The 576716-nt window shown below is 46.5% G+C and overlaps 3 protein-coding genes and 2 pseudogenes across 3 annotated transcripts; 4 read left to right on the top strand and 1 right to left on the bottom strand.

The window, feature by feature from the left end:
* Window positions 1-148954: 148954 nt before the first annotated feature.
* On the top strand, window positions 148955-158919 carry LOC142567703 (uncharacterized). Its single transcript, XM_075677872.1, has 5 exons — window positions 148955-149294; window positions 149556-149757; window positions 150835-150968; window positions 152575-152639; window positions 156620-158919. Exons 1-3 carry the CDS (start codon window positions 149082-149084, stop codon window positions 150855-150857), a joined length of 438 nt encoding a protein of 145 aa, XP_075533987.1. The 5' UTR covers window positions 148955-149081; the 3' UTR covers window positions 150858-150968; window positions 152575-152639; window positions 156620-158919.
* Window positions 158906-162469, bottom strand: LOC142567765 (uncharacterized). Its single transcript, XM_075677932.1, has 2 exons — window positions 162436-162469; window positions 158906-159950 (listed from the first exon to the last, which is right to left on the bottom strand). Exons 1-2 carry the CDS (start codon window positions 162467-162469, stop codon window positions 158911-158913), a joined length of 1074 nt encoding a protein of 357 aa, XP_075534047.1. The 3' UTR covers window positions 158906-158910.
* A 72149-nt stretch (window positions 162470-234618) lies between these two features.
* On the top strand, window positions 234619-502221 carry LOC142567763 (arylsulfatase B-like). Its single transcript, XM_075677931.1, has 9 exons — window positions 234619-234634; window positions 235099-235211; window positions 235304-235414; window positions 283998-284147; window positions 317952-318078; window positions 396055-396339; window positions 428589-428775; window positions 481214-481484; window positions 501950-502221. The coding sequence occupies exons 1-9, from the start codon at window positions 234619-234621 to the stop codon at window positions 502136-502138; spliced, it is 1449 nt and encodes a 482-aa protein (XP_075534046.1). The 3' UTR covers window positions 502139-502221.
* On the top strand, window positions 346982-350537 carry LOC142567747 (uncharacterized; annotated as a pseudogene).
* A 31119-nt stretch (window positions 502222-533340) lies between the features above and the next one.
* LOC142567762 (uncharacterized) lies at window positions 533341-534076 on the top strand (annotated as a pseudogene).
* Window positions 534077-576716: the final 42640 nt, after the last annotated feature.

Genomic DNA, 576716 nt, shown 5'->3' with positions numbered 1-576716 from the left:
CAAGCCACAGGAGGACAACTGCTTACCAGCCGCAGATGGTTGGCATTATGGACCGGCTGAAGAAGACCCTCGCTGGCGTGCTTGCAATGTACGTCGACGTCGAGTATAAGACATGGGACGGCGTCCTACCGTACTTAACGTTTGCTTATAACATGGCAGTTGATGCAAGTTCAAGCTGTTTTGCGGTAGGAACCCAATGACGATCCGCGACGCCTAGCAGCCACACGTCACCAACGAAGAGAATCATGACGTCGCCGCCTATCCGCAGAGCACCGATGAAGCCTGACAGCTCGCCCGCCTGCGGATCAAGAACCAGCAGAGGACCGACAGCCGACGCAATAATCTTCGATGAGGCAACGTCGAGTAGCAGTCTGGCGAGCATGTTTGGATTTGGACCCCAGTAAACCGACGGAGGCTTAGCGAGAAATTTCGCAACGCTATTTCGGAACCTACAAGATAATCCGACGTATTGGTGCACTGGACTGCGAGGTCTTTACAGACGGCATTTGGCAATAACAGCGGGCCGCCCAGGGCCTGAAATTGTCCATGTTGTGCCCGTTAAGAGGAAGCTCTAGCTCGGGTGCCTCTATCTAAATACATCTAAAAATAGATTTCGTTTTTCTCAGCAACCACAGCACGAAATTTAATTAGGTTTGTTGCATTTAAAAGGAAAACTTAAAATCTAGTGACTGTTGGTTTCGAATTTTCGATTTACGTCGTCAATAGTTTATTAAAAATTGGCATAGTTAATTGTTATAGTTTATTAAAATCGACAATTTTCAAGAAACAAAACTATGATGTTTACAACTTTGTAACTCAACAACGAAAAACGATAATACAATGCTGCGAATTGCATCTATTAGCACATCTAAGGCGGACGAAATTGATATGTCACACATGAATCTAAAAAAATTTAGCAATATGGAAATACAGATTTTGCAGAACCCTTGTGAACAACGTAACAAATTCACGTAAAATATAATATGACGTATCGTATTTGTCCGCTTTTAACGATATAATGGATGCCGTTTATAGAACCGCGATATCTGTTCTTGATGCGGAGATATGAATTTGCTAACTTCGTGCTTCTATTTCTTACAAACTTTGAAATTTTTGAAAATTCTTTAACGGAATTCAGGACCTAAATCGAAATTCCGCTTCCAACAGTCACTAGAATTTAACTTTCTCTCTCAAATGCAACAAATTTCATGAAAAGCGTCCCAGGGGGTATCTCAGAAAAACGTTTTTGCGTTTTACATGTATTTGAATAGGCCGCGTCAGAGTTGGGCCCGAGCTAAAGCTTCCTCTTAAGCCCTTCTACCAACTCTATGTCTGGGGCTTTATTTCTTTGTTATTTCTATTCCCTGCATGTGCTTCAGTTCCTTGCCCTCGTGCTTGGAACATCGAGACGATGCTCTTTAAGAGGGGGAATCGACACGTGTACTCATTTATCCTTTTCTCGGGGATTGCATTTCACCCAGTAACATAAAGTTGCAGCTCAGCGAAAGACGTGCCTGCATGTTTGGAACTTGGCGGAGTGTTATCGATTGTTCTATCCGTTGTCAGTTCTCACCGAAGCTTCTGTAGTCTCATTGTATGTGCGACTTTAATTGTGTAGCACTTTCTCGAGGACACGCAGGCACAAGCGATTCCTCTGGAAACTTTCATTGCCCCACTATAGAAGCCGACGCGCTTTAACGGTAGTTCAAAAGGCCCAGCGCGACTGGCACGGAGACAAAGAAACACAAACCACAGTCTCCGTCGCAGTCGCGCTGCACCTTCTGAATAGCCATGAACCAACACGCCCAAATCAAAGTTTTACTTGACTGACAGACCAGATTTTTTATGATCTCGTGCTGTGTTCGCCACTATCGTTGTGTTTTGAGTGTAGCCTGCTTTTCTGGGCACATATCCGCCCAATGAAGAGTTTCACCATTCACAGTTTTGCCACTGTGTTCTTGGCCGTCACTAAGACGTGACAGTATCGTAGCAGTGCGTGCTGCCCGAGCCAGCAAGCAGCCTGCGCTGCCAACGCATCATGCCACCGACCTCCTACGCGACGAGACACCGAGGAGGCAGCAGTGACCACCGAGGCGAGCAGGCGCTCGCGGCAGCCAAGCCTAGCGGCAGCGAGACAGCCAGGTACAAACCGTGCGCCGGCTTCGAAGACCGAGACGGCGTCACGCGACTTGCCTCGCCGACAACACGTCTCGCCTCGCGGCTTCGTATCTGCTCCATCGAGGCGTGCTCGTGAAGTCGCATTCCGGCGATGCTCCCTTCCACGCGTCACCTGGCAGGCTACTGCGGAAGCAGGTGTGGCCGTTCGCCCGCCCCATTTCGTCGAGGCGCGCTCGTGGCGTGGCGTCGCAGCCAACGGAAATTGAGGCATCGTTTCGCAGCTACGGACGCCGGCTTTCTCGCTCATTGGGTCATTCGATGCCTTCACATCTATATCAATAATATACGCTTTAAAAATTAATGGTCCTAGTATACTCCATACTTGAAGCCAAAAATAAAACGCGGCGAGTGTGAAAAGGAACGCCAGACAGAACGATGATGCAATCTCACAACTTCACCCTAATGTCAGCTCTTATAGGCCAGTATGCTGCCCTGAAGCACGCCTGCTTGGATGGGTCTGACATTCGATACAACGCCGTTTGCATTTCATGGCGATACTCTTTCATGACGGCACTTAAATGAAGATAAAAATGTTACTTCTAAACCGTACTGTTACTCTTTTTCTATACTAAACTGAGTCGTCGGGTTTCGCTGCCAAATTTTAACAACTTTTCCTGTTTTTTCTTCTGTCGTTTTCTTGTCTCACGAAGCTGCTGGTCGCGTGATTTTGCCCGCTTTTTTGTGTTACCCTAAAATAAACATGCCCATTGATGAACCATCCCAATCTGAATCTTTTGCCGCTGTTTGTGCAGACAGGCGGAGAACCATGGTTTCATCTGTGAAGAGCATCGCACTCCTGCTGTTCTCAGTGCTCATACTTCTGGCGAGCCTGTGCTGCCAGGTGGAATGTCAGATGCTCGCGCCTGGCATGGGGATGTTGCCTGGCATGGGCATGATGCCTGGAATGGCAGGTATGATGCATCCCATGATGGGAGGCCCAATGGCAAGGATGCAGATGATGAGGCTGATGGGTTGAAACTCTTCTGCTACGGCATGATCCTTCCTGGAAAAATTTTTCTACGCCTTGCAAATGGTGGCGGCGACTGAACGAATAAAAGAACGAAATGTTTATCCTTTCTTCATGCTCTTGATCTTTCTTCATTTATTCATTCTTATACATAGAAATATTATATGTAATGCACAAATAGATGTTCAATGCACACATGGCTATCTTGGGTGGGCGACCGATGGTGTTTATTTATACTCGACTTAAGTGTCATTACTTAAGTGTCATTTCGGCCTACATAACATTTTTGCGTCTACAACTTGCTCGCTTCTTCCAGAGGCAATGAGAAATATGCCTCTGTAGCGATGCCATGGAAGAAAAATGTACAGTTTCCCCAAAGAAAATCTTGATCGTTCATAGCAGCGACACCATGCACCTTGCGCGCACTTTGTTCCTCAATTCCCTTCGGATTTCACTGCATGGCGTGCTTTTACTGCCTGCCACTGCGAAAGAGTCACTGCGCCCGCTTGTTGTTTCGGCGGTGTGAGGAGTTATTCCGAAATTATCGTCTAGCGAAATGGTTACGACATTGCTAAGGTGCAAACAGGTTGTCCGGGGTAGTACGCGTGTCACAAAATCTTAGAGGCTTACGAATGGGCATCGAGTAGCGGTTCAGCGGCACGCTCACCCGTGTTGCTTTGGCTGTGTGTAGCGCGGCGAAGCACGGAGCCATCCACGTATTTCATTTATATTCGTAGTTCTAAATATCTTAGCGAACGAAAGCAAGAAATAACTCGTAGTATTCTGATAGTGAACCAATCCTCACCTACTGCACTTAGAGCGCTTGCTCCAGTTTCGTTGCGCGAAGCACGTGCTCAGCATACGTGAACCGCTAACAGTATGCATGGATTGTTGCACGCTCTTGAAATGGCGGAAAAGAAATGCGTGATATCTCTAGCTCTGGTGATGGTATAAATTGAAAGGTTTTACGTGCCGAAACCCAGATATTATTATGAGGCACGACTCCGGAAATTTGAACCACCTGAAATTCTTTAACGTGCACCTAACTCTAAGTACAAGGGTGTTTCCGCATATCGTTCCCATCTAAATGCGGTCACTTTGGCCGGGATTCACTCCCGCGACCCCGTGCGAAGCAGCCCAGGACTATAGCGCCTAAGCAACCACGGCGGGTTTTGGTGATGTTTCCCAATAGTGTTTTAGAATTTGATGTGGGGGAACTCATTAATGTGGCCTTTGTTGCTGCTTAGGGTGGCTCTAGAGCAAGGAATACACCAAACCCATCCACGAGTACGTCCAGTAGTAGGAACGAAAGGAAAATGGTTTAGTTACACGGCTCCAGTTGCGGTAGCCCACTCCATGCAGGCGCAAGTAAAACGTCCGAGTTCACATCAGGACCCTGCGTCCCACTGTACGAAAAGTCCCCGCTTTTAATACCGTCGTCTTCCCTAGTCGAGTCGACTATGGAATCTGAAGACTGGACAGCAGCAAATCACAATCGTCGAATCCATTGAATCCGTTGCGATACCACGTCTACGAAGCCCGCTGGTATGGAATATGCGCCAGGATAGCAACCTCCGAATCCAATTTCGCCGTCGTTGTTCTGTAGCATTTGATGTTAACCCCCTCCTCATCATTTGTTCAAGCGGTCAGGTAGTCGGGGAACGGGGACGGTAGTGGCCTTTTGCGGACCCGTCTACAGTCGGTGTCCACGCTGCATTGACGTCTGGATAGGCGCTGAGGGATGGGTGGGTGTTTGTCTCGTGGCAAACATATAATTAACAGTTTTGTGGTGTAGACACACAACAAACACCTCAGCCGCCAAGAGATTTGACCTCAGGGTGACCAGATGTCAGGTTGCCTGAAGCGTCGACGTTCAGTCGCGCCCTCAGGGATCGTTCTAGGAGTGACGAATGATGTCCCACGGCGACTCGAAGACGCAGCCCTCGCTTCTTCCTGTCTACCTCCCTGGGAATACACAGGCACACACACGCGCGCACACACACACACACACACAAACACACACACACACACACACACACACACACACACACACACACACACACACACACACACACACACACACACACACACACACACACACACACACACACACACTCGTCGGCGTTCCCGAGCGGCACGGCTACCGGACGCTATGATCCCCGTATGGCTTTACAGTGTTCTACCCCTTCTTTCTTTCTCTCTACTTTCTACTCGTGAAGCGCTGTCGACAATACAGAAATAGATTGCATAACTCAATAACATCGCTCAATCGATACGTACAAAACACATTTCTAAAAAATTTATTCTGAGTTCGTTGCTTAAAATCCCCGGCTCAGACCGTCTGCATTCTTATTCTGGCTCCCGTTCTTACACTGCACCTCGAAGTTGTACTCCTGCAAGTTTAGACTCCAACTCAGCAGTCTCCCGTTTTTTCCTGATATTTGTTTCACTCATGCGAGAAGTCAATGGTCGCTGTAGACCGTGAATTTAGTGCCTTGAATATAGCATCATAGCTAATGAATGGCCAAAACTATACACAGGCACTCTTTATCCGAGGTGCTAAACGATTTTTCTCGCGGTGCCAGTTTTTTACTGAAACATAGCACAGTATGCTTTTCTATGCGTTCATTAAGCTGGGCAAGGACGACACCTGGACCACGGTTTTTGGCGCCACACCAGAGAATGCATTCTCTGCAGAAGTCTGGCAAGACTGAGAGGCCCGGAAGACAAAGCCTTCCCTCAAAACAACTACATTTCCGAACAAGCTCCGTAATTCTTCCACTTTCCTGCGATTTATGCAATAACATTTTCTTTTTCTTGTCCTAAAGGACACGAGCTAATGAATAAACAAAACAATTCATGCTTAAATGAAGCGTTTGAAATTGCACAAAGATTCGAGCTCATTTCTAAAGACTTTCACGCACGCTCTAGGCGATATTAAAACGCTGCCGCCTGATGAATACACTTGCGAGACACGCACCAACGCGTTGCTTCTCTGTGTTCGAGCGAGACACACCTTCAAGGAATCGTACAAACACTTTCTAAATTGTGAGGTTAACAAAGGCTCTGCAAATTATGCGTCTTTCCTAAAAAAAATCTCGCGACCACTTTTGAAAATTGAACTGGCACTTAAGCACAACTACACGTTTCGAACAAATAACCTAGACTTGGCGGTGCAAGTGTATCTCACCAAAAAAAATTAAACCGATCTGCTCGAAACAAAGAGCTCCATATCAAGAAACAAAGTTTCAAAGATTTATGATTGCGCTAAACCATCTCCTTAAGCAGTACTCGAGGCGGCTGCTGTCTGACAGCTCTTCTCAAACTTGTCAAGTAGAGAATACATGGGGCACTACATCCATTTCTCTAGCTGCAGAGCCCTGATACTGTCCGCCTGTCCACCTGCCTTTTACTTTCCGCCTGCCGTTTTCGCATTGCGCAACTAATGCACTTGTCCTTGGGTACTCTGCGCGAACACACACAGTACAAAAAAGGAGACGGGACAGAGCGCATCCCGTCTCCTTTCTTGTTTCTGTGTGTTCGCGCCTGGTACCCAAGATGAATGATGACCAACTCGCCCAACAAGACGTCCTTTTAATACTAATACACCGCCTGGTATGACAATTTCGCGTCGCTGACCACCGCGCTCTCCCGTGTCATACAGGCTGCACCTCGAAAAGAACTAAACGAGGGGGAACATAATTGCCCCCTGGCTTTTGTACTCCTCCGCGCCGAACGTCGCTTTCTTTTCAAGTTCGTCTAACGACTCGGACGCGATCTAATTGAAGGACAACGAGCATTTCTAAATCTTTCATTGCGCTCCCCACCGGCATTAGTGGCTTTAAATTTACTGAATTGAATTGAATGTGTGGTGTTTATTGGCGCAAGGGCCAGGTATGGCGAAAGAACGCCAAGCCAGTGTTGATGAGTTTGCAGTGAAGGTATGGCTTGTATGTAGTTGGTGTGACCTGGCTGTAAAGTGGCCTTAAAATATCATCGCTCTAATGTTCATAAAGTTTATGTGTATTAAGATTATGTAAATGACAAAAGGCGTGTACTATGAGCATTAAGGTGCATTGTGAAATAATGATACCATATAAAAAATGTCATCATCATCATCGGCCTGGTTACGCCTACTGCAGGGCAAAGGCATCTCCCATACTCCTCCAACTGCCCCGGTCATGTACTAATTGTGGCCATGTTGTCCCTGCAAACTTCTTAATCTCATCCGCCCACCTAACTTTCTGCCGCCCCCTGCTACGCTTCCCTTCCCTTGGAATCCAGTCCGTAACCCTTAATGACCATCGGTTATATTCCCTCCTTATTACATGTCCTGCCCATGCCCATATCTTTTCCTTGATTTCAACTAAGATATCATTAACGCACGTTTAGTCCCTCACCCAATCTGCTCTTTTCTTATCCCTTAACTTACACCTATCATTCTTCTTTCCATAGCTCGTTGCTATCTATAAAGTATAAGCATAATAATGTATAAGTATAAAAAATGTATAAGATTCTAGAATTCACTAAAGCACCAAGGCCTAGTTAGAGCCCTTGAGACACAAGGGCATGTGCCATAAAAAACAACAGTCACAGCGGCATCCTCTGGAAAGAGGATCCGCTACAAACATAAGTGGTTTATAACATGTAGTACCCCATCATTTAAGAAATTGAGGACTGCTTTGGTGTTAAAAAACGGCTCTTTACCTAGAAACATAGCCGGGTAAACAGGGACGCAACAATGATACACAAGGGAAAAATGCTTCTTTCTCTCAGATTCGGCTTTCTGACACTCCAAGAGGACGTGGAGGACGGTCAGCCTCTCACCACATCGACCACAGGTTGGAGGTTGATTTCCAGTAAGCAGAAATATGTGGGTACCAAATGTGTGCCCTATTCTGAGACGGCAGAATAGAACATCTGTTCGTCGTGATTTTGTTGGGGAGGGCCAAAAACCTAACTGTGGCTTTATAACGTGCAGTTTATTATTTGTTTCTGCGTTCTACATGCGTTGCCAGTGTTGTCGCAGTTTCTTTCTTAAGAAAGGCTTTAGATCTGGGACAGGGACAGCAGCCGTAGGAAATGTGGTTACTGATGTGAGTGATGTGGCCATTTTATCAGCCAGTACATTCCCTCGATATCTCTATGACCAGGTACCCAGCATATAACTACGTGTCTATGTGATAAATAGATAAATATGGCATAAGAGTGAGTAAAGTGCAATGAAAACAGTATTTTTATGCTTTTGTAAAGTGTTTAGGGCTTTTACAAGACTTAGCGAGTCTGTGAATACAATTGCTCTGTCGAGTTTTAATTTCTTTATATCTTTTACTGCAGACAGTACTGCATAGGCTTCTGCAGTGAAGATACTTGTTTGCGGGTTCGATACATCACATTTAGAAAAAGATGGACCAGCAGCAGCATAAGATACACCAGCATGTCATTTTGACGCATCTGTGTAGAATTCTGAGCAGGAGTACTTCGATTGAAGTTCACGGAAATGCATAGCGATTTCGAGCTCAGGTGCGTGTTTTGTGACCTCTACAAAGGATGCGTCATAGTCTATCACCTGCCACTCCCAGGGCGGTAATAGCTTAGCTGGAGGCATTAGGCGATGTTCGAGAATTGGGACATCCATTTCCGTGCTAAGTTCTCTGGCACGCAGGGCAGACAGGAAGTCTCATAGAGGGTCTGTTAAAAAAAGTGTTTCACACGTCAGGTCGTTAACAGTTGCGAAACACGGATGTTCCTTATTAGAGCGAATTTTGGGAAAATACGTGAAGCTGATGTATGTTCTCTGAAAATGGAGTGACCACTCATCTGACTCGACGTATAGACTCGACGTATAGGCTTGTTCTAAATGCACCAGTGGCCAGGCGGATACCGAAATGGTGATCTGTGTCTAACATCTTAAGCGCGCTCGGGGTGGCAGAGTGATATACTACGGCACCATAATCTAATCTTGATTGAACTAGGCTCCTGTAAACATTCAGTAAGCACTTCCTGTCGCTACCCCATGTTGTGTGGGACAGGATTTTAAGTAAATTCATTGTTCTTAGACATTTTGCTTTCAGACGTTTTATATGTGAGATGAAAGTAAGCCTCGAGTCAAGTATTAAACCTAGGAATTTGTGTTCATTGCTCACAGGTATTTGTTGTCCGCCCAGTTCTACGCGAGGATCTGGGACTAGACCTCTCTTTCTTGTGAAGAGAACACAAGAACTTTTATGGGGGTTGATTTTAAATCCATTTTGGTCTGCCCACTTGGACACCTTGTCTAAGCCCTGCTTTACGTGTCTTTGACACACTGTAAGGTTGCAGGATTTGAAACCTATCTGTATATCGTCTACGCACACGGAATAAAAAATGGCTGGTAGCAGTGAAAAACGAAGCGTGTTCATCTTAACGATAAAGAGAGTGTAACTGAGTACTCCTCCCTGGGGTACACCTGTTTCTTTTATAAAAGGTCGGGATAATACGTTGCCGATTTTCACGCGGAAGAAACAATTTGACAAATAGCTTTCAATTATGTTCAGCATATTTCCACGGATGCCCATTTCCGACAGGTCTCGCAAAATCCCGTTAAGCCATGCCGTGTCATACGCTTTCTCCATGTCGAGGAATATCGATAGGAAAAACTTTTTATGTATAAATGCATCGCGAATATTTCTTTCAATGCGCACAAGATGATCGATTGTCGACCGCCCTTCTCTGAAGCCACACTGATAAGGATCGAACATATTGTTGAGCTCAAGGAAATATAGAAGTCTGCGATTTATTATTTTTTCGAAAAACTTACACAGACAATTTGTAAGAGCCATCGGACGGCAACATGCCGCCAAGGAAGAGCCTTTTCCCAGCTTCAGAACAGGAACTACGATCGCTTCCTTCCATGTGGATGGGAGGTATCCCGCAGCCCAAATTGTGTTTAAAAGTGCGAGTAGTGCGACTTGTGTGTCAGTATGTAAGTTTCTGATCATGTCATACATGACCCTCTCAGGTCCGGGTGCAGAGCTTTTGCATGTGTTCAAGGCAGCTCTCAACTAGGCAATACTAAAAGGTCGGCTATATGGTTCATTCTGTCTGCATTTTCTTATGAATGGCTTACGTTCCTCTATTTCTCTATGTTTAAGGAAAGATTGAAAATAATGGATTGAGCTCGACACACGCTCAAAGTGCTCCCCTAGGGTGTCTGCCTGCTCTTCTAAGGTATTTACTTGATCGTTCACCAAGGACAACGGATTTATTTGCTGCCCTTTTAGCTTCCTTATGTCATTCCAAACTTTCGCCTCCTGTGTGTAAGAGCTGATACCTGAGAGGAACCTCACCCAGCTTTCTCTCTTCGCCTGACGCCGTATGCGCCATCCCTGTGACTCTATGTTTTTATATTCAATAAGATTTTCTGCATTCGGCGACCTACGGGAATTTCCCCATGCCTTATTCTGCCTCTTTCGGGCATTTCTACAGTCATCATTCCACCAGGGAACACGTCTTTTAGGTGAACCACCATTTGTTTGCGGGATAAACTTTTCAGCAGCATCAATAATAAAAGCGGTAAAATATGCGAGAGCTTCATCTATACTAAAATTCTTTATAAAATCGAGTGCTAAATGAGTAGATTCTTTGAAATGCTCCTAGTCAGCCGATGCTGATTTCCAAATTGGAAACCGGGAAGGGTTGTCATGCTGCGCTATTGATTTAAAGTTATAGGGAAGTAGTCACTTCCAAAAGGATTCTTGATCACAATCCATTCAAGATGAGGCAGAAGGGAAGCAGAGCCTATTGCTAGGTCTATGGATGAATATGAATTGTGTCGAAGGTTGTAATGTGTTGGTTCCTTCTTATTAAATAGGAAGGAAGTAGAGGTCAGAATAAAATTTTCAATAAATCTGCCTGTTGCGTCGCAACGCGTGTCTCCCCACAACGAGTTGTGGGCGGTAAATCACCCACAAGTATGTAAGGTTCAGGCAGCTGATTTATCAGGTTATAGAAATCGGTTTTTTGGAGGTGATAGCTTGGAGGTATATAAATGGAACAGACGGTCACCAACTTATTGAATATAATCCTTCTAATTGACACTGCCTCGAGGGGCGTCTGTAAGGCTACCTGGCGACAAGCTATGGACTTGTCTGCAAGTATTGCTACACCGCCGGACGAGGTGTTAGCCACATCACTGTCCTTGCGGGAGACGGTGTATTGGCGAGGAATGTTTGTTTGTGTGTGTTTTAGATGTGTCTCTTGAACACACAGCAACTTGGGATTGTGTTTGTGTAGTAGTTCTCTAATGTCATTGAAGTTATGGGGAAGTCCTCTAACATTCCACTGTAGTATTTGTGTATCCATTACGCTATATGTGTTGGGTGCTGTGAGTTGAAGAGACGAGGATTAGCTCACGGGCTTTTTTCAGGCGCCGTGACGGGAGTTTTGTCTCTTTTGGAGCGATCGAGAGTGCCTCACCGCTCCTTAGACGCTGGTGGCGCCGTCCTGCTGGTGGTTGTGTCCATCGCCTCTCGCGAGGCGCTGGACACGCGCTCTTCCGAGCGCTTTGTTTGGCGTGAAGGCCTCGGCGCGTTGGACGAGGCCTTTGAGGTCACCTGCCCGGAGGTAGATGACCCCTTCTGCTGGGTTGGCGTAGCAGCGCTAGCTGCAAGCGCCGCGGGGCCAGATGGCGTCACGGCTGCCTCACTAGATGTGAGTCCGACAGCCGCCGCAGACCGTTGTGGCGCTGCCCTCTGACACGCCACATCGGCAAAGGTGTTCTTTGGCAGGAAGGATACCCACCTGCGTGCCTCTTTGAAACTTATGCTTTCTTTTACTTTAATTGTAACTATTTCCTTTTCTTTCTTCCAAGAAGGGCACGACCGCGAGTATGCAGCATGCTCGCCATCACAGTTTACACAATGGAGAGAGTTTTCGCAAGATTCAGAGGTGTGCTTATGAGCCCTGCATTTCACGCAGGTTTGGCGGCCTCGGCAGCTCTGTGAACTGTGATCGAAACGCTGGTATTTGAAACAACGCAGGGGATTATGAACATATGGACGAATACGGAGCTTGATATACCCGGCCTCGAAGGACTCGGGCAGAACACTTGTGCCAAAAGTATCAGGTGTTTGGTCTCTATTTCCTTGTTATCACGCCTCATCTTAATTCGCTTAACGTTGATGACGTTCTGTTCACTGAAGCCCTCCAAGAGCTCAGCCCCAGTCAGCTCCAAGAGATCATCATCGGAAACTACGCCACGGGTGGTATTCATGGTACGATGCGGAGCTACTGTTACTTTGGCGTCACCAAATGAAACTAGATTGGGTAGCTTTTCATATTGTTTCTGGTTGCGGACCTCCAACAGGAGATCACCGCTTGTCATCCTGGATGCTTTATAACCTGTACCAAGAACTTGGGTAAGAGACTTAGACACGAGGATTGGTGAGATTGTTCGAACGGGTTTATCTGGTGTTTCTGAGTGAAATACAGGGAAGCGAGGGAAAGTTTCTTTTTGACGGGCAAAAAACTCGAAGACATCATCGGTGCGCCCCCTCTTGAGGGAGCGACCAGGTAATGGGGGGAAGGAAAAAGCCATGAGAGATTGTAATTTCAGCAGTAATGCCACCCACCCACCGTGGAGTCCTACAAGGGGACGCTGCCGGACCTGTGAAACACGCCCTGCAAACGCCAGCTGTACATTACCACTATAAGCAAATATGAAATAACCTAGGTTGGCTACTCACACAAGGTTAACCCTTGCTGCCTAGAAAAACTGGAAGTAAAGGGAAGACAGGAAACATGGAAAGTGAGAGAAAGACAAAGGCTGATGTGAGAGAGAGAGAGAGAGACAGGAAAAGGCAACTACCGATTGCCCCCGGGTGGGTCAGTCCGGGGGTACAGTCCACGTGAAGCCGAGGCCAAAGAGGTGTGTTGCCTCCGCCGAGGGGCCGTAAAGGTCCAAACACCCGGCATCGGCTAAACCCCCAGGATCCCCTTTTCTCCGGACACGGCTAAGCCACGCACGTTTAAACGCGGGAGGGTCCAACCCTCTTGTGCTCGGGTACGTGGTGTCGCAACCCACCAAACGCCTGCTGACGCAGACGCCCCTGCGTGGGTAAATTTACTCGGCCGCGTTGTCTTCTCCGCTGGAATTATTAATTTGTGACTCCTCTTGGTAATATTTCTGGCGCTCAGTTCCGAGTGCTTTTCTTGTCTTTCCGTTGGCAGCTCCTCAGCCTGACCAAATTCTTGAATTTATTTCGGGCAAATAGGCAAGCTTTCTTCCTCCGACTTGACTGCGTAGCGTAGCTCCACCAATTGTAAAGAGGGTTTATTCGCGTCGTACAGCAGCAGCAACAAATGCAGCAACAGCACGAAGGACGCAGCCAGAGAACGAACTGGGGCCAGCCACCCAATGGCAATGGGGCTTTTCAGCATGCCGATCTTTTTCGCCACAACTGTAATAGCCTTGCTTTTAGAGAGCTGATTACAACTTGCTCTGTATTGAACGCCCACCCGGTGGCGATCAATGCGAGTTAATTGCCCGATAGGACCCTGTCACATGATGATATCCTTAAAACGAAAACAAGGCAGCATGCTCAAGTGTAACCGCGGTGCTCTGGTTCCACCAAACCAATCTTGCACATTATTAAATAACACATTTTCTTCATGTTTCTCAACAACTACAGCGGTTACCCTTCCCAAATTACCTTCCCTTGAATTCCCATTGATGGATGATATCAGCATTGACTGGGAAAGAATTGCCAAACAAATCGATAGCTCTAACATTTCATCCTCTGCTGGTGTTGACGATATTGCCAAGTTGTTTCAAAGCACCAATACTTACTCTTCTTTTATGCTGTCAGAGATCTTTACCCAATCTCTGCAGACTGGCACGCTGCCCGATGACTGGAAGGTGGGCAAGGTGGTTCCAGTGCACAAGTCTAGTGATGTTCACTGTCTTTTAGATTACAGACTGATATCATGAAAATAAGTTCCATTCAAATTACTGGAACGTATTACCTATTGGTGCCCTCGTCAGTCACGTTGAATCCAATTCCTTTGTAACAGATAATTAGCGTGGTTTTTGAAGAAATAATTCTTGTAAAATACAGTTATTCGCTTTAACTAATGACCTTTTTGCAGATTTGGATCGTTCCTCCGTCGTTCGTTGCATATTCATTGATTTCGCTAAAGCATTTCATACCATCTCTGATGGTGGTATTCTTGATTTCTTACAGAAGCCACGAATTGATAGACGCATTAGTGGTCTGGAGAACAGCCAGGCTGGTGTGCTTCAAACTTTAGCTGGACCAACACTTGTAGGAATTAATTGTTCGTAACGAGCAATCGCTTGAGAAAAACGCAGTCTGCGTGCGTGCCACGGATCGTCACCAGAGTGGTCTTCATGAAAGCTGACCAATCGCAGGTATACATGGATAAGTTCACAAGAGCGGTATACCTCAACAGGATAGACGTCTGCTTCCACAATTGTGCCTTTAGTTAACGTGCAGAGTAATACACCTACGCACAGACGTAACTATTGGGCTTGTAGACCTTCTAGGGTTCGTAGGCGCCAAGGTCACATGTCTGTAATAACTGGCGATCTACACTCTTTAAAAAAAGGTAGTTTCAATTGACTCTCTTCGGGGTGTATCTGCTCGTCGCACATATGGTTACCTTTTGGGTGGTAATTCACTTACTCTCTCGGAAATACAGTACCGGCGACTCCCTCAGAGTACCACTGACTCTCTCCCACAAGACCTACTGAGGTGTATGTATTACTCCCAAAGAAGGAGTTGATGCGACTACCTCAGTGGTCCATGCAAGTACCCCTTGGTAGTCAGAGGAACCCCTTCGGAATGGCAACAATGACCCTTCCTAGGGTAGCCATCTGAAGACTGACAATGGTGGCGTACATGACTACCATCGCAAGAGTTGGTGTAACTACTTCCTGGTACTTAACCAGACCCTTTGCAGCAACTGCTGTGACCTCCGCCTCACTATCTCTACGCTAAGATGGAGGCTTACAACACAATAAATTTTAGTTTGCATGTGCAACAAATGCCTAGTTATTCAGCTACCATTATATGTTATGATAAACTTCAAGACTATAAACAACTAAAAATAAACACTGAGCACATATCACTACTGTGAGTGAAACACCAAGAGCAAATATTTCACTACTATCACTCTATTAACTTCAAATGCATCAATGCACTATACCTGGCAAAAACAGAGGACAGCAGTCTGATTTGCTAAATTGGAATCAATGGCCAACCTTGAGAAACGCTATGCTTCAGTTTACAAGGCATACTAAACAGCTGCAATATGTCCAAGCTTATGAGGTAATGTAGCATTTCTGGCATTGAACAAGGATTTAATCCTTTGCCATGTCAAAGGGCTCATTTCTTTCAATATGCCATGGAGGCATAAGTGGACAGATGAATTAAATTTCAATATTGATATTGAACGACAAATTCACATTCTCACCAAATCAAAGCATTCGTACAGCATCGATGCTAATGGAAGAAAAGAAATACGCCTAAAGACCAGATAAATGCAACACCGGACATGATAAATAGCACCAGTTCAATATCGCCATGGTGCCTGCATAGTAAGTACATTCCATAATGTTTCAAAAGTGCAACTTCTTGGCCATCATTTCATCCAATTTGTCAAAAAAGACTGTTGTCTCACCTTCTAAATGTTTCCGTTAGCACTGCCTCCATGTTTGCGTCAAATGCTGCCTGCTCCGGTTAAGATCCGAAAGAACAGCACAACTGTTAAAACTTTGTAAACATTTTATTCAATAAGAATATGCACACATCGCAGTAACCTTTAGCAAGAGCACATATAGTGACCACAAGGAACACTTATTTCTTATAAGCAGAGAATCCAGATTACAGCAGGAAGAGAAGAGCCTGAGAATAGCTATAATGCATCCGTTGATCTTCTCTTTGAACGAACCATATATCATAGGCCCACACATGTGGATACACAGTAGGCAGAACATATTTAAATAAGTATAAGGATATAAGTCGAAGTTTATTTTCCAGATTCAACTGGAGCGTAGGTATTTGGCAAAAAGCTGCCTGCACAGCTTGACTGTCTCCAGAAAACCCCTACAAGCAGTAGCACACGAGTGGCACAGGAAATCTTCAACGGACACACATAGAATAGTCACATTCAATAAAGAGAAACATTCACTATTTATGCATACAGTCTAAGAATCCTAGCACGAAATTTGAACAATAAAATTGAAAATCAGAACGCTGAAATGGTCATACATATGTTCAGAAATAATAAAAGTAATAAGCAAGCAAACATGCGGCATCTACTAGCAAAGACATAATATCACATTTCAACAAAATATTTCCGCAGCTCAGCTTTGGTATATCCTTTTGCACGTTTATACGTGTTTAGAACATGGGGCAGGTTATAAGACATTTGTAATTTATAATTAGCGCGAAAACATAGTATATTTCATGTATTAATAGGTCTTGTGTGTATGTTAGCACGACGCATGTCCAAAGATGCCTGAGTAGAATACAAATCGGCAGTGGATGCCGTTGAAAAATAAATTTTTTGTACAAACTTAAAGTTATACAAATGATTGACGCTGACAGTGTTATGTCTTTCAAAAGCATACTTTGAGGTAGTTGTATTATCAACATTAGCGATTATTCGAACAATTTTCTTTTGCAATACGAGAACCTTACTTATGTTCGTTTTGGTCATTGTGGCCCATACTAAACTGCAGTAGTTAAGGTGAGAATGTACATGGCTTCACTTTGCTGTAAGTAATTTGATACAACAGCTGTCTTCCAATAATGGGGCTCACTGCTGTGAACTTATAGCATAATGCCCTCCAATGTCACATTTTCACATGAAATCTACAGAATGTTTCTATTATACTTGAATGAAATGCAAGCTGTGGTTCTATGGGGGAATGGCACTGAGCTAATGCTTACTAAACAGTCTGCGTAAGCGTGAATGACGGCATCATTAACAGCACTACCCTGCTGCTTTGCAAGGAGTCACTCCATCTCAGTAACATCAAAAGCGGGTTGCACGCATCACAGAGATGAGACAAAGTTCCAAATAAGGGCCAGAATTATGTAGTATTGTTTATTAATCAAATTATGCTCACTATGTTCTGTCAAGTTAACAATTCCAAACAAGACAGCTAATTATAATGGCCACCGGCCACTCAGTGCTGTAACATACCACGTCTAGCGGCTGCCTCATAACACATGATCCTTATGTAATAGTCTACTGGCACTTTCCTTTTGCAGCAAGCAGTTAAAGTAGTAAAGTACTGCAATGCAATTGCAAAGCAGTTATTTGCCCGTAGTGGTATCAAGACCACATAATAAAAAGGACACCACAGGTACAGCATAGATGAAGTGTATTCTGCAGTACTGTATAAGTGCTGAAGCTTCCTTCTTGGTACTGCTGAGTGATTTTCATGCTGCCTAGTTCCTGTTTCGTGGTCTCACAAAGATTGTGGAATGATCAACACATTGCGACTAGAGTCGCTAAAGTTATACATTCACATTCATTGGAACCACTTTATTTGTTTAACCCTTCAATGCCCGCGCATATATATACAAAACAAATTATTTTATACCTAAATGTGCAAGACATCGAGAATAAGCATAATTAGCGAAAAGAAAGGATATATTGTAGAAACTCCTTTAGTAATATAGGGGAAGAAGTGGGCTTCTCCCCAAGCGACATATGGCTGCGTTTGGAATTTGTACAGAGAGCTCTTTGCATATGTGTGCTACAGGTGTACATTTCTTCGCATTGCGTGTCTGAGGTCACTACAGCAGGAGATCTTTCACCGGTCTGTCTGCTCTGACAGTGATTTCCAAAGAAAACGAGCCCATATCTTTCTTTCCCATCCTGCGTTCCTGCTCCAAATCGACAAATCGCACTTGCTGGCAGTCATTCAGTGTTGGGTCAATACATTTAACAAGAAACTTCTTATTCAATGCCAAAAATCAGCACAAAAATTAATATTTTTTGGTATGCTGTATGCAGAACTCATCAACGAAGGGTCAAAACAACTCAAGTGTCAGAGTAGCATAGCCATACACCTTTCACTACATCTTAGCATGTATATCAATATACGTTACAGTACGAATGCTGAATTACTAGTCTATAAATGCATCTACCACTGCATCTTGAACTAATGTTTCACTCTAAGTTCAAGGTGGCAATCCTATATGACATTTTGCTTCTTTGATCACCTACAAAATCTCTGATGACAGCATTGCGGATATAGTTGCTATAGCCGGATTGCATATTTTCATTTGTTAAAGAATAAATGTAAATGAAACGAAGAAGTACATCATGAGAAGCAACTAAATGTTTCAACTAAGCCACATAACAAAGGAAGGAGAGTCAGTTATCTAATGAAATATGCATACAAACTTGCAGCTGATCACCTGTCTTCGAAATCCAGATTGTGAGCATGTGTCAACTTTCGCTTGCCTTTCTTGCTTTCACTTCTGCATCGACTTCAGGGCATCCTGGTGGCATTCCCTTTCGCATGTTTTTGTACTTGTTTCTCAGGCACATATACCATGAGAACTGGAATGAAATGAAAGCAACTGACTTTACATGCCTAAGCAACAGTTCAATGACTTCCAGTTTTCAGGTTTTGAAAGAAACTGCAAACACAGTACATAGTTAAGCATGGAGTTGCCCTAACGTTAGCTTGCTTTTTGCACTCTTTCCTTCATTTCCAAAACGTACCAAGTGAGCTATTTTAGCACACCTTTCAACACAATCTCTGAGAATTACTTTCAGTATTGGTGTGGGTCAAAACATTAATGCATGAAAACAGCTACAGGTACAAAAATATATTATTTAACCAAATATATATTTAGCTGAGCATGCAATTAATTTTACAGGAGGTGGCCATATGCATGCCAGATGCAGAAGTGCGGTTGATATCTTCATATTTAGTTAAGCTGCCAAGCTTTCAAACCACATCTCTACTCAATCACACGCTCACAGACCTGAACAGCTGCAAGCAAGGATGGTCATAAACTTTACAAAGTACTAAGAAAGGCTTTGGCAGTATCTTTAATGTAAAAAAAATATGGGGTTTTATGCGCCAAAACCACAATCTCATTAAGAGGCATGACGTAGTGGGGCACTCCGGAAATTTGGATCACCTGGCATTCTTTAACGTACACCTAAATCTAAGTACACGGGTGTTTTTGCATTATGCCCCCACCGAAATGCGGCTGCCTTGGCCAGGATATGCTTAACATTTAAAGTGCAAAAGAAATCACAATAAAAGAAAGTTATGAGAAAATGCTCTTACATGGCCAAGGTTCAATGTATCCCTGAGTGCTGGGTACTGGTTCACAAGGCTCCTTGCAGCAACATTTCACAATTTATTTGGGTATCTGATGTTTAGAAAAGCATGAATCAACCTTCCACATAAAACAATATGTGCAACCATTTCGATGAAATAATATCAAACTGTTAAACTGTGATTCATCAGATGGGAGAACTTAAGTAAACTGCACCATGAAAGCATTAGGTGCGTGACGAGACCGAGGTTACAGAATTGATCAGACGAATGTGACACAGGACAGGGGTAACATTTAATCGTTTTGTCCTGCAATAGCCGTGATAAACTGATAATCATGACCAGAGTTCACAAACTCTTAAAATACTTTCCCCAAACAAGATGTTATAAAAAGTTTTAATAATTATTTCGGATTAGCTCATTACTAAAACATGCACACATGGGAAAATTAGCCATGAATACAAACTTGAAGGAGCATCTCCTATAAGAATTTAGCAGGGCAGCTTATTAAGCTAGTTTTTTATCCATTATCGTGAGTGTACAGCGCAAAGGTTAAACGAGGTCGTAGACAAAAGCGCTGACTACCAATGGAGGTTTTATTGCCGAATTCACACAATAGTGATATAGCTAACTGAAAAATAACTGCTAAAAGGAGAACAAAGCAGACAATCAAGAGGCACACGAAGGAATGCAGAGTTGCGTAAAAAATGCTGGCCGTAGGTTTGACTTCCCAGAAACTTGAGCTCTTTCTGATAAGGGAATGGATGGCTTACTGATGCATGCACTCTGTTCCTATGCCAATTGTGCTACTTCAAGTATGATATGGGTATGACCATCCCTGTGCTTGTGAATAACTGACATTCTTTAAAACCAAGGAGTGCAGGCACGCATGCTAGTACGATTTGCCAAAAAGCTTTCTCTGTCATTGCGCACATTATATGCATGTTCACCCAACCTCTCATGAAGGCATCTGGCAGTCTGCCCCATATGACAAGCGCCGCATGAAATGAAACTTCGTACACAACCTTTTATGTGGAGTCAACATGCCAAATCTTGCGCTTGACCTTGCCTTTCTGACTGCCCGATCAGAATAAGAGCTAAAGTTTTTCTGGAAGTCACGTGAACGGCCTGTATTTGTGATGTAAGCTTACATTTTTTTTGTATCTCGATTTCCAGCGTACTTCATTTTTCGCCCACTCGTGTGCCTTTCTTGTTTCTATCTTCAGAAGTTAATGTTTTCAGATAGCTCTTTCACTTGCTTGTGTAAATTCGGCACATTGAATAATATCTCAGTTGACAGTCGGCACTTCTGTCTATGTACTCGTTTACCTTTGTGGTGTACGCTACCTATAAGGGCTGTAACCAGCAGCTAAAGAAGCTTTATTCAACGTGTATTTCTAGCGTCCTCGCCTACTCATTAACCCAAGACTCATGGCAAGGAAACCACGGAGGATATTGCTCCATTGACACATGACATAAATTATGATTGAGTGTTAACCTTTCTGTAGCTTTCATGACTTTTTTGTGAAGAAAGACGAATGGAAGTAGAAGAAATGCTGCTGGTGGTAACCGCACCCACAAATTTGACATGACGCATGCAGCGCTGCACCAATTCCTCTAGCCATGACTGTCTTTCCCTCCTGGTAGCCAGACCCCTATATTTCACATGAAACATGCAGCACTGTACGAATTCCTCTAGCCACAACTGTCTTTCCATCCAATTCACTTGGTATTTGTATACCCGCATAAAATGTAGCGTTGGGAGTGTTAGGGTTCGTGTTGTTAGCCAGAATAAAGAAAATGGGCTCAGGGCTGCAATGTCGACATTGCCATTGAATATTTAAATTTCGAGGTCATGAGTGAACTGTAATTCAGAGCTAGTCAATGATGTATCAGTGATAAAAACATTTCGAACCAACAATGCCATATACACTGCTAAACACTTAAATGGCACTAGACAATTTGGACATTGTTCACTGCCCCAATGCAAAGCTTTAGGAAAACAATTTTCTTCCCCTCAGTTATCAAGGGGAACTACGCAGCAACTAAGTTATGATCATGAATTAGACAACAAAAACTTCTTTTGATTATAGACACCTCCCACTTGCCTTAGTGACATAACCTCATGAGAATGGGGGGCAATAGCCTTTCTAATTAACATTGTGCTTACCATTCATATTACAATACAAGATTGGGAAGAATGCGTGACCGAACATAATTGAGACGTTTACTGTGGCATGGATTTTCATTAAGTACATTCTATCCCAACTTTATTTACATCTGGCATATGTCGGCAAACTGATGCATGAGTCAACTCACTCAGACTGATCTCGAAAGTAAGTCTCAATGAGTCCAACTAAGTCGAATTTCTGTAGGTCTTAGCCCGAATGAACCCGGCTGAATAGAATTTTGGTGAGTGTGAGTGAGTTCTCATTATTTTGCTGACCTATGCATCCAAGCAATTGTTGTGACTTACATTGTCTGAGATGACGAATTGCAGGCAATCCACTCAATTTTCTTTTGAAGATTGTCAGGCACGACTCCTGCTGTGATATTTCATGATATTTCAGAGGTGTGCAGCAATGTCAATGAGCATCGGAGGCAGTGTGTATGTTAACAATTCCTTGTACTGTCCTTTGACGGCATTCTCCACACGTCCAACTGCACTACCAGACAGCCTTAAAAAGAGAAGTATTCATTGAAATCAGAACAAAATCCAGTTGTAGAAAAACGAAAGATATGGTATCAAATACTATCACTCCACATCCTAAAATTTACCTACTATAGTTAGTAACGAGCTAAGAATACAGGAAGGGCTCTTGATAAATATGGGCACATTTGCCATGGCAAATGGAGCCGATTGATGTTCAAGGATAATGATGTACGAACAGCAAAAATCACTGACTGAGACAACCGACTCGTTACAGCATGAATGGGCTGTTAAAACCAAATTTAAAGAGGAATTTTACCACCCCCTATACAGATACCTCCTTACCAACACACCATGACCCCTCTCCCCCTTTTCGCATTGGTACCATGCACAAGGAAGGCGCATTACTGGTCCCTTCACAGACATTGGTACCATGAGCAAAAAGCTCCCCCACTAAGGTGAAAAAAGCAACCATATTGACGCACCTGCAAACATTCCTTCTGAGGAAAACTTGTTGCTAGCAACATCGTCTACAGAGGTATTGCTTTGTGAAGGACAAATACTGGGCCATAAAGTGCCAAGTCCAGACTAACATTCTCTTGGGACCAGAAAAAGAGAACAAAAGCAGGTCCGATAAAGGCCAAGGATGATTTGATAGAACAAAACTGTACTAGAACATTCTGGCTCTCAAATAGACAAACTAGACTGCTTGTGTTTATATAAACATTACTAACTCCCTATCACATTTCTGGTGGCTAACGAATGAATATTTCAATGAATGTATTTTTTCTGATAACTTCTTGGTGCCTTTTCTTATGAGCTTTTTTTGTGAAACATGGCCATTATTTCAAACAGGAAGTCAACTTTTCCCTGAGCATTACATAAATCTGAGCTACTGAGATAGATACAAATTTCAAGGTCGGATAAGACATTGAAAGGTGATATCGAAGGATTGAGGAGTCACGCTCTTCATATATCATCAGCTATATTTGGGCTGTCTAGGCTGCACAAAATTTTAAAAAAATGTACTGCAGCTTTTTGTTTTTATGTTTTCCTCAATACACCTCATTTGTCATATCTATTAGTAGCAGAGCATTCCAATATTTAACAAGGACAGTGGTATGCTATAAAAGTGGAACGAGGACTATAGATACATAAAAATATTAGGGGGAAAAACATTTTATTTTTACATAGTGGAATTTCCCCTATGGCATGCATTTATTTGTTTACTAAATTCACATGAGCTCATTCCCCAAAGCTAAGATACAACCAAGGGCAGAAAAAAGCTTTAGGACCGGAATGAGTGTCGCTTGCTACTACTTTATTGAAAGCAATCGGGATCATATTTATAGGTGAAGGTGGCCATGTGCGCACATAAGTTTGCACGCAATACTCAAACAAGTTTGCATTATTATTCAGTCATACAGTGCAGAAACTGTCGTTCAGTTCAGTTGAAGCCACAGATGTATCACTGACATAGACGTCACATTTCGTGTTGATGAAACAGGCCTCCATTAATTCCCCCCCCCCCCCATGCCAGAGAATCTTTGCTTTTACCAAGAATGCGGATATGGAAAAGATATGGCTCACACGTGCAGGAATAGCAGTGCATACACAAATGTGCATTAATCTTATTCCTGACAGACAGCTCATGTTCCCTTGCCAAATCGTTGATGCAACAGCCTGTCTGGCTGATATGCACTCTGCCGCAATTAAGTGGAATTTCGTACACCATACCGACCGCGCAAGTCACATATGGCCTTGTATGATTCTTACCACAAAGGGTCAGCTTCTGTGGGTCCGAGATGCGTGGGGACAGGCCAGTAAGCTTCCGTGGAGCCAAGAAAATAATAGGTACTTTGCAACTGCTGGCCACTTTCTTTAAATCGTGGGCCACTTCATGCTTGTATGGAACAACATGCAGCCTTTTCTCTATTAGTGGCTTGGCAAGGGACATCCAAGCATTCTTTTTGGCGGTGACACTCGCCTGCTAAAATCATGGGTTTGTCTTGCGGCACTGCAATATTTCTATCTAAGGTATTAATGAGCCAATTTGAAAATTTTTGCAATAGAATGCTCCCAAGAGGGCACCTAACAACTTCCAGCGTATAATTAAGTTAGCTATGTGGCCTGGGGAGGGGCTCTTTAAAGTAATGCTCATATACAGGTATTATAGCTTTCCAGCATACGACAGGTTTTAATGTTATAGAGTTAATGCATGAGTACAGATTGAATAAGATCAGGTGCATACGGCTTTTTTGGTGCCTCTGATGCTGCGGAGTGGCTTGGGGAGACCACCAAGTTAATCAATGCTCCATCACACACTGTCGTGCTTTCACCCATGTCGACGTAGCACTGGAACCGGTCATAGGAAGATCTGAAAGCACACCGAGATGGTTTATCAATAGTTTTGCACAATTGAAGTGAAGCATTGGACACTGAGCAGGCATTGATTAATTAAAGAGCCTTTTTTACGGTTGTTGTACTGTGCCAAATAGGTTTGTTATTTAGAGCCATCACAGCACAGCACAGCACTAATCCTGCTACCCATATGTGAGCTAAGTACAGGACGCACTAAGCTAACAAGGCTAGGCTTACTTATGCATGTCAGCAACGATCAGTGTATAAGAACAGATGGTTCCACAAAGATAGAACCATGTTGCTGATTGCACAAGGTTTTCATAGTCTTATTGCTGAAAATGCCAGCAGTTTTTTTTTTCTTGCTCAGTTGGTTCAATTTGACTTCATTGCTGCGTGATTGTTGCAGCGCACAAATGACGACAAAGATTGAACTGGCAAACAACAAGTCCGTTTTCCTCGTCTTGCCTGTTTTATTAGTTAAACGCTGCAGAAATTAGCAGAATATGGCATACTGCGACCAGTTATGCTAACTAAAGCACCATTACATCGACTGAAGCAGTTACTACTCCTTCTCCTACCAGATAAAGTAGCGATTGCACACCTGACCTCCATATCAGTAGTAAACCAACTGCAGAAGTTTTCAGAAGATGCAAATCCTGAAAAGGCTAGTTTCATCGCGGCTTCTCGACCCGGCAATAATTATAGTTGAGCAACGTTGTGTTCGTACGGGCAAGTATGCGCTACACTTTTCAATTTAAGGTCAAGTGCATTGGCTGCGACGAAACAAAAATATTAGTAGTTGGCAGCACAGGGAAGTGACACAGGACAATTTCGTACCACTCGATCTGTCAGTTCAATGCGCGGCAACCGAACAGTTATTAATCGTGCTCGACATTTCCGCTACGCATATTGTTGCTACTTTGCCCATATGAATCAAAGAGTGACCAAATCCTCTTTGCGCTCCATAACGCGCAGTGCATTTACGCTCACCTGTATTAGAAGATCGTTGCCTGTCATCAGGTACGCGAACCTTCCCGTCCGCAGGCTTTCGTGGAGGTCGGCAAGTTTCCGGGCGCCTGCGAGCTTCACGATTTTCTTTGATAGCCCCTGCGAAACGAGGCAAACCGCTCCTTCCGCATCAGTCGGCGAGCGTTCAGTTGAAGGCGGATCGGACTACATGCTGCCACCGCTGTCAGGTTTCACAGGCGTAACGCAAGCAAGAGAATAATGCCACTCGCGTTTAGATACTCGTTTACAGCCGTAGATAGCATGGTGCCGTTATAGCCAGTGCCACGCTTCTCGGCTTCTCATAGTTGCGAATCCAAAGTCGAAGTAAATACGAAAGCCATAAGTCATGTGCTGGGTCCTGAATATTTCGCTGCGCGCGTTCGTAAAAGATTTTTCGCTCACCTCAGCACTATCCTTGCTCAAATTTGGCAGAACGACTACATTTTGGCGTCTGCTTCGTTTAGTATAACACTTAGCACAGTTAATTGCCTGATTTTTTTTAAATGCGAACTTACTGGCTGTTATAAGAATGCGAGCTGCTGCCGCGAAAGTGCAAGCATAAACTTGTATCGCCGCCTGCCGTCAGCTGCAGAAAGCAGTATTTCTGGGAGCGCTGTCGCGTGTTGCCTGCTCTTGGAACAGGCGGCTGTCCTCCGTAAGACGCTGCTTTTTAAAGCTGACGGCAGGCGGCGACACAAGTTTATGCTTGCGCCGTCGCGGCAGCTGTTTGCATCCTCATGGGCGCAGGCAAATTTGCGTGTTTTTTCTTACAAACAAGGCACTTAACTGTGCGAAGTGTAAAGTCGACGCCAAAATGCGATCGTTCTACAAAATTTGAGCAAGAACAGAGCAGCGGTTTGCACGTTTTTTTTTATTTTTTGCACAGGGGATTGCAGAACAGTGCACGAAGTTTGCACATTCCACTGTGGCCACAATGATTGTACAGACCACAACGTTTTTAGATTCTATATCTAAAACGTTGACAGACCACCACAACCCACAGAAGCCTTCGTACGAGGCAATACCCCTCTATAGGGCACTGCTTCACAGAAGTGGTTCCTTTTCGGACTTTTGCCTCAAATTTTCGCTTCGAGAATTCTAGAGGGAAACGAAGGCTGGGAGGTTTACCTCCTATTCAGAGAAGTTGTAGGCATGCTTTTCTCTGATGAGCTTTCCTCAGAGTCTCTTGTTTATATGTGTTTATATGGGGGTGAAAATTCAACAATTTCTTCGTTCATTCGTTACCCGCTACCCAAAAGCCCGCACAATCGCTAAATTACATTACCTTGTGCACTACCCACGCATGATCTCTCTTTTCGGACCACTCAAACAAATCTGGCGTATGAGGTTCGAGGCTAATCACCAGTACTTTAAGAATGCGGCATCAAAGATGAAAAACTTCAAAAACACTTGCAGAGCTTCACCAACATTCGCAAAGCTATGAATTCTGTGAGATTGTCTTCAACCAACGCCACACCATGTCAGGCCTGAAACCTGTGCGAAGATCTGTTTTACATACGTGCACTGAGGAGCCTCTGCCTGCAGGTAACGTATAGCAAGCAAAGTCAGTCGCTATGCCGCAAATGGCATACCATGTGGGAGATGTGCTTTTAATGACCAAGGCAGGCGAAATTTACTTATGGTGTTTTACGTGCCAAAACCACTTTCCGATTATGAAGCACGCTGTAGTGGAGGACTCCAGCAATTTCGACCACCTGGGGTTCTTTATTGTGCACCTAAATCTAAGTACACGGGTGTTTTCGCATTTCGCCGCCATCAAAATGCGGCCGCCCTGGCCGGGTTTCGATCCCGCGACCTCGTGCTCAGCAGCCCAACACCATAGCCACTGAGCAACCACTGCGGGTAAGGGAGACGACCCACAATTTGCACAGATTACAGATATTTTTGCGGCTCAGGATGAGGTTCTGTTTTTGTTAGACTAGATGGGACTTGTTGAATTCAGGAGACATCGATAAGCATTTAAGGTATCTAAACGCAATGTAGTCTGTGCGGCGCAGCCAGGAGATGAGGTATTACCAGAGTTCCTCGATCTTTATCTGGCAGGGAAGTGGTACCCAGATGTGAATTAGGGTCGTTTCATTAAAAATAGTAATATTTGCTTAGCTTTATGCCATGAAATCTACGTGGTGTACTTTACAGTTTGTGTTATGTTGACATTGTGTGTATATTCGTGTTATATTTTTATTCTTGTTTAAGTGCCTACTTTCAACAAGCTTTATTTCAATGAAACACGGCTTCTTATAAGTTTACCCACACGTGTCACAGGCACGTCATTGCACATCATGTGAAGCACACACTTTTTCGCACTCCAGATAATGATCGTACGTGCAAAAGTCAGCGCTTGTGGTGTCTTCTCGTCTCGTGTCCTGTCTACGTTTTGCACTGTTAGCACCAGAATGCAAAACCAACAAGCCCAAGCTGCTATTCTAGCGAAGTTAACCCTGAATTTATCAAGAAAGCCCATCGACATGGTAAATTTCGAGAAGGGAAAACGCGACCCTTGATCACAAGGTTTCGGTCTCTAGAAGAAAAAACACTGGATTTTAGGAAAAGCCAAGAATTTGAAAGATGCAGGTATCAGTATGTTGGAAGACTTTTTTGAGCCAATGCGCAAGAGAAGGCGAAATCTGTGGCGGTTTGCTCAGGAACATAAAAGCAAGGACGTGCGCGTGCAATTAAAACATGACCTCCATTACATAGACGGCATGAAGTACAACTGTGATGATTTTTCAAACAACGTTGTGCCGTACAAATTACCCAATAAATCCTTACCGACTTCCCTTTCTTTTTTGACAGTGAACTGTAGGAGCATTGAAAACAAAGTTGATGTTTTCAATAAGTCTGTGCGCATTGTCAAAGCAAGTGCAGTTATCTGTACCGAATCATGGCCTCATGAAGACACAGCGAGCTGTGAAGCATTTCCTGATAACTTTACATGTTATAGAAAGGATAGGAATTATCACGAAGGTGGTGTATTTATCTTGGTAAACCAGCGCTTTCCTTCTACACGCGTAACTATTATAGTGGATAGCAGTGAAGCTGTTTGGTGTCACCTGAAACTCTCTGACCGCAAATAACTATGCAGTCTGCTCCTTTTACCGGCCACCCCATTGGCTTAGCTAGAGAATTGTATCATTTCACTGCTCCAGCTACAAAAATCACATGTAATTACGTCATTATGGGTGGGGATTTTAATATACCTGATCTCAACTGGAATGAACAGCCGATAGCCCCTAGATGCTCCCCTAGTTTAAAATCTTAGATTGCCGACTTTATCAACCCCGTTCCGAGAGAGTCCTGCCTCGGAAGGCAAGACCCCTGCGCCCACCAGCCCGAAGGTCGATGGGGCTCCCTGAAGGAATTGGCTGCACCGGCTGTTGCCAGCGCTGGAAGGAGCGCGGGAGGTTGGGGCAGCCTCGGCTGGACCCACCTTCGGGGTCGATGGCCCCGTCCGCTGGGTTGGCGTAGCAGCACCAGCTGCAGCTGTCGGGGGGTGGGAGGGGGAGGGTTGGCGTCACTGCCACCTCACTGGGTGTGGGTCGGACAGCCGCCGGAGACCGTCTGGTTCGGCGTTCGGCCGCTGTAAATTACGCAGTGGCAGGCTTTCTGCGCGATATAGCAAGATCGTTGCTCCTTAGAAAAACCGTTACAGCCAACACCTCAATGTGTGTGTTCTCTTTCCTTCTGCAACATTGAGTGAGGAGCCACGCCTGCTGATGAAGTGATATTTTACTGCTTGCATCTGGGATTGAGCTCTAAAAGCAGGAACGCTCTACAAACATTTTTATTGCCTGATATTTCTAATGCGATGCTTGCACGTTATATAGGAAGTCATATCCTAGACCTTATTTTTTCACAAATATGCCAGAAGTTGTCCAGAACAGTGAAGTATTACCAGGGATAAGGGATCATGACGTCGTTGTTTGCGAAATAAATATGAAACTTGTAAGCGTTTAAAATGAGAAGAGTCGGTGCATGTACAATTACTGCCAATGCTGATATCCAAGCAATTACTACGTTACTGGAAGCGTATTTCGTTCTGTTCTAAACCCTTGCGAATGAGTATTCTGCGGAAAATCTATGGGTTCTATTTAAAGGCAAAATTTTTAGACTGCGCAACAATTTGTTTCGTCATGGGTATTGACTAGAAGGCGTATTAGAAGTAAGACTTGGTACACTAAATAAATGGATGTTTTGGCGAAGCGTAGGCAAAGAATTTGCCGTGCATTCAAAGGGAAGGCTGCGAAAGAGAACTTATGTATACTGAACATAGCAACGCGTGAAGTGAACAATGCTACATTTCAAATAAAATAAATAAATAAATAAATAAATAAATAAATAAATAAATAAATAAATAATCAGCGTATTCAGGGACTCTGGGCCAAACGTGTACAATGTCAAGACAGATTCACCTTAAAACCTTCCCTTTATGCGTATCCTGCCGGCACCAGAACAATAAGTGTCCAGACAATTGAACAGAAGTCAAGTTGGGCTCACACAACATCAAAACCGGAAACCGGTCCTTGAACGCGCTTATTTGCCAGAAGTACGGCAGGCGACATCGCAGACCACAAGTGTTCCAGTGCATTATAATCAAAAGGCGCACACGTTGTTCAACTGACCAAGGACCTGTTAACGCTGCCATACTGAACTACTGGGGAAGAGCCATTAGAAGCATGCTCCAATGCCTTCAGGATTCTCTAGAGCGCGCTCTAAGTAAACTTAATGGCCTGGGAGGTGGTGCGCCAGAGCTCGAGCCTGCTATGGTTTCCGACAAGGTGACGTGCTTCCCCCTACTTGTACGTTCACCCTTCCAAGGCGCAGTTAGTGCGTTGAACGCGCTATTTAGTTTCGCATTCGCGCTGGTGGTTTGAGCGAAACAGGGAAATGACCACACAATTTCTGCTTGTCAGAAACACTGGTACGAATTCAATAGTCGTTCTTTGCTTCACCACGCAATTCGTTGGTCACGTGCATTTGAATCCCTCGACTCATAAGGATATCTGTCCTCCTGTGATCTACAATGAATCACTTCATCGGTATACCGCAGAGCAGAAACAATTTGTTCGGTGCTTTATCTCTGATAGCAGTGCGAACAAGTTGCATCACTAACGTATAACCGTCGTCGCTGTCTCTTGCACCAGCGCCGGCCGTGTGCCTCGAGCTCTTCATCGCCGCTCAAGTACTGCAGCAGCTTGTCATCGGCGCCATGTTCACGAGACACACACACACACACACACACACACACACACACACACACACACACATATATATATATATATATATATATATATATATATATATATATATATATTGTGACGTAGATTGGAGAGGGTGTGTTACAAATTAGACGTTTCTCCTTAATGGCGAGCCAGAAGAAGAGCGTGCAGCTTACGCACTTCATCGCCTTTGCACCCGCCGTTCTGCGGTGCGGGAGCCCCACAACTTTGTGTTAATTGCCCCCATGCGAAAAGCGACCGTCTCGGTCGCGTCACACAGTTCTTTCAGCGACATAAGAAATGGAGCTTCTCAGGTGCATTTTAGCGTTCACGTACGCGCATAGTATGGTTTCATGCGCACTACATGAACAACTTCAGCGCGAGGACGACGACGGAGCGAACCGGGGTGAGAACTGCAGGGGTCGACTTCGTAGGTCACGTCACTGAGGCGGCGTGTAACCTTGTAGGCACAAAAATACCGGCGGATCGGCCTGAGAGTCCACGGCGACGGACGGGCGTCCAGACCCACACACAGGCGCCGGTATTGTAATGGACGTCGCGTCGACCCTGGTTGCATCGAAGGGTGTCGGTATGTTGTGGCTCCGGATACGATGCCGAGCAAGCTGGCGTGCCTCTTCCGCTCTTTGTACAAACTCTTCCGCGTGTTCGCTGTTCGGGCTATTATCAGCCATAGGTAGCGTGGCGTCAAGTGTTGACGTGACGTCGCTCTCGTATCCAAGTTCGAACGGCGTAACCTGCATAGTGTCCTGTACAGCAGTGTTATACGCGAAAGTCACATAGGGTAAAATCTCGTCCCACGTCTTGTGCTCTACGTCGACATACATGGAGAGCGTATCAGCCAGCCTTCTGTTCAGATGTTCTGTTAATCCATTGGTTTGAGGGTGATACGCTGTGCTCTTACGGTGAGAGCTATGTGTCAGCAGGAGAACGCCCTGCATAAGTTCCACTGTAAATGCTGTACCGCTGCCGGTGATGACAACAGACAGTGCACTATGTCGTAGGACAATGTGGCGTACAAAGAACTTGGCCACTTCATAGGAGTTTGCTTGAGGGATAGCTACCGTTTCGGCGTACCGGGTTAAGTAGTCGGTAGCGACGACTATCCATTTGTTGCGCGAAGAGGTCAGTGGGAATTGCCCAAGTAGATTCATTCCTATTTGTTGGAACGGTGCTTTAGGAGGGTCTACAGGATGGAGATAGCCGGCCGGTTTTAGTGGTGGTTTCTTGCGGCGCTGACAATCGCGGCAGGTCTTCACGTACCATTGTACAGAAAAATAAAGCTGGGGCCAGCAATACTTCTGTCGTATCCTTGCTAATGTCTTAGCGAATCCCAGGTGTCCCACGCGTGGCTCAACATGACAGGCTTCCAAATGTCTTGGTGCAGCGCCGACGGCACAACAAGAAGGTACGTATTGAGACCGCTTCCACAGTTTTTCCTGTAAAGGACGCTGTTGTGCAAGTAGTATGATGATAAGCCGCGCGCGAGCGAGCGGGGTGAAACACCTTCAACTCCTTGAAAGTGCTCGAACAGCGGCAGCAACTCAGGGTCAGCGCACTGGTGCTCAGCCATCTTTATGGCATCGATAACACCAACAAATGGCAAGTCATGGTCAGGGTCCGATGACGTCGTAGGGAGTGGTGGGCGTGACAAACAGTCAGCGTCACTGTGCTTCTTTCCAGATCGGCAGACAACTGTGATGTCGCACTCTTGTAGGCGCAGGTTCCAACGTGCTAGGCTGCCTGAAGGATCCTTGAGGTTGGCAAGCCAGCACAGCGCGTGGTGGTCACTGACTGCCTTAAAGGGTCTACCATACAAGTAAGGTCAGAATTTACTAATTGCCCACACAACCGCTAAGCGTTCTTTTTCAGTGGTCGAGTAGTTTTTCTCAGCTTTGGTGAGACTGCGGCTTGCATAAGCAATAGTGCGTTCCGCACCAGCTTGCCACTGCACAAGAGCTGCGCAGAGACCAGAATTGCTGGCGTCAGTATGAATTTCAGTGTCAGCGTCTTCGTCGAAATAAGCAAGCATTGGGGCCTCTTGCAAATGCTTGCAGAATTCATTGAACGACTGCTGCTGCTCATCCGCCCAAATGAAAGGCACATCGTCACGTGTAAGCCGTGTCAGAGGCTCAGCAACTCTCGAGAATTCCTCGACGAAGCGCCTATAATATCGCACAAACCAAGGAAGCGTTGGAGAGCCTTCTTGCCTGTGGGTGGTGAAAACTCGGCGACGGCAGCTAACTTGTCGGGGTCTGGTCGGACGCCTTGAGGACCAACTACATGGCCAAGAAATTTGAGCTCTCGGAACCCGAAGAAGCATTCTTCAGGCTTGATGGTGAGGCCGGCAGTACGAATCGCAGCGAGGACACTCTCGAGTCGTGCGAGATGTTCGTCAAACGTGCTCGAGAACACGACGACGTCGTCCAAGTATACGAGGCAGGTTTTCCATTTGAGTTCAGCAAGCATGGTATCCATCATCCGCTGAAAGGTGGCAGGTGCGGAACAGAGACCGAAGCGGAGAACTTTGAGCTCATAAAGCCCGTCAGGTGTCACCAACGCTGTTTTTTTCACGATCCTGTTCATCAACTTCAATTTGCCAATACCCTTATTTCAAATCCAACGAAAAAAAAAACTTGGCATGTTGTAGACGATCCAGTGCGTCGTCGATGCGTTTCGATGGATAAACATCGCGCTTGGTGACACGGTTCAACTTTCTGTAATTTACACAGAAGCGTAATGTGTTGTCTTTCTTTCTGACTAACACTACAGGAGGCCCACGGGCTCTTGGACGGCTGCATTACGTCGTCTTGGAGCATCTCTTTCACCTGATGCTTGATCGCTTCCCTTTCCACTGGAGACACTCTGTAGGGGTGCTGACGAAGAGGACGTGCGGACTCGTCCGTAATGATGCGGTGCTTTGTGATGGACGCGCGCCGCACTTTATATGACGTTGAAAAACAGTCCGCAAATTTATTCACGAGACTCAGTAGACGATCTCTCTGGTGGTCTGGCAGAGCGCCGTTAACGTGAATCCGTTCTTTTAGGCTGGGTAACCCAGATTGCTGAGACGATGCGGTTTCCAATGTGGTAATGTCAGTAACATCAGTGATATCGCGAAGGAATGCGACTGTCGTTCCTCGCGGTAATGGTGATATTCGTTGCTAAACTTTGTTAGCAAAATGACTGAACATTTGTTTCGCACCTGAAGAAGCCCTCTGGCTACACAAATGTGGCGCTCAAAAAGCAGGGACATGTTCGCCTGAGCAATTCCTTTGGCGTCGTCCTCCATGTCGCATCGGACAAGGGTAAGCACGCTGCTCTTGGGTGGCAATCTCACGTGATCGTTAGCTACGCGAAGCGCAATGTCATTGTCGTTGTCATTACTGTTCGCTGTGGCTTGCGTAGTAGCGAAGCTTACTCTTGACTCTTGCAGGTCAATGATGGCACCATTCGCCTGAAGGAAATCCATGTCGAATATAAGGTCCTTTGAACATTCAGCAAGAACGACGAAGTCGCCTATGTACGTGAAGCCCCAAATGTTGACTCGCGCCTCGCACAGGCCCATTGGAGTTATGAGATGCCCTCCTGCCGTACGAATCTGAGTTCATTCGCCTTCTGGACTACTACAACGCCTCAGGGGGGGGGGGGGAGAATAACTGGAGAGGTTCCTACGGAATGGAAGCTTGCGAAAGTTATTCCTACATTGAAGCCAGGAAAGCAGCCAACAAATTACGCCTCTTTCAGACCCATATCTCTGCTTAGCTGCGTAGGGAAGCTATTCGAAAAAATGATCTACACTCGACTAAATTGGTTCTTGGAAACTACAAAAGTTTACCCGGAGAAAATGAATGGCTTCCGGTAAAATAGGCCCGCAATTGCTAATATCATTGCCTTGGTCTCATCAATTGAAGAGGAATTGGTCTCTGGCGACATACCTACTGCATTATTTTGGGACATTAAGGCAGCACATGATTCGGTCTATCAAAAAGCAATACTTGACGCCTTGGGAACCCTTGGTCTTGGAGGACGGCTTTACGCATGGATTGAAGACTATCTTCAAGGATGCCAACTTTTCATATGTACCCCGGATGGCCCCACGGCGCTTTATTCCGTCGAGAAGGGAGTGCCACAAGGAGCTGTCTTAAGCCCGGTATTATTTAATTTAGTCCTCATCCATCTGAGAAGAAATCTGCCCCGCGGCGTCAAAGTCACACTGTATGCGGACGACATCTGCATTTGGAGTGCGGCGTGTTCCTGCAGTACCACCCAACAACGTCTCCAGAGAGCGCTAGCAAATATATCGGCCTACCTAAATCCAAGGCGTCTGAAATTGGCCCCCGACAAAAGCGTTGTCGTGGCTTTCACGCGGAGGTATATGGAGAAATACCCATTAGTGTTGGGTGGTCGTGCCCTTCCATACGTCAAGACGCAAAAGTTTCTTGACGATGTTGACGAGAGTCTTGACGCAAAAGTGACGATCGATGGGAACCTCACATGGTCGCCCGAAGTAACATAAAACTGAGTGAGATTTCCTCGGCGTCGCACGTATTCCGATTTTTAGCCGGATCGCAGTGGGGCAGCAACTGTCAATCAATGGTGCTCCTCCATAAGGCCTACGTCGACGGAACACTGGGATATTACCTCCCGATCCTGCACAATATGTCTCCCACAAGCAAGAGAAAACTTGAGGCAGCACGAAACAACTGCCTTCGCGTATGTCTTGGCCTTCCGAAGGGGTCGTCCCGCTGAGGAACTGTAGCAGAAGCTGGATGCCTGCCTCTCGAAGTGCTATCTTCGAAGGAGACACTTCGGATTCACCTCCGCCACGTCATTCATACGAAGATTCACTTTTTAACGCGATAGCGTTAAGGAGCTCGTGTCGCAGAAAAGCCGGTGTCGTCGGCGTCGGTGTCGGCATCCGCGGCGTTGGCCGTGAGCGATAAATCACGGCAGGCACTTCATAAATAAAAAGCTACTTCCAAGATGGGCTGGGTGGGAATCGAACCAGTGTCTCCGGAGTGTGCGGCGGAGACGCTACCACTCAGCCACGAGTTCGATGCTTCCAAGCGGTACAAACGCGCCTCTAGTGAATGCGGTGTTGCCTTCGAAACGAGCCGTGGAAAGTTATACTGCGGTGTATATCGGTAATTATGAACATGTAACTTACAGAAGTCGCAATTACACGAGTAGCGAAGTGCGTTTCCGCTGCATTTCTTCTGGGCTTTCCGCACACGCAGAGCCATCTTGCGGCAAACATAGAAGACCCCCTCCTCTCCATGTACGGCGCTGCCCGACAGATGGCGCGCCACGCGCGCATTGGAGCTGTACGAGGACCGGTGCGAGGCGGGTCGCGACATGGACTCTCTCTCCCCTGACAACGCTTCGCCTTGCTCCCTCTGCATAATCATGCGGCCTTCCTTTCTTTAGATCACTATCTGCCTATCTTTCGGCCCGTGCCGATCACGACGTTTGGCTGGCGTGCATCATTTCCCCCTCCGAGATACCGAGTTCTTTGGTTCGTTCCGCTTGCTCAGGCGCACGTTTCGTTGCTGCGCCGAACGCTGCGTTGCTCGACCATATGGCTCGACGCTCACCGCGTCCGATGCGGGGCGCCTCGTAAGTGATGGCTGCCCTGTAGCCCATTGTCTTACACCCCTTGGCGGGTCGACAGGAACGCTGTCGCGTTCCACTCTTGAAGGCGAAGCTTAAGCGTCCTCCAATTTTTAAAGGATATTTCTAGAACCCGTGCTACATCTAGCTTTGGGCAGGCCGTCGGAAGCATATCTATTTCGATTCCTGCTCAGGCGTCACAAATTATGCCACGAAACATTTCACCATGGACACTGTCCCCATTGGAAATTGTGCCATATATACCTGGAAGCAGTGCGAAAAAGAAATTTCCTCAAGCAGCGACTTATCAGATAGCTTTGGAATATATGCACAAGGAATAGGCAGCCGCCACGCACATTTTCACAGATGGCTCTACAACTCCACATCGTTCATCACGCGGACTTTTGTTCCCTCCACAGGGCAACGATTCTCGTTTCGTCTTGAGCGAGCGACATCATCTACTTCAGTGGAGCTATATGGCATTAGGGAGGCCCTTGTGTATGTACTTCGATAGCAGCCGCCATAGACATGGGTGATTTTCACAGAATTAAAAGCAGCCTTAGAAAGTATGTGGAACAGGCACAAGCGTTGCAATAATCAACCTGCAGCATTTGACATTGCTTATCTTCACCACAGGGCTAAGATTGCTGTGCACTGCATAAAGTTCCAGTGGATACCTGGTCATTCCGGCATTTCGGGAAATGAAAGGGCCGATGAAGGCTGCCAGAAATGAAGTCCAATACCGCAAGTTCAAAAGATTTTTTTACAAAAGCCGACGCTTCAAACATGGCAAAAGAATACGCCTATCAAGAAGAATACAGCATCTGCAATCTGCCGCTTCACCAAGATAATTTCCTGCGTTATATTGTCCCAGAAATGAGACCGAAAATTCCACAACCACTTCCTCGACACTTTGAGAAATTGTACCATCATCTTCGACTGAAAGTGGCATACACGAACAATTATCTGTAGCGCATAGGGCTTACCACTAACCCATACTGTGATAACTGTCGCAACTTAGAGACAATTGAGCACATATTACTAGAATGCCCCGCATTCTTCGAACAATTTTAGAGCGCAGCTCTTTGGCGTCCGTTCCTGGGTTTCGCGTCGTCGTCGGCGTCGGCCTCGTAACCAGCTCCGCCCCCCTTTCATCCCCCCAGCGCTAGCAGCGACCGACTGATACCGCTGGATGCCGCTGACGCCGCTAGAGAGTCAAGATAACGTGACTGCATAGAACACCGTCGCCGCCATGCAGAAAGAGGAGGAAAGGGTCCCCCCCCCTGTTCTTGTGTGGCGGATAGGGTGCTCTTCAGTTGCCGACGCGCCGGTTATTCGTTGTCCCTGAAACCAACTCCGCAGCTGGGGTTGACTCACTATCGGCGTCAGCGGCATCAGTCAGTCGCTGCTATCTCTTCCCTCCTCCCTTTATCGTGTTGTCCGCTTGCTGCGCGCGCTTCTGCCCCCATCGTTTGCCGCTGGGTGTACACGCCGCCCCCCTCCCCCCTCTTCCTGCGAGTCTCCGGTTGTCAAAGCGCCGGCTCGAACTTAATTCCTTTCTTCGCTCCTCCTCCAATGCAACCCCTGTGCGGTGGCAATCAGAGAGCCAGATCGGTGGCGGCGGATCTGTATATGTGCACCGCCCGAGCCGAAATTGCCGCTGCCGTTCGCCCTGTGCGGTGGCAATCAGACAGCCAGATCGGTGGCGGCTTGACATAAAGACAAACAGCAATTTCCTAACACTTATGCGGGAGAACATCCCGTTCCTCTCGCTCGTAACGCGTCCCACGGCTGTGACAACCTCGCGAGGCACTTGAATACATCTCGTCTTTGAGAATCAAGCATTGGTGTACCAAGTCGAACATATATCAGTCTATTTCTCCGACCACAAAGCTTCCTTCATGACTGTCAAGAACTGTTAGTGGAGTCTTTGTTAAAGGAATACGTGTGAAAAATAAAAAAAAAATTCTGTGATAGCGCATACATGTGTTGCTCGATTTCTTTGCCTCAATCTATCGAAAAGGTGAAACAGCTTATTTGCTGCGCTCAAATTTCGCACTAGGAAGTAACGTAATCATCGGTAATTTTTTTTTGAACAACAAATGGACATGATTTGCCACGAACCGTTAACGTTACCGAGCATCTTAGGTCCAATGTCCGGTCCTTCAATACAGCGACGGGTTTTGGATTTATTATTCAAATACCTGTCAGAAATTGGTCTAATAGGAAAGATTTAAAAATTGGACACTTCATATACAAAAGCCTATATAAACCCGCCATGTCACCTGTTAATATTAGTATCAGGTCCACTCGGACATTTCATATTTATTTGTAACCTCTTTTTCTCCCACTCTCTTCTGGAATCTTTTAATCCCATTCCCCATCCCTATACAGAGTAGCATGCAAGCGGTTATATACGCACCGGCAAAATTCTCTGTTTTTCTAATAAAGAGTCCTCTCTCTCTCTCCCTCTCTGAGTTCCGGTCCATTGCGTCGAAAGTTTGTTCAGTAGACGCGCGAGATTCTGGCTCATAACAGACGTATCCGCACCCGTGTCGATTAATGCCGTGACTTCGTGATCATCTATGGTAACTGGTACGTTGCAGGCAGTGGCGTAGCCAGAAATTTCGTTCGGGGAGGGGGGGCTTACGTTGAAGCTCGGCATCCTCCTTAAGAGGAAGCTTTAGCTCGGTTGCTCCTATTTAAATAAATGTAGAAGGGGAATTCGTTTTTCTCCGCAACCACTGCACCAAATTTGACGAAGTTTGTTGCATTTAAAAGAAAAACTTGAGGGGGAGGGGGGGTTCTAGTGACGGCTGGTTTCAAATTTTTCATTTAGGTGGTCAATTTTTTATTAAAAATTGGCCAAAATCACAACTTTTCAGAAAACGAAACTGTCAAGTTTAAAACTGTACCTCAACAATGAAAAATGATGTCACAATTCTGTGAATTTCATCTAATAGCACATCTACAGCGGACAAAATTGATATGTTATACATCAATCTAAAAAAATTTAGTATTATGGAAACACGCCTTTTGCAGAACCCTTGTACACAACGTAACCAATTCACGTAAGATACAAATTGACATACCAAATTTGTCCGCTTTGACTGTTATAATAGCTGCTGTTGACAGAACCGCAATATCTGTTCTTGATGCAGATCTGTTAGTTTGTAAACGTCGTGTTCCTTTTTTTTTCGAACTTTCAAATTTTTCGATATATTTTAAACAAAATTCAGGCCCAAAATCGAAATTCCGCTTCCAACAGACACTACAATTTAGCTTTTTCTCTCAAATGCAACAAATTTCATTAAAAGCGATCCAGAGGTTATCTCAGAAAAGCGTATTTCTGCGTTTTACATCCATTTGAATAGGCCGCGTCGGAGTGGGGCCCGAGCTAAAGATTCCTCTTTATGCCAAAATGTGCCAAAGATTGTGTCCAAAATAACTGATATCAATGCTTCCATGTTTTTTGTCTATTTAATAAGTAAAGAAAATATCACACGAACTTCAGAACTATATGAGTTCGAAACCAGCAAAGCAGTGCATGCCGCTGATATGAAAAATGTAAAGGCCATGAAATTAACAAGTTGAGGACAAATATGTTCATGAAACTTTGTCATTTAAGAACCATGTTTACATTCATGCACGTATGCAACGGCCAGTGAAAAATATGAATGACGCTGGCATTTGTTACAATGCATTACACATGAGAAGCTGTCACCGGTCGTGTATTGTGAGTAATTGCACCGAAGTTATAGTCACAACAGAGAGCCCATATAGAAAGCAGCAGTTCTGCAAAATATACGAGGGCGAGTCCAATGAAAGTGAGCCAATGCGAATATATGACAAATGGGGTACTTTATTTGAAAGTAGTCTCCATGAGCATTTAGACATTTGTCCCACTGACAAAGGATTCGCGTGATTCCGGTCTCGTAAAATTCCATGGGTTGCTGCTTCAAAAAGTCTGCAACTGACTATTTCACGTCATCGTCCGACATGAATGTGGCTCCCTTGAGCTGTTTTCTTTTTTTCGGTTGCCCCAAAATGTAGATGTCGCAAGGCGACACGTCTGGGCTGTGTGGCGGGTGTTGCAGCGTTTCCCACTTTAACGTTGCCAGTTTTGTATTAACTACATCATCGATGTGGGGACGGGCATTGTTGTGGAACAAGATGGCCCCATTCGTCAATTTTCCACATCGCTCCTTCCTAATTGCAACACGCAGCCATTCCGACGTTTCACAGTATCGGAAACCATTGATAGTGTCTCAAGACTTAGCAAATTCTATCCGTAATGGTCCCTGATGATCAAAAAAAGAAGCCAACAACACCTTTCCGCCGTAAATGATGCCCTTTGCTTTCTTTGGGCGAGGTGAATCCGAATGTTTCCGCTGTAAGCTTTGCCATCGTGTTTCTGGCTCGTAGTAGTGGCACCATTGTTCGTCCCCGATCACAATTGCAGACAAGAAGTTGTCACCCTCATTGTGACACCGGATCAGATCAGTCAAGGCAGCACCGAACTTCTCCGCCTTCTGGCGGTGGTTCAAAATCTTGGGCATTCATTGCGCACACAAAAGCCGATGACAGAGATGTTCATGAATTATGGCGTGAACCGAATCATGACTGTTGTTCAGACGCTCTGCCAGTTCATCGATGCTTATCCTCCGTTCTTGTCTCATCACTTCATCAACTTTCGCAATTTTATTAAGAGTGATTTCACGATGGCTTTAGTCCCGTCTTGGATCGTCTTTGGAACTTTCGCGTCCTCCTTTGAACCGTTTGCTCTAACGCTTCATAGTGGCCAATGAAATGCGATGTTCAACGTACGCGGCAGCCATACGGCGACTAATTTCTTTTTACAAAATACCTTTAGCAGTCAAAAACTTCACGGCACCACGTTGTTCAACTTTCGGAGTTTCCAGTATGTCACGCAACCATGTTCAACCGAATGTATGAGAGCATTACAGAACTTTTATCCTCACACCTGCGTGTCACTTTTGTAAATGAGACATCCCTCTCTTCTATGCACATGCCTCGCAGATAATGAACCGAACCATTATTGTGCGGGGTCGGTAGGCTCACTTTCATTTGAGTCGCCTCGTACATTAGAAATGCGAAGATACAATGGGATATACAAATGCGAAGATAGAGCTTGATAAAGGGCAAAAAAGTGTCACTGGAGAGAAAGTTCACTGCACGTATACACAAAATCTCCCCACAAGACGTTTACGTATAAGTTTCCAATAAATGTACGTATCTCAGAAAAAGACACAGTGTATAACGCATCAAACGAAGCAAATAAACATGTTGCGCAATCACAGATTCACAGAATCCTACATACCGCCCCCATTCCGTCCACTCGGCCCGATGTATCACGCGCGACGGAAAGTGACTAGCTTGCTCTCCGCTTTCCTCCTTTGCGCACACAAGACTGAGTCACCATCTTCGGCTCACCCATTACAGCCCCTCCCCCTTCCCGTATGCTTCCACTCGCACATACAGCATGCGGCGCTCGGTAACGATGTTATCACTCTTGGACTTTATGCGAAACATGAGGGCGACGGTGGCGACAGGAATGCGCTTGGAGTGTACTTATAATTGCTATCCCAATAATATAATAAGAATATCCGGCAACTGGAGCGTCCCGTGGCCCATTACTTTCCGCAAAGGAAGAAGTAACAAAATCGAACTTTCACCATGCAACAATTTGCTACACCGCAACAATGTATTTTTTTCGTTTTGTGAAGCAGGGGTACCGAAATTAAGAAAGCTTAAGGAAAATATGTAGGCCACAATTGAATGCCTACTTTGCGCACCTAATGTGGCTACCAAAGGAATATTGAAAAAAAATGGGAGACGCTTGGTCCACAGAGAACCATACGCATACTGCTCGGTATCCTGCACCGGTGTGCCAAGACTTTCCGGAGAGGTTACGCCGGAGAGGCCCTCAAGCGAACGCAGTGTAATCTGTCGAGTCCCCACAGTAATGGCGGCCAGCGACCATTGTTTCTTTTTCTCGTCTGCTAGCCAGAAAAAGTCTAAAACTCTGCCAGGCGAAAATCCACTCGGCCAGAGCCAAATGAACACGCACAGAAGTGCGCCATGCGGTGGTCAGGGCAACACGAGAAAAACGTATACGCTCTGGCTGGCTCTGGCAGCCTGCGGGTAGGGTAGCAAGACCAAAAAAATTGAAGGCACTCAATGTGCACTCTCCAATAAATGTCAAAGTAGGAAAAACAAATAAGAACGTAGTTACCTTGGCTGGCTTTAGTGTCTTAACATGGATGCTTTGGCGTAGGTGAAAAAAAAATTGATATTTTTTTATGTGACATGACGGTACAAATTAACCACCACAACGCTTCATCTCATCAGTCCTCGCTGCGTGCTTTGTCAACTTGTCCAATAGTGTGTTGATTTGGCTTGCCCTGTTCTATGTTCCAATGCAAGACTTTAGAAAGGTCAATGCACCTTTGGCCTCGAATGTTTAAAACAGAATTATACCCACAAAGTTCCGCAATAGAAAATCTAAGGCACTATTTTGGAAATTTTAATGCACCTATCACTTGAAAAGTTTGAGATTTATACCCATAAAGTTTCGGAATTGATATCCATGCACTCCGTAGATTCCGCGGCCTTCGCGAGATGCCGCGGTGAGCCCGTTTGTCATCAAAATGCCATTGAAACTTTGTGCTCGGATGGGGCAGCTAACATTATATGACTCCCGGTGCATGGGCGTTGCCACGAAATCCAGCCCGAGTTTGCAATTTTCGCGGTGAAATGACTCCAGCACGAAAAAATTTCAGGGGGGGGGGGGCTGAAGCCGCATAACCCCCCCCCCCCCGTGGCTACGCCCCTGGTTGCAGGATACTGACACAGAACTACACTGCTTTCTCTGCGTCTCAATTACGTCATATCGCGGTCGTCGTAGTGGACGATCTTCAGCGTTCACAACGTCAGCGATCTCACCTCCGCACGTCGCTAGACTTAATTTTCCCGGGAGGCAGGGCTGGGTGAGCGACGCCTCGTTGCTCTCGGCATGAAGAGGGGGCTGGAAGACCTGCTTCGGGCGGGTGATGGTGACCGGGGTTCACGGAATCGTAGGGAAAACGAGGTCCTGGCGCCTGTCAGGTATGCTTCAATCTCCAGGGGGCGTTCACCATTGCGCGGGCACGGCGCATTCAGTGAAAATCCACGGAGCCCAGCTCGGCGGTAAGGACACGCCCTGTAGAGGTGATCGGCTTCACCGCAATGAAAACACAAGGGCCTCCGGTCTGCGGTGCGCCATACGTCGCTCTTGCGGGGTGGTCGCGTTTCAGCCATGAATGGCGTGCGGCGAGGCCTGAAGTCGCCAGTTGCTTGTTCAACGGCGCGCACACCGTGAAAGTCCGGGACGTTGCTCACATCGCGGAAAATCGCGGACAACGAACTTCGCGCTGCTTCCGCATACGACATGCGAGGTTGTGGCTGCCGTACCTCGTGCTGGGGTGTCTCGCTTCGCACTGGGACTTGGACTGCCTGCCTGATTTCCTCCCGGACGACCTCAGCCAGAGCGAGTCATTGTACCAATGCTGGAGCCACCTGAAGCTTTTGGAGTTCTCGTACTACAAGCTTAATGAGCTCCCGCAAGGCGTCGGTATTGTCCAAGGGCATAGTGAGAGGGTCACGCGATAGGGTCGACACGTCGCAGTTGTACTGCCGTGTTCGCTGCTGCAGTGCCTTTTCCATTGATATGGCTTCTGCGAGAAACTCTGCAACGGTCTTTGGTGGGTTGCGTATTAGGCCACCGAATAACTCTTGCTTGACACCGCGCATCAAGTTCTTGAGCTTCTTTTCTTCCGGCATGGACAGATCCGCGCGTCGGAAAAGTCGGCACATATCTTCGACAAACATTGCGACGCTTTCATTCGGCCTTTGTACTCTCGCCTTAATTGCAGATTCAGCTCGCTCCTTGCGACCGAGGCTGGCGTATGGGCCGATTAGCTGCCGGCGGAATTCTTCCCATGTCTTCCCAGGCCGCTGCTATATGTATATATATATATATATATATATATATATATATATATATATATATATATATATATATATATATATATATATATATATATATATATATATATATATATATATACCAGACACAGGAAAAGCAGAAAAGTCAATCAGACGAGCGTCCGGTTTGCTTCCCTACACTGGCAGTAACGCAAAGGGCGAACAGAAAGAGGAAAAGTGGAAGGAAAAGACACTGTGTGTGCAGCGAAATGCCGTGGAACCAAAGTCACCTAGCTCGTAATGTTCGTTGAAGACATCTGGGATGAGCGAGGCGCCAGTGGTTGTTGCCCGAATGGAAGGCCTGCAGGTGAGCCCGAGGACTTACCTGAGACTTGCAAGCACTGAACTAAGAGTATCCAGCACTTGCATTGCGCTTTGCGCTGACAGATTATCCCATTTATTTAAGGGTATACGGCGGGTATTTATGGGGCACTGAAGCACCACAGCCACTCGCGAGTTTTCGAGAAAGTTATAGGGAGTCGGAGGTGTAGACTCTACCACAGTGGGCTATATCTTTTGATGTGACTGTGGCTCCGGTTGTGCCTCCGGCTTTAACTGTGGCTTTAGCTGCGGCATCGGCTGTGGCTCCAGCTGTGGCGTCAACTGTACCTTTCTTAGCACGGGCTAAGTTTCACTACTAATGTTCTCCGGCACGACCTTGTTGTCAGAGGTAGGCTCGACTCCGCCAAGGATAGCGGGAAGAGGAGTTGTATGTGGCAAGCTCTTCAGAGAGGCATCTGCGTTGTATGAAGACTGGCCACGTTGGGAGCGTTGCTTTCTAATAGCCGCCACAGCTTTCCGAAGAGATGAACGGTCTCTCACCACCGTTGAACAGTCATTTGAGGTAGAATTATGGGACCCACTGTAATTAGGGCATTTGCGAACTGTGGCTACACAGAAGGCTGCAGCGTTGGGCTCAGCGCAGCGCGAGCGCACTCTCGCATTCTCTCCCACAGCGCTCACCTGTACCAGCCTCATGCAATTGCGACATTGGAGTGGCTTTTGGGTAACTGGTCAAACAGGGTGTCTAAAGTGGCCGACCTTGACGTGTGAGGGAAGAAATTCGCCCTTAAAAATTACCTTCACACAGCGGGATGTGCCGAGTCGAGACGCATGAGTTACGGTGAAGCCATCAGCGGCTGGCTTCACTAGAATTGGCAAGTAAGCCCTGGAGATAGTGACTCCATGTCATAGATGACTCCAGTATTTGTGTCACTGTACAGAAGAGAATGCAAGCTGACCTTCATGCCGCCAAGTTTCGTAAGTTTGCTCAAAATGCTCAGTGCAGTCTCATGCACAATGTCAATAGCCAACTCATTTTTAGTGCGTTGACTCTGATGTCCGTGACTTGATTTGGCGTCACCATTTCAAGGAGAACCGAGATAGACTTTGTTGAGTTGCGTCAGGTTGTCGGTGGCGAATTCTGGTACAATTGGAATCGTACTTTCTGCAGTGTGAGGACGGGACAACGAGGACACAGCGCTTAGGAGATTAAATGTGCTTTTATGGGCAATGGAACACGGCAAAACTACAGTGACGATGCACGCGCACAGAATGCGGCTACAAAACTGAACTCACACTCGCGAAACATGCGACACAATGTTGCCAGAATACGTGAAGGCTCACATCCCACCCCTCTTTGTTAAAGTCTGTGATGGGCTTTCACTCTCACACCCCATCTCTCTTCCTAAAAGTCATAATCTTACAGCCACTGAGGTTTCCGAACGAGACTCCGAGGCCAGTCACGACGGTGTTGTGCAACGTAGTCGTTGTCACTTGAAATAGGGTTTGACGGTTCAATTGCGGGTTCTTTGTCGTTCTCGCTTGCCGAAGAATCATCACTGGCTGTCTCAGCTTAGATTTCTTCACAAATGGCAGCGGTTGGTTGTCTATCTGAAGTGCTAGGCCTGACTTGGAAAAGTGCGGAGTCAACATATGAACGATGAAATGGCTTTAGTTGGCTGACATGGGCAACCTTCTCGTCAGCTGTCGAAGGACTTTCTACATCAGCATTGACATGACGGATGACAAAAATGATAGAAGTTTTCTGTTCTGTGACCTTATATGGGCCTTCAAATGTTGGAGTTAGCTTTGTTGTACCATCAGTAATAGGCTCTTGGCGTTGGAGCGACACATACTGACCGACACGAAAGGTTACGTCACGATGGGTTTAATCATATCAATGTTTCCAACTATGCTGTGTCTGCGCTGTTTTCTTGTGCTTCAGCACCAGTCCTGGCGACGTCTAGAAGTCTTGTTTCGAGTCTTATCTCTTTAATGGCGGAACCTTTTTGTTGGTAGCTTTGTAATATACACGTGGAGTAGTTCAATTGGTGAGAATTGTGAGCTTGTCTTTAGCCTTGTGTTCACGGTGAGGGCACCAGGACAGCTTCTTTTCCCAAAGAGATGGATCGGGGCTGCACATCTTCCTAAGTACTGAGAGGAGTGTAGCATTGCCTCTGCCTACCAGCCCATTACTTGCTGCACAATAGGTGATTGAAAAGTTCTGCTGAATGCCATGAACTGCGAGTAAACGCTTAAACTCGATCAACTCAAAAGCACGACCGTCGTCTGACAGGGAGTGGTCTGGAACTCCATAGCGATAACACACAGAGTATAAATGCTGAATTCCCTTGCAGAAGTTGAGAAGACTGCAAATAGAACTATAAAGCAAGTGGCAAAGTCTATAACATTAAGTATATACCTGCTGCTGTCGGTACAGGGCACTGTCACATGGTCCAGAGCAATGGAGAATGGAACCTCCAATGACGGCATGAATCCCATTTTACCGAAATTCTCGCTCACTAGTCGATTGTTGGTTTGACAAGTCTGACATACACGAACATACTGTATTATCCTAGAGCTCATTTTCCGCCACCAGTAGCGTTCTTGTAACTTCTTCAGTGTGGCCCATGTCTTTGCCCATGTGGCCACCATTATCATGTGCCAGTTCAAGTATAGGTTGCCCTAGTTTATTTGGGACAACCATGGTGTTCAGGCTGGGAGGTGTACGAGTACGATGGTATAGTATGTTCTCTATGACAATAAAATATCCACGTGCATCAATTACGTCTAGTACGCGTTGGCGTATAGCAGATCACTCCTCATCTTGCTCTTGAAGTTGGCAAAGTGTCGTCATGGGCTCCAAGGCACTGCAAGTAAGACGTGACAACATATCGGTAATTATGTTCTGCTTGTCAGGGCTTGTGCTGCACAGTGAAATCAAAGTGAACCAGTTCCATTAGCATACTAGTAAAGCGCCGCGTTGGTTTCCTATTTGGGGTGAGACATACTACAGTCCAATTATCTGAGAGCAGGCAAAATTTCTTGTTCTAAGATAGCTGTGGAATTTATTGCAGAAGGCCCAATGTACGACAGGCACTCCAACACATTGCTGTGCAACTTCTTTTCAGCAGGGATTAATACTCTGCTGGCAAGCTCAAGAACCACATCCCTACCATCTTGACCCTGTGACAGTGTCGCTCCAGGGTCTGAGGCAGGAGCATCCGTGGCTACTGTAGATTGGGCGGACGGTTGAAAATGACGAAGAATAGGTGCTGGTGTGAGAACTTCACCGATAGCATGGAAGATTGACTGGCAGTCGGGTGACCAGTGAAAAACTTACAATGTATTGAAGAGGATACACAACCTTGGCAAAATTTGGGATGAATCATCGGTAAAAAGTCACAGTTATAATCCACGAAAGCACTGCCTTGTCAGTTCTCGGCACAGGCATCTTCAAAGTGGCTTCTACCTTTGCTGGGTTTGAACGTTTCGCAGCTTTTGAGATGACAAAACCAAGAAATATCGAGGATGTGACAGCAAATCGACACTTAGAAAGTGAGACTTTCAAACCAGTGTTCTGCAAGAGTCCGAGCACTTAATGTAACATGTCCATCAATTCCAAATGGTTCTGGCGAAAAGGATGATGTCGTCTTCGTGACCTCTAACTTCGTATTTCAGGTGACGAGGCTGTGAGCTCTCAGAGTGTGCATGGCCTTTTGAAATGTAGCACGGACATTCTTCTGTCCAAATTGCACACGCGTCCATTGAAATGTACCACGATGTGTGATGAATGATATTTCGGGTCCGTCTCGTCGACGCGCTCTGATTTGTCAATAAGCAAACTACAAATCGAGACATGCGAGCAGTGAGCAACCGGCAATATCGTCCATGATATAATCAACATGCAAACCATCAGCGTCACACAGTCCCTTCCGCGTGCTAAGTGGTATATAGTGAATACAAAATCGCTTCTTTGTAGGCTGAGAAAAGACAACGACTGGAAAAGCTCAAGGGCTCGAGGATGGCACAAAGATAAGTTTCGCATGAAGTTTTTGACACTGGCGTTCAATGAAGTCATGGTCCTCTTTGCTGTATCTGTAAGGTTGACTTGAATGAATGAATGTTTGATGTTTAATGGCGCAAGGGCAAAGTATGGCGAAAGAGCGCCATGTCCGTGGTAATGAGTTCACAGTGTAATTATGAGTTCTTTGAAATTGGTATAACGTGGCTGTAAAGGGGCCTTAAAAATAGTCGCTCTAAAGTGCGTAAAATCTGTATAATAAGGTCATGGCGATTACGTATGACGTGTACTATGAACATTAAGATGCATTTAAAAAGAATGATGCGATGTGTAAAAATGTCAGGTTACAAGATAAGCTCGAGCACCACTGCCTCATTAGAGCCCTTGAAACACAAGAGCCTGGAGGCATGTGCTCTGCAAAACAATTATCGTAGCAGCATCGTCTGGAGCGAGGATGCTCTACGAATTTAATGGGCTTATAACATGTAGAATGACATCATTTAAGACTTTGAGGACTGCCTTGGTGATCAAAAGCGGTTCCTTACCAAGAAACATAGCCGGGTGTAGAGGGATGTAATAACGGTATGCGAACTCAAAACGTTTCTTTCTTTCAGACTTGGCTTCCCGACACCCCAGGAGGACGACGAGGACGGTCAGCTTCTCCCCGCATCTACCACAGTTTGGAGGATCATTCCCAGTGTGTAAAAAGTTATGCATGCCAAATGTGTGTCCTATTCTGAGATGACAGAGTAGGACATCTGTACGCCTTGATTTTGTTGCGGAGGGCCAAGAACCTAACTGTGGCTTTATAACATGCAGTTTGTTACTCATCCCTGCTTCCCACATGCGCTGCCAGTGGTTTTGTCGTTTCCTTCGTAAGAAGGGCTTCAGGTCTTTGACAAGGACCGAAGCAGTAGGATTAGCTGCATGCAATGAAATTGATGTGGCAATCTGGTCCGCTAGAACGTTACACTCGATGCCCCTATGGCCAGGCACCAAGCATATGATCACATGTTGGTTAGATATATATCCTTTACACAGGACGGAATAGAGTTCATTAATTACTGAATTTTTATGTTTGGAGAGTGACAGCAAAGCCTTCACCACACTTAGGGAGTTTGTATATGTAACGGCTTTTTGGAGTTTTGATTTCTTTATATGTTTTACAGCCGATAATATAGCGTAGACGTCTGTCGTAAATGTACTTGTCTGTGGATGTAATAGATCGGATTCCGAGAATCATGGACCGACGGCTGCATAGGACACTCCGGTATGTGACTTGGGAGTGTCTGTGTAGAACTCTAGGCACGAGTGCTTGTACAGAAGTTCTAGGAAATGCATTCGGATTTCGACCTCTGGAGCGCGCCTTGAAACTTTCATAAAGGATACGTCACATTCTATCACCTGCCAGTCCTAAGGAGGTAATAGCTTGGTTAGGCGTATTAAGCGATGCTCGAGGAGTGGAACATGCATTTCATCGCTAAGCTCCTTCACACGCAGCGAGAAAGGTTCTTATAGAGGGACGATTGGGGAAAAGTGTAACACACGTCATATCGGTAATGATATTAAGACATGGATGTTCAAGATTAGACTGCGCTTTAAGGAAATATGTAAAGCTGATGTATTGTCCCGTGGTGGTGACGTTGAAGAACACAGAAGAAATGCTGTGAAAGACAAAACTAAGTTTTATTGGGCGAACCTGTGCCCACAAAGACAGGCTACACTTATAGCACAACGATAGCGGCCAACATGATCGGCGATCGTCGAAAATCTGATCAGCGGGTCGAGCGCGTAGGCTTTTATACAGCAGTCGTCGAATGTTCCAGACTAATCGCTTGGACCCGCGTGTCTTCCACAAAGTTCTACACCATTCGCGTCCCGCGATGAAATCAGATAAAATAATGTTCGGCGACAACAGAAAGTGGGTAGAAGCATCGATACCGTTCCAGAAACTTCGGATACATGCAGGCGCGTCCCGCGCTGTGCGATAACAATTGTTAGGCGGCGAAACGTGTCCCCCGATCAAGACAAGTAGACGTGTCAATAACCCCCCCGCTCTTAAAAAGCATCGACGCGATTCTGCAAACAAACGAAAGTAATAAAGAAGCACTCGTAGCAAAGAAAACAACATAAACCCTTTTTCGGACGCTAACGAACTTTACTTAAGACGCACCACGTGGACCACTTCAGATCGTGCGCGGCGCTGCTGTGAACGCGAAATGCCGTCTGGCACGGTCTCAGTCCTGTGCGCCAATACGCCGAATGACCTTGAAGGGCCCGAAGTAGCGTCGAAGTAGTTTCTCATTGAGTCCTTGTCGGCGTATCGGGGTCCAAACCCAAACACGGTCGCCGGGCTGTTACTCGAAGAAGCGTCTTCGGAGGTTGTAGTGTCGGCTCTCGGTCCTCTTCTGGTTCTTGATCCGCAGGCGGGCGAGCTGTCGGGCTTCTTCGGCGCGCTGGACATAGGTAGCGACGTCAAGATTCTCCTCGTCAGTGACGTGCGGCAGCACGGCGACGACCGTTGTCGTCGGGTTCCTGCCGTAGACCAGCTTGAACGGCGTGATCTGTGTTGTTTCATGGACGCCGTGTTATAAGCGAATGTTGCGTACGGCAGGACGGCATCCAAGGTCTTGTGTTCGACGTCGACGTACATCGCTAGCATGTCGGCGAGTGTCTTATTCTGCCGCTCCGTAAGACCATTCGTGTGTGGGTGGTAGGCCGTTGTCCTCCTGTGCCTTGTCTGACTGTATTGCAGAATGGCTTGGGTGAGCCCCGCTGTAAAGGCCGTTCCTCTGTTGGTGATGAGGACTTCTGGTGCGCCATGTCGCAGCAGGATGTTTCCGACAAAGAATTTCGCCACTTCGGCTGCGCTACCTTTCGGCAGTGCTTTAGTTTCAGCGAAGCGGGTGAGGTAGTCCGTCGCCACGATGATCCACTTATTTCCGGTTGTTGATCTCGGAAAGGGTCCAGCAAGTCCATCCCGATCTGCTGGAATGGACAGCAAGCAGGCTCTATTGGCTGTAGTAATCCGGCTGGCCTCATCGGCGGTGTCTTGCGTCGCTGACAGTCTCGGCATGTTCTGACATGTCGGGCGACGTCGGTGGTCAGGTGGGGCTAAGAATACTTTTGTTGTATCCTCGATAGTGTCCGGGAAAATCCGAGGTGTCCAGAGGTCGGATCGTCATGTAGGGCGTGCAATACTTCTGGACGATGTCCTGACGGGACAACAAGAAAGTAGTCGGCGCGCAGTGGTGAGAATTTCTTCTTCACGAGTAGGTTGTTTTGAAGCGAGAACAAAGGCAACCCTCGTTAAATACCCTGGGGACAACGTCGGTGTGCCCTTCCAAATATTCGGCGAGGCCTTTTAGCTCCGGGTCCGCTCGCTGCTGTTCAGCGAAGTCTTCCGCGCTTATTATTCCAAGGAAGGCTTTGTCATCCTCGTCATCTTGCAGTGGCGAGCCAATGGGGGCGCGTAAGGGGCAATCGGCATCTGTGTGTTTTCGTACGGACTTGTAGGCTACAGTGATGTCGTATTCTTGTAGTCTGAGGCTCTATCGCGCCAGCCATCCTGAAGGATCCTTTAAATTCGCTAGCCAACACAAGGCGTGAAGGTCGCTGATGACTTTGAATGGCCTGTCATATAGGTAAGGGTGAAATTTCGCTGCAGCCCAAACGATGGCGAGGCATTCCTTTTCCGTTGTAGAATAATTGCCTTCCGCTTTTGACAACGACCGGCTAGCGTAAGCTAGCACCTGTTCGACTCCGTTTCTCTTTTGGACTGGAACGGCACCGAGGCCTGGGCTACTGGCGTGAGTATGGATTTCTGCATCGGCGTACTCGTCGAAGCGCTCAAGTACCGGCGGCAACTGCATGCGTCGTTTGAGTTCTTGAAATCTGTCGGCCGGCGGCGTTTCCCATTTGAACTCGACGTCACATTTAGTTAGCTTTGTTAGCGGCTCAGCGATGCGTGAAAAGTCCTTGACAAATCGCCTGTAGTAGGTACACATGCCAAGAAATCTACGCACTGCCTCCTTGTCGATGGGTTGCAGGAACTGTACGATGGCAGCTGTCTTTTGCGGGTCTGGACCGACACCAGATTTGCTGAATACGTGGCTTAGGAACAGAAGCTTATCATAAGCGAAGCGACATTTTTCCGGCTTCAGAGTAAGCCCTGATGACTTGATGGCCACTAGTACTGCCGCAAACCGCCTGAGGTGATCGTCGAAATTTCTGGCGAAGACGACGACGTCATCCAAGTAAACTAAACAGGTCAGATACTTCAATCCTGCAAAACCGTGTCCATCACGCGCCGGAACGTTGCAGGCGGCGAGCACATTCCGAATGGCATAACCTTGAACTCGTAGCGGCCGTCTGGGGTGATGAAGGCCGTCTTTTCGCGATCTCTTTCGTCGACTTCTATTTGCCAATAGCCAGACTTGAGGTCCATTGACGAGAAGTATTTAGCGTTACAGAGCCGATCCAACGCGTCGTCTATTCGTGGGAGGAGGTATACGTCCTTCTGCGTGATCTTGTTCAGACGACGATAATCGACGCAGAAACGTAGGATTCCGCCCTTTTTCTTCACCAAGACTACAGGAGTTGCCCATGGCCTTTTGGACGGCTGGATGACGTCGTCGCGAAGCATTTCGTCGACTTGGTGCCTTATAGCCTCATGTTCTCGCGTAGAAACTCAATAAAGGCTCTGGCGGAGTGGTCGAGCACACTCTTCGGTTATTATGCGATGCTTTGCGACTGGCGTTTGTCGAATCCTTGATGACGTCGAAAAGCACTCTTTGTATCGTCGAAGTAAGCTTCTCAGCTGTTGTTGCTTAATCATGGGGAGGCTTCGATTTATGTCAAGTCTGGTTCGGGAACTACGGTCGTCGGGGTACATGCGGCAGTATCCGAGACGACAAACGCATTGCTGGTTTCAAGAATTTCCTCGATGTATGCGATCGTGGCGCCCTTGGTGATGTGCTTGCACCCCTCGCTTAAGTTTGTCAGCAAAACTTTCGTGTTTCCTCCGTGCAGTCGAGCGATTTCTCTAGCGACGCAAATTTCGAGTGGCGGCGAGGTAGTCGGCAATATCGCGAGGTCGTTCGCCAATCTGAGGCCGCGGCGCGTTAACGGCGAACCCTCGGAGTCCCATCTCCCGGTATGGGCATCGGCGGTAGTTGTGCCCGGCTTCTGCGCAGTGATAGCAAAGCGGACGGTGGTCGGGGGCGCGCCAAACGTCAGTCTTCCTTGGAATGCCGCTTGGGGTGACGGGTTGGCGTGCTGGCGGCGGGCGTGGTGGTGGACGACAGACGTGTGTCGTCACAGGGCCCTGCCGTGGGCGCGGAGGGGGAACGTGACGGCGGGCTACAGCGGCGTATGTCATCGCTTGCGGCTGAGGCTGCGGCGATTCAGGGGCTACTCCTAGTTGTTGGTAGAGCTCCTCACGTACGACGTCGGCAATCGAAGCCACTTGAGGCTGTGATGACGGGAACAGCTTCTGCACCTCCTCCCGCACGGCCGCTCGGATAGTCTCGCGCAGGTCGTCGGTGGCCAATGAATGAAGTTCGGCGTAGCTTGTCGAATTCATGCGGCGGTTGAATTGCCGGTTTCGCATTTCCAGTGTCTTCTCGATGCTAGTGGCCTCGCGAAGAAACTCGTCGACAGTCTTCGGTGGGCTTCGTACCATACCGGCGAAAAGTTCCTCCTTTGCACCACGCATCAGTAGCCGGAGTTTCTTTTCCTCGGACATTTCCTGGTCGACGTGGCGGAATACGCTGCTCATTTCTTCTGTAAAAATCGCGGTGGTCTCATTGGGCAGCTGCACTCGGGTTTCTAGTAGTGCTTGGGCTCGTTCTCGGCGTACGACGCTTGTGAATGTCTGCAGAAAACCGTTTGGGAAAAGGTCCCAGGTCGTTAAGGTGGCTTCTCTGTTCTCGAACCACCTCCTGGCAGCGTCTTCCAATGCGAAGAAGACATGTCGCAGTTTGTCGTCGCTGTTCCAGTTGTTAAAAGCAGCGACTCTCTCATACGTCTCGAACCAGGTTTCCGGGTCCTCGAATGTTGAACCGCGGAACGTTGGATGCTCCCTGGGCTGCTGCAGCTCGATGGAGGACGCTGAGGCTGCCATTGGGGTGGACTTGGTGGCAATCTTCCTGCTCGTCTCAGGTAGAAGTCCGTGCTCTGGGGGCAGTCCTTGCAGTCGGCGGCTAGCACGCTGGTCTTGGGCGATGTTGGTTTTGTCTTCGGGCTTCGGGCTTGGATCGCGGCTTTGTGGGGGCGTTTGGTACGTGAACGCACAAGCACCTCCGCCAGATGTCACGCGGTGGTGACGCTGAAGAACACAGTAGCAATACGGTGAAAGACAAAGCGAAGTTTTATTGGGCGAACCTGTGCCCACAAAAACCGGCTACACTTATAGCACAACGACAGCGGCGACCACGGTCGGCGATCGTCGAAAATCTGATCAGCGGGTCGAGCGCGTCAGCTTTTATACAGCAGTCGTCGAACGTTCCAGACTAATCGCTTGGACCCGCGTGTCTTCCACTAAGTTCTACACCACTCGTGTCACGCGATGAAATCCGATAACAAGGTTCGGCGACAACAGACAGCGGGTAGAAGCATCGATAACTTTCCAGAAACTTCGGATACATGCAGGCGCGTCCGGCGATGTGCGATAACATTTGTTAGGCGGCGAAACGTGTCCCCCGATAAAGACAAGTACACGTGTCAGCATGATCTCTGTAGTTGGAGCGACCACTCATTCGATTCGGCATATAAGCTTTCGATCGGGCTTGTTCTGAAAGCGCCAGTGGCTAAGCGGATACCTAGATGATGGACAGGATCCAGGATCCTTAGCGCGCTCGGGGCGGCAGGGTTATACGCTACGCCACCATAATCCAATCGTGACCGAATTAGGCTCTTGTATAGATCCGTTAGACACTTGCTGTCACTACCCCATTTAGTATGGGATAGAAGTTTTATTAGGTTCATTATTTTTACACATTTTCCTTTAAGATATTTAATGTGTTGAATGAAAGTGAGCCTACAGTCAAGTATAATACCTAGAAATTTGAGCTCTTTGCTGAGAGGTATCCGTTGTCCACACAGTTCTAAGCAAGGATACGGGTGTGATACAAGGTTCGTGTACTCAAAGCTTTTAACGGTTCTCTTAGGCGGAGCCTCCGAGAGCCCAATTGAGGATAAAGCCGTTGGTTTGAAAAAGACACACGCACAATGACTTTTAATGAAACTAGAAGCGTAAAATAAATGTTAGAAAGAAATAGAACGAATAAAATAAACACTCAAATAGACATCACGGCAGTAAGACACGCATTTGGGGCTAGTATGAAGCTAACTAGTGCGCGAGTCCGGGCTTGCCACGACGGCAGGGACACATAACAGTCTCGACGCGGTTACGCGGCGACAAGCTGACGAAAGGAGTTGCGCCGGTGTCACCAAAGGTCGTGGTGTAAGTTGGTTGACCGAGCGACCGGAGCGCGCCAGCTCTGGCTTGGAGAGGTAAAGCAGGCGGCTTGGTGGCACGAGCAGACGGCGGCGGCGTTCTGGCCGGGCAGCTGGGTGTAGAGCTCGGGCCGTTAGCCCGACTGCTCGCGTCCTGCCCACGGGCACAGAAGCTGAAACGCCGGCCTCGGGCAGCAGGCGGCATGACAGACGGGGCGACGTTCTGGCCGGGCAGCTGGGCGTAGAACTCGGGCCCGTAGCCCGACTGCTCTCGCCCTGCCCACGGGCACAGAAGCTCGCCGGCCTTGAGCAGCTGGCGGAACGCTCGGGTAGACTGGCGACACGCAGGAACGGGTTGGCAAGAGGTCCCGGTCGGGTGTAGTCCTGGTGGTTAGGGTCCGGAACCCGACGGCCCGTCTGCAACTCCCGGTCTGGTGACCGACCTTCTCCTGGCGTCGCTTCCTGGAACTCTCCCGGCGTCTCTCCTGCGTCTCCCCCTTCTGCCAGCGCACCACGCTTTTTCTTCTCTCTGGCCGATTAGGCATTGTCCGATTGGCTGCCTGACGCCCCGTGGTCTTTCCTAATTGGCTGGCATTTCTTCCTTTTGTTCCTTTTCTAGCGCCGCGCGTTCACGTGCCGGACGCTCTTCGGCGGCGTCGTTTTCTTCTTCATGTGCGGGATTCGCCTCGGCGCGCGCACTCCTTGTCGTCTGCTCCTGTCCGTCCCGATCACCGCACCATGTCGCGCACCACACATCACACCGGGACGAGGCCTCTCTTTCATGTAAAAAGAACACAAGAGCTTTTGTGAGGATGGATTTTGAATCCATTTTTCTCTGCCCATTTTGACACTTTGTTCAGGCCATGCTGTACCTGTCTCTCGCACACTGCGAGGTTACATGATTTGATAGCTATTTGAATGTCGTCCACGTAGACAGAATAAAAGATGGCCGCTGGTAATGAAGCACGAAGCGTGTTCATCTTCACGATAAAGAGCGTGCAGCTGAGCACGCCTCCCTGGGGTACACCCGTTTCTTGCGTAATAGACGTGACAGTACATTGCCGACTTTTACCCGGAAGGTACGATTGGACAGGTAGCTTTCTGTTAGGTTTAGCATATTACCATGGATGCCCATTTCTGACAAGTGTCTTAAGATTCCGTAACGCCACGTTGGTTCATCGGCCTTCTCCAAATCGAGGAATATGGACAAGAAAAACTGTTTGTGTACAAATACGTCCCGGATATTTCCTTCAATACGTACGAGATGATCAGTTGTGGAGCGCCCTTCTCTGAAGCCACACTGATAGGGATCAAGCATTTTGCTCTATTCAAGGCAATAAATGAGTCACCGATTAATCTTCTTTTTTTTCAAATACCTTACAAAGGCAACTTGTTAGGTCTATCGGGCGGTAATTTGCCGCTGAGGAAGGATGTTTGCCTTGTTTCAAAACAGGGACCACAGTGATTTTTTTCCCTGCGGTTGGAAGGTACCCTGCATCCCTGATAGTCTTTAAAAGTGTAAGTAGTGTAACTTGCGTATCATTGTGTAGGTTTCTGAGCATTTCATACATGATTCTATCAGATCCCGGTGCAGAGCTCTTGCATGCGCTCAAGGCAGCTCTGAACTCGGCAATACTAAAAGGACAGTTGTACGGTTCATTCTGTCGACATTTTCTTATGGGTGGCTTACATTCTTCAATTTGTTTATATTTCAGAAAGGTTTGCGAATAATGATTTGAACTTGACACGCTCTCACCCCAAGTGAGTCTGCCTGATCTTGCAGTGTATCGCCCAGTGTATTTACCGAAGGGAGTGAATATGTTTGCCGCCCTCTAATCCCATTAACCCTGTTCCAGGCTTTGGCCTCATCTATAAACGAGTTAATACTCAATAAAAACGTCTGCCAACTTTCTCTTCTGGCCTGTCGGCGGGTTCTCCTGACTTGGGACTTTACTTTCTGAAAGTTGATAAGATTCTCTGCAGTGGGGGAAGCGCGTAGCAGCCCCCACACTTTGTTCTGTTTCTTACGAGCGATCCTACATTCGTCGTTCTACCACAGGACACGCCATCTGCATGCCAAGCCACTTACCTCAGATATGCATTTAGAAGCAGCATCTATAACGAAGGCTGTAAAATACCGCACAGCAGCATCAATTCCTAAAGAAGACATGTCATTCCATAGGATACTAGTGAAAGTTCAGAATTTCTCCCAGTCGGCTGTATCAATCTTCCACTTAGAAGCCTGAGGTCGGCATTCGTTTTCTTTAAATGTGTTTAGCAGCATGGGGAAGTGATCGCTCCCGTAAGGATTGTTCATAACTGCTCAATCGAGTTCAGGCAGTATAGACGGGGAGACTGTGCTGATATCAATTGAGGAAAAGGTTCTATTTGCAAGACAGTAATATGTGGGTCCCTTCTTATTCAGAAGGCACGCAGCAGAAGAAAAGAGGAAGTGTTCAAGAAGGGGACCTCGCGCATCTATACGAGAGTCGCCCCACAGGCAGCTGTGCGCATTGAAATCACCGAGAACAACATAAGGTTCTGGAAATTCCTCTATAAAGAACTGAAATACATGTTTGTTTAATTTGTAATGCGCGGGTATGTAAAAAGAGCTAATGGTGATGAGTTTGTTTAGGAGAACAGCTCGAACCGCCACTGCTTCAAGAGGCGTTTGTAGCTGTAAAAGTTGACACGCAATGCTTTCATGGATAACAATGGCGACACCCCCCGATGATGCGACAGGATCATAGCGATCTTTGCGAAAAGTTAGATACTCTCGGATAAAGTTTCTGTGCGTTGATTTTAGGTGTGTTTCCTGTAAATACAGCACTTTTGGATTGTGTTTGTGGATGAGTTCTTGCACATCATCTAGGTTTCTAAGGAGACCTCTGACGTTCCATCGAATTATCTGTGTGTCCATATTGGAAGTAAATAGGTGCTGTGTCTACAGAAACAGAAGTATTAAGTATAGAGATTTCAGAGACTAAATTACAGAGCTCTTTCGAGGCCCTATAACCGGGTTCTCCCTCCCACGCTCCTTTCTGGAGCGTTCGAGGGAGCCTTGCCGCTCTTTAGGCGCTTGGCGCGCCGTTAGGACAGGTGTAGTATGCATTGCCTCTTGTGAGGCGCCGGACACATGCTCTTGCGGGCGAGAAGTTTTCCGAGAGAGTCCTGCCTCGGAAGGCAAGACCCCTGCGCCCACCAGCCCGAAGGTCGATGGGGCTCCCTGAAGGAATTGGCTGCACCGGCTGTTGCCAGCGCTGGAAGGAGCGCGGGAGGTTGGGGCAGCCTCGGCTGGACCCACCTTCGGGGTCGATGGCCCCGTCCGCTGGGTTGGTGTAGCAGCACTAGCTGCAGCCGTCGGGGAGTGGGAGGGGGAGAGTTGGCGTCACTGCCACCTCACTGGGTGTGGGTCGGACAGCCGCCGGAGACCGTTGTGGCGCTGCCCCCTGACGCGCCACATCGGCAAAGGCGTTCTTTGGCAGGAAGGATACTCACCTGCGTGCCTCTATGGAACTTATATTTTCTTTTACTTTAATTGAAATGGGAAAAGGTTTATTGGCGGCTCCTAATGCAAAGGCACAGCAACCGGGAACTGCGAGGCAGCCCGAAGCACTGTCCAAACGGACGCCAGCAATCAACAGCGCGAGCCGAGACGAGCCGCGCGTTGGCGATGCGGCTGTGCCGCGGTGCGCGTCCTCTTCTTCACAAGCTCCCCCCAGACAAAAAGAGCCATCCTGGCGCCTTAAGAATCGGGAGCCAGAGTGTCGTGGTAGGGCTTGAGACGCGAGACGTGGACAATGTCACGTCCACGCCAGCGCAAGTCTTCAGGTGGTGACAGGGGTTCAATGAGAAAATTCACCGTGCATGTTTGCTCGAAGACTCCGTAAGGCCCTTCAAATTTCGGGACGAGTTTCGAGGAAAGCCCCGACGTTTGGAAAGGGACCGACAACCACACAAGAACGCCTGGAGCGTAGGTGGTGTTTGGAAGCGTGTCGATGCGGTTTTCTTTCTGGGGCTGCTGTTGCTCTGCCGTAAAGGAGCGTGTTAGCTGGCGGCATTCTGCTGCTTGTCGGGCGACGTCGGACACAGGTAGACACTCGGAGGCGTCAGGACGGTGTGGAAGGAGCGTGTCGATGGTATGTGTAGGCTCGTGGCCATACAGGAGGAAGAAAGGTGAAAATACCGTAGTGGCCTGGATCGCGAACGTGATGAACAGAAGGATGCGGTTCCAGTTACCATGATCAGATGCCACGTACTTAAAGAGCATATCACCAAGTGTGCGGTTAAATCGCTCTGTGAGCCCGTTAGTCTGTGGATGGTATGCCGTGCTTGTCCGATGAATAATATGGCATTCCGAAAGCAAACTTTCGAAGACTTCGGAGAGGAAGGCGCGACCTCGATCACTGAGGAGTTCTCGAGGTGCGCCGTGTCGAAGCGCGAAGCGATGTAGAACGAAAGAGGCTACATCCCGCGCTGTAGCACTTGGTAAAGCAGCAGTTTCGGTGTAGCGTGTCAAATGGTCAACAGCAACTACGATCCACCAATTGCCGTCTGGCGTCATAGGAAGCGGGCCGTATAGGTCGATGCCGACGCGATCGAAGGGTGTGGCAGGGCACGGGAGCGACTGCAAGGCACCAGACGGGCGCAAAGCGGCGATTTGAGGCGTTGAGTCGAGACAGCACCGAACAAATTTGTGTACAAAACTGTACATGCCGCGCCAGTAGTAGCGGTGGCGAATTCGTTCGTACGTCTTGAAGACTCCGGCGTGGCCACACTGCGGATCGTTGTGGAAAGCAGCACATATTTGAGACGTTAAGCTGCGGGGAACCACAAGAAGCCACCGACGACCTTCAGGAGTGTAATTGCGTCGGTGCAGCAGCTGGTCACGAATGGCAAAATGAACTGCTTGGCGTCGGAGGGTTCGGGATACAGGGATGGTCGATGATCCAGAAAGATAGTCGAAAAGAGAAGCGATCCACGGGTCACTACGCTGTGCGGTGGCAAAGGAGTCCATGTCGAGAGATGACGTGGAATGTGCAGAAGTTGTTCCGCGGGCCGAGTCTGGAGGTAAAGGTGAACGAGACAAGGCGTCTGCGTCGGAGTGTGTGCGTGCGCTGCGGTATACGACGCGAATATCGTACTCCTGGATGCGTTGTGCCCAACGGGCTAGGCGGCCAGTGGGATCTTTCAAGTTGGCGAGCCAACAAAGCGCATGGTGATCTGTGACCAAGTCGAATGGGCGCCCGAACAGATATGTTCGAAACTTGCCAAGTGCCCATACTAAAGCCAAGCACTCTTTTTCGGTCACGCTGTAATTGGCCTCAGGCTACGTCAGCGTGCGACTCGCATAGGTGACAGCGTATTCGGGGTAGCCTGGCTTTCGTTGGGTGAGGACGGCGCCGAGACCGACCCCGCTGGCATCTGTATGTACTTCAGTTGCAGCTCGATGATCGATGCGAAATTTCGAACAACAATTTCGAAATATGAGCATAGGCCCACGAAGCTTCGAAGTTCTTTGATGATCTGAGGCTTCCGAAACTCAGCGACTGCTCGAATTTTTGCAGGATCGGGTAGAATGTCATGCTTGGACACAACGTGGCCTAACATGGTAAGCTCTCGCGCGGCGAAGCGGCACTTCTTGAGGTTGAGTTGAAGGCCAGCGTTTGTTAGACAGGTCTAAACTTGTCTGAGGCGGAGCAGGTGAGTAGAAAAATCAGGTGAGAAAACTACGACATCGTCGAGGTAACACAGACATATAGACCACTTGAGGCCACGCAGCGTATTGTCCATGAGTCCTTCAAAGGTGGCAGGGGCATTACAAAGCCCGAAAGGCATCACCTTAAATTCGTATGAGCCGTCAGGCGTAATGAATGCGGTTTTCTGGCGATCGGCCGCAGCCATCGGGACCTGCTAGTACCCTCTACGCAAGTCAAAGGACGAGAAGAATTCCGCTCCCTGAAGACTGTCGAGGGCGTCGTCGATGCGCGGCAAAGGATAGACGTCTTTGCGCATTACCTTATTTAACCAACGGTAGTCGACGCAAAAGCGAATAGACCCGTCCTTCTTGCGAACGAGAACGGCAGGAGATGCCCAGGGACTGCGCGAAGGTTGAATAACATCACGGCGCAGCATATCTTCGACTTGGGTGGTAATGACACGACGCTCTTCGGCAGAGACGCGGTACGGTCGCTGACGTAACGGCTGATGTGAACCGGTGTCAATGTAGTGCTGCACTTCCGACGTGCGGCCCAGGTGAGGTTGTGAAACGTCTAATGAACTTCTAAATTTGTACAGGACATCAAGAAGGTCGGCGCGTTCGGCAGGTGTGAGGGTATCGGCGATGGCATTCGAGAACGCATCCCTGGAAGTTTCCTCAGGTGCGCACATCGAAGACGGTTGGCCGGAGTCGACATCAAAAGAGTCTCAGGAGACGTCAACCAAAGACGAAGGGTCGAGGAGTTCCACGAAGCCAAGGCATTCACCAACGAGCAACGTAACAGGCGCACAGAGGGGATTGTAAATGTATATATTGCTGCAGCCGCCAGCAATGTCAAGCGTTGCGAAGGGTAGTGCGAGAGATTTACGGCTCGTGAAGACGTCGGACGGTGTGAAGAGGACCGTTGCATCAGGGATGGCATCGCAAGAGACGGGTACGAGGGCGAAGGAGCCAGGTGGAGTATGTGTGTCCTCGCGCACGGTAAGTTTAGAAGAGCGGTCGCAATCTTCGTCCAAGGGTGCGTCACAAGGGGACAATTCAACTTCGGCGCATGCGCAGTCGATGACGGCTTTATGACTGGATAAGAAGTCCCATCCGAGGATGACGTCATGCGAGCAGGTGGGAAGAACAATACACTCCACGATGTAAACAACGCCGTGAATAAGCACACATACAGTACAGGCTGCGTGCGGAGTGACGTGCTGCGCTCTTGCCCTACGAAACGACAGTCCAGAAAGCGGCGTGGTCACCTTGCGCAGCGAACGGCACAGTTTGGCTGCTATCACAGAAACGGCTGCGCCGGTATCCACAAGAGCGAATGGAGGAACACCTTCTACACAAATTTCGACCACGTTAGCAGTAGAGGTGCGAGGACTTAGACAGTTCGAATGGGGCGCAGTTCTTGCCTCTTGAACTGCGACGTTCAGTTTTCCTGGTCAGGTGGTGCGGGTCGCCGACGCATTGGGGAGAGCGAGCGTCGGCGAGGGGATGGCGAGCGACGCGAAGGAAATTCTGTGATGTCAGCACGAGCGTACGGTTGGGGGCAAGGAGCGGCGTATTGGTGAAATGGCTGGCGGCCGTACTGGAAGGGCCGCGAGGCGTCGCCGAACGCTTGAGGGCGACGGCGGCAATATCGGGCGACGTGTCCAGGAGTGCAGCAAGAATAACAGATGGGACGATTGTCAGGTGTTCTCCAAGGATTAGCTCGCGGTGCGGTCCAAGATGCAGCATGGGCTTCCGGTGGCACCGGTTGGGACTGGGTCGCGAAAGACGCCTGTGGAGGCCTGCGTACTGCCTGCGCGTACGTAAGAGGCGCGGCCACAGGCAGGACTGGCTGCGCATAGGTGAGAGGCGTGGCGACAGGCTGAACTGCCAGCGCAGAGTTGAGATTCGCGGCTGTAGGCGGCTGATGGTGTGCGGAAGGGACAACTTGGGCGACCTCTTTGGAAATGAGGGTGCGGTGCGTGTTTGGAAGACGGGAGGTGGGCTCCTGAGTGAAGGGGACTAAAGAAAGTTGGCGGGCAACTACCTCACGCACGAGGTCCTTGACCCGCTGAAAGAATGAGTATGGGTCGTACATGTTGTCAAGGCTCGCCAACAAGTCGTCGCTTCCCAGACGACGCCGAGTCGAAGCGCGTTGCTTCCTTAACTCATCGTAACTTTGGCATAGGCTAACAGCTTCAGACACAGTGCGCGGATTCCTGGCTAGGAGCATCTGGAATGCGCCGTCATCGATACCTTTCAGTATATGGCGAATGCGCTCAGCTTCGGGCATTGCGGCGTTGACTCGTTTACAAAGGTCCACGGCGTCTTCTATGTAGCTTGTGAAAGTTTCTGCCGTCTGCTGTGCTCGGGCGCGCAAGCGTTGTTCGGCACGCAGCTTGCGAACATCGGGTTGGCTGAACACTTCCGTAAAGGTTGTCTTGAAGACTGACCATGTGGGTACACCAGCCAGATAAAAGATGACGTGGGTTAACTTGGCTGAATCATCCCACTTGTTGTGTGCGCTCACCCGTTCATATGACACAAACCAGTCTTCTACGTCTTCATCGTCTGCACCGCTGAAGATCTTGGGGTCCCGTTGTCGTGGAACGCCGGTGCAGGTGACGGACTGTGGCGTCGGTGCCGTTTGGGATGAGCTGTCGGTCATGACAGGCGGTAGCGTTCTTGGTCTCAGCTCCAGGGTTTCAAGCGACGAGGTTTCAGTCACAGCACCTCCACTAATTGAGAAAAGGTTTATTGGCGGCTCCTAATGCAAAGGCACAGCAACCGCGAACGGCGAGGCAGCCCGAAGCACTGTCCAAACGGACGCCAGCAATCAACAGCGCGAGCTTAGACGAGCCGCGCGTTAGCGATGCGGTTGTGCCGCGAGGCGCAGCCGCATCGCCAACTTCACGAAACGAAATACTTACACGAAACGAAATAGTTACTTCACAGTAACTATTTCCTTTTCTTTCTTCCAAGAAGGGCACGACCGCGAGTATGCAGCATGCTCTCCATCACAGTTTACACAGTGGAGAGAGTTTCCACAAGATTCAGAGGTGTCATTTTCCAGTTTCCACAAGATTCAGAGGATTCATTTCGCGCAGGTTTGGCGGCATCGGCCGCTCTGTGAACTGTGACCGATACGCTGGCATTTTCAGCATCGCAGGGGATTAGGGATGTATGGCCGAACACGAAACTTGATATACCCGGCCTCGATGGACTCGGGCAGAACACTTGTGCCAAAAGTAAGTATCAGGTGTTTGGTCTGTATTTCCTTATTGTCACGCCTCATCGTATTTCTTTTAACGTTGATGACGTTTCACTGAAGCCCTCCAGGAGTTCTGCTTCAGTCAGCTCCAAGAGAGCATCATCGGAGACTACGCCACGGGTGGTATTCATAGTACGATGCGGAGTTACTGTTACTTTGGCGTCGCCAAATGATACAAGATTGAGCTTCTCATATTGCTTCTGGTTTCGGAGATCCAAGAGGAGATCACCGCTTGCCATTCTGGATGCTTTGTAACCTTTACCAAAAACATGGGTGAGAGACTTGGACGCGAGGAATGGTGAGATTGTTCGCACGGGTTTGTCTGTTCGGAGTGGACTACAGGAAGCGAGGGAAAGTTTCTTTTTGACGGGCAAAAAACTAAGACATCATCGGTGCGCTCCCTTTTCAGGGAGCGATCAGGTAGTGGGGGGAAGGAAGCAGCTATAGGATAAGACAGGAAAGTTGGAAAGTGAGAGAAAGACGAAGGTTGGAGGGAGAGCGAAAGACAGGAAACGGCAACTACCGATCACCCCCGGGTGGGTCAGTCCGGGGGTGCCGTTTACGTGAAGCCGAGGCCAAAAGGGTGTGTTGCCGCCGCCGAGGGGCCGTAAAGGTCCAAACACCCGGCATTGGCCCAACCCCCAGGATCCCCTTTTTCTCCGGACACGGCTAAGCCGCGCACGCTTAGACGCGGGAGGGTCCAACCCTCGGGTGCTCGGGTACGTGGTGTCGCAACACACCAAACGCCTGCTGACGCAGTACGCCCCTGCGGGGATAAGGTTGACTTGCATATATGGTAATGCGTCAGGCACAAGGTCAATAAAGTGTTCGATTCCTTCGTAAAAGCCCAGCTGACTCTCATCAGAGGAAGAGGTCGACATGGTGGCGCAAGATGTCTTGAACTGCGGTGACTTCTTGCTGTAGCTGTGCGCCTGTGTGAGCATCGCGCAGCTGTGGGCATTGATGTTCAAAGTTGTCATCATTTCTGAAAAGTGGTATCTACGGTTCACATGGTACTATTTCAGGTGGATTGCAAAGAAACCACCAGAGCCGTTCATAATCGCCATACACTGTCGCGATGATGGATGCAAACCTCTTCAGTATCAATGCACGATTGTTTCCCGTGGCAGCATGCAGCTCATCCGTGAAATATCTGAAGCGCCGATGATCGCGAAATTGGGTGATACGTGTGTTAGCTTCCCGTCTTCGGCTCTCACAGAAGTAAAACTAAGTTTCTTGGAGGCGGCATCACATTACTCGTAACTATGTTATATGAATTCGCATTTCATTTTCTTGTAAGCGCATGCGCGGTCTATACACTGCTTCCCATGTATAAAATCGACGCAATAGCACAATAAACTTAGTTGAAAGTTTGCGCTTGGTGTGTCGTCTTCTCTCACGTCCGTGTCGTTTTTTTTGACACGCAATATCATTTAAGCAACTATTAGCAATTCTCGCCTCGAACTACACATGCTCTAAAACACATTTCCAAAAGAAACACAATATCTAAGATGCCCTCGGTAAAGAAGCACTTCCTTGGTATCATTCTGATAAGACACAGCGTGATTTATACCCTTTACATACGAGGCAGTGTGAAACCCTCGCAGCTCAAAAAAATCAACAAATTATGCTTTGAGCAACTAGCAACAGTTATACATGTGCGAAGCCACGCGTAAAATAGATGGAAAAAAATGAAGCGCGCGACAGCAGGCGCGAGGATTTACAGGGCCACATAAAACCAACAATTTCATTTCTTGCAAACTTCAGTAGCTGTAACATACAACACAATGCGCTCGTGCAGTCGTGCTCCCTGGCGTGGTAAAGAAGCGGAAAACAATATAAGCGGCAAACGGTATTCCGAATTTTAGCGAAATGCCTTTAAACAGCATGCTGCACTGCGGACGAACTTCGTCTCTTACGCGTCTAACTATGATCGAGTGGAAAAAAGCACCGACGAAACAAAGGAAAGGATGAAAACAACAAATTTCCCGCCGAAGCGACGATCCCTTTTTGCTTCCTGGTGTTAACAGCATGAAACCTAGACGAGACGAGAAGACGACACCACAACAGCAGCGCTTGTGGTGTCGTCTTCTCATCTCGTGTCTCGTCTGCGTTTTGCGCTGTTAATACCAGGATGGAAAACCAACAAGCCCAAGCTGCCATTCCATTTTTGCTACCATTGCTGCTGCTTATGAGGCTTGTTGATGAATAATTAGAACCGTATCGTCGGCAGGTTTTCGCTGGTATTTGCACCCCCCACCCAGCAAAGATTCTTCTTCGACATTCCTTGAAGGTTTGGCCACCACACACATGCAAAGGGTCTTGCCTATTTTGCTCTGAAAACGTGAATAAGACAGAAGCACTATCAAGGACACAACAAACTGGCTGCTCTCCCGTGTGTTCTGCGCAAGGTCGCCACCAGTGGTGCGACCATCGGCGCGCACTATGCGTATAACCTGCAGTGGGACAGTGCAACGAAAACCTCTCTGCCTTTGTTCTGTTGCTCGAAATGGTGATAGCGCGCTCGAGCAGTAGCTGGGCCGATGTTTGTGTGTCGAAGCCCTGACGAGAAAGCGGCGGCATCCTAAAAGTTGAAAGAACATGTTTTGACCGTTTGGACCTTGGTTTTAACAAACCAAGGTCCAAACGGTCAAAACATGTTCTTTCAACTTTTAGGATGCCGCCGCTTTCATCCGGCGGATGCCGCCGGATGCTGCCAGGTTGGCGCTGTAACGTTACGTGCTTTGTGAAAGTTCAGGATAGGAAAAAGAAGACACTACTGATACAAGACAGCTGCATTTCTAGTGGCTTTACAAGCGAATTTTATTGAGCGCTTCATTATGCATTGCTCGTTTATGTGCTCATTGAAATGCGTGTTTTAAGACTATGAGAATACAAACTTACTTGTTGTAGGAAAGGTTGCTGCTTCGTGGCTGTAGTCTAATGTCGCAAAATGGGTAATTGCAAAGCCACTCCGTAACGCTTCGGAAGCGGTACGTCAACATAAGATAAAATGAAGCGTATTCGTAGGAGGCCTCGAGCATCCCTGCTAGCAGAGCAGCAGATATACTTAAAAGTACATAAAGACGTTCAGCAATCGTGACAGCCGACGCTGCCTTTCGAAAGAGCGAAAGAGTTCGCAAGTGCCTGTCGTCTGCGAGAAAAGTCTCGAGTTCGCAGCGAGCAGGTTTCGTAGCAGACGACAGTTGTAGCATTCCTCTCAAGGGCGCAACACTTTCTGACAATCCAAAATGTTTATTTTCATAAATACTTGATGAGTATTTTTATATGAATACATGCACGGTTGTTATTGCTGTTGTATAATTAAATTAACAGTTATTCTCTGGCGCTAAAGCGGGAGCAGAATAGCACAAGAATTCATACCCTGCTGTGTCCTGGTGCAAACAATAGTGAACCGTGCTTCAATCTCGAAGCCATACAAACTTTATGTAACGCGTTCCGCATTAAATAAGACACTGCAGAAAAAAAATTTAATTCTTAAACCAGTTTCGCCTTTTTCCATACGTTGGTCGCTTCCCGGTCTGTTTATTTCGCTTTTATTTTTTGACACGACGCTGTCCTTGCAGCACGTATACACTTTCACGAAAAATAAAACGGTCACCAAAGCAAGTTTCTGGTGCAAAATCTAGCTTCGCGCGCGCTCTTTCGATGCTGCGTGAGCAAAGCCGGGATTTTGAAACATTCTCTGCCCATTGTCACCTAGTAGTGACGGTAAAGAAGGCAGCAAAACTGTGTATAATGCAACTAGCGTTTCATTGGGCTAACTTGGGCCCTCAAAAGCAGGCTCCACTCAAAGAACCACGAGAGCGGGGAACACACTCGGCGATCGTCGAAAGCCTGGTCAGCGGGACAAGCGCGTAGGCTTTTATACATCAGTCGTCGAACGTTCCAGAGTAATCGCTGGGACCCGCGTGCCTTCCACAAAGTTCTAAACCATTCGCGTCACGCATATATGCAATCAGATTACACAAGGTTCGGCGACAACAGACAGCGGATAGAATCATCGATAACATTCCAGAAACTTCGGATACACGTAGGCGCGTCCTGAGCTGAGCGATAACATTTCTTAGACGGTAAGAGCGCTCACCAGTAAAAAATAAACGAGTTCACGCGGCAATTCCCCCCTTGCAAAAGGCATCGTCCCGATGCTACAAACATAACAAGGGAGGGAAACACAAAAGGGCACTTACTAAACAAAGTAACGAAAGAAAGAAGCGAATTACAAGGTGACAGAGTCCAAAAAAAGTCCTAAGTTCAGCTATGCGTAGTCTCCAAAGTTCATTAGCGTTGGTGGAACGGCTTAAGTCGCACAACATGAACTACTTCAGGTAGTGAGTGGCGCCGCTGTGATAGCGAAATGCCGTCTGGCACGACCTCATAGTCGAGTGCACCAATACGTCCAATGAACTTGTATGGACTCAAATAGCGTCGCAATAGTTTCTCACTGAGTCCTCGTCGGCGTATCGGGGTCTAAACCCAAACACGGTCACCGGGCTGGTACTCGACGTAGCGTCGTCGGAGGTTGTAGTGTCGGCTGTCGCTACGCTGCTGGTTCTTGATCAGTAGGCGGGCGAGCTGTCGGACTTCTTGGGCGCGCTGGAGATAGCTAGCGACGTCAAGATTCTCTTCGTCGGTGAGGTGCGGCAGCATGGCGTCGAGAGTCGTCGTCGGGTTCCTGCCGTAAACCAGCTTGAACGGGGGGATGTGTGTTGTTTGTTGCACCACCGTGTTGTAAGCGAAGGTTACGTACGGCAGGACGGCATCCCAGGTCTTGTGTTCGACGTCGACGTACATTGCTAGCATGTCGGCGAGGATCTTATTCAGGCGCTCCGTAAGAGCATTCGTCAGTGGGTGGTAGGCAGTTGTCCTCCTGTGCCTTGTCTGACTGCATTGCAGAAGGGCTTGCGCGAGCTCCCAGGTAAAGGTTGTTTCTCTGTCGGTGATGAGGACTTGTCGGGCACCATGTCGCAGCAGGATGTTCTCCACGAAGAATTTCGGCACTACGGCTGCGCTAGCTTTCGGCAGAGCTTTAGTTCCTGCGAAGCGGTCAGATAGTCCGTCGCCGCGACGATCCATTTGCCTCCGGATGTTGACGTCGGAAACGATCTCATGAAATCCATCCCGATCTGCTGAAATGGTGGGCAAGGTGGTACGATTGGCTGTAGTAGTCCTGCTGACCTTGTTGGTGGTGTCTTGTGTCGCTGACAGTCTCGGCAGGTCTTGACGTAACGGGCGACGCCGGCGGTCAGACGCGGCCAGTAATACGTGTTCTGTATCCTCGACAGCGTCCGGGAGAAACCGAGGTGCCCAACGGTCGCATCGTCATGTAGGGTGCGCAGTATTTCCAGACGCAGCGTGAACGGAACAACAAGCAGGTAGTTGGTGCGGACTGGTGAGAAGTTTTTTGTCGCGAGCAGGTTGTTTTGTAGCGTGAACGAAGACAATCCGCGCTTAAATGCCCTAGGGACAACGCCGGTGTTCCGTTCCAAATACTCGACGAGGCCTTTTAGCTCAGGGTCTGCTCGTTGCTGTTTAGTGAAGTCTTCCGCGCTTATTATTCCGAGGAAGGCGTCGTCGTCCACGTTGTCTTGCGGCGGGGGATCGATGAGGGCGCGTGATAGGCAATCGGGGTCAGAGTGTTTTCGTCCGGACTTGTAGATTACCATGACGTCATATTCTTGCAGTCTGAGGCTCTACCGTGCCAGCCATCCTGGCGGGTCCTTTGAATTAGCTAGCCAACACAACATGTGATGGTCGCTGAGGACTTTGACCGGCCTGCCATATAGGTAAGGGCCTAGGCTACTGGCGTCAGTGTGGATTTCCGTATCGGCGTCCTCGTCGAAGTGCGCAAGTACCGACGCAAAAAAAAGAGAAATTGTGCGCAATTAGTACGTCGCTGAAAACACCGTTCTTAGATGTCATTTCGGGTCCTTACAAATGCCTGATTGACACTATGAAAATTAGGACAGTACTTCTCGAGTTAGATAATGAATTGCAATTACGGAATTGAATCTCAGTACCGAAAGAATTACTGGCGGCTACTTTACTGGAAACAAAATGCACTAGGTTTCCTTCGAGTAACGCAACTGCTCTTTCTTTAATTCTTGGTGTATCATAGTTGGGGAACACTGTATAAATCACTCTGTAACCGAAATGTGGCCAAGATGGAGTCACTTAAAATCAGAATGATTAGCAGTCATGCGCAGCAGCGTTTATACTCGGACTCACAGAAAAAGGGGAAAAAATGAGACTGCAGTTTCACCGGAAAGGGGAAGCAGTATCAGTGATAGCAGAGTCCTTCGATGCTTTTCCGGTCACGAAAGTTTGCCCGCAGTTTTATACAGGGACAGATGCTGGCACTAGGCCAGAAGCTGCCACTCCCCCTCCCCCCCCCCCGCTGCTGCTAGCGGGGGAGGAGGGGGAGAGGGCATTATGTGTCCGCGCGCGCCGCACTAGGCTGTAACTCCTGTACCGGTTCGAACCAATTGTTTATCTTTCATCAAACAGCTAACATTCTACTATCACTCATATTTCGCCTTACGTACAATACGGTTATCGCATCGTGCGCGGGAAAATTACTTTCACTAACCTTTGCGAGATAGCAAGGCTGCGATGGAGGCAGTCATGGCGAGCAGCAGTATGTGTCGTGGTTGCAGCGCAGTTCCTTATCTCAGGCAGGGGAGCATGATATGTATTTAAGAATAGGTCGTTTGTTTGGAAATGGGACACAGGTGCAAGCCTAGGAATCTCGCCAGCTCAGAAATGTAAGCCTCGCAGCGAGACTTGAAGCAGCGCCGATCGGGCTAGCTGTTCGCAGAGACCGTCTACGCCGCGCGAGTTTGCCGCCGCTGCATTGCGAAACAGAAGAGCTACTTGATTTGCCATGTTTATAGTTTGCAAAAGCTAAGTTCACTCTGCTGCAGCCTATCACAGAGAGTGTAGGCAACATTTTAAAGCGGGAACGACGAAGCTTTTGCAAGGCAATGTCCGTGTGTCGCGTGAATACGCACCGATATCTAACCTAGCCGAGTTTACAACCACCGTCTGTTCATTTCCAACGTGTAACCCTGGCAAATTCATGTTATGTAGGCATTTCACGAGCGAAAGTGTGTCTCACTTTACGTTGCGCTGCACGGGTGGCGTCGCGTAGTTACGCGACGCCACCCGGGCAGCTTTAATTCTCGCGTTGGTTGAGCTTTCACAAATGTCTCGCCTTCTGGGACGAGTTCCGCTATCACCTCCACTCCAATTTGGCATGCTTCATAATGACAGCGTGTGTTCCTTGCACCGACTACGTTTGCATGGCGTGAGATTGCGTAATGATGAATGCACTGGGGAGACTTGATTAAGTGAAACGAAGCCGTGTTTCATGTCACTAATCGAAACAAAAATAAGGGCACGTTTTCACGAGCATGACGCTGCTGCACTGCCGATTTATTCAGAATGTGAACCATATAACATGGGGCAAGATACCCCAAAACATGTCACAAGATACCCCAAAACATGTCACGCTGAGGAGACACTAATGCCCATTGCGTCACAAGCTTCAATATAATTGCACATTTCATTACATAGGTTCGTGAACATGACACTGTTGCGCAACAAAATTCACATTAAACAATACAAAATGCATAATATGATGAAAAGCACCTGAAAAAACAGCAAGCTACGAAGTAGTTCTAATGAAGTAGTTTAAAAATAGAAAAATGAACGTGGTTGATATATTAGTGAATGAAAAGATGAAGATGCATGTTTTTTTTACTATTACCTATCGCATTGAGAAAAAGCAGTGAAATAAAACTGCTGCTTTTTTGCACGCCTGAAGCAGTTAAGTAAGACATTCAGCACATCACTTCCTTGCCCCCACCGGCTGGGCATGTTGGGTGCTTATTTGCCCGTGCAAGTTTGTTCTTCTCCTTTGTAAAGAAGTGTAGACGGCATCTGAGAAAAAAATTCACAATTTCTGCCACGATGCCTAGTGCACCGGCAGATCATCGAAGAGCCAAGGAACGGCGCCGGGCAAGGACACCGCGTCTCCTTTCACAATGAACTTATCGCTTCGAACAACGACCGCGGTGTCACAATCTTTTTCGCGCACTCTGATGTGTTAAGAGTCTAAGGTAAAGCCACCAGCTTCCTGTCGCGGTGCTACACGTTTCCACTTCTCCCGCTCATCGGCGTCACTAGGCAAACAAAACAACGATACCTTTTCGCTCGTACCTCCGTAGCCATAGCTACAACGCGGTGCAGATCAACAAATTATCTCTTGAAATGAGGAAAACCGACTGCCGATGCCGTCGAACAACATGCCCGCCCAGCCATAGAATAAAGAACCAACTGACGCAGCGCGCAGCTTTCGTCTAGCCCCCACCGTGCTCCCAGCACCGCCGCGTTGTAGCTGCGGCAACGTAGCAAGATCTCCCATAGCGTGACGGCGTAGTTTCGTGACCAGCAAAGCATTGAAGGACTCTGGCGATAGCTAAGTACGCGGCAATTACACGAAGGAAGGTTACACCACCGAGAGGGCTCAGGCTGTGAAATTGAACTGCCTCCTACTATGAGGTCTTGCACGTACTCATATAACGCCGTCACCTGAGCGCTCAATTCTTCGAGGTCACGCGACATCTGGGTTCCGGTGCCGACATGAGGACCACGCACTTAAGGCTTCTGTTTCTGTAGCTCTTTCAGGCACTTGGAGTGGTCCGCGGCGCCGGCTTTTAGTCATGGAAATTCGAGGGAGACAGCAATGACAATGAAATGCACATCGCTTGGAAATACACAGGGGCAACATCAGATGCATCGGCTGATCTGCAACCATTACGAGAAGACGAGGCGATGGCGTGCGCAGCTTACCTGGCATCGTTGCTTTGGAAGGGAAACGGCGATGACAGCACGTGCCCAGCAGTAGCGAGTGATGTGGCTGCATGGCCATATCTCGACATGACCACTTCGCATTAGATTCAGAGTGACTTCGCCGCCGCATATCGGCAAGGCCCGTCACGTGATGCCAGGCTATTTAAACAGCTACCACGCTCTGCTGAACTGGGTTCCTGTGCCGACATGAGGACCACGCACTTAAGGCTCGTGTTTCTGCAGCTCTTTCAGCACTTGGAGTGGTCCGCGGCGCCGGCTTTTCGTCATGGAAATTCGAGGGAGACAGCAATGACAATGAAATGCACATCGCTTGGAAATACACAGGGGCAACATCAGATGCATCGGCTCATCTGCAACCATTACGAGAAGACGAGGCGATGACGTGCGCAGCTTACCTGGCATCGTTGCTTTGGAAGGGAAACGGCGATGACAGCACGTGCCCAGCAGTAGCGAGTGATGTGGCTGCATGGCCATATCTCGACATGACCACTTCGCATTGGATTCAGAGTGGCTTCGCGGCCGCATATCGGCAAGGCCCGTCACGTGATGCCAGGCTATTTAAACAGCTACCACGCTCTGCTGAACTGGGTTCCGGTGTCGACATGAGGACCACGCACCTAAGGCTCCTGTTTCTGCAGGTTGGTGAATTTTACCATTATAGATCAGTTTGCGGAATGTCAGTGTCGGTACCGGAACCCTACACGTCACCTGGGGGACTTGTTGGGCTCGTGACTGATGTGTGGTGTGCTATGTGTTCAGCATTTTCTTTGATGAAAGCGCTTTTACTCATGGCCGGAGATGAGGAAAATCCCGGCCCTTTTTCGGAAAACGCGCAACATCAACTATTAAAGGCAATACAATGCCTACCAAAACTACTAGAGGGCCAAGAGAAGATACTCGCGTAGCTTGAAGTCTTGAGGTCGCAGCAGAAAACACTGCATGAGCAAATTGAGCAGATGACAAAAAAGGTTGAACCTCTGACCGAAGGCAACGGAAGGGAAGGTTTGCGGGCACACAACACTAATCTCGCTGATACCGTGCGCAATGTATTGGCAAGACAAGACTATATTGAAAACGGGTCGAGTAGAAATAATTTACTTCTCTTTGGTTTGGGTGACACCGAAAAAGAAACATGGAACGAGTTCGAGTCCAAGGTGATTTCGCTTTGTGCAGACAATCTCGTATTAGAAATTAACCCCTCTGCTATAGAGAGGTCACACAGAATTGACAGGCACGCAGTTAACCAAACATGGCCTGTAATTGTGAAGTTCACTGCTTTCAAAGATAAGCAAAGGGTCTTGACTGCTGCCTCTAATCTTAAGGGAACTAACTTTTCAATAAGCGAAGATTATTCTAAAGATGTTCGTCAGGCAAGAAATTCTCTGCTCGCATATGCACGGGAACGGAAAACGAAGTACACGCTTAGGTATAACAAGCTGGTGATGGGTGGGAAAACATACATTTTTGATGGCTTTAGTGATTCTGTTCGAGAATGTACGCAATAGCAAACAACACAGCCTTCTTCCCGATTTACTAGAAATAGACCCGAACAACTTCCTTTTATTGTCGTAAACTGTCGAAGCCTGCAGCATAAAACTAATGATTTTGGAGGCCTTCTATCGATGTCAAAGCCTGACACTGTTATCGCCATCGAATCCTGGCTAGACCCTGACATTGCGGATTCTGAGGTGTTTCCATCAGACTATGCTGCATACAGAAAGGACCGAAATGCGCGGGGAGGTGGGGGGGCGTTTGTTCTAGATTGGGACACAAATGAAAGTGCACCATTTCTTCCAGCTAACGATACCTCGGTCTGTATGGTGCAGACTATGCTTTTCAGATGGAAACGCCCTTATTGTCGGTTCTTTCTACAGACCCCCAAATTTTAACACTGTTAAACGATTTATAAGCCTTTCAAGGTCACTCTCAGTTCTGTCATCGGAAACGATATTTCTTGGTGGTGATTTTAACATGCCAGATGTTGCATGGCGTGACGTATGTCCTGTACAGAATAATAGGTCATTGGTTCAGTCCGCCTTTTGCGAGCTAATAATGACCTATGGGCTCTTTCAGTTTGTTGATTTTTCGTACTCGTTTTGGATGTACAGACGGAAATGTGTTAGACATGGCATTTAGTAACTAGAAATATCATAGACTTCATTGCACCAGTACCAGGGATTAGTGATCATGGAGTAGTTGCAGGTACTATTCGTTGCAGAAAAATAGAATTTACCAAAACGCGGCCGAGAAAGGTATTCTTTTATGAAAGGGGTAATTATGAGGCTATTTCTAAGGAGGTAAAGGATTTCCTGCCTATATTTGCGCATTAAAGTTCATTTAGTAGCATCGACAGTCTGTGGGTCATATTCAAGGATAAACTGTTTTCATTGGCCTCAGATTTTGTTCCGTCTAACGCGGTTTCGACTAAGCGCCGCAAGGATAATCCCTGGAATAATGATTTACGTTCATCGATTCAGAAAAAAATCCCGAACTTACAAAACATATTGCAAAACGAAAAACCCAAGCATGTACCTAAAGCTAAGGGATATCAGCACAAAACTTAAAAGCGAATTGACGGTTGCGAAGGATGCATATCTACAAGCCTTAGCAGATAAGCTAAAAACGAATCCCAGAGAGGTCTGGCGGTATATCAAGAGCAACAAAAAGGATGACACTGGCATCCCGGCCATTACAAATGATGGTAACCTAATTAAAGAAGACAAGAAAAGCAGAAGTATTTAACAAGTATTTTCATTCAGTTTTTACAAAGCCATGTAGCATTGCTATTTCTTACACACCGACACCACTACCGGAAATGGAAAACATTGCCGTGAGCAAGGAAGGAGTGGAGGCTCTGTTGTTTAACCTAAACCTGCATGCAGCTCATGAACCCGATGGAATTTCTAATCATATTCTGAAACAATTTTCGCGACAGATAGCGCCTTTCTTAGTAATATTATCCAACAAGTCAGAAGATAATCAAAAACTGCCCGAAGATTGGAAGACAGCCAACGTGACTCCGATATTTAAAGAGGGTGATCGTACACACGTAGGCAATCACAGGCCGATATCCATAACTTCCGTTTGCTGTAAGACTTTCGACCATGTCCTGTACTCTAATCTGATGAAACATTTTCAAACAAATAACTTTTTCACTTCGGCTCAGCATGGGTTCCGCTCTGGTGTTTTCGTGCGTAACACAACTAGCCGAATTCACTCGCGACATTGCACTCGGCCTGGACCATGGTGAACAGATAAATGCACTCTTTCTTGATCTGCGGAAAGCATTTGATGTCGTCCCGCACAATCTACCTTGCTTAAAATTATCATTCCTAGGCATTCCTGAACATTTTTGGCTGGATAAAGGATTATTTACACCTGCGCAAACAGAAAGTTGTTCTTAATGGGGGAAACTCGGCTCCAATGCACGTGTTATCGGGAGTGCCTCAAGGCTCTGTGCTTGGGCCTCTTTTGTTCCTTGTTTATATTAATGATTTAGTAGTAGGCCTTAAATCAACAGTTCGACCGTATGCCGACGACTGCGTCATGTATCGTACAGTGAAATGTTATGCCGATATGTCTGTCTTACAGGACGACCTTGAAAGAGCATCTATCTGGTGCAAGCGGTGGCAGATGACTGAATACTGGTAAATGCTACCATGTGCAGTTTACAAAGAAAAAGAAAAAATTCCCCAGTTCCTATTGCGCAAATAATATCGCACTCAGTATCGCTCAGGATGTTAAGTACCTCGGAGTTGCGTTTTCTGAAAAGCTTGACTGGACTAATCATGCTAACTCAATTAGCGCGAAAGCTTACCGTCTTCGTCACTTTTTGCGACGAAATTTTAAGCATTCTCCTTCATCACTGAAGGCAACCTTGTATTTAACAAACGTCAGGCCTATTCTAGAATATGCATGCGTTATCTGGGATCCATACACAAAAAACCTCAAAGAAAAAATAGAACGCGTCCAGAAGCAAGCCGCACGCTTCGTAACAGGAAATTATAATTTTACTATCAGAGGATCCAGAATACGGGAAGGGTTGGGTCGCAAAACTCTTTCTTCACGCAGGAAAATTCTAAGATTGAAATTGCTTTATAACATATGTAAAAGTAACACTGATATCGACGAAACACTGTTCATCGAGGAGCCGTATTACCTTTACCACGCTAACAAAATTAGATCTTATGAGTGCCGTACTAATGTGTTTAACTATTCATTTTTCCTAACACGATTAACGATTGGAATGAGCTCCCTAATGAAGTGATGGCAGCTTCTAGTTTTGAAAATGCTATTGATAGCCATATTCTTTGATTGTTCTGTTATTCATCTCTGCACATAGGCTACTTCTTTATTTTGTTAGTTACTTTGTTACTCACTTTGTCTTGTACTTTGTTAGTTTGTATTCCGCTTTTGCGAATTTCAGTGCTTAAACTATGTTGTATTTACTGATGTATTCTTTTGATGTTGCTGAATATGTTTCCATTGTGACCACCTGTATTTTAACCCTCCTACGATAATGCCGTGCAGGCGATGTAGGTATACCAAATAAATAAGTTTCTTCAAGTGCAATAAACATATGTGTATGTATGTATGTGTATGTATGTATGTATGTATATATGTATATATTTATGTGTGTGTGTATGCGGTTCCATAAGCAGGTCGCCCCGGTCCCCGGAATAAATGACACCTCTGCGCCTATGTACACGGGCAGCTCATTGTCAGTTGCGTGTTCACTGGCTTCCTGCGCACGAGGGAATTCAGCAAAACGAGAACGCTCACGAGCGCTCCTCTTAGTTTCGTTAATTTTTTTTCCCGCGCACATGCTCTGTCGCTGATCCCTCATGGTGGTTATTGAGTCAACCAAACCGCCTCTGGACATTGGGGAGGTGCGACCGCCGCTTGTTCCCTTGACGAACCTAGCAGGTACAGGAGCTCCCACACGTAGCTACCAAAGTACGACGCTGCGCTTCCTTGCAGGGCACAGACTGACACCCTGCTCTCGCCTGCTAAAGCTGTGCTCAAATTTGACGCGGTGAAGTTTTTTCGGTAGGCGGGCGCTACATTTAATTGTCGTTGCCATTTTTCTCTAGCAAGGCTCGCGGCAGCAGTTCGTGGTAGAGCTGTCAAACTACTGCTGTGGAGCTCCCCTTCCAGGTAACGACCCGGCTCTTCATGTCAGACCTGTCACCGGTGTGCATCCGTGCTGGAGACTGCACACCACTTGCCATGGAGCTACACCTCCTTTACCGATTTCTGGAGGAGAAAGCCACGTTTTATTTATTTAGTTATTTATTTATTCAGAACGCTCCTAAAGGTCTTCACGCAGGAGGGTATTACGTAGGGGGAGGGTGGCAGTAACGCATGCAGATGTAACGAATGGTTATTAAGTCAAAACGAAGGCGGAAACTGATAAACTACAATAACAAAATATAAATGATAATACAAGGCGAATAAGATTGCCGTAGTGTTAATAAAAATCAGAAGTGTACAAAAAGAGATTCCGAATCACAATCACACAAAAATGGAGCGTAATCGGGTTTATAAAAAGCACGTGCGCCACTAATGTATAACCAATCGGAAAACAACACATGTGAGCTTAAAAGGAAAAGGCATATCTCCGCAATAAAAATAGGAACAATAACCATAAAAGTATGTATGTTACACAGAAGACAAGGTCATATTTTATCATCGTTTGCAGATTACAAAGAAAGGGGGGGGCATGAAACATGAAAGGCGTACGCACTTTCATTCATGATTAGAAGTTTGTGAAATTCATTTATGTCGGTGACGGTTGCGATGTGTTATGGCAAGTTATTGCACTCGGTCATTGTGCGGGGTATGAACGAGCTAGCATAATTTACTGTGCGACACGTGAAGCGTTCGATTTTAAAAGGATGATCACGTAGGGGAAGATGACAGGGGGTGGCCTAAAGAAGTCCTCGCGCAGTGCATGGTACATGATGGTAGAGCTTATGGAGAAGTGATAAGCGAGCGATTTTACGGCGACATGATAGCACTTGCAGTTCAGCGCGATTCTTCAATGGAGTGACGCTGGTGTGACGTTAGTAATCCGAAAAAATAAAACGCACAGCACCGTTCTCCAGTGCTTCGATGTTCTTAATGTAGTCTTGATCGGGATCCGAAATGGCTGAGTCATATTCTATTTTAGGGTGGATTAAAGTGATATAAGCCAGTTTACGTAAGTGCGATGGGGTGTGTTTAGAGTTACGTTTAAGAAACGCAAGTGAGCCGTTTGCTGAAGCAAGGGTGACGTTAGAATGATAATGCCAGGACAGGTCAAGCTGAAAGTTAACTCAAAGATATTTGTACGTGGAGATATTTGTACGTGGAGATATTTGTACGTTAGAGAATTACGGAGTCCGTGTGACGCGTGAACTCATGTTGCACTTTAGCAACGTTACTGGACAAGGAATGCATTTTTCTCTAAATGGTTGAACTTCTCGGCACAAAGAAAAGAAGTGCGGTATGTTACGCTCCTGTAACACATGAAGGCGTAAGGCTGCTGCACACTTGGTAATGGGCCGTCTCGCATTGTCGCGTTGCTGTTTTCCCAGTTCGGCTTCTTCGGCTCGTTTTCAGCGGTTAGCTGCGGCTTCTCACGCTCGTACGTAGCGGGGTGATACTCGCGCCAACTACGTTTCTCTTCGCCTTCACGACGCATCCTCTCAGCACGGGATTGGAACGTGTGCTGTTCGGTGTGTCGTATGGGTGACTGCAATGAATGTATGCACTGCACGGTTCACCCTGCTAAGTGCTTGTAGCCTCTTCATTACGATAGGCATGAGAAAAAAAAGAACTTTATTGATCAGTTACTCGGAGTTATTGCAGGTCTGGGTGGGGCCCTCAGTCCAGGGCTCCACCGGCTCTTGCGGCTCGCTGAACTTGGTCCAGGGGCGCCAATTGGCGGCCCCCATCCTCGCTTGCAAGCATTGCCTCCCACTGCCGTACGACGTCCGTGAACCTTAGAAAAGATCAATTGTCGTTGCTTGCCAAAGCCGTACATCCCCACGTTATGTGGGCCAGCGTGGGTTTTGCGCCGCACCACAGGCAGGTGTCCGTGTAATATGTCGGGTGCTTCTGGGGTAAGATGTTTAGGTGTGGGTATGAATTGGTTTGTATGCGATGGAAGTCTTGGGCTAGTCTTCTATTTAGTTTTGAGTGCGGAGGGCCGTAGGTCGTCTCTCCTTCCTCTGGTTCTCTTATATGTTGTGCAGTGCTGTCGGAGGTTCCTCTAGCGTTTCGGCCGCTGCTCGGTCGCTGCTTCCTCGAGCTATGAGCCATTGTATTTCTTGCTTGCTTAGGAGGATATGAGCCCTTGCTGATGATGATAGGTTTTGTAGCATTGTACCGGATGACGCGCTTTGTTCAAGGCCATCGAAGGTATGAGCCACTTAAGGCTTTTGGCTTAATAAGTGGAAGTTTATTTCGGAAAGACTAGGACAAACGGATGGACAACACGAAATGCATTGTTGAATTGGCTGTACGTCGCTGTCGCCAGAGGTATGTAAAACTAATAAAGGAATGTTTTCGAACATATCCAGCAACGGCGGTGTGAATGTGGGGTGCATATGTGGTAAGAGAGAGAGATTTTTTGGACTGTAAAACTTTATTTGTCCAACAGATGTGGAAGGCTTTAAGCCTTCCCACCTAGACGACGGCCAGGAGTCCTTGGACCCTAGCGGCGGTATCGGCTAGTCTGACGGTCTTCAGTTGAATCTCCGGATCAGAGCTGAGTAATAAGGTCTCCCATTGTTTTAAAGAATTCATTCTTCCCTCAGAGGGAGCCTGTGGGCATTCCTACAGAATGTGATTAAGATTAGCCCTGGCTTTACACAGCTTACACTGGCTGGAGTACTTACCCGGGTAGTAGAGGCTGCACGACACCGGGCTTGGAAACGAGTTGGTTTGCAGGTGACGCCAAGTGGAGGCCTGGCTCTTGTTAAAGGATATATCAGCCGAAGGATATTTAACCCGCCCAAGTCTGTAGTGTTGTGTATCTCTCTGTAACACACTAAGCGGTCCCGCCCCGGGGAGCCTTCGGCGAGCCCACCAGCTCGGAATGTAAGTCCTCGAGCTAAGTCGTGGGCCGCCTCGTTCCCAGCGAGGGAGGCGTGCGCAGGTGCCCAGATTATTTCAATCTTCCTGCTATCTCTGCAGGTCTGCAGGATTCTGTTCGCCTCGGGAGAAATTCTGCCTTTGGCAAAGTTCATCACCGCAACCCTAGAGTCGCTGACTATAATTTTGGCTAAAGTACTTGCAATCGCAAGTGCTATGGCAGATCCTTCTCCAATCTGAGAGCAATCCGTTGGAACTGTGCCACTGGCTATCAATCTAGTTTAAGCGCTCGCTACAGCTATAGGCCATGCGGCCGTTGCCATAGTCAGCAGCATCAACGTAGAGTACGTCCTTCGAGTTTTTGAAACGCTTCTCAAGAGCCTCGGCCCGTTTCTCTCTGCGTTCCTTGTGATTGATTGGGTGCATGTTTTGAGGTAGTGGTGGGATTATAAGTCGGTTCCGCACGCTTCGCGGCAGGTCGACTTTGATGCCTTCCTGCCCCTCATAGTTTATGCCTAGCCTAGCTAGGATTTTCCTGTCCGTAGGGCTTCCCGCAAGTCTCTCATACTGCGAGATCCTCACTGCTTCAATAATCTCCTCAAGAGTGTTGTGGAGCCCTAGATCTAAAAGCTTTTCATTTGCAGTGCGGATGGGAAGCCCCAGCGCCTGAAGAATCTTCATTAATGAATGGTCCGGCAGATTCGTTGCGGTGGCCTCAGGTGGCGGCTCGAAGTCCTTGGACTCGGGCGGCATCTACGGCTTGCCGGACGGCCCAGAGCTGGTCTACCAACTCTGAACTTTTGAGAGCCGCCTCCTAGCGGGGCGACGCCGATGGAGGAGGTCCTCGGCGGCCCCCGCAGCCGGGGCAATGCCGGGACAAAGCGAGCTTGAGGCTTCCCGTACAACGGCCGCGACTACGGACGCGTCGCGAGCGGAGGTGGTCTCATTACCGTGGTTGCCGGCACATTCCCAGAGCATATGTCGCAGCGCTGCTCTCTGTTCGCAAGCTTTACAGGCATCTGTTGTATATAAACCCGGGTAGCAATGATGTAGGACCGCGGCGCTAGGGTAGGTGTGTGTCTGGAGCAAGCGTAAAATTACGGCCTCATTCCTGTTTAACTTATCTTGTGGTGGCGGGAATGTGCGTCTTTGGAGTCTGTAGTGTTGGGTAAGGTCTCTGAACGTGATCAGGCAATTGCCCCACACCCATTGTGATTCTTGTTGCCGCATTTCTGTTGTAGTGTCCCGATCCGGCAAATCCGATGCCCCACTTTCGGGGGCGGTGGCGGCGGCCACATAATCTGCGGCGGCTCGGCGTGTAAGACCTCGAGCCGTGGCGCGGGCCGCCTCGTTGCCTGAGAGCGGGACATCGGTGTGTGCCGGGGTCCAGAGGAGGAAGACTAGAATTTTGAGGTTGCGAGGGCGATGACGAGTCGCCGTCGTCACAAATTTGGAGTATGTTGACCGCTTCCCGCGAGACGCGGCCGCGCGCGATGCCGCGGACGGCCGTCGGCGAGTCGCTGATCACGATCGCAGCACTCGGGACCGTGGCCAGTGCTAAGGCTACCTTAGAACGACAGCAAGCTGAGCTCGTTAGTAAGGATTCTTAATGCAAAAAAAAAGAAGTGAGGCGTGCAGACAAGACACAAGAGCACAGAAGTGGACAACACGTGTTGTCCACTTCGCTACTCTTGTGTGCTGTCTGCACACCTCACCTCTTTTTTTTTGCACTAGGGCTATTGTGGCTTCTTCTGCCGCCTCCGTGTGTCCCGTGGTCACCGCGGCGCTCGCGAGGCACTTACCCGTGCGGTCTACAACCGCGATCGCGTGTGCGCTTCTCTCTCCTCCATATCGCGCAGCGTCTACGTACACCGCCTCGCTGCTGTTGTCAAACTTCTGAAGGTCTCTTGCTCGTTTGTTGCGACTCGCGGCGTGGTGCGTCGGGTGCACGTGTTTGGGAAGCGGCGGGATGATCAGGCGGTCGCGGACCGAGGCCAGAACCGCCATGTTTTCTCCATGCTGAGTGTGGTACGCGATGGCGAGTGACTCGAGGATGCATCGACCTGCCTTTGACCTGGATAACCGTTCGTATTGCGCAATGTCGTGCGCCTCGATTAACTCGTCGAGTGAGCTGTGAAGCCCGAGCTATAGAAACTTGTCGGTGCTCGCGTTGAGTGGAACGCCGACCGCCCTCTTGAAAGCCTTTCGTATCATGCATTCGACCTTGTTTTTTTTTTCGCACGCTATCCACTTAAGGTAGGGGGCAACATACGTTATGCGGCTTATCGCGTACGCCTGCACGAGACGGATCGCGCAGTCTTGACGCATACCATTGCGTCTATTCATGATATGACCCAAGAGTCGGATTGGTATCATCTACCGAACGACGAAGTCTTCGCACCGTCTCTCCATTATGGCCATTTGCCTGCAGGTGTAACCCCAGCATTCTGATATTGTCTACGTGCGACACGGGAGTGCCATCTGCCAATATAATACGTCTGTTGGAGTATTCCCGTTCATCGTCGCGCAGGGTTGTACGACCTCTCCTTGTGGGTTTGTAGATTAACAGTTCGGACTTGGTAGCCGAGCACTCGAGGCCCGTTCCACGCGAGTAATTCTGGACCTCATCTACTCCTGCATGTAGTGTTCGCTCGACGTGACCGTCACATCCTCCCCTGGGAACCCAGAGGGCGATGTCATCCGCGTATAGGCTGTGGTGCAATCCTTCTACTTTTGTTAATTTTTCGGGTAGACCAAGTAGAACTAAATTAAAGAGTAATGGTGATATGACGGATCCTTGCGGCGTGCCGGACGGATCGTCTCAAATTCCGGCGATTCCTCGCCGCCAACGACGATGCATGCACGCCTGCACGCGAGGAAATCTCTAACATAATGATACGTTCTATTGACTAGTCCTAATGTTCTAATTGTTTTTAAGATCGCTTCGTGTTTAACGTTGTCAAAGGCCTATTTAATATCTAGGCCGAGGATTGCCTTAGTGGAGCTGGTAGTGTCGTCTACGATCTGGTGTTTAAACTGAAGCAATACGTCCTGTGAGGAGAGGTTGCGGCGGAATCCTAGCATGGTGTGCGGGAACGCGTCACGGTCTTCGAGAAAGTCTGTCACGTGGTTCAGAACTTTGTGTTCCATGACTTTGCCGACGCAAGACGCAAGCGAAATCGGTCTTACCCCCGTATTCTTGAACGCGCCTTCACTTGGCGCTTCACCTTGACTTCGCCAAGTCAAGGTGACGCGCCTTCATTCACTAAAGGCGCCGCTGCGTTTCGTGAACACTACTTGAGGACTACTCCGTCAAAGGACTGCTTGAGAAACTGGCCTTCACTTCAACGGTGAGCGACTTCCGGAAAGCGCTCCTGATAACCAGAGTATATGGCCAAATATTGCAATAATCAGAGCGAAAAACACTTTAAAGGTTTGCGATATGTTTTTTTTTGTAATTGATAAAGTTTTCTTCAATGTATCTCTGAATTTACGACACTTGCAACATAATTTTTGGTCACTGAAACGCTGATGTAGCCAAAACTGGCTAGTAGCCAAGCTTGGCCAAGTCGTGCCAGAGCACAATCCGTAAACATCGGAAGGTTCGCTTGCGCATGCTTCTGTTGCCGGCTGCTGCTCCTGCTGTCAGCTTTGTTTTTCTGTTGTGTTCTGTGCGCCTTTTTATGTTCAAAATGAGCATCAATAGCGACGACTGCGTTAATCGTCGTGGCAATAAAACTGGGGTGTCGAGGTTCGTCTACACGCATGAACGGGAACTGCTCCGTAACCTGGTTGGTAGGCACAGAGCGATTATAGAAAACCTCCAAACTGATAATACATCGAAGCGCGTCAAGGACAGTGCCTGGGAGAAGCTGGCCGAAGAATACAACAGCCAACCAGGCATTCGTCGCGTCACAGTGATGCAGCTACGGATGCTGTGGGACAATGAAAAATCGAAATGGAAGAAGAAAGATTCCGAACAAAAGCGGGATTTGTACGCAACAGGTGAGAACTTCACCTTACGTTTGCTTGGCAAAATTAAGCAGCGCAGAGGTATGAAGACTACGGTGCATAAATGTGTAAAACAATTGTTTGCAGCCTCAGCACCATTGAGCCACTCAACTCCTCGCCCGCCCCCCTTTTAGTATACGCTGCGTATCCCCAAGCTACTGCACAATTTTATTAATAATGGTAATGCAAAGTGCAAAAAAAAATCATTTTGCTGGTGTCAGGTTAACGACAAATATTCTGCCCACGTTATGCGCACGCGAATAATTATCGGCATAATCAGAAAGCGTAGCTAGTATCTGTATGTATTATCGAATATGTTGACGTTGCAGTTCGATAAGCTCCTCGTCGCGTTTATGCGTGCGCGTTGTTTTGTAACCTGTAATTTTGAATGTGCACGTGCATTTACACTTTTTTTACGTCAGGGGGTGGACCACCTACCTGCCGGCCAATGAGCACATCATTGGCGTTTGTCGGGGCGGCTGCCTCGCACATTGGAACATGGCTCCCAAACCCATATGACAGCGATGGAGCCCATATCAACCAGCCAGTGCTGTCTCTACCACCTGCGCGCATCTTTGAGGCTATGGTATCTGGAAATCAAGACAACATGGACGAGTGGCTTGGTGAAGCCAGATTTGGCAAAAACTGTTAATTGGCATGTTGCTGCTGTTGTGTTGTGATATGGCTGCATGCATGTATACTGTTTGTGAGATGTTCTATTTCTTTGTCGCTTATTTTTGTGAGTAACTCAGCTGGCGAAGGTGTTCACATGGCTTGTGCGCCTGTTTCACTAAAATTTACGTGTCTGTCATTACTATCTATCAGCAATACGCCATGTTGTACCAGCATCTTGCTGTTACCTCACCAAATTATTGTCATGGGCTAGCATTTTTATTAAGCTTAAGGTGGTCTTTGTGTGTCATAAATAAATACGAAGATCAAGGCTGGTTTGAAAGGCTTGCACCCCTTTAGAGCTGTAATTGAACCTGGTTGTTTTCTATGTGCAGATCCTCTCTTCCATAGCACTACTTCCAGTGCAGGAAATAGCTGGCCTGTCAATAAACCGGTAACTTTCACGTGCCATGGCTGAAATTCTTCACTCTGCCAGTCAACTCAACATTTGGCTGCTGTTGAAGCACCTGTTCGTGAACGACCGCCTCTTTTTTTAATTCGTTTGTGTCTTTCAAAATTAGCATGCAGTTGAACGAGCTGTCTCCATCTCTTTCTTTTCGAAGTGCCTCTGTGTTTGCATAGGGCCAGCAATGTGCCCCCTACAACCTGTTATCCAATTTTAATGCTGATAACATGACATTTATTGTGGTTCCTGTGTGTACATGTGCAAAAATAAGTGTGGAAGCAGGCAAACAAAAGTGCCTCTACAGTAAAGTTGCAATGTATGGATGCTCTTTTGATTGCACCACCTGCCTGTGGGGCACTAGTTCTGCTTCCTTTGTATTTTCAGGCACTAACCCTGTGATACCACAGCCCGCTTCGGAAGTCTGCGCTCTATCAGAAGCAACGGGCGTGTCGCCTTCTACAGCTCGGGCGCCTACGGTTGTAACGCTCATGCGCATGCTCCTCCAGCAGCACCGCCTCCTGGCGACATGTCTTCTTTGCAACTGATTTCTGTGACTAACATGTAGCAGGCATCATCAGATAAGTCGTTTCTCCTGTTATTTGAAATTTCATGCTACAGTTGAGACGCATCCAGCCAGCAGTAAAACTAAATAACTTGCTTATCCAGCAGCACTGGAATCTGTGTGGAATTGAGCCTCCTTTGACAGCATATTTGTGTAACTAACATCTGTCAGAAACATCAGAGAGCGAAGTTGTATCTATTGCTATATCAAATTACATGCTACTCAGGTGCCACTATTTAGTAGTGAAACTTTAGTCTGTTGTTACGGCAGCACTGAGTCTAGACTGGAACACACTTTTCCTATTTATTTCTGCGACTTACACACTTGGAGGGCATCATATGGATAAGCTGCTTACTTTTTGTTTTCGCTTGCTGGCCTGGGTTACAGTTTAGAGCCACTAGCGCTTTCTATTTCCGTGTGTGACTGATCACTTGTGGCTGTCTGAATAGTGTGTCTGCATGTATGTGTATTTGCATTCATAAGATGTTCAAACTGTTAATTGACACTGCTTACAAATATGAGTTTTCAACTGTAGTGCCTCCTAGGCTCTAAGGTAATGTTTGTTTTATGTGTGCAGATAATCCAATTCAGGCACTACTGCCGGCTCAGGAAAGTGCTGTCTTGGCAGGTCCCAGTACCATGCCGCTATCAACAACTGAGACCACGCCACATGCAGTGCCAACACCTGCTCGATTGGAAGCTTCAGACGCTGCAGCTCTCATTGACACACCTCAGCAACTGAGACAAGCACGAGGCCGCACAGCTGCGATAGAGTGGGTGCGCGCACCTGAAGGAGCTGCCCGACTGAAGGCACTTCAGAAAAATGAGGAGCGCAAAGCAGAACTGCACTCTGTAGAGATGCGCTTGCGTCGGCAGCAGCTCCTCGAGCAACGAGAACGTCAGAGCATGGACGAGCAACGGAGGCAGGAACTGCACCAAATCGCAGTGCAATTGCAACAGCAGCTGGAGCAGCAAAAGTGGCGCGATGATGTGGAGCGCCAGATGCTGTTTCTTGAATTAGAGGCCAAGAAGCAGCAACTTGCATAAAGCCAACAGGCATAAAACTAAATGTTTCATTGTATTTTCACACACTTCTATGCTTTAATGTGTAAGAAGTATGATACAGCTGCAGCTGCGGTTAATTATTCAAACTACTGGTGCGAATAAGCAATAATATACACAAAACACGAAAGAAGCATCAAAATATACATATTGTCGCAGCCTAGTAGAAGACGGGAAAGCCGGCGTAGAGGACGTATGGAAGCACTTTAGCAGAGCAGTCAACGCGACGTCGTTGTCGTCTCTATTTTTCCACTCGCGCGCTACTTCAGCGTCGTTCTCATCGCCTGGCACATACCCGCAGTGACCATATACGATGTGGCATTTGCCCCCCCTTTGAAAAAAAAGGGCATCGTCCCGATGCACCAACGTCCGAAGGCTGTGCACAGACGGTGCAAAGTTGACGTCATGAGGAAATGTATGGCTTCATACGAAGCACATGCACAACCTCGGGCAGATGCCGCCGGCGTTTGGAGCAGTTATGGCTGTCGGGGACAACTTCATAATTAACATCGCTGATGCGGCGCAGAACTGTGTACGGGCCGAAGTATCTTCGCAGGAGCTTTTCAGACAGCCCCCGCCGACGAATCGGAGTCCAGACCCACACCTGGTCACCGACGTTGTACGTGACGGGTCTGTGTCGAAGATTGTAGTGTCGGGCATCGTATTCCTGTTGTGCTTTGATTCGCAAACGCGCAAGCTGCCTGGCTTCCTCTGCGCGTTGCGTAAACTCCTCGGCACCTGTCTCGTCGTCACCGCACTCGTGCGGCAGCATTGCGTCCAACATGGTTGTCACTTCGCGTCCATAAACAAGGCTGAAAGGCGTCACCCGTGTTGTCTCTTGGCGAGCCGTGTTATATGCAAATGTAACATATGGTAAAATCTCGTCCCAGTTCTCGTGGTCGACGTCGATGTACATACTCATCATGTCTGCCAGAGTCTTATTCAGACGTTCTGTCAGCCCATTGGTTTGGGGATGGTAAGCCGTGGTCTTGCGGTGAGTGGTACCACTTAGTCGCAACACGGTATCCAGAAGCGCAGCCGTGAACGCAGATCCTCTGTCTGTTATGACCACTGCGGGAGCGCCATGCCTTAGGACGACGGCTTCGACAAAAAATCGCGCTGCTTCGGCTGCTGTTCCACGTTGGATAGCACCTGTTTCGGCGTATCGCGTAAGATAATCCGTGACGACGATTATCCATCTATTTCCGGCAATAGACAGTGGAAACGGACCTAAAAGGTCCATGCCAATTTGTTCGAACGGCGCTTGCGGTATCTGAACAGGATGCAGCAGTCCAGCTGGCTTGCCGGGTAGGGCTTTGCGGCGCTGGCAATCCAGGCATGTCTGTGTGTAACGTTTCACGATCGACGCAAGCCTCGGCCAATAGTACTTGAGCCTAATTCTTGCTAATGTCCGAGTGTAGCCCAAGTGACCAGCGGTCGGCTCGTTGTGACAGGCGTGTAGGACTTCGTCGCGAAGAGATGCGGGAATGACGAGTAGGTAGCTGCTGCCACTAGGTGAAAAGTTCTTTTTATACAGAACGTCGTGGCGCAAGCAGAATGAAGGCAGCCCTCTAGCGAATAACCTCGGCACACTGCCTGTTCTTCCCTCTAAGTAATCAAAAAGAGGAACCAGTTCTGCGTCCTCGCGTTGGTGGCGTGAAACGGCGACAGTATCTAGCACGCCTAGAAAAGCCGTGTCATCATCGTCGTGCACTGCAGTCTGAACAGGAGACCGAGAAAGGCAGTCGGCATCGGTGTGTCGTTTCCCTGATTTGTAGACAACCGTGAAGTCGAACTCTTGGAGACGAAGACTCCAGCGCGCTAGCCGACCAGCTGGATCTTTTAAATTAGTCAGCCAGCAAAGTGCATGATGATCACTGACAACGGTGAAACACCGACCATACAAATATGGCCGAAATTTCAGGACGGCCCACACCAGTGCGAGACATTCTTTTTCTGTCGTGGAGTAGTTTGCCTCCGTTCTTGAGAGCGTCCTGCTGGCGTAAGCAAGCACTCTTTCGGCGCCGTCCTGCCGCTGTACAAGCACTGCGCCGAGGCCGACATTACTAGCGTCGGTATGAAGAATCGTAGGAGCGTCGTCATCAAAGTGTGCGAGCACGGGAGGCGTCTGCAGGCGTTGCCGTAGGTCGTGAAATGCCCGTTGCTGGTCTTCACCCCAGACGAAGGGGACATCTTCTCTGGTTAGATGCGTTAATGGCCATGCGATGCGCGAAAAGTCCGCAATAAAGCGTCGGTAGTAGGCGCAAAGGCCCAGAAAACGTCGCACGGCCTTTTTATCTGATGGCGTTGGGAAATTAGCAACGGCAGAGGTTTTATCAGGGTCAGGTCGGACACCTTCACGACTGACAACGTGACCGAGAAATTGAAGTTCTTCAAAGCCAAAATGGCACTTTTCAGGTTTCAAAGTTAGACCAGCTGAGCGTATGGCTTCAAAGACCGTCTTTAGTCTCCGTAAGTGTTCCTCGAACGTGGCGGAGAAAACAATCACGTCGTCGAGGTACACCAAACAGGTTTGCCATTTGAGGCCTGAGAGTACCGTGTCCATTAGTCGCTGAAACGTTGCTGGCGCAGAACACAAACCGAAGGGGAGCACCTGAAATTCATAAAGTCCGTCGGGCGTCACAAATGCGGTCTTCTCACGGTCTCGCTCATCAACTTCTATTTGCCAGTAGCCGCTTTTCAAGTCCATCGACGAAAAGTAACGTGCGTTTCGTAGCCTGTCCAGTGAATCGTCGATACGCGGCAGCGGATAAACGTCTTTCTTTGTGATCTGGTTGAGTTTTCGGTAGTCGACGCAGAAGCGCAGGCTACCGTCCTTCTTTTTCACCAACACGACAGGCGATGCCCAAGGACTCTTAGATGGCCGAATAACCCCGTCCTCAAGCATCGTCTTCACTTGCGTTTGTATCGCCTCGCGCTCTTTCGGTGCCACACGATAAGGATGCTGCCGAATTGGTCTGGCGTCGGCTTCGGTGACAATACGGTGCTTAGTGAGCGGCGTCTGGCTGACTCGTGACGTAGATGAAAAGCATTTCTTAAACTCATCGATGAGCTCAAGAAGGCTGTTACGTTCGACGGATGACAAGGTGGGACTGATATCAACCACAGGGGCAGGCATGGCCACGGTGGCCGTCACGTGCTCCACTGAGAGGCAGTCTCGTATTGAGGTAAATTCGTCGAAGTACGCAACAGCCGTGCCTCTAACAATGTGTCGACGTTCCCTGGTAAAATTCGTCAGTAGGAGTTCAGCACGTCCGTCGTGTACGTTAATTACGGCCCTGGCGATGGAAACGCCTTGGCTCAGTACCAGTGCGTCGATGTGTTCAGCGACACCAGTCCCGGTGTTCAAGTTGTCGCAGATAACAGGTACGAGGGCACAGCTTCGCGGCGGAAGCGTGACGTCGGCGTCGGCGATACGTAAGCGGGGTCGCTGGTGCTCCGCGGAGTCGACGTCGTCTGAGCTCGTAGAAAATGTGACGACGAGGTCACGGACATTAATCACTGCACCGTACTCTCTCAAGAAATCCATGCCCAATATAAGTTCCTTGCAGCACTCAAAGAGAATGACGAGGGTGGCGACGAAGGTTTCACCGGCGATTACTATCCTGGCTGTGCATTTTCCGATCGGCGTCATCAACTGGCCGCCGGCAGTTCTGATGTTGGGCCCGGTCCACGGCGTCTTCACTTTTCTCAACCTGTCGGCCAGCTTTTGACTTATTATCGAAAAATGCGAACCAGTATCGACGAGAGCGGCCACTTGGTGGCCGTCAATGAAAACGACAAGATCGGCGCTGACGGCATCGGTTACAGGGGGTGCGGTTGGAGACGTCGGAGTTTTAGAGTCGTCGGTCGTCGGTGATGGGGGCTCTTGGAAAGCTAGACGGTTTGCAACCTCACCCCCGGAGGTCGCTGCTTCTAGTTTCCCCGGCGTGGGCTAGGGGACCTGCCCCTAGAGGCGTCAGAAAAATCGCGACGGGTCGGTGGGGTATAACGAGCCGGAGAAGGGGAACGTGATCGAGGCGTCGCTGAACCTTCTGGCCGAAAGTTTGTAGAATTGTCGTCGCAGGTACGTGCAGCATCAAACACAGGGTAATTGCAGTTGGGAAACCTTGGATACCCGGCTGCGCGGTAGCGGCACGCGCGATAAACATGTCCAGCTTCGCCGCAATGAAAGCACAGCGGCCGGCGGTCAGCGGTGCGCCACAAATCGGTCTTTCGAAGCGGGTAGCCCACAGGGGATTCGCCGTAAGACCGAGGCGCAGCGATCGACTGGCGGCGATACGGCATAGTTGGCGGCGGCTGTGACTGTCGAAAATAGGGCGTCGGGGGTGGCGGTGACGGCTGCGTCGTAGTGGTCGACGGTGTCAGCAGCATCGAAGTGGCAGGAGGTGGACGGCAGACAGCTTCCGCGTAGGTCAATCGTCGCGGCACCGCCTGCCAGTCGGGCGACGAAAAGGCCTCTCGAACTTCCTCCCGAACTATATCAGCGACAGAAGCCGCCCCTGGTACCATGGGAGAGATCCCGAGCTGCCGGATCTCCTCTCGCACAATCTCTCGGATGACTTCACGTAGAGATGTGCTGCAGCTCTCAGGTAGAATGGATGCATTCACCGGCGAGCTCTGGCGATCATATTGGCGGTACCGTTGCTGTAGTGCCCGTTCTATAGCGGTAGCCTCCTTGGTAAATTCGGCCACTGTCGTCGGTGGGTTCCTCACGAGCCCGGCAAACAGTTCCTCCTTCACTCCGCGCAAGAGATAGCGCAACTTCTTTTCTTCGGCCATCTCAGGGTCTGCTCTGCGGAAAAGGCGCGCCATATCTTCTGCAAACATGGCAACGCTCTCGTTTGGTTTTTGAATGCGGGATTCGAGTAGGCGCTGCGCGTTGTCTCTTCTGTCGCTACTAGTGAACGTGTCTAGTAGCTGGGTGCGGAAGGCATCCCACGTGGTCAAATTTCTCTCCCGGTTCACAAACCACGTCCGCGCACTGTCTTGAAGCGCAAAATAGACATTAGACAGCTTTTGCTGGGAGCCCCAGTCATTATAACTGGCGACACGCTCAAATTGGTCAAGCCAATCTTGGACATCCTCAAAAGCGTCGCCGTGGAAGATTTCTGGTATCTTAGGATTCTGAAGCGTCACCTGCGATGGAGTAGCAGTAGCCATGGCGGAAGTAGGTTGACGCGTTCCAGCAGGGTCCTGCAAAGGGTTGAATTCGGGCGTCAGGCCTAGCAGGCGGCGACTGTACCGGTGAACAGGAGTTTCGATGAACGAAGGTGATTCCGCTTTCGAGGTATGGCTCCGCGAAGGGGTGCCGAGCATGAGGCAATCCTACCCAGCACCTCCACCAGTGTCGCAGCCTAGTAGAAGACGGGAAAGCCGGCGTAGAGGACGTATGGAAGCACTTTAGCAGAGCAGTCAACGCGACGTCGTTGTCGTCTCTATTTTTCCACTCGCGCGCTACTTCAGCGTCGTTCTCATCGCCTGGCACATACCCGCAGTGACCATATACGATGTGGCAATATGAAGGAAGTACTAAAGGAGTGTCCTGAGCAGTAAAGTGTGGTTGCACTTTGATGGCATTCCTTGTCTTAACTTGCACATAAATGGAGTTTCCAAGCTGTACTCATTTTGAAATCTGATGAACGTAGGTGCAAATTCACTTTTATGATGTTTTAATTAAATTATCGAGCAATAAGACTCATTCGAAATTGTGATCCATGCAGTGTGTCAGTTTGCCTCGCCACATCAGGCTGCTGCCGCCGCAAGTGTTGTGGGATCACCACAGCTGGAGGTTCCGGTTCCTGCCTCAGGACTGCCAGGTTATTCAGGGCAGCACAGGCTGTCGTAATGACCGCAGAACGCTCCGTCAAGTGCTGAAGCCCCCTGTCCAAACACGGGAAGCGACGCTTCCACACACCGAAAGCTCTCTCTACAGTGTTGCATGTGCAGATGTGAGCCGCTTGATACCTGTGCAAAACAGACAATGTTAGTTTACACTTATGCTAGCTACGTTGAGACGCATTTGTACCTTGGCATCATAAGCAGGTTAGTCGTCAAAGCTGTTGCAGCTAATATGGTAATTGTACTGCGTCTTGTATTCAGTGCAACAAGAACAGATTGCATCAAATAAATGAAGGTACTAATACAAAGCTATATTCGGCAGAATTACGTCATTACTACTAAAATATCTATCACGCTTACTCTAATTAAACCTTCAAACGCATGAAACTGTACCTAATTACATAAGTATTATTGTGCTTTTTGGTTTATACAGCGGTACTCACTTGCTCTCGGGGCTGTTCGGTCGTCCGGAGGAAGCTAGTGGGGTCATGAGGAAGGGCATGCATGCATAGCCAGCATCGCCAAGTAGAAGTCCAGGGACTCGTTTTGTCTCGTAGAGAACACGTGCACGACTGTTGTCAAAGATCCGGCTGTCATGCACGGATCCGAGCCAGCTAGACACGACTTCGTAAAATTGCAGCTGCGGTCCTGCAATGATCTAATGAAAAAAAAAAGAAGAATCAATTGTAATTTTTTTTTTCAGCAGAAGTGAATGTAAGCCACGCAATTTATACATACACGATAGTCTTTTTCGGAGCAGAAGCAATCGCTGTTTTTAGAATTGCAATGCCATACTTCCCTTTTGGTAATTTAAAGAAATTCGAAGATAAGAAGAGCCCCAATATGTACGATAGTCTTCTAAAATGAAAACGTCTAGCACTATTGCTACGCCAATCTTCATGTAATCGGCCATATCGCCGTGCATTGCCATGAAATGCGCTATGTCATTATCTGGAGCAGGAAAAGGAACGGAATGGAGTTAATTGATTTCTGCCATGACTGATCCAATTAGCCAGTATACTCTTTATTGAGGCTCGTAGACATTAACACATGACTGTCTCTTTAAGAATTAATGCTGCATTAATATAGAGAAAATAAAAGAGGTAGCAATTTACCTGTACATTAATGGAGAAGTAACCCTTCCGATTGTGGTAAACTTCCCCATTCGGCCCACCCGGTGCCTTGGTGCGGATGTGGGTGCAGTCTATGCAACCCGTCACCTCGGGAAACTTGGCAATGCGGTAGAAATCCAGCATCATCGCATGGAACTCGCTAGCTGTGCTCGGAAACTTCACAACGACCGGGAACAAGTGCGCAGCAATTAGTCGTGACACAAGTTCGAAGACGCGGCTCACTCTCGGTTGCGACACGTTCACTGGGTCACCTGTCACAACTTGAAATGTGCCCACTCCACAAAAGCGTAAAGCGAGAAGAACTTGAAGCATTGGTGGCAGAGGGTGGCCACGGTTGCTGGCGTTCCGTTCAAGTGACAGGCAGTCAAGCAGCTTCATCACGGTACACTTCTTGAACTGATAGCGTGCGAGAAATTCGCTGTTGGTGAAGTGATCCATGGGATTCCGGCGGTCCCTCAGCCTCTGTCGCGGTACGTCTGCAATATCGCTGTCGTCTATGACGCCACCGAATAGCTCGTCGACGCGGAGAACATAATCGACAAATGAAGCGTAGTTCGCCATAACACTCGAGTGAAGGAGCTGCCCAAGGTAGCCTCGATGCTACCTTGAGATTCTCGAAAAAAGCGCTCGGGATTTCCTTCACTTGAGGAGCGTTTCAAGTCGAGGGTGATTTGTGAAATGAAAAACGACCTTCAAGGAGCCTTTCAAGTGGAGGGTCGAGTCAAGGAGCGTTTGTGAATAAGGGGGTTAGATTATCGAGCGTAACTTACTTGCCGGGTTTTGGAATCATGATAACGCGGGCCCGTTTCGACGCTTCGGGAAGGGAGCCCCCTCGCCAGCACTCGTTGACTTAGGTCGCGAGACGGAGATTGACTCGTCGTCTAGGTTACGGAGAGTCTTGTTGGTAACGCAGTCCGGGCCGGGCGCCAATCGCGTGTTTAGTTCGAACAGGACTATTCGAATTTCTGCTTCGCTAAATTCCGCGCCAGTTTCTCGTTGGCGACGCCGTCGTATTCGGCATGTTGGATGCTTTCGGCCTTCTTAAAGTACCGGTCACGTATTGCGTCCAGGAAGTTATCACCTTTGTAATCTCTTACTAGTCTACGAGTCTTGTGGCCTTGAGCGGCCCTGGTCTCCACCGGATTTAATAGGTGTCGAAAGAGGCGCTAAGCGCTCGCCCCGGCCATCTGCCTCTCGAGGCCGTTGCACATGTCTTCCCACTGTGCCCTGGATACCTGGAGTGCGTGTTCTTCGATGTCTTTATCTAACTGTGATATGCGTTTGCGCAACGCCTTATTATGTCTTTGGCATTTCCATCTCTTTCGAAGGAAGAAAGGAAAAACTGTATTGCTCTATTTACAGCTTTCAGCGGCTAACAGAGGTCTTCATGTTTTAGTGAAGTCTCCGTCGTCTTGAGTGTTCGGCGCCCCTATTCCAGAGCACCGCTGAGCCTTGCCACTTTGAGAGCGTATTACACCAATCCTTTTTCGACTGTGAGCACGCTGCTGGTGAGCAGGCCCTCCCACTGTTCGGCACTGGTTTTTTTTTCTTTGTGGAAAGAGAAGTTATTTCTGCACTCCCATGTAATGTGATATAGTGTTGGGATGGCCCCACACCATGGGCATGTGTCCTTGTATTGACTGGGAAACATCTTATGTAGGATGTGTAGATTGGAGAATGTTCCTGTCTGGAGCCTTCGCCAGCCCACTTCTTCGTGTTGTGTTAAAGATGGGTGGGGTGGTGGATATATTATCATTTTGCCTCTGTGATAGTTTAGTATTTCCGCGTACGTTGGTTCCACCGTCATAGCAGTATCCGGGTCCACTGACTGTCCCACTCGGTATGTGAGCTCGCGAGCTAGACTGTCGGCCCTCTGGTTACCCTCTATTCCGGTGTGACCCGGCACCTAGAAAATCGTATGCAGTATCTTTTCGTTCGGAAGCTCTGCCTCGAGGAGGATTCGCAGCGCCCCTTTGTTCATTCTACCTGTCGTGTAATTTCTGCATGCTTCTTTGGAGTCTGTGAGTATTATCAAGGATCTGTCTCTGCGGTAACCCTCCGCCGCTGCTAGAGCCACGGCTGCTTCTTCCCCCTCTTTTACCGTGCAGCTCCTTAGGGCTGCGCTGCTTATCAGCTCTCCCATGCGATCCACGGTCATTGCCGTAACTATATGTTCTTTGGAGTTCTGGTCCCACGGGTATAGGGCTGCATCCGTGTATACGACGTTGTTACGTTGTTTTTAGCGGCCAGGTGTTTTTCTGCGTATTCTGCTCACGCCTGTAATCTGGCCGCATGCAGATTCGGGTCCATATTCCTCGGTAGGGGGGTAGCTTTCAGTGTCTGGCGAAAAGAGTCTGGTATGTTAGCCATCCTATCCTTCGTTGCTTCTATGTTTTATAGCCTAATCTTTTAAGGAGCGCCCTGCCGGTGGTTGACTGCTGGAGCCTGTACAGCTGCGCACCCAGTTGTGCCTCCTTGAGCTCTTCAAATGTGTTGTGGATACCTAGCTTGAGTAGCTTGTCGTTCGGCGTGTTTCTGGGCAGATGCAACACCGTCTTGTATGCTTTCCTGATGAGAGTCTCGGCTTGTTCTCTCTCTTGTTGCGTCATGTTGTGGCACGGGAGTGAGTACGCGACCCTGCTCTTTAAACGTGCTCGCTTTGATTCCCACATGTGTAGCAGCCTGCTGTCAATTATTTCGAGGTTCGTCTAGGGCGGAAGTTCGCTCGTTGCCGCGTCTACATCCCTTCTGAGCGTCTCGGTCCACTCGTCTATGTCCGTAATCGGCTCGTCGCCTCGCCCCGCTCCTTCTCGTTTCTTGCGGAACGTCTCCCACTTCACAAGTTTGAGTTTACGGCCTTTGCTTACAGGGTTAGTCCCACGACCGCTCGGGCCCGTGCCTATCGTCATCTCGATCAGCATGTGGTTGCATTCGAAACGAACGCGAGGTCTGATAGCGTGTCGACACTCACGCTGTTCACTCTGCGTGTAGGATCGGCGGGATTCGCGATCAGTTCAAGCCTTTGGTCTTGCGAGTCTTCCCATAGGTGTTTGCCTTTGGGTGTTTCTCGGGCGTAGTCCCAGGCCCCTGGGGCGCATTAAAGTCGCCCGCAACAAGCAGAGTCGCGCCGCCAGAAGCCGCGCGGGCGCCCCGGAGCAGGTCCCCGAAGCGGTGCTGCAGCGGGGCTTTACTGTACACGTTAAGGACGAAGAGTCCGCGGCCACTCTTAGGAATTAATTCCACGAACACGTGAGGTATCTTTACCTAGGGAAGGTCCCGCTGCGCGAACGTCAGTGCGTAACTCAACGCGAGTGACGTTACGCCGAACGAGCACGGCGCCGACGGGCAACGGGCGTGGCGGCCGGGGCGACGGCCGGCGCGCCACCGCCGCCCCCGGCCCCGCGCCACCTGCCACATGGGGTGGAGCCCGTTTCCTGCTTTGTCTGTTGTCCGTCGCGGTCGCGTCTATGACTTTGTAGCCAGCTAGTTTGACCGGATGGTTTCTCTCCTGTGAAAGAATCACGTCCGGTTTCTTCTCGCGGCTGCGTATGAATTGCTGAAGATTAGCCCGCTTCCTCCTGTAGCCCCGGCAGTTCCACTGCCAGATTGTGTATTGTTGTTGTTTCCCAGTGTTACTGTTGTTCGTTGCGTGTGTAGCCATGATGATGTCTGTATTTAACCCGTCGCCATCGAGGCGACTTGGTTGCCGCTGCGGTTGCGTCTCTACGTCTGTGAGCGTGTTTTGCTGCGGCTGATTGTGTTGTTGCTGTCTACAGTACGGCTTGCTCATCGTTCTTATTGGTCTACCCGCAGCTGGCGGCCGCCTCGCTTCTATGTCGTCTATGCGCGCCAATTGCGCGGCGAACATTTATGTTAATTGCTCAGAGAGCTTAGCTACCGCATTATTAAACATATCGTTCATATGTGCCGTCTGTTTTGCAAAACGTTCCTCGAGGCTCTTCTCGATGCTGTTTACACGTTTCTCTAATTTCTCGTAACGGCCGCATCGCTGTTTGGTGTCGGGTCTTTCGGGATCTAGTGCGATCCTTGTCGCGGTAACTGGACGATTATCCCGTTCATGCGCCGTCTCCACCGAGTTGCCCTCGTCATCTGTGTCCATCCCGGCCTGCTCAGGCCGTGATGGAGTCGCTGATCGAGGCATCGAGGACGGCGGCGGCGTCGTTTGACGTTGCTGTAGTGGCTGCGGTTGGGGAGCCTCGCCTTTCAATTTGAAATTTTCCTCTTAAGGAGCGCATTTTCGCGTTTAAGCTCGGCAATCATCGATTCTAATGGTTCTTGGCGTTGTCGTAGTACTCGCTCTATCGCTCGCTCGAGCTCGTTCCCACCGCCGCCGCCGGGAGAAGCGGTGACAGCCGCCCAGCTCAACTGTTGCCCAGTGCTCCTGTGACTTTGTTGCTGTTGACACGGCTGCTGTTGACTTTGTTGATTGATGTGGCCCACAGCTGCGATGCGCTGAACGGCACCACCGCGCGCCATCGACGTGCTTCTCGGCCGCTGTGCCCGGTTGCGAGAGCGCGATCGCGATCGGGATTTCCCCGCGCCACCCTTCCCGCCGGCTAGTCGAACGTCCTCTTCGATTCTCGGTGACCGAATGACGGTCTATCTCAGGGTAATTGCCATTACAGTCGCTGCTGCTTTTGTAACCGCTGCCGTACTCTGCGGCCGCTTCTTCCTCTTGTCTTTTTCGTTCTAGTGGCGGCGCTTGACTATGTACGGGGTCTTGTATTTCGCCTTGCACCTGCGGTCTCCCGTGAAGTGTCCCTTGCCGCACAGTCGACACCGCGGCTCGCATCGATGGTCAGGCGACGGATTGTTTCGTCCGCATACACGGCAAATCGTGTCGTTGGGACTGGGGCACAGTGGTAAGAGGAGCTTAAACTTTTATTTTCAAATCAACAAGATTCGAGTCCGGTGACTTTTTAGTGGGTCAGGGTACCCGCCGCGGACGCGGTTCCTAGACTATGTCTCGAAGCGGCTTCCTCGGCTCGCTGGACGGCCCAGAGTTGTGCTGTCAAGTTCGAGCTGAGCAGTGCGGTCTTCCAGCGCGAGCGCAGGCTGGCGGTGGAAGAGACGGAGGGGTCGGCGCTGCCCGACTTGTTTGTTAAGTCCCGACACTCGCATAACATGTGATTAAGTGTGCCAACCTCACCACACGATGTGCATCTGTTTGTAGTGTACAGGTCTGGATACATCGCGTGCATGAGTCTGGGGTTTTTGTAAGAATCCGTTTATAATTGTCTGAAGGGTACTGCTTGTATCCTGTCTAACCTAGCGTGAGGGAATGGGTATACGCGTCTTTGTAACTGGTAGTGTGTCGTGATGTCGTGTAACCTGGTCATACGATCCTCCCACGCCCAGACGTTTGCAGTACCCCGCGGGGGCTCATCCTCCGATGATGCTCGGTGAGTTAGGCCTCGAGCAACGCGGTGAGCCGCTTCGTTGGGGGTGCTCAATCCAGTGTGTGCCGAGATCCATAGCAAATGCCTTCGGTTATCGAAGTCGGCCTCTCCCTGGTGTATGGGATGTCGCTGGTGTATGGGATGTCGCTAGAGTATGTGATACGCCTCTTGTGAGATGCGCCCATTTGCAAAATTGCGAATTGCCGTTTGCGAATTGCAGATCACGTATGTAGCTTTTGTTTGTGTGAGGGCCAGTGCTATGGCCGCTTCCTCTGCCGCTTCGGCATGTGCCGTGTTCACGGTGACGTTCGTAAGGTGGTTGCCTCGGTGGCTAGTAACTGCCGCCACGAAATTTTTCCTGTCTCAATAATGGGCTGCGTCGGTGAAGACCGCCTCCTTGTCGTTGGAGTAACTATTGTTCGTGTGTTGTGCCCTGGCTTTACGCCTCCTCGTGTGGTTTTGGGGGTGCATGTTGCGAGGCAATGGGGGTACGTATAGTTGCTCGCGTATAGCTCTTGGAATTCAGTTAGAAGATCGGTTGTTGTATCCTGGTTGATGCCGCTTCATCGCTGCTACAAAAGAAAACACCAGTTCATTACTACGAGATTCGTTTCGGGGTGAGTGGCATGCGGAAATATCGCATTTTAATTATGTCGAATAACGTATACTATGCCTAATTTAAACTTGAATCTCTATCTTAACCCCCTTATATTTCGCGAAATAGTGATAAGAAGAATAATTTATTTCACACCCAAGCGCACTGCCACCATCAGTTCGTCGCGTGGCAAGCAGGCACGGACAGAAGAAGAAGATCGGTTTTTGTATCCTGGTTGGTGCCGCCTCATCGCTGCTACAAAAGAAAACACCAGTTCATTACTACGAGATTCGTTTCGGGGTGAGTGGCATGCGGAAATATCGCGTTTTAATTATGTCGAATAAGATATACTATGCCTAATTTAAACTTGAATCTCTATCTTACCCCCCTTATATTTCGCGAAATGAGAGATCTTCAACCGTAGTAAAACTAGTTTTTCACAACACATTGTGTAATGCGAGTTTAATACATTACTGGTGATTGCAAGAATCGAAGTATACGTGCGACATCGCAGAAAAAGAAGGCATGTGAAAGGGAAACCCGGGTCCGTGTGTGCTATTTTAATGGTTTGTTGATCGCATGTTAGCGCTTTCTTGTCCGTGCCATGGAAAAACGTTCCTTTTTTGAAATGTTTAATAACAATGTTTTCTTCAATACATAAACAGGGTTAGGATAACATGTTACATATTAACGGAAAGCTAAGGCAATGTGCTTTCCAAATACACAACTTGGAAAAAGACATTTAGGGATGTCACTTGTAATACAAATTTTCGAAAACGAACATTACTGAAATGCGCAAGAAACGTCTGCGACGTTGGGCTGATGAGGGAAGAATAGGACCAATATATACTGAATATTATAAAACATTTCTACTTCAATTGTCTACAGCAGAACGTTGTACCTCGTAGAGACGTGAACTACAAAAGATTCTTTGTGCGTTTTGGGAACTGCCTCTTACTGGAACGGTCGACAAATGTTGGGCAAAGCATCAAACTCTGCTCGGCTCATCGTAGCAAATGTCCACTGTATGCTGTAGAGACACTGTAAATAAGACCTGTAATATTCCTGGCATCTCTCCTACTTCTTTGTCCTTAAAAAAAGTAGTCGTCAAAACGCAGAAGCTGAAGCTCGCTGCCGAATAGCTGATGACTGTCCGAAGTTCTCTTGCGGGTCTCAAATGTTTGAAAAAAAATTCATGATAAGACATTTTCGGATTAGGGCAACTAGCAACATCCAAACAATTATCAGAGCATTCAGCAGAATCACGAAAGGAAGGTCGTTCTCGCCCACCTGTAGCAGTGACTGCTGTCCTCGCGACACCAGGTGCACACTTTCGTGCGCTCGCTAAAAAAAATATAATAGCACGAAAAAAAATAACAACACGAAAGTCTACTGAATAGGCCGCGTTGCAGACAGTGCCGCAAGTCTGTGACCATGCCGGGAGCCTCGAAATTGGGCTTCTCTGTCTTGTGCATGGTTCAATGGACAGGATGCACATGACCTATGCTCATTGGCGTTGTAAGAGATAAATGAAGCTGAGCAATAATCCTTTGTTTTTTGTTTGGCCCTAGCTTCGTATCTGTCCGCAGGTAACAGGCCTTGGACGCTCTCAGTACTGATCAAATCTCTAGGCACACAATGTCGCCGAACACAACTGTAGAAGTTCCGAGCAGGCCTAAAAAACTTAGCTAAACATACCCTTTAGCAACTTAACTGTGTTCTGGCTCAATCACAACGGTATCAGTTAAAACCATGGTAAGGCCACATTAGCAGGTAGCCCTATTCACGTCCATGCATGCTTCTAACGAGAATATACATTCCTTACGATTTTCCGCGAAATTTTATAGGCACTGTTTGCCGGCTACCCGTCTGCGAATCTTGAATCTGATGGTCATACGAGGTCTGTTAGATAAGTATCCGACCTTTGGCCGAAGAAAGAAAACTGGTACAACTGGAGCATTGGAAACCTAATCACCCTCAAAGTAGTCTCCTTGGGGGTCTACACACTTCTCCCAGCGGTGCTGCCATTGTTTGAAGCATTCCGAGAAGGCCTCTTTCGAAATGGAGTTAAGCACAGCTGTCGTTGCAGCCATAATATCCTCTCTTGTCTCAAATCTCGCTCCTTTCAATGGCCTGTAGATATTGCGAAAAAACCAGAAGTCGCAGGGGGGGCATATCAGGGGAGTAAGGAGCCTGTGGAACTACAGGAGTCTGGTTTTTCGCCAAAGAAGTCTGAATCAAGTGCGACGAATGTGCAGGAGCGTTGTCGTGATGGATGCGCTAATTTCCTGTTGACGACAACTCCGGTCTCTTGCACCACACAGCATCACGTAGGCGACGGAGGACATCCCTGTTGTACTCTTTCATGATTGTTCGACCCTGTGGTGCGTACTCGTGGTGTACCACACCGCGGAAGTCAGAGAAAACGGTCAGCATCACTTTGACGTTGCTGCACACTTGGCGGGCCTTCTTTGGACTTGGTGACGTGGAATGCTTCCACTGTGACGACTGGGATTTGGTTTACTAGCTGGTCGTACCCCTACACCCAAGACTCGTCACCAGGGATTATGGTGTTCATGAAATCGGGGACGCTGTTTGTGGAATCCAGCATTTTCTGTAAGACTTCAACACGAAGTTCCTTTTGCTCCACCGTGAGCAGCTTCGGCACGAATTTCGCTGCTACTCTCTTCATGGCCAAATCTTCGGTCATAATGGAATGCGCAGAAAAAGGCTGACGCCCACCTCTTCAGCAATTTCTCAGATAGTGACACGTCGGTCCCGCATCACCACAGCGTTCACTTCAGCAATGACCTAGTCATTTCGGCATGTGGATGGCCGACCGAAGCGTGGCTCGCTCTCCACCAATGTGCGGCCTTTTTTAAGCCGGTTGTACCACTCTTTTCTCTGTGTGCTGCTCATAGCATCGTCACTGAAAGCTGTCGGAATCTTCCCAATGCTTTCCACTTGGCGGTCGCCCAGTTTCTGACAAAATTTGATGCAGTAGCGCTGCTCCAGTCGCTCCGCCATTTTCCTTGCAATAAAAAAACCGACGAGAGCCCTGCGCATTACCTCACTCAAACGCTGCGTTCCAGTGACTGACGCTATTGGCAGGCGGGAAAAAATTCGCGCATGCGCACGAAAGTTCAAGGTCGGCTGATGCAAGCGCGCTTGTTTTATAGCCATCAGGTGTTCGCAAAAAAAAAGGTCAGATACTTTTCTAACAGTCCTCGTATACTAATAGTTTCTCTGAGACAATCTAAACATTGAGCAGCTTGCTGTCGGAGTCCAGAATCCGGAGAAAAGGTGCCCGGCCTGCCGAGCTAACACGCTGGTACAAAACAGATGAGCTTGCTGCAACTTAGCGTGAAATATTTCACGCTCTTTTTTCGTGCATCGCAGAGCCCTTGCACAGAATGAACTGGCACGAGCGTGCTAGATACCATGTGTCTGTCTTTTTTTTATTTAGATAATTCTTTTCTAATTGCCTGGCGTGCAGAACGTGATTCCACCTGTTGAGGGACCTGAAAAGGCGGACGTTGCGTGCGGCATGGCAGTGAACTAAAAATATATTTGTTTGCCTTTTGAATTATCCATTATTTAGGTATATCCCATTAGCGCCATTATTTAGGTATACTCCTCCAAAATAGGCTAAACTTGCTTTGGCTTTCCTGTTATGATCATCCTCGGCTTGTTGAGCACACTTTCGCTAAAATGTTAAATGGAACGCCCTGTAGTCCATAGCAAACTTCGAGGCCAGATGTCTCAAAAGGGGCGATAACCTCACGATTTCTCCTAAGCAAATATGACGTCACTACATTGCGCCGCTTAAATTTTGCACTCGCAGCATTTGATCTATAGTGAATAATTAAAAACCTATTGACCGCTTTAAATTGACAGCCTTTAGTCAGCCAAATGGACATTGCGATTTGCCGCGCAATTACCATCCCCATCTACCGTACACGCACCTGAAGAACGGCGTCGCGGGCGATGTTGTTACAAGCTTGAAATCCCGCGTTGAGCGCTTCGGTTTCTACAAACGCGGACTCCAAATTTGCGCAAAATCAATTGCTGCTCTAGTTGACTGTTTTGCCGATTGAATTTTTCCACAGCGTGAGACTACATTAGGTGAGACATTGATAAGATTATGAGCAGATATTGTGTTGGTGCTTTGCACGTTGAGAATGACTGCGACATCGGTTTTGGCTGACGCTGGGCTCGCGCTGACCTTGGCCTTGGCTGCACAGCTGTGCCATCCTGCCAGTCTGTGCTGCCATATATATTCTGCCCGTAACATTTTTTGTTATCCAAACTGATGTAAGACACAGAGCCCAATACTTATTTTCCGCAATCTGCAGCAGATGCTAGTGGGAGCGAAAGGAACATTAACCAGGACCACAACCATTTTGATAAGATAAGAAAAAATTCAGGAGTTTGCTTGCAAAACCCAAGGTCTAAACTTGGACCATTCCGTATTAGTGGGTTCCGAATTAAAATTTTCCAACTGGGATTCGTTCACGAGCACCTAAATCTAAGAGCAACCCGCCGTGGTTGCTCAGTGGCTATGGTGTTGGGCAGCTGAGCACGAGGTCGCGGGATCGAATCCCGGCCATGGCGGCCGCATTTCGATGGGGGCGAAATGCGAAAACACCCGTGTACTTAGATTTAGGTGCACGTTAAAGAACCCCATTTGGGCAATATTTCCGGAGTCCTCCACTACGGCGTGCCTCATATTCAGAAAGTGGTTTTGGCACGTAAAACCCCATTATTAAGAAAAACTAAGAGCAGTTTTGATCCCACAAAAGTAATCGGTACATAATAGAAAAGAATAGCAATATAAATCGTCGAGACGTTACAGATAGAAGAAGAAAAAAACAAGTGCGCGAGCTGGGCTTTGGGCATTCTCACGGACGCCGAGATCGGGTTCACGAGGCAGGTGAGCACGCGCATAAGAATTTAAAATGTGATTGTACGAATTCATCTCTGTTGCGTACTTTTGAAACGGTGTGTTCACGCTGTTGCAATGTATCGGTTTGCTTGCAGTTCGCTTACGTGAAGTTGCCTCACAATAAATCCTGCGTTTGCCCTCTTCCGTGTTCATTTGCGTTTCCTTCCCTGGCGGAGTTCTTTTCGTCAACGATAGTTTCTGCCTTGCATTGCTCAAGAACAATTAGTATTCACGAACCAGCTCACTTCATTGCTATGCCTAATAAATTTGTTTATGTTAGCAAAATTAGTAAACATTTTATTTTGGCAACATTGACTCAAATTACCATGTCCATGGGTGCTATAAAACTTGGTCATAAACTTATGATCTTTCGAATCCTATACATTTGATAACATGAGAGAGCCTTCGCAGAAATACGCGGCATAATTTGCTCATTCCAGTAAATATACAAAGTAATCTTTATCTACTCGCATGCGTTTCTTTTCCAGCAATTTCAAAAACATGATAGAAACCTTTTGTTACGTTCATGCCTTTATTATTGTTTTGAATAACGCTTGTTTTGCGTTTATGTAACCATAGTGCCCCTTAACCCAATGCCTTCCTAAACGTCTGTGCAGTCTTCCTTCATAAAAAAATGCTGCCACATTGCTTGCTCTCATACTCCACACAATCATCGCCTCTTTCTTTACGTCTTGTCTTACAGTAGGTTTAAATTTATTTAAGAATTAAACTTTTAAGAGTTAAACTGAAATTCGTGGAATAGTGAAGCACTCCTTACTGAGCCGGATGCTAAGATACACAGGGAATAATAGGTCACATTGACAACCGGCCGTGACGTGATCATCACTGCTTGGTGCAAGCAGCCGTGATCTCATACACCATTGAGACAACTGGAAAAAGCTTGTTGGTTATTCTTTATTGTTGGAGAGTACCTATTAATTTACTACAGAAGATTTAGCATTTGAATATGATGGAATATAACCTCACAAATTCTAACCTTAAGCCGATGGTTCCTAAGACACAGGAGTTGCGATGTCATGTAACATTGCTTTTTTTGCGCTGGGTGAAAATCCCCAAAGACACTTGTTCTAAAGGTGTGGACATCTACAAGATTCGTGTCTTTCATTTTATTTTTTCGAAATACTAAATTTTATACACTGAACTTCGGCTATCGTGTCCAACCAATTTTTCATTCCCGCGGTTTATTGAATGCATCGCTAATATGTTGATGAACCTGTTTTAACGCGATAGCGTTAAAGTGCGACTCCAGCGAGATTTTGACCATGTCAAGGTAATAGAAAATTTAGGTTCCCAAAACCCCCCGGTCACGCGTCTGATAGTAGAATTGTTTCGCAAATTCAAAAATAATTTTAAATAAGCGAAAAAGCGCAAAAACGAAACAAGATTGGCAGTGGCTTAGCTCGGCTATGCCTATATATACGTAGCGAAAGCTAAGGCATAGCATGTTTAGCCTTGGTTAAACTTGATTGCAAGTCCAGGTTAGTCTGGTTGTCTAGCTATGTTGCGGCATTTAGCCAGTCCTTCGGCGCGCTGTTCGTCTGTTTCCTGGGCGATTCGTTTCCTCTTCATCTCGTTCCGATGTCGATTCCAGGCCTCCTCCTGCTTATCAGTATCGTCGCCGCCCATATTGTGGTTGCGGCGCACGCGAGCTCTCCTTTTCAATTCTCTGACATGTTATCAGGTATGCGACGCACCTGGCGAAGCGAGCGGAGGCGAGCGCAACGACGAGGTACGCTGTGTGACGTCATCCCAAACGGCGGCGGCTGACAGGCATGGCTCTGCGCAGCGGCGGAACACCTGTGGCTCGGTGCTACTAGCGGCGCATGCGCAGTAGTGACTGAGAGTGAAAGAGAGAAAAATATCCACGGCGAGGCGCGCGTTGTGACGTCATGTGCCTCCTCTGAGCACCGCCACGGCGAAATCGCAAGTTTGTGGGCAGTAAAGCTTTCGCCTTAAAAACCTTGCGCTCAATTTTTTGCGCTTGGTGTGTCGTCTTCTTTCACGTCCGTGTCGTTTTTATGTCGCGCAATATCATTTAAGCAATGGATTACCAACTTGCCCGGAATGCTGCTCTTACTGACTAAGCAGACGAGCGAACCCCTTCATGTCACGTCACGAGTGTCTACACCGGGGAAGCCGCGCAAAGCATGCCGGTCGCACCCGCTGGGCGTGAAGAGCAGACGCTCGGCTGAATCGTGACCACGCCGGGTCTTCGGGTGACAATTTGCGCTGCACCAGCTCTTAGGATCTCTGAAATATTGACAGGTGTGATTGTGACGAATTCGGTAGCCACGAATCGCCGTGTGCATTCGACCCACCGTCACGAGAGCCAGCGCCCATGCGCTACATTTTGTGCTGCAACATGAAGACCAAGGGTAGCCGAAATCACTGATTTTATACGTGCTGCTTGCTATTTTAGGTGTTCTACCCCTTCTCAGGGAAACGCTTCGTATGCTTACTGTAATATGTGGAGTACGACTTTCCGCATTTGTATCTCGCAAGAACGCCGCTGACAGTCCAAAACCCCTAACGGTACATTTGTTTACATTCATCGGCTGGTGCAGCAAACACTCGTCGTTCGCTTGAGATATAATACTAGCCGCTCATCGTTGACATCAAATAATCTCAGAACTTATCAAAACAGGCACATTTAGTGCATGTAAGCAGCGTTGCATCACTCTCAATCGCGCTGAAATGAGCGACCACGCAACTTCGAAAAAAGCGAGCGGGAGACTGTAGTACGGGAGCGTTATGCTGCCTACTTATCATTCTTTGTATTCTTCAAGGGGAGTGTGGTAGCGCGATTCAAACACGGGACAAGAGAAGACACAAAGGGACACACACAGCGCTAACTTCCAACAGTGTTTATTGTCGAAAACCAGGTCGTACTTATACACTCAGACAACATGAGTCACAGCCACGTGAACAGATTAACAATCAGAGCGATACATTTTGTGATATGTTAAGCCATGCGCAAAAATTTCAGTTCTTTTTCAGAGAAAGCCAATGATGGTTTGCTGATACATGAATCCCCGAGGGCATCAATCTGCTCGGCTTCTATTATAAGTCTAGTGAATTCGCACTTGTTTCTACCGGTAATGATTGTTGATTCGAAGAGAGGGGAACACTTATGTTGCTTACAATGAAGGGAGAGAAACCCATCTGATACAAGTATGTCGACTTTATTTTTGTGTTCGCGCAGTCTATCATTAATGCATCTGCCCGACTGTCCGACGTAATACTTCCCACACGAGAAGGGTATACGATATATAATTTAAGTCTTACATTCTCTGAACTTCTTCCTGTGTTTATCTTGGCAGCTAGGGACACTTTCTTTTCTGGTCTTGTTTCCCTGCACAGGCTGATTAGTTTGTTGGGTGCTGAAAAAACCGCATCAGTGTTACCTCGGCGGGCAATTTTCTTTAGGTTGTGCGACAACCGGTGGATATAAGGTATCACTGTTGGTCTTTTTTTCTCTCGGTTACTATCTCTTTCCGCTCGTTCAGCAGTTCCTGATTGCTGCACTTGCCGAAGTAATCCCTCTGCAACTGATGTCAGTACATGATTGGGATAACCTGCTTCAACAACAATCATTACCGGTAGAAACAAGTGCGAACTCACTGGACTTATAATAGAAGCCGAGCAGATTGATTCCCTAGGGGATTCATGTATCAGTAAACCATCATTGGCTCTCTCTGAAAAAGAACTGAAATTTTCGCGCATGGCTTAACATATCACAAAATGTATCGCTCTGATTGTTAATCTGTTCACGTGGCTGTGACTCATGTTGTCTGAGTGTATAAGTACGACCTGGTTTTCGACAATAAACAGTGTTGGAAGTTAGCGCTGTGTGTGTCCCTTTGTGTCTTCTCTTGTCCCGTGTTGGAATCGCGCTACCATACTCCCTTTGAAGATGCATTACCAAAACGCCCACATTGCAACCCTCGTGAACTTCGTATTCTCTTCGTGCACACAATAGGTTCCGTAAAGCGGACATAGACGATGTTTTGCGTGTCTGCTCGTTCGTTAAGAGAACGCGTAGTTTTCTAGCAGAAACGCCGATGCCCGTATAAGCCCCGTTTAAATGAATGCGACAGTGGCGCATTGCATTTCGGAAAGGCGATGCGACGCCGTTTACATGTAGGGCATTAACTGGATGGATGGATGTTATGAGCGTCCCCTTTGGAACGGGGCGGTGGGTTGCGCCACCAAGCTCTTGTTATTATACTGCCTAACTTCCTACCTAGGTTAAACAATGAAAAAAGAAAAAAACACTATGAACTACATGCCCAAATTTTCTGACCCCCTATCGCGAACTGTGCTTTTGTACGTCTCCGTCTTATGTCGTTTCCCTACTTTTCTTCCACCAATCCTCCAGTCGCCTCTTACTAATGCCTATTGCAGACATGTTTGCTTTACCACTGCTCCCGCTGAACCCAAGGGCTTCAAGGAGGCCAGTGGTGCCTAAATCGACCGCTGGGTAGACGTCTTCACATTCTAATAAAACATGCTCCACAGTTTCCCTAGCTTTACCGCAGCAAGCAGATGCTTCTTCTTCCTTTTTATATCTCGCTTGATAGGTGCGTGTTCTAAGGCATCCCGATCTCGCTTCGAAAAGTAATGAGCTTCCCTTTGAGTTATCATAAATGGCTTCTTTCCTGATTTCGTTTTTTACTCTTAAGTAGTTCCTCATCGCAGGTTTCTTTTCCATTGCCGCCACCCATGAGATTATTTCAGCCTCTCTGACTATCCGCTTGATCTTCTGTGTTGCTGTATTGTCCACCCTACAGGCCGCATACTTGCTGGTAAGCATCCTAGCTCTTTTTCTCCACTGTGAATCAATGTTTTTCCTGTACAGATACCTGAAACTACCTCGCGAGAACGTAGCGCGAGAACTCTAACGAGAACTTAGAACCACATGGTGTCGTATAAGGCAAGTGCAGCCGACTTCCGGTGTAACTGGTTTCCGGTAGTGGGCCGAGTGCAGGTTGGTGGCTGAGTGCCGAGAAATAGACAGCTTCAGTTTAGCGTACGCAACTTATAGCGTTCGCTATACGGTATAGTGTAGCGTACGCTGAGCAGCGCACGTTTTTCAGTTTTAGTTGGTCAGCGAGATCTTCGGATCTCAGAGGCCAGATGCCGTCTTTGCGGCTATTTCCCGACTCTAGCGATTGGTAGCACTGACATCTCGAAATTTTCTTTCGTTTTAGGCTTCGACTCGAAGCAACGCCAAAGTCAATTCGAAGCAGGCTGCCGGGACCGCCGGCAAGTTGGTGGCTAATTCCTTCCCATCATTCCTAATGCGACGGTCCTGCGTTTACATGCTCCGCGAGAGTCGACTCACGCCCGTAAATCTACCCTCGCCTGGCGCACTGATGCGATGCGCCTTGCAAGCGCATTACCGCTGTTTACATGAATGTGATGCGCTAGAAATGCGATGCGATGCGACACTCGAATTCATGGAAACGCGGCTATAGACCTCAGACCCTGTCCAGGCGGCGCTGGGGAAAAACCCGTCACCAGCGCCCCCATCGCAGCCTTGGCGCTAACTGAGTAGTGCAAGGAGAGCTGTCTGCAAGCCAAGGTGCATCGGCCACAATGGACCTTTCTCTTTCGTTTGTGTTGAGGCACGGTTTCCTAAAAATCAAGGGCCTGGAAAGCTTCTTCCGCCCATCCACGCTGCGGAAAGGAAGCTCAGCAGGACGAAGTACGTGTACAATATAAACTAAAGTCTCAAGTGTTAATTTGGCGTGCTGCAACTCGCAAATACACAGAGCATCAGGTTTGTCTATAGGCATATCAGCATAGAAATCTAAGCATTTCAAATTGGTTCATATTGAATATGTCTTCAACACATGACTTAAGTATCTCCTATATTTTTGTGTATTTTATAGTAATGTTTTATCTCGCAATTATTTACATAGAGTAAATCCTCTCATAGCCTTTTCCAGGGCACCAAACAGCGTGCGATAATAACAAATGTAAGCTTCCTACAGTGCCTACGCGCTGCATCTTTCTTTCTCGCAGGAGCTACAGCATCGCTCAGTAACTTAATTTGAACTTTTCGCAGACGCTTTGAGCAACAAGCGCGCTCAGATAAATGTAAATAAACGCGACATTTTTTTTTCTTTCCACATGTGCGTTACTTCGCAATTACTCATCCAGTGCTCCTACAGCAACTTTATTGCTCACATTTGAAAAACACAGTCGAGCAGGCTGAGCACATCGCGAAGCGTGCTTGTTCTATCGGCGCAGGACATGCAATATACCTAAAGTAGAAATGACCTCGTGATACAACGATGCTCTAGAGCAGGCTTTTGAATTCATAAACGAACCAACATGTTTGGTTAAGCTTACCTGCCAAATCTCTCCGTTCCACTTGTTGAGTCAAGCGGAGGCGGACGTCTGTTAAAAGGTGGAGATATCGATGGCACATAAGCAGGATGGTTCGCAACGTTGTTTTTATTGCGAAAGCAATACTGGCTCGCATTTTCGGCCCATCGGTGGTCGTGGCGCCTCCTTACCCAGCTGCGCGTCACGTGACCGTGTGACGTCACGCCAGACCGAGAGACGGGGCCCCAGCTCGCGGCATCAATGCTGGAGACGAAGCCTTGTGCGCCGCTGCTGCGGCGCTACCGAGAGAGGGCGCTCGCTGGTGTGACGTCACGCTGGGAGGATAAATGGGGCTACAGCTGGGCTCCTCGCAGTGGTCGGCGCGCTGCCTTGCGCTATGTCGGATGATGTATAGCCATAAGTTTAACAAAGGGCAACCATGTCCACACCATCAGCCGAACCAAGGCGCAGCAGAGGGTATTGCTTTCGCAATCTTCCAAGCTTAACCAAGCTAAGCCTTCAGCCAATTTTTTCTCTTACCATCGAAGTGGCGGCTGCAGATTCTTGAGCTTTCGCTTGGTTACCACGGTCCTCTGTCAGGGTTACGCAACACAATTACAGAAGAACAAAATTGTCGCACTTTCTCATGCGAGCCGCTGTGTTGTGGGAAATGCAAGTAATCCCATTACCCAACAGGTTGAACAGCCCGTATCCAGCGCTCTCTCATTTCCCCTTCATACGATCGCGATGGAAATCGGTAAAACCGAACGTTGTTGTTGCGTCCTTCAGGTTCATGGCAATTTACAACACAACAGTAGCGTCGATTGCGGCGTTTCTTCGTAGCGCGACGAGCTATCGCGGTTGCCGTCGTTTCCGCCATCACTCTGAAGAGTGAGCCAGCAAGCGTTTTATGGCAGTTCAGCGGCGCGTCTGACTAGCGTAGAAATTAATAACTCTCTGTCTGGGTGTTAAATGCGCCAAATACTCGCAATGCGGGCCAAAATCTAGTTACATCGTTATTTCGCAGTCGCTAGCTGCATAGACAACTTAGCAAGGGAGTCGGGCTTCGCACTACTCAATTACCGCCTCTTCGCAACGGCAGGTGGCGCTACGCTTCTTGCAAAACTCCAGAGTCTGACGTCCATAGACACCGTTGGCAGCTGAACGGGGCCGTTGTTGACGCTGCTATATGGAAGGGGCCAACGCTCGCTGCCCATTTGGGATACGAGGCAAGCAGTTCACCTCGGAAGCTAAATAATGAGTCAGCAGGACAATACGTAAAAATACACCCATCTTCGTAGTCGCACTTGATTTAGGGAAGTGCCGGTGATTGTGGCGGGCAGCTTTCCGTCGAAAATGGCAACGTAGCGATGTCGATACTGCACTGTGTCGTCGCTTCTCGCTTTTTGCGTGTGCCCCGTACGAAATAAGGAATGGTTTATTTCAAAACAGTATGGGCAAAACTGACCAACAGAAGTAGTTTTCTTCATCCTGATGGCTTAATTAGCTTCAGGTCAGTCACTAAGGTCCACCAGCAGCACACGCATGAACTACATCCCTATGACATATAGGCTTAACCTCGGCTGAACGCGATGGCATATAGCTCAAAATGTGTGTGCAGATCGCAGGGCTGAAGTTCGTGCAGTCACTTGCCACTTCCCATCACTTGCCCGTCCACAGAGAACGCGAATTCTGATGAGAGCTACTTCTCACGCGAAGCACTAGCTCACGATCGTCAACTGCTCCGCGCTCTCCTCGCTGTCGTTTGCATGGTCCCAGCATGCTCTCAGTGGCACTCCCCTGACGTCATACACAATGTTGCCTGTAACTGAGGAGCAGATAATGTACGGTGTTTGAGGCAATTTAATAAATTCATTTGCAAAAATAACTGTGCAACTCTCGAACCTGATTCTTTGAGGACATGACGGGAGTGTGCAGAGGAATGCACCCAGCGAATTTCATCGACATCCGTTGAAATCGAAGAATCCCCGGAGTTGCCCTTTAAGGGTCCCGTGTCGCAGAAAATCCGGCATCGGCGTCCAGCCTCGGACGTAGTTTCGGCAAGAAGATTTTGGAATCACCCATACCCAGGCCCACCATGTGGCGCAAGGAATATTTCTCAAGGTAAAATACGTAGAAAAATTGTAAAGTACTAATGCACACAACCTAGAGCCATAATAGCGTCGGTGTGTAATTTGAACATACGAGGAAACATCTCTTACGCGAACACTCAAACTAGTCCCTTTTCTAGCGTTTATACCATACATAGACCGGCCACAGCGTCCACCGTTTGCGAGCCGGCGCGCGTGAATATCTCGGAGTATACGGAGCGGCGTGCCCGTTTCCTTGAAACTAACAGATGGCGCTCACCTCCGCCGCATAGCTGCTCTTGCGAGGGGCCGCGTTTCTACCAGAAAGGCCGCCTTCGTGCATTGCGTTCGCCGGGAGCGTTTCCGGTAAAAATTACGGTTACGTATGTTGCAGTTGCCAGGAAGCCTGACATGCAGTCAGGGATCTTTCAATGGTATCGCGTTCCACTATTAAAGGCGAAGTTTAAACGTCCTCAATTTTTTTTCCTCTGTCGTGTCTTCGTTTCAGCGGAATGCATCTTCCAGGCCTGCTCGCATTTGTGGCATTAGGAGCGGCAGCCGATGCTTCGCAGAGACCGCACATTGTCGTCATTGTCGCCGATGACTTGGTGGGTGTCACGTTTCGAATACTGCGTCCGTATTGTACAAATACTGCATGACTAAATCAATATGATCCACGAAAGAGCACACGAAGAAGTTGCTGGTAAACTCAAGAAACGTCTGGCAAAACAGCAGTAGCAACCTTAAGCTCGCAATAGCACGCTCATTAGTGTTCGAAGTGTATATATAGATATATATATAATTTACCATCTCGGTTGAATGCACACCCTCAAGGCCAGCATCATCCCTAATTTCATAATCTCGGGCCCACTAAGGCCGTATGCATATCGTAAATTAAGCCGTCCATTTATAATGCACCTCCTGAAGCATCACCAGGAGAGACACGAAAACAAGAAATGACAATAATGGAAAAAAAAAGCGGCCGACATAGGCTTTCTGCTAAACATGGCTTACAATATAGTGCGGCGTTGGGTTAGTGGGTTATGTCCACAAACGTACATGTTGGGCGTGGAAGAGATTCCACTTACAAGAGACAACAGAGCGCTGGTACCGACTTGTTTCATTTCCACTTCAACAGTTCCAATATACCGGGCGTTTCTGAAAAGACTGCGAAAGATTCCTAAGAAGAGCTCGCTCGGAATAAAAATCCGTTTTTTTTTTTTTTTACGAGCTGAACTAACGGGAACTGCAGGCAACCCGAAGCAGGTTAAGTGTTCCAACTTCCTGGCTGATTTCTTAAGTACACTAAATAATGTAATTACTTGCGCATTTACGCGGCTGCTGACGACATATTTGCCTGGGTTTTTTTTTCTTTTTTTTTTCTGTAGATAAAGTGAAGTACGGACTCCTTTGTTCAATGTTTTCTTCTTTTTTATCGCGCATGCCTACCGCTGCTGATAAAGTGATAATTGCGCCCTTCGGTGACCGTTTATGGCAACGTCGAGCTTGCGAATGATACCTGATAGCCAATTTTCTGCGCTGCCGACGACATCCAAGGGCAGGCCACGATATGTAATCAGCACTTCGAAATAAGAAAGGCGGTTCGTCTGACGTGGCACAGACCGGAACACGCCAGAAGACGTGAACAGCTGTCGTTCCTCATAGATGTGTTTTCCTGCGCTCCTGAAGCGCCGAACTTCAGCTTCCCGTCGAAAAACTGAGAAACTTTCTGGTGCGGGAGCTTTGATACGATTTGAATTAGAAGGGTTTGGGCGCGAGCTGGTTGGTACGGGTCATTCGCTTTAAACAGCGCCAAAATACACACGGACAAGGAAGAGCACAGGACTAGCGCTCGTCCTGTGCTCGTCCTTGTCCGTGTGTACTCTGGCGCTGTTTAAAATCAACGTTTTCAAAACTGATACGACATCGCCTTAACAGTAGCTGCAAGCTTTACATTGTCAGTAACTGCGTAACTGCACTAAATAATGAGAATACTTAGCTCATTTAATTAGCGAACAATGTAATTAGCACACGAAACCTGTTTCCAGGTGCCCATCATTCTCAATAATTGGGCTTGTAAAAAAACGCATTCTCACCTTGAGTACTCTAAGATTAGGAATTTCAGCAGTCTTCGCAAAAAATAATCAATATACAAGTATTCACACACAAAGGGAAGCGAAACAAGCAAGACACGACAACGTTGTTTAAGTTGCAGCGCACATGAACCATAATTCCTTGTTAAAAAAAAAACAACAAAACTCTCACTAAAATCCTCTTTGCCAATTGCGTTGATAACGTAAAGCTCGATCAATTACCTGGCCACGACATTCCTGCTTTTGTCTAGTAATGTGATATCTTTTGTAACTTCGTTTCACGTTTGCAAGCACGTACCCGCTGACCCAAGTTGATAGGATGGTGAGTTTCGAACACCGCAACTTCCTCGCAGTCGCCCGATGCGCTGCCCTTCCACTGCTGACAACCCCGCGACACTGGTAGGCGTGAGAGGGGTCATTCGTAATGTGCCGGCATACGCAGTCTTAATTGCTTCTTTGTCAAACTTTCACCTTCGGCGGCTCTCGCTTTTAAAGAGCGCACCATTCTTGTTTTATACATAAAGTTTGCTATACATGAAGAATTTTCGGAACTGTATCTTACATAGAGGATAAAAAGACGACTGAACAGTTATACGCCTGAACTTCTCCAAGACGAATAAATGAGGTTCGTGCGCGCTGCAACGTAAACGAAGGCGTACAACGTTACTTCTGGTGATTTATTATTTCGTTTGCCTTTGCATGTAAATTTGTTTATAGGCTTGGGTTGATGCAACGGCAATAAAATCAGTAGCGATCAGCCAGGCAGCCGCAGCAGTACAGGCGCGACAGGTGCAGTATGCAGCAACAAAGTTAGCAAGAACGGCTACTTTCTTGCTCCATAAGTAATACGGTCGTGCCAATATTCACTGTTCCTTGCCTTGTTGCCCTGACGGATTGCTCATACAGGCCGTGCTCGCGGCAACAGTCCCCACGAAGGGGAAAGCGCCAAAGTGTTGCAAAGGCAGTTCGCACGACAGGTTGAATTTCTGCATCAACATACAACGAAAGAGTGCTAGCTATAGGACCACCGGAGCACGAAGAACGCAGACACTATCAATTGGTGGTTTCTTAATAGAGAAAAAAATAACCGATGATTACACTACTCACTAATGCGAAATTTGAGCGAAGCTGTGTACGTGTTTTCATTTCGCCATGTATTGCCTGGCGCGAGCAATCTGTCTCGTGCAGCACGTTGAAAGTGGAGCGATTTGTGGCGCGACTGCCCCGCTAATCGGAAGATCGTGAGAGGCAGCGTGTAGGTGGCACGTGGGCGCGATTCGCAGCAGCCACCGCAAACAGACCTCCAATCACGCAGCGCTTTGTTTCCTTAGAGACGATGCGCGCTACTCTTGCGCCATCTCGTAGCCATCGTCGCCGCAAAGCTCGTTTTGCGCGCCACAACGCTTTCCGCCTCATGGTTCCGCTGCACCCTCCTCCTCCGCTTTCCCCAACGCGCTCTCTTCGCTGTCGCCGTGTTTCATTTGCTGCTGAGCTCCGCGATCGCTTTCATCCTTCGCTGGTTACGAGGGACAACGCCGACGCTCGCCGGAGGAACAGGCGCTTGAGAGCTGCGCTCTAAAACATGTGGATTAACACTTCCCGCCTTTCATCATGTATGCACATATTTTCCTACGAATAAGCCGCCACTTGATAGTGAACGTCTCTGTTGCTCTACTTTCTGTAGTCCTGTCCCTACAGCGCTCAACTATCTAGTGCAACCGGCCGAACTCTTAGACTAAATTCCTGATCCACTCCAAAAGGCACAGTGCCACTGAGTCTCAACGCTTGTCACTTGCACCGCAACTTGCTGCTGTTAAGCCAGGACAGGCTCGTCCGTGGATTGAATTAGCTGTTCCGGGAAACGTGCGTCTAGTAGAGCCCGAACAGAATACGAAAGAAACAACAATTGAGTATGTCACAAAAGGTCACCATTTCCTTGACATTCCATCCTAACTGGCGCTTGGTTCTCGCTCTGTACGCACACTTTATATGGGCATCATTCAGGGGAAGCTTACTCTTAGTAATCACGTTAGAAATTGATAACATCTGCATACGGTCCCTGGTTACTGAGCTGCAGCGAGAACGTCGATGTTCTAAGCTTTCTTTTTCTACGTTTTTATCAACTCTTAAGAGCAGGCGGAAAGTACCAGCGTTTCTGTAGTCCTAAGGTGCTATTGCCATCGGCGCCGCAGGGCTGGGCGGACGTGGGTCACCACGGTTCACGGCAGCTGCTCACGCCCAACCTCGATGCGCTGGCCGCTGACGGACTGGCGCTAGCGCAACACTACACACAGTCCTCGAGCACGGCCACCAGAAGCGCCCTTCTCACCGGACTTTACCCGATACACACAGGTGGGTCATATGACCGCTTGCTACCGCAGAACCACTGTTTAGGCTTCTCGAAATGTCGTTCTGGCGCAAGGAAAATTAAGCGGAAAGAAGAAAGGGCAGAAAGAGCGCCAACTTGCAACTGTATAAAACGGTTCAAACGTGTCAAACTGTGGCAAACGGGATGGAAGTACGCAAACCCACGATGTGCATTACAGGTGTAAAAAACAAAAACAAGAACCCGTTATCTCAGTTGGTACCGACAAACATGCCATCGAGATCAAAATATCAGCACAGAGAATATCAAAATTGGTATTGTGCAATGAGACCAAGGGAACACTCAAACAAGCATCGTGCAACTTTTTTTATTTGTATTATACGCTTCCAGCAATTCACGTGCCAGCGAATCCCGTCTCTTACCCAGCAGACGCGCGTGCCCAAGTTGCGGCACGCATCCGGACGAGACTCTGTGCAAGGGACCCGCTCCATTTTTCACCGGCTGCGCTTCCTTACTCAATGGTTGGCGCAACGTCCAGTTTGGACGATATACACTCGACCGCAACTCAGAGGTATCTCGTAAATGATGCGGACGGCACAGCGAAGAAAAGGCCCGGTGTGCTTCTTTGCACGCTCTTTGCGCACGCAAGCTTGGCCCTTCGAGAGGAAATGTGGGCGCACGGCCTCGACAGCTGAGGGGACGCGGAACAAGCTACAGGTACGTCGTGCCGATTAGCAACGTTTTTCAGGTTGCGCGAGATCTTGTGCGCATATGGCACAACTTGCGGTCTTTTATTATTTCTGTGTAGCACACCGGGCCCTCTGCTTACGTCCTTTAACCTCTGGAGCCACATCCCGGACACACAGTTAGGACCTAAGTAGGGAAGCCGGCTGCAACCAACGGCGGTTCTTGCAAGTGAAATCTCTCTTCCATCATGAGCACAGACTGAAGACACATCGTCGATATGGCCCTTTTCACTAGTTGTGAGTTCACGGAATCGAAGGGGAGTCAAACCTTTCGCGCTCGGGGGTTATATTTCTAGCAAAGATCTCGCTCGCCCAGGGTACGGCTGATATCGAAGAACCGCAGGCGCATGCTCGAAGGTAGTCCACGGGTGAAGGACCTTTTCCATGCTGTTTGAGCAAGGATAAAGTCGAATTTACATCACGAGACATAGACATAGAGTTGGCAAGTATTTGACGAAAACTCGTCTGGCGGGGAAACATGCTGGTGCAACGAATGTGCACTCGCCAGCGGTAAAATAAATATAACAATATTTTTAAGCAGACAAATAATACCATATCTTTATTACTTAATAAAAACATTCTTCAAAAAGAAAGCAAATACTATATCTTTTATTATCTATATTTTATCCTTCGTGAGTGTACCTTTATTACACCAGTCACAGGATTAGAACCAAAACCAACAGGAAATCGTCAACGTATATAGATATCTTGAGGATTGTGTCCATACGAATTAGGCTCTAAAATATGGTCAATACACAAAAGGCAAATGTTCTATCAAACAGGCCCGATACATGGGAATATGGAAATGGTCTTTTTTTTTTGAGCAAGCAGTTTGTCGTTAAAAGAAATGAAGGTGCTGCCTGAAGACATAAAATTATCAGTGGACAAGCCGAAAGAGTTAATAAAATCTATTCTTTTAGGTTTACAGGTGTAGTGCACTTGGTGGGCTTACGCATATCAGTCGTGTTTGTGTAAAATCGGGTGTTTCTGTGTAATAAATTCAGTAGCAAGTTGGCACTTTTCCTGTCCCTTCTTGTTTTCTCTTCCGTTGCCTTGCGCAGGACCACATTTCAAGAAAGTACCAACTAGTGCAATATCGTAGTTAGGCGTTCATTGTATGATCTGGGCAAATGTGTGGGCGCATATCAGCCAGACGTACTAAGGTATCAGCCAAGAGAGAGAGAGGAACGAACTTATACACGGACCGCAGGCATAAGACTATACACAGAAACATATCAGGATAAATACAGATAGTGCATTTAACAGGTTTGCCGCTCTAGATCAGGTTATGCACCAGTCGCAGTTCCAACGGTGGAAGATTCGAGCCGCAGTTGTGGGGTGGCGTTCGCTGGGGCGTAGCTCAGCCGCAAGTCGCTTCGACCGTGAGGGGTGCGGGGGCGCAGCCTGGCCTCGGCGGGTGAGAATCGGCGATGAACGCTGAAGTGCGGCCCATCTCGGCGACACAGGAGCCGTTGCGCAGCTCGGCCTCGACAGGTCAGCGCGGCGATGAACGGCGCAACACCGCTTGTCTCGGAAGCGTCAGTAGCAAGGGAGAAGGCCGGCCACGGCAGGATCCACCAGGTAGCCGCCGAGGACAGCGCTCTGAGCCGGGGCGAGGCCCGGTTCAGCAGGAGCAGGACCGGGGACGTCGGGACGTGGCCCGCCGCTCGATCCGCAGTGCCCAGCGAGAGCTTATCCTGGGGCGGGGCGGGGGGTACTACGTAAGAGTCCACCTAGTGGACCGCCCATTTCTGCCGGTGCTGATTGAATGTAGCTGTAGGAGAGAGGAGGAGACGAGCGGCCCTAGCCAATCAGCAGCGGCCGAAAGGGACAGTCCACTAGATGGACTCCTACGGAATACCCCCCTGTTGTCCCGCTCAGCTTGTCGGCCCCGTCGCTAGAGCCGATCTCGCGGAAACCCGCGCAGCAATCACGCGCACACTCGCGCTTATCGGCCTCGCACATCGACGCAAAAACCGATTCCGACGCCTGCGCACTTCAAATGTCGTCCTCCTGCTGCACTTTCCTACAGTCCAAGAATGACGAGGTGGTGAGGTACGACGTGGCAAATCGACAAACGTAACACGTAACACAGAGCACTTAGTTCGTCAGACTATGTATAAGAGACCTGCTGCAACAGTCAGAGAGAGGTAAGAGCTTACGAACTAAAGGAAGAGTTCACATGTAGGCGTTTTGAAAGTACAAACTGAAGTTTTCTCTCGGATTTTTCTTGCGGTCAGGTCGTTTCGCCAAAATAATTTTGTCCCACGATGTCGACGGTGCCGATAGGGCCGATTGCGACGGTGCCAGCAATGTCAACGCCCACGCGGGACAAAGGTGTTTCACTAACAGGTAAGGTGCGAATTGGGGCACGGCAGACTAGGTGACGAGAACCAGTCCGTTGGCAGACATCGCAACACTTCGCGAATCTATTAATAAAGGGAAAGTTAGACATCCACCCGTTCGCAACAATTGCTACAAAGGAAACCCATACGGGTTAATCGAAAGAAAAGCCTCTGAGTTGAAGAAAAATTCGTCCTGGTCCAGTCCGAACCTCTTCGTTTCAGATTGCGCACCTGACCAGTAAAATTCGGCGCGAATGCATGCGGTTAGTCGTCTGCGATATTCTTCGACAACCTAGGAAAATCCTATCCTGGGTCATCTTCAGAACATTCTCCTTCAGTTGTCTGAGTACAACAAACTGTTGTAACTCCTTCCCACATGACAGCTTGTGGCTTCGATATAAGACTCCTTCAGATCAGTAATGAGCCTCCCGACTGTTTGTCACAGTTGCCTTACCGGCATTCTGAAAGTAACGTTATAAGGATTCGTTATTTCGTTGCTGGTGCTCGAGAGTCGCTTTGTTTGTAACGGCGGCTTTGGGTTTTAGTGCCGGCAGATTGGTCATGGGGCGTGTGGAGTTCCCTTTGCGGCGCTATCACCAGGATGTCATTTTGGTCTTCTACTTGGCAGAGCGGCAAGCTCAAATCTGTGAAGAAGACCGCGTCTAGAAAGACTACTGCTTCTGGCAAATGATGTACAGTGCGGTCTAACAGAAACACTGAACTTTTTGTTACTTGGGCACCGCCTTTCCTTACGAACGAGTCCTCGTCGAACAATTACGGTATTTCAGCCACTATCTCTGACCACAGTTACGGCTTTACCCTGGAGGCATGCTATGGTCACGAGCAAACTCTCTACCTCAAATGCATTTGAAATATGCGTCCATGTCGTATTTCCGCCTGGAACGACGGCCCTGGCTTGTAGCACGGCATACTGGTACCGTCTTCTGGTTAGGCCAATCAGTCGACAGTATACAAGACGCTTGGTTTTCTTGCGTTCCGGATGTTTCGCCAGACGAACTGGTTTTACCCTTACAAAAATTTTTAATGTGTTTTCTAGAGTATTTTGAATCTTCTCTATAGAACTCTATTGTATTTATTTTGATTGCCTATAGAATTTTCCTATAGAGTTCCAAAAGTTATTAGGCCACCGCATTCTTATAGGAACCCTAAAGACACAGTTCTATAGAACATTTCTATCTAGTTGCTTTAGAGATGCTAAAGACAAATTTCTATAGAACATTTCTGTCGAGTTTCTTTAGAGATGCTAAAGACAAATTTCTATAGAATACTCCTATGGAGTTGCTTTAGAGATGCTAAAGACAAATTTCTATAGAATATTTCTATCTGGTTTCCTTAGAGATGCTAAAGACAAATTTCTATGGAATATTTCTACCGAGTTGCTTTAGATATGCTAAAGACAAAATTCTATAGAATATTTCTATGCAGATGCTTTCGAGTCCCTACAGGCAAATGCCTATAGAAGCTAGGCCGATGTGTGTAAAGTGCTTGTAATTTACCAGAGTTCTACTGTACGCAATAAGGACTACAGTAAATGCAGTGGCAAAATAATTGGCGCTACAACCACAAAATATTCAGTTTAATATGTTTATTGCACTTCAGACTAGATACATACTTCATATATGTGACATACACGCTTCAGACTAGAACTTGCAACACACAAACTGTAGCTGCCAACATGCTGCTCAGGTCAAGCTGGTGGTGCAAACACGCGAAACATGAGGTAAAAGAATCAGTGGCAGACTTGATTACAGTTGACACCTGGCAATAACAGGCTTGACTAGGACAAGAAACCATACCATTAAAACTGCAAAAGGAGTGCCTGTTCCAGCAGTGCACATTAAATGATTGGATACTAAAGCCTGAGAATAGACTGATATGAATGTGCACTGCAATGTTGTGTCCGCCTGACGAAATGACACAGCATTTGTCTGTTTAAGTGCAAAATAACACTGGCAGTCCCTGCAAAAGTGTGGCAAATAGTGGCCTTCACAGATAAGTACTCCATTTACCGTAACCACACAGCATTTTAGTCTATGTTGATGCGTAAAATTAACACTGGCAGACCCTGCAAAAATGTGGCAAACAGTGGTTTTCATAGAGCAGTACGCCATATATCGTACAAAGTTTAAGAGCTTGAATTTCGTTGTAAGGGAAACAATTTTGAGATCGGAGCCAATATTCTAAAATTAGTGTGAGAAATACAAACCATACCGACACACGCAATGCCTAAAAAAAGAGATTGAGCTGTGGAGATCCTATGTCATGCACATGAACAGTAAAATCATTTTTCTAGGCAACTATGGAACCAAATTTGATGAGATTTGGTTCATTTAAAGATGTTTAAATCATAGTTTTTACATTAATGCCATCAATCATTATAAAAAATTGTTGAATATAGCAAAATTTGAAGGAAAAGAACTTACTCAGTTTGAGACTGTAAATTAAAAAGAAGAACTAGCACAAGTCTATTAATTCTGTAAATTTTCCTACTCAAATACATCCAAAATACAGTTATACTTTTGAGACAACCACAGGACTGATTTGAATTAAGCTTGTGGCATTTGGGAATTCTACTCGTTGCAGGGAGAACTAGTTGGCAGGTTTAAGAAAAATAACACCACGCAGCTTAATAAACCACGTCTCTGTACCAGAAACAGATATCGCAGTTCTGCAGATTCCATCTGCTATGTCTAAAGTCAACAAATTTGATATATGACTTTACAGCTTACATGAAATTGTTGCAATGTTTGAGAGTTTCGCGCATCTACTTATAAATTAGTGATCGTATATTAGAGCAGCATATGGTATCTCAAATTTGCCAGATTAAACTGTGGTATTAGGTCCAACAGAAATGTGATCTCATTTTTAGGTATGACTAAGATTTGTTAACCTTACAGCATTGTTTCTTGAAAACTTGCAGCTTTCATGATTTCGTATCAAAAGCAGACTAGTTGTCTAAAAATGTTTCATCATGGTACTGTCCTGCGTGAATTATGCTTTTTGAAATAACATGTTTACTTTGATGCAACGATATTTCTCTATTTTACCTTATTCCTTGCTGGAAAACTGTACAGTATTCATGAGATATGAATAAATAAATATTCAGTGAATAAGTAAACAAATAAATATTGCGGTATGTCTTATCATTCCACCACCAGCATGACTTGTATGGAGCTTTGGCTACTGCTCACATGTTGCAAGTTCATTCTTACATGATCACCTGCTACTTCACTTCACAGGAAAGCAGCGAGCAAAGGCTAGTTTTTGGCCCCATTTGGTCCGTCTAGTAATCGGCGACGCTGGAGCCTGGAAAGTAGAATTGAAATTAATTTTCAAAAGGTGTAATGAACATTCAGCCATAATGTATCAGCAGGCACAAACATCCCACAATTATCTATATAGTTGTAGCACTATGCTAAGTTTCATTTCAGTATTTCAGAAAAAATTATAACAGAAAAGTGGCAGAACGCCCCACCTCCCTCACCACTCTGCCAAACAGCGGCAGTTCTTTTGAGAATCACTTTTGAGAATATTTTTACTTTCGCAAGATTCTGTGACATCAGCACAGGGCCAATGTGCCTGGCAATAGAATATCATTGCTGATGACAAAAAGCATCTCCAAACGACAACAGCCTAGTCACACATTAATCTGATCTTGCAATGACAACATATTATTATTGATAACATAAACAAGCAGGAACACCCATGAGCTAAGAGTCCTATACAGATGTCACACTATGCATAGGAAACAAATTGTTTCAAAAGAAGGGAATGACCTACTGGCTTCTATTGTTGAGTGGTAGACAAAATTAATATTCCATCCGCTGTTAGCCATAGTTGGTATGTACTATGGTTAATATGCCAATAATAAATTTCTCACTTAGAGCTTGAGCAATCATGATAATGCAAGTAAGTATCCATTGTATGGGGACCAATAATGTTTTAAGTTGTTTTCGCAAATTATGATGGATAACTGCCAAATTGTGGTATTTGGAACACAGTCTCAGTTTCAGTGACAGATACAATGGACACAGTATATTCGTGCTTTTTGAGTTATCGAAACAATTAGTTTCTAATCTAGTACGGGTATGTACACTGATATCTATCCTAAACGAAATGATAAGACTTCCGAATTGCAATTGAAACGTTAATTCAGTTTTAATTAGGAAGGGTCCTTCTTGCAGCATAGCAAGTGAAAAATAGAAAACAAAAATTATGCAATCAATTTTCAATGTTACGTAATTAGTATAACTTCTCTATAGGTGAAGCAGAAAATTTGACAAGAAATAAGGTGCCTGAAACTGGTTACAACAAACAAATTTGTTACTACGAAGGTTGCGGACAATTCAGTAAACAGACTGTGACCCAATCTTTTTATGTGGCATTCCTCAGCGATATTGCTGGTGAATTGGTTGCCTTAGCTGAACAAAACAGATGAACATTGTAAATCTGGCACGCAGCCCCAGTCCCATCAGTGCATGGTCAAGTGGGAAGAACATACTGGTCCGGTGAGTGAATTATGGTGCTGTCTTAGGCACGTACTGAGGCACCGGCCAATCTGCTGCATGTACATTTGACAAAATATACACATGATCACAAGAATAGACTACACTACCCCTGACAGACGCAAGACAAGTTTAGTGGTGTCTAAGCAAGCCTTTCTTGTCAGGGTGCTTATATATCCAGCGAAAAAGAAAGTATGCAGCATATGCACAGCAGTGTGCAAGAGAATTGAGAAAGGCAAGCAGGCAAGGGAGGCTCGCTCGGTGAAAGATACCACCAAATTTCTCATGTGTGTCACAGGCAGTGTACTGTATCCCTTTCACGTGTGGTCAAGCGTACATAGGGCAAACTGGCCGGTATCGTATGTATATAAGAGATCACCATATTTCATTCAAAAGACCAGTATGGTCATCCAACTTGGCCGTACATTTCCACAACGGGACTTCATGTTGGATTACAATCGTTCATCTGTTTTCATCCACCGTAAAAATTGACAAGTGAAATAGATGAGGCATACCACATACATAGTAAGACATGTGGATGAGCCCCCATTTTTAATGCAAAAAACAAAAAAGGCATCCTGTGTAGGCCACAAGGTATCAGTCTGTGCCTATGTACTACTGAAGTAAACGCAGCATAGTAAATACTGACCGTCATATTAATTTTCAAGAAATTAAAGCTCACCAAATGTGTATTTTGCAGTGGCTGTTACTATGGAAACAGAGAAGTAACTGCAAAGATATCAATGATAAACAAAGGTGTGCACACTACGTGCTTAGACCTGTCACATATTTAGTCCACTACACTTCGAATACCTACATGCACAGAAAACTGCACGAGATTGTAGCACAAACAGAAAAAAATTATGCAGATAAGGGGTACCAGCATAAGTTTTCAAAGAATAAAACCACAATAAAAAGTCATAAATAAACTACGTACAAAGCAAAAATTATATTTAACTTGCAGGTAAGCAACTTACGCAAAAGAAATACTAAACATGAGGAAAGGTTCGGTATAGTTTTATACAGAACACAATAATGTGGGCATAATGGCTATGCACACAAACAGGTAGCAAGTTCAATAAAGTTGCGTAAATATTTAGTCGATTTAGTAAGCTGCATTAAGTAATGTGTTGATAAACTTCGCCATGAATGATACCAAGCCCACTTTTTGGAACACGTACATTTCATACACACCTGACATGACCATCCAGATCACATGCCATGCTGCTGCAGCCATATATCCACAGGATCTGCACTTCTGGGGGCTCCTCGATCTTGTTGTTTATGTTGTGGGTCACGGCCTCACCACTACAAAATGAGTTCTATGTTAGCTTATAGCAGTGGCACAATCAAGCTGTGATATTGTGAAAACATGCAATCAGCACCTAAAAGAGTCATGAAAACAATGTCTGCACTAATGTGGAAAGAGCAAATGCTTGAAATCATCGAATGTCATGGTAATAGGGACCTCTACATCAAATAAAATTTTGGACGCGCCGCAGCAGCACATTGCAATCTAATCTGATTGTTTTTTCCATTACTTAATGGAAGCCACTTTCCCTTGTCATGTTTAGTTAAGTCAGTTATGTCAACACATCTTGTCTTGGAAATAAAGCTGTACTAGTAGCAAACTGTGCTTGGCTTACATTCTTTCCCTAGAACTGTTCGTTTACCAAGAACTTCGTAAGCAGAGATTGTGCACAACGTCGAAGCATTTATAAGCGAGGAAACGTGATTGAAGAAAGAATCGATGAAGAGGTAGACGGGTCGTTACTATGCAACTTTAGCAGACAAGCGGGAGCTCACGCACAGCTGCACAAGGTGAACACGATTTCCGAAACTTTTCTCAGCGGAAGCAAACGCTTATCAGGATTATCAATTCCACACTATGGCAATAGAGTTGCGTACACAATTCTTACAACCAGCGCGTAGCACAGGTTTCACTGTTGTTGTGGGTGTTCCACTTGCTACGTTCGCAAGGCACTCTATACACACACGGGAAGCACACACAACACGGATGAACGCACGTGTAGTTGGCGAGCACGATTGCTTACCGTTTCAACAGTACGGCGAGGTCGAAAGGCGCTCTCCAAGTTTCCAGTGATGCGTCTGCGATCCGCTGGGTAGTGGACGAGCTGAGGCACGCTAATAATACGCATTACTTCTTTGCGCCGTCCACCAAGCTTTCCACGACAACCAGCAGAGAGAAAGGGAACGCACTACGCGGCATGAAAATTGTTGGTCGACATTTAGCTGGCGCGCCACGCATACGGCGTGTTTACAGCGAGACGCAAGCCATATTCTCGCACTTTCGTGCTCGCGAACTACGTCTCATTTCATTACAGCAAACCTAATAACACACGATCAAACAAACACATCAAAGCAGCTCGCACAGCCGTTTGAAAACGGAACAATAACAACAGGCCGTATCTTCGTATTCTACGCGACCGGTAGAATACGAAAATACCGGCGCCACCAGCGCCGTCTGTATAACAGTGCGGCTGTTGTGGCCTCCGTGATTCCTACAATAATATCCACTACAACAGCGTGATTCCTACAAGAATATCCGCTACAGCAGGTTTTGTGCCAATTTGGGCCGAACTGCATACGTATGTTGCGAGACAAGAAGAAACATTGTCATGTTCTTATTGTGTGCTGTAATTTAGGGCAGAAATAAATTACATGCAGTATTCTTGCTATTGAATCGCTTATGCAGCATGCAGTCAGCAAAAGCATGGCCTACAAGATCGAAACAATTTACCTTGAGTAAGCTATCGCTGGGTTGTGATTTTAACGATTTCAACCTCGGTCACTGGCCCTAAAGCCCCAACTGAATTTATGCGCAGCCGTTACCTGCACTACCTGCGGCCTCACTTCGTTTCTAATTGAAATAACTTCCTGCTGTCGTTTAAATGTAGCCCGGAAATTGTCGACACAACCTCGGAGGTACACATGTGCAGTGTGTAATGTTTCCGTGGGCTTTCTAACTGTGTCAGTCGCACAACAACAAATATGTGATGATTTTTAATTTTACCCGTGAGGCACAGGTTACGCTTATGTGTTCCCTGTCTTGCTTTCGTGGCGATGTGCTTATCATACGCGGATCGCACTCATGTGGTCCGTGCCTCCTCTGTGCATTGTGTGACCCACGAAGATTCCTCAAAAAAAAAAAATCTTCGTTTCTGCAGCGTGCATTTGTCACGTTTGAGTGGTGTGTGCCAGAAATGTGCGGGGGCGTTCGATGTGTTCCCGCCCCAAGTGCTGCATTCACTCCATGCCAGCAGACAGATATGACGCGGCTGCTAACGCGCAGTTTTGCTTAGTGTTTCTTGGTATATATCTTTGTAATTTACCTGCATATGCGATAGAAACCACAATGCGCGCTTCCATTATATTTCTTTGGTTGTCCTAATTTTGATTAGTGTTATGTTCGCCTTCGTGGGTGTCTTTTTAACGATGCTCTTCCGTGATAGTAAAAAACCTCCGAAATGCGGATTGCAAAAACCAGCGTCTTCCAGTACCTTCCAGTGTAAAACCAGCGCGTTTTTATTTTTTTTGGCACTGGATCGCACTGGGTACGCTGGCGCTCGCTGGGACTCACTCGAGACCAGTGACAACGCTGGATAAGAGCTGGGTCCACGGAGGAAGGAAACTAAGGAGAGGCCCTGACGTCACTCTTTGTGAAGCTAAAGTGAAGCAGGAAGTTGGCGTTGCTCGTGGCGTTGCTCCGCCTATCGGGTCAGCTCTCCTCTCTTGTTTACATTCCTCGCGAAACCACACCGCGCTGCGCGCAACCGTGCTGCTCGGACCCGCGCGCTCCGCAGCAATACTAAGCAATCGCTAGCACGTTAGCATGACTCCGCGAAAAAGGGCAAAATTTCCCGCGGATATTCCTTCGTCCGTAGCCATTGCTGTAGCGCAGTACATTGCGTAAAGCGTTGCATGCGCGTTCATTTCACGAATTTTAGTTCCTCCTGTCCCAGCTGGCCACGGCAACATCCGGGAGAGCACGGTCCAGATAACGCAGCGCAACAAAACACGAAGACCAGAGCAAACCTGCCCGCACGGCGCCTTTGCCGCGGTACGAAACCTGCGGAACAACACGTGTGAGCGCACAGAACCAAAAGAAAGCCGCCATTGTGGCCCGCAAGGCGTGGCCACTACCACAAAGAAATAAAAAAAAATCAGCGAAAAAGAGGAGAACGTACTACGTCACTTCCTCCACACTTTTCTCCTAGCGCGCGGAGGGGGTAGGGCCTCTCCTCAGTTCCCTTCCACCATGGCTGGGTCACACTGGAAGAGACGCTGGTTCCACTGCCATGACGCTGGGGCGCACTGGTTTGTGCCGTACAGGCGCTGGTCCGCATTGGAAACTGCGCTGGTTGTGTTTGTGCCACGCTGTCTCCAGTACGCAAGGAGGAGCGCTGCTGAATATTAAATGCTTTATACAATTTCATCACTTGATACAAGTCTCTTGCCCTAATTAACACCATATCTTGGGGTGATGGAACTATCTTGTGCCGCAGCATGGAGAAAAGGTGCGTGAGCTGCCTCGTTTGTTGCTGCACATCTGACACTGAAGATCACTTTCGTTTTTTGCATTTTCCCTTTTCACAGGGCGCATAGCAAAATTCTTGAACGAAACCACGGAAACGCAGAGGATGCCGCGTTTTTTAATAGTTCGCATGTAGCATATGATTGGGAGTTATCACCGCTGTCGCAGTGATGTGGAGTGGACATGAAATCCAGAAGTCGATCAGACGCGTCGAACGGACCCCGACTTCGAAGCCTATACCGCTGATTGATATTATCGCACCGATAACAAAGCTGAGGCGATTCGTGCGCTTTCACTTTCCCTATTGCACTAAAACGAGTTCTGAGGCTCAAATACACACATTTTAGCTTTCGCCAGCTACCCGCGCCGAGATCGGCCCCCACTGAAACTTGGGCATAGCGTATCCTTCCGAGTCCGTCTGTACGCTATCGACGCGTCTAGGCTCAGGAATCAAGAAGTCTAACAAGGATAAATCACTCTATATTTCAGATTTCGCATCGGTGTTTTCAAATAAATCATTTTTTTCATGTCTGCAGTGCCAGCACAAGAAGCGATGAGTGCCGATATGACGCGTCATAAACGCAGGGATATGTGCTGTCGCCGAAGGCTCCCAGCACTAGCCTACGCTTCTCTGACGAATATATATGACTAGACAGGCGTGTAGACTGAAATGCATCACTGAACTAAGAAAACATAGCATATCCCTTGCTTGAAGAACAAGAAACGGCTATCGAAATCGGCAGTAACAGCCCATACATGCAGCGTCCGGGGTCGGTGGTTCATTTAGGACTTTTTTCGAAGTTAAAACTCCAATCGCAAGTGAGAAATCGATGTGATGGCACTTCCCAGCTAACTATTGAATAGGGACAGCAAGTTTTTCTTTGTGGTACAGGCGTGAGTTTTTGTTGCTGGGCGATAGCGCATCTACCATGTCTGTGCGAGACTCTCTCCGTGAAACTAAAACTGCTTCTCGGTTTTGGCATGTTAAATTATTTGATACTGTCCGTCTGCTGGCGTGGCATAGCGGTAATTAGCCGGGCTTGGGATCTTTAGGTGCGACGATCGAATCCTGGTGAGAACGTTTTTTTTTCTTGCACTTAAACGCTCCCTGTTGCTTTCTGCATTCAAAAAATATATACGGTGTCCAGGCACCGCGTATTTAACGCCTTAGAGCTGTTTTTCGCAGCAGTAACCGGCACCTCCCAGTGCGCAGCGCCTGCCCAGCGCCTCATGCATCCAGCGCGCGGCACTGGGCACATAATACGGCAATGCACTTTAATTTCCCTTAAACGTTCTTTTATAGAACTCAGTACATATGTCATATGATGGCGTACATAGAATGTACATAGAATGGAGAGCCAGTCTAGAGACAGGCCGCATTAGAAGTTCTGAAAACGTTCTATAAACATTTTTCCATAGAATTTGGTACATAAGATGTCAATACGACCTCTATAGAACATTTATGGAGGGTGTCTGTAGAGCCATTCTATAGACAAGCCGCATTAGAAGTTCTGAAAAGGTTCTATAAACATTTTTCTATAGAATTTGGCACATAAGATGTCAACACAAGCTCTACAGAACGTTTCTGAAAACGTTCTATAACAATGTTTCTATAGAATTTGGTACATAAGATGTCAATACGACCTCTATAGAACATTTATGGAGGGTGAATGGAGTGTCAGTCTATAGACAAGCCGAATTAGAAGTGTTAAAATCTTTCTATAGACTTTTTTTTATAAAATTTAGTACATATGATATCAATACACTCTCTATAGAACATTTATAGAGAAGAAACGAAGAGTCATTCTATAGACCGGTCGCGTTAGAAGTTTTAAAGACATTCTATAAAAATTACTTTATAGACTTCAGTACATAGGACGTCAATACACCCTCTATTGCACATCTATTGTGTTCGAAATGACTTGTTTCTATAGACAGGTTTCTATAGACTTATAGAGATTCTATGCAGACGACTCTATTGATCGCGAGTTCCTATAGAGTCCCTTTTGACACCGTAGGAACTCATTAGGACTTCTAAAGGAACTCTAAATCTATTTTATAAGGGTACCACTAGATGTGCCAAAACAGGAGTTATTTCTCGTCCGTGACCAGCACTCAAATACACGATGACATGCCTTATTACACAGAAAGCATTTATTGCGCGCTTTAACTGGTCGCTTCTCACATTCTGTATTGCGACTACTCTGTGTCATGGTCTCCTTCCAGAGGTTGTCCTTGCCGAAATTAGTGAGATCTTGGGCTTCCAAAAACTAGTCAGCATTCCGGCACAGTGCACTCAACTTCTTGGAGTTTATTTCAAAAATACTCGTAGCGCAGCTGAACATCCCTTCATAGACTGCTCCGAAATATTAACGTCGCGAACAGCGCCGTACGTTCTATCAATATTCGCCATCTCCATCCAACGGTCGAAATGACCCGCTAGGCGGGTGGCATATTGAAGAGCCGTATCTTATTTCCTCTGGCCTCGCTTTGCAAATAGGGAGTTTTAGAATAGGGGCCCCAATAGCTTGGGGCCCCAAAGAGCTTTGCGGGTGTTAGCGTTGGGGCACGTAGGAGTGAAGAGTTTTAGAATAGGGTTTGACGTTTGCGGATAGCGTTTTGCGCTGACAGCGCCACTACGGCGTCAAAGAAAAACTATTAGAAATAATTAGATAAAATATACCATTTTATAATAGGAATAATAATTTTTACTTGCGTGTATTCGCGTTTAAGTACAATTTAGAGGTTATTCTCTGTAAGCAGCAAACAATTAGTTGCGCTTAGTTTTGAGCAAACCAACTTTACTAGCCTTCACCAGCCAAGCTTAGCCGTGTTAGGCCTACGAGCCATAAAATCCACAATTGAATTCAAAATCAGCGGCGTCTAATGAGTCAATCTTCATAACACACGCTAGTTGAGAGAAAGCGATAACCACACTCACTTCTCCTAGCATGCAAACTTCACGCGTTACCGCGAATCGAACCCAGTTTTGTGCTAGGTTAGAGCCGTCGCTTCGATGGGTGCCGCCATGTTTGCCGACGCAAAGCTTTTGGGGCCGCTATTTGGGCTCCCGCTAAATCGGTGAAATAGCGTTCCCAACGCAAAACCCAAACGGAGTTTGCGTCTTGCGCATGCGCAGTGGCTTCGACGCTATTTCTTTGGGGCCCCAAAACGTTTGGGGCCCCTATTCTAAAGCTCTCTAATGTCTCGCAGTAACCTTCGGCAGTATACGAAAATTGCAGCAACATGCAGTGTAGCGTTCAGCTGATCATTGTTAGCGGCAGAGGCGGAGTCCAGCCGCTCCATGATCGATAAGGCCTCTCCTGTTAGCCACAAACTGAGCGAAAGTGCCCATTTGTTTTGTGGCCACTCTTTAGACGCTGCGACGCGCTCAACTCGTTGTAAATAGGCGTCGACGTTTCCCGCGGCTCATTAAAAGGTGCTAATAACTTGTGCGGCGGCCTCCACCCTTCCAGCGCAACCCGTGCATTCGCGTCGTCGCTCGCTGACCGACCACAAGCGCCCGCGTTTGAACTGGCTGCCCAGTTTCAGCTTCACCTGCAAACACGTTCCTCGGCTTGCAGTTGTTTTACAGTGAAGCTGTATACCTCTACTGTCCAAGAAAATTTTCGTGTCATTGTAAGCAATAATGTCTCCATACGGGGGCCGATACGGAAGATAGTGCAATGCCGGGTCGACCCGCGGCGGAGGTGAACCCTTATGAAAATGTATTTAGAGTTCCTTTAGAACTTCTAATGAGTTCCTATGGAGTCAAAAGGGACTCTATAGGAACTCGCGATCTATAGAGTCGTCTGCATACAATCTCTATAAGAAGTCTATAGAAACCTTTCTATAGAAACAAGTCATTTCACACACAATAGATGTGCAATAGAGGGTGTATTGACGTCCTATGTACTGAATTCTATAAAGTAATTTTTATAGAATGTCTTGAAAACTTCTAACGCGACCTGTCTATAGAATGGCTCTCCATTCGTTCTCTATAAATGTTCTATAGAGAGTGTATTGATATCATATGTACTAAATTCTATAAAATAATGTCTATAGAAAGTTTGTAACACTTCTAATGCGGCTTTTCTATAGACTGACTCTCCATTCACGCTCTATAAGCAGTCTATAGAGGGTTTATTGTCATCATATGTACAATATTCTATAAAATAATGTCTATAGAAAGTTTTTAACACTTCTAATGCGGCTTGTCTATAGACCGACTCTCCATTCACCCTCCATAAATGTTCTATAGAGGTCGTATTGACATTTTATGTACCAAATTCTATAGAAAAATTTTTATTGAACGTTTTCAGAACTTCTAATGCGGCCTGTCTCTAGACTGGCTCTCCATTCCCGTTCTAAAAATGTGCCATCATATGGCATATGTACTGAGTTCTATAAAGGAAGGTTTATAGGACATTAAAGAAGCTAAAGTGCGGCCTGTCTAAGAACGGCTCTATATTTTCACTCTATAAACAGTACCCAGTATCCAGTGCATCGTCGGATTATGGGTCCAGTTCCGCGCGCTGGATGCATGAGGCGCTGGGCAAGCGCGGCGTACTGGGAAGCGCTGGTTACTGGTGCGAAAAACAGCTCTAGCGCGTTAAATACGCGGTGCCTAGACACCGTATGTATTTTTTGAATAGAGAAAGCAACAGAGAGCGTTTTAGTGCAATGAAAAACGAAAAAAAAGAACATGTAAAAACAGAAGTGCTCTGACCAGGATTCGATCGTCGCACCTGCAGATCCCCAGCCCGGATCACTACCGCTACGCCACGCCAGCATACGACCACAGGCGGATAATTTAGCATACCAAAATCGAGAAGAACTTTTAGTTTCACAGAGAGAAGTCTTGCACATACGTGGTAGATGCGCTATCGCCCAGCTACTAAAACTCACGCCTGTACCACAAAGAAAAATTTGCTTTCCGTATTCAATAGTGTGCTCGGAAGTGCCATAACATCGACTTTCACTTGCGATTGGTATTTTAACTTCGAAAAAAGTCCTAAAAGAACCACCGACCCGGGACGCTGCATGAATGGGCTGTTACTGCCGATTTCGATAGCCGTTTCTTGTTCTTCACGCGAGGGGTATGCTATGTTTTCTTAGTTCAGTGATGTCTTTCAGTCTACACGTCTGTCTAGTCATATATATTCGTCAGAGAAGCGCAGGCTAGTGCTGGGAGCCTTCGGCGACAGCACATATACCTGCGTTTATGACGCGTCACATCGGCGCTCCTCACTTCTTGTGCTGGCACTGTAGACATGAAAAAATTGTTTATTTAAAAGCACCGATGCGAAATCTGAAATATAAAGTAATTTATCCTTGTTAGACTCCTTGATTCTTGAGGTTAGACGCGCCGATAGCGTGCAGACGGACTCGGCGGATACGCTATGCCTAAGCTTCGGTGGGGACTGATCTCGGCGCGGGTAGCTGGCGAAAGCTAAGATGTGTGTATTTGAGCCTCAGAACTCTTTTTAGTACAATAGGGAAAGTGGAAGCGCACGAATCGCCTCAGCCTTGTTATCGGTGCGATAATATCAAGCAGCGGTAGGCTTCGAACTCGGGGTCTGTTCGAGCGCGTCTGAACGACTTCTGGATTTCATGTCGACTCCACAACACTGCGACAATGGCGATAACTCCCTATCATATGTTACGTGCGAACTACTAAAAAAGCGGCGTCCTCTGCGTTTGCATGGTTTCGTTCAAGAATTTAGCTATCCGCCTTGTCAAAAGGCAAAATGCAAAAAACGAAAGTGATTTTCATTGTCACATGTGCAGGAATAAACAAGGCAGCTCACACACCTTTATTCCATGCTGCGACACGAAATAGTTCTATGACCCTAAGATATAGCGTTATTTAGGACAAGAGACTAGTATGAAGTGATCAAATTGTATAAAGCATTTAATATTCAGCAGCGCTCGTCCTTGCTATACTGGAGCCAGCGCGGCACAAACACAACCAGCGCAGTTTCCAATGCGACCGTCTCTTCCAGTGTGACCCAGCATTGCCCAGCTCTTATCCAGCGTTCTCACTGGTCTCGAGTGAGTCCCAGCGAGCGCCAGCGTACCCAGTGCGATCCAGTGCTTAAAAAAAATAATAATAACAACGCGCTGATTTCACACTGGAAGGCACTGGAAGACGCTGGTTCTTGCAATCGGCATTTCCGAGGTTTTTTACTATGAAGTAACCCTTATGAAAATGGATTTAGAGTTCCTTTAGAACTCCTAATGAGTTCCTATGGAGTCAAAAGGGACTCTATAGGAACTCGCGATCTATAGAGTCGTCTGCATAGAATCTCTATAAGAAGTCTATAGAAACCTTTCTATAGAAACAAGTCATTTCACACACAATAGATGTGCAATAGAGGGTGTATTGACGTCCTATGTACTGAATTCTATAAAGTAATTTTTATAGAATGTCTTTAAAACTTCTAACGCGACCTGTCTATAGAATGGCTCTCCATTCGTTCTCTATAAATGTTCTATAGAGAGTGTATTGATATCATATGTACTAAATTCTATAAAATAATGTCTATAGAAAGTTTTTAACACTTCTAATGCGGCTTTTCTATAGACTGACTCTCCATTCACGCTCTATAAGCAGTCTATATAGGGTTTATTGTCATCATATGTACAATATTCTATAAAATAATGTCTATAGAAAGTTTTTAACACTTCTAATGCGACTTGTCTATAGACCAACTCTCCATTCACCCTCCATAAATGTTCTATAGAGGTCGTATTGACATTTTATGTACCAAATTCTATAGAAAAATTTTTATTGAACGCTTTCAGAAACGTTCTATAGAGGTCGTATTAACATCTTATGTGCCAAATTCTACAGAAAAAATGTTTATAGAACCTTTTCAGAACTTCTAATGCGGGCTGTCTATAGAATGGCTCTACATCCACCATAATAATTCTATAGAGGTCGTGTTGACATCTTATGCACCAAATTCTAGAGAAAAATTTATAGAACGTTTTCGGAACTTCTAATGCGGCCTGTCTCTAGACTGGCTCTCCATTCCCGTTCTAAAAATGTGCCATCATATGGCATATGTACTCAGTTCTATAAAGGAACGTTTATAGGACATTAAAGAAGCTAAAGTGCGGCCTGTCTAAGAACGGCTCTATATTTTCACTCTATAAACAGTACCCAGTATCCAGTGCATCGTCGGATTATGGGTCCAGTTCCGCGCGCTGGATGCATGAGGCGCTGGGCAAGCGCGGCGTACTGGGAAGCGCTGGTTACTGGTGCGAAAAACAGCTCTAGCGCGTTAAATACGCGGTGCCTAGACACCGTATGTATTTTTTGAATAGAGAAAGCAACAGAGAGCGTTTTAGTGCAATGAAAAACGAAAAAAAGAACATGTAAACAAAGAAGTGCTCTGACCAGGATTCGATCGTCGCACCTGCAGATCCCCAGCCCGGATCACTACCGCTACGCCACGCCAGCAAACGAACACAGGCGGATAATTTAGCATACCAAAATCGAGAAGCACTTTTAGTTTCACAGAGAGAAGTCTTGCACAGACGTGGTAGATGCGCTATCGTCCAGCAACTAAAACTCACGCCTGTACCACAAAGAAAAATTTGCTTTCCGTATTCAATAGTGTGCTCGGAAGTGCCATAACATCGACTTTCACTTGCGATTGGTATTTTAACTTCGAAAAAAGTGCTAAATGAACCACCGACCCGGGACGCTGCATGAATGGGCTGTTACTGCCGATTTCGATGGCCGTTTCTTGTTCTTCACGCGAGGGGTATGCTATGTTTTCTTAGTTCAGTGATGTCTTTCAGTCTACACGTCTGTCTAGTCATATATATTCGTCAGAGAAGCGTAGGCTAGTGCTGGGAGCCTTCGGCGACAGCACATATACCTGCGTTTATGACGCGTCACATCGGCGCTCCTCACTTCTTGTGCTGGCACTGTAGACATGAAAAAATTGTTTATTTAAAAGCACCGATGCGAAATCTGAAACATAAAGTAATTTATCCTTGTTAGACTCCTTGATTCTTGAGGTTAGACGCGCCGATAGCGTGCAGACGGACTCGGCGGATACGCTATGCCTAAGCTTCGGTGGGGACTGATCTCGGCGCGCGTAGCTGGCGAAAGGTAAAATGTGTGTATTTGAGCCTCGGAACTCTTTTTAGTACAATAGGGAAAGTGGAAGCGCATGAATCGCCTCAGCCTTGTTATCGGTGCGATAATATCAAGCAGCGGTAGGCTTCGAACTCGAGGTCTGTTCGAGCTCGTCTGAACGACTTCTGGATTTCATGTCCACTCCACAACACTGCGACAATGGCGATAACTCCCTATCATATGTTACGTGCGAACTACTAAAAAAGCGGCGTCCTCTGCGTTTGCGTGGTTTCGTTAAAGAATTTAGCTATCCGCCTTGTCAAAAGGCAAAATGCAAAAAGCGAAAGTGATTTTCATTGTCACATGTGCAGGAATAAACAAGGCAGCTCACGCACCTTTATTCCATGCTGCGACACGAAATAGTTCTATGACCCTAAGATATAGCGTTATTTAGGACAAGAGACTAGTATGAAGTGATGAATTCTATGAAAATTGCCAAAGTGATTGTATTGCATAAGGGAGGCTCTGTCGCTGATTTAAATAATTATAGACCGATATCCATACTACCTCTTTTCTCAAAAGTGTTGGAACGACTCGTAAAGTGCAGACTAACTAAATTTCTAGATAAAAACCACGCCCTTGTGGACCAACAGTTTGGCTTCCGTGAACACAGATCTACTGAAATGGCACTTGTTAAGATCAAAGAAAAACTCCTTAGTAACATCGAGAACAAACTATATACGGTTGGTCTTTTCCTGGATATTAGAAAAGCTTTCGACTCCATTGAACACACTGTCCTATTTAATAAACTGTCATACTACGGAGTTCGCGGAGTGGCCCTGAAACTGATTCAAGATTACTTCACTACCAGACAGCAATACACGTGTTATAATGGGTTTTGTTCACACAAGAAAGAAATTGCACTCGGTGTCCCTCAAGGGTCAATTTTGGGTCCCCTGTTCTTTATTCTATACGTAAACGATATTGTAAACATACCGCTTACTCCAGACATAGTCTTGTATGCTGACGACACAAGTTTGTTTTTCTCAGGTGACAGTCTACGAGTGCTAGAAATCACAGCTAATAATTGGTTAGATCAACTTTTAGTTTGGTTATCAGCAAATCACCTGCAGTTAAACGTCAATAAAACAAAATATGTGGTTTTTAAGCCAAGAAATAGGCCTGATGACTGTGCTTTTTGTGTAAAGTTCAATAGTTGTGTAATCGAGCGGACTTCAGCTTTTAAATTTTTAGGCGTGCTTTTTGATGAGAACCTGAGTTTTACACCTCATGTAACGAAGATTCATTCTAGCATTTGTAGGTCAATAGGCATATTGTGCAAAATTAGATACCTTGTTCCTACTTGGTTGAAACGCCGTCTGTATTATGCTTTAATTCAGTCTCACCTTAGTTATTGCCTGTTGGTATGGGGGACTACATTCCAATCAAACTTGGATCGATTGATACGTCTCCAAAAACAAGCAGTTCGCTGTGTTGAGAACCTTGGACCCCGCGATCACACGGCACCTTTTTTCACAAAGCATTCACTTTTAAAAATTAATCAACTGTACGAACTTAAGCTCGCTATATACATACGAGGCGAACTCGTGAAAAATTCACTCATTCTTTATCAAAACCACCTCTCAAGCTACACCCAATACAATTTCAGGCATGACCATATTAGAGTTCCATTTTGCAGGACGAACTACGGTAGAAAACAACTAGCATACTTAGTCCCATCCTTCATAAATGCACATCCTAACACGATCACTATAGCGCAGAACTTCAGATCATTAAACTGCTTTAAAAGTGCCATGAAAAAATATTTGCTTTCCCTTTCTGATTGACATTGTGCTAATTGGTTTTTGTGTGTTTTACGTACAATTATTTTAAGTGCGTTTCATTTTGTGCTTGTAAATATATAAAGTTTTTTTCATGTTCATATTACTCTGTTGATCCTAAACTATCTCTACTTGGAAAGTTGTATAGTGATTGTTGAATTTAATGCACGTATGTTTGCAATGTATGCTATGTATGTCTAATCCACGCTATTGATATGTGAGTATACTATCTGTATGTTATATGCAACCGCACTGTTGAGCAATGTATGGGTGACAGGGCCTTAGTCAGGCAGACAATGTACTGCCTTTAGCCTTGCCATCCAAGACCTTCACTGTGTCTAAATCAATGCTGAATAAAAAAAAAAATGTATAAAGCATTTAATATTCAGCAGCGCTCGTCCTTGCGTACTGGAGCCAGCGCGGCACAAACACAACCAGCGCAGTTTCCAATGCGACCGTCTCTTCCAGTGTGACCCAGCATTGCCCAGCTCTTATCCAGCGTTCTCACTGGTCTCGAGTGAGTCCCAGCGAGCGCCAGCGTACCCAGTGCGATCCAGTGCTTAAAAAAAAAAAAAAACAACGCGCTGATTTCACACTGGAAGACGCTGGTTCTTGCAATCGGCATTTCCGAGGTTTTTTACTATGAAGTAAGAGCATCGTTAAAAAGACACTCATTGACGAAGGCAAACATCACACTAATCGAAATTAGGAAAACCAAAGAAATATAACGGAAGCGCGCATTGTGGATTATATCGCATATGCAGGTAAATCACAAAGATGTATACCAAGAAACACTAAGCAAAACTGCGCCTTAGCAATCGCGTCATATCTATTTGCTGGCATGCAGTGACTGCAGCACTTGGGGCGGAAACACATCGAACGCCGCCGCACATTTCTGGCACACACCACTCAAATGCGACAAATGCACGCTGCAGAAACGATTTTTTTTTTCAAGGAATCTTGAAAAGTCACGGACCACATGAGCGCGATCCGCGCATGATAAGTACATCGCCACGAAAGCAAGATAGGGAACACATAAGCGTAACCTGTGCCTCACGGGTAAAATTAAAAATCATCGTATATAAATTATGTTGCTGTGCGACGGACACAAGCGCACGGAAACATCACACACTGCACATGTGTACCTCCGAGGTTGTGTGGACAATTTCTGGGCTACATTTAAACGACGGCAGGAAGTTACTTCAATGAGAAACGAAGTGAGGGCGCATGTAGTGCAGGTAACGGCTGCGCATAAAGTCAGTTAGGGTTTTAAGGCCAGTGACCGAGGTTGAAATCGTTAAAATCACACCCCAGCAATAGCTTACGCAGGGTAAATTGTCCGGATCTTGAAGGCCATGCTTTTTGCTGACTACATGTGGCATAAGCGATTCAAAAGCAAGAATACTGCATGTAATTTATTTCTGCCCTAAACTATGGCACACAATATGAGCATGTCAATGTTTCTTCTTGTCTAGCAACATATGTATGTAGTTCGGCCCAAAACGGCACAAAACCTGCTGTAGTGGGTATTATTGTAGGAATCACGGAGGACACAACAGCCGCACTATTATACAGACGGCGCTGGCAGCGCCGGTATTTTCGTATTCAACGCGTCAGGTAGAATACGAAGGTACGGCGTGTTGTAATGCTCCGTCTTCAACGGTAGTTGTGCGAGCTGCATCGATGTGTTTGTTTGATCGTGTGTTATTAGGTTTGCTGTAATGAAATGAGACGTAGTTCGCGAGCACGAAAGTGCCAGAAGATGGCTTGAGTCTCGCTGTAAGCACGCCGTATGCGTGGCGCGCCAGCTAAATGTGGACCAACGATTTTCATGCCGTGGAGTGCGTTCCCTTTGTCTCCGCTGGTTGTCGTGGAAAGCTTGGTGGACGGCGCAAAGAAGTAATGCGTATTATTAGCGTGCCTCAGCTCGTCCACTACCCAGCGGATCGCAGACGCATCACTGGAAACTTGGAGAGCGCCTTTCGACCTCGCCGTACTGTTGAAACGGTAAGCAATCGTGCTCGCCAACTACACGTGCGTTCATCCGTGTTGTGTGTGCTTCCCGTGTGTGTATAGAGTGCCTTGCGAACGTAGCAAGTGAAACACCCACGTAAACAGTGAACCCTGTGCTGATACTTGCTACGCGCTGGTTGTAAAAATTGTGTACGCAACTCTATTGCCACAGTGCGGAATTGATAATCCTGATAAGCGTTTGCTTCCGCTGAGAAAAGTTTCGGAAATCGTGTTCACCTTGTGCAGCTGTGCGTGAGCTCCCTCCTGTCTGCTAAAGTTGCATAGTAACGACCCGTCTACCTCTTCATCGATTCTTTCTTCAATGACGTTTCCTCACTTATAAATGCTTCGACGTTGTGCACAATCTCTGCTTACGAGGTTTTTGGCTAACGAACAGTTCTAGGGAAAAAATGTAAGCCAATCACAGCTTGCTACTAGTACAGCTTTATTTCCAAGACAAGATGTGTTGACATAACTGACTTAACTAAACATGACAGGGGAACGTTGCCTATACTAAGTAATGGAAAAAACATTAAGATTATATTGTAATCTGCTGCTGCGGCGCGTCCAAAACTTTATTTGATGTAGAGGTCCCTATTGTCATGACATTCGATAATTTCAAGCATTTGCTCTCTTTCCACATTAGTGCAGACATTGTTTTCATGACCCTTTTAGGTGCTGATTGCATGTTTTCATGATATCACAGCTTTATTGTGCCACTGCTATAAGCTAACATAGACCTCATTTTGTAGTGGCGAGGCCGTGATCCACAACATAAACTACAAGATCGAGGAGCACCCAGAAATGCAGACCCTGTGGATATATGGCTGCAGCAGCATGGCGTGTGATCTGGATGGTCATGTCAGGTGTGTATGAAATGTATGTGTTCCAAAAAGGGGGCTTGGTGTCATTCATGGTGAATTTTGTCAACACATTCCATACTGCAGCTTACTAAAGAGACTAAATATTTATGCAACCTTATTGAACTTCTACCTATTTGTGTGCATAGCCATTATGCCCACATTATTGTGTTCTGTATAATACCTAACCTTTCCTGATCTTTAGTATTTCTTTTGCGTAAGTTGCTTACCTGCAAGTTAAATATAATTTTTGCTTTGTACTTAGTGTATTTATGACTTTTTATTGTGGTTTTATTCTTTGAAAACTATTTCCTATGCTGTACCCCTTATTTGCATAATTTTTTTCTGTTTGTGCTACAATCTCGTGCAGTTTTCTGTGCATGTAGGAATTCGAAGTGTAGTGGAATAAATATGTCACAGGTCTAAGCACGTAGTGTGCACACCTTTGTTTATCATTGATATCTTTACAGTTACTTCTCTGTTCCCTTAGTAACAGCCACTGCGGAATACACATTTGGTGAGCTTTAATTTCTTGAAAATTACTATGATGGTCAGTATTTACTATGCTGCATTTACTTCAGTAGTACATAGGCACAGACTGATATGGATACCTTGTGACCTACACAGGATGCCTTTTTTGTTTGTTGCATTAAAAATGGCGGCTCACCCACATGTCTTACTATATATGTGGTATGCCTCATCGATCTCACTTGTCAATTTTTACAGTGGATGAAAACAGATGAACGATTGTAATCCAACATGAAGCCCCGTTGCGGAAATGTACGGCCAAGTTGGATGACCATACTGGTCTTTTGAATGAAATATGGTGGTCTCTTATACACATACGATACCGGCCAGTTTGCCCGATGTACACTTGACCACATGTGAAAGGGATACAGTACGCTGCCTGTGACACACACGCCAATCTTGGTGGTATCTTTCACCGAGCAAGCCTCCCTTGCCTGCTTGCCTTTCTCAATTCTCTTGCACACTGCTGTGCATATAGGCACCCCGACAAGAAAGGCTTGCTTAGATACCACTAAATTTGTCTTGTGTCTGTCAGAGGTAGTGTAGTCTATTCTTGTGATCATGTGTATATTTGGTCAAATGTACGTGCAGCAGATTGGCCGGTGCCTCAACACGTGCCTAAGACAGCACCATAATTCACTCCCCGGATCAGTATGTTCGTCCTACTTGACCATGCACCGATGGGACTGGGGCTGCACGCCAGATTTAGACTGTTCATCTGTTTTGTTCAGCTGCGGCAACCAATTGACCAACAAATTCGCTGAGGAATGCCACATAAAAAGACTGGGTCACAATCTGTTTACTGAATTGTCTGCAACCTTCGTAGGAACAAATTTGTTTGTTGCAACTAGTTTTAGGCACGTTATTTCTTGTTAAATTTTCTGCTTGACCTACAGAGCAGTTATGCAATCAATTTTCAAAGAGACATGATTAGTATAATTTTTGTTTTCTGTTTTTCACATGCCATGTTGCAAGAAGGACCCTTTTTAATTAAAACTGAATTAACTTTTCAATTGCAATTGGGAAGTCTTATCATTGCGTTTAGGATACATATCAGTGTACATACCTGTACTAGATTAGAAACTAATTGTTTCAATAACTCAAAAAGCACGAATATACTGTGTCCATTGTATCTGACAGTGACACTGCGACTGTGTTCCAAATACCACTAATTGGCAGTTATCCATCATAATTTGCGAAAACAACTTAAAACATTATTGTTCCCCATACAATCGATACTTACATGCATCATCATGATTGCTCAAGCTCCATGTGAGAAATTTATTATTGGCATATTAAGCATAGTACATACCAACTATGGCTAACAGCGGATGGAATATTAATTTTGTCTACCGCTCAGCAATAGAAGCCAGTAGGTCATTCCCTTCTTTTCAAAAAATTTGTTTCCTATGCACAGTGTGACGTCTGTATAGGACTCTTAGCTCATGGGTGTTCCTGCTTGCTTATCTTATAAATGGGGAATGTGTTGTCATTGCAAGATGAGATTAATGTGTGACTAGGCTGTTGTCGTTTGGAGATGCTTTTTGTCATCAGCAATGATATTCTACTGCCAGGCACATTGGCCCAGTGCTGATGTCACAGTATCTTGGGAAAGTAAAGATATTGTCAAAAATGATTCTCAAAAGAACTGCCGCTGTTTGGCAGTGGTGGGGAGGTGGGGTGTTCTGCCACTTTTCTGTTATAATTTTTTTCTGAAATACTGAAATGAAACTTAGCATAATGCTACAACCATACAGATATTTGTGGCGTGTTTGTGCCTGCTAATACATTAAGGCTGAATGTTCATTACACCTTTTGAAAATTAATTTCAATTGTATTTTCCAGGCTCCAGCATCGCCGTTACTAGACGGACCAAATGAGGCCAAAAACTAGCCTTTCCTCGCTCCTTTCCTGGGAAGTGAAATAGCAGGTGATCATGTAAGAATGAACTTGCAACATGTGAGCAGTAGCCAAAGCTCCATACAGGTCATGCTGGTGGTGGAATGATAAGACAAACCGCAATATTTATTTGTTTACTTATTCACTTAATATTTATTTATTCATATCTCGTGAATACTGTGCAGTTTTTCAGCAAGGAATCAGATAAAATAAAGAAATATCATTGCATCAAAGTAAACATGTTATTTGAAAAAGCATAATTCACGTAGCACAGTACCATGATAAAACATTTTCAGACAACTAGTCTGCTTTTGATACGAATTCATGAAAACTGCAAATTTTGAAGAAACAGAGCAGTAAGGTTAACAAATCTTACTCAACTAAAAAATGAGATCACATTTCTGTTGGACCTAATACCATAATTTAATCTGGCAAATTAGAGATACCATATGCTGCTCTAATATACAATCACTAATTTATGAGTAGATGTGCGAAACTCTCAAACATTGCAACAATTTCATGTAAGCTGTAAATTCATATATAAAGTTTGTTGACTTTAGACATAGCAGATGGAGTCTGCAGAACTGTGATATCTCTTTCTGGCACAGAGACTGGGATTAGTAAGCTTCGTGGTGTAATTTTTCTTAAACCTGCCAAATAGTTCTTCCTGCAACAAGTTGAATTCTCAAATGCCACAAACTTTAAATTAGTGCTGTGGTTGTCTCAAAAGTATTTCTGTATTTTGGATGTATTTGAGTAGGAAAATTTACAGAATTAACGAACTTGTGCTAGTTATTCTTTATTTTTTTACCGTTGCAAACTCAGTCCTTTTCCTTCAAGTTTTGCTATTTTCAGCAAATTTAATAAAAATTGATGGTTTTAATGTAAAACTATAATTTAAACATTTTTAAATGTATCAAACCTCATCAAATTTGATTCCATAGTTGCCGAGAAAAACTATTTTACTGTTTATGTGCATTACATAGGAGCTCCTGAGCTAAATCTTTTTTAGTCATTGCGTGTGTCGGTCTGGTTTGTATTTCTCACCCTAATTAGAATATTGGCTCTGATCTCAAAATTGTTTCCCTTACAACGAAATACAACCTTTTAAACTTTGTACGATATATGCTGTACTGCTCTATGAAAACCACTGTTTGCCACATTTTTGCAGGGCCTGCTAGTGCTAATTTTACACATAAACATAGACTAATAGGCTGTGTGGTTTCGGTATATGGTGTACTTATCTGTGAAAGCCATTATTTGCCACATTTTCGCAGCGACTGCCAGTGTTATTTTTGCACTTAAACAAACTAAAATGCTGTGTCGTTTCGTCAGGCTGACACAACATTGCAGTGCACATTCATATCAGTCTATTTTCAGGCTTTAGTATCCAACCGTTCAATGTGCACTGCTGGAACAGGCACTCCTTTTGCAGTTTTAATGGTATGGTTTCTTGTCCTAGTCAAGCCTGTTATTGCCAGGTGTCAACTGTAATCAAGTCTGCCACTGATTCTTTTACCTCATGTTTCGCGTGTTTGCACCACCAGCTTGACCTGAGCAGCATGTTGGCAGCTACAGTTTGTGTGTTGCAAGTTCTAGTCTGAAGCGTGTATGTCACATATATGAAGTATGTATCTAGTCTGAAGTGCAATAAACATTTCAAACTGAATACTTTGTGGTTATAGCACCAATTATTTTGCCACTGCATTTACTGTAGTCCTTATTGCCTACAGTAGAACTTTGGTAAATTGCAAGTTCTTTACACATATCGGCCTAGCTTCTATGGGGAACCAGCTCTCGACAGATGGCGCCCCAAAAATAACGGGATAGCGCCGTCTGTAGTGACGGAAATGCATTTTTCAGTAACACACGCTGTGCGAGCAATGCTGTCATATCCGCTGCCCGCCGCGGCGACGTAAGTGTTGTGGGCCTCACCGCGAGCACGTTTTTGTCGCTTGTTTCTGTTGTTGTGTCGTGGTGCGTTGCAACATTTTCACAAGTTTCAAAAACTGCGACGCCACCTCCGCGGCTGCAGCATGGCACCCGTAGTGCTGCGCTACGGTTTTAGAAAAGTGGCCGGGATCGACGAATATTTCCGTGCTAGTGCGCTTGAGAAGGGCCGAAAGTTGTGCGCTGCGAAGTACGCTTACGACGTCGAGGAGACCCTGGAACGCTTTGATGGCGATTCACAAGTGGCGGCGAAATGCCACTCGCAAGTGCGTCAAGCTATGTACGACGTCAACATTCAGGTAAGCGCGCATATTCGTTAAGCTTTTTCTTATTTCACCATGACCGCGAAGATTGGTGTCTTGCGTAGTTTGACCAGCGTTTACGGACTTCATATCCTTATTAATTTTAAGTTTTATGCGGCGTAGCGAAGCCTCACAAACTAAGCAATTTCGAGCGCTGCTTATCTCGTGTATGCCTAGCGCAAATTTCGCTACGTCCGTGCGCGGTAAGAATCACGTTTTCAGTTGTTTGACTAAAAAATCATATTTTTGCGTCGGCAGCTGTCATCGCAGCGGCGAATACTGGGTGCGCAGTGCACGTGCAAGGCCGGCCTTGGTGGCGGTTGCAAACATGTAGCTGCCGTCGTCCTGTTTGTCAACGAGGCCGACGCGCCGTCTTCGACTGATCGCCCTCAAGGGTGGGGTCGGCCGACCTCTAAGCCGGACACTTCTCGAAGGGAGTCCATCGAAGAGCTTTTTGGAGGTACACTGTACACTTTGTCTTGCAAAGATGTGGCGTGGAGAACTACTGGTTCTCAGTACAGCGGAAATTGAAAGCCTTTTGGAAACACAATTTCATTTTCGTATTTATATGCCTGTTTGACAAGTCGACATTAACGTGGTCAAAGTGGTGTCTAGCTGGTTTTGGGCATGCTGATGTTAAGCATATGTGGAAGGAAGCTATGTGCATGTGGAAGCTTGTGTATGTGTGTGGGTATGCAGGAAGGGGGGGGTCAGCAGCACTAAGCTGCTGGTCCTGTCGCTTGCGTAGGGACGCCCCTGCATTGATGATGCAACAGTGCCATATCTAATTAGCATGCATTTTCTGAGCATGGAGTCGGTATGTGTGTATGCCTAGCACAAGTTTGGCTATGTCTGTACTCAATCACAATCATGTTTTATATTGTTGCACTAAATACTGATCATACTTTTGCATCTGCAGCTGTCGTCACTGCAATTTCTTTGCTTTTAGTTTATTAAACATGTAGTTCACAGCTGTTATCTCTTGCAGAGTACAAGCCCCTGTATATTGGTGGCAAGTGCCCAAAAGAAGAACCACCATCCTATGTTCTGCACCATTTCCCCGACATAAGCTGTGTAATGAATTCAGCTTTGATAAGTGAGGAGCAAGGGCGAAATGAACGAGACGTGCAAGACGTCTTAGAAGACCTTATTTCAAAGGCAGCACTCCATGCTGACGTATTGTCTGTAGAAGAGGTGTTGACCTGGGAATGTAGTCTACCTCACTATACAGCAGGACAGTGTGCCTCACTCACTGCAATTGAGCAGCAATTTATTGCCACAAAAGTGGCATGTACAGGCTCCCAGGCAACCATGACAGCTGCTGAAACTATAATGCAGGGAAAATGCCCCCGGTTTGTAACAAAGCACTGCACATTTCTGAAATTTCGCATGTTTTCCTTTTCTTACCTTTTCTGCTGCATGAGAACATGTAGTACACTATACTCTTTCTTGGTGCATGCATGGGTGCACGCTTTCAGAATGTGCTCTACGTTTTATTACTGGCCATGAAATTTAACTGATCCTTTTTGTGTTGCAGTTGGCACAAAGAAAGGTCGGTAAGGATATCCAGCTCCATTGCACACCGCATCCTGACTAGGCAAAAGGCCTTCGAGTCCCTGGCTGAGCAGCTGCAGAACTCCAAAACACCACTTGTTCCGGCGCTGATGTATGGTAGGCACCCAATTTTTTTTTATAAATGACTTGATGGACTTAAGACATGTAATAGAAATTAATAAATTTTGGTTTAAAGCAGCAGCCCTGAGCCAGTGACGGCACTAAGCACTGTAATCCACTGTAATATACCACTTTACATTACTTAGGAACACCTCAATCATACAACTGAACAAATGTTTACATATACACTGCTAAAGATTGGTCTTTGCTTGAATACTACTGCAACGTGGATCAGGTTATCAGTGACAGTAAAATTTGTAGCTCTGTGTTCCGTTAAGTGCATGAGTGAGGAACAGTTCCTCTAGAAATGCACATTCTAACAAGGGAACATACAGCAAGGATTATGACAGCCGTAGATTCTTGTGCAGGCATTTGAACTTGAATGCCATGTGCCCACATACACCCTGTGAGCCTGTAAGCATCTAGGCAACCAACATATTGGTGTCTGTTGTATTCACACAGGAAGACGTAGGCTTCAAGAAATTGTTTTATTTTCCGTGCTGCATACTGGCAGCATGAAAGCAACAATTGATGATAGTGCAGTACACAAACAACAATATATATACACCAAGATACAGTCATACATGGAACATCATGGTGACATTCATTAGCCAGGTCATTGTCCTGAATACCAGCTAAGGAGGCATGCAATGTCACATTTCTCTGCTGGTGGGGCCGATTTGCCAGTGCACCACTAGGCATGTGGCTGCTGTAGTGAATTAAAAGAAATGTTCATTACTCGGTGTGCTAAGGAAAAGAAGCATCTAGAGGTTGAAGTGGCAGCAATGCTTGGGTTGGGGCTTGTATGTCCGTGTTAGCATGCCATCGTTTTACTGACAGAAAAATAAAGTCTTGAGAAGCAGATATGGCCCTTTGGGCATGCGCGATACACAGTTTTTGCTAATTATTTTTCTTGTATATCTGACGCTGGCTTTGCATGTAGTGTTTGATTACCATGTTCGCAAGAGTGATTATGGCTGGCCTTGTGCGTGCACTGTGCTCCACTGGGTTTTCATCAAATTTTGAGTTGTAAGCCAATGCTTGTGTATCATGTAGTATTCCTTCAGTCCTGTCTGTATAATTGTATTTCACCTGGAATGAAAAGTAGCTGTGGTATACTGGTAGGGCACTTGTTTCAGAGTTTTGCTAGTGTGTAGATGTGCTTAGTAGACGACAAAAGAATGAGATGCGCACAGCTGGTGTGTTACGCGTGTCTCGTCATCTCTTCTGTAATGTCTGGTAAGCACATGAACATGCACGATTGCAATTCTCAACTCGCCCAACTAGCTGTGTTGACCTGCTTGGCAGTCATGAGGTTCTTTGTTCGAGCCAACGAAAAGTCATGAACCTTTTCTTCCTTTTCACTTCTGACACTTCCAAGTTTGATGTTACCAGGGGCCATGATGTAAAAGGGATACACTCATAACTGCTTAGCACACTAAAAATGTTCAACACTGCTACTGACAAGTGATTTATGGAAGGATTTCAGAGCAAAATCCATGATATCATTAATGAGCATGAGGCTCTCTAAGTATTTCTACATTGAACTAGTGCGATGGAAGCTTGTGCACATAGCATCTGCATTTTTTCTACTTTTCTGAAGGTACTGCTATGGAACCAACAGCAAGGGCAACATTCGAGAAAAAAATTGGTGCCAAAGTGACCCAGGTTTGTAACTACGTTCATCATCATCGTCACCAGCCTACTTTATGTCCACAGCAGGCCGAAAGCCTCTCCCTGCGATCTCCAATTACCTCTGTCCCGCGCCAACAGATTCCAACTAGCACTCGCAAATTTCCAAATTTCGTCGCACCACCTAGTCTTCTGCCATCCTCTACTGCGCTTCCCTTCTCTTGGGACCTATTCTGTCACCCTAATGGTCCAACGGTTATCTAATCTGCGCATTACATGACCTGCCCAGCACCATTTTTTTCTCTTAATGTCTATTAGAATATTGTCTATACCTATTTCCACTCTGATCTAAACCAATCTCTTTCTGTCTCTTAAAGTTATGCCTAGCATTCTTCATTGCATCGCTCTTTGCGCGGTGCTTAACTTGTTCTCAAGCTTCTTTGTCGGTCTCTATGTCTCTGCCCCATATGTCAGCACCGGTAAAATGTGCTGATTGTATACTTTTCTTTTCAGTGATAACAGTAAGCTCCCAGTCAGGAGCTCATGATGTCTGCTGTATGCGATCCAACCCATTTTTATTCTGTGAATTTCCTTCTCATGGTTAGGGTTCCCTGTGATTAGTTGACCTAGGTAAACATACTCATTCACAGACTGTAGAGGCTGACTGGCGAACCTGAACTCTTGTTCCCTTGCTCGGCTGCGTATCTACAATTGCTCCTAGGTATAGCGGGGCGTGGTACTTGCGCAGATGACGGATGTTTGCACGCATGTGCGAGTAAGAGCGGTTGCAAGAGAGAAAATGTGGGGACTTTTGCTCCTTGAAAATGCGACTCTGCCTAGGCACTACGGAGGAGTTTCTTAGCATGTGTTCTATGTTTGTCCCTAGGCATGCCGGCAGAAGTTGCGGGGTGTGGTAGTGCTGAACTTAGCGTCGCAAATTGGTGGCTGGACGTAATTACATTTATTCAATCATCTTTTGTACTAATTGAAACAACGTGCCATTATTTCACATTATTGGCTGCACCTCCAGGACACCAAAGCGGCAACGAGGACATCAAAGCTGGAACCCAGACTGGTCTGTGGGTTGGGGCTCGCCGAGTTATCCATGGGCCACCCTGCTTCCAGCTTTGATCCCCCCGCTACCCCTTGGGTGCCCTGGAGACCTGCGCCGCCTGCTTTATTGTAACCTCAGGTGCTCTTCTGAGGCCTCCGTTTGCCAGTTACATGTGCCCTCCTGGAGCAGTGCTTGTAAAAAATGCAATCTATCGTCCCGACGAACAAACACCATGACTTATACAACACCAGTCAGAACCTTTCCCCTTCAGACACAGCGATCACCAAATGGGGCGTCCGTGTCCACTGCCTCACCGTGCCAGCAGCCAGCGGCGGAGCGTAAACAAACTGGACCGCACTTCTTAATGCCGGCATGTCTAGGGGACAAACGCCTACAACACACGCTAAGAAACCTCCTCCGTAGTGCCTAGGCAGACTCACATATTCAAGGAGCAAAGGCCCCCAGATTTTCTCTCGCACCTGCTCATACTCGCGCCTGCGCAGGAACGTCCAGCACCACTGCAACTACTAGCACGAGCAACTACTAACGCTGTCCAGCTATTCATCATTATCTTTGTCTTCTATGTATTAACCTTAAACCCCACTCACACACTCTCTTTTACGGTCCTTCCAGTTTTCTGGGACCCTTGCAGTCGATAGACACTTCATATTGAGAGCCGCCATTTTTCCAAGCATTATGTCTCCTCCATCTTTGATTAAATAGACTGTTATTTCATCTTCTCCTGCCGCTTTTGCCCATTTCATGCCTTGCAAGGCCCTTCTGACCTCATCTCTAGATATAGGAGGAGTTTCTGTATACTGTTCAGTATTGTTTCGAATAGAGTACTCCTGGGTCTTCTGGGTACTGTACAGGTCAGTATAGAATTCTTACGCTGCTTTTATTATACCTTCAAGATTGCTGATGATATTACCCTGCTTATCTTTCAGTGCATACATCTTGGTCTGTGCTAATGCCAAGTTTCTTTCTCACCGATTTCAGGCTGCGTCCATTTTTTACGGCTTCAGTCTTTCTCACGTTATAATTTCAAATATCACTTATTTTCGTTTTGTTGATCAGTTTTGACAGTTCCATGAATTCTATCTGATCTCTTGAGTTGGACACTTTCCTTCTTTGTCGTTTCTTTATTCGGTCCTTTGTTACTTGGGAGAACTTGCCTATTGGTTGCCTTGGTGCCTTGCCTCCCACTTCAATTCCTGCCTCTGACGCCAGCTTCGTTACGGTTTCATTCATTGCCTCTATGTCATCATCATCATCTGTTCTAAGGCAGCATATTTGTTTGAGAGTACCAGCCTAAATTTGTCTGCTTTTACCCTTCCTGCCTCTAAGTTGACCTGTTTTTTCTTGAGCGATTGTACTCTTTTTCTGTTCAAACTGAGGTGAATCCTAGCCCTCACTAACCTATGATTATTGCACTTTACCCTACCTATCACATCTACCTTCTGCAGTATGCTGGGATCGGCAGAAAGTATTAAATCAATTTCATTTCTTGTTTCACCATTAGGGCTTTTCCAGGTCCGCTTTCTGTTGCTACGTTTCCTGAAAAAGGTGTTCATCATTCTCAGCTTATTGCTTTCGGCGAAGTCTACCAGCATCTCTCCTCTAGCGTTTCTAGAATCGACGCCGTAGTTGCCAATTGCCTGCTCACCTGCCTGCTTTTCCCCCACTTTTGCATTGAAGTCACCCATTACTACTGTATACCGAGTCTGCACTTTTCTCATCGCTAATTCAACATCTTCATAAAACTGATCTACTTCCTCATCGTCGTGGCTGGATGCTGGAGTGTAGGCTTGTGCTGCCTTTAATCTATACCTCTACTGCTACTACTGCTACCCTCTTCATTAAAACTTCTTTCTGGGTGAGTTGGTGCATACTTGACATAAAAATTGTAACAGCGCCAATGCATGCATCCGCTAAGTAACAAGCGCTTGTGTCTCGTCCATTGTGGATGCATGTGTTGGCACTGTTACAATTTTTATGTCAAGTGTGCTACCCTCTCGTTAATGCTGTAGAATGCGTCAGTGTTGCCCGCTATGTCCTTGTGGATTAGGAATCCTACCCCGTATTGCTTCTTATCAGGGAGACCTTTATAGCAGAGGACATGGCCGGTATTTAGAATGTATAAACCTCAACAGTTCTTCTAATTTTGCTAAGGCCGATAATATCCCAAACAATGTCCGATAGTTCCTCAAAGAGTTTTGCTAAGCTAGCCTCACTCGACAGAGTTCGGCTGTTAAAGGTTGACAGGGTCAGTTTCCATTGGCGGCCTGTTCGGACCCAGAGATTCTTAGCACCCTCTGCTGCGTTACAGGTCTGACCGCCGCCTTGGTCAGGTGCTCCGCAGCTGTTGGGGACTGAGGGCTATTAATTGTAGATATCATCAGGGAGTTTGTGGCCGAATACTGCACCAGGGAGGCCAATTGCTGTTCTGGTGGTAACTACGTTGTCACATAATGCATTTTAATATTGTACAACTAACTAATCTATCAGTTTACTAATACAGACATCAAGTTGTTTTTTGTAGTGCTTTTATAGGAACTGCTAAGCGAGTTCATAATGGATAAGGGCAAGTTTAAATTTCATCCACAAGTGCACGTTACTCAGCACAGCTGAAAGAATATACACTGCAAGAGTGGGTCACTAGTAGAGCTTGGCAGCGTTGCCCTTCTTTTTCTATCCCCCTCTCCACTATGCATTACTGGAATAAAAGTAAAACCGATTATTTTTCCCCTGAGCACATTTATAGATCAGCGTAATGCATTTTCATCGAAGTGCTTGTACACTGAGGCTGGCTCACACATACTGAAACTGTCACAGCCACTGCTGCACACACGGTGATTGCTACTGATATTTGAAAGCATGACTGTTGGACAAAACATATCGAATATGGTGTTCGTGCATGTTGTACATATTATTTGCTAACTTTACAAAATATGCTTTGCAGGTTGGCGTTGTGATTCACCCCTGTCAGCCATGGCTTTGTGCAAGTCCCGATGGGCTTTTCCAAACAACCAGTGGTGTCGTTTTGCTTGAAATCAAGTGCCCCTACAGTCGTAAAGATGACATAATCATAGATCATGCTCTGCGCGAAAGCTACGTTAGCTATGTGACATATCATGATGGAATGCTTCAGTTGCCTCGCAGCCACCCATATTATTCACAGGTTCAGGTTGCCATGTATGTCACTAACACTACAGAATGTTTCTTTTTTGTTTATACAAGCAAGCAAGATATTACTATAGTTGTTGACAGAGATGAAGACTTTCTTGCTCGAAACATTCCTCGGTTGGAGGCGTTTTATTATTCATACTACATTAAGCAGCTCATGCGTTAGACCAGATTCCTGCTTGCAGGAAGTAAGTTTGCTCGTAAAGGTACATACAGCCGCTCAGCACATGAAATCAGATAACCCTGCTTATGGAATGATTCCCTATCATAGTGGCTAAAACAAGCCACGTTTTTCTCATTAAATTTGGAAATTTAGTTTTTAATCTATCACTAAAAGTCTTGAAAGATGACCTTTCGCGCACCACGTGGCACACACATGAAGCTGCATAAGAGCTCTGCCACGTGACCTTCTACTAGTGTACGCGGTTACTGGTCTTTTTATTAGTACTGAAATGCAGTATACTTTCTATAACACGTTTTTCCTGACTTACAGTGTGCAGATTTACAGATTACAGTGTGCAGAGTTGGCCCACTTGTGGCATAGTTGATGTCATATTGTATCTCATAGGGGGGACCACAGAACTTGGGTTACTTGCATGCAAATTCGCCTGTGTACAAAAGCATCCATGTGTACCATTATGCATGCCTTTTTTACCTTGTAATACTCACAGATTAAAGCGCCTGTGATTTTAAGGCAGGTAATGCACAAATAAAAAACAGACAGCGGAAAGAATGAGAAAATACATTGTGATTGCCATACATGCCTTACCAAAACATGTTACTGTCTCGATCTTCCACTGTACCAGCTAGCTTGGATACAGACCCTAGGTCTGTGTAATATAAAGGCTGATTTGTAAATTATGCTGCACTTATTAACAGCTCAATTACCTACAGCATGTTAATATCAAGGTTTCACCTCCAGTGAGTGACAAAGTGTTTTTCGATTTCTGTGCCAATTTAAAATTATAATTGCTACTTAAAACATGTACAGCATCCTTGTTTCTATCAATATAAATCATGGTTTTTTCCTTTGCACCATTTCATGACACATTCTTTGCACTTGTTGGCCCTTTAAGGAAGTTGCTAGTGCGTTAAACACTGTTGAGCTACCTGATGGCAAAAGCTGGTTTTAGTCTGAAATCTTCCTCTGAAATTGCCTGGCTTTCAGGAACTTGCTAGTGAACAGCAATGCTTTATTACCACCAATTTCTTTGCTTATTGTCGCTTTATAACTGCAACATGAAAGACTGCATCAAAAAGATCCCGAACGTCTGCCATGGCTTTTACATGTCCATTCTGTCACTGAAGGAGTTGCAGTGATTCTTTCAGTTGTATCTGTAAGCTTGCACTGTATTTCCTTATTGAGAGCCTCTGCTGTTGCACAGTTAAGGCTAGTTCACAGTTGCAGTGTTTAAGCCATTTTTGATGCCTGTAGTGAATGTAGCCTTGAGGCCCATCCTTTCAAGGCATCTATATCAGACCAGAGGTCTGATCACCGTCGACCTGATCACGTCTCCTTTGATTTTAATTGATGTCTCCCATTTTTTTTGTGTGTGTGTGTATGGTGGTTGAGAGCCACACCATAGCTTCTTAGATATGTTTGCAAATTTGTTCAGCCTAGTGCTGTCCCCTTGCTTTACAATTTCTCATCCAAGTTTATAATTTCAGAGTCGCAGATAAAGCTGCTAGCTTTCCTGGTGACCTGGACTACTATGTTAGCTGGCTAAAATATCACTGCTACGAGCAGTTTCTTCAGTGTCATACTGCACTTAATGTTCTAAAAATAAAGCATAGTAATTTGTTTCTGTATGGTGCTTGCCTGCAGAACAGCAGTATTGTGTTTGCAAGCTAGGCACATAAGTATACACATGTTCACATGAATGGATTGGTCCGCTTTTTATTATTGCCAAAAATGATGAAAAACATACATGACCGGAATATTTTTCAAAATCTCTGTGGGGAAGTTGGCCTTTAAATATTACAATTTTGTAAAAGGTGGTAGCAGTGCTTATGCCAAAAATATGTTTGATACTCTGTGCTTGTGTATCACAGTGAAAATAAAGCACCTTACTTTGTGTTGCTTTGAATTATTGGACTTTGCAGATTTGCCAAAATGCAGCACATATGAAAAATCTCACTCATGGCAGGAATCAAACTGACAGGAATACGGTGCTCCAAAATTCCATGAGTTTTTATGCGCTGTATCACTCTCTCTACATGCACGCGCACTTGAGCAACATTGTATGTTTCTTGCAGTTCTGCAGGTGAGAAAGGCTGGTTGCCAGTTGAGAATGGTGGCATAATCAGTACGGCACTTTTACCTGCTACACCTGCTAGTATTCCAGGGAAACCCTTATCAGCAAGAATAACATCACGCTGACCAATTATTTCAAGGAATCCTGATTCCAGCACGATTTGTGTGTCTGAGCAACGCCCACCATAGGATTTGGACTTGAATACAATGAGGCCAGAGGGGGCAATCGCAACTAAAAATTTCAATGTAAAGCCACTTTTGTACGTGGAGTAGAGGACATGTTGTTGCCTCACCTCTGATGGTGTTTCTGTGCGCACCTCAGTGCAATCGACAATAAGTGTGCAGTCAGGATAGTTGACCTTAAAACACTCTGGACGTGTATCCCGTATCACTTGCATATGTGGCTTATATATCCACTTTCTTGTAGCACCCACAAGCGTGCCCAGAACTGCATGAAACGTTCGTGCCGCTGTTGTTTCATGAATGCCAAAAATTACTGCAATTGCACTAAAAGGCACTCCGTGCTTCATTTTGAATAGAAATATTAAAAGTTTGTTCGGAAGGCTGACATCAGTACCCTTATCTCTCGTGTGAGGCAGGAGACTTAACAGGAGGGAGAAAACATTGTCAGAAACGCCACAGAGGTCTCTCAGTGCACCGGGTGTTAAGGAAACTGTGTCGAATCCCCCAAAAAAGCAAACCCTAGAGTCTGGTCCTGCGGCACGGTGCAATAGGCATGGCAAATTTCCTGCTGGTGTTGTGAAGCATGCTGTGGCTGATTCTTCTTTCTGGCACACCTTTTGCACTGTAAGGTCTAATGCCTCAATGTGCTCCTCTTCAAGATTGTATTCAACTGAAAGTCGCAAATGAGAGAGAATATGAATCGAGCTCCAGCAAACGGTGAACGTACCAGCTCCAGGCTACTGTGTCCATTTGGCGGTTCAAGGCATGACTGCTGCTGATACAAGCCTCCAGCCAAACTGTGAATGTCATTGTCCTGTATAAATGGAAAAAGTCAATTAACTGCTGCTATTTGGAGCCTCCAACCAAACTGTGAGTGTCCTTGTCCTGTGTAAACGGAAAAAGTAAATTTTTCTATGATTTCTGAACCAAAATGCAACATTGTTTTCCACTTGCCCTCCTTTCACTTTGTTGTGATGGCTCCTGGCAATTCGTAGGTGATTTCGCACGTGCTCGAGCTCGCTCTGCCCATCTGGTAAGAAAAAAAAACATAGAATCGGTGCACTTGTATGTACGGTTTTTAACGACATCCCCCACTGCATCGACGCGACATTAATGTGATAGGTTGATGAAGAAGACTTTTAAGATTAGTCGAAAGGCGACTCTTGGACTTTGAAAGCTAACAAACACCTCGTCAGCCGCTACAGTCTTTGTATCGTTGAAACCAATAAACTATAAAATGGAGTTTGGTGTCGCGATAGCCCGGAAATAAAACCGTCGGCTGCGTACAATTAAGCGACTGGGGTATGCGAACGTACCAAGCAGCAGTGGTGTATTGAGATGTCGAAGCGTACATGGAGGTTTTTACTATAAATCAACAGTTTGCATCGTTTGTACTGCAATGCAGAAATAGCCCAAGAAATAATGAAGGCGGCCGCGATCGTTCGTGGCCAGGGCGACATCCGATCGTCCGCGTTATCAACGGTGGATGACGAGTGGCATAAAACGAACAGTTTGGCCTTTGTGATTGTCAAACACCTGCACACTGGCACAGTAGCCGAACACAGCGCAAATTTCCAACCGCCTGACGGGCCCTTACGCGCGCGTCGTGCAAGTTCCGCTCCTCTCGGCAACAAGTTGACGGAGCGGCTTTCTCGAGGCGCGATCGCTCGATGCCTAATTTAACACAACCCACAACGATGACACGTAGTTTTGCTTTACAAAACCTCACCGGTGGTAACGCTCTGTTGGTGCCGAAGGGTCGCATGGAACCGTGCAGCGGTATGCTGAAGGAAAAATTGTTGGCACGTAAGCGGGATGGTGCATGCAATTACTCTTTGCATTGCCGAAGAAGTGCCGGCTGCATATTCTGGTGTTCGCATTCGGCTGCCATGGCTTGCCGTCAGGCCTGTCGAACAAATTAAGCATATAAGTTCAAGCGTAGTCCCACCTGTTTAAGTGTCACGCTTTAAAATTCAGCACACTCACCCAGCACGTCGAACAGCTTGTATCCAACGTTGCCGCCGCTCTAACTCGTACGGCTTTGAAGGGAATGTGTAAAAAGACACGCTGCTATCATAGCCTTCTTGGTTGTGGCACTTAAAAACACAGCAATACCGCCGGCCTCGAAGTTTCTTTTTCCGCGTTTCACCTATGGTTTCACTTTCATGCACCGCGGTGTCGTTGACGTTTGCTGCCATATCTATTTGTTTGTATTACTGAAAACTTCCGGCCGCGTCCAAAAGGGCGGCGCTGCATGTTTGTCGAAACTCCAGCGCTGGTTCCCCATAGGCATTTGCTTGTAGGTACTCGAAAGCAACTGCATAGAAATATTCTATAGAATTTTGTCTTTAGCGTCTCTAAAGCAACTCGATAGAAATATTCTATAGAAATTTGCCTTTAGCATCTCTAAAGCAACTCGATAGAAATATTCTATAGAAATTTGCCTTTAGCATCTCTAAAAAAACTCGATAGAAATATTCTATAGAAATTTGTCTTTAGCATCTCTAAAGAAACTCGATAGAAATATTCTATAGAAATTTGTCTTTAGCATCTCTAAAGAAACTCGATAGAAATATTCTATAGAAATTTGTCTTTAGCATCTTTAAAGCAACTCGATAGAAATGTTCTATAGAAATGCGTCTTTAGAGTTCCTATAAGAATGCGGTGGCCAAATAACTTTTGAAACTCTATAGGAAAATTCTATAGGCAATCAAAATAAACACAATAGAGTTCTATAGAGAACATTCAAAAGACTTTCTAAAAAAACACATTAAAAATTTTTGTAAGGGAAGCAGGCGTTAAGCACTCCCAATACGTGCGCCGATTCCGGAGATAGCGCAATGCCTGGCCGAGACGCAGTGAAAGTGCAGTTCGCCATTAGGGGCCCACATACACAGCTTCGCTGGTCATCCTTCTTCACAGAGTGGAAGGGCACTGAGATTTTTTTCCTCCAGCTCCAATTTCTCGCACTGATCGACACGAGCCGGCGCCCGGAGGTCCCTTTCTGTTGCGATTTCCGCGTTAACCTACTCGGGGAGAACGGCACCAGCTAGGCCCATGCCCTTGCCGATCGTGTGCAGCCTCTCAATATCCATGAGCTCTTCTCGTACGTCTAGCTGTCGGCAAGATGGTAACGCTCATCCTGGCAGGCTCACCAAAATTGTGGGCAAATGTGTAGGCGCAGGCCATCCAGACGTACTAAGAAATCAGCCAAGACAGATGGCTGATAGTTTAGTTTTGTCCAGATTATACTAGACACATTTGAGTGGGCCGAGCGGCGCTCTCTCTCGCTGAAGCACCCCGTGTGGAAAAATTTTACGAGGACGCCGCGAGCGAACTAGATTGGGGCGGAGACGCGCTTCCCGGCATACTCAGCGTAATTCCGATGCGGGCCCTCAGACCGATTGCGCGCGTGCGCCCTGATAACAGTACTTTGTTTTCGCCGCAAATTTAGACTGACACCTTTCTGCTGCGTATACATATTTGAGATATCGGTTATGCAACACGGCGTCTTCAATTTTTCTGTCATTCTCATGCGCGTCGTCTGCTAGCGAGTACGTTCGTTGCGCGGCCGCTGGCAGACGCCCAGTTTTTCTTGCAGAAAGTCTGTGCATAAATTTTTTTTATCCTTTTACTTTCTTTGGTGCGCCCGCGATTCTTGTCGGCAGGTGCCGACAAGAGTCGCGGATAACAGGTGAACTGCTATTTTTAAAATCGTTTTCTAAAAGTAACATGTAATTTTTGCCATAGAAGCCGCCTATCTGCAACATGGAGCAACGTAAGAAATTGTTACTGATATCGTGTTATTTGACGCGCGCTTCTTGTTGGTGGAACACCGATCGGGGAGCATGATCAAAGAAAACAATACTATATAAACCAGATTCATTAACTGCATGGCGTGAAGAGATGCAGGTAACCAATGCACTTCTAAGTAAGTCTAAGGGTACTTAGACATATATATCCCCGACATATATACAATGGTAAGATTATCAGATATTCTAAATGCACTGATTGAAAAAGTGAGAACTCAAGACCATAACAAGCGTGTTTCTTTTAAAAGCTACACCAGCCCCTGGTGAACCAATCGACTTTCCGAGAAAAGGAATCAAGGCAATTATTGGAAGTTAACATGAACAACAGTGTTAGAGACAAGATATTGCCTATGTACTCAGACCGAATGAGGAATAATAATAATATTTGGGGTTTTACGTGCCAAAACCACTTTCTGATTATGAGGCACGCCGTAGTGGAGGACTCCGGAAATTTTGACCACCTGGGGTTCTTTAACGTGCACCTAAATCTAAGCACACGGGTGTTTTCGCATTTCGCCCCCATCGAAATGCGGCCGCCGTGGCCAGGATTCGATCCCGCGACCTCGTGCTCAGCAGCGACTGAATGAGGAAGACCGGGAAGTCCTTACCAAAGTAATCTCCGTGGCTTGTGTGCGATCTCCTTCAACGAGCCAGCAGGCGAAATGAAGTTGAAACATAGTTTAATCAAATGGTATTTGCAATTCAGGTAGTATTCGACTTCCGAATTTTCCAATAAAAATTGTCGAATGGCCGTTTGCGTTCGCATGTAACGCATAACACCACTTTCGAAGCTTCGAAGGTGAGGGGCTGATGCAAGTGAGAACTCTTGTTCCGAATGATTCTGCTGTGGGGAGTCGTGCCTGTTGCCCAGAGGCGTATAAGTTCCTGAGGGAATTAATGCGCGGGCGATAATCGGTTCTGCTGAACAAGTTCGTAGCTGTCATTCAATATAAACGCCCCTTTTTGTGGCAGCCTGTAGATCTTTTAACTTCATTCAGGCAAGGAAAACATTTTTTGACAGTATCACCATGTCTGCAAGACTGCATTCCATTAAAACTGAGTGCCCAATGTGGTACCACACTTATCTTCTTCAATGAGCACAGCATATCTAGAAATATCTCTACGTGTATGTGAGGCATGCCGCTCCTTTAAATGCTCCGTTATTCTCCTCGTGATAACTGAATAGAATAACTAAAAGCAGCCGTTGATAATGCAGAAGCTCCTTAGTTGAGCAAACGTACAGTCGGGAACGGCATTAAATTTAGTAATTAAATATGAAATAAGCGCAACATGTTTCTCTCAGAAATCAGACTCGACAACAATTTCTTTCGTTTATACCCATGAAAAAATCCGAAGGATGCAGCTGCCTCCTTTTTTGTATATTTAATAAAACATTCTGCCATTTTACGTGTATCGATATGATTATGAGGCAGCCTGCTCAGTTCTCACCACCTGAGGTTCTTTATAACGTCACCTAAACAGGAGCACACGAGTGTTTTCTCGTATCGTTCCCATCGAATTCCGCGACCTGGTTTGAACCCGTGAGCTCGAGTTCAGCAGCGCAAGGCCATATCCTCTATGTAGCCACTAATTAGGCTACCTCCATGGCTCCTTTTCTTCTTCTTTTTCGTTGTAGTTGTTAAGCATGGACTGGAGAAAAAAAAATTACGCGGCTTACGGGCCAAAGATTACCATACATAACAGATTCTTAAACTGTTTTCGGCGATTACAGGCCACAGTAAAAGAACCCGCGCCACTTACTCCGCATAGCATTGCGCGAGGAACACGAAAACAAGAATGGGATGTTGCACTGCAGTTTAATTTTTTTCTACAAGAATAATGCCCGTAAATCTGAGTGCAGATCGCCGGATAGGACAGATGTCTTTTATTTGTTTGAAGCGGGGAGCAGGAAGGTTAGATGTGTTTTTCCGTCTGCGTTTCGCAAGACCTACTGAAGAAAAACTATATGCGCAAAAATACACGCGAGAGATGCAGGTTGCTTGAAGAACAAGAAAAATATTTGTTCTCCGAAGGGAACCATGCAGTAACATAGTAGACTAAAAACCGACAATCACTTAGCGGCATTGAAAAAAATAAAATGAAATAAAGAAGATAAGGAAAAGAATCTATTTGCTAAGGCATAAATACATGTCATATCCAATGATAAACACCATTTGAGCTGCCTGAACGCATATAGCAGCGCGCGAACTAGTACGAATCACCCTTCCGAGAACTATCGCCAGCAGTTTCCAACCTTGTTGCGGCCCAATCCACTTAAAACCCCGTAAACTTCGTTAAGCAGAGAGAGAGAGAGAGTAAAACATCTTTATTAATAATATTTGAATGGCGAGAGCAGTGTGGGAGGAACCCTCAGTCCGGGGTCCCTAAGACGATTCCGGCGATGTTTCGAGCCCGTTGTATCACAGTTCGGAGGACCTCGGGAGGTCCGTCGCGGAGGGCATCGTCCCACAGCTCTTGGTTGCGTAGGGGGTAAAGGAGAGTTGGCAAGGGAGGAAAGAGGTTTGCAGTGCACTCAATCCTTACGTGGAAGATTGTGGGCGAGCTGCCACAACCAGGGCAACGATCTGCATAACAGTGTGGGTAGAATTTATTGAGAGAGACAAGATTTGGAAAAGTTGCGGTTTGTAACTGGCGTAATGCCACTGCTTCCTCCTGCGAGAAGGACGGCGGTGGTGAGGCGTGGGTGCGACGAATGCGTGCATAATGACGGAGTATTTCTTTGTAACGGAGCAAGGGATCCCCCCACTCTGAGATAGTCGCATCACCACGCCGTGTCGCCCGGAGGGAAATTTCTCGGGCAACCGTATGTGCGCGTTCGTTACCCGGCAGCGAGGTATACGACCAGGGGTGCAGGTAAGTGGATGCGGGGAGGTGTGGTTGGTGTATTTTGCGGGATCGTTTTGAGAATTTGGTGCGCCGCTCTCGGGATGCCATGTCCTGATAGGAACGCCCGGCATGCCTGTTGCGAGTCCGTCAATATATACACTTCCTCAGGAACACGGATGGCGTATCGAATTGCAAGAGCAACACCGAGAATTTCTCCGTAAGCGGCATTTGTTCCGCGCATTGCAGCAGAGTCTCTCAGGGATTCGGTGCCATCCAAAACTACCGAGGTATAGCCCTCTTGAGTGCGTGATGCGTCCGTGTATAAAGTATGTGTTTCCGGGATGTTTGCAAGCATGCGGCCAATGTATCGTACACGGGCTTTGCGCCGCCCTTTGTCATGCTCGGGGTGCATATTACGTGGCAATGGATGAATACTTAGTGCTTGGATTATCACTGAAGACAAGATCGTTGGACGGGTTTCAGACTCAAGGAGTGGGACAGAGTATCCTAGCCGTGTGAGAAGATGGCGGCCAGTAGTAGTGAGTAGGAGGCGCTGGCGATGGCTGACCCAATGTGCCTCTAGCAGCTTGTCTAGTGTGTTATGTGTCCCTAAGTTAAGGAGACGGTGTGTGGAAGTATAGTTCGGGAGGCCATGGGCCACCTTCGTCACTTTGCGAATCATTGCGTCTATGCGAAGTTGTTGCGCTTGGGTCAACCGCTGAAATGGGAGATGGTATGCAAGGCGGCTGATCACGCATGCCTCCACCAAGCTCAGCAGGTCCTCTTTTCGAAGGCCCGAGTGCCTGTTGGAGACCCTCCAGATCATGGCCAGAATTTGCTCAATCTGTCTGGATAGAAGGGAAACAGTGTAGTTTGACCTGCCATCCGCTTGGACGTGTAGGCCAGAGATACGAGCACGATTAACCTGTGGTATAGGTGTGCCATCCACATGCACAGTGATAGGGGGAGTAGAGGAACGGCTCCGGGGGCGAATGATTATGAGCTCCGACTTTTCCGGAGCACATCTTAAGCCGCATTTTCTCGCGTACTCGGAAGCTGTATCGACTGCTTGCTGCAGTCGGTCCTGGATGGCTCCGTCGGAACCCCATGTCGACCAGATAGTAATGTCGTCCGCATAATAGCGTGGGCGACATCAGGGATCTGGTCGAGTAGCCGGGGGAGCCCTGCGAGAGCGATATTGAATAGAGGTGGGGAAAAAACTGAGCCCTGGGGTGTCCCACGTCCTACAAGGCGAATCGTACCGGATCGATGCGGTCCCATTCCTACGGTGGCTGTGCGATCTCGAAGAAATGCGCGGGTATACTCGTACATACGAATTCCACAGTGTGAATGTGCAACATTGCGAAGGATGAGGTTATGTTCAACATTATCGAATGCCCCTTTTAGGTCTAAGGCGATGAGTGCTCTCGTTTGGGCGGACGACGGAGGTCCTATGACTTCCTCCCGCAATTGTAAAATCACATCTTTGGCAGACAGATGAGCCCGATATCCGAATTGAGAGTTAGAAAACAATGATTTTTCTTCGAGGAACGGCTGCAGATGCCGCAAGAGTACATGCTCCATGAGCTTACCAATGCAGGATGTTAGGGAGATGGGTCGTAAGTTTTCAACCTTAACAGGCTTGCCCGGCTTGGCGATCAGTGTGATGTCGGCGTGTCGCCATGCTTGGGGAAGCATGCCCTTGCACCAGCAATCATTGAAGATATGGGTGAGGTGGTTAATATCCGCGTCACTGAGGTTACGAAGGGTGGCCAATCGGATGTGGTCGGCTCCCGGTGCCGTGTTGCGGCGTAGGTCTTGTAGGACCACCCGCACCTCGTCAGATGTGATGTCTGCATCGAGCAATTCGTTCGCCTCGCCTGCATAATGATAGTCAGGGTACTGCGGCGGCGAGCCTCTGGGTATGAAATGCTTCTCTAGCTCTCTGAGGAGTGTCGAGACATCGTCCCTGTACTCGTGCATTAGGATGTGCAGCTATTGAAATGTTTTTCCCTTTGTTGTGGTGTGATGTGTGAGTGAGCGAAGAATCGACCACGTTTTTGCTGTGCTCAATGTGCCTGAGAGGCGATCGCAAAATCCTCGCCAGTTATTCCTCGTAAGGATCTCTGCATACTCGTGAGATTCCCGTGTAATTTGATCTATACGTTTCCTAAGTTTGCGGTTGAGGCGTTGTCGTTTGAATCATCGTGTCAACCCTCTGCGGGCGTTCCAAAGATGAAGTAAATGCGGGTCTATGTTTGGTGTCTCGGTAGTGGTGCGCAGTGTGCTCGTGGTGGCCTCTAGATCTTGTGCGAGAGAGTCAAGCCAGCGTTCCTAACCTTGGCGCTCAGGTGGGTCCTGGCGACGTTCCCTGAACTTCGCCCAATCCGCTATACGCACATTATGCTCGGGCCTGCGCGCACCCCGTAATGACAAGGTGGTCGCTACAATGTAGTGGTCACTACCAAGGTGCTCCTCTAAAGGCCCGTGCGCAACGACTGGGCCCGTATTGCGCACGAAGGTAAGGTCAGGGCAGGTGTCACGAGATGCGCTGTTGCCCATCCGAGTGGGGTGCTCTGGGTCGGTAAGCAGTGTGTGTATCATTTTACAGATGGCATTCCATAAGCGAATTCCTCTAGCCTGCGATTTAACGTAACCCCATGCAGTATGCGGAGAGTTAAAGTCGCCGGCCACCACACAAACCCGTCCAAACCTACCAAATTCTTTTAGTAGGTGCTGAAAACAGTGCGTTCGCGAACTGGGGGAACTGTATGCATTGAGTATAAACAGACTCTCGCTGCGTTTACCTTGCGTATTTCCAATATTTGGTGAGGAATGTGTCTGTAACATGTTTCAAAACTAAGGCTCCCACAAGAGGAGATACACCCGAGAGCGTGCTGTAGCCGGATAAAGAAGGGGTGCAATTGACTTCCTGTATAGAGGATGACATCGGGAGGGTTCGTGGATGTGGCGATATACTGCTGTAAGGAACCTCGTTTTCGGCGGAATCCCCTACAATTCCACTGCCACACCACTAGTGGCTCCGCATTACGCGGCGCCATCATCATCGCGAGAGGAAGCAGGCGGTCGTGCATAGGGATGCGGGCACCGGGTGCTCACATTTGAAGGTTGCGGCCGAGAGCCTTGGTCAGAAAGCGCGCTTTCGTTGTTACCGCTAAGCTCAGGAACTTGCATGCGTGCGAAAGTGCACTCTATACATGATTCCACTTGCTCTGTAATCCCTATTTGAAAGGCCTCCATTTGGCGTTCTATCCTGTCCAGAGCCGCCTGCATACTAGTGCTCATGTCTGCCACCAGCGCCTCCATTTGTTTTTGCAGGCGCTCACAGCGTGCCTCCATGTCACGACGCAGGCGGGCTATTTCTAGAAATTAGAGCATCTGGATTTGGTATCGAATTGGCAATAGGGGAAGGGGTAGGGAGAGATTTACGGGGCGGAGCGAGCTGTGGGGGACCCTTCTCCCGACCTACCTCCCGAGGCGCCTCCATTGCTGTTGTCTTCTCCGGGGTCCGCTGCACCCCTGAAGGGACCAGGGTCACCTTGGCTGAGGCGTTGGTCTGCAGGGCCTTCTTGTAGGGTTGTTGGGAAGATGGGGAAGGAGAGCGCTTCTCTGGGAGGCGCACCGATGCCTCGCGGGATCGGGACCGAGACTTGAACTTGCGACGGGATCTCGAACGGGTCTCCAACCGGACTTTTCTGGTCTCCTTCATTGGGGCGCGCGACGTTCGGGTCTCCGCGGTATCTGTGGTAGTGGTCGGGTCGCTGGGGGGTTGGAGTTCACGCTGCTCTTTCTCGAGAGCTTTCCGCACCCAAGCTTTGTTCAGTGTCTGCCTAGCACGCCGCGGGCAGTTCGGATCCGCTGTAGGGTGGGTCTCGTCACAGGATCTGCAGTGTGGGTTGCACGGATGTGACGGGGTGGGGTTGTCAGTCCCGCACGTCGCGCAAATGACCACGTGCGGTATAGGACAGTAATCAGCCCAATGGCCGAGCTTGTGACATATCTTGCAAACCAGTTGACGGATCGATGGGGGTAGCAGCGGAGTTCTGCACCTTAGAAACGCACGTAGTGAGGCACTAAGTCCTTCAAATGTTACCAGAGCAACGTTGGTTTGACCCATCATTCGTGCTTGAAGTATTTGAGTTCCAGGAGCCACAAGCTCATCCACTAGCTTAGAAGACGGTGTACCGGGCAAAAGGCCAGGAACAATTCCCTTGCATGATTTGTCTGGGGCCGCAAAATATGTCGTGATGGGATAGACCCGCTGACCAAATTTCAGCTCCCTCACCTTGTACAATGCGTCGGCTACGTGTGACTGGGGTGTGCTGATGATTGCCAAGTTCTGCTGAAGTCGCAGTCGGAATATGATGTCGTGACGATTCTCGGTGGTCAAGCCGGCTGCACTCCATAGAGCGCTGGCGAGTTCTGGGCGTGTCCCCTTATCGAGACAAAGTCCTCCGTGAGCTGGTCGCTTGGCGCTCTTGGTTCATGGTGTAGAAAACACGCCTAGGCAGCTATCTCGTAAAGCAGACACACTCTACTCCTGCGCCTTCACTTCTCCTGGTTTCTCTTTCGCGCTCCCTCCTTGACCGTGGCGCCGCCTACACTGCTCGAGCGTAGCAACGGTGCAACATGCGCTCCTCGCCACTCCGTAGACCATGGAGTGCCGTAGGCGCTTCTCAAGCAAAAATGGCGGTGATGCATGGCGCGAGGGCCCACATGATGCTATCAGGCCAATAGTGACGTGGCGTCGGCCTCGACCAGAGCGCGCGAGCTGGAGGCGGCATTCTTCAAAGCGCACCGCTACTTTACAAAGTTTAAGGGGCTTTTTAAATCCACTTCGATTGCGCCGCCGCCACAGTATTTTTCGGGGTCACACACCTCACTGCAAAGCGATTAATCTAAAAACGTTGCTGCAAAGCATGCGCCGGCCCAACTGCCCGTCCCACTCTACCGTATTCTACTAGGAGGAGGAAACAGCTTCATTTTACCGTATTCTACTACACTGGACGAGATGTTCGAGTGGCGCCCTCTCGTGTTTGACGTCGGAGTGGGAACTCCGCTGCCGCGCAGCGCGAGATAAACTTGACGCAGTTGGCCGAGCTGCTCAGCTCGATTTTTATGCGAAGCATATTACTAGCGCTCAACCCAGCTCCTCAGTCGCGGCGGTGTCGCCTTCAAGGCTGACCACGTGACACCGTGACGTCACGACAGAGGAGAAACGGGGCTCCACTCGCGCCGTCGCTCGCGGCGTCGCGGTGGTATGTATATAAGCAGCTGCGCTTGTTTCTAGGTGGCTTTGGCTCAACTCTTGCAAGATGGGTTGGGTGGGAATCGAACCAGGGTCGCCGGAGTGTGAGACGGAGACGCTACCACTGAGCCACGAGTACGATGCTTCAAAGCGGTACAAAAGCGCCTCTAGTAAATGCGGTGTTGCCTTAGAAACGAGCTGTTTCTAAGGCTCAGGCGTGCGTCGCTTGCTCAGGCACACATTTCGTTGCCGCGCCGAACGCTGCGTTGCTCGACGCTCACCGCGTCCAATGCGGGGCGCGTAGTCGCTGCGCCGTAACCCATTGTCTTACACCCCTTGGCGGGTCCACGGGAACGCTGTCGCGTTCCAATCTTGAAGGCGAAGCAGAGTAACGCATGAGTTGTTTCTTCGTCTAGCCGAACCAAATATAGCCAAGCAACAGCAGTTCACCAGGCTAAACAGTGGCTCAACAACTAAAATAAAGGCTAGTATGCTTCGCAACCTGGGCTTAACCTTAGCTAAGCCACAGCCATTTTTTTGGAGTGCAAACCAGCACGTTTGCAGAACAGTGTGCGAGGAATGTTGCCACACATTCTTCGTTGCGAAATCGAGCGAACTCACCGTCGCTTTGACACTCGCTGTGGATTGCTCCGGATGTCGTCTGCTAAGAACTAGTAAATACTTGCACGTGCGTGTGCTCGGTCCGTTTCTCATCATTGCTGCTCCGCTGTCGCGGCGCTCTTTCATTGTCACTTCGCTCTTTTTGACCCTGAGCTGCAAAATTTGGCCATCGCCTACCGTTTTTGTGCTATACCACTGAGTTTGACTTTGTCCAGGGCGTGCTGTGTGTTAGGTCGCCTGCTCCGTTGGCCACATATATTTCAGTTTTGTTGCCGCCGAGCTCTTTAAGCAAATAACGAAAGATGTTTGATGCCATTCTCAAGAATTTAAGTGGTAGCTTCGGTGCGTTAATGCATATGATAATTTAGCGGCTTTGCATCAAAATGCCATATTTTATTAGGATTTGGCATGAGTTCAAAATGGCAGTATGTAAGTGATCGATCAGCAGCTTTAAACGGTCCCGTACAGTGCAAGCCGAACCTGATTGTGAGATTGATTGAAGAAATTATGAAAACATGCATTGTGTGGCTTAGTGTTCGATTGCAGATTTGCCTAAAATTTTGTGCAACTTTCACTTTCAACAGGACGTTTCCATCCTCGTGAAAAAAGAAGGAAGAGAGAGAGAGAAATCTACGAGGAGAGAGGGTTATCAATTCGTTGAATTTAGTGGGTTGGTTTCAAGACCACAAAAATTACCAATGAGGCATGGGCACAGTAAATTTTTGTCGCAATAATTTGGTGACAGGTTTTCCTGTGTTTTTAGTAACATATTGTTTTTGCTATTCCGCTCATGTAAAGAAATGTTTTCCGAGTGGTCTCCGATAGTCTGAAAGTGGTTGCACAAAAAATAGTTCCAAGCCAATCTAAATAAACAAAATTTTCGCATTAGCAATTTGCCACGAAATTTATTTGCACGAATGCTTGACGATTGACAACGTTATGCTTGGCGATTAGAAAACCTGATAGAACTTGATGGATTTAATGTTCCAGATAAACCGTGTTTCAGTGAAATAAAGCTTTTCTTGTCAGCAAAGTTTTATATACGCAACACCAAGTGAGAAGAAATATGAGCAAAACGTAAAATCCGCATTGAACTACACTGCCCCTTAGTCAATGCAAAATTTTGCGAATGAGTCCTGCGATCGGTCTTCGTGTCCAAAGTTGCGTAGACTGTGATTTACTTGCTTAGCGTGGTGTCTTCTGATTTGAGTCGAGAGATCATGTGCCTCTGCTCGACGGCTGTGCTTCTGTGAAAAAAAAATATTCAGGGGTTTCACGAACCAAAACCACGATTTGATCATAGAGAAAAGATTGAACAAGAGCGGACACTCCCATAGAGCCCAGCGACCGAGTTGACTGCAGCGCACCAAGCCGTCTACGTTAATACCTGAGCCACACTTCCGGTTTCGGTTCTCGGCGCGCGCGTTTTGACCTTTAGTTCATACGCGTTACGCCTGCAGCCCTGATACTTTTTTTATTCTACAGCTCAACCGCTTGCGCTCTTCAGCGAAATCGTTTTATTAGTAAATAAAATTGTTTGCGAACGATCTTTACAAGCGTCTATCGAATATGTGCCACGTGCAATTTCACAAAGACGCAGGAGGCCTCGTGAAATGAGGAAATGTTTATTTTATTCTATAAAAATCCTGGAGACACGTCAGTCGGGGGATATGGCATAGGCTCTGTGAATAGCATGGGATAGTTATTAGTAGAGTTTGCAGAACAGAATAATATGCGGATAATGAATACCTTCTTCCGCAATCGGGATAACCGAAAGTGGACGTCAGCTGAAAAAAATAAATTATAAGCAAGTGTCATTTTAGTATTAACATATACGAATAATGCATGTGGAGACGAAACGTGCGAAAGTGGTGAATGGGTGGCATTATAAAGCAGTCAGCTTTTACTTGCATGGCGTAGAATATACACACTAAGAAAAAAAGGAGTACCGCTTACTCTTTTCAGAGAGTCTGGACTCGCCACGTATACGACACTTTGTGGGAGACACGCGAACTCCCTTTCGGAAGAGGGTCCCGAGACTATCTGTGCTCGATACAAGGTGGTTACGTGACTCCACACCCAATAGTCATGCATACTCTCCTGTAGTAGTCTCCTAACCCTCTCAAAAGGGTTACACGACTAGTGCTGAGGGAGTCCGTTAACTACTCTGCATGAGTCAGACGACTCAAGATATGGGGTCACATGACCACTGCTGAAGGATTTGGGTAACTATTCTTGATGAGTCTGATGACTCCAGCAGTGTGTGTCAAGTTACCCTTAGTGTGTGGTGCAGGACTCTTGCAGATAGAGTAAAATAACTAATCCATGTAAGTCGTTTGACTCTCGGATGGCAGTGTCGAGCCGCTTTTCAAAATGTGTCACCAACTTTTGCTGTAAGTACACACAACTACGGCTAGTTCTCAAGATTACTGTAAAAAGACAACATATAAGAATGCATAGCAAACTTGCCAAAAAGGACATGGCAGGTTAGCAACAAAAAGTTAACATTTCATCAGCCTTTGTCGTCTTCTGGAAAATTCAAATGTGTTAGTCAGCACAGAATCACCATGAAAGCAAGACAGTTCTCATTACTATTAAACTGGAATCAATAGCCAACCATGCAAAACAGTCTTAAATAAACATCCAATATGTAATGTAGCCTGCAGGTGCATATGCATGACACTGCAATGCAACTCAGAACCATAATGAGACCCCAAAATATTATGTAACTCGTGTAGAAGTTTAATTCAGCACTGCACAAGTCTGTAATGTCAAAAATTTATAAGTTAAACCTATTTCACTGTTCTTCCAGACGTGTTATTATTTAGAACTTACGATATAACACTTTAACCAAGTAAGCTACACATAACAAATGAAAAAGGCTGCACTTGTGTACAAAGGAGACCCAGATAATCAAGTGCAATAAAAACAATATTCCAACTTAGATTACATAATCTATGCATTATACTATGCTTGCTGAAAACAACTGGTTGGCAATTGATAATCCAATCTAACAGTAAAAAGAGCTGTCTGACCTTATGGTACTCTTGTTGGCACTTTTCCCCCACAACTTGTGCGTGTCAGCGTCAGTTGAAAATTGATCTGAAAAATACCACATTAAAAATTTGTGCATCAATTTTATTCTGTCATACAACGTGCAACAATGTATAAAAGCTTCACAACAGATAATATTACAAAAATAAATACAGCAGCATTTATACTAATTGTTTATGTTGACAAACATACTTTTCCAAGACGAAGAATAATAGCTGACACAGACAATTTCACAGATTGCAATAACCACTAATACAAAACTTGCCATAATGCAAACACGCTGACAAAATATGTAGCACAGGTAGCTGTAGTTTGTTACGGCAAAGATAGCAAGATAGCAAACAAACTATACCCAGCTGTATGCACGCAGCTGTAACAATACACATGGTGCACCAAGATCCAAAAGAAACAAAGAGGAAGATGTGAGGAAGGCTTTTTTGTACTCATCACAAGTTATCCTGTAAGAGCAGATTATGCACTGCCTGTAATCTACCCTCAGCACATACGTAAATAAGTTACATTAGGTGCCACATTTACAAATCACTCATATGATGTTCTTGTGATTGTCCTTATTCCAATTTTTAACTTGGAAAGCATGACTGAGTTACGTAAAGCCTCCCAACGGCTTGGCATATATACAGAAAGAAGTGTTTCTATAAACACTGGAGGCCATGGAAGGATGACTGACACATACCTCTTTTAATTCTTTTGTATTTGTCTTTGATTATCTACCACAGTAGTCTTTTGTAGAGTGAAACACATCCAGATAATACACTGTGGGCAACAAAGTGTGAATACCTGTTCTTGATTTCTACCTTTCTCTGGTGTCCCGCTAAGGTAAGATTGGTGCAAGAAATTGTCTTCCCAATGTATGCGTTCCCACAAAACAAAACAGGAGCAGATGATAAGCCACATTAATGGTGCGCGAAATAAAACATCTGTTCTTAACTTACCACTGCCATTCCAATCTGGTGAGATTTTCTGCTTTGTTGTGTACTCTAGCACAGGTGCTACGCAGTTCACTTGGTGCCCAAAGCAACTCTCACACTATAGCAGGATGTCAATTTTGTTTTTCAAGTTCTAAGCGAAACTCTGGTTATGGGGGACAATTGCAAACTTATAGTTTTGCTTTGTATCTTCATTATGTTGTAGAGCAGGGCAGAAAGCAAGAACAGATATCTAAAATTTGGGTTCCCACTGTGCATTGCATGGATATGTTTCAATGAATGATAAAACTATTTGGTAGATAAACATATGAAAGATAAGAGAATTAAGCTCGAAGTCTACCATATCATTAACTGGGAATATTATGTGTAATTGAAATTTTGCGATTCCCAGTGAAGAAACAGTTTTGACAATATGTGCCAAGGCAACTAAGTCACTCATGCTCACAAAGGAAACAAAAACAAGCAAGATTACAAGAAGTTCGAACTTGCAACCTGAGGTGAGACACCTCACATGACTGATTTATGTATTTACTGAGCATAAATTACATCTGGCGCATAATCTGCTTGTACAAGATGACAAACAATGAGTTACTCTTGCTTTCTCTCTGGGGCATTTGGTTCTTCTGAACACATGCACATTGTGTGGCACAGCTGTGTGGATGTAGCTGGGCACAGCTGTTATTCAGCATCAATCTGTTTTTATGGTCCTGTGCTATTATTGTAATTTATAATTAGCAAATAGCCTAACTATTGCGTTGATCAGCTCCATTTTAAACAAAACATACTGACAGATTTCCCTGTTTATCGCTAACAAAGAGATGGGTACATCATTTCAGATTTCAAGAAACAGCTGTGGAACAGAACAAATGCTGAAGACAGAAAATCTACAGACCAATACTTTTTTATTAAATGCCATGTACTAGCCCTTTCTGCAATGAATACCATTATTAGCAAAAATTGTAGACTGCAAAAATAATTGGGAAATATTTACAAGAAAGTGCGCGCAAAAATATTTTGCCACTATGTAGGACATAACTAAGAAACACCAGCTATACAAAAACCAATGACAATTCAAATCTACATAAAACTCCCTATGAATGGCAGTATATTCAAACCTCTAGTACAAATTAAAAAAGTTGTTTCGAGAAGCACTTCCCCTTAATAAGTGGGTGTTAGTGTTTCTACAAAAGGGTTAGAAAATGCCTTCCGGCATACCATAGGGAGTTTTATAGATAGCACATGCACGAATCTGCCTAGAAAGCCCCATGCCCTGCTTGTATTCCTTAGTCATTTTTCTGCATTCTGTTGTATGTCACCGTTTGGATCCCTTAACACTGAGTGTGCAAAACCAAAAAACAGCCTATTAATACACTGAATTTTTAGCCTGTAAAGGGGTTGTGTGGCAATGGGGGCAGCCAACTCTAGTGTGAGAACAAACAAATATTTGTTCTCGCGTTAGTGAAACCAGTCAAAATATAATCTCACAAATTTGGAAATGAATGCACAAAGAACCTTGCTAATTGTCACATTATTGTCCCGAACAAGATCTTTTGGTGTTTACAATTCCTAGTTTAATTCACTTTCCTCTAGTAAATGGGCTCTGACCTAGAATACTCAGTGTAGGAGACTAACCAAGACCTGGAAGCCAATGTTTAAATCTGAAATAAACACATTCATCCCCCGACCACATGGCACTGCTTCGTCATCAGAAGCAGCATGCATCCATGGACATATAGTCTGTAAAATTACTTATACATGATCTGTAGCGTTAATCTTGCATTAACAAATTCTGAAAATTAAGAAATACATCTGCTATGCAAAGCACTGCTGTAAACCTGTGTGTTTGAGAAATGCAATATTCAAAAGGTGTAATACAACCAATGTGTGCATGAAACCTATGCTGCCTTTGACATTCGTCAGTGTGGAAAATAAGCACTGAGAAATGCCAAGGGTATCATAGCTTTTATGTCTCAAACCTTGTATGTGAGTACCACTGGTATATTTGCAGTGAAAAAAAGTCACATTATTACCAGACATATGAGGGGAACCCATGTTTCTCTAGTTTAATATTTTCTTTCTTGTGCTCTTATATCCTTGAGTTTTTCAAAAATAACGGGTGCTTGAAATAAGTACTCTATATTGCTCTTAAATTTATCCTGCACCAGAGCCCGTGTTATGTTAAATTTCTTGAACACATTGCAGTGCTGTAGGTTATCAAAGGAAGAAAAAATACCGTAAGTTTTCAGTTTAGCCTTATGTACAACAAGAATTAAGAACCTATCAATTACATCCACAAGTACAAAAGAACTATGAGAAACGGGGCATAAAGACAGGTATACATTATAATAGCAGGAGTTGATGGTGAGAACTCTACGAGAAAGGAACTATTAAAAACTAGGTACTAAAGAAACATGAATTATAATAATAGAAATATTTGCAAAGAATTTGAAGAGACAAATAGAAGGTCTGTTCAAATCACTCCACCCCAACATTCATCCATGGTTCGCTAAGTGATCGATAAGAAAAGAAACAGCTGGTGATGCTGTTTGGATAGATGGAAACTGAGGTACAGCTGTGAAATAGATGAAACACGTAGAGGGGTCACCAAGTGTTGCGCGCTGGTTGCACAGCAGGTTTCCTTGAGCTCCGGACTCACTCGACACTGATGCGTTGAGCCTGGTTATACGTAGTTCGCTAGAGGCCTGGCCCGAGTATGTGGCATGGCTTGGGTAAAATTTCAAGGCAACCTGAAAAACACAGATCCAAATATATAAGCACCAAAATATTCTGCACCATAGGGCAAATCTGAAGTTTACCATCTGCACATAGCAGATGATGAGAACAGACACAAGTCACCAGACTCAAGGTATATAAATGTGCAAAAGTGTAAATGAATGTGAAGAGCTGCTTGTAGGATGGTATCCTTCATTTTGTCTTTTCTAGATCAATAATAGTATCTTAACATAAAGTCAAGTGTACACGACCCTCCCTATTTGTGTCAGTAGGCTATTCCATGCCAGCTGTTCCAACCTGGCACATGACCACTTGGAATTTCTTTTTGAAAACTGGGGGCCCTGCAATATAGAACAAATCGCAATTTCACACAATACTTAAAGCAAAAAAAAATTTTGCTGGCGTAAACACTATGTCACATTTTGTGTAACGCACCAAACTATGCATCATAAAATGGCATGGCCAAAGAAATTGCTTCCTTCATTAAGAGGGACAAATTTTTAACGACAACAAAGAGAGGCCTTGCACCAAAAACTTAACTGCTCATTAGCCAGTGCTCACTTTATTATGGCCGATTAAAAATGGACCAAATGGCTTATTAACTTTATTTTCACAAAAGTGACCTACAGCAAAAGCTGTAAATTTATGTAATCCATGTGTTTAGGTCTTGTGCTGTGTGCAAGAACTGGGTTCAGAAAGATACATTATGCAGCAGAGCAGAGAGAGGAGGATGAACTTGGAAAAGAAGTCAGTTTTGGTGTACGCTTATCAGCCTACTTACCATTGAGACAGCCCTAGTAAATTTATGCCAAATACCATGTATGAGAGTACACTGTATTGTTTTTAAAGTGCTAAAGCTTTATCAAAGTAGTTTTTGTGTTACGCAAAAAAACAATTTTAAAATTGGTCTCTTGTAGTTTCAAAATTTGCATCGTGTTTCGTCTAATACACACAGCTAAGACAAAATGCATAGACTTGAGCATCCCTGCACAGACAGAAGGGAGTCTAAACTGCTTCGAAGTTACTTCTTTCATTGCTGAGTGGTTACAAGCCACTTCACTCAAAAAGGCGCCGCTTAACTACAGGTATTTACCTGAATATTTCGGTCTGCTGTCAGCCTGCTTGGCATCATCACTAAGGCTGCCAACTCCCTAGTGGACGTGGTCGGGACATGGTGGTGGTAGAAGCCGCCAAAGGCTCCCAACTCCCTAGTGGACGTAGTCAGGACAGGGTGGTGGTAGGACGCAGAGGTAGGAGCCGCCAGAGTGTACCTGCAACAAATTTGCACACATGTTCTTAGTTCCACCACGTCACGATTTACAATAAAAATTGAGCTGTCTGTGTAACATGGCTACCAATACAAATAAAGGCAAACAGTTAGGTCCTACCACTCAAATAGAACCCAGACAAAAAAGAAACGGTACTTAAAGGGACACTACAGTGAAACAATAAATCACTTTGGACTAATGAAGTATTGTTTGAGAACCCTGCAGGCAGTCATTTCAAAAAGGTAGTTTGATTATTAGATGAGAAAATGAAGGTCCAAGTATCAGTATTTGAATTACGAGCCGAAACCCCAGTGCCGGTACGTCAGCGTGACGTCAGGGATTCTAAAGTATGTTTTCGCATTTGGGCTGTGTTGGCTGAATAAAGGTTCCCGAAACTGCCCATGTTTATTATTTGGTTCCTTTAGAACACAATGTAGTCAACCTGTACCGCTATATATAATTAGTAGGCCCTAGAAGATGCCATCAAAATCCAAGACATCACAGCCCCCAGGTGCGGGAATTTAAGTAGGCGTCGCCACCCGTATTTCGTTCCCGCGCTTTTCGTGGCTTGTCAAACGTCTTATCATTGTAAGAGTGGTGTTTTTGGTGTTACAGAACGGTAATTTACTGATGCAGAAGAAATCATTTTTCACTGTAGTGTCCCTTTAAGTTTATGAAAATCCAAACAATGAAAAAAAAATGTGCAACTGATTTGTGCATGGAAGCTCGGTTGAAACCTGAGCTCATACCATCAAGTGATCTGCTAGTCAACTGCAAGCCTGCCACCTTAAAATGTCATTGTAAGTTTCTTTACATGCATCATGTAAGCTGCATTAATACAATTTCAAAATCTCTTAACATAAGTAAATCACCAAGCTAATTAAATTAACGAATTCTAGTGGTCGTTAATGCAACAAAGTGCAAGCTCGGAATGAAGCTGGCCAAACTGGGCAGTGAAAAATAACAATGTGGTTCTCTACATCTTGTTTTTCTGGCTTTCGCTCTAGCGTTGGAATATACAAGAATTTTGACATTCCTGATATTTCCCCCTGCTAATTTCTATTCCATAATGCATAATACTTGAGCAAGAGCAATACTGCATTCTTTTAACCGTAAATAGTGATAGAACAAGAAAATTCACTGGAGCCAACGTATTGAGAAAAATCTCCTCTTTGTCGAAACATTGGCTCCAGCGATGCTCCTTGTTCTATGGCTCTTCATCATGTCAAATCTCTGTCTTCCTGTGTACCTCTGTACTTTCAATGTTATGTCAATGAAATTGTAATAACAGATCATTAGTAAATGTAGCTGATGAGGAATTCGGCCTTGTTGGTATATAACGACAGAGTATTGAATGAATAGAATTTATTGATAGGAAAGACAGAGAGGTCGACCTGAGCTAGTGCGCTCTAGTCTGCTACTCTGCACTGGGGAAGAGGGAAGGGGAGTGAAAGTATTGGAATGGATGATGATGATAAGAGAAGTGGTGAGTGCAACGACAGAGTAACTACGCAATATAGAGATACGGACAAAGGAGGCTTGTGTATGTTGTCTTCTCCAGTCATTGGGCGATTACTCTGTCTCAATGTAAAACTATTACTCTTTGCACAATAATACTAAAATGCATAAAGACAGGAAAGTGGACACAAAAATTACAACAGATAGCATCATATGCTAATGAGATATGCAAAAGTGCCTGCTACAATTTGTCTCACCCATAACGTGCTGGACAAGATGGCGACTTCTGGCTGTTGCCATTTCTTGAATACCTAAAATAAAATACATATCAAAATTATAAAAATACACAGGACAACAGCAGTAGCCGAGGACATAACGCATTGTTTAGTACAAGAAGGTAAACTAATCTCTGATACACGGCAGACGAAATTTCCTTTATTAAGTTAGTAGAAAAATACACCACGCTTCATTTCATTCAATACTCTCGGCATTTCTTGGTACAAGAAAAAAAGGTATTTCTGCATGGAAGCAGCAAAATAAATGGCCTTCTACTTTTACAAAATATGCTGCAGCGACTAAGCTAACTACAGCTGTATATACTTAAAATTGTTGTATGCACATTACAATAGCCAAGACAGGATAAACTTGGGTTCATATGCAGCTCACTGGAAGGTACAACTTTGCAATGAACTCATTGCTGCTTGGCAAATATACGCATTAACATAAAACTACAAATAAAAGGATCCTTTTTTTCATAAAACGCCGGACTCAATATAAAAAAATCCAGTAGCAATATTACAATTTCACCACATAACACAGCCAGGTTTTGTAAGCCTAGTAGGATTTACTATATACACGTTGCAGCAAGTTCATGCTTTTAAATATTTACAACTGTGAAAATAAAGATTACGTAAAAATAATAAATTATATATAGGCTTAGATTGTGAGCTAATGTCAAATGCACAGCCAAATGCACATAAAATTTGTTCTGTTTCAGCGCTTTTAAAGCGCTGTGTCTGTTCGCTTGAGCAGCCAGCCGCTTTACCGCTCTTAAAATATCTGTGCTCCCACATCGCCTGACACTGCCATACAGCGTTGTAGCGCTTTTATTATTCGCCGTAATATACCTAAAGCGCTAATAAATCTTCAGAATACACAAGCTGTCTTTTCGACTACCTGTCTTCGCCAGCGAAAGTCACACTGGTGCGAGTATTGTATCTACACTTCATGTTACGCAGTACTTGATATTCTACGAATTTTTCGACGCGACAGGCCACTCGTCACTACAGTCGTTAAGAAGGGTGTTTCTCCTGGCAGTACAGCTTTGCAATAATTTCCGATGCTCTCCTGAGGCTTCCGTCTGCCAGTAGTATTTTCGCATACATACGCGCACGCATGCCTAAGAAACGTCTGTGAACTGCCAAGAGAAACGTGGAGCAAAATGTAGCCATACCGGAAGGGCCGAGTACGCGCCGTTTGTAAACTCGGAACAAAAGCTGATATGCTTACCTTAGACGTTAAGAGAAATATGGCACAGGTCACTGCCCGCTGGTAGTCGTTCGTATGCATCTGGTTGTCTCTGTCCGTTGCGATCTCCCATTTCACAATGAAAGATGCAGTGCAAACCGCAGCACTTCGGGCGCTTGTGGCGGTCCGGCGAGCTGCACTTGCTCGATGTCGGCAAAGACGACATCGGCGACACGCTGCTGCTGGCGGCGGTCCCCCGTCGTCGCAATCACACAGCACGAACAGAAGCTCCCACCGTAACTTGCCGCAACGCCTGGTTGCAGTCGCCCCTAACACAGCGATTTCAGAACCACTCAACGACAACGTACTCGCGCGTGATGCAGCGCAACTGTAAGATGGCGTCATGCTATTGACGGCTTCGGCTTTGGATCATTTTGTATCTGCACAACTGAGCAAAACAGTTGCGCTAGTTTCGGTTTTGTTTCCTCGCGTTGAGATAAAAACTGTTTTGCTCACTGATAATTTCACGTCACTTAAGTAATGTTCACGAATGAAACAGCCATGAATTTAACACGCGTCTTGAAATACCCGCTACGTTCACTTGGCAGAAGCAAAATCTGCTCGTCCGAGTGTGGTTGCGTTTGAAATATCTATCGCGCTGTTTGAGCGTGCTCGAAGTGTGAAGACGCGGCGTAATTGTCCTTAATTTGCTTAGCTATAACGGTGCGGCTGCCCTTGATTTCTGTCGAGTGCAGTGTCGAGGGCGCTTTTATAGCGCCATTTCAAGTTTCGGAGACGCTTTGAAGGACGAGGCAGCAGAAGCGTTCTGTCCGCTCTGTTCGCGCCCTTCATCACGCCGACGCTGTGACAGCGAGTGGTCGCGGTCATTGAGTGAGATCTGTTCATGTTTGCACGTGCGCGCGTGACCCCGTGCTTGCTAATTTACGGAGTAAGCGATTGTTTACTGCACTTTATTCAGGCGATGAAACTACGAAGCTTGGTTCGTGCAGTTGTTCGTGCAGTGGTTCACGCAGCATTGGGGGAAAACTGCTACATTTTGTTTTTACATTTCTAGGGGGTTCAAAAGCAGTGCTGCGTACGCTAATGGTTGTTTCTGGTCGCGGGACGCAACACACTGCGGTAGCCCAGTGGCTTTGGTGTTGCGCTGCTGAGCTCGAGGTCACGGGTCTAATGAAGCCGCAGCAGTCGCATTCCAATGGGGGCAGAATGCGAAAACGCGCGTATACTGTGCATTCCGTGCACATTAAATAACCCGAGCTGCTGAAAATAAATGTGCAGTTTTCCATTACCGTGCGCCTCATAACAAGATCTTGATTTTGGAACCTAAATCCTCAAAATTTAATTTTACGAAGCGCAATTACATTTACAATCGGCACTGTTGAGTGCGCCTACTGAACTTATCTCGTTGCAGTGCTCTCTTTAGTAGCCAATGCTTTTTTTTAGATTTACTTATAGTAGAATCCAGTTGACAAATCCGGGTCTTCCTTAGTATAGAAGCCAGCTTTAAGCGTGTGAGATATTAACAAACATGTTCAAGGAAAATCGATATTTGGAGTTCGATGTAATTGCAGAACATGACAAGGACGAAAGAATGATACACCGCATTACAACCAGGACAGGAACCCGAGGGCCCGTCTAAAACAGAAGACGTTATCTGGTATTTCTTCTCCTGCATTTTAATCTTTCTCTCGCCAGACTCATCTCGAATATCAGAGGAGTCGGTATCTTCCACGACGACTCTTCGCGTGCTATTAAGAGTCAAACGACTCATACACAAATGTTGACTCTTGTGACTCTACCCGCGCGAAAATGGGTCTTCGTAAAAAAAAAGAGAGTCAAGTTGCCGTGACTCACTTTTTACTCTCTTTTTTCTTAGAGTGTACCCGACTAATCTCAAACAATGCCGTACATGCATAACACGATAATATCCTATTTACAAGTATTCCCTTCTATCCCGGGCCTTATTTCCTGCACTTGGGCACGAATACAGGGGCTACTGCGCGTTTCCAGGAGAACTTGGCTACAACCGACGCGATAGTATGCTACGAATACACAGAGGTGGTCACAACAAAGGCTGCCAACCGGACCATGCTGGACGCTCACACAATTGCTTCTACTCGCACTCAAGGCAAATGCGTGGGTGCAAAGCCTATCTTCAGTCGTTCAGAAGACATGATTTTCGAGTTATAAGTTGCTGTCGTTCGAGTTCCTTAGCGTTATCTATTGCGCGTTCTGCCGGCGCAAGCAACACACTCCCGTGTTGTCACTCTTGGCAGTTGCTCATCGCGTTTTCGACAAGCGTGAGTACCGAAAAAAGGCTTAAATTGCCATAAAATTGTCACAAACTAGTCGCAGTAAGATCAAGTTAGCCCCAAATCAACTATATCACCATGGCCAAGCAGCTTTTCGCTGCGTAACAAAACAAGTACCGAAAATAATTTTCAACAATGTTGGGCGTCAGAGAAAGCGCCACGAACTTGTCTTGTCAGTGCATTAAAGCGCGAAGCCTAACTGCGCACCTCGGTCGAGCTCCTTTTCGCTAAATGCGTCACAGTACCAGGCACGCCTACTACGCTTGAAAAGTACCCCAAAAGGTAACGAAATTAGGGTCAGAGAAAGCGACAAAACTTACCGCGAAATTCAGTACACGCGAAACTGCGGCACAGCGCCCTGTGCGATTAGTTGAAGTTGAAGTTGAAATTTATTTGCATCATCACAATGCGGAAAATGCTCGGGCAAAAAGTGAAAATAAATTCACTTGAGAAGCGCCCGAGCCCCCAACATACAAGGCATACAGAAAGCGTGCCCAAAAACTACCGAAATAGGTTAAAATAATATTGAGGCTCGTAGAAAGCGTCGCAAACATCTCCCAGTACGATTCATTAATACAAATTAACTGCGCCACGACGGTCGCGATGTTTTTCGTTAACTGCGTCACAAGTCTAGCCTAGGTGTTGTGCCGTAAGGCTAATTCCTTGAAATGCGTCACAGATTGCCGAACAAAACTTCTCACCTTGCCGTAGTCCAATAGTGCAGTGGTGCCATGCCAAAGTTTAGAAGGAAGGAAAGAATTCGCCGGAAGCCCACCAAACTAGGCTAAACCCAAAAATAGAAAAACAGGCAGACGGGTCGCGGAACAGGCAAAGGCTCAGTTGCGTAGCCGGTCTCGCTCGCTTCGGCTGTGTGTTGTTGGATACGGACCCTTTTCCTAGTCATCACTCAAGTTCCCCGACCACATCCAATCGCCGTCCAATTATGGTGCGCCGGGGCGCGTCTACCACGTTACCAGACTCGTCAGATAGGTTGGCGACCCCCACCTCATGCGCCGCACGTCGAGTTATTGTCTCCCCGCCCCCTTGCTTGACTCTTCCCGAAAGTGCAACGGCAGGCTGGCACGGTTCCAGGTAGTTGAACTTGGTCCCAAGCAAAGCTGTTTTGTGGCTCTAGAAGGCCGTTCGAGAACAACCCGCCTCCTCCAGCTGAGCCCTTCCACGCGAGGAGGCGACGCCGGTGGCAAGGCAACCCTCGGAAAATGGAGCCGCCCTTGGGGCGTCCTCATAGGCCGAATGTGACGGCACTTGCACGGGCGCCTACCATTGGAGGAAAGGATAACACCTCAGCTGGCTCGACGATTGGCCGAAAATGACGTGACCCCGAGAGACCGAAGAGGTTACAAACGAGAGAAAGGGAGAAGAGTTTTTTCGTTCTTGCCACGGGAAGGCGTCGACTAGTGCGGACGTGGAAAGATCGGCTCTCGCTTTCGTAAATATTTTCGGTCTCCTTTTTGTGTCACCTACCGCGGAAATGCACGCCATTCGACACGGTTACTTCTGAGGACTTCCTTCGGTGAGTGGCCTTTGCGCGGAAACTGTGGAACTTTTTGTGTAGACCACGCCGCGGCGACGCTAGGCGCGGGTAGGCTTAGGCCTAACCCGACGAAGAGGGGCATTATGCCCGAAGTAGAAATGGTGGTAGGAGAGGAAATCTCCTCCGAAGAAGCCAACAGCCCAGGCTGGACGACAGCGTTGGGCAAGAACAAGAAAGCCCGGCAAGAAACACCAGTTTGAACGAGCAAGAAAGCCCACATGGGCTCGAAGGGTGTCTGCCGCACGGCTGCCCCGCAAGGCGTGTTGCAACGTCTCGCAACCTCGTCGAGGCTCCCCAGACTACCTAGGGAGCACATACGAATTATTGTCCGCCCAAGCGGCGGGCTTGCCGTCAAGAAGATAAGCCAAATCAAGCTTGCTCAAGCCTTGGCCATGGCGGCTGCACTAGCCCCCACAGAAACTGAGGGCGACGTAATCTGCACTAATTTCACTCAAAACGTTCTCGTCGTCTCCACCCCGGAGAAGAACGCCGCCGCTTATGCAGGAATCCAGCAAATCCGCATAAGCGAAGGACTGTACAAAGTGGCCGCATACATAGCGGCCCCAGACAACACCTGCAAAGGGGTCATACGAGGGGTCGACGCAGACATCAGCGAGGCCCAACTCCAGCGCATGATCGTCAACCATCGTAACCCGAAGGCTCTGGAAGTCAAACGAATTAAGGACACCACCACAGTGGTTGTCCTCTTCGATGGCATGAAAGTGCCTAACTATGTCATGTGCGGCGTCAGCTTTCTGCGCTGCACGCTCTACAAACGCCAAACCGAGGCGTGCTACGTGTGTGGCGGCTTGGGACATCGCGCGGACGTCTGCCCCAACCCCACCAATGAGGATTGCCGGGGCTGCGGACTAAGCTCACCACCCGATGACCACCAGTGTTCGCCGAAGTGCGCCCTTTGCGGAGGCCCGCATCCCACGGCGGACAAAACGTGTAAGCAGCGTTTTCAAGTCCCATACGTCGTACGCAGACGCCGACGGCGCCGTAAGCGCGCCAAGAACAAGCACCAGCAGCAACAGCTGGCCAAGGAGAACGGGCCACGTGGCTCCAGCGCGGCGGGAGCCCCCAGGAGGGAGCGCTCCGTCACGCCCTCTGGTCGACAACGCAGCCTCTCCAGAGGGCGCTCTCGTTCCCGAGGGCGCTCTAACTCCCGGGTTCGGATCCAGGAAGCGCCAACCTGGGCCGATCGTGTCAAGTCGAAGCAGACGACGCCGGCTTCAAAGGTAACGCAGGTAGCATTGCCGGAGCATAAAGTTGATCCCAGAGTCGCTCAACTAATGCAAGAGAACGCTCGACTCAAAGCCGAAATGCAGCAGATGAGGGCCGACTTTGAGTCTTTCCGTAAGTCGTACCCCTCGCAAGTCGAGAAGCAACAGGTGCCCCCCTCAGGGGAGCCACAGGCGCGTTCGGGTAAACGCAGGGCCGCGCCCCCAGAGGGGGACGCTGACTCTATGGAGACCGAGTCCAATAACAAAGACTTAGAAAGCATGCAGCGGGCAATTCAGCAGCTCGCTGAAAGCGTGACTGTCCTCCTTAAAAGGATGGCGTCCCTGGAAAGTGCACAGGCCGCGTTAGCTACGGCTAGACAGCCTTCGAGGGAGCCCCGTGGGGCACCTTTACCCGCAAGCGCCGTCCCGTCAACAAGACGGTGTAATGGCCAATCCAAGGCAATCACCATGGTGATCAATCCCAATAAGTTGGTTGTGTGGCAGTGGAACTGTGCCAGTTTCCAACGGCGCAAAGCTCCGCTGCAGCGATTCGTTTCGGCACAGGCGGTCAAAGCGCACGTAATTCTTTTACAAGAAACTCTCGATGACGCGCCCACCTTCCCGGGATACCGGGTTTTATCGATACGGGAGGAAGGAAAGCGGGGTTTAGCAACCTTGGTCGCACGGAAGTGCTCCTTTTAAGTACACAAATTACCAATTGGCAAAACTAGGGCGGAAATCATTATGGTCGAAATTATCCCTAACAATTGGCTTAAGAGCAGTGTCTTCCTTTTAAACATATACAGCTCGCCGTCGGGTCAACGGCAGGCATTCGCCACGATCATGACAAAGGCGGTGGCCCTGAGCAAAGGAGCCCCCATAGTGATAGCGGGTGACTTCAATGCCCCCCACAATGCCTGGGGATACCCCCGCCAATCCACTAAGGGAAATCTCCTTGTCCAGGCAGTTGCTGACTGCTCACTGGCATTGATTACGGATCCTCAATACCCGACGCGAACCGGCACGTCCGTAGTCCGAGACACCACTCCGGACCTGGCGTTCGTCAAGAACGCCCCCGGAGCAGGATGGCAAAATTTGCAAGAGAACCTGGGCAGCGACCACTTCACTGTGGAGATTACCCTAACGATTAGCACAGCCCCTACCAGGGAATTTAAAGTGACGGATTGGGATGCCTTCCGGAAAATACGGAAGGCGGACCAGACCGACTACGATAATCTCGATAGTCTGTTCACAAGACTACAGAAGGACGTACAAGCTGCGACCAAGGTGGTTAAGACCGACCTAAAGGTAGATCGTATGGACGCGCGCCTTGCGCACCTCCTAGAAACCAAAAACTCCATCCTGCGCCGCTGGAGAACGCACAGACTCCACCGCCGGTTTCGTAAGAAAATTGCGGAGCTCAATCGTACAGTAGAAACTCATTCCATCGAACTGTCCAAACAACAATGGAATAAAGTATGCTCCTCGGTTGATGGGCAGATGAGAACGGGGGGCAAATGGAACCTGCTCAAACACTTACTCGACGATTCGCAAACCAAAAGCAATCAGAGACTAGCCATCGATCGCATAGTTCATAATCAAAAGGCGGCGGGCGTAATTGAACACGTCCTCTTGCAAGAGTTGCCCGAAAAGTATCTTCCGCTGGGCCACTCCGGTGACGGGGATTATCCTTGTTATCAGGGGGGAGCGGTGGGGGAGCTCGACGCCCCCTTCACGGAATCCGAAATCTGGGAGGTGCTCCAAACGCTCAACGGTCGCTCTGCACCGGGCCCGGATGGCATCTCCAATAAGCTCCTCCGGAACTTGGACGAACAATCAGTTGCGCTGCTCACCGCGGAGGTCAATAAAATTTGGGAAACGGGCCTGGTCCCCGACTCCTGGAAGACAGCCTCAGGTGCTCATCCCGAAACCAGGCAAACCTCTTGCGCCGGAGAACATGCGGCCCATCTCGCTCACGTCCTGCGTGGGTAAGGTGGCCGAACGTGTCATTCACAATCGTATATCTAGGCATATAGAAAATAATGAGTTATTCCCTCACAACATGATCGGCTTTCGGCCAGCACTCTCCACACAGGACGTCATGTTACTTATAAAGAGGCAAATCATTGATGTCGACACTAGAGACACTCGGGGCATCCTTGCTCTAGACTTGTCCAATGCTTTTGATAACATCTCGCACCGGTTCGTACTAGAAGCCATCTCGGATCTGGGCCTGGGCAAAGCCACATAGAAAAAAATGTAAGGCCACCGCATCACCTCCTCTCCCCTGTCAATACGTCACGAGAGTCGGATGGTAGCCATAGAGAAAGAAAAAAAAGTTAAGAGCGGACACTCCCATACACCCCCAGCGGCCCAATCGAACCTAGCGCGCCTGGCGGTTGATGAGAGCAACTGGCCTGCACTTCCTGTTTCGGTTTCGCTGGCGCGAAATTTGGATTACCCCTCGTAACCGACGTTGGGCTGTCGCGGAAGCTTGTCATTTCAGACCACTTTTCGTCACCCAAATGGCAACGCTTTTATTTGTCGCTTTGATTTAGCGATTCACTCGTTTGTCTAGTTCAATATTTGGTGTGAATTGAGGTAGTGACGCAATTTTTATTTCGATTAAGTTGTAACAGATGGAGATAGAGGTAATCATAATTCACAACGGCTTTATCCATCGCGCTTGTCTTCTGTGTTTTGGTACAAGCACTCATATGTATCAAAGAGACAGATTTTGCGCAATGTTGTTATTCCAAGTCAAGATAGGCTTCTTCTGGGTTCTGCCGTTGTCAAAGCACCACGACACACAGCAGTAGCTGCCGTAGCTTGGACCGCCGGACGGCATGGCATCAGCGCGGTCTGAAAATATCAATAAGTGCACGCTTCATTAATTACCAAAAACATATGTACACGTCATAACTGTACCAGGAAACCGCTTTGAATGAATAGCGAACCGATGCACCATATAAAACCACCGACACATCCTGACCTCTGACCCATATAACCCGGACTTACAAGGATAAATGTTAATACCTCGTACAGGGGTGTTCAAAAGTTCCCAGGTCGCCATCCTATTTAATCCCATGGAGGGCATCGCGGCCTGTGAAGTTTTGGACACCCCTGTACGTACTCAGTATAAGGGGTATATTGGTAGGCAAAATAGCAGTTCACATAAGCGTGATGAAGATACATTCGAAGCGTCCAAATACGAGGCCCTTGTTCAAATGCGCGCCACGCCACGCCTACGCGACAATACGTTGTGCAATGTCTTCGCCACGAAAAAATGATAAGGAACCGAAAATTACTAGAATGCGCAGTACTTCCCAACACGGCCGCCGCAATAAGTACATGCAGTAGTCATTGGTGACTTTGCCCCACCGTTACTTTTCTGTATAAACAATCCGCACGGACGCATACACCAGCGTCCGTCCGTGCGCCGTAGATACACACCTCGCTAAAGTGCCAAACGCAATAAGCTATGCTCGCTGTTTATGTCACATGCCATTGTTTGCAAGCAATATCGTTAAAATATTCAGGAGCACTTACTCTATAAGGGAAACGAGCAAGCAAAACTTGGCTACAGCGTGCCTAACGTCCTGTTTTCTTTATTTAGGTAGCGCCCGTCCCCGGAACGCCGTTTTCGGTCTGAATCAGCGTGGCGTCTTTCATGTTCTTTCCAGCGTTCGTCAGCCTCTAGAACGGGCCAACGAAAAGACCGTCAACCGTGACGCGATCATTTAAACGCGGTTTAGGAATTCAATTTTCTCGAAACCGGAATTTTCCTGAAATGTGCAATTCATGATATTCACCTTAAGCGTTGTCCAGCAGATCGTTTTTAATCCGCCAACACGAACTATTTCAATTGAACGCCGATACCGCGGTTATCGCAAACAGTGCTGGGCAAGAACGGTTTACCCTCGCAGACCGAGACGCAGCGTCTCGATGGCGTCTGACAAGCTGCGAGTCACAGTGCAGTGCACAGCCGTGAACCGGTGCAAGTTAATGGCAGCTTCGCGTCGTTTGATTATTTTCACGGAACGCAACCAACAAAGATTATGCCGTTCTCGGTGGGGATAGCAAGGAAGTACAGCTAGAACAGCCCTCTTGCTACGCGTTTCTTGAGGGGGCATGCTTTTCGCATTGTTCGCGTCTAGCCGCCTCATATAGAGCCGCAAACTGCTTTTTTTTAGCAAACCTCGTCGCGCTCACAAGTCAATTACTCCAAGCTTCGCTTAAAAACGTGACTCACCTTTCTCACACACAAGAACACCGCCGCAGCCGACGTTCACGAGACGTTCCCGCTGGCACGCCGCTGGTGTCGTTGATTTCTTCTCGATGGACGAATGGTGATTGGTGTTGATGGCAGTACGAATGAAGAACAAAAAGCACTGAAGGTGTCTTCGATAAATTCTGTTTTTATGTATCAGAAACACGCCAAATTTGGGTGTATAATTAATATTTTGTAAAGCGATTGAGAGGAATTCATTACAACATTTTCTGTTTTTGCGCCTGCGTCCCCTGGCGTTTGATGAGAGCATTAGTTCGTTACGTAGCCGTGACGTAGTTCCTGAGGCCAGATTTCTCGGAGTGTCCGCTCTTAGTCTTTTTCTTTCTCTATGTGGTAGCAGTGGATGTGGGAGCGCTGCGTTTCTAGAACGCGGCGCGCGTTCTGAAAACAAATTTTCTCTGTGGCTGCAACGCTAGAGCGGCAACGCGTGGAGCATTTGCTTGGTGGCTTTGGTGGGGCATGCTTCACCGTAAACGCGATTGCTTTTCTTCGATTGTGCGTGGTTCGTCGTACACGGAAGCGCAACGATGCCTGGCTGTTGTTGCGTGCCAAACTGCAAGTCCAATTATGACGGAGGACAAAGTGTCCGAGTGCACAAGTTCCCATCTGACCGAGCCACTCGGGAAGCATGGACGAGAGCAGTTCCTCGGAAGGACCTCTCGCCAACGAAGTACACAGTGGTAAGCATTTCTTCTCTCTATTGTTATTCTGGGTTTCCAGACGAATAGGTTTCGTCAGCATAGTGCGCAATGCATTCGTGCACGCGTGCACAATAGATGGGTCTCTGCACCTGTCGACGCGCTTGTAAATTCAACATTTTCGTCGAGCTTCATACCTGTAACGGTTTCTTTTTTTTATTTCAACTGTGTGAAAAGCATTTCTTGCCATCGGATTACTTGAAGACGACATCTTACACGGACGTCAAGACAGGAAAAGTGGTCGAAGTTGCCATGAAAAACATCCGTCTGAAGAAAACTGCAGTTCCGAGCTTGTTTCCCAATTGCCCTGCCTATTTATCGCGTCCGCAAGTGTGCGTTCGAGAAGCGCCGGCTGCCAAAAGAGCGCGCTTGGAAGCCACATATTTGCAAAAAGCAATAATGCTTTCTCAGCAAACCCAAGCAGAAGAAGACGCCAAAAATCTGGTTGGTAGCTTTGCGGACTTGCTGAAGGCCTTGCCAAGCTTTCATTGTTCGGACTTCTGGACAGTTTTGAACAAGGGCTCCAAGGTTTTCTTTTTGGACTTGTCTCTTCAATCTGCTCCTGCAGTCCGTACTTCGGTGATCGTGTCCACAGACCTGCGCGTCGAAGTATTTATTGGTGAAACGGGTGTGAGGAAGTGTGGTGATGTTTTAGTTCCTGAAAAGGTGTGCGACTTGAGAGATTTGAAAAGTGTGTTACACATGATCGAACAGACACGTAAGGATATCAGCACTGAGCGTTCTGAAAAGGCCCGTCATCTACTGACATTGGTTTTGACATTGCTAGAGGAAGTAAGTGGAAAACATTTCGCATGCGAGTTGCAAGAATGGCATTTGGAAGTGCTTAAATTCTTGAAGAGTCAAGTTGATCTTGTTTTTAATGATGCTGGCCGATATCCCCCCGATTTATTGGATTTTGCTAGCCTTTTGTTCACAATTTCACCTCATGCATATAGATTCCTGAGAAGTTCGATGAAGCTTAAGATGACGCATCCTGATACGATCAGAAGACTGTGTTCATCGTACGATGTACGCCCTGAAACGGAGCAGCAAGAATGTAGCCTTCTTTCCTATGCAAAGCGTATTGTAAGTACATATAAAAAGCATGAAAAGACTAACGTTAATGATTGATGAGATTCACCTTCAATCATTTTTTGATTACAAGGCTGGGTTGGTTACTGGTGCTGCGGTAAATTCATCGACTGACGCAAAATCTGCCCACGTGTTTATGATACAGAGCCTGCTTTCTTCAAACAAGGATGTTGCACACATCCTTCCTGTGGCACAAATCGATGCTACGGCGCTGCACGACTTCCTTCGGAAGATTGTTCTTGATCTAGAGGCATCTGGTTTTAGAATAATCGCAGTGATCTCGGACAATAACTCCATAAACAGAAAAGCCATGTCCTACTTCGCTAAGCCGGCAAGTGTCAGCATTGTTTACCAGCATCCTGCTGACCCACCACGACCCCTGTTTTTTGTGGTGGACCCAGTTCACATACTAAAGCGTATAAGAAATAACTGGCTGAATCAAAGAAACATTGGCCAATGCATGTACTTTCCTGAATCGAAGACTGATGAGGCTGAACCAAAGATACTTACAGCATCTTTCAAGGTATTATGCCAGCTGCACGAAGCTGAAAAGCATGAGCTCTTGAAGCTAGCACCAACGCTCACTTTGAAGGCACTGAACCCCTCAAACATGGGACGGCAGAACGTTAAACTGGCCTTAAAAGATTTTTAACTCATCTACTGTTGCTGCTCTCAGTGTTGCAACGTTCCAGCATGCAAAGGAAACCTCTCAATATGTCGGCACCATTTTCACTTGGTGGAACATTGTTAACGTCAAGACGCCAAGAAAACGAGAGCGGTTGCGAGATCAATTGCAAGGTCCAATAGTTTCATCGTCATGTTCTCAACTAGAATTCTTTGAGAGAATAGTTCAATGGCTTGATCACTGGAGAAGCCTCGAACATGACAATGGCCGCTTGACACGTGAAACGCACACAGCTTTCAGCCACACTACCCATGCCTTGTACGAACTTGCCATATACTGTCTCAAAGAGCTTCATTTCGAGTATGTTCTTTTGGGCAAATTTCAAACTGATAGCTTAGAGGATCGCTTTGGAAAGTACCGGCAATTGTCTGGTGCCAATTACCACGTGTCTATAAGGCAGATATATAAATCTGAAAACAAATTGCGTTTGCAGAAGGTTCTGCACCTGCCAGATTTGGACATTCTACTACCACCGAGCGCGAACACGTTGGCGACAAGTGTACATTCAGGAAACGGCCAGTTTCAAGTCATTGTGACCGGCTCCGACATTGAGAAAAAAACGTCAAGGCTACCGGCACTAATCTATGTTGCCGGCTATTGTGCCCATGCAGCTCTAAAAAAGCTGACATGCGCATCTTGCAGTGAAAGCCTTGTGATGCAAGACGTCGATCTAGATGACCCTGAGAATGCATTAATCACTAAGATGACAAAGGGTGGCCTGAAGCTTCCACGAGCAGTTGTAGTTAATGCTGTACTCTTTACTGATATTATATTGGACAAGCTCAGGACACCAGAATATGCCGTACGATTTTTCAGCCTTCCTAGGCAGAAAGATACTCTTGTCGGCCTTGTGTTCGCTACCCTTCATGACTTTGAGGATGTCGATGTGTGTGAATTCGGTCATCCTGCACAGGAGGCAATGGGGCATGTTGTAAGTGCTGCAGCGAACACACTGCTGAACAACTTGTGCCGCACAGAAAATGACAAATTACGCAACGCCAAGAACGACCGAAAATTGCAGACCTTGAAGGCCTGAGATGTTTCTCATTATTTATTTTTTATTCATGAAGTTCTGTTTTGTTGAACATCTACGTATGTTTGTGTTGACAGAACCCTTGTAAAAAGAAACCTTTGGCGTAGCTAGGACTTATTTGCCTACATTATCAAAATTTAAACCCTGCATTTTGGCCAATTCAAATGTTATTTGAGTGTATTGTGCTACCTGTTTATGATTCGAACTCTCCATGCTACCGCAATCCATTAATTGCATGTTTTCCTTTAGGACTGAGAGTAGGCCTCTCGTTTTTTACTTACTTTTCACCATTATCTCAGTATTTTATGAAGACCAATAAGGCCTGCAAACAAGGCAGGTGGAAAGAAAATAACCACAAGAAATGGTACAACAAAGACGGAAGCTTATTCTATTTGAGAATTAGTTGTGCGTGACCCTATAATGATAAAATTTTCACAATAAAATTAACCTCGACATTCGTGTGTCTAGCGAGGACTGTTTCACACAATGCAAGAGTGAGAATGATAATTGTATATGGAAGATTTAAAATGTTTGTTTCTGAATGCAGTTCTTATCATTTGTAAATAAAGTATATTCTGTGTCTTCAATATGCAGTTTTCCCCTTTCTTTCGTTCCGTCTAAAGTTGAGTGACTAAGCAGCATGCAGTTTGCTTGTCTTAGTCCCGACCAAACATCACAAGCACAATAAGGCAGGTCGTGTTGCGGTACACGCAAAAAACAAAAATGTTGCCAATCAAGTAATCTAAGGAAGGTATGAAAGAATGCTGCTTTCTATGGTGGTGTTGACTGCGGTGAACCAGCGGCTCCCCCTTATTTTTTGCGTCAGCTATACGTGTCTTGCTTTGGAAACGAAGCATCTGAATTTATAGGTTGCTGTCACTTTAAGGACAGCACTAATTTTCTCATGCCATAGTATCCGCGACGCGCAAACAGACACACTGCAAGCGCCACGAACCTAGGCGCGGAGACGCCGACGGCGTCGACTGTCCGGCCCATCCGACTAGCGTGACGTCACACCGGCGTGCGGAGGCCTTACATTTTTTTCTAGGTGGCTTTGGCCTGGGGCCACGATTCCATGCGTACGTTAGCTCATTCCTCAGGGATCACAGGGCCACTGTCAAAATAGGGCAAATCAAATCGAAGGAATTTACATTGGGAGCGAGAGGCACCCCGCAAGGGGCGGTCATCTCTCCCCTACTCTTTAACATCGCCATGAAGGGCCTCTCGGACAGACTGGCCACAGTAAGAGGAACGGGTCACGCCCTCTGCGCGGATGATATTACCGTGTGGTGCATGGGAGGGTCTGACGCTGAAGTTGAGAGTGCGCTCCAAGAGGCGCTCGACATCACAGAACACTTCCTACTAGACACGGGCCTGAGTCTGTCACCAACCAAGTCCGAACTTCTATTGCATAGGCCCACCCGACGGGGGGTTACGTGCTCCACACCTTTAGATCAAGTTCCCATAGCCCTCTATACGAGGGACGGACAACAAATTCAGAGTGGATACCATCAGGGTCCTCGGACTCTTGCTGGAATCTCGCGGGGGCAACTCACAGACTATAGCCCGCATTACATCGAAGACGGAGAATATGCTTCGGCTTATCCTCAGGGTCTCGAACCGCAGAGGGGGTTTAAGCGAGAACAATCTACTCAGACTCTACCACGCGTTTCTGATGAGCCCCGTTAACTATGTAGCCTCCGCGTTGCGCTGGTCTAAACGGGATGAGGCCAAAATCGACGCCCTCATGCGCAAAAGCATCAAGCGCGTGCTGGGTTTACCACTCACTACCAGCACCGCGCGCCTCATGCAACTAGGCGTGCACAACACCCTATAAGAGGTGATCGAGGACCAACGAGTGGCTCAAATAATACGACTCTCATCATCACGAGCGGGGAGACGCATCCTCGAATCCGTTGGATGCGGTCACCAGGAAATCACGGAGCGCAACGTGACCCTATCACCCATGGTCCGAGATACGTTTAAGGTAGATCCCATGCCACGTAACGTCCACCCTCAATACAATGTAGGGCGCCGGGTAGCCAGGGCTCGTTTCCTGTTAAAAGCGGCTGCTGCCACTCCGAATCTGGCATGTTTCGTTGACGCCACCCAGTACGAGTGCTCTGATCACTATGCCGTAGTTTCGGTTGACTCCAATGGCACTCTCATTAATTCAGCATCCGTGCGGAAGGTTTCTTCAACAGTAGCCGAGCAGGTTGCTATAGCTATAGCACTGAAGGACCCTCTACGTTCCTATATCTTTACAGACTCCAGATGTACACTTTACATCAATGTACACTCTGAGCTTGTTAACGCCAATGAGTTGGCCCATGACTGTGCGCGAGGTCCTACACACCGCGGCGGTTCAGGTGGACTCACGGGCGGCGACTTAGGACTGTACAGGGATTCGCTTCTCACCTTCCATGAAATCTTGACACATTATCAACTTGCTCGGCGGGCCTTTCCACTACCACACCCTTAACTTAATAGACCACAATCGCCTGCGTTTCGCATGCTTCAAACGGGGTCATTTCCCTCCAGGGGCCGATTCAGTCACTTCGCGCCTAATGTAGAACCCCACTGTCCAGACTGTGGGGAGGCGTACTGCTCCTTATCCCATATGTTCTGGCAATGCCCTGCGTTACGCAGCTCATCGCTAACCACTCTAACCGACTGGGAGGCAGCCCTTAAGAGCGGTGACCTCTCAGAGCAACTACGGGCTGTCCAGAGGGCCAGCGACAGGGCGGAGGACCACGATCTTCCGACCCCGACGTGGGTGCGGCCCGCGACGGCTACGGGGACTCCCTGAAAAGGGAGGTACCCTAACGCCGGTTCCTCAGGACCATTAATAATGTCCTTTTTCTGTCTGTCTGTCTGTTCTTGCCACGGGCTGCAGCGTCCGATTTGCTGCCGGCCATCGAGGACTTTTAACTGTTCGTTACTTTGTGTTATTGCTGTAAATAATGTAAATAAAATTTCAGTTCTCCAAATGATCCCCAACGTCGGCCAACTCCCGCACACAACGGCAAGATCCAATAACTAGTGGCAGCGGTAAGAATGAACCTTCGTCCAAAGAAGTTCTGAGGAACTGGGAACAGCGAAGAAGAGCCTTCAACCCAGGGAGTCCAGAGGAACAGGGCACAGCGGACCGATGAACCGTATGGCTTAGTGCTGAATCCGTGAGTGAGCGCGTGGTTTTTTTTTTGCCTTTTGATTCGCCATACTTCAGATCTTGCGTGTGTAATGGGTACACTGAACAGTTCCGATGGTAACGTCTCTTCGTAACCGAGGAGGCAGGTGACGCAGAGCAGGAACAGCTGGTAGCTCGAACGGCTCACACTCGTGCCAAGCACTGGCGATCCGGCTGCCCCACTGGTTGCACAGCAGGCATGGAAGAGACGATCTGGCTGGCCTTGTTCCTGTGCTCTTCTTCATTACACGTGTTTATTTTGATGGTTCTAGGAATCGAGAATTTGTTGCATATTTTGTGTTTTCACAAATTATTTTGGGCAAACAGTTTTAACCACCAGTCGGGGGCAGCTGCCATGGGTCTTAAGACTTGTTATTGTGCGACGAGTTGGGAGTTGAGGCGGACGAAAAGATGAAAAAGCCAGCTATCCAAAAGGCAATACAAGATAGTGGCAATGATGATGAAAGCATTGGGATTGCTTGGGAGGTGATCCAAGAAACACGGGAACTTGAGCGTTAAGAACGTGAGAGTGAGCGTGAGCGTAAAGGAGAACGGTAAAAACACGAGAAAGAGATGGCAGAGCTACAGGTTGAACTTCAGAAATCGCGTCCAGCGGCGGGCAGTGAAGGTGACAACCGTAGCAGATCCAGCGAGGTCGAGCCATGTTGGATGGACCATTGCATGAAAGTGTACAAGGCTGGAGAGGACATTGTCTTATTCTTGGTTCATTTCGAGAGAACTTGTGAAAGGTGTAATTTCATTGAGGGCACCTAGTCACGGCGGTTGGTGACTTTGTTGGCTCGTGAAGCAGCGAACGTAGTCGCAAGGTTAACGGTGAATGACGCGGAAGACTACGAGAAAGTAAAGGCAGCGCTGTTGAGGTACCGAATTTCCCTGGAAGCATTTAGGCAGCGATTCGAGAAGCGGGCAATAATAGCGACAAGCGCTACTCAAGAGTTTGTGTACGGTTTCAAATAAAACTTCGTTGATTAGCTTAAGGGTGCCCAAGTCTACCAAAGTAGAGACAAAATTATAGAGTGTATTTGTCTCGAACAATTCTACCGCAGCATTCCACAGTCAGTGAGCTTTTGGGCGCAGGATAGAGATGCCGCAGACAACGTAGATAAGGCGGCTCGGCTAACTGATGAGTAGTAGATGATGAGTCATGCGACGAAAACTCACTACCGACAACGAGCGTTCAAATGGAAGGGGTAATCCGAGAAGGTATATCTACCACAAAAAACATACACAGGTAAAAGCTACCAAGAAGGCCGAGTCGATGAAAAAACTCAGGAAAAGAACAACGATAAAGGAGTTAGCAGCCCTCCGGAGGAGGGGACAAAGAAGGTTTGATACGCGAGGGTTCGAGAAGAGGCGACCGGTCCGATGTTATCAGTGCCAGGGCCTAGGTCACACTGCCTCGGATTGCGAACAAAAAGCCCGTAGTGCTTTTATACGTGGGGGAAACGACGAAAGCTTGGAGCTTCTTCATCCATACCTCCAGGAGCTACGGATTATCGGAAAAATCTGAACAGTGACAGTGGAGAAACCATGGACCTAGTTCAACCTTTTTTAAACGCCGAGGACTATACAGGGAAGGTAACTTGGATCAAGTTAGTGCTAGAGGAACATAGCGTGTGTCTGCCAATAGCAGGAGTAACAATTTCCGGTCCTTTCGGAGAACTAGAGACAGAGGCCGGCGTTTCGAAGGTGCTACCAATGGACTACCCGTATCTCTTTTCAAATCATTCGAAGCGTTTGTTACGGGAGCGTGATCAGGAGTTCGGAGAAGGGTGCAGGCGTTAGATCACTCGCGAGCAAGCCAAATCGCCGCTCAGTTCACCGAGGACACCAGCACAGCGGTGGCGGAACGCGAGGAAGCGCATTTCCTAGTGGAACCTCGGACAACGGAGGAAAGAGAAAACAGTGTGACAGCAGAGTTGCCAATTAAAATGACCCCCGTAGAAAACTCGCGTAGCGAAGGAAGGGCGTCAGTGGAAGTAACCATATGTGGGCACGGGATAGCGGCAACCATGCAGTCGCCGCTCAACCCTTTTTGCTTCTTCATGCTGTTCATCGTGCTCTTGGAGCATGGCTGTATCCCTCCACCTGCGCATGTGCGGTTTCACCAGTGCTCATATATAATGACTCACCGACACCGCTGCCAGTCCTGCTATCTGACGCAAGTCAAGATCTTTGGTGCCAGCAAGATCCAGGGCGCCATCTTCATACTTTTGCACACGATTTCACAGCCGCCAGAAGCGACATCTCCCTTCTGGCTCTACTTATGCAGCTGCCTTCGTCCGGCCACTTTCAGTGGGCACGGGATAGCGGCAACCATGCAGTCGCCGCTCAACCCTTTTTGCTTCTTCATGCAGTTCATCGTTCTTCTTGGAGCGTGGCTGTATCCCTCCACCTGCCCATGTGCGGTTTCACCAATGCTCATATATAATGACTCAACGACACCACTGCCAGTCCTGCTATCTGATGCAAGTCAAGATCTTTGGTGCCATCAAGTAATCCAGGGCGCCATCTTCATACCTTTGCACACGGATTCACAGCCGCCAGGAACGACATCTCCCTTCTGTCTCTACTTAAGCAGCTGCCTTCGTCCGGCCACTTTCAGTGGGCACGGGATAGCGGCAACCATGCAGTCGCTGCTAAACCCTTTTTGCTTCTTCATGCAGGTCTGTGAAGCTCCGTCTCTGTACTCTAAACGTGCGAGTAACATCTGTCTGCTGCTTTTCAAGTGCCCAAGTGTATTTTTTGCCTCGCTGTGTGAATGTGCGTTTGTTACAAGGCTACTCATCCTATGCGATGACGTTGAACTTAATCCGGGACCCGCAACTGACGCGCAGTACAAAGAACTTCTTGCTGCCATTTCTGCCCTTTCAGCAAAAATAAATTCACGACACACCGAGGTAATGAGTAGTCTCGCCGATTTAAAAAAGCAAGCTCAATTGACTAATCAAGTGTCCGATTTAACCACTAGAATAACGACAGTTGAATCGCTTGTTGAATCACTTGAGCTTAACACGTCGTCAGCTGACATACCTGCAGTTGTAGCTCACGCCGTAAAAACTGAAATTGCCTCCCTCCTGACACGTCCTGAGGAGGGAAAGGAAGAAACTGGTACATAAGAAGCCAATCAATGAGTTAGCGGTAAGAGGGAAAATAGAGGAATTCCAGATCAAGCAACAGAGCAGGTATTCGGCTTTAACTCAGGAAGAGGACCTTAGTGTTGAAGCAATGAACGACAATCTTGTGGGCATCATTAAGGAGTGTGCAATGGAAGTCGGTGGTAACTCCGTTAGGCAGATACCAGTAAACTATCGCCGGAGACGAACGATCTAGTCAAGAAACGCCAATGTGTGAAAGCCTCTAACCCTACAGCTAGAATAGAGCTGGCAGTACTTTCGAAGTTAATTAACAAGCGTAAGACAGCTGACATAAGGAAGTATAATATGGATAGAATTGAACAGGCTCTCAGGAACGGAAGAAGTCTAAAAGCAGTGAAGAAGAAACTAGGAATAGGCAAGAATCAGATATGTGCATTAAGAGACAAAGCCGGCAATATCGTTACTAATATGGATGCGATAGCTAAAGTGGCTGAGGAGTTCTACAGAGATTTATACAGTACCAGTGGCACCCACGACGATAATGGAAGAGAGAACAGTCTAGAGGAATTCGAAATCCCACAGGTAACGCCGGAAGAGGTAAAGAAAGCCTTGGGAGATATGCAAAGGGGGAAGGCAGCTGGGGAGGATCAGGTAACAACAGATTTGATGAAGGATGGTGGACAGATTGTTCTATAGAAACTGGCCACCCTGTATACGCAATGCCTCATGACCTCGAGCGTACCGGAATCTTGGAAGAACGCTAACATAATCCTAATTCATAAGAAAGGGGACGCCAAAGACTTTAAAAATTATAGACCGATCAGCTTACTGTCAGTTGCCTACAAACTATTTACTAAGTTAATCGCAAATAGAATCAGGAACACCTTAGACTTCTGTCAACCACAGGACCAGGCAGGATTCTGTAAACGCTACTCAACAATAGACCATATTCACACTATCAATCAGGTGATAGAGAAATGTGCGGAATATAACCAACCCTTATATATAGCTTTCATTGATTACGAGAAAGCGTTTGATTCAGTCGAAACCTCAGCAGTCATGGAGGCATTACGGAATCAGGGTGTAGATGAGCCATATGTAAAAATACTGGAAGATATCTATAGCGGCTCCACAGCCACCGTAGTCCTCCACAAAGAAAGTAACAAAATCCCTATAAAGAAAGGCGTCAGACAGGGAGATACGATCTCTCCAATGATATTTACAGCGTGTTTACAGGAGGTATTTAGATACCTGGTTAGGGAAGAATTGGGGATTAATGTTAATGGAGAATACCTTAGTAACTTGCGATTCGCTGATGATATTGCCTTGCTTAGTAACTCAGGGGACCATTTGCAATGCATGCTCACTGACCTGGAGAAGCAAAGCAGAAGAGCTGGTCTAAAAATTCATCTGCAGAAAACTAATGTTTAACAGTCTCGGAAGAGAACAGCAACTTACAATAGGTAGCGAGGCACTGGAAGTGCTAAGGGAATACATCTACTTAGGGCAGGTAGGGACGGCGGATCCGGATCATGAGACGGAAATAATCAGAAGAATAAGAATGGGCTGGTGTGCGTTTAGCAGGCATTCTCAGATCATGAACAGCAGGTTGCCATTATCCCTAAAGAGAAAAGTGTATAATAGCTGTGTCTGACCAGTACTCACCTACGCGGCAGAAACCTGGAGGCTTACGAAAAGGGTTCTACTCACATTGAGGACGACGCAACGAGGTATGGAAAGAATGATAGGTGTAACGTTAAGGGATAAGAAAAGAGCAGATTGGGCAAGGGAACAAACGCGAGTTAATGATATCTTAGTTGAAATCAAGAAAAAGATATTGGCATGGGCAGGACATGCAATGAGGAGGGAAGATAACCGATGGTCATTAAGCGTTACGGACTGCATTCCAAGGGAAGGGAAGCGTAGCAGGGGGCGGCAGGAAGTTAGGTGGGCGGATGAGAGTAAGAAGTTTGCAGGGACGACATGGCCACAATTAGTACATGACCGGGGTTGTTGGAGAAGTATGGGAGAGACCTTTACCCTGTAGTGGGCGTAACCAGGCTGATGATGATGATGTTGGCACTTCTCGATAATCTAGAAGATCGCTCCCGCCAGGATAACTTCATATTGTATAGTATTTCTGACACTCCGTCAGAAACATGGGCGCAGTCCGAAAAATTGGTATGCGAATTTTTATCTTACATTAAGTTTGAGGTCCCCGAGCATATGGTATGTAGAGCCCACCGACCTGGCTCGTATACTGCTAATAAGACTCGCCCGATTATAATGAAATTTTCTTGTTCGAAACTAAAGGATAAAATTCTGACACTAACATCTAATCTGAAATCCACCGGGGTATTTGTGGGCGAAGATTTTTGCCGAGCAACACGCCAGTCTAGGAAAAAGCTGCTTGATTTTGCTAAGGCATCGGGCCAGACATACTCAATACGGCTAAATAAGTTATTTGTGAACAAGAAGTGCTACGTTTGCTGTTCTACCACTGAGAATGTATGCGAAGTCAACATGCCACGTGCAGCACGCTCTTCAGTTCGGCCGCATCAAGCTATCGAAGGAAATGGTTCGACATAGCTAGCACATGCGCAATCTGATAACACCATATCTGTTTTTTTCACTAACGTGCGAAGTCTACTAAATAAACGTGCTGCAGTGTCCTCACTGATTGATTAATGCGCTGCTGACATCGTATGTCTCACTGAAACATGGCTCTCTGCTCAGATAAAAAATATAGAATTTTTTTATTGTGAGAAACTGTATTCACGTTATCGCTGCGATCGTGTTGTGCGATCAGGTGGAGGTGTCTTGATTGCAGTTACTGAAACGCTCCCACTTCGAACTCAGTTTCCAAAGAAACACCACTTGAACTTGTTTGCGTGCGCGTTGTACTCGACAACAGATGTAATTTTTTGCACATGCTATCGCCCTCCAACTGCTTCGACATGATTTTGCGATGACTTTCATGACGCATTGAACAAATTAGCTGTCAGATAACCTAACGCACCCTTTTTTCTTCTTGGTGACTTCAACTTTCCCGATATCATTTGGCGTAACGACAGGGCAACGTCCCAGTCTTCTCAGAGTGCCCAGTTTATAAACACTTGTTTGGAATTCCACTTCACCCAGCTTGTACTGAAACCAACGCGCGTGGCTGCCTCTTCATCTAACATACTAGACCTGATTCTCACTATGAACCCTGACACAGTTTCCCCAATTGTTTACTTAAAAGGCTTAAGTGATCACCTTGCACTCACTTTTCATATTAACACACGGGCTCCTGTTAAGAAAACTGCGAAGGTGATCCGCGATTATAGCAAAGCCGACTTGGCTTCCATTACCGCTGAAATGGAAAATTTCGGAGCTTCTTACATCGTTATTTGCGATCAGCGCTGTGTTGAAGAAAACTGGTGCATTTTCAAAAATAAATTGTTGTCACTAATCGAACGTTTCGTACTGCAAAGAACAGTCGCTTGCAAGCCACGGTCTCCTTGGTTCAACCCCTTTTTGAAGCGACTACGTAACAAAAAAAAAGTGGTTGTTTCGTCACGCAAAAGCTTCACGCAGTGACATTACTTGGTCCGCTTACTACCGCACTAAAGGTGACTACAACGCAGCCGCCGCTAGTGCGAAACAGCATTTTTATTCTCTTACACTTCCGTCTATCTTGCAAACTAATCCTCGTAAATTCTGGACCATAGTTAACGGTACTCCAAGCGAAATAATCCAATTACCATACCCAGATGATGAACCTGTTGCTCCTGAAGAATGCTGTAATGTATTTAATGATGGTGTTTTCTTCCCATGTTACCGCAATGCCACGTAGTATACCGCTTGTATCCAATTCTGGTGTTTCGCCTATGGATTCAATCTCTATTGACTGGGTTGGTGTTAGCTGCCTATTTAACAATCAATAGACGTCCTCCACTGCCGGCCCAGACTGCCTGAATTCAAAAATTTTGAAGTGTACTAATGTATTTTCTGCTGTTATTTTTTCGCACATTTTCACTCAGTCATTACAGCAGTCTGTTCTTCCACACGACTGGTGCGCGGGAAAGGTGATTCCAGTTCATAAATCAGGTAACACACACATACCCAGCAATTACAGGCCTATCTCACTAACAAGCATTTCATGTAAAATTCTTGAACATATAATATATGCACATTTGGCTGAGTATTTAGAATCCAACTCCGGTCAACATGGTTTCCGTAAGTTCTCTTCCTGTGAAACACTGCTCTTATCATTTACTATCGATCTCTTTGCAATTTCTGATCTAGGTACCGACATTGACTGCGCATTTCTTGATTTTGCCAAAGCCTTTGACTCTGTGACCCATGATTTAATCTGCTTAAGCTGACTGAACTTAACTTGGACATAAATGTACTCGAGTGGATAAATTTTTTTTCCTAACAGGACGCAGTTTGTCAACAGCAATCAATAACTGTATTTCTCGGTTTTCTAACGTACCAGCAGGTGTTCCTCAAGGGTCAGTTCTGGGTCCACTTCTCTTTGTAATCTATATTAACGATCTTCCGAACTACGTTCTTTACTCTTCCATAAAGCTATTCGCGGATGAGTGTGTTCTTTACCGTAAAATTACTAATCCTTCAGATTCTCGAGAGCTGCAGGACGACCTTAACCGCGTAATTGAGTGTTAATTGGTGCATGCAATTAAATTCAAATAAGTGCAAGGCCATGCGTATATCTCGTAGCAGTGCCACGCACACGTACTTTATTAATGGTGCACCTGTGACGTCAATTACCTGTTACAACTATCTCGGCCTTCACATATCAAATAACCTTTCTTGGCACTCGCATATTGACTGTGTTACTATAAACGCTAATCGCATGCTTGGTTACTTGCGCCGTAATTTTAGCTCTGCCCCTTCTTCCCTGAAGCTAACTCTTTATAAAACTTAAGTTCGCTCCAAATTGGAGTATGCTTCTGCCATTTGGGATCCGACTCAGTCTTCATTAGTATCTACTCTTCAAGTATTCAAAACCGCGGTGCACGCTTTGTCTGATCTAATTATTCTCGCTGTGCAAGTATCTCTTCAATGAAACGAACTCTTAACTTACCTTATCTTTCGTCACGCCGCAAATCTTCCCGTCTCTCCCTTTTTCACAATGTTTTTCACTTGAACCCGCTTTTAAGAGAAACCATTCTTGCCCCTCCGTTTTATATTTCGGCCCGCACTGACCACAGCCTTAAAATGGGGGTGCCATTGTGCCGTACAAACCGGTACAGTGACTCATTCATCCCCAGGACAAGCACGGACTGCAATCGCCTTCCCGCATCAATCGCACTCATCACCGACCCTACTAACTTCAAGACCGCCGTTCAGAATGTCTTTTGTTAATATTTTTGTTGATACTTTTTGTTTGTATTTTTACTGCATTACTTCCTGTTTTGACTCCTCTCCTTTCTGTAACGCCTTCGAGCCTTGAAAGTACGTGAAATAAATAAATAAATAAATAAATAAATAAATAAATAAATAAATAAATAAATACGCAGAAAGGGAGAGCAGCTCTGTGCTTTCACCTGCCTCTGGGAGCTTTGACAGGCTTCTCCAGATGAACAGGGAGTCGTTCAGCGCGGAGCAACAGAGGGACCAGACTCTCACATGTTTACACTACAACGCGAAAGAGGGCATAGCTTGGCGCGAGGTCACCATCCACGAAAAGAGAAGACTGCTGTATAGACACTACCGGGATCGTAGGGGCCGTATCCTCGTTCAGGTAATCATTCCGGAGAGGTATCGGGCGGATCTCCTCACTTTGTGTCGCGGAAATGGCTGGTCGGGCCATCTAGGAATCAACAAAATGAAGGAGAGGCTCTTCTTAGAATATTACTGGCCAGGATGTTTTAAGGATATGGAAAATTATATAAGGTCCTGTGACGCGTGTCAGCGCGTTGGAAAGCCGGGATATAATCGCAAGACACCTTTAAAGTTGGTTCCCTTAATCATGGAGCCATTCCGTCGGCTTGTGATCGACACAGTCGGGCCTTTGCCGCTGAGCCGATCAGGGTGCAAGTACCTTTTTACCATGCTCTGTCCCGTGACAAAGTTTCCTGAAGCGATTCCTTTGAAGGAGCGGAGCTCCACCGAGATAGTCGACGCTCTGATGTCCGCGTTTTCGTGAATAGGTTTTCCTGCAGAGATTCAGACTGACCAGGGGACGGTATTTACAAGTGCTTTAACCACGGCGTTCGTAGAAAGGTGTGGTGTGCGGCTGATACACAGCTGCGTGTACCATCCACAATTAAATAGCGTTGAAAAGATGCACTCGGTGCTTAAAAGAGGGTTACTTTCATTGTGCCATGAACACGAAGCAGACTGGGAGGATTGTTTACCCGCAACCCTGTTCGCGCTGAGAACAGTACCACATAAGGCAACGGGGTTCACTCCTTCCGAGCTGGTGTACGGTCGGACTATCCGTTCCCTCCTCAGGATGTTGAGAGAAATGTGGGAAGCAACAGGTGAACGCCAGACGGTGGTGAGTTATGTTTTAAAATTGCCGGATCACTTAAGTGTCTCGCTAGAATTGGTTGAAAAAAACCTAAAAGAAAACCAGAAAATCTCGAAGGCGCATAATGACAGAAATGCGCGAAGGTGAACATTGAAGGCAGGCGAAAGTGTCATGATCCTAAGGCCTTCACGAAAAAACAAACTTGAGGTACAGTGGGACGGACCCGTAAAGGTTACCCAGAAGATATAGGAGACTAACTACACCATAGAAGTTCCCGGAAAAAGGAATGAAGGAATCATTTCCCACTGCAATTTAATGAAACCTTATTGTGGAAGGGGAGAGGTTGTGAACGCGGTGGTAAACGCGTCTGAAGAAGTAGCGGTCGAACTTCCAGTTTTAGCGACCGTGACAGATGCGGAACGCTCCATAGAGGACAACCTGAATCTTTCTGTAAACCGGCTGGCTCTCGAAGCCGATCAAATAAGCGACCTCAGAAAACTCTTTGAAGGATTTTGTCAATTTTTCAGTAGCCGACCGGGGAGAAGGACGCTCAATACTCATGAGATTGAGTTGACATCAGACGAGCCCGTCCAATCCAAACCGTACCGGGTCTCACCTCGTCTGCGAGAAATAATGGAAGTAGAGATCAAACGAATGCTTGAGTTGGGAATCATGGAGCCATCAGACAGTGATTACACTTCCGCGAGCATTCTCGTACAGGCGAGCGGGAAAGAGCCAATGCCATGTGTGGACTATAGGAAATTGAATGCGATTACAAGTGACCAACTTTACCATATGCCTAACATAGAACGAGTTCAATGGCTGGCGGAGCCCAGTACATTTGAACAATCGACTTAGTTAGGGGGTACTGGCAGGTGCCCATGTCAGAAAGCTCAAGTCCCTACGCAGCATTCACTTCCCCGCTTGGCACATTTCAACAACTAATGTTAAGTTTCGGGCTTAGGAAGGCACCGTTTAGCTTTTCGAAGCGTATGGATATTGTTTTGAAAGACCTACGAGATTACCCGATCTCCTAATTAGATGGCGTGGCGATCTTTTCCAACAGCTGGAACGATCACATGGTGGACTTAAGGAACGTGCTGGCACGTCTACGAGACGCGGGTCTCACAGTAAAGGCCGAAAAGTGCGACTTTGGGTGTTCGCAAGTCACCTACCTAGGGCTTGTCGTAGGACAAGGAACGCGGCGGCCCTCCGAACTAAAGATAGGGCCTATCAATAACGTTCTGAACCGCGAACTAAGACGGATGCCAGAGCCTTTTTGGGGATTGTGGGATATTACCAGCGGTACATTCCAAATTTCTTACACGTAGCAATTGAGCTCCCTGACAGACACCCTCCGAAAGGGAGAGCCAGAAAAAGTTCGATGAAATGAGGCCAAAGAAAGCGCGTTTCAGCCCGCCAAAGAGGTTCTGAGCTCAAGACCAGTGCTTCGGACCCCCGATTATTCTAAGGAATTCATCGTGCAGTGCGACGCCAGTGACAGAGGGTTGGGAGTCGTCCTCAGCCAGGTGGGCGAACACGCGGAGGAGCATCCGGTGCTGTATGCTAGCTGAAAATCAACGTGCGGAGAGGAGGTGTACAGCGCTTCCGAAAATGAATGCGCCTGCAGGAATTATCTTATCTGTACGAAGCGTTATTCACTTTCGAGACCAACCGCTGTCCTATGGCCTGTCCGACACATGTCGCCTAAGACCGGACGCTTGCTCAGATGGAGTCTTAATTCTCCAGGAATGTAACTTCACCGTCCGTTAGAAAAGGGGCACGTTAAACGGGAACGCGAATTGCTTGAGCCGGTTGTTTCCGTAAACCGACGTTTTACCTTCCTTCTTTTGAATAACGAGGCAGGAAGTGTTATTATAGGCTGGAAGTGCATACTTGTAGTTTCAAAACTTTGTTTGTGTATAGTTATAAAAGTTGTTTTCATTAACTGTTTAACTTTCTCCTGTTTCTTTTGCAACGACAATATCACTCTGGCCATTTTCGCATTCGGGGAGATATGGAAAGCTGTTTAGAAAGGTGGTTGGAACTGCTTTATCAAAATTGGGAAAAGAAAAATAAACCCAGGGTTGATTTCTACATAGTAATAGCCTGACAAGTCAGGGGTGAATGGCCTGCACTTGCACATGATGCAGCATTATGTTTTGTTTGTTTTACGTACGTTCTCCAGGGCCCCGGATCCAAAAATTCGTCACATGAGGCTCGTCACCAGTACACAACATGTTCCATCAGCGTTCCGTATGGCCAGCGAATTGAGTTCACCGGCGATTCCGCACTCCCGGGGCGAGGTGGAGCTATTGTATACGGACTCTTTTCCTGGCATCACTCAAGTTCCCCGATCACATCCAATTGCCTTCGCATTCCAGTTATGGTGTGCCGGGGCGGGTCTACCACGTTACCGGGCTCGCAAGACAGGTTGGTGACCCCCCCCCCCCTCATGCGCCGAACGTCGAGCTATTGTCTCCCCCCATGCTTGACTCTTCCCGAAAGTGCAACGCGAGGCTGGCACGGTTCCAGGTAGTTGATTTTGGTCCCGAGAAAAGCTCTTTTGCGGCTCTGGAAGGTCGTTCGAGAACAACCCGTCTCCTCCTGCTGAGCGCTTCCACGCGAGGAGGCGACGCCGTAGGCAAGTCAACCCTCGGACAATGGAGCCCTTGGAGCGTCCCCAATGGGCGAATGTGACGACACTTGCACTGGCCCCCACCATTTGAGAAAAATGAAGACACCTGAGCTGGCTCCACGATTGGCCGAAAATGACGTGACCCCGAGAGACGGAAGGTGTGAAAAGCGAGAGACATAGAGAAGAGTCTTTCTTTTTTCGTTCTTCTCGCCACGGGCCGCAGTGTTCGATTTGCTCACGGCCGTCGATGACGTTATGACTGTTCATAACTTTGTGTTATTACTGTAAATAATGTAACTGAACCTTCAGTTCTCCAAATCCTCCTCAACGTCGGCCAACTCCCGCACTCAACGGCAAGATCTAATAGTGTCTGACGAATGACGCATGCATGTGGCTCGTCATTCGCCGATTCGCCTGTTGCTAGGCGATGGAAGTAAGCCGCAAATTTATTTTGACTTAGGCGCATATATCATTACTTTTGCCGGAAAACAATAAAAAGATTAAACAATTTATTTTATTCTCACTTCACACTCTCTTTTTTTTTTCGATGCTCGCGGCAGCAAACGGTCGGTGTTAATACTAGCGTGACGTATTTTCTGGTGCCAGTTTTCGCCGAGTGTCCCTTCTTGTTTAATTTCTTCCTCTATAAGTTGGTTATGAGGCACGCCGTACGCAGTTAGAGACTTCGGATTAATTTTGACCTCCAGGGGTGGTTCTATAACGTGCCCCCAATGCACGAGACAGGGGCGTTTTTGCGTTTCGCCCGCATTGAAGTGGGGCCACTGCAACCGTGATTTGCTCCCGTGACCTCGTGCTTAGCAGCGCAACTTCATAGCCGCTAGCCACCGCGGCAAGTCAGTGTCTTATCTAAAACGTGAAATCGAATCCTTGGTGAATTTCGGTCTTTGTTTGACCTCTGTGTTCCGATGGAAGCGTTACTGATACGATCCGGATGAGTAGCATTAGGAGTTAGCTTTACCTATAGGGGTCCACTCCGATTGCCGTTTTGAAGGGCCATATGTAACAAGCAAAAATCCTGTGACTGGACAAGCCATTTAAATGTTTGGCATTTAGGAGAGCCATCTGACTTCTACAAACTGCAGGGAGCAATATTTTTTTTATTAAGGGCCTCTTATTCTAAAGGAAATGCGGAAATTCGGTATGAAACAAAATTTAAACATGAAGTCTGCATATCCGTAGCTCTTAACTAAATGCAACTATTGCACTTAGTTGTGTAAACTGTATTTGTTAGCTAGGGAGGGGAGGGAGGCAGGGTTGTACTTCGGCCATGCGTGGTCGCACAGGCTTTCTCTTAAAAGCGACCTGCTTTGGGGGCACAGTCTAGCTTGGCCGACGGCTCGTAGATTTGGGTGCGCTGTGTTTCTCAACGCTCAGTTTCCGTTAAAGCGTCCTTCGCTCGCTACTGTTGCCGCGATTCCTCACACTACAGCTTTGACAGCGAGTATATGCGGTCGTCGAGTGTGCAGTGTTCATGTTTGACTGCGCACGCTGACACCATGCAAGCTAATTTAGTTAGCGAATGTTTACAAGCGGGCGTTCTACTCCAGCGCAGGCTGTATATGGCGCGGCCGCGCGAGCCCTGTGTCGAATGCGATCTGCGATGCGGACAGTGCAGGCGCACCGAGGGCCGATAGCGTCGCGTGCGCTATAGCACGCACACCTTGCGCGTCACCCGGTTCACAAAATGAAACGTCACAGAAATATTTCATCATGATCAGCCTGGTTGCGCCCACAGCAGAGCAAAGGCCTCTCTCATACTTCTCCAACTAACCCGATCATGTGCTCATTGTGGCCAAGTTGTCCCTGCAATATTCTCAATCTCATCCATCTACTTAACTTTCTGCCGCCCCCTTCTACGCTTCCCTTCTCTTGGAATCCAGTCCGTAACCCTTCATGACTATCGGTTGGAGAGAGAGAGAAAATAATGCAGAGAAAGGCAGGGAGGCTAACCAGAGGTAGTTCCGGTAGGCTACCCTGCGCAGGGGGAAGGGTTAAGGGGGATAAAAAGAGAAACAGAGTGGAACGGGGAGATAGAAAGAAAGGGAGACAAGCACGAACAAAGCGCGTACACTACAGAGCGGTAGGGGAGGCATTGTTACAGTCTGTCGTGAAGCCCCGTAGACCGCAAGAACCTTAATAGAGTGTTTTAGTTGAGCGTCTTTACGGTAAGCTCCTCTCCGAGCTGCCCCGCTAAGCCACAGCGGAGGGGCGGGCGATTTTCACGTTTTAGTTATACGTTTAGCGTAGCGGAGCGGACCTTTCGTAGTTGCAGCGCCCTCTGGCTAAATTCAGGGTAATGAAAGAAAATAAAAACACTTTATGATCACTCTTATACAGTAAAACGTATATATGTATATATATTTAACTTATTTCTCCATGAAGTATCTAGACGTGCGCTTGTAATGGGCTACCGGTCCATTACATCCAATGGAAAATAAAGCGCCGTCCTGGGGAACGCCACGTATTAGCCAGCGCGCTTGCTTTCTGCATCCAATATAATCCGTTCTGACGCCAACGCTAGTCAAAGTGCTGCGCGGCACGCTCCGCTCAGGCAGCTTCTAAGCGGGCCGTGTTCCTCACTCCGCTATCTCGCTTACGGCTAAGCGGACGGTGCATGCGCATTCGCGCTTCCGCTCCGCTTAACTGCTTAGCGGAGCGTAAACACGCTCAACTAAAACACTCTAATAGCGCGAGTAAGGCCTTCAACGCGGATGTTTTTTCGGAGCATTGGCCTAAAGCTTTTAGTTCTGAAGGTGGACGATTGTCCAACTGGTCCAGTACTCTGCCCATCACTTGTCTCTGAGCACTGTATCGCAGGCAGACACAGATAATATGTGCGAGCGTCATGTCGATGTTACATGTGTCGCACGTGGGACTGTTAGCCATTCCAATGAGAAAACCATATTGCCACGTGTACTTATCTTTATCGGGCGACCGCGTTTCGCCGCCTAACAAATCTAATCGCACAGCGCGGGACGCGCCTGCATGTATCCGAAGTTTATAGAAAGTTATCGATGCTTCTACCCGGCTGTCTGTTGTCGCCGAACCTTATCTGATTTCATCGCGTGACGCGAATGGTGTAGAACTTTGTGGAAGGCACGCGGGTCCGAACGATTAGTCTGGAACATTCGACAACTGCTGTATAAAAGCCGACGCGCTTGACCCGCTGATCAGATTTTCGACGATCGCCGACTGTGTTCGCCGCTCTCGTTGTTATTTAAGTGTAGCCTGATTTGTGGGCACAGGTTCGCCCAATAAAAGCTAGTTTTGTCTTTCACAGTATTGTTACTGTGTTCTTTGGCGTCACGACCACGGGACATCTGGTGGAGGCGCTTTGCGTTCATGTGCCGGACGCCCCCACAAAGCCGTGACACAAGCCCTCACGCGGAAGACACCAACGTCGCCAAGAACCAGCGATGTAGCCGTAGGCTGCCAGGACTGCTCCTGGAGCACAGACTTTTGCCTGAGACGACTAGGAAGATGGCCACCAAGTCCACACCAATGGCAGCCCCAGCATCCCCCGTCGTGCTGCAGCAGCCCAGGGAGCCTCCGACATTCCGCGGTTCAACTTTCGAGGACCCGGAAAGCTGGCTTGAGACGTACGAGAGAGTCGCTGCGTTTAACAACTGGAACAGCGACGACAAACTGCGATATGTCGTCTTCGCATTGGAAGACGCGGCCAGGACGTGGTTCGAGAACCGAGAAGCCACCTTAACGACCTGGGAACTTTTCCGTAGCGGCTTCCTGCAAACATTTACAAGCGTCGTGCGAAAAGAGCGAGCGCAAGCTCCACTGCAGACCAGAGTGCAGCTGCCGAATGAGACGATTGCGATCTTCACTGAGGAAATGAGCCGTCTGTTGCGCCACGCCGACCCAGAAATGTCCGAGGAGAAGAAAGGCCGCCTGCTGATGCGTGGTGTGAAGGAGAAACTTTTTGCTGGAATGGTACGAAGCCCACCAAAGACCGTCGACGAGTTTCTTCGCCAGGCCACCAGCATCGAGAAGACACTCGAGATGCGAAACCGGCAATTCGACCGCCGCACGAACTCGACAAACTACGCTGGAGTTCAGTCACTGGCCACCGACGACCTACGCGAGACTATCCGAGCTGTCGTGCGGGAGGAGCTACAAAAGCTGTCCCCATCATCACAGCCTCAAGTGGCTTCGATTGCCGACGCCGTGCGTGAGGAGCTCCAACAACTTGGAGCAGCCCCTGAATCGCCGCAGCCTGAGCCGCAAGCGATGACCTACGCCGCCGTCGCACGCCGTCAAGGTCCCCCTCCGCGACCGCGCCAGGGCCCTGTCACGCCGCAGTTCTGTCGTCCGCCGCCGCCGCCGCCGCCGCCAGCACGACCACCCGTTGCCCAGCGCACCTACGCAAGGAAGACGGACATTTGGCGCGCTCCTGATCACCGCCCGCTCTGCTACCACTGCGGAGAGCGGGTCACGTCTACCGACGATGTCCATACCGGGAAATGGGACTGCGAGGTTTCGCCGTGAACGCTCCGCGCCCGCAGCAAGGTGAACGCCCCCGCGATATCGCCAACTACCTCGCCGCTACTCAGTGGAGCTCTCGACGACCGTCGCGTTCGCCATCACCAGGCCGCTACCTGTCGCCGCAGCGCCGACCATACACTGGCCCAGCCTGGGGCCGGTCAGCGAGCCCATATCCGGAAAACTAAAAGCAGCAACCGATGGAGGTGCGGTTGCTGTTCGTCGAACTGACGAAAATCCTCCGCCGCCGACGAAGACACCGAAGAAACTACCTCGACGACATAACGACACGCCGCCGTCCCGACGAAATCAGGAAGCCAAGACTACACCGACGAAAGACGACTTGACGACGCAGCCGTGATCCGACGCCAAGACCGAACTGCAACGCAAGACAAAGAACCACCGACCTCGACATGCTTCTCGACGGCCACGCAGTCACCGCCTTAGTAGACACAGGAGCCGATTACTCCGTCATGAGGACCCATCGCCGCCCAGTCGAGGAAAGTTAAGGCTGCATGGGAAGGCCCTCAAATTCGGACCGCTGGAGGACACCTGATGACGCCGACTGGGATCTGCACGGCAAGAATTACCGTTCATGACCGGACTTACCCTGCCACCTCCGTTATCCTCCAACAGTGTTCACGAGACGTCATTCTCGGCATGGACTTCCTGAATCAACATGGCGCAGTCATTGACCTGAAGTCGAAATCGATAACGCTGTCGCAAGATCAAGCGATACCGACGGAGAGCTGTCGTAGTCACCACGCCTTTAGTGTGCTCGAAGATCATGTGAACATCCCGCCGCGCTCCAGCATTATTATTTCCGTCGGCACCGAAACACCCGCTGACGTAGAAGGCGTCATCGAGGGCGACCAACATCTACTGCTCGACCGTGAAATTTGCATCGCAAGAGGGATCGCTCGGCTCCACGGAGGGCAAGTGGAAGTTATGCTACCCAATTTAAGCCAAGAGTTCAAGCACATCAACAAGGGCACGACAATCGCATATATCGAGGAATTTGTGGAAACCAGCAATGCCTTTGTCCTCTCGGATTCAGCCGCATCTACCCCGATGAGAATAGTCCCCGAACCAGGCTTCCACGTGAATCCAAGTCTCCTATGTGTAAGCAGCAACAGATGAGAAGTCTTCTCCGACGATACAAAGACTGCTTTTCGACGTCATCGAGGATTCGACAAACACCAGTTGCAAAGCATCGCATAATAACCGAAGAGAGCGCTCGACCACTCTGCAAGAGCCCTTACTGAGTTTCGACGCGAGAACGTGAAGCAATTAGGCAACAAGTCGACGAAATGCTGCGCGACGACATCAGCCAGCCGTCGAAAAGCCCGTGCGTTTCTCCTGTAGTCCTGGTGAAGAAAAAGGACGGTACCCTACGCTTCTGCGTCGATTATCGTCGACTGAACGAGATCACGAAAAAGGATGTGTACCCCCTTCCATGGATAGACGACGCCTTGGATCGGCTATGCAACGCTAAATACTTCTCCTCGATGGACCTCAAGTCTGGCTAATGGCAAATAGAAGTCGACGAGAGAGATCGCGAAAAGACTGCCTTCATCACCCCAGACGGCCTCTACGAGTTCAAGGTCATGCCATTCGGACTGTGCTCGGCGCCTGCAACGTTTCAGCGCGTCATGGACACGGTGTTAGCAGGACTCAAGTGGCTGACGTGCCTTGTTCACTTGGTTGACGTCGTTGGCTTCGTCGGAAATTTAGACGATCACCTTAGGCGGCTTGCGACCGTATTAGAGGCCATTAAGTCACCAGGGCTCACCCTGAAGCCGGAAAAATGCCGCTTCGCTTACTATGAGCTTTTGTTCCTAGGCCACGTCATCAGCAAATCAGGAGTACGTCCCGACCCACAGAAGACAGCTGCCATCGCAAAATTCCCGCAGCCAACCGACAAGAAGGCAGTGCGCAGATTCCTTGGCATGTGTGCCTACTATAGGCGCTTTGTCAAGGAGTTTTCGCGCATCGCGAGGCCGCGAACACATCTAAACAAATGTGATGTCGAGTTCCAGTGGGAAACGCCGCAGGCCAAGGCATTTCAAGAACTAAAACGACGCATGCAGTTGCCGCCGGTACTTGCACACTTGGACAAGGACGCCGATACCGAAATCCACACTGTCGCCAGTAGCCTAGGCCTCGGTGCCATCCTAGCCCAGAGGAAAGAAGGACTTGAACGGGTGATATCGTATGCTAGCCGGTCGCTGTCAAAAGCGGAAAGCAATTATTCTACGACTGAAAAGGAATGCCTCGCCATCATTTGGGCTACAGCTAAATTCCGCCCTTACCTCTATGGGAGGCCATTCAAAGTCGTCAGTGACCATCACGCGGTGTGTTGGCTAGCTAACTTAAAGGGCCCTTCAGGACGACTGGCGCGGTGGAGCCTCAGACTGCAAGAATATGACGTCACGGTAATCTACAAGTCCGGACAAAAACGCTCTCACGCCGACTGCTTATAGCGCACCCCCATCGATCCCCCGCCGCAAGACTACGAGGATGACGACACCTTCCTTGGGATAATAAGCGCAGAAGACTTCACTAAACAGCAACGAGCAGACCCGGAGGTAAAAGGCCTCGTCGAGTATTTGGAAGGGAACACCGACGTTGTCCCTAGGGCATTTAAGCGCGAGTTGTCTTCGTTCACGCTACAAAACAACCTGCTCGTGAAGAAGAACTTCTCACCAGTCCGCGCCAGCTACCTTCTTGTTGTACCGTTAGCGCTGCGTCCAGAAATACTGCACGCCCTACACGACGATCCAACCGCTGGGCACCTCGGATTCTCCCGGACGCTGTCGAGAATACACGAAAACTATTACTGGCCGCGTCTGACCGCCGACGTCGCCCGTTACGTCAAGACATGCCGAGACTGTCAACGACGCAAGACACCACCGACAAGGCCAGCAGGATTGCTACAGCCGATCGAACCTCCTCGCCGACCATTCCAGCAGATTGGGATGGATTTGTTGGGGCCGTTTCCGATGTCAACATCCGGGAATAAGTGGATCGTCGTGGCGACGGACTATCTCACCCGCTTTGCTGAAACTAAAGCTCTACCAATTTTTCGTCGAGAACATCCTGCTGCGACATGGTGCTCCAGAAGTCGTCATCACCGACAGAGGAACGGCTTTTGCAGCAGAGCTCACCCAAGCCATTCTGCAGTACAGCCAGACAAGTCACAGGAGGACAACTGCCTACCATCCGCAGACGAATGGTCTCACGGAGCGCCTGAACAAGACCCTCGCCGACATGCTAGCAATGTACGTCGACGTCGAGCACAAGACGTGGGATGCGGTCCTGCCGTATGTAGCCTTCGCTTACAACAAGGCGGTGCAAGAAACAACGCAGATCACGCCGCTTAAGCTGCTTTACGGCAGGAACCCGACGACGACGCTCGACGTCATGCTGCCCCACGTCACTGACGAAGAGAATGTTGACGTCGCTAGCTATCTCCAGCGCGCCGAAGAAGCCCGACAGCTCGCCCGCCTACGGATAAAGAACCAACAGAGGACCGACAGCCGACACTACAACCTCCGACGACGCTTCGTCGAGTACCAGCCCGGCGACCGTGTTTGGGTTTCGACACCGATACGCCGACGAGGACTGAGTGAGAAACTATTGCGCCGCTATTTCGGACCCTACAAGGTCATTCAACGTATTGGCGCACTGAACTATGAGGTCTTGCCAGACGGAATTTCGCATTCACAGCGGCGCCGCGCACGATGTGAAGTGGTCCACGTGGTGCGTCTAAAACCCTTCTACGGGCGCTGACGAACTTCCTTATTTTTGTTTTCTTTGCTACGGGTGTTTTTCTTTATTACTTTCATTTGTATGCAGCATCGGGTCGATGCTTTTTAAGAGGGGGGTATTGTCGGGCGACCACGTTTCGCCGCGTAACAAATGTAATCGCACAGCGCGCGACGCGCCTGCATGTATCCGAAGTTTCAGGAAAGTTATGGATGCTTCTACCCGGCTCTCTGTTGTCGCCGAACCTTATGTTATCTGATTTCATTGCGTGACGCGAATGGTGTAGAACTTTGTGGAAGGCACGCGGGTCCGAACGATTACTCTGGAAGATTCGGCGACTGCTGTATAAAAGCCGACGCGCTTGACCTGCTGATCAGATTTTCGACGATCGCCGACTGTGTTCGCCGCGCTCTCGTTGTTCTTTAAGTGTAGCCTGTTTTGTGGGCACAGGTTCGCCCAATAAAAGCTAGTTTTGTCTTTCACAGTATTGCTCCTGTGTTCTTTGACGTCACGACCACGTGACAATATGAGTTCGTAAAGGCAACGCCTAGCCACAGACATGGTCTGTTCACGTCATGGTAACCCAGGTGGGAAATGCATCCGTATGTCTGGAGACAACGAATGCAATCGACACATGGTGAAAACATTTGAGTCCCACAAGGGCAAAGTACAGTCACGGGACATCAATCGCAGCTCAGCCGCAGCGTCTGTTCGCGAAAGGGGAATGAAGACTCGTTGACCACTTTCATGTTTAGATCGGGCGGCTTCGTCGGCGTGGTCATTCCCGCTGACTATCGGTTATCTTCACTCCTGATTACATGCCCTGTCCATGCCCGTTTCTCCTTTGTGATTTCAACTAAGATGTCATTAACTCGCGTTTGTTCCCTCACCCAATCTGCTCTCTTCTTATCCCTTCACGTTACACCCATCATTTGTCTTTTCATAGCTTGTGGCGTCGTCCTCAATTTAAGTAGGACCCTTTTCGTAAGCCTCCAGGTTCCTGCTCCGTAGGTAAGTACTGGTAACTGGTTTTCAGCGATAGCGTAGAGGTAGAGCATCCACCTCGCGTGCAAGAGGACCGTGGTTCGAACCCCAGTGCCGCGCAATTTTCCACCGGATTAAAATAAGGCAATCCGCGCGTTGATAAGATTGTTTAAACAGGCCTGGAGTGCAGCCTCATCGCGGTGAGAATAACCGCTAACCCACTCCCTCACCAGAGCAGGATTGGCCACCCTGGTGCAGTACTTGGCCACAACCTCCTATATGAACACAACAATCAGACCCCGGCCTCTCAGTCCCCTGTAGCAGTGAAGCAACTGACCACGGTGGCGGTCAGACCTGTGACGAAGCAGAAGGCGCTAAGAATCTCTGGATACAGGCAGGCCGGCATCGGAATCTGAAATATTTATAAACATATTAAGGCTAAGTGATAAGTTGTTTGCGTGCATGCAGTCGAGAAAACCTTACTTTTATTTTTAAATACAGGAAATGACATCAAGATCGGTGCAGTTGAAGCAGAGCAAGAGTGATTTCTCCAGTCTAATATATTTCAAACGAGCTCCTAGAGGAAAAGATTCCTCTCAGAATTCGTTTCCACGGCGTCATCTGCAGCCCAAATGAGCGAGTGAAGCGACCAAAGTCAAGTCGAACTCAAAATTACTGTTTGGACACCTTGTGAGGGCTGCAGGCGTGCAACCTGACGCAGAAAAAATTCGCATTGTCAAAGAACTCCCTATGCCATGTTTCACTAAATACGTACAGAGCTTTGTCGGCTCTTGCTCCCATTTTCGACGTCATGTCAAGAACTTCGCTGACGTTGCCCGTCGACTCACGCAACTCTTGACGACGGAAACGTCATTTTCTTGGGGTTCTGAACAGGCAACTGCGTTTCACACGCTCGTGACTTGCGTCACCACCCATCTTGGCCCAACTGAACTTCGCACTGACGCCAGTGGACACGGCATAGGGGCTGTTCTCGCCCAGCAGCAACAAGGACGAGACCGCGTCATCGCCTATGCCAGTCGCCTTCTTTTCTCTTCAGAGTGCAAATTTTCGAGCACTGAGCGCGAGTGCATCGCACTAGTTTGGGTTGTCGGCAAGTTTCGACCATACTTGTTCGGTCGCACCTTTTCGCTCATCACAGACCACTATGCGTTTTGCTGGTTGTCTTCCCTCAATGATCCGACTATACGACTTAGTCGCTGGGCACTGAAACTGCAAGAATACAGGTTTGGCGTCACTTACAAGTCTGGCAGACTCCCCCAGGATGCGGACTGCCTATCCCGTCATCCAGTGGATCCTCCCGACTTGTCAGCACTATTCGGACGCCTGTGTATTCGCGATATCCGATTGAACCGACATACGCAGCGAACAGCTGCGCGATGCCAATTTGCGATCAATTATCCACCGTCTAGGCTCTCATCACTCTGCCCCGTCCCTACAATTATTAGTGCTTCGTGACGGAATCTTATACAGGCACTACACCAGCTCCGATGGCCCAGAGCTTCTCCTGGTCGTTACCGAAACACTCCGTTCCAATGTTCTCGAACAGCTTCATGACGCCCCAACCGCTGGACATCTCGGAGAAACTCGCACGCACGATCGCGTTTGGCGTCGGTTCTTCTGGCCAGGCCTCTACCACTCTGTGCGCCGATACGTCGCTGCTTGTCAGTCCTGCCAGCACCACAAGCATCCATCCGTGTCGCCAGCCGGTTCTCTTCAGCCCATAGGCATTCCCAGTGTCCCGTTCTACCGCATCGGCCTTGATATAATCGGGCCTTTCCCAACATCTCTCACTGGGAACAAGTGGATTGCGCAGCTACGGACTACGCGACACCATACGCCATCACGTGGGCACTGCCGAGGAGCTGTGCGACTGACATTCCAGAATTTCTCCTTTACGACGTTATTCTTCAACACGGAGCTCCTCGAGAGCTGCTGACCGACCGTGGTCGCTCATTTCTGTCCCAGGTTGTCGACGAAATTCTTCGTTCTTGTTCCATATGTCACAATATAACCACTGCCTACCATCCGCAAACCAATGGGCTTACCGAGTGCACAGCCGCGCGCTGCGCGCTGACACTATGCTATCCATGTACGTTTCCTTAGACCACCGTGATTGGGACAGCACCTCGCCGTATGTAACATTTGCCTACAATTCGCCACGCCATGACACCGCTTACTTTTCCCCCTTTTATCTCTTGTTGGACCGCCATCCCACATTGCCCTTTGAGACTCTTTTACCATCACCTGTGCACCCTGTTACAGATTACACCCGCGATGCAGCTTCTCGGGCCGCGACGGCTCCCCATATTGCAAGAGATCGTCGTTATGCCTTCCAGCTGTCCGTGAAGGCCCGCTACGATCGCCATCACAGAGTCGTTAATTACTCTCCTGGCCCTTTCGTCCACCTCTGAACGCCTTGCCGCCACGTTGCCATGTCGTCAAAGATCCATTCCCGATACTCGGGGCCTTACAAGGTCCTACGCCAGATCACTGCCGTCACGTACGAGATCACTCCATTGGACAGTCGATCGTCTGCCACGTCCGCCGCTGATATCGTGCACGTGTCCCGACTTAAACTTGCCGAACACGATCCTACTCCTTCTTAAGCGCCGAGACGGTGCTCTCGCCAGCGGGGGTTCTATGTTACGCGCCGTTCCCGCGCATTGGAGCACCCATCCTGCCGAGCATGGAAGAAGTGGTGCCAGAAAGACGGTGAAGAGGACGATCAGGGTAGCGCTCATGTTGTTCTGCCATCAAGCCTGCAGCCGGCTCTCTTTGTATATATTTTGTAAATACAAATTTCTATCCCTTGTGGCTACTCTCATCCCCGTGGCAATATAATCTCTGCTCCAGGAAAGCGAACTCTGACTGGATTCAAAGAACCATGAAGGCTGTCGCAAAATGAGATCGGGCAAGTAGGAGGGCCATAACAAACACCGCTAATGAGCTTCTTGTAGCTCATGGTAGTACAGCATCAGTATAATTCTAAATCTGTATTTAGATGTACACAAAACGAACTTGTGTTTTCATCTATTCATCACACCACCGCCAGTTTTGTTTGTTCGGCCTTTGCGGTATAGACAATATATTTGTGATTTAAATAACTAAACTCTGAGTTGGATATTTTGTTTGTTAACCAGTTTCGGTTAGTACTATTATGTTTTTATTTGTATCGCTAATTACGCTACTTATTTCATCTATCTACGCGTGTTGGCGTACCGTATAGAGATGACTGATAGTGCAGGTGTGGAGCCACAACCCCTCTCGTTTACCTATTTATGTATTTATTTATTTATTTATTTATTTATTTATACAATACTGTAGGCCCAAATGGGGGACCAAGCAGGAGGGGCAGAATACATATATATTTACATATGCACGTATATATGTACATACACACATGAAAAAGAAATACAAAAGCAATGCAACATATGTAAATATCAGAAGAAAAGAACAATGAAAGCGACGACTAATAAGGTTAAGAGAAGGTACACTGAAGGAAGACAACTTGACAAAAATTGGAACACTATCTTATACATATATGAGCACTTGGAACCACTATCGAGAGAGGGGAAAAGGTACCAGGAATTGAACGAGCGACCATTGCAAAATACTAAAATTAGGAAGATGTGGAAAGTATCAAACAAAACTCACGTGCAAAAAAAAAGAAAAGAAAGCAGCAACCAGGCTTGACGACATGGCAGTACCCCTACTATTAAAGACACATGCGTTCAATAGAATCGGTGTTTATCAATTGTGGTAATGGCAGGCTGTTCCAATCTGTCACAGTGTGCGGGAAGAAAGAAAACTTAAAGAGGTTAGTTCGGGTGTTATAAGGTGTTAAAGAATCAGCGTCACGATGCCGTGTTCGGCGCGCTGCAAGTGGTTTAACATAAACCTGTAGGTGGAGGGACAAACAGTTGTTTTTAAGCAAGAAAAGGAACTTTAGTCGTTTTATTTTCTCGCGTAGTTGTAGCGTTTGAATATTATGTTGATTCATAAGGCTAGTACGAGATTCACTCAGTCTATATTTAGAAAAAAATAAACCTGACAGCTTTACGTTGGACCATCTCTAAAGCGTTAATGTTATTTTCTGATAGGGACCCCACACAATGCATGCATATTCTAGTTTCGGTCGGATGAGTGAAGTGTAAGCCAATAATCTAGTACCAGAGGGAGAGTGCTTTAGTTTGTGCCTGAGGAGACAAAGCTTCCTGAAAAACGAGTTACATACGTTAAAGATGTGGCTATTCCGGCTGAGGTCACTGGTTATTGTGATTGCAAGATAATCATATTGGCTGACTTTGGTCATCGGTTCCGAGTCGAGGTTATAGAGAAACGACATTTTTTTGTTGTTGTGGATATGTAAACAGTTCTTTCTCTGTTCAATTCCATGCCCCACCGACTGCACCAGGAAATAATGTTTTGAAGGTCAGAGTTAAGCATTAATTGATATTCGTGGCAAGTAACCTCGTTAAACAACACACAATCGTCAGCAAATAGTCTAACTTGAACAGAATGAGAAATTTCGTTAGTGATGTCGTTTATGTATATTAGAAATAGTAAAGGTCCTAGCACGCTACATTGAGGTACTGCAGAAGTTACTAAAAGTTCGTTAGAAGAGTAATTATCAATTGAAACAAACTGCTTGCAATTAGACAGATAAGCCGCCACCCAGTTAATAATACAGGCTGGCAGGACTGCGGACTGTAGTTTTTCTTTGTTTATTGTGAGGAACAAGGTCAAACGCTTTCTTAAGGTCGAAAAATATTATGTGAATTTGGCTTGACTTGTCAAGAGCACTTGCAAAGTTGTGAATAATTGTGGTTAATTGCGTCACTGTAGAGAAACCCTTCCGGAAACCATGCTGATGAAGAGACAGTACGTTGTTGTCACTTAGGAATTTGGTTATTGCATTAGCTATAATATGTTCGATTAACTTGCAACATGATGACGTTAATTATATCGGACGATAACTAGTTACTAGGGTTTTGTCCCTTTTTTTCTGTACGGGAACGGCACGTGCAGTTAGCCAGTCTGTAGGAAGATTAGCCGAAGATAACGAGGAACGGAATATAAAAGAAAAGGGGCTAACAGTTCAGCATATCTGCGCAGAAAAGCGCTCGGTATGTTGTCTGGTCCTGGAGATCATTTAGCTTTGAGGTTCAGCAGCATCGACACTACACCAGGTTGCGAAACGATATCAGAGATCGAGTTACATAACATGTGGTTAAGGTTTATACCACCACCTAAATTTGAAAAAAACACATTCTTAAAATATTTTTTGAATTGCTGCGCGATACGTTGTTTTTCGACAACGACATGGCCCTCGTGAACTACTTGGTTAATTGACTTGGTTTTTGTGCTTAGAAAAGCCCAAAATTTTTGCGGTGCCGTTTGAATGAAATTTGGCAATGTATGGTGAAAATACTAGCGCTTAGCTTGCCGCACTGCTGGTTTAGTTTATTTTGGATTTCGTGAATTGAAACACTTGAGGCATATCGTCATCTTAAGCGCTTAACTTTTGCTTTAAGGTGCAAGATTTCTCTTGTTATCCAGGGAGTAGTCTTGGAAGCTTTTTTTAGTTTTATTAGGAATAAAGTTGGAAAGGCAGCGAGTGATAATTCCTTTAAATTTATCCGAAAGCACAGTAGCATTGTTACTGTGAAAGTTATCAAGGCATTGTTCAAGATAGTCCAAGACACTTTCGGCTCTGGCACGAGAAAAACCTTTAACAGTGGTTGTTTTACATTTTTTGGTGTTGAGCACTTCCAAAGAACAAGAAAATTATACCAGACTATGATCGGAAATTCCATCTTCAACCAAAACAAAAAAGTTTTCTAATTAAGGACTTACAAAAACGAGGTCAAGTATGGTTGCTGACGTACCATAGGTGCGCGTTGGGTGTCTTACAACCTGCTGTAGATTGTGAGACGGAAGGACGTCATGCAAGGAACCTAAGTGGGAATTATAATCCCGGTGCAGAGGAACCCGTGCTCCCAATCAATATCTGGTAGGTTAAAGTCACCTATAAGTAGTACTTTATCGCTTGTGAATGAAACCATGTGTTCAAAAAGATGACGAAAGAATTCTGGGAGCGAGTCAGGTGCTCGATAAAGTGCAAACAGCAAAAATGATTTATCCCAGCAAGTAAGCTTTATTGTAACAGATTCCAAGTTATCGGCCTGACACAACAGAGTAGCGGACATAGTTTCTTTTACCAAAACTGCTACCCCGCCCCCTCTAGTACAGCTGTCACGGCGATATGCTTTATAAGATGAAGGAAACACAACAGCATCTTCAAGGTTGTCATGCAAGCATGTTTCTGTTATCACAACCACATGGGGATTGTAACCAACGACAGTTGTCTAAAGACTTACCGATTTATTAACGACTCTGCTGGCGTTGATGTTTAAAATTCTCAGTTTTTAGCACCAGGGTAAGTGTCAGCGGAGGCAAGTCAATCATTTTTCAAAGTATTTACATGGCCGTCAAATTTGATCCTCAAGTTCTTTTTATTTTTTATGTATTTATTTATACAAGTACCTGCAGCACCACAAGGGCATTATTGTAGGGGGGGGGGACAAATTGAAGGAAAATGAACATGTGACAAAAACTTGATAAAGCTAAGTACAGGTGGTAAAAGTAACAAAATACGTAACATCCATGAGTCATCTCGACGGCAAAACGGTCTTCAGTGAACGGCGCTGCAAAATTGCAACACAGAAATGCAAAGGGTACACTATCGCATGAAGCGCAATGCCAGCCAAATTATATAATGAAAACGGGATGATATTATTCCAGGGTAGACTGCGTTACAATAAAGGCCGAAACTCTGAACACGTTTTACATTCACCAGTGCTCTTGGGAAGCCTATTCCTGTGTGCGGAAGCATGCGGAAAAAATGAACTACGGTAGACATCGGTAGTACGACAGCGCATTTCAAAAACTTACAGCTCGTCATCACATCGTTTAGAGATGAAGTAAAGAGGGAAATAGTACAAGTTCTTATGTATTCCTGTGAGATCACAGTAAATGCGGAAAAATAGTTCTAATTTTGCAGTTAATCAGCGGTGTGCCAGTGTTTTCCAACCAAGGTCCTTTTTAACTTATGTGATACTGCCACGGAAATTATAATTACCAGAAACAAATCTTGCAGTGCGGTTTTGGAGGCGTTCAAGGTTTTCTATAAGTTTAGAGCTGTGAGGGTCCCATACCTGGCAAGCGTATTCGAGTACCGGACGAACATTTGTTATGTAAAGCAGTTCTATTACTTTCTGGAGGCTTTATAACATTTAAGTCTAATAAGGTTTAGGATATGAGATGATTTTAAGGTTAAGTATACAATATGTCTGTTCCATGACAAACTTTCTGAAATATAGACCCCGAGGTATTTGTAGTGTTGGACGTTTTCAAGAAGTAGTCCGTCCAATTTATACACTGATCTCACAGGAAAGCGTTTATGGGAGAATGACACAAGTTGACATTTAGCACTGTTCAAAGACGTGCCCCACTTAATGTACCAAGCATGAATTTTGTTTAGATCATTCTGCAAACTACTAACATCACAATCATCAGCATATATCTTCACTATGCATTCTAGATTGTGGACAATGTCATTTATAAAGACTAAAGATAACAAAGGCCCAAAAACAGACCTTTGGGGCGCGCCAGAGGTTACGGTGACAGGTATTGATTTAGTGCTGTTTAATAAAACATGCTGTGTTCGTCCAGACAAGTAATTTCCTATTCAATGTACTATAGCAGGGTGTATACCGAGACAAGATAATTTATGTAAAAGCAATGCATGAGAAACGGTGTCAAAATCTTTGCGGAAATCCAAAACTATGCAGTCTACGTGAAATCCAAGGTCAAAAGAGTAAAACAGATCATGGGAGAACTCTACCAGTTGAGTCGTACATGACAAGTCAGGCCTGAATCCATGTTCAAAATTCGAAAAGAAATAATTGATTTGAAGGTGTTTCATCACAGCACTGTATATATTGTGTTCTATTGTTTTTCGACATACACATGTTAGAGAAATAGGCCTGTAGTTTTCTAGTACACTTTTGGGACCGTTTTTATGAACAGAAACGACGTGGGCTTTGCAGGTAATGAAATTGTATTTAATGATTTATTAAACAGAGCTACAAAAAATGCGCAATTTCTTGCGAGCATGATTCTGATACCTGCGACCTAATGCGATCAGGACCGCCAGCCGATTTGTTGTTCAGCTGAGAAATAAGCTTGAGAACACCGTTATATTTGACTGTAACCATAGGCATATTATCGTAGACTATTTCTTCTATTTCAGGCAGTTCACCAGTGTACGTCTCAGAAAAAAAAACACTTTTAAAATAGGAATTCGGACAGCAAGCCTTCTCATAATCATCAAGCACTCTTTTCCCGCCAACTGACAAACTAGGCACAGTGGTGCCCACTTTACCATTTACTTTAACAAATATCCTAAATTATTCTTTAGTATTATCCCTCAGCTTTGCGTCAAGCGATGAAATATAAGTTTGTTCATTTACCTTTATTTCTTGCTTAATTTTGTAGTTCACGTGACGCATTTCATGGAAAACAGACTGATTGCGAGTCGTTAAATACGACGCATACAGGCGGCGTTTCTTGTTAATAGCGAGCGAATTTTCTTATGTTTTCTTAGGTTTGTCTTTCAGGCACCTAGTTGTCGAAAGTTTGGAAGGTGCGTATTTTTCCATTAAAGCCTTTACTTTATCTCTTAAAAGAATCCAAGCTTGATCTATTTCCACTGACTGGCTGACCTCATATAAAATAGGGAAGAAATTTGAAAGCTCTCGTGATAAAACATGTAATCCCATCGGTCATAGAAAAAAAACATTTCTAGGATATTTATGGGCTGGTCTAACTGAAGCGGCACTAGACGTGGCAACAACACAATCGTGTATAACTGATACCAGGGATGACAGCTATATTTTGGATCAACGACTCAGAGCCAGCGAAAAACAAAGCGAAGGTGCTGGCAGAAAAATGATCTCGTCGCGTGCATTCGGAGACGAATTGGGTTAGGTCATTAGTTATAACAAACTCTGAAAAGGCAAGAGATAGGGCAGTCGAGTCTGTGAACACAGGTTTGCCATTTTCCCAGTCAACAGCAGGCATGTTAAAGTCACCCCCAATTATATACTCAGTATTTACGGTAGTTATAAAGTTTGACAGCTCTCAAATGATACCGGATTACAAGAACTAGGAGACTCGTAAAAATACCCAACAGCAAGGTAATTGCCATTGATCATTCTAACCCTGCACCATATGGATTCAGAATGATTTAAAGAAGTAGGGAGTTCAGTACTGTGAACGCACTCATTAATGAGAAGAAAAACGCCGCCACCATGTGTGTTTCTGTCACACAGGTAAACATCATAACCACACAGGAAATACCTCGTTATTGACGATGGATTCATGAAGCCAGGATTCAGTTCCGATCACTATGTGCGGTTGGACAGCGGAAAGCACAGCTGCAAACTCATCGTCCTTATTTTTCAAGCTTCGGCAGCTAACCTATAAACAATTAAGTGTAAGGTAACAAGAAGCGTTATTTTTCGCGCCAGTACCGAAGGTTTTAGGTTCTGCACAGTGCTTGACCTTTAGCTATCTTATTATTTCGGTTACCACTTTTTTTCCGCTATCATAGCCAATGATTTTGTTGCCCATGTGTAGTTTATCGAAACGTAGTTTAAATGAGAGGTTTGTGGCTAAAGCATATTTAACCAGTTTTGATCGTGCATATCTGATAGCAGGACCGAAATCCTCTCTAATTGCGTATTCCTTATCTTTCAGCTTGGATCCGCACGACAAAAGTTGTTCTTTAACTTTAAATATACAGAATTGACAATAACTGGGCAGTTCTTTCCCTCGCGAAACTTTCCCAGCCTATGAGCACGTTCAATATCTTCTGCTGTGATAGTCTGTTCGAGCTCAGTTTAAAAAAAAAAAAAACGCGATGGCTTTTTTTTTTCAGTCTCTCCAGCTTTCATTTTCGCAATCAGATAGGCCAACAACCATCAAGTTATTTCTGCGCGACTTGTTGTTTGTATCCTCAAGGGACGTATTAATTTCGACCATTTTTCCCATTTTTCGCAGCTTTTCAGAGGACTCTTCGTTGGCTGAAAGTAGGTCAATTTGAAGAACAGCGACTGCGTTCTGTAGTTCTTGTATATCGAAAGAGCGAGAGCAGACTGTTCTCTCTTGACATCTTCAAGCTCGGTGAAAAAAACGAGCCTGCCCTTGCTCAAGCATGCGGACAATAGCATAAATGCATTCACTACTAGCACTTCCTTCCGCACTACCAGCATCTGGATCTGGGCCAGGGTTTACTTCAACGTCCCCGGAGGGAAGCAAATGTAATCCAGAGAAAGCACGGTAGGCAGAAGCACGTAAACTAATAAATTTTCTCACGTGCTCTAATAGACTGTCGAGGCACGACACCCCCATCACATATCGGTCAGAACACCGGTAACAAGATGCAGGGGTTCGGTAACTAACCTGTGCAAAAAGACGAGGTAAGCTCATGTCGACAGCGAGTTCGCGCCCCGGCAGCAGTCCGTCGACGCACAGCTTAAATCGTGCCTCCGCCCCCTTGTATCAGTTGACATAGGCGGTTGCCAGGCCAGATGAATGAATGTATCGAAAGTGGGCGGCTGTTCGTTGTTATCCGGGTAGGCGATGATTGTGCGGCGAAGCACGCGTCGTTTGCCACGTAGAAACTGAAGGCGGTGGCAGGTTCCCAGCCACATCGAAGAAACCAACGCCGAGCCACGGAATTAATAGGGCTCCGAAAAGCACCTGTGCAAAAAGAAGAGGTAAGCTCATGTCCACAGCGATGTCGTGCCCCCTGTCATCCCATGTGAACAGCTGATTGTTAACACGCATCTTATCATTAATTAGGCGAACTTTCTTGCATTGTTCTCTTTCACTTTTAGCACTATCCCACAAGAGTTTACGTTTCCTTAGTGGGCTGCGCGATTAATCGTTTTGAATCGATATTCGACTACCCTTTATTTTGTACGCACATTTCGCTGTTTTTCGTTAAAATCCTGGAAGTAAATGATGACTGTTCTCTTGTTACCTTTGTTTCCAAGATGATGAATTCGGCCGGCAGATTTGCAAGGAACAGCAAGCTTTACAGAAAACACCTCGTCAAGAACTTTGTTTTTAAGAATAGGTTGAGTTTCGCCGGCATGCTCCGGAATGCCAGACTACCAGATTGGATCTCCTGCTCCTATCCTCCTGATCAGTTTACTTCGCCTCCAGTGATCTCACTGTACGCTCACGGTCATCTACACGCTAGGCTCGTTTTTCTAATTCAATGAATCTGGCTACTCAATCAGCTATAACGTTTTCCACCTTATTCTTTTGCTCCCTGAGCGCAATCACGTCCGCTGCCAACTTGTTCTGACCAAACAGGAACTCTTTCAGTATGGATTCGATAGAGGCCCCACTACCGTCAGTGGGGCCGGGATATAACTCTAACTTTATTTGCCACCAGGGCGAGCGCGGCCTCAGTAAAGTGAACTGGATGAGAGTCTTCTTCCTCTAACGGCACTCGTTGACGAAAGAACTGTGCTCGTTGACGCAAGAACTTTATAAACATTGATAGCATTTTTCCTGTCGACCGTGAGCCTCTTATGCCTTAATCTAAATGGTTTCTTCAGGTTCTTGCCAAAGTCGACTAATTTCTACCGTAAGTTGCGAGTCCTCGGGCAGAAACCTTCGCTAACGCCTATGTTACTCAATTTGAGAACGTGTCTCTTCGAAGGAATCAGTTCTTTTATTCTACTATTGCTAAACTTCGCTATTAGCGGCCGGGATTCACATGGGTCATAGCGTCTGATTCTGTGTGCACTGCATATGCTTTCGCCAGGAACAACAGTCTTTAGGAGGTTTTCTATTTTAGAAGGGTTAACTGCTGTGCTAGTTTGTGATCTTGCATACTGAAAAGATTTTGCGCCCGTGGTGTCGTCGTCTTTCTTGTGTGTGTTGTTTTTTGGCGAAAAATCTTTTGAGGTTGTCTATTGTTTCTAATATCTTTTGCTCTGATTGATTTGTGTTTTCTGTTGCCACATCAGATATGCCGTGGAACACGAGGTTTTGGCGACAACCGTGGTCCTCCGCGTCATCTAGTCTCGAATGAAGCATGACTATTTCCTTGCAGCACAATTGACTGACTTGTCTAGCTCAGGAACATCTGTTTGCCATTGATCAAGCACAGCGGTTCTATTTTCCACCACCTCTAGCCTTTCCTTGATGTTGGCTGCAGCATCACTAACGTACTATTGATGTCGTACTATTGCTTCAACTATAATCTGTGACAACCTTAGAGTTAAGTGCAAGCTCCACCGATAAAAACCTTTGAAAAAAAGCTGAGCCTGCTGAAAACTTACACTCTTACCAGTCCTCATCTCTTAGCGATTTTCAGAAATAGAGAGCTTGAGCCAATCGGCAAAAACGGCAATAAAAGCGCCATAGCAAACCAAAGCCACATCTTCTAGGAATCCCCAACCCAGAGAGCTTCTGTCAGTTCCCTCATAAACGACATGGGAAACCCTAACACGGTCCCCCGATGAAAAAGTACAAAATGCAATCATTGTCTGAGCGGAAGAGGTCGCCGCAAAAAAAAATAAATAAATAAATAAAAAAGTAAAAAAGCAGTCATCTACGAAGCCTTGAAATTTCTCTTCAATAAAGTTGTTTCCTCCTCCTCCTCCGAGCCAGCTGTAGTCCGCTGACAGCGTAATCACTTTGCTCTGCCAGCGTAAGTGCTAGGGTAATTGGAAAATAAATGCTGGTTGTTTCCAGCTCAACTAGTATATCTTGCTAAGCAATGCCATCACGACGACCCATGATATTTTCAGTGACGTTCAGATTTCTTCCTCAAGCTCGCAATCTGTACGGAGAAAACGGCCTTCTTAAAATGTCAAACCGCATGACGTCACTGGAATGAGTGAGCCTTAATTTGCTGGCGCATTCATTTATTTAGGAAATACTGCAGGCCGAGCAGGCCCATGCATGAGCGGCTGCAGTACAAAATACTGGAATGCAAGCAGGACAGTGATTACACACACACAAAAGAAAGGTACAAGTAGAAGAATGTCATCACTGAAATACAAGGATTACGAATGGAAAAGCTCCTTCGCAAAATCAGAGGACAGGAAAATGCTTTGGAGAAGACAATTTCATTCTGATACTGTTCGTAGGAAAAAACAGTGCTTATTTAAATTTGTTCTAGCAAACAACGGCGTTAGAGAAAAATTGTGCGTGTGGCCTGTTCTCGTAGAAATACGCTGGAAGCAAGAAGGTAACGTAAATTTGGCTTCCCCACAAAGACAGTTCTGAAGAAATATGATGCGATTAAATTTTCTGCGTGCTTGGAACGTTTGAATATTATTTTGTTACATTAGAGAAGAATGCTTGCAGTCGATATTTTCCGTAAATGAATCTGACTGGCTCACGCTGAACCCGTTACAGTCGGCTGACATATTTTTTAGTGCAAAGCGTGCTTGAGTTGGACAGCTTATACACACCTTTTGATTCTTTGGTTGTCGCAGACTTTAGTACCTGCAAATGACATTTATCTAATGCTTTCAAAGCCACTTCGTAGCCACTTTCAAAACCACTTGAAAGCCACTCCGTAGCGGAGTGTCTAACTCCTATTTTGTCAGGACCCAAGCATATCTCTTTTTTGTTTTCCTCGCATACTTGCAGCGCGACGCGTTTCCAAAAGCGGTTCAGCGTGCTCCGCGTTTTGAAGGAATCCCCGAGTTGTTCCTGCAGCCGCTGACTATTGTAGGCGGCATGCGTGTGGGCGCTCCTAAAGCACCATGCCAGCCACGTCAGCTTGCTCACGTGCGGATTGGTTCATTTGGTTTCCATTATCATCGATCTTCGCGGCATACATCGCTCCAAGAAAATGCCAAACACAGAGTTGTACAAGCTAGAGTTGTGCTAGTTGATATATCTTGGAAGATAGCGCACAAAGGAGAACGTTGCGTTTTCACTGTCCTTCGTCCTTTCTGCGCTGTTCCGGTCTTCCATGGCTGTAAAACTTTACGTCATCACGGTGTGATCGACACAGCACGAACGACTGCAGTGCCTAAGCCTATAATGAGACACTTCATGAGGCAAGACGAGGCTTTTCGCAGTCAACGGATACCCCATGCACGAGGATAAAGGCGATGTTGGTCGCTGAATGGCGAACGAGACATGTGAGCCAGTCCCGGTGACAATATTCCGCGGGATGCCCCGCGCTACATTTGACAAGACATTGGCTAAACGCCCGCTCTGGCGGTCCGTCACGGGATCAGTGTGCGATAGTAGCACTTGTGCCACCACTGGAATAAACGTATTTATGCGCACCTAAAAGAAAACCTTTCTCTTGACGCGATCCAGAAACCGAACAGTTCTATCTTCCAAAGTACGAGTCGACCTCAGCCGTTCTGGGCATTACGAAACTAACCGCTGACAGAGAGCAGCAGAGACAACTCACGGCCTCGAACACCTCTCGTCTCTTACGCTACACCCAGTTATACGGATTTAAATCTTGGTTGCATGCCTTTTGAGGCATGCATTTCAATAGCAGGCAACGCTTTTGAAGCAACGCATTTCAATAACAGTGTGAATGACAATCCTTTAATCGACTCATTCATTTTATCCCTTCACGTTTTTCCAGGCACGCAGAACGATGAAATAAAAAACTCGGAGCCATGGGGTCTGCCGCTAAAGTTCAAAATCCTGCCGGAATATTTCAAAGATCTGGGCTACACGACGCACGCCATAGGCAAGGTATGGCGTTCGTAGCGTCGCATGATCGCCTGGCATAAACTCGGGAAGCTTCCTGGCCGTTGCTGCATCACGCGTTATTTCCTTGACGGCAGTGGCATCTGGGCTTCTTCAGGAAGGAGTACACCCCACTTATGCGAGGCTTTGACCACCACTTCGGTTTCTGGACATCGCACCACGGTTACTACGATCACTGCTCGCACGAGGTACGTTAAACTGAGGGGGCCTTATTGCGTCATAGGCAGGGCGCGTAACTTCGACGCATCGGGGCTCCCTCTAAGTGGTTGGCTGCTCACACTTTATGCTTGTGTTGCGGGCGAAAAGACGGGGACCGAAAAATGTGGACAGGTGAAGGGGGCTCAGACTTACAATTGGTTTATTAGTCACAACCATACAAAACCAACAGATAACAAGCTAAGAATAGAAGCAAGGAAGTTATTTATAGCTTTTCTTTAATTTGATATGTAGAAATGGCGGGCCGAAACAGAAAGGAAAATGGACTAAAAACGACATGCTGCCAGTGGGGACCGAACCTACAGCCTCCGCATTGCATTACGCGTGCGTCGCACTATGGATATGCTAGTGTGGCAGCGGTTCCCACGTCCACATTCCTGAATATTTATGTGTGTTTATGAGATCTAACCCGCAGAGTCAGCCAGAGCCACCCAAGGCCTTGTCGGCGGACGCGGAACGTCCTCTTGATGGATGGCATCGTGTGGAAGGTGAACTTTGAGATAAGGCAGCTGACCAATAAACTCGGAAATATTCACGGAGGAGATTGCACCTCCGGAGTCGAGACCCTCACCGTACAATGAACGGGAAGAAGGGGAGCCGAGCGGTGCGGATTTCATTAGTTGCGACCCTATCAAGCCACCAGATAATGAAGCCAAGGATAGCATAGGGAAGTGGTAGTTTTTATTTGAAGTTTACAAATAGAAAGGATGAAAGTAGACTAAACAATAACTTGCCACCAGTTATATAGAGTTTTTCCTCTGTTACATAATCCAGGTTTTTTATAGAAAGTCTATGACTATGATGCACCTGTCGAATTCGCATACAAGATTTACGGTAAGGCGGAAATACTTTGCCGCTGCTTAAGTTACTCCGAAAACGCTAAATAACAAAATTTTGTTAATTAGTATTTTTCTTAACTAGAGGGCAATATAGGGAAAGCGTGTAGGGCGTCACAATTTATGGTAGGCTCATTTTTAGAAGTAAGAAATTACACGCAATTTGAGAAATTGATTATCGAAATCGAAGCCCAAATCCAGGTAATGTCAAAACTAAGCGTTTCCCGCTGCGCGTCAGACGGCGACGCCCCGTAAATAAGTGCAGGGCGAACTTTGGATGACGTCATGCTGTGCTGCCTCGCGTCTATTTCAAGTTTCCCGCCCAGGCGCCGCCTTCGTCTGCGAACATTGGGCTCCCCTCCCTTGTACTTCCTTCTCCCCGTGCGCCCTCACTCTCGCTTGCTCCCTCTCGGAGTGTCTTGTTTACGCGACCTGCGCCTTTTTTGTTCTTTCGCGCTGCACGACTGTGGCAGCACCGCATTTTTACGAGTATGTAAATGCACAGGATAAAGTTTTAATTTTCTTTGTGTTTGCGACTCGTTAACTATCTGAGGAGTGGCCGCAGCCCCAACGCGTGCCACGGAATCGGAACAGTAAAAACGCGATGAACGCCGAGTCGGCGTCTCACGCGCGTCTCCAAAGCGGCTAGGCTTAGGTGTCTCGGCTAGCTGACTCCACGCTTCGAAGCTCCGTTTTCGCCTCGCAGCCACACACGGCATGGCGTCGCAAGACCGCAAGTCGCCCGCTGCTCAAGTGAGCCCGGGCCAATCTCGTCTCGCATGCTCTGAGAAAATGGCGAGCTCTGTGCAGTCACGGCATTCGTCGCGCTCAGCCCGTTCGGAGCGTTCGACCGCCTCGACAACGCCAAGCATGCTCGCCGCCAGAGCAAGAGCGAGGCCGCCGCGGCGCGAGTGCAGGCTTCTCTTAAGAAGAAAGAAGCCGCGGTGAAACTGGAAAAGGCCAAACTCGAAGAACAAGAGAAAAATGCGGCCGCGGAGATCGAACGCAAGAAAGTCGAGCTAGACACTGAGTTACATGTGTTGCAGTTGGACAGAGAAGCGGCCGCCGCGGAAGCACAAGCAGAGATCCTGGAGGCTGCCGTAGATCAGCACGGCGGGGAGCATCACATCTGTCGGACTGTCGAGGAGGCATCCGAAGACCGCGCTCAACGTACCTTTGACTACGTGCTTGACCAGGCTCATGTGCGCATTGGCCCGCGCCAGCAATCGCAGCGGCATGACGGCGGAGAGCATTACGACTTTCAGAACGTTGATGAAGCACCTGAAGACCACGCTCCATGGCCTTCTAGCGCTCACAACCAAGGAATCGCCCAGAACATTGCTCGTCAGCAGGGAGATGAAGCTAACGCCCCAGAACTGACCGCCATGGCAAAGTATCTGATTCGACGCGACCTTGTGAGTACCTCACTTACGAAGTTTGACGACTGCCCTGAGAACTACCGGGCGTGGAAATCTACATTCAAGGGAATGACACGGACTCTCGAGGTCACGGCAAGCGAAGAACTTGACCTTCTCGTGAAATGGCTTGGTACCGAGTCGTCGAGCTACGCAAAGCGGCTGCGTTCCGTGCACGTCGACAGCCCCGAAGCCGGGTTAGAGGTAGTTTGGGAAAGACTTGAGGAATGCTATGGTCGTCCGGAAATTATAGAAGAGGCCATCTTCAGGAGAATCGCAAGTTTCCCCAGACTGTCCGACAAGGACACCGAGAAACTGAGAAAGCTGGGAGGCCTGCTTCTTGAAGTTGAGGCTGCAAAATGTGACCCTCACCTGACTGGGCTTTCCTATCTGGACACGGCAAGAGGGGTAAACCCCATTGTAGAAAAACTGCCGCAGCGCTTGCAAGACATGTGGATAGCGAAAGGCTCGAAGTACAAACAAGATCATCGGGTCGCCTTTCCCCCTTTTTGGTTCTTTGCCAGCTTTACCAGGGACCAAGCGAAAACGAGAAACGATCCTAGCTTCAAACTCAACACCGCAAGTGGCACCCCTTCAAGGCTCCCAAGAGCAGACAGATGGGCAGCGAATGACGGCTCGAGAAGAACGCCCATCTCAGTGCAACTGACGGACGTGTAGGCAAGCACCGACCATCCGCCCTCAAACGCACCAAAGTGGCATGATACAACCAAGTATTGGCCTCTGCTCAGGAAGCCTCACCCCCTCCGGAAGTGTCGTACATTCAGAGAAAAACCACTGGATGAACGAAAATCTCTGCTGAAAAATTATGGGATGTGCTCCCGGTGCTGCGCTTCAACAGACCACTTTGCAAGAGACTGCAAAACAGTTCTCAAATGTGACGATTGTGGTAGCGAAAGGCATGCCACAGCACTTCATGCCGGGAATGTCAACCATAAGTGTACTGTGGCTCATCACGACTCTGAAGATGTAAGTCTAGACCAAGATTCCGCACTTGAGGTGTCATCTAAGTGTACAGAGGTCTGCGGTCAAAGCGGCGGTGGCAAATCCTGCTCTAAGATCTGCTTGGTGAAAGTTAGTCACCCGACTCAGCCTCACAACACTGAAAAAATGTATGCCATCTCTGACGACCAGAGCAACAGGTCCCTTGCAAGAACAGAGTTCTTCGACATTTTCGGGCTCAATGGTGACGGTTCCCCCTACACACTAAGGACATGTTGCTGGGACTACAGAGGCGATAGGAAGAAGAGCATCTGTCTTTCTCTTTGAGGACATTCATGGCTCTGTGAAGCTACCCTTGCCAACACTCATCGAGTGCAACGAGATGCCTAACAGGAACGAGATTCCAACACCGGAAGTGGGATCGCATCTCCCTCATCTCAGAGCTGTAGCTAAATTCATTCCTCGTTTGGACCCAGAGGCCAAGATTCTACTTCTCCTCGGGAGAGACATCCTCAGAGTACACAAGGTTCGACAACAGCGCAACGGACCGGCTGATGCTCCATTTGCTCAGAGACTGGATCTGGGATGGGTCATCGTGGGGAATGTCTGCATAAGTCGAAGTCGCACACCGGACTCTGTGAGCAACCTCAAAACAAACGTCCTTGAAAATGGACGTCCCTCCCTTTTCGAGCCATGCCAGAATCATTTTCTGGTCAAGGAGAAGCTCGCTGACACGCAAGGATCGACACAATGCTTCCAACCAGCTCAGAACGCTGCTAGGAATGACCACTGTGACGATGGGGTCGATGAAACGCTGTTCCACACAACGAAGGATGACAAAAGACCTTCCCTTTCCGTCGAGGACAGGAAGTTCTTGAAGCTGATGGACGACGAGTTCTCGAGGGACGAATCCAACAGTTGGGTAGCGCCTCTTCCCTTTCGTTCTCCAAGACCTTGGCTTCCGAATAACAAGTGCTTGGCCGAGTCACGCCTCAGTGCTGTCCAACGGACCTTGAACAGAAAGCCAGAACTGAGGGAACAATTCGCGAGCTTCATGGACAAGATGTTCAAGAAAGGCCATGCCGGGGAAGCTCCACCGGTTCGAGAGGGAGAAGAATGTTGGTACCTCCCCATCTTTGGTGTTTGCCACCCACGAAAGCCCGGGGAAACGCGAGTCGTGTTCGACTCCAGTGCACAGTTCAAGGGCGTGTCTCTAAACAGTGTGCTGCTTACCGGTCCAGACATGATCAACAGCCTGCTTGGAGTGCTCATCCGATTCCGGAAAGAGCCCGTGGCCATTACTGTGGACATTAAGCACATGTTCTACTGCTTCCTGGTACGAGACGACCACCGAAATTATCTGAGATTTCTGTGGTTCCGCAACAACAACATCTATAATGACGTGGTGGAGTACCGAATGAAGGTACATGTGTTTGGAAACAGCCCTTCACCAGCAGTTGCAACGTACGGGCTGCGGAGAACAGCACGAGAAGGAGAGGAAGAATTTGGCAGCGACGTCAGGCAGTTCATCGAGAGGGATTTCTATGTCGACGATGGGTTGAAGTCTCTCCACAACGACGAGGACGCCATCAGCCTAATACTCCGCACGCAACAGATGATGGCCGCATCAAACCTCAAGCTCCACAAGATAGCCTCTAACTGCCCTACAATGTTGGAAGCCTTTCCAGAAGACCTTGCCAAGGATTTGAAGGATCTTGACTTGAGCAATGGCTCACAGCCGATCCAACGCAGTCTGGGAGTTTCTTGGAATCTGAAGAAAGATGTCTTCACATTTACGACTCCAATCCAAGAAAAGCCATTCACCCGGCGCGGTGTCTTGTCAGTGGTTAATAGCCTGTATGACCCACTTGGGTTTGTTGCTCCACTCATCGTTCAAGGAAAGTCCCTCCTCCGAGAGCTAGTCGCTGAGACATGCGACTGGGACTGCCCACTTCCTGACGAAAAGAGAGCCGCCTGGGAGGCGTGGAAGGACTCCTTGCAAGTACTCGAGCAGCTGGACATATCTCGCACCTATGCCCCTGCCTCACTTACTACCGCAGAGGAAGGAACTGCATATATTCTCCGACGCATCAACCAAAGCTGTGGCTGCAGTGGCGTACCTCAGAGTGACATATCCAGATGGTGCGTGTCATATCGGGTTCGTCATAGGAAAGGCTAAGCTAGCACCGCATCCGGAACACACCATCCCAAGACTTGAACTGTGCGGCGCGGTGTTGGCAGTGGAGCTAGCAGAGCTTATCAGTCGTGATATAACTTGATGCTGTAAACTTCTATACTGACAGCAAGGTCGTCCTAGGCTACGTACATGATGAGACGCCAAGGTTTTTTTGTGTATGTCAGTAACAGGGTGGAACGCATAAGGAGCTCTACACGGCCAGACCAATGGCACTATGTTCCTTCTGACATCAACCCTGCGGATCTCGGAACCAGGTCTGTGCCAGCAGCCCAAATGGCAGGATCGACCTGGCTGACAGGCCCGGACTTTTTGTATCGTCAAGAACGCTGCTCGCAGGTATTGAAGGGCAAGTTCGACTTGGTCGATGCGGATTCCGACACGGAGGTGCGGCCCCAGGTAAATGTTCTCGCAACCAGTGTGGGCGTGAAACAACACGGCAGCAAGCGGTTCGAGCGCTTCTCAAGTTGGATTACGCTGACTCGCGCAGTTGCAACGCTTGTACGGCTAGTGGACAAAATTCGGGGCACTTCTGAAAACGTGTCGAACTGCCCGCATAACAGCTCATCTCACCAACTGCGACCTTCTGCAGAACACCTAGCCCGAGCAAAGGCAGTCGTCATTCTATCTGTCCAGAAGGAAGCCTTTTCAGAGGAGTTGAAAAGCTTGCAACGAGGAAAGCGACTACCGAAGTCAAGCCCTCTGTGGAGACTGGATCCATGGGTTGATTCCGACGGTCTTTTGAGAATCGGTGGCCGACTAGGCAGGGCCAACCATTTCGACCAGCAAGAGCAGAAGCCCATCATCATGCCAGGGCGACACCATGTCACCACCCTGGTTGTGCGGCACTATCACGAAGAGGTCAAACATCAAGGACGCCACTTCACTGAGGGAGCAGTCAGGGCAGCTGGGTTCTGGATCGTCGGAGCTAAGCGTAGCATCGCCTCATATATACACAGTTGTGTTACATGTCGCAAGCTTAGAGGAATGCAGCTACAGCAGATGATGGCAGACCTGCCCGCAGAAAGACTAAGCACCGAGCCACGTTTCACTTATGTCGGACTAGATGTATTCGGCCCGTGGCAAGTTACGTCTCGTCGCACCAGAAGCGGTGAGGCCAACAGTAAACGGTGGGCCGTGCTCTTCACTTGCATGAGTATCCGTGCCGTTCATATTGAAGTAATCGAGAGCATGGATACCTCAAGTTTTATTAATGCGCTCCGCAGATTCTTTGCCATAAGAGGCCCGGCAAAGCAACTGAGGTCTGATTGCGGGACAAATTTTGTTGGAGCATGCACCGAACTAAAGGTGAGCACCAGTGGCCCAGACCACGAGAAGCTAGGAACATTCCTGTCAGAGCATGGATGCACTTGGGCGTTCAATCCCCCTCATGCTTCTCACATGGGAGGAGTGTGGGAAAGGATGATAGGAGTCACACGGCGAATTTCGGACTCCATGCTTCTTGAGAATACCTCTCGTCGCCTTACTCACGAAGTCTTGGTAACCCTCTTGGCAGAAGTCTCAGGGATTATAAATTCGCGACCACTCGTTCCTGTTTCAACGGACCCCGAGCGCTGGGAAGTGCTGACTCCGGCAACGCTTCTGACCCAGAAGGTCGGCGGCAACACAGTGCCACCAGTCTTTAATGACAAAGACATATATCGGCGACAGTGGCGGCAGGTTCAGTGGCTGGCCGACTCCTTTTGGTGCCGCTGGCGACCTGAGTTCCTTACCACCCTGCAGAGTCGTCGCAAGTGGCAGGGCCCAACGCGGAGTCTCAAGGCAGGTGACCTCGTCCTCCTGAGAGACAGCCAGGTTCACCGCAACGAGTGGCCCATGGGACTCATTGTGAACGTTATTGCGAGTGGGGACGGCAGGGTGCGAAAGGTGGAAATCAAGACGGCAACACGGGGAGTGATCAAGACGTTTCTCCGTCCTGTGACTGAGACAGTCCTGCTTATTCCGTGTGAGGACTGAAAGCATCATATAGTGGCTATATGTATAACCAGACGGGGAGTGTGCTGCCTCGCGTCTATTTCAAGTTTCCCGCCCGGGCGCCGCCTTCGTCTGCGAACATTGGACTCCCCTCCCTTGTTCTTCCTTCTCCCCGTGTGCCCTTACTCTCGCTTGCTCCCTCTCGGAGTGTCTTGTTTACGCGACCTGCGCCTCTTTTTTTCTTTCCCGCTGCACGACTGTGGCAGCACCGCGTTTTTACGAGTATGTAAATGCACAGGATAAAGATTTAATTTTCTTGGTGTTTGCGACTCGTTAACTATCTGAGGAGTGGCCGCAGCCCCAACGCGTGTCACGGAATCAGAACACATGCCGTGGCAAATCCTGCCGTACATGCACACAGTGGCACATGCACATGCTTGCCATGCAAAGCCACTTGCTGCCGCGGCTGGCCGACACGCTCAAACTTCCTCGAGCGCCACGGTCTGATGTGATGGTGGGTCCGCCTTTAGGGCCGATTTACGCTCAAACCGCCCATGGCCGCACGCCGCACTGCAAGCCAGCGGTCCACCAGTAATGGCCGACGTGACGTCACGAGAGGCTGTCGTGAACTTTTGCCTCCGTGCGGCGACCGCATAAACATGGCGCTGGTTCGAAGCGAAGCGGAGCGCGAGGCCTAGACCGCTAGGCTGCAGCGGTGGTTTGTTTTTTGTGTGGTTTATTGTGACCATTGCAAGAGCTATTTAGCACCTGCAAAACTATTTGTCTAACGCAACAAGCAGCTGTACTCTTCGTCACAGTCTTCAGTACGTGCGATCGCTAAAGGAAAGAGACGGATGTGTGTTGCGTTTACGCGAGGGTCGGAAGGAATGAAGCCATCGATTTCGTGTGTTTTAGGCCATTTTTTGCATATGCATTACAAACGCCAACGCCATCGCATACACCTGCATCCTGAGCATGACACTAGTTCCGTACGCGCCAAAATGAAGATTGCGATCACCCACGTCAGCATATGGGCTTCGTAGGTGTTCTGTGTGCGCGCGCTTCATCGATACGAAGATTGTAAGTTTGTGCAGTGTTCAGAAGGGATGACACGATGTGTAGCGATGAGCTTCATTGTCGTGTCATCGCAGTCCTTCGTAATGTGCTGTTTGTGTCTTGCATCGTGTGAGCTGTTTCGCGGGCTGCGATGCGCATTGGTGACCGCGAACACGTACAGAACGTTCGAGCGCTAGGGTTCTTACTATTACGATGCGTAAGTGTACTGCGATGTGTACGTGCAATATGTCACAGTGGTGCTAGGCGTATAAGTGTTCGCTTTATGCAATATGCCTATGTTCTGAAGTGAACCGTGCATATGCGTTGCGGGCGAGTTTTGGTTCCGCCCCTTTCTGCCTCGGTCACGTATATTATGTGTTTTTTCAAAAGTTATTTCTGGGCTAGGAAGGTGTTTATAATCGGTGAGGGCGATATAAGGAACAGCTTAAAAGTTACATGAGTACATGCGCGCTGTCGTAAAATGTGGACGCGCTTATGCACTGTTCTTAAGAACACCCGCCGTGGTTGCTCAGTGGCTATGGTGTTGGGCTGCTGAGCACGAGGTCGCGGGATCGAATCACGGCCACGGCGGCCGCATTTCGATGGGGGCGAAATGCGAAAACACCCGTGTGCTTAGCTTTAGGTGCACGTTAAAGAACCCCGGGTGGTCAAAATTTCCGGAGTCCTCCACTACGGCGTGCCTCATAATCAGAAATTGGTTTTGGCACGTAAAACCCCAAATATTATTATTATTCTTAAGAATGCAAATTTCGGGCGCTCATCATTTTTGTCATGTGGACATTGGTGTGAACAGCAGAAATTCTGAGGCGTATTTCTAGATTAAGCAAAGTATACAGTCTTATACGGAGGGATGTGAGCGCCTTGCACCTGCAAGAAATTCAGCTGCTTGTTGTTAGTGCCCGAGTACACATTGTTTGTGCAAACACCAGTGGCACAGCATGATGAGCATATAATGTGTGAAAACTGTATACTTCATTCTGATTCTTGACAAATTCGCATTTTTTGACAGAAGGCCATATGCACGTAACAATGTATGAGGATGACAAAACAACTCGTATGGTCAATATATGATTTGAGGATTGTAGCAGCAGAACTTAAGGAACACGGACACAGAATGGACGACTAGACGAGGGTGCAGCTGCACTGTCAACTGATTTCTTAGTTGAAATTCCCACTCTTATTTATTTCATCGCCATATCCCTTATCTGTCTGTGGCTGTCTCAAAAAGGTGAATTCCTTTCTTTTCAAGGCGATTAACGGTGTGCTTACACATTGCGCTCCTGTTTTACTTACCTCAAATGCCTCCAGAATCTGCCGAGTTAGCCTACTGTTGTTCCTTTTCAGGACTTCACGAAATTTGGGCGTGCATGTGCTTACTTGGCTATCTTGTCCCTTCTTGTTCATTTTGCAATGTTTCCAATGCAAGGCGAGATTGCTGCCAGGGGTCGCTGAAAGTGATGATGCATGCTCTCTTGTTCAATCATTAGGACATATTCCTGCTTGCCCTATGTATTGTTTTCCACAGTACAGGGGGACGATCTACACTACTCCGGTGACGCAATCGCAGTATCTGCTCTGGTGCGTGATCTGATATTGTGGTTCCTTTTTTTCCTGGTTCACTCGTGAGCACATACTTGTTCCCTTGTTTGGTGCTGAGCGCACTACTCGGATGCCGTGTCTTTTACCAATCTTGATGACATTGTGGGTCAGTCCATGCACATATCGAATTGTTTTCAGAATTATTTTTGGCATCGGCAACTTCAGGTCAGCTTTTGCTTTCTTGTTTCCTTTTAATCTTCTCTACGAGTCCTTCAGCTATGCTGCATAGCATTGACAGGGGGTACCGTGCATTTTTCAGCCTACCTAATTGGCGCTGAAAACTTTCTTCAGTTTGATGCTTTCATGATTTATTTAGTGCTGAACTAAACGCTGCACTCACTATTTCCCTTTTTACATTCTCGGAATGGCTTGACATGAAGGGAAGAAATTGTTTCTGTGCTCTGGGCTTGTACCACAAGCGTAGATGTCCCGATTGGAATTCTAGCAAAATGTTGAGGAACTGCAGGGAACTGTGGTTTGGACGCTCGTAAGTGAAGTTCAGCTCTGGGCACGTTGAGCGAAAAGACTCCAGTAGGGTGTCGATAAGTTGTTGGTAATTGGTAGCATTCTCTGGTTGGCACAGTGTCAAGAAGTCATCCACATACCGACAAATTCGTGTGACGTGCGTTTCTGTGATGGATCCTTGAACTTTCCTTTCGCATGCTGCGAAGTACAAGTCACTCAGGATTGGTGCTATTTTTGATCCTATGCAGACCCCTCTTTTTTGGACAAACACAGCACCATCATGTACAGCGATTGTGGCAGCGAGATAGGTGCTGAACGGCTCCAAGAAGGTTTCCACAGACATTCCTACCAAGCTTTGAAATGGAATGGCTCCTTACTCCTCGATGGTCTCAGTACATTCATCTCAGTACATTCAGCAAATCCGTGTGCGGTGTTGAATATTACATGTCTTCGATGTCAATCGAGAACCCGTACCAATCATTCATTTCGTACATTCTTATCTCAGAGGTTAGTTATTCAGAGTTCCTAATAGTGAACGGATCCTCTGCCCTAACTTTGGAAAGTTGCCTGAAAAGGTGTGCCGAGAGCAGCGATTGCAACGTGTCTGCTTCCGATAAAATGGCATGGAAGGGCGTACCAATTTTATGGCTTTTTCCACTGAAGAACATCGACAGTGTGGTGGCTTTTGCTGCTTTAAACCTGTTTGTTGCACAGCGGGCTACCATTACTTGTTTCTCCTAGAAGCATCTTGACCTTTCTTTTCGCTTCCTTTAGGCATTTATTTTCTACCTTGTGGAAGTTCTTGTTCATGGCTTCTAATGCTCTTGTGCTGTAGCTGCTGGCATCGAATACTACAAATCCCTCTTCTTTGTCTGATAGGCACAATTTTCTTTTTTCAATTCCTGCACAACTTTAATGAAACTGTGCACATGGCGTTTACATTCCTTTGAATGAGCCAGTGTCTCTACTCCTTCAGCCACAACTCTGCTAGCGTCCGCTTCATTAGCTTTTGCTGCGACTTGTCTCAAAATGGCAAGCTTCCCTACTGTATCTAGTCTCGGGGGAAGTGCAAATTTTGGATCGAGTTCCAATACTTCCTTAGAAGGTTGTGAGAGCTGCACCTGTCCCACTGTGACCACTGGGTTCTTGCTTATCGTCTCGTACTCTTCTTGACCTTGTATTGTTGGCTTCAAAATTAGCAGGAACCATTTATTCAACATGTGTTCAGTGCTAAAACTGCCACTGGCCAAGTGAAGACAATATGATTTTTTCCCAGAGGTTCTCACCTTGAGGAAGTCGGTGAGTAGGCGAATCTGTTTCCACATTTCAGCTCGCAGTATCTTAATTCTTCTTGCATGTCGTTGGGAAGGCAACAACATCCCGAGTAGCGACCTAACATCTTACACCAAAACATTCTCCTTGATGCAACATGAGAGTAAGCGGGCCTGGCAAGTGAAGAAGGCAATGTGAAGACTTATTTGTCATGAATGTGACAAATAGCATTTTCTTCACTGGTAACGATATGAGTGCATTGACTACACTTATCAACACAACATTAGAGAGCCTAAATGCATGGAATAGAAAAATTCATTAGTCGTTAACTCATCAAAAACAAAAGCTCTCATTTTTCACTCGCGGATGCAGATTACTTCTCCAGGCGATACCTTATGCTTAGGTAGTGCGACGATTGAAATTGTAGAGACGGTTAAAACTTTAGGAGTGTTATTTAATTGTATAATGTCATGGGAACCAAAAATTAATCAGTTGATAACTAATATTTCCAAATGTGTGGGTGTACTTGCACGACTGCGTTCCTTGCTTCCAGTTTCCGTTGAGATAACACTTTATAACAGCTTGTTTTAATCGCATGGGAGTTATTGTTTTTAGAGCGCAGCTCTTTGGCGTCCGTTCCTGGGTTTCGCGTCGGCGTCGTCGTCGGCCTCGTAACCAGCTCCGCCCCCCTTTCATCCCCCCAGCGCTAGCAGCGATCGACTGATACCGCTGGATGCCGCTGACGCCGCTAGAGAGTCAAGATAACGTGACTGCATAGAACACCGTCGCCGCCATGCAGAAAGAGGAGGAAAGGGTCCCCCCCCCCCCTGTTCTTGTGTGGCGGATAGGGTGCTCTTCAGTTGCCGACGCGCCGGTTATTCGTTGTCCCTGAAACCAACTCCGCAGCTGGGGTTGACTCACTATCGGCGTCAGCGGCATCAGTCAGTCGCTGCTATCTCTTCCCTCCTCCCTTTATCGTGTTGTCCGCTTGCTGCGCGCGCTTCTGCCCCCATCGTTTGCCGCTGGGTGTACACGCCGCCCCCCTCCCCCCTCTTCCTGCGAGTCTCCGGTTGTCAAAGCGCCGGCTCGAACTTAGTTCCTTTCTTCGCTCCTCCTCCAATGCAACCCCTGTGCGGTGGCAATCAGAGAGCCAGATCGGTGGCGGCGGATCTGTATATGTGCACCGCCCGAGCCGAAAGTGCCGCTGCCGTTCGCCCTGTGCGGTGGCAATCAGAGAGCCAGATCGGTGGCGGCTTGACATAAAGACAAACAGCAATTTCCTAACACTTATGCGGGAGAACATCCCGTTCCTCTCGCTCGTAACGCGTCCCACGGCTGTGACAACCTCGCGAGGCACTTGTATACATCTAGTCTTTGAGAATCAAGCATTGGTGTACCAAGTCGAACATATATCAGTCTATTTCTCCGACCACAAAGCTTCCTTCATGACTGTCAAGAACTGTTAGTGGAGTCTTTGTTAAAGGAATACGTGTGAAAAATAAAAAAAAAATTCTGTGATAGCGCATACATGTGTTGCTAGATTTCTTTGCCTCAATCTATCGAAAAGGTGAAACAGCTTATTTGCTGCGCTCAAATTTCGCATTAGGAAGTAACGTAATCGTCGGCAATTTTTTGGTATGGGGAAGTACAACAGCAACAAACATTATTAGACTATACAAACTACAGAAAAAAAGCAATTAGGCACATTGGTAGTGTTGACTATTATGCAAACACGAGTGAATTATTTAAGCGGTTTAACATTATCCCAATTCATCAACTTTACGAGTATTATTTATTTATTTATTTTATTTATTTACAGCATACTGCAGGCCGTGTGGCCCAAGCAGGAGGGGCATGGTAACAAATAAAAGTACATGTATAAAAGGCAGAATTGCAAAAATATGAAATTCAAGAAATGAAACAATATAACACAAAACAGCAATGTTAGTTAAGAAATACTAATAATATGAGTTTGAATTGATTCAGGTGAGTTCAGATGATGGAAAGGGATGAGGTTCCATTCTTCTATGGTTCGAGGAAAGAATGAAAATTTAAAGAGGTTTGTCCTGGCAACGTAAGGGGAGAGAGCGAGGGGGTGGGAATGACGGGTTTTCCTGGATGCGGAAAGTGTTATGTATGAACTAGGATCTAAAGAAAATTGACGGTTTATCAAGGAGTAGAGGAACTGCAGGCGCATTATTTTTCTCCTCGTTTGAAGGGTGTGAAAGCCACTTGTCCGCAGTAATTCAGAAACAGACTCTTCGCGGCCGTATTTGGAAAAAATAAAACGTATGGCTCTTCTCTGTATCCTTTCAAGGGCGTAAATGTTGATTTTGGTAAACGGGTCCCAAATAACGCACGAGTATTCCAATTTGGGTCGAATAAATGTGGTGTAGGCTAAGGATTTTACTTCATGGGATGCATGTTTAAGCTTATGGCGAAGTAGACATAGCTTTCTGAAAGCAGCGGAGGCGGTAGCAGCAATGTGGCTATTCCAATTTAGGTTGTTAGTAATTGTAATTCCAAGATACTTGTACTCGCTCACTTCGGCCAAGGGATCTTGGCCAATAGAATAAGAAAATTTTAGGGGTAGTTTTTGTTTGTTATGCGTAGAAGCACAGATTTATCTGAGTTAAGTTTCATTCCCCACTTGTTGCTCCACTCAAGAATGTTGTTTAAGGCTAAATGAAGAGATAGTTGATCATGAACTGTATTAATATCGTTAAAAGTGATACAGTCGTCTGCGAACAGACGAATATTGACAGGGGCCTCTATTACATCAACTATGTCGTTACAATAAATAAGAAATAGTAGCGGGCCAAGGACGCTGCCTTGAGGCACGCCAGAGGTTACCGAAAGAGAATCGGACTGCTGCCCATCAATCACTACGTACTGTTTGCGACGCGTCAAGTAAGCTGAAACCCAGGACAGGATAAAGGCAGGAAGACCAAGGAATTCTAATTTATAAATTAATTTGTCGTGAGGAACTACATCAAATGCTTTTTTGAAAATCCAAAAATATAACATCCACTTGGCCAGCCTTGTCAAGGACAGAAGCAAACGAGTGAATGACTGTGCTTAATTGGGTGACTGTCGAGAGCCCCTTCCTGAAGCTGTGTTGGAAAGGAGATAAAGTTTTACGCTTGTTTAAGAAATCATTAATGTAGTCAGCAACAATGTGTTCAATTAATTTACAAGAAGAGGATAATATGGAAATCGGACGGTAATTTATAACTGAGCTTGGGTCACCTTTCTTTAATATAGGGACAACACGTGCTACTTTCCAATCGAGCGGAAGTACCGCGGAATGTAGAGAGGCCTGAAAGATTACTACAAGAAATTTACTTAAATGTTCCGCATAACGTCGAAGGAAGGTGTTGGGAATGCCGTCTGGACCAACAGATGATTTTACTTTTAACCGGAGGAGCATGTTAAGTACACCTTCATGAGAAATGTTAATGTCAGAAGAGCAGGATGGTGAAGTTTGGCAAGAGGGTTCAGTTGGTGGTGAGAAGACACTGTGGAAGTGGTCATTTAAAAGGTTAGCAACAGCCTTGGGATCAGTTATTGGAATGTTATCATGGATAATGTTCGTTATGGATTTATTCCGTTCCTTAATAAAGTTCCAGAACTTCTGGGGATCGTCCTTAATAAAATTTGGTAAAGTGTTGCTGAGGAGGAGGAGGAGGAATAAACTTTATTTGTGCACAGCAGATTTGAGACCTAGGCCTCTACCTAAATGACGGCCTCGAGCCCTTGGGCCCTGGCGGCATCTTCGGCCTGCTGGATTGCCTTGAGTTGGTCTTCCGGTGCACAGCTGAGCAACGCGGTCTCGCACTGCTCTCTGGTCTTAATTATTTTATTCTGTATGGGTGTACGAGGACAAGCCCAAACAATATGTTGTAGGTCCGCCCTTTCTTCACAGAATCTACATCTATCCGTGTAAAGGTCCGGGTAGTAGCGGTGGTAGGCCACCGGGTTCGGATATGTATCTGTTTGTAAGAGGCGCCATGCCGTCGCTTGCCGTCTATTTAACGAGGAGTGTGCCGGGGGGAAATGGGCCCTTCCCAATTTATAGTGTTTGGTGATAGCGTTTGGTGATCTCGTTAAAGCTGGTCATCCGGTCTCTCTCCGTTCCCAGTATTTGTTGCGTGTCACCTGCTCGGCCTGTCAGTTCTCGAGCCAGGTTGTGCGCTATTTCGTTCCCGGGAAGGGAGGAGTGTGCGGGTGCCCAAATAATGTGGATGTCGCGATCTCCACGAAAGTTGTTTAAAATTCTCAGTGCTTCCAGCGAGATTCTTCCCTTTGCATAGTTCTTGACGGCTGTCTTGCAGTCGCTTACTACGATGTTAGCTTCCGTGGAGGCTATTGCCAGTGCTAAGGCAGCTTCCTCCGCCACCTCTGCCTTCCATGTTTTTACCGTCCCACTAACTCTGCAGTCACCCTCTAGACTCGTAGCAACTATGGACATACTATGTCCATTTGCGTACTCCGCCGCGTCCACACAGACCACGTCCCTGGCACTACGGAATCGTTTGTGGAGAGCTCTCGCTCGTGCGTTTCTTCGATCTTGGTGAAACTCCGGGTGCATGTTTCTGGGGAATGGGGGTAGTGATAGATGTTCCCTTATTTTCCTTGGGATGTCTCTCCGTACTCCGTGCTGTGCTTCGTAGGTTATTCCGATGTCATCTAAGATGTGTCTCCCCGTCAAACTCTGTGTAAGCCTTTCATACTGCGCTACTCTCTGGGCCTCAATAAGTTCGTCTAATGTGTTGTGCACGCCGAGCGCCAAGAATTTCTCGTTTGACGTATTTGCCGGAATTCGTATTCTAATAATGCAATCTATCTTGGTTTTCTCCGCAGCGTAGAGCTTGAGGTAAGGAACCACATATACAAAGCGACTGATTACGAATGTTTCTATTAATCGGATGAGATTGTGCTCTTTCATGCCATAGTGCCTGTTGGATATCCGCTTTATTAGTCTGATTGTTTGTTGAACACTATTGTCAAGTAGTCTAATGGTTTCTCCGTTATGGCCGTTTTCGGATATGCGGAGTCCCAGTATTCTCAGCCTCTCCACTATCGGTAACGTGGTGCCTTCTACTGTGACCACAATGCCCGGCCTTTCCCTAATGCTTTTTTGACCCCGGCATGTGGGCCTATAGAGCAGAAGTTCTGATTTTTGTGAGGAGCATCTCAGTCCCTTGTCTTTGATGTAGTCTTCCACCGTGTTTACTGCTGTTTGAAGGATCTCTTCCACATGCCCATCGCTTCCACCCGCCACCCAAAGGGTGATGTCGTCCGCGTAGAGGCTGTGTCCGAGTCCTATCTTGTCAAGTCTCGCAGGAAGACCGATCATTGCCACGTTGAATAGAAAGGGAGATAGGACTGAACCCTGCGGGATACCCCTATTACCTAGCTTGAGCGCGTCCGATTTGGATTCTCCAATTGAAATCTTTGCGGTACGATCTGTCAAGAAGTCTTTGATGTACGCGTATGTTTTACGTCCTACATCCAGCTTTTGGAGATTTTGTAGTATGGCCTTGTGCGTGACGGTGTCAAAGGCCTTAGTTAGATCGAGACCTAGTATTGCCTTAGTGTCTAGACTTTTCTCACCCGCATCTATGATCTGATGTTTTAGTTTGAGCATAACATCCTGCGTCGATAACTTTGGTCGAAATCCAACCATGGTATGTGGGTAAAGTCCTCCATCATCCATGTATCTCGTGAGACGTGTGAGAACCACATGTTCCATGAGTTTACCGACGCAGGATGGCAGTGATATTGGCCTTAAGTTCGTCAGTTGTGGTTTTTTTCCAGGGTTTGGTATAAAAATCATTTGGGCTGATTTCCATTGACTTGGAATGCTGCCTTGCTCCCAGCAGTTATTCATGTAGTCCGTGAGAGCTCGGATGGATACATCGTCTAGGTTCCTGAGTGTTTTGTTGCTTATCCCATCAGGTCCTGGTGCAGATTTCGAGTTGAGCCTGGTGAGTTCATATCTGACTTCTGCCTCCGTAATAGGGGTATCAAGATCAGGATTCTCGTTACCTAGGTAATCCGGAAGTAGTTCTCTCTCCGCATCTCCAACGTACATCTTTCGGAGCTCTCGAAAGAGCTCTTCTTCTGTACCGTTGTAGCTGTGTATAACCTTCTGTAGATTGTGTCTTTGTATGGTTTTTGTACTTCCGGGGTCCAAGAGAAATCGGAGAATGTTCCAGGTCTTGGACATTCCTATCTGCCTTTCCATCAAGTCGCACGTGGCTTCCCACTTCTGTTGGCTTAACCTATTTGCATATATCTCGATTTCCTTGTTTAATTCCACAATTCTCTTCCTTAATTTCCGATTATCTTTTTGCTTTTTCCATCTTTTCAGCATGCTACCTTTCGCTTCCCACATGTGCAATAATCTGCTATCCATCTCCTCTATACCTGCCTCCTCTGGAACAGTTTTGGTAGCTCGTTTAATGTTTTCTTGCAGTTTCTCCGCCCATTTCTCAATGTCCGTTATAGTGTCTTTCGCATCATCTTGTCGGATTTTGCGGAAAGAGTCCCATTCTACTAGCTTGAGTTCTCTCCCCCTCTTTTTCCTTGGGCCTGCTTGTACCGTTGTGACGACGATGTAGTGGTCACTACCTAAGCTTTCCTGCATGTTTGTCCACTGAGAAACTGCTAGATTCTTCGTAAATGTTAGATCTGGTGTCGTGTCGTTGGTTACGCTGTTTCCTATTCTGGTTGGTGTCTGAGGGTCAGTTATGAGCGTTAGTCCTTCGTGCTGAGCGTCTGCCCATAGGCTTCGGCCCTTAATGTTCTCTATCATGTATTCCCAAGCCGCGTGTGGCGCGTTAAAGTCGCCGACCACGACTAGTGCCTGCTTGTGCGCTACGCTCAACACTTTGCGGAAGAGTGGGCCGAATTTGGGCTTGTGCCGGGGTGGACTATATATGTTCAAAATAAATAGACTTCCCTCTTCTTTACGGGAGGGGATTATTTCAATCAGGACGTGGTCTATGCCGCGCACACCGGTATCGTGCTCGACAGCCGAGAGGTTTCTGTGTATCAGCGTCGTGACGGTTGCCTTCTCGCCGGAAGCACTGTACGATTTATACCCCGATAATTTCGCGATCCCCCCGGTTTCCTGCAGGGCAATGACATGTGGCGCCTCCTTACTTGTTACGAACTGCTGCAGGTTTCCTCGCTTGCGACGATACCCGCGGCAGTTCCATTGCCAAATCGCGTATTGGTTACGTGGCGCCATGTTGATTTATCTGTTCTTCCCCGGTGGCTTTGCTATTTTCTACCGCACTCGGCCTGCTATACGGTTTGCTTTTAACCGGTCCTGCGCCTGCCGGCCAAATATCCTTTGGTGTGCTTTCTAGTGCCGCTACTCTATTCTCTAATCCATCGAATCGTTGTTTAATCTCTACATACATGTTTGTGATTTGTTGCTGAACTAAATTTTTTTTGCTTCTGCAATGGCCTCTGAAAGGGCGACACGAACACTGGTTAAATTGTCAGTAGCTGGGCCTTTCTTTCTTAGGCGTTTGGCTTTACGTTTTAATTGAATAGTGCGTCTGTTTATCCATGGTGTATGTTTAGCAGGCTTTTTAAGTTTGTTAGGTATAAATTGATCAATGCAGAATAAACACATTGCTTTAAACTTTTCCCAAAGCTGCAGAACGTCATTCTGGCAAAATTCAGAAAGACAACAGTCCAGATAATCTGTTATCCGCACATCATCAGCCTGCGCAAAATTTTTCACAATTGTAAGCGCATGCGTGCCACGCGCGCGGGTAACATTCAAGGGGAATGGTACAACAATAAGAGCATGGTCAGACAGCCCACGTTCGATAGATACAGAATAATCGGAAAAGGAGCGTTCGAGAAAGACAAGGTCAAGGAGCGAACCAGGACCACTACCAAATATGGTAGGTTCACGAACTACTTGTACAAGGTTGTGGTCGAGCATCATATCAAAAAGCACATTTGCGTCGGTAACAGAACCGGCAGTTGACATAATACGATCCCAGTCAATGCCCGGCAAGTTAAAATCCCCAACCACTAAAAGCTTATTTCTATTGAAATGTGCCATCTGTTCACTTATCGTAAATAAATAATCGAGGGAAGAGTCAGGTGGTCTGTACACCGCACATAAAATAAAAACATGACCATAATATTCGGGGAAAGAAGAAGAAGCTGAAGAAAGCGGACGTGCGCCGCATCGGCTCCGTCTTTTTGAATGATTCTGCCGGCACTTTTGGCAGGACCACGCATTGAAGCTCATCATCGGATTCGTGAGGTTAACCCGAATCGGTGGACACCTTTGGACAAGGTCTAGCGAGCCCGCCAAGCCGGCATGGCCGATATGCGCATGGACGACGAACTCTCCTCGGAGACGGAAGACGGCGAGGAAAGAATGGGTTGGCAGGTGGTCACCAACCGAAGATCGCGATCTGCGAAAAAGACCTGGGGAGCTGGTGGAGCCGCCAATTTGATCCAAGAATCACAAGGAAAGGAGATCGCCAACAAAGGTGCTGCCGGGGCCGACAAGCTCAAACGCCGGATTGTGAAAGCGTCAAGAATGCCGCAACTGCCGGAGGAGCACAGGAAAATCATCGTTAGGCCTCGAGGAGGCCTCAACCTGAACAAGGTCAGCACAGCTATTGGAGAAGCGGTCGTCGAGGCAGCCGGGCTTACAGCAGACCAAGCGAAGGAAGACATCGTCTGCCCCAACTTCACACAGAATATTGTGGTGGTTAGTACACCGGACTCCTCTCATGCTGAAAGGTATGTGAGAATCAAGTCCATTACGATCATGGAGGCAGAATATGAAGTGAGTGCTTATGAAACAGCCCCCCACTCTACGTGCAAGGGGGTTATTAGAAGAGTGAACCTCAATGACAGTCAGAGTGTGATCACGAAAAAGATTGTGCATGAATACAACCCAACGGCGCTGGCTGCACAACGTATCAAAGCTACGGGATCGGTTATTGTGCTTTTCGACGGATTCAGGGTGCCCAACTTCATCAAATATGGGTCAACCCTCGTGAGGTGCTATCTGTACAGGAAGCAATTTGACGTATGTTACGCATGTGGAAGAATCGGACACAGATCAGACGTTTGTCCAACACCTGATGTTGTGCAGTGCAGGGGATGTGGTATGCAAGACCCAGGTGAGGCTCATATCTGCTCTCCCAAATGCAAGTTCTGCGGTGAAGATCACCCCACAGGTGACAGGGCTTGCAAGCAGCGGTACCAAATACCATATGTAGTAAGAATAAGAAGAAGACAACGCTCCAAAGTGGAGACCGAGATGGAATCGGCCCAACCGACAAAGGCAACCCCTCCAGGCGCCGGAAGGCGCTCACGCTCCAGAAGCACATCAAGATCAAGACAGCGCTCAACATCGAGGGGACGAAACCGTTCCAGGTCTCGGGAGGCGCAGGTGCGCTTCAAGGAGCAGGAGCTGAAGACAAACAAGAAAAAGGAGCCAGGAGCGACCTGGGCCGAGAAAGTCAAAGGTACTGTGAAAGTCACAGATGCGCTAGCCTCGCAGGAACAAAGTAATGATGCCAGAGTAGAACAGCTGATCAGAGAGGTTATATCACTAAAGAAAGCAAATGAAGAACTTAAGCAGCAGATTCAGGAAATGAAAAAAGGGTTGAGGACAGAAAGCGGCAGTGTGGCAATAGCTAAGCCGGTGTGTAGAAGTAACAGCCAGGAAGAAGACACACCGGCGCCCAAAAAGAGAGCTGTAGTTCCGGAGGCAGAATAGATGTGCTCGGTTCTGGCAGAGATTAGGAATGCGATTAGGGACCTAAAGGACACGGTAGACAGCGTTAACCTTAAGGTGGATAAAACATGGAAGTGGAAGTTAATAGCCGAGAAAAGGTTGAAAAGGCTAGAGGCCCAAGGAGAGGATGAAGAATATCTGCCCTTGGAAGCAGAAAGCGCTAGAATACCCCCAGGAGGGGTAGGTGGTACAGTCAAGCGAACAGTGACAGGGGGTAGCAAGTCGGGGCAGCGACAATAATAATGGATAATAGAAATAGACTTAGTGTGTGGCAGTGGAACTGCAGAGGATTTCAGCAAAAAAGAGCGTCACTAGCACAGATAATCAAAACGGTTGAAAATAGGCCGAAATTAATAATGTTGCAGGAAACTCTAGCGGAGGAGATCGGGCTGTCCGGCTTCAACTCGGTCTGCAAAGGCAAAGAACCAGGCAGAGGAATTGCCACCCTAATTGACAAGAAAATTCCCTACATAGAGCACGATCTAAAATTAGGGGCGAGTAAAATTGAATACATATTGATAGAAATGGTCCTAAAAAGGCACGGAGGTAAAGCGCAAAGCTTGTTCTGCCTCAACATATATAGCAGTCCCAGAGAGATGAGACAGAGCTTCAGAGCAATTTTTAATAAGGCCATGAGGGTAGCCAAAACTGCGCCACTCATAATAGGAGGGGACTTCAACGCCCCACACCAATCTTGGGGTTACCGCTGGAGTAGTAAAAAAGGGGAAGGAATCTGGCATCTCGCCACAGATTTAGGCCTTTCTCTTATCACGGACCCAGCCTTTCCTACAAGGTGTGGCAGTTCCACGTGTAGGGACACTACCCCGGACTTATCCTTCACTTATAACTTACCCAGGGCAGACTGGATCAACTCTGGTACGGACCTAGGAAGCGACCATTACATACTACACATAATGGTCGAAACGACAGGGGGGGAGGTAAAGCATTTCACTTACACAGACTGGGAGCACTTTAGAAAAATCAGAAAAGACAGAGCAGACACAGATAGAAAGGGGCGCATCACACTACAAGAGTGGGTGGGTCAGCTTAGGGACGACTTGAATGCAGCAACTAAGGCTATAGAGACAGAGGTAGAGGTTGAACAAATTGATAGTAGATTGGCGCATTTGATCGAAGCCAAGTAATCGATTTTACAAAGATGGAAATCACAGCGCCTAAACAGGAGACTTAGAAAACGAATTGCTCAGCTCAATAAGAGTATAGAGGAACACGCACGATATTTGCAGAAACAAAAATGGGATGAGGTGTGTAAATGTCTAGACGGAAGGATAAAACGTGGAGGCAATTGAAGTCTGCTGAGGCATCTGCTCAACGAAAAAGGCACTAAATCGAATAGACGTACGGCAGTGGCGAAACTGGTACACCAGGAGAGTCAGACTGCAAGCGCAGAGAGCATAATGGAGCGATTGGCTACTAAATACTTGCCTCTCAGGAAAGAAGATCAGGATGTGAGTTATCCCGATTACTTAGGGGTAGAATGCAAATATATGGATCAGGAATTCACCGAAAGTGAGGTACGCACGGCACTGTATGATCTGAATAGTAGGTCAGCAGCTGGCCCGGATGGCATCTCTAACAGATTTCTTAAGAATTTGGACGACGATTCAATAAAATATCTGACCACATACATTAATGACCTATGGAAAAATGGGGTATATCCCGAAGAATGGAGGACGGCCAGTACTATCTTAATACCAAAGCCGGGCAAGCAACTCAACTTGGATAATCTGAGGCCAATTTCGTTAACATCATGTCTAGGGAAGACAATGGAGCATGTCATATTGAACAGGTTAAAGAAATATGTGGAGGACAATGACATCCTACCGTACAATCTGATTGGTTTCAGATCAGGCTTGTCCACACAAGATGCCATGTTGTTAATCAAAGATCAACTGTTATTAGCTAAACCAAAAAACACTCGAGCTCTCTTGGGGTTGGATGTCGAAAAAGCTTTTGACAGAATTAAGCATAGAGCAATACTTGAAGTGATTTCCGAACTGGGATTGGGGAGAAAACTCTACGAAGTGGTCAAAACCTTTCTTGGCAATCGTTCAGCTCACCTTAGATTCGGGGATATTAAATCAAAGAAGATGGATCTCGGTGACAGAGGGACGCCACAACGGTCGGTCTTGTCACCTATGCTTTTCAACCTGGCCATGTCAAAAGTGGCAAAGGGACTAAAAGGGATAGAGGGCATTCACTTTACCATTTATGCAGACGATGTGACTACATGGACCGCTGAAGGAAGTATGGGACATGCGGAAAGCAGACTTCAGAAGAGCATTTATGAGGTAGAGTCTATTTTAGAAGGCATGGGACTCAAATGCTCTGCTAATAAGTCTGAACTCCTTGTACTCAAGAACAGAAGAAGGGGTAGAAAACCGAGGGGATACGTTCCCGAGGAAGAACCCAGGTTAGTACTGACCACGAAGGCAGGCGAATCTATTAAGCAAGTAGAATCCATTAGAGTCTTAGGGTTATTCCTGGAGGCAAACGGGGCAAATGGAAGAACAATACGACACATCACAAGCAAGACTGTGGAGGTAATAAGACTACTAAGGAGAATCACTAACAGACACAGAGGGCTGGGAGAGGAGAGCGCCATGAGACTGGTCCACGCTTTCGCCTTGTGTCACTTCTGATATGTAGCTGGGATGCTCACTTGGACACAGACAGAGATAAACAAGTTGAACAGATTAATTAAAAGGCTAGTCAAAACAACAGTGGGGTTACCGATTAACACTCCGGATAACAAATTAATGAAACTCGGGCTCCACAACACAATAGCCGAGATAATTGAAGCTCAGCAAATTGCCCACAGAGAGAGGCTCTCTGGAACAAGGCCAGGTAGAGCAATACTAGAAGAGGTAGGATGGTGCCCAACCGAATCCATAATTTCAGGTGAAGGCACAGTAGAACTAAAAGATAGCATAAGAAAGGTAATCAAGACGACTCCTTTCCCCAGAAATATGCACCCGGTGCACAACCTGGAAAGACGAAAGGCAAGGGCCAAAGCTCTCCTGCAAGAGATAGAACACGACAGAGAACATGCGGCATTTGTAGATGCTGCGTGGGTCAGAGGAAAGAAAGCCTTTACGGCAGTAGTAGTAGATGCAGATGGTCTCACTCGGGATGCTATTACAATCATGACTAAAGACACGACAGTCGCGGAACAAGTAGCGATAGCATTGGCTTTAAGGAATAATAAGTGGACGAAGATTTACAGTGACTCTAAGATGGCTATTAGACACTTTACCAATGGCTTTGTAACCAAAAGGGCTGCCCAGCTGATCGGTGAGTTGGACAGCCAAGAGATCGAAATCCGCTGGTTTCCTGCGCACATGGGGTCTGTCGATCCATCTCGGAAGAATTTAAACGAGATGGCTAACGCAGCTGCACGAGGACTTACTATCCGTGCACTACGCGACCAGAACCTTAATAATATACAGGAGGAGAACAGGGACGGATCACTAACATATAATGAAATCACGAGGCATTATTACATCAACAGAAGGGAATTCCCAGTGCCACACGCTAAGCTCAATAGAGCTCAAGCGGTGACTCTGAGATTGTTGCAAACAGGAACTTATCCAAGTCCAAACTTTATTAACAAGATATATCCTGAAAGAGAGATACCAATCAATTGCGAGAAGTGTAATGGCATCATTACTCTGGATCACATGCTTTGGCAGTGTCCTGTGACTTTCACAGACTGTGACAAGGAGAGAGACTGGTGGCAGCGAGTCCTACACAGTGGAGGTCTTTTCGATCAAGTACAGGCCGTCCAGAAGGCCCATGATACGGCGGTAAAGTTAAACCTTACTGTCCCGACGTGGGAGCCGCCTGCGTCAACCTAAGGGTTGATCTTCAGGACATTAAATAAAGTTCATCATACCATACCATAAATATTCAGTTTTACGAACAGACTTTCGGTGTTGCATGACTCTGATAACAGAATGGCCTCCACGGACGACTTTACAATAACAGCTACCCCACCACCCCTAGTAGTCCTGCCTCTACGAATTAGCAATTGTCTCTACGAACTAGCAATAAGACATAAGAAATCCCTGTTCAATAGCAATCACGCTTTTTTGGATATTTTTCAACTAGAACCATACATTATCCCATAGTGTACTCGTCACCAACAACACTGGATCATTCTGTTGTGCAGAACACACTTTGGCCGACAAATTTCCTGTTCCTGTTTCTTAAACAAATTAATTCAAAAAAGGATAATAATTGAAGAATGTGGAGCACGCGTTATTAAGCAAGCACTTTTATCATGAAATCAACACAATATCTTTTATCACTCAGTAAACTTTCAGTGTATATTGGGATTTGTCTTCATGTATTGTACTATGTAATTTAATCGTAAAGGAATATGTGTATCTATATCTTCAGTTCATGATGAGTCTATGTGCATTACGACTTGTAAAATATTAACCCTTTCCCGCTATGAATTAATTGTGTTCGTCTGTTTTCAATGCTTTCCATGTATCAGGGAGGCTCGGGTTCCCTTCAAGTGACTAATGTCACTTTTATCCTGAGCCTGCCCTCATCCTTGAGATGAAAATAAACTGATTTGATTTGATGAGTCAAGCAGATGCACGAAACAAGTAGAAACGCTCAGAGGGCTGAAAACGAATGTCAAAAGGATGTTTAATTGGGCTAGTTGTTTCATTCTTCGAGGATTGTAGCAGCAGAACTTAAGGAACACAAACACAGAAGGAATGAATAGACGAGGACGCAGCTGCACTGTCAACTGATTTCTTTATTGAACCCTCTCTTATTTTTTTTTTCATCGCCATATCTCTTCTCTTACATATCTGAGGCTGTCTCAAATAGGTGACTTCCTTTCTTGTCAAGGCCACTGATGGTTTGCTGACACATTACGCTCCTGTTTTGCTTATCTCAAGTACCTCAAGAATCTCCCGAGTTAGCCTATCGTCGTTCTTTTTCAGGACTTGCATTTCATGAAATTGGGGGTGCAGAAGCTTACTTGGCTATCTTGCCCCTTCTTGTTCATTTCGATTTGACTTCGATTGCGTTGAAGGAGTAGTGTACACCATCCCCCTGTTCTGTGGAAAACAATACACAGGGCAAACAGGAAGATGCCCTAATGATCGAACAAGAGAGCAAACATCATCACTTTCAAACGTTGCGAAATGAACAAGAATGGACAAGATAGCTAAGTAAGCACGTGCACCCCCAAATTTCATGAAGTGCATGTCCTGAAAAGGAACAACAAAAGGCTAACTTGGGAGATTCTTAAAGCATTTGAGGTAGTAAAACAGGAGTGCAATGTGTAAGCACACCGTCAGTTGCCTTGACAAGAAAGAAATGTACCTTAATCAGGCAGTCTCAGACACATAAGAGAGGAGATATGGCGATGAAATAAATAAGAGTGCGAATTTCAATTAGGAAATCAGTTGACAGTGCAGCTGCATCCTCGTCTAGTCGTCCATTCTGTGTCCGTGTTCTTTAAGTTCTGCGGCTACAATTCTGAAAGAATGAACCAACTAGCCCAATTAAACACTCTTGTGACAATATATGATATGCTGTTGGCTGCTGGAGCATTTAGCGTGTATTTGAGCGTCGAACCATTATTTGAAGATGTTGATAACGCATAGGGATGTGCGAATATTTCCAACTTTGTACTTATACATCCAATAGTGCCCTATTCGATTCGATAGTCACTTTTTGTAAATGTGAACATTTCTTTCATACCTTTCGGGTATTTCAAGATGTCAGCCGCGCCCACATAAAGTTTAAATTGCAGAAAAGTACGGTAAATTTTCACCACGACAGGCATACTATAGCCGTAAAACATGAGAACTTGCGCAGGGAAGCAGGCTAGGTCACTCTGGTAGCCACACTTTACAGCCTCTACAGTGATCATTTGCATGCTCTGAAGAGCCCTGTGCATGCGAATAAAGTACTTGTTTGCTCGTAATGCTCAGTTTGTGTTTTTCAAATACAATACTTAATAAGGTATTATATGATGACAGAAACTTGCTAACTTCAAAAATATTGGGATGTAAACATCAGTTTATATTAATGATGATAATGGCTATTCATCTTTAGAAAATTATTGGATTTAATTTTCTTCTGGCACTATTCTATTCGGTCCCGAAAATCCCTATTTGCTCACCTCTAATATTGCATCTTTTTTGTGCTGTCTTTCCCATGTGCATTGCAAATAAGACTGTCACATAAACATGCACTCAGAGCTTATTATATATAATTAAAGAAAATTTCCCAGTGGGCTAGTTGGTTCGACATAACACTGTTGCGCTAAGTGACAAATATACAGGACTTAAGAGAGAAAAACAATACACAACACCTGATTGCAAATTAACAATTGTTTTATTTCTCCGAAAGTGAGACCTTCATATAGCCTACTCGTATGTGCAGGGTTGCTCTTCCCAGTTTATCCACGCCATCTATTGTCAGTCATAAAGCTAATCTCTTTGCTGAGTGATTTAGATGGCACATGGGGTCATCTTGAGGTAGGCTTCCACAACTTCTCTTTCTCTTTGGTTACAACATTTTAGCAGGATCACCGTCCTGTGGAAAATACGCTTGCACTTGTATGAAGCGCCGTGTATGGCAAGGTCTCCGGGTGCTTGTATCAGACTGCAGTTGTATCGATGTTCGCACAGTCAATCATTTACGCACCTGCCTGTTTGGCCCACGTAATCAGTCCCACGTGTCAAAGGTATCATGTAGACCACGTCTATCATGCATTCAATCAATCCTTTAACGTGGTTTATAGTGCATGCATTCAGGGTATTCCTATCGCTGGTTTCCCTTTAGCTTTTGTCGTGCTGTGAGGACCACTCTTTCGCTCATTTAACCGAGCGAACGAGTTCAGCAAAAGATGAGAGTGAACACAGCATGGGGGCTGTGGGAGGCGAAAAAAAGTGGCAAGTGAGAAGAGGCATGAGGAGGAAAGCGGAGAGGCAGGTGCAGCAGAACCATGAGGCAGAAAGCACAGGAGTGTATGGCAAAAGTGTGAGAATAATAGTGAAATGCGGTGACGGTAGCTACGAGATGGTGCCAGAGTAGCATGCAATGTCTGGGAGGGTCTTTGGCGGTGGCGTCTGTGAATAATACCTATGCATCACCTATGCGTGGCTCCAGATTAGCAAGGCAGTGGCGTCACATTTCGCTCTGTTTGCAACAAGCCAAACGAGACCGATTGTCCATGCCAGCGAAATGACAACACATGTAGAGCTGCACTCAAATTTCATATTAGGGAGCGTCGTATTCTTCTGTGATCTTTTTCTGTCAATTGGATGCGCTCTGAAGTAATAAACATTCTAGAAGCATCGCTGGTCACTTAAGTTCTTATGCATCTCAATATAAGTATTGTATCAAAGCAGATCGTTTGCTTTGTACATGTTTTTTTCCAGAACTGTCTCTGCACATTTTACACTTTATAAAGAGGGGAGGCCAGTGAACAGCTTAGAAGTTGTGTCACTGCTCCATGTACTGCAATTATTCGTTTTGTGCTAGGCGTCATCTGCTGTAATGTAAACTATGCAAATGCTCCTTATGCAATTTTCTGCGCATGCGATGACCACAGCAAAGAACCTTCTCTGCCACTGCCCAACTGTCGCATACCTGTACACGTGTACATGTGTGATAGCGTTTCCCTTTCCGTCACGCGGGCGATATCGTGATCACATCACCCTCGCCCACTATGTGTATATAATCGCTGGCCGCCAAGCTGTGGTGTGCTTTTTGTCCTTATATTCCTTGGTTGTCTTTCTGCCACGTTAAGTTGCTGCCATGCAATAAAACATGTTTCACGTTCAGTCAGCCTCTTCGGTTACGGAAGCTCTGAAACAAAACACCAACCTTTCACGCTAACAATCTGTTCTGTGAGCTGTGCTCCATCTCAGTAGTTCATTGCAGCACTGAGGAAGCTGCTGGGCTGCACTCACATTACTGCTAATAGGAAGGCTGAGTGTCCCTCAAGGTGTGTTCATCGCGCCGCACCGTCTGCTCGGCGTCTGCTTTCCATCCTGTCACTACATGCTCCATGGTCGGAAGATTGACGAAAAAAATGTTTTGACGCCATAACCATAAGCTTTGTTTACGTGCATGCGACAGCAGAGCTTCGCTTTACCTGTAAAATTTCCCTCCATTTACCTTGCAGCCACCTTAATAAGCAGCAAAGATGAACGCCCTCATAAATGTTCACTTGCGGCACAGAGTCCGCTCGGCATCTACTTCCTGGAATGAAAGCAGTTTAGGAAATGTCTAAAGCCTTATTTTACTGACTGCAGCATTTGTCGTATAGGGTGTTGCAACAGAAAGCCTGTGGTGCAAATACAAGGAAATGTACTAGGATGCTGATGAAAAGCTTTATAGGTGTATTGTGCAAAACCACAATTACATACAGGAATGACGTGACGCTGGTCATAACTTAAAGCAACTGTTTATAGGGTGCACATATATGGGAACACAAACATGACGCTCAATGTAAGTTGCCAGTAGCAAGTTTGACCTGAAATGATAGTCACTTTTCAGATAGAAGTGACATGATGACATACTGGCAATCAATACCTGCTATTTCTTTATTCCCACAGTGATCAGTTGTATAATACTTGTGCCCATCTCTGAATCAAAGATATCACATCCTATCTGCCCTATGCAACTTTGCCACATGAAATGGGGAAGTGATTGATATAACCTGTTACGGATTGTGCCAAAGTGTTATGCTGTTTCTTGCAGTTTGGTCTCTCATGAGTATTTGCGTAATGTGAAAAATAGTACCCTGATCTTCTAAATGTTATGTATACTATATGACAATACTATTCTTTTTCCGTGATCAGAGGCGGCTTTTGTGTCAATATATAAATTGGAAGTTTTTAACAACGAATATGTGACAAGTACTTGCATGTGAACAAGCCTATGCAGCCTTCCAAAGGCAAGCACGGTAACGAATGCATCCTTTAGCCATATTGGCACAAAATTTTCCCATAGGCTTTCTTTTGCCTAAAGCCAACCACACATCTCGATCCAGCAGATTTATCTTTTATGTGACAAGTCTGTGCTGTTTTCCTTGCAACAAGTCCTTTTACATGTGTCCGCAACACGTTGGGCCTTCATTATGTTTATTTTTTCTACAACTTTCATGTTTTTTTTTAAACAATTTATTGCGCATTTTTGGACGCTCTTCATGCAGCAGCCATTATTTCTTGGAAAGCTTCTTTGCAAAGAGGCTCTAAAGTTGTTGATAGACTATTCAAGTAGTTTATTTAGTATAACAATTAGTAGCCTTGCGTCAAAAACTAATCCTTTGTCCCCAATAGTTAGCTCTCTTTTGCACCAGTTGGTTAAGGCTTAGTACCTAAATATATGGACGTAAATATTGCTACTACAAGTACTCTAGCCGTCGTGTCACTATTCAGTATTTGACACTTACTATTCTTGTTCAATTTCTGTTTGAAAAAAATTAACATTTGCCCACCTCTACTTATACAATGCACAAAGATGGGCCCAAGCCATATTTGTGCTTTCTGAAGTCTTACTTTGCTGCATATAATAGTGGCAAAGAGCAGCTTTTCAGAGAGAACTTGATTTTGTTGTTCTGTGTATTCTGTTCTTCTGCCATAAGTATAATGAATTCATAACTATATTGCCCATAAATACACAGCCTCTTAATGGAAGAGACATTTATTTGATACTCACGAATTCGCACCCTGTTCATCTAGATTTCAAGATTATGCTGATTGTGGCCAGCCTCTAGTATGTACAGACGCATGTCTAAGATGTGGTCTGAGGGTACATGTGCAGTGCTAATGTGAAGCAAGTTATAGTTCGCACCAAGTAAGGTTGTTGCTTAATTGTTATAAAGAAAGACAGCATCAGCTAGGCTGTAAGGGCGACAAAAATAATTTGTGCAATTCACCAAACATACAAACAGAATATGACTAAAATGCCATGTGCTAGTTTATGAGAAGAAAGGGCGTTAACCGAGGGGCCCGATTTTTATTAGTCATATACCTTCGCGAAATGCGAAAGTTGTGGGTTCGGTTCCCACCTGCGGCAGGCAGTTTTTTTCATCCACTTTAATTTCCATCAATGTATGGTTTCTTTACTTCATTCATTAAGCACAAGTAGTTTCCCCTATGTTATCCTTGGTGTCAGTGTTTTTGGCATCTCATGATATAACTAATAAAAATCGGGCCCCTGGTTTAACGCCGTTTTTTGTCGTTTATTACATAACGAGGGTCTCGAATCCGGGAACATTGATGCCTTCAGGTAGCATGCGCGGATTTATTTACCAGTTGCCTTCACCCAAAACAGATCACGTTCTCGTGACGCCTGCGGCAAAAAGGACGTTCCACGTCCGCCGCCAAGGTCTGTGAGTGGTGGCGCTGGCTGACACTCCCAGGGTTCTACTAGGACACATATATACCCAAGAAAAGAGGGCGGGGAAACATCGCCGCGGTAGCTCAATTGGTAGAGCATCGCACGCGAAATGCGAAGGTTGTGGGTTCAGTTCCCACCTGCGGCAAGTTTTTTTATCCACTTTAACTTCCATTAATGTATCGTTTCTTTACTTCATTTATTAAGCACAAGTAATTTCCCCTATGCTATCCTTGGTGTCAGTGTTTGTTGGCTTCTCATGACATGTGCTAGTCAGTATTTCAAGTGATTAAGAGAATGATATAAGGGCTGTTGGAATAATCTGGTTTGTTTGTCGTGTTAAAACGCAGGCTGTGAAGTTTACTTCAACATGTCGAGGTTGTCAACTGTCTAAGTATTTACGAAATTGGGGGGTGGCAGTGAGACTTCCTGGGGAAGCAATACCTCAGTTGTACTAATGGTATGGCTTGATTATATAATTTCATCGTTGCTTGTTTACAAATATGACGGTGGGTTAGAACCTATGAAATGCCACAACAGCAAGGCTGAACATCCATCCTTACTTCCCCGAGGCTGAAATAATGATAAACAGTTATGCTTTAGAGCATATTTTGGTAACAAATATATGTCATCTTCACTTCAGTGGAATGGAAAGAGGTGATTGAGCACAGCCATGCGATTGTAGCATGCATGAAGGAATACAGGAGAGCCTGGGGGCTAATATATCTTGATAGAGTGAACAAGTAGCTGTGACTTGCAAGAATATTTTACTCCACAGAGGATGCTGCAGTAAGGTTTGTGCAACTGTAAGCAATGCGAGAACGAGGGAAAGGTTACTTGTAATATATGAATTTGTATGGCAGATGAGAATGTGCGCCCAATTCGCCACTACACATCTTTTTCTAGTTTATGTTCAGCACAGAGTGCGAGTCACTATGGCTTCTTAAGTGCAAAGTTCTGCGTTCCATTTCACAGTGTTTATAGGGCTATCTGCGTTCATTTGACTACTTATGAAGTGATTGGATAATAGAACATGCCCACATTTCAGATTCACACAGAACATATGAATTCATTACAGAGCTCCACCCAAGAAACTGTCTGTTAGTTATGAAAATAAAAAAAAATGTCAACAAACATTCCCTTACTTTCTTGTGCTGCCCCACACACGGTGCTAATGAACTAATGTCTACATCGCAGACATACTGTGCTTTCATTAGAGGTAGGTGCAAGTTGCACTGACACAATGAACATGCATTTATTGCCTACAAGCTACTAGATGTTGTAATTGGTCTTACAGCAGGCATGGCAAATGTTCTCCCCTACTTGTGTCTTGTGCACCATATGAGTCAGCATTTCATTTCATTGTCGTGCACCTGTTTAAGCTGTTACTGATTAAGAAAGGCAAATATAAAACGACTTACTACGTCAACTATTTCACATGCAAGATCACGGGAATGCAATGGTTGAGGCCCCAAGTACTACGGGGCCTCAACGCTTGCGCCCCTTAATCTAGCCTAATCTAGATCTGCATGGTCGCTTGATAATCTTGGTTTGCTTTGAGATGAAGTACAGTTACTGTGCACCTGGTTGTTAGCCTATGCACTTCTTTCTTTTTAATGTGGCTGTGCATTAGGTAGCTAGGTTGTCACTACATGAATGACATTTAGGCCACGCCCAAAGCAGTCAAATACCATTACTTTGCTATAGCTCACTGACTGTGCAAGCTTCTTTTTTATCTAGGGAAAAGAATAAAAAGAGAATGCATGCATAAATGATGTTGACAGCAGCAAACGGTCTCACGGCAATCATCCTTGATTGTCGTCATTGCTCAGAGAGCAAGCATGCCTGTATTCACTTTGACCACAGGCTGTACATTGTTTAAATGCTGATAGAGGTATGGATACATAGTGAAGGTGCCGTAGATTGGCCGCCCAGGCCTTGATGCATGGGCATTGCTGCCTTGTGTGCCCCGTAAATATCTGTCATCTCTTAAGAGATTAATTACATAACGCTACTTCTATTTGCAGGGACATTTTTAGCACCAACAAGAAATGGAAACATTGCGTGAATTCACGCCTATATTTGGTGTCTTTTCAGCAATATGAATTAATATTTGTTTTCATGCAAACACTCTTCTCTTGAAAACATATCTGACAAGCACCTCTGCCTGAAGAAGCAACTGTGATATGTACATATCACTGTCTGTCATAATTGTAATCAATTGCTCAAGACGTACTAATAGCTAATTGGTTAGTCATGACTTAACATGGCAGTGCACTTTGAAATAATATGATAACATAGAATGAACAAATACAAGCTTTGTGCGCTCCTGTATGTTCATTCGGTGTTATATCATTGTATAGAAGTGCGATGCTATATTACATCATGTAATCAATTGTAGGCTCACTATTAACTTGACAGCTACTAAAGAGACCTCAGCAGCAAAGTGCATCTAAATCAGCAAGCCACTGTTGATGATTCACACGCCAGCTCGGTGATGAAGTGACTTGTCAATCAACACACCTGTATTCCGCGATAATAGAACAATCTGTGTAGGAGTATGTTAATAGATAATGCTGTGGGGCTTCACCGTGCTACGCTGTTGCTGCGACAGATCCCTTGCTCATTGGCTTAGATACACCTGTGTGTTCGTGTATACGCATTCTTTCAAGCTGTTACGTACAAGGTCTGGCCCCATCCGTGAAAGGAATGCGCATTGGTTGGTGGCAGAAAACAGACTGAGTTTATTTTCTACAAGAGACGCAGATAAGAGCCGCATGTGTTCGAGGGGGCAAACTCTCGGTCCCTGTTCAGTGGCCGAGACGCCGGGGATGATGGAGAATTCTTGGAACTCGACTTAGGGTCGCTTCCTGTTTCGTCTGCACTGGTGCTTTCTCCAGCCGAAGAGTGGGGGTGCGTCGCTTGGGCACAACACTTCCCTCCCTTCTCAGATGGAGTCGCCGTAGTGATCCGGAGGGCGTCGTTCCCAATGCGGGCATCACTCTGCAGTTGTGTTTGGCACGGTCTCAGGGGCAGTCCCAATCTCTAGTTTGGTCACCGATGATTGCGAAGGCTCCAGAATTCCTGAGAGAGTGGCCTGGATCTTGTTCGCTTTTGCTTGGGGTTGAACGCACGTGAGAGCTTTATCCAGCTCACGTCCGAACACAAGTGCAGCTGGCATTTCACCCGTTGATGTGCAGATGGTGGCGTGTTGCTTTAGCAAAAACTAGGCCAGCCTACACGCGAATGTTCCGTACTTGTTTTCAGCTAATGCTCGTTTTATTTCAAAAGCCATCCTTTCTGCTCGGCCATTTGTTGCAGGATGATGCGGTGTGCTTGTTGCATGGGTCATCCCATTCTTCTTTAGGAAGCTCTCAACTTCTACTGGAACGAAGGATGGTCCATTATCAGTCACAAGCTTTTTGGGGAGCCCAAAAGCTGCGTAATAGGTTCTGGAGTTCCTAAATCAATGTGGCAGACTGTGTAATATGCATGGAGCACACTTTCAACCATTTGCTGTATGTGTCCACAACAATTAGCCAGCATTCTGCCTTCTACAGGACCAACGAAGTCTGCGTGAACTGTGTCCTAAGGCGTTCCCATTTGGGCACTGGTGCCCTGGCTCGTGCCCTTTGGTGTTGATGGCAAGTTGCACAGTTTCTAGCTAGCCGTTCGGTATCTGCGTCAATGCCTGGCCAACAAAAGTACCTTCGTGCACATGCCTTCGCGGCCACAAATATGTGGTGGTTTGCAGGTGCGAATTTAAGAAGGTAATTCGTCGCCTATGTTTGAGTTACCATCCGGGAGCCTCTAACAAGGCACCCTTCCTACGGTGAAAGCACAGTCTCCGGTTTTCGAAACGATGAAAACTGTTCTTTTGGCAGTTTATGAACGTCACCGTTTGAGACAGCCTCCAGCACTTGGGAGAGAACTGAGTCCTCTCGAGCCATTCGTGCTAGTTGACGCTGCAAAAGCTCGAAGCTGGGCATGGTAGCCGACATGAGCACGTCTCCTTGGGGATAAGGTTCATCAACTTGTACCGGTAGTAGAAGTCAGCTTAGAGTGTCCGCATTTTGGTGCAGCAGGCCAGGCCTGTAAGCAACTTGTAATCGTACGTGGCTAGTTTAAGGCACCATCGCGTCATCTTTGATGAAAAGACCCGGGGTACTTGCTTTGTTTCACTCACGATTCCAATCAATGCCTGGCGATCTGTTATGGTCACATGCCGGCCAGCTATATACTTATGAAAATGACTGATGCCGTAGATTACTGCTACACTTCCTTTGTTGAGCTAAAAGTAGTTCTTTTCGGCACTTCCGAGTGTTCATGAACCGAATGCAATGGGCCCCTCTGGGCAAATAGCATCTTCCCGAGCAAGGACAGCATCAACGCCGTACGGCCATGCGTGCACGGACAAAAGAAGGGGCTTCGTCTCGTCTAGTGAGCGAGCACTGTATATGTATGGATGACCTCCTTAAGCGCCTCAAAATTGGCTTGATGCTTGCTGTTCCATATCCAGTGCGTGTTTTTCTCTAGGAGCCTATACAATTCCACCACGACCATCGCTCTGGTCTCCAAAACCCAGTCGTCAAATGAAATAAGGCCCAAAAAAGCGCCTAGGGATGTCTTGTCAGATGGTTTGGGTGCTTGAAAGTCCGAGTTTATCCGAGTGGTCCGAGTGGCTCGCATGCCTCAACCTTTTTATCGGTGTTGTGAACACCATTGTCATCCATTCGATGTCCGAGAAACTCAACTGACGTAATTCTAAACCTGTACTTTTCTTTCTTGTGGCGTAAGCCTTTCTCAGTTAGCCTCGACAGAACCAGACTCAGACGCTGTGCGTGCTCATTTGCATTATTCCTCTTGACAATGGTGTCGTCAAGGCGTACACTCACCCCTGGAATTCCAGGTATCTTTGTCTCCCTCATGCACTGGAAGATAGCTGGTGCAGCGGAAATTCGGAACGGGAGGCATTCCACCCTGATTAGTTCTTTTGTGGTGTTCACTATGAGCAGTGCTGGTGTTTCTTCATCAAATTTCAGTTGTTGTTATGCCTGATAAATATCCAACATAGAGAAGAAGGTTCCACCATGTAGGTTTGTAGTTGGTAGCGGCTATGATGCCTTCTTCACTGCTGCATTAACAGTACTCCTGTAGTCACCACAGACACTTTCTTTCTTTATTTGTTTCCATTGCTAAACGCAATGACGGGTGCTAAGATAAAAGCTGCAATGAGGCAGCTTGAGGTGTCCTTAGCCCCCGTGTTACATGGTAGCAGTGAGTAGCGCAATCAACCGTACGCAAAGAACACTGCATATAAATATTAATTACAATCATCAATCAATCCAAGAGAATTTTCTATAACGGAACAAACAAGAAAAAAGGAACAATGAAATGGAATAAGGACAAATAAAAGCAATGCAGATAGTACGCACCACCACATTACATACACTTGGCAATACGTAAATAAAAGTGAAAATCGCGTACAGTTGACGATGCATAATTAAAGGTGAAGAGATACGTTGGTCGATTAATATTGGAATAATTAAGAGAAAGAAAAGGACGAGCAAAAATTATGTCATTACAAACATTTAACAAGACGCATATGTGAATACAGGTGAAAAAGAAATTACGCTTGATTCATTATTTAGAAAGTTCTGATAAGTAACGACAGTTCTGACCGTGTTATGTTAATGATGTCAATGCCAGTGTCATGTAATGAATTAAGCAGTCTGGTTAATTTATTTTTCGTCATTTGCAAACCGTAGTTGGTTCTTGAAGGGGTATAGACCAATATTCTGCGTGATAGGTAATATAGGTAGCTGTACTTCTTTGCAGACAAGCAATTTCATTAAATACGCTGTGTTCAAAGTTTGAGTGCTACATACGAAGGAGAGAGCAGTTCTATAGAGAGTAGATTGTAGGTATGTTGTATTGTTTAAAGAGGTGCTCACTGTGACTGTGATATGGCACGTTTGCAATGATACGTACGATCTTTTTCTGTAGTAAGTGTATTTTCCTGAGGTTAGTTTCAGTTGTTGTGCCCCACACAAGGTGTGTATAATTAATGTGCGATGCAAATAGTCAGTGGTAAATGGATATTTATACGGATGTTGGTAGACGATATCTGTTCTTGTTTATCATTCCTGTGATACGGCTAAGCTTTCGTACTACAGAGTCTACTTGTCGATCCCAGTTTAGCGCACTAGAGAAGTATGTACCTAATACTTTAATTTCATTTACTATTTCTATGCTCCCATTATTCATCTCTAAAGTGTAGCTTTGTGGAACCTTTGTGCCTTTCGCATGAAAGATTACGGCTTTTGTCTTATTTGAATTTAATTTTAGATAATTTTTATAGACCATGAGCATATGTTCTGGAGAAACTCGTTTGCGCTGTTTACTAAACTAGTATAAGATGCCGATGAAATAAACACACTAGTATCGTCTGCATATATGATAAATTTTGCCTTGGGATAGATCAGAACAATATCGGTTATATATAAGTTAAAAAGCAGCGGTCCAAGAATGCTTCCTTGTGGGACTCCTGTTTTTATTTCTCCAAAAAACTATTTAAAGTTATTTATGTGCACATATTGCCGTCTTTCTTCCTAAATATGACTTAATTAACTGCAGTGGGAGGCCCCTGAGGCCATACGTATCAAGCTTTGTTAATAATAGGTTATGGTTAATATGATCGAAGGCCTGAGTAAAGTCTATAAATATACCTAGTGTCAGTTGCTTCCTTTCAAAATTTTGCAGTATATAGTCTTTCTGGTGTAGTAGTGTTAACTGTGTTGATTTGTTTTTTTGAAAGCCATACTGAGCTTCCGTGACAACGCGATATTTTTCACAGAAGGATGTTAACTGGATCAATATTATTTCTTCAAGTCCCTTAGAAATGTGCGGTAAAATTTATGTGGGGCGATAATTTTGAATATTGAACCTGTCTGCCTTCTTATATATTGGAATGACTTTAGCAACCTTCATTTTTGATGAAAAGATGCCTTCAGCAATAGAGGTATTATAAATATGAACTATAATGGGGGCTATATCGTGTATGACATATTTTATGGGTTTTATCTGCAGGTCGTCTTAATCACAACTTTTAGAGTTTTTCATTGCCATAAATACAGAGCAGACATTGCCAACATTAGTTGGATGGAAAAAGATTGTGTTTGAGTTTCCGGGTTGGGAGAGAGTGGTTTTCGGGCGTGTATGCGCTAGCTTTCTTCTTAGCATTGTTAATTTGACTGATGATCTGATCTAAATGGGTGGGAACGTGATCTTCACCGAGAGCTTGCCAGAATTCATCCCATGAGACGAGCTCCCCTATGCGATGGCGTTGCTGAAGTTCCCTAGGTTGCCGCCCTCGAGGTGTCCATGACACCACCACTGGGTAATGGTCGCTGCCCGTGACATTTCAGCCCGCGTCCATACCATTTCTTGGGGATGAGAAACTAGTGTCAGGTCTGGAGATGTATCTTGCTGGCCTCCGTGTTGGCCAAGGCGAGTGGGTAACGTCAGTTCGTTGACGATGGTTAATTTGGCTTTGGCAATGTGCTGCCATAGGTGTCTTCCACGAGCATCTGACCGGTGTTAGTCCCAGCATGTGTGCATGGCGCTGAAATCGCCCCCAACTATAACGCGATCCTGTGGGTATATTCTTAAGTAATGTGCCACAAAAGGTATATCCACTCGATATGTGGTAGTGCCTAACGACCTGGCATAAACCGAAAACACCAAGGCTTGTTGATCACCGTCTAGAGTACTCGAGGCGCACTCCCGCTACCTCCTGCGTCTGCGTGCACCACGCGGAAGTATCAAGCTCTGTGTGGGCCGCGTGTGAGAGGACAAGAACGCATGCTTGCCCGTAGGCTACTACAGGCGCTCTTCGTGATTCTGGCCCAGGACGTCGGTGTGGAATGAAAGGGGTGCAATAAGGTTTGTACCCTATTACGTTAGGGCTATTAGTACTAGTCTCCTGAAGTAAGATAGCTGTCGGAAGCATGCGCATGATGGACAATATCCTCTGGAGTTCTGCTCGTTCACGCCGGGTTTCCCGGCAGTTCCATTGTAAGAACCAAACAGTGGAATCCGGAGCAAAAATGTCAGGAGTTTTTGCACTAGTACCCGCCATTGTTAAACTGGGAGGTCTGCCAAATTGAAGCTAATGAGTGCCCAAGTCCGATCTCTTGCCTTGGAGAAATCTGTGGCGTACCCAAGAGTGAAAGCATGCGCTTGACAACTTCGGTGGTAACTAGTTCGACAATTTGCCTAAGTTGGTCATTGTCTAAGTGTACGGTGCGTGAGTGGTCAGTATCAGGATGCATTTCTGCACCTTGTCGTGTATTGCAGAGGGCTTCAGCATAGGCCCTGTGTACGCGTGCTTACTTGGGTGCCGTCACCTGTTGTTCAAAGAGTGTTGTTTGTGAAGATGAAGGAGTGGCATTCGTTTGACGAAAGCTCTCAGGTTCGGTGGATCGTTTGCGAAGGTCCTGCCTCTTAGGTTCACGCCTACTAACTGTTGTCTTCGGCAGTGGGTGGTTTAATATCGGAGGGAAGTCCTTTGGAGCAAACATATATTGCCCCGAGGATGATGGCTGCGTACTGGCAGGGCTCTTTTGCGCAGCCTGCTTTAACATTTGGTTGCCTCGACGAAGCTCGGCTCGTTGCTGACGCTCCTTTCGTCGGGGCAATCGGATACGTCGCAGAATGCCGTTCCTAAGGGTTTTCCTAGCGAGTTGCCGAGCAGGGCACTTAGGGTCTGTGGCTACATGTTCAACTCCACAGTTGCGGCATAGGGGCTCTGCCGGACAGATCTCGAGGTTGCCATGTGCAGGGCGACCGCAGACCGAGCATCGAGATTGGTCGACTACCGGGCACGAATGTTTTTGGCACGATAAGTGACGCCGCGGATCTGGCCCGGGCGAATGGTTTCATAAGCCTTTATTGATGTTTCCCTTGCAGAAATTATGAGAGACTGAAGTACGAGAAGATGGTTCCTAGCATGAGTGTGCGAAATATCAACTGCAAACTGATTGCTTCGTTCAAGAGGGCGTACTTAAAAGCCTGAATGAAAATGAATTGTCTGTAGCTCGTCAGCAATGGTTCCGTGCAGCCAGTGTGCTGGCAAATTGGCTAGTAGTCCAGGCGAGATGAGCTTAATTATCACAGTGTGTTTCACACTGATTGGATCGGTGGATGTATTTTTGTTCTTTCGCCGGACATATTGCCAGTCATCCTCTTCAGTTTGCCCATTTCACTTCACTTTTTTCACTTCACTTTTATTTCCTTAAAAGACCCCTCAATGGGGGTATTACATAAGGGGTGACGTGCACAAATGTGCATTTTAATTGGTGGCCACATGAGTTCAATGAAGAATATTAGTATTAAGCTTATCAGCAAACGTCGTTGAACAGGTGATTTCGGTTATGTGACAGGGCAGGCCGTTCCAGTCTCTTGATGATCGGCAAAATAAGGATGCAGAGAAGGTTGTAGTTCGGCTGCGTGGATGAGTTACTTGCAAGGAATGAACTGTATGCAGGGAATGGAGAGGGGGTGGGGCCAGCACATATGGTGCATGATGCAGCGACCTGTAATAGAACTTGTGAACGAGGATTAACGAATCAATGCGACGCCGGGATGATAGCGTGTTTAAGGCGGACTGTGCTTTAAGTAGGGATACGCTAGTGTTATAAGAATACGAAGAATGAATGAATCTTGCCGCACGATTCTGAATTCTTTCAATTGCATTGATAAGGGAAGTTTGACGTGGTGACCAGATAGGGGATGCGTATTCAATTTTCGGACGTACGAGCGTCTTGAATGCTAGTAGTTTGACGTCTTGCGGTGCATTACGCAGATGGCGTTTTAGGAATCCCAGTGTTTGGTTAGCGGATGCAGTAATGCTCGTTACATGAGCAGACCAGTCTAAGTCGTATGAAAGGGTGACGCCGAGGTATTTGAATGTGCCCACTTTTTCTAAGGTAGTATTAGTAATATTATACGGTGGGTATAAGGGCTGATGGCGCCGAGTGAAGCACATTACTTTACATTTATTGGCGTTAAGGGCCATTAACCAGTCGTTGCACCAGCCTTGCACTTTGTTAAGGTCATTTCGTAAAATACTGTGGTCAGAGTCATTAGTAATTGCGCGGTAGATGACACAATCGTCAGCGAACATACGAATTTGAGAGGAAACATTAAGGTGAAGGTCGTTAATATAAATAAGAAAAAATAGGGGGCCTAGAACGCTACCTTGTGGGACGCCAGAAGTTACAGGGAGGGGGGCGGAGGTGCGATTGTTGACATGCACTGACTGTGATCGGTTAGTGAGAAATTCAATAACCCAATTTAAGACGTCAGGGTGCAGGTTGAGCTGGGAGAGCTTGAGTATTAGGCGTTGGTGAGGTAACTTATCAAGTGCTATAGTATAATCCAGAAAAAAATGACATCGATTTGGGTGTTAGCATCAAGATTAACGTGTAAGTCATGGACGAACATAGCAAGTTGCGTTTCGCACGAGAGGCCTTTACGTAAACCATGTTGGGATGGGTGAAAGTAGTTGTTAGTGTCAAGGAAGTGCATAATTTGGGTTAAAATGACGTGCTCCATTATCTTGCCGGGTACGCTGGTTAGGAAAATCGGTCTGTAGTTAACAGGCGAGTTTTTATTACCTGATTTATAGATTGGAACGACCTGCCCTTCCTTCCAGGTGACGGGGATGCTACAGGAGGATAAAGACTGTGAGAAGATTAACCTAAAGTACGATGCGCAGATTAGTTTAGTTTTTTTTAACAGTTTAGAGTTGATGCCATCCGCCCCCGATGACGATGAGAGTTTTAGCTTTTCAATTATTGCCGTTAGGCCATGTTCAGTGAATTCGATGGGTGACATAACAGATTGCACAGCTGACGGTGGTATAGGTAACAGAGCATCAGGTTCAGTGGTGAATACTGATGAAAACGCGCGGTTAAATGCATCGGCATACTCTTCTTCGGGGATTACTATAACGTTATGGTCGGCGATAGCGATAGCATTCGGTGGCTTGGGGTTTAGAAATTGCCAGAATTTCTGGGGGTTAGTGCTTAGTACACGAGCAACGTGTCATGGAAAAAGGAGTGTTTTTCGCAGCGTATAGCCGAGAGATAAACTTTCTCTGCCTGGAAATATTTGTCCCGGGCCACAGCACAATTGGCTTGCTTTGCCGACCGAAAAAATCGTTTTTTCCTATCTTTTAAAGTTGATAATGTTTTTGTGAACAAAGGTTTATTGCTGTTAGTCGGTACTGAAACAGCTGGAATGTGGTTATTAGCAAGGTCGGTGATTTTTTGTTGGAAGTTTGACCAATTTGCTTGAAGTGTGCGGTTGTAGAATTCATCACTGAAAGTGGGGTAGAAGGACATTAGTTCGTTGTTAATGGCTTCGTGGTTGCGTTTATCGTATAGGCGTATTATTTTATTCCACGATTCTCGTTTTGGAAAGGTAAAGTTAAAGACAGTGTGGATTACTTTATGGTCGCTAATTGCCGGGAGATAGGATATCAAAGATAGGCTAGACGGATGGTTAGTTAATATGATATCTAAAGTGTTGGCCGAGTCATTCACTACGCGTGTTGGTTCTAAGACTAGCTGGGTCAAGTTGCAATTAAAGCAGACTTCGAGGAAATCATTTTCGGTTGTACTATGTGACGAAGGTGGATAGTTATCCCAATTGATATTAGGGAAATTAAAGTCTCGAAAGAGCAAAATCTGAGCGTTGGTGTATTTTTTCATTAGTACATCTAGGACGCGGTTGAGCTTGTCAGTAAAGCTAGTGTCTGCTCGAGGGGGGGGGGTGGCAAACGCAAAGTGAAATAGTTTGCGGGGTTGCACGAAAGAGTAGCCATAATATTTCAAGGCCACTTGGGTTGTGAACAGCGAAGCAGGGTATCGTATTACTTACGGCGATGAGCACCCCGCCGCCTCTAGAGTGCTGGCGATCGTTACGGAAGACATGGAAATCGGGTAGGTCATCCATGACCTCCGCGTCGGATACGACAGCGGTTAGCCAGGTTTCGGTAAGTATCAACAAGTTACATCCAGATGATAAGACTAGATTAGATACAACGTCACGTTTGGAAAGGAAGCTACGTATGTTAGTATATATTGCTGAAATAGTACTGTTAGGGCGGGTTGTCGTTATCGAACGGTGTGTTAGATGAAGGTGATGCAGCGATTGCTATTGGATTTCTTTTACACATATTGTAGTTTCGTCGTACATGTACTTAACAGATCCTATAAACAGAGTTTTGTAGCGCAATGAAAATGCAGCTGACTTGGTCCTTGCAAGAGCCAAAAGATGCTATAGTTAGTCCCTTTCAATTTGCGGCCGTTAGACAGAATTTTTTTCTTTTGTTTTATAAGAAAGGAACATTACGACTACAGGACGGTTTCGGTTATCAGAATGGCGGCGGAGACGATGCGCACGTTCAATCGCCTCAGGATGTACGGTTATGTTTAATTGGTCGGCGCAAAGCCGAATGATTTCTTCCTCTGCCTGAGCGGCGGATGCAGACGCACTTGGGTCGGGGATACCGAAGAAGACAAGGTTGTTGCGGCGGGCTCGGTTTTCTGCGTCATCGATGCGCGCTTCTATATCGGAGATTGCCCGTGTCGTCACGGCCGCAGAAGTCTTAAATGTTTCAACCTGTCGCTGCAGGTCCTCGATGTGTTGACAGTGGCTCTCGACGGCATGCATTCTTCTGTTTAGTTCAGAAATCGAATTGTTAGTCTCGACTAGTCCGCTTTTTAAACCTTTAATCTCGTTAATTAACTGCGATTGCCCAGCGGATAGCTTCTTTAGTTCAGTTAGTATAGCGTTAGAGTCAGGACCGCGGTTAGTTTCTATGTCGCCTGACAGTAGCAGCAAAGAGCGCGAGACATGAATACAATTCATTGCGATGGCAAACAGACACGGGGGCTCGGCAGCAGTACCAAAACATAGTTGCTTGATTTCTTAGCGTAGAGACTATAACACTGACTAACCTGCATGTTAAACAGCGGCAGTTTAGTGGACTTTATCGTGGCACAGCCACCGAGCCCACAGGTTGGCGCGTGAAGGCGTTGGTCTTTTATAGGTGATCTGCCAGATGTTGCTGACGCAGGCAGCTCCCTGGTGGTAGGGCTGATCACGCTCGTCACAGGCGGCGCTAGTAGAAGCGTAGGGGGCGCTAGCGTGACTTGGCGATAGACAGCAGGGGCACGGCCAAGGCACGGTTCCAGGCATATTGAAGTTGTGTGTGGGACAGCAGAGATGGTAGCGGGCAGAGCTGCGCCGATCAGTGCGATTATGAGCACCTGCATGTTGAACAGCAGCAGTTTAGTGGACTGTATCGTGGCACAGCCACCGAGCCCACAGGTTGGCGCGTGAAGGCCTTGGTCTTTTATAGGTGACCTGCCAGATGTTGCTGACGCAGGCAACTCCCTGGTGGTAGGGCTGATAACGCTCGTCGCAGGCGGCACTAGTAGAAGCGTAGGGGGCGCTAGCGTGATTTGGCGATAGACAGCAGGGGCACGGCCAAGGCACGGTTCCAGGTAGATTGAAGTTGCGTGTGGGACAGCCGAGATGGTAGCGGGTAGAGCTGCGCCGATCAGTGCGATGATGAGCACCTGCATGTTAAACAGCAGCAGTTTAGTGGACTGTATCGTGGCACAGCCTGCCTGACAAAGTGTCCGTGGAAGCTGACGCACAGCCCTGCACTCGGGAAAGCGTATTCACATTGCAGGCATTGTTAGCTGCCTTGGAGCTGCTAAATTGTCCGCCGTGCTGTTTACTCGCCAGGCGTTCGTTCTGTTGAACTATCTGGGGAGCGCCGAACGGCCCCCTTGATTTCTTGGCAAATTTCGCAGATGGAAAATTGTAAGATCCTACTTGAGAACGGCTCTTCCCAGGCGCGTTTTCCGTGGCAAGAACAGAAAAGGGATTGGAGACAGGTATCGTCGCAACCACTTCGCTGGATTCGTTATCCGCATCGTCATGCTTGCGTCGGCGTCCAGCAGTTCGGAAGATTCCATCGCGTTATCTGCGCCGCCGCCCTGAAGCGATGCTGCGGTCGCGTCTTGCTGCAGCTGCTCCGAAGCCATGTTGGCACCGACGGCGGGCGTGTCCGATGGTTACAACTGGTTTTCTGGACCAGTCGTTGACGTGGAAACGTTCGAAACGTTATCCTGGAATGTCGAGGAACATGAAGGTGGCGGCCCATCCATCTTTGGGAGCCTAGCCCAAAACCTTCCGGGCCCGAAGCTTCAAAAACTTCGGAGCGATGCGAACATGCATCTGATCGGGACGACTGCTCGCAGCGCCACCACTTTTGTTTGTGTTTGGGAAAGTTATGAGCAGGCACGGGGGCATGCAACTGTGAACAGCAAAGCAATTTCATTATATGAATAAAAATCCACTAGCACAAAGAAACGTCAATCACATTTCAATGGCGACTTCTGAAATCTCAATGCAATTTCAACTGGGTCGCAATGTGCTTTTCAGTGCTGTGGCAATAATAACTCAACAGGTCAGCAGAATTCAATGCAGAATCGATGGTAACCCAACAACCATTCAACAAAACGAACACAACGGGCCGTCTAAGCACAATGAACTTTCAATGGTAACTTAACAATTATTCAACATTGAGATAGCCAATGCCGTTTCAATGAAATTTCAGTGGCCAATATTCAAGAGCCCTTAACACTCAACCTAACAATTTTCCAACAAGCTCTCAATAATACCTCAATGAAAACTCAACATTGATCAACGATATTTCAATGCCTTCTCTATACTCTTTTTTGTACGGGGCCCGTTTTTCACGAACCGCCTGCCTGCGGTGCAGCGATGGGCGGTTTGAGCGTGAATCGGCCCTTACCGCGCTCCCGCGGAGCTTGGTTCTCTCGAATTAGGTGCGATTTGCCAGATAGTCAAAAAAGATGGGGCATTAAATGCCTTAAAATGCGCCATATTCACCAGTGGCCCTGAGAGAGTAATGAAGAAGTTAATTAACAATTTCTAATTAGCCGTCTGAAGCTCACGTTATTAACAGCAAAATAGGTCCACCTCGCGTAGGAACTTACCTGCAGAAACGCAACGTTCACTGCGCTTATAGCGTTCTGAAAGATGTGTAATGCCTAAATAAAACATTAAATTATGGATTTTACGTGCCAAAACCACTTTCTGATTATCAGGCACACCATAGTGGAAGTCTCCGGAAATTTCGACCACCTGGGTTTCTCTAACGTGCACCTAAATCTAAGCACACGGGTGTTTCCGCATTGCACTCCCATCGAGATACGGCCACCGTGGCCGGGATTCGATCCCGCGACCTCGTGCTCAGCAGCCCAACACCATAGCCACTGAGTAACCACGGCGGGTTGTGTAATGCCTAAACAGAAAACCTTATTTACCCAGTATGTAGGGTGTCTCAGCTAACTTTAGCCAGAGTTTAAAAATATGAAAATGCCACGTAGCTGGACAGAACGAAGGTAATGTTGTTTGCCGTCGCTTTGAAATACTCAAAAATGTTCTTTTTTAATTCGGCCTAATGAGATAATTAGCTTTAATAATCAACTACTCATATATTATAATTGCATGAAAACTGTCAATGGGAAAGTTGTAGAGCGACATGAAAAAGTCCCACACAGCTTTCTGATGCTCAATACGTGCTACATAAAAGCTTTTCCGAGCGTGAAAAATGTGCGAGAATACGTGCCAAGTGCCTGGAGTGATCACTCGCGCGGCAATTTTGCGCGCATTTTGGAAGTTTGGAAAGCTTTACGTTATAGCGCCCTTGGGCTGCTGTGTCGCGAGTTCACAACGCCACCACCTTACACTTCTCAAAGCCAGACACCTTTCCCCATACGTGGGCTGCATTTCCCTGTGGATTTCGATGGACGTTCATCCCTTGCTTTGTATAAAACTAATCACACTTCGTTGCTCGTACGCTGTGGACGTGTGAAGCGGAACCGCCATCTTCAACAACTGACAGCAGCGCCGTGCCGCAGAGCTACCGGCAGAGTGAGGCCGGGCCGGTCCAGGAAAGGTCCACCGCTGGGAATGGATAGGTTGACTTCGCCTTTACAGCCATAATTTGAGCAAAAAAATACGGACAAAGAATTTCTGATTCGCGCTCGTATGTTGACGCGCATCTATGTGCTCGTTTATTCATATTAGCATATCATTATTGTGTATTTTCAAATTGTATTGGTTCGTTTGTCGTTGTTGCTGTCTATGTAATTTCGCATGTTTACTAGGTGCAGGAGAATCCCTTTCAATCCTTTAAAGTGGGGCCTCGTTCCCTGTATTTTGACCGGCAAAATATTTTAAAAATAATAAAATTTGATTGATTCATTTAAGTGTACGTTAAAAATCCCAGTGGGTAAAAATAAACCTGGAGACTCGCATTATGGTGGGCCTCATAAGCAGATGGTGGTTACGGCTCGTAAAGCCCAAGATTTTCTTTTATCTTTCTTTATTTTTATAGCGCCACATGTGTCCCTTGGTCTGTGCTGCGGAATGACTGAGCGTGCTTGTCAGGGGGAGGGACCTAATATTACATTTTCCAATTTTTTCTTGCAGACATATGCCGTTGACGGAAAAACGCTGTCCTCGTGGGGCCTTGATCTCCGGCGAGATTTTTCCGTAGTCAGTGACAGGGCCGGACACTATTCGACGACTCTGTTCACCGATGAAGCGGTCGATGTGATTCGTTCTCACAACGACTCAAAGGTAGCCGTCCCAACACTGAAGCCAAAGTATTCGAGTATTTTTCTGTCTCTCAACCAAAGCGGACGCGCCTAAAGGCGCGCGTTATAAAATTACGTTTCAGTACTTCCTATCACCCCTCGAACCCTCACAGAACGAGCACGGCTGTTCGCTTGCCTTACACTACGAAATCCACCGCCTCTTGCTTGCGATTCTATATATATTGTGAGTCTATATATGTAATATGTTGCAAGTTTTCAAATTAATTTTGTTTATTTGTGAGATATATTGGAGGTATTTTGTTAGGTCAATAAAATACTAGGCAGCCGTATGCGATAGCATTATTAATGTTGACTATGCCTACAGAGTGTTTCATTATGGGACCTCTTTCCATACACGACATCTACCGACTTGTTTATGTACCCTCTTCTTAGATATTGAACCAAAATTTCAACTGGACCATTTCTTAAAACAAATTCAACCTCAATCAGCCTTCAACCTGGTATTAAACGCGGTGTTTTACAAGCTTTCGTGCTAAATGTTCGTCACTTTGACGTCACGCTGCGAGATCAGCTGGCAGCATCGGTCCTGACCATGGTGGCCGCATTCTGGTGGGACAGAATGCAAAGGAGCCTGTGTACCACCTATTTCATGCGCGGTGAAGAACGCCGCGTGGTCAAAATTATTCCGCAGCCCTGCAATACGGCGCGCCTAATAATCTCGTTGTGGTTTTGGTGTGTAAAACATAAGTGGTGAATTTAATTTTACGACAGTAGTAATTTGATGGGCACTCGATTCAGTCGAATTTTTGCCGTTAGCCTCGGCGTGAGGTTCCGTATAAATATCATATGCGATAGAATAATGGCCGTGCGTCGTGTGCTTTAGGTGCAAGGGGAAACATGCGAGGGTGAGCAGAGAGAGAGAGTGTGTGTGTGCGATTGTGAAGAGGAAGAGGCGCTATTTTCTGCAGCCCCTTAGGGAGCCCGACTCAACGCCTTGGGGTAGGAGGACATAAAGAAAGAAAAAAAGAGAGAGAAGGTCGAGGCGATTGCAGAGCCCGGTACCGTTAGGTGCCGCTGTCAGCGGTAGCCTTGTGGCGCATTCACAATTTAAATGACAGCCCCGTGTCCTCCAAGAACGTAAGAAGGTGCCTGAAGGCGGAGCCGTGGTCTCGGCCGGGAAACACCAGCTGGGATGCGGAGACCACTGGGAGTCAGAGGCGTCGGAATGAGACGTTGAAAGAAGGCCTCTCTTTGGAGAAGGCGGGACAATGAACAAAGTAGATCGTCAATTGTTTCATCCTCGCCACGTGCTGAGCAAGCCGGGGATGAAGCCAGGCCTTCGCTGTAATTCCGGCATTCCGTCCAAGAGCAGCCAATCCGAAGCCGCAGCAGGAGAGACCCCTCCTGCCTTGTGAGGCAGCGTTCAGGAAGGTGGACTGGGAGGGCTACCGCTGATGACGAGCCGATCCGGGGGTGGAGCACCGTCAGGTGTCGCAGCAACGTGTGCCTTCATAGTCAAAGGCCGTCACAGCGGTGCTGACTGGTACAGTGGCATGGTGTGCTGTTTTTGCCAGGGCGTCAGCCTCCTCGTTGCCCTGGAAGCCGACGTGAGAGGGGAGCCACTGCAGCGACAGCTTCAAGCCACCCTAAACAAGGGCGCGAAGCTTTTCCGCCAGCAGGAAAACGCCAAGTCCGGTGGTCTCCGGTCGATAAAGAGCGAAGAGCGGCGCTCGCGAGTCGCACAGGTTCTCAGCCGGAGAACCCAGGGGGTCCTCCGCCAGCATGTCAGCATCCAGTTTGAGGCCAGCCCTCTCAGCAGCGGTGGAGCTTGCCACTGAAGGCAGCCGGCACACTCCCGAGAGCCGAAGGGCAGGGATCACGCAGGAAGCTGTGGCAGATCCGGAGTCTGCATGGACCGAACCGCCCATGTAGATGTGGAGATGTTCGTCCAGCCGGTCCTTCAACAGTAACGCCGACGCCTGGTACAATACGCAGGATATGGATCGCCTTTTCGTGAGCCACTCCAGCGTAGTGGAGACATCCAATGGCTTATGGAGCGGAGGAAGTGGTGGGATTGCTAGCGAGGGAGGACAGCCTGCAACATCCTCATACAGCAGACGCAAGCTGCCCATGCGTGAGTGAGGTCGACTCCGTCATCTTAAAAGCAGAGGCGCGCTACCCAGGGCGCGATGTAGCCCGTCAAAATGATGGAGGGCACGCTGTAGGAGCAGCAGAAACAGCAGCCAAGTCTGTGCCTCGGCTAGGGTGGCAGCAATGTGCGAGGTCACTGGCAAGCCAAGAATCATCCGGATGGCTTTCCAGTGCTGGAGCTCCATGCACTCTACGCGAACCCATGAGGGGGCCACGAGAGGAAGTGCATAAAGAAGCCTTGACGTAGCCGCGGTGGCGTTGAGATGGATACCCCATTGTGGTGTGCATCCTGTGCCGCGGAGCAGCAGGCGGTCAACCCCCTTTTAGACCTTCTACACTTGAGCGATGAGCGCCTTGGCAGCTGGCACCCACGCGAGCCGGTGATCAATCTGCAGACCCAAGTAGGTAACAAACCGCTTCCATGGTATTCAGTTGCCACCCAGCATCATCGGGACTGTTCGTCGGCGTATGGCCACGCTAGGGTGGACCCTAAGGGCCTCCACCTTTGGGAACAATACGGAGAGTCCCACTGTCTGGAAGTAGGAAACAACTTCGTCCAGGGCTTGCTGATTGCCCGTGGGGAGCTCACAGTCTTTCCCACCCTTACGCTAAGCGAGCGCCCTGTGAGAAAGGCCGTGATGAAACGCCGGAGACATCCGGTAACCCCAAGATCTCCCAGAGAGCGCTCAATGACCGGGTAAGGCAAGCCAATCAAAGCGCTTTCCACATCAAGGAACACAAGGAGTGCCACCTCACGAGAGCCTCTGGCCTCCTCCAGGGATGATATGACGTCCGCAATGGAGTGAGCAGTGCACCGGTGACGATGGAACCCAGTTTGCTGTTCCGGAAAGAGGTCCAGAGCTCGTGAGATCCACTCGAGGCACGTCAATGCTACAGACTCCAGCACCTTCCACGCCGCTGAGGCGAGGGACACGGGCCTGTAGGAGGTGAGCGCCTTGGCAGACGTTCTCGGTTTTAAAACTGGTGCAACGACTGCCATCAGCCATGACTCTGGAAGGTAGCGAGACTGCCAGATGTCGTTCAAGTAGTCTAGCAGCCGGTCCTTCTCCGGATGAGCCAGGTTCCCTAGCATTTGGAATATAATACCAGCCAACCCTGGTGCACAATTGTGGCTCGATATCGCGCGCGCAAGGGCGGGGGGTGGGCGCCATCTTCTCGCACGTGCAAGGATGGAGCGGGGAGATATGTTCGCGCTAGAAAGGACGGGGGGGAGGGGGTGCAGGTTTCTTTCTTTTATTACACGTTCTTGATTTACGATACAAACAACAGGCAATGTTGGTTAGACACGTCGCCAAATGCAAGTGGGGTCTCTAAAGTAAAATATGTAAGTACAAGCAAGCGACAAAAACAACAAATGACAAAAACATTTCTACTGAGAAAGAAAATAAACGCGAAAAACAAAACCTCAACTGGAGAATCATTATAGGGCGATGCATAACAGGAAAAAATGCATGATAATACAGTTAACATAACCTACAATATTGTGCTGCATACATTGAAAATACAATATAATGAAATATTAATACATGATAGTAAATGTAAGTCATTCATTCCTATGACACAGTGGAGAAAAGAATGTTTCAGTACGTGAAATTAAAAGTAATGTAGGGCAAGAAGTGTGTGCGAGTATTTAGGTTTAGCTGTTTTTCTGGAGCAGTTATTTATTAAGCGCACTTGAAAATCCCTTAGCATTTTGTTACGTGGAGTGCTTTCTCCTTCCAGGCTTTTACTCCGATAAGTTGTAGTAGCCACTCTTCATAAACATTTTTAGTAGGCGGAAGATTGAAATTGTGTAATGTGACGCGTCTAGATGGGCGGGATTGAAGAAAACATGGATATGCTAAAGGGGTTCTTGTGTTCAATGATGCCATAGATGGAAACAGCCGGTTTATGTTGTTGTAAAATGTCAAAAGGCAAAATTTCCATTTCATGAAACAAGGGTGATCTGTGTTGATCATATCTAGAATTGGTTATTATTCATCGTGCCCATTTTTTGCGCCCATAGGCGCAAAGTAGTCGTCGAGTACTCCCCGAAGAAATACTCGCCGACAACAGGGGGGCTCCCGGACACGAACCCCCGGAGTTTTTCCCCGAGGGTGGGGTGGAGGGTAGGTCCCCTTTCGGCGATGTCGAAGCCTAACCCCCCCCCCCCCCGCACCTAACGTCGCGTTTCCAGCGCATTGTCACCCACGTCATTTGTGGTTTCCTTTGACTTGCCTCGACCTTCTCACTTAAAATTTTATTGTGGCTAATACCTTACTTCAGCATTGGTGGTGCGGACGTGCAGGGTATTACATTCATACCTTGCTTTATTCCTGCAAATCCTGACAAAGGATAACAAGCGCATTAGAATTACCAGCAGCGGCTGCCTCATTCGCATTTTCTCACGTCAACATTGTTTTAAATTTCCACTGTAAACACTATGCACTTACACAATATATTTAAATATATACAAAGGACAAAGTTTAATATATTTTTAAAGAGAAGGAAGTAATCAATTAACAATTATTTTTAAAGGTTTGGATAGCTTATGCCAAGAGATCGAATATGTTGCTGTAAGTACACCTCGCTTCAAAATGCTTTGCGTGCTTTTTTTTTTACCCTGAAAAAAAAAGACCTGTAGACTTTAGTGTCCCCTTCGGCAGGGGCTTTTATCAACGGTGTTTGAAATGCACGCAAATGACATGAGTCTCAGTAACGATTCTGTTTCTTGCAATCAAAGGTAACGACTAATTAAACAACACTTTTTATGAATTACAACATTTATTAGGGACGTAAACATCGTCACTTGCATGCAGAGGTCATAAATATACACAGAGTGTCCCAATTAACTATCATGCAGAAAGATTTTAAAAATGCAAGGCGCTGCTCGAAGAAAACCTAGTACATACTGTTTTCATTCAGAGCTGTAGCTGACAGTAATTTTTTTTCGTTACTGGTATTTAATAGGGTAATTGTAATTATATCTAATTCGAGGCTTACTATCCTTATTATCAAAGTGTAAATGAAGCATTTGTAGGCACAGCCAAGGTACATCCAACTGCGGTATTTTCAGCGACGTACTAATTGCGTACTTTATTCCGACTGATAAATGAGCCCTGCGAAATATGGCGAATACAACGCCACTGCGCTTCCACCCGCATCATAAAGCAGCGCCATCGAACAGGCTCCTTCTGAGTTAGGCAGAATGAAATGAAGGAAATAAAGAAATATATCGCCGTCCAAGCACTCCGTACAGATGATTAACCAGCAAATCTGAAACGTGCTATGCCGGTGTTCGACGGTTCATTGAACGACGGCTTGGTAGGCTGCCGGATCCTCGGCAAGCGGTTGTATCTTGCACTCGGCTGCACGAGCCTGTTCTTGAGCCCGGGCTGCAGCATCGGGACGGCGCAGACGAGCTCGTTCACGGATCTGCTTGCGGTGTTGCTGATCGAAAGCTGCCTGCTCCTCAGGAGTACGCATGACGCGTGGCCTACCAATTTTAGAGCCGGAAAGAAACTGCTGCGCGCCCACTCGGCTGCTACGGAGAGCAACGACGTCACTACTGGCGTAGCCAATCGCGCGCCTTTTTCACTTTTGTTTCGTGCACTTGCATGGGGTGGCGCCAGAGAAGTTTTCGGCGTACAGGCGACAGAAGGACAGATGGAGGAATCGGCAAGCCCTATACTTCTTCGCTGCAAAACATCGTGATCGACCTATTGCATTATCTGCCGCGCCTCGGCCGAAGCAACACGTCGCGTTCGCTGTTTGAAACAAGCTGTGATAGCTGTTGTCTTAGCGTAAATAAAATGCACAGATGGTTCTTCTTTTTTTCCCACAGAACCTATCACCACAAAAACGAATTGACAACGTCAGTGCAAATGTATAAAGGTGCATTTTTTTTCGTCCCAGTCGCCATGTCTTTCTCTAATGCACAGAAGGTAATCCTGATCCTTGCCTTGATGCTGCAAATAACACAAACAGGAAAGCCCGAAATATATATCAGTCATGGAAGTGTGGCGGCAGACCAAACGCGTCGACTATCATCAGAATTGATGAAAACCTGAGACAAACCGGCAGCTTCAAGAAGCAGCGTCTTAGGACTCCATCTTTGAGTCCTAGTCTACGCACGGCTGTTCTAGCATTTGTGGCCTCAAAACATCATGCTAGCGTGCGGGACGTGGCCGTCCACGCACCAATTTCCAAGTCATCAGTTTGGAGGATTCTACACTACGGCCTTTTACCCGTACCACCTTAATCAGCACCAATGCTTGGAAGGTATGGTCCTGTAAAATCGTCTAGATTTCTAAAATTGGGTCCTCACAAAAGCCGTTGAGACACCGGACTTTTTGAGCAACATCATGTGCACAGATGAAGACAATTTTTGCAGAAACGGCCCGGCAAATTTGCATAATACACACTATTGGAGTGGCTCCAATCCACACTGGGCAAAGAGTGCTCGGCACCAGTACCACTGGTCATTCAATGCGCGGTACGCAATTTACGACGGTGCCATAATCGGTCCCATCTTCTCTTATCACACACTGACTGGACAGCGTTATATGGGCGAAATCCCTGAAGGAGTGGTGGATGAGTTTGTCAGCGAAGTCCCGCTGTCACGTCTTCCACTTCTGTGGTATCAGCAAGATCAGCAAGCCAGTACACATCAGCAGCCGAGCACGAAACTGGCTGGATACGCCTTCTCATGCGCAATAGACTGGAAGGCACGGGCCTGTAAATTGGCCGGCTAGTTCACCTGACCTCTCTCTACTCGATTTCTTCCTTTGGGATTATGTGAACGATCGTGCTTACATGATCGAGACGGACGTCAGATTAACTCAAGAGAAGGATAACGGATGTCTGCCATAGAATTTGAGCGTCGGTGATCAAGAAAGCCATGGAATATGAGATGAAGCGGACTCAGTGCTGCGTAGCTGCACAACGAGACCTATTCAAACACGTCCTTTAGGCATCAGCTGGTGTTTAAGGGCGCTTACGAATTCATAGATAATAAGGGCACACTGAAATCTGATGCATCTTTTGTTTTCTGCAAAGGCGTCCTGATTGCCAATTCGGCTCATTTAGAAGCAATTATTTACTTCCTTGAACGCATCGGTTCTGCCTTTTCCCTACCGGTGGGTCAATTCGCGGTCTGTTTATTTCGCTTTAATTTACAGCCACGAATCTGTCTTTCCAGCACGTATACTCTCTCATGAAAACTAAAGCCGTTTATTTGATTTGGCTTTGGTCCGAAACAAGTATCTGGCGCAAAATATAGCTGCGCACGCACTCTGTCGATGCGGTGCGAGCAAAGCCGGGATTTCGAAACATGCTACGCCTATTGCTTATCGCGCTTCATAGGTGGTCCGAGCGGCGCTTCGGCCGCGTTACCAAAGGGTTTTTGTTATCAATCTGATCAGTCGGCCTTCAGAGACAATAAGCCTTATGCAGAGATGAAGGACTAGCTTGCAAAGCCACGGCACTTGTTGTTGGTGCTCCGTCCGTACCATTATCAAGGGGATGCGCTGTCAGTTCGGGTTTGCGACAGGATAGGCAGCTGCTTTCAATCAGCTTATTTGAGGGCGCTGCTTTATGATGCGGGTGCGAGCGCAGTCACGGCGTATTTTTCATATTTCCTGAGGTTTGTTCGCCAGTCGGAAATAATTGCACGCAATTAGTACGTCGTTGAAAACACAGCAGTTAAATGTCATTTCGGCGTGCCGGGGAGTGCCTACAAATGCCACGTAGACATTTTGATAATTAGGACAGCACTTCTCGAATTATATAATTAATTGCTATTGTGAAATTAAATTTCAGAAACGAAAGAATTACTCGCAGCTACTCAGCTGTACTGGAAACAATGTGCATTAGGTGTTCTTGGAGTAATGCAACTGCTCATTTTTTTAAGTCTTGCTGCATGAGTAGTCGTGGTTGCTTCGTGGCTGTGGTGTCGGGCTGCTAAGCACAAGGCCGCGGCATCGAATCCCGGCCACGGCGGCAGCATCTTGATATGGGCGAAATGCGAAAACACCAGTGTGCTTAGATTTTGGTGCACGATAATGAACCCCAGGTGGCCCGAATTTCCGGAGCCCCCAACTACGGCATGCGTCATAATCACATCTTCGTTTTGGCACGTAAAACCCTATAATTTAAGCATTGGTGCATGATAGGGAACCTTATATAATTCACTCAGTAACCGCAATTAGACCAAGACGGATTCACTCGACATCAGAATCAACCACAGGCATGCGGAGAAGCGCTTGTATTCGGACGCACGAAAAAATTAAAGGAATATAGAAAGAGGCTGCAGGTTCGCCGGAACAACATAAAGGAACATTACACCACCGAGAGACGCCAGATTCCTTCGTGCTGGGAGAGGATTTGCAGTGTAAAATTGAACTGTCTCCTAGTATGAGCTCTTATAAATTCTCATATAAGATCGTCACTGCAATAACCAATTCTTCGAGGTCGCACAAAGTTTCTGAAGGTGATATATATATATATATATATATATATATATATATATATATATATTGTTACGGTGAAGGGAAGGAAGAAGTTGGATTGGACGAGAGGAAGACGAAGTCTGGCAGTTGCCTGAACGCCATTAACCTCAGTTGTAAATATACATTATTTTACACTCGTGGGCCTGCTTTCTTTCTGCAACATTTTGGTGGAGGTGCGGGGTACAATCACGGAACTTCGCAGCGAACGTCATCTACCTGCCGCCACAATGGCAAATCAACCGACACAAGCGACAACGCCTCAGCAGCCCGTGCCAACGGTCATCCTCACTCATCCGCGGGACCCAGGGATATTTTGTGGCACGGACAACGCCGACGTCGAGGACTGGCTTACAATGTACGAGCGAGTGTGCGACAACAACAGGTGGGATCCAACAATGATGCTAGCAAACGTGATATTTTATCTAAGAGGAACTGCGAAGCAATAGTACGACACACACTATGCTGACCTAACGAGCTGGGATGTCTGCAAAGAAAAAATGCGGGACCTGTTTGGCAGACCTGTCGGTCGTCAGCTGGCAGCAAAAAAAAAAAAAAAAAAAAGCTTGCGTGCCGCGCTCAGACGTCCATAGAATCCTGTGTCATGTACATATAGGATGTGCTGGCCCTCTGTCGCAAGGCTGATGACAACATAACCGAGGCAGACAAGATTGGTCACATACTGAAAGGTATTGCAGACGATGCAGTCAATCTCCTGATGTGTAAGGATTGTGCCACTGTCGATGCAATTGTAAAGGAGTGCCGGCGCTTCGAACAAGCGAAGGGCCGCCGCGTCGCTCAAACTTTCGACCGATTGCCCAATACCGCCGCGACATGTTCTTGCGAAGACCCGCCGCGGTTCGTTCAGCCCGCAGGACCGGAAGATATCACGCGCATCGTTCGCCGTGAGCTTGAGGCCATGGCTCCGGCTCCAGTTCGTCCTGACTGTCGGGAAAGCGTGCCCGCTATCTCCCTTATAAAGCGGTCGTTCGGGAGGAAATAGCAAGTTTGGGCATTTCATCTCTCAGCTCGGTCCGCCATACAAACACCTACCAGATTTCTCCTGCCGCTCGCTCCCAGACGCGAAGCTTTCCGCCACCCCGTCGCAACCCAGCTGACTGGCGCACAGCGGATGATAAACCCATCTGCTTTAATTGTTCCGGTATTGGACACATCGCCCGTCATTGCCGCAACCACTAGTCGCCTTCTCGGTGGTCGTCTCCGAGTCACTACCGCCAAGTACCAGACAATCGCACTTTCTCGCCCTATACGCCGACTGGGAACATCAACGCCGACAGTGCTCCACCAAGATCTAGCCGCTCTCCGTCTCCGCAAGGTCGTAAGTCCCGTTCGCCTCTCGTTCACCGCTCTTCATCCCCTTCTGCAACCGGTCGCTTCGCTTCGGGAAAGTAGGCGGTGCAGCTCCCGGAGGTGAAGCTGCAACTACGACCCGGCCCACAAATCCTCTGTTGACCCTGCCTACATGTGGAAACCTACTGGACATTGAAGTTGATGGCGTTCCTGTTACATCTCTCGTTGATACAGGAGCGCAGCTTTCAGTTATGAGCGCTGCATTCCGCCGAAGACTCAAGAAGGTTCTGACACCCGCCGTACTGGGCACTGTGCGAGTCGCCGTTGGGAGTACTTCACCTGTCCTTGGAATGTGCACAGCACGTGTGACCATTGGGGGCCATTATACCGTTGTTCTATTTATCGTCCTTGAGCAGTGTCCGCACGACCTAATTCTCGGCCTCGACTTCCTTTCGAAACACTCTGCCCAAATTGACAGCTCCGCAGGTGTTGTACAGTTGGATCTGCCGCTTCCTGCCGACACAACTTGTGCTTCACACCGCTTATGTTCTCCTGAGTTTGCAAGGCTGTCTTCACAAGCGGCTACAAATGTCCTCCTGACGCCCTGTCCTCCCGTTCCTGATGGCGAGTACGTCGTGTCGCCGCTTACCGACGTGGTTTTGTCGCGTAATATTGCCCTGCCGAGCACCTTAGTCCGGATCCGCGAAAACTGCACTCGCATGCCCATCCTCAATTTTGGATTTTCGTCGCATCTGTTGCCACATCGTATCGCCATAACGCATATCACTCCTTTGGAAGAATTTGAGGTTTCTTCTCTGACCTCTGAATCCTTCCTCAGTACAACGGACCATTGTCACCCACTCATCCGCACTCGACGCCTACGGACGATGTTTCCAAGGTGATCGCCCCTGACCTTCCTTCCGAGCAAACAGCAGCTCTTCGTCACCTCCTATCATCTTATCGGAACATCTTTGATTTGGACGGCCGTCCACTTGGCCAGACATCTGTTGCCACGCATCGCATCAACACCGGTGACGCCAGCCCCATTCATAGGCGGCCATATCGTGTCTCCGCAACAGAAAGGGCCATCATACAAAAAGAGGTCGACAGGATGATGGACAAGGACATCACTGAGCCTTCAAGTACCCGTGGGCATCACCAGTTGTCTTAGTAAAGAAGAAAGACAACTCGTGGCGCTTCTGCGTTGACTACCGTCACCTCAACAGGATAACAAAGAAGGATGTTTATCCCCTGCCTCGCATTGATGACGCTCTTGACTGCCTTCACGGATCCCAATACTTTTCATCAATTGACCTTCGCTCCGGTTATTGGCAGATTAGAGTCGATGAGATGGACCGCGAGAAAACCGCCTTCGTCACACAGGACGTTCTGTACCAATTTAAAGTCATGCCCTTTGGATTATGCAATGCGCCAGCTACATTCCAGCGCATGATGGACTCTCTCTTGAGCGGCTTGAAGTGGTCTACATGCCTCTGTTACCTCGACGATGTGATTGTGTTTTCGCCGAGCTTTGAGAGCCATCTGTGGCGCCTCACAACCATACTCTCCGTGTGTCGCAGGGCTGGCCTTCAGCTAAACTCCTTCAAGTGCCATTTCGGTCGCCGTGAAATTAACATGCTCGGCCATCTCGTAAACGCCGCCGGAATCCAACCTGATCCACAGAAAGTTCACGCCGTGCGAAACTTTTCTGTACCTTGTTCTACAAACGATGTCCGTAGTTTTGTGGGCTTATGCTCTTATTTCCGGCGATTTGTGAAAAATTTTGCCGACATATCTCAGCCTCTCACTGACCTTCTTAAGAAAAACGTCTCTTTCTGTTAGGGACCACTGCAGGAGAAAGCGTTCTCTACCTTGATTGAGCGGCTTACAACTTCCCCAATTCTGTCGCACTTTGACCCTTCTGCGCCCACTGAAGTACGAACTGATGCGAGTGGTCATGGCATCGGCGCTGTCCTCGCTCAGCGTCAACAGGGCCAAGACCGTGTCATCGCTTACGCTAGCTGCCTTCTTTCCACGCCCGAGCGAAATTACTCCATTACTGAGAGAGAATGTCTCGCGCTCGTATGGGCGGTCGCGAAATTTCGGCCGTAGCTTTTCGGTCGGAGCTTCTGCGTCGTAACCGATCATCACGCCCTCTGCTGGCTCTCCTCTTTGAAGGACCCAACTGGAGGACTTGCACGTTGGGCCTTGCGTCTACAAGAATACACATTTTATATTATGTATAAACCAGGGCGCCTGCATAAAGACGCTGACTGCCTGTACTGCAATCCCGCGGATCAACCGGACGATACCGATGCAAACTCGGACATCAGTGTTCTATCCCTCTCCGGCTTCTTCCATATTGGCGACAAGCAGCGCAAAGATCCTATTCTTCGAACACTTATGAAACGCCTAAGCTCCTCGCCCAATGACCCGTCCCTCCGGATGTTCACCTTGCGCGATGGACCATTATACCGCCGTAGCGTTCATCCTGACGACCCGGAGCTCCTCCTTGTCGTTCCCAAGCAGCTTCAACTGGCCGTGCTCCAGCAACTTCACGAAGCTCCTACTGCTGGACATCTGGGCATCACTCGTACATACGACCGCCTGCGGCGACGCTTCTTCTGGCCCGGCATTTATCGCTCTGTGCGCCGTTATGTCGCTTCTTGCTACCTGTGTCAGCGCCGGAAGACGCCTGCTATGCCTCCCACTGGTTTGCTGCAACCAATTAATATCCCTACAGAGCCCTTCTTCCGGGTGGGCCTAGACCTCCTTGGCCCCTTTCGAATTTCCATCAAAGGAAACAAATGGATTGCTGTAGCAACCAATTATGCCACGAGATATGCCATCGCACGAGCGCTACCAACCAGCTGCGCTACAGATGTCGCCGACTTCTTACTATACGACGTCATCCTGCACCACGGCGCCCCTCACCAGTTGCTGACAGATCGCGGCCGCTACTTTCTGTCGAAGGTCGTCGACGATCTGCTCCGCTCCTGTTCTACAGAACACCGGATTGCTACCGCGTACCACCCTCAAACGAACGGCCTCACCGAGCGACTCAACCGCACGCTAACTGAAATGCTGGCCATGTACGTTTCCGGCGATCACCGCGACTGGGATCACCGATCACCGCGACCATACATCACTTTCGCATACAACTCGTACCGTCACGACACTGCCGGATTTTCACCATTTTACCTGTTTCACCATTTTACCTTGCCCTTTGACACGTTGCTACCTTCCGCAGTACAATCACCCAGCACTGGTTACACTCGCGATGCTATTGACTTAGCCGCCCAGGCGCGAGAAGTCGCCCGTCATCGCCTCACAGTCTCGCAAGCTTCTCAAAAGCGACGCTACGACCTTCGGGACCGAGACTCCTATTTTTCACCTGGTTCCCTTGTCCTTCTCCGGACGCCTTCACGTCGCGTCGGCTTATCGGAAAAACTACTTTGCCGTTATTCTGGTCCGTACCAGATCTTACGCCAACTGTCCGACGTCACATACGAGATCGCCCCAGTTGGTTAGCCTTCAGTGCCTCCCAACGTCACCAGCGATGTTGTTCACGTCACCAGGCTGAAGCCCTATGTCCCCCCATTAAGTGATGCTCTATAACTTGCAACGGGACGGAGCTACGCCGCCGGGAGCGTGATGTTAGGGTGAGGGGAAGGAAGAAGTTGGATTGGACCAGAGGAAGACGAAGTCTGGCAGTTGCCTGAACGCCATTAACCTCAGTTGTAAATATACATTATTTTGCACTCGTGGGCCTGCTTTCTTCCTGCAACAATATATCTATATATATATATATATATATATATATATATATCGGATTCAAGAAGCTGGTTGGGCACCAGCAACCCACCACCCCTCCCGGAAAGATAAAAACTTTCCGCCTATCCACGTGTGGGCTCTGGGGCCCAACCAGCTTTCCGAAACCGATATATCAACATCATCGTCATCATCATCATCAGCCTGGTTACGACCACTGTAGAGCAAAGGCCTCTCTCATACTTCTCGAACTGCCCCAGTCATGTGCTAATTGTGGCCATATTGTCCCTGCAAACTTCTGAATCTCATCCGTCCACCTAACTTTCTGCCGCCCCTTGCTACGTTTCCCTTCTCTTGGAATTATGTCCGCAACCCTTATTGACCATCGGTCATCTTCCCTCCTCATTACATGTCCTGCCCATGCCCATTTCTTTTTCTTGATTTCAACTAAGATGTCATTATCTCGCGTTTGTTCCCTCACCCAATCTGCTGTTCTCTTATCCCTTAACGTTACACCTATCATTCTTCTTTCCATAGCTCATTGCGTCGTCCTCAGTTTAAGTAGAACCCTTCGCGTAAGCCTCCAGGATTCTGCCCCGTACGTGATTACTGGTAAGACACAGCTGTTATACACTTTTCTCTCGAGGGATAATGGCAACCTGCGGTTCATGTTCTGAATCTGAGAATGCCTGCGAAATGCACCCCAGTCCATTCTTATTCTTCTGATTATTGCAGTCTCATGATACGGATCTGCGGTCACTACCTGTCCTAAGTAGATGTATTCCCCTACCACTTCCTGTGCCTCGCTACCTATCGTAAACCTTTGTTCTCTTCCGAGATTAATTTTTACACCCACCATTCTGCTTTGCCTCTCCAGGTGAGTGAGCATGCATTGCAATTGGTCCTCTGAGTTACTAAGCAAGGCATTATCATCAGCGAATCGCACGTTACTGAGGTATTCGCCATTAACTGTTCTCCACAATCCTTCCCAATCCAGGTCACTGAATACCTCCTGTAAACACGCTGTGAATAGCATAGGAGAGGTCGTATCTCCCTGCCTGACGCCCTTCTTTATTGGGATTTCGTTGCTTTCTTTGTGGAGGACTACGGTGGCTGTGGAGCCACTGTAGATTTCTTTCAGTACTTTTACATACGGCTTATCTACGCCCTGATTCCGCAATGCCTGCATGACTGCTCAGGTTTCGACTGGATCAAACGCTTTCTCGTAATAAATGAAAGCTATATATGTGGGTTGGTTATATTCCGCACATTTCTCTATCACCTGATTGATAGTGTGAATGTGGTCTATTGTTGTGTAGCCTTTACGAAATCCTGCATGGTCCTTTGCTTGACAGAAGTGTAAAGCGTTCCTGATTCTACTTGCGATTACCTTAGTATATTCCTTGGGGGCAACGGACAGTAAGCTGATCGGTCTATAATTCTTCACGTCTTTGGCGTCCCCTTTCTTATGGATTAGGATTATGTTAGCGTTATTGCAAGATTCCCGTACGCTCGAGATCATGAGGCATTGCGTATACAGGGTGGCCAGGTTTTCTAGAACAATCTGCCCACTATCCTTCAACAAACCTGCTGTTACCGGATCCTCCCCAGCGGCCTTCCCCCTTTGCATAGCTCCCAAGGCTTTCTTTACGTCTTCCGACGTTACTTGTGGGATGTCGAATTCCACTAGACTTTTCCCTCTACCATTTTCGTCGTGGGTGCCACTGGTACTGTATAAATCTCTATAGAACTCCTCAGCCACTTGAACTGTCTTATCCGTATTAGTAATGCTATTGCCAGCTTTGTCTCCTAATTACACTGGAAGCATAGCGCGCAAAGGACGATCCACAAAGACCAGACAGGACAAGCGCGAACTTTCAACACAGCGTCTATTGCGAAACAGGAGCATATATACGGAACTGATTCTGTTGAGGGAAAGAGGGACATACGTGTGATTAACGTGGACATACATCTAACAAACATGTGTCTTAACGCATACATGATTCTTGCCTATTCCTAGTTTCTTCTCCACTGCTTTTAGGCTTCCTCCGTTCTCAATTATATAATACTCTAAAGAAATATTACTCAATTATAAAATAATTATAAAATAATACTCAAAGTTCTAATTAAATAATACTAAATTCTATCCTCATTATACTTCCTTATGTCAGCTATCGTACGCTTGTTGATTAACTTGGAAAGCGCTGCCAATTCTATTCTAGCTGTAGGGTTACAAGCTTTCATACATTGGCATTCCTTAATCAGACCTTTCGTTTCCTGCGATAGCTTACTGGTATCCTGTAACGATGCTTACAGTGACTTCTATGGAACACTCCTTATGATGCCCATAAAATTGTCGTTAATTTCTGCAACGCTAAGGTCCTCTTCGTGAGTTAAAAGCGAATACTTGTTCTGCCTCATGACCTCGAGCGTACCAGAAACTTGGAAGAACGCCAATAAAATCCTAATCCATAAGAAAGGGGACGCCAAAGACTTGAAAAATTATACGCCGATCTGCTTACTGTCCGTTGCCTGCAAAGTATTTACTAGGGTAATCGCAAATAGAATCAGGAACACCTTAGACTTTTGTCAACCAAAGGACCAGGCAGGGTTTCATAAAGGCTACTCAACGATACACCATATTCACACTATCAATCAGGTGATAGAGACATGTGCGGAATATAACCAACCCTTATATATATATAGCTTTCATTGATGACGAGAAGCGTTTGATAAAGTCGAAACCACAGCAGTCATGGAGGCATTGCGGAATCACTGTGTAGACGAGCCGTATTTAAAAATACTGAAAGATATCAATAGCGGCTCCACAGCCACCATAGCCCCCCATAAAGAAAACAACGAAATCCCAATAATGAAAGGCGTCAGGCATGAAGATACGATCTCTCCAATACACTTCACAGCATGTTTACAGGAGGTATTCAGGGACCTGTATTAGGAAGAATTGGGATAAGAGTTAATGGAGAATGCTTTAGTAATTTGCGATTCGCTGATGATATTGCCTTGCTTAGTGACTCAGAGGACGAATTGCAATGCATGCTCACTGACCTGGACAGGCAAAACAGAAGGGTGGGTCTAAAAATTTATCTGCAGAAAACTAAAGTAATGTTTAACAGGTCCCGGAAGAGAACAGCAGCTTACGATCTGTAACGAGGCACTCGAAGTGGCAAGGAAATATATCTACTTAGGGCAGGTAGTGACCGCGGATCCCGATCATTGGACTGAAATAATCAGAAGAATAAGAATGGGCTGGGGTGCATTTGGCAGGCATTCTCAGATCATGAACATCAGGTTGCCATTATCCCTCAAAAGAAAAGTGTATAACAGCTGTGTCTGACCAGTACTCACGTACGGGGCAAAAACCTGGTGGCTTACGAAAAGGGTTCTACTAAAATTGAGGAGGACCCGACGAGCTATGGAAAGAAGAATGATGGGTGTAACTTTATGGGATAAGAAAAGAGCAAATTGAGTGAGGGAACAAACGCGAGGTAATGACATCTTAGTTGAAATGAAGAAAAAGAAATGGACATGGGCGTGCAGATGTAATCAGGAGTTAAGATAACCGATGGTCATTAAGGGCTACGGACTGGATTCCTAGGGAAGGCAAGCGCAGAAAGTTAGGTGGGCGGATGAGATTAGAAAGATTGCAAGGACTACATGGCCACAATTACCAGATGTCCGAGGAAGTTGGAGAAGTATGGGAGAAGCCTTTGCTCTGCAGTTGGCGTAACCAGGCTGCTGCTGCTGCTGATGATGATGATGACCTGTTCTGTAGCTTGAGCCGGAATTCCTCTGTTTTCCCTCTTACTGCTAACTCATTGATCGGCTTGCTAAATACCAGTTTCTTCCGTTACCTCCTCAAGTCTAGGCTAATTAGAGATCTTACCGTCCTATGGTCACTGCAGCGCACCTTGCCGAGCACATCCACATCATGTATGATGTCAGGGTTAGCGCAGAATATGAGGTGGATGTGTGTGAGGTGGAGAATATGAGGAGGTGAATATGTGGATGTGAAGGAGCCCATTCGGGCTCCTTCACATCTACTTTCTGCTATCCCGCTTGCGGAAGAAGGTATTCATGATCCGCACATTATTCTGTTCTGCAGTCTCTACTAATAACTATCCCTTGCTATTCCTATAACCTATGCCATATTCCCCCACTGACTTGTCTCCAGCCTGCTTCTTGCCTACCCTGGCATTGAAGCCACCCATCAGTGTAGTGTATCTTGTTCTGACTTTATCCGTCGCCTATTCCACGTCTTCGTAGAAGCCTTTGACTTCCTGGTACTCATGACTGGATGTAGGTGTGTAGACCTGTACGACCTTCAGTTTGTACCTCTTATTAAGTTTCACAAGACCTGTTACGCTCTCTTTAATGCATATAATTCTTGTATGTTACTTGCTATATCCTTATTAATCAGGAATCCGACTCCTAGTTCTCGTCTCTTCGCTAAGCCCCGGTAGCGCAGGACGTGCCCGCTTTTAAGCTCTGTATAAGCTTCATTCTTTTCCTGACCTCACTGAGCCCTATTATATCGCATTTAATGCCCGCTGATTCCTCCAATAGCACTGCTGGACTCGGCTCACTAGATAACGTTCTAGCGTTAAACGTTGCCAGGTTCAGATTTCAATGGCGGCCTGTCCTAATCCAGAGATTTTTAGCACCCTGTGCTGCGTCACAGGTCTGACCACCGCCGTTCTGAGTTCGTTCGCAGCTGCTGGGGACTGAGGGCCGGAGTTTGATTGTTGTATTCATATAGGAGGTTGTGGCGACCAGGGTAGGAAATCTTGCACTGGTGAGGGTGTGCGTTACGGGTTCTGGTCACCGGGATCAGGCCGCACTCCAGGCCTCTTTATGCAATTTTATCAACACGCGGATTTTTTAATAGTTTTTTTAATCCGGCGGAAAATTACGCGGCACGGGGACTTGAACCACGGTTCTCCTGCACGCGAGGCCGATGCTCTACTTCTATGCCGTCGGTACATCAGCTTATGTATATATATATATATATATATATATATATATATATATATATATATATATATATATCTTACAGAAACTTTGTGTGTCCTCGAAGAATTGTTCATTGCTGTAATGGCCTTATATGAGAATTTATAAGAGCCCCTAGTAGGATAAAAATCAGTTATATATATATATATATATATATAAACGAGAAGAAAGGGGGTTAACCGAGGGGCCCGATTATTATTAGTCATATCATGAGAAGCCAACAAACACTGACACCAAGGACAACATAGGGAAAATTACTTGTGCTTAATAAATGTAATAAAGAAACGATAAATTAATGGAAAATAAAGTGGATGAAAAAACAACTTGCCGCAGGTGGGAACCTAACCCAGAACCTTTATTAAGCACAAGTATTTTCCCCTATGTTGTCCTTGGTGTCCGTGTTTGTTGGCTTCTCATGATATATATATATATATATATATATATATATATATATATATATATATATATATATATATATATATATATATCGCTTTCGGAAAGCTGGTTGGGCCCCAGGCACCACCCCACCCGGCAAAATGAAAACTTTCCGTGTATGCTTGAACGCGTATGGGCTCAAGCTTCGTCTTAAATCTTCATCCCCTTGAATGGATGCAATACGACTGGTGACAACGAAAAAAAGCGAACCAAACACTTTCTGGAATATTATATATAAAATAATTTCTAGCCATTAGCAGTATATTGCACCCAGAATCAAATCTAGAGCATAGTGAGTTAATAAGACTTTGCCAAATTAGGCGGCTGTTGAAAATGATACCCAAACATTTTAAATCTAACGTCCACTCAAGCAGGCAGTTGTTTATTGTACGACCTTAGCTGATTTTAAACAAGAAGGAGGCTTTCACGTACGCAACGAATGGTTACCTGCATTGTATAAGACGGGGCTGAAGAAATCAATGTTATCGCCGACCAAGCGTGCTGCAACCCCCTATAAGCTGGTAGCTTGACTGGTACTAATATTAGCAACAGTATATTCAATTTCCTCTAAATTGAAGAGCACACGTAATCGATAGATTGAAAAAGATTGGTTTCTCTCGGAGGAGAACTTCGCTGCTAATGCTGGACTGATTTCAGCGAAATATTGATTGAAGTTATCCACGCTGTACGCGCCGATCGTAAAAGTTAACATACGTTGTGAACGTGCATTGCTAACAGCTTCCTTTACAATCTCTCAGCTTTCTTGACATTTACCGTCCGCCTATTCAGCCAGACGAGAATAATATTTCCTCTTTATTGCTGTCGTGAGAGATACGGTCTTATTTCTGAAAATGTTCAACTGGCCTAACAGTAACCATGTTTGTTTATGCTGTCTCATTTGTGGTGCCAAAAACCTTTTTGCTTCAGCAATGCAAGGATATCACTCGTCATGCAGAGGCTCAAAGGAGTCTTGTATGAGTCTGCAGAAACGCTATAACAGCTATAATCGCTGGCGCAGGAAATAATCTTTATCACATTCAGCAATTCAGTAGTAATGTTATTATCGTATGCATTATCAATGTCAATGGCAAAATAGTTATTCCGCAGTAAGTTGTAATACACTTTGTTATTCTTTGACAAATACGTCGCACTTTTTTTCTACTTACGTCAATAATGTAAACAAAATTGGGGCGATGACCTGATATCGCTTCATCGTAAACGGCAGCATTCATTTTCCATTTTATCTTAGTCGATATATGGTCAGTTGTTCCCGATCTCTTGGGAATATTGATTAGGTTGAGAAAATTGAATTAACTCTTTGTATGTAATCAATATGACTAGTGTTTTGTGTGTCAGTGTTCACGTGTCCAACGATTACCGCCGGGCTGTTGTGTTTCCTCCACAATTAAAAGAACATTTTTTTAATTTTATCACAAAAGGAAACAGCGCTGGAATTTGGGGGCATATAAACAACGCCGATTATACCAAAACAGTGCAATCTATGAAAAGGTACTTCAATTCAGCGATAATTAGTCAGCGAACGCGTAGCCACTCCTCGCAAAAAGCGCCACGCCTCCACCACGTGTACAGGGTCGTTCAAAATATGTGCGCACACGGCGAAGCGTGGCCGCGTAGGGTGCCTCAATGCGCGCGCTCCCCTCCGCCGCCATAGGGCGCGCGCACCGAGGCACCCTTAGGCACCCTATGGCCGCGCTCCGCGGGGCGTCAGCGCATCCGGCGCGGTCGTGACTCGAAGCAATGTGGCGCAGGCGCACAGGAGACTGGAGGCGGTGCTTCGTGTCGTCTGCTACATCGCGGAAGCGCACCGTGCTTGCTTTGCTGGGAAGCGCACCCAGATGTGTACTGGCAGCGCCCAGACGTGCCGAGATGGTATTGTCGCATTTTACTGACTGCAACGCGTTGTTGGTTCCGCATACAACAACATGTGTTCGCAGTGGAGCATCCTCGGTTAAATGCAGGTGTTGTTTCAAATTTCTCAGCTCTAGTCTAGATTGGTTCATGCTGTTAAATGCCCAAAAGTGACTTACGCTATGGTAGATGTCGACGTAGTAGAGGGATCTGGATCTTTCCGACCGCCGGCGATTCTTACCATCCACGGATATAGCGCAATCAAATGACCGTCTTTCCTTCTGCCTCCATCGAAACAGGGCCGCAGTGGCCCCGATCGAACTTGGTTTCCCCCAACTCTGAAGTCAGGCGCTCCCCACAGAGCGGACGCAGCGAGACATTCTCAGCACTTGACCGCACTCTGGAGGCGGCGTGGGGTAACGGAGCACAGCTTTGTTTTCTGTGCGTTCTTCCTAACTCGAATGACATGTTTTACTAAAAGAGCTGCTAAGCGTGTGCACGGAGTTGGCTTCAGCCTTGCTCTTCTTGGTCTATGATCAGCCTAAGGTGAAAGAGCCCGCAGATTGCTTGATAGTACTTGGAATTTTATACAGAAAGGGAAGAAATCACCGAACCTTGTACGACTTCTTTAACTGGTATCAAGGTAAATTCTTACAATCGTGTGACCATTTCTCTACTCCAGACATCCTTACTTGCACAATTAAGAAGGCTGAACAACAAAGTATATGGTTGCAAGTCCATGCCAGAAGTCAAAGGACCCTGATCGTACCACTGAAATGCCTTATTAGAATTGTTTCTTCTCTGTTACCGCGCCACTCACGTGTTTTTCCTGTTTCCGCTGACGCTTTTTGCCGGCTTCGCTTTCTTCGAATGTGGTGCACCGTAGCGTAACACCAAGGAAACAGCCGTATGTAACCACGAGGAAAGGGCCTAATCAGGAACAAATATTTATTGCAGGAAGAACGTTTGCTATAGGCTTAATTCCAGTCGAAAAGTCTCAGGTGGTAATGGTGACAATAGATAGAACGCGGTGCTTGGGCTCTATGCTAGTTAAATGCTCTTTGCAGCAGGATATTTGGGGCCAAAGACCTCACAATAGCTCTAGGAATGAAAGCGACAAAATGAAGCGTTTGCACCTAGGTTTATTGAAGGCTTTAGCTGGAATCACATTAAATATCGGCAGACAGAATTAATTTACAACTGAAAAATTTGAGACGAAATAATTAGCTTTAAAGTTTCAATGCCTCCGCGGTCATTGTTGTTGTCAAACATAAAAAGCTTATTTCTTTTACTGTTGTGATTGCATATGGCACGCGGCCCACTGCGATATGCTGTTAGCTGTCTTTTTTTTTTTTGCACCCTTTCACACTCAAGTTCATCGCGTCGAAAAGAAGTATCTTTTTTATTTCTCAACAACGAAATTGCTTAGTTTTGCGGATCAAAAAACCAGCTGCTAATATTCTGCTGGGATGTGAAAACGCACAAAATGCCGGAACACATAGAATTGGAACTCGCAAATGCCAAGAATTATTAAGTAAACGATCGAAAGAGAGTGAAATGAATTGCAATTCCAATGACGCTCATTACGCATCGTATTACAAAAACGATGCTCTCTCTTACTTGGCAGAATATTGCTGCATAAAAAAGTAACCGACGAAAAATCCTACTCACAACCCTACTCTCCATAGCGAACTGGGGCTCCCGCTCAAGCATTGCACCGGTTCCCTTTGACTTTCTGCCACCATCTTTCTTTTTCACTTAGTTTACCCTGAACCCTACACAGTGCGTCCCGAAATATTATATACTGCTTTCGTCACGAGACAGAAACGCTCCTACGTGCCTCACGCTCCCAGAAAAATGTGCGCATTCAGTTTGTACACAGTTGCGTTCATAGCGCGTCAAAAGTTTAGATTGTATCCTGCTATAGACGCCGAGGGTGTCAGTGCTCCTCTACGGACATTTTACACATGGTAGGAATACAGTACACGTTAAAAAATCGCCAACATCACGAAACCAGCAACCATCTACCAGAATCGACAACTGGCGGGAAAATTACAAACCCGCACATCAGATGGTGGCGAAAAACTTTTATTGATGAGAAGGCCAAAAGTAACAAATTAAAAAGCAGCGTTGTGGGCGGCCTTCAGGCTGCCGGTAGTGGCGTCCAGGCCATGCCTAGTCGCGACGTCCTCCGCCCAGTTCACCAGCCGGAGTTGGATATCCGGCTCGGTGCTGGACAAAGCAGCCTCCCACTGCTGCGGATTGCTTAGGCGCCAAGAGGCAGGGGGCAAGTGTGCCGGGCAGGAGAATGGGACGTGAGCGTAATCGGCGCGGGAGCAGTCACATAAGCGGCAAGCCGGCGAGTACGTCCCAGGGTGGTGGAAGAGGGCAAGACGTGCAGGAGTAAGATAGGTATTGGCCTGAAGGTGGCGCTATAAGTGTTGGTGGGGCTGGGAAAGGGATTGGTGCGGAGGGGGAAGGTGAGACGAGAGAGGCGATAGTGCTGCGTGATCTCGCGGTACGTGAGGAGCGCGTCGCGCGTATCTATTCCCGGTGGGGGCGGGCTTGCTCGATCAGTCGAATCTCGAGCGATGGAATTGGCCTCCTCGTTACCAAGATGGGCCGGGTGAGCGGGCACCGAGATGATTTGGATAGGGCGAGAGGGAACGGTATCGTAACGCAAGATTCCGATGGCCGGGTGTGCCACCCGCCCAACCGCGTAGTTGTAGACCGCAGGTTTGGAGTCGCTGAAGATGTACTTCGCGGAGGTTTGCGTGATGGCAAGGGCAATAGCTGCTTCCTCGGCCTCGACAGAGGTAGAAGTGTGGACTGAGGCAGTAGTGGGTCGGAGAGAATTGTCAGTGACGGCAAGGGCATGTGCTGGGTAGCGGCGGTACGGGGCAGCATCTACGTAAGCCACGGCGGCCTGCCTTTCATACTGACGCCAGAGCGCGGAGGCTCGCGCTGCTCTACGGGAGGGGTGGTGTTCGGGATACATACTTTTAGGGAGGGATTAAAGGTTAGGAGGGGGAAGACATGGGAAGGTATGGGCAGTGATGTTGGAAGAGGAATAAGAGGGAAGAGATTAAGGGTGGGGAGAAGTGCGCGACCCGGGCGGGTGCGGGAGAGACGGAGGAGCTGGGCCGTGCGATGGGCCTCCGTCAGCTCCGTCAGGGAGTTCTAGACGCCCATCGACAGTAACCGAGCCGTCGACGATGTGGGAAGGGGCACGGCGGACTTATATGCGTGGCGAATGAGGCTGTTGACTTTGTCTTCCTCGATACGAGAAAGGTAGAGATGCGGAAGAGAATAAATGAAGCGGCTGAGAACAAAGGCCTGGACTAGGCGGCGGAGGTCGTGTTCGCGCATGCCGTGGTGGCGGTTTGCAATGCGGCGTATGAAGCGGACAGTGTGGTGTACAGTGTTTGTGAGTCGAGTGATGAGGGTGGTGTGCTTGCCATTGGACTGAAGAAAGAGTCCGAGGAAGCGGAGGGTAGAGACCAGAGGAATGGGTGTGCCGTCAAGGTAGACGGTGAGTGGAGAAGGCGACAGGGGGGGCCATCCGCCCAGGCCGAAGGAGCAAAAGCTCCGATTTCGTCGGGGAGCAGCTCAACTGCATCCACACCTGCCTGTAGAGCGGTCTCCATGTCGCCAAGATTGCCGATGGTCACCCAGAGGGTGATGTCGTCGGCGTAGAAAGCATAAGACAGAGCTGGGATAGCTCGTAGAGCACGTGCCAGCGGGAAGAGGGCGATGTTGAACAGACGAGGGGACAAGACAGAGCCTTGGGGGGTACCCTTGTTGCCAAGGGAGAAGGAAGGAGAAGAAAGTGGGCCGTATGAGATTTCGGCTGTGCGGTGGGCGAGGAACGCGGTGACGTAAGCATGGACACGGGGTCCGACATGGAGGGAGGAGAGAGCGTCCAGGATAGCGGTGTGGTGTACATTGTCGAATGCTTTAGTAAGGTCCAGCGCCAGGATAGCTCGAGTGCGTTTGTGGTGGGAGGGTTGTAGGACATCCTCGGAAAGTTGGAGCATCATATCCTGGGTGGACAGCTGGAGACGAAAACCGAACATGGAGTCCGGATAAATGTCATGATCATCGAGATAGGTCTGGAGGCGGGCCAGGATGACATGCTCGAACAGCTTGCCGAGACAGGAGGGGAGAGAGATGGGGCGGAGGTGTTCGAGAGCAATAGGTTTGCCGGGTTTGGGAATGAATGAGACACGTGCATGAGTCCAGGAGGATGGAAGGGTGTCAGCCTGCCAATGTGTATTGAGGAGATCAGTAAGGGCTTCGAGGTAGTGGGTGTCTAGGTTGCGGAGTACCTTGTTAGTGATGTCGTCCGCCCCCGGGGCCGAGTAGCGCCGCACGAACCTCGCCCACGGAGACGTCCGCCTCAAGGTCAGGGTTTTGAGAGCCGGAGTAGGTGGGAAGCGGAGTAGGTAGGTCGGTGCAGAAGTAGTGATCCCGGAGGGCCGCTAGGAAGTCAGTATCGGTGAGTGGGGAGGAATGAAGGAGATGCGAGATATCCTTGCGCTGGGAAGCTTTACTGTGTGTAAGGTCTAGCAGCACCCTGAGAAGCGACCACGTGTCGCGGAGGCCCAGGTTGCCTGCCATGCGGTCGCAGGTCTGGCCTCACTGTTATCTAACGAGAGAGGCGCAGTGCTCCTACATGTCCAACGCGAGTCGGGCCAAACGGAGGCGCAGGCGGCGATTGTATTTCTGAGCCTGCGACCGGCGGTGGACAGCGTGATAGGCCTCCCAAAGGTGCAGCAGACGGCTGTCTGCCGTAGGGAAGTGTGGTGCTGCAGGGAGTGTGGATGTGGCAGTATGGACGTCCGCCAAAAGGGTCTCGGTCCATGCAGAGAGATCGGTGATAGGAGCAGAAGAGGAAGTAGAGAGACGAGTGGAGCGAAAGCGGTCCCAGTCGACTATCTTGGTCAGACGACTAGAGGCGCGAGCAAGACGCGAGTGGGAAAGTTGTACAGAGGACGTAGTGATCGCTACCGAGGAAGACCCCTGTATTAGTCCAGGTCGGATTGGCGACATTTTTGGTGAGGGTAAGGTCCGGATTGGTGTATCGTTGAACACTAGATCCGATCCTGGTGGGGCAAGTGAAGTCATGAAGGACCGAAAGGCACTCGTTGTGGATGAAAGTCCAGAGTGAGTGGCCTTTGCGAGTGTTCTGGGGATAGTCCCAGCTGGTATGTGGGGCATTGAAGTCACCAAGGACGACCAGGGCATTGCGGCCAGCTCAGGAAAGCGCTCTGCGGAGGACGAGGAGGAGAGGAGCTGAAGGGGCTTTGGGAGGACTGTACACATTGAGAACAAAGAGGCTTGTCTCAGTGCGACGGCGAGAAAGGATTTCAAGGAGGAGATGGGCACAGTCCGAGACGTCCAACTGGTGCTGCACGGCAGCAAGGTTGCGCTGCACCAGTGTGGTAACGTTTGGGTGGACCCCAGAAGAAGGATGGAAGGAGGTGTAGTCGCGCAGTTTCACGGGAGTAAGGGGTTCCTGGAGTGCTAGGACGGAGGGGAGAGTGTTGGGAGGGATGTTCTGGAGGTGGAGCTGCAGGGTGTTCCGCTTGCTGCGGAACCCCCGACAGTTCCACTGCCGGAAATTAAGGCCCGTGGGGTGTCTGGCCATGATGGATGGCGGACTCCCCCGACAGAGTTGGGGTAGGTGCCGGGGTGAGTGGGGCAGGGAGCGACAGGCGTGCGACGGTGGCCTCAGTCGCGCTTTGGCGGGTTTCTAAGGCCGCGACCCTGGTATCATAGTGCGGTAAGGTGGGATTCGATGGCGGCCACACGGGTGTCTATACTGGCGACGCGCTCCTCAAGTCCCGCAAAGCGGGCCATGACGCGCTTCTCAAACGCCTCCAAGAAGGAGGTTGTTTGACGAATCACGTCACGCTCGGGCGCGACAGGGTCGGAGGAAGGTGATCGGCATTTCAGCGGGGGACTGCGGTTGGGAGAGGAGGCGCGCGATGATGCAGCCGAGGATGCCGTATTCATCGGGTCCACAGCTAGCGACGGCGGCTGCGGAGGTGCGGGAGCTGGGGAAGTAGGAGGAGAAGCGGGGGAGGACAGACGCACTAGCGCGGCCTGCAGCTGGCACGACAGCTCCTGAATTTGGAGCTGCTGGGCAGCGATAGTGGCTTCGAGGGCCGCGGTTTGGGGGTCCGACGTGTGAGGCTGCGGTTTCCAGCTTACCGGTGATGCGGTGGTGGTGGCGGGGGCAGTGGACGCCTCGGACCTAGACAGAGGCGGGACGGAGACGGATCGGTGGCGGCTGGCCGACTGGGCACCACTGGAGACAGAGTGGCGGCGGGGGCCGGAAGGCCGGGAGGTCTTGATGATGGGCACGGTGGGCGGCGCTGGTGGGGGAGGCTGGTGCTTGGAGGTGGCTGGGGGTGATGACGGGCCGTTCCGCTCGAACCGGAGCCCGCACGGGCGCGAGCCCGTGACGTGGGCTCCAGTGCAGAGGATGCAGCAGGGGACGCAGGTCGGGGGCTCGACTGGCTTGTGGGCCTGGCCGCAGCGGTGACAGAGGGCGGACTTGGGATTGGTGCAGACATCCGCTCGGTGGCCTCCTGGCCACCGAGCAGAGCCCAGCAGTTCGTGCAGGCCTCGGCTCTCGGGCGGAACGGGTGGCAGCGGTAGACCCCGCAGTTGAAGACGATGGTGGAGGGAAGAGTAGAAGCGCCGACGAAGGTGATGAGGATGGACTGGGAGTGCCCCCATCTGGCGTGCGTCAGCGATGGCGTAGGGGGTGTTCACGTTCATTGACTCGAGGTCTTGGACGATCTCGTCCTGGGTTTGGGAGTCCACTGCGTTGTGTAGGATGCCGCGGAGCGCGTTGTCGGGTGCGGCCATGTAGGCACGCAGGGGGTAAGATATGGCACCCAGGCGGAGTTCCGAGACCCGGAGGTAGAGGCGAGCGCGCGGCTCAGATGGGGTGCTGACAGTAAGGGAGTTGTAGGGGTTTATCCGTACACGGTCAGCGGTGCGTGCGGTGGCGTAGTCGATGGTCGCACGAGTGCAAAGGATTTGGAGCAGGGCTCCGTTAGTGGTTGTGCGGAGGTCAAGCCCTCCTCCCGGTCTGTAGACGATCTAGAAGTCCTCCGCTGGGAGGCGAGGTAGGGGAGCGTGACGACGGAGAGTGGTAGTGCAGGCAGTCTTGAATGGTGTCGAGGCAGGCGGTGGCGAGACGATGGGCTGGTGGGCCGCGGCAGCACGGTGTGCTTTCACGGCACGGACCCGGCGTGAGTCAGCTTCCACCTCGGTAGGCATGATGGAGGCGTCTGCGACTTGATATTCCATGTCGGCGTTTCAGCTGTATCGACGTAGGCGACGAAATCGGGCGGCGTCGACAGCAGGCGTTGCGCGGAACGCAGCTCCCGCGTAGGCAGAGTCTGTTTCAATATGGCGGTCGGTGGGAAACGGCGAGAAGGCCGCTTCCGATATGACTCCCAACGATAGCGGCCCGGGCAAGGGCGGTCGGTGAAGGTCGCGTCGTCTCGGTGGTTACGGAGCGCGCTGACGACACGTCCGTTCACTTCGGCTGACTCGTTCTTCTCCCGCATATCAGGTATCCTTTCATACACAAAAAAGTGACATCAAGATAAAGCATCTAATTGAAAACGCAAAACTGATTGTAGGAAATAAAATTCATTATCCACCCAATCCGTAGAGGGTTTGCTCAGGCGTGGTGTTTTATTTTCTCGTATGTGCTGCTCTTCAAAGAGTTCCATGACCAAGCACAGTAGCAGGTCGGTTCGCCTCCTGGGTTTATGACGGCTTTCATCGTGTTCTGCTGGACGGACCTGTATAGAGACCTACAAAGGCTCGCATTGGACCTCAACCGCTCTCACTCCCTTTCAGCAACAATCCATAGTGCCTCCGCTAAGAGGCCGTGCAGCTGTCGGCCGGTCATAACGCTCTTCATGATGCCCCAAACATTCTCAATAACATTTGGTCAGGGGACTGAGCTGGCCATTCCAGCACTGCGATGTCGCGGAGCTCAAGAAATGCAGCAAGACTTTTCGATTTTTGATATGGGGGAATTATCATGCTGCAGAATAAAGTCGCTGTCCGGAAATGGTCCTCCTAGAAGGTACGGGAAGAGCACATCGTCCATTATTGACCAGTAGGCCTCTCCATTGAAGCGGCTCTCTGGGAGAACCAGGGGGCCCAGGCCTTCGGCGGTCACAGCGAACCTGCCGCTGGGAGCGACTTGCTCCATGTACTCATGCATATACCTGCAGAAAACGAAAAAAAATTGTTAGCATTGGTATAAAATGCAGGCGCAACCGGTAAGCTAGAAGTAACAAAAATATGAATTACTATCTTTTAGGATTGTCTAGCGCTCATTACCGGGTCACCTAACACAATCATACAAAAATTGCGAACAAGGGCATTCTTTTAAGAATTTAATTCTTTTGAGAGATGGTCAAATATTCCGAGACTCAGGCAAGGCATGATTCCTACGTATGCCACAGTGTAAAAAATGGCTCTCTATCGGCACCTATTTCTTGATGAATGAATAAATGAATGAATGAATGAACTTTGTTTCCATCATAATGGGGCCTCACGGTCGAGGCGCAGCAATTACGAGGGGGTGCCTCCCAGCCGGCTCTCAGCACCGGAGACCGCGGAGACAGTCTTGTAGTAAGCTGCCTCCGCGTGACGGATGAGTCTTTGCTGATCCGGGTCGTGGCTCCGGATCAGCTCTTCCCAGGTGGCAAGGTCTGGGATGCTTTGTGAATTAGCCCCAGTGATATTGCGAAGTCATTCTGTGGCAGCTACAGCAGAGCTCAGGCTCCCGAGTGTCTTCATCGTGCAGTATACAGTATGGAAAGAATCTGTGGACCTGAAGCCTCATCCAGGCCTTGCACTCCTTTGAAAAGACTGACCTATCCGGAAGTCAGAGTGTTCTCTTATCCAGTCTAGGTGTGTCGGTTATTTCTTCATACGGCGTGAGAGGGTTTTATTCCCACTCAGAGGCACTTCCAGAGCAGCTCAGGTGTATAATTCTCGAGCTAGGCTGTGAGCAGCATCATTCACGGGAATGCCATCATGAGCAGCAACCCATATGAGGAAGACCTCTCGGCTTGAGAGGTATCTTCTTAGTAATTCTGGCGGCTTGACTGGAGACCACCCCCTTACAAAAGTTGTGAACAGCTGCCTTACTGTCAGACAAGATGATCTTGGCTTTTGGTACTGACGCACGCTAGGGCAATAGCAGCCTCCTCTGCCACTAACGTATTCCTAATATTAATCGATGCTACAGTCACTTTCTCCCCATAGCCATATTTCTTGATGAACAAGATCTGCGCGATTTAAATGTACGCGCCAGCTTATAACATTCGATGTTAATAGATTTCAGCCGTAATTGCCACAAACTCTGAAACTCCAGTTATTATAGTTGCAACGTTCATCATGGATTATACCTATGCCGTTATTTTAGATAATTTGTTTATTTTCGACGAAGTTTAACATAATATTTTGCTTAATGTACGCGCTTTGCAAAACTACAATTGTCAGGCCACTGCAAAAATCATTCTTGACACTTCTTAGAACAAGCATATTAATGTTTAAAGCTTAATAACAGTAAATACTAGTGTCTAAAATTATCCTTCATTTTAGGATACGATTGCTTAAATGATTCCACTTACTGGCAGTTCTCAGGCCGCCAGGCTCGCTGACGCTGGTCCCACCTGGTCGTGAAAGCAGACTCGTCAGTAAAGACGACCTTGCCCCAGTGCTCCGCTGTCCATGGCTCATGATCTCGGGCGAATGCTAGGTGCTTCTCCTTGTCCTTCTCGCTCACAAGTGGCTTCTGTGCAGCTATTCTTGAGGCCAGCCGCGCGCAGGCGACGCTTCACTGTTGCGTTCGACACACCCAGAAGCCCGACAGCGTTCTTAATTTCAGTCGCACTGGCAGCGGGCTTGTCCACAGCGGTCGCAACGATGTTCTTGTCGTCGTCTTCATTGGTGACTTTAGTATGGCCTGTCCGTGGATGATCCTTGATTCTTCGCTCCTTTCGGCATGCCCGAACGATCCGGTTCTATGGCGAAAGTGGCCGATTCGTTAGCATTGATATCCTCCTCCGAGAGCATGCTTGCATGCATAGCGCTACAATTCGCCATCGTCTCGGAACGCGAGACATTGCTTGCTCTCCTAAGGTTCGGCAAAAAATGACACATTCCTCGACTGTCACACCGCTTTTATTACTGAGACAGCATAAAAAATAAGCAAGAAATGAAAAAAAGTGACATCACTACTTTTAAAACTGACAGCTTTACGTTTGTCAGCCGATGAACATAAAGAATGTGCTGTGGATCGTGCATTCACAAATCATCCGAGAATCGTGCAGTAGTACAGAGCAGTCGCTTAGCTTGGCACTTATTTGCAGCAGCTTATCAGCCGCGCCAGCGGATGAGAGATTGCCGTGCCCAAGCTAACTCCCTCTTCCATAGGACTGAACAACGCGCTGCAGTCAGTAACATGCGACAATGCCATCTCGACGCGTCGCTGCCAGCGCACATTTAGGTGCGCTTCCCAGCAAAGCAAGCACGGTGCGCTTCCGCGCTGTAGCAGACGACACGAAGAACCGCCTCCATTCTCCTGTGCGCGGCGCCACATTGTTTCGATGCGGCCACGCTTCGCCGCGTTCGCACGTATTATGAACGACCTTGCACATGAGTGTCATATGGACGCGACACAGTTGCAAAATCAGGAATAGCCGCACTCTTTTCTTTTCTTAAACAAGTTTCCGTGGTTGCTACAACGTCGAATTTCTGCCGATCCTTTGATAAAATGAAGGGAATAAGATCATTTCTTTTTCTTGTGCATCCAACATTACAGTGAAAAATTTGCGTACTCCTATCGCATAACAGTTGATCGGCTTTTGCTATTGTGAATATCATGGTTGTTCTGAAAGGCAGTCTTGAAGTCTCATGAGTACCTACGCTAGCTTCGTGAGGTCATCCTTACATGTGGTGTGCATGAACTTCGACTTCTCTGATTTTCTTGCCTAGACTTTTCCTTCTGAGACGACGACGAATATCCAGCTTTCCTTCTGTCTTTTTTCTCTGCGTGACTTTACTTAGCGAAACCTTTTTCTCAATGCAAAAGAGCTCGTTCGCAGACACGGGGCATTTGTTTCGAAACCAAGCATTGTTGAGTTAAGCCTGTTCTTTGTTTATATTTTGCTTAATTTGGTACCGCGTAACGCACAGACCGCGACAGAAATTATGCCACGAGGTTTGGAGCATTGTTGGCCTTTGTCAGTACGCAGTGCACAACTTCCAAGCGTTCATATAAAAACTCAACATGTAAACAGTCGGCAGTTGTTCCCACTACTCTCTGTACGTTGTCGTTTCAGCAACAGGGATACCTTTCAATTCAATGTTGTCCCCCCCCCCATCTCGAGTGTTACTGCAACTCTATCAGCTGTTTTCCTATCAGCTAATTATTTATTTATCTTCATGTGCTCTTTCTGGCACTCTAGAGTGCGACTTCTTGCATCATTTAGCTCTTGGCGTAGCCATTTTGTGTAATTTTTTTTAGTTCATCAAACGTGTCACTTGTAAAACTTACAGATGCGCTGAGGGATGTACGCTCGGCTTTTATAGCATTGTTGATGGAATGCACAGTTTTCACATCAGCCCTGATATCAGACAAGGCACCAAGGAACTCAGTTGTCATCTCTAGCAGTACTTTTCCGCTATTCTTAACAGTATTGGGTGCTTTTTCGCTCAAAGCATTCACGAGATCTGTCAGGGCATCTAGCTTTTTTTCCATTTCGTCGCCTTGGATACTCTTTTCGTATGTGGATGGTTTTATAACAACAATAAAGGTAAAGCTTCAAGAGACAAGTTGGGTTCAGAGCAGATCGGGAGCCGTAAATGAAAATTGTGCTAGATTGCACGAAACTGAAAATCTTCCGCTTCAAGTGTACAGAAAAAAACGGCTAGCAGTAGTCGAAAAGCGGCTGCGCGGTGCTCTTTGAACCTTTTGAATGCTGTCGGTCGGCGCTTGCTTGCTTTTATACTCGATGTAGGCGTCACCACGCGCTTCGTCAGCGTAGTCGACATCACGTGGTGCGAAGCAATCGGCACCCAGGTAGTGGTGCGCCTGCGCGTCGTCTGCATTTGTGCCTCCAATCAGCGCACGCCATTCCTTTTACTGCGGTCGCGGCCGCGCGTGCCCAGTCATGGAGGTGATCTGCGATGGGTGCACACTTTAGTCAACCCGAGATAGCTGATGGCTTCGTGTGCGCTGTGCTTTCACACGCCTAGTTGGCGCTGAAGCGAGCGGTGACCCGAAAGGAAATTCGTTCGCCGTTGCTGCCGCTGGTCAGCACGTCAGCATCCAGATAGCCACTTTGCGTAGACATCGAGTGAGATGCGTTCATGTTTGCCTGTGCGCGCGTCACACCATGCTTGTAATTTGTTTAGTACGCGAACATTAACAGTAGTTTAGACTGCCGATAAAACTAACATTCTTAATTATTCGTATTCCTGTCTAGTACTCTGCTACCACAATCAGTGCTTCGTTTTTCGAGCAAAACTGAGACTTTGTTTTGCACTCATTTGTGCGTAACTCCTATCAGACATTGTGTTAGAAATGGTCTCGTTCTTTCTGCGGGAAAACTTCCTAAAAGCCTAAAATGCCGCACAGTGCATGCAATAGGAATTGCAATGGTAAAGTCAGACCGTTCGCACACATGCGATTTGCTGTGCAGCCACTGCTACTGTACATATCTCACCAAGCGGTTCACGTGGGCAACTACTACCACCCTCTCGAGGCACCGGCAGAACACGTGAAGAAGTTCGATCACATCCGGGACATGGGGCGACGCATGCACGCCGGTGAGTCTTCATTCTGACGTCACTGAAACAACACTCGCGAACATTACTCGACGACTCTCAGATGAGTGGCGTTCTTTAATAGCTTGAACCGCAGCAATGATACTACCCAAGAAGCAGACGACACCGAAACCTCTTACCTATAGAGAGCAAGGTTAGAAACAGGGATAAGGTGCCTCGGAAATGCTGGCCAACATTTCGATAGGAGGACCTATCCTCGTCAAAGGCGGCTTCGTCATCGTCGGCATGTTAGTTTTAACGGGTTAATAGAGTGACTTCAAGTGCGGTTGCTGTTGATGGTGGCTGGCTGTAAAGGGAGAGGCTGCAAAGAAAATGAGCACTGTCACCTGACGTGTGTAAGCGTGGTTTCTAAGACGAGGGTACAACAGCAGCAGAGTGACAAGGTGGGAAGAAAAAGAAGAGGAAAAGACCAAGAAGGCAAAAATGAAAAAGAAATAGGAAAAGAAAAAGAGGGGCCTTGGAAGGTGTAGGGGGAGCGATAGGTTAGGGATCCTTCAGTGGTGTCGTTGGCGGAATGCTTTTGTGGATTTAGAATAGTCGGTGAGTCGGTCAGTGCGCGGGTTACAAGAAAGGTAGAAAAATACATGAGTTGAAAGAATGACTTGAGTAGCGTAGCAGCAATGCGCTGGCTAATTTTGAAGGACTTCAGATGGCGACAACGAATATGGGTTACAATGCATGGGGTAGCTTGAAGGCAGCGGCTTGGTCTTTCAAGGGACGTCAGCCTCAGTAGCTCAACGTAGGCGTCGTCACGGCGGTATACATATGTGGCGATACGCTGTGTGGCTGAGGCCGTGAAACAGGTATCCTGGCCTCCGGGTCTTTGGAATGTGTTGGTGAGGGTGTTTCAAGAAATATCTATATTATACAAAAAGGGGAGGGACCAAAAGCGGTATAACAAATATGAGGGTGACATTAACAAAAGCGGGAAGGGGGTAAGTGCGTATGAGAAAAGGGGGCGTACAGTTGTTATATGCATAAAAACGTGGAACAGTAAAACAGTGGAACAGTGGAAGGGGAGACGCAGGGAAAATGTGGAAATGGGAGATTGGGTGAGGTTACGAATTAAGGTTATCTGGCGACATAATGTGTTTCGTGTCTTCGTTGTTGATATGGTAATTTCGGATTTACGTTGCAGCTTTTAGCGATCCTAAGTGGCCACGTGCCAAATTAATTCCCGTCGGGTGTAGGCATTTAAGCTTGTGTATGATGTATGATTCCGTATAGTTCATCTCGCGAAGTGAACGGAAATTTGTTTTTACCATATAGAGCCTTGGTTTGTCGAATATATGACCATGTTCGTTGAACAAGGCTGGCTACTGCTCTAGCTAAATCGGGTTTTGTGTCTCCGCGGTCACCGTTGAGCCTTTATGAATTTATTTTCCTGTCTCACCTATATATTCTTCGCTACATGTGGCACATTCTAGACTGTAATAATAATAATATTTAGGGTTTTACATGCCAAAACCACTTTCTGATTATGAGGCACGCCGTAGTGGAGGACTCCGGAAATTCTGACCACCTGGGGTTCTTTAACGTGCACCTAAATCTAAGCGCGCGGATGTTTTCGCATTTCGCCCCCATCGAAATGCGGCCGCCGTGGCCGGGATTCGATCCCGCGACCTCGTGCTCAGCAGCCCAACACCATAGCCACTGAGCAACGACGGCGGGTATTCTAGACTGTAGACTACGTCGCTTGATGTACAGGTACCTTGTGTGAGTAATGTGACACTGTACTTTTTACTGTAGCAGTATATTGAATGCGTTTGCATGTAGAGCACCTGGGGTGGCCACATGGACCGGACACTGTGTTTGTCCTTAGTTTGGCATGCACAAGAATATCCTTAAAATTAGTGTTGCGTCTGTAGGTTACTCTGCGCGGGTCGGGAAAAATTCTAAGTTTCTAGTCGCTGGTGAGAATTGGCTAGTATTTACTGAGGATGTTGTTCAGGTTTGGGAGTGCGTTTGAAAATTTAGTCTAAGCAAAGGCGTTGTTACCCTTGTGATCCTAGAGCGGTGCTTGAGGTCCTCGGCTCGATCAAGTTTGGTTGCGTCGGTGTAGGCTTTTTGAAGCTCAGTGTGGATCGTTAGCCCCGCTTTGGTTACTAGCACCACGTACCCTTCTCGAGCAGTTTGGACAGAGGGTGATGAGCTTCGAAAGCGCTCACACGTCCTGCGAAGCTTCGCCTTTCGTCTGGCCAGTCACCGTCTACGATGTCCGCTGAAACAGAAGTTTGTAGAGCCACACTGGCGTCATGTACATCCGTTGCAAACACAGGCGACGGAAGCAACTGAGGCATGCTATGGACGCGCCACCACGTGATAAAACATGTCAGCGGGATCGCGGGGAAAATGGTCAACCACAATACGGTAACAAAGGGACCTATTATATGCCCCTTCTTGGAATATAATAAGTTTCTCACACGTTATCTGCGCACATTTAGCCGAACACACACGCAAACTTACGCCCGCGCTATCGCCAACGTGTCAAGAATAAGGGAACGGGCGCGCACCTGAATCCCGCTGCACCAAGGCATTGGAGACCGGTGACAGCACCGACACCACACCAATGTTCGAAGCTGAACTTTTCGTAATTGACCACACAGTAGGCGAGTGACTAGGAATATTACATATTTGTTATAAGATATTATAACGCACACAACATCCGCTTTACGAGCCCATGTATGCAGCAAGAACAAATCTATCGCAAATGAGTAAACCCGCGAGCAATCAGACAAAGTAAGTAGATATTGACCGCACTAAAGAACTTTAGTAAATCAGAAACGTGACAAGCCTCTGCTTAAAATTATTTGCTAAATAAGGAGCGAAGAGCTAAACGCAGTGATACTGATCCATTTCATAAGCGAAAAGTTAGGACAGCTTGGAATACACTTTAGAGCGATGTCGTAAACCTCTACCCCGCAATGCATTTGTCGTGTCCGTGAGCAAAAATGTGGGCCGATCCCGAATGTTGTGCAAATAATAACGAATAACGGATAAAGTAAAAAATCCAGTATTCAATGGATGTATTGTGTTTGTGCGTCAAAAATTAAGAAAAGGTGAGCGTGGGCCAATCCCGCAGATAGTGCAGTACCGGGCCGACCTGCGGCGAAGCAGGCTTCGAGTACTTCGGAAGTAGTAATAATAATAATAATAATAATAATAATAATAATAATAATAATAATAATATTAATACAGAATATAAGTCTATCAAGATACATCGTTTGAAGTCGATGAGTTTACTTAAATCGTTTGTGACAGCACTGGACTCACGAGCAGGAGGCATCATCATATATGCAAGGGAAAAATGTAGGAATAACCATGCAATCTTGACTCCCAAGAGTACAATGCCACTGAGGGTGGGTATGTCTGTGCCATACAAACGAAAGACAGAATTGTGATATCCACTGTGTATTTATGTCCAGGCACACCCAAGTGTGATATCGAGAAGTTCATGACCACTTATATATATATGACCACTTATATGAAACTTTATATGGTTTAACCGGGATGACCCGTGTGATCATCTATCTTTATCAAGTGGGCTCGTCGGCTGGCCGCCAGTCAACATGACCAACCCGTTGCTTTTTTACATGCAGTTTTTCCTGTTCGGCACGACAGCGGTCAGCGCATTGCAAGATTCAACGCCCTTGCTCATGACCACGGCAGGTTTCTACGGAGACTGCGCATACGCACCGCCACACCATGAAGATCGCTGGGTGTCAATGCGTCCAGACCCATCGACATCATAAAAAGCGCATAGAAGAAGCCAGCTGCCACCGGAACCTTCCAGTGGGCTCGTCGGCTGGCCGCCAGTCAACATGACCAACCCGTTGCTTTTTTACATGCAGTTTTTCCTGTTCGGCACGACAGCGGTCAGCGCATTGCAAGATTCAACGCCCTTGCGCATGACCATGGCAGGTTTCTACGGAGACTGCGCATACGCACCGCCACACCATGAAGATCGCTGGGCGTCAATGCGTCCAGACCCATCGACGTCATCAAGAGCGCATATAAGAAGCCAGCTGCCACCGGAACCTTCCAGTGGGCTCGTCGGCTGGCCGCCAGTCAACATGACCAACCCGTTGATTTTTTACATGCAGGTCAGTAACAAAGCTTCTACTGTTAAATCCAGCGATAGATGTTTCATCCAGCTGACGTGTTCACGCAGCCTTTGTACGCTCTGTTTGGTTGTTCATGATTTTGTCTTCTCTCTTCTTACGCTTTCTGGGGACGTAGAGCCAAATCCTGGACCTGGGGCTACGACTGATGAACTGTTAGTCGAACTACTTAATGGTCAGAAAAAAATAGAAAAACGGTTAGATGAAATTGAAATGAAACTAAAGGTGGTTGAGGAGTCGGCATTGGCTATTAAAGAAGTCAGCAGAAAAGTCTCTGGCCTCGAGAAAAGTGTGCAGAGGTTGCAGGAGAAATTTGACGATAGTATGGACGCCGGGACACACGGGAGTGGCAGGGAACCAAGAGGCGGACAGGATAGCTCGAGGGTACACTTATTACCGAGCATCCAACATAGGCGACCTCGAGGAGACCGAACCTGTACCCCAAGACTATTCGGCGATACTAAATTACTACAAGGGCTGCAGAAAGCGGTATCCACCACCGCACAACTCCCCTAGCAGAGAGGACTCTGTCGCGTGGAGGCAGCTACAAACGGGCTCGTACCCGAACCTAAACGTACTCGGCAAAATTTATCCCACACAATACAATGACAAATGCCCCTGGTGCCACGAAACACCCACGCTCACATAACGTGGGCATGCCAGAAGATAGACGTGGTACCCGTTATACCAAACCCGAGTGCGGAGCGATGGGAGGGAGTGCTCTCCAGCGATCGCCAGGTCGACCAAGAAGGTCTGATTCGGCGAGCACAACTGGCAGCAGCATCCAGCGGAGCCCTGGACTAAGGGCAACCGACCGTTGTGCTAGAAGATGGACAATTCCATCTGAAGACCGCAGAAGACCAGCGAATCTAGAGCTGATAAAGTTTTTCGCTCACTCACTCACTCGATCTAGAAGATCGTTCCAGGAGGAACAACCTTTTGTATTTTGGGGTCAAAGAAACAGCTGCCGAAACTCATGATGATCTGAAGCAAGCTGTGTTACAGGGCGTGTTTAGGAGCGTTCTCGGTGTGCAAGTTTCCTCGGCTGAACGACTTCATAGGATAGGGCGCAGACACGGGACTAGACCACGCCCAGTCATAATCAAGCTTTTCGACCACCGCGAAAAAATGGCCGTACTACAGAATTATTTCAAACTAAAAAACAAAGATATTTCGGTCTCGGAAGACTTCTCAGCGCCCACATGACTTAAAAGAAACTCTGGGATAGCGCCTCCGAAATTAGAGCTGCTGGGGGGAAAGTCCAACTAGTGTACGACAAAATTAGGATTAATAGCGAGCTATTCCGATGGGATGGCACAAGTGACAGAAGGATTCCCACAGGAAGACAAACTGAAGACAGACGCCGGTCACAATGAACCCAAACAGATTCCCAAAAGCCGCTCCGTTTCATCAACCTTAATGCACGTAGCATCGTTAATAAAGCTGATGATATTGAAAGTATCATTTTAACACACAAGCCACATAGTCTTATAATCACGGAAACTTGGCTTCACCACGATATCTCCAACGAGGAAGTAACACCACCAGGTTACGGAATTCATCGTAAAGATAGAAGTTCGCGCGGCGGTGGTGTTGCAATTATTTATCAACAGTCACTACTCGTGTCTAGGTTACCTGATATACCTGCTATTGAGTGAGTGATCATTAAAGTATATTTCGATGGGCACACTGTAATTGTAGGAGCCTTTTATCGTCCCCCTACTCAAGATAACTTCTTTCTCGAGCTTAACGAATTCCTTTGTTCTAGCAAAAGCTATTCTTGTAATGTTCTCCTGGGTGGTGATTTCAATATGCCTTCAATCGACTGGAGTACCGATTTTCCTGAGCCCCTTTCTAGTGCTGCTGAACCTTTTGTCGACCTCGTAGTATTCCATGATTTAGCTCAGTTAGTAAAAGAACCCACGCGCATTCAGAATGATACAGCTTCAATTTTAGATCTATTCCTTGTAAGCAATGCAGTGCTCAGTCGTGATCCCGAAGTACATATTTTTGACGGTATATCTTATCACAAACTGATATCTTTAACAATTGAACTTGGCCGTCCGACTGAAACCAGGAAAAAAAGGTGCCTCGTTCCAAACTTTTGCCGCGCTAAGGACGTTGACATATTGGACGCCATGGATAGGTCGCTGGATGATTTCATACTTCTTTCTGAATCAGGCACGTGCTGTGTGAACGAGCTGTGGTGCTTCTTTAGGAACCTAGTCTTAAAATGCGTCAGGGACTTTGTTCCAATGAGACTAAGCATTCAACAGCGCACACGCCCATGGATTACAAAGGAGATAGTGCGACTGGAACGAAAGGCTAAACGAATAAGAAAACAGCACCGTCAGTGTACCACAGAGGACAATGCCAGTAAACTTTCCAACATACGTCTGCAACTAAAGGCAAGCATAAAAAAGCAAAGGAATACTATCAAAGTGTATCTTTGAAGAATTTTCTGCTGTCTTCCCCGGCAAAGTTCTGGCGTCAGTTTTCTTCGAAAAACAACCCTTCTCTAGCTTCTGCATCGACGGGGATACCGTAACTGATAAAAGTTTGACAGCAAAGTCTTTCAATCAATTTTTCTGTTCGGTATTTACTGAGGACGACGGTCGTAAACCAAGCTACCTTCCAGTTGATTGCCCGCCAATTGCAGATATCTCAGTGACCGAAGAAGGCATTTTATCTCTCTTGTTAAATTTGAATACAAAGAAATCGCCTGGAATGGATGGCATACCTACTGCCTTTCTCGTGAGATATGCCGAGTGGTGCTCAAAATATCTGTGTATCATATTTAGCAAGTCTTTATCGCGTGCGGAAGTTCCGGATGACTGGAAGTACGCAAAGGTTACCCCGATACCCAAATCAGAAAACAGGTCGCTTATCACTTTATACAGACCAATTTCATTGTTACCCACATGTGCAAAAACCCTTGAGCATATTATATTTAAACATATTTCGGTCTTTCTTAATGACAACAATATCATTGATCCCAGGCAGCATGGGTTTCGGAAGGGACTGTCTACAACAACACAGCTACTGGAAACTGTCCACGAACTTGCAGCAGTTCTAGATAAACAGTGCCAAACTGATTTAATATTCATAGATTTCGAAAAAGCATTCGACCGTGTGTCTCACACTAAACTGCTGTTAAAGCTACAAACAATACTTAAAAATGATTCTTTGATTTCATGGATTTCAGCGTATCTGTCGTTAAGGCGGCAAAGTGTGTTTATTGACGGCGCGCGTTCTGGATCAGCACCGCTTCGATCGGGCATTCCACAGGGGTCCGTCCTTGGGCCTCTTTTCTTTCTAATCTTTGTCAATGACTTAATAAAAGAAGTAAACGTGAAAATACGTTTATTTGCAGACGACTGTATACTATATCAAGAAGTTAATAGCGTAAATGATCAGGTCCGCTTGAATTCTTCACTAACCAAGGTAGAAGCGTGGTGTGCGACATGGCAAATGAATATTAATGCAAAGAAAACGGTTGCTATGTCAGTAACACGAAAACGCCATCCCTTAAAATTTTCTTACAGTTTCAGTGGTAATAATATATCTACGGTTAGTAGCTACAGATACTTAGGCCTCGTAATTTCATCCGACCTTAGATGGAACGATCACATATCTTTTATTTCAAAAAAGGCAATGCGCCAACTTGGTTACTTGAGAAGGTCGCTCCGACAGTCCACACAACAAATCCGTCTTTTAGCGTACAAAACGTACATAAGGCCAATTATTGAGTACGCCTCGGTAGTGTGGGACCCGTACACCCTGAAGAACATTACTCAATTGGAAAATATTCAAAGAAAATCTCTTAGATTCGTGTTTAACTGTTAAAGTTGGCACGTATCCCCGACAGTTATTATTAACGAAATTAACCTGGCAACATTAAAATTAAGGCGATATAGGGACCGTCTCAAACACATGTATTTACTTTACCATGATATGCTGGGGATAGATAAGGATATGTATATTACTTTAGTCACTAGGCGTGCAACACGATCTAATCATCAGAAGAAAATAAAGCAATTTTCTTGCACAACAAACGTATTTAAAAACACATTTTTTCCTCGTACGATAGGTGAGTGGAACGCGCTCTCTGCGAGTACAGTGGAATGCCCGACCGTCCAGTCATTCTGCAACCAGCTGAATAGCATTTAGACGATGTTATGTGTATATGTATGAATGTAATTTTTCTTTTTCCTTTTTGGTTTACAATATACGGAAGTGCTATTTTCGATTGCTTGTCATTACTATTTGTAGATTTCTTGCTGCTCAACCTACTGAGCATGCGCGATGTCTTTCAGCATACCAGTATGAATGCGACTCCTTGTTATCAATATCCCGTTGTTATCAATATGCTCTGTACAGCTTTTGCGGTTCAGCGAATATCCGTATTTTAAAATATATTGAAATTTTGTAATGCTTTTTTTTTGTTGGAATGCTCAGTACGGCTTGTGCGGATCAGGGAATATGTCTATTGCAATGTATTGAATTCTTGTAATAATTTTTGCTGTTTTTGTTTTGTTCATCTGTATATCGCACTGTCCACTCCTGCCCAAGGCCTAAGACTAAGGCCGGCAGTATCCTGTAAATAAATAAATAAGTATGATCATCTAGCTTGTATTTTTCCGATATATACACTAACATTTGTAGTTAACTTTCTAAGCGCGAACTTGTTTCTAATTTTGTTTCGACGTCCAACAGCAACCTGTTGATATTAACCTAGGCCTGGCTGAATGGTGATATCACAGATAATGAAATACTATCAGACCTGCTATTCCAGCTTTTTAGAAACGACTGCAAAGACGCGCGTGGTGGTGACGTACTTGTTGCAGTTAGCCAGGACCTATTATGTTCCCTAGTTAGCGCTTCATCTGAACTTCAAATGCTATGGCTTAACAATAAAGCTACACCAAACACTGTTTTACTCGGTCGCTACAGGCCACTACATCACAATCAAGATATTTTTTTTCTATCAGCCCAACAACGTTCTAAGTGGACTTATTACAAAGCATCCTAATCCACATACATTTCTTTTTGGTGACTTTGATTCTCTGAATATTGATTGGCATAACCAGTCCACACCAACAGCAAAAAGTGGGGAAGGAAGTGAATTTGTTGACCTTTGCCACAACTTCAGCCCGACTCAGCTAATGCTAGAAGCCACTCGCGTAACACAAAACTGAAGAAACATTTTTGACCTCCTTTTAACTAATCCACCAGATAACGTTCAGCCCATTACATAACTCCCTGATATTAGTGACCACAAAGTCATTTATGATAGCTTTCAGCTCACACCGATGTGACGCCGAAAATATAAACCTATCTGTCTTTATGACAAAGGAAATTATGTGATGATAAATAATGAATGACTGATAATAATTAATAATAATACTTTATGAAGTTTTTGCTCCTAGTTTTTATTCTTGAAGCATTCGCGATAATTCTTCATTGTTCAAAAATAAACTTGAAAGTCCAACAAATTTATTCTCGAGTTCAGTCTTCGAGTTTCACAAAAGCCCTGGTTTAACATCACACCAAAACGTTTAGAAAAGAACAAGAAACGACTTTTGTGTTCGGAGAGCAAGCGGGACACCGGTGACGCATGGGCCAAATACCGGAATGCCGAAAAAACATACATGACTGGAATTTCTGACACCAAGCGTGCTTCTCTCAATCGGACCTACCCAATATGCTTACCTGCAACCCCAAGAGGTTCTGGCAAATCGTAAACCCGCATCACGCACCCGAGATAACCCTGACAGATGAAACAGGTGCAGTCATCACTGACGCCGAGTGCGCTGCCTCATTCAACGCTGCTTTTTCATCCGCTTTTACTAAAGAAACAGAAACGTCATTTGCTACGCCATCTTCAGGTATCGAGCACGCTATCATAGCACTCGCATTCCAACAATCGGGTATATCATTATTAATCCAAAACCTACAAATTTCGTCCGCTTCTGGCGTTGATAATACTAACTCAAAAGAACACTAGCAATATGTGCGCCGAATTTCTGTCTCCTCACACAGTTACTTTCATCTGGACAACTACCAGATGACTGCAAAACTGGGAAGGTCATTTCAGTCTTCAAACCAGGCAACAAAGATTGAACTCTTAATTACCCTCTCATTTCTCTTGCTAGCGTGCCCTACAAGCCCATGGAATACGTCATCTACACACGTATTATGAGCTTCCTCGACTCGAGCAACTTTTCACATTCTTCACAAAACGGCTTTCGGAAAAGTTTTCATATCAAACGCAACTGGCTTTGTTCATGATTTGCATACCAATACCGACTCTAACCAAAAGACAGACGACACTCTTTTATATTTAGCAAAAGCGTTAACAAGGTTCCACATAAAAGTTTACTACTAAAACTTTTCGGTTTGAGTATCTTGCCCAATATCTTAAAATGGATCAAAGGATTCTTGACTAATCATTCAAAGTTTGTTTCTATTAACGATCACGATTCCCCTACCGTAGACCTTTAACGTCCGGCGTTCCACATTGGCCGGTACTAGGTCGGCTCCAATTTTCAATATTCATTAAACATTTACCAACCAAATTATCTTCTAGTATACGCATGTTCGCCGACGACTGCGTGATTTGTCGCACTGTTATTAATGCCGCTGACCAAAAAATGCTTCAGGACGACCTTAAGAGCATTAAGGAATGGTGCGACGACTGGTTAATGGAACTTAATCCTGATAAATATATACGCCTGTCATTCCACCGCCACCCTCATTCGCTTGATTTCCCATATGCAATATCCAATATCCTATACAGTCTGTCCTATATTATATATATACTTAGGCTTCGCCCTGTCTAACGATTTGTCCAGGGCCCCGCACATTACTAGAATAATTTCGGCTGCTAAGATGCTCGCGTCGTCATCCCCGTCATACCGCTCAACACGTAAAATGACTAGCACACAAAAGACTTACCCAAGTTAGAATGCGCGTCACCTATTTAGAAGCCGCATCACGCTTACCTTATTAATGCACCTAAATTACTTCAAAACAGATCAGCCCGATTTATTCACTCTTCATATTCTTACATCAGTGTATCATCCTTGAAAGCAGAATAAGTTTTATTACAACTTTCACTCCGTTGCCGTGCGGCCATTCTTTGCTTATTTCACAAGATTTTCCACACTTCACTATGCCACATTGTCCCTCCAACCCGCATATGTCGCCGCGCGCGTCATCCATTTCGAGTTTCCCGGCCACGTGCCCACACTGTCACTTTTCCTCATTTTTTCCCGTGTTGCAGCAGAATGTAATGACTTTTCCCAACGACATCGCTGTCATTACGTCCTCATCCACTTTCGCAGAAATTATTATAAATCACTTTTCATTGTATTGAACACTATGAGTCATGTGAATGTTAGTTCCCACGCTCTATGTAACACCTTTCGCGGGTCTTTAGGGTAACAAAATGAAATGAAATCATGGTTGGAGACTTCGAAAAAATTTAATTATGGGGTTTTACGCGCCGAAACCACTTTCCGATTATAAGGCTCACCGTAGTGGAGTACTCCTGAAATTTCAACCACTTGTGGTTCTTTAACGTGCACCTAAACCTGAGTAAACGGATGCTTTCGCATTTCGCCCCGATCTAAATGCGGCCGCCGTGGCCGGGATTGGATGCCGCGACCTCGTGCTCAGCAGCCTAACACATAGCAACCACGGCTGGTGGTTGGAGACTTCAATGTGGACATTTCCAAACCAGACTAGAACTGCTTCACTCATTTGTGCTGGAACAGTTTTGTTTGCAATGGCCACACCAATCCAAGTCATGCTGCTATTAACAACGGTCGTATATAGATGTAACTTTCGCCAAGATTATCTAAGGTTGTAACCGACCCAATCAGTGTATATCACAGTAATCACAAAGCTATCGTCACTAACGTTACCAAATGATAAAGACATCTGCCCTTGTCTAACCCTGTGTCATGTGCTACAGCTACGCTGGTCACTCACTTTCACATAGTGGAACGGCTCCTTTTTTTAGCCCCTCTTTAACTACAAGCACCGTATACGCTGCTCGCGTCATTGGACAAAGCATAATGAGCTCCCAAAGCGCTTACATGTCCTGTGAAGCTGTAGCGAAAGCTCCGCGTGTCGTCCACCCAATCACCGTCTACGGTATCCGCCGAAACAGAGCTTTGCAGAGCTCCACCGGCGTCATGTACATTCATTGCAAACACAGAGGAAACGGAGGCAGCTAAGGCAAGCAATGGGCGCGTCACCACGTGATGAAACATGGCAGCGCGCGCGGAATTGCAGTGAAAAAGGTCAGAAGAGTACGCAATTGGGCTGGTTCGTTCATGATCACGAGCAGTAAAACAGCGCTAAAAAACAGGACAAGGAGAGGGACACAGACAACGGCGCTGACTAACAACCAAGTGTCTTTATTCTTTCAGTCAGCATAGACGTATATTCCGCCGCTATCTCAAAGCACAGCCTTTTTCAAAAGACCGCGATGACCGCGCACGTCTTGCTTCCAAAGCTTTCGCCATTCATGTTAGCTGCGAAGCATGTGTAAGCCTTCCCTCTATTTCTCTCCTTCCGAAGCAGATTGCCTTCCTATCGCAATAATTGCATTTTTGCCCTTGCGCATGCTGAATCCTGTTGATTCTGTGCTTTGAGAAAGTGGCGGACTATATATATGCTGACTGAAAGAATAAAGACACTTGGTTGTTAGTCAGTGCTGTTGTCTATGTCCCTCTCTTTATCCCGTTTTTAGCGCTGTTTTACTGCTCGTGAGAAGGTCAATAAACGGAAACAGATACTACAAGTGCATCGTTGAGGGTGTGTGAGGAAGGCGAAATAGGGTTTTAAGAGGACGCGATAGTCTCATTGTTTTACACCTTGAAATGTTAAAACTAATCAAGCATTGGTCCTACCAAGACGGGAGCTTATTTATCTCAAAAAATCCTCGTTGATTGATTTGCCGATTTAAGAAGCACTCAGCAATGAAATGTTTAATGGACGATTTATGTACAATAGGCAAACTATATATATATATATATATATATATATATATATATATATATATATATATATATATATATAGAGAGAGAGAGAGAGAGAGAGAGAGATAACAAAACGAGTGTACGACGTACGGTGGATTTGCACCGTGTATTTTACTAACGTTTCGGGCTGGTGGGCTAGCCTTTGTCAAAGTAACGTGTAAATGCCTTTGGGTTTCCTTATAAACCCGCAACGCATGCTATAGAGTTGTGTAAAATAATAAAAACAAGAGAAACAACATAAATATAGCTATACCATCAGCGAAGGTGGTCATACGGTCGGTGATAGGACATTCAACATTACAGATATTGACACATATTCAGTAGTCGCGACAATACAACGAGATCACCAGTGACAAAAGAGATACCCTTCACAAGTAAACTGGGACATGTTCCGGCCGAAACTAATCACGTAATATAAGCGGAGGTGGCAGCACAACAACCACGTGGCACACAGCAAAGAGATCAATCGTTCGTTTACCATGTATTGCAATGCAAACCGCACAAGATAAAAAAGAAAGAAAGAAAAGCAGAAATGTTGCAGGCACGTGGCATACAGTGCAAAAATGAATGGTTAGTTCACTAGACACCACAAACTCGAAATCTATAAAGACGTAGAGATAATAAAGCGCTGCGCGACAGTGTAGCCAGAATTCAGGCGATGCTCATTAAGCGCCAAAGTGAGCAGCATGTATGATGAGGGCTTCTTTTGGCATGTGTTAGGTGCAATACTGTGTCGTGCGGACATTAGCGACCTAAAATTGACGTAACTGCGCAAGAAAGAGGAAAAGAAGAAAGAAGGGTTTTGAAAGAAAGCTGCGTCTAATGGTAAACATCGGGAGTCATGGCTAAGGTCAAGGATGCTTAGTAGGCACGCTTGTTAGTGTGCCTGTCCTTTCGTTAATGCCAGATGACACGGTGCTAAACTTATAGATTAAGTAAGAGTCGTGAACTACGCGATCGTGATGGGAATGAAAGCCCGATTCAAGCATAGTTGCCCTCAGTTTTTCGAAAAATGCCCTGGTCTTGATATTGGTGATAATGGTAGGTTAGGAAGCGTATTAGCTTGCGATCTGTAGTTATTAGAGCGCATTCGAAACGAGGTTTTTGTTTTGCCAATATACTGTTTTCTGCAGACGGTGCACTCAAACATGTATACAAGATTCGAGGCATCGCAATTAAAGGATCCACAAATTTTTTAGGGTAAAGCCTGAGATCGCACTAATCATTCTTTCTGGAGTTTGCACATGCGCACATACTTTGCAACGTGCTTTGCTGCATTGGGCGAAGCAGGACGTCTTGTGCGCGTCGAATTTTGATGTTAACATATCGCGGAAGTCCTTACAACGTCAGTACACGACGCCAGACGTGTGTTCTTCAAGAAAGATATCTAAAAGATGTTGACTTTGGGCAAAGAATATTGTGGTGGCGTTTCAGTATAGAAGAATCTTTTGGCGCTTATGCCGAGAATGCTAGCACAAGATTGGTGTTGGTACCTCTTTCGGGTAAACGGTTTCTGCTAAGAATATCGGCTCTGTTTAATTGATCTGCTCGGCATATGGCGTCGTCAATTAAATCTGATGCGTACTGCCGTTTAACGAGAGCATTTTTGAGTTGTTCGCAATCATAAATAAAATCTTTGCAATCGGAACACAATCGCTTGAAGCGGTGAGCCTGACTGTAGGGGATACCGGTTTTTGAAATATCGTCCATGGCTGCTCTGGAAATGTAAAACATGGTTTCTATCAGCAGGTTTGCTATAAAGTTTGGTCAATAGTTTACCTTGGGATAACGTAACTGTGACATCCAGGAAGTTGACCGAAGATGACGAGTAATTGTGTGAAAAATGAAGGATGAAAGGGATTGAACCCTTCAATGAACTTTAACAGGCTAGCTTCCCCGTGTGCCCAAATCAAGAAGATAACGTCAATAAAGCGCTTATAAACGAAAGGTTGTGGTTTAGTGCCGGATAGAAAATCATTTTCCAGAAGACCCATGAAGACAGCGTAATTTCGGCCTATTCGAGTTCCCTTTGAAGTACCACTGATCTAAGCGTAATGAAAATTTTTAAATTCAAAGTTATTGAGCTCAAGAATAAGCTTTAACAGCGATCCCAGGGTTTCTTTATCAACAGGCTTCTCGAACTCAGAATCTTCATAAGTCTTAAGAACTGTGCAATTTCATCGGCATGCGGCGTGTTAGTACAAAGATAGGTGACGTCGAGCGTTAGAAAGATTGCGTTATGCGGAATGGCAGGATTTAATATATTTTCAAGAAAGTTATTGGTATCCTTTACAAATGACGGAAATGTTCCGGGTATATGATTAACAAGAGAGTCTACGTAGCTTGATAGGTTCTCAGTGTAGTGCTTGCGCCGGAAATAATCGGGCGGCCCAGGTTACCTTGTTTGTGATGGAGCAAGTAAAATTTACCTGTCACAGGAATAAGTGGTATAGGCACCCGAGCGGTTTTTTTATGTAGCTTTTTCTCTTTTAGTAGTGTCAGAAGCGTATCCTTCCAAATGGTCTTACAATTAACCGCTGGGTCGTTCGAAGTGCTTCGTAGAAACTGGCGTCCGAGGGTTGTCTGGTACCTTCCTCTATAAATAAGCCTGCTTATTAAGGATAATAATTGCTCCTCCGAGATCTGCAGGTTTAATAACAACGTCATGGTTATTGCCAAATTATTCTGGCGCCGTTTTTTCCTCCTTCGTCAGATTCGGTCGGTAAGGAACACGGGTCCTGTACGCCTCGACGATATCACGCTGTACAGCAGTGATGTACAAATCTAGACATTTATCGCGCTGCGGCGGCGGTATCCAGTGCTTGGGTGTGGGCACAGGTAGTCCAGTCTCGCGATGAATCTCACGGTCGTGCAAGCTCTTTTTGAGGCCCAAGTTTCGAGCAAAGTTGAGTAGGTCTTTTAAAAACTGAAATTCACTGAATCCACCTGAGGCTAGGCGAAAAGTAAGAACCTTCGGGAGGGCACTTATATATGACCACCGGAAAGAGTAACCGCGGAAAGGTTCACAACAATTTGGTGAGCTCAGGGGGCTTACATGTAAATAATGGTTGAACGGGGACATTATTTCTATTAGCAATACATAGAGAAGGCACTACGCCGTCACAAATAAACTTATTCCGTTTGAGCACGCATAAGTTGTTCTCCTTTCTATGTTTGGAGGCTGCCAAGTATTCTGATTGACGCGTCCCTAAGCGCGTAGTGAGGCGCTTTTCTTTGCTATGAAGGCGTAATGTACACGATTTCTAGTGATGAACAACTACATGCATTAACTTCAACAAGGCGTTATTTATTGCCTGTTGCCACTCGTTTTGTTAAAAGCGGAAAGTTCCAAGGTGGTCGGTTTCAGTTTTCGCATTGAGCCTTTTCGGACTACAACTGCGCTCAAGTATGAGGACAATATGGCGACAGGCAATTCAGAACGGATGCCTTTCTCAGCAACGTTTCTTACTTTTAAGAATGTTCCAGAAGGAACATGTGGAAGAGATTTGCCGGGGACTGGTAGTCAGCTTGCGGCGTTGTCTCGAGTGGAGCGCTTGCGGGGAGGGTAGCCGCGACCCACAGACGTTGTGGTCTGTTTACTTTTTACGAACGATTGTTACGGTTCGCGACAGGAGAGCCTTGGGTGGCGTCTGAAGAAGATTGAGAATAGGACGTTCTAGGAGAAGTCTGGGTGGCACCATCGGAGGGGTCGCCCGACGCGATTTCACGCCACATTGACAAGTCGTTGTCGAGGTGCTTGCAGCAAAGTTCACGAATGTGTCTAGCAATGACCGCGACACCTTCGAAGCTCGGATGGAGGCCGTCGGCAGCCAGTACCCCGCCCGGGGGCAGTTATTGAAAACCGCGATCCCCGAAGAAAACTTTTCTTGTGCCATACCAGAATACACATAAGAATCGATTGAAATAGCTGGCCTCCCGGTTGCAGCGTCTGACAATAGAAAGGTTGTGGTTTCCACTGCGATGGTTGGTAAAACGAGAAGGATGAGCGTAGCATAAATTGTAGAGATATTCGGCATGATCCTCATAATCAGATAAAGCAGAGATCGGTACTTTTCGAATTCTATTGCTCCAGTAATCGATACCATGTCATTGGTGTTGTACCTGCTGCCATATAGTGAAAGTGGGGCGACATAGTTCCCCGTGACTGCGCGTGGTCGGTTATCTGGCAGCGCGTGCTCCTCTTCTTGAGGTAGAACACGTCTGAGAGACCATTAAACGTGTGCGTATGCGACTCCTCGTCTGGCCGTCTCTCTCTTCCTTCCTGACTACAACATGGTGTAAGAACAGGTTCTACCAGCTGACATCGGCTCCTAGTCATTCTCCGTGCGAAGGACGATGCCATCAACGAAACGGTCAACGTTCCAGGCCATGGCGTCATTCCTAATTCAACCGCCGGACGCCTTCAACTTTTCGTCTCCGATCGAGTGGCCGAAGTGGAAACAAAGATTTGAACGTTTCCGAACCTCTTCGGAGTTGTGCGTTAAACCCGAGAAGAATCAAGCAGACGCGCTATTCTGCATCATGGGCGATCGAGCCGAGGAAATCTACGCCACCTTAGCTCTCTCTGAAGAGAACTCCAAGAAATTCGGCACAGTCGTTGAGCAGTTCGACAAATACTTTATCTGCGACGCAACGCAATCTTTGAACGAGCCTGATTCAACACCAGTGTGCAACAAGACGGTGAGTCAGCCGAAGATTTTGTTACTGACCTTCACACTTTCGAAAGACTGCTAGTTCAGCGCTCTTCGAGAAGAGTTAGTGCGCGACCGCCTCGTAGTTGGGATAAAAGATAAGCAGCTGTGCAGAAAGGTTAAAATCCGGGCCAGTTGGTATATAGTTGAAGGAAAGAACCAGCCACAAAACAGTCGTTGTGGTGTGAACCTGTGTTTGTGTTTTGTGACTGGTTTTTTTCTTCAAGCAGCTATCCGCCAGGCTACAGCTTGACGCATTCCTCACTCTTCAGAAGGCTCTTCAGTCCGTCCGCCACATCGAGAGCGTCCGTCAGCAACAAGTCGAGCTCCGCCAGGAAGTGCATGTGGGAATAAAGTGGCGTCCGCTCCCCAATCCACTTGGGGTACTTCGAAACATGACAAAAGGGGAGCATATTCATATTTATACGTTTTGTGCGCAAACAAACAGGGACGAAGAATAGGGGCAACACAAGGACGAGCGCTCGTCCTTGTGTTGCCCCTATTCTTCGTCCCTGTTTGTTTGCGCACAAAACGTATAAATATGAATATGTTCCAACTAGGCCGACTCGCAGTTATGCTTCAGTTCATTTAAAAGGGGAGCTATTCACGCGGGTTCAACAAGCCATCTTCATCCTCCGGTAAAAACAGCACGCAGAAAGCTAGCCGTTCGTGCGTTCAAGAACGTCCCCCTCGTACTCTGTGCCCAGCGCGCTCGGAAGTCTGCAGGAATTGCCGGAAAAAGGGTCATTATGCAATTCGCAGCGCCTCGAATGTGTCGAAACGTAACAAGTCAATTAGAAGCAGGATTCCTCCGAGTAATCAAGACGTCGGAAGCTTGAACGTGGGAGGCAACGGTCTTGGTTCAAAATCAGCCAGTAGACTTCAAAATTTAGACTCGCACCGACGAAACAGTCCTCCCGAAGCAAGTATTCAAAGCATTCAAGGACATACCTTTTCTCTCAGCTCCTCCTCGCCTCCTCCTACATGGTCCACACGGAAAGCTTCTTCCAGCCGCACAACTCGAGCTCATCTACCGCGACCGTACGCCAACTCAGGATGTCTACGTCTTAGATGAGGTCCGCACTGCTTTGCTTGGCAAGCCAGCGATCAAAGAACTCCGGGTGTTGACATTTGTCAACGCCATTGCTGAGAAAATGAATCCGAAAGAATTTCCAGCGTTGTTCCAGGGACTCGGCAAGCTGCTCAAGGAAGACCGAAGTCAGCTGCAAGCTGGAGCGAAACCTTTCACGCTCAGCTCTCTGAGGCGCATCCCGATTCCTTTATACGAAAGGAGAAAGTTGGAACTGCAAAGAATGCAGAAACTCGACGTCATATCACCTGTTGACGAGCCGAATGAGTCGTGTGCACCAATGTTAATCGTCCCAAAGCACTCCGGAAACGCGCGAATCTGCATGGACTTCACAGAACTGAACCGCCATGTTCTGAGAGAATGGCATCCTATCCCTTCCGTGGGGCAGGCTCTCAGACTTCTTCATGGAGCTAAAGTGTTCTCCACACTGGACGCTAACTTTGGATTTTCGCAAATTAAACTTTGTGAAGGTTCTAAAAAGCTCACCAGGTTCATCTCACCTTTTGGGCACTTCTATTTCAACCAGTTACAGCTTGCAATTACGTCTGCTCCTGAAAGCTTCCAGAAACAGATGTCATGCATTTCACAAGGCATCAGTAGGGTTGCTTGCCACATGGACGACATCCTTATCTGGCGTTCCAATGAGACACTCAGAAATGTGCTGCAGCTAGTCGTCAAGGCCGGAGTGAGATTGAATGAAACCAAATGCTTGTTTAATGTCCAGCGCCTCAGGTTCCTTGGATACTGGTTAGACCAAGACGGAATACGACCCGACGAAAAAAAAGTTGAAGCACTTATGAAAATGCAAAGCCCAAGAAACAGGACTGAGCTGCAGACAATTCTCGGAATGGCAACATACCCCACCAGATTCGTTCCCAATCTCTCTGAAGTCTTGCAACCACTTAATCTTTTGCTGTCAAAGAACCAAGAGTATGCTTGGGATGCTCCACAACAGCAGGCGTTCAGCAGATGGAAGTCTGTGCTCTCGTCTAGCCTGTCCTTGGAGTTTGTGATCCATCACGAGAAATGATCGTCACTATCGTCACTGCAGATGCATCGTTCTTCGGACTTCGTGCATTAATTCGGCAGAAGCAAACAAATTGCAAATTTTCTGTCATTGCTTATGCTTAACGATTACTGTAAGAAACCGAGAAGGCTTACGCTCAAATAGAGAAAGAGGCTCTTGCTTTAGTCTGGGCATGTGACAAGTGCAGCGGTTATCTTGTCGGCAAGCTGTTCAAGCTGGAGACGGACCATAAGCCGTTGGTTCCCACCTTCACTTCGAAGAACCTTGACGACCTGACACCCTGATTACAGAGGCTAAAGATGAGAATGATGCGATACCAGTACGAGATTGCATACGTTCCTGGCAAAGACCTTCAAGCTGGAGACACTCTTTCCAGAGTGCCTCCCGAAGAACTCTCAGCTCTAAGAACGCGTGGAAGCTTTCGTATGCTCTTTGAAAACTTCTCATAAAAAATCACTGCTTTCAATGGTTAAAGGCATCTCAACAAACAGACCCCGTTTGTGCACAACTTCGCCGGTGGAGCAAGAAAGAAGAGTGACCCTCCAGGTGAGCTTTACAAGGGGACCTCAAACCCTTCTGCGAGCATGGACACCCGCTCACTCTGGAGAACGAATTACTCCTCTACGCTGCTCGAGGACACTTCGGCATAACAAAGACACTTGCTCGAGCCAGAGATTGTGTCTGGTGGCCCACTATAGGAGTTGATGCCACGTCCCTGGTGAAGTAATGTCAGGAATGCGCCGAAACAAGTAACAGGAAAATGCCACTAAAATGTTCCGAATTTCCAGAAAATCCCTGGCGACGCATTGCAATGGACTTGTTTCACTATAAGAGGAGGTTGATAGCAACGGACTATTATTCCAGATAGCCAGAATTGGCTCAGCTCGAGAAGCTTACGTCCGCAGCTGTAGTCAACCACTGTAAGTAAATTTTTGCACGCCACGAGATTCCTGAGGAAGTGGTTTCTGACAACGGCCTGCAGTTTTCGTCGACTGAGTTTTTACTCTTTGCCCAGGACTACGTCTTCAAGCACAATACCTCAAGCCCTCACCATCCTCAGAGCAATGGACTTGGTGAGGCTGCGGTAAAAATTATCAAGACTTCCATGACAAAGACGAAAGCCCTTACTTGACGCTTCTAACTTACAGGTCGACTCCTTTGAAGAATGGATATAGCTCTGCGGAACAACTGATGGGCCGTCGGCTAAGAACCAAGCTTCTTCTTAGTTCCAGCAAGCTGACACCCCAACTGGCGGAACATGAGAGTCTTCGGAAGTTCGAGTAACAGTTCCAGAAACCTCTAAGGAAAGACTTCGGTAGACGTCATGGAGTCCGCGACCTGCCGGAGCTATTCTACGGAGAAGACGTCTAGCTGACACACCTAAAGTGCAAAGCGACAGTGCAAGCCCCAGCCGACACTGGTGCTGTACGCAGGAACAGGACCCAGCTAGTTCGCTTTTACCCTGCTAAAACCAGCGCAGAAAGTGTTTGTATCAGAGACGGTGTAGCAGACGGCCGTTCATGTTGCCAAGACACTTCCCACATGCATACTAGAAGTGTAGACGTCTGCTGCAACGAACTTCGCTTGCTCTTTTGGAGAGATGTTGTACATGCTGCCATCTAGTGAAAGCGGGGAGATATAGTTCCCCGTGACTGCGCGTGATTAGTGATCAGGCAGCACGTGCTTTTCTTCTTGAGATAGAACACGTCTGAGAGACCATTAAACTTGTGCGTATGTGACCCTTCGTTTGGCCGTCTCGCTCTTCCTTCCTGGCTACAACTGGTACCAACAAGAAGCATGAGGGTGTTTGCCCTTTCCGGTAAAAAATTGAGCAGCGACCGAAAATCTTCAATGTTGGTGCCAACTTGGGAAACGAAAGCCGGTATTCCTTGTGAACCGGGATTAAAGTACTGATGCAAGTACTTCGACCGCAAGCCGCCGATGACAACAGTGGAAGTTTCTACAAGTATAATCACTATGTTCAGCCTAAATTGTTAGGATCTATATTTAGTTGAGACATTTAGGGAGGACATTATGGGAGACGATATTGAAAGCTTGCCCGAATTTAGAAAATACACAGTCAATTCTGATTTTTTTTGTCTACAGCGGAATACAAGTCGCTAGTGAATGTAATTCTGTTTAGCAGGAAAAAAGCTTTCTACACACTAAACATTTTAACACTCTTAACTGTGTAAATCAGTTTGTCGCCGGACGGACACCCCAAGGGTGATGTTGTCTACACCCTACAGTTGGGGTGCAATTATAGCACCCTAGAGGAAGGGTGTCCAGCAAGATAAATTTAGGGTGAAAGGGTGCTAGTCCACATTAAAGCCCAACTATGTGGGTGTTCGAAGGGTGTACACCCTTTTATTTCGGGTGTATGGAAGGCAGGTTCGGCAGTACACGCCTTCAATTACTAATATGTGAAGCGATCCACGCGTAACTCTCGTGTGTGCCAGAAGGTTCAAGTTCGGCTACTGTTACGTTTCGCCTCCGACGTGCTGTATAGCCGGCGCGGATGCAACGGACGCCGGGGCTTCGTTCACAGCGGCGGACATTTTGGCCAGTTCACCTCTGTTCCAAAGCCTCCTGCTGTGCGTGTCCAGGCATGTTTCATTGCCACGTGTGTGTGTGTGTGTGTACACAAACACACACACGAAGACACGTGGCAATGAAACATGCCTGGACGCGCACGCGCATGCCTGTGTGTGTGTGTGTACACACACACACACACACACAAAGCGTGGGCACCAACATGCGCGCGCGCGCGCATGTTGGTGCCCACGCTTGTCAAAGCGCGGCTGCCGGGGAGAGGAGCTCTCCAACTGTGAAGCGAGGTCTGACCGGTGCCGGCCCGGCGGATACGTCACTTCTTGTCACAACGTGTCCGTGCGCCGCCGTCACGTGCGCCTCTTGCGCGCCGTTCCTTCTTGCCCTCGCCTCCGAGAGTATAAAAGCAGCTGCCCCCGAACTCCAAGAGAGAAGCTTCGATTTATTCAGTCGAGTAACGTGGTCTCCCGTTTCTCCACTTCGGTCGACCTGACCGGCCGCTCTTTTGCGATGCTATAATAAACCTGTTGTTCGGTTAGCAGTCAACTCATCCTTTGCCAGGACCTTCGAATGTTTCCAGCTGTGCCCCAGGCCGCCAGGCCAACGCTACCCTTGGGGCTTGCGACCCATTTGCAACACTACTAAACGCCCCTTCCTAGAGCCGGCCTTGAAGCTTCGATGGGCATACACATCTGTATGTGTGGATCACATTACATTTTAGTAATTCATGGTGTATATTGCAAAACCTGTCTTCCCCGCACAAGTACAACCTAGCAAATTTGACACTTTTGAGTATCTATATCAACACCAACGGTTATCACGATTTCCAGATCCATGTGACATATAACACAGAATGGTACGATATATGCTGCATTTTCAAGAAACATATAAATATATTTATTGCATGCTACAATAGAGAACAACATATACATAAATCACATGAAATCTAAACATGCACAATTACAAAAGACATTGGCAAGTACAAGAACATGTACATTTCCCACAAAGGTATTTAAAATATATGTATTCATCAAATCTGTTCTTATTAGTGAAGAAACTATTAATAGCGGCACTTAAAGAGCCTGAGTTGACCTCGCAGTGTTTTGGGCCACATAAAGGAATAAATTTTCAGTATTAAGCTCCAATGAACAAAAATTCAAGTTTTGATGCCTTGAATAAAAAGGGATATGCAAAGGTGAATTAGGGAAGTAAATGAAATGCAGAGGAAACACAGGTGAAACACACCTATTATTTTGTGCATCAATGTAACGGCAAGGCATTATGAGCAGTTTGGAAAGTCGATGTAAGGCATAACTGGCCAACATTTCTGAGACTGAAAGAATATTTTCCATGTATAGACGTGCTTTAAATAAGGTTTAGGCCAGGAGCACTATTGCTAATTTTCTCCTTCCAACAATATTACTTGAGCACGAAAAATATGTAGAAATTTTAGTTCCAAAGTAGTTTTCTTTGTCTTTTGTGAAACAAGAGTTCTCTTAGCTAAATGTGTTGTGTAGATTTTCTCATTACAATTCTGGTTTCTATAAATTTTTGTTTCGTGACCCGAAGGAACTGGTCTGTTATACAATGTGTAGTTTAAGAATGGGTTCTTTTTTTACTATAAAACAAAAGACTAAATATTGCATATTTGTTACTGTTTTGGTGAAAAGTGCAATATCAATGGAGGCCTGATAAAAACAAACCACTGTTGATTAAGCTATTTCGCTGAGCACAAAAGGTGGACAATGTTTAATATACATTGTAATTTCTAAATTATGTGCACTTAGATGTGATAATGCACGATTAGGGCTTGCTGTAGAATGCGAGTATGCAAATGATAAAATATGGTTTATTAAATCAGCCCTACTCTGGTTACTAAAAGAACACAGGCACATGGAGTTATGCATAAGTTCAAGTTAAATATCACACTGTTAACATCTGCCATCAATAAATGGTTGTATCAGACATTATAAGTATACTGAACAGTGTATATTAATTGATTCAAAATTAGAAGAAATATGGTATACATTTGAGCTGCAGAAATGCAATTGATGCAGCAATTGGCATTTAGCTTTCAGAAAGAAAATAATACTGTTCATGGTTAAGAGGAAGCTTTAGCTCGGGCCCAACTCCGACGCGGCCTATTCAAATACATGTAAAACGCAAAAACGTTTTTATGAGATAACCCATCGACCGATTTTGATGAAATTTGTTGCATTTGAAAGATAAAGTTAAATTCTAGCGACTGTTGGAAGTGGAATTTCGATTTAGGGCTTGAATTTTCTTAAAACGATTTTCAGATATTTGACCGTTTGAAAAAATAGAAGCACGAAGTTTACAAATTGATAGCTATGCATCAAGAACTGATATCGCGGTTTTGTAAACTGCATCCATTAGATCATTCAAAGCGGACAAATTCAATATGTCATTTTACATCGTACATGAATTTGTTACGTTGGTTACAACGGTTTTACAAAAGTTGTATTTCCCTATGATTAAATTTTTTTATATTCATGTGTAACATATCAATTTTGTCCGCTATGGATGTACTTTTAGCTGCAATTCACAGAATTGTATTATCATTCTTACTGGTTGAGTTACAGAGTTGTAAACTTGATAGTTTCGCTTTTTGAAAGTTTTCGATTTTCGCCAATTTTCAATAAAAGATTGACGACCTAACTCAAAAATTCGAAACCAACAGTCACTAGATTTTAAGTTTTCTTTTGAATGCAAGAAACCTCGTCAAACTTGGTGCAGTGGTTGCCGAGAAAAACGAATTCTCCTTTTAGATGTATTTAGATAGGAGCACTCGAGCTAAAGCTTCCTCTTAACCACGAGGTGCAGGGACTCCATTCTCTGAGCTTCTTGACCAATAAATGCAGCGCATGGCTAAGCTAAGTCTTGCATCCTGCATTAGCAACATAAGAAGAGAATCATGAGAGTTCAGTCTGTGAAATTACACGTGTACACTGCGGAAAATTTCATAAAGCAACAAGCTCTTGAAAATAACAATCTTAATTGATGTCACTGGGCACAATGCACAGCTCAGGTAACTGGGGAAGACAAGTGAAAGGTAGGAGAACTTTCTATTTTGCAAATTTAGGAATTGCATGTTACCGTGAACACTAAACCACTGTCACGGTGCATACAACATGGCACATACAGGAGAAAAGGCAAATAAATTTACAGTCGCCTTTTCAACATAGAAAATGAGAGTGAATAAAATTTAAAAACACCGCCGACGACATCTCTCAACAACAGACGCTAGTCTAGGAGTGTGTATGTGACCTTAATATAAAATTGACATAAAATCTGCAATTTATCTGTGCATTACACTTTATTAGTACTGCAGCTGACAACCTTATGGGATATGGCACATTAAGACAGATGCACAAGACATGAAAAAATAATTGTTCTTGCACAAATTTTTACACTAGGAGACAGAGTACTCTTTTACAGAGAATGTACACAAAATGAAAATGAGGAAACCCGCACTGGTATTCTCATTTGCCTTGCAATACATGCATGCAACCCAATAATTTCCAACTCTTCAATGCAGTTTATTAGACCCTTTCTGAATTCTGAAATTGATTGTGCATTTCTTATTTACATTAATTTAGTAAGGAATGGCATTTCGGCATACTTTTCTGGAAAATTTAGCATGTGTTTTCAACTATTTTCCTTAAAGCACGCCCCCTCTTTCAATGGGTTAGCTTGGCAATACGCTGACAAGTAGCATTCCCTTATTGAAACTGAGGATCCTTCCTCATGCTCCGAATTTCTGCTTCATGCTCTAAACTGTGATGTCCCTCCTACGCAGTTTATGTTGGTCTGCGACTATTTACATGGTCCTCCTTTCTTTAGTCTCTCAACTAGAGCCTGCAATTTCTTGTTTCCTAAAACAATCATCTTTACCGACCAAAACATACCGCAAGGTTACCTCTCGCTGGGGGGGGGGGCGGATTGTATATAAGTGTTCACATAATTAATGAACCGCAGAGCCACGACCATTTCTCATCCTGTGTTGGCACTACCAGCATGAGTCGCAATGGTTGTAAATATTGTACCCACCCTCTCTCGCCTAAAAGTACATTTTGCCACGTGGAAAATGACCATAAGCATTGCATTTGATCGAATCGAATGAGTGCTCTTGTGTATGTTCTTTTTCTCTTGTAATGGCTAGATTCAACATGATCAAGTTGTCTGAACACTGGATACTTTGTGTAGACTTAAAATTATGTAACATTCATTCTTCAAAACTTGCACCAAATTAAGCACGAGAAACATTTTCAAGATACAAATGAGGAAAGGTTGTGCTTAGAGACAATGATAGGCCTGCTATTCGGCCCAAAATTGTGTGAAATGAAATATGCTTCCAATTCTCGTGAGCAGCTAGCTCAGTGCAAGAAATAGGCGCATTGCTTGCTGCAACATTTTTTACGCCCACGAGAGGTCCTGGTTTCTTGTAATTTCTTCGAATTCCTTTCAGTCTAGACGGCAATCTAGCACACTTTGATTTTGATATTGTATTAAAAATAAAAACAGGTCATATTTTAAGGTTTTAAAAATTATATGGGAAAAAATTAAAGTAGAAGGGCGTAATGCAAAGAGCAAATAACAAGCTCATTGCAGACAGTAAACAAATATTCCTTTCCTGCACATAAATTGGTAGCAGGAAGGTTATACGAAATTAGCACTGAATGCACAATAAAGAATATGATGCTGCAATGCCCCATTCTACGAATATTCTTGCACAAAGAAAAATCCTCATTGCAAAAGGCTATCAAGGAAATGCAAGTATATAATATGGATCAGCAGTCATACCTGCAGTATGCACTGTACCATCGGCAATACTTAAAACCACACACAACTGCACACGATATGAAACTTAGGCCACCAAGGAGCCTCAGAGTTTCAAATTAAAACTCGATTGTTTAAACTACACACCAATATCTACTTACAATGTTGTCTTCACAACTGCGTCCAACAAGACATCACCCATCTGTCTGAAGGCAAAAGCAAGTGGCTTGCTCTTGATGGAGGGCACCAAGGCTGGGCATTGTGAAACTGCTGCTATCATCTGCATGACCAGCGAGAAACGATGCTTTAAGTTCAAGATAAACAAATGCTACTAGAACGAAAGACAAGATCACTGGCAATGAGCCTCCTTTTGGCTTGCATTAGAAAAGCCGAAATATGGACTTTGTGCTGCTTACTGAAAAAGAAGCAAGCCTCCTTCCAGATGTTGCAGTCATGCATTAAGAGTGTCACACAGCTGCATGTTTTTATGCTCATAGGATGTTGTCGCTACTGAGCCAGCATGCTTTGCATAGTGTTGTCTTCGTCATTTTAGTTCTGCGCATGCGCAGTATACTTCCGTTCCTTCTTTCCGCTCCCACTTCCCTTCCAACTTCAGGGGATAAAAGCTATCACACGCCCCTAAATAAACGTCTTCTATGTTCGAGCGGTCTGTGCCTCGAAACTGTTCGGGCCGCGTGCCGTGGAAATGCTACTGTGGCGACGAGCCAGGATACCCCCCATTCGGTGAAAAGAAGACCTGCAATCGGCAACCGCGAAGGCAGCTTCGCAGACAAGCATGGCTCATCATATGCTCTCTGTATTCAACGAAGATACAGATAAGTGGAAGCTGTATCTCATTAAGGCAGATGCCTACTTTGAAGCTAACGGAATCACCGATTCAGCCAAAAAGAGAGCAGTTCTCGTGGCAGCATTGAGCCCGCAACCCGTGCAAGTATTAGCCGGCAAGGTCGCACCGCGATCCCCAAGCGCGTTGAGCTTTGAGCAAGTTGTCAAGGTGCTAAACGAGTACTATGATCCGAAGCGTCATGAAATAACGGAAAGTTTCGAGTTTTTTAACCACTGCCAGATGAAAGGGGAAATACGCCGCACAGCTGATAGCAGCATTTTTGGCAACGCCCTGGAGCCGATGCTCAGGGATCGTATTGTATGCGGTGTGCGGTCAAAGGCCCTACAGAAGCAATTACTCGCAAAGGCCGACCTCACGCTAGCGGAGGCTGAAGCGCTCGAAATTTCAGCTGAAACTGCCGAGAATGATGCTATGACAATGTCATCCGAGCCAAAGGCCCTATTGAAATTGCAGGCGCCTCGGAAAACGCCATCCGGGGAAAACAGGAACTCTGAAGAACATCTAGAATGCGGAAGGTGTGGCAGCTCAAAACACGATGATGTCAGTTGCGGATGGGCAAATGCACGTTGCTATCGCTGTGGGCGGTGGGGACACCTTGCTAAGAAATGTCAGTCACCCTAACCTCGGAATGTTAGTTACCAGAGCGATGCACACAAATACACTGGATATGACGGAAACAATGCCAATGGACGAAGGCAGTGACGAAGTCCGCCTTTGGAAATTGGTTTCGGAGCGTAAAAATTTTCTAGAGTCGCCAATCCGCCGCTCATTTACACGGGGCGGCGTTCAAGTAGCCATGGCAATCGACACCGGGTCGCCAGTGTGTCATTTCTCGGGAACTGCACATGAAGCATCGAAACCATTGGCCTGCCTTGAAGCCTTCACGTGTGAAGTTGCCTTGCTACGCAGGGCGGTTACCGGTGTTGGGCGACAAGACATTACGTGTGGGCTTCAAAGACGTGCTCGTGGACTGTCCCCTCACAGTGCTCGACTGCCAAGGGCCAAGCCTATGCGGAAGGGACCTGCTGACGCTGCTGGACAACGCTGGTGCCCCGGTGCTCCATGTAACACCAGCCTGCGGAGCCACAGAAACGAGCGCAATGGACATCAAGGCCATTTTTCACAGACTACCTGGACATCTTTACCACGGTACTCGGTCTAATGAGGGGTCCCCCAGCAAGCCTGCACCTCAAAGATGGAGCAATTCCAAAGTTTTGGAAGTCGAGATTTCTTCCTTATGCTTTACGCGACAAGGTAGCTTTGGAGCTGGACCGACTCGTTTCCCTTGGCACCCGCCGTGGTTGCTCAGTGGCTATGGTGTTGGGCTGCTGAGCACGAGGTCGCGGGATCGAATCCCGGCCACGGCGGCCGCATTTCGATGGGGGCGAAATGCGAAAACACCCGTGTGCTTAGATTTAGGTGCACGTTAAAGAACCCCAGGTGGTCAAAATTTCCGGAGTCCTCCACTACGGCGTGCCTCATAATCAGAAAGTGGTTTTGGCACGTAAAACCCCAAATATTATTATTATTATTATCGTTTCCCTTGGCATCTTATCGCCAGTCAGCCATTCGGATTGGGCAACGCCCATAGTACCGGTGTTAAAGAAAGATGGCTCGGTGCGGATTTGTGGCGATTTTAAAGTTACATAGAACCCGGTTTGCGCAATCGAACAGTATCCTATTCCCGTAATCGAGGTATGTTCGCAGCTTTAAGTGGCGGTGAATGTTTCAGCACCCTCGACTTGCGCGACACTTACAATCAGGTGCCTCTAGATGAAGCCGCACGCAAACGTTGCGTAATCAGTACGCACAAAGGCTTATTTTGCTATTATCTGCTTCCGTTCGGAATATTGTCTACACCGTCGATCTTCCAGAGAAAAATCGACACGATTATCAGTGGCTTACCCGCAGTTCAGGCCTATCTTGATGATGTAATCGTGTCCGAGAAGAAAGGCGATAATGGAGAGCACCTGGAAGCCGTCTTAGAGCGTTTTCGGGATCATGGGGTCAAGTTACGCTATGACAAATGTAAATTTCGACAACCGGCAGTTATATACCTCGGACATCGCATTGACGACGAGGGCCTTCATCCAATAGAAAACGTGGAAGCTATCATGCGCAGAACTTATCCGTGGAACGTGACCGAACTACGGCAATTTATCGGAATGTTGACTTTCCACGCGAAATTTTTGCCAAATATGTCAACGTACCTAGCACCGCTGTATCAACTATTGGTAAAGAACGCACGGTAGCAATGGAACGCACCGCAAAAGGCCGCCTTCGATGCAGCAAAAGAAAGTCTGAAAAATGCGCCAATTATTGTACATTTCGACCCTGCAAAGGAACTCAAGCTAGAGTGCGATGCGTCGTCACTGGGTGTCGGAGCAGTTGTGTTTCACTCTATCATCAACGTAAATAGAGCGATAGGTTTTCGCTCAAGATCACTGACCCAAGCAGAGCGGAACTACTCACAGTTAGAGCGTGAAGCGTTGGCTTTGGTTTTCGGTGTAACAAAATTCCAGGACTATCTTTTAGGTCGTAAATTTACGTTGGTTACGGATCATCAACCACTCGTCAGCCTGCTGACACCCGACCGCCAGACACCGACTATGGCGGCTGCGCGAATTCAACGCTGGGCGCTGTACCTGGGAGGCTACAAATACAAGCTTCAGTATGTTCCTGGGAAACTACTGAACTCGGATGCCCTCATCAGACTACCGCAGCAGACCACCGGAGACGGAGGTGAAGGTGAGCCCCCGGAGTACGTGCTCGCACTCGAAAGCTTAGATGGTGTGGTCTCAACGCGTGAACTGAAGGACCTAACGGCCGTCGACTCGACATTGTGTAAGGAAGGTTCAAGATTACGTGTCACGCGGTTGGCCAAAAAGCAAGACAAACATAATGCCCGATTTAGCACCTTATTATGAGCGTAGGCTAGAATTGTCCTTGGCCCAGGACCTCGTGTACTGGGGAAATCGCGTCGTCATACCAAGTGACGCCAGAGAGCGTTTCCTGCAACTTCTTCCCGAAACCCACCAAGGATCATCGGCTATGAAAGCCGTGGTACGCTCCCTATTTTGGTGGCCAGGACTTGGCCGCACGCTGCTCTATGTCGCGGTCAACTGCGGGAATTGCATAGCAAATTTACTTATGCCACCGCCCGCACCTCCCCTAAACTGGCCGAAGACGGAAGAACGGTGGTCTCGGATTCATACTGACTTCGCAGGACCCGTAACCGGGAAGATGGTCCTACTTGTAGTGGACGCGCACTCCAAATGGATCGAAGCGATTTCTATGAAGCACGCAAAGGTGGAAAACACAATAAGGGCTCTGAGGAGCATATTTTCCCGTTTTGGTGTGCCCCGTACAATAGTATCGCACAACGGCACACAGTTCACGAGTAAGGAATTTGCCACAATTACAGCAAAACACAACAACACGCATCTGTGCACGGCACCTTTTCATCCATAATCAAAGGAGCTGCTGAAAGGGCGGTGCGAACGATAAAGGAGGGTATTAAGAAAATGAAGGGAGGCGATGTCGACGAGAAATTGGTACGGCTACTGTTCAATTAGAGACGAACACCTCTGAAGACTGGGAAATCGCCTTCAGAGATGCTCCTCGGGTATCAAATAAGATCGCGTCTAGACACCTGCTTCCCTGTGACTGTTGTAGGTCCAACTGAGGGGAGCCACGACTGGACACTGCCGCCAGACAGCAGCGTGTACGTCCGCAACTACGGACAGGGAGAGAAGTGGATCCCTGGTCGTGTCAAATCGGCGACCGGAGCACGAATGGTAACCGTAGAGACTCCCTCTGCCATTGTCCAGCGCCACGTCGATCAGGTGCGCCGCCACTCTGATTCGTCTCCAAGGTTTCCGGATACGACTGCTCGTGGTCCAGGGTCCAACCAGACGCCAGGTCCCAGCACGGCCACCAATGCAACCACTTCCTTGGAAGCGGCCGCCCCAGTTAATTCTCCAGATACAGCCCAAATGGAGGACGACAGCATCCGACCTCGCACCCATCCTCTCCCAAATACCGTCCGGCCGAAGCTTGGCAGCAAGTACTGCGCCGGTCAACGTGGCAGCGCAAGCCAGTGCAACGGTTCCATTTTTGAGGAGAGGGCACTAATATGTCTTCGTTATTCTAGTTCTGCACATGCGCAGTATACTTCCGTTCCTTCATTCCGCACCCACTTCCCTTCCCACTTCAGGGGATAAAAGCTATCACACGCCTCTAAATAACCGTCTTCTATGTTCGAGCGGTCTGTGCCTCGTAACTGTTTGGGCCGCGTGCCGTGGAAATGCTACACATAGTTTATTATTTCAATTTAAATTGATTATTTTGTTTTCTTGCCAATTTTTAGCCAACAGCACCAGCAACGAAGTAGCTCACTTACACACATACTCCCTTTTGAGGAGCGAATACGCAAACACACACACACACACACACACACGTACGCACACAAGCTTCTACCACATGAACAGCTTCCCGCGCTTGACAGGCATGCACTTTTTTGTCCTTGACACTCCCAGTTCTGCGGCATAAAAAAGCTTTTGCGTGACTAACCCCAAACTCTCCAACCTAGACTTCCAGCTTAAACATTTTCTCGAGAACCAGGGCAAGCCTTCTAGCTTCCACAGTGCTCCAAACTGTAGTTGCCAATTTCAGTAGGGCTATAGGCTACAGCTCTCGAAGGGCATGCAAACTACCCAGCGAGACTTAAAGCTTGTATGCGATACCTCTAAAGCACAACACTTCAAATATTCAAATTCATTAAATTTCTGAAGTCAATTGCTTATACGGTTTCGAATAACCTAGCATTCACAATTTCAGCTGTTTACATCAACGGAAATGTGGGCTAATGGGAAATCCACGTCTTTAAGGTCATAATCAGTGTAACGGCGAAACACATGCACTACCGGTATTCTTAATTTATTAATGCTCTGGATGTAACGTTCCTTTCACAATAACAATCAAGGATATGGATTCATCAGGGCAGAGGAGGGAAAAATGAGGAAGCGTAAACCTGACGCCTTCCCACTGGTCCCCCAGAGAAACGGCGCCTTATACAGCAGTTGGCCAGGGTGGCTTGAAACCAAACTCGGCTTTCAGGCGGGAACAATCGCTGCACCAAATGTGAAGAGTTTTATTGCGAGCAGAACTCTAACGACCTTACGCAATACATACGCACGCACACAAAACGCCACTCGCTCCCACACACAAATATACTCTCTCAAAGTGCAGACACAAAAGCGTGTACGCGAGCATTGAGAAACACAAACCGACACACATACATGCAGGTGGACAGGATGACACGTGCACGCACACAGCGACTCACACAGAAAGATGCACGCGCACGCACGAATACACAAACACGCTCAGAAAAAACGTGCGTGTGTGTGTGTGTGTGTGTGTGTGTGTGTGCACACACACACACACACACACACACACACACACACACACACACACACACACACACACACACACACACACACACATCAAGCGAGCCGAATACATTCTGAAGGCATCCGGCATGCAGTAACAGCAGCACGCGACCGCGCCTGGGAGAACCAATACCGCGCCGGTTCTTTCGGAAGGTGGCAAAGCCAGTCGTCCTTTTCCTAAGCGACGCAAAAGTGGTCGACCACATTTCACTTAAGTGTGAATGACCGTATTACAACAAGCCGCGCTGAGAAACAACACGGAACTATGCAGGTGCACCACGTCTGATGTAGGTTTGACAAACTGTCACACGGGGCGGTATCGAGGTAGTTAACTTGCCCTACCACGAGCGCAGCTGCTCTTGCGCTTACATTAGAGAATTATGCTACGAAATCACAGTGAGATACTTCTAGAGCGAACAATAACACGTAACTCACCAAACAATTGCCAAATAAACGGGCACTTACCTGAAAATTGTTGTTATGGCAATACTACCAACAGCCGACACCGGGCACGTTGCAACTGCTCGTTTCAGCCTCCGTAGATACATCTTCCAGCGCGTATCAACGCTTTGCTTTGATGTGGGGCACGGCTAATACACAGAGCACGGGCCACCATCTTTTTCTACACCACGCATAAAACTAATCACACGTTTGAAGTTATTTCGCACAGCGCGAGGCACGAACACAGGCGAAAACGGGACAGTACATTTCATGTAGCAAGAGCAAGCAATGCAATGATGGAGCAGCTTCCGCCTTCCCGTCCTGCCGCGCGCCTAGTTATCTGTGACGGCACAGCGTCTTCGCGTCACTTCCGGTCGCGTTTCATTGGGCAGGGGGCGGCCGCGTAGGGCCGCGTACATTGGGCTGCGCCAAAGTCAGTTGAACTATACATAATAAAAAAAAGATCTGAAACTACCCGTTTATTTTGACAGATTTGCTCCGCGTACATTGCGCTGCGCCGAAGTCAGTTGAATGATATGTATTAAAAGATTAAAAGCAGCTACCGTTTATTCTGACAGGTTTGCTTGCTCGCATGGCCGCCTGCTTGCTGCTGTGTCGTAGTGGTCTCTAACTAGAGCGGTGAGCTGGTAGTTGCTACTACGTTTCGTGCCGAGCACCTTTAAGGGGGACGCAGTCTGTGCCGCATCACTGTGGGTATAGCACACTAATCGTGACCGTGACCCAGATGATCGGCGCTCTTCTGCTGGTGCGATTATATTACTCGCTGCGTCCGAACGAAGCAGCCTTGCGAGGTCACAGCGTAGTTTCAGCGAGATCGTGGCTCGATAAAGGCGCTCACAACTTGGTCGTGCGACGGCGAAGCGTAAGCATTCATGAGGAGTCTGAAGACTGCGTTTGTAAGAGTATGCTGTGGATAAGCAATTACAGCTTTCAACGACACCAGCCCCTAATATATAGGCTGAGCCTTACAAACTCTGTCAAAGGATGCGCTTAGAGAGCAGATCAGTAGCTTAATAAAGCTCTGAATTACTTAGGCAAGGTAAGTGGAGATTCGCGTTTGAGAACTTCCAGCGTAATCTCGCCGCTATAAATGTCTTATTTATGGCTTCACCAAGCAAATTGTATGTTGATGCCATTGTACAGGAGGGGCTCGTCTAAGAGCACGTCCCTGTTTGTTCAGCAATGTATCCAGACAACTTCTTTAATTTCGCCACTTTTTGTTCGGCAATTAAGGGTACCGAAATCTTCGTGCAGAATGGTGCAAGTTCCTCGCGTGTTTCCATTCTGCTACTGCAGCTGCTCGTAGAAGGGTTTCATTGCATAATAGTATTACTGCTAGCAGAAAATATATTGATAATTAAATCCTAAGTGAACGTGCATAGTTTTTCTGGATGATACATTTTGGAGTGGCCGTCATGCCAGTAACATCAGAATCCTAGGAAAAAATCAACAGGCACTTAGGAATGCGAAAACTTAATCACTTCACGGATGTACATTTGCAATCATCACGTGACCGTGATACGTGAGTACACACATTGTCACGTGCCCTTCATAATTCTACCTTAATATACCCTAATCCACCTTGCTATAGTTTGTATGAACCTTAATCCAATTAATTCCGCCCTAATTCACATTATTTCACATTATTTACCCTCATTTACTTATAAAAAAGGTAGTTCTATTCACAAACTTCTGTATCTCTGCTGGCGTGATATGAGGCGCTGATGACGTCACATTTTATTTATTTATTTATTTATTATGCATAATTTCAGGACCTAGTAGGCACAACAGAAAGAAGTGGTCAAAATATACAATATGTGTAGTACAGAGAAAGAATAGCAAATTAAAATATAAGACACTGAACGACAATCTTGAATTAGTGGTGTCACAGATTGAGACTGTGGAGGTGGGAAGGCGGTTCCATTTGCTTGCTGTTCTTAGCAACAATGAAGAATGGCACATCAATTTTGTGTTGATGGTCGATGCGAGACGAGATGTAACTTGGTGTGGTGAAAACATTTTCTTTAGGAGAATGGTTAAAGTACCATATTCTATGAAAAAAAAACAGACGGAACTACTTGCGACGTAACCAAAGGTCAGGTAGACAGACCTAGTGTTCTTTTCATGGACATGATGCTCGAATGACGTGAATAATTTTAGAGAATAAAACAGGCGGCGCGGTTCTCAATGCGTTCAAGGGAAATTGCAAAATTGGCATAAGTATGGTCCCATATGCATTGTTGTTGCGGAGAACGCCAGCTTTTCTACTTGAAATGACATCAAATGCTTTCCCATTAAAAATGCACTACATAAACACATTGCCCAATGCGCGTACGTGCACACGTTAACCAGATTTATGCATCAATGCGTTCAACACCCTTCAGTCGTCGATTTAACACCCTTCTTCGAGCAAAGTCACACCTTATGTTTGTTATACACCCTTATAATAGGGCGTCTTGGCCGAAAAGCTGCTAAATTGGCGCAGACATGTGTGCAAATGCAGAAAGCACACCTTTTTAGCACTCATAAGTGTTAAAATGTTTGGTGTATAGAGCCATGCTGGCATGAGGAAAAAAATTGTTACATTCAAGGAAAGACAAAATGCTGAATATATGATATTGACACGTGTGCTTATCTTTATCGGGCCACCACGTTTCGCCGCCTAACAAATCTTATCGCACAGCGCGGGACGCGCCTGCATGTATCCGAAGTTTCTCGAAAGTTATTGATGCTTCTATCAGCTTTCTGTAGTCGCCGAACCTTATGTTATCTGATTTCATCGCCTGACGCGACTGGTGTAGAACTTGTGGACGGCGCGCGGGTCCCAACGAATAATCTGGAACATTCGACGATTGATGTATAAAAGCCGACGCGCTTGACCCGTTGATCAGATTTTCGACGATCGCCGACAGTGTTCGCCGCTATCGTTGTGCTATAAGTGTAGCCTGTTTTTGTGGGCACAGGTTCGCCCAATAAAAGTTAGTTTTGTCTTTCACAGTATTGCTACTGTGTTTTTCAACGTCACCACCACGTGACATCTGGGGGAGATGCTTTACGTTCATGTACCGGCCGCCCCCGACAAGCCGTAATCGAAGCTCGGACCGCAAAGAGAACACCAACGTAGTCCCGGACCATCGAGCAAGCCGCTGTCTTCAACAGCTGCCCCCGGAGCACGGACTTCTGAGAAGACCAAGATTGTGGCCAAGGCAACCGCAATGGCAGCCCCAGCGTCCTCCATCGTGCTGCAGCAGCCTAGGGAGCCTCAGACGTTCCGCGGTTCAACATTCGAGGACCCGGAAACCTGGCTCGAGACGTATGAGAGGGTCGCCGCATTTAACCGCTGGAACAGCGACGACAAACGGCGTCATTTCTTCGCATTGGAAGATGCTGCCAGGACGTGGTTCGAAAATCGCGAAGCCACCTTCACGACATGGGAGCTGTTCCGAAGCGGCTTCTTGCAAACATTTACAAGCATGGTGGGAAAAGAGCGAGCCCAAGCTCTGCTGGAAACCAGAGCGCAGCTGCCAAATGAGACGATCGCGATCTTTACGGAGGAGATGGCCCATCTTTTCCGGCACGCCAACCCGGAAATGTCGGAGCAGAAAGAAGTCCGCTTCCTGATGAGGGGCGTCAAGCCAGAACTTTTTGCCGTACTTATTCGTAACCCACCGAACTCTGTAGCTGAGCTTTCTGCAGAGGCATAGACGATCGAGAAAACTCTGGAGATGCGCACCCGGCAATATAACCGCCAGGGGCTCACGCCGCAGTACGCCATCCAAGGACTGGGTTCCGGCGACCTTCAAGAGACCATCAGGGCCATAGTGCGCGAAGAACTGCGCAAGGTCCTGCCTTCGTCGCAGGCTCAAGTAGCCTCGATCGCTAACATCGTGGAAGATGAGGTTCAGCGATCGCTGGGAGCTTCTGAGGTGCAACCTCAATTACCGCAGCCCCAGCCAGAAGCGATGACCTACGCCGCCGTCGCACGCCGTCAAGGTCCCCTCCGCGACCGCGCCAGGGCCCTGTCACGCCGCAGTTCCGTCATCCACCGCCGCCGCCAGCACGACCACCCGCCGCCCAGCGCACCTACGCGGGGAAGACAGACATTTGGCGCGCCCCCGACCACCACCCGCGTGTACCGCCGATGCCCATACCACGACCTGGGATTGCGAGGATTCGCCGTCAACGCACAGCGCCCGAGGGAAGGTCAACGCCCTCGTGACATCGTCGACTACCTCGCTGCTACTCAGGGGAGCCCTTGACGACCGTCCCGTTCGCCGCCACCAGGCCGCTACCCGTCACCGCAGCACCCTCCATACACTGGCCCAGCCCGGGGCCGATCCGTGAATCCATATCCGGAAAACTAAAAGCAGCAACCGATGGAAGTGCGGTTGCTGTTCGTCGAACTGACGAAGATCCTCCGCCGCCTACGAAGACTACGAAGAGACTGCCTCAACGACATAACAACGACACGCCGCCGTCCCGACGAAGATTGGAAGCAAAGAATACGCCAAAGAAAGACCACCTGACGACGCCACGTATCAGCCACAGGGTCAACGCGACGCAGCAGTGATCCGACGCCAAGGCCTAACTGTAACGCAAGACAAAGAACCACCGACCTCGACGTGCTTCTCGACGACCACGCAGTTATCGCCTTAGTAGACACAGGAGCCGATTACTCCGTCATGAGTGGACACATCGCAGCCCAGTTGAAGAAAGTTAATACCGCATGGGAAGGCCCGTTAATTCGGACTGCTGGAGGACACCTCGTAACGCCGACTGGAATCTGCACAGCAAGAATTACCTTTCATGACTGGACGTACCCTGCCACCTGCGTTATCCTGCAACAGTGTTCACGAGACGTTATTCTCGACATGGACTTCCTCAACCAATACGGCGCAATCATCGACCTGAAGTCGAAGGCAATAATGCCGTCGGAAGATAAAGCGATACCGCCGGAGAGCCCTCGTAGTCACCACGCCTTGAGTGTGCTCGAAGATCAAGTGAGCATCCCGCCTCGCTCCAGCATTGTTATCTCGGTCGGCACCGAAACGCCCGCTGACGTAGACGGCATCATTTAAGGCAACCAACGTGTACTGCTCGACCGTGAAATTTGCGTCGCAAGAAGGATCGCTCGACTGCACGGAGTAAACGCGAAAATCTTAAGGCCAGAATACATGGAGCGAACTTTCACGACGAAGTTCGCGCGGCAGAAAATCTGCCACGCCCCGACGCCGTATGTTCGTCGGGCTGCGCTACATGGAGCGAAGACACGGCGGCCGCCACCGGTGAGTCGCTGCGTTGTTATCGGTGTGGCTAGGCAGTTTAATTCGCGCTAAGCCACTACTTCAAATGTAGACGAGGCAAATGCGCTGTAGTGAAACACATGAAACAAAATAAAGAACTTTAACGACAACTATTATCGCTTTTGAATTGCGGAACACTCTAAAAACGCGTAAAACTTTGTTTAGAAATTATTTCTGATGTTTTTTATGTGTTTGAGACATTCATGTGCCGATGTAGTTTAAGGAAAGCGGCGATGCTATGCGTTGTGGCACCACTGGGCGGGTAAACAACTTTCGCCTTTCTAACTCCGCGGATCTGTTCTGTGGCTCAACGCGCGCGCGGCCGAAGCAAGCAGACCCGAAAGTAGCGCACGTGAGCTTGTCTAACCATGGCTGTTATTAACTTATTAACCGCTTTGGACGCCATGAATACGAAAAGCGAGAGACCGGCGTGAACGATAGAGCGGGATCGGGATACACGGACAAGCGGGGAAGCCTAGCCGGAAGTCGGGGCGGATAGTGAGACCTGATTGGCTCGCTTTGGGGCGCCGCTCGTTTGCCGCTTCCGGTATCGTCGCCGCCCGACGAACTTTTCTGCGCCAGCTGGATCGGCGGCGAACGACGTTTTCTTCGTCGCCGCGCGTCGCGCGTACGCCGCCGGGCGTCGAACGCCGACTATTCGTCGCATATTCGCTCCATGTATTCTGGCCTTTACTGACAAACTTAATATAATTATGGGGTTTAACGTGCCAAAACCACTTTCTTATTATGAGGCACGCAGTAATGGAGGACTCAGGAAATTTCGACCACCTGGGGATCTTTAACGTGCACCTAAATCAAAGTACACGGGTGTTTTCGCATTTCGCCTCCATCGAAATGTGGCCGCCATGGCCGGGATACGATCCCGCGACCTCGTGCTCAGCAGCCTAAAACCATAGCCGCTGAGCAACCACGGCGGGTTACTGAAAAACTTAAGCCAGGAGTTCAAGTACATCAACAAGGGCACGGCGATCGCATACATCGAGGAAATTCTGGAAACCACCAACGCGTTTGTCCTCTCGGATTCTGTCGCATCTACCCCGACGACCGTGGTTCCCGAGCCAGACTTCGACATCAATCCAAGTCTCCCCGTGGTTAAGCAGCAACAGCTCAGAAGTCTGCTTCGACGATACAAAAACTGCTTTTAGACGTCATAGAGGATTCGACAAACACCAGTCGCAAAGCATCGCATAATAATCGAAGAGTGCGCTCCACCACTCCGCCAGAACACTTACCGAGTTTTGACGCGAGAACGCGAAGCTATAAGACAAGTCGACGAAATGCTGCGCGCAGACACCATCCAGCCGTCGAAAAGCCCGTGGGCGTCTCCAGTTGTTTTAGTGAAGAAAAAGGAGGAACCCTACGTTTCTGCGTCGATTATTGTCGACTGAACAAAATCACGAAGAAAGACATATACCCCTCCCACGGATAGACGACGCATTGGATCGGCTCTGCAATTCTAAATACTTCTCCCCCATGGACCTCAAGTGTGGATACTGGCAAATAGAATTCGACGAAAGGGTCGCGAAAAGACCACCTTCATCACGCCAGACGGCCTCTATGAGTTCAAAGTTATGCCATTTGGACTGTGCTCGGCGCCTGCAACCTTCCAGCGCGTGATGGACACGGTTTTAGCAGGATTGAAGTGGCAGACATGTCTTGTTTACTTGGATGACGTCGTCGTCTTCGCCGCAAATTTCGACGATCACCTTAGGCGGCTTGCGACATTATTAGAGGCCATCAAATCATCAGGGCTCACTCTGAAGCCGGAAAAGTGTCGCTTCGCTTACGATGAGCTTCTATTCCTAGGCCACGTCATCAGCAAATCTGGCGTACGCCCCGACCCGCAGAAGACAGCTGCCATCGCAAAGTTCCCGCAGCCCATCGACAAGGAGGCAGTGCGCAGGTTCCTTGGCATGTGTGCCTACTATAGGCGCTTTGTCAAGGACTTTTTACGCATCGCGGAGCCGCTAACACATCTAACGAAATGTGATGTCGAGTTCAAGTGGGAAACGCCGCAGGCCGACGCATTTCAAGAATTCAAACGACACATGCAGTCACCGCCGGTACTTGCACACTTCGAGGAGGACGCCGATACTGAAATCCACACTGACGCCAGTAGCCTAGCCCTCGGAGCCGCCTAGTCCAGAGGAAATACGGACGGGTTATATCTTGTGCTAGCCGGTCGCTGTGAAAAGCGGAAGGCAATTACTCTACGACTGAAAAGGAATGCCTCGCCATCATTTGGGCTATAGCAATATTCCGCCCTTACCTCTATGGTAGGCCATTCAAAGTCGTCAGCGACCATCACGCGTTGTGTTGGCTAGCTAAGTTAAAGGACCCTTCAGGACGGCTGGCGCGGTGGAGCCTCAGACTGCAAGAATATGACGTCGCAAGACGACGAGGACGACGACGCCTTCCTTGGAATAATAAGCACGGAAGGCTACACTACACAGCAGCGAGCAGATCCGGAGCTAAAAGGCGTCGTCAAGTATTTGGAAGGAAACACCGACGTTGTCCCTAGGGCATTTAAGTGCGGGTTGTCTTCGTTCATGCTACAAAACAACCTGCTTGCGAAGAACTTCTCACCAGTCTGCGCCAGCTACCTTCTTGTTGTTCCGTGGGCACTGCGTCCAGAAGTACTGCACGCCTTACACGTTCATCCAACCGCTGGGCACCTCAGATTCTCCCGGACGCTGTCGAGGATACAGGAAAGGGATTACTGGCCGCGTCTGACCGCCGACGTCGCCCGTTATATCAAGACATGCCGAGACTGTCAACGACGCAAGACAGCACCGACAAGGCCAGCAGGGTTACAACAGCCGATCGAACCTCCTCGTCGACCATTCCAGCAGATTGGGATGGATTTGTTGGGGCCGTTTCCGACGTCAACAACTCCCCGGGGAATAAGTGGATCGTCGTGGTGACGGACTGTCTCACCCGCTTCGCTGAAACTGAAGCTCTACCAAAAGGCAGCGCAGCCAAAGTGGCGAAATTTTTCGTCGAGAACATCCTGCTGCGACACGGTGCCCCAGCAGTACGCATCACCGACAGAGGAACGGCTTTTACAGCAGAGCTCACCCAAGCCATTCTGCAATATAGCCAGATAAGCCACAGGAGGACAACTGCCTACCATCCGCAAACGAATGGTCTCACAGAGCGCCTGAATAAGACCCTCGCCGACATGCTAGCGTTGTACGTCGATGTTGAGCACAAGACGTGGGACGCGGTCCTGCCGTATGTAACCTTCGCTTACAACACGGCAGTGCAAGAAACAAGAGATCACGCCGTTCAAGTTGGTCTACGGCAGGAAGCCGACGACGACGCTCGACGCCATGCGGCCATACGTTCCTGACGAGGAGAATCTTGACGTCACTACCTATCTCCAGCGCGCCGAAGAAGCCCGACAGCTTGCGCGCCTACGGATCAAGAACCAGCAGTGTACCGACAGCCGACACTACAACCTCCGACGACGCTTCATCGAGTACCAGCCCGGCGACCGCGTTTGGGTATGGACCCCGATACGCCGACGAGGAGTGAGTGAGAAACTATTGCGACGCTATTTCGGACCCTACAAGGTCATCCGACGTATTGGCGCACTGGACTATGAGGTCGTGCCAGACGGCATTTCGCATTCACAGCGGCGCCGCGCACGATCTGAAGTGGTCCACATGGTGCATCTTAAACCCTTTTACGGACGCTGACGAACTTTCTTAATTTTTTTGCTAAGAGTGCTTCTTTATTACTTTCGTTTGTGTGCAACATCGGCTCGATGCTTCTTAAGAGGGGCGTAATGACACGTGTACTTATCTTTATCGGGCGACTATGCTTCGCCGCCTAACAAATGTTATCGCACAGCGAGGGACGCGCCTGCATGTATTCGAAGTTTCTGGAAAGTTATCGATGCTTCTATCCGCTTTCTGTTGTCGCCGAACCTTATGTTATCTGATTTCATCGCCTGACGCGACTGGTGTAGAACTTTGTGGAAGGCACACGAGTCCAAACGATTAGTCTGGAACATTCGACGATTAATATATAAAAGCCGACGCGCTTGACGCGTTGATCATTTTCGACGATCGCCGACCGTATTCGCCACTATCGTTGTCCTATAAGTGTAGCCTGTTTTTGTGGGCACAGGTTCGCCCAATAAAAGTTAGTTTTGTCTTTCACAGTATTGCTACTGTGTACTTCAACGTCACCACCACGTGACAATATTCTGAAGAAGTTTTCAGGCCACAGTTTTTAGTGATATAGGTCTGTAATGAACGAGCGCGTGCGAGTTACCTAATTTGTGCAACGGAATCACTTTTCGCTCCTTCCAGTCACTTGGTAAAGTACAATCCAACAATGACACAATAAAGAGTGCTGCAAGAATTATGGACGAGTCAAACTTGGTGCTTTTCAATAATTTTGAATGTATAGCGTGGACAGCGGAGACAGATAACTTTAAATTTTGAATCAGGCGTTCAACACCCATGGAACACTCATGGAACATTCAGTGGGCGTAAAAACCATTGGCAAGAAGTCAGATTGAGGAACAAACAGTTGAGCATCATCTGTGGCAGGTGAAAATTATAAAGGAAATACGTCACTGAGTATCTTGCAGCAATCCTTGTTACAAACCTATTGACCATCTGTCACAAAGTGCAAGCCCGCGTACATCCCGACATGGCCGCTATTGCCGCCGCAGCCGCATCGCCGCTTACACAGTGGTAGGGAGGCAGGCTCCCTATCGTCCCTGAGCTCGCCGGACCGGTTGGTCACGTGTGTACGAGAAAGCCTCGGCGATCGAGCAGAGGAGTTTGCAAGCCGGAGCAGCGTGGTCGTGCACCGGGAGACAGCTGAGAGGTGGTCGGCAGGCTGAAGCCCCCAGGCCAGAGCCTTCGCCGGTAGAGCGACTTACGGTGCAAGTCCGTCAAGGTCTTCGGCAGCGAGTTGCCAGCAGCCCAACGATTCTTCAGATCGGCATCTCGGCAAGCACGCCACAGATAAGCCTCGTGTTCCAACTTGCCCTGGGAACTTTGCGCCGGACTCTTCTTTTTAATCGCGTCCCATGTTTAATTGAATTCATCGCGTGTTAGTTTTTGTATGTTCTGTTAGTGTAGAGTTCGCCGCATTGACTGGCGCGTGTATTTTTCATTTGTGTCGTGTATTTTTTTTTATTTCGCGAATGTTAAAACGCCCACGTGGTGGGCTTTGTGTCGCGCGTCGCATCAGTGTGTGTTGTGTGGGACCCGCACGCCTTCCGCGAAGGTTGGCACCATCTCGTTTGTTTGCGTCTTCTTTTTTTCATCATTTCTCTTGCCTGATTCTATTTTATTAAATTGAGCGTGTGTTTTTCCGTCGCCTCCCGTCTCATACCTCTGGTCCACGGTCGATCAGGCGTGGACCTTATCGCCGGTGAGCAGTCGAGCCATCCGTAAATGCACGCGGGGTGGGTTTGTTGTCGCCCCATACTCTCCGGTTCGGAGAGTGCGAATACATTAGCAACATTCTTTCACAGCTGGCGTCCGCAAGACGGGACTTGCTGACCGCGATCATCCGTGACCACGAGGCATAGCGGGCGGAGCAGAGGCGTACCGCCGAGACGGAAGACTGCCGTGAGATGGTCGATGGACGAACAAGAGGCAGGTGCGAACAAGAGGCAGGTGCTTCGAGAATCTGGCGGTGTGGTGGGTAACGATGGTCAGAGGCTGGCCACGAAATATGTCAGCCGCCGCGCAGGCAAATTGTGCCATCGCAGGCCGAGAGAGGCGGCGAAGTTTGTGGCGCAGCGGAGGCTGGCGAGTTACCGAACACCGTGGCGGTACGAGGTACGCACCGCTGGCAGATTGCAGAGGATGAGGAAAAGGCTGTCGATCAAAACGACAAAGAGGTCACAACGGCGGAGGTGTCGACAGAGCTTGAAGGTCGCAGGGCATCGCTCGTCGCCGCGAAGGAACGCATGGTCGAGATATTCGGCTCATCTTCGGCAGGTGTCACTGAGCCGCGCCCTTCGTAGCACCCGGTTGGTAATGCGCTGCACATGGGTAAGGACTGGGCAGGGGCCAGTTTACCTCAATCACCGAACCAAAAGCAGGCAGCCGGGGCGCCAAACGGCATGTCGCTGCGGAGCGGTTTTTGTGTCTCTCTACCTAGGAACATCAGTGCTAGGGACAAGATATTGGCTATGTACTCAGACTGAATAGGCGAGACCGGGAAGTCGTTACCAAAGTAATCTCCGTGGCTTGACTGGTGATCTCCAACGTGCCAGCAGGCGAAATGAAAAGAAAGATACAGTCTAATCGAATGGCATTTGCTATTTAGATCGTATTCGACTTTATCATATACTACTAAATATTATTGAATAGCCATTTGGGTTCGAATGTGACGAATAACAGCACTTTTCAAGCCTCGAAGGTTAGGGGCTGATGCAAGTGAGGACTCTCGTTCCGAATGAGTTGACCGCTGGACAGCCGTGGTGTTGCGCAGAGCTGCACCAGTTCCTGAGAGAATTAACGCACGAGTGCTAATCGGTTCTGCTGAACAAGTTCCTAGCTCTCATTCAAAATAAACGCCCCATTTTGGGACAGCCTGTAAATATTCAAACTTTATTTAGGCAAGGAAAACAATTTTTTGACATTCTCACCATGTCTGCAAGACTGCAACCCATTAAACCTGGATGCCCAATGTGGTACCACAATTACCTTCTTCAATGAACACAACAGATCAAAAATACCTACGCATATGTGAGGCATGGTGTTCCTTTAAATGCTTCATTATTGTCCTTATGATAGTGCACCGGATAACTGAACGCAGTGATTTATAATACAGAAGCTGCATAGTTTAGCGGACGTACAATCGGGAATGGCATTACATTTAGGTATGAAATATGAGATAAGCGTAACATGTTTTTTCTTAGGAATCAGACTCGAGAATAATTTTTCTCGCTTACACGCCTAGAAAAAAGCCGAAAGACGTAGCTACCTTTCTTGTTTTTTTTTTAATGAAACGAAATTTAGTTCTATAAGTCTGGCGATATGCTTATGAGGCACCCTGTTCAGTTCTCGCCATCTGGGGTTCTTTAACGCGCACCTAAACAGAAGTACACGAGTGTTTCTTTTTTTTTTCATTTATTTCCCATCGAATTCCGCGACCTGGTTTGAACCCGTGAGCTTGAGTTTAGCAGCGCAGCGCCATTAACACTTAACAGCGAAGCTGTTAAGGGCTACTTTCCCCACTATCGCGTCCGCGTGTAGAAAAAAATCTTCTATATAGTACAATGCCAGGCCTACCTACGGCGGAGGTGACGCAGCCGTTAAGCACTCCCCATACGTGGGCCAATCGCGAAGATAGTTACAATTTTTTTTTCATTTATTTGTTTCCACAAGGAAGGAGGTACATGGTTGTGGCAGAAAAACAGGGGGAAAGAAGCTGCGGAAAAGCAGCTTGACTGGCCCCAGGTTCCGTTTACAGTGGCAGCAGCAGGGCAGGTGGGAAACGTTAAGGGGAAAGAAAAGAGGAGAAAAAACGAAAGAAGAGCAAAAATCACTAAGTACAACGGTACACAGTCAAGATTACAGGAACATATCACGCAGATTTTTTACGGAACAAGTGAGCACATCGATATTGCATCTGGTGAGATCATTGAGTAAACTGGGCAGCCAGTGGCATAACATTTGCTGGCCATAATTAGTCCGAAGTTGAGAAACACACGGAAGTCTCAGGAGCTCGAGTTGTGAAGGGGGTTTCTCGTTTTGTGAGATTAGCGAGAGAGCTGAGGGCGCCAATATTTTTCTCATATTTTCTGTAGGTTGACAACAAGCGCAAGTTTGTTAGGGCAGGCAATTTAAGTGTTCTAAGCGCGCTGAAAAGAGGAGTGGAATGAAAATCACGAGGCTTTCTACAAATGCCACGAAGAAATTTTTTCTGGAGTACAAACAGCTTGTGAATATTTGTGCCGGGCCGACCCGCGGCGGTAGTGCATTTCGCCATTAAGGGGCCCACGTACACACCTTCCCTGGTGATCCTTCTTCACAGAGTGGAAGGGCACTGAGTTTTGTTGTTGTTAAGCATGGACAGGACAAAAATTTCACGCGGCTTACGTGCCAAGCATGGGCATATATAATGGCTACCTAAAACTGTTTTTGCCGCCCGAGTGCCGACGTCCGCAATAAAAGACCCCCTGCTAATTATTCCGCGTTCTGTTACGTGAGGAAAACGGAAAGGTGAATGGAATGTCGCACTGCTGTTTTTCTGTTTCTATAAGAATAATTCTCGTAAATGTGAGCACAGCCAGGGCGCCGCATGGGGCGGATATGTTTTATTTGTTTAAAGCGACAAGAGGGGAGGGGGTACAGGAAGTTTACATATGGTTTTCCGTCTGCGTTTCACAAGACCTACTGATGAAGAAATATATGCAAAACAACTAACGAGAGATATATGCTGCTTGAAGAACAAGAAAAATATTTGTTCTCCTTATAAAATCGTACAATAACATCGCAGAATCAAAGCCAACACTGCGGCCGCAATGCACGCGTGGGCACCGACCCGCACTAAAAACGAGTAAAATGAAATAAAGAAAGGAAGGCATCTATTCCGAAGGCATAAATGCATGTCATATCCAATTATAAACACCATTCGGGCGGTCTCATCGTAAAGTGCAGCGCACGAAGCAGTACGAACGACCCCGCCGAGCAGAATCGCCAGCAGTTTCCAACAGCGCGACCTTCATGCGGCACAATCTACTTCGATCGCAGCGCCGCCACAGTATTTTTCGTCGTCGCGCGCCTCACTGCAAAGCATGCGCTACCCCAGCCTCTCGTCCTTTGAACCGTATTCTAGCACATTCTAGTTCTAGTAGTAAAGCATAAGTACCCAAGAAAGTGACTGGGAAAACGTCGCCGCGGGAGCTCAATTGGTTAGAGCATCGCACGCGTAATGCGAAGACGTGGGATCACTCCCCACCTGCGGCAAGATGTTTTTTCATTCACTTTCATTTCCATTAATTTATCATTTCTTTATTTCAGTTAGTAAGTACAAGTAGTTCCCCCTATGTTATCCTTGGTGTCTTTGTTCACTGGCTTCTATATGATTAATAATATGATATTGTTACAGAAGGATGAATGAAGGAGGAAGAAGATCGGAAACGCTGGCTGCTGCGTGTTGTTGGTGGTGGTCAGCCATCTTAACTGCTCTGACTCATCCTGTATATATTTTCTGAATATAGCTCTCCTATAGTCGCGACATCCCCGTGACATATTGGTGGAGGTGCGAGGTATTGAGGACCAGGAGTTGCGACAGTATCTGGCGACATGACCAATGCGGCGACAGGGGAAACATATCGGCTGGTCGTCCGCAGTTCTCCACTCAGTCGGGTTGCGATAACGTGGACAGAAGCGTTGGCATGGATCGAACATAGGAGGGCGCTCATTAGCTCTGGGATTGGCGACAGCACACACAGACTGTAAACCAATGTTTTCAAGTTCCTGGCGAACGATGGCTTGTACCAGGGAAACTGTAAATGTGGTAGCATCAGGGCCACGCGAACAGAAAACTGCGGGCGCCATCACATCCAGTTCACGTCTAACGATTCCCACCACGTCCTCTGATGGCGACGCATGGTGCTGTGCGGGTTGATCTTCACGCGTCGACGTTGCGGCAGTATTGGGAAGTCTGGCGAACGGTTGTAAGACGCGTAGGCCTTTGGCCTGCTCGAATTGTCGGCACTCTTTAATGATTGTGTTAACTGTAGAGCAACTCGTGTACATGAGCAGATTAAACGCGTCGTCAGCAATGCCCTTGAGCACGTGCCCGACCTTCTTAGCTTCTGGCATGTCGTGATCGGCTTTACGACAAAGTGCCAGCACGTCCTGGATGTACGAGACATAGAACTCCGGGGGGGATTGGGCACGGGAGGCCAGTTTCTGGTTTGCGGCAATTTTACGGCCGGCTGGTTTGCCAAACAACTCTGTCAATTTCTGTTTGCATTGGTCCCAGCTGGTTAGCTCTTCCTCGTGGTTTTCTCACCACACCTTTGCCGTGCCCCTTAGGTGGAACAACAGGTTAGCTAGCATAAGCGTAGGGTCCCCTCTATTGATTCCACTAACGCGTTCGTACATGGCCACTCACTCTTCAACGTCGGCGCCATCGGTCCCGCAGAAACTTCCAGGATCCTTGGGTTGCACAACGGCAACATCAGGTGACAGCGACGTAGCTGGCGACGGTGACGTTGGAGGCGGCAACGACGTTGATCCCGCGTACTCACCGTCATTCGTGGTGCGGGCGGTGATGCGAGGTCCACTGCGGAGCTCCGTTTCCAGCCGTGGTAGCGAGCACCTCTCACCAATATGTTACGGGGATGTTGCGGGTATAGGAAAACTATATTTACAAAACATATACAGGATGAGTCAAATCAGATAAGTTGGCTGACCACCAACAACACGCAGCAGCCAGCGTCTCCGATCTTCTGCTTCCTTCATCCTTTCATAACAGGACCCCCGGGTTGCGTGTTGTTGGTGGTCAGCCATCTTAACTGCTCTGACTCATCCTGTATATATTTTGTAAATATAGTTTTTCTATACTCGCAACATCCGCGTAACAATACGATTAATAAAAATCGGGGCCTCGGTTAACCCCCTTTACCCTCGTTCAAACATTATATATATATATATATATATATATATATATATATATATATATATATATATATATATATATATATACAATAGCACTATAAGATTAGTGGGCGCAAGGGAAAAGTTGCGCTGAATGCAGCCAAGAGCACGGCTGGCCTTGCTGATGACATAACCAACTTGAGTCTGCCAGGATATATTGTCCTAAACATATACGCTGAGGCATTTGCGTGTTCATTTGTGTTAAACTAGCGCTGCTAAGATAGTGCGTGCAAGGTTCGATGTTAGCAGACAAAAACTCTCTCCGACTTATACAGACCAACACATTTCCAAACCTACACAGATACAGTAAAATGTTTCCCACGTACATATCGCGGCATCTGTCCCTGGTGCGGCGACACACGCCCTACACTCTTTCACATCTCGTGGGGGTGCGAGGGCAAACCTCAACACTTAAAGACTCCTAGCGCGTCATTTGAGCGGTGGGAGGTACAGCTGACCGGCGATACCCTGGCGGGACAAGAAGCTCTCGTCCAGCAAGTACGTCGAGCAGCCATGGCCAGTGGAGTCCTGGAATGAGGACACCACCCACTCGACCTCAAGAGCAAGCACCTCGATGGTCCGAATAAATGTTTTTTTTTTCTCTCTCTCTCATCCATTTACATGTAATGGTGCTAAGTTTCATTAACCAAGAGTCGCAGTAAGCAGAAATATTTTTAAAGTCAGCTCAAAACGCAAAATGGTCTGACTGGTTTAAAATTTCACGATAAATAACGCAGTCATCCGCGAGAAGTGTAAATGACAAGAAAACACTATCGAGAAAGTCGTTAATGTAGATAAGAAACAGCAGGGGTCCAATAGTGAGCCTTGCGCCATGCCAGATGTTACCTTGTTGGAGAGTAACTTGTTATCGTTAGCTGTTACAAACTTGCTGCGGTTTGTAAACACTTGATCCACTTTAAGCTAAGATGGTCAATGTTAGGCAGGCGGCGTCTTATAAGTAGTAACTTGTGTGAAGGCGAATCTAGCTTTAGCTGAGTTTTAAGTAGCTTTATCTAAAGCCATGATGATGAACTGAGAAAAATAATTACTTTCGAGAAAACGGGCGAGATGACTGTAAATAAAATGTTATGCTGTGATCGAGCAGTACATGTAACATTTCTTATTAGCGTGCAGTTTTTTTAGACGACTTAGTAGGGCTGATTAGTGCTTTTCCAAAATTCAATAAGCTTTTTCGTGGCGTGTCACGTTGCTCTGCTGAAGTCGCTGGCTACAGAGAATCTAGACCACGTAAACTTGGAGAGCTGCGACAGAATTATTTACTTTAGTTTTGACGAAGAAAATTTAACAATGATTGGGTGACATCTATGGCTGGTGTAAGTTGCCAGTCAGTGCGCGCGCGAAATTTTTTTCTCAGTTAAATTCATGCTGAAGATGTTTGAAAGAAGATTGCACATATCTTTTTTCATATTGGGACCAATTCTCATCCGATGCATCGGTAGCGCCGTAAGTTATCGCGGTGGGATCCGCCCTCAAGTCTTTTTTTATTTGCGACGTTAACACTAACGTTAATATTACTTCGCGACGATTCTTGGTAGATGGCCGAGCTGAGTTTTATCCAAGAAAATAACTATTGCCTCATCAGTGGCAATCCTTCAAGTCAGATCTGACTCTTTCTGCTCCTGAACTCGCTGGCTATACTTTACTTCTTGAAGTACACACAGCAATTCTGCATGACGGGAACCTGTTCAGGTCGAAATGTCAACAATTACGTAAGTAAATTATAAGTCAGTAATGAAGAAGATAATTAGTGAATGTTTGTTAATAAGTTGAATGCATGTGTCTTTCTCGTGCTAGTAATCTCCACCTCTTTGAATAATCTAGCTCAGGAAGAAAAATTATGCTATCTGCCACAGTCGATTTTTTTTTAATTTTGTAAAACTTACTGTAAAGTAAGTTCACAGTAAGTTTACGGGTGAGCAGTGTAATGTGATCACCCCGGGTGTTACTTCCGCATTCAAAATTAGGCCGCGGTCCAACGCACACTTTCGAATCTACGCCAAGCGAAGCCTTTGTGAAGCGCTTAATGAAACGGTATAATTTGCCCATTTCAGTCCCTGGCGCACAGGACATGCGCGCGCATGTGATTTCGCGCACCCGTGCTTCAATGCCACACGCGACGATCTTATCAAAAAGCTTGTCGGTGTTGGCACGAAAGACACGCGCGCGATGATGGCCTTGCATCGCCCTTATGAAAATATGAGATGAGTTTCACATGAAAGTCTGGTGAGTTTTGACATCACAGCCATTAGACTTTCTGATGAGTTTCTTCGTAATTTTCTGATGTATTCCTAATGTCATTCTAAAACATATTGGCCACCGTCTTTCTGTAGAATTCTTGACGAGTTTTTTTCTTGTGAGCATGAAATGTCTTCCTAATGTGCGCTCCAAAGCAGTTTTCTTGTGACTTTCTCATGTCTTCCTAATGAATCTCTAATGAGCTTATACATTAGACTGCTGGTGCTCATAGCACTCCTATAACAAAATTGGCCACCACGTGTGGTAACATTTTCTCATGTGTCCCAATGGCAGTCAGACCTTAATTAAAGATGTTACCGGTGCGTGACTGTCTTTGGTGCTTGATATATGCAGCCTGTATGCATGCATGTATGTCCAGCGAAGATGCAGCACTTTTGACAACATGTACATAGGCCCTACATATGCTGCATGTTAGACATTACTCAACGAAAGGAATTTAACAAAAACATTTATTGGGCATATCAATGCTTCCTTAAATGCAGAAGGAGGTTAAATGAAAGGAAAACGCAGTATCAGTCTGGTTACGGATGTGATATTTTCCTTTCATTTAATCTCGCTACTTATCATTCAGGAGAGGCTGTTCTTGAGGTGGAGTGTCGTCATCTTGAAGTAACTGCATGTGTACCCTGCATGGTAGAAAGGTCAGAAAATTAACAAAACTTGGCAATCAACCACAGAAATATACGCTGTATCACTTGCTGCAGAACGATCTGGAGATGTTATAGCTAGTTCTGCGAAAAATTTGTGTGGTGTCGGTTCACACAAAGTTGTTGAAGAACCACTGTGTGGCCTTTGGGTGCAGAAGTAACTGCAGTAAGCAGAAATTGCTCTTGGCTGTACAAATGTGCAACGTGGATCAGCTGTGGCGTGTGTACATGTCGTGAACTACTTCAGCTATATCGGTCTCCACTTGACGAAGGACAACAGTGTCTGTGGATTGCTAGCGTGAATGAGAAAATCTCACTAAATACTTGGCATGGAAATGAGCGTAGGAGTGTTTGTGTATGGGCAACCCAATGCATCCCAGAGACATCCAAGTGCCAGTCATTATAGAATATTTGCATCAGCAACGGGCACAGTTCTCATACATTCCAAGCCTACTATTTCATGCCTGTGTTGGCCTCCTGAATGATGGCATATATCCCATTCAAGAAATACACCATACCATGTCTGGAGTTTCTTATCGTTTACACCCGAGCGCTGCTTTCAGTGGGAGGGCACAAGTTGAAAAACAAATGCGTAGAAGCATGATAAACAAGATTGCATAAAAAGAATTTAATAAATAAGCATGGCGGTTGCTATCCCACGTCATTAGAGAGTATTCCTCTTGGCCATGCAATCATAATGAGCATTGACTGACACACGTCCTATTTTTGGATGTGGTATTTCTCACTGATTTTATTGTATCAATCGGTTGCCATAGGCGAACGAAACAGATAAACAATCTAAATCCAGTGCACAGCTTGTCGTGTCAATGCATGGTCAAATGGGACGAGCACACTAGTCCTTTGAGTGAATTATGGTGCTCTTCTAGGCGCATGCTGAGGCACCGGCTAGTCAGCGTGCCCGATGTACATTGGACCAAATATGCATGTGATCAAAAGAATAGCCTACATTACCCCCGACAGATACGAGACAAATTTTGGGTATCTTGAACTAAGCAAGCCTCCAATGTCAATTCACTTTGTCACTTTGGACCTTTGTCAATTCACTTGTGGACTGCAATGCACATATATTTCCAGCAAAAATAAATTAGGCAGCATATGCACAACAGTCATGTTGTATGCTCTCCCTTCCCTCGCCGCGCACATATTGTCCCGAAAAGTTACATGAACTGATTGAATTGAATTGAGAAAGGCAAAGAGGCAAGCGAGGCTTGCTTGGTTAAAGGTAGCACCAAATTTGTCCAGTACGCGTCAGAGGCACTGTACTGTATTCCTTTCACATGTGGTCAAATGTACATAGCGCAGACTGGCTGCTGCCTAAATATGTACCTATGAGATCACCATATTTCACTCAAAAGACCAGTATGCTCGTCCGACTTGGCCACAGATATCCGCAATGGGGCTTCAGGTCGGATTAGGATTGTTTATGTTTTCACCCATGGCTGAAAATTGGCAAGAGAAATCAGTCAGGCACACCACATAAATAACAATAAGTGTGAGCCAGCCACCATTATCAATGCATGAAGAAAGGCATCCTTTGTAGATTACAAGGGATAGAAATTAGTCTGTGCCTATTTACTTACTTCTTCTTATGCAAACACCGTTTATCATGATTTTATCTTTTGTATTACAACTCCTGCCATCCCTCTCAAATTAACTGGTGCAGAACACAAGCGCATATCCAGTGGTATTTTTGTTAATCCTTCCATCAACTTAAACACTCAGTTGTTAGCCAAGGTCATGTTCAATGGTCTCCCTTCCCTCGCTGCGTAAATTTTGTCCTGAAAAGTTACATGAACTGATTGGCAAATTCAAATGGACACTACAAGTTTCGCCGAGTGGACACAGCTGGTTCTCAGAAATGCACAAACAGAGTGATGGGTATCTGTTGGCATCCTGTAGTGTGTGCAAACTAGCTGTGACATTGCTGCAGTAAACACACTCACAACTGCTACAATGCCTACCAGCATGAATAGGGGCAGCTTGCAAATAAAAGAATACGAAGAAAGTAAGAGAAGAAACAGAAAGCTTACCAGAAAACACCTCACTGCTTAAATAACTGCAGCACAATGAATACTGGCCTTCCTAATTTAGTTCAAGAAATTCGAGTTCATCAAATATGTATTGGCCAGTGACAGTTACTCTGAGAACAAGACAGACATAATTGTAAATATGAATGATAAACAATGGTATGCACACTGCGTGCTTAGACCTGTGACATATATGGCACACTACACTTCGAATTCTTACATGGACAAAAACAGCACATGTGTGTATCATAAGCAGAAAGGAAAATAGGGAAACATATGCCACAGCATAGGAAACAGATCCAAACAAATAAAACCAAAATAAAAAAGAAACATACTGTGTAATAGGCAAAAATAAAATGGACTTGCAGTCAAGCAATTGATGCGAGAAAAATACTAAACGTGAGGACATGCGAGGTGTAGTTTGAACAGAACAAGATAACGTGTGCATAATGTCTACAAACAGAAATAAGCAGCAAGTGGAATAAAGTTGCATAAATATTTAGCCTATTTAGCAAGATGCATTAAGTAATATGTCGATACACCTATCCACTAATGAAACCGAGATCCTACTTTTGTGAACACGCACACTTTGAGCATACCTGACATGTCCATCCAGATTACACGCCGTGCTGCTACAGCCATGGCCACGGGTCATGTGGACACTGTTGTGGGTCACGGCTTCACCACTACAAAGAGAATTCCGTGTTCTTATAGCTGTGGCACAATAAGACTATCACATCGTCAACACATGCAAGGAGCATGTAAAAACAGTCACGAAAACAATGCCTGCACTGGTACAGGGTGGCAACAGAGCAAAAAGTCGAAGTCACTGATGAATGTCACGATAACAGGGACCCCTTCAACAAGGCAAAATTTCACACGCAGCAGCAGCGGCGCATTACATGAATGTTTGTTTACATAACGATTCTAGAGTTTCTTTCATGACTTTAAGAGGAAGCTTTAGCTCGGGCCCAACTCCGACGCGGCCTATTCAAAAACATGTAAAACGCAAAAACGTTTTTATGAAATAACCCCTGGACCGATTTTAATGAAATTTGTTGCATTTGAAAGACAAAGTTGAATTCTAGTGACTGTTGGAAGCGGAATTTCTATTTAGGGCTTGAATTTTGTTAAAACGATTTTCAAATATTTGACCGTTTGAAAAAAATAGAAGCACAATATTTAAAAATTGATAGCTCTGTATCAAAAAAAGATATCGCGGTTCTGTGAACGGAATCCACTAGATCATCGAAAGCGGACAAATTCGATATGTCATTTTACATCTTACGTGAATTTGTTACGTTGTGTACAAGGGTTCTGCAAAAGCTGTATTTCCATGTTACTAAATTTTTTGAGATTCATGTGTAATATATCAATTTTGTCCGCTTTGGATGTACTATTAGATGCATTTCACAGAATTGTATTATCGTTTTTCCTTTAGGCGTTACGGAGTTGTAAACTTGGCAGTTTTGTTTTTTGGAAACTTCAGATTTTCGCCAGTTTTTAATAAAAGATTGACGCCCTAACTGAAAAATTAGAAACCAACAGTCACTAGACGTTAAGGTTTTCTTTTAAATGCAACAAACCTCGTCGAAATTGGTGCAGTGGTTGCCGAGAAAAACGAATTCTCTTTTTACATGTATTTAGATAGGAGCACCCGAGCTAAAGCTTCCTCTTAAGCAACTATCCCTTTTAATGTTTAGTTACGTCAAAGTTACGGCAACACCCCTTCAAAACCAGCCTGTACCAGTAGCACGCTGTGATTGCTCACATTTTCTCCCCTAGTACTGCTCGTAAAGCGAAAACCATGTAAGCAGGGATTATCTACAACGTCGAATCATTTATAAACGAGGAAACATCATTGCAGTGAGAATCGGTCAAGAGGTAGATGAGTCCTTATCATGCGACTCCAGCAGAAAGGCGGGAGCTCACGCACAAGCGCGCATGATGAACACGATTATTTCCGAACGTAATCTTTCTCATCAGAAGAAAACGCTTGTCAAGATTTTCAATTCTGCATTATAGCAATAAATTCGCGCAACTAAACACTGACACCCAGCAAGTATCGGCATAGATTTCACTGTTGTCGCGGGAGTTCTCTTTCCTACGTTCGCAAGTCACCCTATGCCCACACGAGAAGCACGCACAACACGTGTGTAGTTAGCAAGCACTGTTACTCACCTTTTTAATGGTACGACGCGGTCGAAAAGCGCCCTCCAAGTTGCCGGTGCTGCGATGTTACTCCCAGCATACATGCCGGTGCATAGTGGACGAGCAGTGGCACGCTAACAATACGCATTATTTCTTTGTGACGTCCACCAAACTTTCCACGACAACAAGAGACAAAGGGAACGCACCCCGCCGCACGAACATCGTTGGTCCACATTTGGCTGGCGCGCCACTCATACGGCGAGTTTGCAACGAGACACAAGCTGTCTGTGGCACTTATGCGCACGCGAACTAAGTCTCATTTCGTTACAGCAAACGCAAAAACACACGATCAAACAAGCACCTCGTTGCAGCTCGCACACTCGACCGACTCGTAAACAGAGCGACAGGCTGATTGGATGGGATTGGAAACGGGGCGGTGGGCGGCGCCACCATAAGGTCGGTTGGGGCCAGCCAATGCCTCGGCCAGCGTTATCAGAGGATTTGTGCGGCTGCCTAATTGCGCTTAGCTGTTGCAAGACAAACATAACCACAGATAAGTCTATATTGTAAGCTGTAGCTTGGCATAGAAAGAAATTCTATAACGCATTTTCAATTTGAATCGATTCTGCTATCTGCAGCCAGCAAATGCATGGCCTTCGAGATCTGAAAATGTTAACCCTATACAAACACGTTGCTGTGACGTTATTCTAACGATTTGCACTTTGGTTACCTCGCATAAAACCCGTGAATTACGCATTTCGCTCCTCCCCGTGCTACCTGCGCCGTCACTTTTTTTATTTTTATTTATTTTTATTTCACAATAACCCTAAAGGCCCTCTAGGAAGGGTATTAGATAGGGTAAATGTTACATTCAATTAATGTTACACTTCAATTTAAATAACTTCCTGCTGTCGTTAACATCAACTATATAGCCTCAGACATCGTGGACGCGATCTCCGAGGGACACATGTGCAGTGCGCGATGTTTCAGTGCCCGTTGCAACAGTGTCAGACGGAATTAGCATCAAATCTGCTCATGTGGCGCAGCTTACACCCCTGTCGTCCGTATCTTGCTTTCGCGTTAGTGTGTTTAATGTGCGCGGGTTGCAATCTTGTCGTCCGTGCCTTCTGTGTTGATGGTGCTACCCACGAAGATTCCTCGAAAAACCCACATGTCTCGGCAGCGTGCATTTGTACTATGTGGTATATGCCAGAAAAGTGCGCCGGCATACGATGTGCTTGCAACCAAGTACTACAGTGCGTTCCAGCAAATAGACGCTGCCGCTTACGCGCAGTTTTTTTTTACCCGCCGTGGTTGCTCAGTGGCTAGGGTGTTGGGCTCCTGAGCACGAGGTCGCGGGATCGAATCCTGGCCTCGGCGGCCGCATTTCCGTGGGAGCGAAATGCGAAAACGCCCGTGTACTTAGATTTAGGTGCACGTTAAAGAACCCCAGGTGGTCGAAATTTCCGGAGTCCTCCACTACGGCGTGCCTCATAATCAAAAAGTGGTTTTGGCACGTAAAACCCCATAAATTTTTTACGCGCAGTTTTCCATGCCATGATCATGTCAATCTGCACAATTGTCGGTTTGACACTTAAAGACTAGTAACACATCCGAGAAGTCAAATTGCTCAGAACAAGGCATACGCTATAGGTTTGCACTGTTTACCAAATGTGATAACGGGGTAACACGAACTTACAGTGCTCTTTAAAAAGGAAAGAAAATGACGTCGTTCTTTTGTGCCTAGCCCTCATATTTCGGAAGCGGTTCCAGAGTACTCGGCGCTCACGCTGTGTTATATCGTTTCTTCATTTTTGTCTCTTAGACTGCCCCCAACGATGAATCGGAACCACTCCCACCAATAGCGAAGGGTCCGAGTGTCTTAATTACCTGTATCCCAATTAACGGTACCTTAATTAACATCGTTTTCATTAACACCAATTGTCATGAGTTCGACTCCCACCAATAGTCATAGGTTGGAGTGCTTTCATGAACTATATCTTAATTAACTGTGCATTAATTACCATCGCCTTCATTATAAACGACAAAGTTCGTCCGCACGACTCCTACACAAGATCATGAGTTTGAGTGCTTTCATTAACTATATATTAATTGAATATGCCCTACTTAACATAACTTTTAACAACAAAGGCCTTGGGATCGAGTGCCTTAACTGACTATATTAATTAACAGTACCTTAATTAACATCGCCTTCATTAGAAACTAAGGTCGTGGGTTCGATTCCCACCCAAGGTACTGGGTGCGAGTGTCTTAATTGCTAGATCTTAATTAACTGTGCATTAATTAGCACCGTATTCATTAACAAAGGTCGTGGGTTCGAGTGCCTCAAATAACTGTATCTTAACTGTGCCTTAATTAACATCGCCTTCATTAATACCGAAGATCGTGGGTTAGAGTGTCTTAATTGACTATCTTAATTAACATTACCTCAATTAACATCGCCTTCATTAACGACAACGGTCGTGGGTTCGATTGCCACACAAGGTAATGTGCTCGAATGACTTAATTCCTAGGTCGTAATTAACTGTGGCTTAATTAGCATCGCCTTCATTACCAAGGGTCGTGGGTTCGAGTGCCTCAAATAACTATCTTAACTGCGCCTTAATTAACATTGTCTTCATTAGCACCAGAGGTCGTGGGTACGACTACGAGTGCCTTAATTAAAGACATAATAATCACCTGCGCCTTAATTAACATATTAATGAACATGCTTCGACTTGCACTAAGGGTCGTACGTGCGTTCGAGTGCATTAATTAACTATATCTTCAATAACTGTCTTACTTAACGGTGCCTTAATCAACACCAAAGGTTGTGGGTTCGTAACCTAAATTACCGCCAAAGGTAGTGGGTTCGACTCCCATGAAAGGTTGAGAGTTTGTAGCCTCTTTGTACATCGAATGCTCACGCTGACAATGCCGGATTTTCCGGCTCATGAGCCATTTAATGCTATCGCATTACAAAGAATTTTTCACGACTTGGCATCGTACACATTCATATATGATGTACTTTGACATTAGCAATAACAAAAAAGCTGTATACTCCTCTCATCAGAAATCATAAGGTGCATTGTCATTTGAGTCTCTGATGTACTTGTGATGCAAAAAACATTAGACGATGCATTTCTTATGAATGTCTGATGCCACATTAGGAACACATAACGTCCTCTACGGAAACTCATGGTTCATTTTCATAAGGGCGGACTGCTGTGTCGAAGGTTGTATCCCACCATTGGGTGCGTAATGTAGTTTGTTTTAAGCACGAGCTATTGGCATGACTGCAGCCCTCAGACATGGTGAGGAAAGTCTGAGAGAGAGGTCCTCTTAAGAAAATATGAGATGAGTTTCATATGAAACTCTTATGAGTTTTGACATCACAGCCATTAAACTTTCTGAGGAGCTTCTTTGGAATTTTCTGATGTATTCCTAATGCCATTCGAAAATATATTGGCCACCGTCTTTCTATTAAATTCCTTATGAGTGTTTTTCTTGTGCGCATGAAATGTATTCCTAATGTGCGCTTCAAAGCAGTTTTCTGGTGACTTTCTCATGTGTTCCTAATGAATCTCTAATGTAGTTTATAACTTGTTGTTGGGCGAGTTGGTACGTATTAGCGAACATACACACACCGACATACACCACTGCGCGTGCGCGAAAGAAAGGAAAAAGATAAAATGACAGAAAAGAAAAACCTTGTATATGTAAAGCGCGACCTACCTACGCTCGTCAATAAACCTCATCTCACTGTTGTGTAAATAAACTGAGGTGTCACTGAGTCCCTTCTTTCCATATGGTACGCCTCGAGTAGCTCTCTGGCTCGGCTATCTCAGCAGCGGCACAAAATCTTTACTTCATGATCGGCTTGCACGTGCACGCCAGGCAGTGGACACGCAGCTGCCCATTCGTTTTATTTCTAATTGACAATTCATGCTCACGCAGGCGCAAATTCACGCACCTTCCTGTTTGGCCTATGTAAACTTTGCCGCATGATAGAGGTATCTGATAAACTACTCCAACATTGCAATCCACGTGGAAAATGGAGTGCTTTGTTCCGCACCCTTGGAAGCTATCTTTACTTCTTTCTATGCGCGAGCATAGCCCAGTGCGCTTGCCTGGAGCCGAGAACGCTATCTCAACTCCATACCGTTTCAAAACCTTTTTAAGTTGTGGGAAGTCTTGTGAACATAAGGCACACTTTGCGTTTCTTATTTTTGCGCTCCCTTGCGTCTCAGTAATATTGCCTTCCGTCTTTCTTTTCTTGAGCACTGCCTCCACTACTGCTGAAATGACCGAGTGCGGGAAACCTGCTTCTTCCAACCTTACAATCTGCCTCTCAAAGCTTTCCTGTATTTTGTGTGTGCAGGACTTTCTTATTACGGCTGATATGATACACTAAGTAGCTATTGCCCGCTTTACCGTTTTCGAATGAGCCGAATCGTAGGGCAGCAACTCCTTTTGGGATCTTAGGTTATATTTCCAGCACACATGGTCGTCACAGAAGCTTATAGCGCGGTCTAAAAACTGAATATTATTACTCAGTTTTTACATAGTATCAGTCTAGTTACGGATGCGATATTTTCATTTCATTTAATCTCGCTACTTATCATTGAGGAGAGGCTGTTCTTGAGGTGGAGGATCGTTGTCTTGAAGTGAGTGCACGTGTACCCTGCATGATAGAAGGTAGAGAAAATTAACAAAATTTGGCAATCAACCACAGAAACACACGCTGTATCACTTGCTGCAGAACTATCTGGAGATGTTATAGCTAGTTCTGCGAAAAATGTGTCATGTCGGTTCACACAAAGTTGTTGAGGAACCAATGTGTGGCCTATGTGTGCAGCAGTAACTACAGTAAGCAGAAATCGCTCTTGGCTGTGCCAACGTGCAGCGTGAATCAGCTGTGGCATGTGTACATGTTGTGAACTACTTCGGCTGTGTCGGTTCCTACTTGGCAAAGGACACCAGTCTGTGGACTGCTAGCGTGAATTAGAAAATCTTCTTACGATCTGATTACTTGGGATGGAAATGAGCATAGGAGTGCTCGTGTACGGGCAAGCCAATGCATCCTTGAGACATCCAAGTGCCAGTTGTTATAGAATATTTGCATCATCTACTGGCATAGTTCTCGTACATTTCAAGCCTACTGTCAAACCTGTGTTGGCCGCCGGTATGATGGCATATATCCCAATTAAAAATACACCCCACCATGTCTGGGTTTTTTTATCGTTTACACCCGAGCGCTGTTTCAGCGGAAGGGCACAAGTTGAACAACAAATGCATAAAAGCATGCTAAACTTGCATAAAAGAATTTAATAATTAAGTATGGTGATTGCTATTCCATGTCATTAGAGAGTATTCCTCTTTGCATGCAATCATAATGAGCGTTGACTGACACACGTTCCATTTTTAGATGTGGTATTCCTCACTGATGTGTTGTATCAATCGGTTGCCATAGGCGAGCAAAAGAGATGAACAATCTAAATCCAGTGCACAGCTTGTCGTGTCAATGCATGGTCAAATGGGACGAGCACACTAGTCATTTGAGTGAATTATGGTGCTCTCCTAGGAGCATGCTGAGGCACCGGCTAGTCTGCATGCCCGGTATACAATGGACCAAATATGCAGGTGATCGAAAGAATAGACTACACTACCCCTGACAGATACGATAAAAATTTTGGGTATCTTTAATTAAGCAAGCCACCAATGCCTGGGTGCCTTTGTCAATTCGGTTGTTGACTGCTATGCACATATATTTCCAGCAACAATAATGTAGGCAGCATATGCACAACAGTTCACAACTGATTTCAGAAAGGCAAGGAGGCAAGCGAGGCTTGCTTGGTTAATGATACCACCAAATTTGTCCAGTACGTGTCAGAGGCAGTGTACTGTATTCCCTTCACATGTGGTCAAATGTACATAGGGCAGATTGGCTGGTGCCTAAATATGTACAGTCGACCAAAAAAGTTTACGGACCGAGATCTGACACAAAGCTGAATATCTCCTCAGTCTCAAAACACAGCCTGTTATTCGCACTTTTAGCCTTCTATTGCATATGCGAACAACATTGTGATGCACAATTTTACTGGCTGCTTTTAAAGGCTGCTCGTATATTTTGAATTTTCTGAGATCCAGTGGTCTGTAAACTTTCTTGGTCGATTGTACCTATGAGATCACCATATTTCACTCAAAAGACCAGTATGCTCGTGAGACTTGGCCACACATATCCACAACGGGGCTTTAGGCCAAATTAATATTGTTTATCTGTTTTCACCGATGGTTGTAAATTGGCAAGAGTAATCAGTCAGGCACACCACATAAATAACAGTAAGTGTGAGCCAGCCCCCATTATCAACGCATGAAGAAAGGCGTCCTTTCTAGATTACAAGGGATATAAATTAGTTTGTGCCTATTTATTTACTTTTTTTATCCAAACACCTTATATCGTGATTTTATGCCTTTGTATTACAACTTATGCCTTCCCTCTCAAATTAACTTGTTATGTGCGCTTGTGCAAAACACAAGAGCACATCCAGTGCTATTTTTGTTAATCTGTCCATCAACTTAAACAGTCAGTTGTTAGCCGAGGTCATGTTGTATGGTCTCCTTTCCCTCGCTGCGTAAATTTTGTCCTGAAAATTACATGAACAGACCGGCACATTCAGATTGACACTACAAGTTTCGCCGAGTGGACATGGCTGGTTCTCAGAAATGCACAAGAACAGTGGTGGGTATCTGCTGGCACCCTGTAGTGCGTGCGAACTAGCTGCGACATGGCTGCAGTAGACACACTCACAACTGCTACAATGCCTACTAGCATGAATGGGGGCAGCTTGCAAAGAATGTGAAGAAAGTGTGAGAAAATACAGCAAGCTTACCAGAAAACACCTCACTACTTAAGCAACTGCAGCACAATGAATAATGGCCTTCCTATTTCATTTCCAGAAATTCGAGCTCATCAAATGTGTATTTGCCAGTAACAGTTATTCGGAGAACCAGACAGAAATAGTTGTAAATATCAACGTTAAACAATGGTATGCACGCTGAGTGCTTAGACCTAGATATGGCACACTAGACTTCAAATTTTTACATGGAAAAAAAAGTGCACATGTGTAGCATAAGCACAATGGAAAATATGGAAATATATGCTACAGCATAGGAAACAGTTCCAAACAAATAAAATCAAAATAAAAAGAAAATATACTGTGTAATAAGCGAAAATAAAACTGAACTTGTAGCCAAGCAATTGATGCGAGAAAAATACTAAACGTCAGGTAATGTTTGCATAATGTTTACAAACACAAATAAGCAGCAAGTGGAATAAAGTTGCATAAATATTTAACCTATTAAGTAAGCTGCATTAAGTAATATGTCGATAAACTTATCGACTAATGATACCGAGATCCTACTTTTGCGAACACGCACACTTAGAGCATACCTGACATGTCCATCCAGATTACACGCCGTGCTGCTGCAGCCATGGCGACGGGTTATGTGGGCACTGTTGTGGGTCACGGCTTCACCACTACAAAGAGAATTCCGTGTTGACTTATAGCTGTGGCACAATAAGACTATCACATCGTCAACACATGCAAGGAGCAAGTAAAAACAGTCACGAAAACAATGCCTACACTGGTGCAGGGTGGCAACAGAGCACAAAGTCGAAGTCACTGATGAATGTCACGATAACAGGGACCCCTTCAACAAGGCAAAATTTCACACGCAGCAGCAGCGGCGCATTACATGAATGTTTGTTTACATAACGATTCTAGAGTTTCTTTCATGACTTTAAGTAACTATCCCTTTTAATGTTTAGTTACGTCAAAGTTACGGCAACACCCCTTCAAAACAAACCTGTAACAGCAGCACGCTGTGATTGCTTAGATTTTTTCCCTAATACTGCTCGTAAACCGAAAACCTTGTAAGCAGAGATTATTTACAACGTCGAATTATTTATAAGCGATGAAACGTCATTGCAGTAACAATCGGTCAAGGGGCAGATGAGCCGTTATCATGCGACTTCAGCAGAAGAGTGGGAGCTCACGCACAAGCGCGCATGATGAACACGATTATTTCCGAACGTAATCTTTCTCATCGGAAGAAAACGCTTGTCAAGATTTTCAATTCCGCATTATGGCAATAAATTCGCGCAACTAAACACTGACACCCAGCAAGCATCGGCATAGATTTCACTGTTGTCGTGGGAGTTCTCTTTCCTACGTTTGCAAGTCACCCTATGCCCACACGAGAAGCACGCACAACACGTGCGTAGTTAGCAAGCACTGTTACTCACCTTTTTAATGGTACGACGCGGTCGAAAAGCGCCCTCCAAGTTGCCGGTGCTGCGATGTTACTCCCAGCATACATGCCGGTGCATAGTGGACGACCAGTGGCACGCTAACAATACGCATTATTTCTTTGTGACGTCCACCAAACTTTCCACGACAACCAGAGACAAAGGGAACGCACCCCGCCGCACGAACATCGTTGGTCCACATTTGGCTGGCGCGCCACTCATACGGCGAGTTTGCAGCGAGACACAAGCTTTCTATGGCACTTACGCGCACGCGAACTAAGTCACACTTCATTACAGCGAACACAGAACACACGATCAAACAAGCACATCATTGCAGCTCGCACACCCGACCGAGTCAGCGAGTCGTAAACACAGCGGCAGGCTAATTGGATGGATGCTATAAGCGTCCCTCTTGAAATGGGGTGGTGGGTGAAGCCACCAACGGGTCGCACGGGGTCAGCCAATGCCTCGGCCAGCGTCATCTGAGGATTTGTGCGGCTGCCTAACTGCGCATAGCTGTTGCAAGACAAACAGAACCATAGATAAGTCTATATTATAAGCTATAGCTTAGCATATAAATAAATTATATGACGTATTTTCAATTTTGAGTCGATTCTGCTATCTGCAGCCACCAAAGGCATGGCCTTCGAGATCCCAAATGAGAAACTCTATGGTTATCCCTTTAGAAAGCCGTCGCTGTGTCGTTATTCGAACGATTTGCAGTTAGGTTACATCTTTTAAAGCCTGCGAATTACGTATTTCGCTCCTGCCCGTGCTACCTGCGCGGTCACTTCATTTCAAATAACTTCCTGCTGTCTTTAACATCAACTGTATAGCCTCAGACATCGTTGACGCGATCTCCGAGGGACACATGTGCGATGTTTCAGTGCCCGTTGTAACAGTGTCAGACGGAATTAGCATCAAATCTGCTCATGTGGCGCTGCTTACACCGCTGTCGTCCGTATCTTGCTTTCGTGTTAGTGTGTTTGATGTACGCGGGTTGCAATCCTGTCGTGCGTGCCTTCTGTGTAGATCGTGCTACCCACGAAGATTCCTCGAAAAACCCACATGCCTCGGCAGCGTGCATTTGTCCTATGTGGTATGTGCCAGGAATGTGCGCTGGCGTACGATGTGCTTGCGACCAAGTGCTACAGTGCGTTCCAGCAAATAGACGCTGCAGCTTACGCACAATTTTCCTTGTCATGATCATGTCAATCGCACAATTGTCGGTTGCCACTTAAAGGGAAGCTGAAAGGTTTTCCTGAAAAAATGAGTGAACATGTGTACATAATGGTTTTCAACTCTCCGAATTCGAGTATCGTACCGAAATTGAGCGAAAGAAAGCGCAAATATATTTTATTTCGACGGAAAGTGCAGCAGCGGACACGCCCAGCTCGCGCGTCTCGTTTCCGCCTGTGATTGGTCGGGCGCCTCGTGACGTCAACTCTAGTGACCGACTGCTGCCGTTACACATGAAGCGCGGTGCCAGGTAGTTTGGTACTGTTTTTCTGAGATTGTAATGGAAAATTTAGAGAGACTGCGTTTTTCTGAAAAGTTCGGCGTTACTCCCTACATGTACGAGCTGATTGCGAAGAGCCGGCCTCTCGAGGAAGCAAACGATGCTGGTGCGAGCAGTGCTTTCGACGCGAACGAAAGCGAAGTCTTGGGATCTCCTCGTGTTGGAAATGCTCTTTGGTGACTATGTTTTTTGCAAAGAAATCTAGTGATCTCGCCGATCTTTCACCCATCTAGTGAGCTCGTTTCCGGTCAAGCAACTGTAGTGTTGTGTTCCTGCATGCCTCCTCGTGGAACGTAAGCGGGGATGCGATCGTCGGCATTTGTGCGCTGTCCAAAGTTGTCGGCAATCTACAAAGACGGTTTAAACGCGTGAAAAGCTTCCCGGTTCATGCAGTACGTGTAGTGACCTTCATCTGTGCGCCATCCGCACACTACTCGTAACCGAAGTCGTAAATGCGGCGAATTCCGCCGGCTACGTGAAACGGTCGGTTTCTCGCTGTGCGCGAGAGAAGGGGGGAGCGTAGCGTCCTGGCGTGCGCCGGCTTTCCAGCACGTGCAAACTCTACATTTGCACTGCGTTATGGTAGCTGCATGCAGGCTGTTTTACAACACACGTGCAAATAGAATATTCGCGGCGCTTTGCGACGAAACCTGCGTCAAGGGCGGGAGATAAACATGCACCTTCCGTTCAGCGTGCTAACACGAAGGAGCTCGCAGTAAATCAAAATCCGGGTTTGGGCAACTTCGTGTATTCATAAGGCCTTCCAACACCAGTTATTAGAGGAGCCTTAGACGAGCCGACTTGACTGACAAACCCAACGCACGTTTTAATGATAAATTCTCGTGATAATCGTCGTCACGGAAGTGGTTGGAGCACAGCACTGTTGTTCTTGAGGGCTTGAAATTCCTTCGCTTCACAGCAGCCTCCCACTTCGTTAAAAGCTTCTTGTCTTGTCGGAAGCAATGGAAGACAACATCGTCGCGGCCGCTGGTGCTCGTGCAACCGTAGGCTGCACAGAAAGCCGGCACGATCGGCCCACCACTTCAGTTGATGCTGCGCACGTTGACTACCGCTCAACATACACACAGACGCACCAACAAAAGAATGCAGGGTCGATCGAAGCAGATCACGATGGCACGCACGCAGAAACAAGCACGGTCAGGCGCGGTCGCGCAGGCTGCGAAGGAACAAAACACTAGAGTTGACGGCCCAACACCGGGGTTTCAGGTCTCCGCTCGCATCGTCAGCGTCAGCAGCAGCGCGCGGCATTCGACGGGGGCGGAGCTACAGCGCAATTTTCACCGACGATTACATCGCTCCTAATTGAAAAAAAACAACCAAATTTTACCTACATGGTTTATAAAGTTCCGCATCCGTATATGAGCCTCTTATTCAATTCGACAGACTCTTCACCTTTCCTTTAAAGACAAGTAACACAGCCGAGAAATCAAACTAGGCAGAACAAGGCATACGCTGCTATATGTTTGCACTGTTTACCAGATGTGATAACGGGGTAAGACGAACTCACAGTGCTCTTTAAAAAGAAAAGAAGATGACGTCGCTGTTTTGTGCCTAGCCCTGATAAACCTTAATCGTTTCCAGAGTACTCGGCGCTCCCGCTGTGTTATATCGTTTTCATCATTTTGTCTCTTAGACTGCCCTCAACGATGAATCTGAACCACTCCCACCAAAGGCCATGGGTCCGTGTGCCTTAATTAACTATATACTAATTAACGGTACCTTAATTAGCATCCTCTTCATTAACACCAGTGGTCATAGGTTCGACTCCCACCTATATTCATGGGTCGGAGTGCTTTAAGTATATCTTAATTAATTCTACGTTAATTAATACCGCCTTCATTAACTCCAAAGTTCGTGGGTACGACTTCCACACAAGATCATGGGTTCAAGTGCTTTAACTATATATTAATTAAACGTGTATTAATTAACATCACATTTAAGAACAAATGTCGTGAGTCCGAGTGTCCTAATTGACTATATGTTAATTAGCAGTACCTCAATTAACATCGCCTTCATTAATAAAAAAGGGCCTCGGTTCAATTCCAACCCAAGGTGATGGTTTCGGGTGACTTAATTGCTATATCTTATTTAACTGTGCCTTAATTAGCATTGTCTTCATTAGCAACGGTCGTGAGTTCGGTTGCCCTAAGTAACTATCCTAACTGTGCCTTAATTAACACCGCATTCATTAACACCAAAGGTCGTGGGTTCGAGTGACTTAATTAACTATATAAGAATTAACTGCTCTTTAAATTAACATCGCTTTCAATAATAATAATAATAACAATAATAATAATAATCTTTATTTCTCTCATGAAGTGAGGGAGTGCGGGAAAAAAAGCTGACAAGTCAGCTTGACTAGTTTCCAGCTCCCCGGAGTGCAAAATAAAAGAAACAACACTTTTCGCATGGCACCATAAAAACCACAAACAAATAGTAATAGTAATGCAGCAATAACTTGTCGATAACAGTGAGTATAAGTAACTATAGAAATAAATAGTTTGTTAACTGCGTGATAGACCAATGTTAAAGGAAACGTACAAACATAAAAGCTGCAAGTAAGAAGTTCTACATAATGAAGGAAAGGACGAAAAATAAATCGGCACACATTTGTGTAGTATGAAATAGTACATTGGTACATTGCAATGCGTTTAGCGTACATGCACAGAGATGAAAAAACCACATGAAATTCTGTCATGAGAAAGGAGCTTTGCCACAAAAGAAAAATTTCAGTTTCTGGTTCGATGCTGTTTTGGGAGTGAAACCATGTTTATGGCAGAAATTTAGCAAATGCGGTGGCGTTCTGTTTACCATTTGTTGTCCGTATCCGGTTCTGCACGTTTTGATTAGCCATGGCTGTGTGTTTCGATTCTCAAAAGGTGTGGTCCTTTTAGAAAGCGATGCCAACCGTAGTAGGGAATAACTGTTATTTTTTACTTCAAGCTTATAACGTGAACACAGGCAATGCTGATATAGCTCGTCTATTTTCATTACACCGTGCTTCAAGAACAGAGGGTGGGAAGGGTGACTCACGGGGACGTTTTTAATGTTACGTAACATTTTTTTCTGTAATATCATGGTTCTTTGCAAATTAGCTTTGTTGTGTTCCCCCAAACTAATTGGCAATATTTCACATGTGAGTAGAATAGCTCATTGTACAATAGAGGCTTAACCTTTGACGGTAGAATGTATCTGTTGGCGTAGGTCAATCCAACGATGCGAGACAGTTTTGACACAACGTGGTCGATATGAACGTTCCAGGTCATATTTTCCTTGAACTACACTCGAAGTATTTCAAATGCGCTTACTAGGTCTATCTTTGAGTTTTGCAGCTCAATGTCTGAGGTAATGTTAACTTTCTTGTTTTTCGCACGGTATATGACAGATTTCGTTTTACTAACGTTTATTTTCAATTTGTTAAGTTGCGCCCATGTATCTAATTCCACAAGCGTTCTGTTCGCTCTCAGAATCAGCTCATCCGTACTTTCTGCAAAGAATAACAGCGTCACATCATCAGAATTAAGGACAAATTTCACCATAGCATAATGTCATTCAGATATAAGCTAACTAAACAAAAATGGGCCCAGAACCCTCCCTTGGTAAATTGGTAATATATTAGAAGAGCAGCCATTTAAATACACGTACTGCTTGCGCTCACTAAGGTATGACGTCAGTAGTGATAGAACCGTTCCGCGTAATCCGTACATTTCAAGTTTCTTTAGCAGGATAGAGTGATTTAAATAATCGAAAGCTTTCGTAAAATGCACGCATATTCCAAGTGCGACTTCTTTATTTTCAAGCGCTTGCAGGATGAATTCTTTTTGTTCTAACAGTGCCATTTCTGTTGAACGATATTTCCCGAAGCCATACTACGCGCCATGAATGATATTGCATTGTTCGCTAAAATGTGTAATTCTAGTAAGAACCAAATCCTTTTGAGAAAACGGATAGTATGCATACTGGTCTAAAATTAGCGAAATCATTCTTACTGCCTTTCTCGTGCAATACGCTCACTTTGGCGAGTTGCAGTTGTTCACCATACCAGGTTTCGGTCAACATGACCACATCAAAAGAAAAACCCACTTGCGTAAAAAGCAACTCGAGATCGGCTGTCTTAGATACCGCAGACCGAGCATTTAAATAAAACACGCTGAAAGATTGCAATGTCTGAGATCTAGAAAGATAAAAAAAATCGCGTCGCATTACACAGCAAGAAGCATTTGCCGCCATGTGCAACGACGAAAGTGCACTTTCCGTTGTAACTTGTGAAAAACTAACAAAACAAAGTACAAGAAAAAAAACTATGCTATATTATTCAAATCAGCTGGGCAAGCAATGTGAACTGCATTTGTTCCGTCTCGCTGTCTCACAAAAATTCTCCCATTTCTGTGCCACACATACTTAAAATTGCTGTTTTTCGCCCAGTTCTTTGCATCTTTGAGCAAGTCCTTGCTCCTCTTTGTCAAATTCACGAGCATCAAGCAGTTTGTTTTCATTTTATTCAGTTCTCCCTTCTTGCTCAAGAACAGATCTTTCTGTGACTGTCTTGCAAATCGGACAATAATTGCTGGCACCTTATGTTTAGGCACTGGCAGCCGATGCGCAGTGGCCAAATCGTTCATAGTTAGCACCGTATGGTTCACCCTGCTCGTAACAGCATTAAGCTTCGATAGCAGGTCCTCATCCTTACTTTCCGGAATGCCATGAAATTCAAGGTTTGATTTCCTGCTTTGCCATTCCAGGTCATTGATATCCTTTGCTATCTGCTCAGAGTCAAGTGAGCGTTCCCTACTCTCAATGACGTCCACTCGTTTCCTTAGCTCGGCTACGTCCTTACCTTGGCGGGTAATCTGCTGAAGAATTGTGTCGTACTGATCAGACATTGTCTGCACTGATTGTTCAATGCTTTCCGCCGTGCTTTTTAGTGTCATCAGCTGTGCCAGCTTGTCATTTATGCTCAATATCAAGCTGGCATAATCAGTGTTCAGAGTTCGACCTGCCACTCTCGCGGCTCTTTGTGCTTGCGGTCCGACATGTTGGACAGCACCATGCTTTACGCCACGTTTCGCATTTTGACCTGAATGTCGGCTCTGCAACTCCTGAACACTTCCCGAAGCGATATACGTAAGTACAGCTCACACACGCAAAACCCTCCTCATCTTGACAATCCTTATTGCAGGCAGGACACACTTCCGGAGCCATAACAAGGTAAAGCTAGACACAAGTTCACATGCGTTTTTTTAGGAACGCACAATGAGAACAAAAAAAGAAACAGAGCGGCGGCAGCAGCAGCAGCAAAGGTAGCCAAATTAAGGAAAATATTTCAAGGAAATTTCGAACAGACCAGCAAAAGTGCAGTAGAAATATTGTTCAGAGTCGGTCGATCAAGCTGCTGCTGCTGCCAAAATGCCTCCCCGAAAGTGGTTCCGTCTTCTAATGCCCTTCGCGGCGACATGCTTCGTCACATTGACGTCACGATGCCTTGAAGGATGCTGCGCAGATGCAAGCAGCTGTTCGGACAGTATCGGCGAAGTTAAATTCCGTCTTGTCAGCAGTTCAGAAGTTGATCATTGGCGCATCGACGCACACTTCTGTTGGCCCTGCAAAATTACAGTAGAAATATTGTTCAGAGGCGGTCGATCAAGCTGCTGCCCCTGCTGCTGCCAAAGGTGAAACACCAAAGGTCAAGGGTTCGACTTCCATGAAGGGTCGTGGGTTCGAGTGCATTGATTAGCTATATCTTAAATACCTGTCTTAATTAACTGTGCCTTAACCAACACCAAAGGTCGTGTGTTCGTAGCCTTAATTACCACCATAGGTAGTGGGTTCGACCCCCACGAAAAGTTGAGAGTTTGTAACCTCTTTGTAGATCGTGTGCTCAAAGCGACAATGCCGGATTTTCCGCCACATGAGCCATTTAATGCTATGGCATTACAAAGAATTTTCCACGACTTGGCATTGTACACATTCATATATGATGTACTTTGACATTACAAATAACACCGGGTTTCCGCAGAACTACTACGTCAAACGAAAAAGCTGTATACTCTTCTCATCAGAAATCATAAGGTGCATTGTCATTTAAGTCTGATGTTCTTGTGATGCCAAAAAACATTAGACGGTGCATTTCTTAGGAATGTCAGATGTAACATTAGGAACACACAACGTTCTCTACAGAAACTCATGGTTCATTTTCATAAGGGTTGGCACGTTACAAGTGCACTTCTCTCGCTGCAGTTAATAACACGTGTGCAATTTACTTTCGAGTAGCTTCTTCGGATCTCACTGGCGGCCTCTGAAGATTTCCCTGAGCTGGTGGTCGGTCCCAGTCGCCGTCGATTCCGGTGTACGGTTGCGTTGGCGCTTACAGCAATGAAGTGTGAAGTGAACTGTTCCGCTGATTCCATTGTACATTAACTTGGTGAATATTTTATCAAATACTGAATGCAATGCTCATGGGCCTATAATTACTAAATTCATTAATATTTTCCTCCTGATACTTTAGTATAATGTTGACATCCTTCGAACTTTCTGGTGCATTTTTTCGTAAAACATAGTGCACCGTAAGTAAGTCGTAAGCTTTTCAAGTGCAAAAAGGTGGGTCAATGTTAGTGGAAATAAGAGCAAGGTAAATTACAGAAGACTCATGAAGGACACGTGGCAATGTATGAGGTCACGCATCATGGACGAACCCAATTCGATAAGTCATAATGCTGTGACGTACAAATCATGTAAGGGTGCTTAGATGACTGTCAGTTTTTTAATGATGCTTTTCTAGCAATTATTTATTTGCAGTTCGATATGTTTTTATTATTGTTCTGGATAGTGTGCTCTATGTGAATAAATTGGAAAAGCTGAAAGAAACTTCGAAGTGGCATGTTTGCAGCCAGGTAATTCTTGGCTGTTCATTTTTTATTTATGCTGATAAAACAAGCCCGCGAGAAGTGAGAAATATAACGGGACTAACTATGCGCCCGCATCGACAAGCAGTGCCTTTAAACAAGCTCCGCCGCAGCCAGCGAGCGATCTATTGCGCCGCCACGACGCCCTGCTGACACGGCACGAGCGCCGGCACCTCTCGAGAGCTTCTCCGAGGGCGCTGCCTTTTTGGTGCGGTCACAGGAGCTCCTGGATCTAATGTGGGTGGCTGGCTAGTCACATGATAACCCTCACTTTTCCGCGGGCTCTCATTATTAGCCGGCAAAATCTTCGGGTAGAATGGCCCGCCTCTATTAAAAACGCGATACACGATAGTTGGGACAACCTGTAGTTTTTGTGTTTCTTGAATAATAAATCCAGCTGGTATTGAGCGCTCGTGTTTATCCTTTATTCGCTAATCCATCGTTCTTTTTTTTTTCCTTTTCTTTGCGCGCTTCAGTACTTTGCGCTGAAAAAAGGACTCCATGATCACAGGGGACCGTGATCATGGGGAAAGAAATTACAGGAGGATAACAATGAATCGCAGTGCACGCGACAGGCAGTACCAAATTATGACCGGCAGATTACCGCTATTCTTGAAAAGTGTATGATTAGTGAATTCTACCGTACTAACACATAAAATAAACTAGGAGGTTAACAAAGGCCTGAGATGAAGATAGGACAGTGCAATGAGCTAGGCAACAAAAACTTCTACGTAACGGTTATGAGACACGGAGATAGTGCTATATCGAAAGGTATAAACACCCCTCTGCACTCTACTTTAAAGTTTTTTCTAATGCCAATGACGCAAGCGTTGTCGAATACATGCAAACCTGTTTGGTTGATTTCGATAGCAGCAATATTCGGTTACTTTGGAACAAGTTCAAGGAAATGTGTCATTATTGTCTGGTTAACTTCGTCCCAAGCAAACTGAAGAAAGTTAACAAAAAACCGCCTTGGATGAATCGGAATATCATTCACTTGAAACGCAGAATAAAAAGATTTAAAAAGAAGCATGAGGGGCAGTACAACAAATTAGGAGAGATGCACGACAATCTTGCACGCGCAGTTGACACTGCGAAAGATTATTATTTCAAGTTATCTCTTCCTAACTTCATAAAAAATGATCCTGCTAAGTTCTGGCAGCACACAAAATAAAAGAAGAAACCAGTTTCGCAAATATTAGTTGACGGCAAGGCAGTGACAGATCGGAGTGCCATTTCTCAGCATTTCAACAACTACTTTCAAAGTGTGTTTCTTGGTTCTACGGTGTGCGCACGCGATGTCACACTGCCTCATTTAACAAATGTAAATTTTGTATCTTATGCTGGCGTATTTAATATGCTGCTTAAATTGAATACGAAAAGCTTATGTGGTCTGGACGAAATTCCTAACGTATTTCTCAAGTGATATACTGAAAGTCTTGCCAAATTTCTTGTGAGTTTATTCCGTGTCTCACTCATGACAGCGCAATTGCCAAATGACTGGAAGACTGCCCGGGTTGCCCTGTATTTAAGAAAGGCGACTGGTTACTTATGCAGAATTATCGACCGATATCACAATGCTTCAAACTTCTATAACATATACTTGCAAATTGTATGCACAAATTTTTCGCAAATAATGCTACATTAACCGAGTACCAACACAGCTTTCGAAAAGGGTATTCTACGGTAACCCAACTAATAACGGTAGTTCACTCGTTCGCTTTATCTCTTGATCGTAACGGCCAAATAGACGTAATATTTCTTGACTTTAGTAAAGCTTTTTATAAGGTCCCTCATCATAAACTAATTTTAAAGCTTAGAATCCTTGTCATCCCTGAAATCTTTGTCAACTAGATTTTCGCATACCCGACTAACAGGAAGCAACACACTGAAATTGGAGGACAGCTTTCTGGTAGTCTCCCAGTCACGTCAGGAGTACCACAAGGTAGTGTACTGGGCCCCCGGCTCTTTTGGTTTATAACGATATTGTAAATGTAATAACACCTGGTGCGCAAATCCGGCTGTTTGCAGAGGACTGCGTTTTGTTCAAATGTTTTGTTCGGATAATGAAATTCAGCTAAATAACAACCTGAATAACATGTTGAAGTGGTTCAAACATTGGCGGATGGTTGTTAGCAACGACAAACCTGTTTACCTTTCTATAACACGTAAAAAAACACCTCTGTCTTTTACTTACAGACTTGGCCCATCGTCATTGGAAAACGTCGACAGTTACAAATACTTAAGTGTTACATTAACAACTAATTTATCCTGTAATATACATGTCAGCAATATTTGTTCATCTGCCTTTCGGAAGCTCTGCTTCCTGAAACATGAAGTTCAAACTATAATCAAGCAGTGTTAACTACTATTCTTTATCAGACCCAAATTAGAATATGCCAGTGCAGTATGGGACCCGTATACTCAAATAAACATTAAGTGTCTTGAAAGAATACAGAGGAAAGCAGTCCGGTTTATTTATAACAAACTCTCACGAACTGACTCTCCATCCGAATTAATGATAGCCAATGGCATTCCCCTTCTAAAACGTGTCGAAAACAGTTGCGAATCGACTCCCTTTCATTGCCCAACCACAAAATTGCGATAGATTCATTACCGTATCTATCGCCTTTACTAGCCAGATTCACAAGGCACCATCAGCCTAACTCTTTAACACCTTATTTTGCTAGAACTGACACATATAAGTATTCCTATTTTCCACGCACGGTCTTAGATTGGAACGAATTAAACCAGACATCTTCTTAGTCTCTCCTACCGCACCGAAGTATCACTGTTGCACCATTTCACATCTGTTATTGTAGCACTATTATTGCACTAATCTAGAAACAGATTCTGTTGTTGTTTGGTACTCAGTTGTAATATATCTTATTACACTAATCTTGAAACAGATTCCTTTGTTGATATTTTGTGTTATATTATCTATGTTATTTCTTCAAACAGTTTCTATTGTTTTTTGTACTATGACTGTTTTTTTTAAACTACCCACCTGCTTGGACCCAAGGGTCTGCAGTATGTAATAAATAAATAATAATAAATAAAATATATTAGAAAGCAAACGGGGGTAACGAATTTTCTAGTTCATATTAAGAGGAAAGAATTGAGCTAGGAGCGCTATGTAATGCGTAAGGCTGATTATCGGTAGTCTGTAAGAGTTACGGAACGGCTGCCAAGGGAAGGTAAGCGCCGTCGAAGATGGCGGAGAATTGAGTGTGTGATGAAATTAGGAAATTTGCAGGTATAACTTGGAATTAGAACTTGAGTTTGGCCTAGGTGGTATTTACTGCATGTCATATTGACTGCTAATAAAGACGAGGACACGCGAACAAGACGAGGACAGGTGTCGTTTTGTGTCCTTTTCTGCTGTCCTCGTCTTTATTAGAGCTCAATAGGAAATGCAACTTGGAATCAGTCAGCGCAAGACATAGGTAAATAAATACCGCTAGTAGAGGTCTTCGTTCTGCAGTGCACATGAATATAGAATGACGTTCGTGATTGACCATACGTAATTACATTAGAACCTCAATAATTGCTTTTATTGGTACTGTGCAGATAACAATCAAATGGTAATGATAAACTAATATAATTATTTGTATACGAATTAGGTCTAACGTCATAAGGTTTAGCTAGGTTTACATATCAATCCACAAAGCCATCAGATTGATGAACTGCGTCGACGTATCCGTGAGCTGGTATATTTGAAAAAGGGAGCACCAGCGAAACGAAAAGGACGCGCTCAGAAGGAAAATGACGGCCTTTTCCTTGTGTGCGCGTCCTTTGCGTTTCACTGGTGCCCCCTTTTTCAAGTTCATCATGCACCAACTGCCGCAAGAGCTTGCGCTGAATCTAGTATTCCTTTTCGCGCATGTGGAATGAACAGCGATAGTGGTCGTAGCATTGGCGACAGGCAGACGCATGCACGTGCCTATCGCATCTGAAATTGCCAGCGGGCGCGCAGCCATGGTGTCGGCGCTGGACGAGTCCGTGGGCCGAGTGTTCGAGGCCCTCCGCAAGCGGCGGGTGCTCGAGGACACCGTGGTGGCGTTCCTCTCGTCCGGCGGTGGCGACGCGTTCGAGCCGGCGGCGGGCTCCAACTGGCCCCTGCGTGGGTCCAAGGGCTCGCTGTGGGAAGGCGGAACGCGCACCGCAGCACTGCTGTGGAGCACCAAGGTGACCCGGCCACGCGTAGCCACGCAGCTCGCGCACGTCACCGACTGGTTGCCCACCCTCTACTCGGCCGCGGGTAAGCGCATCCAGCTCTGTCACTGCTTATTAATCTTGCCTGTTAGAAGCTCAACTCTCTGTAGTTCTTGCCTCCAGGTCTGAACACCGCATTTTGAAGCAAACCTCTGGCTACCGTTTCGCGTGGTATGCACCTGCCATAGACAATCTTCGGTTGTTTCTTTTTTTTTCTTTTCTGACGTGCAAGCGCACAGTTGAAGGCTCGCAACGAGTCTACACACGGTTGCCAAGACCTGTCGACTTAAGGTATTTCAACCGCGCCTCCGTGGCTTTCTGTGTCATCGACGCGTACGGCCATGGTCAAAGCATCTTCATTACCGAAAATGGTCTAGAGTCCGGCTGGTTCAGTGCTGTCTGGAGAGCTTCATGCTCGGCGTCGTATTGAGGGCATATACATACGATGTGTTCAATCGTTTCTGTGGTTCCAGAAGAGTCGTACATGGGCGTATCTGCCATTCCAATGTGGAACGAGTAGGCCTTAGTAAATGTCATCCCGAGTCAGAGGTCGCAGAATACTGTCGCCTCAGAGCGCGAAAGTTTTAAAGGCACTTGTAGCCTTAAGGATGGGTCCGGGCTATGAAAATTGCACTTCGGGAGTTTGGGAGAAGACCAGTATTTGTGTGTCGTAGCTTTAGCCACAATGTGAAGCTTTCACGCAGCGTTGGTTCTGGATAAGGGGATCGGAACTGGTAAGGCTTCCCGATGAGCAGACCGGGCGGCTTCGTCGGCGAGGTCATTACCAGCAATGCCGGTATGTCCAGGTAGCCACTGGGATATAATTTCATGCCCTTTAGCGAAAGCTTGATGGTGATCTTCTCTTATTTCATGTGTCAGCTACTCATGTGTGCTATGATAGAGGGCCAAATGCAGACTCTCAAGTGCTGCCTTAGAGTCGCAAAAAAGGAGCGCTTTCTGAGGTGTCCTTGGAGGAGATATTTGACGGCAGCACGCAGGGCAGCAAGCTCCGCCGCCGTTGATGTTGCCATGGGGGACAGTTTGAATTTGACTGCGGTCTTCGTAGCCGGAATGACGATGTCACCTGAGCAACTGGTAGGTGAAGCCCATCCATCAGTACAAATGTGTATTCTGGCCCCGTGTGTCTCATTGATTAATAGCAGCGTCCTCTGTTTCAGAGCTATTATTGGCTGATTGGCCTTCTTTACGACCGGAACACTTAGGTGCACTTGAGGCTGTTGGAGACACCACAAGGGTAATACAGGCTCTGCTGCTGGTATGTATCCTAATGGAAGACAATCTGTATGGGTGATTTTAACTTCAGAAAACATCGCTCGAGGTCTCTGCGATGGCAAGAACGCCAAGTGATGACCAGGGACGCGGGAAAGATGACGGGTATGCGTCCTGGGACAATCCACAGCAACGTATGTTTGGATGGAACGACCTTTGACGAAAACGATTGTTGCAGCTGTTGATGTACAGCGAGGAAGTCCTAAGCACGTGCGCAATGCTTGGCGCTGTAAGCTCTCTAATGAGCGAATATTTGACTTGCACGTACTGGAAAAAGGCTGTAGTATAAATAGCGTAGGAATAGAGCTCTGTACAACTGAAGCATGGAGCGTACAGATGTGCCCCATCTTTTCCCGCACATGAATCGCAGTACCTGAGCAATAGACAACAGTTTTTTCTTCAGGTACGTGTAATGAGGGCTCTAGGAAAGATTTTGGTTGGTTATTACACCCAAGAATCCATGGTTCTTTCCATAGGTGATATTGTGTCCGTTAATAGAGACTGGGTATGGTGCGATAGATTTACGTGTGAATGCAATCAATGCACATTTCCCTGGTTGAAGTGCACGGCATAGTAGAGAACACGGAGGAAGGAAAAAGGAGGGACGATCGCGCAACGCGATTGAGGGCAAACCTGTCAGCCCAACACGTGATCGCACGTAAGAGTATATCTTTGGTTTTAGTGTTCTCGCTATGCAGGCAGAGCCATGGCAGTGCTGCCGAACAACCGCCCACCGAATGAAACTACGGCATAGCTACTGGGAATCAAGCCTCAGCAAGTCTCAATGATTGCTCCGTGATATCGATTCAAGAGGTCACGTGCTGGGCCATCACTGAGCTCAGTGATGGCCCAGTCTGGCTTGAACGAGCGTTCGCTTGCCAAGGCTGACTGCGGAACGTAATGCTCTCCTAACTTCTTCCGTCCTCGATGGTAGAGAACACGTCACTGGAGGCGGCCATCTTGGAAAGAGCGAAGCAAGCGAGGTGCCTCGATGCGCGAGCGAGGTGCCCAGATGCGCGATCGTGAAAGGGCGCGCGCGTCGGCACCAAGGCCGATCCAAATAAATAGGTCGCGAAGCTTCGGGCGAAAAGCGGTTCAGTAAAAATTGTCACCGACATCAGTAAGGGGGGTTATGGGGGTTATGGGAGCAGCGATGGAAGCTCGACTATGTTTGGAGGGAACAAACGTTTGGAAACAAAAAAGCGCTTTTTAATTCAAGCGAGACGCAGTTGGATTCATTGAACGAAAACAAAATTCCTGGTCAATTTTAGATATTCGTGATGAGTTAAGAAAATACACTTTTATGCTTTTTATTATTAATAACAAATGCATTTGTTTTCAGCGCCCATCGCTATTGGCTTCGAGCTCCACCATTGGAAAATCTGGCGCCACCGTCGGCGTGACGTGCTAGGAGGGATCACGTGGACATAGTGGCCGCGTCGGCTGCTTCGAGAGCGCCGAAGCGAGCTGAAAATGAGAGTTTAAATTCCCTCGTACGCTGCGGTCTTCATTTAGTGGCGAGATTTCCCCGCTTCGAGTGTCTCCTTTACAACGCTTGAAAGCACTACACTAGGTAGTGGCTGCCTTTGAAGGCGCGCAACATTTTAGGCTACTGCTCGGTGCCGCAGTGCCGGACGTACGTAACGGAGGCCGATGTCAGCCTTCTTCACACGTAGACGCAGGACAAGAAGCCGCGTGAAGCTTGGCTCGCGAACCATAAAACCGGCAAACAGTCATCGGCTACACCTTGAGTATCCAGCAAGCACAGACGCGAAGATTTCTGCTACGGCGCCGTGTCTGTGATGTTCGGAAAACGCGCACTGAGACGCTCGCCCGAGTCCGTTGCCCGAGTAATGTCACGACGGTTTGGTCTATGAACTTGTCGATGCTATAGATACTGGCAAGTTCAGTGGAGTGGAAAGGGAGCGGTAAGAAGCACATTAAAAAGAAAGCATGGCATATGGTCATGTTTGTGTTATGAATTAGTGCACTGGATTACAAAAAAGGAGCAGCGGGAAATCGCACGCTGAGAACACCGATAAGCATACAGTGTGACGCAGCTCTAGAAATAATATTGAAAGGTAAAAGAATTTACAAGAAAAAAAAGATTGAATCGTCGCGACGGCACATCACGGTCCCCGTAGGCGTCGAAGTCTCTACAGTGAAATTATTTTTTGAACAGCTCTGATAGCGCCCACGCAACAATGGTTGCTTGTATACTGTCAAACGCTCATATTCTGCGGCCTAAAGCTCATGGCACAGTGCGAAAACAGGCACGCGGCGAAAGCGAAACAGTGCGCGGACAAGCATGCAGACGCGCAGTCGGTCGCTGCGAATCTGTGCGATCGCTGCATTGAGGCTTCATTCTATTACGCTCCATTTAGTTATAGAAACACTATAAAAACATATTTCACGTAGTTTGCTCTCAGCGTTTACCGACCTTTCACGCAAGAAGCCGGTTCAGGAGACTCCATAGCGGCGACCGCGCGTTCACTGTACGTATTCGGTAAAGAGATAGCGTCTGTAAACGATTGTGCTCTTTCAGTTTGCCCAAGATTATTGTTTAGACAGTAAAAAGCTTCTCTCGTTTCGAAAGTACTTAAGAAATGTCCGGAAGAGCTCGCGCGTGGTGTTTTCAGTGAGCGCTGACAGCAAAACCTATGAGGAGCGCGCCACGTGATCCCTCATACTATGCCAGCGAGCCGCTTCCCATAGATGGCGACTCCGTAACTCCTCGCCGCCAATAGGGGGCATTGACGCCACTATCACTCGCGATGCAATGCACGTCTTGAAATTGGCAGAAAGGCGCGCTCGTAAAGTTCACCCGTTGAAATACGCCCCCCTCACACGTTGTGCTCTCTTGCTTGCCGAAGTTTGTCTGAATTTGGTGACGCGGGTAGCTTCATCGTTTCTTAATCTGTTCAGTCAAAAGTAGTGAGCTACGACGGCCAGATAATTGTGTAGTTGTTTTCATGTGACTGCGCTGACCGACGGGCTTGGCATCCGACGATCGGATCAGCACTCTACACCTAAAGCCTTCGTCGGCCTCCAAAGAAAGTATATGTTCTGTGCACTTGTGCGATTTCGACAACCGTACGGCTGGCCTTTTCCTGCATTGCTTTCCACGCTGAAAGCTCGAAATGCCCATAAAGTCTAAATGGCGGGGCATTTGAATATATAGCTTCAAAGGCAGGCCAACGAAAAAAATTCGCGCCTTCGAAAACAAAATGACGTCACTTCTGCTTTTGACGAACGTGGCGTCACATTTCTTTTTCTTCCACCGGAAGTGTTCGCACCACATACAGATGGCGCTAAGTCCCATCAACCGCCGATGAAGCGCCATGTTTTCAACGTATGGGCTCCCATGGAAGCTTCGCTACCAGGTATATTTACCTTGACGGCGCTCCGCTTAGGCAGCTAGTAAGTGGACCGTATTTCTCGCTCCGCTTAGTCCGCTCCGTATTTCTCGCTCCGCTTAATCATACATAAATCACAAACTCACCCACACTTCCGCCATAGTAACTGAGGCTCTTTTTTCTTTCTACTACAGCCTCTTGAATAGGTCCACTTGACGCACATAGCCTCACCATGAAATGTTTGCAAGTTTACCAAATAGAGGTGTGTCAGCGTCAGGAAAGCGGTAGTCTACAGTTGTGTATCGTACCAAGCGGCAATGCTAAAATTTTACATACACGTTTACTTGCATTTAAGGGCGTTTTATGACCACCGGAGAATTCACATGTTGAGCGCCAACCTAATTCTTTTCAATTTTTATAGCCATGACAACCAGAAGAGAAACAATGAAGCAATCTCGTACTTGCTCATTCACAAACTGTCATCTGCTCTTTGCAAATCAGCTTGACGGGCCTTACCACCAAGTATCACATGCTCCCTCACAACGTTAATTTGTTGCATGAAAATGGAAATAACTTTAAAAGCTTGAAAAATGCCCCATGTAATTTTGGACAAATTATACTTCATGTTGACTAAAACCCTGGCAGTCACTCTTCAGTTAATTATTCTATCTTTTATTTAAAGTACCCTCAGGGCCATATAGCATTAAAACGGGGAGTGGTCACAAATTATTACAGTAAAGCAAACACACATACAACTGCCGTGAGTTCTGGTAACCTAATGATTCTCCTGCGTATGCAACGTTAGCTAATGTATTACAAAAAAAGGTTTGCTAAGGGCGATGGCTGCCATACTTGAGGGAAGGTGGTTCCATTCCTGAGATGCACGGAGGATGAACGACAGAAAGAAAGACTACGTGTAACATGAATAAATTCCTACCTTACTGTGATGATCAACGCGGTTTGAAATTTACTAAGGTCGAAGTATGAAGTCGTGAAGTGTGATGTGATGGAAACTTTTATGAAATAGAGGAAAGGGGGAGGAGGACTGGCGACTTTGCGGCTGTTAGCCAGGGAAATAAGTGCTTTAAGTGCTAGGTTAGTTTTCATTGAGATAATAGTGGTACATTTTTAATGAGAAAGAGTGAAACGAGTAGAGTGAAGTAATAAGATTAATGCTACTAGGATCCCATATTGCAGATTCATATTCAAGTTTCGAGCGTATTAGAGTCTTGTAAAGCTGTACTTTTGAAGTAGACGGTGCTTTAGAAAAGTTGCGGCATAAGCGCCCGAGCATGTAATTAGCATTGTTAATGACGTATTTTATAGTAATGGTCTAATTTAAGTTGTAGGTAATGTGTACACCAAGATATTTATATGACATGATCAAATCTAAGACAAGGTTGTTCAGATGGGAAGTGTAGGGATTAGAATTTGATCTGGACACACGCATTATTTTACATTTGTTAACTACAAGAGGCTCATGTATAGTTTGCATGGAATCAATAGCTAGGCTAGCCCTGCGCCGTAGGAGATAGCTAGTAAAGGTAAATGCACACAGTCAAACTTGTGAACGTGAGAAATCACTAAAAACAATATTTGTTTCTCTTCAAACAGCAGATAAGTAACCTGAGCACAATGGCTTCCCAAGAACTTCTTGAAATATACACTGAGTAAGTTCGGCTTAACATTCAGCCAATCAAGAGTGGACGAGCAAGGGAAGCCTCAGCGTGGGAACTTGTCTTCGTCACGGCGCTCACAAAAATGCTTGCTGAAACGTTGGCTCCAGGCTGAGGCGCGCTTGCTCACCTCTGTTACTCAATTGGAGTGTTGATCTCATCGCAGTCCTTTTTACTTGTTTGAATACAGAAACCGCGTTATTTTTTTAAACACGAAGCCTTGAAATACATTTCCCAAGGATCTGTGAGCATTAATTGGCCTCACATATATGTTTATTTAGTGTCCTTGTTGATTCACACAATATTATAAGAGGGCCTTGTAAGCACTGTTGTCTCTACGAGGTTACTCGCTTTCCTACGAGTACTCTATTTGTGGCGAAGCCTTTGCTACCGCATCTGAACGCTTAATATGCCGCAGAGCACACAATTTGTGATGTAAAATTTAGCATAACGTTTTTTTTTACCCCTACACTTCGATGCCTCTCGCCATTGTGTTCTGAAAACGATGAGACATTGCAGCTCGAGCTTATCTTGCGGAAAGTACATCTTTGCCGAGCACATTTCTCTTCTTATTATAGCTGAAATCGTTGAACGCTATGAGACACGTGAAGCAGCACTGTACGCAATACAAGTAGGAGGGTAGCCCAGCAAGAATATCGTTCTTTGACGCTTCGTTCTCCCTGATTTGGCTGAACACGATGAGAAAAGTGAATTTCAGCTTTCAATTTTCATAAATAGGTCGCTATTGGTATTTGTGTATGTTGTAAAGTCAGTGATTGACAGCATTAACTCCACCTGACCTGTGCGAAAATTGTGCCATGTACTGCTTCATTCACCATGACAGTAAACAATATAAGCTTACTTGTTTGAAGTGTTTTTTTTTTTTTGCCAGTTGAGGCCTCTCTGTCACCTGGCGACATAATAAAGGTATCTGTAGTCATGTTAGAGCACCGTAAACACGAATACAACCCAGAATTTTGTATCAAAGCACACAAAACCAGCGAGCCAGCCACGCGACGAGCCCCACCAGCCGCTATCGTAGCAGCCATATTGCTCACTGCGTAATAATGATGATAACAGTTTTGATTTTGCTAGCTCCACCTCTCGATGGCATACTTTAGTTCACAACGCCACTGTGCAAGGTACAGTTTCCCTTCTCTAAATTTATATAGGTGTTCTGTGGTTTCACCTCCTGCGGCAGTTGCTACGGGCTATGTGTGCGCTGTGGACGTACCCGGCCCGTCTGGCGATCGAGAGGCCGAGCGCCGAAAGAGAAGGACGGAGCAGCAACGCAAGCTGCGGTTGGCCGGGCGCCAGTCGACCGACCCCGAAGCCGTCGTATAGCGCCGGGCACGAGCTTAAAGGGCCACCAAAGCAAAATACTAAGTCGACGTGGACTGTTAAAATGCAATTCCAGAAACATTGCGGCGCTTGTTTCTGACCTAGAAAAGACTTAGGTTACGGTAAAGTTGCGCCCGGAGGGTCTGCAAACCATTAGCGCAATTCAAATCGCCCACTGCAGACCGGGGAGTGGTGATGTTGCATACGCCATCACCACTACACTCTAAAAACAAAGAGAGTGCCGGGCACTCTCTTTGAGGGAGTAGCGGCTTGTCCCATATTTCACTCTCTTTTCGAGAGTAGATCGACCCTCTTTGAGAGAGAGTAGGTCAACTCCTGTTGACAGAGTTTTGTTACTCCTCCGCAAGGGATTGCTAGTACTCTTCTGCAGAGTAATAGTACTCTTCCCACAGGGAGTGCTAGTACTCTTCCGCAGAGTGCCAATACTCTCACCGCAGGGGTAATGGCACTCCACCAGACTGAGTACTTCTACTCCCCCAAACAGAGTGCTAGTACTCTTCCCAATACCCTCTTAGCGAAGTCCTGGCCACGCATGCAGGCAGGAAATCAGATCAAATTAGGGTCGCTGATACACCGTTCCCTAGGCGGCTCCTCGGAGTCAGTGGCCCAATTCCAAGCGGCCTTCAGAATAGGCGTGAGCAATGTTATGCAGGATTTTAAAGTCATTTTTCCTGGCTATTTGCTGCCTACCATGAGGCATGACTGCTCGGAATCGGCCTATGCGTATGCGTCCCAAACGCCACTGCGGAGAAAAAAAAACGCTAATTAACATTTAATCCGCAATTATCTTCGCACATTTCACAATAAGGAGACACATAATCTAATTAGAACACAATAGTCGAGGGAATCACATACTTATGGAGAATTACGAAGGAACAGCGCCAACGAAGACGATCACAAGTGGGGAGAACGACACAGGACAAGCGCCATGCGACAGGCGCTTGTCCTGTGTCGTTCTCCCCACTTGTGATCGTCTTCGTTGGCGCTGTTCCTTCGTAATTAAAGTATGCACCTCTAGCCCAAATGAATGTTGTCCTGAACTTATGGAGAATCACATTGCTCTATACATCACGTGGATTCGAACCCGCGTACACTCGCATCTATACAATTCAAAGCAGACATCCGAACCATTACACCACAGAGCCACCACACTGACTCGTGTTCTTTTAGGGGTTATATACATAACAAATGTATTTGAGGAATCGGCTGCGGTGGGTGGAGTTTCTCTGCAGTGTGCTGTGCTGTTGTGCACTGGAATACGTTTGCGTTTGCATCATTTCCATTCCTTGCTACGACTAACGAAGGAATACAACGTAGACGACGACGTGAGAACTATTCACGGCTTGTCGTCACCCCAGGAAAATAACAAATGTGCCGTTCAGCTCACGATCGAGTGCTTTTCCAGTCCATGCATTATATGTTCTCCGAAAATACGCGGATACAAAGTATCGTGCCAACCATCCACGTATGTGAATTTAAGTTGCGCGTATACTGGTGAGCATTTCTGTTTTTTCCGCCAGTTCCATTCGTATGTGGTCAACTGCGACGCCAGTACCAGGCATTTCGAAGTGCCTCACGCTGCCGTGTAGGCGTTCTTTTCAAGTGCATTAGTTCAGAGTTTGGTTCAGTCCGCTGTGAGCTGTTGTCCTGCATTAGCAGCGGATCGTTAGCGTTTTGAAGAGCATGCATTCCAGCATTTGGAGACTGCTTATGCCGATAGCCGCGTCACATGCATTGGCACGCATGTTTAAATGACTAATGCGTCCACTTGTTACGCGTGCACTGCTCGTATCCTGTGGCAGTGCTCGTTCTAAAAGCTTCGAAGACCATCTACATTCATACGTGTGTTCAATATATATGCACAGGATGGACTTGCCGGCTAGTTGGTTGAGTATTTTAGATGAAACAGCGCAACACAAGGACGACGCAAAAACATGGACCACACGACGAAGCGCTGGTGTGGTTGATGCTTTTTTTCGTCCTGGTGTTTGCGCTGTTTCTTCTTCCACGATACACGCACACCACAGGTACGCGAAAGTTTAGGAGCATAGGGCGTTAACTTTGTTTTCACCGTTTCCTCTCAGTGTCAATGGCACAATGCGTCGCCCAGAATTGCGCACGCTTACCCCCATATTCAGAAATGCATCATAACTTGAAGCCCATGCTTGGCTTGATCTAAATGACGCAAGTCGTGAACGCACCAAAAGAAAGGCAGTGAGCGTCTGGGAGACGTTCGCACCAGGCGTCGTTTATATAAAGTCAAGCATGAGCTTTGTATTAATATACATTTCTGAATACGGGCGTTAGTCATCTACTTCACACAGAAAATGTCGAAGAAACGCCCACCAAAACCAGGCACATTCGTAAACTTAACTAGGCAATACGAAGCTCCATAGAAAAAGAGTTGTATTAAAAGCTTTCAGTATTTTTCTTTACTCCAAAATGGTTGCGCTCTCGTGGCTTCAATGTACAGAGATAGTGCAGCGTTAGCTAAAAAGCATGAACTTCCGAACTACATGCCAAAATAAGCTTGTAAAATTATTTAGGTGCTAGAATCCAGGGTTTGTAGCGATCCTTGAAAACCCTTTATTTCTAAAATGCCATTTTCAAGGGATTGAAAACCGTGGAATTTTTAGAAGTACTGGAAAGTCCTTAAATTTGTACACTTGGCTAGACTTAGCAGACATTGCCAAGCGTTTTTTTTCCCTTCTGTGACACTCTTCGCATGTCACAGAGAATTGCCTGAGGAGGTAATAGAAGGAAAGCGACATTCTTAAAGTTGGAATTACAAAGGAGCTGCAGATACCAGTTTTAGGCACATGGAACCGGCGACAAATGTACTTGGAGGAGCAGAATCAGGAAGCTCAACAGTTGAGGCATTCAAAGAAAAGCCGTGATGAGTAAATTGAGAGCTACAGACACAATAAAAGGAAATTACAAATGACTATTGCTTATTTGGTGGTGAAAAGCTGAGGCTACAGATGATATCACATACACTGTCAAACCAAACAGTATTCAAAAACTGCAAATGTTGCAGGTCCAAGTAGTTAATTGTGCTATTGCAGAAAAACTTTGAGCGCTTTCTTGAAATGCTTCCTTGCGTGCGTTTAGTGATGGGCGGTGAAAGGCAAATTAGCAGTCTTTCAAATGTTTGAAATCAGTGAAATGCGATTTGTTTTGTATTCTTTTGTTTGCATTAAAGTTAACGATGTTGTTGAACAAGTTATTGCCTGTCCAAACGACTAAAAAAATCGCACGAGGTCCTTGAAGTTACTGTGTCGGGGCCTCGAAAGTTCTTGAAGACCATTGCATTTTTTTCTTCAATATTGCTACGAACCCAGTAGAACTGTCATGGAGTAAAAACCTTGGCTGTACAGGGGCTTATACGAAGAGCACAGGAAGACTAGAAATGCAGTAGTAGGCATGGAGGGCCCTGAAAAAAATGTGCCACATCTGCTCGTCTGCCTTATGTTGCTGCATTGACTGTCACATTTTTAATAGAAGTGCACTTACTGTTCTACTCCAATAAACGCAACATTACCAACTCCAGTGTGGGGCAGTCCTTCAGCCAGTGCAAACTCTTTCTGTACATCCCTGTTAGCTCTGTCATTTTTCCAGCATTGTAGTACAAGATTAAACTGGTTTCGCAGAATATGAGCAGTATACTCTTAAATTAGCTGTTTATTTGTATGCACAAGTTCAGGTCCTCAGTTTGGTTGCATGACAAATTGCCATACCTCAATAGATACAAGAAAAAATGTTGTTAGAGTTTAATAAAATTCAAACAGTAATAATCACAACAATGCCATACATTTCTTTTGGTACGTATACAGCCCATGTCTTGGCGCTGTATAAATTCAACTATACATCGCAAGTACTGTGTCCTGACCACTATTATTCACATGTGTAAAACCATCACAGCAATTCTTCAACAAATATCACAGCGCTTAGTGACGTACATGCTGTAACTCCCTTGCAAAAGCCTAATACAAACACGTGAGCACACAGAAAGCTAGCAGTGGGCCTACATGGAAATACCACCGCCTCAATACTAATGCAAAAGTGTAAAACCAACCAAACAGTTCTTTAAAGAATATCACAATGCTTAGTGACATACATTTTGTAATAGCTTATATAAGCTTTATACAAACATGAGAACATACACAAAGCTATCGGTGCACCTACATAGAAGTGCGGCCATCTGAACACTATTATTTGCAAGTGTAAGCTCAACAGAACAGTTCGTTATAGTGACGCCCATTTTGTAACTGCCTTATACAAGCTTAGTGCAAGCATAAGAATGCGGAAAAAATAAATTAAGAACTTGCTCTATGAATACACAAAGAGATCAACACAAATGGTAAACACCGCTTTGAAGACACGTGACCGTGACAAAGCGCAGTGCTGTGCCGGTTGAAACTGCCATCCACAAAAGTATTGAGCAATGCTTAAACCACACGCAATAAAGTGCTGAAAGACTGCCTCTCTAATGTACCTATTTTAATTCAAATTTCTTGAATATAGGGCTCTCTTGTAGATAAGGCATCTGATCCAACTGACCTGATTTTACACCTGCTAAATACATACAATGCACTCAGATATAACTGGTAATAATAATTATAAAAGGCATTTAAAAACTTGATAGTATGATGAAGATGCATGACTAGAAAAGTTCTGTCCCCCTAGTACGTGTTAAAAAGGTGTAAGTACGACACATGTTCTTTTTTTCCGCTATTTTTGCATTAATGGACACCCGGGAACCTCGAACCCACAAAAAAAGAAGATACTGCTGTGTTAATAGTGTTATGAATAATTTTTTGTGAAAGCTTTTTACAGACAAGTTGCAGTCTCGTTTCTGGAGGTTGAGCTGTATCATGCAAAATAACATGGAAAGTGGTCACATGGGAGCATGACACTATGCAATAATGTTCCGTTTCAGTTGACTCTCTTGCCCTACAAGTCACTGCTCACTGTGACCAGTGATGGAATAGCAGTGCCTGTGTGATTTTCATCACACTTCTGTCCTATGCCATCCTTACCAGAGTTGGCAGCACATAGATACCCAAATTTCGATAGTGTTGCTTTCTCAGGTGGTTGTTTTTGATTTGCTCAATATCAGTTGGCACTTCAGCTGCATCAAACTTCTTTTTTACCTCTTCAACAACAACATAAACAACAAGCTTATGATACCTCTGTTGTCCTTTTAGTTGCCTACAAAGACCAGTTAATCTAACAACACTGAGAGTCTCTACTATCTTCTAATGGAGAAGAGGTGTGTCCCACCATGTGTTCCACATTGTTGTCGCTATGTGGGCTGGCTGGGGAGGCAACAACTGTAATATGTTTTCATATCTTAAAGTGATGCTTGTACTGTGTTATAACATTTAACTTAGTCTTGCACTTGCTGCACAAGAACACTGGCTCACAGTCGTGGTGAAAAGCTTTTGTATGTTGAGCAAATGAGTTGTATGCACTACAAAAAAAAGTCACAGTGATAGCACACATGTTGCTCTACCAGGCCTGGTGCGGTTCCTTCTGACACTGCTGCTGATGCTGACACACTGCTGCTCGCCTCGTACACTGTTGCAGCTGCAGTAGACATGGCCGTCTCTGTATCTATTGCTGCCATGCCACCTGTAATGGTAACTTCAGGTGGTATCGGGCTCACTTCTGCAACAGAGATGTTTGCCCCTTGAGGGCTCTCGTCATCAGGGCCAATAATTTCGTAGGCATTGTCTCCTGCATCGAAGAACCAATAAGAACAGCCTGAATTAATAAACATAGCTCTAAAAAGTACGGACATCAAAACTTAACCACAAGCTTTGCACATCAGTGACCAGGCTTAATAAATAATACTTGCAGGAGGAGTTACACAATTGTGTGTGTACATTACAGTTAAGCCTCATTAGAAGAGATACTCAAGAGGCACGGGAAACATGTCTCTCGAAACCAAAAATTTTAAAACACTGAGGAGCCAGACTAGATCACTTTATTATGCATCATCACTAAAGTATGTTTAGATATATCAGAAGGAATAATTGCTCAGGGTGGCTTAAAGGGCCCCTAAACCACTTCTCGACATTTTTTGAACATTTCAAGTAAACACGCGCATCAAAATCAGAATGCCGTCACAACTGACGATGCCAAACGCCACAGTGCGTAGCATTGTGGGAGCACCACAATATGAAGAAAACGACCCCGTGCGCCTCTCTGGACCTATCCTGCACCCCCAGTTTGTCCTGACATCACCAGGCTGTCTCTGATGATGTCACCAGTTTCCGGTGCTGTCGATTGGTCGAACGAAAGTGTACGACTGCCGGCAAGGCCTGCAAGCAAATACACACTCCTTCTTCCTCGTCGCGTTGCTCGCGATGCCATTGTGGGCAGCCAATGGGGGCAAAGAACAGAAACGCCAACAGAAGGGTCTCCCTATGAGGCTCTTCAACTAGAGTCACCATACAGTTCCATTGTATTGGCGAGGTCATTAGCGCCACCCCTCGCAGGACGACGGGCCTGCGCGGCAGCAACAGAGCTCGTTGGTGATGGCCTGTCCCGTAACATTTGGAGGTCTACTAGGCGAGGAAAAGACGATACTGTCCAGATGGCGTGTATCAGATGAAAGAGTAAAATGAGCAGGGACTACTTTTCGATAATCAAACACGTAGCTCCACTATTACTGCACCGTTTCGAAAAATTCTCGTGGCTACATGTTCGTTGCCTTAACATGTACAACTGCAACACCGCAACTATATTTCAACCTCGGTGGTTTAGGGGCCCTTTAAAGAAGACATTCACAGCTTTTTAGTGACTATAGATTGTGTTAGCTTCCTTCCTAACTTCTGGAAGTTAAACACTTCACTTTGCAAGCCTTGTTGCTCGCAGTGCCTTTGAGGAGCTCTTAGACGCTCGTCAGCTTCAACTGTCGACACTTTCTGCCCTGCACTGTCCTCGTTGCCCTCCTTTTCTAGTTCATGCTAAAGAGACATGCGCAATTGACTTGTGTGAGGATTGCGTGATCTTTACGCCCTTCGGAGCACACAAGGTGCATGAAGTGAATGTGTGTGGGTTGTGTCCCTTCGAAGTAGTGAATACTTAAAAAGTCGTTAGTAACAAAGGTGTCTCTTGTGTACAGTGTTGTTAACGTGGCAAACATCGGAAAACCAACCAAACCATTTTCATATGTCTCTTACAACCAAGTGTATCTTGTAATGAGATTCTACTGTACTGAATATTTTTCATCTATGGATCATCTGCATGTACATATAGTCACAAAAACATGTTGTGTGGAATGGCGAATCAGGAAAAAGCTCGTACTCTTACTTTTTGTCCCTAACATAAGCAGCTGATAACAATATGATAAAAAGCAGGTAATGAGGCTAGCATGGAACATAATCCTTCAGCTCTAAACAGTTTTTGGGGCCCACATCATTCCCTCATGACATAAGGAAACAACTTGATTGCAGTAATGGCTGCATGTGATCTGAGTTGATTGAAACAAACAATACGTAAGGTTTCCCTGTATGTAATTTTATCAGAGTGCTTTTTAGATGTCCTGCTGGCGATCCTGGCTGCACGATATTTCTCATGCTTTTTGGCACAATTCCTTTCTTTTCCACTCCACTCTTTTTTCTGGTGTTCTCCCCTTTCCCTTCCCTCTTGCGTAAAATAGCACGCCTGAAGTATCAAATTTAACAGGGATAAGTGGGCTAGTTGGTGGTCGTTATTGGAATGCATTATGTAACCGCACAAAAACAAGGGACAAAGTGTCCTGTGTGTTCCTTCTTTGTCCCTTGTTTTTGTGCGGTTACATGATGCATTCCAATGAAGTATCAAATCTGTTGATATATTGTGTGTATCAAACCTGTTAACATGCGGGCTTCTCTGTGGTCTGTGTTGTATTTTTGCGCTGTACAAGTCAATTCAAAATGAAAGATGGAATGTCCCTGCCTTTAGTTTAATTGTATGTGTAATATATATATATATATATATATATATATATATATATATATATATATATATATATATATATACAGCGATATATACAAGCGATGACATGAAAAGCAAGACATCGGCAAGCGAGGTATCCGCAAGCAAAACAGCAAGAGGCAAGACAGCGACAAAAAAGCCATCAAGTATCAAGGCACCAAAAAACAGTGAACCTTCACAAAACGCACCTACAGATCGAACGAAAAGAAGCAAATCGACAAAGACGACAGCAGACAACAGAACGACTAGTAGTGTTGTTGTGGACAATCAAGTGACTCGCAAGACAACAGCCAGCCCATCGGCAACTTCACCGACGAGCTGTGCCACGTCGCCTCAGCCAAGGTATGGGCTCAGAAGCACGCGGTCTGATCCAGCCAATGGGACCAATTGACTAACATCTTGCCAGGGCAAGACACCCTTTGGGAATGCCTCTGTGCATTTTTTGAGGATTAGAAAGGTAATTCAAAAAGGCATTCAGTGTAACCTTCATGTTTCCACTTTAAGAACTTACATTGCTGCATCTACTGTGCCTAAAGGTTTACGCCTCATTTTAAAACCTGCCACGTCTGAAATGTCCCACAGCAACTTGTCGAGGTGGGACAACACCCTCAAACAAGCTTCACTGGACCTAACGCGGATTGTTATTAACCATTATGAGTCATCCGCGAAACAGTTAACAAATAAAGAGAAGCAACTTTTTGTGACTCGTAACTTCACTACCAAAGAGAGGGCATTGCTAGATAATTACAGGCATGATAAAACGCGCGAACTTTCCCAGAAGAAATATAAGAAGTTGATACGCGACAAGGTCTGCACTAGTGTGAGCACCCCTGCAGATGCAATGACTTCGACACATTCGAGCTCCGAAGAAACGGGAAATATAGTGAATATTTCTTCTAGCACATTATCAAGGGAAGAATATAGTGTCCTATCACGGGGTTTGAACTTTTGTCCTGCAACTGGCGGATACAATGAATTTCAGTTAATGAATGATTTGCACAATTTTGAAAGAAACATGAGGTTACGCGAGTACTTCCACGATCGGTGCACCTCTAACAAGACATCTTTATTTTCAACTAAGCACTGGACTCCTCCTTCTCAACGAGATAAATGCCTCGATCTATACATCAGAGCTGTGCAGCGAGATGTACTTGAAGCATACAAAACGCGTTTACCATTCCGTCATAACCTTAGCACTAAAGAAAGGGATGCAATTGAAACATTGGCTAACCGTGACGACATCATCATTAAACCTGCGGATAAAGGTGGTGCAGTAGTCATTATGGACAAAGCTAGTTACCTAAGTGAGGCTCACAGACATCTTAATGATCAGTCATTCTACAGGCACCTTAGTTACGACCCGACCGACCAGTTCAAAACCACGGTAAAGGAAACTTTAGACAATCTCGTCAAAGAAAACAAGATTGAAAAATCTGTAGTTAAGTCATTAGTCCCCCTAAGCCCCGTAGCTGGTAGATTTTATCTCCTCCCTAAAATTCATAAGGAAAACAACCCAGGGCGACCAATAGTTTCAGGAATAGGTACCGTCACAGAGAATTTGTCCCGCTATGTAGATAACTTTATCAGTTCAATTCCTCCTAAATTTTCTTCTTACATCAAAGATACTAACCACTTCCTGTCTGATATCGCTGACTTTCATGTTCCTAGCGATGCTCTTCTAGTCACACTAGACGTGGCGTCGCTATACACGAACATTCCCCATACAGATGGGATTCAATTTGTACTCAGGGCATATAACGACTCTGCAGATGACAAACCCATTGACGATTCTACCCTTGGCATAATTCTAACACTAATCCTTGAACTTAACAACTTTGAATTCGACGGCGAACATTATGTTCAAACTAGTGGTACTTCCATGGGCACAAAAATAGGTCCCAATTATGCTAACATTTTTATGGGCATGCTAGAAAAGAATTTCCTCGCTACTCCATTCTATTACAAACGCTTCATCGATGATATTTTCTTAATTTGGCACCATGGTGAAGCTGCATTACTTTCCTTCATTACTGATTTTAACAACGCCGCACCGTCCATTTCCTTTTCCCATTCCTATTCATCACTCAGCATAAACTTTCTTGACGTCTCGGTATCTCTGAGTAATGGTAACTTGACGACAAATCATTACAGAAAGCCCACTGACCGACAGCGATATCTGCATTTCAAAAGCAGCCATGTCAAACATTGCAAAACGAGCATTCCCTACAGCCAAGCTATCCGGTTCAAAAGAATTTGTTCGGACGACAGTGAATTCACTCGCAACTGTAACCAGCTTCGCAACGCACTAACCGTACAAAAATACCCTTTACAAATAATTGACGATGCCCTTAAAAGGGCCAACTACCTCGACCGGAAAGAACTGATCTGCACGGACAAGCGATCGGCGCCAATTTCACGTACTAACCTTATCCTAACACATTCTGCATCTATTCCTAACGTGTCGCACATTCTCAGGAAGCATTACAACTTACTGAGACAGAGCGACCGACTTAAAAACATTTTCACGGAATCGCCAAGAGTGGTCTATCGTCGCTCTAGGAATCTGCGTGACATAGTAACCTCATCTAAGACTAAAGCGATTGCTTCTTCTGGCTGTCATCCCTGCAATAAGCCCCGTTGTAAAGTCTGTACACATATGACCACATCAATGACTGGTAGAAGCAGAACATCTAATTGTTCTGTTAAAATCAACGGTGACTTCACTTGCGACAGTACTAACATCATCTATCTGCTTGAATGTTCAGTGTGCCATATGCAATATATCGGTCAGACCGAAACACCTTTTCGTATAAGATTTAACAACCACAAAGCACACGCTAACAGCTTGCCGCACCTTCCATTGTCTAAACATGTTCGACTGCCAGGTCATACGTTTGACAACATCAAAGCAACAGTAATACAATCAGGTTTCAAATCGCACCACGATCGAGAAGTACGAGAATCCTTTTTCATTCATAAATTTAACACTGTGTCATCCGGTATCAACGAGAGCGCAGGCAAAATGTCGTGCCTGTCTGCCATATCTTGATGTGTATATTCTTGTACAGAGTTGACAAACCATGCCAAATCAATTTGTTCCTAGTTTTGCCATGTCGCAATTGATATCATCCTGTAACTTCATGTACCATCATCGTGATACCGCAATGATATTTCATACATATAATTTATCGGCGTATGTTATACTTACTGCTGTACTTTTCTGTTATTATTTGCAAGTGTACACGCGCATGTACTGCTGATTATGCCCACGTGCGCACGCCCATAAAAGCGGGTGCGCACTTGTATTCTGTGTGTATTCTGACGAAGGCCGTGCCACGGCCGAAACGTTACAACATTAAAAATGGAATTTTCGTAAGTGTGCCCCTTCGTTTCTTCAACTATCTATGCACCGGACCTACAGAACTTTTCCTTGAGATATATATATATATATATATATATATATATATATATATATATATATATATATATATATATATATATATATATATATGTCTCTCTCATGTTTTGAAATATATGTACATTCAGGAGTGCCTGCATGCTCTTCTCCCCTGCTCCAGTGACGAAAAGGAGAGCCTTTTTATGTACCATAGTAAAACATTCACAAGTTTTCGCTGTGCCCATTACATCACTTATCATATGGATCTGTCACAATACAGAGTAGCAGTGGTTCATAATACTAACCCATCCCAACATAACTATAAATTAGCACATACCGACATGCTGTGAAACAGCTGTCGCAAAGCCGCCGGTGCTGGCAATTTCTAGCACTGCAGTGGTACAGCCAAGTGCCACCTGTATAGTGACAAATGCATATGCATATTAGCAACTCACTAGTTGCTGATGGTTTCATAAGCTTTACACTACACAATAAAGTAATCTAGACAACTTTGTTGGAACAAATACACATAATTAGGACACCACTTAAAGACTAACACTATTAATTGTCCCCAATCTCTCACTCACTAAGGGATAATACTACTGAAACATCGGTGGAGAGCTCAGATTAACACAGCCCATAAAGGACAAGCTTTCTTTGAGGAAAACAGCTATAACAGCGGTTAGTTTTCTTGATCATTTTATGTGCTAGCTTTGATTTAAATGTCATGCGGTACTATAAAATATGAAGTGCCGCATTTCTAGCAGCAGAAGGCGTCGTCAGCCTCATGGTACAAGTGATTTTTTCACTGTTTGTGTCAGTGATCCGACACATACAAAGAAGACCGAATTCACACATACATATACAGTGCCAAGTGCACTCCTCCTTCTGAAAACGCAGCCGCCAGTTCCAATGCTGCTGAAAGGAAAGGTTATATAGAGTGCGAGACTGCATGGAACTACCACTTATGACTAAGTGTATGATCTGCTGATTGGAGAGGTAGTCACATGCTATTTCTAGTCTCTTTTAGAAGCATTACTAAAGGATGAATTAAAATCTATTCATAAGTCACGAATTTCACGCATCCACAGTTTGGTTAAATAACTGGTGAGAAAAAGACATGTTTACCTGGAATAGCAACCTTTTTTCCTGCTGCAACATTTTCCTTCGATATAATGAAATAACTTTACAGTGTCATAATATATTGTGTTTCTCGCAACTACTTGCCGGCAGTGCCGAGTTACAGTGTTTATATCTGACTCATTGGGCGACAATACTACCCAACACAAATGCTTCACGAACACGAGAACACGTCCCTCGCAGAGAATAGCAACCATATATGCCTCTGTGAGACATGATCGCACCTTTGTGGTCAAAATGTACATTAGAACGACACCACCATCTCATTAAAAAAAAAGCCTCAGTACAAGGCAGCAGCCAACTGCATAATGTGAAATTGCAACTGATGTCCACTTACTGGTGGCCTGTGTTCGAGTCACTTCTGGCAGTTGACTGGGTGCTGAGAAATGCACGTCCTCGGTTGTCCCTACAAAACATACAGGGTTATGTCAAATGTTGAAAATATATATACACCGGCATTTCATAAGTTGCAAAACAAATGAGTAAACTAATAAACAACTGTAATGTAAACAGAGTACACATAATAAGATAGGCTGTCAACTGGTAATGCATTACGTGAAAAACCTAATGTATAGGAAAGACTATATTTATACATACGAAGCTGACACACAATTTAATTTGCTCTAGGTTTTTCCGTGCAGTATATTCAATTTATTATGTCTTGTGGTTAGAGCAAAATTACTGTAAATTACGCACTAAATTATGTACCCTGGAAAACTTTTCTTCAATATGCACCTGTGCGCGCTTCGAATGAGTAGCGTTGTAAAATTTACATACATGGCATTTAACATAGTTGCCGAACACTGTTTCCTTTGCCCTGTCGTGTACAGTGAGCTACCTATACCTGCCCCCCCCCCCCCACTTTTTGTACTAGCCATACTGCGTGCCACTGCACCTATATGCCCGTCAGTAAACCTCACGACACAGAAATAAAAAAAGAAACGCCTATCACCTATGCCTGCATGTTGTACTGGGCCTAAGCTAACCAAGCATGGGCTGTTGCTTTTTATAGTAAACACAGGCACCGTGCTCATTGCAAGTATGTATCATGTCACTAAGCAAATATGCAATTTCATTGTACCACTATTTTTTTATCACATGGATGTATCTGTTGAGAGGCAAGACAAAAAGCAGTCACTTCTCAGAACTAATCAGGTTTTTTAAAACACATTTCTAACTTTTCAATGACACTTGCTGGTATGTGTTTGTCTCCAGTGAGCATACTTGATTTGACTTTCCAATCGGAGACATTACATAAATATACCATGTTAAGATGACTGCCTGGAGCACGTGAGAATTTTCATCTTGGTGTAACATACTGTATCTTGATTTTGTTTACATTTGGTCAAATGGTACACCTAATATACCCACGTACTAGTTTTCTTGCCCAAATTGCATACCAATGTATTTTGATTTTTTTGGCATTGGCTCCTGTGCACTACGTGAAGTCGCGCTGCACTGGCTCTTTCACATCCCCGTGTCCTTGCAGCTAGCTGCCTTCTTGCGTTTATAAAGCGGGTGCCTGAAAAATATCGCATGCAAAAGTCAACACAAGGGCATGGTGCAAAACAACATCAAGACAGTCAAGACCATGGCAATAAAAGAAAGTCTTAGCTCTTAGTCTTCTTAGTTAAATGCATGCAAAACATCCAAATGACTGCAACAGTCAACGGCTAAATTAACTTTAATTTTAGATTTACACAAAAAAAGAAATAAGGGACAGCTCATTCTCGTTCGGCACGAATGTTCGAATACTCCTGCTAATGAATAGAATATTGGTCATTTTCAGACATCATAGGTCTGTCATGAGTCTGGTGTATCGCAAACACCACTTGTGACACATCCTAAGCACGTGCCCAGTGAGCCCCCCGCACCATCCTTGGTCGTGCCACTGCTGAAGCCATAATTTGAGGATTATAGCTGGAAACATGATGCTCAGTAGGGATGAAAATATTGTCCTTCAGTTCAATGGATATATGGATGTGCCTATAAAAAAGGGCAACAAGGCTTGTTATGGCAAGCTTACCCACATTTCAATACTAACAAGAAAGTTCACTGCGGCCTGCATCTAAGCTTACTAAAAGGCATGAACTTATTTTCATGTATGAGGTGCGCAATGGACTTCATTTTTTACAGACCCGACTTACTGCTGCAGTTTGAAATCTAGCATTTTCGATTCTTGAAGGCATGTAAAAGTTGCAGTTAAACCGCAGTTATTAGTTTATTACGCCAACCTAATTTTATGTGTACGACAGACTGGTAACACGGAATTAAAGCAACATTTTATTTTGATATTTTGTTTCTCTACTAAAAATACTCAAGCGATAAACACATTTTGATCTGCCATGCAATAGCAAAATGCACACATTACGCTTGTAACCCCCAGAGGAAGGCTGATTTAGCTATTCATATGACATAACTCTGACACGCCAACTAATATTAGCAAATGCAAAGGCATGTCCAAAACAATAAGCGTATGCAAAGCGCCCCTGCAATTGTAATTCCACACAGCAGCCGTTATATTCGATGCCGATGCATAACAAGCTGCTCGACAATTCACCGAGTTCGTAGACATAAGCATCCTTTCAGTTTCGCACACCGTGCACGAAAACCGCAACAGGAGACAAAACCAGACCTACCTATAATCACACCATTTCAATACATGAGCAAAAACAGTTCATTCTTAGGGATAAACACTGTGAGAGCGATTTAGTGCGCGACGGCGACGAGCGACGGCTCCGAGCGACAAAACGGGCCGTCGCTTGAACAGATGGCTCGGTTCTGGAAATCTAGAAATCGTCGCTCGTCGCCCGAAAGTGCTATGAGCGACTAGCCGATAGCGCGAAGCCGGAACTGGATGTGCATCGCTCAAATACTACCGATTGTCGCGCGGAACGAGCAAATGATTCAATTTTTATACGTGCAAGGATAAGAACCTACTGCAAGACCTCCGGAAATATTTTATGCTACTTTTTATAGTGTAATACATCAACGTAAATTACTAAAGCACGCGTCACGCGTGATTGCAGCCCTCATGCCGGCAACACCGGGGAGGCGTCGCTCAATATCGTCGCTCGCACGGATACGACTTGTAGGCGACGAGCGAACGCGACAGCCATCTCCATCGCGTCGCTTGTAGCTGCCGCGCGCAAGATCGCTTATATGGGGTTTATACTTGTTTCAGCATAAAACATGGATTCCTCATGCGTTTTCGGTGAGTTCAAGATAACGCGCCCAACTGACCTCTTGCAGCATGCAGCTGAATGCCTGCGGCAAAGTTTCTAACTAGCACTGGTGCTGCACGTAACTTCAGTGGTCGCAGATTCCCCCTGCGCGAGACACCGTCAAGCGCGCGGTTTATTTATAAAAAAAGCATGCTGCCAGCAAAATGACGCCTTCTGTTATGTGATTCCTTAGTTCAACAGCGTTCCGCAAACAGTAGACTGCCAAATTGAATAAATTGAAACACACAAAACGCACGCTAATCACGCTCCGCATAGGCTCGGAATCACAGGCTGGTGAGCGAACCATTTTAAGCGTCCTCTCGCCTGGCGTCTTATTGAACATACCATAGTTCTGGCAGCGTTTGCGATCTTTAAAGCTCTTACGGACAACGGCAAAGTGATAAAATCACATGCAGTTATCGCGACGACTGGCTTTTTCGATTGACATCGAGAGACACAGCGCGTATGCCTAGTCCTTTGTCAATCGCGTCGGCTAAGCGCAGCGACGACTTCCTGGCGATAGCATGACATATACGGACAACGTGCACCTAAGTTAGAATTCACTTACCGTGGAGGATTTGCTGTTATATGCAAGGCATGACGAACGACTGTCGTGTTTTCCTGGCGACGCGAGATGGCTGCCATACGATCTCCCTTGGCTGGCCTTTGCGGCTGCTGTGCTGCTTGGTGGACGGATCACCTTTCTCCGGTGCTGTGTTGTTCCGCGATCTTGAGCGCGCGCGCGCGCGGTGGAGCAACTCCGAGCGAAAAATTAGAGCGCTCGCTACGCGTTCCTTTGAATTGCGTCGGCCTGTTCTCTTAGAAGCAAAACGATGTGTTCTTTGTTCAGCGTGCATGAATGAAACATTGCCATGTTCGGGGCCAGCAACCTACAGTTGAAGCAGAAGATTACGCTACGTTTTGTTCTCTATTGCCGCAAGAGTAGAACGGGCATTCTACTCTCTCTCTCTGAAAGGGAGAGTGAAAAGCACATTTCACTCTCTCCTTGGTGAGAGAGTGAACAATGCATTTCACTCTCCTCGACATTCTGCGAGAGTAAAACGACGCTTTGGAGAGTGAACCGGCCGCTTCACTCCTGCGATACCCTTCCTAGTTTTTAGAGTGTAATTGCTGCCGTCGGTGAGTAAAACGGCGCGCGTCTGATGGCGTTGCGGTTTTCTACGCAAAACGCGAGCGTGGGGTCAAGGAGAAACCAATCAAAGACAGAGCTTTGCAGTTTCTCTTGTTGAAATGGCGTGGACAGTTCAGGAATCCGGTGACGTCACATGGATGTGGCATTCTTAGATTTTTACAGTTCGTGTGAGTTTCGCGAGCCAGCAAAACGAGTGCAGCACTAGGCGATAACGAAACTATGCGAAAGCTCGGGCAGCGCACACTCAAGAAAAAGCAACCTTTAGACCGCTCGCGTTTTTGTTGAGGGTAACGTCGATGAGTTTTTTCTTTTTCCAAAAATCAAATCGAACTGGAGAAGTAGCCTTTTCCTTCGTCTTATAATGCAATACAATTATTTTTTTATTACGATTCGTTGATTAATAGTGACACAATTATAGTCTGGGGTGCATTCGTCATCGGACTAGTACTTGAATGTCCCGGGGGAGTCTCTAATCATGTCCTGCATTTACCTCGATTTCTCGATTACTAAAGCTCTGTTCGCGATAACATCGACGCCTTAGACGTTCTTGAGCCCTCGTCTATCACTTTAGCTTGACTTAATACTTGCCTTTAGTGTCCCTTTAACAAGACCGGCAGAGGGTGCGGGCACAGGAGACTCCCGAAGAACGTGCTTGGCGGCTTGCGAAAATGTAGGCGTGTTAGGCAAAACAGCGTAGCTTAGGAACTCTGGAACCGCACTTATACGCTTGCGCGTAACCCACGTTCACAATCTGAATCATCACTAAATTTTCTTTTTCGGGAGTAGACTTCGTGTTTGCGGCTGGAAAAATGCGTCTATGATGCTCAATCCCTGTTGTGTTATATATATATATATATATATATATATATATATATATATACATATATATATATTGTTTTTACGATATCATCGAGCGATGCTAAAGAGACGAGCCGAGGGAATGACGACGAAGTGGTGCCCTTGCGCGAGTGAGTGTCGGCCTGGCTCCTGTGTAAATAGCCTGTAAATAGCCTCTTTCGCCTGTGTCTTTCCACACGTAACATTCTGGTGGAGGTCATCGATCCGATCCTCGTCCTCACCACGGAATTCCGAAGTGGTTGGCACATCGAGCTTGTCATCATGCCTCCCAGTGAAGAAGCCGCCTCTGCAACGGCTTCGGCTTGTCCGACCGCTCTAATCGTCATGGTTGCCCCACATCGCGACCCAGCTGTGTTCTCTGGCCTGGAGGGACAGGATGTTGACGACTGGATCAAGCTCTGTGAACACGCCAGTGCTAATAACCGGTAGGACCCAACGATTATGCTCGCCAATGTCACGTTTTATCTCGACGGCACCTCACGCGTGTGGCACCAAACGCATGACGAGGAGATAACCAGTTGGGACAGCTTCAAAGAAAAGCTATGGTAACTACGGGAACAAGGCAGACGATATCTCACTTTTCTCGATCAATTTCCTTTCAGATTCGATATTATGTTTTCTGAAACATGGTACACCTCCGGATGTAAAATGTTCCAGCCGCATGGTTACCAAAACTTTTTTCTAAACCGCGCAAACAGGCGGCGTGGTGCTTCTTGTGACGACATAAAAATTGTGAAATACTATCTGAGTACAGCCGTTCAATTGTTGACTATGAGATCTTAACACTGAAGCATAAAGATCATCATTTCTGTTGTTTATCGTCCTCCTGGCGGAAATTTAGCGCGCTTCATTGAGTTCTATGAGGCTTTCTTACATTATGTTAGCAAGGAAAACTATAGGCTTATATGCGGTGGTGACTTCAATATCAATGTTTTAGATGATAAATGTTCGCAAGATTTCTTTTCCGTACTATCATCATCGGGTTTTGAAAATTGCATCGGTACGCCAACAAGAATCACGTGTTCCTCCTTACCTGCCCTTGACCTTACTGTGACAAACATAGACACTGCAGTCTATAGTGCTGGTACGATTGCATCAGACCTTAGTGATCACTGTCCAGTTCTTCTGATGTATTGTAATGAATCCAACACGTGTAGAAACTCGACTACTGCATTCAAGATACAGCTTATCACACAAGATAGGCTTGATTCTTTTAAAAAGGAGATAGCTAGTTGTGACTGGTCATCTGTGTTAGAAAACCAAGATGCGAACGACGCATACAATATTTTGATCGATATCTTTACAAGAATTTACCATAAGCATTTCCCTTATGAAGTTATAAAATATCCAAGTAAAGCTAGAAAACCATGGATCACTAAACAACATTTGAAGATGTTTAACGAAAAGCATCGCAAGTACCATTCATTTTTACCGACACATTCTGAGATCGCATTAGAAGAATTTGAAATTTATAGGAATCGGTTGAATGCTGAGCTAAAGCAAGCAAAAAATACATATTATCAAAGTATTTTTGTGGATATCAGTCGACAGCAGCCCGATGTAACGTGGAAAATAATCAATACTTCACTGGGTCGTAAGAACAAAACCAGTGTCCCAAATACAATAATACACAACGGTTCCGTACTAAGCGGTAAACTACTTGCAGATTTTTTCAACGAGCACTTTGTAAACACCGCCCTCGCATACGGCGATCCCACAAATACACCCTCTACCACCAAAGGTATACTTAACACTATTCAGCAAACCATTTTTATGCAGCCCATTGATGAATATGAAGTTTACAGTACCTTCGCTAGCCTAAAAAATAGTAAGGCAGTCGATATTGAAAATGTACAGGTAAAGCCCTTAAAATACTGTTTATGTTACATTTTTAATTTACTGGCACATATATTCAACCTAGTGTTGCAATCGGGAAGCTTCCCAGAACGTATGAAATGTGCCAGGGTTTCAGCAATCTTTAAAGGTGGTGATCACAATGTACCGAGTAACTATAGGCCAATATCTGTACTGCCTGTTTTCTCTAAGGGTCCTGAAAAAATGTTATTCTCTCGCATGAAAAAAATTCTTGACAAGTATGATGTTTTAACAAATGCACAGTTCGGCTTCAGAAAGGGGTGATCGACAGAGACAGCTCTACTTTCATTAAAGGAATACATCCTACAAAACATAGAAAAGAACATGTTTACGCTTACTCTATTTGTGGATTTTAGCAAGGCGTTCGACTTCCTTGATCATTCTACACTACTTGGCGAATTGCAGTCTTATGGTATACGTGGTAATTCTTTAAATTTATTACAATCATATCTCAGTAAACGGCTACAGTGCACATGTATAAATGGCAAAACCTCAACCCTCTTACACAATAAATTTGGGGTACCGCAAGGGAGTGCTGGGACCACTTTTGTTTAACATATATATTAATGATATCATAGACTTAGACAGAAGGGCAAAATTTATTTAACATGCAGACGACAGCACCATTTTAATGCAAGGATCTGATATAAACCAGTTATCATCACAATGTTACGATCTACTAAAGAAGCAATCTATATGGTCGAAGGAAAATCAACTTAAAGTTAATGGAACAAAGACAAAGGTTATAATATTCTATGCGAAAAACGAAAAAGCAACATTAAACCATAACATTATTTTTGAGGATCGAGAAATAGAAATCGCTGACAGTTACAAAATTCTTGTTCGTTTTTCATCTACTTTAACTTGGGATACACATGTAAGCTATCTGTGTAAAAAAACTATCCTCTGTGACAGGAGTACTATGCCGTTGTCGCAACATGCTGCCAGCCTCCGTCAAACTACGGATATATGATGCCCTTTTCAATTCACTCCTAAACTAATGTGCATTGGTCTGGTGTACGACAACTAAAGCCAATATAAACAGACTTTTGATATTGCAGAAAAAAATTATTCGTCACATCGGAAACCTAGAACATTGTCTACGACTAGAGATGCATATAAATTGTTTAATATTATTAGAGTGGATCACCTTTACACATACCGATTATTATATGTGATGCGATTTTCGGAGACAGCAGTAGAGAACTTCATTGAACGTCTAGCATGCTTAGAACACCGTCAGCCTAGGATAAACACAAGAAAATCTGAAAAATGGATTAGTCCACATTTCCGTACATGCTGCTACAAACACCAATCGCTAGCCTGCAACTTACTGTTTATTTTCAACAAATATGTAGATATTGCAGGTTACAATAGGAAGCAAATCAGACAATATTTTGTTCAGTTATGATATGTTGTTTCAGTGATAACATGCCGTTTCCATAGTCTTGTTTTTCTTATTTTTCTCCTGCATATATGCATTTCGCTGTCATTACTACGGTGCACTAAGACATAGTTGTTTATAATGCAGTCATGACTATTATGTTTTCTGCCTCACATATATGTATATGTCTAATACAGTGTTTGATCGTGTGCCAAGGTGATACTGCCATGTAAGGTCTTTTAGGCCCCGTCAAGCTACTCTCGTAGCTTTTAGCCCAAAATGACCGTCCAGCTTCTGTTTCTTTTACTGGAAAATGAAGATTGATTTGATTTGATTTGACCCCATTGCGCCCAAGGTTGCCGCGAGAACTGCTCTTGCGTCTCGCGTTCAGACATCTACAGAGCCGTACATATCATATATCCTCGACGTCTTGGCTCTATGCCGCAAAGCTGACCATGCTATGTCTGAGCCAGATAAAGTGGCGCATGTGCTAAAAGGCATCGCCGACGACGCTTTCAATTTGCTGGTTTTCGGCAACGTCTCGACTATTGACGCCATCATAAAAGAATGCCGTTGCCTTGAACAAGCTAAGAGCGGCCTTATATCACACCACATCACGCGGCCACCCAACACTGCTGCTACGTCTACATGTGAGGTTCGACCGCGCCAGACTACCACCTGTGACGACGTAACCCGTACTGTTCGCCGCGAACTCAAGGCCGCCTGTTCCTCAGCTTTTTCAGCGATGCCTCCCGATCCACCAGCAACCACAATTGCGATGATTTAGGCCGTCGTCAGACAGAAATTTGAGAACATGGGTCTGAACTACGTATGTTGAACTTCTCAACGCAGCGTTCCCCAGTTCTCTAGTAGCCCTCCTCGTCCCTCGCAGTCCTTTTCTGCCACGTCTCACCGCAACCCGTCCGAATGGCGTACCCCTGATGGCATGCCGATCTGCTTCCACTGCTGTCGCATCGTTCCGTTCTACTCAGTATACAAATTGCACCACCGGTGAGGGATCGCTGGAGGACCAAATACAGTCCCGATGCGTGATAAAAGCTCTCGCTTTCATTGTGCACCAGACTACACCAGTTCCATATCACCAGCGCACTGCGCTGGCGCAAAGAGCGCCGGAAGCCACGCTCTCTGATTATCGCGCTTGAATTGCGGAGCACCGAATCAAGGTGGGACGTGAGCAGCTCAAGAGACCTTTGATACGGCCAAACCGGTTTCAGTCTACCAACACACTCTTCGGCTCAGGTTGGCTGCTGTGCGTACGGCATTGAATAACAAAGATCTTTAGCATCTATTGACCGTGCTCTCGAGTCCTTATCGAGTTCTGCTGTAAAAGAGCCATTTTTTTACTAAGTAAGGGTTGCCAATCGAAAGGAGCCCTAATTTGCCCTGGAAGAACATTGCGATGAATTTTTGCCATGTCCCGTTCATTGAAATAATAATTCGTACAGGACAGCCTACTTTGTGCATTCTAGCACTGACCCTCAGACTAGTGCTTTGCTGCTCGGCTGAACTTCTTGCTATGCGCCAAATGTTCGTCGTGCTAATAACGCTTGCCTTTGCCTTCAGCCTTTCGTAATGAAACATCACTGCACCTTTTTATCACCGACGCCATGGCCTTGCACGGTTTAGAACCAAACTGTGTTCGGGACTTGACTACAAATCTACCTTCTTTGTCGGCAGGTGGCAACCATGCAGACTCGTCGCGAAAAGCGTTAACAGAACACTGCAACGGTGGTCGAGGTGCCTATTGGCTGCCACGCGAAACCACATCTACATTTTGTCCATCACATTGTTGTTTTTATTATATTTATTCAAGGCAAACTCGATACAAGATGGCCTTGGCTGACGCGGTTAAAAGGCCGTGGAAAGCATGACCTCACACCATACATCTACAATGTACACTGTAACCGATCAAAGAAGAAAATATAAAGCACATGATGAGAAGGCACATGATTATGCTACCCAGGTTATACAAAGTGAAAACAGAAAAGCTAGTTCTTTACACACGGACATAATCGGTGCGCACGTTAAAGAGGTGACAGTATTTAGACTAAATTACAAAACGCACTAATACACACCAACACAAGTACAATCTAATCAATCTTAAATATCATAATAACTTTCATACTCTTCAACTAGCAGTTCTATTATTTTTCACAAGCTTTACATTAAGCGACACACTCCGGTAAATTTAATATGGTTCGATACTGATTTAGTACGTCTGGTATTAGTAAAGTTAATTGTTGGTGCGTGTTCTAGCTTTGGATACAAATACGTAGCCTATTTCGTACGGGGCATCTTTCTTATAATATATATTGAAGAAGAGTGATATATTTGTCCCATGTTAACGTAGTAACTGCAAAGATAGTTTAAATAACTACTTAGAGAGCAATATATTGTACCCTTAAAGATAAGGCGATTTGTTCTCGTAGAGTGAACTGGCAGGAATGCACGTATTGAGCGCTTTTGGAGGGAATTCAGGCCTGTGTCAGACATTGTTAGCCAATCCAAGGAGCAGTGCGTTAGGCGCGAATTCACGAGTGCATAGTAAATATGAAGCTTAACATTTCATCAAGTGGGACACTCTAGTCTATTTAAAATAGGCTAAGATATTACAGTCAATATCCGTCACGTGTTTGCACATTTCGCTTAGCATGGCGAGACCCTCTGGCGTCCGCTTTCTGGGCGGCATGACAAACTTTGCTCCCAGGCCAAGAGCACGCTACGGTCGTGCTGCTAGGAAGGCATCGCCGGCGACGCACGCGTTGCTTGTCGATGCAGCGGGTTTTTGTGGCTTCTCCTGAAGACCGCGAAGCGGGCGCTGACCATTGTGTTCTGCGATTGGCGAGGGGGAAGAACTCGCTTAACATTCTACTTACGTGAGGCTCTGGAGTCCGTCTCAAGTGTGCCAGTGTACCGTCAGTTTCGTTGCGAGAAAAAGAAATTCGCTTGTTAAACTGAGCAGGAAGGTAGATTGGGCTGTACAGACGGCTGCACGCCTAAGCATATAATATGGACGCGTGAAATCTTCAATAAACGGCCGTTGCCAGAGCGCTCCTGTATGTGTCTTTGTGTGCCTAACTCTGCCCTTATCCTGAGAAGCCAACAAACACTGACACCAAGGACAACATAGGGGAAATTACTTGTGCTGAATAAATGAAATAAAGAAGCGATAAACCCACAACCTTCGCATGCGAAGGTTGTGGGTTCGGCTCCCACCTGCGGCAAGTTTTTTTTTCATCCACTTTAATTCCACTAATTTATCGTTTCTTTATTTCATTTATTCAGCACAAGTAATTTCCCCTATGTTGTCCTTGGTGTCAGTGTTTGTTGGCTTCTCATGATATGACTAATAAAAATCGGGCCCCTCGGTTAACCCCCTTTCTTCTCGTTTAACTCTGCCCTCGTATTAGAAGCTCGGCCCAGCAAAGAATGATATTTCCGTTTTCTTACCTTGTGACCAGCACCTTCTTCAGTGGTTGAATGTTTGATGCTAATTCACTCGATTAATTGCTGTGGTACGGCACTGCCGGTAATGCAGCAGCGTTAATGGCCTTCAATTGTGTGTCACGACAGGCGGCGACATCACCGACCTCGGTGCCATCGATGGCAAAGACCTGTGGACCGTGCTTGTGGACGACCGGCCTTCACCGCGCACCGAGATCCTGTATAACATTAACTACCAGTGGAAGCTGGCCGCTATACGCATCGGATGGTACAAGCTGGTGCTAGGTGCGTCACCAGAGGACCAGCACGATGGCTGGTAGGCAAACAGTTTATGCCTACATAATAGAATAACTAAACATGGCTCGTGCATTATACAATAGATATATACACAAACGAGAAAGGGACATTTAGAGGGCAGCATACAAAGGCCAAAGCATCTACTATTTAAAAGACAGAGGTGAACCACATACACAAATCCTCCACATTGGCTTCATTCATTTCATTTCATCGCTAAGTCCAATGCGATGTAGTCGTGTAGAGGCAAGGAGAGGTAAAGAAATCTGGAATTTGTGCATTATGACAGAATTGCTGCTCAAGTAAGCATATCCTTTGCAGAAGCTTTCGGACCTCTGACTCGCCTTCTTGTTTTTGGTTTAGCCTTAATAAACCAGCCTTCGAAAAGCCTGACAAACACTACTATTTGCAAGAAAAGACAATGGCTCTGTAAGTCTCACTTCCGAAGTCTATGAAAATTTCAAACCAATGCTTGCGATTTCGCGCTTCCCTAAAAGGATAGCTAATGTCTATATGACAGCTTCCTTTAGCACAGATGTGAACTAAGATTTAAAACCAAAGGACTACCTACATCACTTTGCCAGAAAAATACAGGAGCAGACATCGAAGCAAGCAAGAAGCGCTTCGGAACGGTTAGCAAGTGAGCCAATTTATTTTATTAGGTGTATCTAATGTTCTCTTTTCACATTGGAGATGAAAGATACCTGACGAAGTTGACAAATGACCATAATTTCTCAACACGTGCCTGTTCGAATCGAGGTGCCAAATCAAGACCGGCACGCTACCTGCAAATTCAGCAAGGTGTCTGCTGTAGTTTAATGTGCTGAAAACTTCGGTGCCAGACCTATAATTTATCTGCTGTGCACAGTCACATGCCTCGTACCACTTGTACAGGTGGTGTACCTAGTTTAAGATGATAGTATTAAAATTGCTGAATTGTTCCATTGGTGTCGCAGAACAGGGAGCCTTGGACTGAGGATCGAGAAAAGCTCATTATGGCAGCCATTACAATATTACTGATAATACAGCACACGCATTTGGCCCTATGTGCTCTGCTTTGTCTCAGGAACGGGTGCTTGAGAAGAATTCACCCAACCTTACGATACTCTATGATGCGAAATCTGAGCGTAGCTGTATACGTGTTTTCATTTCGCGATATAATGGCTGCCACGGACAATATGTATCGCGCGGCAAGTTGCAAATGAAGCGAAGGGTGGCGCGACTACCTCGCTAATCAGGATATCACGAGCAGAAACACGTGGGTGGTGCGTGGGAGCGATTCACAGCAGCCGACGCAGACAGACTTCCCCTCATGCAGTGCTTTGTTTCCATAAAGACAACGCGCGCTACTGTGGCGCCATCTCGTAGCCATCGTCGATGCCAAGCCCCACTTCCGCGGCGTTACACTTTTCATGCTTCCACCATACTCTCATCTTCCTCCGCTTTTGTCCTCGGGCTCTCATCGCTCTCGCCGCTGTTTACAGCGTAAGCTTCTATGAGAATATTCCAAGAGCCGTTTCAGTTGGCTATAGTGTCCGCCGCCACCGCCGCCGCCGCCCATGTCCCCTAACGCGCGAGAAGTCACGCAATGTCACAGGCGCGCCGCGTAGCGTCGATACGTACTCAATTTGCATTGCAGTTACATATTGTCATTCGTGTAAAGCGATACTTATCCAATTGATGCGCGCTTTAATGTTCCGTACATGCACACGCTTAACTTTCACATTGGGACGATGAATCCGTTGAAAGGCAGGAAAATTCTGCGTCTGTAGTGCGGCAATGACAATGGCAAGAAGACGATATCGTCATTTAGAGAAACATAGCGAAGAAGAGGAAAAAGTGATAGCGCGTGGTATTACACAATCCGTTTTGGTAACTGTTCGTGCGGAGTGCTCAGGACCCTCAAGTTTCCACTGGCATCGTATTGACACGTATACTAGTTTATCTTTCTCCGGTGACGGCTTTTTCACCGGCTAGCAAAGGTTAAACGTTATCGCTCAGCATAGGACGCGCCTGCATCTATAAGTTTCTCGAATGTTATCGATGGTTCTATCCACTGTCTGTGGCCACCCAACCTCCTGTAATGTGATTGTATGCGCGATACAAATTGTGGAGTATTTCCGGAAGGTACGCGGGCACCTTCAATTCTGGAACTTTCAATGACTCATGTATAAAAGCCGACGCGCTTGCTCCGCAGATCTTCGACAATTGGCGACTGTGTTCGCCGCTGTCGTTGTGCTTTGAGTGTAGCCTGCTTTTCTGGACACAGGTTCGCCCAATAAAGAGTTTTACCATGCACAGTTTTGCTACTGCTTTCTTTGCCGTCACTACCGCGTCACATGTGTTGGAGGTGCTTTTGCGTTCATGAACCCGACGCCCCCGTTAACCCCACACACAGAAGCCAACGCCAGCACCACCCCGGACCATCGAGCAAGCCGCAGGCTATAAAACCTGCCCCCGGAGCACGGACTCGTACCTGACACGAGCCAAAAGATCACTGCCTAGTCAACGACCACAACGACAGCCCTAGCATCGCCCATCGTGCTGCAACAACCGAGGGAGTCACCTACCTTCCGCAGATCATCGTTTGAAGAACTGGAAAACTGGCTGGAGACGTATGAAAGAGTCGCTACATTTAACAACTTGAACAGCAACGACAAGCTGCGTCATGTCTTATTCTCATGGGGAGACGCCGCCAGGACGTGATTTGAGAATCGAGAAACCACCTTAACAGCGTGGGACCTATTTCGCCGCGACATCTACAGACCTTCACGAGCGTCGTGCGCAAAAAGCGAGTGCAGGGTCTGCTGGAAACCCGAGGGCAACTGCCCAATGAGACCATCTCCATCTTCACGGAAGAGATGACCTGTCTTTACCGACACAACCGCCGGGAAATGTCTGAGGAGAAAAAGTTCACTTCCTGATGTGCGGCGTAACGCAAGAACGTTTCGCCGCAGTGGTTCTCTATCTGCCGAAGACCGTATAGCTGAGTTTTTGACAGAGGCAACGACGATTGAGAAGAGGGTGCGAATGTGCACCCATCAATAAAACCGCGAAGTGCTTTCGATGAAAAGCCACATTGAAGCACTAGGCTCCGACGAGCGTCGAGAGACCATTATAACCGTCTTGCGCGAAGAAGTTCCCTTCGACGCAGCCTCAAGTAGCATCCATTGCAGACATCGTTCGGGACGAGATTAAGCAGTTACTTGGAGTCCCTGAATCGCCGCGGGATCAGGCGGAAGCGATGACTTACGCCGCTGTAGCTCGCCGTCACGCTCCCCCTCCGCGCCGACACCAAGGTGCGGTAAGACCACAGTTCCACTGTTCGCCGCCGCAGCTGCCCCCTGGCCCTTCCAGTGCCCAGTGCGGCTATCCAAGCAGTACAGATGTATGGCGTGCTGCACACCATCGGCCGCTCCGCCACCACTGCGGAGAAGCGGGCCACGTCTACCGCTGGTACCGTACCGCGAATTAGGACTGCGAGCCTTCGCCGTCAAGGCGCCGCGTCCCCAGATTGGTGAACGACTCCATAATATCGCCGACTACATCGCCGGAACACAGTGCAGACCGCGACGTTCTTCGCGTTCACCGTCAACAGGAAACTACCTGTCGCCGCAGCAACGACCGTACACTGACCCAGCCTGTGGCCGGCCCATAAGCCCCTATCCGTAAAACTAAAACCAGCAACAGATGGAGGTGTGGTTGTTGTACGTCGAAATACCGAAGACTCTCCGCCGCCAACGACGGCGCTAGAAGATGTATTTCGACAATGTGGGAACGGCAGGCCCGCCATCCCGACGCCGACAAAAGAATACCTGACAACGAGACGTACCAGGTATAAACAACGCGATGCAGTCGTGATGCTACGGCACGACCCAGTTGCAACCCAAGACAAAGAACATGCTCAACGTGCTTCTAGACGCCCACACTGTCACCGCTCTTGTACACAGGAGCCGACTACTCCGTCATGAGTGGACCCTTCGCTGCCAAGCTGAAGAATGTCAAGAATACATGCACGGCCCTGATGATCTGACAGCAGGAGGACACCTTATAACGCCGACTGGAAGATGTGCAGCAAGAGTTACAGTGCATGAACGGACTTACGCTGCGACTTTCATTTTCCTTCAAGAGTGACTACGCGAACTAATTCTCGGCACGGACAGTCTGAACACCACAATGCTGTCATTGACTAAAGTCGAAGCCGATAACGCTGCCCAGAAACCAAGCGATACCGCCTGAGAGGCCTTCCAGTCAGCGTGCCTTGAGAATACTTGAAAGCAGAGTCAGCATGCCGCCTTGCTGCAGCATTGTCGTCACCCTAGGTACATTTGCCACAATCAAATCATTAAGGGATTCATCCACACATATAGCTGCGACCAGCCCTCGATAAAAGGGTGTTGATATTTGAATCCGTGCCTTTGGCCGATATTTAACAGACTTGTCTACCAAGATTACTGACGCGAAGTGCCCGGTAATGCTTTCTGGTGGCACCAGACTCCTTCTTATTAAAATGATATTGGCTCCCGTCTTTGTACCTCGCCTTCCAATACAGGCATCTCCTGCTTTCTCTGTCCATCATCTCTTGACCTCATGATATGTGCTCTCTTATCCACGGATCCAGTAATGAATTCGTCTGCCTTGTGACCCTTCTTTTGGCACAACTGGCAAACCACCAGTGTTTCGTGACGATTAGCTCTCACTCGGCACTTCACCGCTAGATGACCTAACCGGTTACATAGAAAACATCTCTAGGGTCCCTTTTGTCTGCTGATTTGCCCCTAGTTCATTTCCCCTACTGCTGTCGTGTGCGCATCATTGCCACCTTTTCCCAAATTTCCCAATCATTGTGCCTCTGCGAACTGGTCTGTTTGTTCTGCCATCTGCTCCACATTTTGCAGTTTTCGCTCTTTAAGGAATATCGCCAAACTGCTGCTACACCTGGCAAGCACTTGTTCACCCACGACTTTGTCGCGAGCCATTTCATACGTTTTATCCGTCTCAGATAGCTCTATACTGTCACGTGGTAGTGACTGTGAAGAATGCAGCCAAACTTAGAAAGACGAAACTAGCGTTTTATTTGGCGAACTTGTGCCCTCAAAAACAGGCTACACTCGAAGAACGGCGACAGCGGCGAACACAGTCGGCGATTGTCGAAAATCTGATCAACGGGTCAAGCGCATGGGCTTTTATACATCAATCGTCGAATGTTCAAGACTAATCGCTGGGACCAGCGTGTCTTCCACAAAGTTCTACACCATTCGCGTCACGCGATGAAATCAGATAACACAAGGTTCGGCGACAACAGACAGTGGATAGAAAGAAGCATTGACAACATTCTAGAAACTTCCGATGCCCGTGTGCTTAGATTTAGGTGCACGTTAAAGAACCCCAGGTGGTAAAAATTTCCGGAGTCCTCCACTACGGCGTGCCTCATAATCAGAAAGTCGTTTTGGCACGTAAAACCCCAAATATTATTATTATTAAACTTCCGATACATTCAGGGGCGTCCTGCGCTATGCGATAACATTTGTTAGGCGGTGAAACATGTCGCCCGATAAAGACAAACAAGTACACATGTCAATATCCACCTCTCAAAATAATTTGTTAGACGACGCGCGAACTGCTTGCCTGTTTCTGAGTCTTCAGGCTTACAGGACGAAAACTTCTCTCGGAATGCTTCTGTGGTCAACCGGAATCTTTGCAATAAAGTTTTATCCACCTTCTCATAGTCTAATAATTCCTCTGCTGGCATACGCCAAAAACACTGAGAGCCTCACGCACTAAACACAGGCGTAAAGTATTATCCTACTCGCTCCTCTCCCAGCCTTGCCCGACTGCTATCCTTGCAAATACCTTGCAAACCGATGCAAATACGAATCTACATCATCCCTCCACTCATCGAAAGGTGCCATCAATTTCCTAGGGCAAATCTGTCTTGGCCAGGAAGAACGTGAGTCGGTTGACGCCGATCTGGGCGTACTCGTGCCATCACGAGAGCCCCCACCCATCTCTGCTAGACCTTTATCTTAAGCTCCAAAATTTCCTTTTATCTTTTGTGCTATTCGCACGTTCCTTCGTGTTGCTTTTCTTTTTCTTGTTGAGCAGACTCCAAGAATTTCATCGTCTCGTCTTTTGACAGGTTTAAATCTCTAGCTATCACCACTAAACGCTCCCACTCCATCTCTAAACCACCGAGATCAGTGACAGGGCCGGAAAAGGATCCTGCAACGTATCATGGAGCGTATCCTGGAACGGCTCCTGGCAGGCTCGCCAATTGTCGCGAACCCTTCGCGTGTCACTGATCTCGGGGGCGTGCGGATGTTAGAAGAGATGGAGTCGGGAGACGCAGGGCAACACAGCAAACAGATTTCAATTAACCCAAACTCAGAATGAAAAAAACTCAATTGACTAAAAAAAACTCCTCTGAGAAAAAGTAACATTTGCATAGCCTAAATATCTCCTTATCCTCGTCTACGTTCGTCCTTAGGGGTTCCAAGCGAAATTCAGGCAATCCTAGCCTATGGTTGCGACGCCGTCAGAAAGGAGTGTTCTTACAAACTTCTGCCGTCTCACGTATCTCCGAGTCCGATGCCACTCGGATCTTCCTCATCGCCGACTGCCTTGATGTCTGCCAGTCAACCCGTCCGTCTTTGATGCTGGTATCCCGAACTCCGTCACTCCGTCGGTGACGAGTCACTCCGGCCTCACGGGCTAGGCCTCACGTCTAGTTCTGCTGCTACTTCGAGTGCCGACGAGACGCCCCTGGGACTATCGTACGTGCTGGTATGCCTCTGAAGGGGGATCCTTCCTGGAGTGTCCGGCCTTGCCTGAGAGGCTGCAGCAGGTCCAAGGAGCCTCGCTGACACGTCGTCGAGGTCGACGGCCACACCCTGGATCGCCTTCGTCACGATCGCCTCTCCCGATCACAGCTCGGGTCACGCGCCTCGAGCGCTCGTGCCGTTCGGACCGATCCGCGCACATCGTCCTTTTCCTTTCTTTCTGCGCCGCATGCGTCTTACAAATGACAACAGCTTCTATGCGAGCAACCTCACGTGCGGTAAGAGGAAAATGCGACCGGCAGCTTGTCCGCGAAGACCCTCACGAGTCGAGCCAGTTCACTTGATGGTCTTTAAATCTACAACGCTGAAACGTACTTCACGTTTGAACCCGCCGTAAACCCAGATCGAGCACTGCATGACGAATCGTATAGATGAGTCGCCTGGGCACAATCATGCAATGTTGCTTTGCACTGCTCGATCAGCTCCACCGATTTGCCACTTGCTCTCTCAACGTACGTTATCGGGCTGCATACAAGCTTGGCGTCGCGCACGAACACATATTAAAGAAAAATATAAAGAAGATGTATAACAAATCTTATAATGGAAAACATGTATGGCAAAACTGATTAAATAAAGGAGGCTAGGTAACTATTTGTGACCGCCCCGTTTCAAAGGGATTGCCAATAAAACGCCATTATTATCATAAATTCTATAATCACCATTTGCATCGCATCGTGCCATTTGTCACGCGATGTGAGATGCGCGCCACTTAGCGTCGACATGTAGCAGTTGCACGCAGCAGTTGCATGTAGCTGGGCCTCGTCAACTCAAGCAGCCTAGGGCTCGCCATGGGCGCGCCGAAGCAACCGTTAGAGCCGTTCGAGCCCAAGCAATCCGTCAGCAAGAAGAACAAAATCCTCGCTGAGGGAGCGGTAGCCCGAAGCAATCCGGCACCGTTACCTGTGGGTTACATTGCCCTGACGAAGGTCGAGGGCAGGCTGGAGAAGCTTCGCTTACCCACATTTCTTGGCAGGGAAACGGTTGGTAATTTTTCATTCCCCGCTCCGCTGCACGTTCGTTCTCGTTTTTTTTCTTTTTCTTCTTGCGCTCGTTCGCTCGGTTACGAGTAAGGATGCCGACGCCTAAACTCGCCGCAAAAACGTGCGCTTAAGTACTGCGCTCTAAAAGCGGGCGAACTTACACACAAGGATACCACAGTGAAGGAAGTAGTTCATTGGTTCTTCATATTTAAAAAAGTACAAAGGAACTGACTGCGCAGGCGTAAATATTTTCTTCCATTTGTGCGACACTACAAGGTCCCTATAGTAATTTAGTAAATGGAGGATGGAGGAATAGGGTAGTAATCTGTGGGATTCCAAACTGCGAGTACTAGGCATGAGCGTAATAAATTTCGTGCGTTTCCAACGCACAGTGGGAATCAATCTTCTGCGAAGCAAATTGCATGTGCACGTGGTAGGCTGTCCAGCATCGTTTGGGGCTCTTCGCGGAGTGAAAAGTAACGTTAAAACCAATCTAATTGACGTAATATCTTCTTATGGGTGTGAAAATATCGTTGATCAACCATCAAGAGTCACTGAAAACTCTGCAAGATTACTTGATGTGTACTTCAGAAGTGTTCATACCCAAAATATATCTTCTGGAGTGTTCTTGTATGTAGTGAGCGATCACATGCCATTTCTTGTTAAATTCTCCTTAAAAAACAAATCTCGAAAACTAACTTCACTGGTCGGATAATAGGTTATGATAGCATTCCCTACTTCTTTTCTTTAATAAGTGAAACTAACTTTGGTGAACAGTACCGGGAGTGGAATCCTTCAAAAGTCTATGATATATTTATAGAAAAGATCAGTCTGGACCTGAATTATGCGTTTCCACGCGTTACGATTAAAAAAATTTCTGGGTTTTACGTGCCAAAAGCTTTTTCTGACTATGAGGCACGCCGTAGTGGAGGACTCCGGAAATTTCGACCACCTGGGGTTCTCTAACGTGCACTCAAACCTAAGTACACGGGTGCTTTCGCATTTCGTCCCCTTCAAAATGCGGCCGCCGTGGCCGGGATTCGATCCCGCGACCTCGTGCTTAGCAGCCCAACACCATAGACACTGAGCAACCAGGGCGGGTGTGCTACGGTTAAGAAGCACAGTAAAGCTTGAAGAGAATGTATAGCACTCTCACTGTTAAAGCACATTAAAGAAGAAAAACCTGCATTTGCTCTCGTTTCTTGGAAACAAAGAATTGGGCAGGTTTAGTCACGTTTAAAAAGTATAGGAACAAATTAGGCTCAGACCTAAAGAAAGCAAAAATGTATATTGCGAAAATAAAATCTCCTTTACTTAACAACCCTGAACTGCTTTGGTGATCTGTTAATAAAATTATAGGAACTGAATGACCACGTACGCCTGCCGAATTACACAATAATGGAACCACCCACTCTGGCGTGACGCTCGCAAATGAGTTTAGTATAGATTTTTTTTATTAAGGTGCCTTTACTGGCCCCAAGCTAGCATCAGCCTCGAAATCTGCTATTTCATATATTCCTGCGGTCTACAGGATACTCTGTTTTTGGCGCCTAGCTCAGAAGACAGAGCATCCGCCGTATACGCACTGAAAGACACGTGGTCACCCGGTTAAGATGAAATGAGCGTTCTACCTATCAAAGCAGCTAGCTGTTATATTTCCGGTCCACTAACTTATATCTGTAACAGAATGCTGGTGACTGGCACGTTCCCTGACCGAATGAAAGTTGCACGAGCTACAGTTGCACGTAAAGGTGGCAGTAGAAAACCTCGATAATTATCGACCAATATCACTGACGACTCCGGTTAACTATGGGAAGGGAGGGCCAGAAGGATTATCCGTAGATGTCGCAGATTCGCGAAGAAACCTGGGTTCCGTGCAAGCGGCAATCTGAAAGACAGTGCAGACAATCTTGAACCTAGTGCTCATCGTGCCGCTACAAAACCCGCCAAAGAACATAGCGTCCGTCCTCGACTTTATAGCATGGCAGAAACGATCAGATGCTTCATTCCAACCATGATGCGGAGCTTGCATCACATCTTTCGTTCTGGCAACTCCGGTTAACTATCTGAAGGCCGGGCCAAAGAATCATCCGCTGAGGTAACAGATTCCTGAATAAACCTGGATTCGGTGCAAGTGGCAATTTTAAAGACAGTGGAGACAAGCTTGAACAGACAAGCTTGAATTGTGCCACTGCAAGACCCACTCTTATCAAAGCCGACGCGCTTGACTAAGGGATCAGATTTTCAACGATCGCCCGATTGTGCTAGTGCAGACAAGCTTGGACAGACAAGCTTGAATTGTGCCACTGCAAGACCCACTCTTATCAAAGCCGACGCGCTTGACTAGGAGATCAGATTTTCAACGATCGCCGATTGTGCTAGTGCAGACAAGCTTGAACAGACAAGCTTGAATTGTGCCACTGCAAGACCCACTCTTATCAAAGCCGACGCGCTTGACTATGAAATCAGCTTTTCAACGATCGCTGATTGTGCTAGTGCTGACAAGCTTGAATTGTGCAACTGCAAGACCGACAAGCTTGAACAGACAAGCTTGTATTGTGCCACTGCAAGACCCACTCTTATCATAGCCGACGCGCTTGACTAGGAGATCAGATTTTCAACGATCGTCGATTCTGCTAGTGCTGACAAGCTTGAATTGTGCCACTGCAAGGCCCACTCTTATCAAAGCTGATGCGCTTGACTAGGAGATCAGATTTTCAACGATCGCCGATTCTGCTAGTGCTGACAAGCTTGAATTGTGCCACTGCAAGACCCGCTCTTATCAAAGCCGATGCGCTTGACTAGGAGATCAGATTTTCAACGATCGCCGATTGTGCTCATCACTTTCATCGTCATTGACTGTTGCTTGATTTTTTTTCCTGGGCACAGATACCCGCGATAAAGAGTGACTTCCATGATTCACAGTTTTCGCTGCTGAGTTCTTTACCGTCCCTACAACGCGACAATATTCAAACTCTGGGTTGCGCACGAAACACATGGACGAAGGAAAGGACTAGACGCCACGACCGCGTAAGGTCTTTGACTGCGTACTGTCTTGTTCGCAACCCAAAGCATGAACTTATTTTATAAACTGGCTTAGTTAAATAGAAGTTACGATAAGGAAAGGTGTAGGCACGTTGAGAAGTCGCAATTTGTTCTCCAATAATAATGCGACTGATTTATTCCAGGCATACTAACTTTAGCCTTATTTAGATAGTCTGGATCGTTAGGTGTTTTTAGGTGTTTTCTTAATATATTCAATATCTTATGACCGCCTAGACATGCGAAAGCCACTTTAAGTATACCAAATCCATGACAGCTTTGTCTGTGTATTTCCTCGTTCGTCTGGTTTTCATGGCGGGTAATCTCTGTTCTCTAAAGAAAGTCTGCGCCTTTGAGCGTTAACCTTTCCCTGAACAATAACCATCTGTGTTGCTTGCGTTCTTTACGACCCTGCGCTCGCTACTTTCCTGGCAGTAAAGTCACGCTGATACTTGTATTCATCATGTCGACGGACATAATGACGGACGCCAGTTCGTGTCGAAGGAACGAATGCCAGCAATCTTTTCTTCCATCGTATATAAAGCGACTTTGGGCGAGAAGGTTAGTGTTAAAGGAAAAGTACCGTTGGCAGGCAAGGTTATCACGAAGGGAAACGTGGGCGCGTTTGTGTTCGGAAGTAAAGAATAATGTGAGCACAAGCAGATATGATACAATGCGGGCCTGCCGTTCTTGATCTGAAAGTTCCACGTCTGCAGCATTAAAGCAAGAAAATGCGCGCAGTTTAGATACACGTCATTGTATATATATAATCCCGTAATGGTGCTAACATTAGGAGCGGAAGGATTCTACGGTGGATTTAATTTTCTAAAATTATATATATTGTTACGGAAGGATGAAAGACAGAGGAAGAAGTTGCGCGACGCTGGCTGCTGTGTATTGTTGGTGGTCAGCCATCTTATCTACTCTGACTCATCCTGTATATATGTTGTAAATACAGTCTTTATATACTCCCAACATCCCCGATACATATTGGGGGAGGTGCGGGGTACCACGGCTGGAAAATGAGCTCCGCAGTGGACATCGCATCACCATCTCCACCATGAATGGCGGTGAGCACGCGGGATCAACGTCGTTGCCTCCTCGAACATCACCATCGCTACCCACATCACTGTCGCCTTCGGTTGTGGTTGTGCAACCCAAGGATCCTGCAACTTTCTGCGGACCAATGGCGCCGACGTTGAAGATTGGGTGGCTATGTACGAACGCGTGAGTGGAATCAACAGATGGGACCCTACGCTTATGCTAGCTAACCTGTTGTTCTACCTACGAGGCACGGCAAAGGTGTGGTATGAAATCTACGAAGAGGAGCTAACCAGCTGGGAACAATGCAAAGAGAAGTTGACAGAGTTGTTCGACAAACCCGCCTGCCGTAAAATTGCCGCCGAGCAGGAACTGGCCTCCGGTGCCCGATCCCCCACAGAGTCCTATGTCTCGTAAAGCCCCTGCATCTACGCGCCACCGCCGCTTTCTTAAGTAGCGACAACCTTTGTTGTGCGCCGTCTTCTCCCCTCACACCAAATCCGCTTCCGGTATTTCCGGTTCCGGCATTTCCGATTTAAAAATTTCCGGTTCCGGCGTTTCCGCTTCCTGGAGTTGCGCTGCGAGAATTTCCGCTTTCACTGCTGTTTGGTGAGACGCCCGCGCGTGCTTAGCAGAGCTGTGGCAGTCACCATAAGAAGAATGCAAAGGGGAAAAGCTGTTCTATTCCACTGAAGTAGTAGTTCGCGGTCGCTGTTGTCCAAATGCACGAAAAACGGCAGTGGTCTACAAGCGCCCAGGCACTACATTCCACTGTACGTTGTCGCTCGTGCCACAACCCGTCGCAGGTTGACGCGAAGCAGCGAACACGAGCAGATCGCTGGTTACAGTAGGCGGTGGTTCTTGGATGGAATCGCATTCACAGTTTCAACCGCAACTCGTGCAATTAAAGCCTCTCCAGCGGCGCGAAACTAAACAACGCTAAAAAACAAAGTGTCACTTGCACTCGGAACAGGAAGCTGCAGCTACGTAAGTTCCGCTTGACGCCGGAAGCTAAGGGGGTGAGTGGGAGAGGAGCGTGGAGGAGGAGGGCAGGTTGGCGGTACTTAACCTGGTCGGCGGAAACGTATATGGAGGGGCTTTAATGTCTCGTACATCCAGGACGTGCTGGCACTTTGTCGTAAAGCCGATCACGGCATGACAGAAGCTGAGAAGGTCGGGCACGTGCTTAAGGGCATTGCTGACAACGCCTTTATTCTGCTCATGCGCAAAAGCCGTTCTATAGTTGATGCCATCATTAAAAAGTGCCGACAATTCGAGCAGGCAAAAAGCCGACGCGTCTTGCAACCATTCGCCAGACTTCCCAATACTGCCACAACGTCGACATGTGAAGATCAACCCACACAACAGCATGCGTCGCCATCAGATGACGTGGTGCGAATCGTTCGACGTGAACTGGATGCGATGGCGCCCGCAGCTTTCTGTTCACTTAACCCTCATGTTACCACTTTTTCCGTTCTTCTCGTACAAGCTATCATTCGCCAGGAAAGTGAGAACATTTGTTTGCATACTGTATATGCTGTCGCCTATGTCAGAGCTAAGCAACGCCTTTCTACTATTTTCCCTCCACCCCGACTCTTCTCTCCGCGTTATCGCAACCCGACTGAATGGAGAACTGCGGACGGCCAACCGATATGTTTCACCGGTGACCGCATTGGTCATGTCTCCCGATACTGTGCAAACTCGTGGCCCTCAACACGCCGCACGCCAACCAACCTGAGCCGTTTTAATGAAAATACCTGCAATGCTTCACCCACCGCCGAGTCTAACAGTGTCGAGAACTCTGCTAGGAACACGTGGTACAGTCGCTCACCATCGCCGCACGGTCACCAGTATCGCTCAACGCAAACCCGTCGCCCATCTTCTCGTTCGCTGCTGCCGCATTGCCTTTCGTCCCCTGTGGCTTTTTGCCGCACCCCTTGAGAAAACTAGGAATGCAGCCCTCGGAGGTGGTGCTGCATTGCCTACTACTGCAGCAAATCCTTTGTCTGTGCCCAGAAGGAGAAGCGTAATTGACGTTAAAATAGACGGCGTACCTGTCCAAGCACCCGTCGACACTGGAGCATACGTTTCTGTGATGAGTGCTAGCTTACGTAGCCGTTTAAAGAAGTTCCTCACCCCAGCAGCTGCCCGAGTGCTTCGTGTGGCCGACGGCGGCATGCTGGTTGTTGGAATGCGTACTGCGCGTTTAAGTATAGCTGGCCGCCCTACTTCTGTTCTCTTTGCTGTGATCGACAACTGCCCTCACGACGTTATCCTTGGATTGGACTTTTTATCTACTCATTCTGCTCTAATCAACTGTGCGACCGGCGTTCTTCAGTTAGAACTTCCTCAACTACCCGCTGCTCCGAGCACCGCCCCACCGCACTTGTGCTCGCTTCACGATGTGCGTCTGTCACCCGAGGCAGTTACATACGTCACTTTTACCGCTCAGCCACAGGTTCCGGACGGTGAATATGTGCTTCGCCCCATCATCGACTTGGTTTGAACCGGAACATTGCTGTTCCACGTGCGCTGGTCACGCTTACAAATAACGACGTCGTTCTACCGCTTCTCAATTCGAGCCTGTGCCCTCAAGTGATTCCGGCCGGCATGTTCTTGGCCAGGGTTTCTAGTGGTTCCGAATTTTACATTGGAAGTCTGAATGCCGAGAGTGGTTTATTAGCGCCAATTGCAGCTCACAGCTCTGGTTCTTTAACGGATGGCCTCGCCAAAATGATTCCACCTGACATCACCTCGGCACAGGCCACGGACATACGTCTCCTACTTGAATCGTACAGTGACATCTTTTATTCGGCGACTGGCCTTTAGGCCAAACATCTGTTGTTCACCACCGTATTGTTACGGTGGAAAAAGAGGACAAGGTCGTCGACGGTGAAGACGACGAAGTGGCAACAGCCTCTCGGGATCCTCGGCTGCTGTTTATATACGCCCTGCAAATACACAGTGTAAATAGCTTCATACCCGTGACATTCCCCGAGTCCAGCTCTGGCAACAGTTGGATCGCTGTCGCTATTGATTACGCGACGCGCTATGCCATCACTCGATCACTTCCCACGAGCTGCGCAACCGACGTCGATTTCCTCCTCCGCGATACCATTTTAGTACGTGGTGCCCCACGACGGCTCCTTACTGACCGCGGCCACACTTTCCTCTCGCAAGTCATCGCCGATATACTGGGTTCATGTTCTACCAAACACAAACTAGCTACCTCCTATCATCCCCATACCAACGGCCTTACTGAGCGACTTAATCAGACCATTACTTACATGCTCTCGAAATACGTTTCACCCGACCACAAGGACCGGGATGTGGCTCTCCCTTATGTCACGTTCGCCTATAATTCATCACACCACGATACTGCTGGGTATTCTCCCTTTTAATTACTCTTCAGTCGTGACCCTGCCTTGCCATTGGACACTTCACTCCCCTTGATGCAGGATTCGAGGACCGAGTATGCGCGCGACGCCATCGCCCACGCTGACCATGCACGCCAGCTTGCCCGTACTCGTCTGTTGGCATCGCAGGAATCTCAACGGCACGCATACAATCGCCGCCATCGTGGCACATATTTTTCACCAAGCCCTCTCGTGCTACTTGGTCCCCTTGCCACCGATTGGGCTCTCCGTGAAACTTCTTCCGGGCTACAAAGACCCTTACCGTGTTCTACGTCAAGTGACCAATGTCACCTACGAGATAATCCATGTGACCCCATACATCCACCCGGTTCCACATCACCTGACGTCGTACACGTCTCTCGGATTAAACCTTACTATGCCCCTACGGACGGCCCGGTCTCAAGCACCGCGACGGTGCTTTTTCTGCCACGGGTCGTGTTACGGTGCAAAAAGAGCACAAGGTCGTCGACGGTTGTAATGTTTGGGGTCTGACATGAAATAGATGATAGCTGGCCCATGCCGTCATCCAACTTATCCACGCTGGGGACGTTGTTGAAGGGTGAGACTTCTTCTCATCGAGAACGTGGAACATGGGATTTATTTACAATATCTACATGAGAACGTTACAGTTCATCAATCTAACATGACTGAAAGAGGAATGCAGACTCAGCAGCCGCACAACAGCTGCTTATAAACACTTTGTCATTCCTAGATTCCTAGTTGAGAGAAAAACGGCCTTTCAACCTGCTACCAATTCAGGGCGTTCAGACTCACCCTCGCCTTTGAGGGCGAGGGTTTGCACACACTTCCGCAAAGGTTTCGCTCACCACGCCGAGATGAGTGGGTTCTCGCAAACACGGTGCCTGAACCGAGCAGGCGCTTCTTGATCCCCGAGCTGACCTCGCACAGTGACCACCGCGGCTGTGCATTGTCTGACGCCTTCATAGGCCCGTTAGAAGGCACCGCAAAGCATCTCCTTCCAGGAATTCTCCCTGCTTCAATCGAACCGTGAAGGCGTCGGCGATTCCACTAAGAATACTTGGTCCGCCGACCGCGTTTAGTCATACCGGCGCCGAGGGGGTCTTGACGCGGCACATCGTCGCCTCTACAAAACGAGTCACCCGCCATGGTTGCTCAGTGGCTATGGTGTTGGGCCGCTGAGCACGAGGTCGCGGGATCGAATCCCGGCCACGGCGGCCGCATTTCGATGGGGGCGAAATGCGAAAACACCCGTGTGCTTAGATTTAGGTGCACGTTAAAGAACCCCAGGTGGTCAAAATTTCCAGGGTCCTCCACTACGGCGTGCCTCATAATCAGAAAGTGGTTTTGGCACGTAAAACCCCAAATATTATTATTATTACAAAACGAGTCACCGCCGCAGATGGGGTAGAATTCCTCGGTCACAGCTGGGAACTCGCCACCTCCACAGCAGCAGCTGGCTGGGAAAATTTTCGTAGGTTGGTACCCTTGCAGGCCATTCGTAACAGCTCCTCCAGGGCCCGGGAAATCTCGATTGGCCAGTGCTGATAGCCGCTGGGCAGGAAGCCGCGGCTCTGCTCGGAGATGACGTATCTTGGATTTCCTTTAGACCCGTTACGCTTCAAAGAAAACATAAGTGTAGAAACAAAAAATGCTGCCTTTCGCAGCGCCAATTTTTATAGCAATTTCGTGCTGACAAATTTAGCAATCATGGATGGAGCCCTGTTAATTGAGAGGTGATCTTCTTGGTTTAACAAAGTTAACAATAACAACCCTAAAATTTTGGCAGAAACCTTAAACGCAGAATTCAAATTAGCCTGCTCAAACCATCCGAATTGCTATGCAACTTGCCCTTCTTATATCTAACGGAGAAGTACTCTTGGAGAGTGAGGCTCCATCGGAGCAAGTGGCCATTTTTGTGTGACATTTGACTGAGCCACGTCAGAGGAGAGTGGTCGGTCTCGAAGATGAACCGCGCTACGTACAAGTGACACGACAACCTCTGGGCTGCCCACACTAAACAAGCTCATTCCTTCTCCGAAGCGCTGTAGCCTTGCTCTCTTACAGTTAGCTTACGCCTGGCATAGAGGCTAGGATGTTCCTCATTATCGTCGCCGACCTGACTAAGTACCACACCCATACCTCTGTGGCATTCGTCACAATGAACTATGAATTCCTTTGCGTGGTCTGGAGCGCGAAGCACTGGACGAGAAACCAATAGCGTTTTCCAATTTTGGAAAACGGTCTCTTTGTCCTTGTCTCAGTGTACGCAATTCGGTGCACCCTTTCGGAGGGTGTCCGTTAAAGGACTTCCTATTTGCAAGTAATTCGGAATGTACCGTTAATAGTACTCCAAAAGTCCCAAAAATGATCGAATGTCTGTTTTCGTGCGCGGCTGTGAAAATTCTGCAATCGTAGCTATTTTCAGCTCGGCCGGCCGTCTCGTGCCCTGACCGACAACATGGCCAAGATAAGTAACCTCCGAGCAGCCAAACCTGCACTTTTCCGCCTTCATCGTTAAGCCGGCTTACCTCAACCGTGAGAACACCTGTTTGATGTGTGATACCTGCTGTTCCCAGCTGTCCGAAAAAATTGCTACATCATCAAGATATCGCAAGGCGAACTCGTGCAAGTCTTTTAGGACAATATCCATTAACTTAGAGAAGCTAAACGGCGCGTTCTTCAGCCCGAAGCTGAGGGCAAGAGGGCGAAAACTGCCTACAGGTGATATAAATGCGGCATAGCGGCTGGCACTTTCTGAAAGGGGAACTTGCCAGTATCCCCGAAGGAGACCTATAGTTGACATGTATTTAGCAGCGCTAACTCTTTCAATTCGTTCCCCAATGTTGGGTATAGGGTACAGCTGATCCCTAGTGATGGCATTCGACTTCCTGTATTCAACACACGGACGAGGGTCCTTGTTAGGGGTTTCTACCAGTATTAGCGGTGATGTGTAGTCACTTTCAGCAGGCTCAATAACTTCCAACTCTAGCATGCGCTGTACATCTGCCTCCATAATTTTTCCCTGTCGTGGAGACACCCTGTAAGGCTTTGATCTTACGGGTTCGGTTGATGTCAGCTCTATGGGCACGTTGCAAGTGCTAGGCGCCGCCCTGTCTTTCGGACCCCTAGCGCCACCTGACGTATAGTTGATCGAATGCAGTAGGATTACTCACGGCGTAAGCAGCTCGCGCTGCGTGTTTGGAGCCCTATCTGACGGTGGTGATGGCCCGAAATAGCGTGCCGATATTAATTTTAGCCGGGTTTCGGGAATTACAAAATCTTGACAGCCTTTCTCATGAAAAAAATTCAGGGAAAGAAAGTCGTTTATTTGAAGTGGGGCACGTCTACGACGTAAGGGAAGTGTTGAACTCGCACTTATCGGAAGTGACTGCTAGGTGTATTCCGCAAAGAAAAAATAACGCACCAGCGAGATGCGTGAAGCTCAACGAAAGTTACTTCGTTACGTACGGTGCGGATGCATGAAATTATAGGTGTCATTGATTCTTGAAGATCGGCGATAGCAGACAAATCCTAGCGGGGAGCTGCGATTGCCGTACTGGCATCGCAGGGAAGTGCAAGTACGCCGTGGCAGTTTCCCTGTGCATACAGGACGGCAAATGCGAATCCAACACATCTCATCCGAGAACGTGGGGCGCACGAACGACTTGTAAGACCTACCCGAGGTATACTAACGTTGCTCTGCCTAAGCACAAATAAAGGTGAGGAATTTACCAGTTGTGTTAGACTACGCTGGGAAAATATTTCCGCCCAAGTTACTGAGAGTTCGATACTTTTATGTTGTTGCGATTTTTCAGTGCGTACAAAGGAGGTTCCAATAAACCACGTTGGCAAACATTTTGGTGATCTCAACTGCCCCTTAGTTGATATGCTGGGCGCCGAAGGATGTATGCCAGCTGAGCCAGCTGCAACCTCTCCTCGTAGCTCTCAGCAAGCACTGCTGCTGTTTGAATGGGAGAGGATTGAGAAAGAGTTCCCCTGCTTTCCTGCAGTACAGTGAGGAAACAAACTACTTTGTTTGCTACATATCCTGGTACGCACTGCAGGTGTCCCCTTGCGTCCATCATTGCTGTAAAAGCAACGAATTCAGCGTTAACGCACTTGGCATAACACCGGAACATGAAACAGCCGTCGGACGAGCGCGATCCAATGTCGACGCCATTCTGCTTCATACGTTCGGCTCGGAAACCTGTAACTTTTGTTCCTCGTGAGTTGGTGTGCGTGCTGTTGCAGGTCACTGCGCAACAGCTCGGGTTGCACTTCGGCATTGCTCAGAAAAGGCAACAGCTACGCGCGAAACAGTGCACAGACAGGCTTTCCGAACGCAAGCTGGCCAGTCGTATCCTGCCGAGTGCGCGCTCGCCGCCACGAGTGGCGCGCCAGTAGGCGCGGGAAGTACGTTCGCAACCTGCCTCTTTCATGCGTTATTAGTTCGGTTCTGTCTGGCCGATCACTGAACCTGTCGAGATATTCCCCTAACACCCCTTTTAGCTCATGTAGCTGCTCGGGTCTAAGAGCGTTTGAGCTTACCGCATGTTTTACTACTTCTTCTAGGCTGATTTCAGAGTTGGAGGTCACCTTATACTCATTAAACTTAGTACTAGTGTCATCCTTTTCTTTGATGGTACAGTTTAGTACAGCGCTTGGTACTAAAACTTTCTTGGTTAAACTTGCATCATAACGTACTGCAGTGGATAAAAGAATTTCTGGCAAACCATACCCAATTTGTTCACTTTAATAATCAAACCTCTAGGTCTCTTGCAGTAACATCAGGCGTCCCGCACGGGTCAGTCCTTGGTCCCCTTCTATTTTAGAGCGCAGCTCTTTGGCGTCCGTTCCTGGGTTTCGCGTCGTCGTCGGCGTTGTCGTCGGCCTCGTAACCAGCTCCGCCCCCCTTTCATCCCCCCAGCGCTAGCAGCGACCGACTGATACCGCTGGATGCCGCTGTCGCCGCTAGAGAGTCAAGATAACGTGACTGCATAGAACACCGTCGCCGCCATGCAGAAAGAGGAGGAAAGGGTCCCCCCCCCCTGTTCTTGTGTGGCGGATAGGGTGCTCTTCAGTTGCATCAGTCAGTCGCTGCTATCTCTTCCCTCCTCCCTTTATCGTGTTGTCCGCTTGCTGCGCGCGCTTCTGCCCCCATCGTTTGCCGCTGGGTGTACACGCCGCCCCCCTCCCCCCTCTTCCTGCGAGTCTCCGGTTGTCAAAGCGCCGGCTCGAACTTAATTCCTTTCTTCGCTCCTCCTCCAATGCAACCCCTGTGCGGTGGCAATCAGAGAGCCAGATCGGTGGCGGCGGATCTGTATATGTGCACCGCCCGAGCCGAAATTGCCGCTGCCGTTCGCCCTGTGCGGTGGCAATCAGAGAGCCAGATCGGTGGCGGCTTGACATAAAGACAAACAGCAATTTCCTAACACTTATGCGGGAGAACATCCCGTTCCTCTCGCTCGTAACGCGTCCCACGGCTGTGACAACCTCGCGAGGCACTTGTATAGATCTCGTCTTTGAGAATCAAGCATTGGTGTACCAAGTCGAACATATATCAGTCTATTTCTCCGACCACAAAGCTTCCTTCATGACTGTCAAGAACTGTTAGTGGAGTCTTTGTTAAAGGAATACGTGTGAAAAATAAAAAAAAAATTCTGTGATAGCGCATACATGTGTTGCTCGATTTCTTTGCCTCAATCTATCGAAAAGGTGAAACAGCTTATTTGCTGCGCTCAAATTTCGCATTAGGAAGTAACGTAATCGTCGGTAATTTTTTAATATATAATAACAACCTACCAATACAGGTCTCCTGTAACGTTCGTATCTTGGCCGATGACTGTGCACAATCGCACAATCAGTAAACCCTCTGATCAACTAACTCTCCAAAGAGATTTAACTTGCGTCCAGGACTAATGTAACCAATGGCTCATGGAACTAAACCCCGATAAATGCAAACTCATCTCATTTCATCGAAAACGCAATCCTCTCCTGTTTCTTTATACAATCTCGCACGTCACGATAGCATTAACACAGTCTTAGAAATACCTAGGCGTAACTTTGTCTAACGATCTAACCTGGAACGCGCATGTCACTAGAGTGATATCATCTGCTAACAGAAGCCTTGGTTTTCTAAAGCGTCATCTACGTCTAGCGCCACCGAACCTAAGATTGCTTGCATACAAGTCACTCGTAAGCTCTAAGCTGGAATACGCCTCTGCCATCTGGCGCCCTAACCAAAAATATCTAACAAAGTGTCTAGAATCAATACAGAATCGTGCCACAAGATTCATCCATTCATGCTATTCATATAATGTCAGTATAGCATCGTTAAAAGCAGAATCCGGCTTAACAACCCTGGCTTGTCGGCGTCGTATCGCGACTATGTACTTATTTCTTAGGTTTTTTTACAGCTCACTTCATCATCCACTGTACATCAGTCCTCCTGCACGCATTTCACTCCGCATTGGTCATCCCTTTCAAGTCGGCCGTGCACGTGCGCACACTACCACTTTTTTTTAATGTGTGGCGACACACTCCGCGCATATTTCTGCGCACCCTCCGTCTTCTTATCATCTGGCCCAGCATAACACAGCTGCACGCTGGACTGTATGGGCGATAAAGCATAGCGCCACCGCCACGTCACCCAAGGTATGCATCACCGGCGGTGGCTATAAAAACAGGCTGCCTGGCTGAGAAAGACCGCTTTCTACTTTCCGCTACTGAGACGAACGTAGCCTTGGTATGCCCGTCCGCTGCCATCGTTAGTCGAATAAAGAATCGTTACGTTTTTATGTTGGGATTCGTCTTTCGGCAGACATTCTTTCGGTGAAGGCGATGCGTCTGCATCTAGATGCCATGGACACTCGAGGATCAGGTGTGTCAAGGTGTCTGTAAGCCGCACATTGGGCAGTGGTATCCTTGTAGCATTGGGCATAGTCTGTGCATGAGTATTTCCTTGTAGCATTTGGTATAGTCTGTGCATGAGTATTCCGCGGGTGCAAGTGTTACTCTGTAGTCTTCTGAGTGTGCTACTTTCTTGTTCGGTGAGCTTTGGGTGAGGTGGTGGGTGCACCCTGCGTTCCAGCCTGTGATATTGAAGGTTCACTGAGTAGGTGACGGGTATGGTCTCTGCCCCTGCTGACGCAGACCGGCATCTTGAGAGTAGGAAGGGTTGGCCCGGCAGGCGTGGTCTCGGGCCACGTCATGTGCTGCTTCGTTCCCCTCCAGCACGTCATGCCCAGGAACCCAGATCACGCAGGTGTAGGGGATCGGAGTGCTGTCGTGCTTCAATATCTTTAGTGCTTCTGGCGACACTAGATCCTTAGCATAGTTCCTGACAGCTGCTTCAGAATCGGAAAAAACTACAGCTGCGTCCATGCACGTGGTAGTTGCTAGGGCGATCGCCGTCTCTTCTGCAGTCTCAGAGTTTTGTGCACAGACTATGGCAGACGCTAGCTCTCTGCCCTTAGAATCTATGACGTCCAGGGCGTAAGCATTTATTTGCGGGTATTTGGCTGCGTCGGTGTATCTGGCATCCGGATCTTGCCTGTGTCTTTGCCGTTAGGCATCCACTCGGGCTTGTCTTCATTCCTTGTGGTACATGTTGCATGTTGCATGTAATTGGGGCTATGCACAGGGATTTGCAGATGTTTGGAGGAATTCTTTCTTTTCGGTCCGTGCTGGCCTATAATGGTTTCACTGTAGCTGAGCCGTTGCAGCACTGATCTCCCAGTGGGCATGAGCTTAAGTCATTCTAACTGACTGGCTTTATGAGCTTCAGCTAATTCTTGCCAGGTGTTGTGTATGCCCATCTTGAGAAGTCTCGTAGTCAAAGTCATAGATGGTAGGCCCAGGGCAGTTTTGATGGCTTTGCATATTTAATGTTAATTTTTTTCTACCTCTGATGAGATCTAGAATATTGGCCAGAGTACATGATGAACACGTTGGGAGAGTAATGAGTTGAGGTAACGTGAAGTGTAGACAGGAATGTAGGAAAGTATGCCATTGAGCGTGAGTAGGTGTGACAGATTCTGTTGTCCAGTTAATAACGGAGAAATCAAAATTGCCATAAATGATCAGAGTAGAATGCCAAAATAGCATATGCACTTCATTTAGAATGTTTTGAAACTCGCTTGAAAATGCACAATTTACATCCGGAGGGCAGTAGCATGCACTTATGATAACATTCTGCTTGATTATAGAAGTGAAATTAAAATGTGCTCTAGGAATGAACGAATGCCAGTTGGAACTGCAAGAAATTATTTTTTTAAAGCTATGAGCATGCCACCTTCTATGCAGTTGCATCATTCACAACAAAAAGTGTTGTATGCAGATGTGGGAAGAAAAATTTTATAGGAGATGGTATCGTTAAGCCACGTCTTGATTAGTACAAGAAGAGATGTCACGCATGAACCAATGAGTGATGAAAGTGACATATATATTGACATCACACTTCAACCGCTTGTGCATAAGAATGACAGGTTTGTAGACGTGTTATGGGTGTGTGGTTGCTGTTGTAATCGCACCTCTGGCACGAGTTGTTGGGAACTCGGCGCTGACGCCCGTTGTTGCACCTGGGTCGCAAGGCCCAAGGGTAGCGTTGGCCTGGCGGCCTGGGGTACAACTGGAAGCATCCGAAGGTCCCGGCAAAGCATGAGTCGACTGGTAACAACAAAACAACTTGTTTATTCTAACATCGCAAAGAGTTGGCGGTCAGGTTGACCGAAGTAGAGAGACGGGAGTGCACTTTACTCAACAGAAGAAATCGGAGCCCTCTTTGGTGTCCGGGGGCAGCTGCTTTTATACTCTCGCAGTTGAGGGCAAGAAGGAATCCCTCTATAGACGAGCACGTGACTGTGCCGCTCGGGCACAATGGGATGAGGTGGCGCAGCGTCGTGTCGGCGCCACTCGGGCACAATGGGAAGAGAAGGTGGAGCAGCCGTCGTGTCGGCGCCTGTCAGACCCCCTCGCTTCACAGTTGTTGGGAGCTCCTCTCCCCGGCTGCCGCGCTTCGACAAGCGTGGGCACCAATATGCACATACACTCACACACGCACATGAAGACACGTGGCATTGGAACATGCCTGGACGCGCTTGGCAGGGAGGCGTAGCGGCGGTGCCGAACGGGCCAAAATGTCTGCCGCTTTGAACGAAGCCCCGGCGTCCGTTGCATCCGCGCCGGCTATACCGCGCGTCGTAGGCGAAACGTAACAGACCGCCCCGCCGGGGGAAGGAGATCCCGATGGTCAGGGGACTGCATCCGCTGTCCGGAGGGATGTCGCTCGATGATGCTCATAACCGAAGTCGGGCGTCCCTCGACGTTTCTTGAGCGCAGCGCACAGAGAAGGCCTCGTTCTCTCGTTCAGGTTCGCACGGGACACTGCAAAGTGACTTCGGGAGAGTTCACATTTTTGTTCTCGTTCCCGGCAAGCGTTAGAACTACGCTGAAACTCAACCGCTCAGTCAGCAAGCACGGCACAACCCTCACTAAGCCCTGCCAGGCTCTTTCCCCTTTTATACCACTGCCTAGTTCCTTACAGTAGTCTAGCAGCACTCAGAACGCGTCCACAAATTGGAAAATTGCACTAGAAAGCATGTCATCACTTTGAAACACTAAACAAAAGCAATATGTTAAAAATCCTGCCTCAGGAAGAAAAACATCAGTAACAAACAATTTTGAGGCTGATTCCTACGTTAGGGGCTTCGACTTAAGCCATCGGCGTTACCGTTGAGACTCCCCTTTTTGTAACGCACCTCAAAGGAATATTGTTGCAAAGCGAGGCTCCAGCGCAGGAGGCGGCCATTTTTGGGAGAGATGGTCTGCAGCCATTGGAGAGGGCAGTGATCCGTCTCAATGATAAACCTCGAGCCGGCTAGATAGCATGACAATTTCTGAACGGCCCACACGAGACACACACACTCTTTCTCGGTGGCGCTATACGCCTGCTCACGACTGGTCAGCTTACGACTAGCATACAGGACGGGGTGTTCTACTTCTCCATTTTCCCGTTGGCACAGTACAACGCCCATGCCTCGCTCACTAGCATCGCACTGAACTACGAACCCTTTTGTGTAGTCTGGCGATCGTAGCACAGGCTGGCTTGTTAGGGCACTCTTTAGGGCGCTAAAAGCTCTTTCCTTTGTCTCGTCCCATACGACTGTTTGGGGCTCTGTTTTTCTTAGAGCATCCGTCAGGGGAGCCGCGATATCAGAGTACCTGGGGATGTACCTCTGATAGTAGCCGGCGACACCTAAGAACGACCGAATATCGGTCTTCGTGCGCGGTTGCGGGAAGTCTCGCACAGCGGCCACCTTTATTTCAGAGGGGCGGCGACGACCCTGACCAATCACGTGACCGAGGTAGACAACCTCGGCCTGTGCTAACTGGCACTTAGGAGCCTTGACTGTCATGCCCGCATCGCGCAGGCGGGTTAATACTGCCCGCAAGTGTGCCATATGCTCAGACCAGGATGCGGAGAATATCGCTACGTCGTCTAAATACGGTAAAGCGAATTCTTGCTGTCCCCGCAACACTTTATCCATGAGGCTTGAAAAACAGTATGGCGCGTTCTTCAAACCAAACCTCAACACTTTAGGACGGAATGTTCCCATTGGTGAAATGAACGCCGCATACCTACTAGCCTCTTCTGTAAGTGGAACCTGCCAATAACCCCTGACAAGATCTAGGGTGGAAATAAACTGAGCGCTACTAACTTTCTCAAGGCGCTCCTCGATGTTAGGGATCGGATAAATTTGATCCTTAGTGATGGAATTAAGCCTGCGGTAGTCGACGCAAGGACGAGGTTCCTTGCCCGGTACCTCAGCTAAAATCAAAGGGGAGGTATAATCACTCTCACCTGCCTCAATAACACCCAGCTGCAGCATTTTCTTTACCTCAGCCTCCATAATATCGTGCTGGCGGGGTGACACCCGATACGCCTTGGATCGTACTGGCTCTGGGGAGGTAAGTTCTATATCATGAGTAAGGACAGAAGTCCTACCAGGCCTCTCAGAGAACAGACCTTGAAACTCTTGTAAGAGCTGGTGTAGTTCGGTTTTCTGCTCAGGCGACAGCGGTGCTTTACTGATAAGGTCACTAATGACTTGACCGGTGTCTTCCCTGTTCGTCACTGAGCCTAGTCCCGGAAGCTCTTCAGGAACGTTTACCATCATGCACACTACTGCTTCCCTTTGTCTATAAGGTTTGAGCAGATTACAGTGGTAAACTTGCTGTGCTTTCCGCTTTCCTGGCAGACTCACCACGTAGTTAACGTCCGACAGTTTCTGAACAATTCGTGCTGGGCCCTCCCACTGCACGTCTAGTTTGTTGTTTAGCGATGTGCGCAATATCATGACCTCATCGCCCACCTCAAAACGACGGGCCCTGGCTGTCCGATCATAATAAACCTTGGCCCTCTGCTGGGCCTTTGCCATTGCTTCACCTGACAACTCCTGTGCCCTTCTTAAGCGTTCGAGGAGCTTAAGCACGTACTCCACCACGACTGGGTCGTCGGCCCTCCCTTCCCACGATTCTCGAAGCATGCGAAGCGGAGATCGCAGCGAGCGACCGTACACCAGTTCAGCTGGCGAAAACCCCGTAGCTGCATGCGGCGCGGTCCGTAATGCAAACATCACCCCAGGCAGACACAGCTCCCAGTCAGTTTGATGTTCAAAACACAAGGCTCTCAACACGCGCTTCATGACGGAGTGGAGCTTCTCAACGGAATTCGACTGTGGGTGGTACACTGAGCTGTGTAACAGCTTTACCCCACACCTTTCGAGAAAAGTTGTCGTCAAAGCGCTAGTAAACACTGTGCCCTGATCTGATTGGATTTCCGCAGGAAAACCAACTCGCGCAAATATGGACAGTAGTGCATTGACTATCTCAACTGAGCTGAGTTCTTTAAGCGGCACTGCTTCAGGGAACTTTGTCGCTGGGCAGATCACAGTCAAAATGTGTCTGTACCCCGTGGCTGTTACCGGCAGAGGTCCCACTGTATCAATAACGAGCCGTCAAAAAGGCTCCGTAATGATAGGTACCAATCTCAACGGCGCCCTTGATTTGTCCCCTGGTTTGCCCACCCGCTGACAGGTGTCACATGTCCTCACGAAATGGTCTGCGTCCCGAAAACACCCTGGCCAATAGTACTCTTGCAAGAGACGGTCCTTAGTTTTCTTAACTCCTAGGTGTCCGGACCACGGACCCCCGTGCGTCAAGCGCAACAGATCCTGACGATAGCATTGAGGAACGATCAGCTGATCAAACTCCACTCCCCTGCGGTCTAGATACTTCCGGTACAGGACTCCACCTCTTTCCACAAAGCGAGCATTTTTCTTGGCGATACCTTCCTTGACAATGCAGCGTACGTTTTCTAGGCTGCCATCCTTTTTTTGCTCGGCTATCAAAGCCGACCGGCTGACTTTTAGCAACCTATTAAGTCCGTCTGACGTAGGCGCGATGAGCAAATCTGCAGATAGCTCTTCTAACTTTCCCGCATCGGGAATTTCCTCTCCAGTATCTGGTGCCTTTAACGTTACAGACTCAATTTTATTCAGTTCAGGCGTGCTCTGAATATCAGCTTGCTGCGCCTCTGACCCTTTTTCATTGTTGGACAACGTCGGCCCCGCAACTACCGCCTTTGCAGCGAGCTCCCGAACCTTCGATCTGGTTAAGGCCTGAACGCTAGCCTCACCAAACAAAAGCCCCTTCTCGCGCAGGAGGTGATCGGACCTGTTCGAAAATAGGTACGGGTACTGGGGGGGCAGCATAGATGACACTGCCGCCTCCGTCTCAAGCGCTCCGAAAGGTCCTTCAATAAGCACTTTTGCTACGGGCAGACACACGCTATGAGCTTCCACGGCTTGCTTGATCCATGCGCCCTCGCCTGTGAACATATCGGGTTCTACGTAGGAGGGGTGAACTACATCCATCGTAGCTGCGGAATCGCGAAGCACTCGGCACTATTTCCCGTTCACGAGGAGGTCTCGCATGTAAGGCTCGAGAAGCTTCATGTTCTCGTCAGTGCTGCATATTGACAAAAACACAACTTTTGGTTTTGTTTCTGGACACTGCGCCGAAAAGTGACCCGGCTTCCGGCACGTATAACAAACGCGCGCTTGCCTCATCTCGAACCGTTTTCTCCGTTCGGCTTCGGTTGCCGCCGTCTCCTTTCGTTCGTTTTGCCGCCGTCTCCGCCGTCTCCTTTCATCCGCACTACGTGTGTTCCCCATTGCTCTCATGGGTGTGAACTTCGGCCTCTCAAACTTCGAGCCAAACTCACCCTTTTGACCGTCCTTAGCTCCGCGAGCCCGACGCGTCACAAACTCCTCGGCTAGCTCAGCGGCTTTAGCCACCGTACAAACGTCTGGCCTATCCAAGACCCAGTAGCGCACGTTCTCAGGTAACCGACTATAAAACTGTTCCAGCCCGAAGCACTGCAGAACTTTATCGTGGTCACCAAACGCTTTCTCTTCTTTGAGCCACTCCTGCATGTTTGACATAAGCCTGTACGCAAACTCCGTATATGACTCACTTCTGCCTTTCTCATTTTCCCGAAACTTCCGACGGAACGCCTCTGCTGACAGACTGTACTTTTTTAGCAGACTCGATTTCACTGTGTCGAAATCCTCTGCCTCCTCTCTATTCAAGCGAGCGACTACGTCGGCCGCCTCGCCGGGTAACAAAGTGAGCAAGCGCTGTGGCCACGTTTCCCGAGAGAACCTCTGCTTCTCGCACGTTCGCTCAAAGTTAACCAGGAACAAACCAATGTCCTCTCCAAGCTTAAACGGCCGCATCAGGTCAGTCATTTTGAACAATACTCGTTCTCCTGCACCGTGTGCCTGACTTCCATTACGAGCGCGTTCGATCTCTATCTCGAGACGCTTCATTTCCAAAGCGTGTTGACGGTCGCGCTCTTCTTTTTCTTTCTCTTTTTGTTCTTTAAGTTCGCGCTCCTGTCTTTTTGCAGTCTCCCTTTCCTCAATGGTCTCAAGGCATTCCGACAGCTCGTCATCCTCAGCTTCTAACTCAAGAATAGCCCTTAGCAGTTCTGGTTTTCTGAGTTTGTCCGAGACATCCAGACCCAACTCTCTTGCAAGCTCCAGCAATTTCGGTTTGCGCAACGACTTCAAATCCATGGCTGCTCTGAATGCTGCTTTCTCTACTGCCTACTATTGTCTTGCCGCAAACTAACCCGGCAGCAACGACAACCACAATTACCAGCTCTGTTTCTGACACTAACAAAAGCCTGGCAAAGCTCAGAAGAAGAAAGTCCCGCACTCACCAAACCTCGCAGCCAAGAATTCAGCGCAGTCGTTCCGCTGCAGGCAACCAGTCATCACACAGGGCTCGTTGCACTGCTTCCGGATCGTTGTGCTGCTCAGCATATAGTCAACTGCATATCTTCGCTGCTGGCCTCCGTTGTCGCGATCTCACCGCTGGCAGACAGTTGTTGTAATCGCACCGCTGGTACGAGTTGTTGGGAACTCGGCGCTGACGCCCGTTGTTGCACCTGGGTCGCAAGCCCCAAGGGTAGCGTTGGCCTGGCGGCCTGGGGTACAACTGGAAGCATCCGAAGGTCCCGGCAAAGCATGAGTCGACTGGTAACAACAAAACAACTTGTTTATTCTAACATCGCAAAGAGTTGGCGGTCAGGTTGACCGAAGTAGAGAGACGGGAGTGCACTTTACTCAACAGAAGAAATCGGAGCCCTCTTTGGTGTCCGGGGGCAGCTGCTTTTATACTCTCGCAGTTGAGGGCAAGAAGGAACCCCTCTATAGACGAGCACGTGACTGTGCCGCTCGGTCACAATGGGATAAGGTGGCGCAGCGTCGTGTCGGCGCCACTCGGGCACAATGGGAAGAGAAGGTGGAGCAGCCGTCGTGTCGGCGCCTGTCAGACCCCCTCGCTTCACAGTTGTTGGGAGCTCCTCTCCCCGGCTGCCGCGCTTCGACAAGCGTGGGCACCAATATGCACATACACTCACACACGCACATGAAGACACGTGGCATTGGAACATGCCTGGACGCGCTTGGCAGGGAGGCGTAGCGGCGGCGCCGAACGGGCCAAAATGTCTGCCGCTTTGAACGAAGCCCCGGCGTCCGTTGCATCCGCGCCGGCTATACCGCGCGTCGTAGGCGAAACGTAACATTGCATAAGCTGTAACTTTCCACACTTGCATAAGATGAAGGTTTGGCTTGTCATTCCAAAGCCTGCTGAGGCAGACGCACTGCACAGTTTACTTCCGAGTTCCAAACATATGTGTCATTGTTGACCAAGAGCTTGTTAAAAACCAAGCAAGCTAAGCGTGAGCTGTCTCATACTGACTACAAATTTTAAAAAATTAATAAGAAAATAACTATATCTGTCATCCTGATTGCTGATTTGCTGTTCCTAAGTGATGGAGTAGCGCGAAAGTGACATATTTTATTTGTACATATTGTACTCAACCCACTGCAACAGTAAAAAAAAAGGAAAGAAAGGAAGGAAAATGTTTTTATGTGAAATTATACAGATGGAGCATCCTTTTTTTTCATGCTGAAGTAAACAATCAATATATGCACATGTGAATACGATATGTGCATGCATTAGAATAACTTTCACCAGTCATATGTCAGCAAGACAGCAAGGTGGGCGAATTGGTTAGGAATTATCTTAGTTTTGGTAACAGCTAGCGCAAAGGCACGAAGAGTAGAAAACGTTATTAAATACACGAGCAGGGCTGTTATTGGTTTGTGAACACTTTTCTGTAACGCTATGTGTTATATCCGCGTCCGCAGCGACCACCGGCATGGATAAGCGTAGGTTATGATTGAGCTTTTCCTTGTCATTTCACGCGCTGATAACCACGACTTATTACAATACAGCAGTTTCTTAATGTTTGCTAATCCGGCTTGGGCAAAGCTCCCGTTGTTGTGTGCCACCTCACGTCCGCCGTACGCGGTGCCGGCCGGGCAATAATAGATTGACTTTTGTATGGTACGTACGCTCGCTGCGTGAGGGCAACCCGCAGGTGAAGGGCATGGGAAAATAGCCCATTCTTACGACGCGGGGTTCGATATGTGACCTGCGATTAGCCCGAGTGTTCTTCGATTAACTGCGTAGCAGTTACGCGGCCTAATGCTTCGCGCTGCCCGATTGTAGACGGTGGATATTGTAACATATTTTAATTTCGCTTGCGGTTCGCTCGCGCAAGAACTTTCCACGACTCGCTGACTTCCCGTCTGTCGCCAATGAATGTTCCCCGGCCAGATGCTCCTCAAGCCCGGCCCGGGCCCGATAGAGTCAGCAATTGCTTGCCCGCCCCGAGCATCCTTGGACCGAGTTTGGCATATGCGGCCGACCACGCTTTCTGTCTGGCCAGCGCTAGTAGTAAAATCATGTTTTGTCAACAATTAAGTTAGCGTGTTGACAGTACGTGAAACGTCGGTCGCTTGCGTATAGCAGCTCTGTTGGCATTCGCTTTTTTTTCTTATTGTGTTACACAATAGGTGCGATTGCGATCACGTTATTCCGACGGTTATGCTACGTTATGATAGTGCAGGCAGGCCGGATCGAGGTGCCGTACTCGCTAGGGCCTTTCCTTGCCGTGCTGCGCGTACACTATCACCGATAGGTCGTTTATATGAACGGTACATAGGTAATAATAATAACGATAACCTCGAGAAAGGAATCCATGTGACATACTGGCCCTGAAGATAGGTTCATGTTTGCCGAATTGCACCGTATGTATGTATGTATGACTCGGTCGAATTGGCACGTACAGTTGAGAGGCTCTCATGAGATATGCTCGCCGACGACATGCCAATGAAGTGCTGTTTAGTATTTTTCTCGCACACAACTATGTAAACGAACTTCCTATTAGCGCGTAGACGAATGATGAGGGCGGCATATAGGTACAGTACCGTACATATTCGCCTGAAGAGGAACATTACAAATGTGCACATGGTACTCACATTTTATTAATTTAATGATGATATATGTGGGCTGTGTGGACCTTTAGGGTGTAGTGTAATCGCAATGTAGGAATGAAGTATTAAGAACACAACAACAAAATTTCTTGTCATATGACCAACAGAGTAAAATCTGCTTTTCAAAATGAACAAACACACCCCACAGGAATGGCACTTGTAGCTTTTTCAACTGAGCTACCACATTTTTAGTCACATATGCAGCTAGGGTGTGCAATCCAATTTTAGAACATGGCTTGATTAGCAAAAAGCTTGCATAACCTTGAATACAGTTAATGCATTAGAGGTGCCGCCTTAGTTACTGTACACATTGCATAATCTGCACACTGCAGAGCATTTGCATAATCTGTTTTGTACTTTCTTCTGCATGTGGCTGCAAGCCTTTGTTTTCAAGAGTGCACCTAAGAAGAAAAGTGTTTGTGTTTGGTTTGGATGATGCACTTCGGTGGCCAAGAGAAGAAACATGCAAATTATAATATTTTTTTATTAAGATAGCTGCAATGGACCAGTAGGACCGACCTTTCATGCCATGATTAGGGCAAGACAGATGCACCTGACAAAATCCAGAAAATGTATCATCCACTCTAAGTAATTGGTGAGCAAGCTTCAATACCATGAGGGGCCAGTGAGCCTTGGCTTTGGTATGACAGGAACAGTCTTGAAAATACCGAAATATATGTGTGTAAGGAACAGGAGTTGGCTCTGTCTGAAACCCACTGATGACTCCATTATAAACGTAAGCAGCAGTGCTTGTGCCATGCCCTGTTGCTTAATTTCAGAGAGACTAAGAGATGAACGAAAGGCATAGATAAAAACATTGAGAGGAGCATTATGTATGTTCTTTTGCAATATCATGCTGCACTTGCCACAAATTATAAACATTGCAATAGTTGTCTCTAGCTTGCTCATTTTAATAATGGTTCCATTCGCAGTCTCAACTCAACAGCATAACACAACATATTAACTTATTGCGCTAAAGTCTGAGAGTGTGTTAGTTACATATACTACACTTGGTTACATTTACGTATACTGGATGAGTGAGGGGCATATGAACACACTTAGTGCTGCTTTCCAACTGAGATTATTCAATCCATTGAGCAACCTGACCTTAAACTTTCGCAGGTGACTGTTCAACTCAATGCACGTACATTTGCCCACATCTACTGTTTGTCCAATATTGATTTCTCTTTTACGAGTAGTCATGATGGATTATAAGGGATATTAGAATTAAACATTGAAGGCCTTAATTATGAATATATTATGGCCTTTCAAAACAAAAAGCATAGACAGGCCATCAGAATGACAGCAAAAATAAAGAATAAATTAATTGTTTGTTTAAAACAAGCCTAATAAACTTATTAAATCACCCATGACATGCCTCTTAATTGGCTCTTGAAAGCTGAGCTCCAAAACTGGCATGCTGTGTATATCACTGACAGTAAGCACCAGACTACCAATACCAGAGTAACAGGGGAATCACCCATTGCAATCACCTCTGAAAATTTAGTCAATGGAGTTAGAGAGCTCTTCTAAATCACCTTTCTAACAGCGGAGTAACACTGTACCATTTTGGAACAATACATTTGTGTTTCTCTGACATGACCCAAATACCTCAAATGGATCCCGGCACATATGGGAGAAGTAACCATGAATGGCCCTCCCAACCTCAATGAGAAGGCCGACCGAGCCGCACGAGAACTAACCCACCGCGTCTCGGACAGTGACGGCCCAACACCCCACAACCCCCGGGGAAAGGGGAAGGACTGCGGGGAGGCGACGACAACGAAGTAGCGATACCAGACAACAGGGACAGACAGGTCACGTACCACGACATAGTGACACACTATACGAAACAAGGAGAAACATACCCACAACCCCGCAAAGAACTCGACAGATTTCAAGAAACAGATTGGAGGAGGTTGCAAACCACAACATTCCGAAACCCAGTACATTTAAACAGAGTAAATTCAACACAGTACCCAGACGCGAGCTGCAAGCTCTACAAGCACGAACACGCAGACATGGCACAGATCTCATGGAAGTGCACACAGATCAGATCGATATATGTAGAGGACAAGATAGAACCGGACCTTCTCAAGGAGCGATAGCTAAGCGCTCTGACTAGCTCGGAACTACATGACCAACTATGGGCTATCCAGTGGGCCCGGGCAGCGGTGGAAAGGCTATGCCTCACCGCACATAATGCCCGGGTGGCCTGAGCCTGGGCTGGAAACCTTGCAGATCCTTTTCTCTTTAAAGTTATTTCCATACGTCCCTCCCTGGTTCAAAAAAATTTACCTTCCTAAACACCATGTCCATCTTTAGAGGCATGACTTATAGAGATACAATGGCCATTTAATCTCTCCACCATGGATGCTAAAAAGTCTCAAAAGGCAAAATGCTACTCGTTGATAGATGCTTCATGGACATTTGCCCTTTTTACACACAATGCTTTGTTTAAGGTCACATTCAAAGCAAGTGAAAAGCACAATTAGGCCTATAATTCCCTGGCTGTAATGATACTTTGTACAAACTTGCGGTGAAACAGTATTGCATGAAGCTACACTGACTCTCTACAACTGCAGAAGATTACTCTTTTCGTTCAGGCAGCAGTGACATTTCTTTCCATTCATAATAAGTGAGTCAAGATGCCTGTGCTCGCATTATTAAAATTACATATTTCCTGATGATAAATTGCAGTTATGAATACTACGTCCTTGACAGTGTTTGCAAAATTGATGCAGCAATGGTTGTAAAATTTGAGCGTAAACGCATGTGTCGCATCAGAGCAAACTTTTCGGTGTCGAAAGACGGTAGGTGAGCCTGGCACAAGAGGTGCGAGTAGATACATGTTCTTGATGTTGTTGTGTTCTTTGTTATCTGCCATGGCATTGAAAAGGCCAGAGATGTGCCCCTGTACCTAGTGTAAGCAAGCATTAAAAGTGAGTAGTTGTGAAGCTTGTGTATCTTCTGACAAAGCCATGTGGCTTTACTGTCTTGCTTCAGCTGTTAAATGGCACTCAAGGAATTGGTGTGTCTGTATTTGGGTGATGTTTGATAAAAATGAGGCTGCCTCATTGGTGTCATGTGCGACTTTGCCGTGTACCAGTCCCGTTCTGCAGACTCTTGTCATGTATGGTATGAAGCTCAAGTAGAGTTGCAGACATCCATTGTATATTCCTTATTTTTATAAACAGGGAAGTACTTAAGGCTGACTGATACTATGCTTCCATCTCCTGTAATAGCAGCGTCTATACAAAATACATTGGTCCAAAGGAACATCAGTGTACAGCTATGCCATGGCCTTAAGTCTGTTCTTGCACCCAAGCAATCAGAAGTGACTGCAACATGCAACCTCTTTAATTCACATGCTCATTCACATTGAATTAGCAATGCTGCCGTGGTGTTCGCCTGGGCATGTTCTTGAGCGAACAGAGGGAGAGCAGCTATTGCCCTCATCACGTTCTCAATAATGATCTCAATCTGGTCCCTCTGCTTCGGTGAGGGCCAGTAAAACTGAGCCTGATAAATAATATGTGGCTAGAGTACAGACCAAACAACATTACTGGCTATTTCAGTACAATCTTCTCCACATTTAGACGCAATCCTTCATATCAGGTGGAAGGTTGACATTGGTGTCTTCTTTATTTCGCCGAGCCAATTTGATCTTGTTCCGGATTGGCGAACATCGAGACCAAGGATCTGTACTTCTATTTCTTGTAACAAGGACCAGTGCCGGTAGCCAGGAATAATTTGGTGCGTGTGTCGTGGGGGGGGGGGGTCGAGGAGGGAAGGGGGCAGGTGAGCATTGTCTGCACATCGTCCTATGCCAGGTAAACAGAAATGTTGGGTTCGGGGGCAAGGAGTTCCGTTCCCAGTGTAGAGCATGCTGCAAGGGAATGCTGGTCTAGCCACGTGTGGTTGGCACCGCTTTCTCAAACTAATTGCCAATAATTATTAGAAAGCGATATTGTGGCTACTTTTTCTTGCAGCAAGGTGTGTAATGTCCAAAATAAATGATACACGAATGATGGATGTCGCTGCACCTATTGCTGCCTGCAATTGTGAGCCACCATTCAGTAGCACAGCAGTACTGGACGGTAGTGCTAGCAAATTTACATAATTAGCAAGGCTTCATTATGCATACACTGGAGTTAAATGTCATTTTTGATTAAAATGGCGGTGACATATGAGTAGGCTTTGTTTTTTGTGGCCATTATCTGGCTTTCGTGCACTCCCTGGATGGGCTGTATTATTCTTGCATCCCTCTGACAACAAACATTTGCTTGTCAGTACTTCTTGCTACCTTTTTTCTGATTTCTTTTCTTGATAATCAGATCCCCGTCTTTGCAGTGTGGCCTCTGGCTGTTAATGTTCTTAGGAATGAAGACTTGTATCATGTTAACATATCTGAAAAGAAGCAGTATGCACACTGAATACTACAATTATGCAAAGCCACTGCTGTAAAATTAATGATCAATCTCAGAAAGGGTCAGCTGAATTGGCCGCAATGAATAATTTACTGAAGCTATAAAAGCTGCTTTTCTGAATAAATTTTCCAAGACAAATACAGCAATATGCGTGTCATGTTTGACGAGAATTCACAATTACCTGAAGCATATTTGCTTTGAGAATTAGTCCCAGGTGCCACAAGCACACTTAATGCAGAAGCTTGAAAGCAGTACAGTGACAGCCACACACCTCTACCACGTGGAATAAAAAAAATCCCAGACGGTAGCATACTACTCACCGAGTTAAAAAAAAACACATGTTGTCATTTATTGAAATTGCTCTTTATTTTTTAAAGTTCAATTCAGAACAAGTTACTACAGAGTGTATTAATGTTTATGTCGGTTTCCATGTTACATGCCCCTCTGTGGCAACAAAATGCTGCACATAGGCAATCAGTCATGCATGCCCTCCTACAAAGAGTGCATTTTCTGAATGGAAACTGAGTGAATCAAGTGACATGTGGCTCATTTGTAGTTGCAGGTAAACTTGATGGCTGATAGCACTAAGGGCAAGTTATAGTAGTATAAAGTTTATTTCTCTTAGTGGTTTGGGTGGTCGGTGCGTCCCTCAGTCCAGGGCTCCACTGATCTCTGTGGTTTTCTGGGCTTCATCGAGAAGAGCTCTCTGGCTCTCAGCATCTCCACTAGTAAGCCAAACATTTCAGTGCCTGTTACTTGGCACTTGCGCTGTAAGGGGCGAATTGGAATTTGGAGGCTGTAGTTTATACATTTATGTTACGTGGGCAATAGTTGGCAGCTCCCCGCACTAAGTACACATACTTTCATAGAATGCAGGGTGTATCTTATTGAGTATTTGTAGGTGTAGATATGTGTTAGTCTGTACACAGCGCCAATCCCTGGCCTGTTCTTCCATAAGGTTGGAGTGCGGGCAGCTGTATTTTTATCTCTTTTTCCTGGTTTTCGAAGGTGTTGTGTGGGTCAATGGGAGTTCCTTGAAAGGACTGACTGGTGCTCGGATTCTTATTGCTCGAGCAGTTCGGTCCACCCTCTCATTTTCCTCGAGTCCAGAGTGCTCCGGGCACCAAATTACCACCTGGTGCAATTCTGTGAATTTTGTGAGGGACGGTACCCGTCATGCACGAACAGCATGCTGCCTTAGAGTCCATCATGACCAATGCAGATTGTTTCTTTTGCTTCTGCATCTCGAAAGGCCAGCGCTATGGCTGCTGCCTCCACGGTGCAGGTTAAAGGGTTCCGAATGGAGGTTGTTATCCCTGTGGACCGACTGAAGGCCACTATTTTGAATTTGTCTGTTGCCACTCTACACGCATCTGTGTAGTATATGTCTGGATTTCTTTCACATTTCTTTTGTAAAGCCTTTGATTGCGCTTTTCTTCTGCTTTGGTGGTGTTCCGTGCTCATTTTCTTTGGGATTCGTGAAACCAGAATTTTCTCTCTTGTTTGTCTGGGTAGCAAAACTGTTTCTTCTCAGCCATACTGCGCTATCAGGGGATATCCCACCTTTTGTAACAGAGCCTTTCCTTGTTTTGTAGAATTCAGGTGTTCTCTCTGAGGCGTGACCACATGCCGTGTCATGTTCTTCATATGTGTTGTGAATACCAAGAGCCTCCAGCTTTTTGGCACTTGTGTTTTTGGGAGCCCCAGCTGCCCTGATGATCGAGCTCACTTTAGACATTTCAGCCTTATTAAGTTTTTGAAAGGGGAGGCTATAGGTCACCCTGCTAATAATGAATGCTCGCACAAGTCTGACTGCATGCGCTTCTTTGAAGCCTCTTTGTTGTTTTGTGACTCCGTGGATCATTTGTGCCACATTATTGTTCTTTATTTTAATGTTTCTAGCATGTGTGATACCCTGCTGTTGTCTTGGTACAAAAACTCAGAATACATTCAGATATGTGGACACCAAGGGCAAGAAACAAGGAAAAAAATTGAGATTGGCTGGGTGGTTTCGTTTGATGCAGTGAAACGTAATTAAAATCCAAGTATGCATTCACACGACATCTGCACATGAACACGTTACGAAAATACATCAAAGCCTGACCAAGCAAACGAATTCGCAGGCCTCTTTGAATTTATTCCATTTGTCCTTTTCAGCACTGGTCAAGCGTGCAATACATGACTATGAAAACGCAGTTAGTGTCTGTGTACAGAAAAAAAAATTGTAGGCTGTAACTGCCTGCAACTGTGATTTCTAATGCACAAACCTTTGTGCATAGACAATTTGATACAAGGAAGTGCTGGTACAGATTTCCCAGTGAAAATGCATGCAGTTTGAAGCATATATTTCACAAAACTGAAAAGATGAACATAATTGTGTGCACACACTGCGTGCCTCCATTTAACACAGAAACAGGCTGGCTGTTCGCATTGTTCATGCTGCATAACAGTAATTTGCCGCGTTAAAAATGATGTTGCTGTGACGCAAATTGCTCCCAGTTGAATAAGACAACAGGAATTCCTGTCGCAACTACGGAAATTTCTGTTGTACGACAGGAGTTCCTGATGTTTCTGTAGTTGCGACAGACATTTCTGACATTACGACAGAAATTCTAATGTCGCAACAGAATCATCCTGCCGTGAAGACCAAGAAGACCAAGACCAGCCTCCTCAAAATCGGCTGCTGACCAAAATCATACCATCTGCGGGAATGGCTGCGTATCCGTTTTGTGTTATTTGGTAAGATGCGGCACACAGGCCTGTGGACTTACATGTGCCGTTACAGTGACACAGTTAACGTCCCAGAAATATTGCATAAACTTTTACAAAGCGAAAAAGAAGTTTTGGGTTGTTCCACAAAGTTGCGTGAAAAGCTGTCTCGCTCGGGTCTCATTATACTGGTACAGCGCTGCCGAGAGAAGCCAGTATGCTGTCAGAATGAACAATCATCCACGAATCTTTATGTAGCTATTTTGCATTGAACACAGAAGTATATGCACGCTCAAAAGTATAGAGCGAGAGACAACTGGTCGAAATTAGCAGTAACAAGCTAACAGTGTCCCCGGTCACCGTTGTCTATTATTGTATTTCTTATTTAATATGGATATCCTACAACAAAAGCGATGTTCTAGCACTACACAATGTACCTGTGGACGGTAAGAATACTTTTACTTTTCTAGAGATGCGGCAGTTGACGCGGTGGAATGGAAGCGCATCTGGGCTCTCAATATGCAAATGTAAACATAAACGCAAAGTATTTGTACAGCTAAAATGTACACAAGCACGCAGGCTTAGCGTGGTGCAGTGGTATGATAGTGGGCTCGGGGTCCTCCGGTCCAAAGTTCGAATCCACTGCGGGCGGTTTTTTTTCTTTTATTTTTCTTTTTTCTACTAACAAATTTACATTGCCTTAAAGAGGTCTCTGTCAATTTTTACTTGAATATTGATCAAGAACTACAGGACGTCACACTACAGACAACAGAACGACAGACTGAAATTTCCTGCTGTGTTTTTCAAGTGGGCTGTCACAACCTATATCGACATTAAGGGGAAATGGTTATCAAACACACCCGATGACGAAACTCCAGCACTCTTTGACCCGCCGTGGTTGCTATAAGCGTCCTTGGAGTTGTGCTTGGTATTAAGCACGAGGTCGCAGGAACAGATCATGGTTCTGACACGTAAAACACGACAAATTGAAAAAGAAAAAGAAAAAAGTTGAAACGTCTCTTTCTTGTGCGGCACTGGCTTCTTGAGTTTTCTTGAGAGGACCGATAAGTCTCAACACCGCGACATAAAAGGTGTGAGCATTATGCGCATAGCGCAATGCTTCCGCGCCGTACTCACCACCACAGCTTGAAAATGCCGCGTGAAACATGAGGCAACTGGGCAAGCGGTAATCCGAAACGCGCCGTTTCCAAAGCAGTCGACACCGTACGCGGTCCGATTTTGTGAGGACTGTGGGTGAGGTTTCACTAGCCGCTGTCATATCGTGGTGCAGGAGCACGAGCACGGCCGCGCGAGCCACGAAAGTGTAGTACACAGATCACGTCAAAGCGACGGCTACGCGGTGGCCGATCACCGCCATGCTGCGCAGTGGGGCAGGTAGCTTTCTTGTGAGGTTCCACACTACACGAAACACTCTCCGACGGCCGCCAAAATTACCTCGTAAGCACGCATATAGACACACACGCAGAACTACGATGAGCAAAACAGGTGCACCGTCACCGGCGCCTGTTTCCGTCGATGTTTTGCATGGTCTCGCTTCCGAAGACAGCTCGTCAGATGCCGACCGGGGGTTCTGGCAGCGCGACAGGACATTGTGGTCGACGAGACGAGCAAATCGTCTATTATATCGCCCTAAATAAGTTGGCTTGCACTCCGGAAATGTATAAATTTGCACAAAGAAAAAAACAAAGAAAAAGAACCACTTGGACAATATATCTCTCCTTTCTTGTTTCCTTCTCACAGATGTGTAAAAGAAAAGAAAATAGCCCATAAAATAAGAAACAGAACTCCGTTTACGCTAAAGGGAGGCCTGTATCTTCTAAACTCCCTCTTAAAAAGGATGTAGAATTGAGGTTCTTTCTCCTTCTTTCATCCTCATTTTGCGAGGGAGAGAAATGGAGGACCCTGAACATTTCTACACCACTGTAAGGGAGCACGGTTTTCAGGCACGTAGTCTCAAGGGAGGTCACATCCCTTAAAATGCCTTTTTCGGCTCATTTCCGTTTACAGTGTAGACTGCCTCCGTCCTGTAAGATAGCTTTCCAACAATTTCTGTGCAATACCGCGAATTCCGTATTTTTCTAGCTTTAGTAATAAGATATCGTGTTTAATTGAATGAAAAGCTTTTCGAAAGTCAAGAAATATTCCGAAGGTGAAAAGCTTTTGTTCGACATTAGAAAGAAGGCAATCTTTTATGTGCAGTAGAGCAGTCTGCGTGGATTTACCAGCCTGGAATCCATAGTGTTCTTTACATATTATTTTTTTTTACCTAGTAACTTTTGCAATCTTTTATATACCACACGTTTTGCGATGTTGGAAAACACTGTCAATATCGAGATAGGGCGATAGTTGTTCATATTATTTTTGTCACCTCCCTTGTAGATTACTGTAACTCGAGCTGATTTCATCTTATCAGGGAAGATACCAGTCAGGAGCATTCTGTTGCATATGTGCGTTAAAGGTGGACTAATGCTTCTGATAGCGGTTTTACTGGCACCGTACTTATATCGTCATCACCTGGTGAACATTTATATCTAAGGGAATTAACGAGAGCTACGACTTTTTCTTCAGACGCGGGGGTCAGAAATACAGACTCACAGCAACTAGCTTTCATATAAAGCTCTACAGGTGATGGGCGACACGCGCCTGCTGTGATATGACAAGCGCCTGCATTAAGAAAATGTTCATTAAATGTACTAGCAAGTGTTACACATGAGCTGGAAGTTCCATCAATCAGTAGCTCGGAAGATAGACGAGGTTTCCCATTGGATATAATGCCATTTACAACGTTCCAAACTTGCTTGGGTTTGTCCACTATTGAAGCAAATTTGTTTTCGTAGTAGGCAGTTTTCGCCTTTTTTAGATCCATATTTAATTTGTTTCTGAATTTCTTAAATTCTTCTAGATCGGTTGGGTCTCTCGTTTCCAAAAAATGAGCACATAACGAGCTTTTATATCAAATGCATTTGAGAAGAACCAGCTTAATCCAGTCTTTCCTAGTTTTTTTGTGCTTATGGATAGCAACCATAGGAAATTCAAGGTTGTAATTGTGCTGTACCTTTTCTAAGGAACATATCGTACGCCACGGACGGATCATATTCCAGATATAATTCTGCCCAACAAGTTTCAGCCACAAGTGAACAAAAATAGGCAATTGTATCATCATTCACTGTTCGTCGCTTCTACTTAGGTTTGACAGAGTGTTTCTTATTTGAGAACAGGCCAAAAAATGGCATATGATCGCTTATGGCTGTTGAAAAGACAGCTGCGTTAACTGTATGTGGGGAAAAATTTTAAAACAGTGATCACTGAGTGTTTCTGTTTGCTGGCTTATTCTGGTAGGTAGGTCGATAACATTTTGGCAACCATGTAAGAACATCAATTCAAGTAGTTTAGTCTGCATAGGGTTTTTCTTAAGCAAATCGATATTCATATCACCAAATATAATGACACGCTACCTATTTTGATTAGCTAAATTAAGGAAACTATCAGAGAAATCGAGGAATGCATTAAGATTACCATGATGGGGGCGGTATACTAAAGGTAAAGCAATGTCGCGATGCAGTAAGCTAACAACTTCAAAGTTTTCATTTACAACACATGAGTCTGTAAGAATGTCGTAGGGCAAACGTTCGTGTACGTATAGATATACCGCCTCCGCGCTTACCTTGTCGAAACATTGAAATATGATTGTAGCATGGAATCTGCACAACTTCTGCAGCAGAGCTATACCAGGTTTCCGTGAAACCGATGACATCAAAACCATGCTTTAGTTCCTCTAAATCAGCTTCAATTTCTTCGACCTTATGCTTCAAACTGCGTACATTTAGGTGATACAAGGAGAGCACCTCTTAAGTAGGATAAGCGATGGCATTCAACAATTGATTGAAAAGGTCGGGGTTATAGTAAACCATCATTCCGAACAGAGATTTAGCAAAGTTGCATATTTACGATGCCTATGCTATCTTGCTTAGGTCCTCCTCTGAAGCTATCCTTATTGCTGGAGTGCCACTCACCCTCCTCACAAAAATCTTTCCCTCTGTTGACCACACAAAAGAGTAGTTCTGCTCGCGAGCTTTCTTTTTAGCTAGCCATCGAAGTTTCTTGTTAGTGGCAGTCAAATTACCAAAACTTTTATCTTGTCATACTGTTCTTTGAGGGCTGTGCGTTTTGCAAGCCATGAATCGTTAAGAGCCTGCCTAGAAAACCTTATTAACGCAACAGGTACCTTCTTTTGGCGTGATGGGAGACGATGGAGGCCTTCAATATCGGAGTCTGATAGGCAGGGTATATTGAGCATCACTGCAAGATCATTTATTTTAGATGGCAAATTTTCTGTTCCCTCAAAGGGCAAGCCATGGATTTCCATGTTCTGTCTTCTGCTATATTGTTGTAGATCGTTTAGCTCTTTCTTTAGCTCACTTTGATCTTTTTCAGTGCTTTCAAGTTTAGTGCGTAGCCTTTCAATCTCTCCATCATGCCTCGCATAAGTCGCTAGTAGTGTGTCGCATGTCTCAGAAATATACGTAACAGATTTTCAATGCTTGTTACGGTCTCTCTTAATAATGTCAGACCATCCAGCTTGACAGTAAGTGTAGCGAAATTCTTCTTGATTTCAGAAAGTTCTTTACCCAAAGCAGGTGGGAGCACGAACGTTTGCCCATTACGAGACGAAGGTGAACGGCATGTTCGGCATTTTAATGTTTTCTTATCTGCTTCATTTTTGCTTTGTATACTCGCTCGCTAATGGTTACGCATGTACCAAGGTGGTAGGGCTGACGACATTCTGCACATATGAAATTTCCATCATCAGAAAAATCCTCAAAACATGTAAGACACGTATCCGTCGCCACTGTACTCATATTGAACACAAGCTAGGGCAGCAGCGAAAGAGGGGCAGTTGGTTACTTGTTAAATACAGTGAAAATCAACCAACCTGCGTAAAGCAAAAATGACGGTCAGGCGCTACACGACTGTTCCTGCCGCTGTCTCTGCTGCCTTAAGTGTGAAGCATCCGTCGGCAGGCTGGGCTTTTATAACAAGCTTGAAGGGGGCGTTGTCTTCTGTCCGTCCAGAATACCAGCAGGGTGAGAGATGCTGCAGTGTAGATAGTCGATGTTAGTCGTTAGATAGTCGGCACAATGCTGGTTCTGCGTAAAGCAAACATGATAGTCAGGCGCTACACGATTGTTCCTGCCACTGCCTCTGCTGCCCGAAGTGTCTGCCTCTGCCTCGCTGCCTCTGCTGCCACATCATTCTTCCCACGTTCAGCCTCGGACTGGAACGGCCTTCCACACGACATCGCCGCCATCACCTGCCCATCCACGTTTTTGAACTGTATAATTAACATATTTACCAGCGAGCAAACTTGTACCTAAACATCTTTCCCTTGTGTATATAATTAATTTTATTAGCTACCCACCCCTTATGTAATACCCCCAATCCTTGGGGCCTTTAAGGTAATAAAATAAAGTGAAGTGAAGTTGATTCTACGTACGGCTTCATCAAATTGCACTAGTATATCACCTCACCTCCTTTCTGCGACCGGCCTTCTCAGAGCATACTTAGTATCTGAAAGTTTGTGCAACACTTTAACGGGCCCGTCCTAGTGAACTTCAAGCTTGTTCTTTCTTGAAGGTTTGAGGATCATTACCTGGTCTTCGGCGTCAAACGTACGAAGCCTCGCATTGTTGTCGTAACAGAACGTGGCGTTCTTTTGAGCTACTCCCATGTTCTTTTAGACTGGTTTTTGGGTTGCACTTAGCTGTTGCAGCAGGTTTAGCACGTATTCTACCATGGCTGGACTCTCTTTTTTTCCTCCCACATCTCTCTTAACATTCTCAGTGGAGAACGGAGTGTCTTCCCATACACTAGTTCTTCTAGTGAGAACCCTGTAGCCTCATGAGGAACCATTCGCAATGCAAACAAAGTGGGCGGAAGGTGCTGCCTTGAGATCGTCATAGGCAGCGACAGACAATGGGGAGTTCAACAAATCTGCTACCTCGGCAGTGGCAGCGGGTGAGCGCGCTGCGACGGCGTAATGGAACTTCGAGGCTTGAGAGCGGATACTAGAGACTTGAAATTGCGCTTCGGCCTGAAGAAACCACGCCAGAGGATGCTGGTTCCAGTACTGTGGGAGGCGGACAGCGATGGCGGAACAGGCGGGCTCACCGCGTTCCTCGGAAGGGTTCTGGCCTTGAGCTCTCGCAACGTCGGTCTGCTCCATGGTCGTCTCTACCACAAGAGCGTATGGCAGTATCACGTCCGGGGTCACCAAACTGTGTTGACAAGCGACCACGTAGACCGGTAAAGTCTCGGGTTCTCGCAGGAGAGGAAGAACCGACACCAGATCTCTTAGAGCAGCATTCTTTCTTAATCTCCTTCGGACCGCTAGCCCGTGCCGGAGCGTGCCAGCCGCTCGTGCCTCGTGTAGACGCGAGCGTCTACGTCATCTATCGTGTGACGCCGATGCTGCTGCCGCTTCACTTCCACAGCCTCACACGGCAACATAGACCGCAACCACTCTGGCCATGTACTCGGACAGAAAAAAGTTCATCTTCCCGCAAGTCCTTTCAAAATTTCCAAGGAACAAACCTATGTCGTTCCTGACCTCAAATGGCTTTGACAGCCTGTTCAGGTAGTGTGATTCTGCCTCACTTGATCGTTCCAGAGTCCCGTCACTTCCTTGAGACCTCTGCAAACGTTTGCTTTCAAGTTCAAGTTGCATTTTTCTTAACTCGCGCACTTTCTCGCGTTCCTCTCTGTCCCGCTCTTCTCTCTCTCACTCCCGTTTCGCTCTTTTCCTAAGAAGTTCCAACCCAATTTCAATGTCGTCCTCACTGCCCTGTTTGAAAATCAGCTTCAATAATTGCCATTTGAGCATTTCCTCGCGTACCTCCACGCCTAGTTCCTCACCAACAATCAACAATTCGTCTCTCAGTAGTGTCCTTAACTCCACGATTGCTGCTTTACTGTCTTGGTCCCGCTCGTTAAACTACCTAAGTAAACACAACCTAGCTAACAATCAACAATCTAGATTCCCAACTGTTCTAAACTGAACAACCAAAACATGAAGTCTAGAGAGTCAAATCAAGAACCAAGCACTCACCGGAGACATAGCGCCACGTCACAGTCTGTCTCACCGCTGTCAGCCTGTTGTAATGTTTGTTGTCGGGCATGAAATGGATGGTAGCTGGCCCATGCGGTCGTCCAGCTTATCCACGCTTAGGACGTTGTTGAAGAGGGAGACTTGTTCTCATCGAGAACGAGGAATATGGGATTTATTTACAGTATCTACGTGAGAACGTTACAGTTCGTCAGTGCAACATGACTGATAGAGGAATGCACACTCAGAAGCCGCACAACAGCTGTTTATAAACACTCTGTCCTCCCTAGATCCCTAGGTGAGGGAAAAACGGCCGTTCAACCTGCTACCAATTCGGAGCGTTCAAAGTCATCGTAGCCGACCCGCCTTTGAGGGGGAGGGTTTATACACACTTCCGCACAGATTTCGCGAACCACGCCGAGATGAGTGGGTTCTCGCAAACACGGTGCCTGACCCGAGCAGGCGCCCCTTAATCCCGAGCTAACCTCGCACAGTGGCCGCCGCGGCTGTCCATTGTCTGGCGTTTTCAAAGACCGGTGAGAAGGCACCGCAAATCATCTCCTTCCAGGAATTCTCCCTGCTTCAATCGAACCGTGAAGGCGTTGGCGAATCCATTAACAATACTTTGTCCGCCGACCGCGCTTAGTCATAGCGGCGCGGAGGGGCTGTTGACGCGGCACATCGTCGTCCCTAGAGAACGAGTCACCGCCGCAGGTTGGGAAGGGTTCCTCGGCCGCTTCTCGCAAGCTCGCCACCTCCACAGCAGGAGCTGCCTGAGAAAATTTTTGTAGGTTGGTACCCTTGCAGGCCGTTCGTAACACGGTGAAGCGACGAAGTGGCAACAGCCTCTCCAGATTCTCGGCTGCTGTTTATATACGCCCTGTAAATACACCGTGTAAATAGCTTTATACCCGTGACAGCATAAAAACTGGAGATACGAATCCTATTCGTTCGCGTCCCTATCGTGTATCGCATGCTGAATCGAGTCATCCAATCATAAGTGGACAAAATGCTCCGCAAAGGGGTCATCGAGCCATCAGCCAGCCCTTGGGCTTCGCCTGTCGTCCTTGTGAAAAAGAAGGTACCTGGCGCTTTTGTGTCGACTATCGCCACTTAAACAAGATCACGCGAAAAGACGTCTACCCCCTACCACGCGTCGATGACGCCTCGGACTGCTTCAACGGAGCTAAATATTTCTCGTCCATCGATCATCGTAATGCAAAAGGATAGAAAGTTGGGCGAGTTGCTACGGTAACATTATCTTGGATTGTAGCGCAAAGTGACACGGAAACAGACTAGAAGCGCTCGTCCTGTCTGCTTCTAGTCTGTGTCTGTGTCCCTTCGCGCTACAATCCAAGATCATGTCATCGATCTTCGAGCAGGCTACTACTGCCAGATTTCAGTTGATGAAATGGATCGCGAGAAGACGGCCTTCATTACACCGGATGGCTTATATAAGTTCAAAGTCATGCCCTTTGGCCTATGCAGTGCTCCTGCAACATTTGGACGTATGGTAGACTCTTTTCTGCGAGGCTACAAATGGACCACCTGTCTTTGTTACCTTGACGACGTTATTGTTTTCTCTCCCACCTTCAGCCACCACATTACCCAACTCGCTGCCATTCTTGCGGTCTTCCGAAAAACCGGCCTCCAACTGAACTCCACGAAGCGTCAATTCGGGCGCAGTCAGATTACCGTGTTGGAACACCTCGTTGACGCATCCGGTGTTCAATGAGATCCGGAAAAGTTCACGCCGTACGCAATTTTCCTGTGCCACGTTCTGCTTCGGACGTGCGCTGCTTCTTCGGCCTGTGTTCTTACTTTCGCCGTTTCGTAAAAAACTTCGCTGACGTTGCTCGGCCTTTGACAGATCTGAAAAAGAACACGCCATTCTCATGGGGCCCGGAGCAGCCTCACGCGTTCGCCGCTCACATCGCGTTTCTAACCACCCTTCCCATACTTGCCCACTTTGATCCATCTGTGCCGACTGAAGTCCACACTGACGCAAGCGGCCATTGCATCGGCGCTGATCTCGTCCAACAACAGAACGGTATCGAGTACGTGATAGCTTACGCCAGCCGCATGCTGTCACCTGCCGAGAGGAATTACTCCATCACCAAGCAGGAGTGATTGGCTTTAGTTTGGGCTGTCGCAAAATTCCGGCCATATTTGTACTGCCACAGGTATTCGGTCGTTACAGACCACCACGCAATCTGCTGATTGTCTTCCCTCCGGAACCCGACAGGATGGCTTGGTCGCTGGGCTTTGCGTCTCCAGGAATTTTGATCATATCAAATGATCAAACAGACAATGATCATATTCAATTAAATGATTCTCTAGCTGGCATAGCTGATTAGTGCTCTAAATGGGAGATGCAAATCAACATACAAAAGTCCGCGATCATGACTGTAACCAAGAAAATGGTATCATCAATCTTTATATACGCAATCAACCACACTCCACTTAGAAAATTTGAAGAACACAAATAACTAGGCCTTACAAATGGGACAAGCATATCAGTAATACAACCTCAAAGGCGCTGCGCTATTTTTCTTAAAAAGAAGCCTGGCGCTCGCAACGAAAACAACGAAGCTGCTAGCCTACACATCATTTGTAAAGCCTGTTCTCGAATACGCTAACACAGTCTGGTTTGCATATACTGACTAACATAAGTTAACTAGAATCAATACAAAGGAAAGCTCTAAGGTTCATCCATAACAAATATAAATGTACAGACTCCCCAACAAATGTTTTAACCCAGTCGCGTTTGCAAACGCTATCCACAAGAGTGAAACACGCTCGCTTAAAATTCTTGTTTTAACTACTAAAAATAACTATAGGATATATACCTCCAAATACATATCATTCTTCGAGGCTCGATCTACACGTAACACGCATGCGCACGCATTGACAGGGTACGCATGTAAAAATTACACGTTTAAGTATTATTTCTCCCGCTCGCAATAGCAGAATGGAACCAACTTGATCCTACTATCACCCAACATTAAATCATTATCCGAATTTATCTCACAAATAGAAAAAGAACTATGTGTGAATAACAGTACCTATGCGTGAAGGGAAGCCGGCACAGACTTCTTTATTCGTTAGGAAATTTTAATGAACCCTCTCATTAACAACTTATTCGTTTGCCATAATCATTCTCAAACACTCGCAGTTTTATTTTAGTTCTGTTTTATTACTTGCCCCTAGTGATACCTGTGCTTTTGTTATAAAGCTTCTTGCTGTCTTTCCCTTTCTTTGTTCCATTATTTTCACTTCCGTTTGATCTTAACATGGTTTACTTGTATAGTATGTATAACTTGCACTGCTAATATCCTTCTTTTTGTATAACCTATATTCTGATTTCCTTGCATTGTACAGCTGAATTAGTGTACTGCCCAACTGCCACGCTATTGAAGGAGAGCAGCAGTATTGAAAATAAATAAATAAATAAAAAATTATGTCAGTTACAAGAATGGACGCCTCCACAAGGACGCTGACTGCCTCTCTCGTCACCCCGTGGAACCCCCTGATCCTGCAGCGCATGATCCGGTGACCTGCGTGATGGCTTTTACTGATATGACCGAGACCGACATGCGCGCTGAACAACGACGCGACGATTCCTTACAGTCCGTCATTGCCGGAGTGCTATCTGGCAGCACTGACAGCACGTCCAGCATGTTCATGCTGCACGACGGCATCCTCTACCACCGCAATATCAACCCTGACGGCCCTGAGTTGCTGCTCGTCCTTCCTCGTCATGTGCGACCTATCATTCTCGAACAACTTCACGATGCGCCGACGGCGGGACACCTTCGAATTTTGCGTGCATACGAACGCGTACGACGCCGGTTCTTCTGGCCGGGTCTCTAGTGCTCCGTGCGTCGCTATGTCGCAACTTGCGAATAGTGTCAGCGCCGAAAGAAGCCTCCCCTGCCACCTTTCGAATGGCTCCTTCCAATTGAAGTTCCCTCTGAACCGTTCTTTCGCGTAGGCCTTGACCTAGCTGCTTGGCCCTTTTCCGACGACGACTAGAGGGAATAAGTGGATCGCCGTCGCTACTGATTACGCGACAGGCTACGCGATAACAAAGGTGTTGCCGACTAGTTGCGCAATTGACGTCGCCGATTTTCTCCTTCACGAAGTCATTCTCCAGCACAGTGCACCTTGACAGTTACTTACAGACCACGGCCGCTCCTTCTTGTGCCGAGTTGTGGACGACCTCCACCGTTCTTGTGCCACTGAGCACAAGCTGTCCATCACCTGCCACCCACAAACGAACGGTCTTACGGAACGTCTCAACCGAAAATCACAGAGAAGCTGTCGATGTACGCCTCCAACGATCACCGCGACTGAGACGCCACGCTGGCTTACGTGACGTTCGCGTATAACTCCTCCCGATATGATACCGCAGGATATTGACCCTTTTATCTTTTGTATGGTCGCGAACTCACATTGCCGTTTGACGTCATCCTCCCTTCTGTGTCACATGTTGCAACTGAGTACGCTCGTGAAGTCCTCGATCGCACTCACATGGCACGTCAAGTCGCCCGATCTCGTTCATTAGTCTCGCAGCATATACAAAAACAGCGTTATGAACGGTGCCATCGCTATGTTAACTTCGCGCCAGGTGCTTGGGTGCTCCTTTGGTCACCATGTCATCGGGTCGGTCTCTCCCAGAAGCTTCTCTCTCGCTAGACAGGGCCTTATGAGATCCTACGTCAAGTTAACGACGTAAATTACGAGATTTCGCAGCTGCAGTTTAATGCATCGTCAAGTCCGACGCCTGTTGACGTCGTGCACGTTTCCTGTCTGAAGCCATACTTCGCTCGCAATTCTTTCCCTACCATGCGTCGAGACGGCGCTTCACCACCCGGGGGTCCTGTTACGGAAGGACGAAAGAAGACAGAGGAAGAAGATTGCCAGGCGCTGGCTGCTGTGTATTGTTCGTGGTCAGCCATCTTATCTACTATGACTTATCCTGTATATATGTTGTAAATACTGTCGTTACATACCAGTAACATCCCCGTGACAATATATACATATATATATATATATATATATATATATATATATATATATATATATATATATATATTGACACGTGCACTTGTTTATCTTTATCGGGCAACCATTCTCGCCGCCTAACAAATGTTATCGCACAGCGCAGGACGCGCCTGCATGTAAAAGTAGTTTCTGGAATGTTATCGATGGTTCCGTCCACTGTCTTTCACCGCAACTTGTGTAATCTGATTGCATGTGTGCGCGACGCGAATAATGTGGAACTTTGTGGAAGGCACGCGGGTCCCAGCGATTGCTCTGGAACATTCGACGACAGATGTTTAAAAGCCGACGCGCTTGACCCGCTCATTAGATTTTCGACGACCGCCGATCGTGTTCGCCGCTACCATCCTCCTTCGAGTGTAGCCTGTTTTTGAGGGCACAAGTTCGCCCAATAAAACGCTCGTTTCGTTAATGACAGTTTTGCTGCCTTCTCAATCGTCACTACCACGTGACAATATATATGTATATTTACTCTGTATGTAAAAAGCTGTAGGCCTTGTGAAAGTGCCGTGGAGACCAAGAACATAGCTAAAAATAAAATGAGAACGGGGCAAATATTGCTACCGCTAAGTAGACATTGGTTGGAGCACGGTCTCTATGTATCACCTTCTTCTTTGCCACCAAATACATTTGGAGTACACTATATTGAGCGAAGCAGATACCATTTTCGGGCCTATACAGCGCGAATGTCAAACAAAGAAGCACTTAGACAAGACAAGGACAGCGCTCGTTCGTCTCTCCTCTACGTCCTCGTTTAATAATAATGCAGTACAACTCACGGTAATGGATGACTAACACTATCCTTAACTGTCACCCAGCTAAGGTACCATGTCCCATGAGGTCGTTGGCGCATGAACGCAGGTACGAGACTCGCGACACTGGCAGCGAGCACGGACGCCAGACGCCACCTGGCACCGATGCCGACAGCGCCGTCCACCGTGCGCTGCGGGCCATGGGCCGCGGTGGCGGCACCTCGCGGCACCCTGACAACCCGCTGGTGACTGTGCATTGCGGACTACGACAGCCCGACACGTCACCTGCCGACGCTTGCCAGCCTCGACGCAAACCGTGCCTGTTCGACCTGCAGGCCGATCCTTGCGAGTACAGGAACGTCGCGGCACAGCAGAAGAAGGTACGCAAATCGAGTCGATTTCACAGGGAGAGAAAGGAATAAATGACAGCCAGGGAGGTTAACTAGGAATTCCTCCTATTGCCTACACGGCACGAGCGGAAGGTGAAAGGGCAGGAAAAGAATATGAGCAGGTGAAAAAGTCAGTAGTTGATGTGCGCTCCCTCTAGTGTCGGAATCGCCAACGTAATGAAAATTCTACGCGTTGTGTCACAGACGATCGCTCAGTCCGTTCACCTTCAGGAGTCAGAGCACAGCATTCGTAGACTTCTGCAGCTGCGATATAGGAGACCGGGGCCCAAGATCTTGTCCATCGCTTGCACAGAAGTATACGGCATGTAAATCAACCCCACCACAGTTATAAACCTAAGTTGAGTTCACTTCCTAATTGCCGTAGGATGCGCCGAATTCGTAGATTTTTTTTTTTATTCTGGAGTGGTTACTTGCTAAAACCACGATATGATGAGGCACGCCGTAGGGGGGACTGCGGATTAACTTGGCCTCCTCGCGTTCGCTAAAGGGACCCTTAAACAATTTTGACGATTTTCTACAAACGAAGTGCGTCGTTAGGTTAAGTCCTTGTGATCATTTATGACACATTTAAATTGCAACTCCGGTGATTTTTCGAGTTCTATTGATCTCAATGAAATTTGCTGAGTGTGCTTTCTGCACGTTTCCGTCATTTCTTGAAGATGTCGGGCTTCAGAGTTGCGCAGATTTTTACAAATGAATTTCGTTCATTCCCTCGAACCATCTGACTTGCTTACCCCTCAGCTACAGACCACATTGTGTTGTGATGGAAAAGCGGCATACGCAGCGCATGCTGGGAATGATTGGCAGAAGACAGTGCCTAGGAGTCAGCTAGTGATAGTGAGCTCGCGCTTGGCTTGAGAAGTTGCTGTCGCTAAAAGTTACGTTGTTTGATGACGGGCATGAGATGGGAGGCAAGTGGTGTTGAGTTGTGTGCAGGAACTTCAGCCCTCGCCATCCGCACACGCAGTTTGAGCCAATGTCGATAGCGTTCAGCCGAAGTTAGGCCTATCATAGCCGCCGAGTTCGCACGTCTGCTGCTGGCGGAGCTGAGTGACTCACATGTGAAGCCCTTAGAAAAAATAAAACTGCTTTTGCAGTTCAGTTTTCACCATACAGATATTAAACAAACTGTTCTTACATACCACGCACAAAAACGCGAGAAGCGACGCAATGGCGCACTATCAACACCGGCACGTTACCTTTACCGAAAGTGGCTTGTCGCACTCCGTAATACTTCCCTAAGGCAAATGTAGCTACATACGTGGTTGAATGTCCAGGCATTGTTATGTTGACTAATTATTTAGCATCCGAGGTGCATTATTTGCCTTATATACCAAAATCGCCGCAAGCAGCGGCCCTTTACATACAGCAGGGTAAACAACAGCCTTGCTCAGCTGACAATGGTGTCTGTACACCAGAACACCGTGAATTGAAAGCGCGCCGCCATATTGATGAGCGCCGGTCGCGCCATCTATCCCAAGCGCCGCGAAGTAGCAGGCCTGGGCTGCCACGCCGGGAGATGCGACCCGGCGCGAAAGCGAAACTTGGGCTTTTTAGCTGGGCGCTGGGCGGAAGGCGTGTGCCGCGTTTTTTCTAACCTGTCATTTTCGCTTTCGCGATTCAATCAAACTTCAATACCTCATGCAAGTCCGCAATGGCCACACTGAGTGCTGTGCAGATTGCAGAAGCGAATACATCGGGTAAGTACGCTATTACGTTTGTACAAACCGCGCGCTATATGCTAGAACACGTGTGCGCTTTTTGGCACGTAACCTGTGAAGGAATTTACAGAACTGTGTTTGTGCCATATATTATTAAAGCACGCAGAACATTGTCCCCTGCACTTTCAGTTAAGTCTTGTTTGTCATGGTCACTACTGGGTTGGCCGCGTTTGTCAACCAACTGGCGAGGTCGTTTACTGCCTGATTAGCAGACGCCTGCCCTTGACCACCTGCACATTGAAAACAAAATATATGTTATTGTAAGAAGGGCTGTAGTTCTTTCCCATGCCATCACTGTTGCGAAGATATAAAGTCCTCTCAAAATGAAATAGAAAATACACCAGACCAATTGTATCGTGCCACCACTTAAGAGTACAACATTCAGAATACAAGCCTACAGCACTCGAACAAGCAGCATATGATGCTAAACCGGCACTCATTTGAAAATGAGGAACTACAGCAGTTATAATGTTCAACTACATGTGCAGTCAAAGCCCGTATAACAGGGCGAGCATGACAGATGCAGGTGTTGTACAGTTGCACAAACCATGACAGCGCACATAATATTACCATCCCTGCTTAAACCTGCATCATCAGGGACCCCTTTGGTACAAGCCAACAACCGCACCTGCGTTCCAAGAAATTAGCCCCACCAACTGCAGCTACCTGGCGTCAGACCTGTTTCGCTTGTGCGAGGCCATATCGGATTGTTGGCGTTCCCTTAGAAAAGAAAACAGTAAAAATAAAGAACTGGTGAGAACGAGCAAAATTTTGTTACAAAATACAATAATAATTAACCACCTTATTTTCCTCGCCATATGAACAGAAAAAGTTTGCGCTTTGCCCCGCATAACAGCCCGCACGCAGTTTAGAGCTCAGGAGGCTCAAATTAATTCGTTACGAATGACACCTGCAACACCAGCTCGTAAAAACAGGCGTGCAGCAAGAACGCCTTCGGCGACGAGCAGTCGTCGTTTACGTTTTTGTGGACGCATGCTACGTGACGAGCAGACTTCGGTTTACTTTCATTAGCAATAACGCTCACCAGCAAGGCAACATACTATTGCCTACAACTTGTCGTTCCCGCTTAATGGTCATGCCGTGCACCAGCTGCAAGTATCGCTAACCGCAAACTCAACTGTTCCGCTTAACCGTCGGGAGCTCTGCCTGAATGAAAACACGAAAAGGCTCGCCTTCTTGTTATAGCCAAGGCGAAGCAACGGCGCGGGATTCTGCTCTGTTGGCTTGTTGTCCAGAAAGTGCTCGGAGCAAACCTGCGTGTTACACATATTACGTTCGTAGGGCGCAAAGTTGAACGTGGCACCAAAATATACACAGATCGAATACTCACTCGTGCATTCTCGCTGGGTTGGCAGTTCTTCCCATTCACTGCAGCTATCCACCGGTAGCGCAGCTTGTCATTCTTCATTGCGGATAGAAATCGGTGCAGGCTGATAACACCGCACCGGCACGATTCCCTACGTGTATTGTGCTCTTCGCAAACAGCGCTAAGCAACCTGCTCCTTTTCCGCTGGTTATTTTGGCGTCCAAACACGACGCAGTAATGCCCAGATGACTTCTTGTACTTTGGATCCGCGTGATCGGGCACATTTCCGCACTTTGGAGTCCTAGAGCTGGCGCTTGCCGTGTCTACTGGTCGCCGGCGAACACACTTTGGCAGCCCAGTACAAAATGGCGCTGGTCGAGCGGGCAATCCGGGTGCGAGAGTATGCGTTCGGTTAGTCTGGGTGCGAGGCTAGCGTATTCTGGTCTATAGTGGTATCGGCGTTAGCGCGAGAAAAGTGCGTGTTCTCTAAGTGAATTATAATACGCGCCGTACGCGCCGACTACAAAGGGGGAGGGGGGCATTCCGGGGCCAGGAGCCCCGTCCGCAGTTTTCCGGGGGAGCTTAGCGCTCTCCGGCGGTGCCGAACCCTACTCCCCCCCCCCCTACCTAACGTGTCATTGTTTTGCCATGTGTGTGCTAGAATTTTGTAACCCGCATCACCTCAGGTTTCTTTTGAGTTGCCTCGACCTTCACACTGAATATATTATTGGGGCTAATCCCTTACTGCACCATTGTTGGCACGGATGGGCACGAATTTTAAGTCATAATTTCCTTTATTTCTGCAAATCCTGAGAATAGGAGAACAAGCGCATTAGAAGACCAGCGGCGGCTGCATGATCCGTATTTTCTCCCTTCAACATTGTTTTCAATTTCCACTGTAAACACCACGCACATACACAACATATTTAAATATATACACAGGAATAAGCTTATTATATTTTTAAAGAGAAGCAGGTAGCCAATTCACAATTCCTTCCAAAGGTGTCGATAGCTTATGCCTAGAGAATAAATATGTTGCTGTATCTTCACATCGCTTCAAAATGCTTTGCGTGCTTTTTTTTTACCCTGCAAAAACTTGTAGACTTTAGTGACCCCTTCGGGAGAGTCTTTTACCAACTTCGTGTGAAATGCACGTGAATGATATCCGGCTCAGTATCGCTTCTCTTTCCAATAAGCAAAGCTAACGACTCATTAAAAAACACTTCTAATAATTTACAGCATTTGTGAGGGATGGAAACATAGTCACTTGCTTGCAGATGTCATAAATACGTATATAGAGGATGTCCGAATTGACTGTCATGCACAAAGATTTAAAAGAAAGCAAGGCGTTACTCGAAGAAGACTTTGTGCATATTGTTTCCAATACAGTGGAGTAGCTGCCAGTGATTTTTTCGTTACTGAGAATTAGGTAATTCTGATTATAATCTAGCTCGAGACGTACTGTTATAACTATGCAAGTGTCTGTAAGGCCTCCATAGGCACAGCCACGAGACATCTAACTGCGCTATATTCAGCGACGTACTAATTGCGTACTAATTATTTTCGACTGATAAATGAACCCTGCGAAATATGATGAATACCACGTGACTGCGTTCCCACCTGCATCATAAAGCAGCGCCCTAGAATAGGCTTCTTCTGAGTTAACCCCAACGACACGAAGGAAATAAAGAAAAACTCACCGCCCAAACACACCGTACAGTTGGTTAACCAGCGAAGCTGAAACGTGCGGCCCCGGTATTTATCACTGAGTTAATCGCGACGGTTCATTACACGATGGCTTGGCGGGCGGCCGGTTCCCCGGTACGCCGATGCTGCTTGCGCTCGGCTGTACGAGCTTGTTGTTTTGCCCGCGCTGCAGCATCCGGACGGCCTGGACAAGCTCGTTCCAAGTTCTGCACGCGGCGTTGCTGATCGAAAGCTGCCTGCTTCTCAGGAGTATGTATGACGTGTGGCCTAAACATTTCGGAGCCCGAGACAAACCGCTGCGCACCCGCTCGCCTGCGACGGAGAGCAACGACGTCACTACTGGCGCAGCCAATTGCGCGATTCTCTTTCGCTTTCTTTTCGTGCATTCGCATGGGGTTGCACCAGAGGAATTTTCGGCGTACAGACGACAGATGGGCGGACGGACAAATCGGCCAGCCATATACAGCTTCGCTGAAAAACATCGTGATCGAGCTTGTGCGTTATCTGCCGCGGCTCGACTAAACTACCACGTCGCGTTTGGAGTTAGCTGGAAACAACCTGCGATAGCTGTTGTCTTGGCGTAAATAATGCGCACGGATGGTTATTTTTTTTTACCTCTATACCTATGACCACAAAAGCGAATTGACAACGTCGAGGCAAATGTTTAAAAGTGCGTTTCCTTTTGCCCAGTCGCCACGTTTTTCTCTATGAGCAGAAGATAAAATGATCCTTGCCTTGCGAGCTGGAAGTGACAACAACAGGAAGGCCGCAAGTATATATCAGTCGTGGAAGTGTGGCGGTAGACCAAAAGCGTCAACTATCATCATAAATTATGGAAACTTCAGACAAAGCGACAGCTTCAAGAAACAACGGCGTAGGATTCCATCTTTGAGTCCTAGCCTGCGCACGGATGTCTTAGCATTTATGACCTCACACCCTCATGCTAGCGTTTGGGACGTTTCCACCCTGGTACCAATTTCTAAGTCATCAGTTTACAGAATCTAAACGATGACCTTTCGCCGGTACCACCTTAACCAGCACCAATGCATAAAAGATAGCGACAAATAGAATAGTCTAGAGTTCTCGAATTGGGCCGTAACAAAAGCCGATGGGTCACCGGACTTTTTCAGCAACATCATGTGCAGAGATCTAGACAATTTTCCAAGAAACGCCCAGGTAAATTTGCATAATGCACTCAATTGGAGTGAATCCAGTGCACACTGGGTAAAGCGCAATCCGCAACGGTACCAGTAGTCGTTCAGTGGGGTGTGTGGAATTTACGCCGGTGCTATAATCAGTCCCATCTTCTTTAATCACACACTGACTGGACAGCATTACTTGGACCAAATCTTTGATAGAGGGGTGGATGAGTTTCTCAGCGAAGTCCTGCTGTCACGTTTTCCACTTCTGTGGCATCACCAAGATGGAGCACCAGCACACAGCAATAGCCGAGCAGGAAACTGGCTGATTGCGACTTTTCATGCGCAAATTGGATGTTGTCTGGACACCAGGCAGCGTGATGTCAAACCACCTTCTTTTCATGCACTCGTAGTGCTTGCCAAGACAGTCAAAGCCAGCGCGCCACAAGATGTGATACGCTTCATTATTCCAGCACCCAGCCCCACCAGACCTTGCACACATGAGCAGCCTCGCTGTGACCACCGATGGGCAACACTGCGCCCAATAACACCGACATCAACGCTAGCAAATATAAGAAGCCCGTTTGGGCCAAATTTAATCGATTGGCACGTTGGCTGGACACCTGTCAGCGTCATGTCAAGCCCGCTTCTCCTTTTCATGCAGACCGTAGTGCTCGCCACGATAGCCATTGCCAGCGCGCCACAAGATGTGACACGCTTCATCATTCTAGCGCCCAGCCCCACCGCAGCTTCCGCAGATTAGCAGCCTTGCTATGGCGACCGATAAGCACTGCTGCGTCCAACGACATCGACATCAACGCTCGCAAATATAAGAAGCCCGTTTGGGCCAAATTTCTGCAGTGGGCACGTTGGCAGGAAACTAGCAGCGCCATGTCAAACCCGCTTCGTCTTTTCAGCAGCTCTGGCCTCAAATGGCAAGGCACTCCGCTTTAAGGTATTATACTGATTTTCTTTCCTGATTTCGATCTTGCCGTTTTTGCAAATCGCCATGACCTTTTTTGCTTCTGTCGCGAACCGAGGGGGTGAATGGGAGAGCCAGACAATCGCCTAGGAGGCTGTCAGAACGGACTAGCGCGTGCCGCGTTTGCGCCGTGAGCCACGCGTCGCCCAGCTTTATTTTCACCTTTCGCAATGCGGAACGAGACCGACGACCTTTAGCGTCTGTGCGTAGCGGCGTTGGTGGGCGTTACACGGCCCCCCCGCAGAGACGGAACTGCGGAATGCACTTGTCCACGAAGTGGAGACGGTGCTGTCTTGTTTACGTGCCGATCCGCGGATATGCCGGCTACATCTGCGGAAAGCTTTGTGGGAAGTGTTTCGTGGTAGTCCGGTTTGAGGCGGTCTAATGAGACTACCTCTTCGCGACCATTCAATAGGATGTTGCTGGACTTCGGCCTCTTGTGGAGGACATGGTACAGCCGTATGTAAGAGCGTGTAAGAAGTACCTTTATAGCGTCTCGTTTGTGAAAAACGTCGTAGAAGTCGGAAGGTCCGGATGCACAATGATGTTGTGGTCCGAAGATCCAGGCGGGACGGAGGCAGTTGCTGAATGCAGTCCTGTAGACATTCAAGGAACTGCAGCGGCTGGGGAGAGGTGGTCCGAAGGAACGAAGTCTTCAAGAAGCCCCAGGGGTGCACCATAGACGAGTTCGGCCGGAGCATAGCCAAAGTTGCGAAAAAGACAGTGTGTAGGCCGATTGAACCATAGGAAGGTAATCGACCCAGTGCTCTCGATCCAGGCGCACAGTGAGGGCAGCTTTGAGCTTGCGGTGGAGCCGCTCAGCCATGGCGTTCGGACTGGGATGATATGCAGGGTTACGGCAGTGTTTAGCGCCAAGGAGGCGGTTGAGAGAAGTGAAGAGAGTGCACTCACATTGCCGGTCGCGGTCAGTGACCACGATGCTGAGGAAGCCGAAGCGGGAAACCCTTGCTGAACCGAAGGCTTTGGTGCCCATTTCCGCAGTGATGCCCGAAATAGGCGCGGCTTCAGGCGAACGGGTGAAGCGGTCAATCTTTGTACCGGCAGTCGTGAGAGGGAAGAAGTGGGCCAGCCAAATCAAGATGGATTTGGCCAAAGCGACAGCCAGGTAGCAAGCAAGACTGCGTGAGAGTCTTCGTATAGCGGTTCACTTTGGCGTTCGAGCACGCGAGGCACGAACATGCCCACTGGCGAACATCGGTGTTATTGCTCAGCCAGACAGAGCACTGTGTAATGAGGCGCTGCGTGGATCGGATGCTGGGAGGGCAGATGTCGTGAAGGGATCGGTAAACCGCAAGACAGCCGAAATAAAGGGAACAGGTGCAGCGGTTCACATGTCACACCAGAGGGAGCCAGGCACAAACGGGTGAGGAACGAGTTGTGGGAGGAGAGAACGGGAATGGTCGCGCTGCACTTGCAACTGCACTGCTACTATCTGCGCCCGAGCGAGACGTTCCAAGCCCACAGTTGATGTAGAAGTGCCGAGGGAGGTGAATTGGGAGAGTGCATCAGCTGTCTCGTTTTTCGTGTCTTTGATATGCCGGATATCCGTAGTGAACTCCTATATACAGGCCAGTTGACGAAGTTCACATGCGGCATACTTGGAATAGTTTGTACGCGAGACACACGCCCGAGGTTTATCGTCCATTAGCACGTAAAATGGCTGGCCCTTCAAGGTTTATTTATTTGTTTCGCACACTGCCAATCCTATACAGGGTTATAGCTGAAGGGGCTGTAAAAGTTGGGGTCGGGCATGTAAAAAAGCGTAGCTGGCCCATGGCGTCTTCAGACACATCTACGCTAAGAATGTTGCTAAAGGAAGGAACCCCCTCATCGAAAACGAGGAGTACATCATTTATTTACAATATCTACACGAAGGGTGGAGAACGCTACATTTCACCAGTCTAACATGACTGAAACGAAGCACACCAAAGAGCCGAAAACGGCTGCTTAATATACCCTCTGTACTCCCTGTAGTCCAACCTTCCTCCAATTGCAGCGTTCAAAGTCTTCAAAGGACCCGCCTCTGAGGGCGAGGGTTCACACACTCACTCCCCAACTTTTGTTTCACTGAACACACCGAACGGAGGGAGGCCTCGTAGGCATGGGGTTGCCACGATTGGCTCAAGCTGGCACGTCTTAGTTCCTGAGCTGACTCCACAGTTAGCCGGCGCGTGTGTCAAACGAGCGTCACGATTACTGGAGTCCGTGGGGGGAACGCCGTAGAACAACATTTTCGGGAGTTTGCTTGTTCCAATTGGTCCGTGAAGGTAACAGCGAACCAGCTAACAATGCTCGCTTCGCCAAACGCGTATATCCCTACTGGTGTCGTCCAAAGGCCCCCTTCGGACAGCTCTGCGGCACGCAGCGGAGCCAGGAGGCTAGAACCCCCGCTCACAGATCGTAACAGCTTCTCCATGGCCCGAAAAATCTCGACTGGCCAGTGCTCATAACCGCCAGGCAGCAAGAGAATGCCTGCTGGCAAGGGGGATGACTTGGCTTGCAGCAACCAGCTGCGAAATGCTGACGTACACCCCAAAACATCTCACAATGGCAGGCAACAGCAAAACGAACCCCACAGCATGGCTCCGCGCAGCGCAGCGATGTAGTATTCTGGATCTGGCTTTAAACCCGCCTGCCATGGCTTCGAAGAAAACGAGTGCAAAAACAACAAATACTGGATTTCGCTATGCAAATTCCGAACAATTTTTTTGTCGACAAAGTTAGCAATCATGCATGGAGTCCTATTAAAGAAAAAGGGACCGTCTTGGCTTAGTTAAAAAAGATTATCGCAAAATTTAGTCGGGATCTCAAAACGTAGAATGAGTTTCAAAATAGCCTGCTCAAGCCATCTGCATTGCTATACAACTTTCACTTCTTACATTTAACGGAGAAGTTGTACTGTTGAAAGTGAGGCTCCATCTGAGCAAGGCGGCTATTTTTTTCTGACATTTCATTAATCCACCTCAAAGTCAGTGGTCGGTCTCGAAGATGAATCTTGCTCCGTAAAAGCAACAGGACAACTTATGGGCTGCCCAAACCAAACGGGAATTCCGTGTCTGAAACGCTATAGGCTTTCTTTCTTACAGCTAGTTTACGGCTGGCACAGAGAATAGGATGTTACTCATTATCATCGCCGACCTGACTAAGTACCATACGCATTCCCCTGTCGCTTGCGTCGCACCGCACTATGAATTCCTTAGTATAGCCTGGCGCGCGAATCACAGGACCAGAAACTAATAGCGTTATCAAACATTAGAAAGCATTCTCTTTCTCCTTATTCTAGGGCACTACTCGGTGCTCCCTTTCGGAGTGCGTATGTTAAAGGGCTTGCTATTTGCGAATATTTCGAAATTTACCCTTGATAGTGCCCCACAAGTCCCAAAAATGAACGAATGTATGTTTTCGCTCGCGGTTGTGGAAAAACTTCAAGCGTAGCTGTGTTGAGCTCGGCCGGACTCCACGTGCCCTGGCCGACAACATGGCCCAGATAAGTAACCTGTCAGCAGCCAAACCTACATTTTTCCGCCTTCATCGATAATCCTGCTTCCCTCAACGGCGAGATCACCTGCTTAAGGTACGATGCCTGCTGTTCCCAGCTGTCAGAAAAAATTCCGACATCATCGAGCTATGGCAATGCGAACTCTTGCAGATCTTTTAGTACAATATACAACTTAGAGAAGCTAAACGGCGCATTCTTCAGCCCGAAGCGGATAACGAGAGGACGAAAAGTTCCTCCAGGTCAGAAATGCGGCATATCGTGTCGCACTTCCTGCAAGGGGAACTTGCTAGTATACCCGCACGAGATCTAGAGTAGAAATGTATTTAGCAGCACTGGAACTTTGGAGACGTTCCTCAATGTTAGGTATCGGGTACAGGTAATCCTTGGTCATGGCATTTAACTTCCTGTAGTCAGCAAACGGACGAAGGTCTTTATTATGTGTTTCCACAAGTATTAGCGGGGATGTGTAGTCACTGAGCACTCTCAATAGCTCCCAACTCTAGCATGCGCTGTGTTATCTGCGTCCATAATTTCTCTCTTTCGTGGAGACATACTGTAAGGCATTAATTTTACAGGTTTGGTTAATGTCAGCTCTAGTTCATGCTTTATTAATTTGGTTCTACCTCGCCAATTGCCAATTGCTGAATCAATTGCTTACTGTGAGACATTCCCCTAGCAGCCCCTTTAGCTCATCTAGCTGCTGGGTTAAGGAACATATGTACTTACCGAGTATTCTACAACTTCTTCCAGGCTTATGTCAGAGTCGGAGATCGCTTTACACTTATTAAACTCGGTGTTTAAGTCATCCAGTTCTTTCATGTTGAAGTAAACGACTCAGCTCCGCTCCACGTACGGCTTCATCAAATTGCACCTCCTTCCTACGACCGGGCACTTTCATAGCATAGTTAGTATCTGAATGTTTGCCCAACACTTTAACGGCTCCATCCCAGAGAACTTAGAGCTTGTTCTTTCTTGAAGGTTTTGGAATCATTACCTGGTTCCCAGCGTTAAAGTTCGAAGCGTCGCATTCGTGTCGTAATAGAGCTTGGCGTTCTTTTGTGCGTCGCCCATTTTCTTTTCGACTAGTTCTTGTGTTGCGCATAGCCGTTCCAGCGGATTTAGCACGTGCTCTGTCACTGTTTGACTTTTTCCTCTTTATTCCCATATCTCTCAACATTCTCAGTGCGGAACGGAGTGTCCTCCCATGCAGTAGTTCTCCTGGCGAGAACCATGTAGGCACCTCCTGAGGAACAGCTTACAGAGCTAACAAAGTAGCCGGATGATAATTCTCCCAGTCCTTCTTGTGCTCGTAAGAGAGCGCTCGCAAAACTCGCTTAAGCGCTGAATACACCTCTCTACACTATTTGACTGAGGGTGATAGACAAAATTGTGTATCAACTTTACCCCGCCCCTTTGTAGAAACGTGGAAGTCAGTGAGCTGGTGAATGCTGACCCTTGATCCGCCTGAATTTCGGCTGGAAACCCGATTCGTGCGATTACTGTCAAAAGCGCCTCTAATACTTCGCTGGAGCTGAGTTCTCCCAGAGGGATTGCCTCCGGAAATTTTGTAACAGGACACAGCATGGTAAATAGCCGAACGCTAGTAGGAGTCGCACGATCTCACAAACTTTTCCATACCTTTGAAAGAGCCAGCCCACTAGTATTCCATGAGAAATCTTTCTTTTCATTCATTTATGCCCAGGTGGCCCGACCACCCATTTCCAGGACAGAGACCCAAAAGGTTCTCCCTGTACTTAGTAGGTAGACTGACTGATCGAGAATTCTACTCTTTCGCCCCCTTTAGTGCCGATATAACAAGCCTCCTTTCTCGTGTATCGGCACGTTGCGCCTACCAATGCCTCCTTTAGCGGTTTCGTGTAATTTAGCTAGGCTGACGCCAGTTACTCTCTGTCCGCACGTAAGACCCGATCAAAGTTCTTTGATGCCGGGGATAGAAACAACCCTGTCTCGCTTGCGAGTGCGTCAGCTGGCTCTTGCTGAAGGCGTGAAATTTCGCACATGCCTTGTGATATGCTCTCATTAAGCTGATCAGCTGGCAGGATTTCCTCAACCGCTTTTTCATCACTCGAGCCTAGCTCGATTTCTATTACCGCGGCCACCTATTTTGCTACTGCTGTTGCAGTGGCATTTAAATTTTGAGATGAAAGCGACGCGATTTGACGAGCTTGGGATCGCGCCAACGCTTGTACTATGTCCTCTCCAAGTTGCAGCCCCTTTTCACGCAGTAACTGATGCGACTGATTGGAAAACATGTGACGGCACTGCAGCGACAAGAACTTGGAAACGGCAGCCTCGGTCACGGGTTCCCCGAACGGCCCACTAATTTTGACTTTCGCCATCGGCAGACACACGCTGTGTTCTTCCACAACCTGTTTATTCCACGCAAATTCTCTGGTGAAGTCATCTACCGTCACATTAGACAGATGGAAAATGTCCATGGTGGCGGCACTGTCTCGTAGCACCTGCTATTTCTGATATTTTACTCTTTCTGCTAATTTTGCATCGTTTCTCCATTTGACTTGTCCTTGCTCTTTTCTGACGCCATTTTCTCCGCTTCTACATGCTCCGGTCGTTTCGTCTGCGATCCCTTTTGAACGGAAATTGTTTCCGCCGTCCATTTCGACCGTCCTAATATCCATCCTCGGCGTTCAGCTTTCTAGGCGTTGCGTACTCTTAGGCTAATTCAACCGCCCTTTCCAGTGTTTACGTGTTCTCTGTCTTGCACCCACAGCTTGACAGATTGTGGGATGCTTTTGTAGATATGCTCTAAGCACATGTATGCAATAATCATGTGTCTGCTCTCGTGCGCTTGCGCGCTTTCAACCACTCGACAAGGTTTGCGTTTAAGCCTTATACAAACTCCGCATATCCCTTGCTATACTTCTTGTCAGTGTTTCGAAACCTTTGCCGAAAAGCTTCGGCTGAATGGTGGTACTTCTTTAAAAGGCCAGCCTTAATCTTCGCTTATTCACAACGCATCTTGCGCACTGTGTCTGGCGATTACTTCAGCAGCGTTACATGGCAGCATAGACACTCTGTGGCCGTGTACTGGGAGCGAAGTTCATCGTCTCGCAAGTCCTTTCAAAATTTCTTAGCGCTAACCCCATGTCGCTACCGACTTCAAATGGCTTTACCAGCCTGTCCATGCAGTATGATTCTGCCTCCCTTGATCGTTCCAGTGTCCCTTCACTCTCTCGCGACAACTTCAAACATTTACTATCACGGTCAAATTGCATTTTTTCTTAACTCGCCATCTTTCTCGCGTTCCTCGTTGTCATGTTCTTCCTGCAGTATCTCTTTTCCTAGAGTTATAACCCAATTGCAATGTCCTCCTAACTGTCCTGTTCATAAATCAGCTTTCATATTTCCTATTTGATCATGTCATTGTGCACCTATGGGCCCAGTACTGCACCGACAACCAACAGTTCGTCTCTCAGCCGTGTCCTCAAATCCATGGTTGCTTCTTTACTACCTTCATCCTGCTTGACAACTAGGCAAATACAACCTAGCTAACGATCAACTATCCAGCTTCCCTATTGTTCTAAACTGAACAACCACAAAATGAAGCCCGGAGAGTCATAGCAAAAACCAGGCACTCACCCCATACAGCACCACGCTGCAAATTCTGCCTCACCGCTGCCAGCCAGTTCTAAGTGTTGGGGCCAGGCATGTTAAAAGCCTGGATGCTGGCCCATGCCGTCGTCCGACTTATTCACGCTAAGGACGTTGTTGAAGGGAGGAACTTGGCTTTATGAAGAACGAGGTGTGCGGCATTTATTTACAATATGTACATGAACGGTGGAGAACATTGCATTTTATCAGTCTAGCATGACTGCAGCGAAGCACACCGAATAGCCGAAAACGGGTGCTTTAAACCCCCTCGGTCCTTCCTGCCGTCCAACCGTTGTCCATGTGCAGCGTTCAAAGTGGTCGAAGTCACTTCTGAGGGCGATTGTTCACACACACAGTCCCGCACATTTGTTTCACTGAACGCACTGAACGGAGTGGGGCCTCGTAGACGGGTTGTCACGCTTCATTCAAGCTGGCACGTCCTGGTTCCTGAGATGACTTCGCAGGTAGCCGCTGCGTCTTTCAAATGACCGTGACGATTTACGGAGTCCTTGGGAGAACGCCGTAGAATACCCTTTTCCAGGAGTTTGTTTGCTCGATTTGGTCCGTGAAGGCGACAGCGAACGAGCTAACAATACTCGGTCCCCAAATCTGTCTAGCCTTACTGGCGCAGTAGGGCTGTCCGAAGGGGGCGCATTCTTGGCTTCAGGAAGCGATTTGTCGCAGCGGGGCGGGAGAGGCCAGAAGGTTACTACCCCCGCCGGCCGGCCGGAACAGGGCGTGTACATTAATAATATAAAAGAATAGGTATATAATATGAACAGCACAAGAGAAACGAGACATGTCAAATAAATGAAAACGAATGGTAACATTTCGAAGGTGGTTGAACAAAATTGAACAGACACAAAATTCATTGTCACTGCAATTCTGCACCGCTTTCAAAAATAAATCTAAAGTTGCAAGTTTAGTAACAGAACGGCCCAAGCTGTTTCATTCTAGTAGCAAGAGGGAAAATATATTTTCAGGAACAATTAGTGTGAAAGTTATATTCTGCTAGCTTTTGGTCACGGTTTTGTCTTGTATTCCTGGCTGTTCCATTGGACAAAATTTGGACGGTTCAATGATTATCTGACGGGTGAATATCTGGTACAGAACTTTCATTCTGGCGAATTTTGCTTGGTATTTCAGTGGCCATGGTCCTACCGTTTGTAAATGCTGTGTTGCGGAATTGGATTGTCTGATGTGCCGGAAGTGGTGGATGGAGTAGATGGCGAGCAGCTCTCGGCCAAAAATGCCGTAGTGAGTCTCGACCAGTTGGAGCTTCCGATAGAAGCCCAGTGGAGGCCACTCGGTGTCGACTAGTTGCTGGAAAATAGCGCAGACGGCCACACGGGAAGCATTCACCAGGATGTGAGTACGCACGGTAGTTCTCGGGTAGGCGAGAAGTACCGAATCGGCGACGGCTTGTTTAGCAGCCCTGAAAGCAGCTTCAGCTTCGGGAGACCATGAAACCGCCAATGAATAGCCCTTGGTCGTGCGAAGAAGGTCAGTCAATGGGCGCAGAAACTCATCAATCTAGGCCCAGGAACTCACGCAGCTGGCATAGGGTAGTGGGTGCTGGAAAGTCTTGCACGGCCTGGACGTGAGAGAGTAACGGACGAAGTCGCAGTGCCGAGAAATGGTGACCCAGGAACGTGAGCTCGGAAGACCCAAAGACGCATTTCTGGAGGTCGACAACGAGGCAGGTGTTGAAGGCGTTGAAAGAGTTCCCGGAGGTGACGCTCATGCTCTTGTGGATTCAGACTCGCGGCGAGGATATCATCGGTGTAGGAAAATACATCTGGGCGGCAGGATGTTACTTCGGCAATGAATCTTTGGAACGTTTGAGCTGCGTTGCGTAGACCAAGAAGCTTGCGCACATGCTCAAACTGGCCGAAGCGTGTAGTAATTACCGTCTTCAGGATTTCGGCAGGGTCAACGGGGATTTGATCATAGGCGTTGACAACGTCCAGTTTACTAAACATTTTGCATACTTCCAAGTGGTTTGTGATATATTGGGTGTGTGGAAGGTGATAGCTATTCCGGGGCCCCAATATTACTTACGTGGAGGAGGTTGCTATCGCGCTTGCTGCCACAGATCCAGCGACACGAGTCATCATTACTGATTCGAGGGGTGCTTGCCGCAATATAGAACAAGGCCAAATCCCATATAGTGCCTTCCAAATCATTAAGAAATGTGAGAACCAAGGACTCCAAGCCCGGCGCTCCATTATTTGGGCCCCAGCTCATCAGGGAATAGAGGGGAACTAAGTAGCCGACGCTACAGCCCGCGCGCTTCATTTCTGGGCGTCGCCTCTATCACCCGTCGACGAGGTCCCTGAATTCAAACCGGCAATTACCTTTAAAGAAATCACACAGCTGTATGAGCTTAATCACGGCCGATACTTCCCCCCTTGCAAGGTCCTCAATAAGACAGAGGAGCGCTGGATTCTCCGTCTCTACACGAATACAGTACTGTGCCCGGCGGTGCTGAAACACTTCAACCTGGCATTTTCGGGCGCGTGCCCGCACTAAGAAGAGGCGTTTGGGTACACATACCACATCGTGTGGGCATGCCCCTCCAACCCTTCTTTCGCCCAAACCCCCATTCTACCCGAAAGGACTGGGAGGTCACCCTGCTCGGCTGCTCAACCCTCCAGGAACAACTTGCCCTGGTGGCCCGAGTCAAAGCCGCTGCAGAAGCCACGGGGGTCCGGGACTAGGGACCACCCCCTAGACTTTGTAAGGACTGGGCCCTTAGGGCTCAGCTCACACCTCCCTTGTAAATAGAAGTAGTTTATCACCACCACCTCCACGTGGACCGTGTGAGCGTTGAGCGCCTGGTAGTTGTATCACCGACGCCAATCACCTGGATCTTTCTTAGGCACCAAATGGAGGGGAGAGGCCCAACTGCTGGACGAAGGACGAATAATACCCAGCTAGAACATGTGCTTGAATTCCCGTTGAGCGATGGCCAGACGCTCACCGAAAAGGTGGCGCGGGCGAGCTGCGACGGGTGGACCATGCGTGACAATGTGGAGGGTTACGTTGTGTTTGGTTGGCTGCCTTATATTGCAGGGTCTTGTGAGTTCAAGAAAGTCTTCGGTGATCCGAGCGTACGGGAATGGTGGAATCAGCGCGCGGATGCCAGTGGGAGTGAGAACCGACAGAACTCCAGGGATGGAGAGTCGCGTACTGCAGTACGCTCACCTTGGCACTGGTCTCTACAAGGAAGCGCTGGCCCAAAATGCGACCCATGACGATGAAAAGGTGGCTGGGTTGTAAGGCGAAGTCACGTGCCGCCGTCAGTGATCTCACAGTGCATTCCCCGACTCCTAGCATGGGGACTTGCACTAGTGGGCGCGGTGTTGAAAAGTCTGATGGTACCAGCAAATAGGGGAGCTTCGAGGACTGTGCGAGCGAAGACTGCTCGAGGAAGAGGGATGGTGGCTGGGATTTGAGATGGAGCCGCGCTAGTCATGAGAGGACGTCCGAAGGGCGTCGATGTAGACGGTGAGCTGGTCTATCGTGTATTCCAAGCGGGCGATGATAGATGACTCAGGTGTTGAAGAGATGGCGGTGACAGAAGGAGAAGTCACGTTGTGGATTCAATTGCCGAGGTGGGCGAGGCAGCCGAGGGTCGTCTCCTGCAGCGGCCAAGACAAGGCGGGTGGACTGCAGCAAACGCTGCAGGAAGAGCACCTTCAACGGCGCACCGTTCGTGTCGACATTGCTTGAGCCCAGGAGCTGTCCTATGCGGTTGAGCAGCTAGGAAGGGCGGCGATCTCCAAGCTCCTCCGATGTGAGCAGGCGCTGGAGACGCGCGCTCTCAGGCGCCGTGGTACGTGTCCAAAATACTCTGCTTCAGTTGCTGATGCGGGCATCCCCGAAAGGGGCATCGATGACGTCCGTCACATCGTGAGTGACCTCAGGAGACAGCTTGACAAGTGGCAATACCGAGAAGTCTCCGAGAAGTTGTGATGCAGGTGGAAGGAGGCTTCGACCTGGGTGAACCAAGCATGTTGGTCCTTGCGCCAGAACGTGGGCAGGCGAAGCTGTAGAGATGCGGCGTCCTGTGGCCGCGAGGTAGCGTCAGTTGGACGGTTGCCTGAGGGCGGTAGGTCGCTGAGGTTGGTCATCTTGTATTTCGTAGTCACCAATGCCCCGAACCAAGTGTTTTCAGCGGTGCTGTACACAAGAGGACCAGCGTAGCAGGCTCTTAGAACGGGCCAACGCGTACCGTTGGGGCTCCTCGAGCACCTTCCGCCCAACTTCATTTTGCTCAGCTTTCGAAGTGCCAACCGAGAGCGGCGAATTTTAGCTGCTGCGCGTAGTGGCATCGGTGTGCGTTATATTTCCATGCTTTCCATCCAATTTACGGTGTCAGTTTCCCGGACTGTTTATTCCGATATCAAATATATGGACATTCCAGATGCATTTCTTCCTTCGCCGTCAGGTTCCGTATAAGGTCCAAGGGCGATAAAATCGTCGCCGCGCGCCTTATGCGGTGTGCTAGTCAGAACAGGCGAGGGTGAGCCAGTGAACTCGGCTCAATCGCGCGTGTGCGAGCGAGGAAGATGGACCGGACGCGCGCCCTCTCCTGTCGCGCGCGAGGCACGCGGATAAGGCGACGAAAGGGTGGCGTTCTTCTCCGGCGGCTGCTGCAACGGTGCGGCCGTGCAGGCGCTGTATCTCGAAAGCGATCTGCGACGTGGAAAAGTGCACGCCCGCGCGGGCCTCATATTCAAGGTGATCCGCGATATTTGCAGAACGCATGTAGTGCCTGTGTAGCTTCGTATGCACTGTGCGTTCGACGTTTCGTTCGCGTTGAAGCGAGAGATGCACGATGGTCAATTCAATCACTGCTGCTGCCGCTATTCCTCATTCGAGCATTTTGATAGCGAGCTTCTGCGCTCATCGAGCGAGATGTGTTCATGTTTACCTGTGCACGCGTGACACCGTGCTTGCTAATTTAGCTAAAACACGTTAGCGGCCTAATTGTTTTCAATACGTGATAAAATTTGGAAGAACGAGCGACGGAGCACGTAGAAACACACACAGACAGCGCTGTCTCTGTGTGTCTGTATGGCCTCGTTAACTCGCGCTTGCACATCGTATCATTGTTTATTTACTTAGTAAGTGAATGTTTACAAGTTTGTACGGCCGATAAAACTACTATCCTTACTTCGTATAGCTATCTACTAAGTTTGTACCGGAATCGGCAGTTCGCCTTCCGGGCAAGATTGCGACTTTTTATATGACTCCTGGTTGTTCATTTATTTACACTATCAATCACGCTGTACTTAGATGCGAGCTTTCTTGACCTCTTCCTCCATTCCCCTGTCTATGCTTTTGAGGTACAGATATTGCTGAACTTTAGCGGGCCTTTTATTTCCATCCATGTTTCTCAAACTCTTCAAAACTAATTTAGCTCTGTGCGTCTGACTTCAAGAAAGACCCAACACACGTCATCACGCGCTGCCTCATTCGTGGTTTTATCGTGGGCTCCTGAAGGCAACCGGCCTATTGATCGTTGGTTAACTTCCGACCCCGACAAGATTTCTTATTTATGGAACAGAATTGCATTCGCGAAAGTTACTACTCCTTTCCGGATTCCACGCTCCGCTTTATATTTAGTGGGGTCCCAAGGTGCTTTGTTTCATTATTGCTGCATTTCGCTTGCCCTTCATCCTTAGGTAATCTTGGTGGATTTTTAATTTGTCTTAACTTCGTTGACGCGTACGCCCAGGCATTTATATTCCTTGACTTTGGGTATGAATTCCTGTTAAACTGGTACCACGTCATAACTAGCCTCTTCATTAACGATCATGTTTGCGGATCATTAACGATCCGCAAACATAAACACAGGGGCTTCCATTGCACTCTTGCCTATTACGGATGTAAGATAGATCAAAACTTGACTCACTGTTTTCCAAGCCGCATATATATGCCTTTAAAATAAAGCGTGAGCAAAAATGGAGACAGGGGACATCTGCGATTCAATCCTCGGTGAATTTTCATAACTTCATTGAATTTCCTGCCTTCTCATACTATTTATGCTAGGTTGGCCCTATGTATATCCTTCAATAACATCAGAATTCATCCATGGCCTCGTGGCTGAGAATATCCCATAACAATGCCCTATCTACGTTGTCTTAAGCTCCCTTAATATCTAGAAACGCAGCCCATATAGGCCCATTCCGAGCTATTGAAATCTCTATGCCCTCCGATACCACAAAGGTATTATCCTCTAAGCGTCTGCCTGGTCTGCATCCATTTAGTTCCCCCATTATATCGTTTCTTCTCCACCCACTTCAACACCTCTAATTTATGACTTGCATTCTCGGTATCAAAAGCTGAGGTGTTCACCGGATGCAGCGTCGCTCAGCTGTCCATCTCGGAAGTGCAGGTGCTGGCACGGCTCTTCTACAGGCTGCAGGAGCTGCAGGCGAGCGGGAAGCCCCCGCTCAACAGAGCGCCGTCAGCGGCCGCAAATCCAGCGCTGCACTGCAACGTGTGGGTGCCTTTCATGGACGGCGAGATCTACGGGCGTGCCTTCCAGGGACAGCGACAAGGCGGACGCCGGTACCCGAGCTGAGCACTATTACGTCATCAGACTGCCCAAGCAAGGGAGTCTAGGGTACAGTCGTCAGCGCATAGTAATAATTCCATACTTCATATAATTCATAATAAATATTTTGTTCCTACTCATGTCTGGTTGGTCTCGCGCTGGACCAAGGGAAGTATTGTTCAATTACTGGCCATGATCATGTCTACTAGTAACCCTATATATTCGACAAGTCGAAGGTCTTTCTGCCATTTTAAATGCGAAGCGTTTCCTGACGAGCATGTGTCACATTGACAGTATCTATCTAGCCGGCCACATCTTGGTATTCTCATGGAGGTTTCGTTAACTTGGTAAGTACGAAAATCGGCATAGTATGACAAGAGTGTATGACGAACATAAATAATCGGTCATGACTTGAACATCTTGATATGTGTGTAATGTAGGTCATAAAACCGACCACTACGTTTTCGTGCTCCCATGGTCGTTTCGCTAACTTGGTAGGCACCAAAGTTGGCATACTTTGACAATAGAGTCTGACGAACATAAATGATAGGCCGTGACATGCTGTCACGTAGGTCATGGAACAGCCGCCTGCGTCTTGGCATGTAGCAAAATTGGCATAGTATGACAAAAGTGCATCACAAACATAAATGATAGGTCATGACATGAATGTAATTGAAATGTGCGTCATGTAGGTCATGAAACAGCCACCTACTACTCGGTATGTACCAAAGTTGGCATAGTATGACAAGAGTGTATGACAAACATAAATGACAGCTACAGCCTATTACCTTGATTGGTATTCTATGTAAGCTGATGGAGCATATAAGTTGTTGTAGTCTTTCTGATTTCTTGAGGACAGCTTATTTGCCACGTCTCAGCATAACTTCAGGAAATAGCCTTCCTGTGAGACACAACTTCTCCTCTTTACTAATGACTCGTTGTCTCTCATTTACCGTGGTTCTTTTACTGACTGCATTTATCTTGACTTCCGCAAAGATTTCGACACTGTCTCGCACCGCCTTCTTCTATTAAAGCTAAGACAACTTAACATCGACTCATATCTGTTATAATGGATCGCAACTTTTTTAACCTATCGAATCCAATTTCTCTCTGCTAATCACTAATTCATCCGTTTGTTCTGTCATGTCTGGAGTGCCACAGGGCTCAGTCCGAGGACCATTGCTATTTCCTATGTTTATTAATGATTTCTCTAATGAGGTCTCCTCAACAATGAGGTTATATGCTGATTTCTTAATTGCCCCGAAATGACCAACGCTGATGATAATGTCTTCCTTGAAATCAATCTGAACAATGTCTCGCATTGGTGTTATAAATGGCTCATGACGCTCCATATTCATTAGTGAAAGTCTATGAGAATATCGCGCTCAGGTGGCCTCTCGGATCTCTACCCGTATGTGCTTAACCATGTACCCCTAGGTGTAAATACTTTCGTATCCACATTACGAATAGCCTCTCATGGAAAATGTTCATTGACTGCATAATTATAAATGCTAATTTAGCCTCAGTTTCATTCGCCGCAATTGCTCCTCTGCTCAAATCTCCTTAAAACCAAGTCTCTACAAAACTCTCCTCAGGTCTAAGCTCAAGTACGCCTCATGTAGTTGGGATCCCTGTTCTAGCCCATCTTCTTCCTTTGTATCCATCCTAAATTGATCTTCCCGTTTTATTGTGCGCAACTACGACCGCAATGCAAGCGTGTCAGCAATCAAGCATTCTCTCGAACAACCTGACTTAGCAATTAGACGGAAAGCTGAACAACTGTGCCTTTTTCGTAAAATCCTTCATCAAATTCCAGGGCTAAAACGTGTACTTGTCGCTGCCCCTGCATGCATTTACTCCCGCATTGATCAGAATCTGAAAGTTCATGTGCCTAGCTGCCGCACATCACCAGTGCGCAAGTTCCTTCATGCTGAAGTCTACTTCTGAGTGGAACTACCTCCTTGCCTCCATCGCCAGCAACACCGACGAGTCTTCATTCAAGACCGCCATTTCTACGCTATTGTTCAGCTTCTGGCCACTCTTCTTGTAACACCTTAGTGGCCATGAGAGCATATAAAAAAATAAATAAATTGGTGCTGACATTCATGTCATGTAGGTCATGAAACAGCCACCTATGTTTCAGTGCTCTCGTGGTCGTTTCGTTAACTTGGTAAGCACCACCCTCACCTTTTCGCACAACATCAATTCGCACAGGGCGTGGGTTCTAAAAGCTTTTTTTTTTTCGAGCTAAGCTTTTATTGCTTCACTCGCGTCGGCGTCGGTGTTGGTGTTGCCGTACGAAAAAAACACAAGCCACGCGAAAATAAAATTGCTTGTCGGGCTGCGGAATAGAGCCACCGACCTCCGGGTTTCGATACCATCGCCCTAACCGATTCAGCCACTGTCAGTACGTCATACGCGTCCTTTAACGCAGGGTTTTATATGCCTGAAGTAGCAGACGCAGCACAAGGCGCGAGCCAATCACAGGCGCCCCTTCCCTCCCAAGGAGGCAAAGCGCTTGATCGTGTGTTCGCTCGCCACTCGCGCGCCGTTTACTGCCAGTTCAGGCCCGGCTGTGAGATAGGGAGGACGCATTTGGTTCGTTCTGCCGAAGAGCATGCTGCGTTGAAGGAACGGCAGTGGGAACGGGCTGCCTGTCGTCCATTTGGCCGAAGAACAGGCGACGTTTGATGAACGCCGCCGGGAACTCGCTCGAGAAAGGGTTTGTCGTCAACGTGCCGACTTCGTCGTGAGGCAGTGCGAAGCCGAGGCGTTAACGACAACGAAGAGCGGCGGATCCCGAGGTTCGCTTGCATCCTTCTTCACATTATGGAAAGGGCGGTCTATTTTTTAGTGGTATGAGTTGTCGTCTAATATACGTTTTGCATTTAACGGGGAAGCCGCAGCAGGGCTGTGTCATCTACATAGAACCAATGAAGACAACTATTCTGTTGTCACGAGCACACCCTGGGTGCAGTGGGAAACGCATAAAGCCTGAGAAGCAATATGTTCATTTAACTTTTGGTTTCATTGCTTCCATGAAATTGGCTATTTTCTTGCCAGTATTTAGGAAGAACTTATGTCTTTTTGTAATACTTATGTCGTTATTTTCAGGTTATACAACAAAATAACATACTGGACATAGAGCAAGAAACCTATCGGGCCACGTTACGACAATCAGTAATTAATCAAATATGGCCGCGCTTATATGAAATTGAAATTAAAATTAAATTGTGTATTTCTCTCACAGCTGCTGAGTAGCCACGGCGAGGGCACGCTGGGCAAAAATCTGCTTGATACAGCTTGAAGACCATCCGTTGCCCGTTGATCACATGGCAGCAGCTGGTGAACATGGCTGTAACTGTTTTACAATTCTAACTTGAAACATGATGCACCTACACGTATTTCATGCTACCACGAAATAGCAAGGCCGAGAAATAAAACCGAGAAAAACGGTCTTAACCAAGTAACAGTAGACATGCAAAATTTTTCACTTATCAATTACAGTACAAGCCCTAGCACATATTATTCCTGGTTTTTCAGCGTTGTAACAGATCTATTTATCGAAGGCAAAGTAAGAAACTGTCACAGGAAACATGATGATGATATGTGTTGTTTGATGGCGCAAGGGCCAAGTGTGGCTAAAAGGAACCAAGGCATTCATTAACAGTACTCAACCAACGTGGCTGTATAGAGGCCTAAAACCGACAGCTGTATGTTGCCTAAAGTATATAGGAAATAAAAATATAGGAATGACTGAAGTGGGGTATGCCATGATTATAAAATGTGCAAGAAGGTTTTGATGGCGTCAAATGTATAAATGTGGACAAGTTATGGTTGATGACCACTAACACAACACCCTCAGCGGGTCCCTTCAGTACATGGGCACGGAGGCATGTGCTATAACAAAGGTTGACATCGCAACCGTGGCGTCTCCCAGAATGCCAGTCTACGAATTTATCGGACAGAAAACTTGGAGTGTATCAACGTCATTAAAAAGGCTAAAATATATTTTATGCTAAATAGCGATTCTCCGCCTAGAAGCAGTGCCAGGTAAAGTGGTGTGTGAAGTGATTTTAGAAAAGGAAACGGAAGAGATGAGTGCATCGCCGTAACTGTCTCTCACAGGAGGACACCTCAACAGCACTGCACGGGGAAGGGGGGAATGGGAAGAAAAAGATGGAGAGAAAGACAGGACGAACGTGGCAAGGGGAAAAAAAGAGTGAGTGCGGGGCTCAGAGCCGCGCTCTCAAGTGCGTCGCATTGCAGTAGCCTAGCAGTGCCGAAAGAGCGTGCTTCACGATGAACGAGTGGGCTGCAGGGAATAGCAGCGCGGTCGCCGTATCGCAAGTCAGTCCCAGTCGCCGATAGACTGTACACAAGTCCGTGCGCTCCACATCGAAGGCGGGGCAGTGAAGTAGCAAGTGGTCGAGCGTCTCCAAATCGGCGCAGTTGCTGCACGCGGAGTCGCCAATTCCCTGCAGCCTGTGTGTTCTAGCAGCCGTCTTGTAGCAGCCGACGCGCAGGCGAAGCAGGAAAGAGCGGTCCGCCCGGGAGAAGCCCACGCGGGGGAGGAGTCGAAGTGACGTACCTGCGGCGACGCGCTGGTCCGGGTGCTGCGCACGGAGCAAAGTGGTACACAACGCATATATGCTAAAGAGAAGTGTATTTTCCTGTCGAGATGTGCATCGCGAGATTCCAGGAAGACATGCTGAACACGTCTCTCCAGTGTCTCTCCACATCTACTACACATTGGATGTTCAGCGCCAGTCAACAAAAGATCAAGGAGTACCATAAGTGTGCCCTATTCTGAGACGGAAGAAAAGGACATCACTTCGTCTCTACTTGGTCAGTGATGGCCAGTATCCTAAATTTGTCTTAACTACCTGAAGTTTATTAAGGATTTCAGCGTCCCAATTATGCTGCCAGCAGGTTAGCAGTTTTTTCCGCAAGTATGGCTTTAGTTTTCAGAGCAAAACGGCTACGGACATGTTACAAGCTTTTATGTCTAAAGAAGCAGTAATTCGGTCTGCCAGCACATTTCCTGAGTAACTTTGCGTCCAGGGGCGCTATGCAGGATGCGCCGAGTTTCTCGTTCACCCGAGTTTTACCCGAGTTTGCTCGACGGCAGTCAGTGAACGGAGATAGCGCGGTACGCGCAATAGCTGAAGGCAAAAATATATGTAGACAAAAAGCCGCGTATGACAACATGAGCGCACCATGCGCGGCACGCTGTTTCTACGTTTCAAGCGCAGAAGGCTGCACAACGAAACGCGCCAGCGCCGAGTGTTATCAACGGATTATCGCAACTTAGCAATACCGTAACTGCCACGCTGTCTGTCTGCACACTTGCCGTGAGCCGCTTGCCATGCCTTTCCCGGGCGCGTCAAGGGCGTGCCTCCTCTTTCGGGCAGTATCTTTCTATCCTCCATCGAATGCGAACAGGGTACATGCGGCGCATTCTTGCACCTACACTTTCGCTCAAACAAATACGTCAAAATACAACAAATAAAACAACAAACGTTCTTATTTTTTTAGGTATCTGTTTTTCGTTTTGAATGCAAGAAATTGCTGATGACAAACGGAGATCGAGCATATTATTAAATTTTGATTTTCTGGCCGCGAGTGGCGACTGTGAGGCGAAAGCTTAGATGCAGATACATTGAAGAGGGTCGCACGCACGAAAGAGTTCATACTGTGAGAAGTCGCCTAGGGGCGCTGTAGTGCTATTCTCAATAAAGTCAGGCATGAACACTCTTTCTCTATTAGGAAACGCAGCGCCGCGGTGCGGCTATTCATCGCAGGCGCTTCACTGGGCTTCAAGGCCACCGATTTAGCAACTAAAAGCGATTCACTAGTCATAGATACGGGAGCATCACCTGACCATAGCCCCCGAGGGCTCTGTGGTCGCTGCGCATGCGTTAGTTGAGAGAACGTGAGAAAAGAGGACGAGTTGGCTTTACCGGATGTGACGTAACATCGTTGTTTGTTTTTGCGTTTATGAAATAACTACTCTCGAACTCAGCCGGCATGGCTCGCGTCTCGTTCGCGCGCGTACCGTATGCATGATGTGGTCCGCTTTTAGTTTTCGGCGAATTCTTAGAAGCTTCAAGTTGCGGGCACTGCGGTGGGCCAGTGCTTGATGACATTTGTTGCCCAGCTGCTGGTGCTACCGCAACGTACTTGGAGCAACGGTAAGTGTCGTGCGATTACACGTGCTCTTGCTGACACGTAAAAAACCGGTTGCGCATTCGAGCTGTGGTCGATGTGATCTCGAAATTCGAAGGAACACGAAACGGTTGTCGCAGGTCCCGCAGTGATCGCAGGATAATTTATTCGTTCGTGCCTTTAACAATTACTACTGCAGTTCCTATGCGTTGAACCAATGTAAAAAAAAAAAAAACAGGGACAGCTTCCACGAGCCGGCAATGCATGCATTGAACTAGTGCGGTTGTCATCCTGTGATATTTATCGCGTTCTCAAGTCTATTTTTCTCTATCTTTATAGGTTGACTACGCTATGCCCCTCTTATTTACCCATGCAGCGCATGGCTGCATTTAATTACCTTTCTCACTGCTCGCACTGACCGCGGTAGGGGCGTCAGAGGTTTTCATTCGTTGCAGTGAGATAACGAAAGCGTATTCCCTTCACCTAAAGCTTCTTAGTAGCTCCTTTGCGAGCCGCGGAATTAAATCATACAAAGCGTACGCTGTCAGCGAGCTGGTAAACGAACCCACTTTACTGCTTCTGCTACTATCGCTTTTACGGGAACTTCCAACATTAAACATATGTGAGTATGAATCGGCTGACCAAGCTTTATATGCACGTCCGTTACTTTCGTTCGTAGATCACGTGCGTAGCTTTGCAACCGTGACCGATATTGTAAAAACAGCAAGAACGCAAGAACAGAAGAAAGCAGACATACAAGTAGTGTTTCTGCTTTAATTGTTGTCTGTGCTGTTTTTAGAAAATCAACCAACTCCACACACTCGTGCTGTTTACAGCTAAAACGTGTTTTTCTTGTTGCATGAGGAGCATTTGCTTCTAATTGTGGCAGTAACGTTGTGAATTGTCCTCGGCCCAGATCGCTGACTGTGTGCAAATTTGTCTAATTTGTTTCACTTTGCTGCTGTCTTTACAGCCTCTGCTCATTTCCTCTGCCTGCACCTTATATTTGTTGTGTTTATCGAGACCTGGCTTGTCTCAGACAAATGGACACAAGTACTGGTCGCTGTTGGTTTGTTTGGTTTGCTCAGTCTGAACGTGGTATGTGTATCCATTTGCTAAAAGGGTATGGTGCTGCGTCTAATGCACGTACTACTCATCTAAAGGTAGATTTAATTAGTAGTGGTTTGAGTGATGTATGACACCTGAGAGTTATTGTTCTAGAAAGGTGACAAAGCTGGTCCACAAATTTAACGTATGGAGATGCTTAACCATTTAAGTGTTCTAAGTTTCCATGAAGTATTACATGCATTCAAAATTTTAGTTGCAAAAGACATAGTAGAAGAAGAATCCAGAAGATTTGCTGCCAGATGTCTTGAGACAATAAATTGTAGAGAAAGCATTATTGGCGGCGAGGAGTTAAGGAGTCGCCATCTATCGGAAGCGCCTCGCTGGCGCAGTATGAGGGATCACGTGGCGCGCTCCTCATAGGTTTTGCTGTCAGCGCTCACTGAAAACACCACGCGCAAGCTCTCCCGGACATTTCTGTAAGTACTTTCGAAACGAGAGAAGTTTCTTACTGTCTAAATAATAATCTTGGGCAAACTGAAAGCACACAGTCGTTTACAGACGCTATCTCTTTACCGAATACGTACAGTCGCCGCGATGCCCTTACAAAATTTTTTATAGAAAGTCCATAGACAGTCTATAGACATTTGTCTATGAAGTCTATAGACTGTCTATAGACACTTCTTTAGACTAGTCTATAGACAGTCTATAGACTTATGGCCATACACTTTTTATAGACTAGTCTATAAAAAGTCTGAGTCCATAGACTGTCTATACAGTCTATAGACAGTCTATAGACTTATGGCCATACTTTTTATAGACTAGTCTATAAAAAGTCTGAGCCTATACACTGTCTATACACTGCCTATAGACAGTCTAGAGACTTATGGCCATACACTTTTTATAGACTAGTCTATAAGAAGTCTGAGTCTATAGACTGTCTATGGACAAGTGTATAGGCTTACAGTTCTACTTTTGTAGACTGAAGTCTATAGAATGTCTACAGATGAGATTTGTCTGTAGACATTTTATACACTTCAGTCTACAAAAGTAGAACTATATATACAGTTCTACTTTTGTAGACTGAAGTCTATGGAATGTCTATATACAAATGTATATAGATAGTCTATAGACATTCTATAGACTTCAGTCTACAAAAACAGAACTTTATAGTCCGATACACTTTTTTTCTATGACATTCTGCAGACATTTGTTAACAAGTATGAATTCTTTTAATCTATAGGCACTCTATATACATAGACATCTTATAGACAAGTCTACAAAGAGTGTATGAGGCCATAACTCCATAGCGGCTATCTACAAGTTAGTTTACATTTTTGTTTACATGCGGTAGCAGAAAGTTTTGAATGTATTTATGCATGTGCACCTGTTCCTTTTCATCTGCACTTATGCATTACCGTTAGTAGATTAATAATGCTTCTGAACCAGCATACTTTCATATATGTTGCATAAACAGAAAGAATTTATATAGTGCTGAATCATGCAGTGCGAAAAATAAAACAAATGCACCAGCAATGCATTCACCGTTTTTATTGCTCGATATAATAGATGAATTCCTCAAATTCATGTCGTATGCTATTATGGAAACAGATTAAATATTTACACTACTCCTTGGCAAGCATGGTGGCCAGGCTCGCCTTGACCTTTGTGTCATTAGTCCCAAAGCTGCTGCAGGTGTATGCTGCAAATAAGTAGATGCAGCAATATGAGGCAAAAATAACAAGTGTATATTCTTTGTGTGTTCATTAAGCAGCTTAATATATTTGCTCAAACCATCTAAGTCAATACTTAATGCGGTTTAACTATGACTAATGGCTGCTTGTCAATACAAATCAGCACCTTTATACAATGTTTTATTGCATGGTATGGTGAACAATAAACAGTCACAACTGCTGCTCGTGCCAGCAACAGTATGTTCCCTTTTATGACAAGTTCGTATATGATGCATTATTGTACTTATCCCAAATGGTCTCTATATTTATTGCTGAAACGTTACCAAGTTGGGCTGTCTGAACATTTTTTTTTTGGCTGGTAGTTAAGTATGCCCGTGCAGAGGGACATTTTCAGAAGACGTGACTGGAATATTCACAGTATCATGCCTAAGATTGTAATTTATTTTGCTTAATACACATTTAAATGTCTTTCTCATACTTTTAAATGAATGGGTGATTGGCCATAACTTCAACGGAAGGCAGATGGGCTGATTGTATCGATATGGTCACTTAATTTGTTACAGGTAACGAGGCCTCTTGGGCGTGCTAACAGGTTTCCAAATTAGGTATACCACATGAGCACCCGAAATACCACACGAGCACTTTGTGTCATGGCACGACAGATATGCACCTCCTAGGAAACAGAACTGATAGTATAGTTCGAATGAATTCTATTACAGTAAATTATTTAAGGTGCTTTGAAAGATGAAAATTTTTTCTAGGCTATCGAGGTTCAGGACGTTTAGTTAACGCAAAAAAAAATCACATATTGAGTAAGAAATGCCTTGTCAGTATGCTTGACTTTCTTTTATTTTTCAATAAATGGAACCAATTTCCTTCAATTTTTATCAGGTGAAACGTTTTAAAAATATATTTAACTCAGAGATTCTCTGGAAACTTTGTATGACATATAACAAGACAGCATACCTATGTGGCCATATTAAAATTTCCGGATCTTTTTCCAAGCCTTCCCTGGCTGTTATCATGATAATTTTCTGGCAATCTATGACGCCTGCAGCTTAAGTGTAATAAAAAAAATATTGTGGTTTAATGCTTGCCAAGTACTGCCAGTCCATAATATTTAGATAAAACGAATAACACGTCAGTCACTTGACATGCAGTATTAGATTCAACTGACTTGAATCCCTTGATTAATAAAGCTGACAAGGGCTTCGGCAAGTTCGTAATTGATGGCCACACGAGTACAGCAGGGAAGACACAGAGACACACGTAAAGCAAATGCAACAATGTGAGGAAAAGCTATACAATGAGTTATACAATTAGTTATTTTTACGGTTCAATAGTGGTTTTCAATATAATTTGCTGTCATCACTTATGCCTCTAGTTAACTTTGTTTACCTCTGACTAAAGACTACATGGCAATATTAATCAGTACCATTATGATGTTTCGTTATACTACAGTATGATAAGCAGTTAGACAACCGTAATGGTCGCCGGTGCCAGCAACGGTACGTTTAGATTTAAGACAGGTTCATGTGACACACAGTGTACTTATAAAAATAAAAGAAATGCTAGAATCCCAAACGATTCCTATAATAATACTTGTTGAAACAAAGATACCCGGCTGGACTGTGCACATTTTTCAGGTGTTAATGCAATATGCCCGTGCGGAACGAACATGATCAGCATACTGACTGCAGTTTTGAACAATCACGTTAAGATTTGCAATTTATTTCCGCTTAGAACAGTCGGCAATGTCTCTTTTCTCATACTTCGAGATGAATAAATTTGCCACACTTTCAGTAGAATGCACATGAATGGGGGCGTACTGATCAGGTTACTTATCAACTAAAACATGTTACGATCTCTTAGGTGTGTTGATAAGGGTAGAACAAATGCAATGTCCACTGAATTATTTGAATAATCTGTGCGTTATCTACTTAGAAAAGACCACCAAATTCATAATCTGGCTCTTTTTTTCTTCTGTACAGCGCATATTGTATGCAGTCTGTCCAAGACTACGGCACTACATGCAACAGTAATGAAAACCGGAACACTTATTACGCACGACAATGGCTTCATACCATGCACGATTAGCACAATGCGAATCTGCGCCAGCAGCTGCCTTGTGATTAAGAGCACGTAAACTGCAGAACGCCGAAGCATCGGAAGCCGCTTAACGCTTTTCATATAGCTCGAAAGATAACTTCTGCTGCTAAATTGTTTAAAAAAGAGACAAAAAACAAATATTCCAACTACCGTCAAACGCAATGCCTTCAGTTTGAAACGTGTAAAGGTGTTCCCGGAGCGACTAATTTATTGTTCTCTAATTTTTTCGGCTAAGTTGCGAAGCTGCAAGTGACTGAGCTTATCGCAAGTTTCATGCTCCAAAAGCGTTTGTGGTTGCATATACATAGATTGGGTGAATCTAGAGATTTCTACTAGATATTTCTTCAAGTCTCGCGTTTTGCTAGCTGTAACTTCCCAAAATTATTTAGATTGGTTGCCAGGAACCTTAAAAATACTGCTACTTTTAAACTATGCGAAAACGGCAGCGCACACACTGCTGATGCATGCCCCGCAAACACGGCCTTTCATCCGAGTACGCTAGCAGTTATTCAACTATGCCTGTCTGTTTGAAAATTCTTGATGCTAACACAATTTCGAGATATATATGTAAAGCGTGTCACGAGAATTTCACTACACATACGGTGCAGCATTCATCGCGGCCGGATTAAGCGCCACGAAATGAGATCTACCACACTGGCTGCCCAACACACACAATCCGCTTAGTGGTAGCTCAGTATCAAGTTAAAACATGGTGTACTTCCTTTTTTACGCACCTAAGCTATAATGATAAAATCAACAAGCACCAGCGATTCCTCGCCGTAAAACATTCCGTATAGTAGAAGCGAGAACAAGCGCGCGTTATCAAACCATGTCAACGACAAACCGACACTATACCCGAGTCGCCTGCGCTACATGCAGCCGGTTCGCGCTACGAAATGCGCTCACATAATCATGACTATTGACGCAAAACGTCTTTGATAAAGCTTACCATTCAGTGTAGTTGACGTGTGATGCCACAAAGAAGACACGCATACACAGACACCAACGTTCAGGGAGACACCGCACACCGGCACAACCGTTTACGTGCCTGGCGCACTCGTTGAGACGGCGCACCGCCGCGCATGCGCAAGAGCTCCGAGCATGCGCAGGAGCTCCGCGCGGGAGGGCGTGCGCGCTCGGAGGAGTGTGAGCGCCTTTTCCTCCTTCATTTCTTTCTTTGTCTCTTTCTCTTTCTTTGCGCGCCATGCGCACCGGAACGGGTGGCTTTTCTTTTCCGTTATGCATTTTTTATCGTGGACGAAGGATATGCGCTGGCAGGTTGTATGACAAACGCTGTGGGCTATCGTATGAGACTGGAACGCTAACATGAATGCGCTGTTTGTAAAAGCCGTTACGGGGCCCTTCAGACGTTTTAGACGCATTATTTCCAGCGTCGATGAGTAATACAGCGTATTTGTAGCATATCTTCCAGCGTACCGCCAAATGTGATGCCCGCACGTATGTTAGTGCTAATTTTCTGTTCCGATGATAGGTCAAAGCAATCAGTACAGCATTGAGGTACTCATATGCGTGGCTGCGCAGGCATACCGCCGGCGAAATACTGGGTGGGCTCAGAGAATTTGGCACCTATTTTAAGTGAATGACAAACTTTGATGAGTTTATAGTGCAGGATATTAGGCAACAAAAGTCGCCCGATGTTAGTGACGCAGCCGAGATATGAAGACAATGTGAAAAGTATCCGAGAATCGGACGACACACAACGCGAACACCACATGCGCCACATCGGTTCATGGCACATTCACAAAGTCCGCGTTGTCAGCTACAAACATTACGAGTGTCTTTGCTGTTAGCTTGATGCCTGTTTCGAATCCACTTGTATCTGAAGCTGGCGTTCATAACATATATTTTAACAATTGGATCGGCGTTTTGCTTCCGTTATTCTACTGCCGCAAAAGTGATGCGACAACTGTGAAGACTGTCTTGGGATTGCCGAGAGCGACTACGTAGATCATATGTGGTCAACAAATGCGGAGGTATACACTATGTGTATACTAAAGTCTACAAATAGGCTCTACAGCAATCTCAGCAGTATACAACTGTAGTGGCTTATATCAAATGCCGCTATGTATTATCCACCGGTACCTGCGCTTGGTTACAGCGTACACGGGGTGGGCCCAGATTAACGATGTTTGTCTATTGTTAATCTATAGACATGCAAGACCACGACAACACAGAGGTGGGGAATTCACCACCTGGTCTGCGGGCTTTCGCCACTTATTCACCACCTTTGCCACAGCTTCACCATCTGACCTTCACCACCTGGTCTTCGCGAAGTGTACGTCCGGGAAGGAGCCAGGTTTAGGGCCTTCGGGTGCCTGGAAGACCTTGGTGACTCGGACGGTGCCTGCTCCGCCGCGATCCTCGTTCGGTGCAGCTGCACCGAACGCAGACTAGCAGTCTGCACGGTTTGCCCGCCGCGCCTGCGGTGCCGTCGTGCATGAACCAGTGCCATATCATCGCTTTCGCAGAGGGCGGGGGGTATGGGAACTCGGAATTAAATATTATCGACTTTCTTCTATAGACATTCAATACACCGGGAGTAGAGAAAAAAATAGAAACCTTGTCGACTATTGTCCATAATATAGAGAGTCAACAGACAAAGTATGGACAAAAATAAATAGACACTGTATCGACGTTCGTCTAAAAGTAGTCCATAGAGGGGAAATAGACAACAAGAAACAAACACCTTATCGACTTTTTCTATAGACCGTCTATAGACAGAGAGTAGACAAAAAGAAATAGAAACCTTATCGACTTTCGTCTATAGAAAGTCTATAGACAAAGTATGGACAAAAATAGATAGAGACTGTATCCACTTTCGTCTATAGGTAGTCCATAGAGGGGAAGTAGGCAAAAAAGACACAAACACCTTATCGACTTTTTTCTATAGACCGTCTATAGACTGCGAGTAGACAAAAAGATATAGAAACCCTATCGACTTTCGTCTATAGAAAGTCTATAGACAAAGTATGGACAAAAATAGATAGAGACTGTATCCACTTTCGTCTGTAGGTATTCTATAGAGGGGAAGCAGATAAAAACGAAACAAACACCTTATCGACTTTTTTCTATAGACCGTCTATAGACTGCGAATAGACAAAAATAAATAGAAACCCTATCGACTTTCGTCTATAGAAAGTCTATAGACAAAGTATGGACAAAAATAGATAGAGATTGTGTCGACTTTCGTCTGTAGGTATTCTATAGAGGGGAAGCAGACAAAAAAGAAACAAACACCTTATCGACTTTTTTCTATAGACCGTCTATAGACTGCGAATAGACAAAAAGAAATAGAAACCCTATCGACTTTCGTCTATAGAAAGTCTAAAGACAAAGTATGGACAAAAATAGATAGAGACTGTGTCGACTTTCGTCTGTAGGTATTCTGTAGAGGGGAAGCAGACAAAAAGGAAACAAACACCTTATCGACTTTTTTCTATAGACCGTCTATAGACTGCGAGTAGGCAAAAAGAAATAGAAACCCTATCGACTTTCGTCTATAGAAAGTCTATAGACAAAGTATGGACAAAAAAGATAGAGACTGTATCCACTTTCGTCTGTAGGTATTCTATAGAGGGGAAGCAGATAAAAACGAAACAAACACCTTATCGACTTTTTTCTATAGACCGTCTATAGACTGCGAATAGACAAAAATAAATAGAAACCCTATCGACTTTCGTCTATAGAAACTCTATAGACAATCTATGGACAAAAATAGATAGAGACTGTGTCGACTTTCGTCTGTAGGTATTCTATAGAGGGGAAGCAGACAAAAAAGAAACAAACACCTTATCAACTTTTTTCTATAGACCGTCTATAGACTGCGAATAGACAAAAAGAAATAGAAATCTTATCGACTTTCGTCTATAGAAAGTCTATCGACAAATAACAGAAAAAAATAAATACAGGCTGTATCGACTTTCGTCCATAGGTAGTCTATAGAGAGGAAGTAGACAAAAAGGAAACAAACACCTTATCAACTTTTTTCTATAGACCGTCTATAGACTGCGAATAGACAGAAAGAAATAGAAACTTTATCGACTTTCGTCTATAGACAGTCTATAGACTTTATATCAACAAAAGTCCAAATCCATAGAAAGGAAAGGTCGTCTATGAAAAGTCTATAGACTTTCTATAGACAGTCTAAAGTCATTTCTGTAAGGGTGGAGTCTCCCGAACCGGCTTCTTGCGTGAAAGGTAGGTAAACGCTGAGAGCAAACTATCTGAAATATGTTCTTATAGTGTTTGTATAACTAAATGGAGCGTAATAGAATGAAGCCTTAATGAAGCGATCGCGCAGATTCGCAGCGACCGACTGCGCGTCTGCATGCTTGTCCGCGCACTGTTTCGCTTTCTCCGCGCGCGCGTTTTCGCACCGTGCCATGAGCTTTAGGCCACAGAATATGAGAATTTGACAGTATACAAGGAACCATTCTTTCGTGGGCTCTATTAGAGCTGTTCAAAAATAATTTCATTGTAGAGTTCGACGCCTACGGGGACTGTGATGTGCCGTCGCGACGATTCAATCTTTTTTTTTCTACTAAATTCTTTGACCTTTCAATACTATTTCTCGAGTTGCGTCGCACTGTATGTTTATCGGTGTTCTCAGCGTGCAATTCCCCGCTGCTCCTTTTTGTAATCCAGTGCATTAATTCATAACACAAACATGACCATATGCCATGCTTTCTTTAAATGTGCTTCTTACCGCTGCCTTTCCACTCCACTGAACTTGCAAGTATCTATAGCATCGACAAGTTCATAGACCAAACTGTCATGACATTAGTCGGGCAGCGGACTCGGGCGAGCGTCTCAGTGCGCGTTTTCAGGACATCGCAGACGGGGCGCCGTAGCAGAAATCTTCCTCGCCTCTGTGCTTGCTGCATACCCGAGTTGTAGCCGATGACTGTTTGCCGGTTTTATGTTTCGCGAGCCAAGCTTCACACAGCTTCTTGTCCTGCGGCTACGTGTGAATAATGCTGACACCGTGCTCCGTTGCGTGCGTCCGGCATTGCGGCACCGAGCAGTAGCCTACCATGTTGTGCGCCTTCAAAGGCAGCCACTACCTATTGTAGTGCTTTCAAGCGTTGTAAAGGAGACACTCGAAGCGGGCAAATCTCGCCACTAAATGAGGACCGCAGCGTACGAGGGAATTTAAACTCTCGTTTCCAGCTCGCTTCGGCGCGCCCGAAGCAGCCGACGCGGCCGCTATGTCCACGTGATCCCTCCTAGCACGTCACGCCGACGGTGGCGCCAGCTTTTCCAGTGGTGGAGCTCGAGGCCAATAGCGTGAGCTGCCAATGACTGTCGTCAGCTCTAACCAATTCTTCTATATAGTCAGTGGAATAGCCAGAAATTTCGTTCGTGGGGGGCTCACTTTGCAGCTGGGGCTCCTCACAGAATCAGTCGAGGGATCATATATATATATATATATATATATATATATATATATATATATATATATATATATATATATATATATATATAATCTGTCATTCAACTGCCTTGTTTACATTTTCGTACATATGCAACGACCAGGGGAAAATCTCAATGACGCTTTCCTTTGTTCCAATGTATTGCGCAGGAGAAGGTGTCACCTGTTGTGTATTGCGCGTACTTGCTCCGAAATTATAGTCGCAACAGCGAGCACATCTAAAAAGCAGGAGTTCGGCAAAATATACGAGGGCGAGTCAAATGAAAGTGAGCCAATGCGAATATATGACAAACGGGGTACTTTATTTAAATATAGTCACCATGAGTACTTAGACACTTGTCCTACTAACGAGTCGCGTAATTCCCGTCTCATAAGACTCATTGAGTTGCTGCCTCAAAAATCTATAAATGACTACACGTCATCTTGCGACACGAATCTTGTTCCCTTGAGCAGTTTTTTGTTTCAAATTTTACCAAATGTTGAAGACGGAAGGCAACAGGTCTGGGCTGCATGAGGGATGTTGCAGCGCTTCCCGCTTGAACTTTGCCAGTTCTGTATTAACCACATCAGCGAGGTGGGAACGGGCAATGTCGTGAAGCAAGATGTTCCCAATGCTCAATTTTCCACGTCGTTTGTTCTTGATTGCGACACGCAGCCGATCCGACCTTTGACAATATCTGAAACGATTTAGAGTCTCCCCAGGTTTAGAAAATTCGATCAATAATGGCCCCTAACGATCTAAAAAGAAGTCGACGCTTTTCCGGCAGAAATGACGGCCTTTGTTTTCCTTGGGAGTGGTGAATTCAAATGTTTCTACTGTAAGCTTTGCGTAGTGTTTCAGTCTAGTAGTAGCGGCACCATGAGTCATCCCCGGTCACAATTTCAGACAAACAGTCGTCACCTTCATCTGGGGTTCTTTGACGTGCACTTAAATCTAAGTACACGGGTGTTTTCGCACTTCGCCTCCATCGAAATGCCGCCGCCGTGACCGGGATTCGATCCCGCGACCTCGTGCTCAGCAGCCCAACACCATAGCCACTGAACAATCACAGCCTTTTCAATTGTGTTGGGGGTGATTGCACGGTGGCTTTGGCCCGGCCATGGATCGTCTTTGTAACTTTCACGTCCTTCTTTGAACAGTTTACTACAACGCTTCACAGTGGCCAATGAAACGCAATGTTCAACGAATACTGCAGCCATACGGCGAATAATTTCTTTTTGGGGAACATCTTCATTTGTCAGAAACCTCACGACCCCAAGCTGTTCAACTTTTCGAGTGTCCATTATGTCACGCAACCATGTTCAACCCAGTGTATGAGAGCATTAAAGAACATTTAACCTCACCTCTGCATGTCACTTGTAAATGAGATGCATATGTGCTACGCGCATGCCTAGAAAATAATGAACCGAACCATTATTGCGCGGGGCGGGTTGTCTCACTTTCATTTGACTCTTCGTACATTAGAAATGCGAAGATACAATGGAATATACAAATGTGAGGATACAGCTTGATACAGGGCAAAAAGTTGTCACTCGAAAGAGAGTTCACTGCCCATATAACAAAACCTCGCAACAAGATGTTTAAATATACGTGTAAGTCTCCAATAAATCTGCGTACCTAAGAAAAAGTCACTATATATAATGCGTCAAACAAGGCAAATGAACAGGTTGTGCAACCACAGATTCACAGATCACAGCACCCCTCCCCCCCTCCCTCCACTCCCAAAATGTATCGCGTGCGACGGAAGGCGGCGCGCTTCCTCCCCGCTTTTCTCGCTTGCGCACTCAAGACAGCCACCACGTCGGCTCACCCCCTCCCCATTCCCCCCCCCCCACGCTTTCACTCGCACATACAGCATGCGGCGCGCGGTCACGATGTTATCGCCCTTGGCCTTGGAACATGAGGGCAACGGCAGGAGTGCGCCTGGACTCTTCATATAGCTGCTATCGCAATAATATAATAGTATCCGGCAGCTGAAGCGTCCCGTGGCCCATTATTTTCCGCAAAAGAAGTAGAAAAATTGAACTTTCACAATGCGACAATTCGCTGCGGGGCAACAATGTCTTCTTCTTTTCTTTCGTGGGGCGGGGGGCGGCGAAATAGAATAACGCGAAGGAAAGCATGTTGGGGGGGGGGATACAATCGCATACCTACTTTGGGCACCTAGTTCGGCTACCGAAGGAATATCAAAGAAAAGGTGTGACGCTTGGTCCACAGAAAACCATATGCATACTGCTCGGTATCCTACACCGGCGAGACAAAATTTTCCGGAGAAGTTGCGCTCAAGCGAACGCATTGCAATCCGTTGAGTCCCCGCAGTGCTGGCGGCGAGCGACTATGCATTGTTTCTTTTTCTCGTCTGCTAGCCAGAAAGCGTCCAAAACTCTGCCAGGCGAAAATGCAGCCGGCCAGAGAAAAACGAACGCGCATCCAAGTGCGCCGCGCGGTTGTCGATGCAGCACGAGAAGAGCGCATGCGCTCTGGCTGAGAAAGAGACTCAATGTATCCTCGCAAATAAAAGTCTAGGTAGAAAAATAAATAATAACTTAGTTACAATGGTGGCTTTAGGGTCTTGACATGGATGCTTTGCCGCAGGTGAAAACAAAAATTTTGTATTCTTTTCTGTGACCTGACGGCACAAATGAACCACCACAACGCTTTGTCTCATCGGACCTCGCTGCGTGCTTTGTCAACTTTTCTGATAGTATGTTGATTTGGCTTGTCTCGTTGTATGGCCCGATATACGACATTAGAAAAGTCGATGCACGTTTGGCGTCAAATGTTTACAACAGCATTAAACCCACAAAGTTCCGCAATCGAAAATCTAAAGCAAGACTTTGGAAATGTCAATGCTTCTTTGGCATCAAAATGTTATGCGAACTTTATACCCACAATGTTTCAGAATTGAAATCGAAGCGCTCCGTAGATTCCGCGGCCTCCGCGAGATGCCGAGACGAGCCCGCTTGCCATCAAAGCGCCCTTGAAATTTTGTGCTCGGTGGGGCTCCTTGCGTTACGATATGTGACTCCCGATGCATGGGCGTTTCCGCAAAATACAGCCCGATTTCGCAATCTTCGTGCTAAAATATCTTTTCGAGCGTGAATTAAGGACATTCTAGACAAAATCGAGCATGATTTCCGGCGCCGGGAGTTGTTTTAGTCGGTGGCGCATGACAGCACGACAAAATTTCGGGGGGGGGGGGGGCTGAAGCCCCATAAGCGCCCCCTCCCCCCCTGGCTACGCCCCTGGTCGCTGTTGCTTCATTGTCTGTTGCCATCACATGCTTCTTATAAACGAAAAATTGAGCTGCGTGATTCCCCTAATTTTTCTCGCTCATAAGATACAAATGTTTTGATTTCGGCTGCCTTGGTGCCTCATGGTAGAAAACGAGTGTTTATTAGACAGTTGCCAGCTTCTAAGATTGGACGCCATCCTCTCAGTAAGCGCGGAGACTATTTTATAGTCCCTCATCTTTTAAAATGTTCAATAGTTACAAGCATTTCTCTCGCAAACCATACTTAGTTCAAGGGAGTTTTCCATGTCTCAATAATTTCTCTTGTCGTATTCGAGTGCTGATTGCCATGTGATCGGTTGTTAACGAAACTTTTTCTCAAGTCTCTAAATTTATTAAGGCAGTTTTTCGCGTGCGTACCATGGCCACTCACGTTTATATCTCTTTCCGTTTCTCTACCGCGGGTGCGCTTTAGCACCACGGCCCTGCAATTTTGCTTCACTAATTTTCCTTTGCTTTCTTTTCTCTCCTCCCTTAAACTCGTTCTCTTAACTACTACACGCACAAACAAAGCAACAGCGCTCGCATTCGTTCCCATAAATGAGCAATATATATATATATATATATATATATCTATATATATATATATATATATATATATATATATATATATGCGTGTGTGTGTGTAGAAAATGATCAGTCATAGCACTCGTAGTACAGCCCTATGGGCCGTTCACTTTTCGAAAGTAGTCTTATTAGGGTTATTATAATTACACAAAGGTATTTCGCTCTCGTGAGCAGCAGTGCTTGGGATAGTTACTCTGGCTAGCTTCCCACGCTAAGCGTACCGCGCTCGCACCCGCTTAAGCTTTTCCTTGTCTCTAGAGCCGCTCGAGTTCTCTCTAATCGACGGGCGGCCATTTTTTCCAGGAAAGTATGCCTTGCAACCACTCGCAGACAACATCAATCTCTTTCCACGTAAGTACGAGGCTCTGGACAGGAGCTATGGCGCTTCAGTGTAATCTGGGGCCTCACGGACCAACCGACTGAGCTATTTCTCCGGGCGACGTCCAAGGGTCACGAGTTCAAATCCCCTGTTCTCTTCCTTCTTTTTGTTTTTTTCCTTTCCCCCCCTTTTTAAAATCTATTTTCTTCAAGTTTATCATTATACGAGAGAATTGAATATCTTCGCCACGACCGTACACACGGGGACGCTCATAAAAAAAAAGAAGGAAAGAAATCAACTTCTCCTTTATTATGTATGGCCACTAATGTGCAGATCATAAACTACCAGGTTTCTTCAGTTGAGTGCCATCTGTGCGGTTTAACCGAGCTCAGATTGGTCCACCTTGACTGATCGAAGAAGGCACCACTGTAGGTTTTATGAGGCGTAAAACTCCTGCGGTGGCGAAGAGGTAGAGTATCCGCCTCGCGTGCAAGACGACCGTGGTTCGAATCCCGGTGCCGCGCAATTTTCCACCGGAAAAAGAAATCCACGTGTTGAGAAAATTGCATAAACAGGCGTGGAGTGCGGCCTGATCCTGGTGACCAGCACCGGTAACGCACTCCCTCACCAGAGCAGGATTGGCCACTCTGGTGCAGTACTTGGCCACAACCTCCTATATGAATACAACAATCAATCCCAGGCCCTCAGTCCCCAGCAGCTGCGAAGCAACTAACCACGGCGGCAATCAGACCTGTGACGCAGCAGAGGGTGCTAAGAATGCCTGGTTCCGGACAGGCCGCCAGTGGAATCTGAACCTGGCAACGTTTAACGTTAGAACGTTATCTAGTGAGGCGAGTCTAGCAGTGTTATTAGAGGGTAGTAAATGGGATATAATAGGGCTCAGTGAGGTTAGGAGGACAAAAGAAGCATATACAGTGCTAAAAAGCGGGCATGTACTGTGCCGCCGGGGCTTAGTGGAGAGACGAGAACTAGGAGTCGGATTCCTGATTAATAAGAATATAGCTGGTAACATACAGGAATTGTATAGCATTAACGACAGCGTGGCAGGTCTTGTTGTGATACTTAAGAGGTACAAATTGAAGGTCGTACAGGTCTATGCTCCTACATCCTGTCATGATGACCAGGCAGTCGTAAGCTCTTATGAAGACGTGAAATCGGCGATGGGTAAAGTCAAAACACGGCGACTTCAATGCCAAGGTAGGCAAGAAGCAGGCTGGAGACAACTCAGTGGGGGAATAGGCTCTAGGAATAGCAGGGGAGAGTTATTAGTAGAATTTGCACAACAAAATATTATGCGGATAATGAATACCTTCTTCCGCAAGCGGGATAGCAGGAAGTGGACGTGGAGGAGCCCGAATGGCGAGACTAGAAATGAAATAGACCTCATACCCTGCGCTAACCCTGGCATCATACAAGATGTGGACGCGCTTGGCAAGGTGCGCTGCAGTGACCATAGGATGATAACATCTGTAATTAGCCTAGACTTGAGGAGGGAATGGAAAAAACTGGTACATAAGAAGTCGATCAATGAGTTAGCGGTAAGAGGGAAAATAGAGGAATTTCGAATCAAGCTACAAAGAGGTATTCTGCTTTAACTCGGGAAGAGAACCTGAGTGTTGAAGCAATGAACGAAAATCTTATGGGCATTATTAAGAAGTGTGCAATAGAAGTCGGTTGTAACTTCGTTAGGATACCGGTAAGCTATCGCAGAAGACGAAACATCTAATTAAGAAACGAACCCTTATACATAGCTTTCATTGATTACGAGAAAGCGTTTGATTCAGTCAAAACCTCAGCAGTCATTATGAAATCGAAGTGTAGACGAGCCATATGTAAAAATACTGAAAGATATCTACAGCGGCTCCACAGCCACCGTAGTCCTCCATAAAGAAAGCTACAAAATCCCAATAAAGAAAGGCGTCAGGCAGGGAGATACGATCTCTCCAATGCTATTCACAGCGTCTTTACAGGAGGTATTCAGGGACCTGGATTGGGAAGAATTGGGGATAAGAGTTAATAGAGAATACCTTAGTAACTTCCGATTCGCTGATATTGCCTTGCTTAGTAACTCAGGGGACCAACTGCAATGCATGCTTGCTCGCTCACCTGGAGAGGCAAAGCAGAAGGGTGGGTCTAAAAATTAATCAACAGAAAACTAAAGTAATATTTAACAGTCTCGGAAGAGAACAGCAGTTTACGATAGGTAGCGAGGCGCTGGAAGTGGTAAGGGAATACATCTACTTAGGGCAGGTAGTGGCCGCGGATCCGGATCATGAGGCTGAAATAATCTGAAGAATAAGAATGCTGGGGTGCGTTTGGCAGGCATTCTCTGATCATGAACACCAGGTTGCCAATATTCCTCAAGAGAAAAGTGTATAACTGGTGTGTTTTACCAGTACACACCTACGGGGCAGAAACCTGGAGGCTTACGAAAAGGGTTCTTTAAACTGAGGACGACACAACGAGTTATGGCAAGAAGAATTATGGGTAAGATGAGAGCAGATTGGGCGAGGGAATAAACGCGAGTTAATGATATCTTAGTTGAAATCAAGAAAAATGGGCAGGGCATGTTATGAGGAGGGAAGATAACCAATGGTCATTAAGGGTTATTGACTGGATTCCAAGAGAGGGGAAGCGTAGCAGGGGGCGGCAGAAAGATAGGTGGGCGGATGAGATTAAGAATTTTGCAGGAACAACATGGCCACAATTAGCACATGACCGGGGTAGTTGCTGTTTATGCGGCATTTTGCAAATGCGGCTCGCTTTTAAGCACCCCCTTCTTATGTCTAAAAAAACAGAAATAAACATCCAGTAATCTTTCTTTAACTTTCATAACCTTATCATATAGCTCAGTATTAACACGCAGTATCTGCAGGTGAGGTTACAGAAAGCAGTAATAATTGACAGTAAACACTGCTTGGATGGTGAAAAACATGGGAATGAGGTCATTTTATTTTTGACAGCAACCTTTTTTGGCATAGGAGGTTAAGCAAGTGGTGATGTAGCAACACTGTAAAGATTGAATAATATGGATGTAGAATGCCTTGATGACTTCTCTTTCTGTTTCCGATTTTGCCTTCGAAAAAATTTATTCTGTTCCAGACAAGGGAGGCAGCTTTTGCATCTGCAACAGAACATCGGTGGATGTTGCGTGAAGCACGTTTTCCATGATTTTCACTACCTGAGCAAGGTAACTTTCTTGATGCTTCATCACGCGATTTCTAAAGTCAACTTCCATTGATTCTACCTTCACGACGGGTCGAATTAGGATGCAAAGACCTGCTGAAACACCGTTGATTCATTTGGCAATATTTCGCACATCTTTGGCGGCCTCGGCAGCTCTGCGAGCTGTGACCAATACGTTGACATTTCAAACATCTTAGGGGATCTGGCACATAAGGTCTGACACGGAGCTTGATGTACCCGGCCTCTACAGACTCGGGCAGAGAACTTGAACTGAATGTGAGTATTAGGTGCTTCGTTTGAATTTCTTTTCCATGCCGTCTCATCTTAATTCTCCTGACATTGACAACACTCTTCACACTGAAGCCCTCCAAGAGCTCAGCCTCTGTCAGCTGGAGCAAATCATCATCTGAGACAACGCCGCGGGTGGTGTTCAGAGTGCAGTGTGGAGTTACTGTCAAAGGAACAACCCCAAATGACACTAGACTGGGCAATTTTTCATGTTGCTTCTGATCATGCAGCTCTAAGAGGAGATCACCACTTGCCATCCTTGATACCTTGCAGCCTGGACCAAGGACATCAGTTAGGGACTTGTAAACTAGAAAAGGGGAGATATTTTGTACTTGCTTATAGGATTTTTCTGAGTGGATAACATGATATCGCGCAAAGTTGAGCCTTTGACGTCCAAGGAACTGGAACACATCTTCGGTGCGCCCTCTTTTTTGAGGGCGATCAGGAAGTGGACGAAAGGAACTTGCCATAGAAAAATGTAGTTTTCAGCAATAACGCCAGCCACCCACTGTGGAACCCTATGAGGCGACGCTACAGGAGCTGTAAAACAGGTCCTGCAAACGCCAGCTGTAGGTCATCGCTATAACCAAATATGAAATAACGCAGGTTGGCTATTCACACAAGGTTAACACTTGCTGCCTGGAAACACGGAAGTAAAAGGAAGCTCGGAGAAGACAGGAAAGATGGAAAGTGAGAAAAAGACGAAGGTTCGAGAGGCCGAGAGAGACAGGAAAAGGCAACTACCGATTTCCAGCTGGTGAGTCAGTCCGCAGGTGCCATCTACGTGAAGCCGAGGCCAAAAGGGTGTGTTGCCGCCGCCGAGCGACCGTAAAAGTCCAAAGACCCGGCATTGGCTCAACTCTCAGGATCTCCTTTTCCCCGGACACGGCTAAGCCGCGCACGGTTAGACGCGGGAGGGGCCAATCCTCGAGTGCTCGGCTACGTGGTGTCGCAACGCACCAAACGCCTGCTGACGCAGGCGCCCCTACGGGGGTTAAGCAAGTTAGCACACTTTCTATTATCTTCATTTGAGGCTCCGTTGCCGTTACGATTCTATTGGTTAATGTAGCCCCAAAACGTCGGGGCAGCAGTTTTCAAAACCGTTGTCAGTGTATTATTAACGTATAACAGTTCATCTGTCCTAATTTTTGATTTCATACATTGGATAGCTGCGCTGAGATTTACATGCGTAAATATTGATGGGCTAGTCTTCAGAAACTTTCGCATTTGGTTTACTTTACATTTCGAATGTATAACGTAACGCGTTATCCATGGATTACGCCTACTAAGTTTCTTTCTTCTAGATGGTATGTAATTAGTTATACAATGCGATATAATGACGTTAAACGCGAGCCACAGTGTATCGATGTCCGTATTGCTGTTATGTGAAAGTTGCAAAAACGAGTCGTATTCATTAATCAGGTAATTAAGCATACTAGTGTCGTTAGCTTTACTATAGTCGGGGTAAGCGACCATTTGCTGACGAGTAACGACGTCATGAAGGGGTATAGTGCAATAGGTGATTTTGTGATCAGAAATGCCATCTAGTAAGCTTAATCTAGTTTCCTGATTTATGAAGTGAATGCTGAGGAATATCAAATCTAGTATGGAACAGCTGGATCCCTGTACACGTGTAGGTTCAGTTACAATTTCAGTAAGGTTGAACGATAAGATAAAGTAACACATGCGCACAGAGTGAATGATGCTGCATTGTCTGCAGTTCACTTCAGGAGCGTTAAAATCACCGGCGATTATTCATCTCGACCATGATGCATATTGCGCCGAGTATTCATGCAACCGGCTCATATTGTCGAGGCCGGATAGACGGCGATTGACGCAGCCTACGACTATCATGTGGATTAGTAAAGGCAAGGCGCAGAAGACCAGGACTCAAGAAGAAGAACACAAACGACAGGATCGGCGGCACTCACAACTAACTTTATTTCCGCGACAAGCCTGCCTTATGAAGGTTAATCAAACCGAGTCACACACGAAACTTTAGAAGTAAAATACAGCAATCTATCGACCACTGAGGAATCATATATGGCACAACATATCAGATGAGCAAACAAGAACCACACGTGGAGCAGCACGGGAAGCAATTAATCGAGCATAGTCTTTTCCAAGCCAAGGGGGAGAAAAAACGAGACATAAAAAGTACCGTCTACGCTTCACTATCAAACTATCCACAACATAACACACTTCAAACGCCTAAGGCCCTGTCAGTGATAAAACCCGCACGACTATGGGAATAATGACCAACGAATAACACGGAAAGAACATGAATAAAGGCGTCTAAGTACAGCGTCTGCGTCAAAACTGAAATCTCTAATAGCCACTCACCTAAAAAATTGATTAAACATGTCACCGCGCGAAAGATGAACCATGTGACAAAGAATGAAATGGAAAGAACAGTTGAACGATAAAGGGTCTAAAGAACCGTGTCCGCGTAAAAAAAAAAAAACGCAAGAAAAGCTTAAGACCCACAAGAAAATCGTCAACAAAATAAAAACTAGTTAAATAAAAGGAAGACAGACCGGAAAAACCGAAATGAAATCATTCTAAGATGAGGCCTAAATGAAACCTTCTAAAAAAGTAATCTCCTTGTCACGAAGCACAATGGACGGCCTGCTGACGCATTTGTTTCCCTTTTCTTGATCAAATGGGCTTCCACAATTTCCCGCTCGAACCTTTGTTTTCCTAACTTCAAAAATTTAGTTTTGTCGAACTCAAGGCGGCAATTAGTGCTGTCTCTGCAATTCTCTGCAAGGAAACTCCCTTCATTGTTGCGCAGATTACGACAATGTTCCATTGCACGCTCATTCAAACATCGACCTGTTTGTCCGATATAGCTGCGACCACACCTTAGAGGGATTTGATAGACGACGCGTGTCCTGTATTCAGTGAACTTCTTCTGATGCTGAATTGAACAAGCCGGGCGTTCTGGAAGCGGACTTCACCAGTTGATTGGATCTTGTCCCGAACCGCTGCTAAGAGACCTTGGTAGGGGACCGAATAGAACGACCATTTCTTGGCGCGTAGTTCTCTGGATTTGCTGAAGGATCTGGAAACCTTGCCGCCTCATGAATACAACGCGCTCTCCATTGACAATGAAGATCTCTTCTATTCGGTCCCTCACCAAGGTCTCTTAGCGGCAGTCCGGGACTCAATATGAAACACAAACGACAGGGCCGGCGCCACTCACAACTAAGTTTATTTCCGCAACAAGCCTGCCTTATGTAGGTTAATCAAGCCGAGTCACACACGAAACTTTAGAAGTAAAATACAGCAATCTATCGACCACTGAGGAATCATATCTGGCACAATATATCAGATGAGCAAACAAGAACCACACGTGGAGCAGCACGGGAAGCAATTAATCGAGCATAGTCTTTTCCAAGCCAAGGGGGAGAAAAAACGAGACATAAAAAGTACCGTCTACGCTTCACTATCAAACTATCCACAACATAACACACTTCAAACGCCTAAGGCCCTGTCAGTGATAAAACCCGCATGACTATGGGAATAATGACATACGAATAACACGGAAAGAACATGAATAAAGGCGTCTAAGTACAGCGTCTGCGTCAAAACTAAGATCTCTAATAGTCGCTCACCTAAAAAATTGATAAAACATGTCACCGCGCGAAAGATGAACCATGTGACAAACAACGAAATGGAAAGAACAGTTGAACGATAAAGGGTCTAAAGAACAGTGTCCGCGTAAAAAAAAAAAAACGCAAGAAAAGCTTAAGAGCCACTAGAAAATCGTCAACAACATAAAAACTAGTTAAATAAATGGAAGACAGACGAAAAAAAACCTAAATGAGATCACTCTAACATGAGGCCTACATGAAACCTTCTAAACAAGTAGTCTCCTTTGTCACTAATTCCAATGGACGGCCTGCTGACGCATTTGTTTCCCTCTTTCTTGATGAAATAGGCGTCCACAATTTCCCGCTCGAACATGTCTTTTCCAAGCTTCAAAAATTTAGCTTTGTCGAACTCAGGGCGGCTTATTAGTGCAGTCTCTGCAATGCTCTGCAAGAAAATTTCCTTCATTGTTGCGCAGATTACGACAATGTTCCATTGCACGCTCGTTGAAACATCGACCCGTTTGTCCGATATAGCTGCGACCACAGCATAGAGGGATGTGGTAGACGACACGTGTCCTGCATTCAGTGAACTTCTTCTGATGCTGAATTGAACAAGCCGGGCGTTTCTCTCGGTTCATGGCACAAAGCTTAGACAACTTGCAAGACGCCGAGAAGACAACCTGAACATTACGCCTGCTCGCCACTTTCTTAATGTTGTGCGATACCTTATGAAGGTACGGAATTACCGCAACAGAACTGCGTGAAACAGGCTTTTTGATAAGAGGCGAGTGCTTGAGTTTTTGGAGCATCGTTTCGCATACCGCTGAAGTCAGACATGGCGGAAAGCCTGCCTGTTGTAGTCGTTGCACTTGAGCGCTAAAGCTGCTTGACACCAAATGGATACAAGACTTAGTTAAAGCAGTTTGCAGAGAATTGGTAGCAATTGCACGCTTTACAATCTTGAAATAGGCGCTCTCAAACGGTAGCAGGCCTTTCAAAGAATGCGGTTTGTACATCCAACAGATGCCTTCCTCTGGAAACACTAGCCTCATATCCAAAAACTGGAGTTGACCACTGTTCGGAACTTCCTTGGTAAACCTGAGACCCTGACTGTGGTTCGAGAAGATAGTCATGGTTCTCGCAACCGTAGACTCTAATTCGTGCTCAGGGACATTCTTCAATATCAGAAAGAAATCATCAACATATCTGTAAATGGACACTACGTGAGGATCACAAAGATTATTACTGATTTCAGGTCCTACAACAGATAGGAAGATATCGCAAAGGGCAGGAGCTACAGAAGAACCGATGCATATCCCTTTCTTCTGCACATAAAACTTTCCTTCAAACAAAATGGCGGTTGAGTTCAGGTAGAACTCTAATAAGGAAATAAAATTGTCCGCGCTTACACCTGCACCATTCTGGAGGTGGACTTCACCAGTTGATTGGATCTTGTCCCGGACTGCCGCTAAGAGACCTTGGTGAGGGACCGAATAGAAGAGATCTTCATTGTCAATGGAGAGCGCGTTGTATTCATGAGGCGGCAAGGTTTCCAGATCCTTCAGCAAATCCAGAGAACTACGCGCCAAGAAAGGGTCGTTCTATTCGGCCCCCTACCAAGGTCTCTTAGCAGCGGTTCGGGACAAGATCCAATCAACTGGTGAAGTCCGCTTCCAGAACGCCCGGCTTGTTCAATTCAGCATCAGAAGAAGTTCACTGAATACAGGACACGCGTCGTCTATCAAATCCCTCTAAGGTGTGGTCGCAGCTATATCGGACAAACAGGTCGATGTTTGAATGAGCGTGCAATGGAACATTGTCGTAATCTGCGCAACAATGAAGGGAGTTTCCTTGCAGAGAATTGCAGAGACAGCACTAATTGCCGCCTTGAGTTCGACAAAACTAAATTTTTGAAGTTAGGAAAACAAAGGTTCGAGCGGGAAATTGTGGAAGCCCATTTGATCAAGAAAAGGGAAACAAATGCGTCAGCAGGCCGTCCATTGTGCTTCGTGACAAGGAGATTACTTTTTTAGAAGGTTTCATTTAGGCCTCATCTTAGAATGATTTCATTTCGGTTTTTCCGGTCTGTCTTCCTTTTATTTAACTAGTTTTTATTTTGTTGACGATTTTCTTGTGGGTCTTAAGCTTTTCTTGCGTTTTTTTTTTACGCGGACACGGTTCTTTAGACCCTTTATCGTTCAACTGTTCTTTCCATTTCATTCTTTGTCACATGGTTCATCTTTCGCGCGGTGACATGTTTAATCAATTTTTTAGGTGAGTGGCTATTAGAGATTTCAGTTTTGACGCAGACGCTGTACTTAGACGCCTTTATTCATGTTCTTTCCGTGTTATTCGTTGGTCATTATTCCCATAGTCGTGCGGGTTTTATCACTGACAGGGCCTTAGGCGTTTGAAGTGTGTTATGTTGTGGATAGTTTGATAGTGAAGCGTAGACGGTACTTTTTATGTCTCGTTTTTTCTCCCCCTTGGCTTGGAAAAGACTATGCTCGATTAATTGCTTCCCGTGCTGCTCCACGTGTGGTTCTTGTTTGCTCATCTGATATGTTGTGCCATATATGATTCCTCAGTGGTCGATAGATTGCTGTATTTTACTTCTAAAGTTTCGTGTGTGACTCGGTTTGATTAACCTTCATAAGGCAGGCTTGTCGCGGAAATAAAGTTAGTTGTGAGTGCCGCCGATCCTGTCGTTTGTGTTCTTCTTGAGTCCTGGTCTTCTGCGCCTTGCCTTTACTAATTCAAGCATGAACCAACTAGCCCAAGCAAGAGTTTTACTTGAGGAGTGGGCAAGACTGCAGCAGCACCAACAGGATGCTTAATCGCGTCTTGTTTTTCGTGCAGTTTCTTTGCTGTTCACCCGGAATCTTCAATGCTGGCCTTTCCTCGAGGTGCTTCGAAGTGGATGCGTCCGTTGACCCTGCGCTGCATTTGAAGCTACAGCCTGTGCCCACGTATGATGGTCTACCTCCGAACTGCCCTGTCACCTCCCCGTGTGAGAGCTTCAGCAGGTGCGATAGTGGTCCTATTGTCGCGCCATATGGTTCCAACTTACATTTGACGTCATCGGACGGCCCAATAGGAGCATGCTGTTTGTCAATGACGTCATCGACACAACGCTTAAAGGTCCTGGACCCGGCTTTCCTCGTCAGTGGGCAAGACTGCAGCAGCACCAACAGGATGCTTAATCGCGTCTTGTTTTTCGTGCAGGTACGTTACTTTAAAAACGCTCATTGTTTGAGATCAGATGATCGTTGTTTGCTGCTGCTCTCTTGCCCACAGAGCTTCTTGTCTTGTTTTATGCATGCACTGTTCTGCGCAAGTCGACTTGTCCTTAGCGGTGATATAGAATTAAATCCCGGTCCCACGAGAAAGACGATTCGTAACACTGGTAATTCAGACGAAACTTCGTGTTCATCTGCTGAACCTGATAATGACTTGAACAATATTTCTGGAATGCTGACAGAACTATTGGCTGGGCAAAAAACGATCGCTCGATACATCGCTGACATCAAGGTTTTTCAGCAAACTGTTAACAAGCGTTTTGACGCTCTGGAATCCCGTGTGACCGCTCTCGAAAAAACTAGCGCTGATCCTAGCGTCTCACTTGACCATTCTGGTTCTGACGTACGCTCTTTATCTCAGGCTGTTTCGGAACTAATTAAAAAGAATGATGACCTTGAAAATCGCTCGAGACGCAACAATATAATTTTGCATGGACTTGGTAGAACACAATGCTGAAAACACAGATACGCTTTTGTCTAATGTACACCAATTTTTCACAGAGAAACTTCAAATTGAATGCCCGCCCATCGAACGTTGTCACAGAATTGGCACCAAACGTGAAGGTAGATCGCGCCCAGTTATATTACGAGTACTAGACTTTCGGAACAAAGTAGAAATAATGAAAATTGTCTCAAAGCTGAAAGGAACAAAATTTTACATAACTGAAGATTACTCGGCTAATGTACGTACCATTCGCAAAAAGCTATGGGCAGCAACTTCTTCTTTTCGTGACCATGGTTCTATGGTGAGGTTGCGTTATGACCATGTTTTTATAAACGGTGTCCGCTACAGGTGGAATGATGCAGCTAATGCCCTAGTTGACGATTCAGGTCTCGCTGTAAACACCGTAGTGAATAATTCGAGCCTTTCTGGGAACACTCTCCCGGCCACGTCATCTTCACCTTGACAAATTCACGACTCTTACAAGCTTACTTTCTTGAATTTGAATGCAAGAAGTCTAGTAAATAAGTTCCCGCTGTTTCTTTCCTTGGTAGCCTCCTATTCCCCTCATTTCATTGGTGTCACTGAAACATGGCTTCACGATCACATATATGACTCTGAAATCACTCCACCCGGCTATGTAGCTGTCCGATCAGACCGCAAAACTGGCAGGGGAGGCGGTGTCGCCCTTTTCTTTAAATCGGATTTAAAGTTTTCAGTTATCTGTCCTCCAGCAGATCTTGAGTCTGTTTGGTGTAAATTATACTTAGGCAAAAAAAAAACAATCATAGTCTCTGTTTTCTACCATCCACCTGCCTCCTCACCTGATAACATTTTTCTTCTCGCTGATTACATCAACACGCACAGTTTTCATGCATCTAGCTTAATTCTAATGGGAGACTTTAACACACCAGATATTCACTGGGCCTCACTATCGCATCACAGTTGTTTAGGTAGCGAACTAATTAACTTTTCTTTATCTTTTGGGCTTACACAAGTAGTCACTGGCGCCACAAGACAAAACACACTTCTTGACCTAGTGTTCATTAGTTCAGACCTTGTTGATAAGCTGTCTGACTGTGAAATTACAGACGGAATTTCAGATCACAGGGCAGTGTTTATATCGCTAAACTGCACAGTTTTTAAACCGCGTGCCGAAATTCAAACTTTTTTCGACTTTAATCGCTCTGACGACACGTCTATTCTTGATGTCTTATCAGAACGTTTTCAATCATTTTGCACACTTAATAAAGATTGTGACGTGAATACATTAGTTCGCCAATTTGAAAACATTATAAATCTGTGTATTCGACGCTTTGTTCCGTTAAAAATTAAGAAAAAAAATCGTGCCCTCCCTTGGATGACTAGAGAAATCTTGCAGTTATCACGCCGCGTTAGAAGACTGAGACGCTCAAAACGCCGTAATGACCCTGATGCAATTGCTAGATTCACCTCTGCCAAAGAGGAACTAAATTTGAAAATGAATACGGCCAAAGGTTTTTTCTTTCATATCGGGCTGCCAGGATTACTAAGAAATAATCCTCGGAAGTTCTGGCGTTCTGTCATGCCTACTACTGAATCTTCATCTTCATTGACTATCAATGATGAAACTATAAATGATCCTGCACATATCTCCAATGCATTCAATGAATATTTCCATTCGGTGTACGCAAATGATTCTCATGTCTGCCCTGCTTTCGATAATGATTCAGATTTTTCTATTTCCGACATTTCCGTTGATGTTAATGGCGTTCTTAATTTGATTTTAAATTTAGACACAAAAATGTCTAGTGGCTCCAACGGTATTCCTAATTCCTTTTTACTTCGCTATTCACAATGGACATCACGCTATCTTGAAATTATATTCAAAAAGTCTCTAGATACAGGAATTGTTCCTTCATCGTGGAAACTTGCAAGAGTAATACCCTTGTATAAAACAGGCACGAAGACAGACATAACGAATTACAGACCAATTTCTTTAACTTCCCAATCGTGCAAAATGCTGGAACATATTATTTACAAACACATAATAGATTTTCTGGAGTCCAACACCATTCTAACTAATGTTCAGCACGGCTTTAGACGTGGTTTCAGTACTATCACGCAGTTAACCGACTTCACCCATGACATCGCTTATCAGTTGGATCTCGGTAAACAGATTGATGCTATCTTCATTGATTTTTCTAAAGCTTTCGATTCATTACTTCATTCTCACCTCTTGCAAAAATTAAATGCAATACTAAAAATTCCCATCTGGTCAATTGGATCGCTAGTTTCCTTTCTAACCGGTTTCAATACGTCGATTTTAGTTCTGCAAGGTCATCCATACTTGAAATAGGCTCCGGGGTTCCTCAAGGATCCGTCCTGGGTCCCTTATTGTTTTTAATTTATGTCAATGACCTCCCAAAACATGTTTCCTCTAATATTCGTCTTTATGCTGACGATTGCGTCTTATACGACGTGATTGATTCTCCGAATAGTTTTCAGCGATTAAACGATTCCTTTGTCTCTTTCAGTGCTTGGTGTGAAAAATGGAAAATGAACATTAATTTTAAAAAAACGGTTGTTTTGTCCTTCACGAAAAGAGCAGCACCTGTAATTGAGACATATTCACTGAATGGGTCACCTTTAACCAGAGTTCGACAATACAAATACCTTGGCGTAACATTTACTCACAATCTCTCATGGACTACACACATTGACCAAACATGTTCAAAGGCCCTAAAACAGCTTGGATACCTACGTCGTACTATGCAAAAGGCTCCGAAGGCAACAAAACTTTTAATGTATAAAACTCTTGTTCGCCCCATTATCGATTATGCCGCAACAGTCTGGTCACCACATAACCAAAACAACATAATCAAACTAGAAGCAGTGCAGAAAAAAGCCGTCCGTTTCATTTTACATCGGTATGACCGCTATTTTTCACCCTCTTCTGCCCTCCCTACACTGAATCTAACATTACTTTCAGTACGTCGTGATGTGGAATCATTAAAGTTTTTGCACAACATAATTAACAAGTCATACCACACTTCAAACACAGCTTGCATATCTTTCACCAAGCCTTCTTGCACGCGTAATTTCCACGAGCTTAATCTTAACCCTCTCTATGCCCGTACAAATACCTTCAAGTACAGCTTCTTTCCCCGCACAATAGAAGGATGGAATTCCTTGCCTGGCTGCCTTCGTTCACTCCCGATAAGCGAATTCGAAAGTGCTGTCTATGAAAACCAGTATAGGTAACTACTTAAATCAGGTTTAGTTTATACTTTGTGTGCGTGTTGCTGTGTCGTTGCTTTTTATGAATCGATGAAAACCATTTGTAAGATTTTGTAAACGATTGTAACGATATTGTAGGAGTCATTGTTGATTTTACTTTATTTTTGTTCAACACTGTTTTTACCCACTCCTGCAATAGCCCTCCTATGGGGCTGCAGTATGTACAAATAAATAAATAAATAAATAAATAAATATCATGTGGAATGCAAAAAATTGGAGGACGCTTAAGCTTCGCCTTCAAGAGTGGAACGCGACAGCGTTCCCGTCGACCCGCCAAGGGTTATTGGGCTACGGCGCAGCGACTACGCGCCCCGCATCGGACGCGGTGAGCGTCGAGCAACGCAGCGTTCGGCGCGACAACGAAATGTGCGCCTCAGCAAGCGACGCACGCCTGAGCCTTAGAAACAGCTCGTTTCTAAGGTAACACCGCGTTCACTAGAGACGCTTTTGTACCGCTTTGAAGCATCGAACTCGTGGCTCAGTGGTAACGTCTCCGTCTCACACTCCGGAGACCCTGGTTCGATTCCCACCCAGCCCATCTTGGAAGTTGCTTTTTATTTATGAAGTGCCTGCCGGGATTTATCGCTCACGGCCAACGCCGCGGACGCCGACGCCGACACCGACGCCGACGCCGACGACACCGGCTTTTCTGCGACACGAGCTCCTTAACGCTATCGCGTTAAAACGCAGTTTACAAAAGATAGCCTCACTTCCCGCAAGATCCCGTAGCACTAAAAATGGGATTTCTTTCTTTACTAGAATGACCACGTCACCGCCTCTTGTTGTCCGGTCTTTCCGGATGATAGCGTAGTTGGCTGGTGCTATCTCAACATCTCTATTATCAGCTGTTATCCAAGTTTCTGTTAGTGTTAGAAAGTCAGGTTCATATGCAAGAATCAAGGCTTCAAGAGAATCCGTTTCATTTTTAATGTGCTGTGGGTATTTATGTTCCGAAAGGATAAGTCGGCTCTAAAATTCGGCGGGAACGAAGGCTTCGAGGGCCACGTTGCAGATTTTTTGGATCAGGATCGACAGAATCAGGCTTCTAAGGAGCTATAATATTAATTTCTTCGTCCCCGTAGAACATATCGCCGTTTGTTTGTAGTTTATAAAAAATTAGATCACTTTTGATCAAATTGTTTCCTTGATTTGGCAGAATTCCACAACTTTCTTTTAAGTCTAGTACGCGAGACGGAAAATCTTCAGAGATCGAAAAACCTACCCCTTTAGCTTAAAACAATTTTGAGTCTCAAGATTCTAGTTTTGTCTCTAAAGTTGAGAAATTTAAGAATTATTGCTGTTGTTTTAATAATAATAATAATGCCTTTATTTGTATCACATGTAGGGTACACGACACAGGAGGCCAGCAGTAAAAGCTGTCATAAATGACAGCTTGACAAAGACGCCGGCCCCCATGTACATGACGGCGGTACAGCGGCATTGCTTACATCAGAAAAAAAACGGAACAAAAAACACACAATACACAGTACAGTACACAATAAACCTTGATTACCCGCCATGGTTGCTCAGTGGCTATGGTGTTGGGCTGCTGAGCACGAGGTCGCGGGATCGAATCCCGGCCATGGCGGCCGCATTTCGATGGGGGCGAAATGCGAAAACACCCGTGTACTCAGATTTAGGTGCACGTTAAAGAACCCCAGGTGGTCTAAATTTCCTGAGTCCTCCACTACGGCGTGCCTCATAATCAGAAAGTGGTTTTAGCACGTAAAACCCCATAATGTTTTAATACACCGTGATAAATTAATTTCATTTTCCGGAAGAAGAAACAAAAATGATCGTGATATAAGGCAGAAATTAATGACAGAAGAAATACCTTGAAGCAATTAAAAAAGAAAAAAAAATCATACGAAGGTATAGCTTACTAAGGTAAGAAAAACACAATTCACTACAATTCAAAAATACAAGTCATAAATACAATTCACTCATCAGGTGGAAATAACATCGACGCATATATAACAAATGTGGGTAACGAAAACATGGTCACTTAGAATAAAGAGAAAGGACTTAATTAAAACATACGTTTAATGGTATCCACATGTTTAATGGTATCCGGCCTGCCTCATTTATGAATGCCTTCGATACTTACACCTTCAAGTTTCAGGACATTTTTGATAATTTTTTCATTTACTGTAAGTTCTAGTGCATGTTCATTTTCCTTGTATTCTGATGGCACACCATACAGAATTACACTTTATCGTCTGCAGTGATGTTCAAGGGTGTCTAGTCTTAGTTCTAGCGTTGAAACGACTTTCTGTAGATTAGTCACCATTTCCGCGCAAGATGAAATCTTTTTTCTATGGTTGTGAATTACTCGTGTTTCTTGTCTATTGCGGGTAAGAGCAGTTTGCTTATTTCTTTTAATTCCTTCAGGATTTCTTGTAGGTGACGTGAAATTTCGGGCGCATCAGGACCCGGGTATTTTTTTTTCTATATGTCCAGATAATGGTAATATGTTAACGAGATCCACTATGTCAAAGATTAGTTCACACAACAGCCATGAGCACGGCAGCACAATTTAACAAAGTTCGTTCAAATGCGTGCGACCTTTAAAGCGCTTTCTTACCAACGCAATGAACACAGAAGCGCTCTCCTCGCGGCCCTCCTTGTGCCCCATAGCCCGCGGGCACGTGTCGTCGCGTCTCATGGCACGAAGCGCATTCACGCGCTACCAACGACGAGTTGAAGCTCGAACTGGTGCTCGGAGTGGTCGATGAAGTGTTCTGATAGAATGGGCCGTTGCTGCACAATGTCACCTGGACTGACTCGGTGGTGTAGCGGTCCGGAAACGTATGTGGAACGTACGCGTTTTCCATCTGTAGGCTTCGTGTCTCACAACTGCGATGGCCTGCGGCTGTCTGCGCGATGAACACAAACGGGTTATCTATGTGCCCTTGTGGCCAGCTGCCGTGCCGTATGGCCCGCGAAAATTTGTCATCCGTTCTTACGGCACGAAACACTTGATGCACCACCAACGTCGAGTTGACGCCCGAACTGGCGCTCAGAGAGCCTGCTGATAGAATGGGCTGCTCCTGTGCAATGGCTGATGCGTTTGCTTGTGCGCGCGTGGCGCTCTGCTTTTTAATTATTTTGTATGCCTATGTTTACAAGTTTATACAGCCGATAAGACTAATATCCTTACATCGTATAGCTGTCCACTACTTACCTGTCGCAATCATTGCTTCGCCTTTCGGGCGAAATAGTCACCCTTTTAAAGCCACATAGGATTTATTTCCAGTCTCCCACCAGATGGCAGAAACACAATACTCAAGATTTGGGTTCGGTTTTGCTTTTTCAGTGGTGCTGTTCAGGTATTGCGTTTTATTTTCACTTGCTAAAACGTAGCATGTGTTGTTCATTTCTGAAGTCATCGTTCTTATAGTCAGATTTTGTTCCTTGGACAACATAAATATCTCGCGCTTTTTTTGTCTTACGTAAATAAACCTTTCGTGCCTTGTAGCATGGAACGCTCCTAAAACGGAACTTGACCAGGTCTTTGTTCACAAGCAACATATATAATTTAATCGTGCTTAAGCAGTTCTCTATAATGGTGGCAGAGAAAGGATATAATAAACCTAGGTTTTTAATACGTGAGAATTCTTTGGCGATTACCACAGCAAAATATCTCCGTAGAAAAATTATATTGTTCATCATCATCACTCATCAGCCTATTTTAAGTCATCTGCAGGACGTTCTCTGCCTTCTCCAATTACACTTGTACTGCGTCAACCAATTTCAACTAGCGCCCGCGAATTTCCGAATTTCACCGCCCCACCTATTCTTCTGCAGACCCCGACTGCGATACCCTTCTCTTAGCGCTCATTCTGTAATCCTAAGAGTCCACCGGTTATCTAATCAGCGCATTACATGACCTGCCCTGCTCTATATTTTATCTTAATGTCAACTAGAATATCGGCTATACCCGTTTGCTCTCTGATCCAAGCACCTCTCTTTCTGTCTCTTAACGTTATGCCTAGCAATCTTCGCTCCATCTCTCTTTGCGCGGTCGTGAACTTGTTCTCAAGCTTCTTTGTCAATATCCAAGTTCCTGCCCCATATGTCAGCACCGGTAAAATGCACTGGTTGTACACTTTCCTTTTCAATGATAATGGTAAGCTTTCAGTCAAGAGCTGACTATCTCTGCCGTATGTGACCCAACCCATTTTTATTCTTCTGTAAATTTCCTTCTCTGGATCAAGGTTTCCTGTGAGTTATTGACCAAGGTAAACATGCTCCTTCACAGACTCTAGAGGCTAACTAGCGATCCTGAATTCTTGCTCATAACTTCGTCTTCTCGATATTAATCTTCAACCCCATTCTTACGCACTGTCTGTTAAGTTCATCCATCATTTCTTGTAACTTGTCTTAAGATTTGCTGAACAGGAGAATGTCTTCTGCAAACAAAAGTTGCTTAGATATTCGCCGTAGATCTTTACTCTCAAGCCTTCCCACTTTATTAGCTTCAATACTTCTTCCAAGCACGCAGCGAATAGCATTGGAGAGATTGTGTCTCCTTGTAGGACCCATTTCTTTATAGGCATCTTCCTACTTTCCTTGTGGAGAATTAAGGTAGCTGTGGAATCTCTGTAGATATTTTCCAAGATATTTAGGTAAGCGGCCTGTATTCCTTGATTATGTAATGCATCTATTACTGCTGGTATCTCTACTGAATCAAATGCTTGCCGTAATATTTCGGAGGAAACCCGCAAGTTTGAGAGAAGTAATTAATAAAGGGAACATGAGACATCCATGCAATCAAAGCCGTTGCTACAAAGGACACACATACGAATTTGTGGAAAGAAAAGCCTCGCAGTTGAAGAAAAATTTGTCCTTATCCGGGAATGGAACCCGGGGCTACCGCCTTTCCAGGGCAGCCGCTCTACCAACTCATGCCTTTGCTTCGAGTTGGTGAATTCGAATTCGCCCTGACATCTGCTACCACCTGGTTACCTCAAATGGTAGAGCAGCTGCCCCGGAATGACAGTAGTCCCGGGTTCAAATCCCGAACTATTACGAATTTTTCTTCAACTGCGAGGCTTTTCTTACGATGAATCCTTTGGGGTTTCCTTTGTAGCAATTGCTACGATTGGGTGGATGTCACATTTTTCCTTTATGAATAAAATGCCTTTTCGGTGTATATGAAAGCTGTATAGAAAGGCTGTACTCTGCGGATTTCTCGATTACCTGATTGATGACATGGATGTGATCCATCGTAGTGTATCCCTTCCTGAAGCCAGCCTGTTCCCTTTGTTGACTAAAGTCTAGTGTTGCACCTATTCTATTGCAAAGTATCTTGGTGAATATTTTATATAATACTGGTTGTAAGCTAATGGGCCTATAATTCTTCAAATTTTGACGGCTCCCTTTCTGTGAATTAGTACAATGTTTCCATTTTTCCACTTTTCTGGGACCCTTGAAGTCGACAGACACTTCGTATAGAGAGCCGCCAGTTTTTCAAGCAATATGTCTCCTCCATCTTTGAGTAAACAGACAGGTATTCCATCTTCTCTTGCAGCTTTTCCCCGTTTCATGTCTTGCAAAGCGCTTCTGACCTCATCGCTAGTTATCGAAGGAGTATCTGCAACCTGTTGATTACTGCTTCGAAAGGAGGTATCGTGGCTCCATTGGTTACTGTACAGGTCAGTATGGAATTCTTCCGCTGCTTTTACTACACCTTCAAGAATGCTGATGATATTACGATGCATATTTCTCAGTGCATACATCTTGGTTTGTCCTATGCCAAGTTTCTTTCTCACTGATTTCATGCTGCGTCCATATTTTATGGCTTGCTCAGTCTTTGTCACGTTTTAATTTCAAATAACCCTTATTTTCGCATTGTTGATCAGTTTTGACAGTTCCGCGACTTCTATCTTATTTCTTGAGTCGGACACTTTCATTCTTCGTTGTTTCTTTATTAGGTCTTTTGTTACTTGAGAAAGCTTGTCTTCCGGTTGCCTTGGTGTCTCACCTCCCACTTCAATTTCTGCTGCTGAAGCCAGCCTTGTTACGGTTTCAACCATTGCATCTATATCATCTTCATCTCTCTGTTGTACGGCAGCATATTTGTTTGCAAATACCAGCCTGAATTTGTCTGCTTTTACCCTTACTGCGTATAGGTTGGCCGGTTTCTTGTTGACCAATTTTACTCTTTCTCTCTTCAAATTGAGGTAAATCCTAGCCCTCAATAACCTATGATCACCGCACTTTATTCCACCTAACACTTCTACATCCCGCACTATCCTGGCATCGGCGCAAATTATGAAATCAATTTTATTTCTCGTTTCACCATTGCGGCGCTTTCAGATCCACTTTCTATTGATACGCTTCCTGAAAAAAAGTGTTCATTATTCGTACCCTATTCATTTCTGCGAATTCTACCACATCTTCCCTCTCGCGTTCCAAGAAACGACACCGTAGTTGCCAATAGCTTGTTCACCAGCCTGCTTTTTCCCTACTTACCCATCTAAGTCGCCCATTACTACAGATACTAAGTTTGCACTTTTCTCATTGTTATTCAACATCTTCATAAAACTAATCTACTTCATCATAATCGTGAATGGATGTTGGAGCACAGACTTGTACTATCTTTAATATATACCTCTTATTTAGTTTGATTACAACTACTGCTACCCTCTCAATAATGCTCTACAGCATTCGTTAATACTCCCCGTTAAGTCCTCATCTTTTATGAACGCTGCCTCGCATTGCTTCTTCTCTGAGAGACCTCTATAGCAGAGAACATGGCAGTTAGCCTCAGCAAAATGTGTCCCTTGTATCTCCACAAAAATGCGTAATTTGTAAAGTTGAACGTTAGTTAAGAAGCATGTAAGTGTAGATGGTTGGTAGCTTTATAAGCGATCAGGAACAATCGAACCAAAAAAATGATCAAGGAGCATATCCTTAGGGATACATAGGGATCCATGAAAAATGCATGGGGTCAGGCCGAACTGAAATTTGATGGTTCGCCAACTTAACATTTAGGTGTGGCCCAATTTAAGTTTAAGGGTAGGCCAACTCAAATATTGGGGAGGGCCCACTTATATTTGGCTGTGGGCCTACTAGAAATTCGGGAGTGAGCAAACATGAAATTTGTGGGTGGGCAAGCTGTAATTAGGGTTTCGGCAACTTGAAATTAGGGTGTGGGCCAGCTTAAATTTGGGGTTGGGCCAAGTGAAATTTCTGGGTATTCTTACGCATACTAAGACAACTTCAGTGGAGTTTCTGTATATTTTTTGTGGGAAAGGGGCAATGGGGTGAAGGCAAGCAACGTGCAGAAATGATAAATTAGTACCGAGCATTTCTTTGTCTACACGACTCACTGGAGTTCAAAGAGGGATAACCGTCTTATAGGCGAAAGAAACACTGCGACTTACCGCTAAAATTGTGTTTAATTTCTTGAAAGACCAACTACATGAAAATTATACGCAGGAAAAGTCGCCGTGTTTCAGGATGCGTATGCAAGAATAGCCTCCACGCAAAATATTACGCTTGAAACGTAACTTAGCACACAAGGTGGTCCTACGATAATCTAGAAAAAATAGACGTTGTCGCACACCGACCCTATTGAAAGAAATGTGGACGAGAATGTACGAGAAATGTTGTACGCTATTATTGCTCTGTAGGCTACCATTCCTCATAAACTGAATGTGTTCTCGTAGACTGAATGAGTTCTCGTTTTACACGTGTGTACGAGATGGCGTTCTTGCCACTGAAAGAGATTCTCGTATATAATGAACAAGTTTGTACTAGTTGTAGGAGTTGTACTAAAAAATATTAGCACCGCCTTTTCTTATTTACTATAAAATGCAAACAAATTCTTGTAGGTGTACTACATGCATCATCACATGTGCTGACCTTATTGCAATTTTGTCTTTCTGTAATGGTTTGTTCACAATTCTCCAGTAAGAAGTAATTTTGAGGTGAAAGAAATGTCACATGAAGTAATGGCTTGTATTTGTAAACAAAACAGTATACTTTACGCAGGTTCTTTTGCACAGTTCTTCCAGCTTTCATTATTAATGATGTCCTCTGAATTTAAGCAAGACCATGTCATACATCTCACAAGCGTTGTTTATTGGACCTTCTAATGGTACTTTGATACAACCAATCTGCTCACACATGACCAATGGAATATGTTGCTTACGTGAGAGCTTGCAGGGCACCTGAAAAAGTAAAGAAAAGCCAACCATTTCTTGTCACCTATGCAATAAGATAACGCGTAGGCACAAGCACTTTCGCCTGCATTTACACAGGCAGGAATGCTCCAGCGTTCAGAACATACAGGATACTGAACAAACTTTATTAAATATAAGGGGTTTCCTGCAATGCTCACGACTCTTAAAGGAACGTGCATTACTGTGGTAGAACCACCTGACACATTAACAGGCCACTGAAACAAGTGTTATCACGGTAAAAAGGAAAGACACACTCTTCCATCAACAAAAATTACTAGTATTGAAGCAACAGAAGTAACAAGGTCTGTGTTCGCTGCAATTTTTTCTTTGGAATGAATTACCATCAACTAAAGAACCCTTTAATTCTCTTGAAACCTCCAAAAATTACCTTAAGCACCATTTCCTGTGATAACTGTGCCACCATCTGGCGGTGCACCCCTGCCTTCTCTCTCACACGTCATTTCTTACTTTTCATCCATGCTTTTTCCTGTCTTTTATAACATGCTTTTTCGTGTTTGTTTGATATTAAATGAAATGTATAACAATGTATTTAATCTGCCGATGTTATATGATAATCACGCCCATTTTTTGGCTATAGACAGGCACGTACGCAGGATCTTTTTCGGAGGGGGGGAGCCAACCCAAGGTAACTTTTCTATGCAAATGAGGAGGGGGAGGTACATATACTAGTACAAATGTGAATAATGCTCACCATTTGCCATAAAGACGGGTATACCCGCAAAAGAGAAATGAAATAATGTGTATCTCACAGGTATGCCTGTGAGGTACACTTCTCCTTTACTTGGCAAACAAAGAACCCCATCAAATGGACTCGCGCATGAGATATGCGCAGGAAGAACCTTGCCACGAGCAAGTTAACAAGCGAAAGTGCAAAATAAAGATTTCTAGCAGCGTTTTTGTGAATTAGCTCTGGAAGAATTGTAGAGAAATATATATATATATATTCGCGGAACAATCACAATTCTTTTGGATTCCTTGTTTACTGCTCTACCAAGTGCCAAAACCTACTCGGGTTGTTATTTGGAAAGTTGCGTAACGATGCGTGGTCACCAGTCCCCTACAACCACGTATCCACGGACGCTGCTGTTTTAGACTTACTGCGCCCACCGCGGAGGGTTAGATAAACACCACCCACATTAGCTCATCAGAGAAGTGGCTACGTCAGGCGGCTCGGCTGATTACTGTAGAAGCGTCAATCCAATCACACGGAATTATTCGCCAGTTCCGGCGGCATTTTCTCTACTTCCTTTTTAAATAAGAAGATGTTGATCCATAAATATTTTCACAAACGATTTTTGATTTTCCTCCCTGTTTGGCTGTTGCCTTTGCTCTCTCCCTTAGTGGATCACTTAATTTCTCAACTCCTTGCGACTCTTGTTTCCAGTTGCCAATTTTGCACGAAAAGTGATTTTCAATTAGGTAAAAGCCAGACGAGGTAACGGGTGACAGTCATATTGCTTATGGGTTTAATGGTTGTTGCAGGGCCTGATGATGGACGTTGTTTCGCATTATTCTATTTTCCACGTTATCTAACCCATATCGCGGGTATACGCCTCCGAGGATCTGCCAGTGTCGCCCCCAACAGTCAGTCGAGGAAATAATGAAGCAAAAGGAAAAGTTGAACGCAACTGGCGCTTCCTCCGGCCACAACTCTTTCCACGAGCATACAAACCAGCTGACTATGAACTGAATCCCTTTCCTGGCCCCTGGATAAGTATAAACAAGGAAGGTTGAACTAACGAAGCAACAGCGATGCGCGTGATCGTTGAATATATGGTGACATAAAAATTGTATTGGGCATTATTAACAAAATAAAATATAATTAGAACAATAAACTCTGCCCTACCTACTGCAATAGATGGTGACAACTGAACTCGTCTTGAGTTAATCGCACGGGCAACGAATCGACGAGAAAACTGGCCTCCACACCCCAGGATATGCCGATAATGACCGCCATCCAAAAGGTGCGAAAAAATTGACAACCATTCCAGTCTGTGAATTTGGAATGGCAGCGAAAGCTCACGACATTCAAAGCTATTAAACGAAAAGCAAAGTGTTTCCCCTCCGCCACGGGTCGGCCTGAAGATAGTGCAATATCGGGCCGACCCGCGGCGGAGGTGAAGCATACGTGGGCCGATCCCGTAGGTAGTGCAACGCTGGGCCGACCCGCGGCACAGGTGAAGCCGGGGCCAAGCGCTCCCCATATGTGGGCCACTCCCGAAGATCCCGAAGGGCGCATTATAGGTTCCCGAGTCCACAGAGGTATGTGCCATCGATCTTGGACCTGTTTTGCACTATCATCAGGATCGGCCCACAGGATATTTTTTTTTCTGCTTACGGACGCCGAAAAAACTGCGGGAGTTAGTAGCTTCCGCTTCTTTTGTTGTAAAACGCAGCAGAATGTTGACCGCCGAGTACTTCTACGTCCACTTTTCTTCTCTTGTGTCCGGTCTGCACGCCTCACCTTTTCTTGCATAATAAATCCCTACCAACTAGCTCAGCTTTCTGTCATTCTAAACCGCCGAGTAGACTGATTTGTCGGCGCTTTAGGAATGTGTGTGAGGAGTGGTGGCATGGGGTGGATAGGGTGGTAGAGAGAGAGAGCTCTTTATTAGAAAAACAGAGAATTTAGCCGGCGCGTATATAACCACTGGCATGCTACTCTGTATAGGGATGGGGAATGGGATTAAATAATTCCAGAAGAGAGTGGGAGAAAAAGAGGAGAAAAATAAATATGAAATGTCCGAGTGGACCTGATACTAATATTTACACGTGACATGGCGGATAAATTTAGGCTTTTGTTATGAAGGGTGCAATTTTTAAAGCTTTCCTATTATAGCTTATAGATTATATGGCTATATAGATTATAAATATATATATATATAGATTAGATTATAGATTATATGGCTATAGATATCACCATCAATGTTGTTATTATTAAGCGAGAGTCACACTACAGTTCTTTCACTTTGGTACCCTCGTCTGTATACTTGTGATGCTGTAAGTACTTTTGTTTAGGAACCAATAAATCTGAATGTGAATTTGGAAAACAAAAAGCCTGGATGATCAAGCAATAGAGAATATCACGAAACATATAAAGGAATGCTGGGTCAAGGGCTCTATACCGCAATAGTGGAAGGAAGCCCAGATTATACTTATTCCTAAACCTGGCAAACCAGTTAATATCTCGAATCTACGGCCCATATCTCTCACCTTTTGCCCAAGAAAGCTTATGGAGCATGCATTCCTTATCAGAACAAACAACTACCTGGAAGAAAACGAAATATATCCAAATACTATGGCAGGCTTTAGGGCTGGACTCTACTCAGGACGTTACGCTGCAAATCAAGCAGCAAGTGCTAGACCGTTAATTGAGGTCCACCAGAGCTATATTAGGGTTGGATCTCAAGAAAACATTTGACAAAGCAGCACATTATGCCATACTTAGTCGGGTCAGCGACTTAAGCCTAGGAGGAAGGGTGTACAATTATATCCGAGACTTCCTAATGAATAGGAAGGCCACCCTCATCATGGGAGAACTCAAGTCTGAGGTGTGGGACAAAGACAGTTTGGGTACGCTTTAGGTCTCCGTGATATCGCCCATGCTCTTTAACCTCATTATGATAAGATTGTCAAAAAAGCTGGAGGACATCGAAGGAATCAATCACTCCTTATACGCGGATGTAATTATCAACGGATCTCGCAAGACAGTGATGCAGAGATAAAAGAGAAATTACAGGCAGCGGTAGATAAAGTGCTGCAGTACCTTACAGGCACGGGGCTTTAATGCTCCCCAGAAAAATCAGAGCTCTTCATTTAAAGACCCACCCTCAAGGGCAGGCCGCCCAAGGAGAGAGAGACAGTAGGAGGAGACACAGATTCATACATAGAATGGCGGGGCCGTCTCCCTCTTTTAACAAATTAGGGTCCGGGTCTCAAAATTGAGTCGAAGGGAACTAACGGCGAAACACTTAGAAAGTTCGTGACCAAGGTCTCTAACGCGATTAGGCTTATCAAGAGAACCACGAACAAGTATAAGGGAATGAAGGAGGCTAGTATTGTTAGGCTCATTCACTCTTTTGCTATAAGCCACATAATTTACGTCGCTGCGTACCTTAACTGGCACAAGACAGAAAAGGACAAAATCAATACGTTCATGAGGAAAGCTTTTAAGCAGGCCATAGGCTTGCTCGAAAGCACCAGTACAGATAGATCAATGCAGGTGGGCATGCATAACATCTTAGCAGAATTCATTGAAGCTCAGTTGGAAAGACCAGCCAGCAACCGTACTGGCCGAAGTACACTCAATAAATTATGAATAAGTTACCATAACCAGCAAGGACACAAGGTTGCGTTGGCCAGAGAGATTGGCAGCAGGATTCAAATCCCAACTTCGGCCAAAAATATACACCCGGAATTCAATCAAGAAAGGAGAACGATGGAGTAGAACTTATCGGACACTCGGGGAAGCCCGCGGGATGGGACGCCTCGCGGCCGGCCTTCCTGCACTCATGGCAGCACGCTTCCGGCTGCCCCATCTGTACGCGACACTTTACGGCCAGGTGGTTGCCGCAACACTTCATGCACACGGCCTTGGACGCGTCCGCCTTGTGCGGGCACGTCGTCCTGCCGTGTCCGTAGGTGGCGCAAAACGTGCACGTGGGCACGTGCAGGTCCTCCGACGCTCGCACCGCCGTCCATCCCACCGACAATTGGGGTCGCTTCATGATACGCGCAAATGCGGTCGGGTCGACCTCCGCGACGTACGCACAGGTACCGGCCCGCTCCCTGTACGTGACGCGCACCTTGCACGCGTCAACGTCCAGGTCGAGGCCCGGGTTCCTCTCGTTTAAGACTCTTATAAATTCGTCGGGCGCGACGTCCGGGTCGACCCCGCTGAATTTCACGTGCGGGTGTCTCCGTTCTCCTACGCGGACTAACAGCGAGGATCGCGTGACCGAATTCTCCGCAATCGCCGCCTTCATATTATCAATCGACTCGCGCGCGTGCGAGAAAACCGTCAGGCCGTACCGTGTGTGCCGCAGCGTGACCTCCTTGATGTTCTTGGCGGCCGGGTCGATGTTTGTCTTCAGCAGTCTCAGGACGTCCCTCGCCGGTGTCGTTGTCGGTGCCGTGGGCGTCAAGACGGCGACGTGCTCGAACATGGGCGCCGTCCGCGCGCCCCCGCCGCCCGCCGCCACGGCCGGTCCGACGCCGCTCGCTCCCGCCGCGGGCGACGCCCTGAGCACCGCGGCGTAGCTCACGGCAGCCGCGGCCGCGGCCGGAACCGCAGGGCCCTAGCCGGGAGCCGCCAAGGTCGCGCCAGGATCGCGTCCCGTAGTCGCGGGACCGGGCGCCAAGACGATAGAACCCTCCAGGCGTCCCTCGGCGACTATGGCCCGCCGCTGCAGCGCCGCGGTCTCCCGGCGCGCCTCGACCAACTCGCCGCGCAGGGCGATGGCCGCGCCCCGCTCCGTCGCCGCGTTGGCCCGCAGGTCCGAGCACAGGGCCATGATCTCGTATACCCTTGTTGTTATAAAGTTCCTCGCGGCAACGGGCACCTTATTGGCCGCGTTGGAACAGAACTGGTAGATTTCGCCCTCGATCTCGCAGAGGCGCGCCTGGGCCCGCCCGCCGAGGTCCCCCGCGAGCGCGGGGGCCGCCACCGCGGTCGCCTGGGAGACCGAGGACAACACCTCTTCGTCGTCGCCCATCGCAGCCGGCTCGATCCGGTCCGTTGCCTCCTCCTGCAACGAAATTGCCGCGAGGATGTCGTCGCCGGCATCGGAAAAATCCGACTTCGGCGACGCACCCGCGCTAGCAGTCTTTGTCGGGGACGGCGAGACCCTGTGGTCTCTGCCGGTGTTTGGCATGGCCGGCTCAGGGGGTATGAGCCATGGCCATCTTGGCCCAGCTGGCTGGTCGAGAAGGAAATGTGCAAGAAATGAAAATAAAGCCCTTTGGCGCCCTGTTCTCGCGTCGAATGAGTGCCCTGTACGTTTAAAAGCAACCCCCAACTAAAATTTGGAACGATCGAATAGAAATACCTGAGTTTTCTTGGAAAATCGAGGAGCCCGATGCAGCCGGCCAGCCAAGCACTTGCACGAGCGCTCGTATTGTATCGTAAGCGCATCATCCTTCAGAGCAAAATCTGATCTACAGCCCCTTGCACATCGCCGCGCTACTGCCAGCCTTTGCCTCTTTCACAAGTTCTTTTACAGTTCCTTAATTCACGAGCGATATATCACACCACCCGCACGCATATCACTACGAACTGGGGACCCATTACAAGTCTTACGCACACGCTCCCACACAACTACTTCTTCCTCGTCTTTTTTTTTCCCGCACAGCATCAGATTGGAACGCCCTTCCCCCCGACCACGTCGCTGCAATCACTTGCCCGGCATCGTATTTCGAAAATGTGTCCTTGTTGGCTGATCTATAACCTTCTTTTTCACGCGTTATTCTTTCTGTTTTTATGCACTTGCGAAAATGTAGCTTTCTTGTACAAATGTTTCTGTATGCCTATGTTTCTATTTGCATTACGAACTGTACCCACCCCTTATGTATACCCCCAGCAAAGGGGTCTTTAAGGAAATAAAACTGAACTGAACTAAAGCTCTTCTCAAACACTATGCCAATGACTAGGAAGCGCTGTTCGTGGACTCTGCGGAATATGCAAATTACAAAGCATTTGCAGCAGTAGCAAATAATACGCAGCAACAAAGCATACAAACGTGCTCAATCAAAACCAGAGTCTCTGAGGTTGCGGAGGAAGTTGCCATTGTTCTGGCTATCGATTCTCCCAAATATACATACGTTGTTAGCTACTCTCAATCGGCTATACAACATTACGCCAGAGGATGAATATCGGTTGAAGCTGCAAGAATTCTATGCAGTAATGAAAAACTCATATCATCTGAGGAATTTTGCAAGGAAATCATCTGGTGCTCCACCCATACAGTGTGCGAATCCAGCGCTATCCCCTACCTTAATGAGTCTACCCATAATGTTGCACGAGGACTCACTAACCATGCCCGATTAGTGGTGGACTCTGGCCGAGGAGGAGATGAAATGGAAGGACAGGCATAGGCTTTTCTCATAGTGTCATTACCCAATTTTATAGAAAGTAGGAGTGCATATATTCAACTCCTAGCCAAACAGTCGACAAATCTGAGGCGGCTGACTAGAGGCGCCTTCAAATCCGAACTTCCACGAACTCGGTATATCTTAGCCGCACGCATCCGGAATTATACCCCGATGCTAAACTTAAGTTATGTAATGATAGCGGAGCCACCCCAGAGCACATACTCTGGGATTGCGAAGTCATTCAAAGGAGAATTGCAGTCCCCCCGGATGAACTAGGGGCGCGACAGAGAGCCGCACTGACTAGCTCAGATCTCCAAGGCCAACATCGGGCCATCCAGCAAGCCCGGGAAGCTACCGAGAGACAATGTTTATATGCTAAACCCGGCGTGGCCTAGACCTAGGCCATCAATTTGCAGGATATTCAATAAAGTTGTCGCACACGGTCTCCTACAGCACTATAAATAGTCCTCCTGCCTATGTTATAAGAACCGCCATCGTATTGTAGCGAAGTGACGCATCTGTTAGTGTTCGGGCGCATCAGCTCATCAGGGAGACGACGATGAGCCCCGGTAGAGGCAAGTGCACATCCGCAGGAAGACGACGACAAGAGGCGTCATTTGAAAAATAGCTTTATTAGCTTGGCATTACTTTGAACTTACGCTGTACACACGTTAAATACAAAAAGATGCCTGACCGGTCTTGTCTACCGTGGTGAAGTGGTGCCTTCTGTGGTCTGCTGTATTCTTCCTTCCTTAAATTTCCTTTAAGTCTCTTTCCTTAAATTGGCGTCCACAGCACCCAAGGGACCCACGGACTGTCGAAATACGCAGGCTTCTCCACCACTCACTTAGTCAGACTAATCAGGCAAGCCGACATGATCCGATAGGGACCGGAGTTTAAGCGACCAGACGTGGTCGCGAAAACAACACCATGAACACAAGAAAATTAACCATGACTAATGAGTGCTCCCTTCTAGTGCACAGCACAGCCGAGCACGAATTGACCACGCGACACGTATGCAAAATGACTGTCAGGTTCGATTGCGTCGTCCAGGCGACAGCACATGCCGGAGGCACTGTCGCGTTCTTTCCCGCAGAAAGGTTCCAGTCGCCCTCGCCGCTAGTTTTCGTGTTTCCAGGTCTAGGACACCACTTTCTGCCCGGCTCCCCCGCATCGACAAAGACCCAACAGCCAAGAACGAAAGGAAAAGAGGAGCCCGCGGCATACTTTGTTCGCGACAGTATACTTCCTTAACTTTGACAGCCACCTCAGTAACATTTTCCTTTTTTATTGATGTCTTTATGCAAGTGCCTTTCAATTTAACTCTTCTAAGTGCTACTTTGACACGACGAAGTGTAATTTCTCGGCCATCTTGTCCGTGCTTCCGGTATACATCCTGATCCTGCTAAGTTTCACGCTGTCAAGGACTTTATTCTATAGTGCATAGCAAAAGACGTACGCAGCTTCGTAGGCTTATGCTCCTATTTTCGTCAATTCGTAAAAATTTTTGCCAATATTTTGCCGTTGACTCAACAGTGTCTCAAGAAAGACACTGTATTCTTTTGGAGTCGTGAACAATCCCACGCCTCCTACTCCTGCATCCGCTTGTTGACAACGCCAACATCGGGCCACTTCGATCTATCTACACAAACACAAGTGGCCATGGCATAGGTGCCGTCCTCGACCACGGGCACAATGGAGTTGAGCGCGTCATTGCCTGCGCCATTGCCTCTTGTCCCCTTAAGAGCGCACTTTTTCTATCACCGAGCGCGAGTGTCTCCCTCTGTGTAGGCAGTGCCTAAATTTCGTCCTTACTTGTTTGGCCGCGCATATTCTATTGTCAGGGACCATCTTGACCTGTGGTGGCGGTCACCACTGAAAGACCCAACTGGCTACTTCGGTAGCTGGGCACTCAGATTCTAGGAGTAATCCTCTAAGTATCTGCCTTGTCTGAACCCACTCTGTAATTACCCCAGTACATCATTTTTGTCACCCAGTTCGACAGTTGTAATTTTAGGGCTTGCATTGACATTCTGTATATAATCGACGTTTCTGTAACTACACTATACGAGCTCGTCCTATCCGTATCACCTTTGCATTCGTAATTGTGGTTCATCTTGCTTTGACGCCATCCAACAGGAATGTTCTCCGTTCTAATCACTTGCTCTATGACATTTGTCAGTAGTTCCTTGCTCTTTAGACGGAAGTTTTCGATTAAATGTATTGGGAGTTCATCGGGTCATGCGGCCGTATTATTAAGGACACTTTCTTCTGCTTTATTTCGAGCAAAATGTTTATATGCTAAAACTTGATCTCTCGGGCTTCTCTGTTCTTGCTGGATCTCTCCGAGTCTGAACTACGTTTTCTTTCGTACTGAAGTTATCTCTGGGATGTACCGCTGCGCATAGTCTTTTTCGTAGACGTTACCGTCTTCGTCCCTTAAAGCCGCTTGCCAATTTTGTGATTAGAGCTCCGAGTGCTATTATATGGTTCTGGAATCTTTTTGGTGCGCCTTTGTCTGCTTTGCAAATGTTATGCACCCAACGTTCACATGGGCATTTAATCTGCACGTGCACGCTCGCCACACTGTGTTTGTCCCGCGTAGAGCGCACCTCTTCTTCGTGCGTTTCCCGCCTTTTGGCTTCTGGGTGATCTCTAGACGATTGCTTACGCTCTTCTACAGCGTGCGTTATTTTCCCCGTTCCACCACTTACGTGCTTTCCGCTTTCCAATCCAACAATTTTTTGGCCATGCATATCTTATGTCCTGCTACAAAACGCCTTCCAGCTCCTTATATTCACATGCTGTTGTAGGAAATGCTTCTATTTTCTTTTCTATGTCTGTTGCGATCTCTATTATTTGCTTTTCATTCATTTTTAGAAATTCCTATGCTATTGGTTCATGTTTAGCGTCTCATACATCTTTTGCAATTTTTCTATGTTTGTCTGTCATCATTTGGTCTAGTCGCTCATGGACCGTTTCGGAGACTAAGGCGTAGTCGATGTGTAACTACCTGTTTCAGCATTACCACGTTACCTGACCATGACACTTATTCTCCCTGCTAACTACCATAAGGCTCGGTTCATCGCACAGATCCAGTGCTAGAGAACCGTTGTAATATTCACATCCGTCTATATCCTCCATGTGAGCATTCATCCTTCCTGCTAAAGCTAGCTCGCTCGATTGTTTGAACCTCATTATTATTGCTTGTAAAGCTATAAATCGATTATCTATTACTTTATTGATATGTCTCCTACCTGTCCACAGGTAAGCCACCCAAACCACGTCGTTTTGCGTTCCCATGTGCCGCTAATCCATAAGTGCTCCTTACATGTCTCTTTTAACATTTGCCACTTCCGACGCCGCCTAATTAGCAAGCCTATGCCTCCACCTTTCCTTGACCCAGTCATTTTATTGCACCTTTCCCATACAAAACTTACAGTAACAGGCGGCTGCTCGAAATCTCGTAGATTCCTTTCAGTCAACACGTACGCGCTAATCACTTCTTCATTCAGCTTCGTTTGAATTTCCAACCATTTTTCCTGCTTGCGACCACCCTGCATGTCTATGTAACAAAGTTTACCTTTTCTACTCTTATCCTTTGTGCGTCTTTTCCTAACTCTTAGTGGTCTAATCCTGCCCTTTACTGGTGTGTCCCTGCAGTCGATACTTCATCTTCCTTCGTGCATGCCCGGAGCCCGCCTAAAGAAAGCCACAGCCTGCGTCGCAAAAGGACGTCCAACCGGTCTTGCTGCACTTTCACTAAAATGTATACCGTCGCGCAAAATAGAACGTTCGCAGCCTGCTCGGTGGACTTCTCGGTTGATGTCAATGACATTAAAATTCATTTCCTTAGCTAGCGTCCAAATTTTCATGTTTAGTGCAAGTACTCCTGCCTGTCAACCTCTGGCATTGTGAGCGACACAGTGGAGGATAGGCACCTATAATTTGGATTGTTGGGTGCGCTGGTTGCACAATGCTCGTTTCGTTGCTTGATTGCGTCTCAGGTTAGCGCTACCCCTGCAACCGTGTCGCACGTGTTCTCGACAGCCCAGACGACACAGCGAGAAGAAAGTTGCTTGAATAAAAGTTTGAGGAACCAACAAGTGCTGCTTACTGAAAACCTGGGGCTTCAAGTTGGGTAGCTGCGCATGTGAGGTTCTTCCCAAATTTCGTTCCCGATATGCCATCAAACAAGGCTTTCTGGCCATTTGGCCCGAAACATTGTGCTTGACATGAAAAACTCCCGATACCGCTTTCTGTTGCTCAATGCGTGCGAAATGAAAGTGTTTTCTTCCGAGCGTGAAAGAAGCCCGCGAATACAGGCAAAATTGCCGCGCTCCTGGCCGCTCGAGGGATTCGAAATTGATCGATAAACTTCAGAAGGTACGAGGGCAAGTATATAACTGTGTGCGCCTGCAAAGCACGTATTTTGCACATACTGAGCAACAGAAAGCGGTATCGGGAGTTTTTCATGTCAAACAAAACGTTGCGGGCCAAATGGCCAAAAAACGTTGTTTGATGGCAAGTAATTGTGTGCCATTTGTCTCACAAACCGGATTTATTTCAAGGGAATTTTCCACCTCTCAATAATTTCTCTCGTCGCATTCGAGTGCTGATTGCCGTGTTATAGTTTGTTAACGAAGCTTCCCCTCAAGTCTAAATATTGTAAGGCAGTTTGTCGTGTGCGTATCATGGACACGCATGCTTATATCGCTTTCCGTTTCTCTACCACGGTTGCGCTTTAAAACCACGGCGCTGCAAGTTTGCTTCAGAGACTTTCCTTTCCTTACCTCTTCTCCGTCCTTAAACTGGCTCTCTTAACTACTACACGCACAGACAAAGCAACATCGCGCGCTTTAGATCCTATAGATGAGATGAATATTTACAATTATTATTCGGGTTATAATTATATTCGAGTGCTGATTGCCGTGTTATAGTTTGTTAACGAAGCTTCCCCTCAAGTCTAAATATTGTAAGGCAGTTTGTCGTGTGCGCATCATGGAAACGCATGCTTATATCGCCTTCCGTTTCCCTTCCACGGTTGCGCTTTAAAACCACGGCGCTGCAATATTGCTTTCCTCTCCTTGCTTCTTCTCCGCCCTTAAACTGGCTCTCTTAACTCCTACACGCAGAGACAAGCAACAGCGCGCGCATGCGATCCCATAGATGAGATGAATACATATATATAGAAAAGTATCAGTCATAGCTCTCGTAGTATAGCCTTCTGAGCCGTTTCCTTTTTCTTCTTTTTTTTTCTTTGAAAGAAGTCCTATTAGGGTTATTATAATTACACGAAGGTATTTCGCCCTCGCCAGCAGCAGTACTTGAGATAGCTATTCCGGCGGCTAGCTTCCCACGCTATGCGTGCCGCCCTCGCACCTGTTTAAGCTTTTTCCTAGACGCTAGAGCTATACAATGTCCGCGCAACCTTGAGAGATCGGAAAGCGCGTTTTCCATTCTTGGCCGGCGGAGAGGGGAGACTTCGTTCCGGCCGCGAAGCTCTCTACATCTCAGTAAGGTGCCTCGTGGTGGTCTCGTGCTGACGATGCCCTCTCGGTGAGCGTATATTTCCCCCTCATCTTTTAAGAGATTCAATACATACAAGCATTTGTCTCACCAACCGGATTTATTTCAAAGGAATTTTCCACCTCTCAATAATTTCTCTCGTCGTATTCGAGTGCTGATTGCCGTGTTATAGTTTGTTAACGAAGCTTCCCCTCAAGTCTAAATATTGTAAGGCAGTTTGTCGTGTGCGTATCATGGACACGCATGCTTATATCGCTTTCCGTTTCTCTACCACGGTTGCGCTTTAAAACCACGGCGCTGCAAGTTTGCTTCAGAGACTTTCCTTTCCTTACCTCTTCTCCGTCCTTAAACTGGCTCTCTTAACTACTACACGCACAGACAAAGCAACATCGCGCGCTTTAAATCCTATAGATGAGATGAATATTTACAATTATTATTCGGGTTATAATTATATTCGAGTGCTGATTGCCGTGTTATAGTTTGTTAACGAAGCTTCCCCTCAAGTCTAAATATTGTAAGGCAGTTTGTCGTGTGCGCATCATGGAAACGCATGCTTATATCGCCTTCCGTTTCCCTTCCACGGTTGCGCTTTAAAACCACGGCGCTGCAATATTGCTTTCCTCTCCTTGCTTCTTCTCCGCCCTTAAACTGGCTCTCTTAACTCCTACACGCCGAGACAAGCAACAGCGCGCGCATGAGATCCCATAGATGAGATGAATACATATATATAGAAAAGTATCAGTCATAGCTCTCGTAGTATAGCCTTCTGAGCCGTTTCCTTTTTTTCTTTTTTTTTCTTTGAAAGAAGTCCTATTAGGGTTATTATAATTACACGAAGGTATTTCGCCCTCGCCAGCAGCAGTACTTGAGATAGCTATTCCGGCGGCTAGCTTCCCACGCTATGCGTGCCGCCCTCGCACCTGTTTAAGCTTTTTCCTAGACGCTAGAGCTATACAATGTCTGCGCAACCTGGAGCGATCGGAAAGCGCGTTTTCCATTCTTGGCCGGCGGAGAGGGGAGACTTCGTTCCGGCCGCGAAGCTCTCTACATCTCAGTAAGGTGCCTCGTGGTGGTCTCGTGCTGACGATGCCCTCTCGGTGAGCGTATATTTCCCCCTCATCTTTTAAGAGATTCAATACATACAAGCATTTGTCTCACAAACCGGATTTATTTCAAAGGAATTTTCCACCTCTCAATAATTTCTCTCGTCGTATTCGAGTGCTGATTGCCGTGTTATAGTTTGTTAACGAAGCTTCCCCTCAAGTCTAAATATTGTAAGGCAGTTTGTCGTGTGCGTATCATGGACACGCATGCTTATATCGCTTTCCGTTTCTCTACCACGGTTGCGCTTTAAAACCACGGCGCTGCAAGTTTGCTTCAGAGACTTTCCTTTCCTTACCTCTTCTCCGTCCTTAAACTGGCTCTCTTAACTACTACACGCACAGACAAAGCAACATCGCGCGCTTTAGATCCTATAGATGAGATGAATATTGACTATTATTATTAGGGTTATAATTATATTCGAGTGCTGATTGCCGTGTTATAGTTTGTTAACGAAGCTTCCCCTCAAGTCTAAATATTGTAAGGCAGTTTGTCGTGTGCGCATCATGGACACGCATGCTTATATCGCCTTCCGTTTCCCTACCACGGTTGCGCTTTAAAACCACGGCGCTGCAATATTGCTTTCCCCTCCTTGCTTCTTCTCCGCCCTTAAACTGGCTCTCTTAACTACTACACGCAGAGACAAGCAACAGCGCACGCATGCGATCCCATAGATGAGATGAATACATATATATATAGAAAAGTATCAGTCATAGCTCTCGTAGTATAGCCTTCTGAGCCGTTTCCTTTTATTTCTTTTTTTTTGAAAGAAGTCCTATTAGGGTTATTAGAATTACACGAAGGTATTTCGCCCTCGCCAGCAGCAGTACTTGAGATAGCTATTCCGGCGGCTAGCATCCCACGCTATGCGTGCCGCCCTCGCACCTGTTTAAGCTTTTTCCTAGACGCTAGAGCTATACAATGTCCGCGCAACCTTGAGAGATCGGAAAGCGCGTTTTCCATTCTTGGCCGGCGTGGAGGGGAGACTTCGTTCCGGCCGCGAAGCTCTCTACATCTCAGTAAGGTGCCTCGTGGTGGTCTCGTGCTGACGATGCCCTCTCGGTGAGCGTATATTTCCCCCTCATCTTTTAAGAGATTCAATACATACAAGCATTTGTCTCACAAACCGGATTTATTTCAAAGGAATTTTCCACCTCTCAATAATTTCTCTCGTCGTATTCGAGTGCTGATTGCCGTGTTATAGTTTGTTAACGAAGCTTCCCCTCAAGTCTAAATATTGTAAGGCAGTTTGTCGTGTGCGTATCATGGACACGCATGCTTATATCGCTTTCCGTTTCTCTACCACGGTTGCGCTTTAAAACCACGGCGCTGCAAGTTTGCTTCAGAGACTTTCCTTTCCTTACCTCTTCTCCGTCCTTAAACTGGCTCTCTTAACTACTACACGCACAGACAAAGCAACATCGCGCGCTTTAGATCCTATAGATGAGATGAATATTTACAATTATTATTCGGGTTATAATTATATTCGAGTGCTGATTGCCGTGTTATAGTTTGTTAACGAAGCTTCCCCTCAAGTCTAAATATTGTAAGGCAGTTTGTCGTGTGCGCATCATGGAAACGCATGCTTATATCGCCTTCCGTTTCCCTTCCACGGTTGCGCTTTAAAACCACGGCGCTGCAATATTGCTTTCCTCTCCTTGCTTCTTCTCCGCCCTTAAACTGGCTGTCTTAACAACTACACGCAGAGACAAGCAACAGCGCACGCATGCTATCCCATAGATGAGATGAATACATATATATAGAAAAGTATCAGTCATAGCTCTCGTAGTATAGCCTTCTGAGCCGTTTCCTTATTTTTCTTTTTTTTTCTTTGAAAGAAGTCCTATTAGGGTTATTATAATTACACGAAGGTATTTCGCCCTTCTAGCAGCAGTACTTGAGATAGCTATTCCGGCGGCTAGCTTCCCACGCTATGCGTGCCGCCCTCGCACCTGTTTAAGCTTTTTCCTAGAGGCTAGAGCTATACAATGTCCGCGCAACCTTGAGCGATCGGAAAGCGCGTTTTCCATTCTTGGCCGGCGGAGAGGGGAGACTTCGTTCCGGCCGCGAAGCTATCTACATCTCAGTAAGGTGCCTGGTGGTGGTCTCGTGCTGACGATGCCCTCTCGGTGAACGTATATTTCCCCCTCATCTTTTAAGAGATTCAATACATACAAGCATTTGTCTCACAAACCGGATTTATTTCAAGGGAATTTTCCACCTCTCAATAATTTCTCTCGTCGTATTCTAGTGCTGATTGCCGTGTTATAGTTTGTTAACGAAGCTTCCCCTCAAGTCTAAATATTGTAAGGCAGTTTGTCGTGTGCGTATCATGGACACGCATGCTTATATCGCTTTCCGTTTCTCTACCACGGTTGCGCTTTAAAACCACGGCGCTGCAAGTTTGCTTCAGAGACTTTCCTTTCCTTACCTCTTCTCCGTCCTTAAACTGGCTCTCTTAACTACTACACGCACAGACAAAGCAACGTCGCGCGCTTTAAATCCTATAGATGAGATGAATATTTACAATTATTATTCGGGTTATAATTATATTCGAGTGCTGATTGCCGTGTTATAGTTTGTTAACGAAGCTTCCCCTCAAGTCTAAATATTGTAAGGCAGTTTGTCGTGTGCGCATCATGGAAACGCATGCTTATATCGCCTTCCGTTTCCCTTCCACGGTTGCGCTTTAAAACCACGGCGCTGCAATATTGCTTTCCTCTCCTTGCTTCTTCTCCGCCCTTAAACTGGCTCTCTTAACTCCTACACGCAGAGACAAGCAACAGCGCGCGCATGCGATCCCATAGATGAGATGAATACATATATATAGAAAAGTATCAGTCATAGCTCTCGTAGTATAGCCTTCTGAGCCGTTTCCTTTTTTTCTTTTTTTTTCTTTGAAAGAAGTCCTATTAGGGTTATTATAATTACACGAAGGTATTTCGCCCTCGCCAGCAGCAGTACTTGAGATAGCTATTCCGGCGGCTAGCTTCCCACGCTATGCGTGCCGCCCTCGCACCTGTTTAAGCTTTTTCCTAGACGCTAGAGCTATACAATGTCCGCGCAACCTTGAGCGATCGGAAAGCGCGTTTTCCATTCTTGGCCGGCGGAGAGGGGAGACTTCGTTCCGGCCGCGAAGCTCTCTACATCTCAGTAAGGTGCCTCGTGGTGGTCTCGTGCTGACGATGCCCTCTCGGTGAGCGTATAATTCCCCCTCATCTTTTAAGAGGTTCAATACATACAAGCATTTGTCTCACAAACCGGATTTATTTCAAAGGAATTTTCCACCTCTCAATAATTTCTCTCGTCGTATTCGAGTGCTGATTGCCGTGTTATAGTTTGTTAACGAAGCTTCCCCTCAAGTCTAAATATTGTAAGGCAGTTTGTCGTGTGCGTATCATGGACACGCATGCTTATATCGCTTTCCGTTTCTCTACCACGGTTGCGCTTTAAAACCACGGCGCTGCAAGTTTGCTTCAGAGACTTTCCTTTCCTTACCTCTTCTCCGTCCTTAAACTGGCTCTCTTAACAACTACACGCACAGACAAAGCAACATCGCGCGCTTTAGATCCTATAGATGAGATGAATATTGACTATTATTATTAGGGTTATAATTATATTCGAGTGCTGATTGCCGTGTTATAGTTTGTTAACGAAGCTTCCCCTCAAGTCTAAATATTGTAAGGCAGTTTGTCGTGTGCGTATCATGGACACGCATGCTTATATCGCTTTCCGTTTCTCTACCACGGTTGCGCTTTAAAACCACGGCGCTGCAAGTTTGCTTCAGAGACTTTCCTTTCCTTACCTCTTCTCCGTCCTTAAACTGGCTCTCTTAACAACTACACGCACAGACAAAGCAACATCGCGCGCTTTAGATCCTATAGATGAGATGAATATTTACAATTATTATTCGGGTTATAATTATATTCGAGTGCTGATTGCCGTGTTATAGTTTGTTAACGAAGCTTCCCCTCAAGTCTAAATATTGTAAGGCAGTTTGTCGTGTGCGCATCATGGAAACGCATGCTTATATCGCCTTCCGTTTCCCTTCCACGGTTGCGCTTTAAAACCACGGCGCTGCAATATTGCTTTCCTCTCCTTGCTTCTTCTCCGCCCTTAAACTGGCTGTCTTAACAACTACACGCAGAGACAAGCAACAGCGCACGCATGCTATCCCATAGATGAGATGAATACATATATATAGAAAAGTATCAGTCATAGCTCTCGTAGTATAGCCTTCTGAGCCGTTTCCTTATTTTTCTTTTTTTTTTCTTTGAAAGAAATCCTATTAGGGTTATTATAATTACACGAAGGTATTTCGCCCTTCTAGCAGCAGTACTTGAGATAACTATTCCGGCGGCTAGCTTCCCACGCTATGCGTGCCGCCCTCGCACCTGTTTAAGCTTTTTCCTAGACGCTAGAGCTATACAATGTCCGCGCAACCTTGAGCGATCGGAAAGCGCGTTTTCCATTCTTGGCCGGCGGAGAGGGGAGACTTCGTTCCGGCCGCGAAGCTATCTACATCTCAGTAAGGTGCCTGGTGGTGGTCTCGTGCTGACGATGCCCTCTCGGTGAACGTATATTTCCCCCTCATCTTTTAAGAGATTCAATACATACAAGCATTTGTCTCACAAACCGGATTTATTTCAAGGGAATTTTCCACCTCTCAATAATTTCTCTCGTCGTATTCTAGTGCTGATTGCCGTGTTATAGTTTGTTAACGAAGCTTCCCCTCAAGTCTAAATATTGTAAGGCAGTTTGTCGTGTGCGTATCATGGACACGCATGCTTATATCGCTTTCCGTTTCTCTACCACGGTTGCGCTTTAAAACCACGGCGCTGCAAGTTTGCTTCAGAGACTTTCCTTTCCTTACCTCTTCTCCGTCCTTAAACTGGCTCTCTTAACTACTACACGCACAGACAAAGCAACATCGCGCGCTTTAGATCCTATAGATGAGATGAATATTTACAATTATTATTCGGGTTATAATTATATTCGAGTGCTGATTGCCGTGTTATAGTTTGTTAACGAAGCTTCCCCTCAAGTCTAAATATTGTAAGGCAGTTTGTCGTGTGCGCATCATGGAAACGCATGCTTATATCGCCTTCCGTTTCCCTTCCACGGTTGCGCTTTAAAACCACGGCGCTGCAATATTGCTTTCCTCTCCTTGCTTCTTCTCCGCCCTTAAACTGGCTGTCTTAACAACTACACGCAGAGACAAGCAACAGCGCACGCATGCTATCCCATAGATGAGATGAATACATATATATAGAAAAGTATCAGTCATAGCTCTCGTAGTATAGCCTTCTGAGCCGTTTCCTTATTTTTCTTTTTTTTTTCTTTGAAAGAAGTCCTATTAGGGTTATTATAATTACATGAAGGTATTTCGCCCTCGCCAGCAGCAGTACTTGAGATAGCTATTCCGGCGGCTAGCTTCCCACGCTATGCGTGCCGCCCTCGCACCTGTTTAAGCTTTTTCCTAGACGCTAGAGCTATACAATGTCCGCGCAACCTTGAGCGATCGGAAAGCGCGTTTTCCATTCTTGGCCGGCGGAGAGGGGAGACTTCGTTCCGGCCGCGAAGCTCTCTACATCTCAGTAAGGTGCCTCGTGGTGGTCTCGTGCTGACGATGCCCTCTCGGTGAGCGTATATTTCCCCCTCATCTTTTAAGAGATTCAATACATACAAGCATTTGTCTCACAAACCGGATTTATTTCAAAGGAATTTTCCACCTCTCAATAATTTCTCTCGTCGTATTCGAGTGCTGATTGCCGTGTTATAGTTTGTTAACGAAGCTTCCCCTCAAGTCTAAATATTGTAAGGCAGTTTGTCGTGTGCGTATGATGGACACGCATGCTTATATCGCTTTCCGTTTCTCTACCACGGTTGCGCTTTAAAACCACGGCGCTGCAAGTTTGCTTCAGAGACTTTCCTTTCCTTACCTCTTCTCCGTCCTTAAACTGGCTCTCTTAACTACTACACGCACAGACAAAGCAACATCGCGCGCTTTAGATCCTATAGATGGGATAAATATTTACAATTATTATTCGGGTTATAATAATATTCGAGTGCTGATTGCCGTGTTATAGTTTGTTAACGAAGCTTCCCCTCAAGTCTAAATATTGTAAGGCAGTTTGTCGTGTGCGCATCATGGACACGCATGCTTATATCGCCTTCCGTTTCCCTAGCACGGTTGCGCTTTAAAACCACGGCGCTGCAATATTGCTTTCCTTTCCTTGCTTCTTCTCCGCCCTTAAACTGGCTCTCTTAACTACTACACGCAGAGACAAGCAACAGCGCGCGCATGCGATCCCATAGATCAGATGAATACATATATATAGAAAAGTATCAGTGATAGCTCTCGTAGTAGAGCCTTCTGAGCCGTTTCCTTTTTTTCTTTTTTTTTCTTTGAATGAAGTCCTATTAGGGTTATTATAATTACACGAAGGTATTTCGCCCTCGCCAGCAGCAGTACTTGAGATAGCTATTCCGGCGGCTAGCTTCCCACGCTATGCGTGCCGCCCTCGCACCTGTTTAAGCTTTTTCCTAGACGCTAGAGCTATACAATGTCCGCGCAACCTTGAGCGATCGGAAAGCGCGTTTTCCATTCTTGGCCGGCGGAGAGGGGAGACTTCGTTCCGGCCGCGAAGCTCTCTACATCTCAGTAAGGTGCCTGGTGGTGGTCTTGTGCTGACGATGCCCTCTCGGTGACCGTATATTTCCCCCTCATCTTTTAAGAGATTCAATACATACAAGCATTTGTCTCACAAACCGGATTTATTTCAAGGGAATTTTCCACCTCTCAATAATTTCTCTCGTCGTATTCTAGTGCTGATTGCCGTGTTATAGTTTTTTAACGAAGCTTCCCCTCAAGTCTAAATATTGTAAGGCAGTTTGTCGTGTGCGCATCATGGAAACGCATGCTTATATCGCCTTCCGTTTCCCTTCCACGGTTGCGCTTTAAAACCACGGCGCTGCAATATTGCTTTCCTCTCCTTGCTTCTTCTCCGCCCTTAAACTGGCTCTCTTAACTCCTACACGCAGAGACAAGCAACAGCGCGCGCATGCGATCCCATAGATCAGATGAATACATATATATAGAAAAGTATCAGTGATAGCTCTCGTAGTATAGCCTTCTGAGCCGTTTCCTTTTTTTCTTTTTTTTCTTTGAAAGAAGTCCTATTAGGGTTATTATAATTACACGAAGGTATTTCGCCCTCGCCAGCAGCAGTACTTGAGATAGCTATTCCGGCGGCTAGCTTCCCACGCTATGCGTGCCGCCCTCGCACCTGTTTAAGCTTTTTCCTAGACGCTAGAGCTATACAATGTCCGCGCAACCTTGAGCGATCGGAAAGCGCGTTTTCCATTCTTGGCCGGCGGAGAGGGGAGACTTCGTTCCGGCCGCGAAGCTCTCTACATCTCAGTAAGGTGCCTCGTGGTGGTCTCGTGCTGACGATGCCCTCTCGGTGAGCGTATATTTCCCCCTCATCTTTTAAGAGATTCAATACATACAAGCATTTGTCTCACAAACCGGATTTATTTCAAAGGAATTTTCCACCTCTCAATAATTTCTCTCGTCGTATTCGAGTGCTGATTGCCGTGTTATAGTTTGTTAACGAAGCTTCCCCTCAAGTCTAAATATTGTAAGGCAGTTTGTCGTGTGCGTATCATGGACACGCATGCTTATATCGCTTTCCGTTTCTCTACCACGGTTGCGCTTTAAAACCACGGCGCTGCAAGTTTGCTTCAGAGACTTTCCTTTCCTTACCTCTTCTCCGTCCTTAAACTGGCTCTCTTAACTACTACACGCACAGACAAAGCAACATCGCGCGCTTTAGATCCTATAGATGAGATGAATATTTGCAATTATTATTAGGGTTATAATAATATTCGAGTGCTGATTGCCGTGTTATAGTTTGTTAACGAAGCTTCCCCTCAAGTCTAAATATTGTAAGGCAGTTTGTCGTGTGCGCATCATGGACACGCATGCTTATATCGCCTTCCGTTTCCCTAGCACGGTTGCGCTTTAAAACCACGGCGCTGCAATATTGCTTTCCTTTCCTTGCTTCTTCTCCGCCCTTAAACTGGCTCTCTTAACTACTACACGCAGAGACAAGCAACAGCGCGCGCATGCGATCCCATAGATCAGATGAATACATATATATAGAAAAGTATCAGTGATAGCTCTCGTAGTAGAGCCTTCTGAGCCGTTTCCTTTTTTTCTTTTTTTTTCTTTGAAAGAAGTCCTATTAGGGTTATTATAATTACACGAAGGTATTTCGCCCTCGCCAGCAGCAGTACTTGAGATAGCTATTCCGGCGGCTAGCTTCCCACGCTATGCGTGCCGCCCTCGCACCTGTTTAAGCTTTTTCCTAGACGCTAGAGCTATACAATGTCCGCGCAACCTTGAGCGATCGGAAAGCGCGTTTTCCATTCTTGGCCGGCGGAGAGGGGAGACTTCGTTCCGGCCGCGAAGCTCTCTACATCTCAGTAAGATGCCTGGTGGTGGTCTTGTGCTGACGATGCCCTCTCGGTGACCGTATATTTCCCCCTCATCTTTTAAGAGATTCAATACATACAAGCATTTGTCTCACAAACCGGATTTATTTCAAGGGAATTTTCCACCTCTCAATAATTTCTCTCGTCGTATTCTAGTGCTGATTGCCGTGTTATAGTTTTTTAACGAAGCTTCCCCTCAAGTCTAAATATTGTAAGGCAGTTTGTCGTGTGCGCATCATGGACACGCATGCTTATATCGCCTTCCGTTTCCCTAGCACGGTTGCGCTTTAAAACCACGGCGCTGCAATATTGCTTTCCTTTCCTTGCTTCTTCTCCGCCCTTAAACTTGCTCTCTTAACTACTACACGCAGAGACAAGCAACAGCGCGCGCATGCGATCCCATAGATGAGATGAATACATATACATAGAAAAGTATCAGTCATAGCTCTCGTAGTATAGCCTTCTGAGCCGTTTCCTTATTTTTCTTTTTTTTTTTCTTTGAAAGAAATCCTATTAGGGTTATTATAATTACACGAAGGTATTTCGCCCTTCTAGCAGCAGTACTTGAGATAACTATTCCGGCGGCTAGCTTCCCACGCTATGCGTGCCGCCCTCGCACCTGTTTAAGCTTTTTCCTAGACGCTAGAGCTATACAATGTCCGCGCAACCTTGAGCGATCGGAAAGCGCGTTTTCCATTCTTGGCCGGCGGAGAGGGGAGACTTCGTTCCGGCCGCGAAGCTATCTACATCTCAGTAAGGTGCCTGGTGGTGGTCTCGTGCTGACGATGCCCTCTCGGTGAACGTATATTTCCCCCTCATCTTTTAAGAGATTCAATACATACAAGCATTTGTCTCACAAACCGGATTTATTTCAAGGGAATTTTCCACCTCTCAATAATTTCTCTCGTCGTATTCTAGTGCTGATTGCCGTGTTATAGTTTGTTAACGAAGCTTCCCCTCAAGTCTAAATATTGTAAGGCAGTTTGTCGTGTGCGTATCATGGACACGCATGCTTATATCGCTTTCCGTTTCTCTACCACGGTTGCGCTTTAAAACCACGGCGCTGCAAGTTTGCTTCAGAGACTTTCCTTTCCTTACCTCTTCTCCGTCCTTAAACTGGCTCTCTTAACTACTACACGCACAGACAAAGCAACATCGCGCGCTTTAGATCCTATAGATGAGATGAATATTTACAATTATTATTCGGGTTATAATTATATTCGAGTGCTGATTGCCGTGTTATAGTTTGTTAACGAAGCTTCCCCTCAAGTCTAAATATTGTAAGGCAGTTTGTCGTGTGCGCATCATGGAAACGCATGCTTATATCGCCTTCCGTTTCCCTAGCACGGTTGCGCTTTAAAACCACGGCGCTGCAATATTGCTTTCCTTTCCTTGCTTCTTCTCCGCCCTTAAACTGGCTCTCTTAACTACTACACGCAGAGACAAGCAACAGCGCGCGCATGCGATCCCATAGATCAGATGAATACATATATATAGAAAAGTATCAGTGATAGCTCTCGTAGTAGAGCCTTCTGAGCCGTTTCCTTTTTTTCTTTTTTTTCTTTGAATGAAGTCCTATTAGGGTTATTATAATTACACGAAGGTATTTCGCCCTCGCCAGCAGCAGTACTTGAGATAGCTATTCCGGCGGCTAGCTTCCCACGCTATGCGTGCCGCCCTCGCACCTGTTTAAGCTTTTTCCTAGACGCTAGAGCTATACAATGTCCGCGCAACCTTGAGCGATCGGAAAGCGCGTTTTCCATTCTTGGCCGGCGGAGAGGGGAGACTTCGTTCCGGCCGCGAAGCTCTCTGCATCTCAGTAAGGTGCCTGGTGGTGGTCTTGTGCTGACGATGCCCTCTCGGTGACCGTATATTTCCCCCTCATCTTTTAAGAGATTCAATACATACAAGCATTTGTCTCACAAACCGGATTTATTTCAAGGGAATTTTCCACCTCTCAATAATTTCTCTCGTCGTATTCTAGTGCTGATTGCCGTGTTATAGTTTTTTAACGAAGCTTCCCCTCAAGTCTAAATATTGTAAGGCAGTTTGTCGTGTGCGCATCATGGAAACGCATGCTTATATCGCCTTCCGTTTCCCTTCCACGGTTGCGCTTTAAAACCACGGCGCTGCAATATTGCTTTCCTCTCCTTGCTTCTTCTCCGCCCTTAAACTGGCTCTCTTAACTCCTACACGCAGAGACAAGCAACAGCGCGCGCATGCGATCCCATAGATCAGATGAATACATATATATAGAAAAGTATCAGTGATAGCTCTCGTAGTATAGCCTTCTGAGCCGTTTCCTTTTTTTCTTTTTTTTCTTTGAAAGAAGTCCTATTAGGGTTATTATAATTACACGAAGGTATTTCGCCCTCGCCAGCAGCAGTACTTGAGATAGCTATTCCGGCGGCTAGCTTCCCACGCTATGCGTGCCGCCCTCGCACCTGTTTAAGCTTTTTCCTAGACGCTAGAGCTATACAATGTCCGCGCAACCTTGAGCGATCGGAAAGCGCGTTTTCCATTCTTGGCCGGCGGAGAGGGGAGACTTCGTTCCGGCCGCGAAGCTCTCTACATCTCAGTAAGGTGCCTCGTGGTGGTCTCGTGCTGACGATGCCCTCTCGGTGAGCGTATATTTCCCCCTCATCTTTTAAGAGATTCAATACATACAAGCATTTGTCTCACAAACCGGATTTATTTCAAAGGAATTTTCCACCTCTCAATAATTTCTCTCGTCGTATTCGAGTGCTGATTGCCGTGTTATAGTTTGTTAACGAAGCTTCCCCTCAAGTCTAAATATTGTAAGGCAGTTTGTCGTGTGCGTATCATGGACACGCATGCTTATATCGCTTTCCGTTTCTCTACCACGGTTGCGCTTTAAAACCACGGCGCTGCAAGTTTGCTTCAGAGACTTTCCTTTCCTTACCTCTTCTCCGTCCTTAAACTGGCTCTCTTAACTACTACACGCACAGACAAAGCAACATCGCGCGCTTTAGATCCTATAGATGAGATGAATATTTGCAATTATTATTAGGGTTATAATAATATTCGAGTGCTGATTGCCGTGTTATAGTTTGTTAACGAAGCTTCCCCTCAAGTCTAAATATTGTAAGGCAGTTTGTCGTGTGCGCATCATGGACACGCATGCTTATATCGCCTTCCGTTTCCCTAGCACGGTTGCGCTTTAAAACCACGGCGCTGCAATATTGCTTTCCTTTCCTTGCTTCTTCTCCGCCCTTAAACTGGCTCTCTTAACTACTACACGCAGAGACAAGCAACAGCGCGCGCATGCGATCCCATAGATCAGATGAATACATATATATAGAAAAGTATCAGTGATAGCTCTCGTAGTAGAGCCTTCTGAGCCGTTTCCTTTTTTTCTTTTTTTTCTTTGAAAGAAGTCCTATTAGGGTTATTATAATTACACGAAGGTATTTCGCCCTCGCCAGCAGCAGTACTTGAGATAGCTATTCCGGCGGCTAGCTTCCCACGCTATGCGTGCCGCCCTCGCACCTGTTTAAGCTTTTTCCTAGACGCTAGAGCTATACAATGTCCGCGCAACCTTGAGCGATCGGAAAGCGCGTTTTCCATTCTTGGCCGGCGGAGAGGGGAGACTTCGTTCCGGCCGCGAAGCTCTCTACATCTCAGTAAGATGCCTGGTGGTGGTCTTGTGCTGACGATGCCCTCTCGGTGACCGTATATTTCCCCCTCATCTTTTAAGAGATTCAATACATACAAGCATTTGTCTCACAAACCGGATTTATTTCAAGGGAATTTTCCACCTCTCAATAATTTCTCTCGTCGTATTCTAGTGCTGATTGCCGTGTTATAGTTTTTTAACGAAGCTTCCCCTCAAGTCTAAATATTGTAAGGCAGTTTGTCGTGTGCGCATCATGGACACGCATGCTTATATCGCCTTCCGTTTCCCTAGCACGGTTGCGCTTTAAAACCACGGCGCTGCAATATTGCTTTCCTTTCCTTGCTTCTTCTCCGCCCTTAAACTTGCTCTCTTAACTACTACACGCAGAGACAAGCAACAGCGCGCGCATGCGATCCCATAGATCAGATGAATACATATATATAGAAAAGTATCAGTGATAGCTCTCGTAGTAGAGCCTTCTGAGCCGTTTCCTTTTTTTCTTTTTTTTTCTTTGAAAGAAGTCCTATTAGGGTTATTATAATTACACGAAGGTATTTCGCCCTCGCCAGCAGCAGTACTTGAGATAGCTATTCCGGCGGCTAGCTTCCCACGCTATGCGTGCCGCCCTCGCACCTGTTTAAGCTTTTTCCTAGACGCTAGAGCTATACAATGTCCGCGCAACCTTGAGCGATCGGAAAGCGCGTTTTCCATTCTTGGCCGGCGGAGAGGGGAGACTTCGTTCCGGCCGCGAAGCTCTCTACATCTCAGTAAGATGCCTGGTGGTGGTCTTGTGCTGACGATGCCCTCTCGGTGACCGTATATTTCCCCCTCATCTTTTAAGAGATTCAATACATACAAGCATTTGTCTCACAAACCGGATTTATTTCAAGGGAATTTTCCACCTCTCAATAATTTCTCTTGTCGTATTCTAGTGCTGATTGCCGTGTTATAGTTTTTTAACGAAGCTTCCCCTCAAGTCTAAATATTGTAAGGCAGTTTGTCGTGTGCGCATCATGGACACGCATGCTTATATCGCCTTCCGTTTCCCTACCACGGTTGCGCTTTAAAACCACGGCGCTGCAATATTGCTTTCCTCTCCTTGCTTCTTCTCCGCCCTTAAACTGGCTCTCTTAACTACTACACGCAGAGACAAGCAACAGCGCGCGCATGCGATCCCATAGATGAGATGAATACATATACATAGAAAAGTATCAGTCATAGCTCTCGTAGTATAGCCTTCTGAGCCGTTTCCTTTTTTTTCTTTTTCTTTGAAAGAAGTCCTATTAGGGTTATTATAATTACACGAAGGTATGTCGCCCTCGCCAGCAGCAGTACTTGAGATAGCTATTCCGGCGGCTAGCTTCCCACGCTATGCGTGCCGCCCTCGCACCTGTTTAAGCTTTTTCCTAGACGCTAGAGCTATACAATGTCCGCGCAACCTTGAGCGATCGGAAAGCGCGTTTTCCATTCTTGGCCGGCGGAGAGGGGAGACATCGTTCCGGCCGCGAAGCTCTCTACATCTCAGTAAGGTGCCTCGTGGTGGTCTCGTGCTGACGATGCCCTCTCGGTGAGCGTATATTTCCCCCTCATCTTTTAAGAGATTTAATACATACAAGCATTTGTCTCACAAACCGGATTTATTTCAAAGGAATTTTCCACCTCTCAATAATTTCTCTCGTCGTATTCGAGTGCTGATTGCCGTGTTATAGTTTATTAACGAAGCTTCCCCTCAAGTCTAAATATTGTAAGGCAGTTTGTCGTGTGCGTATCATGGACACGCATGCTTAAATCGCTTTCCGTTTCTCTACCACGGTTGCGCTTTAAAACCACGGCGCTGCAAGTTTGCTTTCCTCTCCTTGCTTCTTCTCCGCCCTTAAACTGGCTGTCTTAACTACTACACGCAGAGACAAGCAACAGCGCACGCATGCTATCCCATAGATGAGATGAATACATATATATAGAAAAGTATCAGTCATAGCTCTCGTAGTATAGCCTTCTGAGCCGTTTCCTTATTTTTCTTTTTTTTTCTTTGAAAGAAGTCCTATTAGGGTTCTTATAATTACACGAAGGTATTTCGCCCTTCTAGCAGCAGTAATTGAGATAGCTATTCCGGCGGCTAGCTTCCCACGCTATGCGTGCCGCCCTCGCATTTGTTTAAGCTTTTTCCTAGACGCTAGAGCTATACAATGTCCGCGCAACATTGAGCGATCGGAAAGCGCGTTTTCCATTCTTGGCCGGCGGAGAGGGGAGACTTCGTTCCGGCCGCGAAGCTATCTACATCTCAGTAAGGTGCCTGGTGGTGGTCTCGTGCTGACGATGCCCTCTCGGTGAACGTATATTTCCCCCTCATCTTTTAAGAGATTCAATACATACAAGCATTTGTCTCACAAACCGCATTTATCTCAAGGGAATTTCCCACCTCTCAATAATTTCTCTCGTCGTATTCTAGTGCTGATTGCCGTGTTATAGTTTGTTAACGAAGCTTCCCCTCAAGTCTAAATATTGTAAGGCAGTTTGTCGTGCGCGTATCATGGACACGCATGCTTATATCGCTTTCCGTTTTAGAGCGCAGCTCTTTGGCGTCCGTTCCTGGGTTTCGCGTCGTCGTCGTCGTCGGCGTTGTCGTCGGCGTTGTCGTCGGCCTCGTAACCAGCTCCGCCCCCCTTTCATCCCCCCAGCGCTAGCAGCGACCGACTGATACCGCTGGATGCCGCTGACGCCGCTAGAGAGTCAAGATAACGTGACTGCATAGAACACCGTCGCCGCCATGCAGAAAGAGGAGGAAAGGGTCGCTGCTATCTCTTCCCTCCTCCCTTTATCGTGTTGTCCGCTTGCTGCGCGCACTTCTGCCCCCATCGTTTGCCGCTGGGTGTACATGCCGCCCCCCTCCGCTTCCGCTTACTGCTGGTTGCTCTCGACGGCGGCGATGAGCCTCCTCTTCGACGGCGCGAACTGCAGGGTCTTCTCGGCGGCGGCGATGAGCTTCTGCTTCAGCCTCGCTTACTGCTGGTTGCTCTCGACGGCGGCGATGAGCCTCCGCTTCGGCGGCGCGAACGGCAGGGTCTTCTCGGCGGCGGCGCTTAGCCTCTGCTTCCTCCACGGCTGCGACAACCTCGCGAGCCACTTGTATAGATCTCGTCTTTGAGAATCAAGCATTGGTGTACCAAGTCGAACATATATCAGTCTATTTCTCCGACCACAAAGCTTCCTTCATGACTGTCAAGAACTGTTAGTGGAGTGTTTGTTAAAGGAATACGTGTGAAAAAAAAAATTCTGTGATAGCGCATACATGTGTTGCTCGATTTCTTTGCCTCAATCTATCCAAAAGGTGAAACAGCTTATTTGCTGCGCTCAAATTTCGCATTAGGAAGTAACGTAATCGTCGGTAATTTCTCTACCACGGTTGCGCTTTAAAACCACGGCGCTGCAAGTTTGCTTCAGAGACTTTCCTTTCCTTACCTCTTCTCCGTCCTTAAACTGGCTCTCTTAACTACTACACGCACAGACAAAGCAACATCGCGCGCTTTAGATCCTATAGATGAGATGAATATTGACAATTATTATTAGGGTTATAATTATATTCGAGTGCTGATTGCCGTGTTATAGTTTGGTAACGAAGCTTCCCCTCAAGTCTAAATATTGTAAGGCAGTTTGTCGTGTGCGCATCATGGACACGCATGCTTATATCGCCTTCCGTTTCCCTACCACGGTTGCGCTTTAAAACCACGGCGCTGCAATATTGCTTTCCTCTCCTTGCTTCTTCTCCGCCCTTAAACTGGCTCTCTTAACTACTACACGCAGAGACAAGCAACAGCGCGCGCATGCGATCCCATAGATGAGATGAATACATATATATATAGAAAAGTATCAGTCATAGCTCTCGTAGTATAGCCTTCTGAGCCGTTTCCTTTTATTTCTTTTTTTTTGAAAGAAGTCCTATTAGGGTTATTAGAATTACACGAAGGTATTTCGCCCTCGCCAGCAGCAGTACTTGAGATAGCTATTCCGGCGGCTAGCTTCACACGCTATGCGTGCCGCCCTCGCACCTGTTTAAGCTTTTTCCTAGACGCTAGAGCTATACAATGTCCGCGCAACCTTGAGCGATCGGAAAGCGCGTTTTCCATTCTTGGCCGGCGGAGAGGGAAGACTTCGTTCCGGCCGCGAAGCTCTCTACATCCCAGTAAGGTGCCTCGTGGTGGTCTCGTGCTGACGATGCCCTCTCGGTGAGCGTATATTTCCCCCTCATCTTTTAAGAGATTCAATACATACAAGCATTTGTCTCACAAACCGGATTTATTTCAAAGCATTTTCCACCTCTCAATAATTTCTCTCGTCGTATTCGAGTGCTGATTGCCGTGTTATAGTTTGTTAACGAAGCTTCCCCTCAAGTCTAAATATTGTAAGGCAGTTTGTCGTGTGCGTATCATGGACACGCATGCTTATATCGCTTTCCGTTTCTCTACCACGGTTGCGCTTTAAAACCACGGCGCTGCAAGTTTGCTTCAGAGACTTTCCTTTCCTTACCTCTTCTCCGTCCTTAAACTGGCTCTCTTAACTACTACACGCACAGACAAAGCAACATCGCGCGCTTTAGATCCTATAGATGAGATGAATATTTACAATTATTATTAGGGTTATAATTATATTCGAGTGCTGATTGCCGTGTTATAGTTTGTTAACGAAGCTTCCCCTCAAGTCTAAATATTGTAAGGCAGTTTGTCGTGTGCGCATCATGGACACGCATGCTTATATCGCCTTCCGTTTCCCTACCACGGTTGCGCTTTAAAACCACGGCGCTGCAATATTGCTTTCCACTCCTTGCTTCTTCTCCGCCCTTAAACTGGCTCTCTTAACTACTACACGCAGAGACAAGCAACAGCGCGCGCATGCGATCCCATAGATGAGATGAATACATATATATATAGAAAAGTATCAGTCATAGCTCTCGTAGTATAGCCTTCTGAGCCGTTTCCTTTTATTTCTTTCTTTTTGAAAGAAGTCCTATTAGGGTTATTAGAATTACACGAAGGTATTTCGCCCTCTCCAGCAGCAGTACTTGAGATAGCTATTCCGGCGGCTAGCTTCCCACGCTATGCGTGCCGCCCTCGCACCTGTTTAAGCTTTTTCCTAGACGCTAGAGCTATACAATGTCCGCGCAACCTTGAGCAATCGGAAAGCCCGTTTTCCATTCTTGGCCGGCGGAGAGGGGAGACTTCGTTCCGGCCGCGAAGCTCTCTACATCTCAGTAAGGTGCCTCGTGGTGGTCTCGTGCTGACGATGCCCTCTCGGTGAGCGTATATTTCCCCCTCATCTTTTAAGAGATTCAATACATACAAGCATTTGTCTCACAAACCGGATTTATTTCAAAGGAATTTTCCACCTCTCAATAATTTCTCTCGTCGTATTCTAGTGCGGATTGCCGTGTTATAGTTTGTTAACGAAGCTTCCCCTCAAGTCTAAATATTGTAAGGCAGTTTGTCGTGTGCATATCATGGACACGCATGCTTATATCGCTTTCCGTTTCTCTACCACGGTTGCGCTTTAAAACCACGGCGCTGCAAGTTTGCTTCAGAGACTTTCCTTTCCTTACCTCTTCTCCGTCCTTAAACTGGCTCTCTTAACTACTACACGCACAGACAAAGCAACATCGCGCGCTTTAGATCCTATAGATGAGATGAATATTTACAATTATTATTCGGGTTATAATTATATTCGAGTGCTGATTGCCGTGTTATAGTTTGTTAACGAAGCTTCCCCTC

Source organism: Dermacentor variabilis, unplaced genomic scaffold, assembly GCF_050947875.1.
Source record: "Dermacentor variabilis isolate Ectoservices unplaced genomic scaffold, ASM5094787v1 scaffold_14, whole genome shotgun sequence".
Classification (NCBI taxonomy): Eukaryota; Metazoa; Arthropoda; class Arachnida; order Ixodida; family Ixodidae; genus Dermacentor; species Dermacentor variabilis.
The sequence above is the reverse complement of the archived record's forward strand: the minus strand, read 5'-3'. Positions and strand labels throughout refer to the sequence as shown.

Coding starts and splice junctions, on each gene's coding strand:
- LOC142567763 (XM_075677931.1), top strand. Junction 396,340..428,588: donor CACCCTCTACTCGGCCGCGG/GTAAGCGCATCC, acceptor GTGTCACGACAG/GCGGCGACATCACCGACCTC. Junction 481,485..501,949: donor TCGCGGCACAGCAGAAGAAG/GTACGCAAATCG, acceptor TCGGAAGTGCAG/GTGCTGGCACGGCTCTTCTA.
- LOC142567703 (XM_075677872.1), top strand. CDS start 149,082: ATGGCACCCGTAGTGCTGCGCTACGGTTTTAGAAAAGTGGCCGGGATC. Junction 149,295..149,555: donor TGTACGACGTCAACATTCAG/GTAAGCGCGCAT, acceptor TTGCGTCGGCAG/CTGTCATCGCAGCGGCGAAT. Junction 149,758..150,834: donor CATCGAAGAGCTTTTTGGAG/GTACACTGTACA, acceptor TTTGTGTTGCAG/TTGGCACAAAGAAAGGTCGG.
- LOC142567765 (XM_075677932.1), bottom strand. CDS start 162,469: ATGGCCTGCGCCTACACATTTGCCCACAATTTTG. Junction 159,951..162,435: donor CACATTTGCCCACAATTTTG/GTGAGCCTGCCA, acceptor TGCGACTTTCAG/TTGAATACAATCTTGAAGAG.